Source organism: Bos taurus, chromosome 1 (genome assembly GCF_002263795.3).
Source record: "Bos taurus isolate L1 Dominette 01449 registration number 42190680 breed Hereford chromosome 1, ARS-UCD2.0, whole genome shotgun sequence".
NCBI lineage: Eukaryota > Metazoa > Chordata > Mammalia > Artiodactyla > Bovidae > Bos > Bos taurus.
Genome location: NC_037328.1, coordinates 95,076,077 through 95,652,792, shown reverse-complemented (window position 1 = coordinate 95,652,792; position 576,716 = coordinate 95,076,077). Strand labels below are relative to the sequence as shown.

The window sequence follows — 576,716 nt, the reverse complement described above, 5'->3', positions numbered from 1 at the left end:
TGTTTCAACAGTCTTTATTTTCCAAACATGCAAACGGGAGAGAGTGATCTGACCCACAGTACACTGACATACCATGTAGCTATAACCTTGAGATAAAAAGTAAAGGAAAAAGTCAAAACAGCTCAAACCAAACAAGTTTTTCTTCAGTCCCAGACCCCTTGCCTGTGTAACAAAGGAACGCACTGACATTAGCACACACTGGCCGTGGTGCACAGGCACAGAGCTACAGGGAGGCAGACCTGTGGGACCGCAATTGCATAGCTGGGAAGTCGAATGGATTCATCAATTTAACAAGTGTATCCTATGTGTCTACTCTGTGCTAGACATGATTCTAGGTGTTGGCAATATCTTATACACCTAGGGGATTTATAAGACGTACAAGGCCTCTGATCATGTGGAACTTACCTAGTGGCACTGGTAGGGGGAGAGGGGAATGAGAGACTACACTCACAGTGTTGAGAGGAGATGGAAAATAACAGCTATAGTGGAAAGTCTGAGCTGGTTTTCTGAATTCTATATATCTAGAGATGCAACTTCTTCAAAATCTGGGTGACACTGTGGAATGGTGATTAAGACAGAAAAAGGGAGAGGATCAGAGAGAAGCTTCTCTCCTCAGCTGTACCCACGAGCATCCTTTGGGAGCTTTTCCAAGCTATCAGCAAAGGTCAAACATAGTGTCTGTAAGATGACAGATAAGAGAAACAATGAAAACTGTGCCTTTGTCTCTTACTTCTGAAAGAACTCCAAAGATGGAACATCCTGATAAAATAACAGGTATCTTCTCAGGCATCTTTGCTATTTGGAGGTCAGTGCTATGGAGAAGGAAATGGCACCCCACTCCAGTATTCTTGCCTGGAGAATCCCAGGGACGGCAGAGCCTGGTGGGTTGCAGTCCATGGGGTCGCTGAGAGTTGGACATGACTGAGCGACCTCACTTTCACTTTTCACTTTCATGCATTGGAGAAGGAAATGGCAACCCACTCCAGTGTTCTTGCCTGGAGAATCCCAGGGACGGGGGAGACTGGTGGGCTGCCGTCTCTGGGGTCGCACAGAGACAGACACGACTGAAGCGACTTAGCCGCAGCTATGGAGGAGGGCATGGCCACCCACTCCAGTATTCTTGCCTGAAGAATCCCAGGGTCAGAGGAGCCTGGCAGGCTACAGTCCTTGGGGTCACAAAGAGTCGGACACAACTGAGTGACTGAGCATGCATGCTCAGTGCTACACATTTTACCTGTATTGGCTCATTTAATCCTCACAACCATCACCTAGTAAGATAAATGCTAATTTTGTTCCCATTCCCCAAATGAAAAAACAGTCCTAGAAAATCTAAGTGACTTGCCCTTGCTTAAGGACGTATCCCTTGTAGAGATTGGAACTAGGACAGGATCCTAGCTGTTGGACTCCAAAAGCCTTGTTCTACACCACAATCTTTCCATCAACAAAATTATTTTCCTCATTTTATTTAAAGAAAAAGAGAAAAGGTACTAACATTGCATAGGCTATTTAATCACAAGTCGTCTGAAAGTGGTCTGTGTTTTCCAGATGTTATCTTGAAGGAGATGGTCAAACCTGTCCTTTGAGTCAAAAGCAAATACAAGTCACTTTCTCACAACACATGAAAATTAAGAGATGAACTTTTGTGATTGCTTAAATGTTGATGAGCCCATCATCTAAATTTTGAATTACAATTTGTGGAGATCAATAATTCAACCAAATAATGAATTACTCCTCAAAGTTTATTTTGTAACTGCACACATTTCCATCTTTGCCCTTTACTTGATAATTGAATTAACAATAAATTAACTGAGGTGAAGCTGGTTTAGTGAAAACAATGTAGAAGTCCCTAATGAAGCTTGTGCCGGTTGGGGGATAAATTCATATCAAAAATTCAAAAATTATAAGTAGAACTGAACTTTGAAGGGATGGAGAGGTCTTGCTTTTGCTTTAAATCATTTAAATTAAATGTACTGAAAAATGATCAGAGTGCTTATTTTTACTTTGTTTTGTGGGAAATTGTGCTGGGAAAGTGGATCTATTGTGCACAAAGGATGTTGGCTTTCTGCTGCAACCACCAGGCAGGTTGAGTTGAGAAACAATTAGCTCAGTCAGCAAGCCTTTGAATCTGATTAAGCCAGGAAGTGGTCACTCCCCACGACAGGGCAGAATGAAGGGAATGAAGGCGGTGGCCCAAAACAAGGAATGATCTCTCTGTCTCTGTCTGAAGTATTAGAATTTATTGTGTCAAATTTATGTCGAGGATTATTTCACTCCATTTTGTTATTATTTCACTAAAAACAAATATAATCTTGTTTCCAAGTGGATCAACAGTCCACATGTGTCATGGCTACTGTCTCTTAGAAACTTCTGTTTATCAAGGCCTGACATACTCTCATGTTTTGGTAACGGGACGTCTTTGAGACCCAGGACCCAAATCACAGAGGAAAATGCAGCATTTATACCAGTCTGCTGGCTGGGTTCTCATTACTCTGGGGGCTCTCAGTGTATTCTCTGGAGTTATTGCTTTCTTCCCAGTCTTTTCCTGCAAGTTTTGGTTCACGGGATGGAGTGTCTGGATTGCCTGTCCCATTTGGAATGGAGTTTTGGTAGGAAAATATTTTAATATTAATGTTTTTATTACATGTGTTGAGAGAATAAAGGAAAAAGGGAGGGGAAAGTGGGATGAGAATGATACATCTTTTAAAGTTTTTCAACAACATGAAGACATAAAAATTCTACAGAAAATCAGATTGTACCTTAGAACATTGATTTCTATTAGTTATCTTTTAAAATATAAGTATTTCTTAATGTCATTTAATCATGTATACAGTATATCAGGTGGCATTAGTGGCAAACCTGCCTGCCAATGCAGGAGACATAAGAGACATTGGTTCAATCTCTGGGTTGGGAAGATTCCCTGAAGGAGGGCATGGCAGCCCTCTCTGGTATTCTTGCCTGGAGAATCCCATGGACACAAGAGCCTGGTGGGCTTCAGTCTGTGCGGTTGCAAAGAGTCGGACATGGCTGAAGTGACTTAGCATGCACACACACACAATGTATCAGATATACTATAATGAAATGCTATTCTCTCAAAAGTTACTTTATTTTACTCTTATCACCTTGACATTCTGAGAAATTGGAATCTATCTTTCAAAATCTGAGTGTAGAAAAAAAATACAAACCATGAAAAATAATTTTTAAATGAAGAACAAAGTAAAATGATTTTCAGGCAAATACTTTTATTAGAAACACTAAGGTTGTGTTTATGTGACCAAAAAGTTTGCAAGCCCCAAACCTTAGTTCTCCCATCCTTTTCTTTGAACAAAACTGTTTGCACTGAAAGTAACTGAAGAAGTTGGGTGATGGGCTTCACTAGCTTCATGTGTTGCCAAACCTGCATGTGCCAAATACACGTGGATACCAAGTAACTGCTCAGTGTCTGCCTGTTAAATGGTCTCACAGATGAACCATCATACTGGTACCTCAGCTTCTGGGTCAAAGAAACAAACACACTTAGCCTTGGAGTAGGTGGTAGCATGATGGAAGAGGAGTTACAGAGGCCTGAACATTCAACAAATCCTTCTCTCATTGTTTCCCGGGATGCCTGATACTCATTATTGGAAACTAGATAATTCGATTTTGAAACTTGTTGATCTTATGGAGTTTTCTCTTACAATATAGCCACTGTTGAGAGGGGCAATATCTTGTCCTTTTTCTAAGATTTTTTTCATGTGGACCGTTTTAAAAGTCTTTATTGAATTCGTTACAATATTCCTTCTGTTTTATGTTTTTTTTTTGTTTTTGTCTTTTTGGCTGTGGGGCATGTGGGATCTTAGTTTCCTGACCAGGAATTGAACCCTCACCCCTCTGCATTGGAAGGGGAAGCCTTCAGGGAATTCCCTTAAGTCTTTTTAAAAAAAATCAAACTTTAATGGAGATATCATTTAAAAGAAAATCCCTAGGAAATATCATTTTAATTTATTTATTAAATAAATATATATTGATAGCCTACTACAATCTTGAGTTACAATGGAAAGTAAAATAAAGTCTTGCTATTAAAGGCACACAGTCTAGGGGGCTTTAATGATGGTGTGCAGATGGAGGAACACTGGATGGGAGGAGCAAGGAACTGAACGTGGAAACCACTTGATGGCATTTTTCTTTTCTTTATTTAACACATTTTTTTTACAACCACCACCCAAGTGTTGAACTTTTCCTCTTTCCCCCAACCCCTACCACAAACCACACAGTCATTCAAGAAAATGTTTATTAAACATCTACTAGAATGCAGAGATGACAGTTACACTTATACAAAAGACTACCAACTTCTTTGTTGGTGATCCAGAGTAAGAAAAGTATTTTACATCAAGACGTGAAATGTACATAAATAAATCTTTCAAGGGAAAAAGATAGATATTGAAACATACATATAACTAGATTTATAGAACAAAAGATTCACACACAAAAAAATACTTTAGTTTCTGTGTGAAGCAAATTCTCATATTTTCTATTCAATATTAAAAAGAAAATTCTGACTTTACAATTGACCCAGAGTTTAACAAAACCATGGTTTATAGTTCAACCCTGTGTCCCTTTCTTATACATCTTTGCTTATCCCTGCTGGGTCTATCATAATATAGTCAACAGATATTGGTGATTTGATTTAGTTCACAAATTATTGAATATAAGCTTTCTACACCAAACATCTGTTTCACTAATCATGCTTCATTTAGCTAATCAGGCCCAGAGAAATGATATGGTAGCACAGAACTAGTCAGTGGCTCTTTGATTTTGAGAGTGACAGCATAGGGAAGTAGAGTCAGAGAGTTAGGGTTTGAGAAGGTGGGCGTTGTTCAAGGCCTGACTTTGACATTCTTGGTATGTAGTCAAGAGCAGGGCCCTCATTCAGCTGGTTCTTCATTGCCTTTACCTTTAGAACATGGACTTTCACAGCTAGAGCGCCCATGTGAAACTGTCTAACCTAAGAGGCTCAGAGAGAAGGAACACAATTTGAACAAAGACTTCATAATAAAGAGTTTTGCCAATTTTAAAGCCCTACAAATGCTAGTTAATACCATGCTTTTGATTTATGCCCCACTCTGTCCAAGCCCTTTGTTCCTAATCCCTTGCACCTGCCTCACTCTCCCATTCTGTTCCCTGATGACATGCTGAGTTCCCTATCATGTTACCTCCTGGACCTCACCTCCTACCACTCTACTTTTAGCTCATTTCTTTCCCATCACATTCCAAGGTGTGTCTGCCTCAGGGCCTTTGCACTGCCAGTTCTCTGTCTGAAGCCTTTTCTCACACAGCTTATTCTCTAACTTCCTTCACTTCTTGGGTCAAATGTCACTTTCTCACAGATGCCCTCCCTCATTGCTGTATTTAAAATTATAAACCTCCCCCACATTGGTATTCTCAGTCTCTCATACATTGTTCTATTTTTCACCCATGGCCCTTAATACCATCTAATATACCATGTAATTGACTTATTTATTGTCACACTTCCCCCCAAATGTGCATGGTACAAAGGCAGGATTTTTTTTAATCTATTTTATTCACTGCTATATGTCCAACACTTAAAACAGAGTGAGTAAATATCATGCTAGATATTCAGTAAATATTGCCTGATATTTGCCAGTGTTTGCCTGATATTTGCCTGATATTGCCAGTGTTAAATGAGTGGTGAATCACATGCTCTCCATTTTGATAGATCAAAACTCCTTATACAGTTGAACTCTGATTAGACTGCAAAGAATAAAGGTCCAGCTGATATTTATACTGAAGCAGGAAAAAAAACCCTCATGAGAAGGAAAGCAATAAGAAAGCTCACTCTTTCAATAATATCTAAATTTGGAACAGTCTGATTTTTTTTTTTCCTAGTGAGTTTTCATAGTAAACCACAGCTCTGTCTGATCAGGGTCAATCTCAAAAGGTCTCTGACTCATCCTACAGCCATCTCTGCCAATCACTTCTCAACTTGTGTGTGGAATGTATCTTCCTTTGGTGGAAAGATGACTTTTACACTTCAATAATATTTTCTTTTGAAAATGACTCCATATCTCTTTTGAGATTAGAAGAGAGACATTTTTAGAAGTCGTCTATACTTTGTATTTGTTTGGTGACTTTCATTCAAGGCTTTCTAGTCTTCACAAATATTCATTTTCAGACTCTCACCTCAATTTGGACAGCAACGTGATAGGCAGTTTTCCTTGGATTTCTGATGTAGGTTATTTAAAGGTATCAGCTGCTAGAAAGTGCGCAGCAAGGAGATCATAGTGCCTTAAGGACTGAGCTCCACTTTAATCCTGGAAAACCTGGCCTGTAGATCAAATTCTGATGAAGAGACTGAAGTGGAGTGAATTTAAAAACAAGACCTAAAGCCTGCAGGGTCCAGTGGCTTGGCCAGCAGTGAGCAGCGGTGCTGCACCCACAGTCCTGCTTGGAGATAGGAACTTTGGAGAAAAGCCGGCTAGACTCATTCATGCAATCTCCAGTTTCATCAACCATTAGAGAAGGGGCTTGATGGCACCAAATGCTTAAGACTCTTATAGCGTCAGCAGTCCTGTGATTTCCAACCAGCCAATGGTCTGTTTTCCACTTAGATCACCTAAGCTTTTTGAAGCTTAATTTGTCCAAAAATGTAATCATATTACCACCAAAAGTACTTATTTCTTCTTCTGACTTGATAGTCTTTGAACTCAATTTCAAACTCTCAAGTGAATTTTGACTTAATCCTTTCCTCTAGCTTTCCTGGTGGCTCAGATGGTAAAGCATCTGCCTGCAATGTGGGAGACCTGAGTTCGATCCCTGTGTTGGGAAGATCTGGAGAAGGAAATGGCATCCCACTCCAGTATTCTTGCCTGGAGAATCCCATAGATGGAGGAGCCTGGTGTAGGTCTTTGCAACCATGGGGTCGCAAAGAATTGGACACGACTGAGCGACTTCACTTTCATTTTCCTTCACTTTCCTCTAGTGTTTCGCAAACTGAAACGTGCATATGAACCAACTAGCACACTTGTGGCCAGTGTGCACATGCGTGCTCAGTTGGGTCCACCTCTCTACAACTCCATGGACAGAGCAATGCCAGGCTCCTGCATCCATGGGATTCTCAATGCAAGAATACTGGAATGGGTTGCCATTCGCTTCTCCAGGGGATCTTCCTGAGCCAGGGATTGAACTTGTGTCTCCTGTGTCTCCTGCATTGGTGGGCAATTTCTTTACCACTGAGCCACCTGGGAAGCCAAATCAACTAGAGATTTTTTTTTTTTTCTTTCTTTTTAAAAAAATTATTTATTTTTTAATATAAATTCACTTATTTTAATTGGAGGTTAATTACTTTACAATATTGTATTGGTTTTGCCATACATCAACATGAATCCGCCACAGGTGTACACATGTTCCCCATCCTGAACCCCCCTTCCTCCTCCCTCCCCATACCATCATCCCTCTGGGTCATTCCAGTGCACCAGCCCCAAGCATCCAGTATCATGCATTGAACCTGGACTGGTGATTCATTTCATATATGATATTATACATGTTTCAATGCCATTCTCCCAAATCATCCCACCCTCTCCCTCTCCCACAGAGTCCAAAAGACTGCTCTATACATCTGTGTCTCTTTTGCTGTCTCGCATACAGGGTTATCATTACCATCTTTCTAAATTTCATATATATGTGTGGAGATTCCTTAAAAAACTGGAAATAGAACTGCCTTATGACCCAGCAATCCCGCTACTGGGCATATACACCAAGGAAACCAGAATTGAAAGAGACACGTGTACCCCAATGTTCATCACAGCACTGTTTATAATAGCCAGGACATGGAAGCAACCTAGATGCCCATTAGCAGATGAATGGATAAGAAAGCTGTGGTACATATACACAATGGAGTATATTACTCAGCCATTAATACATTTAATACATTTGAATCAGTTCTAATGAGGTGGATGAAACTGGAGCCTACTATACAGAGTGAAGTAAGCCAGAAAGAAAAACACCAATACAACTAAAGATTTTGTTAAAAATGTCAGCTCTGATTCTATGACTCTAAAGGGCAATTGAGATTCTGCATGTCTGACAAGTTCCCAAGAGATGAGATACTACTGGTCCTTAAGACTGTACTCAGGGCAGCAACACACTAATCCAGCCCATTTCAGCCCTACTTCCACCCCACCACGTCCAATCCACTGCCAAGTAACTGGTATTTTTCCCACGAGGCAAAATCGCTGTGTTCTTTTCCTTTTTTGTTCTCACTGCGCAACCCCGCCAACCTCCTTACCACTTCCCACCCCACTCAGGTTTTACGCCTTGAAACTTTGATAGCTAAACTGAGAATCTGTGTGTTAGTGGATTATAAAATCAAGCTGTGGGGTAGTGAGTATTTAAACATATAGAATAGAATCAAACAGAAAAGAGTTATATCACATAATAAAGTTATGTGTTATCATGTAAAAATATTTATAACTTGGCCATGACGCAAAATATGTATCTTACTATGGGTAGAGGTTTAAAGAAAAAGCTTGAAGAGCAGGGTCTTACAGAGATCTCTAGGTCTTACTCCATACCTATCCAGCATGCAACAAATGGCTTATCTTTCTAAACCTCTGCTGTGTCCATCTAGTCCTGTCTTTGAAAATCTTCAGTGTCGCTTCATCATCCAAAGTTCAGGTTTGTTAGCCTGGATTTTGAGGCCCTCCTCCACTTGGCCTCTTGTGGCTTTCAAGCCTGGTTTCCTACTCCTCTCTGCCAGGGACTGACCCTCTGATGGTCCTGGCTCCTCTCACCTTTCATTCCCCAAGCACGCCTGCCATGTTCCCCCCTGTGTATATGAGGTCCCAGCTGCCTGCACTGCCCTTTCCTCTGTCTCTCCCACTGAAATCACAACCATCCTTCAAGCAATCGCCTCCATCAGCGATTGTCCCCCGGAAGTGGTATCTTGTCACCAACCTCTTCCCACACAGAAAGTACTCACTCTTCCTGCCTAATTTTGTGGACATTCTTATGTCCTTCCTTTCACATCTGGACTGTAAATTCCGTTTAGAGTTGGAGCCATGGTTTGTATAATTATTGCTTGGTGAGCTTGCCTTTCTTATTTAGCTTCTCTGTGCCTCAGTTAAAAACTAGAAAATGATTTCCTCCTAGGGTCATTCATTGTGAGGATTAAATGAATTAACACTCGTAAAGTGTTTGGTAGAACGCCTGGTATCCAGTTAGTGCACAATAAACTCTCAATGTTATTATTGTTATTCCATTGGCATAGTGCCTATCATGAACCAGTACCCCCAAAATAGATGTCTGTAAGTGCGTAAATTAATCCATATTATTAGGATTCCTCTAAAAGTTTCTATTTCTGCTGTGAAGCTCTCTGCTTCCTTCAATTCATCTGCTTCTGGGAACTGCATCCTTACTGGGGCCATTTAAAGATTTAGTGGGAGGGTTCACAATTAGCATGCAGAATATGAGCAGCAACTTTTGCCAGACCCAAGTAATGTCCCTCAAGCTGCTCCCAGAGAACAGGTCCACAGCCAGATGAGAAGGCAGAGGCTGCAGGGCTGGGTCATCCTCTGCACTCACACCCTCCCCAACCACAGCCTCCCCTCTGCCTTTCCTCACAACCGGACCGCCCCTCTCTGCCCAACTCTTCACCTCTCAAAATGTCATCATTTCCTTTTCCCAATTGACTTCTCTTCCCTATTCTCAAATCTCTCTTTTTAAAATTCTTTTCCTTTTCCCTATCTAAAAATATATATTTTTTTGTAATGAAAGGAGGCAAGGGGAAAGCCTGTGACTCTTGGGGGAACACCCTCACTCCATGTCCCACCCACAGCCAGGCACCAAAAGAGATGGGTGTGCTTGGGTCCTGAGTCACCATCTTCAGGGTGGATTGAACAAGTTACTGAATGGCATTCATACGCCAACCTCCCCCATGAAAGATCTTTTTCAAAGTTTTGTGTAAACAAAGCAAAATTCAAGCTGGCAGCTACAACAGAAATAACAGGCAGCTGCAATTCTGCAGGATTTTTCAACTTTTAAAAGGAAAGAAATGGTTTGTGCCAATGTAGTTAAGGCAATCTAGAATGTAAGCATCTGATAATGTCAGTTATCTACTTGGACTTCAATCAGGAGAGGTGTCTCCTTTGCTTTTTATTTCGTTTGCTTTAGAGTTTCTCATGCGTGGAGGAGTGACGTGTCAGTTGAGCGCTTTGCCTCTGAACGCAGAGATTGGCCCCAGGCTTAGCATCAGTGCTACAGTTGCTCTTAATAATTCTCTTGTTTTGTTGTACTATTTATGCTGGCTCAACCTCCATAGGGTCGCTTGGAAACTTTCCTCTTGCAGAATCAAGCCCAACCTCGTTTGACTACAGATGGTTCTGTTTTTATCCATGGGAGTTTAATGGGATGGTGATGCCAAATCTGGAATTTCAGGCTTAGCTGCATGAGAAGTGTTGTGTGAGTGTATGTGTGTGTGCTTTTCCCCCTCACTCTCAAATTCTCTAAATCCAATATTCAAAATAGAATATGCCAGGAAGATGAAAATCTGTTTCTCAAAACAATAAATATACTAGACCTGGAGCTACAAAAAGTCACATCCCACAAAACCATTTTGGTAAGAACTCTGATTTTTTTTTCTCCTTAAATTTGTTGATACCATACAGTGAAGTTTATTTCTCTGTCTTAAACTGTAAAATTTTAAAATCCTAAATTATAACTATTTTTAGTCCTGTCCTCATTCTATATCTTATTTTAGGCACATCTCTTCCTGGTTTTCTCTCTCAACCTCAAAACATTCCTTGCACAGGGACAAATTATTTATGGGTTGGGAATAAGCAATTTCTGGATTCAGTGGCCACAAAGGTCTCCATCAGACCCAGTGCCAAATCGAAGATGAGTCCAGAATTTTTCCCCACTGTCTGTTACTCAATTCTGATGACACCATTCCCTCCTTTGTCGAACTATTTTCATTCTGCATTTGGGACCTTTTTCTTCAACGGAGACTGTTAAAAAAAATCTCTTTTGGAAAGTTGGACACCACTGCCCCTAGAACCATAAATGCCCCGTCATGCATTTATTCTAATGATAATTTTTATTACTTGAAAAATAGAGATCATGGATTTGTATCCCACCAGCAGGGCAAGCCTGCAAAATCTCTGAAGAAAGCAAACAGTAGAAGATATGCTACTGGGAGGGTTTGTCGGGGGTCAAGGGGTGGGGTGGGGAGGAAGTTTTGTGACACATTTCCATTCCAGTTCCTTCTGTTTGTAATTTTAGCAATTTGTGAGAAAAAAGAACAATAGACTATTAATCAAAATAAAACATATGGCAAGGGTTATAAAGCCAAGCTTTTATTGCAGTGACATCTTACAGTAGTAAAGGTTATAACTGTGATGGCAATGGCAAGATGGAAAATTTAAAAAATGAGCCTGTGTGAATCGTGTCTTTGTGACACTGACGGCTTCTTTTCCTCATTGGCATCACTGATGAGGAGGTGAACAAAGCCATAAACCCACTTAGCTATCTGCAATTCCTTCCAGTTCGTGATAAAGTTGTCAAACTGTGAAGCAGATTGAACTCTTTCCAGAGGCACCTTCTCTCATGGATGTTGTTTCACCATGTTCCTTTTACAGGCCGTCACAACTGGTATCCTCCTACTGTTGGCTCACAAAGAGTGGACACAGAGATACCTGGTAAATACATAGATGTCAAGTAAAGTGGTAGAGTAAGTTTGAAGGTCAAATCTCTACTAGTTCAGGATAGAACACAAAGAATGTGATTTCTGATTAAAACTGACTTTTGTCTAATTTATGCCTTATTATAATGCATTTCAATAAAACACTGTTTTAAATGACTAATTTTTATCTGATACCTGCTCTAAGCATTTTCTACAAGTTACTGATTATGGTATTTAAGTATTTGATTAACAGTTTGGGAAGAACAGAACCAGTGTTAGTCTTCCTGAATTACATTTTGCAAAAATGGATCTGTAGTCTTGTCTGTTTTAATGATTCATTTTCAAGTTCTCAATTGCTGTTTGGGATCTCTTTCCAATCTCTCTACTGCTTCTCCCATAAAAAGGATGAAAAGTCTGTGTCTTGCATTTCAACAGCATAGAGTCAAGTACAGAAAGACTACCTTGAGCAGATTATAGCTCCTCTTCCCATGGCCACAGCAGAGCTTCTGAAACTTTATGTGTGAGTTACCTGGGGTTCTGGTTAAAATGCAGATTCTGACTCAGAAGATCTGCAAGAGACTGAGATTCTCCATTTCTAATAAGCTCCCAGAGGGTGTCAGTTCTCCAGGACCATGGACCACACCCTGAATAACCAAGTCCTAGAGTAAGGCAGGGATTCTGTTCACTCATTTCTGTTTTTCCCACCCTAGACTGGTTCTCAACATGGGATAGGAGATAAATAAATGTTTCTTGAATGGAGTTGATTTCATTTCTGCCCCAGTGGGTTGATATGTTATTCTCTCATATTGAAGGGTCAAGAGGAAAACAAAAGGACCTAAAGAGGTAGCTGTAAACCATTTCTTCTTCATTTCCCAGTAGGAAAGATTAATAGGCAGCCTCTCTTTTTCCCTCGTGTTGCTAAGAAGCTTCTAAAACATCGAGCTCCCAAAGTAATCATCTGTTTATGTTTTATTTTCAGTGGGAAGCTAGTTTCACCTTTGTGATTCTGAGCATGATGGGATGCCCACTTCATTTTACAGTAGCCTTGGTTTCTGCTCTCCTTGGCCCGTATTGCTTCTACTCACTCTCAGGGATTGCAGGGATCAATTACCTCGGTTATGCAGTTGCTTTTCCTTTTCCGTATGCAAAATTCCCATCAGTCTGTGTGGACCCACCGCACTATGAAGAGTACCACCTGACACTGCAAGCCTTCGACCTGTGCCTGAGCTCTGCCATGCTCTGTGTCTCCCTGACAGCGTTCATCACACTTTCTGCAAGACTTATCCAGAATGGACATGTCAATGTAAGTTTCCAGAACAGGGCAGACACTTCTTGTTCCATTTTAAATGCTAACATGGAAAGTTTGGTATATTAATACTTGATCTGTCTCTCTTATTTACCTGTGTATCTTGTATAACCAAAATTTTCCCCCTCTTTCTACTTCTACCCCAGCCAAGAGACTGATTTACATCAACATCAGATTCAGCTTTCTTTTTCCAAAAGGGCTGATAATAATATTAATGATATGATAATAGAAATATAAACTGAATATTTAGTATGTGTCCATTTCACAGATAGTAAATGGAGGCTAAAGAGTTCACACGACTTGCCCAGCTTATCACACAGCTTAGTGGATAGTAAGACCAGATTCAGACTTCAGAGCTATTTCTCTTCATTAGGCCAGATTTACCCTGGGCTCCCTCATCACCCGCCTTGCATCCTCTGCTCCTCTGCCAGACCATTAAGATGTAAGGCTTTGGCTTCCTTGAGGGTTAGAGTGGGTTTATTGGAAGAATAGCATAAGTGACTTCTGGTTCAAAATTCCTATGGTTGATACTGGGTCCCTCTTTTGTGGGTTGAACAGCCTATCCCTAAAAAGAGATATTTCCCACTACAGACTCTTATACTGGCCTTATGGTTCAAGTTAGGATTATATCAGGGTCAAGTAAATTTGGGTTATGTTAGCCAATTTTTTTCTAGTTTTATCCTATCAACACCGACCAGTAAAGCTGGAAGACAAGAATTTGGCACTCTCGATGCCTTTTGTGGTCAGTCTTGTCCTCTTCAATGTCTTCATAAATCTGCAAAGGAAATCCTGTACATTCTTAGGAACAGAGTTGATTTTACAAGCAACTCTCTGAGAAATAAGGCAAGCATACCAAAATCACCACCCCCACTGTACTGCCAGAGCAGTTTAGTATTTGAGATCCCTCCCTTGTGGCGAATGACCTAACTTTCTAGAGTCATTTGTTAAAAGGAACATATGCCTAGGAGAACCACCCATTAAAGAGTTGACAGTCATAACCCCTTCACATGGGTGGCTAATCAGACATCTGGCTATCATTTTAGGCAGAACCCCCACAACATTGAGGTTTAACCTCGGGTGGAGGATAGGGAAAAAAGAATGAAAAAAATATATGCAGAGCATGGTAAGACAGCCCCATGGAAACCCAACAGTGAGACCACCTAAAGTGCCTGGAGAGAGAGAAAATTAATTGAAAGCAGAGAAAGATTCTGTGACTTCACAGATTTTTGCCTTTGTCCATCTTGCTCAGAACAGTTTCCAGGTGTGTGGTTTCTGTGCTGAGTTCAGGACCCGGTAGAACTGCAACATGCTACTCAAAGGGGTTCAATGACATCAGAAACACCCAGTGTTCTTGTGAAACTAGGTTTCAGAATCCTTTCCAGGTTCTTTCACACTACATCAGAAATTCTGGGGTTGGAGGCAGGGAATGTGCATTTTTAACACACGTCCCAAGAGATTCTGATGAAAATTCTCTTCCTAGCACAAGCTTTACTTAATATCACTACTGAACAGAATTTCAGTTATACAACTTACATAAAATGGAGTACTAGTGTGGTTGAGGGTTCTAGATAAATTTAATAAGCATGTCTTTGATGAATGTTCTTAGATGACTTGATGCTATTTAATCTGTAGGGGTGGAAAATCACATTTCATTAGCAAGGATGAGTGGCTGACATAATGGGATATGATGTCCTATATTAATAAATAGACCACTGTTGCCCCGAGCCCAAAAGAAATATGTGTAGCCTGAACAAACCTTTGTTATCATGAAGAAATCTCAGCTACATTAGGTACAGTTTTCAGCAGTAGAATAAATGGATCGTTTATCAAAACTCTAGAAAACAGACAACTTTTTTAGAAGGAAAGGTGGATCATTTGTTGGGATACAGAATTCTACATAGTGACTCTACTTTTAATGAACCTTCATGTAGTTGTGTTGTTAGATTCCCTACATGCTGAACTGGATAAGTAATATTTAAAAATTTTTATTTAAAACTAATAAACATTGCAAAATATGCTGCTGATTCACACTTTTTCATATAAACAAAACAGTGAAAATGCTTTTAAAAGCTTCACTTTCAAGTGTCTGCCTGAAAATTAAAATTCTCTTGTGTAAATATACTACATAGCAGGAAACTCTGGAGAAGGCAATGGCACCCCACTCCGGTACTCTTGCTTGGAAAGTCCCATAAACAGAGGAGCCTGGTGGGCTGCAGTCCATGGGGTCACTGAGGGTCGGACACGACTGAGCGACTTCACTTTCACTTTTCGCTTTCACGCACTGGAGAAGGAAATGGCAACCCACTCCAGCGTTCTTACCTGGAGAATCCCAGGGACGGAGAAGCCTGGTAGACTGCCGTCTATGGGGTCGCACAGAGTTGGACACGACTGAAGTGACTTAGCAGCAGTAGCAGCAGCAGCAGAAAACTCAAAAGCTATGAAAAATCATAAAAAATAAAAAGAAGAAAGTGGTGGTTTGAAGGAGGATTTGGGGGAAATTATGGTTGTACTGTAGAACAAAATCAATTTTTTTTCAGATCCATATGTAACAGTCAATATTATGTGGAAAAATATTCCCTCCTAAGGATTTGTTTCTGTAAGTTCAAAAACATGTTTTCAAAAATGAATCAAGTACCCCCTTAGGAATCACCACATTCTTTATTTCTTCCTTCCTGTGCCTTTTCAGTTCAGTAGAATTGAAGTCATTTCATGTCCCAGTCAGCTCAGCTGCTGTTAAAAAATGCCATAGACTGGGTGGCTTAACCAACACATATTTATTTCTCACAGTTCCAGAGACTGGAAGTCAAGATCAAAGTGCTAGCATGGTTGGTTTTGGTGAGGCCTTCTTCCTGGGTGTGGATGACTGCCTTCTCACTGAGTGAGCACATAGCCTTTCCAGGGCCCAGTTGTAGAGAAGAGCAATCTTATTGTCTCCTATTTCTTACAGACATTAATCTCACAGGAGCTCCACACGCATGACCTCATGTAAACTTCTCCCAAATGACTTACTGCAAAATACCATCACAGTGTGGGGATTAGGGTTTCAACATATGGATTGGGGAGGGGAGAGACACAAATAGTTGATAACATCTTACTGAAGGTCACACAGCGCTGGTGTATGAGCATGCAGTCAATTGGTACCCAACTAAAATAGGAAGAAGAAGTGTTTGAAAGAGGTGTGAAGGGTGTGATGATTTTGACAAACACGAAAGCATGGTGTGAGTGCTACAGACTAAATATTCGTGCATGTGCATGCATGCTAAGTTGCTTCAGTCATGTCTGACTCTTTGTGACTGTGACTGTAGCCTGCCAAGCTCCTCTGTCCAAGGACTTCTCCAGGCAAGAATACTGGAGTAGGCTGCCATTTCCTTCTCCAATGTTATCACCCCCCAAATTCTAAGCCCTAACCCCTACTGTGATGGTATTAAGAGATGTAGGTCTTTGGGCAGTAATTAGATTTGGATGAGGTCATGACAGTCATCAGAAACTCTGTGATGGGGTTCAGTTCAGTTCAGTTCAGTCGCTCAGTTGTGTCCAACTCTTTGCGACCCCATGAATTGCAGCACGCCAGGCTTCCCTGTCCATCACCAACTCCCGGAGTTCACTCAGACTCAGGTCCATCGAGTCAGTGATGCCATCCAGCCATCTCATCCTCTGTCATCCCCTTCTCCTCCTGCCCCCAGTCACTCCCAGCATCAGAGTCTTTTCCAATGAGTCAACTCTTCGCATGAGGTGGCCAAAGTACTGGAGTTTCAGCTTTAGCATCATTCCTATCAAAGAAATCCCAGGACTGATCCCCTTTAGGATGGACTGGTTTGATCTCCTTGCAGTCCAAGGGACTCTCAACAGTCTTCTCCAACACCACAGGTCAAAAGCATCAATTCTTCGGTGCTCAGCTTTCTTCACAGTCCAACTCTCACATCCATACATGACCACTGGAAAAACCATAGCCTTGACTAGACGGACCTTTGTTGGCAAAGTAATGTCTCTGGTTTTGAATATGCTATCTAGGTTGGTCATAACTTTTCTTCCAAGGAGTAAGCGTCTTTTAATTTCATGGCTGCAGTCACCATCTGCGGTGATTTTGGAGCCCAGAAAAATAAAGTCTGACACTGTTTCCACTGTTTCCCCATCTATTTCCCATGAAGTGATGGGACCAGAGATGGGGTTAGTGCCCTTATAAGAAAATGAAAAGACCAGTGCTTTTTCTCTCTTCCCCAAAACAGTATACAGCAAGAAGGGGACCATCTACAAACTAGGAAGTGGGCTCCTACCAGACACTGAATCTGTTGACACCTTGATCTTGGAAGTCCAGCCGCCAGAACTGTAACAAATATCTGAGGCTTAAGCCATCCATTCCCTGGTTGTATGTTATAGCAGTCCAGGCTGACCAAGACAGTGAGTCCTTCCAAATTTGTAGGGCCTCATGGGAAGGGGTGGAGCTGGGAAAGGACTGAGAGTCCCCTGCTTGTGTGGCTCCATACAACAACACACTGAAGTGATCCTGTGGGCTTAGCACTCAGTGCATGGGGCAAATGAGCACCACATAAAATTTAAGTTGAAAAATTAAAATGCAAAACAACCATAGCTGAAATTGTCTACATTCTTGGTTCGGTAAGTAATAAAGTGATGAGAAAGGAAAGAATTGGGATGCCAGAAAGACTGCAGCTGTCCCCTGCAGCTACTCTGCCCCTCCTCCATGGAATGGAATGGCTTCATTTGTTTTCCTTTCATTATTCATTGTTATGTTTGGGTTTGTTTTTTTTTTTTTTAATGAAAGGGGGAAAGAAAATATTTTCCCCTTATCATGTGATACGATGGTTTTATTTTTTTTTAAATGAATTGAGAAATATTTGCCATAAAAGGTGTAGGTAAACCCTTTAAATGCAATTTAAAACATGGGGACAGATTATAAGTGGACGGCTTCCGTTTCTTCAAACTAAAGGCAGATTAGCAGCAATATACTGGTTCCTAATCTTCCAGAAAACCTACTCTGCATCATTAGCAATAGAAAAGTGTTTTGAAACAAGTTCATCTATAACTCTTCTTCTAAAGGTCTGAGGTTCCATGTGGGCTATATAGCAAGGTCTTTCTGGTGCCTCTGAGAACGAATCCCTTTGGGTAGATCCAGTAAAACTCAAGCAGGATCATGCAACTGTAAGAATGCACTGTGTTTCTTCCTCATAAATTCTATAGTGTGGTCTTCTCAAATTGGTCAGTAGAAAAATCAGAATCTAGGAAAAGAATCACAATGCGGGGTATCACTATTCCGTTTACCTCATAAGTTTGTTTGGAATAATAATAGTAGTTACATAAAACTGGGGAATAGAAGAATAACTATAGGTGCTATTTATTGGGCAGTTGCTGTTCATCAGATGCTTTGCTCACTGTATTCCTCACAACACTCCAAAGCTCATTGAACTCATTTCACAGAAGAGGAGGTCGAGGTATTCTTGTCAGATCAGGGTTCTCTCCCAGGGCTTGCAGGCCTGGAGGCCAGGTTCCTTGTTACTGGATCACACCTCTTAGGTGGTGTATCTCCAGTTTTACGTACTCCAAGTGACTTGGCATAATCATGCTTTTAATGGACAATTTTTCTTATGTTACTCACAGACCAAAATTAACTCATATTTTAGAAATGGAAGTATTTTCCCCAGGATATTTTCTTTCTATTTAATCAGTGGGACCATGCCAAGGGTGATAGCAACTTACTAAGAGAGGAAATGAACTAAAGTGTCCATTGTAATGTATTAAAATAAGCTTGATATTTTGTCAAAGAGGGAGCAATAGGTGGGGAGGGGTTAGCAACCAGAGAACTGCTTTCTGTTGAATTTTACTTTATATATTGTTTTGAGTTCAACATATTTTCCTTTTAACATGCACTCAATTGAAACATTTAATAAAAAATATCCTAATAGGCTTTCCCCCTTGTTCCTCACTTTCAATGTAAAATATTATTGTGAATATATTTTTAACAAATTTTAAATGTCATAGTTTTAAAAATTAGAAATAGACTTAAAAGAAAGAAGAAATTTTTATTTCATAACAGAGCAGAAACTTAAGTAGAAATCAGAAGCCTCCATTCCCTATAATCATGTAAATTCAGTTTTCAACAAAGAAAACTCAATTTCTGCTAGTGAATATTTCAGAATGACTGTAACGGTGCTAATCTATGAATACAAAGCCATTTAGGATTGCAACATTGTTGGCTGGACACTTTAAATTTTATTAATTGAAGGGAATACTTGACAGCTATTATTGGATGCCTGAGACCCCTCTTCAAATGAAAGAAGGGAGAGAAAGAGAGGAAGTAATGAGGGTGAAACATAATGGAGGCTTTGGGAGGTGAGGAACCAGTCCAGACATTATGACACTTCCTCTCCTGACAACTGTACCTCTCAAGTGTTTCTCTACTCTGTCCTCTTTTCTCTATACCAACCGTGGGGACCCTGGTTGGACTCCCATATTCTCTCACTCAGACTTCTTCACTTACAATCTCTTTCTTAAAAAGTATCCTCCACACAGGCACTAGAATGAACTCTCAAGTTCAGATCTGTTTGTATCATTCCCCTGCTTTCCCCTTCACACTCCTTCACATGACATCATGTGTACTCAAGCTCCTCTCTGAGCACGTGAGTTCCTCAAGTTCAGGGACTACGGTGAGCAAGAAAGGTGAGACTGGGAGTGTGAGAATCAAAAGAGGAAGAGAGAAGCAGGTTGCAATACTAAATGTCATTTTTATATCCTCTCTGTTCAGTTTAGTTCAATTGCTCAGTCGTGTCCGACTCTCTGCGACCCCATGAATCGCAGCACTCCAGGCCTCCCTGTCCATCACCAACTCCCAGAGTTTACCCAGACTCATGTCCGTCGAGTCGGTGATGCCATCCAGCCATCTAATCCTGTTGTCCCCTTCTCCTCCTGCCCCCAATCCCTCCCAGCATCAGAGTCTTTTCCAATAAGGCAACTTTTCGCATGAGGCCAATGTATTGGAGTTTCAGCCTCAGCATCAGTCCTTCCAATGAACACCCAGGACTGATCTCCTTTAGGACGGACTGGTTGGATCTCCTTGCAGTCCAAGGGACTCTCAAGAGTCTTCTCCAAAACCACAGTTCAAAAGCATCAATTCTTTGGCACTCAGCTTTCTTCATAGTCCAACTCTCACATCCATACATGACCACTGGAAAAACCATAGCCTTGACTAGACACACCTTTGTTGGCAAAGTAATGTCTCTGGTTTTCAATATGCTATCTAGGTTTGTCATAACTTTTCTTCCAAGGAGTAAGCGTCTTTTAATTTCATGGCTGCAGTCACCATCTGTAGTGATTTTGGAGCCCAGAAAAATAAAGTCTGACACTGTTTCCACTGTTTCCCCATCTATTTCCCATGAAGTGATGGAACTGGATGCCATGATCTTAGTTTTCTGAATGTTGAGGTTTAAGCCAACTTTTTCACTCTCCTCTTTCACTTTCATCAAGAGGCTTTTTAGTTCCTCTTCACTTTCTGCCCTAAGGGTGGTGTCATCTGCATATCTGAAGTTATTGATATTTCTCCTGGCAATCTTGATTCCAGCTTGTGCTTCTTCCAGCCCAGCGTTTCTCATGGTGTACTCTGCATATGAGTTAAATAAGCAGAGTGACAATATATAGCCTTGACGTACTCCTTTTCCTCTAGCCATAGCTAAAATCTTACTTAAACCTACAGCAGGAGAATTTTAAATGTAAAGACAATTTACATGTCATGGGGAAATTTACTATGGTCATGGAATCCAAGTAGAATCTCCAGAAATGAATACATAGAAAAGTAGATTTGGATTCTCTGCTGCACTCCATAGGGTCACAGAGAGTCGGACATGACTGAGCCACTGAAAAACAATAACAACCAGGGAGTGGTGGTTTACTGAAGAGTTGCTTTCAGTAGTAGGCTACACGAAGAACCTGATACATACTGTTTAAGTCAAACAGCTTGAAGGGTGATGGCTTCTTCTATCATCCACTATTTGAGTAGCCTTGAACAAATCAATATTGAAACCTCTTTGAGCCTGTTTCCCTGTTGGTAAAATGGAGACAACACCTACCTCACATGTTGAAAAATGAAATGATATAGTTACTATTAAGAGCCTCACACTGAGCATAGTATTTGACAAGTCCTCACGCGTTTGCTTTCTTCCCCTCGATTCTAATCAAATTTAAATTCTTGGCTCAGTCAAGATTTCAGAACGTGCCCTTTAGCCTTCTGTAATTATCAAAAAAACCCAAAGCAGACAAAATAAACAACAAATGACCAAAAGAGACAATGAACAGAGAGAGTCCCCACTCCATAGACAACCCTGCCCACAAAAGTAGTGGTTCTTCCAGACCGTTTCATGCGTATGCCAGATATTTTATGACACACGTAGTTCTTTTTTTATATTTCTCTGCCATGCCCCTCCACCAGTATCACCAATTTTGTTCTCTCTAGTGATTCCTCTTAAATCCTTAAGCGGTACCATGATGCTGTTACTTGAGTCATTCTTCACTGGGTTCCTGTGACATAAAAAAGGCTAAATTAAATGTCAGAAATGACACTCTATTTTCTTTGATAAATTGTAGAAATAAACAGTATTGTATTTTTTTCTTCCTAGGGTCAAAAGAATGGACAATAAATTTGAAGCAATGTTCCTCTTAAATTTGTCATATTTGTGACCATTATTTTGAGATATTTCTAAAATTATTTTGGTCTTTAAACTTTTTTCCTCTATGTTCTTATAAAGTAAAAATTGAAATAATTGTACACTTTAGCCCTTTGATGCTTAACCTTTTTCTGATTTATATGCTATGATACAAAAAGTGAAATTATGTCATTGTTGTCATAGAATTTTAAAATTTGAAATAGAAATAGAAGTGAATAAATGTTTTAAGTTCCTCTTGTTCTTTGTGTGATGTTCCGTTAAACTGTAATTTCATATTATCCAAATTAAGGAAATGCTTTTCAGCCTTTCTTCATTGCCATTACGGAAGTGATTCTAAATCTTCAAAGCACAATTGAATTGTGGGCATAATGAGAAAGGTCTCCTGCAGGAGGCCTATGGCCCTCCCTCCTGACCTCTCTATAGCTGGTCTTTGGCACTTAGGACAAACAGTTTAATTAATTAGAAAGGACTTTAGTTGGGCTTCCCTGGTGGCTCAGACAGTAAAGAATCTGCCTGTAATATGGGAGACCAGGGTTTGATCGCTGGGTCAGGAAGATTTCTTGGAGAAGGGAATGACTACTCACTCCACTATTCTTGGCTGGAGAATTCTATGGACAGAAGAGCCTGATGGGCTACAGTCTGCTGCTGCTGCTGCTAAGTCACGGCAGTTGTGTCTGACTCTGTGCGACCCCATAGATGGCAGCCCAACAGGCTTCTCCGTCCCTGGGATTCTCCAGGCAAGAATACTGGAGTGGATTGCCGTTTCCTTCTCCAATGCATGAAAGTGAAAAGTGAAAGTGAAGTCGCTCAGTAGTGTCCAACTCTTCGAGACCCCATGGACTGCAGGCTACCAGGCTCTTCGGTCTATGGGGTCACAAAGAGTTGGAAACGACTTAGCAACTAACACTTTGGTAGAGGACTTTAGACCAAATTTTCATCAACTATCCAAGATCCATATGCTCCTGACAGCTCAGCCATTTCCAAAAGGCATCCTCCATCAGCTATTCAGTTCAGTTCAGTTCAGTCACCCAGTCGTGTCCGACTCTTTGCGACCCCATGAATTGCAGCATGCCAGGCCTCCCTGTCCATCACCAACTTTCCGAGTTCACTCAGACTCACGTCCATCGAGTCAGTGATGCCATCCAGCCATCTCATCCTCTGTTGTCCCCTTCTCCTCCTGCCCCCAATCCCTCCCAGCATCAGAGTCTTTTCCAATGAGTCAACTTTTTGCATGAGGTGGCCAAATACTGGAGTTTCAGCTTTAGCATCAATCCTTCCAAAGAAATCCCAGGGCTGATCTCCTTCAGAATGGACTGGTTTGATCTCCTTGCAGTCCAAGGGACTCTCAAGAGTCTTCTCCAACACCACAGTTCAAAAGCATCAATTTTTCGGTGCTCAGTCTTCTTCACAGTCCAACTCTCACATCCATACATGACCACTGGAAAAACCATAGCCTTGACTAGACAGCTATTGAATGGCTCTAAATGTAGAAGTCTTTCTTGTCTTGGCTGGAGACCTGCTTTTCACAGTCTCTATGTCTTGGTCTTGCATCTGTAGCCCTTGAGAGCACAGTTCAGTGGTTCTCAAATGTGGTTCTAAGATCTGCAACATCAGCTGGGAATGTGTAATAACTGGAGACTCTAGTGTTGGGTCCCACACTCTATTTTAGGAAGCCCTCCTCCAGGTCATCCTGATGCACACTAAAGTTTGAGATGCACTGGTGTAGTGTAGCCGAGAATGGATGCAACCTCGGAATGAAAAATACCTGGATTCAGCTCCTGGCCCTCTGTCATTTTAGGCAATAGACTCTGTTTCCTCCCTAATCAAATGGAGCTAATGCTCAAGGCTAATCCCCAGACCTGCAGAGAGAATTCAGTGATACTATATGAGTCAAGCATATATGAGTCAAGCATATGAGTCAAGCAGAAAGCCTAAGCACTCACCTTTTTTTTTAAGTTATTATGTATTTATTTTTTTTAATTGGAGGATAATTGCTTTAGAAAATTGTGTTGGTTTCTGCTGTACAACAAAGTGAATCAGCTATATGTATATATATATATCTCCTCCCTTTTGATCCAACCTCACACCCTTCTAAGGCTGTCACAGAGCACCAAGCTGAGTTCCCTGTGCTGCACAGCAATTTCCTACTAGCTATCTATTTTACACACGGTAAGCACTCAAAATTAGTGTCAAGTGATATTGGTTTATTCAACACAGTTATTACATACCTTTGAATATAAGTCTCTAAAAAGTCCATTCTTTTGAGAATGGAGAAGTACAGAAAATTTTTGACCTAACACCATAGACATAACAATGCTAAATACCTTCATTCTACAAATGAAAACTTAACATTCAGAGAGGCTAAGTGACATGTTCAAAGACACACAGCTCAATTGCTGGTGTATGGAAGCCTTTAAGGTGCTTCCCAGTGGTAGCTCACAAATCAACACATGTTTATCTGTCACTTAATGCAGTAATAAGGTATCTAGCCCCAGGCCTGGTGATTATACAGGTAGGGACTTCAATTTTATCAGTATATTATCTGAATTGATTTTAATATTAATTGAGCATTCCCAGCTAGTATTGGGCACCATGGCTACTTATTTGTCTTCTTACATTTTGTTTTCCTATTTATATCCTATTCTGTTCTAAAAGGATTTAAGGTGACTCAGGCATTTTTAAGACTGGTATGAGTATGATTGGACTTCCCAGGTGGCTCAGTGGTAAAGAATCTGCCTGCCAAGCAGGAGACACAGTTTCGATCCCTGGGTCAAGAAGATCCCCTGGAGGAGGAAATGGCAACCCACTTAAGTATTCTTGCCTGGGAAATCCTATGGATGGAGGAGCCTGACGGCTACAGTCTATGGAGTCACAAAGAGTCAGACAAGACTTAGCGACTAAATAACAACAATCTGAGCATTTTATCAATAGTTGGCGTTCCAGCCCCTATAGCACTAACTGTTGGGTCGGTAAATCCAATAGTCACTTCTTGGAACTTTTGCAAGTGACTCTCAGCAAAATGTGCACAATTCTGAGGATCCCAAATGGATACATAAGAGAAGTAGGCCAACAGCAAGTGCTTTAGGTTAACTGGAATCCCACGTATAAACTGTTAATCAGAAATAAAGAAATATGTCCGGTTATTTATAGCTCTTGCAAGTACAGAGTACTGGGTTTTTTGCTATGCCTTTGCCTGGGGAAACTAAACGATTAATGCTCATCATCACATGCTGCTGCTGCTAAGTCGCTTCAGTCATGTCCGACTCTGTGCGACCCCAGAGATAGCAGCCCACCAGGCTCCCCTGTCCCTGGGTTTCTCCAGGCAAGAACACTGGAGTGGGTTGCCATTTCCCTCTCCAATGCACGAAAGTGAAAAGTGAAAGTGAAGTCGCTCAGTCGTGTCTGACTCTTAGCAACCCCATGGACTGCAGCGTACCAGGCTCCTCCGTTCATGGGATTTTCCAGCCAAGAGTACTGGAGTGGGGTGCCATTGCCTTCTCCAAAGTATATGTGTAGATATCTCTAATTTCTTTAAAGTACATCTAAAGTACATCTTACTAAATTTACTTTCTTTTAATCTTCCCAGGCATCATTCTAATCCAGATTAGCATCATTTTACAGATTATGTCAGAGAAGCTCACACTCTAGCTTACACATGCCCACTCCCCAAAATTTGCTTTACAGAGTGCAAAGAATAAGGCACTTTTACTTTAAACAGCCTGTTCTCAGTTTTGTGGGGCTGTTGATATAACTGGACTAGTGGCAGGCGCCAAGGCGGGAAAATAGGCTGGGTTACTTATAACTCTGAATGTGGACACATCAGCTTGTGGGAAGGAAACTATTTAAAATGGGGCTTGGGGAAAGCAAAAAAAAATCCCCTTTCCCCATATGAGATTCTTCCACAGTGTTGTCATGCAATCTTGAAAACCTCCATACAGGAGATCACTCTCATTGGATATATGCAAATTTTCTGAGATCTAGTGGTTTCCTGCCAGGGAAAAACTTACAATAACAGAGCAAGAATGCAATCTGAGCCCTTGCTCTCTGAAACCCTGAAAGAACAGAGTCGTTCTTGACAGGGCAATTTCAACCCTTGACATTCCAGGAAATAGCTTAATAATGTCATTTAGGCTGGGGTTGTAACCAATCCTAAGACACGGAGACACAAATGCAGTATGTAAAATTTTAAATATCAGTTCAGGGACCATTATGCATGTTCACACAGAATTTAACAGCGAAGACAACCACCACAAAGCCAAAACTAAGCAAGGCTTCCTAATTAAATTTAACATTGTCCCCACTAATTTCACTCAGTATAGCAAAGGTTTCTGCCAAGAAATCACAGATACATCTTAAAGATGTGTCCTGGGCCCATGCCATACCGAGAATGTAACACCCAAACAAAACTGTATTTCGATCATTAATGTATATGCAGAAGTCACCCCCATCGTGGAACCTCAGAGGCCTTAATGAGACACACTGGCCTTTACATTCAATGCATTTCATTTTTTTCTGGGTACAGTACAGCTGAAAAAGGTTACAAGATTCAGGTTAAAAGTCAGGAAATGGATCAGGGCCCCACACCATGACATCATTTTCTTGCAATGCAATGAAGCAATGACATTTCCTGCAGGAAAAATGATTAGAGCTGACAAGCAGCCTTTTAGCTACAGTGCTTGCAGTGGAAGGTGTCAGCCTTGCCTCACTCTAGCTCCTGCCACCCTCCCTCCTGTTCCTTGGCCAGGGCTTCCCAGAGGTTAGTGAGAGAGAGAGAGAGATCCTGGCCACTTCTATTTAGTGACAGTCCTGATACATTTAAGATACAGATGTGCTAAAACATAGTTACAAAACTTGTGGAATTTTTTAGTTGTGACAGCATTTAATACTTTAGGCAAAGAGAATATAATTTTGCCATTTGCAAAATGATTTACAGAGTTATTTTAAAACTGGCATATAGGCAGAGCCACCAAGGGTGACTGTGCAGGTTGGCCAGAGGCAGAGCGGGACTCAAATCTGGCTCACTCTCTGACTATTAAACCATGGTGGCTGGTGAGGGGTTGGATCTCCCTTTTTCGGATTCACACAAACATCTCACAACCAGCGATAGATGTTCTGGTAGTGAACGGGACACAGTGTGAAGGAGAGTGATGAGCCATTTGCTTTCAATCTTCAAATTCACACTTCTAGAGATAGCCTTGAAGATGTTATACCTGCAGTTACAGAGACACCCATAACATCTTCAAAGATATCTCTAGAAGTGTGCATTGGAAGACCTGCCTAATAATGAGCTCTGGGCCACATCCACCTCCTAACTGGGTCACCCAAGTACATAGGGAGTCCTTTAGGGATTTTTAACAGGTGCTTCCAGTAAGTCAACACACGCAGTGTGAGGCACCGTGCTTGGCGAATAGGAGCTCTAAGCTAGAGTTCAGCCTGGCCAGGTGCACTCGTGTGCAAGTTGCACAACTGTAGTGGCCTGACTGTTCCCCACATGGTAGACCCTGCTCTGGGCTCCACATGCAGACAGACCTGCTTAGAGACACGATCAAGGCAAGAAGACCTCTGGCCAGTCCCCTGAGACTCCACATCGACTCACCTTTGCTTCTCTACATGTGGCCTTGTGATTTAGTTCAATAACTGAGTTTCCGCCTCGGACATGGGTTCTAGGGGCTGAATATCTGGTGAGTACTGCCTGGAAACAAGTGAACAAGTGCCTATTCTCCTGACTGATGATAACCATGCCTTATCATCTTCTGTCATTTTTCTTTTCTTTGTCTCTCTTCTTGGATCCTTCTGGGGAGGTGGTGGAATCTGCCAAGCAAAGACCACAGATGTGACAGAAAAAAAACCCCAGATTCATGATGCTTCTTTTGTCCATTTTAGCACAGAATTATTAATAACACCAATTCACTTGCATGTCAGTGGAGGAGAGTGAGCAGGCAAGTTTCTACTACCAAAATAGCAAACATCTCTGATTTCAGAAATGAAAAGTCCTAGAACTAGGATGAAGTTACACATAGAAGCAACGTTTCTAGATATTATGTAGGTTTGCCAAACAGATTTAAGCTCTCTACTGCAGCTGAGTGGATAGACGTCAGAGATGCTCTGAGACACAGTTTACACAGTATTCACATCTATAAATCATTACATAGTAACTGGATGGACCTTGTAGTGACAAATGTGCTATCTCTGGAAAAATGTGCAAATATCTGAAGGGCTTATAAGGGGTTTCCCAATAGGAAGGGTGGTTAAGAATCCACCTGCCAGTACAGGAGATAAGAGTTCAATCCCTGGGTCAGTAAGATCCCCTGAAGGAAGAAATGGCAACCCACTCCAATATTCTTGCCTGGGAAATCCCATGGACAGAGGAACCTGGCCAGCTACAGTCCATGGGGGTCTCAAAGAGTCGGACACGACTCAACATGCACAAATGCACGAAGGGCTCGTACATTTCCCCAGGATGAGCCAAAACAAGCATAGTTGTCACACCTTTCTTTCATTATCCTGTGGGTGTTCTCTCAAATACTCGGGTCTTTGTAAATGAGTCACTGTTTCCAAGGTCTGTCAAAAGTATGGGTGGTTACAAGCCTAGGAAGCGTAACAAGCCTAGAAAGAAGTATGGAACTTTAAATTATGGGCAAGAATGTAAAATGTCCGAAATTACTGGGGTTTTAGTACTCTGCCAAATTTGCATTCTTATACTATCTGATCACTCCCTTTTGAGGACACATTATTTCCTATAGTTAAACCTATGAGGAATAAAAAGGAATTTATTTTACTTTTGACCTATTTGTATAGTCACCAGGCCTAGAGCTGGTATTTTTGCCATTTCAGTAACCCTTCTGCTTGCCCGTACATGTTGAAAGTGTCATTTAACTTAAATACACAGATGAGGGTTGTTTAAGACTCTACCCTTTCACCTTGCTCTAGGCAGGGAAACAGATCAAAGCTTCTTGTGTTTTTTAAGGATGACCCCTTCTTTGTTCTGAACACATCTCACATCTCCTGTTTGTAGAAGCTTCTGCACAGGCTGATTTGTTTTTCTTTTCTATAAGTCTACTTCTCATAAACAAGACTCTCATTGCCCATTTGGCATCCTAAAAAAGGGAATTTATCCACTGGATAGATTGTTTACCTAATCATGATGGCTTTTTAAATTCATAGTATCAAAATAGATATTTTTAGTATAAAGCGTTGTCAGGATTGATAGGTGAAAAAAAGTGTTGGTAATTAATATGCCATAATGATGAGACTGACGTAGAACTGTGGAAAAACTCACCTGTTATCAACTTTGCCTTGAAATAATCAAATGACAGAGAGGTTTTATGTATTTTAGTTTTATTTTAAAGGAACCCTAATTTATTTATTAATTCATTACTTCTTTTCAGGTGAAATAAAATATAAATTAATGATATCATTTGATTTAGTTCATGAGTTTATTGTCGATTGAGAATACGTAGGGTACTAGCCACAGGACAAGGTGTAAAGAATTAGGAAATGAAATCTCCTAGTCCACAAAACAGAGATGATTAAGAAAATAAACACCGCAAAGAAATTTTAATGGGTTCAGTATTTACCAGGCTAGGCATTGAAAAGAAAACTGTTTTACCTTTGTGGTCTTAAGTTTTCTCATCCAAAAGACAAAGGAGTTAAAATTAATTGTAAGGTCCTTTTAGTCCCCAAATTCTGGGGCTAAAAGAAATATATGCCAGTGTTATAAATGAGTTTAAAGTTGCAAATACTCACAATTTGCTTTGTTTGGCAAATATCGTGAAGAAGATAAGCTCAAAGTTGAATTATTACTTCAGATAAGGAGATGGACACTATTACAGAGATAGAGAAAAACAGGAAGAAAAATATGGAGCTTAGTTGTAAATAGGGGAATATATCTAAGTGGAAAGAGAATGAGAGGGAGCCAGAGGACAGAGCTGTAAAGCAAGACTGGGCTGAGTGCACTGCAAGCCTCAGATCAATCAATCAACAAGGATTTTATTCTACTCGGGTTACTTTATTTGTTAAGGGATTCTTAGGGAGCGCCTGAGATAACATGGTCGAGGATTATAAGCCACGCTAAGTATAGTACTGCAAAAATATCCTAGCGTCTCAGTCCATAAGACTAGTGGAAGAAGGGCATCTGTAAGGAGAGAGGGCTTAGAAAATATTTTAAGAATGCTCTGAGGTTCAGTTTCAAACAGTAGGTCCTAGCTGAGGATTTTGGAGAATCGGCAGTTACAGGCAGCCAGGGAAGGAATGGTAACCAGAATGGAGTTCCTCTCTTTAAGCAAGACTCTGGACGACACTTGGGAGAGAGATTACCAAACTGTCGATGAAAGTCACTTTGGCTGCAAACCAAAGAAGAATCTTCACATTTCCTTAAGATGTAAATGTCACTTTGGGGTCGTAAGAAGATTTCTCACACAACTCAACTTTCCCTAAGAGATAGAAAAGAGAAAATGTGACGCCCTGGAATGACATATTCTTTTCCACACTAAGAACTAGGCAAAGCCCACTGCATTGCCATTTTGCCTTGATTGCTAGTAAACTACAAAAAGAACTTAGATTTAATTTGGGGGCTTACACTTAAATATCTAACTCACTATTTTTAAAAATGTTAACTTCTCACTTGATCTTTTGCTCATAATTTTGCTTTGTTCATTTCTTTCATTTCATGCCACCTCATTCATTCAATTTATTTCACAGATATTTATTAAGCACTTACTATGTGCTGGGCACTTCAAGTCGTTTTGGAAGGCAGATGAAATGTGACTCCTGCCTGGTAGGCAGGAGACTGTCTCTGGCTTGTGTTGTATTTAGATCTTAGGGCTTGATGTTTATATATGGGTTACAGTTCAAGCATTTTCCAGAGGAACAAGGTTTCCCGGGTATATAGCTGTTTTTCCTAATAACTCATCCAATCTCCATCTCAGTTAAAAGTGGATTTTTCCCTCTGTGGGTCTTTGATCCTACAGCTGCAGACATTCTGGCACCAGAGAGCCTTAAAGGTCAAGGCACCAAGACATACAGAGGTCGATGAAATCAGGGGACATCTTAGCAACCGTTGAGAGGTCGTGGGGTGAGCACTATGCTTTCCAAGATAGATGGATAATGTCATTTGTGGTCTAAATAAGTGTGTGCTTACTAAATTCTGACTGGGATCCAACAGGTGTGTTCCGAAACCGTGCTGTTTGGAAGAGACCCTTGAGGAAAAACCATCAATAAGCTTTGTGCTTCCTTTAATCTGTGAAGTCCACCCTTTTAACTTCTGAATCCCTCAAATTGAGTATCATGGGATACAAAAGCAAGAGTATGAACTTGAACCTCAGTTGCTTCACCACTAGAATAAATGACCTGGACCCACTAGTCTTCTAGCCCCTTCTAACTCTAATTATTTGTCACTTTATGATCATCAGTTCTGCTTCCAGCTTTTTGGTTCCACCACTCTACACAGATAGTCATCATTTTCACCCTCTTCAAATACAATAAAGACCAATGTGGGAACAAGTACAGTGGCAACATTTTTGTAATAGCAAAACTAAAGGACAAGATTGAGACCTACTTAAGGCGTATTGAGTTATTATAGCAAAGGCTTACTAGAAGTGGTTATTACTTTTTAGGAGAGATTACTTCCTTCATAGCATATCCCAATCCATGGCAAATATGTTTGACCAGAGTTCTAATGTCTGTGTATATATACAATATATATTCACATATTGTTTAGCAGAGAGATGTGTATATAATAAACACGAACACTATCTGAATAACTTTTGAACTCAAGAAATGACTTACAAGCACTTTTATTTGTCAGTGATTTGTATATATAAAACAATATCTGAGAGTATAAAACACATAGAAGACACAATTCCTGTCTCAAAGAATTTATCATTTAGTGTTAAGTGCTTAAAAATGTATCCAGCTTTGTGTGCAAGGCATTTTAATAGATTCAGTGGTTTACGAGTGAAAGCTCTACACTTACTTACAGTGAAATACTGGGTGGGATTTCCAGGCGGTGCTAGTGGTAAAGCACCTGCCTGCCAATGCAGGAGACATAAGAGATGTGAGTTCAATCCCTGGGTCAAGAAGATCCTCTGGAGGAGAGGGTGACAACCCACTGCAGTATTCTCGCCTGGAGAATCCCATGAAAAGAGGAGCCTTTGGGCTACAGTCCACAGGGTTGCAGAGAGTCAGACATGACTGAAGTGACTTAGCATGCATGCGCAATCCACTCCAGTGTGCTTGCCTGGGGAATCCCATGGACAGAGGAGCCTGGCGAGCTACAGTCCACGGAGTCGCAAAGAGTCAGACTGAGTGACTTAACAACAACAACAACATATCAATATTGGGTACCACCCACTATGCTAAATGCTGAATATACATAAAGGTAGGAAAGGTCCTTGCACTTTGTATGCCTCTAACCTGATCAAAATGATACATATTCATTCATTTTTTCATTCTGCAAACAATTATTGAATGCTTGCTATGGGGAAAGTACCACAACAGACTCTTTGGAGGGCATGATTTTTTTAATGGTTCCTATCTTTAAGGATCCTAAAATTTAGTGGGGTCAGAAAAGAGCTAACAAAGCAGAATGGAAAAGAAGTATCAGGAAAGAGCTATAGAGAACACTTAGAGGATAGAGTAACCATACCCAGAGATTAGGATAGATTTTAATGTAGATGGCCCTAAAGCAACACATGGAAAGATGAATACTAGAATACTAGTGGGTGAATAGTATACTAGTGAGACATGGGGCAGGGGGAAGCTCACCTCAGAGAGAGATCAGTGAGAACAAAAACACAGAGGCGTGAAAATTAATGCATGCCCTGGGAATAAATAGCAAGGAGGTTGGTACGGCTGGAGCATAGATACAAATAGGGCAGGAGGAGACGAGGCCAGGAAGTTAGGATGGAGCCAGCAAATGTAGGGCCTCCAGTGCCGTACTAATCCAATTAATTCTATCTAGCATGCATTGGAGATGGAAATGGCGGCCCACTCCAGGGTTCTTGCCTGGAGAATTCCAGGGACGGGGGGAGCCTGGTGGGCTGCGTCTATGGGGTTGCACAGAGTCGGACACGACTGAAGCGACTTAGCAGCAGCAGCAGCAGCAGCAGCAGCAAATAGTAGGGAGCCAGTAGAAGTTCTGGGGACAAGAACATTAAGAGGTTGGGTACATTTAAACATGTAAATTCCAAAATAAACTACTGCTAAAGAGATAGACTCATTGGAAAACACCCTGATGCTGAGAAAGATTGAGGGCAGGAGGAGAAGGGTGAGGCAGCAGATGAGATGGTTGGATGGCATAACCAACTCAGTGGACATAACTTTGAGCAAATTCTAGGAGATAGTGAAGGACAAGGAAGCCTGGTGTGCTACAGTCCATGGAGTTGTAAAGAGTTGGACGTGGCTTAGCAACTGAACAACAATAAGGAGTAATCAAGTAGAGTAGAGAAAAAGAGTCTTCTGAGTTAGGAAACTAAGATTTAAGGGCAACATGGCAACAAGAGGAAGCCTTGTGTGATGATGTATTTATACTTTTCACGGAGCCAACCCCAACACATTCTTTAGATTTCAAATTCTTTCCTTGGGGAGACTCAGCATCTTGATTGAACCAGTCTCTCTGTTGTGAAACCACAGAGATTCTGGTAGCACTTAGCAGAGTTTGTAATTGTATTCTTTCTCAAACTCTATTAATGTGTGTTCCCCTCATTGGACTATAAGGAGCGTAAGAGCAGAAATCATCTTTCTGTTTTGCTTTTCAATTTTACCCAATATGTCTGATCCAGAGTAGGGACTAAAATATGTGATGAATGAATTAAAGAAATATGGGAATGTAGACAATCCTGGAAAATAATAATGAAAAGTAATATTTGGAACCATCTAAGTAGTTGTGGTGGTTTTAAAATACAGCTGCCATTGGATTTGTCTGGTGGTCTAGTCATTAAGAATCTACCTGCCAATGCAGGAGACATGGGTTCACTCCCTGGTCTGGGAAGATTCCACATGTTATGAGGCAACTAAGCTCATGGGTCACAACTTCTGAGCTAGCACTCTAGACCCATGAGCCACAACTACTGAAGTCTATGTGTCCTAGAGCCCACGCTCTGCAACAGGAGAAGCCATCACCATGGGAATCCCATGCACCCCAACCAGAGAATAGCCCCTGGTCACCACACCTAGAGAAAAGACCACATGCAGCAACAAAGACCCAGCACAGCAGCAATGTGTATATATTGCTGCCAAATTCTTTGACGTCACTCCCATCAAAAGATGGGATCTGTGAAATCAGTTGCTCAGTCGTATCTGACTCTTTGTAACCCCATGGATTGCAGCCCGCCAGGCTCCTCTGTCCCTAGAATTTTCTAGGCAAGAATACTGGAGTAGGTTGCCATTTCCTACTTCACGTGGGATCTATACCCTTTGCCTTTAAATCTAGGTAGGCTTGTGACAAATAGTATGCAGTGAAGATGATGCTGTATCATTTCTAAGGCTAGACTGGAACTATGTGGTTCTCTTACTAAGCTCGCTCTGGAAGAAGCTAGCCACCATGTAAGTAGCTTGACCACTATGAGACCACCTGGCTGGAGAAGCTATCATGCTGGACAAGCAATGTGCAGCTGTTCCAGCCAACAAACTGAACCCATCTCTGCCAAGCAATGTGAGTGAGGCTGTCTTCAACCTTCAAGAATATCTCATCTTCCAGCTGAGCACCTTTGAGTGACCTCAGTAACTGCTTCAAAAAACTAAAGAATTGCCCAGCTGAGCACGGCCTGAATATCTGACCCAAACAGCCTGTTTGTACAATAAAATGGTTGCTGTTTTAGGTCAGTCAGTTTGGGATAATTTGTTACATAGCAATAGTAACTAAGACATCAACCCATGTCTCAATAGAATCCTCCCTTTGTTAACAGCTGGGAAAACTGAGACCCAGAGAGATTACCGGATTTATCCATGGTTCTAAATTGGTAACAGTAACGCAGGCCCTAAGAACCAGTTTTCTGACCCCCAGGCCATTGCCTTTTTCTTTCTCGTATATAATAATGCAATAAGAACATTTCTATATAATTATAAGCAGGGTCCAAAGAACTTCTCTTTATCGTGCCACAATATTATCCTCATTGATGCTTTATTCCCACTGATAATTAAGTGGATTAGTAAAACCCCTTGGCATATAAACAAAAAGTGAACTGTGGTCTTAAGTGTGGGGAGCTTACAAGGGCTGTAGATGATTTGGACGTTTGAATGCAACTACCTCCCAATTAGAGGAAGAAGCATGTTCAAGTATATAAAACACAATAACATTTCTCCCTAAGTTTATAGCATTCAAACTCAGCTGACTAGGTTTTCAATGCTGTCAGTTCCAAATTCACTGAAAGATCTTTTCTGCTGAAAGAAAAATGCCACCTCTGTTAATATCAACCTTTTCGTCCTCAGAACACTTGCTTGCTGGTGATTTATTGTGGACAAGCTGCTTCCTGCTCCTTCTGAAAGTTAGTTTCTTTTTTTTTTTTTTTAATTCTGCAAATGGAGGAGGAATTCCTCATTTCTTGTCCCCAAGCAATTTAGTTAAGGCTAATCTTCAGGAGAGAGTTTGAGTATTTGCGATTCACAAGTTGATGCTGCTGGATACCATAAAAAAGAGAAAGGGTTTCTTACTACCATGTCTGATGTCAATTGGAAACTAATCCAAAAACAAATAAGAAAGGTCATGCTATGAGTGTGGTAGAAGAGTCTTAGAGTTTTGAGCCTTGCAATTAGATCACAGAGATGGAAAGGTTTTCCTTTAGAAAGATAAAAGATGTCACCTTTTTGTTGGTGGTGATGGCTTTCTTTCAAAAGATTCCGTTTGAGGAAAACAGTGTAATAATCTGATGTGTATGCATTCCATAACTATATCTCAAAGAAAACTATGTACTCTGATGACTCAGAAGTTAACGTTTATCTCGTTACATTTTTCCTATTCCTGTAGTGAAACTCATCAACAACCCAAGGAAAGATAAATGTTAAATACCAGTTCTCTTCAGACATTCTTGTAATTACAGATGCACAGATTTTAACAGATGTTAATTTCTTAAAAATACCAGTCTCATATAGAAGGTACCTGTGGAGAGTGTGTGTACCTAGCTTTAGGTGATGTACTATATTAGGACTGTCTCAGTTGCAATGGCAGAGCACCCAACATAAACTGGTTTTAACAAAAAATGGGGCTGAGTAACGTACATATCAGAAAAGTACAGATGTAGAACAGGCACAGCTGAAAGGGGATCCCACTGGGGCCAGGTTTCTATCTCCAACTCTGTCTCTCTGTCTGTCTCACTCTGGTTTCCTCAGCATTGGCACTTTCTCAGGCAGGCTCAACCCATGTAATGGAAAAGACGGCCACTGGCCACACTCAGCTTACGTTCGGCCAGCTTCCAAAACCCAGCAGAAGAATTTCTGGATCACTCCAGACACAGTCCCGGGGCTGACTCTGTCTGGTTGCTCCTGAGTCATGTGCCCACCCTTGTGGAATTCTCCTTGGCCACACCTATAAAGTACTGATGATGTACTTTAGAATTTACCAAGAATTAAGGGTTCGATTTATAGCATAATCTTTTTTTTAACTAAAACCTTTGCCCTAAAGAAAGTATATAGAACAGCATGCCAAGATATACAGCTAAGCTTTCCAGAAATTCTGCCTTTCTCCTAAGCTTTCCCACACATAACTCACCTTCTTTTCAGTTTTGAACTTACCAAAAGGTAGTCTATATTCGCTTATTCCCCCTTCTCGCCCTAACCCTCCTGCCATCTAAACCCACCTCTCTACCAAAATGGCCTTCCAGGACTTCCTTGGCACTAGAGTGGTTGAGACTTTGCCTTCAGTGCTGGGGGTGCGGGTTTAACTCCTGGAGCTGGAATCCTGCATGCTTCGCAGCCAAAAAACCAAAACATAAAACAGAAGCAGTATTGTAACAAATTCAATAAAGACTTTAAAAATTAATAAAATTACTTTCCCAAGTCACTCATCACCTTTCAACATATCTGTGCTGATGTTCCTCCTGCGTGTCCTTTCAACAGCATCACACACTGTAAGCCACCCCCCTTTTCTTCAGCTGTCTCTATTCCTGAAGCATGTGCTCCTTCTTTATTCGATAGATTCTGCTTGGCTTTCTTTTCTAGCATTCTTTATATTCTTCCTGCTCCCTGAATGTAGACGTTCTCTAAAGTTCAGTCTTCTTCTCTTCTAACTTTACAGTGTCTTTTTGGGCAACCTCATCAATGTATCTTATCTGATGTTGACTTTAGAATCTGTAAGTCTAGTCCTCTTTCTTTTTTTAGGTGCTAGATAAAAATTTTTGAGTGTTTCTCTACACTTGGATGTCAGTTTTAGACCATTCAGGCTACTGTAAGAGAATACCATAGATTTAGTGACTTAGAAAAACAGCTCTGGATGATGGAACGTCCAAGATGGAGGCACTGGCAGATTCTGTGTCTGCTGAAGACCCACGTGCTGGTTCATAAACAGTCATCTTCTCTCTGCTTCCTCACGTGGCATAAGGGGTAAAGGAACTCTCTGGAATTTCTTTTATGAAAGTACTAATCCATTCATAATGGCCCCACCCTCCTGACCTAATCATCTCTCAAAAGTCCCATCTCTTGAGACCATCATAGTGGGCATTAGAATTTCAACATATAAATTTGAGGGGAGGACACAAACATGCACTCTATAGCAATGTCCTTGCATTATGTTAAACTCGGCGTTTTCAGAAGCAAATTTATTAATTCACCCCATGTTGTCCTCTGTGCCCTAGAAATGTCTCCACGATTCTTCCATTCATCCAGGATAGAAGAAAACGGCACAATTTTCACTACTCTTTCTCACCTCATGTCCAATTGGACCACCAAAGACCCCAGCCTCCACTTTCCTATTCCCACAGCCACCATTCTAGTTCAGACCTTGATCTACTCTTCTCTATTACAATAACTTCCTGACTTTTTATTTGTGTAAATTCTTACTGAAAATACATGTTCAATAGCCTCAAAATATTTCATTCTATCCAGTGCTAAAAGCCCAAGATACTTAATTTTCAAAGCTTTTTATTACTAAACTGAACCTTTCTTTCTAATTTCATCTCCCACATGTTCATTTTCAGCAATCTCTGGTTGGGCCACACCATCTACCCTTCCACATCCCTGCTCATGTTATTCCTTCAGTGTCAACACAGTTCTTCCTTTACCTGTCATACCCTTGTCATCCTTTAAGATCCACCTGTGGTAACAACAGTGTATCTCATCATCGTTTCTGGTTCTCCTCCTGTTAAACACATGGTAGACTGTACTCTTCTTACCGTTTTGCATCCAGATGAATTGATTTGGCCAATGAAATTTAAGTACAGTGACACATGTCACTTTCCAGCAGAAGCTTTACAATTTAGTGTGAGATTGGCTTTTTCCCCCCATTAACGTGATTAGCGATGTTCCAGATAATGGTTGCCCTGACAGCATAAGTGTAAACATGTCATGGACCAGAGGCTCCACTCAGACCATGATGGACATGCAGCACAAGCAAGAAATAAATATAGGTTGTCTGCATGTAATAAAAAGCCTGACTCCATTTTTTGATGTAGGACTGCTGATATCTTTTAAACCTTACCACTCCTCTTTCTCTTCTGTTGCACATCTGCATAAGCTGATTAAAAAAAAAAAAATCTTGGGTGCTCCTTTCTTTAACATCGGTGGGAGGTCCAAAACATTCAGGTGCCTTCTCACATGAAGGAACACTCACTCTGGCCCCATCCTTTGACTACCATAAACATCTGAGGCCAGTCTCCTTTTCTTGATCACTCAAGCCAATTTTAGAGCAACTTGGGAGGCCTTCCCTACTCTCCTCAGAAAGCCTCAGAGTGTAATAAACTTTCTCATATCATCTTGGTATATGCGTGGCATTATTAATTTTGACATCTGAACAAAATTTGGGAGCAGAAATACACCCTCCTTCAGAGAAAGAGAGTACTGTTTTGTGATTTGGGGGTTTGGTTACCTTTGGGAAGGTAATAACTGGGGTGCTAAAAAGTGCTATTTCTTGATCTGTGCGTTTATTACATGGCATTGTTCACTTTGTGAAAATTAATTGATACAATTATGATTTGTTCACTTTTTTACATGTATGTTATACTTCAGTAAAAACACTATTTTAAATAACTTATTAGGAGTACCTTTAAGAAATGCAACCTTATTTTCCTTATGAGGTAGTATGTGAGTATATTCGTATACAATGAGATGGGGGTTAGTGGTAGAAGAAGAAAACAGACATTAAAAGAAAATAGAAGAACATTGCTAATTACTAAGCAAGGCAGATGATATAAAATTTAAATAGAAACACAAGCAATGTTCTCTTGAATTGCAGGAGAGTACCTATCACATGAAGCTTCAGAGTGAAGGTCGTATATCAGTTTTTGATAGTGTATCAGTCAGGGCAGAGGAGATTATGGAGCATAAGCACTATCTTGAGTTCTGGCACCATTGCCATCAGTAAGCCTTGCCTGTCTTTGAGCTTCTTATAAATAAAATCTTATGATAAGTATTTTTCTGCGTCTAACTTTTCTTACTCAGCATTACATTCACAAGCTTTATCTATTTTGCTGCCTGTGTTGGCAGTACATTGTGTTGTTATTGCTCTCAGTTTGGGGCTATTATGACTAATGTTTCTATGAATATGTCTTGCATAAACATATGAATACATTTCTATTAACTACATACCTGTGCTGTGCTGCTCTAAGTCACTTCTGTTGTGTCCGACTCTTTGCAACCCTATGGACTGTAGCCCACCAGGCTCCTTTGTCCATGGGATTCTCCAGGCAAGAATACTGGAGTGAGTTCCCATGCTTTCCTCCAGGGGATCTTCTTGACCCAGGAATCGAAGCTGCCTCTTTTACATCTCCTGCATTGGCAGACAGGTTCTCTACCACTAGATCCGCCTGGGAAGCCCATGTATATACCTAGGAGTGAAATAATTTGGTATAAGATATACATACTTTCTGCTTTAGGAGATACTGCCACACTGTTGTCTAGAGTGATTGTACCAACTTACATTCCAACCAGCAGTGTGTGTTACTCTATGTCTTTGCCAACTGTTAGCATTTTCAGTCCTAATTTTAGCCATTCTGGTGAAGGTATAGTGGAATTACATTTGGATTTCTCTGAAGGCTAATAATATTTATTGGCCATGTGCGTATCTTTTTTGGTGACATCTCTTTTTCAGTTTTTTGCACATTTTTCTACTAGATTGTCTGTTTTATCTCTTACTGATTTATCGAAGTTCTTTAAATATTTTGACTATGAGTCATTAGTGAGTTCTATGCATCACAAATATATTCTTCTATTTTGTGGCTTTCCTTTTTATTCTCTTAATTAAGATGTCTTTTGATAACAGAAGCTCTTAATTTTATCAAAGTCCAATATGCCAATCTTTTAATTTTTTGTGTCTTGTTTAAGGAATATTTTTCTACTCTAAAGTCACAAAGATATTTTCTATGTCATTTCCTAGAATCTCTACCATTTACCCTTTCACATTTAGTTCTATAAGCTATCTGGGATTGCTTTTTTAGCATTGTGTGAGGAAAGGGGGTCAAGATTCATTTTTCACACATACATATTCAATACATGTATGTTGATTCTCACTGTAATTTGATCCATTAAACACATTCATTATTTCTTCAGTCTCAATTTCCCTAAAATTATTATATGATTCTTGAGGTTTCTAAACCACTGACTGTAAAGTGGAAGCTTCTGTTAAAAAGTCCTCTAGTAGGGGATGGGGAGAGACCACTGTGCTTCCTTATCACTAATTCTAGAGATTGGCAGGCTGATACTTTCATCCTAACCAGCACTTTAGGCTTCAAACAAATAGCAGTCATTTTTATCCACCAGAATAAGTACCTCTGTCCTTCTCTTTTGGTTCTTTCAGCCCATCAGCGTGTATGTGTCTATATATATATATATTCTTTAGCATAAATTAAGTTTCATTTTCTTCCACAGTATTTTGTGGACATTTTTTTTTTCTTGAGTTTATGTGTTTTGATTCAACATAGAGCAAACAGTGGACCACGATCTATTAGCTATGGGAAGATGTTCCCCTACCTCCCCAGGTGTTCACCCACAAAAAGCAACTAGATGCAGCTCATGGAAGGGCCAAGAACCCGGCTCTGAATAAGACTGCCTAGATTCTTTCCATTTTTATTTCCCATGAACAGTGTGACCACATGCAAGTCCCTTAACTATCTTAAGATCAGTATCAACTGTCTGCTCACTCAGGATAATAATACCCTAGTATTAACATGGGCTTTATATCAGTGTTATCATAGGATTGTTGTGTAGAGTGCTATATGCAAACTGATCATCTCAGTGCCTCTCACACAGCACCTAATAAATGTCATCTGTTATTATTTTCTGCCATTAACTCAGAAGCTCAACTAGGGCTTATCCTAGGGGCGCTCCATAAAAGGGAGTTTTAGAAAACTGACAGAAGGAGGTGAGAATGCTGACTTTTATTAGTATACCTATACCCAAATAGTCTACCATAGGTTCCCAGGTTTCCTCCTCATCATCCAAAGACATACTTTGAAAAAAGGTAAATCATCTTTAATATTAAGCCTTTTTCCAGAGAAAGATAGAATGAAATAAATAGGTAATAAACATGCCAGCTGTGAAATGAAAAAGAAATATATTCTATGGTTCCATTTTCCTTGGATTATCATAGTGACATTACTTTGGAGTGTTACCTCCAAAATAACTTTTTCGTTTAACTCTGAATATCCTGGGGCAGGAAAGCCCTGCCCTTAATGATATGTTGGGGGGAAAAAAGAATATAGTCATCAAAAATAAGTCAATAGAACACTATACAGACTTTTAGACTTTGATATATTAACAGGGACTGAAGGCCATATTTCTTCTAAAGACTTGGCTTTATGAACTCATAAAATGATTGTAGCTATCAGAGGGGCCGAAAATTCATTTTACTCTTTTATTCCAAATAAATCTAAGAATTACTGTGAACTAAGGTAGCCAAAGCATCTTTTCTCAGAGAATGAAGGAGATTGGCTACTTCAGGTAAGAACACTTTTCTTTTCTCTAGAAGTAACTTTTGAAAACTTTGTTTGCTTGATTTGATCTCTTTTTTTCTCCAAATATGTCAGAGTTCCTAACCTCTATTTGATGAGCAATTTCAAAGATGAGGCCAAGAATATCTGAGCCATGGTGACCTTCCTAGGTATGTAAATCTCTCTTTCTTTTAAAGCATTTCTCACTCACAGAGAAGTAGAAGGAGGATATGAGTTACTCTCCATCCAGCTTTTCCAGAGCCTCACCAAAGAGGGCATTCCTCTGAAGCCTGGTCAAGGTGATTCCTGGCAAGTGGGCCTAAAAAGGAGTGGATTCCTTAGCTCTGTACTTAAATACTGACAGAAGATTGCTATATTGCTTAATCAATGATGTTTAAGTTAGAGGCATATAACCCTGCTCCACCTGCAAGTGAGTAACAAATTGAAAACCAAGCATATATGAGCAGAGGTAGCAATGAACTTGGGTAAAAATCTTTATTTTTAACAATTGCAAGTCTCCATTTACAGTCCATCTCCCAAGAGCAAAGCCAATCACAACACAAGAGGCCTATTCAGAGAAAAATAGCATTCCCAAATGGCTTTCTTTGGTTGTGTGGAAAGAAGCGTCTACAAGTCACCTAGATGGATCTAGAGAAGAAAAAAATCTAAGGTGCCAGGTCATTCCAGGTCACTCACTGAATTCAGGAGTGGTAAGTCCATAGGATGGGGTCTTGGTGTTCCCCACTGGAAACTGAGTTCATGGAAGAACTGGTCACCCTCACCAGTAATCTCTACCCCCATATCAGCAGTGTGATCCCATCTCCCCTTTTCTCAAAGCATAAAATTATCTCGAACAAAATGGAATGTTTAAAAGTGTTTAGCAAAGGAGAATTTTACTGTTAGCATTTAGCATGAGCTCTTGACTACTTGGATACTGAAGTAAAAAAAAAAAAGAAGTCCTATGTAGCTTTATTGTCCTATGTAAAAGTCCTGTGTATCTCTATTCCACAAAATTGTTTTCTTCGTTTACTAAGTTACTTAAAATTTGTCTGCTGCTGCTGCTGCTAAGTTGCTTCAGTCATGTCCGACTCTTTGTGATTCCAGGCTCCTTTGTCCATTGTATTCTCCAGGCAAGAATACTGAAGTGGGCTGCCATTTCCTCCTCTAAAAGTTCTCTAATTGGTCTTATTTTGTTAAAGCTCCTTCTAATCTCTTCACAAATAAAAACCAGGAATCAAATACTTCTACCATTCTACCAATAAGTGTCTAATAGATAGCTCTAGGATTCTATTTTCCTTCAAAATTAGAAAGGAAACGTGGATAACATTTTTCACTCAGGAATTGTGGAGCATTAATACTGGAGCACTAGTAGTAACATACTATTAAATTTCAGGCAAACCACTTAACCTCTTTGCCCTTTCTCCATCTGGAAATTCAGAAGATAAGTAGCTCACATCAACAATAGCATTTCAAAGGCAAACTGGTAAAAGATTGGAAAGCACTTTACAAATATTAAGTGCTCTGTAATTGCTGCTTGTTGTGACAAAGTCTATTTTCAGACCTGTCCAGGATACAAAAAACAAAATAACCCCCTGTCTTCTAATCTAAGCTGAGCAGTTTGATGCGGACAAAAATACAGCAGGAAGGAAAACTAGTCCTAAGTAGCTCTTTGGCCACTGTGAAAAATGGTGCTTCTGGAGAGAAATATGAAGAAAGAAAATTTAATATATTAAGAGGGGGATGTGAAAGTGCAAATAATGCTCCTTCAGCAACTGACTCCTTTTTTTTCTCCTAACCAATTCAACACAGATCTCCTCAAAGTTTCTCTTTTGTTAAAATTTGTAAATTGAAATGAATATTATAGCTGGGTGGATGTTTTGTCTGTTAAATGAGAGGGCTTGCTACAACAGCAGAAATGGAATTATCTTCAACCTGAAGTCATTCAAATTTGGACCCTGAAGCTCGATTCTCCATAAATAAAACTTTCTTACTTCTGAGGATTGTTAAACTTTTTCTTTTCTTTAGGTCAACAAGGTGGTCTTGAAAAATACATTCATTATTTTCTCTACTGTCTAATCATTCAACCAAATTTGTTGACCACCTACTCCACTGTGTAAAGCACCATGCTGAGCTCTTACATGATACAATTAAAAAAAAAAAGATAGTAAGGTAGTAACTCTTAAGAACCCTGAATTTAATTGGACAGATAAGATATAAACATGGGATGAGATAAATGGCACCACCAGCCTGTCATTGATACGGGTCAAATGGTTAGTTCAAATAGTAAGTGAGAGACCAAGAGGGCAAACTTCCCTGGGCCGGCGTAGTCAGGGGAGGTTTCTGAGGACAAGCAGGATAAGCACTGGATCTTAGTGTATTGGGGCAGGCGGGAGTGTGTTCTGAGTACTCCACCAACCAAAGTTCAGTCTCTTTCCCTCTCCCTGAGCCTCCCTATACCCTGAAAAAGTGTTAGTCACTCAGTCATATCTGAGTCTTTGTGACCCCATGGACTATAGCCTACCAGGCTCCCTCTGTCCAAGAAATTTTCCAGGTAGGAATACTGGAGTGGGTTGCCACTTCCCTCTCCAGGGAATCTTCCTGACCCAGGGATTGAACCTCGGTCTTCCACGTTGCAGGCGGATTCTTTACCATCTGAGCCACCAGGAAAGCCTTCCCTACACCCTGGAGATGCAACAATATCTAAATTAGGCCAATTAATACTTTTACCCTGTTCAATCAGCATAGAGGCAAGACACGCTACCAGCAAAGCTGAAGGTTCAGATGATGGTTAGCATTTTTAACAATAAAGAATTTTTAAATTAAGTTGTATGCTTTTTTAGACATAATTCTATTGCACAGTTAATAGACTACAGTATAGTATAAGCATAACTTTTATATGCACTGGGAAACTAAAATATTCTGTGACTCACTTTATTATAGCATCTGATTTATTGACGTGGTCTGGAACTGAATCCCCAATATCTCTGAGGTATGCCTGTTAACAGCCAAAGCAACTTTCTAGACATTTAAAAAAGAGGAGGACTTAGTTTGGCTTTTCCAGTCTTGACTTTCTCATGAGCTGTAATGTGCTCTTTTCATTTCACATAAAACAAATTACTTAAACTTGAGTGATCATATCACATTCTAACGATCTCCCTGCATGAACACATACATACACACACACAAACACACCACCACCGCCACACATTATATGTATGGGAGTTTGTAATTTAGAAAACGAAGAAATTGTGACTCATTTGTAGAATAACAGAAAACTAGAATTCACCAAACAATAGATATCACTTTTTATAATCATTCTGGTATCAAATTGTATTCTTGAAGAGTTTTTTTCACAAAATATATCCTTTGCTCCTTAAGCAAAGCATTGCAATCCTCAGAGTAAGTCATTGGTTTTGAGAACAATTTACTAATGGGCATAACCCTTGAGAAAAGTTCTGAACAAAACTCAACGATGTATAGAAGCCTTTATAATAGAATTTTAGTCATTTGGATCTGTGACATTTGGAAGAATGGCCTATTAAAATCTACAAGTAAGTATGGTCATTTACACAATTTTGGGCAAAAACTAAGGACACTATTATAAATTAACATTTCTTTCTATTATTTTACTGGAATGAGTTAGTTTTTATTCTTTAAAAAAAACTCAACACATGAAACTAAAATAGAAAAACCAGGAGTTTGCTGCATTAGATCAAATAGGATCAAGTAATACATTTTATTTTAAAAATCTGGTCAAAAATAACTTATTTTGAAAAGTTTTTACTGTTACATTACTGCTGAAGAATAAATGTAGTCAACATGTTCATTTCTTTGTCAATCTTTTCTTCACTTATTTACCCAAGAGTACACTCATTATCTTACTGCAAGAGATTAAGGCTCACTGCACACCCAGAGTTTGTAAAACAGTCTTTTTTTTCTTAAGACAACACTCCTAAAATGCCTAGAGCTAAAGGGGGTTATTGATGTCTTCCAGAACTTCATTGCATGAACAGCTTTATCTCCTAGGCAGACAGACACTGCACAAATGTTTGGTTTACTCCGTATCATGTAGTTAACAAGGTTCTTATAGGTTCAAGGAAAAGAGATTGTAAGACTTTGCCAGGAAGACTTAACATTCTAGGAGGAAAAAAAAAACAAACAGATAATTCTGAAGAGACTAAAATTTTAAAATAACCTCAACTTAGACATAATTGACAGGAAAAGGCAGAGTGGGAGTTTTTAGAAAAGATGAGAATAAATGTAAAAGGCAAGAAAAGACATTCTGCTTTTCAGTCCCTACTCAATAAATATAACCATCCTTAGAAGACAGCCTATGTATTGTAATTGCACTCATTTCTGGCCTAATGGTCCAATCTAATTATTCCAAATTGTTCAAACTATAGGGAAACCTGATGAAAATAGCCCTTTCATTTGACTTGCATGTTTCAGTTGAATGCTAAGTATATCTTTCAACTAAGCTTTAAAAACACAGTTCATCAGTAAGCTGTGCAGGCTCTTTTCTCGGCTCTGATCTTGCACAGCCATCAGGAAAAGAAGGTAATGAAATGTCTTAACATGCTCGTCATGAGCATACATCCCGCCTGCTTTTACTGACTTACCAATGGGCTTTGTTTGTGAGGAAGTTACAAGACTGACATTTATGGCTCTTCAGGCAAATGAGAGCCAAAAGAAGAGATCCTGAATTTTAAAGCTGTTTACCAGCTGCTGGAAAAGTTTGGCTTTGGGCACCAACAATCCGTACAAAATCCAAAGGTATTAGAGCCGTCTCTTCTCCTTTACCCATGTCAAGCTGGAAAACACAAAAGCTGCACAAGAACTGCAAAATATTGCCAAGCTAAATTAAGGCATGAGGAAGAAATTACATGTACTTCTGTGAGAAATGGAGTCTTGAAAGACCAGTTCTCTGCTCAGATCCCATGAGTTATATTGCTTAGAAGCAGACATTGTGGTTATGGTTCTTTGCCATGTGGTGTTTGCTGAGTTCTCACTGGATATCCTAAAACACTTAAGCCTGGAGGATTTAGGATGTCTTTGGAGACCATAATTTGGAAAGAATAGCTTTATCTTTGTGGGAGATGCAGGACACAACACAAATGTTTGTTGGGTTCCTTCTCTCTTTCTTGACAACAAACTTATCAAATAGTTCTCAAGCAAATTGTATGGGAAAGTAAATGATTTCATAGAGAAGCAGTATTATGGTTTAGAATTCTAAGGCAAGAGGCTTCGGTCAGGTGACTCTAGGTTTACAGGGAATTGAAAGCAAGTTAGAACGTGGCTCATCCAACGTTAATAAGATACAGGTGATATTCCTTGACATGGGACTTGCAGAAGATGCCAAGAAATTTCAGATGAGGGGATCTGTTACAATGGGGAGGGTAAAATTCCAGGCAGACGGGAGAGAAGTGGGACAGCAGTTTCCTAGAAAGTGATTTTCTAATCTAAGGGCTATTCTTTAGGTTGGAGTATTTTCTCATATGAAAGAGATTGTGTGTGTGTGTTCACTCAGTCGTGTCCAAGTTTTTTGCAACCCTATGGCCTGTAGCCCATCGGGCTCTGCTGCCTGTGGAATTTTCCAGGCATGAATACTGGAATGGGTTGCAATTTTCTCCTTCAGAGGATCTTCCTAATCCAGGGTTTGAACCCCTATGTCCTGTGCCTCCTGTGCTGCAGGTGGATACTTTACTGCTGAGCCACCTTGGGCCATAACTACTTGGAGGGGATAGGCAGTAAGGAATGCAGAAATATTCATAAATTATACATGGATCATCTCATCTCTACTTGAAATCCTCCAGGGGCTTCTCACTGTTCTTCAAGTGAAACTCCTATTCTGGCCTTCCCACTCCTAGGTGTCCCTGCAACATCGCCCCCCGGGGCAGTGTCCTCAACCTCATCTCTCTGGCTCTCCCCATACCTCCCTCTGCCACCAGTACTCATGGGCACCTATCTCACCAGCCTCAGGGGCTCTGTTCATCATGCTGCTTTGACCTGAATGTTTCTTCCTTACCATTTTGATGGACCACCATCGTTTATATTATTTCATTTAGTTGTTTGGTTTTGCTCTACATACACTATGTAATAAACATCATAAAATCAAAGACCATATTTCTGTTTTATCATTGGGATTTTTCACTATACCTGGCTGGTTGATGCTACACAAAAATTTGTTAAACAAAAGAATGCAAATGAAGGTAGTGAAGTCAAGACAGATCATTTCCTGGAGCTCTCCCAAAACACTAACAGCCGACCTGGCCCAAGCACTCAGATTTCCTGAGAAATCCTGATTTCCTAGGGTAGCCAGAATATTCTCGACTTATCATTGACATTTATACAGGGGTTGATGTTAATGTTTCTGGAGAGATCATCCGAGAGAAGGAGGATACTAAGTGAAGCCAGCTGCCCCAAGGGTGTCCAGAGGGTGAGCTGGGTAATAATATATTCAGGTACCTTTTCTCCTTGGTTGTGTCCAACCACTTCCTATACCCACTTCAGAGTTTCCCTAAGATCTCTTCTCCCAGAGCCACTCCTCAAATGCTATGGTTACCAGCCCCCACGTTCAGTTTTCCTTCTTTTCTTATTTCAAGCACAGGCTCTGCTTAGCCCTTTGGAATGTCCTATCTATGGACCCGGACCATTGCTTTGAAGTGGAATTGCAGCTTTTAACTTCCAGTGCTTATTTGTGGTGGAGAGGGGAGGAAGCATGGTGGAAGGCAGGGGTAGGGCGGTTAAATAACATCCTAATGTCAGCCTAGGTATGAAGCCAGCCATCGATTAGATGACATCTTATATTAGGAAGGGAAGATCCTGTTATATTAGGAAGAAGAAGACACTTTGTTTACTTTTCTGTTAATATTTTAAAGGAAATCTCAAACCCTGATTTTGAAACTCTCCATACAACCTTCAGTAGCACAGAGGGTGTTACAAAATCTAAGGTCTCAAGAAGCTAAATCACTTAGACAAATAAACATGTCACATAATACTTTGGGGTCCTGGGGAAGGGTAATACCATGAAATCAAGCAATGATCAGCTTTTAAATTTCCCCAAAGGTCAGACATCACAGGCTAAGTGATTTGTTACTAGTGTTCATTTTCTTGAACCTCATCTTTCCTCCATAGTCATCCTGTTTATGCTCACAGACCCTTTCATGGGCAATAATAATACTAATAGTAGCTACCCTTTACTGAGGTGCCTACTATGTGTCACGTACTTTATCTGTAACTCTTGAAAATAAAAGCGTTAGTCACTCAGTCATCTGAGTCTTGTGACCCCATGGACTATATCCTGCCAAGTTCCTCTGTCCATAGAGTCCTCCAGGCAAGAATACTGGGGTGGGTAGCCATGCCCTTCTCCAGGGGATCTTCTCAACCCAGGGACTGAACCTGGGTATCCTGCATTGCAGGCAGATTCTTTACTGTCTGAGCCACCAAGGAAGCCCTTACAACAACCTTAGTAGTTAGGAATGGTTATCAATATTTTAAATGAGAAAATTAACACTTAGAGAAGTTAAGTATATTGGTCAAGATCATATAGCAAGTAAGGTCTGTCAGATATCCCATGCTGTACCTAATATCAGTGGCAGTGCCCTTGAGTGGCTGGGGGTAGGATTTTTAGTCCTGGCCCATAGATCCAATCTTCATCAGCCCAAATACACAGATTAAAAAAAAAAAAGAAAAATCTTGTGTTTGCTATGTAGGCCCTGCTTTAGGATAATTTGCTTAATCCCATCACCCTCTTTTTAACCAGGTTGCTATATCTGAAGTCATTCTACACAGGAATTCTAGAAATGACGTTGCTTTGCACTGTATCCTATAAAAAGCAAACAAAATAAAAGTGCCATGGAAATTTGAATGTGAACCACTGGATTTGAAATCTAGTGTACTAGATATTGCATCGCAGCCAGAAAACTATATTGTTTTAAACAGCAGAGATTTTTACTTATTTATTCTAGCTCTCTGTGTATCCAAAAGGCTTTTATTCTATGCTATGTATGCAGTCATAAGGGGGACTTCCCTGGTGGCTCAGACAGTAAAGAATCTGTCTGCAACTCTGGAGACTGGGGTTCCATCCCTGGGTTGGAAAGATCCCCTGAAGACGGGAATGGCTACCCACTCCAGTATTCTTGCCTGGAGAATTCCATGGACAGAGGATTCTGTCAGGATATAGTCCATGGGGTCACAAAGAGTCAGACAATTGTAAACTGCATTAGGACATGGGGTACAAAGTTAATCTTTTACAAAGCATCAGGCTCTTGGGAAGCCTGCAACTATAGAATCTCTTTGTTCAATATAAAAAGGGATAGAAATCGAAATATAATGTGTGAAATTTAAGTTCATATCTTTAATATCTTAGTACTAGCAACAGTAAGAATCTGCTAAGGACCCTAAAATCATCTCTGATATAAAGTCGCTGTCCTGTCACACTTTCTGTGAAGCCAGCCCCATTATAGCTAATTTAACTGTCCCTCATCACCAAAAGAACATAGCAGATGCCACATCCTCATGGAATTTAAGCAATATATTATTATCCAAGTATTAAAATTACAATTTTAAAAACTATGTGATAATATTCAATATGCTTGTGGTCAGTTTAAAGAAGAGAAAACAAAATTTTATCTATGCTATTTTGTCAGAAAAGTATTTTTAAAATATTAACAGTTTTCTCCAGTATTTCCTTTTCTGCCTTCCCTCTATTTAACACCAGATTAGACCTTCTTCATCTCAGGAAAAGGTCGAGATAACATCAGGCAGAGAAAAGGAATCTTTTCCGATTTCTGAGTCTAGTTCCTTTAGAGCACAGAAAAGAAGAAAATTAGGAAAGGAAATTGGGAGGAGAAGCATTCACTGCTGTGGAGTGGCTTTGCTCTACAGGCTGAGCTCCAGAGGGGAGGCAAGACCCCAGGGAAGAAATGGTGCCATGGTAAATGGTTGAGAGCCCTGCAGAGTTCCCTAGCCCTGCCATGGTGTGAGGGTTGAACAATGAACCCCCCACGCTCAGAAATGGTAAGGAGGGAGCCCTGGAATCAGATGAGTCCCATTGTGTTGTTACAACGGAGGGCTCTTCAGCGGCTGGCATTCAATGGGTGCTCAAGGAACAGTCGAGGTGATGTACACCTAAGCAGATGCTAGGTAGCTAGGTGACATTAAGGATTTGCAGCAACCCCCCCCTAGGGAAAAGGAAAGAGGTGTGGTAAATTGACTGAAGTTATGTTTCCATTGCACTCAAAGAATGGGATTAGAAACCAAAATTGATATATTAAGTCAGAGAAAAGTGAAGAAAGTTATCTTCTGCATTTCAGGACTAAATTTCATAGCTTCTAACTTGTGATTAAAATTGTAAATTAGATCTGTGAAGAAACAATGAGAAAGCTTGTCATGATTTTTCTGAATCTTTGCTTTTTCATCTTCAAATGGGGGGTAATAAAAACATTTATAACTTGAAATTATGCACATACAGAAATAATAAGATACTATCAAATGACACAACTAATTATGTATTGGTGTTGTGAAATTGCAAATTTTTCTTTCATTTTTATATCCTATGTTTTTGAGGTTTGTTGTTTTTGCTGTTTTAAGAAATAAATATAAAAAAAGAGAAATAGTATAAATGAATGCATATACAAAACAGAAAGTGAAGTCGCTCAGTTGTGTCCGACTCTTCGCGACTCCATGGACTGCAGCCTACCAGGCTCCTCCGTCCATGGGATTTCCAGGAAAGAGTACTGGAGTGGGGTGCCATCGCCTTCTCCGTGAGGATAGAGACTGTACCTTTTCCCCTGTTTCCCTGGTTCGCAATAACAACATCATTCTGGTGGGGAAAGCAGACCAATTTTGGCAGCCCTGGTGGGAAAGGTGGATCTTGCATTTACCTAGGTTGGGGGCAGGAGGACCCTCTCTGGAGCGAATGCTAAACAGGTATAGATGAGTGAGACAGGAGGCTCTGGGTTCGCACACCCCTGTGACAACAGGGCAGGCTGGGCTGGGGGCCCTGCCCTTGAGTTTCTGAAGTCCCAGGGCTCTTACTTCCTGAAGTGTGTGTGGGCTGTGACTATTCAGGAACACAGTCTTCCTTCCCAGGCCCAAGGTGGCCAGAAGACCGGCATTTTGGGGAAGGGTGAGGGGGCCTGGCTGGGGAGCTTATGCTCCGCAGCGAATCGTCTGGAAGGCAGGCAGCGTGGCTTTTCCAAAACAGAAACAAACTCACAAATATAGAAAACAAACCAGTGGTTACTGAAGGGGAGAGGGGCAAATCAGGGGTATGTATAAAATAAAGGGCTTCCCTGGTAGCTCAGAAGGTAAAGAATCTGCCTGAAATGTAGGAGATCCCTAGGTCAGGAAGATCCCCTGGAGAAGGGAATGGCAACCCACTCCAGTATTCTTGCCTGGAAAACCCCATGGACAGAGGAGCCTGGCGGGCTACAGTCCATGGGTTCACAAAGAGTCAGACACGACTAACTAACACACACATAAAATAAATAAGCAACAAGGACATATTGTATACTACAGAGAATTATAGCCATTATCTTGCAATAACTTTTAGTGGAATATAATCTATAAAATACTGAATCACTATGCTGTACACCTGAAACTAATAACATTGTGAATCAATTGTAATTCAATTAAGAAAAATAAGAGAAAAAGGAGAGAGAGAGAAAAGTAAGGAAAGGAAAAAAAAAAAAGCTAAGGAAAGAAGGACCTTTAAGAAATACTGTGTAGCTAGAACACAGGGCTAGTGGTAAACGATGAGATGGGAAATGTAGATCTTAAATCTCAGACCAAGACATTTAGATTGTATCTGGTAATCAATGAAGAAACACAGAAGTCTCTTTTAAATAACGGGAGTTTTTAATGGAGAAATAGTGGGAGTAACGGGAGTAATAACATGTCTAAATCTGTTTAAAAACAATACCTTGGTAATTTTGGGGTGGGGTTGTTAGGAACAGAAGCAGAGGAACCAATTCCCAGGCTATTGCAACAATCTAGGTAAAGCATCAAAAGAGCATTGTGCTCAGTCGTGTCCAACTCTTTGAGACCCCATGAGCTGTAGCCCATCAGGCTCCTCTGTCCATGGGATTCTCCAGGCAAGAATACTGGAGTGTGTTGCCATTTCCTCCTCCAAGGGATCTTCCTGACCCAGGGATCAAACCTGAGTCTCCTGTGTCTCCTGCATTGGCAGGTGGATTCTTTACCACTAGCACCACCTGGGAAGCCCAATCTGGAAAAGATCATGAAGCAAGTCAGGCAATGGGATGAGGAATGGAGTTGGGGTGAATGAAAGAGCTAATTAGGAGGTGGCAATTTAGAGAACAATTGGTTCTGGGGTTGAAAAAAATCATCTCTGAGAATGACATTGAGATACAGAATCTTCCACCTTATCATGCAGGAGTGGGGTTTGAAAAGGAGGTTGAACAGCTTGGGTGTCATTTTGAGAGTGAACAGAACTGGAGACCACTAAGCAATGCTAGTCAATTAGTGGCTGCAGTTAGCAACTTCAGACCACAGTCACAGGTATGCTGTTCAGAGGCTCTTGGCTTTGCGTTCTCCAAAGCTGCCTCCAAGCTGCCTGACAGCTGATGGCATATGCCTGCAACCAGAGCAAAAATAAAGCACTGAAGCTTCCAGATCCTTACTTAGGGGGATACTCCCAGGAAAAGCTGAATCAAGAGTGCCTGCCTCCACTTCCAGGAGAGTCATCTTGCAGTTTCTCTTTCTGTTATACTCTAGTCATGGATCATGGCTGTCCCCAAGAATGGCCACAGAGATCTTTTTTACTTAAACAGAAAAGAGGCTAGTTTGTTTGAACTCGATTTTATTAAAGTCTTGGGGATTACAAAAAGAAAATACATGGGAGAACATGAAACTCCCAACCTCATAAGACACAGCCCACATTCCTAGATCACACAAGCCCATCTCATCCTTATGAATTAAAAAAAAAAAAGTGGGAACCCCCTGCACCTCCATCCTTGATCTCAAACTCCTTCCTCTTGGTAGACGCTATTTCTAACTCCCACATCTCCAGTGTCACAGCATGCTGGGTGAGTGATATTATTCTGGATTTATAGTTTTGTTATAGTTTTGTTATAGTTTATTATAGTTTTGTTCATAGCTAGCTGCCCTCAGTCCCCAGGAATCCTGACCAAAAAAAAAGGTTGTATCATTTGTACCATACTTAAGTTTTAAAGTAATAAAACAATCCTGACGAATGCTTAAATTTAGAAAAAAAAAATTAAAATTGCTCTTACTTTTAAAAGACCTTCAGAAAATATTACCAAACCTTTCCACATGGGTCCCCAACAAGGATTCTTCTCTCCAGTGTTGTTTGAGCCAATAGAATGGGACTGAGTTTGGCTCAGATGCAGAGAGAAGTTTCTCACTTTGATTACAGCGTAGAGAGATAAGAGCGCTCACCCTAGTGGGTGTGGCTGCTTTACAGAGATCTTCTTGCAGGGATGTTCTCGGGAGAGTTCTTGGGGAGGGGCGCAGCTCTGCTGCTCCTGGATTTCGCTCAGATCGCAGTGCGGGTTGCAGCCTCTCTGCGCATGGCCAGCTGCCGCCATCTTGGATTAAGCTGTCGTTCGCAGCGTCTCTGCACACTGCGCGAGCTGCGTCAGGCGCAGCCATTTTTCAGGAGGAGCTCTGGTCTGAAGTGCCTGTTTGAGGCCACTGCATGGAACACCCTTTGAGCAAGCGAGACTAGATTAATCACAAAGGACAAGAAGGTTAGGCTTTATTTTATTACGCGGATTCTGTTATGATTCCCTCGGAAGTATTAATGGTCTTTGCTGGTGACAAAAAATTTTCATGTTTTTGTATAATCCCTTCTATTTTGCTTTAGTTTTAATTATACTGCATTTGCTTTTTTTGTTATGTTTAGTATAGCATTGTCAAATTTTATATTGTTTTTTATGTACTTTATCTTTTTAAATAATTCTTAAATTACCATGATTATATTACCAATTCTATATTTGAGGTTATTATTGCTTCCAATATAAAATGGTTTTTAATTCATTTTTTCTGATTATATAAAAATATACTAATTATAGAAAACTAGGAATATAGAAAAAAAATAATAAAAATGATAAAAATCCCCAGTACATGAAACTGTGATCATAGATGTACAGATTTGATTTCAACTTTTTTCATTTAGCCTTGTAAGGTTAGGTGGCTTAACCGGTTATAAGGGTTTGGCCTTACATGGTTATTCCTCATACAGGAAATGGGTTCTAAGGTTATTGCAAGTCATTTGATCCTGTTTAGGCTCTTGTCTCAGCACAACATCACAGGCTCTCCTTCCCTACGCTGAGGCCAGCTCAAATATGTTTCCAGATAGATCATCTGTCACCCTGTCCTCCCAGTGGTCCGATCCTCCAAGCCATGGCTCTTATTCCCTCATTTTCTTGTCTTCCTTTCTTAGAAGAAACAAGTTTTTGTAGACTTCCACCCTTCTTGTGAGACCAGCAAAGTCTCCAAAACTGTGTCCTCTCCAGGGCTAGTTCTGTGTTGGGATCTTTCCTAGGATCCCCCAGTCTGCAGTTCCCATAGTGCTCAAAGCAAGAATCAGTAGTTTTCTTTACAGCAAAGTTCTGAAGTGTGGAAAACAGACTAACGAATGAACCTTTGTGTGTGTGTGTGTGTGTGTGTGTGTGTGTGTATATATATATATTTTTTTTTTTTTTTTACATTGCTGAGTGTTTTATAATTGCTTTACTCAGCAAGCCTGGGAAATATGTAAGTAGTCATCAGTTTCACAGATGTGGGAATTAAGGTTCAGAGAGGTTAAATGACTTGCTTTAAATAGTCACAAAATTATATCATTTGACTGTCAAATGAGAACTCTCTTTCCTATCAAAATTACATTCTTCTTAGGGTAAAAATAAATGATACTGTAATAAAGAGAGTACACAAGTTGGCCTAATAAGGGGGTAGGGGGCAAAATAGCAGGGAGAACAAGGTGAAAGGAGAGTGGAAGAGCACAGAGAGACCCAACAAAAGTCACAGATTGTAGGGAAAACAATAATTTGGTACCCTGATGGCTTAAAAATGCTTGTTTGTGTATGTGTTTGGGGTGGGGAGTGGGATGGGGGAGGAGTTCCTGATTTGATCCACACATATGCCTATTGGCTCTCCTCCATTCTTGTAAGAACAGGATGAGGTCTTCTTTTCCTTCAGGGACAGTTTCAGTTGTACGTTTGGTGACACAGAGTTTGAACCTCAAATCAGATTAGTGTCAGTGCACACTGCAGCCTGCCTCTTCACCATGCTGTTCAGTACTCCTCCAAACCATGCTGTGGTGCTCTCGCTGCTCTCTGGTGCTTGGCACTGTCTCAAGCTCCTGGACAACTATCTCCCCCAGCCCACACTAAATCATGCATGCTGCCACTGCCTTGCTGGCTTTAGAGGAGGGGGTGGACTGGAAGGCCATGTTTTCCTTTACTGCCTCAACACTCAGTTCCTCATAGTAACACTGAACAGGGCTATGGGGTATAACATGCTCTATTCAAGGTTTCAGGTTGATCAGAGCAAATGTCTCTTTTTGACTGAAGGGACAAGATATAGTAGTACAGTAGAGCCTGCCAATTTTCTATACATTGTCCATCTCCACTTTTTACTCAGTAGCATAATCCTGATTTCGAGGCAGTAATGTGCTCTAACAGAAGGATGTATTTTTCGGTTGTAGTTAACTGTGGCCTTATGGCTAAGATGGGCTTCCCAGGTGGTGCCCCGGTAAAGTATCCGCCTGACAATGCAGGAGCCATAAGAGACACGGGTGGATCTCTGGGTCAGAAAGATTCCCCTGGAGTAGGAAATGGCAACCCACTCCAGTATTCTTGCCTGGAAAATTCCATGGACAGAAGAGCCTGGTAGGCTACAGTCCATGGAGTTGCAAGAGTCAGACACAACTGAGCACAGCTCTATTATTTGTTTAATGTCTATCTATCGTATGGCTAAGATAAAGCCATTGAAATCATTGCTGGACTTCTAAATAGGGTCCCTTTGGAAAATAGTAATTATCCCTCTTTCAGTGTCTCCCTTTGTCTTTCATGCTGTCTGGAATGGGGATGCATGCGGCTAGAGCTCCAGCAATTATTATGACCCCCATGTAAAGCCCCAGTGAAACATACAGAGCAGCTGAATGCCTAATGATTTCATGATTCACCATATCATCCTATATTCCTACCTCTGGGCTTAACAAAATAAAGGGTTTTCTGGGTCTTACATATGAAATATTTTGTTAACCTTAGGTATTTCAGCTGCTATTAGGGCAAATTTAATTTGGGGGCATATTTTAAGTTTTATCATTTTTGAAGTGACTATTACAGTGACTTTTTTTTTTAACGCCATTGTTAGTTTTTTAAACTGCCAAACCTAATTATAACTTAAACAGAGTAATTTTATGTTCTACTTGTTAAGTAGAAAGTGAAACAATATTTTGGTAAATGATTAAGTATTAGGCTTGTAAAGTGTTCTTATGGAGTAATTCTACTTCTAGGAATAAATCCTAAGGGTTATGTATGTATGTATGTATGAAGCTTTAGGAACAAAGCCATTTACATTATAAGAAGAATAGAAACCACCTAAATAGCAACATAATAAAATGGGTAATAAAATATGATATATTCATTGAATTAAGAAATTTGAGAAAAAAATAACTTTTATTTTAAAAAGTATTTTGTGGTAACAATTTAAATAATATTGAAGTTTATGAAGTAGAGTTATATTCTTCCTCTTCTACATAAGATCCACACCCTTAACCATTTAGTCTAGTGTTTGTCTTTCCAGTTTTTCCTTTGTCTGCTGCTCCTGCTGCTAAGTCGCTTCAGTCGTGTCCGACTCTGCGACCCCATAGATGGCAGCCCACCAGGCTCCCCCATCCCTGGGATTCTCCAGGCAAGAATACTGGAGTGGGTTGCCATTTCCTTCTCCAATGCATGAAAGTGAAAAGTGAAAGTGAAGTCGCTTAGTTGTGTCCGACTCTTAGCGACCCCATGGACTGAAGCCTACCAGGCTCCTCCATCCATGGGATTTTCCAGGCAAGAGTACTGGAGTGGGGTGCCATTGCCTTCTTTCCTTTGTCTATGTAAACAAATACAGATATGCACACACATATAACAAATAAATATTGGATTATAACACATATATAAAATAAACATTATCAATAACATGGAGAAATACCCATAGTACAATAAAAAGTTTTTTAGATAATATAAAATTTGATATACAACAAGATCCCAATTATATTTCAGAAAATGCCCAGCAAAAAGAAAAGACTGGAGTGAAATATATAATAAACAGATGTGAATAAATGAATACATATTGCCAATATTAATAAATGTGGGGTAAGTCACTTCAGTTGTGTCCGACTCTGTGAGACCCTACGGAAGTATAGTTGGCCAGGCTCCTCTGTCCATGGGATTCTCCAGGCAAGAATACTGGAGTGAGTTGCCATCCCCTCCTCTAGGGGACATTCTCAACCCAGGGATCGAACCCATGTCTCTTAATCTCCTCGTTGGCAGACAGGTTCTTTACCACTAGTGCCACCTGGGAAGCCCCTATTAAATACTTTACTATTAATAATACATGCTATTTTCTCCTCAGTTCAGTTCAGTCACTCAGTTGTTTCTGATTCTTTGAGACCCCATGGACTGCGGCATGACATACAGAATTTTTTCCACAATCCCCACAAGGCTAAAAGTGAAAGACATATTACTATATTTCAGAGGAAATAGGGGAGGCTGAGAGCACATATTTGAACCACCTGCCTCCCAGTCCCATCCAAAATGACCTAGAAAATTTTAAAATATGTAAAACCCTAAATCAGTACTGGAAGCTAGGGAAGGAAACCAGACAAATGCCAGAAACTTCAAAGAATTTCTTCTAAATCCTGTGCAGTTGGGACTAGATTAAAGGCCTTCCAGGGCCTATCTGCCAGTCACCAATGAGCAGCTTGACCTGGGGAGATGAGGCCCTGGAGGCTGACTGCAGGACCCATCAGTGATTCTTTTGGCTCTTAAAAATTGAATGAGTTTGAAGGTAGCAGGGTAGCAAATAATGGTAAATGTTTCAAGCAGAGAGCCCATGCACAGTGGCAATAATTATATTGTTGGATAGTTTCCCCAAGCTCTGGAGATCTTCACTGCCTCTGTGGAACTGGGTGTGAAGGAGAGGCCTAAGTGGCTCCCTCAAGCAGCAGTCTGTCACTAGCTGTAGCGTTCTTTGCTGATGTACCTGGCTAGAGGTCTTGGCCTGGACAACTGTATCACACACAAGCAGTGAGCTTGGAGAAGGGGGTGGTGTCCACAGAAACCCTAGATATGAATTACACCACCAAGTCTGTCAAATAGCACAGCTCTTTCACAAAATTAAAAAAAAAAGGCTTTATAAATTGAAGTTTAGATGGCTTTTCCCCCCAAATTTTGACCTCACCTTCACACAACACATATCAGGGCTTCCCTGATAGCTCAGTTGGTAAAGAATCCACCTGCAACTCAGGAGACCCCAATTCGATTCCTGGGTTGGGAAGATCCCCTGGAGAAGGGATAGGCTACCCACTCCAGTATTCTTGGGATTCCCTTGTGGCTCAGTTGGTAAAGAATCCGCCTGCAGTGTGGGAGTCCTGGGTTTGATCCCTGGGTTGGAAAGATCCCCTGGAGAAAGGAAAGGCTACCCACTTCAGTATTCTGGCCTGGAGAATTCCATGAACTGTATAATCCATGGGGTCGAAAAGAGTCAGACATGACTGAGCAACTTTCACTTTCTTTTCACGCAACACATAAGGATTAATGTGAGACAGAGCATTGACTTAAACATGAAAAGTGAACCCATAAAGCTTCTCGAGGAAAACACGACATCTTCATGACTTTTGTTTGAGGAAGTTTCTTAAATAGGATACCAAAACTCTAACCTGAAAATAAAAGATTGAAAATTTGAACTTTATTAAAACAAATAATTTATATTTATTAAAAGATGACATTAAGAGAGAAACAAGGCAAACTTCAGACTGGTAGAAGGTATGTGCAATAGATGTTAACTGATAAAAAACTCATATTCAGACTATGCAAAGAATAAGATCAAATAAAAGAGTAAAACTGAAAAACAAACTAAAAATGGATAAAATACTTTAACAATCACTTTAGATAAGTTGATAGATCAATAAACAATAAGTGTAAACATTATTAATTAGAGGAAAAAGCAAGTAGCTAACAATACAAAGTGTTGGCAAAGATGTAGAGCTTTATGGAACTCTCATAAATTGTTAGTAGGAATATAAATTGTTAGTAGGAATATAAACTGATTTAAAAAAATTAATTTAGAAAAATGTTTAACAATGTCTACTAAAAACATATATATACCCTATGGCCCAGAATTCCAATTTTAGATGTATACCTTACATAAATAAGTACTTGTATCTATCAAAATACATGTGCAAGGGTGGTCACAGCAAGCAGCTTTATTTATGAAGTCAAAAGTGTATATATTTTAGAATATTCACATCCATGCAAAAAATGAAAAGAAAAACTACTGCAATATGCAAAAAAAAATGGATTGGTCTGAACATAATGTTAAGCAAAAGAAAACAGACTTAAAAGAGTAGAATGATGGCTGGGTTCATTGAGGAGCAGATGCCAAGATTGAATTAGAAGTGCAGATTTGCTGGGAATAGGAGTGGATGGAGAAAGCCTTCACCCCTGACATATAATGAAGGAAGGGAAGAAAGGGTAGAAAGAGCCTGAGGCAGTAGTGTAGTTCTGGGGAAATCTTGGCCAGCTCAAAGAGGAGCTTCAACACAAAGATTACCCATAGAAGGTTGCCTCACAGCCAGAAATGTTATACTCTTGTACCACCATGTTCAGTCATCAACTCTCACTATCCAGAAAGAGCATGATCTTGACTCAGAAGCTGAGGCACTCACATCTGGAGACTGTCAACTAATTGTACTCCTTGTGACAGGTGCTCTCTTGAAGGGAGATCTGAGTAACATACCTCCATGGCTGTCAGAGGGACAGCCGCTCTTGTGTGGAGTCCAAAGTCATCAAATCTAGACTGCAGGTATAGTCAGAAGAGCAGGGGGTTGTGACTCAGAGAGGGCAGGAAGAAGCCTGATGGCTAGTAGAAAGTACTCTAGTTTTAGATCTGCACAGTGTTCTGTAAGTAAGTACATTTTTACATATATATTTACATAAGTGTATGATATGTAAGTTATATTTCTGTTAAACAAGGAAGGGAATCCTTCCAAGATTACACATGGCCCTAATCGCTGAAGTTGTTTGATTAAAGAACTAGTCACATGCCTTCTTTTAAGATTTAAGAGGTTCCTAAAAGTGTTTTTAAGAAAGAGTTAAGACTTAAGAAAAAAACAAAAAACCTCCTCACCTGATTTCTGGAGGAGATAACTAAAGAAAACTCATTGTTTAAATATCAGAAAACTCCCATATCAGGTAGGACTAAGTTTGGCTGTGACGGTTACAAAATAATAGTAACTTAAATAAGATAAAATTTGTTTCACTATTACCTAAAAAAAAGTCCAGAGGTAGACAGTCCAGGCCTGATTTGGTGCTACTCAATGGGTGCCTTTTATCTTGCTGTTCTGCCGTTCTTGGCTGATGGTTTTTACCTCCTGTCCAAGAGCTATAGTCATTTTATCTGTATTCCAGCCACAGGAAAAGATGACGAAGGACACTCTCCCTTGCATTTAGAGACACTTCCCAGAAGTTACACAGAGCACTTCCACCTAACCCCCACACAGAACTTAGTTTTATGAGCACACCCAGCTACAAAGGAGTCTGGGATGTGTAGGTTTTATTTCAGGTGCCAGGAAACCAGCCAAAAAACAAGAGTTCTACTATCATACTAGGGACAAAGGGAAAATAGATATTGGGGAACAACTAGCCTATTGTACTGTAACCCCACAAAGAATTTGTAGTATAAAGGAAAGAAAACACTGCATGCAAAAGGTAGAGAAAAGGCAGACATAGTTTTATATATATACATATATATATATAAATTTATAGTTTAGGAATAGAAATTTTTAGATGCATCTGTACAATGATCCTAATTTAAAAAATATACATATATTTGGAAATAAAATATAAACTGAACAGAGTTGAGGAGGGAGTTAGTTGAGAGATAGAGCATTTTAAAGGTAATTACTCTACTGTGAGATTTTGTACTTGATTAGAAACAGTGGGGAGCAGAACTGATAATGTAGAAAATGAATCATTAATACAGTTGATAAACTTGATGAATTTTCCCCTAGTGAATAAGATAGGGAAAACAGATAAGGAAGGTGGGCATTTGGAGAGATAAGAGATGTGATACATGAACAGTGAAGAGTCATTGTGTGGATCACGGAGCTTTTCTGAACAAATAGAAGAGGAACAACATTTAAGACCACAACAAAGGAAACATTTATAAGCTGAAGGTAAATTTTAACCTGCAGATCAGCATAATTTCTTAAGTACCAGGAAAATAAATAAAATGAATAGAAATCTACATCTAGACATAACCTGATCAAAGTCTGAATTTCAAAGTAAAATAGAGGTGAAATCCAGGCAGAAAAAATATTTTCCCACAAAGGAAGGAAAATAATTATTTCTCTGATATATATTCGAAAGCTAAATATTATCTTTGGAGTGAAAAGGGTAAGAGGGCAGAAAGAACAAATAACCTTGGTAATTTATCAGGATTGAGATGTGGAGGTTCTATACTTGTATTAAAAAGAATGACACTCCCTTTCTTGATAGAATCATTGTATTTTAAATTTCTAAGTAAAACTTAGAAGATGGGGATATGTGAGCACTTGCTAGAAAATCCACATGCTTTCTGCTACCTATTATACAGCTGATTACACCTAAAAGGCAAGAATGAAAGACTGGATAATAAGTGACCCTCTTCAGTTCAGTTCAGTCGCTTAGTCGTGTCTGACTCTTTACATGAATCGCAGCACGCCAGGCCTCCCTTGTCCATCGCCAACTCCCGGAATTCACCCAGACTCACGTCCATCGGGCTGGTGATGCCATCCAGCCATCTCATCCTCTGTTGTCCCCTTCTCCTCCTGCCCCCCAATCCCTCCCAGCATCAGAGTCTTTTCCAATGAGTCAATTCTTCGCATGAGGTGGCCAAAGTATTGGAGTTTCAGCTTTAGCATCAATCCTTCCAAAGAACACCCAGGACTGATCTCCTTTAGAGTGGACTGACACCACTAAAACCGTTTAACTTAAAGAGGTTTCATCAAACCAAGTCAGAACAGTGAAAGCACCATCTTTTCATATGGATGCCACAGGTGTACAGGAATACACACTAATTTCTGAGCCAATCTCTCTCACCTTTTGTTTAATTATAAAGTACTGAACAAGATAGAACTTCATTTAGACCAGGAGTCTATCATAGTGTTCATGAGCCTTCATGCAGGGATCACAGAGACTGGAAGAGTTGGTCTGTGAAGTAGCATGCAAATTTTATGATGTGGCCATTTTTCTGGGACTAGGAGTCAACTTGCACAAGTTCTTAAAAGAGTCTGTGACTCCCCAAAAGACCCAGAACCAGTACCAACTGTAGACTTTATTCAGGGAGACTACTTCAATGGGGTTTTGAGGTGGAGGAAAGAGATAGGGTTGAAGTCTGAATACAATAAGTAAAAGTGGGGATTTATGGTCAAAAGAGCAGGATGGAGGTCAGTGGATGGACTAAAACAACTAAGAAGGAACATCAGGGGTAAAGGGGTATTCTGGCCGCATGGACCTAACAGGAGTCGCTGAGCACCAGTCAGGATCATCAGTTACCACCAGGGAGGTGATGGAGAACGAGGAGCCCTGTCGGATATGGAGCAGGATTAGATGTGGAAGGGGCGGGGAGAGTTCTTGCCAAACTGACTTAGCCAGGTTTTTGCTAACAGTGGTTCAGGCAGATTGTATAGAAATGAAAAATACTCCATTGTGTATATGTACCATAGCTTTCTTATCCATTCATCTGCTGATGGACATCTAGGTTGCTTCCATGTCCTGGCTATTATAAACAGTGCTGCAATGAACATTGGGGTACACGTGTCTCTTTCCCTTCTGGTTTCCTCAGTGTGTATGCCCAGCAGTGGGATAGCTGGATCATAAGGCATTTATGTTTCCAGTTTTTTAAGGACTCTCCACACTGTTCTCCATAGTGGCTGTACTAGTTTGCATTCCCACCAACAGTGTAAGAGGGTTCCCTTTTCTCCACACCCTCTCCAGCATTTATTATTTGTAGACTTTTGGATCGCAGCCATTCTGATTGGTGTGAAATGGTGCCTCATAGTGGTTTTGATTTGCATTTCTCTGATAATGAGTGATGTTGAGCATCTTTTCATGTGTTTGATGAGGTGGATGAAACTGGAGCCTATTATACAGAGTGAAGTAAGCCAGAAGGAAAAACATAAATACAGTATACTAACGCATATGTATGGAATTTAGAAAGATGGTAACAATAACCCGGTGTACGAGACAGCAAAAGAGACACTGATGTATAGAACAGTCTTATGGACTCTGTGGGAGAGGGAGAGGGTGGGAAGATTTGGGAGAATGACATTGAAACATGTAAAATATCATGTAAGAAACGAGTTGCCAGTCCAGGTTCGATACACGATACTGGATGCTTGGGGCTAGTGCACTGGGACGACCCAGAGGGATGGTATGGGGAGGGAGGAGGGAGGAGGGTTCAGGATGGGGAACACATGTATACCTGTGGCGGATTCATTTTGATATTTGGCAAAACTAAAATAAAATTTAAAAAAAATCAAAAAAAAAAGAAAAATAAAACCACAGAATTACAAATATTGTTAAAGGCAATAGATGGCAAGTCAAATACCAAAGAGAAATATGAAATATGTACTGACATCATAAGGACCCAGCGATAAAATGAGAGAAAATAAGGAAAATATAAGGGAGAGATGCAGGAAATCTAGTCAACATGTCCTAAGAATACAAAAAGGAGAAAATAGAATGAATGTGTTGGAAGCAATAATCAAAGGAATAATAGGGGGAAATTGCTGAGTTTGTAGAACTGAAGTTTATGAGGCAGTAAAGAAGAGGCATAGTCACCTTGATATATCATGTTGAATGTTACAAGATTTAAGGAGAAGGAGAGAACCTGTACAAGCATCCAGGCAAGAAAAAAATAGCTTATTTCTTAAGCAGTGGTTCTCAACAACAGCTATGTATTAAAGTCATGGGTGAGCCTTTAAAAAATACCAGTGTTTGGGCTTCATCTTTAAGCAGTCTGATTTAATTATTCTGGAAGGAGCTTTGGCATTGATATTTTAAAAATCTCACCCAGTGATTTGAATGTGCAGCTAGGGTTGAGAACCACTGCCCCAAGGGAAGGGAAATCATTGACTTTTCCCCTGGAGAACCAAAGACCATCAGTAAATGAAGTAATTATATTTTATAATTAGAACACTATTTTTATGTAATTAAAAAAATTTTAAATATCCACTGTTTTATTGCCTATGCCCTTCTATAATGCTTATTTACTATAAAGAATTAAAGTTAAGTTTCTTAATGTGTTAAGTTTAACAATTATAGGATTTAAAAAATCTAATTTCCACATATTATTAAAGACTAAATGCCTATGAACACTATAAAGGTGCTTCTATTAACATTTCTTATTAAGTCACTTTCTGGAAGTAACATGTTTGTGTAAAATCTTGCCAAAAACAAGAATATTAAAATGTGTTCTGCATTAGGAACAAATCCACGTCATAAGTATATTAGAAGTTAACAAGATTTAAAAGCAAAAAACATGAAACCAGAAGAACCTGGGAAAATGTGCTTGTAACTATAAATTCTGTAATTAATTTGCTTTACAAGTTTTTTGGAGATGCTAGGTCACCAGTTGACATCTTGGATTTGCTTTTTATTCAGTCAGAACATGTAAAAGAATATATTACTTGTGGCCAGATTGTAGTCTAAATATATTTTCCAACCAAATGTCCAGTTTTGATAGAAAGAAAACTATATAGTCATGTTGTTCTTTAATTCCAATTCAGGCATTCCTTACTTCTGCCCCAGCAGAGATCTCAGGATTTTATTTAATTCATGTTTCCCCAGGCTTCCACAGCTTGAGGACAGTAATAGAGTCACATTAAAGATCAAATCTAAATTCCATGGGCTCCTACCTTACCTTCCAGGGGATATTTCTGTAGGACGTCAGCTTCCTGCACTTCTCAAGCACTTACAAACGTCCCTGGGTGTGTTCTGTGTGGTCTGCCTCTGCTAGTTGCATTTCCTACTGTGCCACCGCCTGCTAGACAACCATTGCAAGCCACCATATCTGAAGTCCTACTGTATTTTGCAATAGTGAAGGCAATAAAGATCTTTGAGTCAAAGGTTTAAAGCTTCAGAGCGTTGTGTCGAGAAGCAGACAAGAAAGTTTCATCGCTCTTACCACTGTGCAGCCAGCTAGCTTGGCTCTTGCCTCAGCACTGTGTTTGTAAGTAAAGCTGTTCTTGGTTTTTATTTCTGATAGCCCTACTTTTTCTCTATGTGACTCAGCCCAGCAGGGCTTAAATCTAAGTGACAACTGCTTTGCTACTCAAAATCATCCCTCCCCTCCTTTGCCTAGTTTCTTCTTCTCTTATGGTTAGGTCTCTCCACAGGATGTTTCTTAATCCACATTCAAGTAGGTTTCTGGTGGGTTCTTTCCATAAGTTGGTCAGACGTGTCCATGAAGACTCAAGATGGGACTTGCACTGCACTCATACTCTGAAGAGGCCAAATACTCTATACAAAAAAATGGTGTTGCTTGAAGTTTGTTCTAATCAATTTGCTATGAACTGGTCTTTTTAAAAGAGCACATTATTAAAACACTGATTCAGTCATTATCAGTCATAAGATATTAAGTGGAATAGGCTAAGGTGGTTGATATCATAGATCTGTTTTACACTAGAGTAATTCAGGAGAAATTCCTGTTAAGAAACAAGGAGAAAAAGTTATTATTGAAGAACAAGTTTGAAAACTGTTCCAGAAATGTGCTCAGTGGGAGAAAATTTTTTTAAATAAAAATAACAGAATAAAGGATAAGTAGATTTCTTCTAGAAAAGTTTTGCATCAGAAGGAGGATTCCACCAGGAAATAAAAGCATTTACTATCAAGGAACTTAAGGAATAAGCAAGCCACAAATATTCAAGATTTTGTGAGGCTGAAGGATGGGAATAGGGAGATCCTGTGCATCTGTATATAGTAGTGAGTGATGAAGCAATATTAACACGTTAATATGGAAAGATCACAGGATTTTGGCTAATTAGAAGACAGTTGGAAAAAGATGTGGTTAAGAGAGAAGAGACACTTTTTTTGACCATGCCATGCTTCATATGGGATCTTAGTTCCCCGACCAGAGACCAGACCTGTTTCCCCTCGCTTTTGGAACAGAGAGTCTTAACCATTGGTCTGCCAGGGAAATCCCTAGTAATTTTTAAAAATACACATATTTCACAATGCCTTCTTTGTTTAAGCTGTTTGGAAGCCAAGGGCTTCCCTCATCCTTTCCAGGGAGTTTTTGTTTGTTTCTCTGCGTTGGTACTGCATTTATTTATATTGATAAGAAGAACTACCTAACTAGCCAGGTTACTAAATGCATGTTAACCCTAGTATGACTTCATCCCCTGCTGTGCTAGTCTTGCAATACGGCACCAGGGAGCAATTTTCTCCAAAATGGCAACCAACAAGGGAATAGATTCCAGGAAGGAAACCTCAAACAACTCCCAAGAATGGTGACAAGAATATTTTATGTAGCTGCAATGAGATATCACCTCAGACCTATTAGAATGGCTATTATCAAAAAGATTAGAGATAACAAATGTTGGTGAGGATATGGAGAAAAAGGAAATATGACACATGGTTGCTGGGAATGTAAGTTAGTCCAGCCACAGTGGAGAACAGTATGGACATTTCTCAAAAAATTAAAAATAGAACTTCCAAATGATGCAGCAATCCCACTCCTGGGTACATATCCAAAAGATACAAAATCATTATCTCAAAAAGGTATCTGCACCTCCTCCCCACTGTGTTCATTGCCACGTTATTTAAATAGCTAAGGCATGGAAATAGCCTTGTTCATCAATGGATGAATGGATAAAGAAAATGTGGTGTGAAAAAGAATATATACAATAAATATTATTGTATCTGTATAGAATAATATTGTATATATTTCACCCTATTTATTTGCTTCGAATAGTATTGTGTTAAAGAAAATATACAATAAATATTATTCAGTCATTAAAAAAAGAAGGAAATCCTGCCATTTGTAACAACTGAATGAAATTTGAGGGCATTTGAGGCTAAGTAAAATGTCAGACAGAGAAAGACAAATACTCTATGATCTCATATGTGTGGAATCTAAAAAAGCCAAATGCAAACAGAGCGTAGAATGGTTTGTTAGGGGCTGGCAGCTGGGGGAAATGGGGAGATATTGGCCAAAGTGTACAAACATGCAATTAGAAGATGAAAAAGTTCGAGGTTCTAACGTACAGCATGGGGATTACAGTTAACACTAATGTGTTGTTTGCTTGAAAGTTGCTAAGAGGATGGATCTTAAATGTTCTCACCACACACATACAAGGTAACTACATAAAGTGATGGATAAGTGAACTAATTTTATTGTGGTAATCATTTCACAGTGCATCAAATCATCACTTTGTCCACTTTAAATTTATACTGTGTTGTATGTCAGTTATATCTCAATAAAGTTGATGGGGGTAGGTGAAGAATATTTTATTATAGTTCCTAGGATAAAAGTTCTTATAATAAAAAGATAAGACCTTTTCAGTTTTTCAAGTGAAATACCAAAGAACATCTAATTTTAAAATCATATTTACTCATTCAAATACTTACTAACACCTGTTAGTTTCTGGGCACAAGTCTAGACCTGGTGAATATAGTAAGGTATGAGATACTGCCCAGGGTCTCAGAGAGGTTATAGTCAACTGGGGACTTAGGATGTAATCCAGGAATAGTGGTTTCTTTCCTTCCTCCAGCACTCCAGGCTCAGTGTTTCCTTGGACTTCCTTGGACTTCATGCATCCCCAGTACTGTGCATAGTTTTCCTCTCATCATGCTTCTGGACTTCATTCAAATATTACCTCCCTCAGAGGGGTCTTCCCTGATACTCACCTGCTCACATACCAGAACATTATATAATCAATATTTCACCCTATTTATTCCCTTCAAAAATTGTTCACGTATTTATTATTTTTCTTCTTCTACTAGAATGTAAGCTCTATGAGAGTAGGATTATTTCTTGGCTTTGTTATATGTACATGTCTGTTAGCATCAAGAAGACTGTCTGGTAAGGGCACAGCACTGGATAAGAGAATGAATGAATGGAAGCTAGATGAATGAATTCAGTAGTTAGCTTATGTCAGTCCTGGAGTGTGAAGTCAAGTGGGCCTTAGGAAGCAATACTACCAGAAAAGCTAGTGAAGGTGATGGAATTCTAGCTGAGCTATTTCAAATCCTAAAAGATGATGCTATTAAAGTGCTGCACACAAAACATACCAACAAATTTGGAAAACTCAGCAGTGGCCACAGGACTGGAAGAGGTCAGTTTTCATTCCAATTCCAAAGAAGGGCAATGCCAAAGAATGCTCAAACTACTGCACAGTTGTACTCATTTTACATTCTAGCAAGGTAATGCTCCAAGTACTTCAAGCTAGGCTTCAATAGTATGTAAACCAAGAACTTCCAGATGTACAAGCTGGATTTAGAAAAGGCAGAGGAACCAGAGATCAAATTGCCAACATCTGTTGGATCATAGAAAAAGCAAGTGAATTACAGGAAAACATCTACTTTTGCTTCATTGACTATGCTAAAACCTTTGACTGTGTGGATCACAACAAACTGTGGAAAATTCTTTAAGAGTTGGGAATACCAGACCATCTTACTTGCCTCCTGAGAAATCTGTATGCAGGTCAAGAAGCAACAGTTAGAACCAGACATGGAACAATGGACTGGTTCCAAATTGTGAAATAAGTATGTCCAGGGTGTGTACCGTCACCCTGCTTATTTAACTTATATGCAGAGTATATCATGCGAAATGTCAGGCTGGATAAAGCAAAAGCTGGAATCAAGAGTGCCAGGAGAAATATCAAATAACCTCAGACATGCAGATGACACCACCCTTATGGCAGAAAGGGAAGAACTAAAGAGCATCTTGATGAAGGTGAAAGAGGAGAGTGAAAAAAACTGGTTTAAAGTTCAACATTCAGAAAACTAAGATCATGACATCCAGGTCCATAACTTCATGGTAAATAGATGGCTAAACAATGGAAACAGTGACAGACTTTATTTTCTTGGGCTGCAAAATCACTGTGGACAGTGACTGCAACCATGAAATTAAAAGACGCTTGCTCCTTGGAAGAAAAGCTATGACCAACTTAGACAGCATATTAAAAAGCAGAGATCACTTTGCCAACAAAGGTGTGTATAGTCAAAGCTATGGTTTTTCCAGTAGTCATGTATGGATGTGAGAGTTGTACCATAAAGAAGGCTGAGTTCCAAAGAATTAATACTTTTGAACTGTGGTGCTGGAGAAGACTCCTTGAGAGTCCCTTAGACAGCAAGGAGATCAATCAGACAATCCTAAAGGAAATCAACTCTGAATATTCGTTGGAAGGACTGCTGCTGAATCTGGAGCTCTAATACTTCAGCCACCTGATACAGAGCCAACTCATTGGAAAATACCTTGCTCCTGGGAAAGATTGAGGGCAGGAGAAGAGGGGTGACAGAGGATGAGACGTTTAGATCGCATTATCGACTTAATGGACATGAGTCTAAGCAAATTCAGGCAGATAGTTAAGGACAGGGAAGCCTGTTGTGCTGCCTTTTATGGGGTCTCAAAGAGTCGGACACAACTGAGAGACTGAACAACAACAACAATTCAATATGATGATTACTATGGTGAAGGAAAGATCTGGGTATCTGCTTGCATCTAACAAATGAGGGGATAAACCATCTTTGGAAGAGACAGGGATTACTTCCTAGAGCACATGGAAACATGGATTTGAGAGAGGGGTCTGATCTGCAAGATCATGTAGATTAGATGTCTAAATATAAAAGGAAGTGAAGAGTGGGAGGAAAAGATGAAGAAGGAGAAATGGGCAGAATGCAGATATCTACCCTTAAAGAACTAGTGAGCCCCATTCAGCCTTTGTCCTGAGGGAGGTAGGAAGCAGATAGACCCTGAACAATGGCAGGTGGTAGGGAAAGGTCTTCCTTGTAGAATGTTCAACCTGAAGCACTGTGGAGAATGGGATGGAACGAACCAGGAAGCCAGGTGATGCAGTAATTCAGGCAAGAAATCATGAGGAGCTGAACTAAAACCAGGGTTATGGAAACAGAGCAGAGGGAAAGATCTGGTCCAGGGAGACCATTAGGAGGTAAAACAACAGCAGAGGGAGGAGTCAAGTTCAATTCCTCAGGTAGCTATACTTCCTCAGCTGAGTTCTCCATTTTCTAGAAAACAGTCCCAAGGACTGCAGCCACATTCTTTGGAGGCTATGCTAAGGCTAGGGACACATCTTCCAGATCAAACTTACAGCCATGTGGTCTGGGAGAGCCTTAGGGGTCTACCATTACTGCAGGAGCTAAAAAACATGGACCAGGTCTCTTTGTTTTGGCCTGCAGTTAACTTTAGCCCAGGCCACTTATATTCTGATATACATTGCAGGTAAGGATTTCTATTTCCTTCCAATCAAAAGCATCTATCTCCTTGTTAATCAAAATTCCTTTTAGATATCTATTCACTTCTGCACTTTTCCTAGAAATATTTGGTGAAGGCCTACAGCATATTAAAAACCAGAGATATTACTTTACCAACAAAGGTATGTCTAGTCAAAGCTATGGTTTTTCCAGTAGTCATGTATGGATGTAAGAATTGGACCATAAAGAAAGTTGAGCACTGAAGAATTGATGCTTTTGAACTGTAGTGTTGGAGAAGACTCTTGAGAGTCCCCTGGATGGCAAGGAGATGAAACCAGTCAATCCTAAAGGAAATCAGTCCTGAATATTCATTGGAGGGACTGATGCTGAAGCTGAAGATCCAATACTTTGGCCACCTGATGCGAAGAACTGACTCATTGGAAAAGACCCTGATGCTGGGAAAGATTGAAGGCAGGAGGGGAAGGGGAGGACAGAGGATGAGATGGTTGGATAGCATCACCGACTCAATGGATATCAGTTTAAGTAAGTTCCAGGAGTTGGTGATGGACAGGGGGGGCCTGGCATGCTGCAGTCCATGGGCTTGTAAAGAGTCGGACACGACTGAGAGACTGAACTGAACTGAACAGTGTGCTATGCTCTGGGAACAAATTCTCTGCCCTCAATTAATCTAATTTAGTGAAAGATACAAACAAACCAATCCCCCCCCCCCCACACACACACACAAATCGAAGTACACTGTGGTAAGTACTGTGAAAGAAGTACTCACACAAAAATCACAAAGCAGAGACCCTTAAGTGAAAGATGAATTAGGAGTGGGTGTCTTAAATCAGTTAGAGGTAAGAATGGTTTCTCAAAAAGAAAAACAACCTCTAACAAAAAATAAATTCCCATTAAAAAATAATAGCTCAGGTATAAATAAAAATGCATCAAAAACATGCATAGTTAATAAGTGATACTTTGAGTGCATGAAATGTGCCAGGAGCTATGGATCTTGTATTTTTTCCCCTCAGTTCATCCTCATACCAAACTTATGAGGTAGTAATACTTCCCTTATTTTACAGATGAAAAAGCTGAGGTTCAAAAAGGTTCAATATCGATAGTTGGCCCCAGGTCACACGGGAGCAGTAGAGCTAGGAGTCACACCTTGGCGGTCTGAGTGCAGAGTTTCTAATTGGGATGTAGCCCTGCCCTCCGAAGTTAGGGCCATTTCTCGACTGATGAGAATGGTGTTTAAGAGGTTTGTCCACTGTTCCACGTCACAGGTTGGGAATTCAACCCAGTTGGCTGAGCTCCAGTGTTTCTTCTCTTTTACACAGCCCTATCTTCAGGCTGAATGTATACTCTTTACTGAGAAAAGAATGAGAAAATACACTGGTAAAAAGAAACAGAAAGCTGTCTTCATTTTGTTCTCATATCAGTTCTCTAAGGGATGAGCCAAGCCTTGCCTCCTGCCTAAATGCCCTTGTTCCACAGGGGACTCTGTCAGAGGTTATAAAGTCTGAGGCAGTTAAAAGAGGGCTGGTGGGGCTAACTTATCCCCACCTATCACCTACCTCATTGCCCAGAGTACTGAGAAAGCTGTCAGCCCTTGACCGGCAGTCATTCTCAATGAACGTTTGCCTGTAACTGCTATTATTGTGTGGACAAATTAAAAACCTTTTTTTTCTTCAGAAACTAGACATGTGCAATTATTACATTGTTTATGACAAACTGGAAGGTTGGCCAAAATTTATGTTGAGATTCTTCAGTATTTGTACCCCAGCATCCCAAAGGCTGGTTAATCGTGGTGATAGAGGTCCTATTACCATTGATAGTCACATCTCCAGTTCCCTCCTGTATAACTGTGAGATCTGGTCTCTTCCTCACCTAAAGGGGGCCCCAAGTTATTCTGGTGGGCCCCAAGTTATATGGGGTGTCTTGCATAGTTTGCTGAAGTCCTTTCCCACTCAGACCTCTAGAATTCAGAGCCGTTACTTCTGCTCTCCTGGGTGAAAGCTGCTTTCGTGCCCCTTATTGCTGTTTCCCTCCAAGGCACAAGTGAGCTGGACTCCCTCTAAGCCTCCTTCTGCAAAAAGTCTGTTCTTTTCCATCAAAATTAGGAGTGATATTTCCCACACCTCTCCCTTACACCTTTCCAGCTGGGCCCTGAAGGAGCATTGCTGCGTCATGAGTTTCAGGAAGTCATTTGTGAAAAGAATGCTTTCAGCGTCTGTCCCCAATACTTTTCTCCATGAACCTTAGACTGCAAAGAGATCCTAGGATTCCTCCCCTATTCTCCCTGTCCCCCTCTCCCTCCAAGGAACCTGCACTGAGGAGACTTTTGCTCTCATGCTCACCGACTAGTCCAAAGTGGGGCATTACTCAAATTGGGAACCTAGCCCAAGTTCCCACTTGGGCTGGTTCACACTATTCAAGCTAAATGCTACCTTCTGTAATGAACATGGTCATATAGAAATTGTTGAGAAGATACTGAATTATCTCTAGTAGGAGTAAGGCCATCGTGAGATGAGAAAATAAAATACATGTATGTAGTGTGTACGGAGAAGGCAATGGCACCCCACTCCGGTGCTCTTGCCTGGAAAATCCCATGGATGGAGGAGCCTGGTGGGCTGCAGTCCATGGGGTCGCTAAGAGCCGGACATTACTGAGCGACTTCACTTTCACTTTTCACTTTCATGCATTAGAGAAGGAAATGGCAACCCACTCCAGTGTTCTTGCCTGGAGAATCCCAGGGACAGGGGAGCCTGGTGGGCTGCTGTCTATGGGGTCACACAGAGTCAGACACGACTGAAGTGACTTAGCAGCAGTAGCAGTGTGTGTGTATAAATATGCATGCTCAGTCTCTCAGTCATATTCAACCCTGTAACCTGCTCTGCTCCTCTGTCCATGGACTTTTCCAGGTAAGAATACTGGAGTGGGTAGCCTTTCCGTTCTTGAGGGGAATCTTCCCAACCCAGGAATCGAACCCACATCTCCTGCATTGACAGGCAGATTCCTTACCTCTGCACTACCTGGGCAGCCCAGTTTACGCTAAGCATGTATAAATATACATATACATAAAATCTCACTTGCAAACTTGCTGAAGAATTGCTCTTTCTCATTCAGGAAATGAACTCCAAGAAAGAAGCTTTCTCTTGCCTTGTTGGAGCCTTTGGGAAGCATAAGTAGACTGATGCAGAGAGGATAACATGGTCCAGGTAGTCACAGAACCTGCAGGGTTGATGGTGGGACCCCCCCCAATAGGCAGAACAGGAGGGCCACAAGTTCATCAATTACCCTGTAACTTGAGTAAGTCACTGAACCTCTGAGCCTTACATTTGTTTTTATGCTAAAATGGGGATAATTTTACAGTCCTGACAGGGTTGTTTGGGTTCAACATAGTTATCTATGTTTTGTAAACTGCAAGTGTCAAAAATATTAGTTGTTACAATATTGCTTGCAAGGAAGAACTAGAACAAAAGTTTAGATGGAGGCAAGGGTGTCTCTTGTACGTGATGAGGAGAGTTGTCTCTAAAGATTATGGGGGTTGCAAGCCTTAGAAAGGTACCTCAGGAAAGAGGAAAAAGTCTGGGCAGAGAAGTCTGAAAGAGTTGAACGGGGTCAAAGAGACTGTCTGTCTAGACATGTTTTCTGAAGAGTCCTAATGTTCTTATTAACAGTCCATGGGCATCTCCAGCTTGATCTGAGCAGCAGTTCTTGTTGATACACCGGGCAGAGCTGAGGCCAGGAGCCTTGTAAGCCGAAATATGAACCAGAAGCGTAAGTCAGTGCCACTCAGACTTTGGGCCTGAGATTGCATGGGGTGTGTGTGTAGGTATGTGTGTGCTTGTCTCACAGGTGCAGGCTTCAACCGCAAGTCCAAGCTGCACAAAACTGACAACACGAGGCTCTGCAGTCACCTTTCATTGCTGAGCTCTTATTTGTACTGCCAGGGAAATACCAAAAATTTCCTTTTGCAAGGGCCAGTGTGAACCTGGCAGGATACCCATGACTGAGGAGATGGTCATGAAGTCTGGTAATGAAAACAAATTTTTAAAATTATGTAAGGTAGAAACTAAATATTCAAGGTAGCAGGTTTCATTCATTATAGGAATGTTTCTTTAAGATGAAACAATAAACGCTTCTGCTGAGGTTTCTGGTTGAAGCGCCAGGCCTCACCCAGGAAAGGATTTAAGAGTATGTGTGTGTGTGTGTGTTAGTCACTCAGTCCTGTCTGACTCTTTGAGACCCCATGGACTGAAGCCTGCCTGGCTCCTGTATCCATGGGAAGAATACTGAAGTGGGTTGCCGTGCCCTCCTCCAGGAGATCTTCCTGACCCAGGGATTGAACCCATGTCTCTTGTGTCTCCTGCATTGGCAGGCGGGTTCTTCACCACTAGCGCCACCTGGAATTCCTTGGTGGCTCAGATGGTAAAGAGTCTGCAAGGCAGGAACCCAGGTTTAATCCCTGGGTCAGGAATATCCTCTGGAGAAGGGAATGGCAACCCGCTCCAGTGTTCTTGCCTGGAGAATTACATGGACAGAAGAGCCTGGTGGGCTACAGTTGATGGGGTTGCAAAGAGTTGAACAGGACTAAAGCAACTAGAAAGAGAGTGCGCCACCTGGAAAGCCCTTTTAAGAGTATAAAGTATGTTAATTGTATTGGTTTCAAAGAGGGCAGAGGGATTGCCACACTCTCAGACTCCAGGTACATCTGACTGCAAGGCAGCAGTTGACATCTGGAAACCCCCATATGAGAATTGGTTTTGCCCCCAGAATGAGGGACACCGTCTTGACAGTCTTGAATTCCTTTGTGGATGGTGTAACTAAGGAATTCCAGGTGAGCTGCTTCTCACAGTTGGAAAACAGGCAAGGCAGAGAAAGAACTATATAATCTCCATCCTGCCTCACCTGGAGGACAATTTACTTTCTGTTGTGGAAAAACATTTCACATCCGCCTTAAGAAGTGGGAATAAGGAAGAGTGGTTAGCGGCAGTGAAGAGTGCTCCTGCTTCAACATCACCCTTTGTCATTTGGTCCCTGTGTGTGGAGCAAAACCTCAGGTTTTAATACCAAAAAAAAAAAGTCTTGAATGAAACCCTACAGTACCTAACTTCCCACCCCTGCTCCCAGGTTAGTTTACATTCTAAGGAAATGTCAGGGTGTTTTGTAACATCCTGTTTTGTATAGTAGTAGTAGTGTTACTCACTCTGCTGCTGCTGCTGCTAAGTCGCTTCAGTCGTGTCTGACTCTGAGCGACCCCATGGACGGCAGCCCACCAGGCTCCCCCGTCCCTGGGATTCTCCAGGCAATAACACTGGAGTGGGTTGCCATTTCTTTCTCCAATGCATGAAAGTGAAAAGTGAAAGTGAAGTTGCTCATTCGTGTCCGACTGTTCGCAACCCCATGGACTGCAGCCTACCAGGCTCCTCCATCCATGGGATTTTCTAGGCAAAAGTACTGGAGTCACTCAGTCGTGTCCAATTCTTTGGGACCCCACAGACTGTAGCCTGCCAAAGTCCTCTATCCATGGGATTCTCCAGGCAAGAATACTGGAGTGGGTTGCCGTTTCCTTCTCCAGAGGATCTTCCCCTGACCCAGGGATCGAACCCAGGTCTCCTGTGTTGCAGGCAGATTCTTTACAGTCTGAGCTACAATTCTGACAAAAGGAAAGAACCGACAATGGTTTAATCTTAGGCACTCAGACGGGCAGTCTGAGAAACTTAGGGATGGTTTCCCTGGCTCCTCTCACACCACAAGCAACTCCCTGACACTCAAAACTGACCTCTGTGCATATAGATGTATGTCTAGTGTGTAACAGGAAGTTTGCTTTGGCTGGTCTCAGAGGGATCCATTTGTCTAGGGAGCTCTGCACGGCCAATGAAGCCACTGCCTCCCTTGCCATCTTAGCAGCTTTAAGAGGGTGGAGTATTTTTCTTTGAGGCCAAGTTTGGCCCAGAGAACTTCCTCACTGAAATTTTCTGCCAGGTTGGGTTGCTTTTCTTGCATAAGTCCACCCCTTACTCTCACCCCATCCCCCTATTTGCCTTTGGTCAAATTTCTGGAATTTTGGCCTATGTTTGTGGGGTTAGGTCTATTCCTTCCTGGTGCAGTGGATGCAAAGATATGCTTTCTCTTGGGTGAAATTTACAAGCACATTTTCCTCTTTGACAGGAACAAAGAGCCACAAATATTTCCTAAGGGGAGAAAAAAGCTTCCAGATGCAGGACTCCAAATAAATGTGAGGGTTCCCCCCCCCCACTTTTTCCTTTGGCATTTTTTAAGCTTAATAATTGCACTGGACATATTTATCCAGAAGAAGGCCCACAGTTTTCCCAACTTCACTGAAATTTCCAAGTTACAAATACATCCACCTCTCCCTTGCTTGGGCTCCAGGCCATTTATCTCTTTCTTAAGGCAGTCACCACAGATGTCTTGAGTTTCAACCCTGTCTAGGGACTGAGGAAGATAGGAGAAGGCCCCTTTTTCCTCTTAGTCTCCTGAGCTCTGGTAACACAGAATAATCAAGGTGGGAGGGACACTTCTAAACTCTTGAACCATCAGTAAACTAATTTTAAATTATCTCTACTTAGAGGGTTACTGAAAAGAAAATTATAAATGTCAAGAAGACCTTTCAACAAACTTTTACAATCTGTAGCATATTTCTATATTTTTTAAACTAATTAAAGCATTCTAATTGGTATCATTTTCTATTTTTAGTTTATAATCTTAAAATTTTTCTCTTACCATGATCAGAATAATTGTGGGAGATACTTAACTCACATGTGGAAAATCATTATCACCCACATGTTTTTTAAAAGGTTTTTGAAGAAATAAGGTACTTACATTTGATTAGAAAAACAGCTCTCCTTTTAAGCGTTGGCAAAGAATGCACTAAGTCCTAAGAAATCATTTTGGTTCTATGTCTTAACATTTACTTATAAGCAATCATGGAGACATTTAATGCAGCTAAATGGCTTTAAAGAAGGCTGAGCACCAAAAAATTGATGCTTTCAAACTCTGGTGCTGGAGAAGACGCTTGAGAGTCCCTTGGACAGCAAGGAGATCAAACCAGTCAATCCTAAAGGAAATCAACCCTGAATATTCATTAGAAGGATCAATGCTGAAGCTGAAGCTCCAGTACTTTGGCCACCTGATGTGAAGAGCTGACTCATTGGAAAAGACCCTGGTGCTGGGGAAGATTGAGGGCAGCAAGAGAAGGGGACGACATAGGACGAAATGCTTGGATGGCATCACCGACTCAATGGACATGAGTTTGAGCAAACTCCAGGAGATAGTGAAGGACATGGAAGCCTGTCATGCTGCAGTCCATGGGGTCACGAAGAGTCAGACATGATTTAGCAACTGAACCACAACAACAAATGGCTTTAGCCAGTTTTTATTCTAACAGGAATGAAATTAAAGTGCCTAGGAATCAGATTCTGCTTCAGGAGGTCTGGGGCTAGAGAAATATTCCACATCTCTAATAACAAATTCTCAGGAGATGCAGACACTGCAGGTCCATGGAGCTGAGAGGACGTAGAGTACAGTACATCTTCCTATCCCTAAGCTGCCACTCATGGGTGAAATACATATGTGGACACGGGTATCATACAGCCTCAAGAATACAGGGGAATGGACTGCTCCCTCCAGAGGTTCCCTTGGTATGTTTTTTACAGTGGATTGAAAAGTGATTTAATCTATGCTGTTCAAAAAATAAGCGAATCCCTTCTAAATTCTAAGCCCTAGGCTAGTCACTATCTAACATAAAGTTGCATAATACTGCATAATATAAAATATAAAGACCTTATTAAATTTGACATCTGTACTCTGATTATCACCTCTTTCAAGACTAAAGAATTCTCTATTGCTCCTTCCCACCCTTGCAGCACTTTTTATTTTGAAAATTTTCAAATCTATAGAAACACTGAAAGTGTAAAATAACTAACAAATTTAAACCTAGATTTACCAATCTTTAACATGCTGCTATACTCTCTTTCTGTCTGTGCATACACATCTATATACAATTAAATATACACTGAGCTTATTTTAATGTTTGTGGTCAAACTGTTTGACAATAAGTTGCAGCTCTCAGTTGTTCTTTTTCATGTTGCTATTGTTTGTCTCCACGACTGGCCCAGCTACAAGATAACGTTAAACCAGAGCTCAGTGGGTCCAAGAGGCAAAAATGGCGTGGAGTTTCCCAAACTTCCTAGGATCAGTTTTACAGAGGAGGAAGCAGACAGTAGAAACCTTTGTTTCACCTTAAAAAATCTTCAGCAGGTCACTCTTAAATTCTGTCCATTTATCGCACTCTCCACCATCTTTAAGAAGATATGGAATAATTGTGCTGAAGACCGCCAGAAATAAGCACTCTAACATGGAAGCAGAGAATAACTAATTTTGCTAAACCAAACTCACTTTGTGAGTTCACGTTTCACTAATGAATTTTTTCATCTATTGCTAGGAAAGACAGAGAATCAGTCTTATTCCAATGTGATTAATAGATTCCGAAAATATTTTTTGCAATATTACAAAAGGAATTTATTCATGCTTGTTTCATCTTTATGTACCTTCATCTTTTTATTTCAAAATAGCCATAAATTAGCCCTTCTGAGAAGGTCTCTACATTATTTCTAAGGGTTTCCCAGAGAATTACCCCATGTATTTTCCTGATCAAGTCTAACTGGTACTTCCAGTCTAGGCTTCCTATCTTGCCATCACACCGCTGCCTCTGTGGCTAACAACCTGAGGAAGAAACCCCACACAGAGTGATCCTCTTACCACCACCCCTTGCTCAGTATCATGCACAGCACAAACACACACTCTCTCTGTTTCCTGGTACCTCTCATATTGCTGAGGTGCTCTCATCCTGGCTCTTCAGTGTGTGACAGCACAAATGAGACTAGCCGTGGCTCTCAGAGAGGAGCTAGGAAAGGTTTGGGGCTCATAGAAATGCAACACAAATAATAAGTACGTTTTTGACAACAACTGCTAGCTTTGCTAGTGTTCAAACTCAGGGACCCATATCCTACTTTAGCATCCATAGCTCCCAGAGATTCTCATGTGGTTTGGAACAACTAAACCTCCACCAGTGGAAATCGGAGCTCAGTTGCCCTTCGGTCCCATGAGAGGAGGGTGCTTCCCTGCAAGTCTTGCCTGTCATCCTGTCTCAGGACTGACCTCACTCCAGGATGCATTGCAGTGGGTTGGATAACTCTCTTCAGAATAACAGCATCCTATTCCTGGGTGTGGACTGCCTCCTTAGCCCAGTAACTCAATCACAAGAGTTACCAGGATATTTCTCCAAGTCCATATTAAATCTTTTTCGCATTTTTATTTTCTTCAGCATGAGATTAGGTCTGCTTAGCCTTCCTGGCATGGTCAAATCTTGCTTGCATATCTCTAGTCATTGCCAGATAAGAAAATAATAATTTATGAATAAACATTTATTTTTCAGACATAAAAGAGTCCACGTTCAGCTATTGGTTTTTAAAAAAATCTCAGATATGCAGGGTAGAGCTTTATCCAATTTACACTCCAGAGCAGAATATTTAATAAACCCTGCTCAAGTGCTTGGGGCTTCCCAAGGGTAAAGAACCTGCCTGCCAATGCAGAAGATGCCAGCGATGCAGGTTAGATCCCTGGATCAGGAAGATCCCCTGGAGAAGGAAATGGCAACCCACTCTAGTATTCTTGCCTGGAGAATCCCATGGACAGAGGAGACTGGTATGCTACAGTCCAGAGCATTGCAAAGAGTCAGACACTACTGAAGCGACTTAGTACGCATATACGCTCAACCACTGTACAGGGGTTATCTCCTGCATTCAGTTCTTTCACAAGAGCAGAAATTGCTTGAGTAAAAACAATCACAATATCTAGTTTCCACCCAATAATGCAGAAACCACATGCCACCTCCAAAGCAGCAGCTCAGTTAGTCCACTGTTCTCTCTGAGCGCCTTGTTGCACTTACATGAAGTCACTCCAGTTCTCTATAACATTCTATAGTGGTTGCTTCTTAAATTTCACTAGTCAGAACTGGTATATGGCCATAGATTCTGTATCTCAGAATGGATTTTAAAGGTACTTTCAGGAAAGAAACACATTTTAATTTTTTTAAATTGTGGTAAAAGTCACATAGTATAAAACATACTATTTAACCATATTTAACTGTACAGTTCAGTAGCACTAAGTATATTCACACTGTTGTGCAATTTTTACCATCATCCATCTCTTGAATTTTCCATCTTCCTAAATTGAAACTTCTTCCCCATCAAACTTTAAGTCCTCATTCCCCCTCTGCACCCCCCTCACCTCTCTGCCCCTGGCATCTACCAATATACTTTCTGACTCTATGATTTTGACTATTCTAGGTACCTCATATAACTAATGAAACAGTATTCCAATATATATTGGAGTGCATTTTTAAGGTTAACTTACATCCTATGAACAGATTGTACCTTTCCTTTTTGCCGCCCCCCACCCCGAAGTTCTCACTAGTTATTTTATACACAGTATGTGTTTATGTCCATCCCAATCTCCCAATTCATCCCACCACCCCCGCCCCTGGTGTCCATATGTTTGTCCTCTATGTCTGTGTCCCTATTGCCGCCGCTGCTGCTGCTAAGTCGCTTCAGTCATGTCCGACTCTGTGACCCCATAGACGGCAGCCCACCAGGCTCCCCCATCCCCGGGATTCTCCAGGCAAGAACACTGGAGTGGGTTGCCATTTCCTTCTCCATGAAAATGAAAAGTGAAAGTGAAGTCGCTCAGTCGTGTCTGACTCTTGGAGACCCCATGGACTGCAGCCCACCAGGCTCCTCTGTCCATGGGATCTTCCAGGCAAGAGTACTGGAGTGGGTTGCCATTGCCTTCTACTGGTTTGCAAATAGGTTCGTCTGTACCATTTTTCTAGATTCCACATATATTTTACTCAAAATGGATTAAAGACCTAAATGTAAGGTTGGACACATTAAAACTCTTAGAGGAAAACATAAGCAGAACACTCTTTGACATAAATCACAGCAAGATCCTTTTTGACCCACCTCCTAAAGTAATGAAAATAAAAACAAAAGGAAACAAATGGGACCTAATTAAATTTAAAAGCTTTTGCATAGCAAATAAAGCCATAAACAAGACAAAAAGACAACCCTCAGAATGGGAGAAAATATTTACAAACACATTTTGGGTAAAATGCTGTTTGTTTGTTTTTAAAGAAATCACAAAGAGGCCAAATAGTTAATTAACAGCAATGACAAAAATCTCAGACAGTTTTCTTTAACACAGAACCATTTTAAGAATAGAATTAAAAATATTTCACACATATAAAATTGTTCTGATGATATAGAATTTGAAACTTCTAAAACGTGAAAACTGAAACTTTTAGCTTATAATTTGGAATCCCATTGAGGCAAAAATAGACAAACTTTGAAGAGGATCAATCAGATCCTTTTATATTGGATTTTTGCATATTTCTAGAAGAAAACAACACTAAAATTCCAACTACTTCCTTATTAATAAAAATTTATGTGAAGATAATGGTGTAATTCCACCTTGACGATGCTTTCTTTTCAGCTGACTTGATCAACACAATGGTGTAGTGGTTTATAAATTTGTGATAATGTAGGACAATTTATTTATGAATGGCTTAACAACAGCTGCTTGGCTGAATGTTTTGTAGAATTCATTGAGTTCCACTAAATGGAAAGAAGTGTTTTTATTTTGTTTATCATGGCCAAACCAGTCATCTAGTGTTTCTAAGACAGCTGTTATCATCTGTTGGCCAGAACTGCAGCCTTTATCTGTGAAAGAGGACACTAGCTCAGTCATTTTCAGCTAATTGGCAGTAAGCAACTGGTCAAAGCTGGAAAGTGTAGATACTTATGAAGCAATATCTTTAAATTCTAAGTTGCAATCCACTAATGGTCATGAAATCAATTTAGTGGATTGCATCTGACATTTTTTAAAAAGTGCATTAGAATAAAAAATAATATGTCGTTGTTGATTAGTCACTAAGTCATGTCTGACTCTGCAAACCCATGGATTGTAGCCCACCAGACTCTTTTGTCCATGGGTTTTTCCAAGGAAGAATATTGGTGTGGGTTGCCATTCCTTCTCTAAGGGATCTTCCTGAACCAGGGACTGAACCTGTGTCTCCTGCTTAGCAAATGAATTCTTTACCACTCAGCCACCTGAGAATCCAAAAAATACCTTAAAAAAACTAAAAGTAAGCATGTTTTTATGATATTTTAAAGTTTTATTTATATATTTTCCCAATCATATATAAACTATTGCATGCTAAGTCACTTCTGCTGCTACGAAGTCACTTCAGTTGTGTTCGACTCTGTGCGACCCCATGGACGGCAGCCCACCAGGCTCCCCCATCCCTGAAATTCTCCAGGCAAGAACACTGGAGCGGGTTGCCATTTCCTTCTCCAGTGCATGAAAGTGAAAAGTGAAATCGCTCAATCGTGTCCGACTCTTAGCGACCCCATGCTAGAGTGGATTGCCATGTCCTCCTCCAGGGAATCTTCCCAACTCAGGGATCAAACCAACCTCTCATATCTCCTGCATTGGCAGGCAGGTTCTCTATCACTAGCATCACCTGGGAAGCCCATATATTTATCAAAATGGCACCCCACTCCAGTACTCTTGCCTGGAAAATCTCATGGACAGAGGAGCCTGGTGGGCTGCAGTCCATGGGGTTGCTAAGAGTCAGACACAACTGAGCGACTTCATTTTCATGCATTGAAGAAGGAAATGGCAACCCACTCCAGTGTTCTTGCCTGGAGAATCCCAGGGACGGAAGAGCCTGGTGGGCTGCCATCTATGGGGTCGCACAGAGTCAGACACAACTGAAGCGACTTAGCAGCAGCAGTAACATGTATGTATATACCCATACACCATAGTTACTTTGGACAATGTATTTCTTATTGTATGTTATAGTCAAAATAATTTAAAAGTCACGGCTCTAATGGCAGTTGGGGAAACCAGAGCCATTAAATCTTCTCTTATTAATGGAAATAAAGCATTTTAAATATAAAATAACCATCCCCTTTGTTCAGCCTTGAATTGTCTTCCCAATACATTGCTTTCTTCAACAGGCCATGTCTCACAAAGGAACTCTGCTTGCAAAACTATGATGTCAACATCCCCAAATGCAGCATATCTCAACACTTTTATCCCTAGGACACAAGAGAAAAATGACATTCACGTGTATCTGAACCATACAACTCCTTGACCATAGCTAGATTTCAGGACTGTGGCAGAGATAAGGCCTTGATTAGAGGAGATTCCTTGAGAGCTATTGATAGCTTCATCTCTCTTTCTCTCATTCAAAAAAGCACAAGGAGATAGAAACTAGTGATGGTTTTGGGGATAAACTTGAATAAAATCTAGTACTTTCTAAGAAGAGCAAATCATTTACAAAGTTTAATATATAATAGCTCTTATTAATAACAACCATTTGAGGCGTACCTTAAACCGTGTCATTGAAACAGTGTAGTAGAGCATTGCTGTAGAGAGCTGAGTATATTCAGATCTCTCTCTCTTTCTCTTAACTTTTCCAGAACTGCACAGTTGTTCACACAACTGGCCAATTTAGTGTCTTTTGCAGGTGACATCCAAGTACCCAAGAAATAAGACCTAAGAGCTGTTAGAACAGGGAATGCTCATGGTTTTAAGAGTTCCTGAAAGATCATCGTCAGTGTGAATGATTTTCCTCAAGGATCTCTTCTTTTTTTGAATTAAGATCAGTTATGGAACATACTCATCTTCTTCCCTGTTCCCTGCTCTCTTTAGGCTTAGGGCTTTGGATAAAGAACAGATTTGGGGTTTGAACATTTAGAGGTGATAGAAATGCAAATAGCAGATCATGATGGGTGAAAAATTCCTGTATTTTAGAACTCAAATTCATCTGTCTTTGATGGGAAATGGAAATTCAGGGAATTGAAGGGACTTGCCAAAAGTCATGCAGCTTACTAATGACAAAGACAGGGGAGGCCTCCTGGCTCTGAGATTTCCCCCACTGTAGTAGCATTTCTCTGGGAATGGATTACCCTCTAGCCTATATGACTTACTAGCAACTCTTCCAAATGATAGCAGTTGTGTCTCTCAGTGTGAGGAATGTCAGGCCTGGTGAATACTATGGGGGAAGAGATTACAAAGGGAAAATTTTGAGATACTAACAAAGTGCTCTTTAGTCTGTTCATTTAACCAACCATTATTTAAGTCACAGGCACATAGGATACAAAAATTGACAAGATCCATCCTACCCTCACAGTGTTGTTCAGTCACTGAGTCATGTCCATCTCTTTGCAGCCCCATGGACTGCAGCACGCCAGGCTTCCCTGTCCTTCACTACCTCCTGGAATTTGCTCAAACTCAAGTCCATTGGGTGAGTGATGCCATCCAACTATCTTATCCTCTGTTGCCTCCTTCTCCTCTTGCCTTCAATCTTTCCCAGCATCAAGGTCTATTCCAATAAATCAGCTCTTCACATCAGGTGGCCAAAGTGTTAGAGTTTCAGCTTCAGCATTCGTCCTTCCAATGAATATTCAGGGTTGATTTCTGGTTTGATCTCCTTGCTGTCCAGGGACTCTCAAGAGTCCCTGGCACTCAGCCTTCTTTATGATCCAATTCTCATGTCCATACAGGAATACTGGAAAAACCATAGCTTTGACTATATGGACCTTTGTTGGCAAAGTGATGTCTCTGCTTTTTAATGGGCTGTCTAGGTTTATCATAGCTTTTCTTCCAAGGAGCAAGCATCTTTTAATTTCATGGATGTAGTCACCGTCTGCAGTGATTTTGGAGGCCAAGAAAATTATATCTGTCACTGTTTCCATTTTTTCCCTATCTGTTTGCCATGAAGTGAGATGGGACGAGATGCCATGAACTTAGTTTTTTGAATGTTGCATTTTAAGTCAATTTTTTTGCTCTCCTCTTTCGCCCTCATCAAGAGGCTTTTAGTTCCTCTTCGCTTTCTGCCATTTCTCTCACAGTGTGGCACAGAAAAAGGTCATAATGGTGGCATAAACCAGTGCCACATGTAAAAAGAAGCAGTAATTAGTTTTGCCTGGAGCTCGTGCTGCTATAAGGGTATGTGGTGTTGGGGGCTCATCCAGGAACCAGGTCAGCTGTGAAGATACCCATGATGTCAGCAGTCTGTTTGAGAGGCCAGGTGGTCTAGTGAACGATTCTCAATCTTTAATGTGGGATTCCTTCTAGAATACATACTGTGATTCAATAGGCAGATGGGTGGAGCCTGAGATCCCATTTCTAACTAGATCCAGGTGATTCCATGCTGTTTTTTCCCAGACCACACTGTGAGGAGCATAGGTCTAGTAAAATGAATAGGTATTTTCCATCCAAGAAAAGTGAGTCTTCATCCCAACACTGTCTCCTGTAGCTGGTTATCTTTGAGTATATTACTGAGACTAGTCTTTCTTGTTTGTAAAAAACATCCATAGTGTTATATACTGTAGAGCTTGCAGACTGAATGAGAATATAAGCATATTGCTCAAGACAAAGTAAAAGCTCATTTTAAATTAGTTCTTTTTTTGTACATATACATTTTGAATACACAATAAACAATTGCCTTAGAAATATTTGGCTACAAAGAACAAAATTCACTTAGAAAAGCCCTCGCATATGATTCCATCCAAAGTCTCATGACCCTTTTTTAAAGTACATATTCCTGATATGTATTTGTTTTTACAGCAAATTAAGACATTAAGATTTTCCCTGAAGCAATAACAAAACAATGACCAAGTCAGATAAGAATACAGGAAGTATTATGCTTAGTCCCATAACCTAACCACTAACCCACTCAACCTTGTCCTTAATGAAGTAGCATAATTTATGGGTGAGACATGGGAAAATTTGGAACTTCCCAATATAGTAAAAGGTACTTCCCCGGTGGCTCAGATGGTAAAGTGTCTGCCTGCAATGCGGGAGACTTGGGTTCAATCCCTGGGTCGGGAAGATCCCCTGGAGAAGGAAATGGCAACCCACTCCAGTACTCTTGCCTGGAAAATTCCATGGACAGAGGAGCCTGGTAGGCTACAGTCCATGGGTTCACAAAGAGTCGGACAAGACTGAGCTACTTCACTCACTCACTCACTCAATATAGTTAAGGGAAAAAGCCTCTGTAATAATGAGATTTTATAAGCCAAAATCTCTTTAATGTACTTAGGAATAGATAATCTTGAAATAAACAGTAACTGTACTTGTTTAGGGAATTGGTGTTTCTTTACTCATTTATCAAGTTCTTTAAAGCCTCAGAAAAGCTGTGAGAGTCGGAAAGGTCATATACCTTCACCTCTATTTCACAAATGAGGAAATTGAGGCCCAGAGAGGTGAAGTGACTGACACACTCATATTGCAAATTAAATAACAAAAAGCCCTGGCCCAGATGGTTTACCTCCAAGCAATCTGTTTTGTTTTTCCAAGGATGGGAGGTGAGAGTGGGAGGGAGGTGGGAGTGAGAGGCTGGCAGTTTGTGTTGGGGGTGGACAGTGGGCAGCAAAGAGGTCCTGGGAGTGGAGTGCTTCTTTGCCTCTGGGTGACTGTGGCTTCAAAGCTTTAGTGCCTGTGTTCTCAGAGATATTTGTTGGGCTAGAGTTAAGTAAATCACACTGAAGAGGGAACAAAATCATTTTAAAAACATAAGATTTTTAAATGTTTTGGCAAATTCACAAGTTGCGCCTTTGGGATTCACCCAAGTTTTTTCCTGATTTCAGTGCGCTTTCTTTTTGACTTCACGTTTCTTTCCCGTTTTCTCTATTTTTTTTTTCTGATAAAAATTCCAATTTAAGGGAGTTGGCAAATTATTAAAACACATATGAAATTCAGATTTCCTTTTTTTCTGTATATATTTCAATATTTATTAATACCTGGAAGCTTAGTTATTTTAATGAAGGACATTTAAGTAATGGGATTAGCACTTTAAATTTTAAGTAGAATTGCTATTTTGTACACTATGACAAGTCTTAGTGATTCTTTTTTTCCTCCAGATTGTATTCATGTCCTGTTGAAAGTTGAACTAAATTGGAAGAAAATGTAAGCAATACTTTAGAAAACTTAATAGTATATGCTTTTAGAAGATAATCTATGTATTTAACATCTTACTCTCCAGGGATCTTTAATCATTACTTTTAGACTCAGTGGTCATAGATGTTTATTAAAATGACAGGGAACAAGATTCATTCACCAAATGGTCTTTATAAACGCTCACTGGGCACAGTTGAAAACATGCTACAGAAGGTCTTGCCCTTCAAGAAGCTGACATTTCTATACTTTCTCAAATATTTTCTGACCATGAAATAGTTTATTTAGTATTTTGTGGGTAAATATTTTATTGTATTTTTAAAAAAATTGTTTTAGCAGATTCAGAGTAGGAAGACTATGAGCCCACTTCCTTTCATGGGCACATCAAAATTACTATTTATAGAGAAACTATTGATGATAATGACCTGAAAACTAGCAGAAAATTTTTTCCACAACTAAAGATATAAAGAAGAAACCAAAATGAGAGGGTTTGAATGAGCAGAAGTGTGGTATAATAAGAAAAAAAAAAGTTTAGTGATTGATTACACCATGGTGTCTATCCTTCAATATGTATTAAATTCCTTGAAGGCAGGAAGCATATCTCAGCCATCCTTTTATGTTTCCTTAATGACCAGCTGAGTGATTTGCTTAGAAAAGGCGTTCAATAAACATTTGTGAATTCCAGTTTTTGGATGGAACTGTCCAGAGAGTTTGATGAACTGACTGCATTAAGTAAGAATTTATTAGATAAACAGATATTTTTCATCCAAAGTTCTCTGCTGTTTTTCAGGATTAAATATGAGCCTGGGATGAATAGCCAATCAATCTCTTTTAAAGCATATAACTAGTTCTCTCCTAGATTTAAAGAGAAAAAAAATTTGGACTTTTTTCCCCTAATAATGTCATCTCTGGCCCTAGTCAATATTTCATGGCTGTTACAAAGAAATAAAACCTGATCAACAATATGTAGGTGCCTATAGGCCAGCACATGCCAAAGCTCATATCCCAAACAGGTTATATGTCATTAGGTTGGGTTTATATAAGCAATAATATTTAGGAATTCTCTTTAATCACAAATAATACTCACTGGTGGAGTGAGTGCTTAAATGAACTTACCAATCTCAAGAACATCAACTATGTAGAAAATCAAAGGGTATAACTTCCCTTATAAAAACAACTAACTGTCTCTGTGGAAGCTTGTGATTCACTACTATCCTAAATATGAAGGCAGCAGCCCCATATTTCTATTTCTTCCAAGACCTATAAGGACCCAAGAAAGGATATCGTTTCTTAAACAAGTATTATTAGGATCATACTGTATATCAGTACAATCAACCTTTTTTTTTGCTCAGCATATTTCCCATCTATTTTGTCACCAATGCTCAAATAATTTAATATTTAAACTGGATTATCAGGCTCCAAATAAAATGTTAGTAACAAAACAGGTTCTTTTGGTTTGCCGTTTGTGTTGAAGACTCAGTTCAGTCAGTCAGTTCGGTCGTGTCTGACTCTTTGCAACCCGATGGACTGCAGCACACTAGGCTTCCCTGTCCATCACCAACTCCCGGAGTTTACTCAAACTCATGTCCATTGAGTTGGTGATGCCATCCAACCATCTCATCCTCTGTCATCCCCTTCTCCTCCCGCCTTCAATCTTTTCCAGCATCAGGGTCTTTTCAAGTGAGTCAGCTATTTGCATCAGGTGGCCAAAGTATTGGAGTTTCAGCTTCAGCACCAGTCCTTCCAATGAATATTCAGGATGATTTCCTTTAGAATGGACTAATTTGATCTCCTTGCTGTCCAAGGGACTCTCAAGAGTCTTCTCCAACACCGTAGTTCAAAAGCATCAATTATTCAGTGCTCCGCTTTCTTTATAGTCCAACTCTCATATCCATACATGACTCCTGGGAAAACCATAGCCTTGACTAGATGGACCAGGTGTTATAATTTACATTTCTTAGTAAGGAAAGAGCCACAGGTGGTGGCAATTGAATCTAAGGCCATCCAGTGTATTTAAAGAATCTGATTGAACCAATGTTGTGCTGGTAAATGTTTAACAACCACCTCTCTGAGAAGAAAAGAGAATAGTCCTGATTTATAGTATTTGCTAATTTCATGGTATAAACTCCCACCATAGCCGTTTTCAAGTTAATTACATGAAGTCATTGAACTCAGAGTTGGGAAAAAGATACCATAATTGTCTTTCGAAACTCTGAAGGATCTGGCTCCAGCCCTCACACTACTTGGTATAAAATGCACAAAATGATCACCTGTTCACAAAACTGCTTGAAAATTGCTTCAGGTCTGATCTAGTAGGACAATTGACATTCAGAAGAAAGAAATTCCAAGACATGTCTAAATATATAAAGCCCTTTTAGAATAATAGAGGTGACATTTCATGAGCTTTTGGAAAATAAGAATTTCAAGACATCAGCTTGATAGCAGAGATAAATGCTATTATTTTTCTTTCTCAAGATGTTATCATCTAATGTTATATGATTTTGATGAATGACCCTTCACTAGAAATCTTAAGAAGTAAAATGAGTACTATTCATTATTGTCAGGGAACAAGTATTTTACAGATAACAATTTTTTTTAAATTAACTAAAGTTCATTGCTCTAGTCAAGATGTTTAAATATTATTCTAATCATATTGCATTATAACTCAGGGAAGCTACAGCAATTCTCTAAAGAAAGACTGTAGACTGATCTGTAAAGCACTGCAGTATGGTGAGGAGTTATTTGAATAAATTGAGCTGTGGGGTCCCCTGCTTACTGTTGTGTGCTTGAGTATTTAGTTTGAGTTTTTATATTTCTCCCTTCGTTTCATCCTTTTCTGCCTGCTGTGAGCTGTCACTTGCTCTCTGAGTGACGGCCTCTGGCTATTTCACTGCCTTCTCATTTCTAATTTGCTTCTTCTAACCTGCTGAGGGCTAGAAAACAAAGCAGCTAGCCCACCTTCTTTGCCTTCTGTATAAAATAAAGCAGAGAGAGGGGCTGGGGGGAATTAAAGGGCAACTATTTCAATCCATCAATTTGACATCTAGTTTCCCTACCAGAACTTAATCTGTTCATTTCCTAAAACAAGGGGAAAAGGTACCAGTGGGACCATAATCCTGTATAACTGAAGTTGGGGCTGAGATTTCTATTGTCCACAAACTAAGATATTACTATTGTCTCCCATCTTATAACACCTTGAAATATGGAGTGCCTTTTTTTTCTATCTTAGGGCATCTCAAAGAAGACACCTGTCCCACTATTCAGAGTTGGATTTCTGACATGAAATGTTACCTTTGCCTCTTCCTGGTGGCTCAGACGGTAAAGAGGAGGAACCTGGCAGGCTACAGTCCATGGGATCATAAAGAGTAGGACATGACTGAGAGACTAACACTTTCACATTCACCTTTGCCTCCTCCTCTTCAGGGTTCTCTTTTGCCTCTAAACTGCCATCTGTAGTCACACAAAGACAATTATACTTAAAATTTGTTCTTTGTTCCCAGCCTTTCCCTTATACCACCCCCAGTGAGGTTTACGTACAGAAATTCACAGATCTTAAGTCTATAGTTCAATGAATTTTGATCTACGTATATACCTAAGTAACCATCACTTTAATCACAGTATAAAACATTCCGTCACCCCACAGAGTTGTATCATGCCCCTTTCAATCAATTTCTACTATTCATAGGCAATACCTGTTCTGATGGCCTATTCTGAATTTTATCTCTGACTTCTTTGGTGCCACATACAGTTTTGGGGATTTAGCTATCTTGTTGTATTTATCAGTGGTTCATTCTTTTTCATTGCTGAGTAGCACTCCAGTGTATAAATATAATATAATAGACAGCTATTTCACAATACCTGACACTTAAATTTGCCAGTAACATTTTGATAATTTGTTTTATCAAGTACCTATTTCCCATAATCCATCAATTCATTATATTTTTGGATGCTTTTTAAAGTCAGTTGCAGACGTCAGTACACTTTACTGCTAAACACTTCAACATGTGTATCACTGCTGCTGCTGCTGCTGTCGAGTCGCTTCAGTTGTGTCCAACTGTGCGACCCCAGGGACGGCAGCTCACCAGGCTCCTCCGTCCCTGGGATTCTCCAGGCAAGAACACTGGAGTGGGTTGCCATTTCCTTCTCTAATGCATGAAAGTGAAAAGTGAAAGTGAAGTTGCTCACTTGTGTCCGACTCTTAGCGACCCCATGGACTGCAGCCTACCAGGCTCCTCTGTCCATGGGATTTTCTAGGCAAGAGTACTGGAGTGGGGTGCCATTGCCTTCTCCGCATGTGTATCACTAACTAGAGTTAATACTTGTTTCTGGATTTTGGCGGGGGGAGGGGCGCGGAATTTATATACAATGACAAGTATAAATCTTAAGTGTACTTTTCATGAATTCAGGCAAATGTTACCCAAATTCATACTAAGATATAGGCAACCCGTTATGGACTTTTATCACAAATTAGTTTTACCTGTTCTAGAACTTTATATAAATGGAATCACATAGTATATACTCTTTGATGTAAGACTTCTTTGACTTGCCATGTTTTTTATGTTGCTTGTATAAGTAGTTGTTACTCTTTTTTTTTTTTCTTCCTAAATGTATTCCATTGAATGGATATACCACTGTTGTTTAGCCATTCTCCTGTTCATGAACACTTGGGCTGTTTTCAGTTTTTGAATGTTACCAACAAAGCTGCTATAAATTCTTATACAGTTTTTTTGTTTTCATTTCTCTTGGATAAATACCTAGGCACGGAATCGCTAGGTTTGCTGCTAAATCACTTCAGTCGTGTCCCACTCTGTGCAGCCCCACAGCCGGCAGCCCACCAGGCTCCCCCGTCCCTGGGATTCTCCAGGCAAGAACACTGGAGTGGGTTGCCATTTCCTTCTCCAATGCATGAAAGTGAAAAGTGAAAGTGAAGTCGCTCAGTCATGTCCGACTCTCAGCGACCCCATGGACCACAGCCTACCAGGCTCCTCCATCCATGGGACTTCCCAGGCAAGAGTACTGGAGTGGGGTGCCATTGCCTTCTCCAAGGTAGGTTTATGCTTAGTTAAAAAGAAAAATCCAAATGTATTTAAAGTGGTTGCTCCATTTTACATACCTGCCAGCAATGTATGAGTTCCAGTTGTTCGACATCCTCACCAACACTTGGTATAGCCAATTTTTTAAAATTTAGGTGTTCTAATGGGTGCAAAATGGTATCTTGTGTTTTTATGTATGTTTTCTTAATGATTGATGATAATGAGAATCTTTGTATGTCCTTTTTGATCATCCATATATCTTCCTTTGTGAAATATTTGCTCATGTCTTTTGCCCATTTTAAAAATTAAGTACTTTTATTGTTGGATTGTATGAATTCTTTACATATTGTCAGACACACATATTTAAATACTTTCTCCCAGTCTGTGGCTTGACTTTTTATTTTCTGAACAGTGTATTTTGATGTGCAGAGTTTTTATTTTTATTAAATCCTATTTATTATTTTTTATGGTTAATGCTTTTTGTATTGTGTTTAAGTAACTTTTACCAACTCCAAGATCACAATGATATTCTATATTTTCTTCTGGAAGCATCATAACCTGAACTTTTACGTTTAGCACAGTAATTTTAGAAGCATTTCCTGAAGCCTAGAAAATGCTGCTAATATATGCACTGGTAATATACACAAATGAGAACCAGCAGCTAACTTCATTATCTTAATTTTAAATCTTCTCTCTTGAACTATTTGTTTACATTTCTAAGTGCTACTCAAACTGTTGTAAATGAGGGGAAGGGATTACTCTATCCTTGTTCCCAATGCCAGAAGAAAATCCATCTTGCAGTCTTGTCAATCTGTTGAATCAATGTTTTCTGGTTTGTGAACTGACTAGAAGCCAGCCTTCTTTTTGGATTGGCCACTATCCCCACGACACTCATTCAGTACACTCAAGTATAGGGTGGCTTCAGGCACAGTGCTGTAAAAAGTTCTCTATGAATAGTTTGCCTACTTTGAGAGGCAGAATTGTGACTAAAACTGTCACTCAAAGATTCCTGGATCAGCTGTGTATCCTTGAAAATATTCTTAAAGTTCAGAACTTCCAAGAACCTTATGGAAGTTTTCTTAACTGGAAATGATGACACTACACTATGGAATGTGTTTAGTAAACAGTGCATATATGCATGAGTCTGTGTGAGTGTGTTCACAGTAAAATATACAGCATGTTTCTTCATCGAGGTCTCCAGCCTTCCTCACTGACTGATTGTGAAAGACCCTTGAGAATCTAAGGGAATTCTCTCTCAGGCAGTTTTTTTTCTTTCCCGTCATGCCAGACCTGCTTTGTCTGTTGATCCTTTTCTCAGGATCACGAAGACAATTGCTTCTTTGTCTCTAGTCATTTAACACCAGTTGCAGAGAGGATTCTGCTGGTCTCATCCATGTACTCAGCTTAGGTTTTTCACTTTTATTTTTTTGACTCCTCACCAACATCTTTTCCGTAACCCTAGAAAACCATGTATTGAACTTACAGAGCAAAAGGAGGTTCCCTATGCCTCCAGCACACTTTGTGCAATTCCTGGCACCGATTGGTATTTTGGCCCCCAGACTGCAGTTGGTTCTCAAGCAGTTTTTCTTGTGTCTTCATACTGAGGACAGTGACTACAGCCATGAAATTAAAAGACACTTGCTCCTTGGAAGAAAAGCTATAACAAACCTTGACAACACATTAAAAAGCAGAGACATTATTTGCTGACAAAGGTCCGTATAGTCAAAGCTATGGTTTTTCTAGTAGTCATGTATAGATATGAGAGTTGGACCATACAGAAGGCTGAGTGCCAAAGAATTGATGCTTTTGAACTGCGGTGCTGGTGAAGACTCTTGAGAGCCCCTTGGATTACAAGGAGATCCAACCAGTCAATCCTAAAGGAAATCAGTCCTGAATATTCATTGGAAGGACTGATGCTGAAGCTGAAGCTCTAATACTTCGGCTACCTGATGCGAAAAGTCGATTCGTTGAAAAATACCCTGATGCTGGGGAAGATTGAGAGCAGGAGGAACAGGAGCTGACAGAGGATAAGATGGTTGGATGGCATAACCGACTCAATGGACATGAGTTTGAGCAAACTGTAGGAGATAGTGAAGGACAGGGAAGCCTGGCATCTGCTGTCCATGGAATCACAAAGAGTCAAACACGACAGCAAGTGAACAACAACAATTGTCCTTTGCCAATAGGACAGTTTCTCCTTTCCTAGAAGACAGTTTCCAGATATTCCAGATTGAACATGTCTTGAGTGAGTTCTTAGACTTCAGTGTCCTTAGAGCCACGTTTAACATCCCCTTGATTCCAGGGGTTTTGTCCCTCATGGCACTTCAGTTAATTCTCTAAGTATACAGTCCACATAGATTAGTATGAATGGACTAAAATCAGATAAATATTTAATTTAAAAATATCTCTGTATTTTAAGATTTAAAAAATGCGATTCATATGATATCAAATAGCTAAACTGAAATTTTCACTTTTTAACAGTTGTTTTGGCTTCTAACCAATACAACCTTTGCTAAAATGCTAACCACTTTAATTTATGCAAGTTAGTAATTCTCAATCCACAAGTGGTTTACTCTAAAAATATGCACTTTTAATTATACAAAAGGCAGTAAATAGTTTTTTGCATGAGAATTCCTGGGAAAACATTTTAAGTATCTAAAATATCATTAACTTAAAAACTAATTAGACTAATGTTTGGCAGGTTCCTACCCTAAAGACAGATCATTCATATGTTTCAAAAAATTGTTCATGTGTGTTACCATGGAGACGGTGAAGTCAAAACACACCAGCTAGTGCATTGTTCAGCTCTGCACTTCCTACTATAGATTTGATTAACTCTGGCCTTCTCGTTTTGAGAATTTGAGAACATAGCATTGTTTCTTTAACAAGAACATAGCATTCAGACTTGATCGATAAGGCAATAAGAATTAGATCTTGTAATCTTTGCTCTTTCTAATGTGATAAAATTAAAAAGAGCTAAAGCACTTCCTCCAGTTAGTTATTTTTGTGGTAAATGTAATAGACCTCTGATTCATTCCTCAGAGTAGCAGGGCTTGATCTTGTAAAAAGGCTGGAAAAAAAAGCTGTTTATTTGGTGAATGAGGCAGGTGTCCTTTTTGACTAAATCACCAAATAAGGCAGTTTTGGGGCTTGTTTCCTTTGCAGATGTCTTGAATATTATTCTCCATCTTCCTGCTGTACCAAATAGTGAGAACAATAGAAAAATATACCTCTTTTTCAATGAGGTATATTTGTTGGCCTTTACAAGACCCATTCATGGTGAGTTCTCTCAAAATAATATTGTTTCTACCCTTATTGGGGTTCAGCTAGAAAGTTAATATGGTTATGATTTCATTATTGCTTCTTTCACCCTAAAGACTGGTAGAATAGATATTTCTAACACTTTAATTCAACCCATTTCATGAAGGAATGATGTTACCAGTGGCTAGAAACAGCAGACTCTGTGTACATGAGAATCCCTTCCCCAGCACTTCATGAGGATGTGGAAAGAGAAATGGCTTAGGTTTGTTTTGTTTGTTTCTTAAATGAATTGTCTGAACCCCAGAGGATACTCAAAGCCCATCCCATTCTGCCTTCTACTGAGCACCAGCAAAACAACAGTGGTCCTTTTTAAGGAATCTCTATTTGTTTTTCTCCGCATCCAACACTCCTGTGGCAGTTGGAAGCTGACTAATAGTAGCAACTGGGCTTCCTAGCAAGGTTTTATTCAGTAACAGTCAGGTCATTCAGGCAGCTGAAAAATTTCATTTCTTGTATAAAAAATGTTCCTGCCCCAGCAAACAATGAAATTTGTTTCTTCGCGAGTACAGAAAAAAACTGAATCTTTAGGTTTTCCTACTTGACTCTATATGGAAAATATTTCAGTAATAACTCATTAATATATTTCTTTCCAATAATTAAAATATGAATATTTAACCATATAATTATATCAGATCTCAGGAGAGAAATTATGTGTATAATTTCTTCACTGCTTCTTAGAGAATGGAACTTTCTTTTTGATCTCACAGATGATATCTCTTTCATAGCACTTAGAGTACATACCGAATACTTCTGGTCCATCTAGGCTGCTGTTAATCTATAAATACCAACTTTGGGAGTGAGCTAATGGGACAGGAACTACCACTTTGCCCAATAGATAGTCTGTTCCAGAGCACAGAGGTGAAGTAGGCCTCCTTCCCCATTTTTGCTAGTTCGGACATGGAGGCTGGGAGACCATTTCTCTGCCTTCGGGAAGCCTCAACCCCACCGCCCCCACCCCCACCCCCACTCCCCACTCCCTGCCTCCAAGGAGAGCCAGGACAGATGGGCAGTGTATTTGACAAGGAACCCCTGCATCCTTGCTTCAACGCCCTTCTACTCCACTTTAAAAGCAGCACTGTATTTTCTAAGTGTTGGAACTGGCAACTCTGCCAGTCACTGGCTACATTGAACAATCCTCCATTCAAATCAGGCAGCCCAAACCCAGATTCAGTGGAAAGTTGTGATGGAGCACACAGAGGGAGGCCTCTCTGTCCTCCACTGTGCGGAGGGTGAGGGTTATGTCAGGCGCCCCAAAGATTCCAAAAGGGAGAATCCAGCAGAGTTCTTATACAGCATCTATTATACTAGTTTCACAAGGAGGATTTACGAACTAGAAAAAAAAAGTTTACCTTAGTTGGCTTCCTTTTGCTGGTGCCACCAGAGTCTGAGCCTTCTGAAATCTCCTCCAAGCAGAAGGGCTTGGTCTCTCTCCCTCTGAGGCCTCTTCAACCATGCTGGATTGTGTGGTACTAACATTTCTAAGTAAACATGTGAGTAAAATGTCTCTTTTAAAGGAGCCAATGCAGGGTTGTAGAGAGGCAGTAAGGGAGAGTTAGGAAGCCTCAGCAAGGCAATAAAAGAAGAGTGAAAAGGGAAGAAGAAAGGATAGATAGAATCTGCTAAAAGATATGTCATTTTTGATAATTAGTGTCTGCTTAGTTTTCTAGGACTCGTATGCTACCTGCCCATGATGTAAATTACCTTCTAACACCTACACCACACACACATACACACACACACACACACACACACACACACCACTCTTTCTCTAAGCTGCCCACACAGCTCAACTTGAATCTTATATTAGTTTCACAGGGCTGCTATTATAAAATATCAGAAATTGGGTGGCTTAAAGCAACAGAAATTTGTTGTCTTACAGTTCTGGAAACTTGAAGTCCAAAATCAAGGCCAGGCTCTGTCTGACAGCTCTAGGGGAGAACCTTTTCTTGCCTCCAGTATCTGGTGTTTGCCAACAATCCTTGGCGTCCTTTGGCCCATAGATGCATCACTTCCGTCACACACCCATCTCCCTGCGTGTCTTCACAGCATGTTCTCTGTGTATGTCTGGCTTTATGTCCAATTTTCCCCATTTTATAAGGACACCAGTCATATTGACTTCATTTTAACTTGATTACTTCTATAATGGCCCTATTTTCAAATAAAGTCAGATTCAGAAGTACCAGGGGTTGGGACTGCAGCATACCTTTTTTAAGTGACACAGTTCAGTCCATAACACCTCCCACTGACTGCTCTGCGCTCACCTCCTGTAAGGTCACCCACCACAGTAGAGGGGGGTAAATGAAACTTTTAAAGGGGGATGAAGCTCTAGATCAGGGTAGTGGGATAAACAGGCTAAGTCTGGTTTCTCTGGCACCACAAGGTATAGAAATAAAGTCATTAGGGAGAAATAGACCCTTCATCTCTTGAGGACTCTCTGTGCACAGGCTTGTGTTAGGAGCTTTCACAAACCCTCTTGCATCTAAAAATCTGGATTGCTCTGTTCCTTTTCACTTTACCTTTTTTTCAAACCCCTCCAAAGAATTTTTGCCCCATAGGAGACTGTGGATATTCATTAGAAATCACCCAGATCAAATTCTGAATTTTATAGATGAAGAAACTGATGGTCAGAGAGGCCAAGTAATCTCTCCAATGGTGCATAATTATTTAGTATTTGAGCTAAGGCTAGAATCCAATTTTATTAACTCTCATTCCAGCAGTCTCTGCTTCAGAGTTGCATTCCAATTTGAATTGATATTGTTTACAAAAAGGAAAATATATTTAACCTTAACTCCTACCTTTGAAGTCCCAATCAGAGTTTATAGGAAGGTTGTCAGGCCCTGCTTGGAACTCCCCCAGGAATCATGCTGCTGCTGCTGCTAAGTTGCTTCAGTCATGTCCGACTCTGTGCGACCCCATAGACGGCAGCCCACCAGGCTCCCCTGTCCCTGGGATTCTCCAGGCAAGAACACTGGAGTGGGTTGCCATTTCCTTCTCTAATGCATGAAAGTGAAAAGTGAAAACGAAGTCTGTCAGTCATGTCTGACTCTTAGCGACCCCATGGACTGCAGCCCACCAGGCTCCTCCATCCATTGGATTTTCTAGGCAAGAGTACTGGAGTGGGGAGTCTTGCTACTTCCTAGTTATTTGCCCTCAGAACAGGAGCAGATTGAATATGACCAGAGTGTAATAGTGTATGGCTAGGCTAAGTCACTTCAGTCATGTCCGACTCAGTGTGACCTCATAGACAGCAGCCTATCAGGCTCCCCCGTCCCTGGGATTCTCCAGGCAAGAACACTGGAGTAGGTTGCCATTTCCTTCTCCAATGCAGGAAAGTGAAAAGTGAAAGTGAAGTCGCTCAGTCGTGTCCGACCCTCAGCGACTCCATGGACTGCAGCCTTCCAGGCTCCTCTATCCATGGGATTTTCCAGGCAAGAGTACTGGAGTGGGGTGCCATTGCCTTCTCTGGTAATAATGTATATCTTGCATTAAAATAACTGCCCTCACCAGGACCTTTGTAGAAGATAAGAATTCAAAGAAAAATGGATACAGTCTCTGCCTCCAAGGAGTTGCTAGTATGGTAGAAGATTCAGAAATTTAAGAAATTAATCCCACCCTAACAGAATAAGCATCACAATGGAGATTTTAAGACAGGTCTAGGAGGGAGTTCGATATGCCTACAGCTGAATGGTTCCCAAGGATGAGTTTATAATCAGTGGAGCTGGTGGGCCAAGGAAGAGAGCTTGTGCAGTGAGTGGCACTGAGTTCTGGAGACCAGCAAAGATCTGCAGTGGCTGACAGTGTATGGTCCTTGGGCAAGACAAGTCACAAGTGTCAAGAAAGAAGAGAGGACAGGTCAATTAGAGCCAGTTTTTTAAGATTATCCTATATGCAGTAATTCAGACTTTGCCTATGGGTAGCAAAGGCCCAAAGTGGCTTTTAAAGCAGGGAAATGACAGGAACCAGTTCCTCTCTCAGGCTGGGACCAAGAAACCCTTGGAGGCACTGAACTTCACCTCCCTCATCAGTGCCTGACACCAGCACAGGACCTTCCTCCTAAAGTCACTGACATTGGTGCCACCTCCAACCTCCAACTGGGTTCCACTCTCACTCTAGGGCCTCCAAGAGAAGCAGGAGCCACTGGTGCACACTGAATGTCCAGTTTACGTATGGGAAAGCCCAGCTCCAGTACCACAGAGAAAAGCCCCTGGCAAGACATTGGGAAAGTGTCAGCAGGAGGGGTCCCTGACATTTCAGAAATCCCTTTCCCCTCTCTTTGTCCTTCTCAGCCTGTGTCATTAATTTCCAGGCTGTCTCCATAGCAGAGTCCAAAGAGCACCTTGGTATGTGTGGGAGTGTGATCCAGCCAAGCCCTTTGGAGGCACCTTTGGAGGCATAGGTATGTTTTTAGTTTGATACCCAAGCAAACTCTGAGCAGCAGATGAAGCTGCTTTCCCCAAAGGTTAAAAGTAATGAGACTGTCTTTGTGCCCTTGTGGTCTGATTTTTTCACAGGCTATTATGAAGGCTGTGGGGGGAGAGGGTTTATCCATATAATTTGCATGTTAATGCTTGGTCTAAAAATATGCTCTGAGAAAGGAAAAAGCATACTTTAAAATATGCTTCAAGGGAACAAAATTTCAATTCTTGTGATCCAAGTGCCTTGCAGTAAGGAAAAAAACATCAAGTCATTTCGTATTAATTTTATTTATTACAAGCTTTTGGATATCAATAGCTACATTTAGAGTTTTGGTAAAGCATCATATTTATATGCTTCTTAAACTCAGAATAGAGCAAGGAAATTCAAGAAGAGATCCTTTTAGTATTTCCTACTTCTTTCCTCCCTTCTTCAACAAATGTATCTCAACCACTTGATGGGGGCCCCATACCATGCTGGATATTGGGGTTCTCCAACCTACGTGTGCATACATGCTCAGTTGCTTCTGTTGTATCTGACTCTTTGAGACCCCATGGACTGTAGCCCGCTAGGTTCCTCTGTCCATGGGATTCTCCAGGCAAGATTACTGGAATGGATTGCCATGCCCTCCTCCAGGGTATCTTCCCAACCCAGTGATTGACCCTGAGTCTCCCGCAGCTCCTGCATTGCAGGCAGATTCTTTACCACTGAGCAACTGGGGACGCACTCCAGAATAAAGTTGGAAGGGGCTTACTACCAATCCTTTTCATAATAAAAGAAAAGGAACCATATTACAGTGATCAAATTCATAAGGAATTTTCACATTTGTCTGACTCAAGATATGAAACTTATCTCTGAAAGGGGCAAACAGAGAATTCACCTTGAGGGAAATAGTACGTGCAGCTAGGAGTTTGGGCTGTCTCCCTGAAACTTGTCTGAGAGGGTCAGCCTGTTGGGTGTTTCTGCAGGGAGGCTTGAGAGGAACTGCTGTTACCTGCTGAATCACCCTCCCCACATCCTGGCCCGCCTGCCTGCTCCCTGGGGGGTGTCTGCCCTTTTAGTAAAGGCCACATTTGCTTAGAGAAAGATGAGATCACCACCTGCGTGAGTTTCAGGGATGGCCAGAGAATGGCCTCTTCAGATGACTTGGGTCCACCCTCAGGAGGTAAGAAGCCTACCCTTTCCTGTGTATTTAACCTAGCCTAGCCCTTTGGACAAATAATGAGTATAACTTGGAGACTTTTCACAGTTTTCTTCATAATTTCCATTCCATGAACGTCTGTGGAAAGAGAACTTTTCATGTCTTTCTCTTCGCATATAAAGTTTTGTTGAGGTGGGTGGGGTGTTAACACATGAAGTTTTAACAATAACAATAAAAAATACAGTGAGAGTGAAAACTAGTGGGAAATATAGGTCAGAAAATCTGGATTCTGGGTTTAGTTTTCACCTTCCTATGGGACCTGAGGTATATCAGTTGACTTGTGTGAAATGTCCTTCTTCATGAGGATGTTGTATTAATCCATAGCAACATGTGTAGGTGATATGCATTATGAAAACAGAAGGGTGACCTAGAATGTGTTTGGAGAGCAAACATAGAAATGGACTTAGGAAAAGTCAGAGGTTGGGGGAAGAAGGAAGTCAGGTCATGGACCCGAGTACAGAAGAAGAGTGTGGACAATGAGGGCTTCCTCATAGCTCAGCTGGTAAAGAATCCGCCTGCAATGAGGAGACCCCGGTTTGATTCCTGGGTCGGGAAGATATGTTGGAGAAGGGATAGGCTACCCACTCCAGTATTCTTGGGCTTCCCTTGTGGCTCAGCTGGTAAAGAATCTGCCTGCAATGTCGGAGACCTGGGTTCAATCCCTGGGTAGGGAAGATCCCCTGGAGGAGGGCATGGCAACACACTCCAGTACCCTTGCCTAGAGAATCCCATGGACAGCCTGGCAGGCTGCAGTCCATAAGGTCACAATGAGTCAGACAGGACTGAAATGACTCAGCAGCAATTTTGTTGCTGGATCAAAGCATGAGAAGAAAACAAAGCATTTTTGGAAAGAAAAGAATTTTTTTAAAAATGGACAGACCAGAATGGCATAATAGCCTATTCTTTGAAGTCATACTGGCATATGCTCACTCAAATAAGTTGAATCTTCATCTTGGCAGATTCGTCTGGTGAGAATACATGCCAATCCAGAGCCCACAGTAACCATAGGGCCTCCTTAACTAAAGATATTTATGGATGTTGGGTTTTCATCTCAAGAAGCACAGAAATGTGCTGAGCTTATTTTCCTTCTTCCCTGTGTCAGAGCACTGTGCGTCGCTGTCCTCACCAGGGGTTCTGAGTAATTTATGCATGTCAAATATGACTGTGACAGGTATCAATAAAATTTATTCGAACAATAAACATTGATTGGGTACTTTTTAGTTTTGAAGATACGAAGAAAAATAAGACATGGCCCTTGCCCTCGGAAAAAGTTAGACATGTAAACAAAAAAATTACAACATAACATCCTTAATGCTATGACACACTATGACCCAAGCAGGAAGGAGGAGAAGGTGATTAACTCCTTCTGGGAAGGCTTCACAGGGGGTAACAAAAGTTGGGGGAAGGGAGATTGTGTTACACAGACTCCTGAATTATTTATAGAATTTTTTTTAATGTGGGGAGGGAAGGTTTTGATGATCAAATAAGTTAAATAAGCCCTTTATTATAAGATTTAGTTTACTATTATAGCTGTGATTTTAGGCAAATTTCTGAATTTCTCCATACCTCCATTGCCTTTTCTATAAATTAGTAATAGTAAAACACACCTTAAATTATTATTGTGATAACTGCAGAATACAGCTGGATCTATAGACATTAGATACACACACACATACATACACTTACATCCCTCTAATAAGAGGTAGAGCCTATGCCCATGCATCAGGAAACATTCAGTAACATAATAATTAGGGCTTATGTGTGATGAAAAAGTATCAGAGCAAAAGATGACAAAGGTTTTCCTAGTAGTGAAGTGGTATCTTAAATCCTCTTATTTTCCAAAGGGAAGGAGGAGATCACTAGAGAGAAAAGAATATCTTAGTGGCATATATCAACTGGTGAAGACATGTTACTAGTCTTCTTCAAGATCAAACTCAAAGATGAAATCAATACATGTCTTCATTTGTTTACATTTTTATTGAAGTATAGTTGATTTACAATGTTGTGTTGATTTCTGTAGTACAGCAAAGTGATTGAGTTTTAAATATACATGTATATACACATATATTCTTTTCCATTATGGTTTATTATAGGATACTGAATATAGTTCCCTGCACTATACAGCAGGACCTTATTGTTTATCTGTTTTCTATATAGTAGTTTTTATTTGCTAATCCCAAACTCATAATTCATCCCTCTTCCACCCTCTTTTCTTTGGTAAACATAAGTTTGTTTTCTATGTCTGTGAGTCTGTTTTTGTTTAGTAAATAAGTATGTTTGTATCATATTTTGGATTCCACATATATGTGATACGATAATCTCTAGGTCTATCCATGTTGCTTCAAATGGCAACAAATGTCTTCATTTGTATGATAGGATTGGTAGATGACTGGGGATAAACAAATGACATTTTGCATGGTTTTAGATACTGGGTATGATGTAAACTTTCAGTTCAGTTCAGTTGCTCGGTTGTGTCTGACTCTTTGCGACCCCATGAATTGCAGCACACCAGGCCTCCCTGTCAATCACCAACTCCCGGAGTTCACTCAGACTCACGTCCATCAAGTCAGTGATGCCATCCAGCCATCTCATCCTCTCTTGTCCCCTTCTCCTCCTGTCCCCAATCCCTCCCAGCATCAGAGTCTTTTCCAATGAGTCAACTCTTCGCATGAGGTGGCCAAAGTACTAGAGTTTCAGCTTTAGCATCATTCCTTCCAAAGAAATCCCAGGGCTGATCTCCTTCAGAATGGACTGGTTGGATCTCCTTGCAGTCCAAGGGACTCTCAAGAGTCTTCTCCAACACCACAGTTCAAAAGCATCAATTCTTTGGCTCTCAGCCTTCTTCACAGTCCAACTCTCACATCCATACATGACCACAGGAAAAACCATAGCCTTGACTAGACGGACCTTTGTTGGCAAAGTAATGTCTCTGCTTATGAATATGCTATCTAGGTTGGTCACAACTTTCCTTCCCAGGAGTAAGCGTCTTTTAATTTCATGGCTGCAGTCACCATCTGCAGTGATTTTGGAGCCCCCCAAAATAGTCTGACACTGTTTCCACTGTTTCCCCATCTGTTTCCCATGAAGTGATGGGACCAGATGCCATGATCTTTGTTTTCTGAATGTTGAGCTTTAACCCAGCTTTTTCACTCTCCTCTTTCACTTTCATTAAGAGGCTTTTTAGTTCCTCTTCACTTTCTGCCATAAGGGTGGTGTCATCTGCATATCTGAGGTTACTGATATTTCTCCTGGCAATCTTGATTCCAGCTTGTGTTTCTTCCAGTCCAGCGTTTCTCATGATGTACTGTGCATATAAGTTAAATAAACAGGGTGACAATATACAGCCTTGACGTACTCCTCTTCCTATTTGGAACCAGTCTGTTGTTCCATGTCCAGTTCTAACTGTTGCTTCCTGACCTACATACAAATGTAAACTTTAGGACTGGGATAATTTATTTTTTTATCTTGTAAGATTCTGAATGGAAAAGTGAGAACTGTTGACAGTACTTTGCTGCAATTCTCTCAAGTAAACTAAAATTCCACCAAATCTTTAGAAATGAATTGTTGCTAGTTCTAATAGGACAGCATGGGCCTGCTCTAAAATAGAGAATGTAATACTAGTAACTTCCATTTATAGAAAGCCTAAGAGTTAAGAGAATTGGCTCTGGGGTTGCATATGCCCAGGAGTTCAAATCCCAGCTTTCACTCTTGTAGATGTGTGATTTTAGAGAATTTACTCTCTCTGCTTGATCCCTCATCTGTGAAATGCAGATAATAAAACTGACTTCATAAAAGATTGTGTGAAGATTTAATGAGCTCACACATGTAAAGTACTTAGCATAGTACCTAGCACCCACAGTCTCCAAAACTGGTTATTCTTATAATTACTGTATTATATATTCTTGTGAGAGCCAAGTGTAAAAGGGGGTTGATTCTTTCTGGGAGGAGACAGAATCAGAGATGCAATCCCAGAAGAAAAATATTTATGGTACCCACTAGAAGAGCTATAGTTTTTTCAAAAAGAAAGAAAATAATAGATGTTGGCAAGAATGTAGAGAACTTGGAATTCATGTTTCTGGTAGGAATGTAAAATGATGTAGACACTTTGGAAAGAGTTTAGCAGTTTCTTACAGTGTTAAACATAGAGGTACCATATGATCCAGCAATTGGACTTCAAGTCAAGAGAAATGAATGTATAGTCAGTATAGTCGAGAGAAATGAAAACATATGTCCATAATAAAGACAGTATCTATAGTTACCGGAGTTATTTGTAATAGTCAAAAAGTGGAAACAACCCAAATATCCATTAATTGCTGTTGAGTAAAAGCAAAATGTGGTATCAGTTCAGTTCAGTCGCTCAGTCGTGTCCGACTCTTTGCGACCCCATGAATCTCAGCACGCCAGGCCTTCCTGTCCATCACCAACTCCCAGAGTTTACTCAGACTCATGTCCATCGAGTCAGTGATGCCATCCAGCCATCTCATCCTCTGTTGTCCCCTTCTCCTCCTGCCCCCAATCCCTCCCAGCATCAGAGTCTTTTCCAACGAGTCAACTCTTCACATGAGGTGGCCAAAGTACTGGAGTTTCAGCTTTAGCATCATTCCTTAGTATTCTTGCCTTGAGAACCCCATGGACAGTATGAAAAGGCAAAATGATAGGATACTGAAAGTGGAACTCCCCAGGTCAGTAGGTGCCCAATGTGCTACTGGAGATCAGTGGAGAAATAACTCCAGAAAGAATGAAGGGATGGAGCCAAAGCAAAAACAATACCCAGCTGTGGCTGTGACTGGTGATAGAAGTAAGGTCCGATGCTGTAAAGAGCAATATTGCATAGAAACCTGGAATGTCAGGTCCATGAATCAAGGCAAATTGGAAGTGGTCAAACAAGAGATGGCAAGAGTGAATGTCGACATTCTAGGAATCAACGAACTGAAATGGACTGGAATGGGTGAATTTAACTCAGATGACCATTATAAAATGCGGTATAGCCATACAATAAAATATATTGCATGCATGCTCAGTCATGTCCAACTCTTAGCAACCCCATGGACTTTAGCCCACCAGGCTCCTCTATCCATGGAGTTTTCCAGGCAAGAATACTGGAGTGGGTTCCCATTCCCTTCTCCATAGGATCTTCCCAACCCAGAGACAGAACCCCAGTCTCCTGCATTGGCAGATGAATTCTTTATCACTGAAGCACCTGGGAAGCCCAACCAGTCACAAAAAGGAGTGAAGAACAGATACGCACTACAATCTGGATGAGCCTTGAAAAAATTACACTGAGTGAAAAAAGTCAGTCCTGAAAGGCCGCATGTTGTATGATTCCATTAATACAAAATTCCCAGAATAGAAAAATCCATACACACAGAAAGTAGTGGTTGTCAGGAGCTGGGAGAAAGGGGGAGGGGAGTAGACAGTAACCACTAATAGGTACAGAGTTTCTTTTTTGGGTGACGGGAATGTTCTGGAATTAGGTAGTGGTGATGGTTGCACAGCATTAGGGATGTGCTAAAAACCACTGAATTTTACAAATGGTAAATGTTACATGAATTATTTCTTCATAAAAAAAATTTTAGGTGGACCTTCAAAGACAAGTAGGGACAGGCCAGGCAAAGCAAGGAGAATGAGGGCACCCGGACTGAGAACACCTAGGTCAAATTTCAAAAGCAATGAAAACCAAGCTTTGTTAAAAAAAATGATAAGAACCTGGTAGAATGGCTGTGCTGCTCAAAGGTAGTTAGTGGGCTGTGGGTTGTTATCTATGATGGTACAAGGAAAGAAGGAGAGAGTGTGCTGTAGAAATGTTAGCAACCTAATATTGTGTGGTTGTTGGCCTCCAGTCCTTGGACAGGATATAGAGCAAAGGTGATCATGTTTGTGTGTAGATAGGTCGCCCAAACTGCACACTAGTCCTTCACAGTAGGACCACATAGCTGGCCTTGACAGATGGGAAATGAAAACAGCGGGTTCTTCACTTTGTAAAATTTGAGAAGTATTCTCATATGGGATGCATTACAAGGAGTAACAGGCTGGAGACATAGGTTGGGAACTGAGTGCAAACAGCTTTATAAGTGAAATAGTTTGAAATCATCTTTGTCCAGAGTTCTTTGACCAATTTCTACCTAGTTATATACCATGAATGACACCGTGACACTTCTAAGCATAGATTATCTCTTAGGAGTCGAGAAAATGAGGAATCAGGCAATTTCAGAGGAAAGAAAATCTTCAAAAACAAAACAAAAACCCCTTGGAAACAGTGAGGGCACATCTATCCCTTCTTGGAGGCAACGAAAAAATACTTGGAATCATCAAAAAGCGTTAAAAGATACACATGGCACACTAATTCAAAAATCAATGATTTATTTATTGAATAAGAGAAACCAGAATAAGCCATTCCAGGAAGAGAAACTGAGTTGAGAGCTAGGTTAACAGTAGAGAGACAAAGTCAGGCAGAGGAGAAGTAGGAGATCTCATAGCTCACACTCTCCCTCTGAGGGAAAGAGCTGAGCCAGCCTGCTCAACCTTTCAGAAGCAGAGCACTATATTGATTCCAGACATTGTTATTCCTGCACACGGGGTGGTTGGGGGGGGTGGGGGTGGCAGTGGGCAGGATGAAGAAAGGAAAGGAAACCAAGGTATTGACAGCAAAACTAGCTTCTACTTTCTCAAAAGTCTTGGATGTCACTATGAAGCAACCACAAGACTTCCCCTGTTGTCACATGTCAACTCATTCTTTCCAAAGCGAGGCCACTTATTTAATGTCTAGTTTCATTAAAGTCAATAAGATTTTGTTTCAGAATCTGGGCAGTGCTAATGTAAATGCTTGTTTGTCTGGGGTTGTGCAGAATGAAGGAAGTTCATGCTCTGCGCAAGTAAAGCAATGTGTCATGTCATATTGCCAAAAGGTTGCATCATTTCTAAACTTTCCGGAAGACTGGATGGATGAGAGGTCATCTATGTTTATTTTGTGAAGTTCGGCCTACCAGGAAATGTGTGGGTACAAGAGATATTTTAGGCCCATGAGACTCTCACTTTGGATGCTTAATCCAGCAGCATGTGCTATAAGCTTCAGTCCCTAACTAAATCTTTGAAAAGAGTGGCAAGTTGTGAAGTATGCAAGGTTTTTGGCTGCACTAACAGAGCCACGTATAAAATCCTGTTGCCAAACAGAGACTAGAACCAGATGACAAAGACTGAAAACACACTCTGTGTATTGACTTTCTCTATAAAATACTCATTATAACCAAATCCAGTAATATTTGTTTCTAGAATTGCATAATCACTCACCAATCCATATTAATTAAGTCTGCAAACTGACCTTGAAAGAAGACTTTTAAACAGAATTTTTCACAGCAGGTTTCTTTGAGAATATAATAGAATTACTTCACAACAAGGAAGAAAAAATTTTTTAAGGAAGTAATTTTTAACATATCGCTTAACATATGTGATAGTTAATGGCCCACCTGCAATCCTGTTCAAGTTCGTTCATGCACATTTCATATGTCATCTTCACATCCTCCATAATCCAGAAGATAACAATATCCCTTCCCTAGAATAAACGGGTTTTCTTTACTTTTTCATGTGGTCTTGGGGGGAGGGGAGGTTGCCAAAGAAAGTTACTCACACGAAGACACTCCCAACACACAAACGCACCCCTTCCTACCCTCATCACACACATAAAGCACAAGGAAACCAAGAAACAGGAGATAATGATACTAACACCCAAAGGAAGGCAATGCCAAGAGAGGGAAGCAGAGGCCAGCTCTGTCCCCAGAATGCACAGCAGTGAACCCATACATCATCTCTATTGTTTAAGCTATTTGAGTTGAGTTTCTGTTTGAAACTCAGAGAATCCTAACACCAAAATCCAAGATATCCATCTCCCTAGCCAGACAGTACACCTCATTGTACTATTTCAATGGAGGGCCATTCTGGAGTAGCGCAATGGAGAATATTGTCTAGGTGATTGGAGTCGTTTCTATGTGACTGTTGCTCCTTGGAACACAGTCCCATTTACATATGCTACCAAGTGAGTAGTGCCCCCTAGAGTTGTGCAATGTGATATATAGAGGTAATCATAATCCACCCCGCTGTACCAGTTAGCACCGTCAGTCTCTTTACATACCTAACACTGCTTGGTCTTGGGTGAGCAAGCTTATTCTAGAACTTCCTGCCACCACCATTCCCCTTTATCATGAAATGCCTCTAAGAGAATGTTTCTCCACTATATCCTTTCCCTGGATGCTCACAGTGCAGGTACTGTCTTTTAGCTCAACCCCAGGTAGAACAAGGCCACTTCACATAGCAGATGGATGCCAGTCATTTCTATCTAATTCCTGGCTCCATAATTCTTGGCCCTAGAATTCCTTGTATTTTCCACTTTCCTAGGGGCTACAAATTCACTTAGCAACAATCAACCTCAAGTCACATGTTCTTTAATCTTTTCCAGTTCTCTGACCAAGTTTCTTCTTTGACCTACCCTTTCCTTCTATATCAGATTTGAAATCCTTGCTTTGTCTCTGCTTTTAGTATAACAGTAACTCAGAAAATATACCACTTCATTAAAAAAAAAATTTCAAATCTTGGAAGCAGTGTTTATCAAAACTTGAGAGCTTCTTTTCATGTAGGAATTTGCAGCCAGCCAAGCCCAAGATTCTTTTCTTACTGATTGTAGACAAACATTTCCAACTCATGGTATACTTCTCCAGGGGCCCTGATAATTTATTAGTGGTAGAGGGAAAGGGTCTCCTCCTCTGAAAGCACTCATGATGCAAAAGGAAAAACAAACTTCATTGCCAAGACTTTAACCCAAAACCATAAAACAAAACAAACGGGTGATAACAATAAGGAGTCATTATAAAGAAAGTGTCATCTCTTAAAGGTATACAAATGCAAAAGAAAATAAGTTGATATATGGGAAATAAGTCCAGCTATATGTTAAACATTCTTCCTGAGACCAAGGTGGAAACTCTCTTCACAGCATCTCCATGCTTCTGCCTCCCACCTGTTCTGCATCAGTTGTTTTTCAAGTCATATCAATTCTATTTCCACATGAGTCATTCGTTCATTCAGCATGTTTATTTATAGAGTCCCTGTTGTGGACTGGGAACCACTGTAGGCACCAGGAAGGCAGCAAAAAGAGGGAGAGACAAGGTCCCTGCTCTCATGGAGTTTGTAATGTAGTGAGGGAAAGACCATAAACAAATGAACATATGAACGAGGTAATTCCAAATAGTGGCAAGTCCCACAAAGACAGTAAAACAGGATCATTTTGATAGAAAATTTTATAAATTCCCACAGCTATGCCCTACTTAAAATCCTCAATTCTTTTTAAGATCCTCCATCACCTCCTACTGGTCTTCTCATTGCCTGCTTGCTGTCTGATGCATAGCTGATCGTGTTATTTCTCAGCTCAAAAATCCCCAAATGTCCATAAGTCTATTCTCCATGTCTGTTTCTCCATTGTAAATAAATTCTTCAGAGAGAGGAGAGGGTGAGATGTATGGAAAGAGTAACATGGAAACTTATATTACTATATGTAAAATAGATAGCCAATGGGAATTTGCTGTATGGTTCAGGAAACTCAAACAGGGGCTCTGTATCAACTTAGAGGGATGGAATGGCGAGGGAGATGGGTGGGAGGTTCAAAGGGAGGGGATACATGTGTACCTATAGCTAATTCATGTTGAGGTGTGACAGAAAGCAACAAAATTACATAAAGCAATTATCCTTCAATAAATAAAATTTTTAAAAAATCTCAAAATGTTCCACAGTACCATCCTTGTGAAATATTAGATGTTCCCCTGTCATTGAAGACACTCATGCTGTGATCCCAAGCTCCCTTCCAGGTCCATCTCACACATTGCATATTCTGTGCTTTAGGCAAACTGGACAACTTCTGGGACCCAGATATTCTGTGGGCTTTCTTGGCTTCCTGCCCTGCCAGGCAAACTCTGTTCAGTTCTGGATGGCTCATCCCAGAGGATATCTACCTACTGAAGCCCCTCTTCATGCTTTTCCTCCTTTCTCCCTCCATATACAAAACATGTCTTTTCCTGCCTTGGGCTCCCAGAAGACTGCATTTGTCCTTGGAACTTTTACGCTACCTTACTTTAGGTGGAAACAGCGGCAGATTTTATTTTGGGGGCTCCAAAGTCACTGCAGTGACTGCAGCCGCAAAATTAAAAGACATTTGCTCTTTGGAAGAAAAGCTATGATAAACCTAGACAGCATATTAAAAATCAGAGACATCACTTTGCCAACAAAGGTCCATATAGTCAAAGCTATGGTTTTTCAGTCGTTAAGTACAGATGTGAGAGTTGGACCATAAAGAAGGCTGAGCACTGAAGAACTGATGCTTTTGAATTGTGCTGGAGAAGACTCTTGAGAATCCCTTGGACAGCAAGATCAAACCAGACAATCCTAAAGGAAATCAACCCTGAATATCCATTGGAAGACTCTAATTCTGGGAAAGATTGAGGACAGGAGGAGAAAGGGGCAACAGAGGATGAGATGGTCAGATGGTATCGCCAACTCAATGAACAGGTGAGCAAACTCCAGGAGATAGTGAAGGACAGGGAAACCTGGCATGCTGCAGTGCACAGGGTCTCAAAGAGTCTGACATGACTTAGTGACTGAACAACAACAACAACCTTACTTTAGAGTTATTGCTACCCTATCTAATCTCCTGAGAGCAGGGATGATGGTTCCATGGTTTCTGTATTCCTATTGCCTGTCACTGGGCTTGATAAATAGTAACTTCTTGATAATATTTATTATGAAAGTGATTTAGAATGAATTGTGTGACTAACAGTAACTTCTGATGATATGAATTATTCTATCATGACTGCACTTAGTCTCTCTAGTTTGAAGTTAAGTGGTGCATTTTGCTAAAAGTGAGTCTTACATTGTGCAAAGACAGTTTAAATGGATTGGTAGTTTGAGCTGTGAAAAGAATAGAAACTAATATTATTGAGCACCTACTACATGTCAGGTATTATATGAGACACCTCAAATATATCATCCTTCATTGAAACAAGGAGACCACGTTCATGGCAAAAAGCTGGCATGTCAATATATAAATTTATCTTTCAAAGTTCAGGATAATTTCATCTAACAAATTCTGTATTTTCTTGTTTGTTTTTTAATATATCCATCTTCACTTATCTCCTTCCCCAATTAGGGTAAAGATTTGTCTCTTTCTTTTACTTCTTTTTTTTTCCTCACTGCTGTATTCCCAGCACCCAGATAGAATAGTGCTGGGTAACCAAAGTAGACACTCAAAACATGTTTAACAGATAATTTGACCTTAATGGAATTTTTTTTCTGTCCCTACACATTCTATCTTAGTAGGTCTTAGCATTGGTCCCTGAGAACAAAATGACCATTTTGAACATTTGCACGTGAAGACCACGTTCTTCTCTGCTGTAAATAAAACTCAAACATTTGTCCCAAGTGACCCAGCTTCACAGGTGTACATCCTGAGAACCAGAAACATCTGGGTGAAGACGGAGGGGAAAAACCTGCAACGTTCCAACCCCACAAAACTTTTTAAAAGACAAAATGAGAGAAAGCTTTAAGAACAGCCAAAGCTTTTTGCAAAAAGAATTCCCTTGTGGAGTAAGGGAAAAATTTGGAACAGAGGTTTCCCTGGGGCTGGAAGTGTTACTGGCCTCAAGGATCATCTGAACCAACAGCACGGCTTGAGTCAGTGTGGGTTCCAAGTTCAACGCCTGCCAAATCCAGGATTTCTCCTCCCCAGTTCTAAAGACAAAAGAGAGAAATTAAATCTGCTGGAGATCTGAGGTACAAGGGAAAGTACAACTAAAAGGGGGAGCCATTTCTATTTATCTTTTAATACCAGGCTGCTCTTTTAGTTGGCGTTCCTCAGATTCTTGCGTAACAGTGTTTCATTTACTTATGTGTGGGTGTTGCTAGTAACTGTACACTCTTTTCTTCAATAAATAAGGCAGGTGGGACATTACCATTAGAAAATATATTGATTTGCCTTTTTTTGAACTTGCAGGATAAGGTAGTAAGCCTGTTTGTTTCAAGATATCCACCTAAATAAACACTAAAAATTCTAAACAGCAAATATTTCTTAGACTTCAGCCCAGGAAATTGCTGCATTTTTAAAATGTTTTCTCCTCTATTTGAGTCTTTACCTCTTTTGCACCTGAACTGTGAAAAGAAACCAAAGAACAGTTATTTTTCCCATTCTGGCTCAGCCTTTGTTTTTAATCTTGTCTTTGAAATGGCAACACCAAGGTCAACAGTGGCTTCTCTAAGTGGTAGATGCTTTCCCCTTGCCAAAGGAGATAAAGAGTGAGGATAAAGGAACATCTGACTTTATGACCCCAACACATGATACAAGGAGGAATATCTATTTGGCTCTTTATCCTTTTTAAATTCATCTCTTAGTTATTAGTGTTAGTCACTCAGTCGTGTCCGACCCTTTGTGATCCCCTGGACTGTAGCCCACCAGGCTCCTCTGTCCATGGAATTCTCCAGGCAAGAGTACTGGAGTGGGTTGCCATTCCCTTCTCCAGGGGATCTTCCTGACCCAGGAATCGAACCCGGGTCTCCTGCATTACAGGCAGATACTTTACCATCTGAGCTATAGGGAAGTTCTCATCTCTTAACTTTCTAATATTCCCCTCACTCAAAGTTCAGATTCAATCAATATTTATGTTTCCATCATATGCCATTCATGTGATACATGTTAATAGAGTGATTTACTCCTTTATTTAATAGCTATTTATTATTAATACTCATCAGACCTTGTCTAGACTCCAGGGTTAAAACCACAAAGAAGAAAGGGTCTCTTCCCTAAAGTTTAAGGGTGGATAAACAATTAAAGTATGGTTGGTACTATGATTAGACAAACCTTTAATATGGTAGAGGAAGGGAAGAACATCTAACACTGTTACAAGAAGACAGTAGAAAGCACCTTTAAAAATGTCATCACTAGGAGTTAACCCACAAAAAGGGAAAAAAAAAACAGAGAAAAGTATTTGCAAAAGTCCAGAGGCAAGACACAGCAAGCGACCTTATAAAACTACAAATAGTTCATTGTAGTTGAAGGGTATGCTGCAAGGAGTGGTAGTCAGACACGTGAGAGAGAGAAAGACCAGACCGAGAAAAAGCTTTATATCTTGTGGACCAAGGGAGTCAGTAAAGAATGTTAAACAGGGCTGAGGGAAGGGACATGATTACAGATTCAGGAATATTGCTGTGGGTTCAGTGTGAAGATTAGAAACCAAGAGACCTGTTGGAATGTTTGGTGGTAATCCAAAGAGTAAAGGCTACCCAAACTCAACTAGTGACAGTGCAACTGGAAACGAGCCCTTGGAGCTGAGAATTGTTTGGGGCAGGTACAATGTTCAGGATCTGCCTACTGATTGGCTCTAAGGGTCAGAGAAAAGGAGTCAAGGAGAAAGAGCAGGTTTTGGAGGAGAAATGAAAAGAATTCAAATGTGGCCTGACTGAGTGAAGATACCTGTGGGACATCCAGGTGTAGACATCCAGCAGACTTTGTGTAATATAGGTCTGAGGCTCAAGAGTGCCTTCTGAGTCACTGGCATGCTTTCAAAGGTTATTAGCATGTAAACATTCATTGTAGATAAGACAATGGATAGAATCACGTAGGCAACGTAGGTAATGGGAGACGGAAAGAGAACCAAGGTCAGAGACTTGAGGACACTGATCTATAAGGAGGGCAGAGGAAACCATGTCCAAAAGGGGACTGAGAAGGGGCCACGGCAGGTACAGGAGAGAAACTAGGAGAATGCGGTTGAGTAGAAGACAAGGGAAGAGGGCAGGCATTCTAGCAGAGAAGGGAGAGATTGTTGTTGTTGCTCAGTCGCTGTTGTGTCTGACTCTTTGAGACTTCATGGACTGCAGCATGCTAGGCTTCCCTGTCCTTCACTATCTCCTGGAGTTTGTACAAACTCATGTCCATTGAGTCGGTGATGCCATCCAACCATCTCATTCTTTGTTGTCCCCTTCTCTCGCCTTCAATCTTTCCCAGCATCAGGGTCTTTTCCAGTGAGTCAGCTCTTTGCATCAGGTGGCAAAAGTGTTAGAGCTTCAGCTTCAGCATCAGTCCTTCCAATGAATATTCAGGGTTGATTTCCTTTGGGATTGACTGGTTTGATATTCTTGCTGTCCAAAGGACTCTCAAGAGTCTTCTCCAACACCACAATTCAAAAACATCAATTCTTTAGTGCTCAGTCTTTCTTGTGGTTCAATTCTCACATCTGTACATGACCACTGGAAAAACCATAGCTTTGACTATATGGACCTTTGTTGGCAAAATGATATCTCTGATTTTTAATATGCTGTCTAGGTTTGTCACAGCTTTTCTTCCAAGTAGTAAGTGTCTTTTAATTTCCTGGCTGCAGTCATCATCCACAGTGATTTTGGAGCCCAAGAAAATAAAATCTGTCACTGTTTCCACTTTTTCCTCATCTATTTGCCATGAAGCAATGGGACCAGATGCCATGATCTTAGTTTTTTGAGTGAGTTTTAAGTCAGCTTTTTCAGGGAGAGATGGACAGTGTGAAATGCTGAGAGGTCAAGTCAGATAAGAAATGAGAATGTTCATGAGATTTAGCAAAACGGTGGCCATTTGTGACCTGAGAGTAGGTTCAGAGGAGAGGTGTGGGCCAAAGCAGTCTATTGTCAGTTGAGAGGGAAGGATGGCGAGGAAGCTGCAGAAAATGTGCAGAGTTATTTCAAGAACATGGGCTGTGAGCAGGAAAACAAGGATAAGAGAAAAATGGACAGGGAGGGAAAGGAGAGTTGGAGGGAGGATTTTTTTTTTTTTTTAAAGAGTCTTAAGGATAGTTAAATGGGAAGTATTTAATGAAAATATCAATGTTGGAATATATAGGGAGGGTAATTGTTAGAGGAAAGTGCTTGGAAAGGCCCAAAGTGATGAGAACCTAAGTACAGGTAGAGAGGTTAGTCTTAAGGGAAGGTATGCACAGGTATAAAGACAGGTGAGGTGAGCGAGGCAGGGCTGGCAGGAAAGTATGGGCATTCCTGTCTGCAGCCTCAAAGTAGCAGGCAAGGTCATCTGCAGTTGGGGTGAGGTAGAAGTATGAAGAAATGGAGCAGAAGGTTTCATGTAAATGGAGGAAAAGACGTATAAAGATGCTGTGGAGACTGAGGAACACAGCTGACCAGGGAAGCAGGAGTTCTGGGGCTGTGCTAATGACCCAGATGTTATAGGAGTGGATTTGGAGCACACCCCTCCCAAGAGGTGGATGAGCTTTTCCAGCAGTGCCCCCAGCCTTGAGCACAAAGAAGGGAGACAGCTGAGAGTGGAAGAGCTTTGCCTGAAATTCCTGATGGAAAGACAACTTGAAAATACTGCAGGGGAAGCACAAAGTTCAAGAGTGAGCCAGGTTTCTGGGAGTAGGGGCAGTGCCACAGTTGTCATATTTTTGAAAATAATATACTCATATATTTTTACTCTAAGTAACTCCCAAAGCATAGTCCTCCTGACTCTCATACTGGGTAGGTTATCAGTGGAGCATGAACACTGGCCATCTTGGAAATATTGAGGGGAATATTTGATTGTCACTGATTATGAAGTGCTGTTGGCATTTAGTGGATGAAGGTCAGGGATGTTAGAAATCCAACAGTGCCTGGGACCATCCCACCCAAGCAAGAATTTTCCTGCTTGTAATGTAAAGCAGGGCTGCTCCCATTGAGGATCACTGGCAGAAAATGTGGTAGCCAGCCTCCAGCCGAGCCCCCATTGATCCTGGTCTCCTGGTATTCACACCCTTGTCTTGTCCCTCCCACATTGTGCTAAGATGGATCTACGTGATGGGTGGAATATAGCAGAAGTGAGTCATTCTGGAGATTAGGTTATAAAAGATTGCAGCTCCTATCTTGGTCACGCTGTCTCTTGGATCGTTCGCTCTGGGGGAAGCCCTGTGGTCAGCAGCTCTATAGAAAGGGCCTCAAGTGAACAACTGAAGCCTCCTCCCAGCATCCATGTGACTGAGCTTAGAATCGAATCCTTTAATTGCACTCAAGTCTTCAGAGACTCTAGTCCCTAAGAACTGGAGTGTAACCACCCAACTAAGCCACTTCATGACTCCTGATCATCAGAATCTACGTGAAATTCTAAACAGCTGTTGTTTTAAGTTGCTAAGTTTGGGGAGTAATTTAGTTCAGGGCAAGGCTAGACTTGATAGCCAGACACAGTAGACTCAGTCCATTGAGTTTTAACAGAAGTCATGGGAGTGATAACTCAGGATGTGATGTAAAGGAAGTTTGTGCCTACTTAAAGTGAAAGGGGAAGTAGCAGTTCCCGGGGGAAGAGGGGAGAACATAAGGGGAAGAAAAGGAAGCATTCAAGCACTTGGGTCCTAACTTCTCTTTGAGGGCCACTCTTGGTGGTTGCGCAGCTTGTTCACTGAATACAGATGCCTGGCCAAGGAGCCAAGTAGTCAGTTTTAAACTGAGAGGTATTAAAAATTTCTTTAACTGACAAGTTTATACCCCATCCTACCTGCTCACAAAATAGAGAGCTAAAGAAAATAGTTTATAAAGAAATTTGTTAAACCTTTATTTTTTTAATATATTTTCCAGTTTGTAATGGATTACATTTTTTCCCCCACTGAAGCATCAATGCAGTAATTACAGCAATTACCTGATTTTTTCCCCTAAAGTAAAAAGAAAACATTAAATGTAAATACCCAATTCATTTGCCTTTAGATAAAATCCCCAGGGCATTCAGTCACACCCCCCCCCCAAAGCATAGTATCTAAATGGCAAAATGAGCAATATCAGATAACCTAGACTTCACATAACTTGACCATTGACTATTATGAAAAAAAAATTGCTTCTTAATAAAGTGTGACAAAGATCTCAAAAATTAACGAGTGCTAAGGTGGTGGGAGTTGAGGCTCTACGTACCTACAAAATTGCTTCCTCTCCACAGTAGAGTGCAAAAAGAAAGGAAGAAGAAGAGGAAAACCAGAGAGGAAGATAAACATCCCATTTCTTAGCATTTATCCTCATTTTTATTTTGCCCCTACTTCTCCATTTATCTATTCTGTTCTCCCACTTTATTTTGAAGCCAGGAAATAACTTTCCTCAAACTGAAGTCGACACACTGTCAAGATTTTCAGGTTTTACTTGGTGTTAAATCTTTAGAGAAGAGGGCAGGTACTGTAGTGGGTCAATGAAAAACCAAAGAAAAATAAATCTGTGGATGTGTAGGGACTTAAGGAGGTTCCCAAAAGATGAATATTTCATCTTCCTACTGGATTTCATATGACAGGGGAGAATACAGGCCAGACCCATGCTAGCTGAGGCTTATCAACAGTTCTTAATGAAAAGGAACTGAAGGGTAACAGCAAAAATTTTGATTCAAAGCCCCATTACCTTTAGCCCCTTGCTGCTCAGAGTGTGATGCAGCCACAGCAGCATTACCTGGGAGCTTGTTGGAAATGCAACATCTTAAGCTCTGGCTCAGACGTGCTGAACCAGAGTCTGCAAATGCATGAATCGTATGCACACTACAGCTTAAGAAGCGTTGTTTTAGAGTTCATTAAACAGAAGCATGTAAGATAAAGCACATGTAGTTCTCAACACTTCTGAGTGTTCATAAGAGTTTTAATTAAAGAACCCCTTTAGGTATGGTTACACATAGAAATCTCATCCAGGTGAACTCGAACCATAACTGTTAAGATTTTTATATTAAGATGAGCAAAAACAGATAAGCAGTACCTCTGGAAATTTATGTTTTAATGAATACCTACCTACCTGTATCTGGAGGGTGCTGCGCACTACAGAACTACCTATTAAATACTGTAGTAAGAGAGAAACGGCAACCCACTCCAGTATTCTTGTCTGGGAAATCCCATGAACCGAGAAGCCTGTGGTGGACTATAGTCCATGAGGACGCAAAAGAGTCGAACACAGCTTAGCAACTAAACAGCAAGAATTTGAGTATTTGCATATTGAGCATTTATCCCAAAATCACTTGTTGGACATGTACGTGGGCAAGGCTCTAGTCTTAGAACACTACTTACTGAAGTAAGTAATCTTTTTTTTCAACTTAAACTACAACTCATTAAAGTCAAGATCTGCATATGATTGAAGAGGTTTTAAATTAAGAAAAAAATTTTAAATTCACTCTCTTGTTTTTAACACAGTCAATAGGAAGATAAATTTTCTATAGGAAAAATATTAGAAACTATACATTTGAAATATACTTTCTGCTTAATTTACATGAACAATCTGGGACCAGGAAAAGAAGATGAAGGCACAAGACAAGGAAAAAAGTAGGGAAGCTCAAAAAAGCAGATTAAGAATGAGATGGTGAGAGATGAACAGAGACAGCGAGGCAGTGTACAGTGAGGCAGACACGCATGCAATAGTATGTGAGGCCTTAGGCACATTAGAGCTGCTTCTGTAATAACCTGATATACATTTGAATTCAGAGTAAAAGATCATTTTCTGTTACTTCTTTTTGTAAAATTATGTACCACTTAACCAACCATGACTAATCTTATCAAATACTGTCAGCCTTAAAATCGAGGGTCTGCAGCAGCCCTTTTGTGCTTAGAGGAACTCAAGTATCATCTCCAACTGTAAGAGGAGGATTAATTAATTATCAACAAGGATAATTTGTAGAGTTCTATTTATTGTGCTCTAAAAGACCATTGTAAGGACCTTGCCACCTATTAGTCATCAAAGAAATGATATAATTAGACTGTATCTGCACACTATGATACCAGGCTAGTAATCAGCTATTCTTTTCTAAAAGATATCCAAGAATACAGGTGACATTTCAGTAAATTCATGTAAAATTGACAGCTAATGTATTCATCAGAAATATAAGATGTGGGAATTCCCTGGTGGTCCAGTAGTTAAGACTTGCTTTCACTGCTTTTTTCACTGCCTCTCCCTGGTTAGGGAAAAAATCCCAGAAGCTATGCAACCAAAAAAAAAAAAAAATGTATATATATGTGTGTGTGTGTGTGTGTGTGTGTGTGTGTATCTATTTTATTTAAAAAATGAAATTAAAATTTATTTTAATAGAGGGCCATAACAAACTGAGTGAAGTATTAGGACTCATTGATTTTATTATCCCATGAACATTAAAACCCTTTTTCACTTTTAAGGTAGAATTCTTACAGGCTAGAATCTTCTCAAGGCTTACATTGCTCCAGGATGAACTAGCACATAGAAGATGGGTATACAAACCTGTTCAGCCCCAGATTACATTTTGTGCATTGCAACAATAATGTGCAAGGAAGCAAAGAGATGGAAAATTCATATAGAGAGAGCAAATTGAGATTTCCCATGCAAGTTATTCTAGAAATGCGAAGTATCTTACTTACGATAACCCAAGAATTGAAATATTGGTTGTCATGTTCACTACCACACAGACAACACAGAGTGAAAGGCTTTCATGTTTTAAATGAAACAAGCAGAGGAGGGAACAAGATTCGCCTTGCTGAAGCTCCATAAGGCAAAGTCATTTGGGTGATTGTGAATGGAAATAAATATTCTATACAAAGCAGAAAACATAGCTTTTAGAAGATAAGCTGCTTTTTAAAAGATGAATCTGTGATTCCACAATGACATAAAAGCTGAAGTGTTATTTCCTAGTCCTTATTACATTTTAACTGTCACTGAAACTACAGTAATAGAAAAATTATACTTTTATATATAATGTGACTATGAATTATCCATTCATTACAAGCATTTTACCCCTTGTCTCTTTAGATATAATTATAGCCTTGCTCTCTAGCAGTTTAGAAAACAGGATGTTGGTCAATAAAAATGCCAGTTAAGTGAGTACATATTCATTTTCTCTGAGTTACTTTGTCTTCTTTTGTTCTTTGTTCTTTCCTCCCAAACTGGGCAATAGATATGTGTCCTAGAGTTCTAACTTTTCCTTCCAAAAACTAGCAGGAACAATAAATAACTCTGTAAAATTTCCACTGTTTTTTAGTCTCTGACATTGTCATGTAGTAAAGAGTTTTGTATGTTAGACCACCAGATGTACTGAATCTAGATAGATTCCTAAAATACTAGATAACAGCATTTGGCTCTAAGTACACTTTTTAAAATATTGTTTGTATATGCATATTTCTATGTGTGCTTTATATGTATATCATTTCTACTAGATTGTCATTTCCAGGAGGATGGAGACTGTCTTCTTCTTTCTGTATTCCTGGAACACAGAATAGCATAGTTTCTAGTATAAGTAAGTATGTGATACATTTGTTTACTCATTGACTCATTTTTATTGAGCACCTACTATGTTCCTACTGTTTCTAAATGCTGGGGATATAGAAATAAAGAAAAAAGAGGAAAAGTTTCTGCTCTTATTGTGTTATATTCTACAGGAGTGTGTGGCCATTCCTTTCTCCAGGGAATCTTCCCAATCTAGAGATTGAACCTGGGTCTCCTGCATTGTGGGCAGTTTGTTTACCATCTGAGCCACCAGGGAAGCCCATGTTATATTCTAGTAGGTAATAATCAACAAAGAAATAAAACACACTGTGTATACTTTGAGAGAAAAAAAAATTAGACTGCACAATGGATGGAAAGTGATGCATATGAGACACTACCAGATCAGTTCAGTTCAGTCACTCAGTCGTGTCCGACTCTTTGCGACCCCATGAATCACAACACTCCAGGCCTCCCTGTCCATCACCAACGCCCGGAGTTCACTCAGACTCACGTCCATCGAGTCAGTGATGCCATCCGGCCATCTCATCCTCTGTCGTCCGCTTCTCCTCCTGCCCCCAATCCCTCCCAGCATCAGAGTCTTTTCCAATGAGTCAACTCTTGGCATGAGGTGGCCAAAGGACTGGAGTTTCAGCTTTAGCATCATTCCTTCCAAAGAAATCCCAGGACTGGTCTACTTCAGAATGGACTGGTTGGATCTCCTTGGAGTCCAAGGGACTCTCAAGAGTCTTCTCCAACACCACAGTTCAAAAGCATCAATTCTTCGGCACTCAGCTTTCTTCACAGTCCAACTCTCACATCCGTACATGACCATAGGAAAAACCATAGCCTTGACTAGATGGACCTTTGTTGGCAAAGTAATGTCTGTGCTTTTGAATATGCTATCTAGGTTGGTCATAACGTTCCTTCCAAGGAGTAAGCGTCTTTTAATTTCATGGTTGCAGTCAACATCTGCAGTGATTTTGGAGCCCCCCAAAATTAAGTCTGACACTGTTTCCACTGTTTCCCCATCTATTTGCCATGAAGTGATGGGACTGGATGCCATGATCTTCATTTTCTGAATGTTGAGCTTTAAGCCAGCTTTTTCACTCTCCTCTTTCACTTTCATCAAGAGGCTTTTGAGTTCCTCTTCACTTTCTGCCATAAGGGTGGTGTCATCTGCATATCTGAGGTTATTGATATTTCTCCTGGCAATCTTGATTCCAGCTTGTGCTTCTTCCAGTCCAGCGTTTCTCATGATGTACTCTGCATATAAGTTAAATAAGTAGGGTGACAATATACAGCCTTGACGTACTCCTTTTCCTATACGGAACCAGTCTGTTGTTCCATGTCCAGTTCTAACTGTTGCTTCCTGAACTGCATACAGATTTCTCAAGAGGCAGGTCAGGTGGGTCTGGTATTCCCATCTCTTTCAGAATTTTCCACAGTTTATTGTGATCCACACAGTCAAAGGCTCTGGCATAGTCAATAAAGCAGAAATAGATGTTTTTCTGGAACTCTCTTGCTTTTTCCATGATCCAGTGGATGTTGGCAATTTGATCTCTGGTTCCTCTGCCTTTTCTAAAACCAGCTTGAACATCAGGAAGTTCACGCTTCACATATTGCTGAAGCCTGGCTTGGAGAATTTTGAGCATTACTTTACTAGCATGTGAGATGAGTGCAATTGTGCGGTAGTTTGAGCATTCTTTAGCATTGCCTTTCTTTGGGATTGGAATGAAAACTGACCTTTTCCAGTCCTGTGGCCACTGCTGAGTTTTCCAAATTTGCTGGCCTATTGAGTGCAGCACTTTCACAGCATCATCTTTCAGGATTTGGAATAGCTCAACTGAAATTCCATCATCTCCACTAGCTTTGTTCGTAGTGATTCTTCCTAAGGCCCACTTGACTTCACATTCCAGGATGTCTGGCTCTAGGTGAGTGATCACATCATCATGATTATCTGGGTCATGAAGATCTTTTTTTGCACAGTTCTTCTGTGTATTCTTGCCACCTCTTCTTAATATTTTCTGCTTGTGTTAGGTCTATACCATTTCTATCCTTTATTGAGCCCATCTTTGCATGAAATGTTCCCTTGGTATCTCTAATTTTCTTGAAGAGATCCCTGGTCTTTCCCATTCTGTTGTTTTCCTCTATTTCTTTTCATTGATCACTGAGGAAGGCTTTCTTATCTCTCATTGCTATTCTTTGGAACTCTGCATTCAGATGCTTATATCTTTCTTTTTCTCCTTTGCTTTTCACTTCTCTTCTTTTCACAGCTGTTTGTAAGGCCTCCCCAGACAGTCATTTTGCTTTTTTACATTTCTTTTCCATGGGGATGGTCTTGATCCCTGTCTCCTGTACAATGTCACAAACCTCATTCCATAGTTCATCAGGCACTCTATCAGATCTAGGCCCTTAAATCTATTTCTCACTTCCACTGTATAATCATAAGGGATTGATTTAGGTCATACCTGAATGGTCTAGTGGTTTTCCCTACTTTCCTCAATTTAAATCTGAATTTGGTAATAAGGAGTTCATGATCTGAGCCCACAGTCAGCTCTTGGTCTTGTTTTTGTTGACTGTATAGAGCTTCTCCATCTTTGGCTGCAAATAACATAATCAATCCGATTTCGGTGTTGACCATCTGGTGATGTCCATGTGTAGAGTCTTTTCTTGTGCCGTGTCCGAGGTCAGGGGTGGCGGCTGAGAGGAGCTACCCCACGCCAAGGCCAGGGGCTGCGGCTGGGAAGACCAACCCCACGTCCAAGAAGCGGTGGCTGCGTGGGCGCAGGAGGGCCTAAAGGAGCTATCCCACGTTGAAGGTCAGCAAGGGCGGTGGTGAGGAGATACCCCTCGTCCAAGGTAAGGAGCAATGGCTGCACTTTGCTGGAGCAGCCGTGAAGAGATACCCCACACCCAAGGTAAGAGAAACCCAAGTAAGATGGTAGGTGTTGCAAGAGGGCATCAGAGGACAGACACACTGAAACCATAGTCACAGGAAACTAGTCAATCTAATCACACTAGGACCACAGCCTTGTCTAACTCAATGAAACTAAGCCATGCCCATGGGGCAACCCAAAACGAGCGGGTCATAGTGGAGAGGTCTGACAGAATGTGGTCCACTGGAGAAGGGAATGGCAAACCACTTCAGTATTGCCTTGAGAACCCCATGAACAGTATGAAAAGGCAAAATGATAGGATACTGAAAGAGGAACTCCCCAGGTCAGTAGGTGGCCAGTGTGCTGCTGGAGATCAGTGGAGAAATAACTCCGAAAGAATGAAGGAATGGAGCCAAAGCAAAAAGAATACCCAGCTGTGGATGTGACTGGTGATAGAAGCAAGGTCCAATGCTGTAAAGAGCAATATTGCATAGGAACCTGGAATGTCAGGTCCATGAATCAAGGCAAATTGGAAGTGGTCAAACAGGAGATAGCAAGAGTGAATGTCGACATTCTAGGAATCAGAGAACTCAAATGGACTGGAATGGGTGAATTTAACTCAGATGACCATTATATCTACTACTGCGGGCAGGAATCCCTCAGAAGAAATGGAGTAGCCATCATGGTCAACAAAAGAGTCTGAAATGCAGTACTTGGATGCAATCTCAAAAACGACAGAATGATCTCTGTTCGTTTCCAAGGCAAACCATTCAATATGACAGTAATCCAAGTCTATGCCCCAACCAGTAATGCTGAAGAAGCTGAAGTTGAATGGTTCTATGAAGACTTACAAGACGTTTTAGAACTAACACCCAAAAAAGATGTCCTTTTCATTATAGGGGACTGGAATGCAAAAGTAGGAAGTCAAGAAACACCTGGAGTAACAGGCCAAATTTGGCCTTGGAATACAGAATGAAGCAGGGCAAAGACTAATAGAGTTTTGCCAAGAAAATGCACTGGTCATAGCAAACACCCTCTTCCAACACTACCAGATAAAGGATGGTTATAGTAGAAGCTGTGCTGTGCCACCTAGATCTCCCTTCAGGAAGGGATGCTCATTCCCCCAGCTGCCACAAAAGCTGGCTACTGAGTCATAGCTGAGTCCTCTCTAGGACCTGCTCTTGATAGGAGGAAGCTGCCTTGCCCAAGATTACCCTCCTCTCCAGGGTTAGCCTACATCTGATAATCACCTCGTGCAGTGAAACTGATCTCCCTTGCCTCAACTGGAACAGTTCTGAGGCTCCAGCTCCAGAGCTCCCTGTAGGATCAGCTGAGGCCTTTGTTGTAACTGTATCAACAATTTGGCATCTTCCACTTTTCAATGTTGCTTCCTTCATTCTCAACCATCACAAGTGTGAATCCTGAATATACTCCTCAGTAAATTCCCTCATACAAATCTCATAGTCATAGTGAGCAAGGAGATAATGACATTTAGATTTTTTTCCAAGTACAGTTGTCAAATGGGGCTTCCCGAGTTGTGCTAGTGTGCAAGAACCCACCTGCCAATGAAGGAGACGTAAGAGATGCGGGTTTAATCTCTGCATTGGGAACATCCCCTGGAGGAGGACATGGCAATCCACTCCAATATTCTTGCCCGGAGACTCCCATCAACAGAGGCTACAGTCCATAGGGCTGCAAAGAGTTGGACATGACTGAAGCGACTTAGCATGCATGTGATTCTGAGTTGAGGGAAGTGGAGCTGAGGCTTTGAATCTGGGAGTTGTTAGAGTAGTTAAAGCTATCAGTTCAGTTCAGTCGCTCAGTCATGTCCGACTCTTTGCGACCCCATGGACTGCAGCATGCCAGGCCTCCCTGTCCTTCACCAACTCCCAGAGTTTACTCAAACTCATGTCCATTGAGTCGGTGATGCCGTCCAACCATCTCATCCTCTGTCGTCCCCTTCTTCTCCTGCCTTCAATCTTCCCCAGTATCAGGGTCTTTTCAAATGAGTCAGCTCTTGCATCAGGTGGCCAAAGTATAGTTAAAGCTATAGGACTAAATAAAAATCACCTGGGGAGTAAATGGAATTAGAGAATAAAAGAGGGCCTAGAGTGAATTTTGGAGACCTCTGATATTTAAATATCAGGAGTGATGGATAGAAACAGCAAAGAAAATTGAAAAGAAGTGGCTATTGTGATGGCAAAACAGTGGAATGGTGTCTTGGTAACCAAGAAGGAAAAATGCTTCAAGGAGGAGGGAATAATCAACTTACTGGGTCAAATGCTATCAATAGATCAAACCAATGAAAGCTGAACTGATGATTAGTTTTCGCAGCATTGATAGTAATTTCAGTGGAATGGTGGAGACAAGAGTACAATTTATTGAATGAATATAGCATACTTATAAGTTAAGATTTGTTAAATGCCTGTTATATTAAAAGGATATATCTCTGCTTCTTCCTTATTTTAGAAGGTAAGTGATCTGTATTCTCAGTGCCTAGAACAATGCCTGGCACATGTAATATGCTTATTGTAATTTTTGAATGATGAATTAATTATATGCTGCCATTTTTGGTGAGTACACAGCATTACTGATCTTATGGTATAGAGTTGTAAGCACAAAGGAGATTATAATCTTTCTTCTTTATTCAACTACCTCTTCTTATGATCCTGCAAACCATGGGCTAAGTTGGGATTAAAATTCAAACCTTCAAATAATTTCTTCATTTTATCTACTGCAACACCCTGGTGTATGAAACGTTTGCTTTATGTAACTATAAAATCACCTTAAGTTCAAAGGTGAGAAGTTTTTTCTGAATGTACAAATAGTTACTCACCTAATTCCTCAGTGAGATCTCTTAATGCTTCTAAATAGATAAAAGCGTATGAAACTTTTTTTTTTGTATGAAACTTTCTAATTAAAAGTTTAATTTTTAGCAGCAAGGTTCTACTTATGGCACAAAGAACTATGTTCAATATCCTATGATAAACCATAATGAAAAAAATTTTTTTAATGTATGTATGTGTATAGCAATCACTTTGGTGTATAGCAGTAATTAACACAGCACTGTGAATCAAATATACTTCAATAAAAAATTAATTTTAAAAGTTTACTGTTTAATTCTCTATTTTCATTGGTTACTAAGGAGTCTACGTTGTGGTAAAAGTTTCATTTTACTGAAATAGAGGAGTACGGGATTTAGGATTAATTCTTCTCATCCCAAACAAAAAATTTCCTTGCTTGTTTCTTCTCAGTTAAGGCTTTAATAAACAATAAAACATAAACTTAATCATTTGAACAAACTTTAATGCTCTTTCATGTGCTTGGTGATTTTTTTTGAAGAATGATTTTAGATGATGCAATTCAAACTGAGATAAATTTATATTGCACTAGTCACTTGTACTCAAAACAGTCTAGTTTATTTTCAACTAATCTATGTATTTAACATCAAAAACCAGACAGTAAAAAAATGCAGTATTGTGAAATTTTCTAATCTGTTTTATGGAGTCAGATTTTGAATGTTGTACTCACAAAAATACTACTTGTAGCTAATACCACTGAACCAGCCTTGGCAGAAAATTCAAAAAGCAACTGTCAAGTGCAGAAAACTAGAGACCAGATTAATAAAATTTTATTCTGATAAGTATTGCTAATCAATGCTGCTGATGCCGATGCCAAAATCAAAAGTGTAACTTACTTGTCTCATTGGCTAATTTGTTATAAAAATTTTTTTCTGGAAGTGTCAGATGGTCTAAAAGAAAACAGAAAACGTCAGCTGTATTCATGGAGACAATGACCAAGCATGAGGTAAGCCTATTTATTTTGGGTCGACATAGGCCAAGTTAAGGAGAAAGGAAACCATTATGTAGATCATTCAGCCTTTAAAACATGCTATGAAACAAAATGGGTTTTTTTTAAATGATTCAATATACTTCAACAAAGTTTATCTTAATAATAAAAGATTCATTTGCAACCACTTGAAGTTAAAATTGAATTAGGCAAGGATGCAAATCTGGATGAAAATTATTTGGAAAACAATACATTCATTTCACTTCAAAGATGCATCCTGTGTATTATTATTAATTACAGTGGGAAACAGTACATAAGTTTAAAAAATTTACACACTTCTCTGCAACTTGCTTTTCTTGCTTTTTTTTTTTTGAGGTAAAATTGACATAAAATTGTTGAATTAGTTTTAGTGTACAACATAATGATGAGATATGTATGTATATTATGAAATGATCACCAAAATAAGTCTAGTTATAATTGTTGTTCAGTCACTCAGTTGTGTTTGACTCTTTGCGACCCCATGGACTGCAGCATGCCAGGCTTCCCTGTCCTTCACCATTTCCCGGAGCTTGCTCAAACTCAAGTCCATTGATTCGGTGATGCCCCAACCATCTCATCCTCTGTTGTCCCCTTCTCCTCCTGCCTTCAATCTTTCCCAACATCAGGGTCTTTTCTAATGAGTTGGCTCTTTGCATCAGGTGGCCAAAGTATTGGAGTTTCAACTTCAGCATCAGTCCTTCCAATGAATATTCAGGATTGATTTCCTTTAGGATTGACTGGTTTGATCTCCTTGCAGTCTAAGGGACTCTCAGGAGTCTTCTCCAACACCACAGTTCAAAAGCATCAATTCTTTGGTGCTCAACCCTCTTTATGGTCCAACTCTCACATTCATACATGACTACTGGAAAACCCATAGCTTTGACTAGACAGACCTTTGTTGGCAATGTAATGTAATGACAAAGTTACAGTACATATTAAAAATTTTTTTTCTTGTGATGAGAACTTTTAAGATCTACTCTTTTAGCAACTTTCAAGTATGTCATATAGTATTTAATATATATTAATATATTATTTACATATTAATATATTTATATTATATTATATAACATTTAATATATTAGTTTATTAAATTTATTAAGGCATTTAATATATGTTAATATTTATATTAATAATATAATATTTAACATATATTTATTAAATTTATTAAAGTATTAAATACTAAATATATTAATTTACTATTAATATATATTGATATATGTTTATATATTAATATATTTATATTCTATAATAATATAAATAATATATTGTTTATTATTAGTATATATTAATATAGTATTTAATATATATTAGTATTATATATAACTATAGTGGCCATACGATTACATCCTCATGACTTGTTTTATAACTGGAAGTTTGACCTTTTGACCTCTTTCACTCATTTTCCCAATCCCTCCCCCTCTCAACTTGCTTTCTCAGACAGTAATACCTGGTAGAATTTCCAAATTAACTAGTATTTCTATTTAATTTGGTATCTGTAACTCTGTCAATGACTGGAAAACATTCCATGGCTGTGGATATAGTGTGACTTATTGAACCAGTTCCTCCATTGAGGTGCATTTAATTTTTGCCGCCTCTATAGACAATGCTATAAGATGAGCATACTTGTGCATATATCATATGGCTGGGTATTTTCACCAATGAAATTAATACCTAGAGTGGATGAAATGTTTATCTGTAGTAACATATTAATACATACATTACTTTTCAACTGAGGTAACTGTTCACAGTGTTTCCATAAGAAATACATGAGATTATTATTCTTTTATCTTTTTCCCACAACAATAGTATTATTGCTCTGTAATTTTCCAACGTTGGAGTAGAAAGTAATACTTTATCAAGGCTTTAATTTGCATTCTCTCATCATTCTTCAGTTTATGCATTTAAAATATACATTTATTGACTATTTGTCTTTGCTCTGCATAGTCTTTGTTTATTTTTCTAGTGAGTACTTTTTTGCATTTCATTATTATCTAAGATTCCCTAAACTACTAAAAATATTCATGGTTTGTCATCTGCTAAAATTTTCTTTAAATATGTTATTTTCTCAGTCGATCTTATGGCATCTTTGGCCATAAAAGTCTCAAAATTTTATACATAAATATATGTCCATATGCATAAATACACCTTAAGATTTTCCATCTTAGTTAAGAATGCCTCCCATAGAAGGAAAAAAATGATTTACCGGTTTTCTTTATATATGTTCTTTGTTTTCCTTATTAAATTTATTTCTAATACTTTTATATTTTAGTTTTTAACTTTTAACAGTTTTATTGGGATATAACCATACATACCATAAAATATCCCAGTGTAAAATGTACAGCTTAATGTTTTCAATGAATTTATATCATTGTGCATCCATCACCACAAAATTCAATTTTAGAACATTTCCATCATGCCAAAGTGGTTCCTTATGGCCATTTAGTCAACTCCTTCTCCTGTCTGAGTCCCTGGCAACCACCAATCTGATTTATGACTATAGATTTGCCTTTTCTGAAAATTTCCTATAAATGAAATCATATAATATGTGGTCTTTGGTTTATTTTCTTAGCTTAATGTTTTTGAGGTTGTATTCATTTCCTGGGGTAATAACAAATTACCACAAAATGGGTAGCTTGAACCAATAGAAATTTATTGTCTTACAGTTCTGAGGGCCAGAGTCCAAATTCAAGGTGTTGGCAGAGCTGCATCCCGCCCACCCCCCGGCCCCCCAATCCCCCACCCCGCCCCCACCCGCCAGTCCCCACCCCCCCACCCCCCCCACCCCCCGCCCCAGCGGGCCGGGGACTCTAGAGGAGAATCTAGCTGGCCTCTTCCAACTTCTGGTGGCTGTCAGCATTCCTTGGCATTCTTGGCATATGGCCACATCAGCACAATCTCTGCCTCAGTATTTGCATAGCTTTCTTCTGTGTGTGTCTTTGTCTTTTCCTCCTCTGTCTCTCAGATCTTCTTCTGCCTTTTTTGTCATTGAGTTTTGAACAATTTTGAACAACTGTAATTGAGTTTAGAACCCACCTGAATGAATCAGGACAATCTCTTCATCTCAAGACTCTTAACTGTGTAAGAATGCTACATGTGTAAAGACATTTTTTGGCTACAGAAACAAAGACAGACCTAGTATCCAAATACATGTTCTTTTAAGGTGAATCAAGCCTTCTTCTGGAAATGGCTGATTTTAAGGCCAAGGCAGGGAAAGTTAGAGATAAATCCAGAACATCTTGCTGTGACAGAAAGCAAGGTCAGGATCACAGAAAGATAGAGATCTACCAAAAGGACTTAGAAATAAGTTTGCAGATGCGCCCACTGGCCAAAACATGGGAAAAAAATGGGATCATCAAAATAAATAATAATAGTATAAAGTATTGTAACCCATTGAATAAAATAGGAATGCTTTAGTCCACAAACAAACAAACAAGAGAAAATTTTTCCTTACGGTAGAATGCCACCCAACAAATGTAGAAGAAATTATGATATTAGAATTCTCCATTTGAACCAGCATAGCAATAAACAATTTAGGCAAAAGCATTACAGGGAAGCAGGGAGTGAAAGTTGGACAGGGGGCAGGATATTTACTAGAGTCAAAGTATCTTCCCATAAAAATACTTATTAATGACAAAGGGAAAACGAGGACTCTATCATGGAGACACCTGGGCAATACTACCTTACTCTAGTGAGTGAACTACCAGGCATGGAGCAAATCAACAAGTGCCAGTCAGGGGGATACAATATCACACATCATTCTGTGTGGTTCCTGCCCAATACACATAATCTTCATGTTACTGTGAAGACACATCAGACAAGCCCAAACTGGGGGAGTCTGCAAAATAACTGGCCTGTGATCTTCTGAAATGTTAAAGTCCTGAGAGTCAAGGAGGGGCTGAGGACCTGTTTCCCAGAGACTAGACAAAGCTAGTTGTAACACACGATCCTGGATGGAGCCTTTTCCTGTAGAGAACATTATTGGGAGAGATGGCAAAACTCGAATAGTATCTCTGTGTGATGGGTACATGACAGTTCTTTGTACCATTCTTGTTCTGTTCTGTGAGCTTGACATGGTTTCCAATGAAAAAGGTAGCTTCCCCTTTTTCAGTGGTAAAGAATCCAACCGCAATGCAGGAGACAGAGGAAACACAGGTTCAATTCCTGGGTCTCAAAGATCAACTGGAGGAAGGCATGGCAACCCATTCCAGTATTCTTGCCTGGAAAATCCCATGGACAGAGGAGCCTGGATGGCTACAGTCCATAAGGTTGCAAAGAGTTGGACATGATTGAATGACTGAACACACACACACACACAAATGAAAAAGAATAAAATTATGTTGTTAGAGTTCCTGAGAGCCTGCTATTGGAATAAATCCTATCTGATCACATGGATTATTATTTGACACTCTTTTTATTGGGTTTTGGTATTAAAATTCTCCTGGCTTCATCAGATGAATTGGGGTACCTCTTATTTTTTTCTAAGATCTTGCAATTACTTACATTATTTTGCTAGAATTTAGATATGAAGATATTTGATCCTTTTGCCTTTGTAAGTGCTAGATCTAAATCACTTAAAACAAAACAAAATTCTTGTATAGTGGTTTATTCAAGTTTCCTCTCTTTACTTGGGTTGTTACACATATTGTTTGCTAGCAAATCATGTAGGTTTCAAATTTCAAATTTATTATAGAGTTGCACATTATGTTTTCTTTTATTTCTTTTGTTCTCTTTGGTATTTGTCTTTATGTACTCTTTCTCATGCACAATCTTGTATGGTTTTTGCTCTCCCTGTTTTCCTTAATCTCAAATAAAGGTGGTTTCTCCTTTTGCATGTTATTCAAATGAAGTGATTTTTGAGCTTTTCATTTTTATACTATTTTTGCTTTCTATTTCTTTAATTTCATGTTTTCTTTCCCTTAATTCCTCCTTCCTAGCTTTTTTGGTTCTTCTAATTTTTGTAATTATAAAGCTTCTATATTTTAACATCTTTATTCCTTAATAATAAATAATATAAGGCTATAATTTTTTCCATGAATGTAGCTTTTACCAAGTACCATAAACTTTAGTAAGAAATGTTATTTTCATTGATTTCTAGGTAATTTTGATTTTGCCATTGCTTTTTTGACAGTTTTTAACATTTCTTTAAATTCAGGGAATATATAGATATATACTTCTGAATTCCAATGTAGTTGAAGTTTCTGTATCTTTTTTACTTATTTTTAAATTTATTGGATTATGATCAGAAAAGCATAATGAGGACTTCTTTAAGGAAAAACATGTAAGTAATTTTTAGAAGTCTTCCATGGAGTATTAAAAAAGGAATTTTTTGAGGAACAAGTTCTCTCTGATTCTATGTACAATTGGTTATTACTATTCCTAGTAGTTATATCAAATAAAGATACTTTGAAGACTGAACCTTTGCTCCTGGGGGAGATACAGAGTTAGATTTCTGTGAACCTCTGGTTACAACATTTTTGTCAACCGGTCAATACATAACCTTCCTCTTTGTGTGTTTTTGTTTAAAGACACTTATTGAATATATACTGGTGATTCATTAACATTGAATCCACAGTCCGTATCACAGTAGCTCTTGCCTAGATGAAGTTCATCTACCTTCATGAGGCACATCACAGCCTTCTTGCATGTAGGAACCTAACGGCACTTCAGTGCATGGCGGACCATTTTAAACAGTGAGGTCACCAAAAAAAGCCCACAAATGCCCAAATTCTGATACTAAATAGACTGAGGAAAGGGCATGTCTGTAATAAAGAATTGAAATTTAAGAAGGCAGTTTCACTTTATTTGACCTCTGATTTTGATCACTTTATTTGATTTGACCACTTTATTTGACACTCTGAATGTGTCTGTGAGTGAGAGAAAAGTTCTGAAAATATTGATTTAGGGCTTATAAATACATTTTGGCAAGGCAAATTCACAAATACCTAATCTACAAATAATGAGGATGACTGTATCACAAGTCTTGTGATTGTATAATTTTATTTCTGGTCTTTCCATGTGGCACAGTGGTAAAGAATCCATTTGGCAATGCAGAAGATGCAAGAGACATGGGTTTGATCCCTGGGCCAGGAAGATCCCCTGGAATAGGAAATGACAACCTGCTCCAGTATTTTTGCCTGGGAAGTTCCATGGACAGAGGTGTCTGGTGAGCTACAGATTTTGGGGTGGCAAACAGTCGCACAAGACTAAGCACATACACATACCCCAAGTATCACAAGCTTTGTGATTGTGTTAATTCCTCTATGTCTTTTTCTATCTGTCTACCTATATCCATTTGGCTATCAGGACTGGTCAAATCTAATATTCAAGTCCCTTCCTATAATATTTTATTTAAATGTGTTTATAATAATTTAAAAAATTTGTTTAGCTTCTACGTTGTTTCATGTATAAAATAAGATTATTTTTTTTATAAGTTATGCTTTTTATTACTATGTAATATCCCCCTTTTTTCTGTTTAGAGATTTTAAACTTAAATTACATGTTCCATGGTACAATGACACCATGCCTGCTTTAAGACGTTGCTCTCCTTTTACATTTCATTAATTGTTACTTGTCCTTCTCCAGCTCTCATATAAAATCAGACAGATATTTCCCTAGTATTTCATGAAAAGAAGATGCCAACTTTTCCCCAACTTTTCCACTGTCACTCCCCACCCATGATATTCAGCTTGAAAAAGACTTCAGTTGAAATTTCCTCCTTCCTATCCTCCCAAGAGATGACGACTTTGGAATACTTCTGCTTCCTTCTTTCTCATGCCCCTCCTCACCACAATTCTTTAGTTTTCCTGAGGTGGTTTAGTTCTTTAAATTTTCCTTTTTAGTACACTTCTCTATTTCTAAGCTCTTTATTTATAATAGTTACACATACTCAGTCCATCTTGGTCAACCTATTTTTAATTAAATATCACAAGTTTGTTGCTCACTGTGGCTTTCTCTCCTCTTCAAGTCTGTTTTGTTTGTTGGTTTATTTTTTTTAAAAAGTCTTTTTCTAGTATTTTTACCAGATGAGTAATGAGATGTGTGACTTCTCTGAATCCTTATGTATCTGCAAACACTTTTCTTGTACCCTAAGAGATGAAAAATATTTTTAAGTTGAAAATATATCCCATTGTCTTCTAGTTTCCTAGTGTTGCAAAAGAGGATTTCATGGCAGCCTAATTTTTCTTTATAAACAACTTAAACGTTTCTACACAGAAAGAATAAGATTTTTCTCTTTATCTTTGGAGTTCAAAATTTTTACCAGGATATATCTAGTCATGTATATATACACACATTAAAAGAAAAAATATATATAAATAGATATAGACAGATATGTGTATGTATCTATAACTATCTATATATATGATGGCAAAGATAGATGTAGACATAAACATAGATATAATCTTTTCTCATCATTCTTCCCTGAAACTTGGTATCTTTTCTTCAATCCAGGGAAATATCTTTTGTTTGTATGCTTCATTTTGTTTTATTTAAATATATCCTTTCCTTCCTGTGCATCATCTTCTCTTTCTGGAACTCCAGATGCACTTTCATGTCAGTGTCCTTGAACCTCTCTTCAGTCTCTGTGTTCATGATTTACATTTTTTTCCTCTGAGCTTTGTAATATTCTAGCATCCAATTTCCAGGCTACTGGTTGCATTTCAGTAGTAACCATTTTCTTCAGTAGTCAGTTTTATATTTAAAAATCATGTTTTTGTTACTGTTTTAAATCAAGGAAGTCTATTTGGGTAGTCCTTGTTCCTCCTTACGTAGTTCTATTATTATTTCCGTCCAAATTTAAGTTATGTTCTCTACCCTCCAGCAATTGTAATTCATAGATAGCCTGTTCTGAATGGTCAGCTTGTTCTTCTCTCTGGCTGCTCGGTCTTGAGTGATCTGCTCATCAGAGCTCCGCTTCAGCTGCTGGAATATGTCAAGCAGTGACAGTTCTGTGAATGGTGGCCTGCCCGGAAGTCTCTACCCCTGAGGATGCACATGTGACATCAGACAAGCTGTCAGTGCCTTTAAAGGCAGCAAGGGGAAGGCTGTCTGCACCCTATCTTCTCACGCTCTCGCAGGAGAGAGATGATTCGGACTGCTCTAGCTGCACCTGAGGGCCGGGAAGAACATGTACACTTCCTCGGTTGAGGACAATCTCTTATGCCTAATTTACCCTTTTTATTCTTTTGTGTATTTTCTTTTCTACAACTTGTGTGTTTTCAAAAAAGCGATTTAATCTGAAATGCCACTGCCCTTTTCTTTCTGCTTCTAAGCTCTCAATGTCCTTAAGGTAAGAAAAGACTGCACTAGAACTCCCTCCTCTGCTACTAATTTACATTTAGAGAAATTAAGGAGGGGAAGAAAAGTTCCTGGGGAAGGAGGAGGTTCTATATGATATGAAGAATTACCACTTAATAACTGAGAAATGTCAAATTTATTGTGCATGAAGGCTCAGGAATATATTAGTTTAACATGTACGTGAAATTAAGATGAGGTGCAGAATTTGAAAGGAGAACCCAGAATGCACCTATAGTTCATGTAAGGCCTTGTTTCTAGAGGAAAACATGTGAAAATGATTATTGCCATGTTTACAAGTCTGTTTTTAATAATGAATTAACATTTTAAATTGGCTTTTGGAAAAAGTGAAGCACAGATAGCTTTTGTTTTGCTGGATTGTGATCCTACCTAAAACTCTGTTAGAAATATCAACTTCTGTAGCCTCCAAGAAGTACTAGGCCTTTATAGAAAACATGCATTATTTTTCTATTTTTAACTTTACCTTTTATTGAGGTAAGATTCACACAATATAAAATTAATCATTTTCAAGTGAACAATTCAGTGGCATTTGCATTACCCAGTACCTTCCCCATGTTGTGTAACTACCACCTCCATTTATTTCCAAAACATTTTCATCACCAAAAAATAAAACACTGTATCCATTAAGCAGTTATTGTTCATTCTCTCCTTTCCTCAGCCACTGGCAACCACCAACCTGCTTTCTGTGTCTATAGATTAACCTACTCTGGATACTTCATATAAATGGAATGATGTGACTTTTGTGTCTGCTTTCCTTCACTTAGTATGTTTTCCAGGTTCATCCATATGTATCAGTTTATTCCTTCTTATGGCTGAAACTATCCTGATGCTGCTAAGTCGCCTCAGTCGTGTCCGACTCTTAGCGACCCCATGGACTGCAGCCCACCAGGCTCCTCCGTCCATGGGACTTTCCAGGCAAGAGTACCGGAGTGGGGTGCCATTGCCTTCTCTGAAACTATCCTATTGTATGCTATATCACACTTTATTTACCCATTCATCCATTACTGAACATTTGGATAGTTTCTACCTTTGAGCTATTGAAAACAGTGCTGCTATGAAATTTTACATGCAAGTACTTATTTCTATACCTGTATTCAATATTTTGGTGTATCTAGAAGTGACTTGGTGGATCATATGGTAATTCTATATTTGACTTTTTGAAGAATTCTATTTGGCTTTAATTTGCTTAATTAGCATGTGGCACTTAACCTCTGCTTATTTGTATTAGATCAATGAATTAACAGTCCTGTGGGATTATTAGGAAACTAGTGATACATATTCCTCACTGCAGTCTGGCTCACAGTGTATTTTCTCCTTTCTTGCTTTCCTAAAACTGTCTAATAAAGAAGTAAAGATCCTAAGAAACCTTGGTGTTCCAAAGTATATATTAGAAGGCAGATCTTCTGATACAGAACTGTTTTGTTAATAATCAACAAAAGATTGACAAACACTTGAGCTACAAATTCTTGCATTGTGTTAATTACCTAAGAATTCCAAGGTTAGGAAGAGCATAGAGAAGCAGATAGAACAAGGAAACATACACAATTTACATGAAATGTTAAAATTTAATCCTTGAAGTCTAGGTAGTACCTGTTAATCTTAAATCCACACTCTGAAATCAAAACATGAGCAGATGAACACTTCAGAGCATAATTTTTAAGGCAAATACCCTTTTAAAATATTTTTAACCCTTTTTGAATGTTTTCGAGAAGGACACACACATACACATATTAATATATACACAGGCTCTGGCTGTTTTCCTTTTTAAGAGAGGGCCAGCAGTCATAGACAATTTATTTTGGAAGCCTAACTTAGAATTTTATTTCATTTCCCTTTACCTGTCCTGTCTCTCCCTCTCTTTCCCTGTCTCTCTTTCTGGTTGTTTTGAATGACAAGGAAGAAGACAAATCGAGAGTTATAAAGAGTGCTTCAGGGGAAACTCAGGGGATATAACCACCTAATTATGAATTTCCTGAATGTGCAATTTGACCAGCAGCAACTGGACGTGATTAGTACAGTGGGCCTCACCTCCAGCTGTTCTACAAAAACAAATCCGTGAAGGATTTCCAAGGCACATTTTCCTTGAGACCTGTTGTAAGTTTTAACAAAGTGAATAGTGTGGTGTTGCTCTTTGTTTTTAAATAGGTGACAGATTGTCTGAAAAGAAGCGAAGCAAGTTTCCTACAATGAAAAGAACTACCCTATGGAGCACATACTTCTGCTTGAGGCAAATGTGTTTAAAACCGTAAGAAAAAAACTGCAAATCTGTCTCCTTATGTGTGGAACCAAAGCTGGAAATGTGTGCTCTAGAGGCAACTGTAAAATCATATTTCAATCTGGCATATGGGCCAGTGATTGTGTTGTGTGAGTAATGCATACATGTAATCCATGTGGTAAGCTTTGTGGACTGAGAAAAAGTCAGTGTTATTCACTGAGGCTTGGCAAGCAGGAACCATTTATTTCGAAAAATTTACATGGGCTGAAACAATGTGAAAAATGTACTGTCCATTTTGTCAGCTTGTGAACATAGCAAAAACCACAGCACTCCCTTCAGCACAAAGACAAGGGGGAAAAAAATCCCTTTTTGCTGTTTTACACTTACAGAAGAATGATGGCTCTTGTACAACAAGGGGATTAATGCTGAATGCATACTATCTTTCACAAGTCAAGTCCAAATGAACCAGAGATCCAAAAAAAACAATACAATACAGCAAGTGGAGAGCCAAAAACTTCATTTATTTTATTGTCGTGATGTACAGATCAGTTTTTAATTGCTTTTAGTTATGGATTCTTGAGTTTTAAAGCAATTATAAAATATCTTCACTAAGTTCATAGTAGCATAAGTGCTCCAGAGAGGGGAAAAAAAATGAAGATTAATGGACTTGGAAGACCCCACTAATCTTTGTCAATAACAAGATATCATTTAGGCATTACTTTTTTTGATTCAAAGGCATTAAAAAAATATTCTTTAGGCCATACAGAGGCCTCAGAAGTACTCTACAGCAGGCAGGGGAAAAGGACTTGGTAACTGGTGGGTGAAGCAGGGAATGGAGGTGGGTAGTATTCAAAATGGTGCTACCTTTTTGATTTTAGTTTCTAAAAGTTTCACAAACTGCCTTCTGATGTTTCAGTCTCAACTTTCACATTGCTTCCTCTCAAGTTTTTCCCTCAGTCTTATCTCCTGTGTTGATTAAATGCTTTAAAATTTTTGAGAGGGGAATTTCCACCTATAAAGAATTAACTGCTAACAGGAATTGCCTTCCCGCCATAAACAATTTGAAAATCAGGCAAAATATATGAAATAACAGTTTTCAGACATTAGACATCTGGCAGTGTAGAACCAGATTCCTGAAAGAATCCCTATGATTATCCCAGATTACTGCCTTGAGAAAGGCACAGTACAGGGAAAAGGAATCTAGTATCTTGCTGAGTCGAAGAAACAGATCAGTCTGGGGTGGCCTGGCAGCTATAATCTTAAGAGCAGAGTTCAAAAGAGAGAGAGAGCTAAGCAGAGGAAGAGGCACAGAAACTTGCATAGGAGTCTCCTTGAGTTCTTGCTAAATATCAATCTGCATGCGCATAAGGGGAAAACCCTTTTTGTTGGGCATGAAAATTGGAGGAAAGAATAATTACTAAGAAGCTCTAAGGTGAACAATCCCCAGAAATCACGTATGACCATAAATGTTTGAATTCCCTCCATCCAGATTGGAGAAATCTGGTTGAATACTTAGCCATTTAATAGAGATCTAAGAAGAGTTCTGCCTTAGAAGTGAGGCTAAATTAGCTTTAGTATTGAAGGTATTCTGAAGGCTCTCTAAAAAAGCTTGATAAAACCTAATCTCCAAGTAACCTTGCTGCCTACTAGAAGAAGCATAACATTATTTAAAGGACTACAAGAATCCATCTGCCAGTGCAGGAGACATAAGAGACAAGACTTTGAACCCTGGATTGCGAAGATCCTTTAGAAGAGGACATGGCAATCCACTCCAGTATTCTTGCCTGGAGAATCCCATGGACAAAAGAGCTTGGTGGGCTACAGTCCATAGGGTTGCAAAGAGTTGGACACAACTGAAGTGACTTGGCACTCACAATAAAATCTAGCACCAAATAATGTAGAATTCATAATCTTCTTTATCTAATTAAAAATACCACCAGACATACAATACAAATAGTGACACATCAGATCAGATCAGATCAGTCACTCAGTCGTGTCTGACTCTTTGCGACCCCATGAATTGCAGCACGCCAGGCCTCCCTGTCCATCACCAACTCCCGGAGTTCACCCAGACTCACGTCCATCGAGTCAGTGATGCCATCCAGCCTTCGCATCCTCTGTCGTCCCCTTCTCCTCTTGCCCCCAATCCCTCCCAGCATCAGAATCTTTTCCAATGAATCAACTCTTCGCATGAGGTGGCCAAAGGACTGGAGTTTCAGCTTTAGCATCATTCCTTCCAAAGAAATCCCAGGGCTGATCTCCTTCAGAATGGACTGGTTGGATCTCCTTGCAGTCCAAGGGGCTCTCAAGAGTCTTCTCCAACACCACAGTTCAAAAGCATCAATTCTTTGACACTCAGCCTTCTTCACAGTCCAACTCTCACATCCATACATGACCACAGGAAAAACCATAGCCTTGACTAGACGAACCTTTGTTGGCAAAGTAATGTCTCTGCTTTTGAATATGCTATCTAGGTTGGTCATAACGTTCCTTCCAAGGAGTAAGCGTATTTTAATTTCATGGCTGCAGTCACCATCTGCAGTGATTTTGGAGCCCAGAAAAATAAAGTCTGACACTGTTTCCACTGTTTTCCCATCTATTTCCCATGAAGTGATGGGACCAGATGCCATGATCTTCGTTTTCTGAATGTTGAGCTTTAAGCCAACTTTTTCACTCTCCACTTTGACTTTCATCAAGAGGCTTTTGAGTTCCTCTTCGCTTTCTGCTTTCTGCCATAAGGCTGGTGTCATCTGCATATCTGAGGTTATTGATATTTCTCCTGACAATCTTGATTCCAGCTTGTGTTTCTTCTAGCCCAGCATTTCTCATGATGTACTCTGCATATAAGTTAAATAAGCAGGGTGACAATATACAGCCTTGACGTACTCCTTTTCCTATTTGCAAGCAGTCTGTTGTTCCATGTCCCATTCTAACTGTTGCTTCCTGACCTGCATACATTTCTCAAGAGGCAGATCAGGTGGTCTGGTATTCCCATCTCTTTCAGAATTTTCCACAGTTTATTGTGATCCACACAGTCAAAGGCTTTGGCATAGTCAATAAAGCAGAAACCAGGTGAAAAAATAATAAGTTGAAACAAATTCTGAAATAACAGTTAATGGAATTAGCAGATATATATACGCTAAAATAGCTACTATAAACATGTACTCACAAATTATAAATCACCACAAATATATGAGACAACAGAAATATAGGAAATAAAAAAGCTATGAATACTGTCTGTTAAACTATATGACATTTTAAATAAAATTTATATTGAAAAACAGAATCCCAAAGAAGAGGGAAAAAAAGAAGAAAGAACAATGAAAGAAATAGCAAACCAATAGGAAAATGGTAGATTAAACTCAACTATTTAAATAATTACATTAAAGATAAATGGTCCAAACATTCCAAATAAAAATCAGAGATCGTGGGACAGAATAGAAATGCAAAACCCAACTGATATTTTAAAATGTGATATATTGGAATTCCCTCATGGTCCAATGGTTAGGACTCATTGCTCTCACTGCCAGGGGTCTAGATTTGATCCCTGGTGAGGGAACCAAGGTCCCACAAGCTATGCCACAAGACCACCCACATATACAAAATATGGTATATATATGCCATGGCAATTATTAAAAAGCAAAGACATCACTTTGCCAGCAAAAGTCCATATAGTAAAAGCTATGGTCTTTCCAATAGTCATGTATGGATGTGAGAGCCAGACCATAAAGAAGACTGAGCGCCGAAGAATTGATGCTTTTGAACTGCAGTGTTGGAGAAGATTCTTGAGAGTCCCTTAGATAGCAAGGAGATCAAACCAGTCAATCTTAAAAGGAAACCAGTCCTGAATACTCATTGGAAGACTGATGCCGAAGCTGAAACTCCAATACTTTGGCCACCTGTTGCAAATAGACAACTCATTGGAAAAGACCTTGATGCTGGGACAAATTGAGGGCAGGAGGAGAAGGAGGTGACAGAGGATGAGATGGTTGCATGGCATCACTGATTGAATGGACATGAACTTGGGCAAACTCCAGGAGATGGTGAGGAACAGGGAAGCCTGACAGGCTACAGTCCATGGGGTTGCAAAGAGTCAAACACGAGTTGGCGACTGAACAACAACAACAAATGCCGTGGAATATTATTTAGCTATAAAAAATAATGAAATTGTGATACATGCTATAATATGGATGAGTCATAAAAACATTGTGCTAAGTGAAAGAAGCAGACATAAAGAAACAAATATTCTACTTTTATGAAGTACTTAGAAGAGAGAAATTCACAAAGACAATAAGTATAATAGGAGCTGAGTGTTGCTGGGAGTGAGAAGTTACTGTTTAATAGGTACTTCAGAATTTATTTCATTGAATTAATTAACTATTTTTGGCTGTGCTAGGTCTTTGTTGCTTTGCAGATTTTCTCTAGTTGAGATGAGTGAGGGCAACTCTTTGTTATGATGCTCAGGCTTCTCATTGTGGTGGCTTCTCGTTGCAGAGCATGGGCTCTGTTGTAGGTGAGAGGGCTTCAGTAATTGGCAGCTGGTGAGCTCGGTAGGCGTGGCGCACTGTCTTAATTGCCCCATGGCGTGTGGAATCTTCCCCAGCCAGGGATTGAACCTGTGTCCCCTGCATTGGCAGGTGGATTCTTAACCACTGGACCACCAGGTAAGCCCAAGTACTACAGAATTTCTGTTTCAATTTGTTTTTAAAATTCTGGAAATGAATAGTGATGATGATTGCACAACATTATGAATATGGTTAATGCTACTGAAATGTATACCTAAAAATGGTTAAAATGGTAGATTTTTATGTTATATACATTTTGCCATACAATACCATGTTATTTTATGTTGCTTACATTTTACATTAAAAATGAAAAAAAAGCCCAACCATGTGCCACCTATAATAAACCCATTTTAAATATAAACACATGCACCCAAAAATCCAAAACCAAAACAAATAAATAAATATAAAGACACAGATAATTGTAAAAAATAGTAATTAAAACAATATACCATGCAAGCATTAATCAAAAGGTAGTTGAAATGGCTATATTTATATCTAATAAACTTGAATTCAGAACAAGGGTTAAAAAAAGAATACTTCACAGTTTTAATCAGGTCAATGCATTAGGAAGATATAACAGTTTTAAGTATTCATGTACTTTAAAACAGATTCAAATTACATGAAGCAAAAATTGATCAAAATGGAAGGGAAAAAGAAACAAATCTTTAATTAGACAGGCACACGCTAGTAAAGTAATGCACAAAATTCTCCAAACCAGGCTTCAGCAATATGTGAACCGTGAACTTCCTGATGTTCAAGCTGGTTTCAGAAAAGGCAGAGGAACCAGAGATCAAATTGCCAGCATCCGCTGGATCATAGAAAAAGCAAGAGAGTTCCAGAAAAACATCTATTTCTGCTTTATTGACTATGCCAAAGCCTTTGACTGTGTGGATCACAATAAACTGTGGAAAATTCTGAAAGAGATGGGAATACCAGACCACCTGATCTGCCTCTTGAGAAGTCTGTATGCAGGTTAGGAAGCAACAGTTAGAATGGGACATGGAACAACAGACTGCTTGCAAATAGGAAAAGGAGTACGTCAAGGCTGTATATTGTCACCCTGCTTATTTAACTTATATGCAGAGTACATCATGAGAAACGCTGGGCTATAAGAAACACAAGCTGGAATCAAGATTGCCAGGAGAAATATCAATAACCTCAGATATGCAGATGACACCACCCTTATGGCAGAAAGTGAAGAGGAACTCAAAAGCCTCTTGATAAAAGTGAAAGTGGAGAGTGAAAAAGTTGGCTTAAAGCTCAACATTCAGAAAACGAAGATCATGGCATCTGGTCCCATCACTTCATGGCAAATAGATGGGGAAACAGTGGAAACAGTGTCAGACTTTATTTTTCTGGGCTCCAAAATCACTGCAGATGGTGACTGCAGCCATGAAATTAAAAGACGCTTACTCCTTGGAAGCATATTGATAGCATATGCTCCTAGATAGCATATTCAAAAGCAGAGACATTACTTTGCCAACAAAGGTCCGTCTAGTCAAGGCTATAGTTTTTCCTGTGGTCATGTATGGATGTGAGGGTTGGACTGTGAAGAAGGCTGAGCGCCGAAGAATTGATGCTTTTGAACTGTGGTGTTGGAGAAGACTCTTGAGAGTCCCTTGGACTCCAAGGAGATCCAATCAGTCCATTCTGAAGGAGATCAGCCCTGGGATTTCTTTGGAAGGAATGATGCTAAAGCTGAAACTCCAGTCCTTTGGCCACCTCATGTGAAGAGTTGACTCATTGGAATAGACCCTGATGCTGGGAGGGATTGGGGGCAGGAGGAGAAGGGGACGACAGAGGATGCGAAGGCTGGATGGCATCACTGACTCGATGCACGTGAGTCTGAGTGAACTTGGGAAGTTGGTGATGGACAGGGAGGCCTGGCGTACTGTGATTCATGGGGTCTCAAAGAGTCAGACACGACTGAGCGACTGAACTGAACTGAACTGATACTTTGGCCACCTCATGCGAAGAGTCGACTCATTGGAAAAGACCCTGATGCTGGGAGGGATTGGGGGCTGGAGGAGAAGGGGACGACAGAGGATGAGATGGCTGGATGACATCACCGACTTGATGGACATGAGTTTGGGTGAACTCTAGGAATTGGTGATGGACAGGGAGGCATGGCGTGCTGTGATTCATGGGGTCACAAAGAGTCGGTCACAACTGAGCAACTGAACTGAACTGAACAGAGATACTGTGGGTTTGGTTCTAGATCACCACAATAAAGTGAGTCACATAAATTTTTTGGCTTCCCAGTGTGTATAAAAGTAATGTTTATACTATTCTGAGTTGATTAAGTGTGCAATAACATTATGTCTAAACAAATGTACATATCTTAATTTTAAAAATTAAAAATTCAAATCATCATCTAACAACACAGGTTTGCCACAAACCTTCAATCTGTAACAGACCAGGTATCTGTGAAGCTCAATAAAGCAAAGTGCAATAAAACTATGTATGCCTGTAATTGGGGAGTTCAACAATCCTCCCCCAGTAATTGATAGAACAAGTAGAGAGCACTAACAATACTAACAGCTTGAACAGTAACATTCTATTTAAACGCCCCATCAAAAAATAATAGAATACCCCTTCTTTTCAAATGCCAGTAGAACATTCACAAATATCAACTGTAATCTAGATCTTAAAAGAAGTTTCAACAAATTTAAAAGCATTGAAAACATTCAGTGTGTATTCTCAATCACGATGAAATTAAATTAGAAATCAATGAGAAAAAAATTCCCGGAAATCCTCCCACCCAGATATTTAGTACTTGAGCAATACATTTCTAAATTACTCAAAAAGGACTTCCCTCATTGTCCAGTGGTTAAAACTCCATGCTCCCACTGCAGAGGAGGCAAGGTTGATCCCTGGTTGGGGAACCAAAATCTCACACACCACGTGGAGTGGCTAAAATAAAATAAACTAAATTACTCGAAGAAATCACAAAGGAAATTAGAATATATTTTTAACTGAATGAAAATTAAAACAATATATTGAATTTATGGGAAAGAGCTAAAGTAGAATGTAGAGGGAAATTTATAATTTTAAATGCTCAAATCAATAATCTAAGTTTCTATTTTGAGGAACTAGAAAAAGAAGTAATTAAACCCAAAGTAAGCAGAACGCAAGTAATGATAAAGCTAAGAGCACAAGTCAATGAAATAAAGGAAATCAATGGCACAAAAGATTGTTTCTTTTAAAAGAATTACTAGAATTGATTAATCAAAATAAAAGACATAAGTTATCAATATATGGAATGCAAATAGGAATATCATCTAGATCCTCAGACAATAGAAAATAAGGAAATATTATAAACAACTTCATGCCAATAAATTTCACAACTTAAGCAAAATGGGAAAATTTTAGAAAAATACAAACTGCCAAACTCATTCAAGAAGAAATAGGCAATCTGTACCTAAAAAGTAAATTGAATTGTAGTTAAAAACCTCTCACAAAGAAACTCCAGGTTCAAATGGTTTCACAGGTAAATTTTACTATACCTTTAAAAAATAAATAATACAGTTGCTTTTATGAAAATAGTATTATGCTGAGGTTAAAACCAAGGGCATTGCTAAAAATGACTATATAACAATAGACACAGAAGTTTTAACAACATTTTAGTATGTCAAACTAAAAATGATAATATGTCACATTCAAGCAATGTTTAGTAGGAATGCTTACATTCTAATCCAGGAATGTAAAGTAGCTGTGCTTTATTATTTTTGAACTGAAATATAATTCACATACCATGAAATTCACCCATTTAAAGTATACAGTGCAATGGTGTTTAATAATTCAGTCTATTCAAAGATTGTGTAACCATCATGATTATTTATTACCTTAAATATGCATACTAATGTATCCATTAGTATTCACTACCCAATTCTTTCTCCCCTGTCTCTGCAAACCACTAATCTGCTATCTCTAAGTATTTGCCTATTTGGGGCATTTTATACCAATGGAGTTATATAATACATGGTATTTTGTGACTGCTTCTTTCAATTTGCAGAATGCTTTCAAGGCTCATCCAGGCTGTAGCGTGTATCAGTCCTTAATTCCGTTTTACAGCCAAATATTTTTCCATTGTGTGGATATACAATGGGCCCTTGAACAATGCACAGATTAATCTGCATATAATTGGCCCTACAGTTTCTCCAGAATCACAGTTTAATCAACCACGAACCAAGTAGCACTGTAGTATTTATTACTGAAAAATAGCTGCTTGTAAGTGGACCCATGGATTTCAAACTAATGGGTCAGCTGTACCACATTTTGCTTATATATTTATCAGTTTGATGGACATACGGGTTGTCCACTTTTTTGACTAACACTGCTATCATCATTCTTACACAACTTTTCATGTGGACATACGTTTTCATTTATTTTGAGTATATCAGTTCAGTTCAGTCGCTCAGTCGTGTCCGACTCTTTGCGACCCCATGAATCACAGCACACCAGGCCTCCCTGTCCATCACCAACTCCCGGAGTTCACTCAGACTCACGTCCATCGAGTCAGTGATGCCATCCAACCATCTCATCCTCTGTCGTCCCCTTCTCCTCCTACCCTCAATCCCTCCCAGCATCAGAGTCTTTTCCAATGAGTCAACTCTTCACATGAGGTGGCCAAAGAACTGGAGTTTCAGCTTTAGCATCATTCCTTCCAAAGAAATCCCAGGGCTGATCTCCTTCAGAATGGACTGATTGGATCTCCTTGGAGTCCAAGGGACTCTCAAGAGTCTTCTCCAACACCACAGTTCAAAAGCATCAATTCTTTGACACTCAGCCTTCTTCACAGTCCAACTCTCACATCCATACATGACCACAGGAAAAACTATAGCCTTGACTAGACGGACCTTTGTTGGCAAACTAATGTCTGTGCTTTTGAATATGCTATCTAGGTTGGTCATAACTTTGCTTCCAAGGAGTAAGCATCTTTTAATTTCATGGCTGCAGTCAACATCTGCAGTGATTTTGAGCCCCAAAAAATAAAGTCTGACACTGTTTCCACTGTTTCCCCATCTATTTCCCATGAAGTGATACCAAGAATAGAATTGTAGGGTCATCGGGTAACTCTGTCCAGCTTTTTGAGGAACTGACAAACTGTTTTCCATAGTGACTATACTGTTAAACATTCCCCTCAGCAGTACATGAGGGTTCCACCTTCTCCACATCCTCATTGACTCTTATTGTCTCCTTTTTTGATTAAATGAGACATAGTGATAAGATTGGTTTAAAACCACATTTTCATCTCAATAGATATAGGAAAAGCGTTTGACAAAACCCAATACTCTTTCTTTATATTATAATAAAAGAAAACAAAATGGAACTCTAAGCAAACTACAAGTAGAAACCTCTACAGCTTGAAAAGGGGATCCATATAGCTCACAGCTCATTGGCTGACATAACACTTAGTGGTGAAAGGTTGAATGCCTTTCCCTTAGGACTGGATAAAAAGCAAAGATGTCTAGTCCTTCCACTCCTATTCAACACTGTACAGGGGGAATGTTAATCAGGAAAGGAAAAAGTAAAGAAAGATTGTAAAGAAAGCAGTTAAACAGATTTGCTCATAGAGAACATGGTCATTATGTGGACATGGTTAAGATATCTCCAAAAACACTAAAAGATCTAGCAAGTATGCTTAGGAAAATTACAGGAGACCAGGTCAATATACAATAATCAATTGCTATATCAGCAACAAACAATTAGAAATGGAAATTTTTAAACACCATTTACAACAGCATCAAAAACATAATATGCTTAAGGAAAGTTTAAACAAAAAAAAATGTTCGAGACTTAAAAACTGAAAACTAAAAAGACTGCCAAGAAAATTAAGGAAGACCTTCACAATTAGATATACTATGTTCAATATTATTTATCAGTATTAAGATGTCAATTTTCCTCAAATTTATTTGTAGATTCAATGTCGAGCAAAACCCCAGAAAACTTTTTTTAGAAATTAAGCTGATTATAAATTTTATATGGAAATGCAAAAAAATTAAAAGAGAAAAACAAATTTGAAAATGAAGAACAAAGTTGGGGAGTTACACTACCTGTTTCAAGATTTACTATAAAGTTACATTAATCAAGATTATGTTGCCAGGGTACAAAAAAGATCTACACAACCAAGATAATCACAATGGTGTGATCACTCACCTAGAACCAGACATCCTGGAATGTGAAGTCAAGTGGGCCTTAGAAAGAATCACTACGAACAAAGCTAGTGGAGGTGATGGAATTCCAGTTGAGCTATTCCAAATCCTGAAAGATGATGCTGTGAAAGTGCTGCACTCAGTATGCCAGCAAATTTGGAAAACTCAGCAGTGGCCACAGGACTGGAAAAGGTCAGTTTTCATTCCAACCCCAAAGAAAGGCAATGCTAAAGAATGCTCAAACTACCGCACAATTGCACTCATCTCACATGCTAGTAAAGTAATGCTCAAAATTCTCCAAACCAGGCTTCAACAATATGTGAACCGTGAACTTCCTGATGTTCAAGCTGGTTTTAGAAAAGGCAGAGGAACCAGAGACCAAATTGCCAACATCCATTGGATCATGGAAAAAGCAAGAGAGTTCCAGAAAAGCATCTCTTTCTGCTTTATTAACTATGCCAAAGCCTTTGACTGTGTGGGTCACAATAAACTGTGGAAAATTCTGAGAGATGGGAATCCCAGACTACTTGACCTGCCTCTTGAGAAACCTGTATGCAGGTCAGGAAGCAACAGTTAGACTGGACATGGAACAACAGACTGGTTCCAAATAGGAAAAGGAGTACATCAAGTCTGTATATTGTCACCCTGCTTATTTAACTTATATGCAGAGTACATCATGAGAAACGCTGGACTGGAAGAAGCACAAGCTGGAATCAAGATTGCCGGGAGAAATATCAATGACTTCAGATATGCAGATGACACCACCCTTATGGCAGAAAGTGAAGAGGAACTAAAAAGCCTCTTGATGAAAGTGAAAGTGGAGAGTGAAAAAGCTGGCTTAAAGCTCAACATTCAGAAAACGAAGATCATGGCATCTGATCCCATCACTTCATGGGAAATAGATGGGGAAACAGTAGAAACAGTGTCAGACTTTATTTTTCTGGGCTCCAAAATCACTGCAGATGGTGACTGCAGCCATGAAATTAAAAGACGCTTACTCCTTGGAAGGAAAGTTATGACCAACCTAGATAGCATATACAAAAGCAGAGACATTACTTTGCCAACAAAGGTTCGTCTAGTCAAGGCTATGGTTTTTCCAGTGGTCATGTATGGATGTGAGAGTTGGACTATGAAGAAAGCTGAGCCCTGAAGAATTGATGCTTTTAAACTGTGGTGTTGGAGAAGACTCTTGAGAGTCCCTTGGACTCCAAGGAGATCCAACCAGTCCATTCTGAAGGCGATCAGTCCTGGGTGTTCATTGGGAGGACTGACGCTAAAGCTGAAACTCCAATACTTTGGCCACCTCAGGCGAAGAGTTTACTCACTGGAAAAGACCCTGATGGTGGGAGGGATTGGGGCAGGAGGAGAAGGGGATGACAGAGGATGAGATGGCTGGGTGGCATCACCGACTTGATGGACATGAGTTTGGGTGTACTCTAGGAATTGGTGATGGACAGGGATGCCTGGCATGCTGTGATGCATGGGGTCGCAAAGAATCGGACACGACTGAGCGACTGAACTGAACTGAACTGAACTGAATGGTGCTAGGGTAAGAATCAGATGGGTTTCCCCAGGGGCTCAATGGTAAGCAATCTGCCTGCAATACAGGAGACATGGGTTCAACCCCTAGATCAGGAAGATCCTTTGGAGGTGGGCATGGTAATCCATTCCAGTATCCTTGCCAGGAAAATCCCACCGGCAGAGGAGCCTGGTAGGCTACACTCCATAGGGTCACAAAGAGTTGGACACAACTGAAGCCCACATAAGAATTAGACATGAGATCAAAGTGTAAGAGCTAAAATAATAAGACATCTAGAAGAAAATCTTTGTGACTTTTAGTTAGACAAAATTCTTTCAGATAGGATGCAAAAAGCATGAACCAAAAAATAAAGAGCTTAAATTGAACTTCATCAAATTAAAAACTTCTTCTCTTAAAATGACTGCCAAGAAATTCAAACCATGGTTTTTGATAAAATATTTCTAAAACAAAATCCTGATAAAGGAGTTCTATTCAGACAATATAAAGGATGTTGCAACTCTTAAACAACTTGTGAAAAATGGGGAAAAGATTTTAACTGACATTTCACCAAAGAAGCTATGGGAGCAACAAATAAACACATGAAAAAATGCTCAACATCCAAAATCATTAGTCATTCAGGAAGTGCAAATTAAAGCTGTGATGATATACACCAAAGGCCAATGAGAGGGCTCCAATTTAAAGACTTAAAACACTAAATGTCAGCAAGGATATGGAGCAACTGGAAATCTAATGCATTGTTGGTAGGAATGTAAAATATTTTAGCAAGAAGCTTGGCAGTTTCTTGAAAAGTTAAATATGCACTTATGACCAACCTAGATAGCATATTGAAAAGCAGAGACATTACTTTGCCAACAAAGGTCCGTCTAGTCAATGCTATGGTTTTTCCAGTGGTCATGTATGGATGTGAGAGTTGGACTATGAAGAAAGCTGAGCCCCGAAGAATTGATGCTTTTGAACTGTGGTATTGGAGAAGACTCTTGAGAGTCCCTTGGACTCCAAGGAGATCCAACCAGTCCATTCTGAAGGAGATCAGCCCTGGGATTTCTTTGGAAGGAATGATGCTAAAGCTGAAACTCCAGTCCTTTGGCCACCTCATGTGAAGAGTTGACTCATTGGAAAAGACTCTGATGCTGGGAGGGATTGGGGGCAGGAGGAGAAGGGGACGACAGAGGATGAGATGGCTGGATGGCATCACTGACTTGATGGACGTGAGTCTGGGTGAACTCCGGGAGTTGGTGATGGACAGGGAGGCCTGGCGTGCTGTGATTCATGGGTTTGCAAAGAGTCGGACATGACTGAGCGACTGAACTGAACTGAACTGAACCATGTAACCTAGCAATTTCACTTGAGTATTTACCCAAGAGAAATGAAAATAGTTGTCCACACAAACATTTTTACATGAATGGTTATGGCAGCTTCAAGATAACAAACATTTGGAAACAAGCCAAATGTCCATCAGCGAATGAATGGATGAATGAATTTGGTATAGCTCCTCAATAGACTACTACTATAAAGAGATAAATAGAAATGAACAAATACATGCTACAACAGCAATGAATCTCAAAAACATTGTGCCCAGTGAAAGAAGCCAGACATTAAATGTATTATTACATTATATGAAATTCTAGATTTAGTAACCAATATCAGATTAGTGGTAAGCTAGGGGAGGGGGCAGGAGTGGGTGATTTGAATGGAGCAAAAATGAACTTTTTTGGGGTGTGTGGTATTTTGATTAGTTACATGGGTGAATTCATTTGTCAAAATTCTTAAAAATGTACGTTGCATAGATGCATTTTTATTATATGGAAACTATATCCTTAAGAAAGTTAATTAAAAAAAAATTATACAGAAGTAATCGTTTTGGAGAATTTGTTTGGAGCTGTTTCCCCACCGCTTGGCTATCTCACTTTTTCTCCCCGATTTCTCCCCTCCACTCCTGATTTCTGCTCCTGAGTCACAGCCTTCTTTCATTTGCCGGCTCTCCAAATATTTGGAGAGGTCTCTATCAATGGTTTCCTTCACTCACCCACCCACCCCCACCAAAGTCTCCTCTCCCACAGGTTAAACATTGCCAGTTCTTCAGTCATTCACATTTGATGTAGTTTCTGACCTTGATAAAAAGTGGAGCTGGAAAAGCTGTATGCCTTCAACCGAGAGGCAAGATCTGGAAGGGTCATGAATTCCCCAAGCTAAGGAGAGTATTCCAAGGGCTGGGTAACCAAAACAAAGCAAACAAAAATACAAGTGTTTATAGTGGAAAAGTGTACAGGGGCCCAACTCACGTAAGCCACGGTCAAGATTTTGTTCCCTCTTAAGTATGTTTTAAAAGAGCAGAGATGTGATCTAACCCAGGGCAGCCTCCAGGTGCTGGGCTCAGAGAATTTCCTTCAATCAGCTTCCCCTGCAGCACACACCAGGGTACTAACAATCTCAGCAGCTCCATCATCTTTGATAAGATTTCTCTTTCAAATTTCCTGCACTCGATGAAGTACAGTGCCTTTAGAACAGCATTTACAGTGGTTTTGTCTTCTGTGTTCTCTTCTATTCATCAGCTCTCTTGACTCAACTGTGTGCAGGTTATTTAACTTGGATAGCTTATTCAATGTCTCTGTTTTCTCACCTGTAAACTAAGGATAGTAAACTGTAATACTTTCAAAGTGTTACTGCAGTGATAAAATGTATTAATATATGTGAGATGCTTTGAATATTTACTGGTGCATAGTAAGCAGTCTTTAAGCATTTTCTGTTACTATTTGCCTAAGTATAAAGAGGAAAATCTTATAAGCTTCCAGACAGAATGAATAAGTTATCTGTAAAGGGGGGGTCAGCGTGGGGGAAGGGAAGGGAAACAGGCTGGCAGTGAAATTTTCCTTTGCAACACTAGAAGCTAGAAGGCAGTGGAATACATCTTTAAATTAAAAATCCTATGACCGCTTGCTATACACTTCACTTATCAAAATGAAAGATACTATTACATGTGTGTAAAAGGCATGCCCTGCCACATAGTGAGTGCCCTGTAAGGTGTTTCTGTCATTACTATCCATAGGGCCAGGATCTGAGACTTGGAATCTCCCTCCCTGGATGATAACTATATTCCACCTGCGTACCACACAGGCCATGACCCCACTCCTCACCTGACACATTCTCCTCTCTGTTCTTTCCCACTTACATTTCAATTATTCCAGCCCCAGGAAGGCGAGGAAGGGTTTCACTTTCCATCTAAATTAATAAAGTATCTCTCCCAATTTTGTCAGGTTTGCGTTAAATATCAACAGATATTGACTGGGGAACAGGAAAAAAAATGTACTTAGCCTACATTCTAGACAATACCAAAAGCAAAAAGATTTTGTCTATTTCATGGTGAAATCGTCCTCACTTTTATTAAATTTTAAAGCTCCTAACTGTATTAAAAAGAATTGTACTATAATTGGAAACTTCATTATTTCATGATTTGTATTATTTTTCTAGTAGTTATCCTGTTCTTTGATGTGCTTGGCATTAGTTCTTCAAACATCAAATTGTTTCATTATTGCTGAATTCAAGATTGTTTACAAAAACTTAATTTGAAATTTTAAAATGTTGAGTTTTCCAAAGAGGAGCAAAGGGTTACAAAACCATCTAAACCATATTTGCCAGGACTTTTATGTCTAAATTTTTATTCAGAGCTATTTAAGAGGAAAAGTAATTCTTATGTTTCTGATTCATTTATGCTTGAATCATCAAATTTCTATTTTTCTAAAAGCTGTTTGATGTTCCACTAGCTTTTGAATCCTTAAAGACTTTTTAATGTCTCTTTTTCCCTTCATTATAGACTTTCTGCTCTCTGTGGGTTTTATTGGTCTAGTGTGTGCCTTGTATTTAACCCGTATTTCTCAAATTGAACCATTTTATGAACGGGTTCACTCTCACTCTTACCTCAGGACCCATGCACAGGTGCTTTTCTCAGCATGGAACACTCTTTCATGGTTAGCTTCTATATTTCCTTTGTCTAAAAGTGATTTTTCCAACGAGGCTTACTCTGACCTCCCTGTTTCAAATTGCAAAACTAAAATTTACTCTAAAATACAGCACAAAATCAACTTAGCTAAGTGAAATTTAGAATCAAATAAATGCTGGAGGGACTTTGAAGTTTTTCTGGCCCAAATGTCTCATTTTGCAGATGAAGCCTAGAGAAGTTAAGGGGCTTCCTTTAGATCAGACAACCAGTTAAATCCAGAAATCTAACAGGCATCTTGCACTCAACATGCCCTAAACTGAACTCTGGTTGTCTCCTGGATCCTGTTCCCTGTCTTGGCTGATGGTAACACCATTCTTCCAGTTACTTGGGCCAAATACCTTGGAATCATCTCATCACCCTTTCTTTTACACCCTCCCCCCATATCTAATCTATCAACAAATCCTATTTGCTCTGCCTTCAAAATACAAACAGAATCTTCCCATCTCCCACGTTTGTCCATCATCTTACACCCAGATTACTGCAAGTCTCCTGTCTGTTCTCCTTGCCTCTACTCTAGCTTCCAATAGTCTGTTCTCCACAGAAGCTAGACTGGCTGAAACCCAAGTCAGTTCATGCTACTCTTGTGCTCTGTTCCAAATCCACCAAAAGCTCCACATTTCATTCAGGCAGTGCCTCCAGGACCCTCCACCCTCTGGGCTCCCATATCCTCCTCCCAAACTTATCTTCTACTGGTCCACCCCTTGCTTGAAAAGTCAAAGTGTTAGTTGCTCAGTCGTGTTAGACTCTGTGACCCCATGGACTATAGCCCACCAGGCTCCTCTGTCCATGGAAATTTCCAGTCAAGAATACTGGAGTGGGTTGCCATTCCCTTTTCCAGGGGATCTTCCTGACCCGGGGATCAAGCCTGGGTCTCCTGCATTGCAGGCAGTCTTTACCATCTGAGCCACCAGGGAAGTACTGGCCCTTGAAGCCTACCCCTTCCTTACTACCCTATAAATATAGTGATCTTCTTGCTAGTCCTTGAATAATCCTGACATATTCCCACCTTATAGTCTGGTGACACATATCCCATAACATGGGCATATTTCTGAGTATGAAAGCATTAATTTGTTAAGTGTAACTAGATAAAATAACACCCAATTTTTGTGAACTGTTTTGTTATCCCCCGGCTGAGCGACTTCGCTTTCACTTTTCACTTCCATGCATTGGAGAAGGAAATGGCACCCTACTCCAGTGTTCTTGCCTGGAGAATCCCAGGGACGGGGGAGCCTGGTGGGATGCAGTCCATGGGGTCGCTAAGAGTCAGATACAACTCAGCAACTTCACCTTCACTTTTCACTTTCATGCATTAGAGAAGGAAATGGCAACGGGGAGCCTGGTGGGCTGCCGTCTATGGGGTCGCACAGAGTCGGACACAACTGAAGCGACTTAGCAGCAGCAGCAGCAAATTTTAATATACCAAGATCCTCACATGAAAATGCTCCCACAGGACTTCCCTGGTGGTTCAGTGGTTAAGAATCCAAGCTTCCAATGCAGAGGATCTGGGTTCAATCCCTCGTTGGTGAACTAGATCCCAGATGCCACAACTAAGACCCAGTGCAGCCAAATAAATATTTTTAAAAAAAGAAAGGAAACACTCCCACAGTTAGCTAGGTTCTACCATCAGATGGTACAAATCTGAAGACAAGCCTGATCTAAGGACTAACGCTGCACCATTGATTGGTGAGGAAACCATTGTATTAAAATGGTTAAATTAAAAACCCCTTCCTACTTCCCTATTTGCCATTTGGCTCATTACCTGAGCAGTGCTGTAAGCATAATAAACTCACTGGCTTCTCTTTCACACTGCTTCTACCAAGAACTTTCTTCCAAGGATGCCACTTGGAGAGAATGTTTTTAGGGGGTAATCTATTGCTCTTGCTCCCCCTTGTTTAAGACTCTGGTACTCTGACCTCTCTCAATCCCTGGGAGGCCTTGATTGGGAATCAGAAAACATTTCCATTGAGGGCTGAGAGTGAAGTCTGATTGCAGTAAATTAAGGATGAGGAATGATTGTGATCCCAGAGACTGTGGCTCTGAAGCACATTCTTTGTTCTAAGAGCAAAATATGTTCTGTTTAGAGGGAGAAGAAAAATCAGAAAGAATTGATAGCTTGGCTCTCTATGTGGAAAATTTTCCTGTGTTATAACAATAATAGATTTACTGTAGTCCTTTCTTAACATTCTATCATGCTCACTTCACACTTTCCTTTTGCTTATCTATTGCTGGAACACCCTCCCATCCTCTCTGCTTACCTAATATCCATTGTGTCGAAACATCTATTCCTCTGTTTCTGGGAATATTTCATGATATTTCCTTTGAGAAGCCTGCTCCCGTGTTTTTGGTGAGACTGACTCCACTGTGAGTTCTAGAGATACGTCCAAATTGATTTAAACAATCACTATATCCCTTTGCCCAGGGTACCATGACTGACTTAAGAATTGACACATTACCTAATCAGAACCAACTCGGTGCTAGGGTGCATTTACTAGGGATTTTTGGAAAGAGACGCCTCCTTGTTTTCTCTTGGGGCCTCCTGGAAAAGATTGCATCTTCTCCTGGATGGGGTGATGTGGAGCTATGTGGTCTAGAACTGCTGGAGGCATTTTGCTGCCAGGAGGGAAACTAGCTAAAAAATAAAGTCAGCACTCACTCTCCTTCCCTCTACCACAGACTTGGATACTTTAGTACTACTAAATTATATTATTATTAGATAATAGGCAGAGTCATTTATACTGTGATGATAATAATGATGATGATAAAGAATGTCAGTAGAGCACATGGCTTGAGGCCACTAGTTTAACTCCTGGAAATGCCACTTGCTGCACGTATGACATGAGGCAAATGCTTTAAATTTTCCACGCCTGTTTCCTCACTTGTGAAACAGGAATAATACAAACATATTAGTTGCAGAGGTTCTCACTTCCAGAAGGTCAGTGGACAAAGCTAATAGTGAAAATCAGCCACAAACACCGAGAAATACTGGATGGACAAAATAGTTTATTATACAACAATGAAGAGTAAAGTGGATTTATTCTTTAGTTATTAAATGCAGATACTAAGGTATCTCTTTCAATAACTAATAGATATAATAGAAGAACATAAATAAGGATATAGAAGTTTCAAAAACACTTCAAATGTCTTTGGTCTAATACATATTTGGAACCATGTACTCAGTAATTAGACATATATATTTTCTTATATTTGCACTAATAAAAAGAAATTTATCAAATACTAGCTCACAAAAAGTTGAAGATCACTTAATAGATAAAATGTCCTTGTATTTGGAAATTTCAAAATATATTTCTGAATAATTTGTATATTAATTAAGAAATAATCATAGACATTGGAAAATAATTAGATCTAAATTCCTATGAAATTGCTCCATATCAAAACTTGTTAAATGCAACTAAAGCAATTTTCATGGGGAAGTATATAGGCCTAAATGAATGTTAGATAGTGATTTAATTATAAAGTCTTATTTTTCTTTTTATTACTTCTGCAAATAATGTAGCATATATCATAAAGACTTAAAAAACCTTTGTGTTTAAATATAACACAGAGAAAAGTTCATAAATGATAAAAATATATCTATATAGATTTTATGTGAAAAAAGATTGTGAATAAAATGTATAATGTTACGATTATAATCCACATCATTTTACATCTCAACAACAGTAAAAATAAACTATGTTTTCAACACAGTATCACCACTGGCATTCTACTTCCTAAGAATAGGTATAAACCCAGCAAGCAAAGATGAGATAGCATACCAAACAGAAAATGTAATCTAGTAAACAAATAGAGAAAAGGACTTGTAAAAATAGTCATTACCTGCTTTATACCCCCAGAAGGACCAGGGACTTTTTAAATATCACCTTGAGTTCTAGCAGAAAACAAGTAGGAAACAGAAGAGAGTTTAACAAAGGGACTGACCACAAAGTGTGGGCAAGGTTAGAAAGCAACAGCGTGCGATGAAGTATTTGCGACTCTGTCACCACCTTCAGCGTCTTGATAGGAGCTGTTGCCTTTGGTAGAAGAGCATACTAATGCCAACCTGTGGCTTGACATGGAGGGAGCCTGGAAAATAAAAACAACCACACAACCTTCCTGTTCTCCCATATTCATGTGTATTTCTTATGGCGAAACCCAGCCAGAAGCTAGAAAGCAAGAAAGCCTGTTGATGTGAGCCCCGTGAATGAGGCTGGCCTTTGGAAACACAGAGCAAGGGAGAGGAAAATATCCAAAAGATTTGGAGGAAAATATCCAACACTGGCATTAGTAAGATGAAATACAGTTGCTATCCTCTTCAAAATAATGTATTCAATGACCTTAATTTTTGTTTTCTTACAGTAAAACCAAAATATCTAGGAGGGTAGTTAATTTATTTCCCAAAATTTCAGTGATAGTAGCTAGTGAAGTTCTTAATTTTCCATATTATGTTAAATAACATCCCCTAAGAGGCAGAGGTGAACACAGTATTAGACATGCAAGAGATTTACTGGGGGAAACTCCTGTGAAAAATAAAGGGAGAAAAAGTAGGTGTAGGTAAGGAAAGCCTCAGACTTCAATGCAGGTCTGATACCTGTGAAAGGAGAGGAGAAAGGATTCAGCAGGACTGGGTAAGAAGAGACTCAAGACTATATCTCAATTCTAACAAAGTTTTGGCCAGCCCAAAGAGGAGTCTTTGAACCATTGCAGACATGCTAAGTCGCTTCAGTTGTGTTTGACTCTGTCCAACCCTATGGACTATAGTCCACCAGGCTCCTCTGTCCATGGGGATTCTCCAGGAAAGAATACTGGAGGGGGTTGCCTTAGCCTCCTCCAGGGGATCTTCCCAACCCAGGGATCAAACCTGCATCTCTTAGGTCTCTTGCATTGGCAGGCGAGTTCTTTACCAGTAGTGCCACCTGGGAAGCCCAAAAGAAAGTGAAGTTTCTCAGTCGTGTCTGACTCTTTGCGACCCCATGGACTGCAGCCTGCAAGACTCCTCTGTCCATGGGATTTTCCAGGCAAGGGTACTGGAGTGGGTTGCCATTTCCTTCTCCAGGGGATCTTCCCAACCCAGGGATCTAACCTGGGTCTCCCACATTGCAGGCAGACACTTTACCATCTGAGCCACCAAGGAAGCCACAAAGCCACTCATTATAAAACCCCATGCCCTGAAGGAATCTTCATACCTCTGATTTCATGCCTTCATACCACGTGTTCAGTCACTCACTGTGAGCAGCCTGGAGAAAATGTGGCCTCATAGAATGTGGTGGCGGATCCAGGGGCAAGGCAGCTGGAATTATCAGTCAACTACGCTCCTTAGAGCAGGAGATCTGAGAGGGTTATATTTCATGGCCACCGCACCATTTGCCTCTTTGTGAATTTTAATACTAAGAAAACAAAGAGTGTAAAGTGCTCATTGCAATTACTGCCATATAGGGAGGAGTCAAAAGCTAAGTAGATGGAATAATTTGAGGTGCATACAAAGACACTTTACACTCTTGAAATACCCTCTATGCTCTTGATTTCTACCATCCTGAAAATCTCTCTGTTATAGACAGAACATCAATGTGTTCATTAAAGATCAGCCTCTCTTTGTATTATAGGTATCAATGTAATTCATTCATAGACTTTTTAAAAATCATATTGACTATAATGTTCCAACAATAATGTTATTTTGACCTATCTCTCATTTAGACTTTCATTTATGATCTTATGACTAATAACTCAAGGTGGTCTGATTCATAGGTTACAACTGAAGTGGAGATCAAATTAACTTCCCTTAATTTGTAACAATCCAATACATGGCTATCTCCTCATAGGGCTGACTTTGTATATGCCATATATACTTCTGATAAAAAGTATATGATAACATTTCTTTTGAAAAACCTTCCTCCTTTTTATAATATGATGAAATTTAGAGACGTCTCCCAGTCTAATGTAACAATCCCCACTACAGCTCTAGTCTATTGAATAATTTGCAGTTGGGCAGTGAGAGGAATTGAGAATGAATCTCTAGGAGCCACATAAGCTCATTCAAATAAGGCATATCAGGTTAATCTTATTGATATGATTACTAAACTAGCAGAACAGTCTAGATACAAATATAGTGATATCTTTATGGACAAAGTAGAAATATGTTTTGTTTACCAAAAATATTAATTCATTCATAGAATCACAGAAAGTTAGAGCTAAAGTGACTTAAGATGTCATTCTATAGATATGTCAGGTTTTTTTGTTTTTTGTTCAGTCATTCAGTCATGTCTGACTCTGCGATCCCATGGACTGCAACACACCAGGCCTCCCTGTCCTTCACCATCTCATGGAGCTTGGTCAAACTCAAGTCCATTAAGTCAGTGATGTCATCCAATCATCTTGTCCTCTGTCATCCCCTTCTCCTCCTGCCTTCAATCTTTCCCAGCATCAGGGTCTTTTTCCAGTGAGTCAGCTCTTTGCATCAGGTAGCCAAAGTATTGGAGCTTCAGCTTCAGCATCAGTCCTTCCAATGAATATTCAGGACTGATTTCCTTTAGGATTGACTGATTTGATCTCCTTGCCTGCCAAGGGACTCTCAAGAGTCTTCTCCAAAACCACAGTTCAAAAGCATCAATTCTTCGGTGCTCAGCCTTCTTTATGGTCCAACTCTCACATCCATACATGACTACTGGAAAAACCATAGCTTTGACTATATATACTTTGTTGGCAAAGTGAAGTCTCTGCCTTCTAATACACTGTCTAGGTTTGTCATAGCTTTTCCTCCAAGGAATTCTTTTAATTTCATGGCTGCATTGACCATCTACAGTGGTTTTGGAGCCCAAAGAAAATAAAGTCTCTCATTGTTTCCATTGTTTCCCCATCTATTTGCCATGAAGTGATGGAACTGGGTTCTTAGTTTTTTGAATGTTGAGTTTTAAGCCAGCTTTTCCACTTTCCTCTTTCACCTTCATCAAGAGGCACTTTAGTTTCTCTTCACATTCTGCTATTAGAGTGATATTGTCTGCATATCTGAAGTCATTGATATTTCTCCTGGCAGTCTTGATTCCAGCTTGTGATTTATCCAGCCTGGCATTTCGTTTGATGTACTCTGCATGTAAGTTAAATAAATGTGTGGCCATTTTAATATTGAAGATGGAAGAAAAAAGAGCAACATTTTCAGCATGTTATAGTTTATTATTCCAAGAAAGGTAAAAATCCAACTGAAACACAAAAAAAGATTTGTGCAATGTATGGAGAAGGTGCTGTGACTGATCGAACATGTCAAAAATGGTTTGTGAAGAGTCATGCTGAGATTTCTTGTTTGACAATGTTTCACAGTTGGGTAGATCCCTTGAAGTTGATAGGGATTACATCGATACATTAATTGAGAACAATCGATGTTATACCACATGGGAGACAGCTGAGATACTCAGAATATCCAAATCAAGTGTTGAAAATCATCTGCACCAGATTGGCATGTTAATCACTTTGATATTTGGGTTCTACATAAGTTAAGCAGAAAAAAAAAACCTTCTTGATAATATTTCTGCTTGCAATTCTCTACTGAAACATAACAAAAAATGTTCTGTATTAAAAAAAAAATTATGACAGGTGATGAAAAGTGGATACTTAACTATAATGTGAAATGGAAGAGATTGTGGAGCAAGCAAAATGAACCACCACCAACCACACCAAAGACCAGTCTTCATCCAAAGAAGGTGATGCTGTGTATGTGATGGGATTGGAAGGGAGTCCTCTATTCCTTCCAGAAAACCAGATGATTAATTTCAAGTACTGCTCCCAATTAAACCAAATGAAGGTTTCTGGAATTAGTCAACAGAAATGCATAATCTTCCATCAGAATAACACAAGACCGCATATTTCTTTGATGATCAGCCGATAAGCGCTATACAGCCTGACTGGGAAGTTCTGATTCATCTGCTGTATTCACCCGACATTGCAGGTTTAGATATTCGTTTATTTACGTCTTTACAAAATTCTCTTAATGGAAAAAAATTTAATTCCCTGGAAAACTGTAGAAGGCACCTGGAACAATTCTTTGCTCAAAAAAGATAAAAAGTTTTGGGAAGATGGAATTATGAAGTTGTCTGAAAAACAGCAGAAGGTGGTAGAACAAAATGGTGAATATGTTGTTTCATAAAGTTCTTGGTAAAAAGTAAACGTGTGTATTTTATTTTTACTTAAAAACCAAAGGAAAATTTTGGTTAATTCAGTAAGTGAATTAGAGACAAGAAAAGCAATAGAAAAGATCAATAACACTGAGCTGGTCATTTGAAAAAAATAAAATAAACAAATCCTTAGCTAAGCTAACAAAAGATGAAAGAGAAGACTCAAATGAATAAAATCAGAAATGAAGGAGGAGACATTACCACTGATAGTGCAGAAATAACTACTATGAACATTTATATACTAACAAATTGGATAACATAGAAGAAATGAATAAATTCCTAGAAACATACACTTACTGAATCATGAAGAAATAGAAAATCTGAACAGACCAATAAAGAGTAAAGAAATTGACTCAATCATCAAAATCTCCCAAGAACAACCACCACAAAAAAACCAGGGTTATATGGTTTCCCTGATGAATTCTACCAAACATTAAAAAAAGAATTAATGCCAGTCAAAACCATAATGAGCTATTACCCTCTCACATCTGTTAGAATGGCTATTATCAGAAAGCAACAGAAAACAGTGTTGGTGAGTATGTGGAGAAAAGGGAATTTTCAACACCATTAGTGGGAATGTAAATTGGCACTGCCACTATGGAACACAGTATGGCGGTTCCTCAAAATATTAAAAATAGAGCTACATATGATCCAGCAATCCCACTTTTGGCTATATATCCTGGAAAAAAATGAAGTTAGAATCTTGAAGAGATATTTGTACTCACATATTCTTTGCAGTATTGTTCACAACAATATATTAATATGGCTTCCCTGGTGGCTCAGATAGTAAAGCGTCTGTCTGCAATGCAGGAGACCCAGGTTTGATCCCTGGGTTGGGAAGATCCCCTGGAGAAGGAAATGGCAGCCCACTCCAGTATTCTTGCCTGGAAAATCCCATGGACGGCGGAGCCTCGTAGGGTACTATCCACGAGGTCGCAAAGAGTCAGATACGGCTGAGCGAAGGAAAGATCAAAATTTCTTGATATTTGTACAAGAGATTTGTACTCACATATTCTTTGCAGCATTGTTTACAACAATATATTAATATATATAATGGAATATTATTGTCATGAGAAGGAATGAAATTCTGCCATTTTTGACAAGGATGGAACTTGAGGGTATTATGCTAAGTGTAATAAATCAGACAGTGAAAGATATATGCTGTGTGATTTCATTATATGTGAAATCTAAAAAAAATCCCCAAATAAACAAACATAACAAAATATAAACAGTTATAGATTCAGAGAACAAATAAGTGTTTGTCAGAGGAAAGAGGTGCAGGGGGAGCAAAGAAATAGGTGAGGGAGATTAAGATTTACAAATTTCCAGTCGCAAAATGAATGAATCACAGGTATGAAATGTACAATGTGGGGAATATAGTCAATAACTATGTAATATCTTTTTTAGTGATATATTATAACTAGACTTATCCTAGTGATCACTTTGAAACATATAGAAATGTTGAATTACTATGTTGTGTAGTGAGAACTATAGGTCATCTATATTTTAAGTCAATTATATTTTAAAAACAAACAAGCTAACTCATAGAAAACAAGATCAGACTCGTGGTTACCAGAGGCAGGAAGGGGAATTGGATGAAGGCAGTCAAAAACTTGCAGTTGTGAGATAAATAAATACTAGAGATGTAATGTACAACATGATAAATATATGAAATCTATATGTATATGAAATGTTGTATATGAAAGTTGTGGAGACTAAATCCTAAGAATTCTCAACACAAGACAAATTTCATTTTTATTTCTGTAATTCTGTATATGAGATAACAGATGGTCACTAAACTTGTGCTGATAATCACTACGTGATGTTTATAAATCAAATAATTATGCTATACACCTTAAACTTAAACAGTGTTGTGTGTTAATTATATACATTGTCCAGAGAGAGAAAGAGAATTGAGTCTATCCCAGGGTGAAGTGAAGTGTTAGCTGCTCAGTCATGTTCTGACTCTTTGTGACCCCATGGACACAGCCCATCAGGCTGTTCTGTCTGTGGAGTTCTCCAGTCAAGAATACTGGAGTGGGTTGCCATTTCCTACTCCAGGGGATCTTCCCAACCCAGGGGTCAAACTGGGTCTCCTGCATTACGGGGAGATTCTTTTACCGTCTGAGCCACCAGGGAAGCCCTATCCCAGGGTGGTGCTGGCCTCATCGGGTAAGCTCTTCAGGTTTCACCCACAGCAGAAGGCTCAGTACCGTGGGACGTGCCATATTAGCTGCTCTGGCTGGGTTAATAAGTTACTGAAGAAAGCTGAAAAAATGTGCTCGTAAACTCACATGAAACTTCTAGAAAGAACCAGGAAGAGTATGAGGGTAGTGAGACGTCCTGCAATAATTGTGGCAGTCAGAGTCAGAAAAAGGGTATTAATGAATACCATATGTGATTTACCCCCTGAGTTACCCTGAGTTCTGAGGCACACAGATTATATGTGAAATACCAATAAATATGCTTCTAATAACTATTAATAAAAGAAATATTACAGTAAATACACAAAAGACAAGAAACAATTTCAAATATGATATCCAGCTCTTCACAGACAGAATGGGCCCAGCAGGCTCTGCAGTACGTTTTCTTTTTCCACCTCATTGCTTTCTGGTCAAATCTCAGGATCTTTCCTTGACTACAATGGTTTGTATCTGAGGCATGCAGCCTGAGCTAAAGATACTTCTTTGCTTCATTTCTCCGTGAAAGACAAATATATCTACATGTATTTCTATCCAGGCCAAACTTTGAATTTGTTTGAGGAAGATAATATTTAGCACACCTGGTGTGAAGAGACCTGTGTGCCATACTGAAGTCTTGACATCTTAGGAAGAAAAAGTGATCATAGGAATAAATCAGGTGTGAGTGTGAGCAAGAGTGATAACAATGACTATGAAGGAAGTTAGACTCAACTGGCTCCCCTGTTGTGTGGAGTTCAGAGTGAGTCAGTGTGATGGACAGATTTATAGCTTTTTTTTTCCCCCAGTCTGAGAAAAATTACTAGTAGTTCTTGGCCTTTTTTGTGCTTTTTTTAGTGACTTGAATGGGAACATAGAAATCATGCTTGTCATACTTATTTAATGTGGCAAAGCTGGGAAAGGTTTTTTGATGATAGACTCAATGTCCAGGAAGTACTAGATAGGCTGGAACATAATAATGAAACTTAAAAATGAAATTTAATAAACTTAAATATTCAACAACTTAACATTAATTCAAATCAATTAAAGTCAGCTGTATTCCTGATGTATGCCCAGGATTACAACTTTTTATGGAAGAAGAAAGAACAAGTTAACAAAACAAAGAGTCTGCTAAGAAAATTAACACAATATTAAGCTGTAATGATACAAGCATTTTGTCTAAATTAAAGCCAGAAGGGGTACCACTTTGTGACTATGTGCTGATCATACTTGAAATACTGCAGATAGAATCTGAATATGCAGGTTTCAGAGCTGTTGAACAAGTAGGTAACTAGACGTGGTGGAAGAAAAGGATGAAGAGAGATCTGGAAGCTATGTGGATGAGATGAAGAGTTCAGCAAGTTTATCCAGGAAAAGAGAACAGGTGTGACAGGTATAGTCAATTCATTGACAGGGAAGTCATGTGGAAGGTGACTGTTGTTACTTTACCTGCCTCCAGAGGGCAGAAAAAGGATCAGTGTGGGCAAATTTTAAGGAGGCAGGTTTCTGAAGACTTGGTTTAGGTCTAGAGTTGTTGATAAAGGGCTGTCCTGGCAAGAAGCATTTTTTCCTTTTCCTGGTGGTGCCCAGTCTGAGGTTGGGTGCTAAGCTGTCATTGATATGGAGCAAAGATTCTGCTTTGGGAGCTAGCAGGCCAAAAATCTTTAGCTCACCGTCAACCCTGTGATTTTATGAGCCCTGACAGCTATTTACCTTCTACCTGAATAGTTCTGATAACTGTGGATCAGATCTTCTTGTTTGAAATTATTTCTAATACACACACACAAACACACACACACTCACACACAGGGCTACAATTTTCCCTTGTCTTGCAATGAACAATAGTAAGGAAGGTGAGACTACAGGCTGACTGGTAAAACTGTTCTGGAGAAATGTCAAGTTGCAACATTGCTCTTAGATTTTATTATTGACTGAGCCAGATATCCTTTAGTCTAGTTCATACTCCAGTGAATTCCTAAGTCTTTAAAACTGGATTAATTGGCTCTTCATCAATATTTGTATTACAGCTGGCATCAGATCTGGCTCAGAATATTAGAGCAAAAGGTAGATGCAAAGAGTTAGTACCCTCTAAGGTCAAGATTGTGTTTCAAGATAAGAGACAAGACTGAGCTTGCCTATGAGAATCTAGCAACCCTAGCTGCAGGCTGAGGTAGGATGTGAAGACTGAGAACCTGCGTGGGTCTTCTGGATATTAGGTATTACTAGCTAATGTGATCGGAGAAGGCACTGGCGACCCACTCCAGCACTCTTGCCTGGAAAATCCCATGGACGGAGGAGCCTGGTGGGCTGCAGTCCATGGGGTCGCTAAGAGTCGGACATGACTGAGTGACTTCACTTTCACTTTTCACTTTCATGCATTGGAGAAGGAAATGGCAACCCACTCCAGTGTTCTTGCCTGGAGAATCCCAGGGACGGCAGAGCCTGGTGGGCTGCTGTCTATGGGGTCGCACAGAGTCGGACACGACTGATGTGACTTAGCAGCAGCAGCAGCTAACGTGATCAGCTAGTGAATTTAGAAATCTTAGGCTGAGAAGTATTACAGGCTTAACGGCTTGAGACCTTTTCAATGCTAGTTTCAAATATATTAAAGTTGCATTTCTTTTGTTATAAAGTAAGTTATCTAAGATCAGGAAGTTTGACTTTGAACGTTTTCTTTAAATTTTAAAATACAACTCAACCCACATTACAATGGGTGATGGAAGGGTTTTTAAGTCTGTATATTTTGTTATATATAGGCCTTAACTTCTAGGCATCTCATTTGGATATTAATTTTTGTACTAGAGCAAGTCCTAAGTTGCTTTTGGAGCAAAGTTATGACTGTAGTTCTGTAACTTTAGACCTACGGTGGCAGATGACTTGGGTTTTCAACACCAGATGGTAATACTCATTGCCTTAAGTTGAGATCCTCCTTCCCATTTGCAGAACTACCTCTCTGGGCTAAGACTTCATATCTCCCACATAGGTTCAGGGCATACCTCTATGATATGAACCATATTCTACATCCTACTGCCAGAATAATCAACTTTGAAACCTCCTTCAGTCACTTCACGCCTTTATAATCCTACAGTGATTTCTCATTGTACTAAATTTAAATCCTTCAACATGTAGTTGGGAGCCCTCTCAAAAATTTCCCTGTAGTAAAGGCATCTTCATTCATTCATTCAAGGGGAGGAAGAAATATTTATATATTGAGTATCAGGTGCTAGAGGTTTTTATTCCTTACACCCTTAGCAGGAAGACAATATCACTAGTTAATAAGTAACCGACCCAGGAGTAGAGAACTTTAAAAGCTTGACTAACGTCACTGGCTTTTGTCTAATAATTTCCATGCTTTTTCCCCTACACCATACTTCCTCTCATTTTGCAAACACTGACTGGCTTTCTATTCTGTGCCAAAACTGATGTTAGGCGTTAGGATAAGAAGACAAATGAAACACTGAGATTATATATATGAAAATGCATTTAAAATTTTAAGGCATTTTGTGTCATTGATTCTTCTTAATCAGAACACATTCAATCTAGTGGTAGAAACTAGGAGAAATAATTCTGTTATCTTAATTTCTCTTGCTTGCTTTTACCTCCTTTGCCAAGCCTGTCTTTCTACACTTAGATTCAAACTTCCACCCTCTGAAGTTTGGCCATTTATCTAGTCATTCAGATTCTTCCATATCCTTTAAAATTAATTTATTCAACAAACATTTATAAGGGGGGTATTGTATTCAAAGCTCCATGCTAGGTTAATGGTGGGGATACAAAAATGAACAAGACCAGTCAAGTGGAAGAGATATACAGTAACTTCAGAGCAATGTGAGAAGAACTGAAAAGGATTATGAGATTGTGGGGAAAACAGCTGTGAGACTACGGGAAGGGAGGGACGGAGTGATCAGAGATGAAGAAACGCTCTTCAGATAGGGGGAAAGATAGAAGTATGCTCCAGACAGAGTGAAGGCAGGTGTGGAGTGGCAGTGGTGCTTGGACGTCAGGAAAGTTCAGCGGGGCTGGAGGCCATGGCTCAGGGGCAAGCCAGAGAAGCTGAGGCAGGAGCTGGGGAATCTCTGCTTTTTCTTTTTTCCCTTCCAATACAGGACTATGACCTAGGATTGGAACTTTGTTCTAGAAAGATGGCTTCAAGAGACCCTTTGGGAGTATTTGGGAAAAGAAGTCAATGAGGGCCGAGGGCCCCAATGCATAGACTCATCATTACTCCTCTCATCTGCAAAAAGAACCGCAAATTTCATGAGAAAAGGAGTTATTTCTCAGTATTCTTTTATGTTCTTCAGGCTTGAATACAGTACTATGTACAATAACTTTATCTGACAAATGGTTTTTATGTATTTTTTAGATCAATGAAAGTAGTATGTTGCATCTGGTTGCTACCTCGTCCTGCTTTGTAGCCTAATCGGTTCAGTTCAGTCCCCCAGTTGTGTCAGACTCTTTTCAACCCCATGAACCACAGCACGCCAGGCCTCCCTGTCCATCACCAACTCCCGGAGTTCACTCAAACCCATGTCCATTGAGTCGGTGATGCCATCCAACCATCTCATCCTCTGCCGTCTCCTCCTCCTGCCCTCAATCTTTCCCAGCATCAGGGTCTTTTCCAATGAGTCAGCGTATATAACAATGTAGCCTAATAACTGAGGCTGCTGCTGCTACTGCTGCTGCTAAGTCGCTTCAGTCGTGTCTGACTCTGTGCGACCCCATAGACGGCAGCCCATCAGGCTCCCCATCCCTGGGATTCTCCAGGCAAGAACACTGGAGTGGGTTGCCATTTCCTTCTCCAATGCATGAAAGTGAAAAGTGGAAGTGAAGTTGCTCAGTTGTATCCAACTCCTAGCGACCCCATGGACTGCAGCCCACCAGGCTCCTCCGTCCATGGGATTTTCCAGGCAAGAGTACTGGAGTGGGGTGCCATTGCCTTCTCTGATAACTGAGGTTAACTGTAATTATTTAGAATACCTGGGAAGCTAAAAGAGAGACTGGCCTCTTTGGGATGACTTCTACTTACTTGTCTGCCTGGATAATTTGAGGGGTGACATGGGATGCAGTCAGTTTACCATTTTGAGTCTATACAACAGGATACATTACATTTGGCTTAATTAGTATAAACACTGCTGCTGCTGCTGTTAAGTCGATTCAGTTGTGTTCGACTCTCTGCGACCCCATAGACCGCAGCCCACCCGTCCCGGGGATTCTCCAGGCAAGAACACTGGAGTGGGTTGCCATTTCCTTCTCCAATGCATGAAAGTGAAAAATGAAAGGGAAGTCGCTCAGTCGTGTCCGACTCTTAGCAACCCCATAGACTGCAGCCTACCAGGCTCCTCCACCCATGGGATTTTCCAGGCAACAGTACTGGAGTGGGGTGCCGTTGCCTTCTCCGAATATAAACACAGCAGTTACCTAATGAGTCCTACTGTGCCTTATGCATTATACTCTGTTTGATACAGAAATACAGACAGGAGTAAGGAACAGTCTCTGCTCTTAGGAGCGCGTATTGGGCACCGAAAAGGGGAAACATACACTGTAACTTTGGTATTAATATAATAAAATCTCTTAATGCTATGTGAATGGTATGAACAAAGTGCTGAGGGAAATAGAGAAAGGAGGTGACAGAACAGCTCACAAGGTTGTGGGGATTTTAAAAAAGTTCAGTTCAGTCGCTCAGTCGTGTCCGACTCTTTACGACCCCATGAACCGCAGCACGCCAGGCCTCCCTGTACATCACCAACGCTCGGAGTTCATTCAAACTCACGTCCATCGAGTCGGTGATGCCATCCAGCCATCTCATCCTCTGCCGTTCCCTTCTCCTCCTGCCCCCAATCCCTCCCACCATCAGAGTCTTTTCCAATGAGTCAACTCTTCGCATGAGGTGACCATAGTACTGGAATTTTAGCTTTAGCATCATTCCTTCCAAAGAACATCCAGGACTGATCTTCTTTAGAATGGACTGGCTGGATCTCCTTGCAGTCCAAGGGACTCCCAAGAGTCTTCTCCAACACCACAGTTCAAAAGCATCAATTCTTCGGCGCTCAGCTTTCTTCACAGTCCATATATGTGCAAATGAAAAAATGTCTTATTCTTAACTCTGATAATTACACAGCAAACCCCGCATTTATACCGGTGTTGGCGATCTTGGCAGAACATGAACTCCTCGCCTTTCAGGAGTTGCTAGTTCCCTTAAGCCTCAGACTTCTTTAAAGTCTAGCTGAACTAAAAGGAGTTTCTGGATAGTTATGCAGGACTAGAGCGAAACGGAGGATCCCACAGTTCCTGCGAATCGGGGCTTGTGGAGGCGGTTATACTCTGCAGATTACGGCAGTGGGCGGGCCCCAAATCCCCATGTGGTCCCGACATCATTGACATGGCGGAATCCCCCATCTAACCCTCCTGGTAGTTATTTGAGCGGCGGCGGCGGCCGGAGGAGGAGGAGATCGGCGGTGGGGACGGCGGCGGCGGCGGCGGGAGCAGCGAAGGGGCGGCAGGGATTCTCGGGGCTGTCGGCTGGGGAGGCGTGGGAGACCCGGTGTGTGGCGCGCCCGGAGCCCCGCGTTTCAGCCCCAGGGAAGGTAAGGGATGCAGGAGCGGGAGTCTGGAGGGGACCGGGATCCCAAGTCTCTGCCGCCGCTCTCGGCGCGCTGGAAAGCCCCGTCCGGACGCAGAGTCTGCCAAAGTGCGTGCCTGTCCCGGAGCGCTTCGGGAGCGCCGGGCTTCCCGAGGAAAACTTGCCGCCAGAGTGCTGGGGCGCCCTGCGCTGATCTGGGCACCCCGGGAACAGGGGGCCCGGTGTGGGGGGTGCCGGCCTGCGCTTTGGGGCCGCGTCTTACTGGTCTCCCGGCCCCCGCTCATCCATACAGCTGGCCAAGGTTTGGAGGAGGGAAAGAAACGGGTAGATTCTTTCTTGATGGGGAAAAAAAAAATCTGGGCAGTGGTTCCCGGGCTCTCCCTCCCCCCTCGCCCTCCCTAGCCTTCCCAGCAGATTTTGTCCGAGGAATCCGCTCCCCCTCCCGGAATCTCCGCGGCAGGAACGCTGCCCAGGAGGGGGAGGGCGGGCGGAGAGGCCGAGGAATCTTCGACGTGTCACTTTCTGAGGCTGTAGATTTCCATATGGTGGAGGGAGGAGGGCGGGTGTGCGAAGTGGGGCTGAAGTCGGGCCGCCTCTCCGCGCCAGGCGGGGGCGGGCCGGGACCTCCGACCCGGGGATGCTCGCGGGGAGGGTCCCGAGCCCGAGCCGGCCCCCGGCCCAGGCCAGGCCTCTCAGGGACACTCCCCGCCTCGCCGCTGGCCACCTCAGTGCGCGCCACGTCCTCCCTCCCCGTCCTGCCCCCCGGGCTCCCCCCGGGCTGGGGGCGGTAACCGGCGGCAGCGGCCGGACTCGGCGAGCCTGGCGGCTGGAAGCTCGGGCGGGGGAGTGGGGCGCGGCGGGAAGGAGCGGGCGACCCGGTGTGTGGGCCAGCGTAGCTCCGGTCAGTCGGTCACCCCGAGGGGCTCCCGGGCCGGGGTGGGGCGGGCGGGCGGAATCCGCGCCCCGAGGCGGCCGGGAGGGGCCGCGCGGACCGTCTGGTGCCCGCGGCTGGGCGGGGGCCGGCCGGCGTGGGAAGGGCTTGTCACTCCGGGCGGAAAGTGGGGCCTCGGGCTGTGCCCGCGAACTTTCCCAAAGGTCCGGTCCCCGCGCCCCGTAAGAGCCCGAGCACCCGGGCCTGATGTCCCCGGAGACGGGGCAGGGCCGCCCGGCGGCGCCGTTGGCGGGGAGGCTTCCAGGAGTGCGCGGTTGGAGTTGGAGCTTTTCGAATCTCAACTCCCACCCTTCTATCTTTGACTAAGGGAAGCGATGGCATTTTATCTAGACAGTACCGTTTGCGGACTGCCTTAAAAGTTAAAACTTTTAATTTTTTTCTCATCAGTCCAGCACGTTCTTGAAACAAGATTTGGAATTTGGCCGCAGTGGGCCGAAGCCGGGGCCGCAGATTCATACGTTGATCTCTCCATCCTTGTTGGTTTCTAGTCTCCCTCCCCCTCTTCCACCCAGGCTTAATCATATTTTGGAACGGGCGAGGTCTTTTGTTGGGTGGGCACCCCCCTTGATTGCTTGTCTGTTTATTTTTTGATGTGCAGTTAATTTGATTTGAATTTCCTCCAGTTTCCAGGCTCTCGTAGGGAAAGCTAAGGAAGAGGGAATACGCCACCTTTTTTTTTTTCTTCTTTTTTTTAATGTGGAGAGAGGTGGGGCATTGGGAAAGGGGAGGCACGGTGGTTGTGGGCAAAGAGTCAGAGGGAGCAGACAGACCCGGAAGAAAAGGAATCTGCTCTGGAATAACACTTTTTTTTTTTTTTGAGGCTTCTGGCCTCTGGCAAAAATGCTCTGTTCTACTGCCTGAGCTGCTCTTTACTCTCAAGTTAGAGCTGTGACACGGGGCCGGGACTACGCCCGGGGGAAGAGCCCATGCAGCCACGCCAAGAGCAGCCTGTAGCCCTGGTTTTGTGCCTTGTATGGGGGCCAGTGGTTTCCCCTGGTTGGAAGCGGCCTCTGTGGAACCGGCGTTTTGTAAATTTCCTGGCTCTCCGGGAGCGGCTGTTAATGACGGTAAAGTCTTTGGGCTTGCTTTCTGGTCCTGCAAAGGAACCTCACCTGTAAGGTCACTCGCCTCCCTCCACCATACGGAAATTCTCACTTTGTTTAGACACGAGAGGGTCACGCACAAGCTGGCCAAGAATGAGGCATACTTGGTAGAAAGAAAAAGTCACTAAAAAATGGTACTTAAATTCCTAGGCGCTTTTAAAATGTTTTGGTTTATATGCTCCTAAGAGAAAAGAATTCTACATAAAGATAGTGTTCATTTTAAAAGAGATCTTAAAACTGTAAGATATCATCATGGGATAGGAGGTTGTAGCTTCTAATTACAGTATGTACAATTTCAGAAAGATATTCCAGTAACCTTTTAAGACAGACTTTATAAATAGCTCACGTCAGACCATGGGCTATATTGGAGAGTCAGTCTTCTGGGGTTTCTGGAGGAATGGTTGGGATCAGTTAGGAAGCTGGCTCTAGGAGCCTAGGTAGTAGTTTACTCAGTAGGAGTTTTGCCTAACATTTCATTTAAAGTGGCGACATTTGATAGTGTCCTTAGAACTGAAAACCTGAAGAACCTCCCAACTTTTCAGTTTTAGGAAAATGAGGCCCAGTGAGGGGGAATGACTTGTTCCGTGTTTGTGATTTTAGATTAAAATGCAATACTAGATTAATAATTACTCTTTTGGATATCTAATGTGTACTAAGTACTGCATATAGTGGTGGGTTGTTTTTTTTTTTTTAACATTATCTCATTAAAATTCTAATAGTCTTTCAATTTAGGTGATGTTAAGGACATTTTATAGACAAGGCATTGAGGTTCATAGAAATTTAGCAACTTGCACAAGATCACATAGAATTTTCTTTGGTGATGAAATTGGTTTTATATCTCTGCTGTCCAGTATGGCAGTCACCAGGCACGTGTAACTGTTGTACCATTTAAAATGTGGCCTGTTCGTAGAAGAACTACATTTTAAATTGTATTTACTTTTAATTATTTTAAACTGCTACTTGTGGCTAGTGGTTAGGTACCCCGATTTTGGGGACTGTAAAGAGGAACTTTCTCTCAAATCTATTTATGTTTAACTGGATCCCATTCCTTTTTAAGATTGCCTAGTTCAGTTTGCTTTCTTCCATACCACCAGAAGATGCTTAGATTTAGTTGTTAAGTGGAATTCAAATACCAGATTACCTGTAGCTCAAAAACAAGCAAATAATTGTTTTAAAAATACTTGCCTGTCATAGTAAAAACTGATAGACAAAAACTTTAAATGACATTTTCTGTTTGATTGAAATAACTGCTTATAGGAATTGTTGGTTATTTTCAGTATAATAAAGGAGTATAAGTAGGGAATGGTATGAAAAAATCACTAATAAGTTGAAAAAAACTACTCCCAGTATCCATTTACCTGTTCATTGGGTGATTTTTTTCAAATGTGTTCATTCAGGTAAATAATATAACCAAATCAGCATTCACTTTCCTCATCTAGCTGCATGATTAATCTGAAGAATTAAAATCATTGCTTTACTACCAAAGGAAGATTCTCTTGGTGGCATATGGTCAAATAGTTTTCTGATAAGTGGATTTAATTTAAATCTTTTGCATTTTAGAATTTATTTGGTAGAAGGAATTTCAACAACTTTATTTTATTAATATATGAAAGTGAAAATTCCAACTCATGTTAAAATAAGCATTCATTTATCTGGATTTCATCCATAAATATCCAATAACCCAATACCTTTTTCTTTCCTTTTTTTTTTTTTTTTTTGCCTACTGCTTTCAGGAAAAGACAGATGACAAAATAATCTTTTATTAGAATTTTAAAAACAGTAACTTCTAGATTCGTTATAAATGTATCTGAAGCTGCTCTATCTTTCATAGTTATTGTATTGCTCAGGGATAATTGCAGTTCATAATCCTGACCCTAGAGTATTAATGTGATTCTGAAAGACACTAGTAAGTCAGCTTTAAATTGTTCTATATTATTTTAGTGTTGTGTGAATTGTGTGGCCTCCATCTCTGAAAATTGTAAATTCAACTAAAGGTGAGGCATCAGTTAATTAGACCATTCAGATAGCTGAAAAACCTTTCTATACCCTTTCCTGACTATTGGGATCATAGTTATTGTCAAAGAACCAACATAAGAATCATGTTATAAATAGGATTATGGTGTTCTTGTGATCGTGACAAATACTGGAAACATGATTTAACTCAGGATGCATAGTTCCATATTTTGGACATCAAGGTGCTTAATACAAATGAGACATAATTTAAAAGATATTGAAATGATAGGCAAAGATTAGAGATCTCATGGGCCTCCCAAATCTTATATCCCCTAGTGAGGGCCACATCTGAGTATCAGTTTGAAATCAGAATAGTCTGTCAGGGACTTAATTTACTTCTTAGCTGTGTGTCCTTGATAGATTTCTGAAACTCTGTTAGTCTGTTTCTTCATTTTAGTATAAGGAGAAAACATCTTACCTGTACCATTTTTCAAGTGGTTGTCACAAGGGGTTAATATGAGTCAGTGTATTGAACAGTGTTTAGCAAAGCCTTGCACAAACTCCATAGTTTATTACATTGCAAAGTTTAAAAACTGAGTTGTTCTTAGGGAATTAGTTTGCATGTTTTCAGAGACCTCCAAATCGTGTTTGGACACTTTGAAAAATGATTCATTTTTTTTATTTGTGATGAATTTCAATCTAAAGATTGAAATTTTATTTTCTCCATATTCCTAATGCCGTAGTTGATTTGTGACCTCTCAAAAGTTGTATTTCCTTACATGTGGTCCATAGCTGGTTGGCACTGCTGAAGTGGACAAGACAGTCAGCTTGATTCAGAATCATTCTTAAGGTGGAGGGGAAGAACGACAGTCTCCTAGAGGAATTTCCAAAATTGAATGATAGAGGCATGGGGTTCAGTCCCTGTATGGTATCTTGCTGCTGCTGCTGCTAAGTTGCTTCAGTCATGTCTGACTCTGTGTGACCCCAGAGACGGCAGCCCACCAGGCTCCCCCGTCCCTGGGATTCTCCAGGCAAGAACACTGGAGTGGGTTGCCATTTCCTTCTCCAATGCATGAAAGTGAAAAGTGAAAGGGAAGTCGCTCAGTCGTGTCCGACTCTTAGTGACCCCATGGACTGCAGCCTACTAGGCTCCTCCTTCCATGGGATTTTCCAGGCAAGAGTACTGGAGTGGGGTGTCATTGCCTTCTCCGTATGGTATCTTAGTAAGTCTATTATTTGAGCTTTCAGTAATTATAGCTGCATGTCGAGTGTATGCTCAGTCTCTTCTGACTCTTTGTGACCCCATGGACTGTCGTCTGCCAGGCTCCTTTGTCCATGGGATTCTCCAGACAAAAATACTGGAGTGGGTTGCCATTTCCTCCTCCAGGGGACCTTCTCTACACAGGGATGGAATCCTGCAATGCAGGCAGATTCGTTACCACTAGTGCCACCTGAGAAGCCCCAGAACAGGTTCTTGGTGGGGTGAAGTTTGGGGAATAGGATGGAGGATACTGGAGTGGGTTGCCATTCCCTTCTCCAGGGGATCTTCCTGACTCAGGAATCGAACCTGGGTCTCTTGCATTGCAGGCAAATTCTTTACCATTTGAGCCACCAGGGAAGCCCAGTTATAGCTGAGAATGGGGGGAGAAATCATTTTCTGTATAGGGAAATATTTGCAACCTACTGTGTTTTCACTTTGGAAATCACAATGCCTCTTCTTCACTTTTATGAGGTTAATACATTCAATGAGAGTGGTAAGACATTCAGTTCAGTTCAGTCATTCAGTTGTGTCTGACTCTTTGAGACCCCATGGACTGCAGCACGCCAGGCTTCTCTGTTCATTACTAACTCCTGGAGCTTACTCAAACTCATGTCCACTGAGTTGGTGATGCCATCCAACTATCTCATCCTCTGTCATCCCCTTCTCCTCCCGCCTTCAATCTTTCCCAGCATCAGGGTCTTTTCCAGTGAGTCAGTTCTTTTCATCAGGTGGCCAAAGTATTGGAGTTTCAGCTTCAGCATCAGTCCTTCCAATGAGTATTCAGGAATGATTTCCTTTACGATGGACTGGTTGGATCTTCTTGCAGTCCAAGGGACCTCAAGAGTCTTCTCCAACACCACAGTTCGAAAGCATCAGTTCTTCAGCACTCAGCTTTCTTTATAGTCCAACTCTCACATCCATATGTGACTACTGGAAAAACCATAGGTTTGACTAGATGGACCTTTGTTGGCAAAGCAATGTCTCTGCTTTTTAATATGCTGTCTAGGTTGGTTATAGCTTTTCTTCCAAGGAGCAAGTGTCTTTTAATTTCATGGCTGCAGTCACTATCTGCAGTGATTTTGGAGCCCAAAGAAATAAAGTTTTCTACTGTTTCCATTGTTTTTCCATCTATTTGCCATGAAGTGATGGGACTGGATGCCATGATCTTCGTTTTTTGAATGTTGAGCTTTAAGCCAGCTTTTTCACTCTCCTCTTTCACTTTCATCAAGAGGCTCTTTAGTTCCTCTTCACTTTCTGCCATAAGGGTGGTGTCACCTGCATATCTAAGGTTATTAATGTTTCTCCCGGCAGTCTTGATTCCAGCTTGTGCTTCATCCAGCCCAGCGTTTCTCCATGATGTACTTGCATATAAGCTAAATAAGTAGGGTGACAATATACAGCCTTCACGTACTCCTTTCCCAATTTGGAACCAGTCTGTTGTTCATATCCAGTTCTAACTGTTTCTTCTTGACCTGCATACAGATTTCTCAGGAAGCAGGTCAGGTGGTCTGATATTCCCATGTTTTAAAGAATTTTCCACAGTTTATTGTGATCCACACAAAGGCTTTGGCATAGTGAATAAAGCAGAAGTAGATTTTTTTCTGGAACTCTCTTGCTTTTTCTATGGTCTAGCGGATGTTGGCAATTTGATCTCTGGTTCCTCTGACTTTTCTAAATCCAACTTGAACATCTGAAAGTTCACGGTTCACATACTATTGAAGCCTGGCTTGGAGAATTTTGAGCATTACTTTGTTAGCGTGTGAGATGAGTGCAGTTATGCGGTACTTTGAACATTCTTTGGGATTGGAATGAAAACTGACCTTTTCCAGTCCTGTGGCCACTGCTGAGTTTTCCAAATTTGCTGGCATATTGAGTGCAGCACTTTCACAGCATCATTTTTAAGGATTTGAAATAGGTCAACTGTGAGCCTGTTATTTTCAAGTAAACCTTAATTCTCATCCTTGTGCAGCTGCTGGGAATGCACTTGGGTAATTGAAAGTGAAAGTCACTCAGTTGTATCTGACTCTTTGTGACCCCATGGACTATACTATAGCCCATGGAATTCTTCAGGCCAGAATCCTGGAGTCGGTAGCCTTTCGCTTCTCCAGAGGATCTTCCCAACCCAGGGACTGAACCCAGGTCTCCCACATTGCAGGCAGATTTTTTACCACCTGAGCCACCAGGGAAGCCCCTAGGTAGTTGAGGAAAAGCTTTATTCTTTAGTTGACACTGAATGCCTTTGAATATAGGAAAATATTTGTAAGCACTTTTTTTTTGCCTTGAAATACACAATACTGTATATATAGTATTAATGTGTTTTTTAAAAGGCAGAGAATGCTTCAGTCACTGGCTAGGCGGAGGCAGGTTTCTGTTGAAGCAAAGTACAGGCTCACTTGGGAGGATGACTTGATGGTTGGTACTTGAGCTTCCTTGGTGGCTCAGTGGCAAAGAATCTGCCTGCTAATGCTGGAGATGCGGGTTTGATCCCTGGGTTGCAAAGATCCCCTGGAGAAGGAAATGGTAACCTGCTTTAATATTCTTGCCTGGGAAATCCATGGACAGAGGAGCCTGGAGGGCTGCAGTTCATGGGGTTGCGAAGAGTTGGACTGAGCACGCACGTACTTGAACTGTTTGCAAGGTACAGCCAATGAGAAGCAGGTCCCTAGTCACAAGCTTACCCAGAGGGGGATTGTTTATGGTGTGGGTTTAGAGTCAAGGATCTGTCTCTGGAGACCAGAGGTTTGTGGGGGTAGGGGTTGGAACCCATAGAGGAGAGGGGAAGTTGGGAGGTTTTTAAACCACCAAGAATAAATCCAGTAAGCTAAGACTATAGTGATCATCTATTACAGGTGGGGAAGTTTCTTAATTTAAAAATGTATCAATCCTTGAATCTCTTTTATTGGTCCCTAGTTGAGATATAAAAACACCTGGATTATAATTTCATTGGCTAATGAAAGGTCCTTGCCAGAACTCACCGTCGGTTCAGTCACTGGCTCCTCTCATCTTTTGTTTGTGTAATATTACTACTACTTGTCAGTTTTCATATAGTTGGAGGGAGAAGATTTTAATGGTGTTGAGCCAAAGCTAGCATAATTTGCCATTCTAGTAAGTTTCTGTTTAAAATGTGTCTTGTATTAAATGATTATGTTTGAGTTTAAAATATAATTATGTAATTTTATTTCATTTACTTGTTTATTACTCAGGAGGCAGTTATTGAGTTCTAAACTAGGTGCTTAATGAAATATTCTATGCTGTTCTGACTTTTTTTGCAAATTCAAGACATTTTTCTGTTTACTTCAGGGGTCTTTTGCTCATATTTTTGAGATGTTGTAGAGGGAGCTGTGTTTGCCACCAGACTCCTAGGGCAGGATGTGACAATTTAGTCCTTTGCTCCTATCTGAAATCTGAAAAATGTTAACAATTGGAGCACCTATAGGCTATGTTTAAAACTAAATTTATATAAGAATTAAAGGCTTTTGATACAAACCTTGTTTTAACTTTTTGGAAGATGAACTTTTTTTTATAAAGGCAACCAATCAGAAAAATTTGTTTAAATTAAGTTGATATAATACAGACTCAAAGTGTTCAATTATGAAAAGCTTTCTGTTAAAATAACTATCTGGAAAATTGTCTTCATACATGAGCAAATGTAGTATGTTTGAGACATAATGGAAGATTCTAAAATCCCAGGAAATAACACGATTTAATTTATTCTTAAGGGGCTCAGTCAGTTTCTCCACAGCTGGTGGGAGAGGGTCTCTGTTAAAAATAAATTCATTGTTCTGGATGTAACTAATTAGGAATTTGCAATTATCCAGGCAAGTCTAAGATAAAGTTTGGCTTACTACTCTATATGAAAAGGTTTTACTGTAACAAATTTAAATAGATCATAAGAGGAATATTTACTTAATTGGGAGAACAAACCACTTTAAGCACCTTGGAAAAATCAATTTACTTGAAAACAATGTAAAACTGCAGTATGGGTTGAAAATAGTTCTACTACTGGGCTTTTTCATAGAGGTGTGGGACTGCCATGAAATAAACGGCAATTTTTTCAGTACTGTCACATGAACTAGGAATAGTTAGAAGTATATTTTTGTATACAAAATAAGTCATAACAGTAAGCAAATGTCCACCTCCCCATCTCTCATCCCACTCCCACCAATAGAGTCCCAGATATGCCTGTTGATTTGCTTTGAATGTTTTCTATTGTTATTTGTTTTGCTACTTGTTGTCTCCTCCTGTAAGCACTTGATGGCAGATTGGTGAGAGCAGGTGTTAAAGGCTTAAAAACATCATTATTGCTTTTAACTGCCCATCTCTTCCTCCATATGGGATTGGGCAAAGTTGTGGAAAGCCTGCCAGTGGTATTTAGGTAAGTTTATTATAAATCTTTCCCTTCTACTTTTACTAAAGCAAGGCCTTCCTGGACAGCTTAGTTCCAGGTATTTTGTGAACTGCCCCAAGAAAAGTAAATTTCTTTAAAAAATATTTAAAAATATTTATATCGACTTATTCAGACATGAGGTTTTCAAATACTTGACTTTTTAGAGTTCAGACTGACCAGTTTTTATGGTACAGGTTGTAAATGTAGGATCCTCAATATGCTTTTAGGGTATTATGCTCCTTTTTATCTTATATTGAAAAAAAATTAAAAACACATTTTATATTATTTAAGTCACTTAAGAGAAAAATGTTAAAAGTCATTAGATATTACTGTTCCTCATTTTTCTGTTTTTCTTGTACCAGGAAAAAAAAATCCAATTTAGGGTAATAAAGGTAAATGTTAATCTGAATTAATGAATCAGAGAATACTTGAATATGTTGAATTGGAACACTAATATATTGCTGTTGGGAATGTCCAAAGGTACAGCTGCTGTGGAAAATAGTTTTGTGGTTTCTCAAAAAGTTAAATATAGAATCACCTAGCAATTCCATTCCTAGTGTGTACCCCAAATAACTGAAAGCAGGGACTCAAACAGATACTTGTATACCAGTGTTTATACTGATATTATTTAGAATATCTAAAAGGTGAAAAAAGGCCAGATGTCCATTCACAGATGAATGGATAAACAATGTGGTCTGTACATACAGTGGAATATTATTCAACCATAAACAGGAATGAAATTCCAATACATGCTACAACAGAGTTGAGCCTTGGAAACATGCTGAGTGAAATAAGCCAGACACAAAAGGGCAGATATTACATGTTCCTACTTATGTGAGGTCCCTGAAATAGGCAAATTCATAGAGAAGAAAAGGAGAATAGACATTACCAGAAGCAAGGGGAAGAGGAATAGGTATTATACTTTGATCCATCCTGAGCTTCTGTTTGGGATAATGAAAAGTTCTGGAAATGAACAGTGGTGATGGTTGCTCAATATTGTTAATATATTTCATGTACCTGAACCTTCATGTACCCTGAACCATGTGATTAAAAATGGTTAAAATGGCAAATGGTATGTATGTTTTATCACAATAAAAAATTGAAAACAAAATTGGAGATTTCTTCCACATGATTTCAGCTTGCCTCTGTTTGCTCCTCCTCGGTCTACTCCGTGCTGGGTGTGTAGATGTTACCCCTCCTTCCCATTGCCTAGTGCAGTGTAAAGGGTGATTTCCCCTAGGCCATTTTTGGAGGTCAGTGTTTCCTTATTTTATTAACTGACTTGAATTTAAGAGGAGACTATTTAAAAGTAGGAGATCCCTGGAGAGAGAGAAAAGAAGATATTTTAACATTTAGATGAGCCAGGTAGTTTATTAATATCCACAGACTGTGTAGGCACACAAAGATGGTCTATGATGAATTTCACTGTGAGTCGTCCAGGGAGTAGGATGTACAATTAGACCTGTCATATTTTCTAACCTTTAAACATTTTTTGTAATTTCAATTGTGTCATCTTCCATACTCTAGGAAAACTTTGATTTCCACTTAGAGAAAGGGTCTAAGTCATCTCAGTACTAGTGTTGGAAAAGCATTTAAGGAAACGCATTCTTCAGTTTGTTACACTAAAACTTACTGAGAGGGGATAGAGTGAGAGAAAGCAAGTATGTAGTATTTTATTCATCTGAACTTATGTCTAGCACCTATTAATTATTCATAATGGTGACTGTTCTCTGAGTGTTGATTTTTTGTTTTGCTTCTGAGATACAAATGTTGAGTTTAGGTAGATCACTTATAAAATGATGGTGCAGGATTTTTGTTAAGTGATTGGATATAAAGCTTAAACATCCGGCATAAAGTGCATGTTATGAATACTGAAAATATCAGATAAAAATCCAGATGGAAAGACTTCACTCCAGAGCCATGATTTTAGGTAATTTATCATTTTCTTTAATTTCTTCTGGCACTATTTCTATACTTTTCAGAACTCTTGTCCTTTTCAGTGTTGTCTGATTGTCTCCTTACTTGAGTGTAGGAATGATTACTTATTTACCTTAATGTCTTTGGAGAGTGCATAGTAAGTGCTCATTGGATGGATGGTTGGATAAATTCCTAGGCTAAATATGCCATTTAAACTTAGTACCTCTTCTAAGACACTCAAGTCATTATTTCTCTGCTGAAGTCGATCTTTTTGAAGCATGGGCGATATTATCGGCATTGTGTTTCCACGGTTTTCCTGAAATTTTTTTTTCTCATGGTAGGGATCTAATAAAATATTAAAAGCATGAGTCACTTTCAGTGCAAACCTAGCCTTTCATCCATTGCTATTTTAAAGAAACAAAGTTCTCCAAAGAGAACATGGATTATTTCCCCCCCATGTTTGTATCATATCACTGATTGATTTTGAAAATACAAATAGAACGAATAGCTTATATTTCTATTCCCTAAAAATGCCACCCTCAATTATGTATGTTTTGCTTGTCTATTGGAGTTAGTTTGGGAATTATAAATTAAGAACATTATTTTTGGAAAAAGGTGACAGTTTAAAATGATCTTCTTATAGGGAAACTCTAGAACGGAGACACTGAGGGGGCAGGAAAAAAAACCCAACATGTGTCTTGCTAAGTGGTTGGGGGTCCAGCAGAGAGAGTTGATTCTGCTAGACTGGAGGCCAGAGTATTTAGTGCTACACTAAGCCATGGAGCTCACTCCAGTACTCTTGCCTGGAAAATCCCATGGACAGGGGAGCCTGGTGGGCTGCCGTCTATGGGGTCGCACGGAGTCAGACACGACTGAGCGCCTTCACTTTCACTTTTCACTTTCATGCATTGGAGTAGGAAATGGCAACCCACTCCAGTGTTCTTGCCTGGAGAATCCCAGGGACAGGGGAGCCTGATAGGCTGCCGTCTATGGGGTCACACAGAGTCAGACACGACTGAGGCGACTTAGCAGCAGCAAGCCATGGAGAAAAGGTAAGAGTGTATGATGGAAATCTGAGGAGACTGACCTCAGCCACTAGCAGGGCGAGGTAAGCATACCTGAGAAGAGAACAATCTCTCCGAGCATCCTAGGGCTAATGTATGGGGCGGAAGGCGCACGTGTGCCCTCATTCATTCAGTCTGGGGTGGGATCCGACATCTTCATTAGGTGTTTCAGGTGAATTCTGTGATCCAACAACTTTGGGAAACTCAGATTTGGGAACTCGGCCCTATTGGTAATCTATCTTTTTCAAGTTTTTTACCTGTTGCCTGCAAAGAGGTGAGGTGGGAGGAGTACTTAGAAGGGACAGCAGAGGACTCTAGTTAGGACCCAGGGCAGAATTGAAGGGTTCCTCAGAAGGGTTTAACGTCCTGTTCTTTGGGATAAAATGATAACCACCCTTAGTGGTTTAATATAGAAACGAGGACACTTGTCATTTGTGCACTCAATCCAAACATTTGGACTGCAAGCCAGATGTAAAATAGTGACCAGCAATAGTTGAGCACATACCACGTGTCAGGGACTTGCATGTATATAAAACTATGAAAGATAGAGAAGATTTCTATTTTTCTGTTTTCACTATCTACTGCAGAAGCCCAATCATACCTGGTGTGCTGTAAATGTATGTCAGTGAACTAAGATTAAAGGATATGCTCAAAAAGGTAGAAAAGATCACCTGGACTGCAGAAGTTTTTTTCAACTATATCACACTGCTGCTTTAATAGTTCACATTAAATGTCTTCTTTGTATCTCCAGACTTGGAACAGGGTCTGTTTGTGTTCCCAGGTAGCTGAATGCTAAGGCTAAGTACTAGTTGAATGCCTTCCATGTGTTCAACCTGTCGATGGTCCAGAAACCTAAAATTTACTTTTGAAACAATAATAATATTCTGGACATCTCCCAAGAGGGAGATTTTCCTAGATTGTTTTCTGTAATAGCAACTGAACCTTGGATGAGAGAAACCAGAGAAAGAAGTATACTTCATAGAAAGTAATATATGAGAAACTCAATATAGTGAATGGGAATGATCTAGAGCAGCTGATTAAGAAATGGTAGTGAAGTTTTACCTGACTCAGACATGTGGAAAATGCTGTGAGAGAGAGTCCTTTTCACTCAGTGGCAACACCGTTTTGTTCACCTTGCATTCTCTCTCCCCGGTGCCTTTCATTTAAGTTAATTTATATAGTGTAAGATCCTGTACTTATAAGCTGCACCTGGAAAAGCAAGGCCTCGCATTCCTAATACTAACCCTTTCTGTCCTTTTAAGGCTAATAGTTTGTGGTGTTTGGGTTGCACTGAAGGCAGCCACAGGGGTGGGATGAGCCCAGAACAGACTAGAACGTGTCTCGTCTCTGCAAACGCCAAGAGCAGCTCCCGTGGTGCATAAAAGGTGATCTCAGGATTCAGAGAGGCCCTCTGCTTTCCCAGACAGCCCAGGCTAAACCTGGGGAGCTGGCAGCCCTAAATGCTTCCTTTGTTAGAAATTATTGCGCTCCCTACTCCATCTTTAGAAAGTGAGTTCACCAAAGGTGAGTTAAGGACAAAGCTTTGAAGTGGGACCTGACTTGCTTTCTCTCGCTGTGTTTGTGTGTGGGGCGGTGTGGATGAAGAGTAATGAAGATGCAGTGCCCACGGCGGTATTACCTAAACACTGCTGCTTACTCCTTCACGAGAGTGCTGCTCATGGTCCAGAAGGAGCCGTGTGCTTCTCTGGGGATTGTGTGTCCACAGAATGGGGAGGACTGTGAGAACAACCTTCTCTTTGTTTCTCAAAACTTCTGTCCAGGAGGGAGGCTATAAATGGTAAAATGTCCATGACCTGTTGCCATCCCAGAGAGGGGCTCCCTGATGCTGGCCTGCCTACATGCCCTCCTCTCGGTGCAGCTCAGGGCTAGCAAGCCTTTGCCTTGTAACCAGGCTTTCAGAGCTTGATGGTGGTGGTCTTCATGACACAGAGTACTACAGGATCTAACTAACTTTAAAATTTTAAAAATTTTCTTAAATTGAAATATAGTTGATTTAAAATGCTGTGTTACTTTCAGGTATATAGCACAGTGAGTCAGTTATACATATGTGTGTATATATCTATTCTTTTTCAGATTCTTTTCCACTATAGATTACTACAGAATGTAGAGTGTGATTCCCTGTGCTCTACAGTAGGTTCTTGTTGGTTATCTGTTTTATATATAGGAGTATGTGTGATTGAACTAACTTGTAAGAGCACTTAATTTTAAAACATCTATTTTATGCCTTAAGGTGTAGAGGAAACAGTGTTAAGCACTGTACAAAAGGGAGTATGTTTTCATTTTTGCATTTGGGCACTTTGTTGTCTTAAGTTCTAAATTGCTTGGATCCTCGCCTGTCTAACCCTTTGTACACTTTTACCACTTTTCACCTGAAAGTGGAGGTTTATTGATATGTAATTAATTTTGGATAAAAGATGCTGAAATTGCCCATGTGTATGCTCATATTCAAGGAAATTATGAAATCAGCTTTGAGCCTCCTAGAAAGGAAGTTCAACTTTTAAAATGCTGCCCTTTTAAAATTATTTAGCTGTTTAGTGAATATGTCTCATTATTTATACTTAGCACATAAAAATACTGGATATGGATGTTCTTTTGTTATGCCACAAATGAAGACTGATAATTCCCAACCCCCTAGCTATATCCCTGAATTTTAGACCAATGTATTCAACTATAGATCTTTACCTTAATTCCCACAGGCATTTCCAACTGAGTCTACCTGCTGTCTTTTTTTTTTTTAAAGAGACTTATGGGAGCAGGGAGAAGAAATGGATAATAATTTTTAAGGCTTGTGTCTTAATTCAGGTTTTAATTAGCAACAGATATCTTTAATTTGGACTTCCCAGGTGTTACTAGTGGTAAAGAACTCCCCTGCCAGTGCAGGAGACATAAGAGATGCGGATTCAGTTGCTGAATTGGGAAGATCCCCTGGAGAAGGGCATGGCAACCTACTCCAATATTTTTGCCTGGAGAATCCCATGGACAGAGGAACCTGGTAGGCTGTAGCCCCTAGGGTTACAAAGAGTTGAACACGCCTGAAGCGACTTAGCACACACGCATCTTCAATGCAAAATTTCTTTACTAATGCAGTTGAATTATTTCCAGGTATATTTGATTTTGACATTCTGATCTTGCTATGTGGTTACTGGCCTGTAGCTTTAACTGTATTTTAATGATACCTGGGACACTCTGATAATTTTAAAACCTAGTCTTTTAGATTTTTCTATTTTCTTATTAAATTTGTGGAAACAATGTCATTTCCTATTTATGTTTTACTTTCCAATTCTCTTAATTCAGTTTTCTCAGGAGTGCAAACCCATTAAAGCATAGTAGTTGGCTAATAAGAGAAAATTGAGGGTACAAATAAATTTTCCCTAGATTCCCTTAGCTTCATTTTGTTTGGAGTAATTTTAGGCCCCGAGTATTTGCCATTAACGTTCTATTTTTGCAGGCTTTCCTCTCTCGCTTTTGTGAGAAGCAGGGATTGTAGGAGGGAGTAGAGGAAAGTAGGCCAGGTTTGAGAAGGATGTAGTGCCAATGAAGGTGAGTGAGTTTGTCTCTATTATCTTTTATGTGGGATGATGAGTTTTCCAAATTCTAATTTCCACTGAGTCATCTGTGAGTTCAGTAGAGGGGCAGTTCTTTGTCTGCTGTCAGATGTTCTGCTTGGCAGATTAATGAACAACCTTTTTTTTTTTTTTTAAGTATTTTTAATGCAGATTGCTGTATTTTTATATTTTTAGTTAAATGTCCATTTTGGCCAAGAAATAACTTTTTCATGCCATTTTTTCAGGAAAAGCATACTAATAACTTTCTAGAAAGCTTAATCACAAGATAGGTTGGATGAAAAGGAAACATCTTTTAGAGAAACCACTCTTCTTGGAAGTTTTCTAGTTCTTGTCTGTAAATAATAGCAGAGTATCACATACAATTTTTTTATTTGTGGGGCATGAGAAGCTAATCACTTAACTTGGACCTAATATTTTTGGTAAGAAGGTAAATCTTTCATCATCATTTGTAGTGGGAGGACTGAGCCCACGTGCTCTGGAAACTGAGCCCTGAGTTTGAGACCCCAGATTTTCAGCTCTCTGCAAATGTGTAACTCTGTTTGGTTAACTACAGCATTTTGGTGGCTTTGTCTGTTGAAAGGAATTGTTAGAACTGTTTAGCTCGGTATGATGCTTTGTCAAGTGCTTAGCAAGAGAGAGCTGTTATTTTATTATTTTATTCACTGATTACAGACATTTAATCATTGGACATACTTCTTAATGGGATGATAGTTATTTAAAATCATTTCTCTGTTACTTTAAAAATATATATGAATTCAAGCCATCACTTTTGTCTTGGACTTACCCCTGACTCCTTGAGTGTTCTTGTTCAAGTGACATCTTTGTAGTTCATCTCCAAAATCATGCTTGAGCTGTTTAGCTTATAAAGGAATGTGGGCATAGAATGAAATAACATAAGTGAGAATCACTTTGGGGGGTTGGAGGGAGCGTGTCACAATGCCAAGAAAAGTACTTTAAAAAGTGCTATTTCTACCAATATTTTTCTTTTTCCCTGCCATCTCCAAGAAAGGTGGTCTCTTTTTAAGTAGATATACAGCAGTTTTGCTTCCTCTCCAAAGTCTGGGATCTAAGGAAAGTTGTAATAAAGGAGAGTAACTTGCTCCCTTTCCCTCTCCCTTTTTTGTGGATGTTGCTCTAACTTTTTAAGAGAGAAGATTGGGCCTTGACTTTAGTGGGCAAAACCATGGGGCTCCAGGACCTGCCTTTCATCTCTGGGTCTTCACCTCGGATGATGTTCTTCATCTCTACACAATGGCATAGAGATGCCACTGCAGGGGAACAGCACGGTGCAGGCTAAGTAAGACCTTGACATATTTTAAATCTTAGCCATCTTTGTTGCTCACCGCTTCAATGCTCATTTCTTTAAAATAACATAGAATATTTGGCAGAGGTGTCAATGACTAGAATGGTTTTCTCTGCTTTGGCAGTGCCTAGGCCTCACTAACTTCTTATAAATTGGAAGCTTAGCTCCAAAAACATAAAAGAAGAAAAACCTGAATTTTAGCTAGTTGTGTACTGGCAGGTTGTCTTAGACATAAACACAGTTGAATGGAAAGAATAGGGACTGGAGTCTGTGTTGCTCCATGGGAGTGAATGAGCCAGTGTTAGACATTAATGTTGGGGGAAAAAAACAACCTTCACCACTTTAAAAAAACAAAACAAAAACAAAAATCTGGCAGTCATTGCAGGCTAACTGATGAAAATGAAAGGTCAGTTCCTTCGGTGCCCCACCTCAGTGTATGCCCCAGGCCATGTTAATAATGGCAATCCTATTATTTTCTTGCAGTAAGCAGGAAATGCTGTCTACACCCATTAGATTTGTTTGAGTGGCCCCTGGCTGGAAATGAAGAAAATTTAATTTTCTAACTAGCTAGGAGGAGGAAAAAAAAAATCATGCAGTGCTGCATAGAGGTTGATTGGGGGACTGGAATAAGAAGAGTGTTATTAAAAAAAGAACTTGATGTTTTTAATCTCAATTATAGGAATGTATGTACATTGAAATCATGAATGGACTTGTATACAGGTTATGTGTGTAGAAAATCTTTCTGAATATTGTCAGAACTGGCTCAGTTCTGGATTTTTTACCACATTTTTGCAGACTGCACAGTTCTCACATATCCCACTGGCTGCTGGAAACTTGCTGGGTTAGTTGTTTTTAAGATTGATTTGCTTTTCAAAACCAACATTCATTTTGGAGAAATTTGTATATTCATTAGGGCAATCAGTTACTCTGTTAGTATCAACAGCAGGAAGAAAAAAATTGGTATTAGGTAATGTTACAGAGAAAGTGAGCCTCTCCTTGCCTTTCAGGGTTGCATTGACTAATCTTGGTTGCATTGGCTTTCTTGGTTTTCACTGATTCATGTCCTTTGCTTAAAAATGAAATCTTTTAAAAAGTGTGTTTTTGTTTTTTTTTTTTAAAGCAGGTTGATGATATTCCTCCTATATCTTTACATTTTTTAATGAATCAGAATATCTTTATTACCATTTTGATATTTGATTTATTGGGATGCTCTGTTCCAGATTCTCAGTTGGTATATAATTCATTTTTCTAAGACAATGTCAGGTTTTCCCAGGAAATACATAATGAAGAGTCCCTTAAGTTGAAGGGACTTGTTTAAAATCACAGGAGTAGCCAGTACTAGAAGAGCAAGCGTTTCAGTCTTTGTGTCCAGAGAAGGTAAAAGAAGCCCTTCTGTTTTAATGGATCTGTAATTCGTAGGGAACCGGTCTTCTTGGGTTACTTCAGGTCATTGTGTTTGCTTTGCACTGACTGTACACTTAAGAGTTTTTTCTTTGTTTCCTGAAATGCTAATTTCGAAAGGAGTTTGTTTCTAATATCAGCATAGCAAAAGACCAGGGAGTCAAGGGACTTTTATGAATATCGTCCTTTTGTCTTAATTCTTCGCCTTTTAGCAGTTCGCCTCTAGTGGGGAGCATTTTGCGTCTGACGTTTTGCTTCAGGTTGTCATTGTGAACATTTTTCATAGCGTTTATTTTCCTCATTTGTTTGTCACCATCAGTATAAGAAGAAGTAAAGCATGGGATCCTCAGTTTTTGTAGCTAATCATGATATATGTGTGTTTTGATATTTTGGCGCGAGCACATCGTGTGGTACATATTTGGGGGGACTTTTTAAAATCCAAATTTATATTTCATTTTTAAAAGAAATGGTACTTTCTAGTAGCCTTTTCTGTTGTAAGGGTCCCGGTGGGTTTTTTTTTTTTTTTTGACACTTCTGAGATTAGTCTTCCTTGAGACTCATGACAGGAATTGCACCCCATGGTGTGGGGAATTTGAAACTTACACATAAAAACAACTTAAAGGGCTTTGGAAAATTTTATGTGATACTGGGAGTCAGATGTCTTGATCTAAAAATTTATTTGATTGGGAATTTAAGTTTGAAATGTTTGTATGGATTGTTAACTGGCTGGCTGGGATCTGTTATAGACTGGTTAAACTATTTGAAGTATATCTGGTGTATTTAAGTTTGGCAAGAAATCAGGGCAGAGATACAAGTTAGGCGTTATTATTTATTTTTCTAAGTCAGTAATGCAATTCATCTTTTGCCATGGAAAAGTAATCATTGAAAACACTATACCTGATAGCCTGTATAAACTTACTTAACCTGTAGCTTAACGATATTTTTTCCAGGATGCTGACCGGATGATTGCGTATAAGGATGTTTATCCATTGTCCAGTGAATTAAAACCTTTAGAGGAATAGAGGGTGTGTATCATTTATTCCTAGGGTTGTTCTTTTGAGTGGTTTAGTTACTGAGAGCCTTTGTTTTGAAATGTTTCAAACCAGTTAGGCATCTTTTGACCTAAATTTTCCAGCCTTCAACTTTAAGGAATACATACTTGGAATAGCAAGAATGTGAAGATTTAACCAGGTAGTCAGCTCCTGTTAGCTGTGAAAGGGCCTGGGCCTCAAACTGGTGTTTACTAAATACTTGTTTTTTTTTGCAGACTGTTGTTCCATCATGAAGAGGGAACTCTCATAGTGAACTGTCATAGAGAACCAGTTGACACTGAGTTCTCTGATGTTCTCTCAGGATTCTCATGACTCAATCTTGTAAACCTCTGAATAAGTATAAGCGATGGAAGAGGATACATTTCAGTTGAAATGATTCTTCTTGTGGATGTTGGTGAGCCCTTGTCCCGGGGTAGGAGGTGGTAGTGCTGTTTTCACACTTGTAGGTGCCTTCAGAGAAGAATTGGTAGTGGTGAAGGTCAGGAAGAGTACCAGAGGGGGACGACAGAGGATGAGACGGTTGGATGGCATCATGGACTCGATGGACATGAGTTTGAGCAAGCTCTGGGAGTTGGTGATGGACAGGGAAGCCTGGAGTACTGCAGTCCATGGGGTCGTAAAAAGTTGGACGTGACTGAACGACTGAACTGAACTGATGAGTTAAATCCACACTCAGGCTTTCCTCCCTGGTGATGAGGCTGACTGCCCACATTGGTGAGAGAAAATTCTCGTGGCCCACCCCACACTTTTCATTTCTCCCTTAGCAGTAGAAGGTTGTAGGAACTGATGAGCTGCATGAACCAGTACCTGAAACTTAGAGAGCCTTCAGTTCAGTTAGAACTAGTGTGTGTGTGTTTGACTGAGGCCAGTGTAGCGATATGTGGAGCAAGGAGGCTGCCGATTCCCCTTAGATGTCCACTGTTACAGAAATTCCATGACGACAGGTACCATGTCTTTCCTTTTCTCTCTGTGCAGTGGCAGACAACAAGTGCTTAGTAAGTTATTGAATAAATGGCTTAATTACTGAGCAAAACAATGTTGTTTTGACACTGATATAACATGTGTTTGAACTAGGAGAAAATTTGTTTGATTTCAGTTTGAAAACTCTGTTCCAATTCTTGGAAGAAATATGGAATTTTCAATTTAAAATAACTGATACCTGAAAATAAGTGAAGATTGAAAAATTTTGAGTGTCCAGTGATAGTGAAGAACTATTTGTTTTGCAAGTAACAGAAACACTCAAACTAGCTCAAGTCCACTGCCGCCCCCCGCCGCCCCCCCGCCCCGCCCCGCCCCGCAAAAGGTTGGAGTCACTGGAAACGAGGGCAGTGTGCTTGGACCTCGTGAGGTCTTGGACCCAGCCCTGGGAAGTCATTGGGAGCCAAGACTGCTTTTCTTCCTCTTTCTCTTCCTTTTTTCTTTGATACTTCTTCTTCTGTAGAGTCCGTGTTACGTTAATGCTGGATGTTTCAAAACTCATAAACTTTATCAGTTTTTATTTTTCCTTCCAAAATGCCAGTCTACACATGCTTTCTAATGATGAATTGAAGGTATAAGATGGTAGAAATATTATCTTAGAGCCACTTTGAAGCAAATTCCTTTCCCAGAGTGTCATTTATAGTCAGTTTGTGGGAGGAAAGTTATATAAAGAATGACTGCTATTTCATCAAAATAATGATAATCTATATTTTCCTGTGTCTTGTTTTCTTAAAATGAATTGCAGTGAGACATGGCCTGGCTGATTTCTTCCCTTAAATCATCTCAGAAACTGTGCCCAGTCCATTAATTGCTTTGTTCAGTGGGCAGGAAATGGTTATGTTTGTACAAGTTACACAATCTTAACTAAGTTGGAGCAAGGAACCAAAGAAGTCTCTGATCTTTTTCTGCAGAATTAACTATTTGGATCCGGAAGCTTACAGATGATACATAAGCCAGGTTACTGGGGTATACTTAGGTAAAATAAATTATGATTTTTGCTATCAGAATGGCTGCCTGTTTAGGGATATTGAGGAAAGTGGATGCATGAGGTCATCAGGCTGATTGTGAGATTAAGTCTGTGCAGTTTTCCTTCCTTAACAGTTTCTTATGCCTGCTAAAAAGGAGGTGTCCTGAAGCTGGTTCCCTGTTGGCTTTACCAGGAAGAGTCAGCCTTTCTTTTCTCTCTCTTCCATATCCTCCCTTGCAGGCTGTTTGGAAATTTGTTGTTTTTCTTTTCTGGGGTTGGCAGGTTGTTTCTTCTCCTCACTCCCTTACTCCTGCCTGGTACCTGTCTCTCAGAACCCCAGTTATCTCCTGCTTTTCTCCTTCCTGAAAGTAGAACTTTTCTCTTTATCACCATTTGATGATTTTTTTTTTAGTTTTTTTTTTTTTAATATGGACCATTTTTTAAAGTCTTTATTGAATGTGTTACAATTCTGCTTCTGTTTTATGCTTTGGTTTTTTGACTGTGAGTCCTGTGGGATCTTGGCTTTCCCACCAGGGGTGGAACTCTCATCTCCTGCACTAGAAGCCAAAGTCCTAACCACTGGACCTCCAGGGAGGTTCATGTTTGATATTTCTTTAAGCATTCTGATTGATAATTTGCAGTTTGAGCAGAGCTCCCCCCCTTTTTTTGTATAGTACTTCTAAGTACTTTTCAGACTTTGCCTACCTATTCATTCATTTATCCTCCTCTTATTTTGACTTCTGTTATTTCCTGTAGTCCATATATCACTGAGAGAAAATATGATCTTAAGTAAGGAAATAACTAATAGAGGTCACATTGAAAAGAAAATGAATTAAGTGAATTTGGGCATAGTTTCTCTCTTTAAAACGTGAGCTGTCTGATTCCTTTAAAGAAGTGCTCTTTTTGCTGTATGAGCTGCTGTTGCAAAGTCACGTTTACTCTCGTAACTCCTTAAGATTTCTCTTTTGAATGGCCCATTGCCATTCCCTGTTTGCTTGTGCCTTTTGCTTTCTTCCTTGATAAATACTTTTTTTTTTTTAAGAACTTTGGAAGCAAGCCTTAATTTTTGTAGATTTTCCCCATTTTTTTCTTCACATGTTCCGCAGTTCTTTAAAATGTAATCTTTCCTTATGGTCTGTTTGTTTTGCCATTTACCGACTCACTGCCGTCTTCGAAAAGTCCTGCTTTTGCTTGTACCTTTTCTTCTGGTTCAGAATCTTTCAGTTGATTCCTCTTCTACTTCTTTCCTCTCAGCAGTTTCCTTTGATGGTGAAACCTGCCTTGGAATTTGTACTTGAGCTTCTTAAACCCTTTAGGAAAGGTAGTTCTGTCAGCATTTACTTCTCTTTCTCTTCTATTCCAAAAGGCTAAGGACAAAGAATCCTTACACATTCCTGTGCTGAGGAATCTGGGGTTTCTGCTATCCTGTTTTTACCAGGGTGTGAATTCCCTGGGAAGGTACCTGATAAGATCTCCCATCTCTTCCCTAAGCTCCGGGTAGGACACAAGCATTGCATTTGGAATTGGCTCCAGATACTCAGATACCATTAATTTAGTAATGATTACATGAGGCTTTGAAGGCAAACAAAACAGCTTCTCTAAAAGGTGAACTGGGTAAAATCAGAATGGGATGACCTCTAATGACTTCTCTAGCTCTCTTTTCTCAATCTGTGAATTCATCCTCAAGGAAGAGTTCATCAGAAGGGGAGAACCATCATTCCCCTTTTTAGGCTTTTTTATCTGTACTCTGTCTGCAGTTTAATTTTGTAATCAGAGCTTAGCTACTATTTGCTCATCTGTAAAATTCCTTTTAACTTATCTTTGTAAGAAAGTCTGCTACCAGATAAAATTTCAGATTGTTCAGTTTTAAAATGTTTTACTTAAAAAGAGAAGATAGTTCTTCAGTGGAAATTGTGACTTCAGAGATAACTTTCATGTCTTTGAAATCTGGAAAAAGATTTTTATTAAATGAAAATTTAATAAATTAAAAAATTAAGTATTTGTAGGGAATCTGTAGCCATTGCTGGTTGACATCTTTCTTCTTGTGCTCCAGAGAAAGCTCACTAAATTTAAACCTGTGAGCTTTCAAGTGGCTTTTATTATCAGTGATATATTGCGTGAAGTTGGAACTTTTCAGATTCATATTTATGGCAGAGATAATGGGAACTTTGATTTTCATTCATTGTCACTGTATGTACCTGGCACGTAAGTAGGCTCTCCATTTGCTTTATTGGATAAACAAAGAAAGTGATCCTGCTGTTCAATGGGATTTTAAAAATTCTCCACCAAGATCACCATTCATGGCCCCTGTTGCCCTCTGTGTTATGTGACTTCAAATTTATTGCAAACTTACCAGACATCTCAGGCACTGTAGGGACAGACTCCTAAAATTTCTGGTGGACTTCCATGTCTCATTCTTGGCAAACTGAAATGTAAATGAACACATATAAATTTCACTCTAGATCAGAAAAGCCTCTTTTTAGTGAAATTTGCGGAAGGTCCTGCTTCCTGCCTGTGAGATAGGGTGATAGGATCACATCTGAGAAACTGCCACCTTGTTCAGAAGTGACATGATCGCTGTTCAGTTTGTAATATTGATAAGTGGGTAGATTTATTTGGAAGCACTTTGTTTTTACTACATGCGTAAAACTCCAGGGAGCATTGAGTAGGAGTAGAGGTGCTCCCTTTTGGCTATGCATTAGCAACGTGGCAGTTACTGATCTGTCATTTACTTTGAAAAGGAATTACAAAGTTTTGGCCTCCTGCCTAGAGCTGCTCCAGATGGTCAGAAAAGAGTTTTGTGCTGAAGTCAAAGAGTATATTGCAGTGATAGAGTTGTGCTTGCCATGTTTATATTAGAACAGGGACTTCCCCCTTGATCCCTCTGCACAGTCTTTCCATTTCTTTTTTAACCTGAGGGAGTAAGAGGAGGAAAATACTGCTTTGGACTTATGGAGTCTAATACTTGGAAAACCTTTGTTCTTGATGGGGATGTAGAGGTATGGCATGTGATCCGTAGAGTTGCTTTGTTAACCTCTGTACCTCTGGTACTTAGTATTTACAAAGGCCGCATGAAGAATTGGATATACCAAGACCATTCTAACTGATTTTGAAATGGGGGTCAAAATGGGGGTCAAAATTTGAAATGACGATGCCGCCCGGCGGCTGGCGCTGGCTGCGTGGCCTTTGGGCTGCGGGTCAGCCCCTGTTCCAAGGCCGTGCGTTGCTCGTCACCAACACCCTGGGATGCGGCGTTCTCATGGCGGCTGGGGATGGGGCGCGCCAGACCTGGGAGATTCACGCCCGGCCCGGCCAGAAGTTCGACCCGCGGCGCTCAGTGAGCATGTTTGCAGTCGGCTGCAGCATGGGCCCCTTCCTGCACTATTGGTATCTCTGGCTGGACCGCCTGTTCCCTGCATCTGGCTTCCCTGGCCTCCCAAACGTCCTCAAGAAGGTCCTCATTGACCAACTGGTGGCCTCTCCTATGCTTGGCGTCTGGTACTTCTTGGGCCTTGGCTGCCTGGAGGGCCAGACCCTGGACAAGAGCTGTCAGGAGCTGCGGGACAAGTTCTGGGAATTCTACAAGGCTGACTGGTGTGTGTGGCCTGCTGCGCAGCTGGTGAATTTCCTCTTCGTGCCCCCCCAGTTCTGAATCACCTACATCAGCGGCCTGACGCTAGGGTGGGACACCTACCTCTCCTACCTGAAATACCGGATCCCAGGCCCTCTGACACCCCCAGGCTGTGTGGCCCTGGGCACCATACAGACTGAGCCCCCAGATGCCAGACAGCAAAGCAAGACTGACTGAGCTGCCGCTGACCAGCCACCTGGGCAGAAAGGGGAACCGACTCCTAGGCCAAGTCCTAGCTACACCCTGACTTCTGGGCATCTGCTTGGGCTGCCCCTGCCAAGCCCACTGCCAGGCCTCAGTTTCTGCCTCTGGAATACAACCATGAAGATGGACAGTTGTACCTCAGCCTTTCTGGGACAGCTTCAAGTGACTCGTGATGGGCCATCCTCAGCTCTGGGGTCTCAGCCAGCCAGCTAGCACCAAGCCCTCAACACTGCTGTAGGCTGGGCGCTGGGACCAAGGTGGGGGATATCGCCCATCCGCTTGGATCCGGGCCCCAGAATTTGGAGCCTCCAGTCTTATCCTCTAGTCATGGAGTATGGAAGTACCATTAAATTCTCTTTGTAATTGGAAAAAAAAAAAAAGAAATGGGGGTCAGAAGCTTCATTTGGATTGCATGTGCTCCTCTGATAAACTGGCTGTTAGCCCACAACTGCTGTTTAGTGGCCTTCCTCAGTCAATTGGCCCATCTCTGATGGGAGCTGGGCATTACTGCATCTTTTCTCATGTTTCCCCATGATTCTGTGGTCAGTTGGGCAATGGTGAAGTGTAGATGTCCAGTGTGGGTGGGAGGTGGGGCTTGGGGAGATGAGCAGGGGGAAGGTTATGGTGTTAATAGCAGTTCCCAGACTTTGCTTTTCTGGACACTAACACTTAATTTCTACCCATGACCTTATGTGCCTTCATCTCAACCTTGGAAGGGGAATGATGTGATTCCTATTTTCTAGATGAGAAAACAGATTCAGAGCGATAATAATAGGCTCAAGGAATAACCAGGTAACTCTGGCTACCTGCTCACATACAATTTTGGAGAAATTTATTACAAGTCTCCTGCCCCTTCAGGTTAGAGGTGACTGCAGGCTTCAGGAAATAAAGCTCATTTTCCTATGGGAAACTTGGGCCTTGTTCAAGCTGAGCCTTTTAGTAAAGCTTGGTCACAAGGCTTAGATTAAGACCTAAACCTACAGGCTGCTGCTCTCCCACACTGCTTTTGGTTACCCTTGTGGTTATTGAGTAACTTGGTGAGTTTGAAGAACATTAACAAAATTTTTATGTCTTCGAAGAAAATCCAGCACATGGGGAAGTGACATTAAGTTGCATACCCCAGAAAGGAATTTTTATCTATTTTGAGATGTTGGTATATAAATTGAAAACCCTATAATTTTGACTCTTGTACTCTTAGTTGATTGTCTAGGTGCTTGATGATAGATGGCTGTTTTGAAGCACTTTTATTGAAAAATGTAAAGAACTTGTGTTCTTCACAAATAGGTACTTCCCTGTGTAGACCTAAGACTTAATCAGCAGTTTCTTTCCCCAGCAGTCTTCCAGGAGCTTCCAGAATCCTCCTCTAGGCTGTTATTCTGCTTCATTATTTTGTCTTTCTTTAAAATCTCCACTGTTCAGATAGTGTTCAGACAATATTATTTTTCTATACATATTATATGGTACTATAATTACTTCACGAGTTCTTTTGGGATTGCGTCCTAAACTGCAGAACATCTCGTTCTGGTTGATGTGCTTTTTGAAGTCTTGCTGCCTTTGTGATGAAAAAGGATCAAAGTGGAGTGGAGGTGGGGTTAGTCCAGTCTAATTTAAATCTGATCTCTGAGGCTTTTACACTTGCACAAAGGCCACAGAGTAGGCTTTCTTGTTGTTGCTTTATTACAATTATGAAAGAAACATTATCTATTATTTTATAAAAGATCATAAAAGAAAGATACATTTTTTAGTGTTTTCTACGTTAAAAAAAAACCCAATTACCATGAGTCATAAAGCTACAATTACATCAAGAGTCTCTTATATGAAAGAGTCTTTAGTGGATTTTTGGTGCGGTCATTGTGTCTGTATCAGGGGAGTGAAATGTCATCATCCTTGAAAAAAAATTACTTAAGAGACCTAGAAAGAGTCTGTAGAAGTTTGTATCTTCTTAGGGCCTTAAGGTCCAGGAGTTAGTACTACAGAACTGACTTTCAGATCTGGGTTACCAGTAATTTTCCCTACTACTTATCCTCATGACTTACTGAATATATTTCAGGTTTCTCTTTGCCATTCGTTTGGAAGAGCCTTCCTCTGAGAATTAACTATAGAATATTTGTTGAAAGATCTTCACACAGAGGGTGTGGTGTTGCCACTGTTTCAGGTTGTGCAGTGTGGTATTCTAACCCAAAGGCTCCGGAGAGCAGAGAACGTACAGGGCATCTTCTCCCACTGCCCTTGTGCCCACGTGCTCCAGGAACACCAGAAGTCACGCTGCTCAGTGTCCTCGCCTACCTGTGTTCCCATTGCCCGGGGCGCCTCCTCTCAGGTATATGGCGGCTGCGTAGATTTTAGCTCTACCATTCTTCATACTCAGACCTGTCTTATTGGAACCTATTCCACAGCCCCCATTGCTCTTTTCAGGTTCTTGTGCTTTGTCATTAGCCACCTGTCTCCTCCCTGCTGGACTCAGGCTTTGGGCTCCTCTGGATGGATAGTAGGTTCCCCTTTTATATCTCCAGGCTCAGGGCTGATGCTATGCCCCTGAGGAAGGAAGCCCACGGAAGAAGAAAATAAGTCAGTGATTGACTGGCCTGAGCACAGCTCCTATAGTACTCATCAGTTCTGTTTCCTCAAACACTTTATGTGAATTAGAATGGGTTCTTTCCTTTCAAACCATTGATCAAGTATCTGGGCGACAGTGTGTTTTGAGGAGTACTCATTTATAGCAAGAGTAAAAATGTTTAGCAATAATAATAATATTGAATGCTTACCATGTGAGCTCTTTTAAGTGCTTTATGTGCATTTCTTCATTTAATCCTCACAGCTTCATGAGGATATTATCTTTATTTTGTGGATGAAGAAACTGAGGCACTGAGAGAGCAAGCTACTTGCTTGGAGTTAAAAGTCTAGTAAGTTGTGGCATCAAGATCGGGACCCAGGCAGTATGTGGGATAGGAGAGGGTATAATATCTTCTCCCTGAAAAGGCATATTCCTCTGTCAGTCTTCTCCGTGTTACGTATTACTTTATTCCTCTTATATTTACTTGGGTCAACCTCTTGTGCTTTTGCTGAGAAACCTCACTGTTGGCCTCCCTGACTTGGTACCTGCCTATTACGATTTGCTGTTGGTGGGAGGGTAACGCTGGCCTTGCTGTTGGCTGCTCCTTCCACTTGAAGTTGACAGGTTTGTGTATCTTAATGAGAATTGAAATTTCCTTTGTATTTATTTATTCATTTTATGTTACTAAGCAAAATGTTTTTCAGAGATGTTTGCTGGCTTTTATGTGGCTAGAGCAAGCAGATACAGGATTTATCACTATTAAGCAAAGGTTGATACCTTCAGGGAATTAATGAATTGTAATAAGTCATCATTATGTGCCTTTGATTGGATTGGCCCACCTCAGTTTCTGATCTTCAGCTCCCGTTCACAGCACCTTGGTAGCCTCACCTAGCAGTGCCTGGATACTCTGGCCAGGTGGCTCAGGTTTCACCTTTACCAGAAGGACATTGTGGAATCCGACTGACAGTTCCCTTTAGTCCTCTTCATTTATTGGCTGTTTTTTCCTTTCGAATTCTAAGGGGAATAGCCTGAAGCCATTTTTAGAGGGGCTACTTAAGTAGTTTATGAGTGCTTGACTTTTATTTAAATAGCACTTTATTTAAAAAGCAGTTTTCTACGTATTTTGGAGTCATTTACACAGGACCCTATGATGTGAACCCAGTGAGGATTGTCTCAGTTTAGAGATAAGAAAACCTAATCTGAAAGTGTGCCCCTTTCCTAAGGGCGCCTCAGCAAATGAAGGGAAAATCAGGCAATAATTCCGATTTCTTGATTCCCTCTCCCTTTTTCCCTCATTGCATTTTATTGTCTCAAAATTGGCACACCTCTAACTGAAAATCTGTAGGTGCACATCTTCACTTATTAAAACTATGAACATTAAAATATTTTCATTGTGCTCACATTTTCCCAGACTCTTATTATTAGAATATTTTGACATTCATTTTTATAAAAATGGAGAATAAAATTAGAAATCACTCAAGTTACCATAATTGTGTAATTTTAGATGTTCTATTATTAAACTGGGATACAGCAACAGAATGCAGCCTCTTGATAGCCTTTAAAAAAAAAGGCACATCTTGGAGTCAAGAATTATGGCATTAAAATAAGACTCTTGGCTATTTCTGGAGTGTGTTAGCTAATTTACCTTCTGGTTTTCTTTTTGTGGAATTGGTGAAGAAAGAGACAAACAAAATCCAAGAACAAGTCACATGAAAAAATTAGCACTCCTCTGGGCATACAGTTTGTGAGATAATCATAAATTCTACACCCTGTAGTGGCTGATGAGGGTAGGGGAAAAGCAGAATTGTAGCACTCTGGCGGTGGACTAAGAAACTGGTGCACATTTATGACCTTTAACCTTTACCTTTCACTTTAAGTCAAAACCCCCTTATATTTAGGTGAGTTTGTTTTTTAAACATGGTAATTATGAAAAATATTGGAGAAGGAAATGGTAACCCACTTCAGTACTCTTGCCTGGAAAATCTCATGAAGGGAGCCTGGTAGGCTACAGTCCATGGGGTCGCAAAGAGTCGGACACGACTGAGTGACTTTACTTTTTTTTATGAAAAATTTCAACACGTACTACAAAAGTAGAGAATAGTAGTGGGCTCCTGTGTTCTTGTCACCCACCTTCAACATCTGTCAACTCATGGTCAGACTGACTTGGTCTTTACGCATTTTTCACTCTTTGATGTACGATTTGAAGCAAACCCCAGACCTCTTATCATTTAATCTCTAAATATTTGTGTGTGTGTGTGTATGTGTGTTTCTCTTTAGGTAAGTTCTTTTGGAAGAATATTTTTTTTCTAATTTAGAGTTCGCCAAATAAAATATTGGAATTTTTGCTATATAAATTGGTTGATATTATAAAATTTCTAACTTACCAGTGCTTTTCAAGTTGCTTATATTTTCTCTGACAAACTTTTTTTTTTTCTGAAACAGGCAAAAAGTTATTCATAGTAATAAACAAGGAGTGTTCATTAGTGTTAAAAATGAGCTTATTTTTCAGACTGAATTTTTTTATTAAAAAAATTACTGTGTTTCAGAAGCTTTCAAACTTTAGTGCAGAATCATAATGCTCTTCAGTTTTATATCTTTTCAATGTTTATGTTTCCCAGCTGTTTCAAACAGACTGAATTTTAGTGTATTATAAGCTTATGCATTCATTAATTTAGACTACTGATTTGGAATTTTCTATAAGTTGAATATAACTTTGATAGCAGGTTTCTATTCAAGGAACATATTTGCTAGTTGGAGATGGTTGACAAAGAGAATTCTGAAGGTTTTATAGTTCAAGTGAATGAATTTATGGGCTCAGTTATCTTTAAGTGTGTATATTTACATACCATAATGCTGTGGATTTAACCTTATTTGAAAAGACTAACCTGATTTATACATACATACAGTCAGTTAACTGATTAATTAAATTTAAGATAAGTAATAAAATTAACCTTTCAAGGTGAAGATCCGACTTTATGAAAGGTGGTCAGTGAATTTTATCTTTTAGCATGGAGACTGGCTTTACAGGCTGTCACATGTACTAAAAGGAACAAAATAATACTCCTTAACTAGAAAAGGCGACGAGGAAAAGGCTATGAGCATTTTTAAGGCCTTGAAGCATACTTAGGGCTTAATAAGAGCAAATATTTGCTTAGTGCTTGCCGTTCTGAGCACTTAACTAACTCATTTAATCCTTACCACACTCCTATGAGGATAGGTGTTGTAATTATCCTCGTTTTATAGATAGGAAACTGAGGCATGGAGAGGGTAAGTAACTGGTCCTCATCCAGAGCTAGTAAGTGGTTGAGTCTGGCTTAGAATCCAGGAGTTGGGCTCCAGAGTGCAGGATCTGAACAATTATGCTCCAGTGCCCCACTTGGCTTATAAAACGAAATAAATAACTAGTTCCTATGGAAAATTTGTTGCCTTTTCATCAATGAGAGTATGACATTTTAGAGAAGTCCTGTTCAATAGAACTTTGTGATATGATGGAAATATTCTGTCTACATTATCCAGTAGGGTAACCATTAATTACACTGAACACTTGAGATGTGGCTAAGGTGACTAAGGAACAAAACTTTTCACTGCATTTGTTGAATTAACTTAAATAGTCACAGGTAACTTCTGTAAGGGACACTGCAGTTTTAAGAGTCCAAGAAACCTGGGAGAATTTATAGTTTGCATTTTTCTGGGGTAATGACAACATCTTGACATTTTATGACTGTCAGTATCTCCACCTCATTAGGGTACAACCATAATGGTTGTATCATTAAATAGTAATGATTTTAATGAGAGTGAAAATATTTTTACAAATGAGATAATTGAATGTTTAAAACCTTAATGCCTGACGACAAGATGCTGTTTGATCACCAACATAACATCAGCCTACCATGTCTGGAGGCATCCCCTTGTTAATTGCTATGTAGCAAAAATTGCTTTGACATTCCTTTTGCTTTTTAGCCTTGGAGGGAAGTTCTTGCTTTGTAATGAGTCCAGCTCCTTGGTCAAGCTTAACATCAAGGAGTAATGATAAAATAGTAAAATGGCCTTTGCGGACCAAAAGCAGCCCTGAAGAAGCAAGCATTTAGCTCATTTTCTCCTCCAGCCTGCCCCAGTAGAATTGTGTTGACAGAGCTCCCATATAAGAAAATAAAGCAAGAAAACTCAGTGGTAATGAAGCCAGGTTTCATCTCAAATGAGACCACATAAACTATGATTTAGTTGATAAATCATACCTCCTATAATGTGCTTTCATCTAAGCCTTTATGAGGCACTTAAACCTAATTATTTTAATCTTTTCTTTATGTTGATGAAAAGGGCCAGAGTGGTTGTTTCCATCGGGAATGGTGGGGATCTGAAATGCAGGCAAGATTAAGTCTCCAGATGGTGGTGGGTTTTGGACCTTAGCCACCCGGCAGACATAATTAAACATGTCTGCAGTCCCCTCATTTAGCAGTTCTAAAACAGACATTTTCTTTGTTTATGGGGTTTAACTGTTATCATTAGCATTTAAGTGAAGGACCTGAAGTACTGTAGCCAGTGCTATGCTAAAAGTCAGCCACACGCTGGATCTGGAAGTCTGCTTAGAAAAGTTTGTATGGAGAGAAGTTCCTATCAAACATGGGGAATTTGCATGGCCACGGGGTGTTTTCAACAGGTCCTGTCGGCTCAGTTTTTATTTGTAATTCTCAAATGTAGCAAAGTTAGGATGTAGAGAACCAGGACTGGATGTGAAAGTGGATTGGAATTGGAAGGCAAAAAATATTGAAGCTCACTGGGTTCCTGGCTTCAGCTTCTAACTGAAGTTGGGCAAATCATTTAATTGCTGTGAACTTTGACATCTCCACTTCGTAAACTTCTTTCAGGATGGGAAACCACATATCACTAGAGAATGATTTGGCTTCTTGAAAGGAGAATTATGGTTTAATTGTAGAATGAAAGGTGGCTATGATGAGTGAGGCCTCATGTTTACTCTAACTGCCTTGTTGCCAGTAAACTCTCCATTTACACTTAGGAGCAGATGAACATTACCTAAAGGCACTTGAAATGAGTTTTTCTCATGCAGGTGACTATACAGTATGTTCTGGAGTTAACCTTTTTCACTGAATCTTTAGAACTGAGTTGGCCTTTTGATGGGTCAATGCTTCTATAGCTTAACTAAGTTTGCTGACTGTTTTGTGTCCTCTTCACTGAGAAACTCTTGTTATTTTAGTCAGAAAAGTAAAATTTCCTTTCCTTTCATGCTTTTCCCCTCCTGGCCTCTTTCCTTACTGTATGACCCATACAAACTGGAAGCCAGGCCTTCTGACATGAACTTAGGATGATGTTACATTACATCTTCAAGCAGGGGTTGTATCACAGAATGATGACGCTGGGTGAAAACTTTCTTTGGTTGGGACCTTGCAGAAGATGATTTGAAATACAGTCATCTCCAATTCTGACATATATTGGATTCTGTTTTTCTGGTCACTTAATCGAAAGTAGGTGTCTATCCTGAGAGATGCCTTTATACGGTTGAGGATGTACTGGTGCTGCACTGTAGCCTGTGACTCTTGTAACCGACACTGAGGTGGCCTTCTTGCTGTACAAGAAGTAGCAGCAGTTCCAAAAGTCCACCAGGCCAGTATTCAAATCTAGTTCCCTACAAATCCTGTGGATCCCATAACTCAGAAACATGTGTGCTCATGTACATCTGATCAGTCTGAGTTCACTCCTAGAGCAGCCTGTACCAAGGACTTGGTGACAATTGAGGCTTGAACTTTTCTAAAAAAGGAAAAAGTAGCACAAAGTTAAACTTTCCTAATGTAAAGACATCATATTAATTATTTTTAAGAGCAGCCCTTTGTGCTTCTTCATTTGAGTAATTTGTCTTAGAGTTGATGAAATTTGTTGCTTGTGGCTATGAAATCCTGCCTCCCAGCTATAAAGGATGATTTCATGGTGGAGGACGTCGCAGGATCTTAATTTTGCTGCTTTGTAGCATGAGACATGCTTCAAAGGCTGGGGGCATGGGGGGAGGGGAAATAGGGCAATTTAAGCCTGTTTTAAGACACATGGAAAGGAAGCTGGTTTGTAACTAGGGGCATGTGAAACTTGGCAGGACTCAAATCCATTAGTGGCCACAGTCACATGATTGATTACCAGTTGGGGACCTACAGCTAGCTTATTGCAGATCGAGATCTGACATAATTGATGTTGTCATCAGTATTAAACTGTTCACCCTGTCCTGCCAACTTTCTTCCAATAACAAAAGTTTCTTGCTTTGCATGTGTGAAAGTTTTTGTGATTCTGTGTACGTGTACTGAATCATGATCCAGTCACCACTATTTGAACTTTTTTTTTTAACTTCTTAATTTTAATAAAGCATTAGAGAAACTGATAATTCCATTACTTCCCCACTGCTTATCTTGGGGAAACCTATGGGTTTTTTCTTACCACGTTAGTGAAGAGAAAGAGGGAAAGACTGCCCCAAACTGTGTTATTCTATGTGTGCGTGCTTGATCGTGTTTAACTTTGTGACCCCATGGACTGTAGTCCGCCAGGCTCCACTGTCCCTGGGATTCTGCAGGCGAGAATACTGGAGTGGGTTGCCATGCCCTCCTCCAGGGGATCTTCCCGACCTAAGGATCGAACCTGTGTCTCCTGCATTGCAGGGGAATTCTTTACCGCTGAGCCACCGGGGGACGTGAAAGAAATACAGGGACAGATAGGCCTCTAAAACTTGGACAGTGACTTAAAAACATGAACTAATATAGACATTAAATGTTTGTTGCTGTTTTTTTATGGAAGTTAGTGGGTTGTTTCCTGAGGGGTTTGCTATAAGGAGTCATTTTGTTCTCTTATGAAAGGAAGGTGGAGGGTTTGTGTGTGGAACTGGACTGGTAGGGAATTGTATGAACAGGTCTCGGGAAAACATGGCAAGGGGCATTCCAATTTCAGAGATTTTTTTAAGTTTTGTAACTGCTCAAGGTGGTATTTCTTCTTTTAGTTAAGGGTTATTGAACACTTTCTTTGTCAAAATGGTATTTTTTTCTTGTCTTTGTGTCTTCTAAAACTTCAAAAGAAGAGGGCTTTGTTTTAATTTTTCCTTAATGCTTTTGGTCATGTTTCAAGTCCTGAGCTCTTTGAATAATGACATATATGTAGATGAAGTCTGCATTATCTCATTAGCCTGAAAATTTATAGATCTGACCATCAAAAGATAAGAACAGTATTTGTAATTTTACATCAAAGATTAAAAAAAATATTTTATTTTTGGCTGTGTTGGATCTCTGTTGCTGCATGTGGGCTTTCTTGAGTAGCAGCGCATGGGCTTCTCATCGTGGTGGCTTCTCTTGTGGAGCGCAGGCTCTAGGGTGCTTGGGCCTCTGTAGTTGTGGTGCGTGGGCTTAGTTGTTCCGAGGCACGTGGGATCTTCCCAGACCAGGGACTGAACCTGTCTCCTGCACTGACAGGCGAATTCTTTACCACTGAGCCATCAGGGAAGCCCCTCATCAAAGATTTTCATCTATCTCCACCAAGGTGGTCATCTCATTTGTTCCAACCAGTGTCAAGACGCCTGTATGTGACATCTTGTCACGTGGTCAGCAGCCTGTGCCAGAGGCACTGTGATCCACTACAAGGCAGTTAGACTAGGGGGCTCTGGGGACTGGCTTCTAGGCCTGGTTCTGCCCCCTACCTACCAGTTTGATTTTGGGTATTTTACTATCATGGTTAATCAAGTTCTTGATTCCTTTGACTATTCACTAACACTTTAAGAAGTAATCAGTTAATTTTTTTGTTGTTGTTGAACATCTCTCATGTTTATATTGAACCCAAATTATCATGGTGAAAACTGGGCACTGTTTTTCCACAAATTTTGACTGGCATGCATGTTGAGATACATTTTGCCTTATAGTCCAGTAAATACACGAAAATTTTAAATATATATACCAGAATCGAATCAATACTTTGCCTTTAATCTTTGTGACCCAATTCTATACTATTCTGTTTTACCTAAAGGAATGCCAGTGACCCACTAAATTGGTTATATGCGCCATAGTTCAAAACATGCAACTCCACAGCAACCCTAGAACAAGTTCGTTTTCTTCTTTCATGTGACAACCCCTCAGACTCAGCTCTAGCCAGCTCGTCTGCCTTTAGTACTACCTTCTCTTCCGCAGCTGCAGGTCCCCAGTGTTCAGAGCTTTTCCTTGTGTGATTTGATGTTTTGACTCACCACCGTCCTGGTCAGTTGTCCCTAGATATTTAGAGTTTGTGTCACTCTTAAAATCATGGTGAACACAGGAAGTACAGTCTCAAAATAAAATTTCAACTATGCCAATCCTTCCTTCTACTTCCTTTCCTACTAATGTCTACTCTGTGTCACACATTTTTTTCTACAAATATTTATTCCACACATTTACTGAACGCTGCTCTGTGTTAGGACTCTTCTTGGTGTTTGGGGATACAACAGGGAGCAGCACCCCAGTCTTTGCTTTCAAAGAGCATGGTTGTAGAGAATGGTGCTGCCTGCTAGGAGTGTGAGGGTGAATTGCAGCCAGGCCCTTGCCCATAGAGCTCTCCTTCAGTGCCCAGTTGCATGTGGTCTTTTATGGCTGTTGCATGCTTGTTAGGTATTTCCCTTCTGAATTGTGAGCTCTTCCTGCCTTTCAACTTGAGTGCACATCTCGGCAAAGTTGAAACGTTCACTTCTAGGGAGGCAGTATATGTATGAAGCTTTAAAAAATGTTAATTCTCTAAAACAAAAAAGTTAAGTCAAAATTAGAGCGTTTTAAAAGGGTATCAAAGCACAAGGATACTGACTTATTTTTGATGAGTTTCAGAGTGGTTTTAGGAACATTGAACGCTTCTTTAATATTGATGAAAGCCTGCGAATTCCATTCATGTCACAAAGACATCAAGAGGGGTCTTTAATTTGGGGGGACAATGAAGTATTTTTAAATAAAATTGTAACTATTTCTAGAGTGACTTTGGCATGGACAAATTTAGTTTATAGTTAAAAAGTTAACTAAAATGTCTGCTGTATATAAAGTAATTTATTCAGGATGGGGGTCAGTGGGGAAGAGCTTTGAATGGATGAAATGAGTAAAAATGTGATTCTTGTCTTCAAAGTTTGTATTCGAGTTAAAATCTGCATATACGAAGCTGTGTATTAACTGGTGATCAAGCCATTTAAGTACACCTTGCATATGATTATAGGTAAATAAAATGAAGAACAAATACTTGGAGACCTAGAATTTGAAGTAGACAGAAATGGAGTGGTAAAAAAGATCATGTCTGTTCTAAGTTGAATGTAACATAAGGAATCTGGAGAGTTAAGAAAAACTGCATAGGTGAAGTTGCAATTTATTCACCTTTAGTCAGAATTTCTTCTTCCCATTTGAAAAATTAACAAATTAGGAATTTTTGTAGAAGATTGTAAATATATTTCTAACTTGAGAAACTAAAGTTTAGAGAAAGAGCATGGGAGCAAGCCTTCAACATGACATTAACTCAGTCAGAATAGTATTGTATTGATCCAGGGTGTGAAAATGTTTATGGGGTGGCATTTTCACACAGGCCTCTTCCTTTACTTTATTCTGAACTACATAAATATCAATTAAAGCTTTCTAAGTTAACAGATGGCGATGTATGCTGGATTTATAAACAAAGCCCTAGAACAATACTGCCCTTAATTGATGAATGCTGTCTCCCTTCTCTGAACAAAGATGTTGGCCTCCAGTGTACTTGTCCGAGAGAGAATTAATGAATTCTTTACTATGACCTCATGTAGAAAGACTCTCACTATAGAGATGCTTCATTCCCCCCACCCGCCCCCCCCCAGAAGAAAACTTGAATACTTTGTAAGCTGCCTAGTATTGAGTTCTCAAAGGTGGACTGAAAAAGTATTTGGACAACTTGTATTAAAGTCACCTTAAAGTCATATTTTCATCTTCAGAGTAAAATGATGCCTCAAAATCAAAAATAGTTATCTAAACAAAATACACAGAAAAGAACATGTCTAATTAGATGATTTCAGGCAAACATGCAAATCAGATCTATTTTAGGCTCTTTGTGAACTTCCACTTGACATTCCTTAGCATGAGGTGACACTTTATACTAATTCTTAAAATGTACTCTCCCTGTGTACTTAAGATCTGTGAAAGTAGCTATTCTGTAATTCAGTTCAGTTCAGTCGCTCAGTCGTGTCCGACTCTTTGCAACCCCATGGACTCTTTGCAACCCCATGGACTGCAACTGGGTGTTGTTTTTGCTTTGGCTCTGTCCCTTCATTCTTTCTGGAGTTATTTCTCCACTGATCTCCACTAGCATATTGGGCACCTACTGACCTAGAGAGTTCATCTTTCAGTGTCCTATCTTTTTGCCTTTTCATACTGTTCACGGGGTTCTCAAGGCAAGAATACTGAAGTGGTTTGCCATTCCCTTCTCCAGTGGACCACATTCTGTCAGACCTCTCCACCATGACCCGGCTGTCTTGGGTGGCCCTACACAGCATGGGTTAGTTTCATTGAGTTAGACAAGGCTGTGGTCCATATGATCAGATTGGCTGGTGTTCTGTGATCATGGTTTCAGTCTGTCTGCCTTGTGATACCCTCTCTCAGCACGTACTATCTTACTGTAATTCTGTAGTATTGTATATTGTAATACTGTAATTCTGTAATATTGCCATGCCAATGAAATATTGGGGTTTGGGAAGACGAGCACAGGTGTCCACTAATGGAAGGTAGGTCCATGTGCATGAGAAGAAGGCTAGAGGAACCATTTGACTAGTATGACAACGTCTGTAGAAAGTATTCACTTGTTGTTTGTTTGGAAATGGTGCATTTTAGATTGTGAAGAAGTCTACCTCGTCTCTTCATCCTGGTTTCTTTGAAACAAGGTTAATTGAGGTAAATATTTAAATATACTGAAGCATTTGGTTTGCAGCAGATGAAAACCCTGGTGCCTTTGGTTGAAGGCAATCTGCACAAAATGCTTTTGACTTTAATGATAGCTTTCTGCCGGCTGCCACCCAGGCGTCCTTCTTGTGCTCACTGGGTTGAGGAGCATTTCCTAAAATGAGGGGGAGATAGTTCACATTAAAGTTCTAGAGGGTCCTGTAAGGCAGCCTTTTATAGGGTGTTCTCCTGGTGAGTGTCACACGATTGCCTTGGGAATGTGTTTGCCTGACGGTCTCTTGACACACCCATACAGGGGATAACACAGACCACCCCTCCCCACTTTTTTGGTTAAGCTCTGAGGTAGGTATTTTAACAATCTTTGAGATACCTGTAGAAATTGTGTGCTGTAGACTCTTGGCCAGGATTGACATTTGTTAAATCAACATCTACTACCTAATTCTAGGTAGTAGAATTAGGAAGAAATGACTAGTTTCTTATAATAAGAACTAAAAGTGTCATGTTGTTAAACTATATGGTTAGAATCTGAAATGAGGCCTCAGTATCCCATGTCCTTCGCTGATTGGGGTGAAATCTGTATTGAGTTGTAGGAGCTGCAAGGCCCTCAGACCTGGTGAAGTCCTGAGCAGGTCTCTGCCTCCTTCCTTATCTGCTGTTCTCCTTTGGCGGGGGAGGCGGGGGCGGGGATAGTTTACTGGAGGTGGGGGGTGGGTAGCTAGAACTCCAGGTACTCCTGATTTTATCAAAAGAGAGACTAGGAAGAACTGGATAAGTCAATTGGGCAGATAGTGATACAAAAGACTTCAGGTAGTTGGAAAGAAATTTTGGAGTCAGGATATTTTTACCACCAAAACAGAGGCGTCTTGGGAATATTCCTGTACAGCCATTGTAAAAGTCTTACTTTAGCACTGCTTGTGGAGATGGTAGGTAATGCCTGGACAGCTACGATCTGGGAAGTTGTTGGTATCCTTTAAGATGATGAAATTTAACTTCTACTAAGGAAAGGTAGGACCCAGAGCATTTTTAAAAGTGAGGTGTGTGTGAGGGATGGGAGTGAGGCTGAGCTCTGATCAATGTGGCTCCTTGTTTTTTGGGTCTCTCCTTATCATGAGAGAAGTATTGTTCCTGGAAATGGAAAGTGTGGAGGCAGAAAATCTATTTCTTTGAAAAAAGAGAGTGGATTTTTGTACTGCTGGGCTAGCTGTTGATCTGGCAGCCTTGGTAACTGAAATCCTGTGTGGCTGTGCAGAAATCTCAAATGCTTGGTTCTAAGTCTGAAATCACAAAGCCTAAATAAAACAAAAGAATAATATTAAAATAATAGAGGATAGAGAAAGAGAAAAAGATTGGTAAGTCATTATTTTTAAAACATATGTATTAGGAATCTGTTTATTTAAACCCCTCAATCAAGAAAACAGAAGTATGGAAAAAAATCAAAACAGAAAAATAAGATTTATCTTTTTCTGGCTATGCTGCATGGCTTGTGGGATCTTAGTTCCCTGACCAGGAATCCAGTCTATCAGTGAAAGCCAAGTCCTAACCACTGGACCGCCAGGGCATTCCCAACAAGGTTTACCTTATAAAAAGCTCATATTTCACTCCTAATTGCCAATGACATTCAATTACCTGAAAGAATTATTTTAAAATGGGGGGGTCTCCCCATTTTCATTAATTGCCTTGCATCCAGGGCTTTGGAAGGTGAGGTGTTTCCTGAGTTGACTTTAGAAGTTGAGTGTGGCTCAGCTGTTACCTTATCCTGAGAGTTCCCATCCTTCAGGTTGGAGATATCCTTTCAAACCTTAGAAGTTTTGGCAGTATCCTTGAAGGGATGGAAGCTGCCCATCTGATGTTTCACTTTGGCATAAAGCCAGAAGGCCTTGCTCTCACCTGTGTTTTGATGGTGGTTCATTGATAAGCCCATCACAGGTTGAGAGTTGATATTTACTTAGTCAAAGTCTTCTGGGCCCCAAAGAAGATTTACACTATGAATCTCTTTTTGGTTGTATCTATCAGGGCTACTCGGTGGTTGCACATAAAATATAGTGCATCTGTTAGGTTCTCTGCTAGGGGTTTTGAAGTATTAACTCATTTTTTATAGTGACTTTCTTAGGAATTAGAATCGGTTGAGAATTTCCATTGCCTAAGTTGTTTCCCAGTGTTTGGAAATAGTTGATTAACATTCTTGAGAAAATCAATTAGCTGACCATCACAGGGTATCATTTTAGTCTAAGGCTTTAAGCTTAAAAATTGATATATAAAGATTGAAAGTTGTGACATTATATTCTTCCAAAGAATCGTCTAGTTAGTCAACTTTTTTTTAATCCCTGTGCTCCTTTCATGATTCATTCAAAGACTGATTGTTACTAGTAGTTTTCAGTTAATATTAGAAAATGTGAAGAAAGAGTCTGATTACCTTTTGGATTCTCCCCTTTAAGAACCATGTAAATTTGCTTTTGTCTTAATTTACCTTTCCAGTCATCACTATTTTCTCCATCCATCAGAAATGTAACTCTGGTTTTTGTGTTGTTGTTGTTTTTTTTTGTCTTGGTTAGCTTGCTTTCTTTGTTCTCTATTTTTTCTTTATGTGGTGCAAAACTTAAGTCTGGATTTTTGAGGTAATGGTAATTATACTAACATTGTGGATTTTTAAAAATTTGTATATGAAAAGTGATTATATTTAAAGTGACTTACTGAGTGTTAACATTTTATACATTAAAATCTAAGGATCTTATTTCATATACACATTTCAATGTAGGGCATTTACTTGATATGAAAGTTACTTTCTATCTTTTAAAGTCTATATATTATATTGAATACATTTTTAAAGACTTTATTAGAACAGTTTTAGGTTCACAGCAAAACTGAGCAGAAGGTATAGAGATTTCCCATGTACTTCTCTGCCCCCACACATGCACAGCCTCCTCCGTTATCAGTGTCCCCCACGAGCGTATTACGTTTGTAACTATTGACGAACCTCCATTATCGCCCACAAGCTGAATACACTTTTGAATGGGGAAAATAAAATTATTAACAGTATTGCAAATTAGAAGACCGAGCAGTTGTGTTGGTAAAGGTTGGTAATAGGTGACAGATTTTGTATTCATACCTGTTTGCCATTAGTCATGCCTTTTGTCAGTTGTTCCTCAGAGCAAATAGATCAGCACATTAAGTTTTGGGGTTTAAGAATGAGCTTCAAAGTGTAAGGTGGTTAATGCTTACCTAATTGGCTAGGAAGAGTGTTTATTGCTTTTAAGGAAAATAATTTCCTCCTGTTTCATATTATCTAGCACATTGGTTGAGTGAAATTAATTGTTAACTTGAAGCACATTTATTTTCTATGGATATGAATATTCCCAGAGTACATTTGACACTTGATAATACTTAATTGTGGATTAGGTTCATGGCTTCTTGTGATATGTTGACAAGCAAGTCAGAGGAGCCTATTAACATTTACAAAAGTTCAATAACAAGAAACTCATCATTAACTAGGATGGCAGGAAGTAAGGAAGTAGTGTTTTGGCATTTGTGGTCTTTTACGTATGGGAATTCTTTCCTGTACTGATCTTGTAAATTTGAAAGTCTAACCAACATATATTTTTTTCTTTTATAAACATGTCTCCCACCCCAAAGTAATTTGAATGAAATCAGCTTTATCCCTGTCTGCCGAAAGTCATTTGCTTTCTACGGATAAATAGTATTCCTTGTTATTTGCAAGGCTGATGTAACAACACAGCTGTTATATGCTTGGCATTTCTGCTTCTGGTGAAATGCTATTTGTGCAGATTTATCTGATCCAGATGTGTGACCAGCAGGCTACATTTCTAATTATAAGGATAGCCAAATTCCATTATAAGCACATCATGGGATTATAGGGCCAGAAGGCATCTTGAGAGGACATCTAGTTCATTCTCCAGCTTTTCAGCAGGACCACACTTCATAAACCTCTCCAGCATTGAACAAAGCAGCAAGGAATGTTCCACCCATGTATAGGCTGAAAGTAGAATCATCGGAATTCTAACTGGAAAAAGAGACGAGTCCCTGTGGTCCAGCCCTCTTGCTTTATGGGTAAACAGATTCAGGCCCAGAGACGTGTGATTTAATCTGGACTTTTAGGACTCTGCCTAGAACTTACTCTGCTTTCCTGTGCAGAGGGGGAAAGGATGGAAAACTTGATTGGAAACACCAGGTTCACATCCAGATGTAGCTCTCTGATTAACTTCATTTAGAAGTAGGAGGTCTTGAATTAGTGACAGATGGATTCCATTGGAGCTTATTAACTAGTTCTGAAACCTAATACGGAGTGGGATATTCTATTGTAGTGTGTGTTTATGTTTGTGTACATCAGTGATACAGCACAGAAGAAATTAGGCATGCATTTAGGGTCTGAGGATTTGCAAGTGTTGTATATAAGCTTACCAAGAATGACATATCTGAGTAAATGTGTGATTCTTCAACTTGATTTGACATTGTTGAGTCTGGGGTTTGATTTTGCCTCAAGATAATAGTGACCCCGCTACTGTTTTACCAATGTTGTCAGAAGACAAGGGACCGCAGCCAAGGGTGTACCAAACAGCATGAGCTCCAGTACTTGTATCAGTTCCTCCTTGCCCCCAAGTCCCACATGAGTGATGCGGAGCATCCAGATGGGGTTGTGCACAGTGAGATGGGGTTTCTGCTGTTGTGTTCTTGTTGTTTAGTTGCCAAGTCGTGTCTGACTGTTTTGTAACTCCATGGACTGTAGCCCACAGGGCTCCTCTGTCCATGGAATTTCCCAGGCAAGAATCTTGGAGTGGGTTGCCATTTCCTTCTCCAGGGGATCTTCCCCGACACAGGGATCGAACCCAAGTCTCCTGCATTGGCAGGCAGATTATTTACTGCTGAGCCACTGTGTTTCTGCTTAGGGACACTTTACTTGGGGAATCCACTACTTTTGTAGCATGCAGTGAGTGAACTTGCGCTTTGTCTAGAGGAGAGCCATTATCCTATCTGTCAAGGTCGTTCATTGCAAACAGAACTTTGAGCAATAGCCTGGACAGAAAACAGTCTGGGCTTCGCCTTTTAGGATACCTGGCAGGACATGGAGGAGCACTGGAGACTGATGGAGAGTGTCTCACAGTGATAATGTCCTGTACTTTCTGTCCATTTATGTGCTAGAAAGTAAAGATGATCCAATAAAATGCATTGCTAGCAACCTCACAGAGAGTAAAAGATATTAGCTGTTAGGAAGCAAATTCAAAATAAGAGAAAATGGTAATTGCTAGATAATCAGGAGAATGAAAAAGGGAGGGAAATATGAAGAACTTTATTTCTTCTGTAAATTGACATCTTGTTATGATACTTATGGACGTGGTCAGTTCATATTAAATCACAAGCAAATCATCAGGGATTATAAATCTTGTTTCTACACTGTTAAATCCTAGACATCTTTTGTGAAATGAAAGTGGGTGCCATGTGGACCCAGGCCTAGGTTTAGATCTGTTTCTTCACTGCACTGTGGCCTTAATGGTTTTAAAATATTATTATTATTAGGAAAGTTCATTGTACTTTTTTATTTAAAATAAACCTTGCCCCCCCCCCCCGCCCCCACCCCCTCCCCCCGCCCCTGCCACCGCCCAGTTGTTGCTCAGTCACTAAGTCACGTCCGACTCTTTGTGGCTGGTGGACTGCAGCATGCTGTGCTCCTGTTTTCCGCTGTCTCCTGGAGTTTGCTCAGTTTTATGTCCATTGAGTCAGTGATGCTATCGAACCATCTCATCCTCTGCCGCCTCCTTCTCCTTTTGCCTTCAGTCTTTCCTAATGAGTCAGTTCTTTGCATCAGGTGGCATAAAAAAATAAAAGTTTTCTACATTTCACCACACTGTAGCTCAGAATTCATAGTGGTTGCTATACTTCTATGGCCTTTGGATCAGTCAACATTAGAGGGGAGAGGAAATGTTAATGATTTTAGTGGCTGCTTTTTCCTTTTGAAGGATTAGAATCTAATAAGTGCTTAGGATGTTTAAGAGGTATTCTGAATGTCTAGAAATAATCACAATACTGCATCATAAATATAATATTAAAATATTATAAATTCACTTTTCTCAAGTAGTAACTGAAGATTGTCTTACAATAATGGGGATTAGCTAGGCCAGGTAAACAGTATCTTTATTTTGTGAATAAGGAAACAGGCATACACAAGGTAATTTGTGCATTGGTTATATGTGAGTTGTGTTAGGCTTCTCCCTACTTAGGAAAGATTTTGGCCCCAACGAAAACCTTCATAAGACATGAGACTAGTTCTGTAGTACCCTTCATTCTACTTGACCTGCTCTTCTTTCATGTGTGTGTGTGTTTTTAAACACAGAGCGATATAAGAGTATCACTGTCTTACACACTACTACCTAACTTGTATGATCATTGTTTCTCCTTTGTTGTTGTTCAGTTGCTAAGTCGTGTCTGACTCTTTGCGACCCTGTGAACTGCAGCGCGCCAGGCTTCTCTGACCATTACTATCTCCATGAGTTTGCTCAAACTTGTGTCCATTGAGTCAGTGATGCCATCCAACCATCTCATCCTCTGTCGCCCCCTTCTCCTCTTGCCCTCAGTTTTTCACACCATTAGGGTCTTTTCCAATGAGACCAAAGTTTCTCCTTTCTAGAATGTAAACTCCATCAGAGCAAGGGGTTTTTGCCTTTTGTTTCTCCTGTGCTCTGGTGAATTACTGGTCTGGAACAGCATCTAACCCCTAGTAGGTCCACAGTAAGTTTGGTGATTAAGTCAATCAACATGTGGTATGTTATATACCTAGTACTATAAATTGATGAGACTGAGTTTAGATAATATTTCCAGCTTTGGGCAAATGATTGGACATCTCTGGATAATGCCAATTGTTTCATCTGATAGGGTGAGATTGAATTTTTAAACTGGGCTGGGAGATGTGGCGTGCACAATGTTTTTTAAAATTTGGAGGCAGCTTTTGAAAATGAAGGGATTTCCCATAAGAGAAGGTTTCTGCTTTCTCTTGAAAACCTGGCAACATGGACCTGTGTTCTTGCACGGTAGTGAAGGTTGTAAGCTTGGTGTCAGCTCCGTGTTTAGAAGAGGTGTCTGCTCTACTTGCAGAGGTCTCCATCACTAGATACTGAGGCTGTCAGTTGTTTTTTGCCATCATGTGCATACTTTCATTTTTAAAATAAAAATGTAAATATGAATTATTTATTCATGGCCATGTTTCCAAAACAAGAAGCAAGGAAGGTAAACCACTTTGCTCGTTGACATTCCCTTCTTGGCTCTTGTAGCCATTTGGGCATCAACAGTTCCTTGATGTTATGATTATTTAAAACCTCTACCTCTTTCTAGTTTTTATGACTTTAGCTGTGAGTGCTCATAATATGCAACAGGGAAGAAAGTGCTTCAGACTTGGAGGAATGAACTTCACTGTTTTGACTGTACAAGGGGCAGCATGGAATGCGAGTCCGGGGAAAAAACGCTTCCTTTGTTGAACTATAGATGCGTAATTCGTTTAAATGTTGGAAGTGCATGGCCACATTGCTGTGTGTTCAGGTACAGCATTAGAAGGGCCCTAAAGGTGTGTGTTCTCTATTTGTACTATTTCCTGTCTCCTGAGGAGATTTTTTTAATTCCTGCTTCTAATATTGGCAGGAAATACAAAAGATTTAGAAAGCATTTTGTTGTTTGGAAAAAGTGATTTCCTTTCATCCAGGAAAAGTGAATGTTTTAGATTTGTTGTTACCTTAAAGACTTGAAAAATTGAGCTTTGGATCCCTTTTAATAGGAAGAAGAAATGGCTTTCTCTTCCTAGAGGAATTCAAAACAACTAGACAGTTTCAAAACATCTTTAATGTGGAAATGTGGCTTATATTTGGGCATTGTATGGGCAATTAAGATTGTGCAGGCTTTAGACTCAGGAATTGCATAGGATTAACCATTAGATCCAGCCTTCTTTTGACTCTTTACCTAAAGATTGGGCTAAGTTCTCAGGTGGAGAAACTAGGTGAGATGTTACTTACATATCATTAGATAATCTGTATAAAGTAGAATTTCATATAATTTCATTAGGAGAGTTGAAAATTACTAAGTAGCTAGAGCAGTGTTACCAAAAGATCATTATCTGATAAAACACCAGCCCTTGGGTAAAGTTGTACTCATTCTCAGTACATATTCTTGAAATCCAGCAGTAAAGAACCTCTAGCTATTCAATGCAGTTTTCAGACTTACTTGATAGCGTTCCTTTTTCACATAAGGCATGTTAGCATGAAGCAAAATATTTGTTCCATGGTGTATACTTTGGAAATTATCATCTGGCTGGATTTAGAAAAAAAGATACTACGTGTACTTGGTTCCTGTTTCTGTATAGGTGTAAATGTTTCCCCTCCCCTTTTATTAGACTTGCAATTACATTTTTATCAGGCCACTTCCAGGGATGTCAGGCAGTGACATGGTTAAAATTTAGTGTAGAATCCAGATGGAACGTAGAGGATAGTTTTGAGTGGTCTTTCTTTTATTTGGAGAACAAATATATCTATATTGATTTCCTGTTTTTCAGGTCATATGCTTCTAGTTAAGACACATAACTTATCATGCCTGAATTGTAAATGACCATTTTAGGTGTGGTTATCTTTTCCTTGTGCTGTTGTTCTTTTGGAGACTTACTAAGTGTAGGTAACACTTGTTTTCTCTGAGAGCTTCATTACTTGCCTGGTTTGGGACTTTGCAGAGAACCTGATGGACTAGGGGAAACGCAGTGGAATAATTAACATTTTGGAGTTTAGTAAGTTAGAGTGGGTGTATATGTGTGTGGGTGTTGTAAAGAGTGTACAACTTGGTTAGTTTTCCTGTATGAACTTAGGTAGAACAAAATGTAGAAATTTGAAGCGATTTGAGAGGCAGGAGACCTGACTCTTAATCAATGCTGTGACCTCTAAAAAATAAGGAATTGGATTAGATAGTCCTAATTAAAGGTGCTGCTGATGTTAAAAAAAAGAAAAAAAAACACCCTTAAAAATTGCATTGCAAAATTTAAATGCTGAGGTTGTGTTTTTGAAACTAGTATAGGTTGTAACATGCTAGGAGGGAAATGAAACTCTCATGGTGGAAAAGTTTATGCTGATGTAAAAATATGATTTGGAATCTTTGGTATTTGCCAGGGGCTACAAGAATTAAATGACTCTCCATTTGTAATCTTTTTGTACCTCAGGAGGGCTGCAGGAGAGTTTGAGAGCCCTGGGTTGACCTCATTCAGGGATCTGCAGGACACATCGTAGTCCACAGATAGCAGGAAGAGTAACATAGTATATTCACTTCTGCCTTTGGCTCTTGAAGCTTTTACCATTTATCACCTCAGCCATTCACATTTTCAGGGAATTAATTAGAACCAGGGAAGTGCTTGCCACATCTAGTTCCTGAGAAGTCTGCAGCCTAAAAATGGGTATCATACAAGGTGTGATATGAATGAGTGTTATATGGCTATTGTAATTTTTCTTTAAAGGTAACGTGGTTAAAAAAAGTGCTTTCTAGGGAAAATATTTGAGTTGTGCTGGGTCTTTGTTGCTGCACTTGGGCTTTCTAGTGCAGCAAGCAGTGGCTGCTCTTTGTCGTGGTGTGCAGGCTGCTCACTGAGGTGGCCTCTTTCATTGCAGAGCACGGGCTCTAGGTGCCAGGGCCTCGGTAGTTGCAGGGTGTGGCCTCGTAGTTGCGGCGCATGGGCTTCGTTGCTCTGAGACATGTGGGATCTTCCCAGACCAGGGTTTAAACCTGTGTTACCTGCATTGGCAGGTGGATTCTTAACCACTGGACCAAGGGAGGTCCTGGGGAAATATCTTTTAAGTGGTACTTTATTTGTGACTCTCATCCCAAATTAGTGAAATGCTGTGTTAGGATCGCAGAATTTAGAATTGTAAGGAAATTTGCAGATAATCTAGTCCAGCCACATCACGTTGCAGATAAATGAAGGCTTGGAGACACTCAAGTCACACAGCTGGTATTTGTAATAAAACAAATTAAACCAAGTCTCTAGATTGCCACTGAGATCCTCTTTTCTCATATCATGTAGATTTCAGGCAGCGTGTACAGTGCTAGAATTCCTTGTGAAATGCTTTAAAAAGTTGAAATATATCAATAGTGTACATGCAGCAAATTTTCAAAATTGAGTCTTCACAAGTATGTTTTGAAATATAATTGATCATTTAGAAATCATTTTAAAAGTAAATTCTACAAAAGGTAGCTGTACAAGTGCAATCTCATTGTTTGTGTTGAAGGCATTCTCCTAAGGATATGTGATGCTTAAAACAAGTAGCTTGTGTAAAGGGTATAAAAAAGAACTATTTTTATTCATGTATCCAGCAATAAGACTTTTAAGATGCATAGACAATGGCCAAATAATATTCAGGGTTCTGGTTTAAGTGATAGGGAAATTAGCTCTCTTATGGACAGAAAAGGCATTGAGAGAGAACTGACTGGTCGTGGTGTTGAATTTCACAGAATTAGTTTTGAATAAGTAGGATTTTCAGTGTGCTGTGAGCTTTTTAAACTCAGAGTAACTAATACCCATAGGATTTTGTAGAGTAAAAATTAGGACAAATTATCTCCTTTTTGAATTCTCATTTCTGAATGAAATCTATGAATCAAGAATGTATGAACACATCTTTCAGAATGTATTGAAAACGTGTTTCAGAATGTACGTTATAGGAGCACAGTATATGATTGGGGCAAGACAGAATTGCTTAGACCCCAGGAAAAAACAGTAAGAATTCTTTAGTGAGCGCTGGAAGCAGGCAGCAGCGTGGCACAGCCTCTGCCGAGGTTGGGGGATTTCCCTTTGATGGTCCGGCCTGAATCCTCAGTTGATTGAAGGTAGTGGGTAGATGGTGACACACACCACTCACAAGTTGAATGTCAGATTTACTGAACCCTCAGCAGTATGATGCTTCCAGATTATAATTTCAATCATAGCAATATCTTAATACCTTGACAGAAGGGTCTTGGACCATTAAAAAAAAAAAAAGATTCCTATAAGACTGTTTTGTAAAGATCAAGGACATGGAGGTTTGAGAAATCTCACTCTCTACTCATTATTTGAAGGTTTTTTTTTTGAAATCTTCGTTCATTTACAAAGTTAGCCAAATGTGTAAAACCGTATTTCTAGTGTTTGCACAGTGCCAGGCACATAAGACACCCAATAAATGTTTGAAAACTGAGGGAAGAAATTTCCAGATCTGTCTACTCACCTTTATCTCACTTCAGTCATACATATGATTTCAACATGTATTCATTTGTAGTAGTGCTCTGATTGTGGTAATCTGTCAGATGCGACTGTCTGTTAAATAAGTTGAGTCGGTGTGCTTTATTTTAATCTCTTAATTATTAGGTGTTGATTAAAATTTTTAACAGACGATTTAAAATTCTCAGACATTACTATTGTCTTTGAAATGTTGAACAAAATAGAGGTGGAGACCAGGGTTCCGTCTGGAAGCTTGTCCAGCGCTGGTCGTAGTGTTTTCTTTTCTACTACTTGGGTTCTGATTGGGAACAATTGAGTGGGGGGATCCTTGGTGCACAAAGGATGGCAAATGTGTGGCATGGATCTCCTCAGTTTTTAAATCTCACTACATTGGTGGCCATCTCTCAGCTCTCACTGGCCTGGGGCAGTGAGGCTTTCTCAGCACTGTAATCCAGGCAAGTACCAAATCACTTTGAGTGGCCTTGAGAAAAAAGCCAGGGTTCTCACCAAATAGCACCTGTTAAGGAGCTGGAGAAGGATTTGTTCTTAGAACACACACAGAGTTCTTGGTGGAATCAGAATAACCCAGGTTTTCTGATTCTCCAGGGTAGTACTCCTTAGCACTTTGTTTTCTCATCTAACATGATGGGATTGTGAAAATAAACTGAAGGGATATCCTCACTTAGGCTCCAGCTCACAAGATTAAAACTAAACCATTCTTTACCTTATTTTATCTGGATACTGAAAATAATAGAGCTAATTTAAGTTTTCATTTTAGTATTCTCTTCAATGCTATGAAGAATTTGGGAAATAATTTACTAAAATAAGACTGGGGTTAAGGGGTTGGGGCAACACAGTAGAATAAAATAAAATTCTTCTGAAGAACTTGGGAAAATATTTTTAAAATTTTGTTGGAGTATAGTTGATTTACAATGTTGATAGTTTCAAGTATACAGCAAAGTGAATCAATTATACATATATCCACTCGTTTTTAGATTGTTTTCCCATATAGGCCATTAGAGAGTACTGAATAGAGTTCCCTGTGTTCTGCAGTAAGTCCTAATTAGTTATCTATTCCCTTGTGGCTCAGATGGTAAAGAATTCGTCTGCCAACACAGGAGATGTGGATTTGATCCCTGGGTTGGGAAGATCCCCTGGAAAAGGGAATGGCAACCTACTCCAGTATTCTTGCCTAGAGAATTCCATGGACAGAGGAGCCTGGCAGTCTACAATTCATGTGATCACAGAGGCAGACACAGCTGAGTGACTAATGCTTTCACTTTTTCATATATATAGTAGTGTGTTTATGTCAATCCCAATCTCCCAATTTATCCCTCCCCCTAGCCTTACCCCCTGGTAACCATAAGTTTGTTTTCTACATTTGTGACTCTGTCTGGTGGATATGTTCATTTGTACCTTTTTTTAGGATTCCACATATCAGCAATATCATATAACATTTGTTTTTCTCTGTCTGATTTATTTCGCTCAGTATGGTAATCTTGAGGTCCATCCATGGGAAAATATTTTTTTTGAAGTAGCAATTGTTAGAGGTACAAGCATGTCTCATCTGTTAAGTAGAGCAGGTAGGAGTTTCACTTGGCAATGCTGTTGCAGGTTTTAACTGCATTTATATTTGTTGTTGCAGATGCTTCATATATATTTATGTATATATATAAATTATATATGTATATATAGATGGGATTTTACTCAATTTTGAATTACAAAGCTTTTGTATAATATTAACATGTGAAAAGACAGTACAGTTTGAAGAAGAGGTATACATTTTCCCTTAATTTGTAAACATCTGAAAAAAATTATTACATATTACAGGAGTCTGATATTTTATAGATTTAGAAATAGGCATTATAGGATTATGGGTTCTGTAATCTCCTAGTGCTTTTTCTAAAGAGTATATATCTATGCATGTATGTATACATATATGTATGTGTTTATGTATATTTGTTTTGGAGCATCTAAATTTCAGGTTTATGAAGCTTTGTCACTACAGTTACCGGAAATATAGGAATGCATTTTGTACTGATAAAATGTAACACAAAAGTTGTTAGCTTCTTCAAATAATAGGCTTTTATTTTAACACATGTGAAATTTTTGTTTATTCATCTTGACACAAGTAGTCACTGAAGAGCAATTTTCAAAACTGTGTCGCTTCCAGGAACGTCAGCTGGAGTGCTCTGGCGTTTCGCTAACATTGTGCTGTGTATGTGGTTTGGGGGGCAGTGATGAATGACTTTTTACTGCTTCAGAAAATAAGAATGCAGCTTAATCACAAGATGGGCCAGTTATCTTTGTTCATTTCGTGATCATGGAATGCACCTCTAACCTTAACAACTCTTCTTTCAAATGCTTTCATAAGCCATCATCACTGGCAGAAAGACCAACACATATTACAGGTCTCTCTGATAAGGGTTGATTGTGTCCTCTTGGCAAAGAAGAACAGCAACCTTCATATGTCAAACAGGAGCAGTACAGAGTGTAAATCTCCTGTATGTGGAAGATCTTTGTAGATACTTCAGCAAACCTAGAAGTCTGAATAGACTGAAGCTAAAGAAGTAACTTCTTGAGTATCAAGGAATGCATCAAATATCTGAGCCACTACCACATGCCAGGGTCCTATACCAGTATCCTGAGAACCTTTTAACAGGTGCATATGCTCTCGCCTTAAAAAAAATCTTCCTTAAGTTGTTATTTAACTTCCTGATACATCAGGTCAGGGAGAAGTTTGCCCAAAACACATTATTTGGAGGTAATAAGTAAATGAGGAAAATTTGCTTGCCTAGAGTGTCTCTTGAGTCTTCAGCGAGGCTCAACTACCAGATATGGGAGAAAGTCGAGCAGTCCATCACTCTCCTTTCACACTTGAGGGTAGGAAGCCCCAAAGAGCTCTTAGTGGAAGTCACTGTAAACTGGAGTAACCTTGAGGTAGCATTAAGCAGCAGATAAGCCTTGGACGGGGATGCCTGGCATGCTGCAGTCCATGGGGTTGCGAAGAGTCACACACGACTAAGCGACTGGACTGAACTGAAGGCTTGGGCCAAAGGTAAATGTCCTAGGAAAGAGGAGGTGAGGAACATGATGCACAGTTTCAGCCATCACACGCTCCTGGGGAGTCATGACACTGGTGGGAGGGAGCGTTGTGTGGACAGAGAAGGAAATACATTTATATAGGCAGGAGACTGTAGAGGATTTTTTTGGCCTGAAAAGTGTTTTTGAGCTACAGAATATGATACCTAGCCTCTATATATAGCGTTAGGAAAGATCTAAGACATGGTATAGTGTATTTTAGGACTTTTCTGAAAATGCACATCACCTGCTCTTATTCAGAGGGAAGATATCCAGGTCGACGGAATCCTGGGGATTCTGATTTAGTAGTTCTGAGGTGGAATCGAAGGATCTGGATTTTTAAACAGCTTTATTGAGAAAAAATTCACATCATACAGTTTACTCATTCAAGATGTCAATTTCAATATATATGTATTTTAGCATATTGGCAAGATTGTACAGTTACCAACATTATCAAATTCTAGCACATTTTTGTACCTTCTGAAAGAAACCTATTAGGAGTCACTCTGCCATGCCCACCCCCACCCTTACCCACCCTGCCCAAGCTCCAGGCAACCACCAATCTACTTTCTGTCTCTAAAAATTCACCTGTGCTGGACATTTCATAAAAAGAAGCTATACCATACGTGGCCCTCTGGGACTGGCTTTTTCCCCTCTGCATAGTATTTTCAAGGTTAATTCATGTTCTGTCATGTGTCAGTACCTCATTCCTTTTTATTGCCAAATAATTTCCCATTGTGTAGGTATACCATATTTATTTATCTTGAAGTCGATAAACGTTTGGGTTGTTTCTCCTGTTCTTGGCATTTATGAACAATGCTGCCATGAACATTCATGAGGAATTAACGTTTCTAAACAAGCACCCCACCTGATTCTGTTGCAGTATTTCCTGTGTCAGACCTGGAGCAGTTAGCTCAGGGAAACTCCTGCTTCCACAGTGCCCAGTCCCTCATTCTACATCTCTCAGGAAGGCTGCTCTGGCTTCTGCTTAAAGAATCCCTGGTTTGTGAAAGTGAGTGGTGGCCCAATGAGAGTGATATGTGTCGGAATGAATTACATGGTATGTGTGTGCAGGTTAGAGTGGACAGAAAGGGGAGATGAGAGAGAGATGGTAGGCAGGATAAGATGGTTCCAGATATTTCCAGAATCTAGCAGTGATTTAACTCCTCATTTAGGACCCTGGCCCTGCTAGTCAGGAGTGTAAGAGTCAGAGGAACAAAATTTTATTAAAGAATCCTTTCAATAGTGGTGATTTAAAATATTCAACACTTTATATTTTTAACTGACTCAGACATGGTTTTGTCTAATTCTGACCTTATCTATTCCTATCATCCTGTTTTTCCAAATAAATGTGTTTTCACCGACTGTTTTGAAAGAGGAAATCCGGGATAACTAACTGAAGGATATAGGATAATTAAAAAAAATGCTGGGTTATGGTATTTTGAAGCCTGTGGTCAATTAGGGATGTTTAAATATTGTGCAAGCCTGTGTCAGACTGAACTTTTCAAGGTTCCTTTTTAGATTCAGGATTCTGTGGTGTATCTTGAAACTGAAAATAGTTTCTAGAGCCAAGGCCGCACCATCCCTGCGGGTCGGCCCAGCTGTGCCCAGGGTGAGGGCGAGCCACACCTGTGAGCCACTGTACCAATTTAGAAGGTGGAGCTGCTACCATCAGTGACCCTTCTCAGGAAGTCTTAGAAGTGTGTTTTGTATAATAGGATTTTCATTGGCCAAATGTCCATTATCTGTTTCTCATTATTCCATTGGCTTCTTTGACAAATATGAGATTGCCTGTAAAGTGGTCTGTGTTCTATATACATTTTTGTCCTTAGCAAAAGTATCTCTTAAAAAATAAAGGTCAGAATGTATTGATAAATTCTTCATCCTACCTGTGCTGTGCTTACTTGCTCAGTCGTGTCCAGCTCTTTGCAACCCTATGCATTGTAGCTCACCAGGCTCCTCTGTCCACGTGGATTCTCCAGGCAAGAATACTGGAGTGGGTTGCTGTGCCCTCCTCCAGAGGATCTTCCCAACCCAGGGACTGAACCCAGGTCGCCCACATTTCAGATGGATTCTTAACTGTCTGAGCCACCAGGGAAGCCCCAAAATACTGGAATGGATGGATAGCTTTTCCCTTCTCCAGGCAATCTTCCCAACCCAGCAATCAAATCCAAGTCTTGTGCATTTCAGGTGAATTCTTTACTGTCTGAGCCACCAGGGAAGCCGTCATCCTACCTGCCTAACCATCGTCACTGTGAGCACTTTGGTAGATAGTCTTTCATTTCTGTTGTCTGTGAAAAACATATTCCTAGTTTTGCAGAAGTTGGACTACAGCATAGACCTTCTGTTGGTTAACCTATTATTCCTCTATGTTGTTATTTCCCTATAAACAGTGTATTTTGTACATCTTCCTTTGTTAGCAGGTTGATTTCAAATCCGTTTACAATTGGCAGCATAATCTTTCATTGTGTAAAGCAAAACTTTTTCCCCGGAAACATAGAAACACAAATTTGAACTTACAGTATTATATGGGGACCATTCACTTGATAATTCTATGTAAATACTTACACATAATCTAAGAGTGTTGTATCATTATAACCTGATGTCAGATAGAAAGAAATTATGCCTTTAATACACATTGATCTTCTCAGTTGAATACATGGTTATTCCCTTGCTTTATGCTAAGGTCCAGGACCCTGAAGAAGACTTTGCCACATTCTCTGAAAATGTTAGTTAGGAACCAGTTCTTTATTTTTTAAAAGTTGTCAGTGTTATGATCATGAAATATCAGAAATGAAAAATAGGCAGGTCTATCGTGTGTAAACTATAGCCCTCTAACTTTATAGGTTTCATATGGATAGAAGAAATTGAAACGAAACACATCACCTTTTTAACAGTGGATGTTTCTAGGTGAATAGAAACCTTCGCCCTGTTTTTCTGTATTTCCAGATTCCTAGAGTGAACATGTAGTATATAATATATGGGGATGTGGGGATTAAAACACAGGACAAATATTTTTAGGTTTCGGATGAGGGAGGGTGCACCAGTAGGGAGAAACCACGAAGATAAGAATGGGTAGTTACTTTTCCACTGAGAATGAAGCCTGCCAGCCCTGAGGCAACTCTGGCCCCACCCTGTTCTTTTCATAGCTGGAGTTTTTGAAGTCCTTTGTGCTAGTTAGGGACTAGCATAGTAGGCACAGCTAAGTAAGTGTGTAACAGATTGCTATTATTAGTTTATCTTGAGACTTGCTGGGTCTCATTTGATTGACGGAGACTTCTCCACCTAGAAATTTTGATTTATTTTGGCAGTTTAAAGATTTTTTGGAGTGCTTGTTATCTAAAAAAGGTAAGAAGACTGGGGAACCTGCTTTCCCTTCCTCCCTTAAAAAAAATAAAACAAAAAAACTGTTGGTCCTAGTGAGCATGCCTAATCTTAGGGATTACTCAGCAAGCATGACCTCAGGGCTGGTTTTGTAAATGTTACCAAATCAATCTATTACTTAACCACAGATGTTCTTTCATCGACTGTGTTCCACACAGTCCAGGCCGAATGGTGGAAGTTCCTTTTGGGAGAGTTGGCTAAATCATGTCTTTTAGGTCTTTATTTGTATATTTGTACATTAATTTGGAAATACTTCATCACAAAAATGTAAGCAGTCACATGGTGCAACTTAGATTGAATTAAATGGGTTTATAAAAGTTAACTTTTATGATTATACAAATTATAGATGCTCAAATATAAATATAAAAGAAAAAATATAACTCATTTCATTATCCAGTGGTTAAACATTGTTAACATTTTGGTTTTATTTCATTACAGTCCTATAAGCATTTATGTGTACATATATACCCTGTACATTCCACTGAATATTGTTATGAACATCTCCATATAATATTTCTGGTTTACTCTTTCCATGCTGCAGTAGTGACTTCCTGAAGTTTGTAAGTAGTATTTATGGGTACAGATCCTTTTCATTTTACGGTGACTGCCTTAAGTATTAGACTTCCTATCAACCCTTGAGATGTGCTAATGGTGATATTCTTTGTTGCTGTACCCAAACTGACAAGTTGTTAGAGCTTGATCTAACAGGATCCAGGGACCGTGATCATGGAGTTCTGTTCCCTAATTAGAGAAATGAGAAAAGCAAGCCAGAGGAGAGTTGCCCCTTGCCCAATATCATTAAATTATTTAATGACCTAAGAATACTCCTGTAGGAAGCAGCTGTTACTTCTCTTTAGCAGGTTGAGAAATGGGGTATTGAGAATTTAATCAACATTTTTGAAAGAACTGAATTGTGTGTGTGTTTTAAAGCTAAGGTAGGGAGAAAAAAAGAAGAAGAAGAAGAAGAAGAAGAAGAGAAGAAGGCAATGGCACCCCACTCCAGTACTTTTGCCTGGAAAATCCCATGGATGGAGGAGCCTGGTAGGCTGCAGTCCATGGGGTCGCTAAGAGTCGGATACGACTGAGTGACTTCACTTTCACTTTTCACTTTGATGCATTGGAGAAGGAAATGGCAACCCACTCCAGTGTTCTTGCCTGGAGAATCCCAGGGATGGGGGAGCCTGTTGGGCTGCCGTCTATGGGGTCGCACAGAGTCGGACACGACTGAAGTGACTTAGTAGTAGTAGTAGGGAGAAAAAAGTCAAACTGATGAAGGCTCAGTGGTTCACCTGCCATTGCAGGAGATGCAGGTTTGATCCCTTGGTCTGGAAGATCCCCTGGAGGAGGAAATGGCAATCCACTCCAGTATTCTTGCCTGGGAAATTCCATGGACAGAGGAGCCTGGTAGGCTGCAGTCCATACGGTTGCAAAGACTCAGACACAACTTAGTGACTGGGCCCACAAATTTATGAAACTTACTTGTTTATTTCATTTTTCAACTAGCAGATGATTGATATGATGGCATGTGTCACCATTATCTTTGTTTCCTCACATACTTGTGCAGAAGTCATTGATACGATGCTGACAGTGCCCACTTTCCCATTTGAGATGTTAAAATAATTATTTTTTTGCTTTGGCAGTTAAGCAAAATGGTCAGTATTTAAGGAACCCTAATTTTCAATAGAGATAAATGACTGATAAAATTTTGATTTCTTTTAAATTGCTTATTAAGTACTAACACCTTTCATTAGTTTTGAAAAGCAATAGCTTCTTAGGAGTATTTTCCAGTTTTTTTGAGAAAAGCAAATGTCCTGTCCTTGTGACTTTTTTTAAAACAAAGTGATGCCCTGAGAGATTAGCTACAAAATGAAATGTACTTGTCAACTGCTTCCCTTTAACCTTGGGAAGAACCTGGGGGCTTGATTGTGGACAACACCAGCTTTGTTGACCCTGAAGTGTAGGCAGTTGGGGCCTGTGAACATGGCATTTACCGTCGCCTGCCTCGGAAAGTTCTCTCTGGAACAGTCTGAGGTGCTCTTGGTGAGGCCTGCTTCCTGTGTGAGTACCTATTGTGGAGGCCTCCCTTGAATGGGAGGTTTGTGAGAAGTGGTTTCCCACCAGCACACAATGCGGCCTCTCCGCAACGTAAATACACTTTCCACTCGGGGTCAGGCTCACAGCGCCTGGCCAGAATCCCCTTGCAAAGAAAGTATTTTGTAGTTCCATTTATTTATAGTGGCCAGTGAAAAATTAATATGCTTGCTTCATCTATTTTTAAAAATAAAAGGGAAGCCCCTTACCTAACAGTGTTTGCTGAATGTATGTCAGTTGACTGTGGCATATTTTGATCTTGCTTACTTGCTGCTCTAGGAAAATGAATGTCACCTTTTCACGAACTGTTCTGTCTATATTTGAAGCTTGAGATTCTTGTTTTAAGAGTTATCCTTATGTGTCAGGAAAACTCCTTTTGGGTTCTCTGGTGAAGACCTAAACAGATCAGATCAGATCAGTCGCTCATTCGTGTCCAACTCTTTGCGACCCCATGAATCGCAGCACCCCAGGCCTCCCTGTCCATCACCAACTCCCAGAGTTCACACAGACTCACGTCCATCGAGTCAGTGATGCCATCCAGCCATCTCATCCTCTGTCGTCCCCTTCTCCTCCTGCCCCCAATCCCTCCCAGCATCAGAGTCTTTTCCAATGAGTCAACTCTTCGCATAAAGAAAATAAAGCAGTGACTGTATAAAACACTAGATCAAGTCATCTGTGGGTTTCACATGGGCTCACTGAGCAGTCAGTGAAGGTCTGGAGATCAGGGCAGATAAGAGTCTTACTTGGGAATGGCAACACAAAATTATTTGTCTTTATTTCCTTGGAATTGATGGTTTGCTTTGAATCCAGGGCATAAACGTGACTGCTTGAGAGAATGAACTCGGTCCTTGTCCAGCAGGCCTGGATTTATTGGAGTCAGGTCCCACTCTGTCCCGAATGTGACATTCCTGACATTCCAAGCCCAGGAGTACCTGCTCCCCAACATTCACTTCCTATCCCTCCAGCCTGCTGCTCTCTTATCAAGACTTTACCAAATGAATTTGTTTCACCGAAGTACTTTAAAGAGTGTAACATAAACTCCTGGAGAGAAAAGTCCATGCTGGAATTCGGATACTTTTCATTTGGGTTAATTTGTTCTTTGTTTCAGACCCTGCCAGGTGAATTGTGGATGTATAGAGTATATAAAATAGGGAAGTTTGTCTACGAGAAAGCGAATTTACATTTTTCTTACATTTTTACATCTAAGGTGCTTGGCATGGAGTAGTGGTTGTCAGAGTCTGGTATGGGGGTGCCCTTGGGTGATCCTGAAATTCTTTTAATGGGTTTCATGAAGTTGTAACTATTAATAATCCTAAAATGTTTTTATGTCTTTTTCAATCTTATGCTTTGTGTCCTTCAATAGTGTTAACTGAAAAATACTTTGTCTTTAGTGCTTTTGCATGAGGAGAAATACAAAAATTGAATTGGAGACCATGCATTTTGTAGCAGAGTTGAAATTTAAAATTATTTTTCTGGAAAGGTTTTAAAGCCTGTTAGTGGACTGCTTAAATTTGAAGTTTGAATGATTTCAGCACAAAAGAGTGTCTTACACAAACCAGAACCTAAGTGAATGAATAAATAAATAAATACAGCCTCCTTGCATTTTCTTAACAAATTATATTAGTGTAATTAATGATGTCATTATTCACAGGGGTTGCTTAGAATATAAGCAAGTACCATGCTTTCAAACATTTAGATTCACTTCATTTGCATGTGAGTTTGTATAGACCAATTGCCATTTCATCCAGTAAGACAAATCTCTGCAGTTTTTTTTTCTTTTTTCCTTAAAAGAAAGGAAAAAAATCTTTTTTTCCTGAAAAATTCCACATTTTGGAGTCTTCAAAAATATCAGTCTGAATTAGTAAAGTGCATATTCATGTTAAAATTTTGTTGTAATGGTCTAAAATCTGAAACAGTAGATAGACACTCCCTTGCACGGTGTGTCTTTGCACCTGCTAATTCGTGTCTTTATAAGCATCGTTTCATGTGAATTTTCTGTTTCAGTACCTTGTAAGTTCTAAGGAACACCTGGTATTTGTGGTGTGTTTAGTCCCATCAGGTGAAATACAGAGCTGCTTATGAGGACGTCATCAGTTGTGGACTCTTAAAGAAATAGTTTGTTTTAAAAAACGTGTTTGTAAACTGATTTTCAGTGTATCATATACTATTCTTGTTTGTTTCTCCACCACCCCATCTCCCCCCATATAGGAGAGGAGGAAATATTGGAACCAACATCTAAAATTAGTAATAAAGTGTTAGAAATATTTGAAATGCATATTTAATTATAAACTGAATAAAACACCAACGATGCTTCTACGAGACTGAAGTAACAGCTTTAGAGCTCATCCTTGTCATGAGTGTTTTATAACATCAATTCGACAAAACTGAGTTTGTTGTTGCATAAATAAGCATGACTGGGTTCTATATGAGCTGATTAAGGAAAAAATTTTAGTATTCTTCTGGCTAATCAGAAATGAAGGTTGAGGAAGGGGGCATGTTTTGAGACAAATTCATCTTCTGGCACACCTAATACTAGGAAAGATGCCACAGCTGGGAAACCAGAGTTAGACTGTGAAGCTTATCTCAGATGAAAGTTTTCATAGAGCATGGTGATCTGTTGATGGGTTTTGTCAGAAGTGCCCAATGTGGATTTGGGTTATCGAATATAACATTTCAGTGTAATGCTATTTAAACCTCACGCCTTTGTTTCTAGAATCCTAAAATTCTAGTACAGTCCCTGGCACACAGTGGATACTCACTAAATATTTTTTAAAAGAATGGTTGATTATCTTTGTTCGTGTCCTTTTCTTTGATGTTATTTTAGATTTTCTTCAGCCGAGTCCTTCTTTTGGGATATTGAAAATAATATAATCTTGAAACCCATTGTACCAAATACCTTGTTCTAAACAGTCTCCTCATCAATAACCTGCTAAGCTGCCCTCCTTTGTGAAGTAATTTTGCTTTTGTGTTTCATTATGGCCCATCATAGTCAGAATATCACCACTGAGGGTTTAACTTCAGTATTTTCTAGTTTGTTTTTCTGCTGGTTCCTTTTTCTCCCTAAATTTTAACCATCTGGACTACATGATAGTATAGTGAATTTGCTTAACTTCCCTTTAAAGTACTTTAAAAAGTGTTTTTAAAAATCATTAAATCTGCATCTTGGTAAGGATACACCAAAAATTCAGTTACTGGCTGTGTGTACAGGGAGCTGGGGACTGGATAGGAGAGAGATGTACTTTGATTGGGTGTCTTTGAAAGTTACCTTTTGAATTTTGTACTATGTGCTTGTTTTGTCTAATTTTTCAAATTCACTAACCTATGAATTTTTCATCAGCCCTTCCACTGCCACGTTTTATTGCCAGATTCTTAGATGTTATAATCAGCTCGCTCAGAGAACGCTGACGTCTTACCGTCACTTTCTGTCTGAGTCTCTTTCGGCACATCACTTAACCTCTCTCCACCTTAGTTATAATAATATCTGATCAGAGGGGAATACTGCCTCCTTCACTTGAATGCTGTGAGGCTCGGGAACAATTAGTGCCCAGGGGCTTCAAGCCGTGACCCTCTTTGCTTTGGGGACTCTTCCTTTCAGCCTTTCCCAGAAACGGCTTGGTGTTTGCAATACATTTTCCCTTCCCTCCAAAGTAACAAATGTTATACGTGGCTGTTAGGTACCCAAGTGGTTATAAACATGTGAATTTAATTCATAATAGATCTCTAAATGCAGAATAATAAGAAACATTTTGGATTTCATTCGAGGGAAATGTGCTGCTGCTACTGTTCAGTCGCTCAGTCATGTCCAGCTCTGTGCAATCCTGTGGGCTGCTCTGTCCGTAGGATTCTCCAGGCAGGAATACTGGAGTGGGTTGCCATGTCCTCCTCCAGGGGATCTTCCTGACCCAGGGGTTGAACCCAGGTCTCCTGCACTGCAGGGAGATTATTTACTGCTAAGCCACCAGGGAAGGCCATCTAGAAGTTGTGTTAAAGCACCCATGTTACACATGAAGGAACTGAGGCCCGGGCCTGTGCAGGCACACCTTGAGCCAGGGCCTTGCCGAGCAGCGGGACCTGTCAGCCTGCTGTGGGGCTTCCAGGCAGGTGGCAGTGCCCGAGGGCTGGGGAGGAGTTGAGTGTCTTCATAGTATAGATCTCCTCTCTTTCTAGAACTCTGCCATGGGTGCCGCCACGCCTCCCCCCCACCCCCAACACACACAGCCCCCCACCCACCTACCTTAGAGCTTGACTGGTGTGGAGGTAGGAAGACCTAGAGCTAGAGGGGCCTTTAGGAGTGACTTTTTTTTTTCTTCCACTTTTGGATTATAGTCTTCTAGACCTTTTTCCAACATCCTATAGAAAAAGATATAAAGAAACAACCACACAATTCCAAGTCATTGCAAAGAAATATTTTCAGTTATTCTCATCTTTGGATAAAGTATGTGACAAAGTTAGCTTGGATGTGAGTGAAAATAAGGGCTCATAGCTTTGGAATGTTCTTTTGTAGATGCTAGACTGTCATCCTTGAGATGTGAGAGAGGGATGTGAGATTTATTGTGCTGCGTGTATCCAGAGTCTAGGTGTTCTAATAAAAATGTCTAATTACATCTGCAGACCTCTTTAAACACTGTTTAAAAACAATGAACAAAACAAATGGACCTTTTGTTGGTAAACTTTTTTTTTTTTTAGTTGGGCCACCTTTCCCTTTTAGTTAATATTTGTAGAACTGAGCTGTTTATGTGTGGACGTGGATCTGAGGTCCAGAGATTGTGTATATATAATGATGCAATTTTTAAAAAAGTTTTTGTGTTTCATTAAAGATTTGAGGTATATTGGAGGGGCTGTGGAAGCAGCCAACCACTTTATATTCATGGAGAATTATAAAAATAGCCTTGATGCATTAATGTTTACATATGATCCTCAGACATGTAGACGATTTCTCCTTCTCAGGAAATAGTGCTTTCCTTATATAGTAGTTTTGAGTTCAGACGTGACTGTGCTAAATTAGAATAAAGAGAGCATCTATGGATTCTTAAAGGTGGGGCCTATACATTAGACTACTTGACATCTCTCCTTAGCCTCTGGAGCACAGTGGACAGTTCTTTTTTTATTTGTTGTTTGAATCACATATTACTTATTTTAATCCATGACAGCAGTGGTGGTGGTGTTTTTAATCTAAACTCAATTTCACAGCATTTCTCCTGTGGATTTAAATGTTGCCACTTAATTCTCCTGTGTTTATAGTTGGATGCTGAAAGCAAGAATGTTTTTAAGGTTAGGAACCTTTTCAGACAACTGTGATTTAACTTCACTAATGAACTCATATCAGACAAGAAGACAAATTCCAGACTATTTGTGCCTCAACCAACCAGCTGGGTGCATACCTCCAGGTACTGCTCATGTCTCAAGAAGTTTTTCTGCATGAACAGTTATCACCACTCCTTCTCTCATTCAAGTGGCAAGCCATGGCAAGAGTCTTTCTTTCACAGCTGTGTAGAACTCAGCTGTAAAATTAGATTTCATTGGCATAAAAGCACAGTGATTACTATCACTATTTACTCAGTACATTCTTTTTTCAACATTTTCTTTAGGTTCTTCCTCGCTTATCCAGGAGGCCCAGATTATATTCATATGAGTGAGAGAAACTAATAGGTTTTTATAGAGTTTGAGTAAACTTCTTTTTTCAGTTTTCATTTAATCTGTATGAAGTAAGCACTATAGGCAGAGGTGTTTTGAAAGATAATAGAGCAAAAAGAAACCTTGAAGGTGAATCTATAACCTTGTCATTTGGTAAAAGGAAGAATTAAGTGTCCAGATTTAAAGCTGATGATTGGTAAACCTCAGATTAGAACTCATGTTTTCCAGAACTCAGTCTTGGGGTCTCTCTGCTTTAGTGCTCTTATTGTTCCTCTAACGTACTGGTGGGCGTTTGAACAGTTTTTAGTGGAGGGGCTGTGAAAAATTCTAATAAGCATCTTTAAATTTCTCTCCATATCCTGTTTGAGGGCGCAGTTCGATTCAGTTTTCAGGAGGGCGTTTGCCTGTACAGGTGCCGTTCCTCATGGTTGCCTGCAGTGTGGGAGAGACGGTACAAAGAAAAGCACTGAACCACCTCCAGCCTTGCCTCCCAATGGCAGTGCCCCACATCAGGCTCCCAAGTGGCCACGTGCTTATTCCACACAGTCAGCGCCAATGCCACGGCCGCTGCTGTAGCTGTTACCAGAGGGAGAGAAAAGTCCTGCTTTCACAGTGGGGGGAACATGGTAGAAACTGGCTGATGTGTCTTGATGGATGAGCAGCTTTTTCTCAATTTCAGAGGTAAAGCAGGTGGCATCATGTTTCTATTTTGTTTTCATTTTTTTTTTCTATTGATGCTATTGTTGGTGTTTCTATAGTTATTATCAGAAAGCTGTTTCTCATTTTGCTCAGAAGGCTAGAACCGTTTAGAGAATTTCTAGGTCTTGAAGTATCAGTCAGGGGTTTATCTTTCAAAACCAGAATGGAGCAGGAAGGTAAGAGGTTTCTCTGATGAAAATAGCAATGATACTTTGATACCCCATTACTTATAAGAATGTGTATGCTGCTGCTACTGCTGCTAAGTCGCTTCAGTCGTGTCCGACTCTGTGCGACCCCATGGATGGCAGCCCACCAGGCTCCTCCCCGCCCATGGGATTTTCCAGGCAAGAGTACTGGAGTGGGTTGCCATTGCCTTCTCCAAGAATGTGTATAACTAACTTTTAAAAAACTTTTTCTTCTCTTTCTCTTTCAATAACTCTTTCCCTTCCTCATCTCTGCCTCTTTGTTTTCCTAAATCTGGCTAATAGGATGACACATGAGGAAGCTGTCAGTTCTTGTGACTGAGGGCATGTGTACACAGTGGCCACCTGTATGAGAAGGAAGTCCAGAAAGCAGTTTTTCTTTCTTTTTTCTGGGCTGTATGAGTCTCTGTCAAATTTTGACTTTTTAAGATTTTTCTTTCTTTACCACAGTCATGGCATATACAAGTGTGAATCAGCTGTACAAATGTTTGTTGTAATAAATTAAATTTTATTAGGCTTAGGTTTTTCTTTGGGAGTCATTAAGAACCTTGTAATCACTCATAAAACATTAGCTCTCTGATAATTATATTGTTTTAAAAGAGATACAGTAATTTCATAGTAACCTCTCACACCCATCTGCCTCAAACACAACACAGCAAAACAAAGCCCCACTTCTTTTTTTTGTGATTCAGTGAGTTCATCATATCATCATTTTGTCTACTAATTTTGACTCCTTGCTGTGTTGAATCGGGAAAAAAAATTTCTTTTCCTTATTACTATTTAAGAAAAATGGCTAGAACATTTTCCTGGTGAGTTTGTGACAATTTTCTGACATGTGGTCCAGAGTAGATTTTTACTGTTAGAAGTCAGTAAGTATTTTTAGCAGAGAAGGAGCTTTTGTTGAAGTATGAATCAAGCTATGATTTTACTAATGTGCCCAAGAGCATATTCTTCTCAGGCTGCAGAACAGGCAAGTAGCAAGCAAAACGTTTTCATGCTGCTTAGATTTTGTGAAGGTGATTGGTTAATGTATATTTTATTGGAAAAGATTCAAGCTTTATGGAATCACAGTTAACTTTTAGTGGTATGAATTCTGAGGGCTTCTCTCATAGCTCAGCTAGTAAAGAACCCTCCTGCAATTCAGGAGACCCCAATTCGATTCCTGGGTTGGGAAGCTCCCCTGGAGAATGGATAGGCTACCCACTACAGTATTCGTGGGCTTCCCTGGTGACTCAATGATAAAGAATCTGCCTGTAATGCGAGAGACCTGGGTTTGATCCCTGGGTTGGGAAGATCCCCTGGAGGAGGGCATGGCAACCCACTCCAGTATTCTTGCCTGGAGAATCTCATGGACAGAGGAGCCTGCCGGGCTACAGTCTCTGGGATCGTGAAGAGTTGGACATGGACTGAGCAACTAAGCACTGCACACATGGTATGAATTCTGAAGATGGTTTTATTTATTAGATTATTTGCATAATTGCTTTATAGGTCTTAATTGATTTCTATACATCGATTTCCCATTCATCAAGAAACCCCTTTTGCTTCTGAAAGTGCATTTGAATTGCAGATAGAAGCAAAAAGTTAAAATTGATGATGTGGTTTTTTTTTTTTTTTTTAAGAAAAAATTAAGGTATGATTGACACAATGCTTTCTTCTTATTGGTTCTCATTCTACTTTTACTTTTTCTGCACTTCCCTGGGATGGTTTAGAATAGGTCAAAAGTCAGGTGTAGGTAAAGTGAGCCTGGGAGCCTGCACCTTGGCGCTGCCCTGAGATTTAACTCAGGGAGTCCATCTCCTTTCACCCCGCGGGGTCATTTCATTTGGCACTGATGGTTTTGCTTTGTTCCTTTTGGTGCTCCTGGGGTTCTTTTCCTCTTGTCATCTGAAACTAATTTGTGTACTGTACTGCTCACTCACATCTTGAATTAATGTAAGGAAATTTGGGTCATTGGCCCATGGAGTGAGGTGCGGGACATTTTGTTACTCATTTGAAGGCCAGGCCCACAGACTTAAAACTCTCCCAGCAGTGATGAAGGCTTTGATTTTTTTCAAGTTAGAAATTCTTCCTAGTATATAACTTCTTTCTCTGGCCTTTGGAAATGGATCTGTGGTTCTCTCCTGAGAATCAGTTTTCTTTTTTAAATTAAATTGGCCGTATGTTTCTTAGTATAGTTTGGGGCCAAAATACCATGGAAAACCTTTTTAGACTTGGAGTGAGGGAAGCAAAAGAAAAGGAAAAAGTAATAACTCAGTGCCTAGAGTAATGTAAAAACTGAAGACCCTTTGTAATATTATTTTAAAGTAAGGTGTTTTGTAAAAGCTTTAGGGTCATATTTGGACAGAACTAAATGTCTTACTAACAGTGAGGATCTGTTGTTCAGCGTGCCCAGCCCCCATCCTTGCCATTAGCGTACTTCTTTGGCGCTGGGCCTCCCTGCAGGTAAGAAAGGAAACAAACGACTTGCTTTCAAGAGGGAGGGAAGTCAGCTGCAAGTGCTCACGTGGCATCCCTTCCCTGTCAGTCAAAAGAACAGAACTGGCCAGGCATGAAGCACTTGTGGTTTTATGCTAGGATGTGTGGTTAGGGGAGAGGTTGTGATGGCCTGTGGTTGTCACTGAATTCTTTGAACTGGAAGCATGGGTAAGTAAGAATTAAAAAGAATAGCACTGAAACCTTGGAGCTCTGTGTGTGGAAAAGAAAATATTCGGAGCATTAGAAAAAAACATCGTAGTAGAGGTCCGGAGAAGGCAATGGCACCCCACTCCAGTCCTCTTGCCTGGAAAATCCCATGGATGGAGGAGCCTGGTAGGCTGCAGTCCATGGGGTCGCTAAGAGTCAGACACGACTGAACAACTTCATTTTCACGCACTGGAGAAGGAAATGGCAACCCACTCCAGTGTTCTTGCCTGGAGAATCCCAGGGACGGGGGAGCCTGGTGGGCTGCCGTCTACGGGGTCACGCAGAATCGGACACGACTGAAGCGACTTAGCAGCAGCAGCAGCAGTAGAAGTCATCTGTTTTCCATTGGTTTATTCTGATTAGTTTTGTAGCACATTTATTGACTCTATATTTGTAAAGGGGACTTCCCTGGTGGCTCAGATGGTAAACCGTCTGCCTACAATGCAGGAGACCTGGGTTTAATCTCTGGGTTTGGAAGATCTCCTGGAGAAGGAAATGGCAACCCACTCCAGTATTCTTGCCTGGAAAATCCAAGAATGAATTTATTGCGAAAACTCGGTGGTGTGTGAGGACAGTGTGGATGTGGAAGAGCCTTGAGTAAAATGCATGAGTTCTGTGATTGCTTTGGCCTACTCAGATACACATCTGTCTAGGGCAGAAGGAACCCAGACCAGGATAATGAGGGTTTTGTCAGGATGATTTCTCTTGAGACTTTCTGACTGACATGAAAAGCGGTTACAGCTCAGTCATCCAGGGATCACGGATGCAGGGCACAGAGTGGAGCTTCTGAGACCCCAGAAACCACTCCTCTATGTGTATAGAACTAACAACCTGGCTTCCCAGCCCAAGGAAGATTAAGATAGCAAATTGAGTATGATTCTCAGAGTTGAGGAGGTGTGGTTTGAGGTATAACCTAATGAGGAAGAGAGGAAAAAACAGAATTTAAACATAAGAACTCAAAGTAGGGGTGAATTTCTCTGAGTAGGTAAGGTCAAAATGCCTAGGAACTCCCTACTATATCACCTTGTGACTGAGCATAGTATTATAAACAGTGACCCTACATCCCTAATAAAAAATAAAGTTATGGCCAGCCTGCTCTATAATGAAGTTAGAAAATGTATAATTTCCACCCACAATCTTGGCAAATAAAGTTTTTGGTCCTTAAAGTTAACTGTTTGGATAGTAAGCCTTCTACATTCATTGCTTCATTTTAAAAATTCCATTTAAAAAGTTCAGTCATCTTTCTTAGGCATGTCACATTCTCCGGGTCTCCTCAGAGCAGTGGGGCTGAGGCACACCTGTTTAAATTGAGTACATGTGTAGTTTTGTGTGGATTACCAACCAAAACAGAGGAGACTCACTTTTTGGGGGGAGTGGTCACCATTTAATTATTGATGCATGGCAAGCCTTCCCCAGTCTCTTAACCTTCTTTAATTGTCAATGGCTAGGGCCGAGTGGTTTTCCCAATTTGCAGCCTGAACATTTGACTTTGTATTTGGAAAAGTCATTACTTCCTCCCAACCTATCTCCATCCCTAGGAAATAACCAAAACTAGGTACTAACCATAGTACAGTATTGCTTTATACCCTAAGTCTTATGTTTTGCATCTATGGTTTTCATTCTTTTATAATTCTTCTTCCTGCCTTTTCTCTTGTCCTTTCGACAGTCCATGGCACTAAATGGTTTCTGTTCCATGATGATTTAAGGACCGGTTGCCAGGCAGTTGCCTTGTTAAATAGCTGGGCATTATCTTGCCTAGAGATAATTTATTACTTTTTTTGTAGGGCCCTTGAATTCCAGGCAAATGAACGTATCCTCTGTATGTGCATGGCGTGTAGAAAGGGTATTTACACCTTGTTGACTGTGAGAACCACCCCATCTAGATCAATCTCTGCCTTGTATTCTAGGCAGGATATGGAGTGTAGAAAGGATATTTACACCTTGTTGACTGTGAGAACCACCCCATCTAGATCAATCTCTGCCTTGTATTCTAGGCAGGACAAAGCCTGGTTTGCCTCTGGTGGATCTCTTGGGGACTAGAAAATAGGCCTTGGATTTGTAGCAAGCTGGTGTCCGAGGGTAAAGAGGATTAACAACTTTGGTTATGAGAAGTGAGACTCTATGGCAGAGTCTATTCATTCTTCCCTTTTTCTCTGTGATTAAAGGTCTGGTTGTTGGCTGGTTGCGTTGGGGCACTAGGGGTGTGGTGTTTATAAGTTCCCACTGTATGCTGTCTAAGGAGTTGATTGTATATATAGTTGACTTTTTTATGCACAGTTCCCCATCTTCCCCTGGCTTGTTCCCCTCTAAGTAATTTGCAACAACCACTGCACATCTGTGAGGCGGATAATCTATCATCTAGTAGGAAAGAAATACAGGACTCAGGCATCTTTTTTTTTTGTATGGAATAGCTACATTGCCCAAAGTTGCCTATATGAGTTTCAAAACAAATGCAATTATTTCTTTGTGCCAGCTGACTTTGTTTCTCTGGGATTTTTTTCAACTCTGTGTGGGCTCCCACCTTCTCTCATCTTACATTTATTAAGACTTTCATGGAACTAGGAGGGGATCTATCCTTTTATCCCACAGTTGCAGAACCTGGAGTTTAACTACCCAACTTGGACCTGACATTTGTGCTTAAGAGCGCCAGCCCGTGGGGCTGGATTGCTGTATTTTGATGATAGCAAATCCTATTGTTTATCATGACGCCAACCAGAAGGTGTCTAAAATTGGAATTGTCAGTGTTAGGTATAATGTTGGAGTTGAGACATTCTTTGGTTTTAGCGATGGGTGGTTAGGAATGCCTGAACTTTTTTTCACTAGATCACAATTATGTCCTACTAGTACCTCTGTGCACTGAATGAAAAGAGGGTAGGTTCCATCCTTATGCTTGTCTGTGAGCTGATCAGGACTGTCCCTTGTGGGAGAGGGCTTTGGTGCTCACTACTTTAGCAGAGGGGAGGACAGAGGACAGAGCCACAGTCTCCATCATCTCACCAGCAAGTGCTTTGGGACTCTTCCTTGGAAGGAGTGAGGAAAAGGTGGGAGTGAGTGTGGAGTGCTTCTTTACGTGCAGATGCTTTATTCTCAGACCCCTCATGTAAATTACTGCCCTGTTTATTCAACCTCCAGTGTTGAAGAATCATTAGATAAGACACCACGCTTAAGAAATTAGGCCTGTGTAATACCAGTTTGAGGAAAAGTAATCATTTCTCTCCTCGTGCACTTGTAGGGTTAAGTATATTTGAAATAAAATTGAAATGGATATTAGTACTCTGTTAGTAGTACTACTCAAAATCAAGCAGTTGATGTCTTCATGGTGTCAGTGGAAGTTATCTTGGTTAATTTTATTGTGAAAAAAATCTGTTTCCTACATTAGGATAAACTATTGGGCTTTGAGTTTTGTATTTTTATTTGCTTAGAAACTGAGTAATTGCCTCATAAAACAGCATGATGGTACTGTTAACACTGAATTATAAGACTTGTTATTATAGAATGTGCTTCCCTAGTTGGGAAATGACTTTGTTGTTTTGGTACTTAAAATAATTAGTTTTTCCAAATGGGGTTATAATGAATAGTGTAAAATTTTACCGATTTAAAATAAAAAATTTATAATCTCTTGGGTGGTTTGTATGCATCATTTGATACTTCCAGGGAAGGGATTTCTTTTGGGTGGGCTTGAGGGGAGGGAAATATATTTAATGTTCAGAATGGAGGTTTTAAGAAATATTTCTGTCACACTTGAGACAAATTAGAGATAGTCATTAAAGGACTTGACCTGCTATTTTGCCTGATTTGGATATTGAGTATTAAAGGATAAAAGTCTTGAATTTGAATTTTTGGGAACTTTATTATAAATGAGAAAAAATTTAAAATGGACTACATGGCAGTTTATTTCTGAACTGATTTAAAATAGTGTGTGCACGTGGGTATTTTTCTCCTTTGTCTATGCTATTAAACTTTTTGTGGCAAAAATTTTAGACATAAGTGAAGGATGGGTAAATACTTCTTAAAGAATACATATCTTAAATAGGAATTTATTGTGTTCCTGCTGTTTTATTGAAAAGCTAGATAGTCGTGGCAGGTACTATTATGGAATGAGAGTGGGCTTTGTGTTGTTTTGAATTCATACATGAAAATCATTTATTCTGTGGAAACCATGAAATGTGCCTGTAAGCCTTACTCTGTACAAGGTACTATAGGTGCTGTCAGGCACAGGGAAGTTCAAGATAGGCACAAGTAATAAAGCTGCAAATAGGCAACAGGATAAATGCAGTTCAAGGGGATGATGGGAGAGAGAATTAGAACTTGATTAATTACTGAGTTAATAGCAAGGTCAGAAATTGCAACAACTGCAGTGTAGGTAGTTAACCTTTGCTTGGAGTAACTGCTTATGAACAGTATTTTGATCCTAGTGAAAGAGAAAAACTTTTCTTAGAAGTCATGCTCTTTGGCTTCATTTTTTGTAACTACCTTAGGGATAGCATGATAAATGTTCATTTGACACTTCTATCTTCTCAAATTATCTCATTTTATTCTGAGGAATATCTCTGGGTTTAGGGGACTTAAATTTCTAAATAACAAGGCTGAGGAACTGGAGGTTGTGTTTACTTGACTGCTTAGAGACTCAGGTCTGTGGTCTCCAATTTCAAGCTGTTTTTCTTGGGTTTTGCTGTCTGTGCTTAGTTGTTCAGTCATGTTTGACTCTTTGCAGCCCCATGAACTGTAGCCCATGAGGCTCCTCTGTCCATGGAATTCTCCAGGCAAGAATGTTGGAGTGGGTTGCCATTCCCTTCTCTAGGGATCTTCCCAACCCACGGATTGAACCTAGGTCTCCTCATGGCGGGCGGATTCTTTAACAATTGAGCTGCCTGGGAAGCCACCCTGGGTTTTGCTTCATCCCTTCTAAATCCGACACCAGTTGGAAGAATTTGAGTTTCAGCTGACCTCATGACAGTGCACTTAAATAGCTGACTTGTTACAGGTGAATTTTTGTGGTCTTGAGTTCTTTTCACAAAATGGTGATTTTCTTGCAGGAAGCCAGTTGAGGGAAATTCTCCATGAATGTACGTCACAATGATGATGACCGACCAGATCCCTCTGGAACTGCCACCATTGCTGAACGGAGAGGTTGCCATGATGCCTCACTTGGTGAATGGAGATGCGGCTCAGCAGGTAGGTGCATTAAGAGAGGATTTAAGTTGTCCAAGTGGGAAACATTAGCCCAGAAATTGTTTTATTTTGAGATTCAAAGATCTCTGATCTTGAACCTTTGTCATTCTCTAGAGGTCGTTTCCATTGTAGAATCACTATATGATTTTTTAAAATATCAGAAGTTGTAGTTTTTGAGAACAGCAAACTTTACCTAATCCATCTGGTATTCTTCAAGCATCAAAAACAAGTGTCTGACTTTTGAAATGAATCATTTTGAAAATATGTAAAAGTTTTTGGAATAAAGTAGTGTTTACTCATGTCGTGTATTATACTTGACTGATTTTTCCTGATTGGCCAGAGCAGGATGCCCAGAGGTCGGGTCAGGTTTTGATCTCATCCAGGAGGTGACTGACCCCGACAAGACACACAGGTGTGTGTGAACCCACCCTGGCTCCTGGAGCAGTCCTTCCAAGTCCTGGCTCCAGGGCAGCAAGTCTGCTGCTGTGAAAATCATAGTCATTGTTTTCTGTAAGACTCCTTTCTTTGTCACTAGCTACTTAACATTGCAGAGTAGAAAAGTTATTCCTGAGCTCATTCCTTTAGCACTTGGGAAAAAATTTAAACAGTAAGTAAAACTTCAAAAATTATTAGAGACAGATATTATCTCTGATAACATAAATTTTTTCTCAGCTCCCAAAGTCCACCATCTGATCAGGGCCAAGGTCTGTGAGCTGGTTATGGGCTGGGAAGTGCAGCCTTCTCTGTATTCTGCCTTCTAGGTCTCCCCTTTGGTACCCCCTGGTCCCGCCTGAGAGGGAGCTTCCCAATGCATGGAAACGCTTCCTCCTTCACCATTCCTTCCCTCCCTCGGGGCACAAGCTCCTCTCTAGAAGTTCTCTGTTGTCTCTTCCCTTTTTATGTCTTTATCTTTGTCCTACCTCATTCCAGGGAGCTTAGCCTGTGCCCCTAGAGGCCTGGAGTCTTTTGCTGTCACCTAGAAGTTGCTTTGTAGGAGTGGTTCCATATCTTGATGAGTTATTTGTGGAGAGGCTGGTGATCTCCCCTGTCTCCTTGTCTTACTCCTCCGCCATCTTCTTCCACTCCTGAATTTTTTAATTGACTACTAAAAGTGGTTCCATCAGTCTGGTACTAAATAAATGCCACTTTTTATATTTGTATAGTTCTTTAGAAGTATAAAAGTAGGTGTCTTTGTTTTATCGAAAGTAGAATTGGGAATGATTGCTTGGAAAATATTTATGCAAAATATATTAATAATTCAGATAAGTTAATTGGCCATTTGATGTCAGTCCGCCCCCCGCCCCGCCCCTGTCTGTCGTACTACATTAACACTCTATCCAGCATAGTACATTAATACTTTGTATATACGTCTGATGGGTCTTGCTTTGCTGTTTAATGATTTATATATGTTACTTTCTCCTGCATTAGACCGTGAACTTCTTAAGAGCAAAGAATGTCTAATAGGTGCTCAATAAATGTTTGTCAGTTGAATAAATTTCTTCCTGTCTTGCCACTGATGGAAGTACCTCCTTTCCTGACTCCTGATTCTCTCTCTTGGCTCATTTCCACCAATCCACTGTTAGATCTTTTATCTTAAACACACAAATAGCTATACCTCTGGCCCACTCAACAAAAACAACCCCCCCGTTCCTTGACTCCACATTCCCCAACCCCCCTGCCCCCAGTTATATCTCATATCTCTGCTCCCTTTACAACAGTACTTCTCTAAATAGAGCCTCTGCTTCCTTGCCTCCATTGCTCTTCATTTCCAGAGCCTCCACTGGCTGCTCCTCCTCTCTGTGTTCTAGACTATCAGCAAGTCCTGTTGACCTTATCTCAGGAACGTTGCTGAAACCATATTTTGCTATGTCTACTTCAGTTCTGTGACTGTTCCTAGATTCTGAGCCAACATTGCTCACCAGGGGTAGGATGGTTCTTCTCAACTGGTCTTGCTGCTTTTACTTTTGCCCTACCAGAAAACATTTGCCACACATCAATCTGCTAAAACTGTAAAAATGTACCATGTCACTGCCCTGCTCAGAGCTGTCCTGTTCACCTGAGATGAAATCTGAGTGCAGCCCTGCAGCTGGTCAGCCTCCTGTGACTAGTGCTTGCCTCTCTCCCTCATCCTCTCACTGCTCTGCTCCGGCCCAAGGTCTCAAAATGCCATGAATAGTTTCAAGGTGCATGTGGTGTATGGTTTCCTTTCTTTTCACTAATTAAACTAATTTAAAAAAGGGCTAGTTGGTTCCTGACGGTTCATGGTCAAGACTTGGTGCTTCTACTGCTAGGGGTGCTGGTTCAGTCAGTGGTTGAGGAACGCACGTGCCTCAAAAAAAAAAAAAAAAGAGAGGTGGGGTCAAGGTATTCAAAGTGACTAAACTTGAGAAACAACTCCAGTCTCTCAGGTATCTCTTGATTCCATTTTGCGTACGTACCTGGGAGACCTGAGACCACCCATCTGTGTAGCTGTGCACCATTTTTGTGTTTTGATGATTTCTCCCTTGTTTCTGTAATTCATTTTGTTTAGAGTAGTGGTTTGTAGTTTATAAGCCAGCATACAGAACCCTTAGAATTTTCCAGTTTTCCCTTCAGAAGTAAACTCCCAGAAATGACCAGAGACTAAAAAGGCTACACTTCCTTGGAAGGCCTTGTCGTATTTTATACTCCACATATCGACCTCAGCTCTTAAGTAGAAACTGTGTAATAATATAGGTTAATAAGATCATGTTTTGATTTCACCTAAGAAGCTTTCTGTAAAGCCAAGAAATGGGAAAACTTGTTCATCTGTTTTATACACAGTCACAAACATCAAGCTTTGTCAGACCAGGGTACACTTACTGTAAACAAATCTCATTGGAAGGAAATATTTCAGTCTTTCTAATTTGCGAATATGTCTGATTGTGCTAGAAGCATTGACGTTTAGGCGTTTAGGTTATGTGGGCCAAGCTGTTGATTGATACTACCCCTAAATTTCCCTTAATGGGGAACAACTGTTAATTGGGCAGGATGTGTTTGAACAGCCGAGGTTTATCATGCCTTGATGTTGCCTCTGTGTCACTGTGGCTTAGCCGAGACAGTGGCCTGTGTGCCTCTTTTTTGCCTCTTTCTGTCCCCAGAGCCCCTCATTCCCTCGAGCCTTCACTCTTTCCTTTGGGTCCTAACAGTTGTGTCAGAGTTGACTGTGGTAGACCTTCAGGCCTGTGTGTGGGACCTGGGCTAAGGCTCAAGGGGAAGGCAGACCCAAGGAGCAAGCAAAACTAAAAATGATGGAGGAATAGCAGAGAGAGATAGCGGGGAGGGAGAGTGAGGGGATCACCAGAAAGAACAGGGACCAAAAGTGAGGATTCAACAGTCAGAAGCTGCCCGAGATTTGAGTTCTTGCCTGGGGCGCCTGCTGGTGTTTGCTGCTTGGATGTGCGCTACGATGCTCAGATGGGTTTGTATGAAAGGATCAGGATGCAGGGGACACACCAGAGGGAAGAGTCTGTATAATGTCTTCTGAGGCTTTAACTGTGTTGTCCCTTGAGGCCAATACTTTTTAACAAGGACCATGTGGAGGCACCAGGCTGACTTTAGTGACAGACTTTGCAGATACTGTCCTGTCAGACCCATGGGGTGAGATGCTGGAGCCACTTCTCCCACTACACCATCCTAAAGAGCTGCCCGCTGGCCACGGGCTCTCCCTCTGCATTTCTGTTAGGAGTGGATCTAGTGAAGCTCACCGTGTATGTGTTTACAATGTTCTTAATACTTTGCAGCTGTGCTGAGGACATTCTAAACATTTCTATATATGCAAAAGAACCACCACAGTTATGAGAAAGCTCTTCAGTCGCCTCAGCCCTCCTCCTCCTGATTTCTGTCCTGTTGGTTTCTGGATTTAATTAAGATGAGTTCTTGGCAAGATTCTCTGCTCTGTTCTGGCTCTAACTAAGAAACACTGTTAATTTTCGTTATCAGAAGTCATGTTAAGGTTGAAACCTAGGTTTGTCATTTTGTATAAGTAGCAGGAAAAGGATGATTCTTTTCTTAAAATGAAAAGCCATTCTCGATTATGAATGAAGATTTAAAGTATATCATCAACTGAACAAATGAGCAAGAATAACAGTAACAAATATACAAGGTGGATAGAAAGAACTTACTTAATAGCTCTGAGATATATAATCCATATGCCATGTGAAGTGAAGTGAAAGTCCCTCAGTTCAGTTCTGTTCAGTTGTTCAGTCGTGTCGGACTCTTTGCGACCCCATGAATTGCAGCACGCCAGGCCTCCCTGTCCATCACCAACTCCCGAAGTTCACTCAGACGCACGTCCATCGAGTCAGTGATGCCATCCAGCCATCTCATCCTCTGTTGTCCCCTTCTCCTCCTGCCCCCAATCCCTCCCAGCATCAGAGTCTTTTCCAATGAGTCAACTCTTCGCCTGAGGTGGCAAAAGTATTGGAGTTTCAGCTTTAGCACTATTCCTTCCAAAGAAATCCCAGGGCTGATCTCAGCATAGTGTTTTTGAGGCTTGGCCATGTTGTCACGTGTATCACTACAGACATATCTTGGAGATATTGTGAGTTTCAGTTCCAAAGAACTGCAATAAAGCCAATATTGCAATAAAGTGAGTCACATGAATTTTTTGGTTTCTTGGTGCATGTAAACATTCTGTTTATATTGTGTAGACTTTTAACTGTGCATGTCTAAAAAAAAGTACATACCTTAATTTAAAAATATTTTGTTGCTAAAAAATGCTAACCATCTGAGCCTTCAGTGAGTCGTAGTCTTTTTATAATACAGTAACATCAAAGGTCATGATTGCAGATCACCATAATGATTATAATAATAATGAAAAAGTTTGAAATATTGTAAGAATTACCAGAATGTGACATAGAACTTAAAGCGAGCAAATACTTTTGGAAAAATGGCGCTGATAGACTTATTCCACACAGAGTTGCCATGTTAAACCTTTAATTTGTAAAAAAACAATTATTTGTGAAGCTCAATAAAGCAAAAACATGCACTAAAATGAGGTATCCCTGTCCTTTATAGCTCTTTTTTTGCTTTTAGCTTTTTTATTGCCTAAGAATACTCTAGTGTTCATCATTTGATGGACATTTGTATTGTTTCCACTTTTTGTGGTTATTATGAATAATACTTCTATGAATGTATGTGTACAAATTTTTGTGTGGATGTGTGTTTTTGTTTCTCATATACATACACCTAGAAGTAAAATTGAGCAGCTTATTTAAAATTAAAAAAAAATTTTTTTGAACAGCTTTAACTATTGTTTTCTGAATTAAAAAAAAATTTCTAATTTCTGCTTGCTCTCACTGTAATCTTGCCCTCTCACTCCTCCTTTCCACCCCAAATCTCAAAGAAGAGAGGCTGACAGTCTTGACACGAGAGGCCTTGTAACTGTGAGTAGTAGTGAACACGTGGATTGCAGTTTGCAGTAATAATTTTCCTGAAACGTTTGTACAAGTTACGTTTTCCTCATTGACGGTGATGCTGAAGAGTCTGATCCAAAACTGCGCTTCCTCATGTTTGGTTCCTCTTGTCTCACTGTAATTTCTTCTACCTCTAAATAGATCAGCGTAGCTAAATAAAGTTTACTTCCCTTAATATGCCTAACCACATATTATTCTTGAGTTGTAAAGCTTAGGTTTCCACCTGAGTTTTTGTGTGTGGCTTTATAAATTACAGTGAATTTCCTTCAGTAGTCAAAATATTGCATTTCACACATTACATTTTAGAACCTAACAGTGTATCACCTATCTTTGTTATGAACTTTCAGCACATTTTGGAGATTTTAAGAAGTAACAGCTTGTTTTGAGCATGAAAGGATGAACATGAGCCCAATTTCCAACTTGTTTTGTTGGTTTAGTATTTTAATAATCTCTTAAGAAGAATTACAGCAGCTACAGGTAAATAAAGAAACCATTAGGCTATGAGCAGAGTGTTCACATATAATTGACTGATTTGCTTATGTAATCTGTGACACTGACAGACCTACATGATGGCGACATGCCACTTTATATACTTAGTGACACTCGTCATGTACGTATTATTAGGGCAGTGGGGTGGGGATAGAGTTAGATGTCACCTTGTCCTAACTAAGAATTCAGAACACAGAGAGCACCTGGAGCATGTTTTGTCATTTTTATTTCTTATCTTTTGCTTTTTTTTCCTTTTCTTCTTCATGCCTCTTTTTCAGGTAGTAGATCTCCTTAAATGTAAACAGAAAACTTTCTGGGACACACTACTCACAGTTACAAGGCCTCTCATGTCAAGACTGTCAGCCTCTCTTCTTTGAGATTTGGGGTGGAAAGGAGGAGTGAGAGGGCAAAGCATTCCCTGGAAGACAAGTTACCTCAGTCACGTCCAATTGTCTTGACTTTTGCCCGTTTTGGTTGATCAGCATTTAGCATGTCATTTCATTGGGAGTGAGGTTTTTCCCCCTTTGGTTTCTTCTTTTTGAAAGCCTTTGTTTCCCTCAGACAGCATATGCAGCCAGAGTTTCCCCAGCGCATTCTTTTGAGTACACGTTTCCAGACAGCACATTAAATATGTTAAAATGTTCCATGTTCAGATGGTGCTCGTCATCAGCATGTCTTCTGCATCAAATGTTCTTCTCCTCCTAGTCCAGTGGCCTTTTCTGTTCAGGTTGACATCTTCTTAACAACGTTTCCCTGGACAGCTCCCTTCTTGCCATCAGTAGTTCAGATCCTGTCGCCACACAGGTTTACTCTTCAAACATACGGACGGCCACCGTGTCAGGGGGACGCAGAAAGGGGATCAGTGTCAGTATGGTGTAGAAAAACGAATAAATGGCTTTTGGGAGCCTTGCCCAGGAAAAGGATATTCAAATGCGAATGGGACTGCAATTAAAATATTATTGCTGAATAATATTAGATAACATCTCATTTTGTGATACTCCCTATTTAGAGACAGGGGCTTGAGCTGGCAGGTAGAAAAAGTTAGGCTGCTCAAATGTTGGGCTTGGGAAACCCAACATGGGGAAGCGCAGTTTTGGATCAGACTCTTCAGCATCACCGCCTATGAGGAACGTGTAACTTGTGCAGATGTTTAAAGAAAATTATTATTGCAAACTGCCATTCACGTTCTCACTACTATTCACAGTTACAAGGCCTCTCGTGTCAAGATTGTCAGCCTCTCTTCTTGAGATTTGGGGTGGAAAGGAGGAGTGAGAGGGTAAGATTTATGACTGAATTAAGGAGTGACTGAATAACAGATTTGTTCATCTGCATAAGCATCTATCGTATGTCTTCTCTGCAGGACTGTATTAGGTGTTGGTGACACAAAGCTGAATAAGATACTGTTTTTGCCCTAAAGGAATGAGCAGTCTAGTTGGGGAGCAGAATGTGGTTTACAAAAAAAAGGAAAAAGGCTGTATTTACACATGTGTAGACCAGGGGAGAAGTGCTTGGGTTGCAGAATGTATCAGCGTCTTGGGAGCGTCCAGGGAGGGGTGGGGAACGGGATAGGCGAGCAAGGAAAAGTGTCTGTGGGGAGGCTGAGCCTGAACTGAGGTATCATGCTGGAAGTTATTCAAGCTTTGCATATCATGTAAGCAGTTTCTGTGGTGTGAAATGTGAATACTCTGTAGGGCTAGCATAATCAGTGGAGAACTGATATTAGTGACCCGCCAGCAAACTGTATCTATGCATTCTAGGATCTCTCTTCTGGAAACTTTGCTCTTCAGTATTCTTTCTAGAGAATCTGTGTCCTCTGTGCATCCAGTCTGGCGATCCACTCCTGGCTTCTTGATTCTGTCCCTCGCAATTTCCAACTCTGTGGAGGTGAGGACCATGAGCACCCCTAACCCAAGTGCTTTCTAGCAGTGCAGGCAGCTGGCCACGTTTCTGAGGGCTTCCTCTGAACTGTAAAAAAAAAAAAAAAAAAAAGTCTGAGTTTTCCAGGTCTGTGGTCTGATTTTACAATCTTCTCTGCCTTAGGTTTGCCAATTCCATTCACTACAAAGCCTTCTGAAAAGGCATAGCCTATGTATAATCTCTGTCTCATAAAGGAAAATGTTGATGCCATGCAGAGGAGGGTGTTATATGTGGCACTCACAATAATTATGACATATGATATATAATTATGACAGCTCTGAGCTGTCTGGGTTGAGAGACACTTCAGAATTTAATTAGCCAAAGGCAATAATAATAAGATACAAGATACAATCAGTATCCTTCAAATGGTAGAAATAGAGCTGCCTTCAAAAAGGAGAGGATTAAGGAAAAACACTGGCGTGGCAAGGTTGCACTGCAAAATAACAGCAATTTAAAATTTTATGGTGGTTTTAACATTATGATTGTTTTCAACAGTGTTTGGCTGTCTGGTTGCACTCTAAACTCCAGAGGAGCAGGGGTTGTCTCTTGGCCATGCTGTACCTGACGTCTGAGGTAGCATTCAGTGAGATAGCATTCAGTAGGTCCTTCAGAGTGAATGCAGGATGAACAAAAGGAACAGGTTTAATTCATCTAAACCAGGGCTTAAAAACTGGCTACCTATTACATTTTTCATACAGGCATTAAAAAAGAAAAAAAGCCTTATGATTAACAAATAATTAGGTGCCAATCTTTAAAAATGGGAAGATCTACACAAAATTCTAGATCTTTCTGTTTTTTAAAAACCCAGAAGATCTGGTAACTGGGCTGGTTGTCCTACTTGGCAAAAGTTGACGGACCCAAAGTAGCAGCCACCCACTTTGGATGGGGAGTAAGCCCCCTTTGTCCACTTCACTCAATTCCCAAACTTGCCTGGTCTCTGTGGTCAGGTGAACTTGCAACCTGGAAATTGTTTACCTGTTTTTTTTTTTTTTTTAGCTTTGTAATTGTTTCAAGTGCTCACACATACAGGGTTTTAAAAGCAAAACTATTTAAGATTTTTCGGGCACACTCATTGTATCATACTGATGAAGTGATTTTAAGTCTCTTAGTTTTCTCCTTTCCTTATATAACTTGTAAAATGAAGTAGTATGGACTCTGGCTCATGTAGCTATGTAGAAGGATTTCAGTTATATGTCTTACAACTTTGGACCCATATGTTGTTTTATTTGGCCTCTGCTTCTCAGTGAACAGTCCCCAATCAGTGCCATATTGAACACTCATCAAAGCATAGGAAGGGCAGAAGAAATGACCAGGCGCCTTGGTTTTACTGTTTACAAACTGGTTAGGGGGCATTAAACACAGGTGCAGGGTATCAGCGTTCAAATGGATAGACATGCAAATACTTGTGTTTATAATATTTTTTACAGTTTCTCCAAAAATTGCATTTTCCATAGGTACTTATTAAAATAGAATTTTTTGAATGTAAAATTTCCCTGGTGTTGCCTAGATGAAGCATTTTTATTTAAATCATTTCTATATTGACTTTCTCTTTGAATAAAACTACATTTGATAGAGTTCCAACCTCAAATTCCTGTTTTTTGAAAATGCATATTTGTCATGTTGGATGTGATATGATAGCCATTGATAGAGTACAGTAAAAATTATATATATATGTACACACACACGGAGGAAAAAAAGATGGGACTGTTCTCTTCCAGAATGTGTTAAGACATATGTTTGCACATATCATTTTTATGTTGGCAGACTCATCTTTTCTGGTCCAAATGATTGACTTAAAAATGTGACTGTATAGCAATTATCTACATTACGTTTCCACACAGACAATACTGAAGCAAGCTGCATAAGTTAGCAACAGTGATATCTAGATTCCAAATGCAGGTGCAAAAAGTAAACAGCCTTCCAAGGAACCCATTGCTGAAGCGTCCTAGTATTGTATCTAGGTTAATTTGGGGGCTTCCTTGTCTTCAGATTACATTTAAATTGGAATTGACCAGAACTAGGTACCCCCCTTAGTAATCTTCCAGCCAACTCTGCTGTTATAGTAAATTGAAGCTGAACTATGGTGGGCCGCCAGAGGAAGCAGTTCAGTGGCACCTTAGTGTTCATGCCTACACTGGTATTGCCTCTCAGCCCTGGGCCTTTTTCTTTAGTAGGTGACCATCAGATAGAGCACTGCTGAGAGGATGTCTGTTTTATGTGCAGTGTGTGCTTAGCACAACCATTAACTAGAATACTTTGACCTGGATCCATTTTTTTTTGCCCATTCCTTGCCCCTTGCAGTATAGGAGGTGTGCATTTGGACATCTGCATTTAGAAAATTACTTTGCCAAGGGTTTCTGCTTTGCAAGTAACAAGGGAACTAGTTAAGCAGAGAGAGCAGAAAGTAAGAGCTATTTGGTTTTGTTTTGGGGTGTCAGGTTAACCCTTGAATAACAGATTTGAACTTCACAGATCCACTTATACACTTACTTATGTTTTACAGTAGTAAGTATTATAGAACTATACCATCCACCATTGGTTAAGTCTGCAGATGTACAACTGAGGATACCTAGGATCTGCGAACGCAGAGGGCTGACTATAAGTTTCAGATGGATTTTTGACTTTGTGGAGGGTTGGTACCCCTAAGCTCTGCATTTTTCAAGGGCCAGCTGTGTTTCTATAAAAGTGGAAATCAATCCTTCTGAGCTAAACCTTAGATGTAGAGAAATGGACTTGTTATCCAGTTGTGTTTCATGACTTCTAATTTTTAGGAGTTGTTAAAATGTTCTTATGTATTCTAAGTAGATAGAAAAATTCGCACCGAAGCATGTTCTTGGATAGAAGTTTCTTCGGCCTTCATGTGTACTGGAATATCGAGTTGTCATTCTAGTTCATGGGGAAAACTGTGATACATGTGCTTTTGTTAGTGATGTTGTTTAGTAGCCAAGTTAGCCAGAGTCATCCAGCTCATTTATCTTTTCTGATTTGTTTTGCATTGACAGAGTACATCTATTTAAAATCCATCTTAATTCTCATCACCTTGGCAAAAGGGCTGTATAAAAAGCATCCTTATAGAATGGCTGTTTCTTTATCATTTATTTTGCAACTTTAGTCATGATAGAAGATAAGTGTAGTGTAAAATGTAGATAGGATATGAATTACAAAGGAATGGCATCCATATTTTTTCATAAAATGTTTGCATTGAGAAATTAGACCTTAGGCTTAATATATGCTCTGTGAATAATATCTGTTTTAAAGACCAGGGAATCAACTGAGAGTGGAATTGAGTAATGGACGACATCACCCTTTAATAGATGGGTATTCACATCTATGGGTGTTTACTTCTCAGACTTTCTGTTTTCTTGTTTTTAAAGTGGTTTACTCAGGGTTAGGCACTGAGAATCTTCCCACTTTTTATCACCTGCCCATGCTGCTTCAAGCTGCCTTGGGACTTTAAGGAGCCTCCATTAGGGAGACTTGAAGAGAAGCAGCATACTCAGTGTAGGCTTTTGCTTTGCAGGGAGGCAGTGGTTCATTTTCCAACCATTATTTTAAGAACATGGGGGAAATGTGGGCTAACATGTTTTGTAACATTCCAGAGATGTGTCTTAACAATGTAAAAGATATATTAAAGGTCAGATTTTTTTTGGCATTGAAAGAATGCCAAGGGTCTGACTACAGGTTTTTGGCATTTATTTCAAACTTAAACGTTACTTTTTAAACTTGCTGATCACCAGAAGGTTTGTTGTCTCAACTTTATGCTCAGTTTTTAGTTGCATGGTTATTTGTTAAATTATTGGAAAGAATGACTTACTTTTTGGTGGTGGGGTTGCTGTGCTATATGGCTTGGTGATCTTAGTTTCTCGGCCTGGTTGAACCTGGGCCATGGCAGTGAAATTGCTGAATCCCAACCACTGGACTGCCAGAGAACTCCCCAAGAGAATTCCATTTGATATTTTCATTTTTTTGTTCTCTGTGTGGTAGAGGGAATGAATAGTAACTATTTGAGGCTTATGATGTGCTAGCAATGGCACCCCACTCCAGTACTCTTGCCTGGAAAATCCCATGGACGGAGGGGCCTGGTGGGCTGAAGTCCATGGGGTCACTAGGAGTCGGACACGACTGAACGACTTCACTTTCACTTTTCACTTTCATACATTGGAGAAGGAAATGGCAACCCACTCCAGTGTTCTTGCCTGGAGAATCCCAGGGACGGGGGAGCCTGGTGGGCTGCCATCTATGGGGTCACACAGAGTTGGACACGACTGAAGCGACTTAGCAGCAGCAAGCACTTTTATATATTATTTCTTCCAGTGAACATACACCTTGTAAGGTGGTAATCATTTTTACAGACAGAACCACAGATGAGAAAGGTTACGTACTTTGCACCTGGCAAATCACAGGACTGGGATTTGAGTCCCCTATGTCCTACCATCCAGGAACGGTGGTATTGCTTGGACTTAGGTGTATCTCCGTTGTTTTGTTCAGGTAAACAGTCAGGAGAGACACGGGACTGGGTTTTGTATAGTAGTAATTTGTAAGGCTTGTGAAGAAGAGTATTCCTGCTATTACCTTAAATTTCCTTCACATCACCCTTGAAAGATGGCAGTGAATCTGGCTGTGGAGCTTCTCAGAGTTGCAAACCAAGCTGGAGTGACTGTGTCTGAAGCCTGAGGCACCAACTGAGTTTGGAGGAAGAGGTGGGGGTGAAGTCATTTCAGGCCCAGGTCGTCAGAGTAGCTCCCTTTCTTTCCCTAGGGAATGGTTCTTTCCCTGAGGTTAGCCATAGGGGAGCAGTTTCTTCTGGGATCAGCACCTGCTGAGAGATGGTGGTGACCAGAGAGAAAAGGTAGGGGCTTGTCAAGCCTGGGCACAAGGAAAGGACCTTTGTCTGCCTTCTTTTCCTTCCAAACTCCGCCTTTCTTTTCCATTCAAAAATTACATCATCCCTGAGGCACAGTTTTTGTGTCTTAAGAAATCTGAAAACTTATTATAAGACTTGAACCTATTAGATTATTTTTTGTTTCATTTCTGAATTTATAATTATTTCTCTTAAGTAATGCCAGAATTGAAAAAAAAATCATTTAAGTTTATCCTTCAAAAAGAAATCACTCTATGAGCATTTCTGAAGTGTCTCACCTCTGCTCATTCTTGTTCTCAGGGGAATACAAAATTAGGTGTCAGGCAGCATTTGTGCTGTGAGACCACACCCCTTTGCTAGTGAGTTCCTCTTCTTTGTTTCAGATTGATGAAGGGCTGCTTGGACTTTGACTTTCCTCAAGATGTTAATTATATGTTTCAAAATCATGTGTTCTGTTAAAAATCACTTACGCATAGCCTTGGAAGAGCACTGGAGGCAGGGAGGTGCTTCAGGGGTGTAGAATATTGTTTGGAGGCCTTGGGAAATAAATCTTAAGTTCATTTACCACCAAGACATATTTAGTCAGTGTATATAAACAAAAGAAGTCACAGTGTGCCTGGACGTTATTTGTCCCAGATGGAGTTTAAACTTGGCTCATTATACTGCGCTGATGTCATGGTACATAAACTGGCCCGAGTTAGAGACGTGCATAGAATCTGCTGTGCGCTTGTGTGTGCTGAGGGCGTGCGAGGAGCAGGGAGGGGCTGGCTGGAAAATCGTTGTCACATTTTTCCTTTGCTGTCTGCATAGCCTAGTGTCAGTCCTGAATTTGGACTGGGTGCAGAGTGAGGGAAGAGTCGGAATAATCTGTTCATTTGTGCAAGTCGGTATGTGATGCACTCAGGGATGTGGTTCTTCCAAGACTGAGTGTAAGTGCATTAGGCTTTCCAACAGTTGCTTACGATGCTCTGGCAATACAATCTAGAGAGGAAAATCTTAAAGCAGTACATTTTTGAAGAGCATCTTCAAGTCTGTTTGCCTTGAAATCTTCAGTCTGGATAGTGTCTTTAAACTTTTTAATGGTCTTAAGTATCCTGCTGTATAATTCTGTTTTCCTGGATTGAATGGTGGATAACCTTTCAAACTAGTTGCTTAAGTGTTTAAAAAGGCAGAAAAAGGCGGACGCTTGATGCTTCTTAGAGAAGCCAGCCAGGTTTAATTCTTCCTTCATGCTTTGAGAGGACCCAGAAAAGGGTCCTCTCCTGGTGTTCTGGGTGCCTAATAGGCAATCGACACATACTGTGGTGTTACTTTGTTACATTTTATTGCTGACTTTCCTTGTGATAATCTTAATTAGAAGCAGTTCCAAGTAATTCACAGCATTTTGTGGATATAAAGAGCTTAGATTTCAGAACTACTGTGAAAGGATTCCAAAGTCACTATTGTTGCTGGGATCTGCGGAAGCCGAACAGACACTGAAATGTCAATGAGCTGCGAGGTGATCCTTTCAGGAAAGCCAGAATGTTTCTCAAACAGAAAATCTGGTCAGAGGTGAGAATTGGCTGGTTTTAGATTTTATTGAGAACATGAAATGTGGCAGATGTGGCAAACTTTTTTTCTTCAGACTTTCTCTTTAGAGGTCATGTCATTGGTAGAAATTTGAAGAGAAAGAAATATTAATAACAATTATTTATTGAGCATATACTATATATAAGGCTTTCTACCAGGGCTGCTTGGGGGTTGCTTTCTTCTTTAGAGCACACACATAATATAGGTGTTCTGTCTTTTCAGAGGAGGAAATGCAGGGTTAGAAATGTTAAGTGCCCTGTCTGGCACAGCTGGGACTCAGCTACAATGTGTCTGATTTGTTCTTCTCACTGTGTATCTTTGGTATCTTCATTGATTTTAAACTCTTAGTTAAAAAGTGAATTGAAAGTAAAATGAGATTAGCACAAAGTGACTTAACTACTCAGTATGTACATAGTAGAGTTAAGTCTCTGCGTCGTGTCCGACTCTTTGCAACCCCATGGACTGTAGCCTACCAGGCTCCTCCAAGCATGGGATTTTCCAGGCAAGAGTACTGGAGTGGGGTGGGGTGCCATTTCCTTCTCCAGTGTACATGTATATAGTGTTACTTAGAAGACAAGTCTGGCCTGAACCCCATCTAATTTTACCTAAACGTGTATTGTGGCAGGAAGACAAACATGTAGAAGAAGTATGTGGTATTGCTTCCTTATTTTTTGTAGTCTTAAAAAAAAGTAATAAAATTCATCTTAAATTTAATAATTAAGTTTTATGTTGTGTGTCCTTTTTTTTTTACGCTTATCTGCAATTCTGAGTCCTTATTTTATCAAACTTTTTAAATGTATGTATGATATGCTAAAAGGCAAAGTAGAGCTTAAAGATATAAAAAATGAATTAGCTAGTCTGAAATGGGGTAGTCTAGGAATCAGAACAGGTGTTTTGGGGATATGATTAACTTGGAACCCTTGAGAATAAGTAATGATTCTCGTTTGGTTCGTAATTAAATTTGTTTCCCAATAATCCCAATAATAATAAACCCTATTAGTCCTCCTTCCCTTTTGATCAGCAAATCGGCCAGCAGCATAGCAGGTGGACAGCACTGTTGGCTTGATGAGCTGGCTTCAAGTAAAGGACAGGACTGCTAGGTTGCCTGATGAGTGCTTTGGGGTTTAGCTTTTTAGAGCAAGAAACCAAAGGGAAGAAATAAGAGATAGAAAAAGTCTAGGAAGAGGTGGAGACACGAGAGGGACAGGCTGTGAAGGCCCCTCAGTTATCAGTGCTAGGAGTGGTGGAAATGGAAGTGACAGAATCACAGTTGGATAACAGAATTAGAGAGAGTGACAGGAAGTAGGAAAAATCAAGTAGTTACGCCTGGGAGAGCCATGCCCATGACTTCACCTCTGTAATCAGAGATACCGTGGTGTTGACAGGGAGGGCAGCACTCTTCAGCAGCGAACCCTGTGATCTGGATAGTCATATTTAAAGGTTAAACTGTTGATTATTTTTGAAAACTCTTACTTAGAACTGTGTAACCCCTGCATTATGTCACAGTTGGATGTTTAATTAATATCTGTGCTGGTCTCTGTGGGTCCAGTGTCTCCCATCTCAGAGATGTTTGAGTTTCTCACTGCTATCATAGTTACTTAGCAGTGTTGCTTTCCTACTGGAAAATTCTGCTCACAGGATAAAGTCCAGACTTTCAAGCAGAGCAAACAAAGACTTTTCTGAGGTGGGCCTGGCCTGCTTCTTCAGTCTCACCTTTTACCCCTCTGTTGCTTGCTTATGCCTTCACAGCCGCATTGGAATTCTCTAGCACACTGTAATTCTAAATGCAGTGAACCGCTCAGTGCTTGTGCTGTGTGATTGTTCTTTGGCTTATCTTCTCATTTTCCCTTTAAGTGTCACTTCCAACTATAACTTTTCCTGATGTCTTGGTGGCTTCTTCAGTTTCCAGAGCGCTTGATAGCAAATAATCATGTTTTTTGTTTGTTTTTTTTTTTTAAACAGCTAATTGTGTTTTCTACTTTTGCAGCAATACACAAATAGGGGTCAGCTTTTATCTTTCTCATCTTAGAATCATTAGTGCTTAATAAAGTGCCTAGTACATAGTAACTATTCAGCAAATATTTGTTGAATGATCAGGGTTTCAATAATTACATTAGGTATTGTTTTACATAAGTTTAATCAATACAAAAGCATGGCCTGAATAAGTGATGATAATGTACTGTGTAGAGGCAGGGAAAGGCTAAGGTCTCTAACTCAGAGTCTTTCCAAAACCATAGACTATTACATATTTGTATTCATTTCTAATTTTATGTTGGAATAAGATATAAGACAATAGTATTAATGGTAATAAGAAAAGTTAACTCTAGACTGTTTAAAGACAAAATATTGGGAACTGATTTTCTGTTATAGGAATGAGAACATTCCTCATGGGCACATTATTTCTTGATTATGTCTTAGTGGGGGAAGAACAGTGTTCAATAAATGACATGGCCAACATTGAAATGAGTTTTAAAAATGGTAGAATACTGGGAATGTAGGCAGTTAAATATGTTTCTTCAGCAGCCTTGAGATTCCCGCAGTGGAACTGTCTATGGGGTTCAGTGCACGGTTTACCAGAGAAGGGTGTTAGTCACTCATATGGCCCCATGGATGGTAGCCCGCCAGGCTCCTCCATCTGTGAAATTTTCCAGGCAAGAATACTGGACTGGGTTGCCATCCCCTTCTCCAGGGGATCTCCTGGACCCAGGGATCAAACCTGGGTCTCCCACATTACAGGCAGCTTCTTTACCATCTGAGCCAGGGGTGTGACATCAGTTGGTACGTCAGTGTGGATCACGTTGCTCTGCGTCGGCCAACCAAAAACCAGACATGAGGTAGCTGGCTCTAAATGCAGGATGACATGCAAGATTTAGTGTGCAAAGCGCATCAGATGGAAAGTGGTCCAAATCGCTGATTCCCCATCAGTGTGGCCAGAGCCCAGCTTGGAGATACGGGGTGCGTGGATGGAATTGAGGGGTAGGAAATGGTTTTACCTCATGTGGTGGATATTTTTAATAAGAATTGACCCTGAAATGGTGATGACAGGAATCAAATTTTGTTCTCAGTGAACATAATTATTTCAGCTAAAGCAGGAAGAATTATCTTTTGGGTACTCAACAATTCTGTGAAAATATATTCTCCAGCGGATCTTCCCGACCCAGGATTTGAACTGGAGTCCCCTGCATTGCAGGCAGATTCTTTACCAGCTGAGCTACCAGGAATCAATAAAATGAAAAAGATTTGTTTAAATAAATGTAATGCTGCTCCAGGGGTATTTGGTGACTGTTACTCTTAGCCGGGGAAAAGCTACACTTATATTTTTGGTCTTTGTTGTTTTTGACTTTTATCTGAAAAGTCCTATAGTTGAAACTTTAGATTCAGGCATTTTTGGCTGTCTTAAAAGAGGCTTTGAACATAGTTTGGGCCATCTATATTACATCCTGCATTTTTCACACCTAAGTTAGTGCTATATTTTTATTCTTGGCAAACAGCTTTTTTAGTAATAGAATCTCTTTATTCAGGGCACAACACATTTAAAGGGAATAGAAATGTATAACTTCTTACAAGCTGCCATTGTTTTCTTTAAAGCCCTTATCGCTATCTGTAAATGTTTTGTTTTAAGTCATTCCTTATTCCCATCCCATGCAAGTTCCCATTTGTCATCCTGCCAGGTAGGGAGAACTTTGTGTTGTTCTGAGTCTCTATTTTGTGGCCTGATGGAATGCCTCACCTATTCTGGGCACTCATCAATATTTGCTGAATTAAGATGAAGTAGAGTAGTAATTGAAGAAGGAGATGTCAACCCACTCCAGTATTCTTGCCTGGGAAATCCCATGGACAGAGGACTGAGGAGCCTGGTAGGCTATATTCCATGGGGTCACAAGAGTCGGACATGGCTTAGTGACTAAACTACAGAGTAGTAATTCTTCTAGGGATACTTACTTCATGAAATGCAGTTATTGAACTCATTTGAATATACAGTTTACCCTTGAACAGAACAGGTTTGAACTGCATACATCTGCTTATATTTATTATTATAAATATTATAAAATATTTTAAATTATACAATATTATGCATATTCCCCCCCTAAATACATATCACAGTACTACACCATCTGCAGTTGGTTGAATCAGAGGTTGTGGAGGGTCAACTGTAAAGTTATATGCAGATGTTTTTCACTGTGCAGGGGGTTCAAGGTCAAGTGTATATATTTTCAGCAGACACTGGTGTGATTTCAGTGCATTAAAATGTTCTCCTTGGTTCATCTAACTTCTCTTTCCTTGGTTACCTATTCATGGATTCCTGTCTTTTTTGTTAATGAAGGGTGACTTTTGAGAAGTATAGAAGCTTAAGACCCAGTCTCTTTCAGGAGTAATCTTTTATTTTTCTTATGCCTATTAGGTCATGAGAAATGGCACCTAATGACAGTGATAATCAAATAGCTTATTGGTTTCTCCTAGGTTTCTAAGGGAATTCAAGGACTTGACAATGACTTTATGAGAATAAATCTTGCCCAGTTTAAAGGCAACTGTTTGTTGTTAAGGGATGGAGTCCTTACCACCCAACTGCCATGTTGGGGGTAACAGGCTTTGCCTCAGGGAGTGAGCACAGATTTCCTAGAAGAGAACTTGTCCTCTGTCATTGGGGACATGCTTTTGATCCAGTTAAATGCATTCTATCCTTGTAGCCATTTATTGAAGCATCTCTCTAGAGAACTGACTCTGTGAAACCCACACTTGTTGGGGAGGAGGAGGAGATGCTATGTGGTAGAAGAGAAAAGCATGTATTTTGGTCAGGCAGGGCTGGGTTCCAGTGCTGATTGTCAGTTTCTAGTTCTGTGACTTTGGACAAGTTACTTATCCTCTCTAAGCCTGTTTCCCCATCTTTAAAGTCTGGATGTCCTTTTGCCTTGATCTAGTGTGTAAGTATCCTTGGAGGTTCCCTGGTCTTATATGTTCTTTTCCTACCAGCTTTGGATTCAGGCTTCAGGATGACATGCGAGCAGGTGAGTCAGTCAGTACTTTCCTATTATCTTCTAGGACCTTCCAGTTTAACTGCTCATGTTTTAAATCCTGGGACATTTTCTTTGTGTATGTTATTACCACAAAGGTGATTGTCAGTCATTTGCAGCTCATCATCTCGCTTTTCATAAAAGAGACAGAACTCAAAAATCAAATGATGCTACTGTTCAGTTTTGCTGGAGGCCAGCTATGGCCTTGACACAGAGACCAGAGTCTCAACTGTGCGTCATGATGGATGCTTTGGGTGGAACAAAAGAGCCTGGGTGAAGCTTGCCAGGATTTTTTTGGAGTTTGGGAATCTGAAGTGTGTGTGTGTGTTCAGAAGAAAGGTGCTACTATTCCTTTCCTGGAGTCAGAGGTCACTTTTTAAGTTGTTAGATCTTCCTGGATAGAATCTGTCCTTAACCTGGAACTCATCTGCAGCTTTTAGGTTGTAATACTCCTTTCTCTCTTAAGATGTCTGTTGGATATTCATAACTGCTCTAAACGAGAATGTTCATGCATATATGAAATAGCTAAGAGTAAGACAAGCTCACAGATGTGGCAAGTGGGAAAAGCTCTGAAAGTGAAATGAGATTTCCTAGCACTGTTTATATCTTGACTAGGTATGGAATTTAACTCTTGAAAATACTGCAAATGTAACATTTCATCTTTGGTCAGTCAGTACTACAGTCCAAGCAGGAGCTTTTGTGATGAACACATACGTGGCAGTGATGATTTAGTTGGGTGCCTGGTAGTATTTTATTTGAGGCAAAAATTAGGAATTTGTCTCCAGGAGATTATCTTCTGGTTAATCAGGCATCCAAAATTTTTTTTTTTTTTTTCAGGCATCCAAAATTTAAAACGCAAAAGTAGCCTTCCTTTTGCTCTTCTGGTGAGTTAGAAACAGAGTTCTATTTAGATGTATACCTGTAAAGAAAGATGTTATACCTGCTTCACTTGTCTTGTTGGGTGAAGCTTTCCCAGGATGCTGTGTTTAGCCTTTTGCTTAGTTATGTTAATTCTACCTCTTGTTGTATTGTTTCTTTAGACTTTAGAAGAATGGTCACTTATTTTTCAGTAAACCTTAATGAACTGCCTTTGGTTATGTTGGGTTGCTTGGTTCCTGTAGCACTAACGGATTTGAAACAGATCTGACAAAACAATAGTAGCCTGAAATATGTCTTTGATTAACATGGCTCTATGTTAACATCTCTGGGGGAAAAAAATCTATCAGTGGTTAAAAAAAAATCTTCTTTTTTTCCCCTTCTCCTCTGACAAGACACAGAATACAGCATGACTTGTTTTAGTGCTGATTTTGGAAAAGCAGGAAATGCTTACTAAGTGGGCAAAAAATGATGAGGTTTGGACAGTGATGTTATGTTTCACATTCTGTATTTAAGAGAACTTGTAACTGTAATGTCTGCTTTGTGGCTAAAGAAAGAAAGGAGGAGGGAGGGAAGGAGGGTGGGGGGGATGAGGAGAGACAGATAGAGAGAGAGAGAGACAGAAAAAGAGACAGACGGAGTGACTTGTTCGATACAAAAGGTTAAGTGCCAGGGAGCCTGCCGGTGTGACTCACGCTCCTCAGGGCCGCACAATGCAAGGCCTGCTGCTGCCATCTCATTCATGTCTCTGGTTATGGACAGATCACTGGGCTGGTGTGTGTCAAAAGTTTATTTTTATATCTCCTTTATTGACAGCAAAAACAGCATGGTGGTCAGTCCGCTTCAGTATAATAAAATGCTTTCTTTTAAAATATCTCGGTGCCAAGATGAATATGGTTTGCTCAAATAATGACTTTCACTCTTGCTAAGAAAAATTGATATTGGGACACAGGAGATTTGCCTGGTTTCTGAGGTAACTTGGTAGATTATAATCTGGTTGCCATAGAAACACAGCAGCAGGGAAAATTACAGAAACTAAACATTTGAAGAGAGATATTTTAATAGGATATGTGAAAGCCCTTTACCTATCCTCTTTCTCCCTGAAAAGATGGGGTGGGGCTCAGGAATGGGCCTCCCGGGAGCAGCGAGGGGAAGGCATAAATGGCTTTTGGAGGCTGGCTGCCTCCAAGCTACTCCATGAGATGTGGCCCGGTGTCGGCTACCGCAGAGAAACTGCTGCAGACACTTTTCATGCAATATGATAAGCAGATAATGTGATAGAACCTGGAACATGTTTCAATTCAGATATCCCTTTTCTTGCCTGGGACTTCCCATAATATTGGTGAATTGTACTTTTAGAACTAGTATTTAGGACACATTGTCTGACAGTTATGAGTGTAGTGGAAGAGAGTATATGCATTTAAGATTGTCAAAGAATATCTGGGTCAGAGTCTTAGTGTTCACTGATTTTTTTTTTTTTCCTGCCTGAATAATTGGACAGGCATATCTTATAGACCTATCTCTAGAGGCTTAAACACAAAGCAGATGCCTTCTGCTCTGTTTCAGTGATGTTAGAATTGGTTTAAGGATTTTTAAAAAAAAACATGGGTAATTTTCTTTCTTGGACTGTTTTATTCCCCTGTAGTTGAGTTATATTCTATGTGTACATAGAAATAAAGTTAAGTCAAAAATATTTTCATGTTAGGAATGACTTTAAAAATTCAGTTTCAAGAAACAATGAAAATGTCTTAATCACTCCATAGAGATTGGGAAGGATTTCCTTTTGAGTTCTTAAAATCACACAGTGTGTACATTGGGGAGGATTTGAATGCTGAAGACTGAAAAATTATTGACACAGTTACTGTACAGGAAAAATAAATTGCCTTGAAATAACTATTATAATTCAAGATAACAAGAAGCACCAGGGATGAAACTTGTACTGCTTTTCCTTGAATGGTCTTGTTTTTTCTAGTTAATGTATTTCCAGATTAAAAATGTTTTAATATCCTAACAGTGTTTCCTGGAATTATTAGTATAAGCAAAATACATAGACTTTAAAGATTTAGCTTTTAAAGATAAAATGGTTTTGATCTTAATAAATAGTTTTTTAAAATACATGAATTATGGTCTATATGGGGTGCCCAGGTGGCCCAGTGGTAAAGAATCTGCCTGCCAAGGCGAAGACATAGGTTCTATCCCTGGGTCAGGAAGAACCCCTGGAGAAGGAAATGGTAACCCACTCCAATATTCTTGCCTGGAGAATCCCCATGGACAGAGGAGCCTGGCAGGCTACAATCTATGGAGTTGCAAAGAGTCGGACATGACTGAGCCACTAAACCGCCACCACCACAGTAAATAAAGTTGACTTTTAACATTGCATGTTATGAAAGCTTAATTTCTCAAAGTAATGGTTGCAGTGGTTTTCCATAAGTTTTATAACTTTCATTCATTCAGTAAAAATATTTCTCAAGCCCTTACTCTGTGTCAGATCTTGCCCTTATAGAGCCTAGATTAAGGCTCTATAAGGAAAGACAGACACAAAAGTAATTCCTTTACCACCCTAATGGCAGAAAGTGAAGAGGAACTAAAGAACCTTCTGACAAAGGTAAAAGAGGAGAGTGAAAAAGCTGGCTTAAGACTCAACATTCAAAAAATGAAGATCATGGCATCTGGTCCCATCACTTCATGCAAATAGTTGGGGAAAAAGTGGAAACAGTGATAGCTTTTATTTTCTTGGGCTCAAAAATCACTGTGGATGGTAACTGCAGTCATGAAATTAAAAGATGTTTGCTTCTTGGAAGAAAAACTATGACAAACCTAGACAGTGTGTTAAAAAGCAGAGATAGCACATTGCCAACAAAGTTCCATGTGGTCAAAGCTATGGGTTTTCCAGTAGTCATGTATGGATGTGAGAGTTGGACCATAAAGAAGGCTGAGTTCCAAAGAATTGATGCTTTTGAACTGTGCTGCTGGAAAAGACTCTTGAGAGTCCCTTGGACAGCAAGGAGATCAAACCAGTCAATCCTAAAGGAAGTCAATCCTGAATAGTCATTGGAAGGACTGATACTGAAGCTCTAATTCTTTGGTCACCTGATGCAAAGAGCTGACTCATTGGAAAAGATGCTGATGCTGGGAAAGATTGAGGGCAGCTGGGAAGAGAAGGGGTTCAGAGGATGAGAAGGTTGGAGGCATCACTGACTGAGTGGACATGAGTTTGAGCAAACTCCAGCAGATGGTGAAGGACAGGGAAGCCTGGTGTGCCACAGTCCATAGGGTTGCAGAGTCAGACATGACCTAGCGACTGAACGACAACAACAACAATTAATTGCAATTATAGATTTTAGGAAGGAGCTGAGTTTCATTTTGTTTGTTTTTTGAGAACCCATAGTGCAAGACCTGTCCTGTCCGAGAGTCAAATGCCAGTCCTTAATCTGGCAAGGATAAATGGGTGGTGGCTGGTGGAGGAATGAGTAAGGTGGGCAGAGGGTAGAGATGAAGGAGTGCAGGGGAAAGCATTGCAGACAGAGGAAACAGTGTGCTTGATGGTTTTGAGGCAGGAACCAGGCTTGCTCCCAGAACTTCAATATGAATGTGACATTGACATCCTTCTGTTTTCTAGAAATATATAGTCATTATTTTAATAGTGTTAATCTTGTACCTGATGATTTTTAACAACAGTTTTTTGAACTTGGATTATGTCCTTTGATTTATATTTAGATATAGATTAATTATTTTTCCCCTTTTGTTATTTAAACTAACTGAATGAGATTAGAACTAAAATTCTGAGATTCTTGAACATATTTTGCCATGTCATGCGTGATTTAGTCTTTTGGAAGTTGTCTTCTGATAACAAAATATCTGTTATATGACTAAAATAGACATTTAGGTAATAGATTTAAAGATTTGTGTGTGTGATAGGTCCTACTTATACTGTTCATTACTATTTCCAGGTCCTATACATAGGTACTTTTTTCCCCATAAACATTTTTCTTATAAATTGCTTTCCATTGTTATAACACAGGAGAATTCACTTAGCTATATACAAATGCATATACTTATCCCCCATCAAATTTGAACCAGATCTAAGACATCTCCTAAGTTTTATGTTTATACAAGATTCTGTGCTATGTATTTCTTGTCTAGTACATAAATTTAGTAATGAAACTGTTGAGAAAACCCCAGATGTTCTAGTATTAAATTGAAAATTAGGGATTTCCCTGGTGGTCCAGTGGTTCAGACTCAGTGTTCCCAATGCAGGGAACCTGCATTCTATCCCTGGTCAGGGAACTAGATCCCACATATCACAACTGAAGATCCTGCGTGCCACAACTAAGATCCAGCACAGCCAAATAAATAAATAAGAATAAATTTAAAAAATTGAAATTAATGTGTTATTTTGGCAGGTTATTCTCGTTCAAGTTAATCCAGGTGAGACTTTCACAATAAGAGCGGAGGATGGAACACTGCAGTGCATTCAAGGTAAGGAAGTTTTTTGTAAGCTTTCTAATAAAAAAAAATTTCCTTTATTATTTTATGGAAGTAAAGTTTATCTCTGAGTCTGCATGTGATTTTCTAGAAGTAAAATTTATCTTGGATTTTTTTTTTTTTTTTGCTTTTATTAGGGGCTCCTTAATGCTGAGTGGGCCTGTGATATATAAGTGACACAGTTAAATATCTTGAGTATTAATTGACTGTTAAGTGAATTAAATCAACATAGGAAAGTTTGCATTGTCTTCATGTATTATGGGATTTGGTCCCCTGAAAAATCCAGAGATTTTTAAGAGACCTTAAAATTCCAGTATAGAATAGCACATACTTTTTCAAGTTAGATGAAAGTTTCAAATACATACTGTGATGCTACCCAAATGATGCTTTTAGAGGTAAAAATCTATATTAAATATCTCTTAGTTATTTATTACTGAGTAACAGGTTACTCAAATTTGGTAGGTATATACAGCATTGGTTGTCTACAGTTTCTGTGGGTCAGGAGTTTAGGTACAGCTTAGTTGTGTCCTGTGGCTTTGGGCCTATGGAAACGCTAAGATCCAAGTGTAGGCTAGTGCTGCCGTCCACCATGAGGCATGTCTGAGTGTCAGTCTGTTTCCCGGCTCGCCTAAGTGATTGTTGGCAGGGTTTAGGGTTTTTGGTGGGCTAGTGGCAGGCAGCTTCCGTCTGTTCCTTGCTAAGTGGCCTCTCCATGGAGGTGCTTACATTATGACCGCTGGCTTCATCAGAGCAACAACTACAGGGCAAGAGGGAGTACTCTGTCTAACCTGCTCGAGAACAGTGATTACACAGCATGTGAATACTAGCAGGCCGGAATCACTGGGGGCCCCTTTACAAGGCTGCCCACCACAGTGCACCCTCTGCCCTCAGAAATTCATGTCTCTCCTGTGTGCGAGATACCCCTCCTAAGATCTCCAAAAGTGCTATTCCACTACTGCATCAGCTCTCCAGCATCTTATCTAAATAAACTCCAGGTATAGCGAGGCTCCTTGAATGTAGTTCTTTAAGGACGGCTCCTAGGCCATTTCAGTTAATTTCTGGTTTGTGTAATACTGGTGCCTCTTCTCTGTCATTCACTTTGGAAAGAGAGAGAGACATAGGTACTCTGATCCATATGAGGCTCTACTGTAAGAAGATCAACCCAGATCTGGAGTTAGTCTTAGATACTGCTGTGTTGGAGGGCACTCTGGTGATAGCTTTTTGGCAGTGATTGGGATTATGGGACAAATGGTAAATTGGCCTGTAATTGAGCTCAATACTAGGTTGTTGGTTAGACTGAAATCTGCCCAAAGGTCTTATTGTTAATACCTGGGCTTGCTCACCAATGTATAAAGAAAATGAATGGAAATGCCCTTTAGTTTTCCATAGTGAACTACATGGAAAAACTTAATTTTTTTCTATCCTGCATAATAGAGTATGCTGCTGTGTAGCTTCACTACTTGTTTTTTTTTAACTGTAAGAACAAAAATTTAGGAAAAAAATTAAAACTCATTTCAATTGCAATTAATCTGAAATGATTTAGGTGTTCATGAACGGTATTTTTTCTGATGGCATTTCGCTGATCATCGTGTTCCCGAAATGATCGTTGGTGTTCTAAACCATTTAAAAACCAAACCATACAAAGGAACTTCAGACAAAAGAAGAGAGAAAATATTTTAAAGTAGTACAAGATACAGAATCTTCCACGTACTTGTATTACTGTAACATATCATCAACAAATAAAACCTCAAAATTCACTCTGTATCTTTAAAAAAGAACACACTAGAAAAAACTAGATGAAAAGTTATTTTACCTACATAGAAAAGAAGCTTATGTTGCCAGTTAGTAAGAGAATAGTTGAGCTTCTGGTCATAGTAAGGTTGGAACCCCACGTACTGGCTGGAAGACTGTGTCCCTCTGCAACTGAGTATGTGTAATAGAATCTATAAGAAGCAAATTGCTGAGTGGATCAACTTGTATAAAGTCCACTTTTTCATGCCACCTGCTTTTACTTTTGGTGTTTGAAGAGGGTGTGTGTGTGTGTGTGTGTGTGTGTATGTATGTATGTGTATTCATCTAGTTAGCCTCTTCCTCACTTCTTTTGAGTGCATGTTCGTAACTGGTATACTCTGCAGGGTATTTTGCAAGTATATTGCTCTGTCCACAATGGGAGCTTTGTATTTATTCATGATGCTACTTGGAGATAAGTGACAAGTGACACTAACACCCCTTTCAGTGATTTAAAAAAAATGCTGTTGACTAAAGAAGAATTGTGGAGCCATTTATCTTTGGCTTCCTCCGAGTCTTCAGTCTTTATTCTCTTCTGAACACCCAGATACTGTGGTTATCTTTATTTGGGACATATTGGTACCGGGCCCAGCTAATTGAAATGACACAGAACAGGATGAGAGGGACAAGGACCTGGAACCCCAAGTGGTTTGCTAGGGCTTGGGAGGGAGGCACTGGGACAACAGGATCAACTGCAGGAACTGGAAGGAACCCTAGTCCAGACCCATTGTTGGCCATTCATGTGTAATAGGCAGTCACTCAGGCCAGGTGTCCTCACTGACCCCTTCATTTGCATTCCAGTGTGAGTGAGTGAATGCTTCACTCCAGATGGGTAGAACATATCAATATAGAATGTGGGAATAGGCAGTATATTTATAAATTCGTTGTGATTAACATCCTTATCATTGCTAATATATATTTTTTTCAACTTTTAGGCTTATGTATTCTCTCATTGCGTGGGTATGACAGATACATATGAAGCTGAGACCTGTAGAGGTTAACACACAGCTACAGTCACATAGGGAGAAAGAGCAGGGCTCTTGTTTTTCAAATAATTTTATTTATTTTTGGTTGTGCTGGGTCTTCGTGGCTTCGCAGGGTTTTCTCTAGTTGTGGTGCGCGGGGCTCCTCTCCAGTCGCGGTGTGTGGGCTTCCCATTGCGGTGGCTTCTCCGGTTGGAGCACAGGTCTAGGGTGTGCAGGTTTTGGTAGTTGCAGCACCTGGACTCAGTAGTTTTGGCTCCTGGGGTTTAGAGCGCAGGCTCAATAGTGTGGCACACAGGCTTAGCTGCTCAGCTGCATGTAGGATCTTCCTGGATCAGGGATTGAACCCATGTCTTCTGCACTGGCAGGCAGATTCTTTGCCACTGAGCCACCAGGAAAGCCCCAGGACCAGAGCTCTTTATTGCCTTGCACTGTGGCTTTACATCAGGGAGTCATGAACTGAAATCGACTCCATTTTCTTGAGCACATGACAAAAACAAGGTGGCTTCCAATTCTTGGAGTAGCAGGATTCTGGGAAGGATGCTAGATGAGTACTTAGGTCCCCATGATAAGATGGAGGTGGTTTGGAGAGCAAAAATGGGTGGTGGAGGCTGGGTCTTTGGAGTAAGACAGGAACCCTGTTAACAGAAGTAAGAACAGGATAGTTTGATATAGGGAGTATTGCTTTATAAATCCTTAAATTATTTCTGTCCAGAGTCAGGATTGGGCCCAGAGTTGGGGTGGGCTGAACTGCTAGGTGGGGTTTCCACTTGAGGTGCTGGGAGGAGAGAGGTACAATGGTAGAGGGCTGGTTAGGAAAGGATCAGAAATTGAGTCATACTGTAATGGAAACTTCTGAAAGAAGTATTTGCATTTTACCAAAGATTAAAGTTAAAGAGGATGAAGCTCTAGTTATGCTCTTTCAACACCAGCCAGCAGATGGAGAGATGGTTTTTTTTGGCAGGGATGGATCGACGGTTGGTGGTGGTGGCCTTCCTGGAAATTAAAGTCATACCCATTGCTTACGCCATGGTTGAAACTGTCAGCCTTGTAGCTTTGCTATTTCAACACTAGCCAGCAGGTTAAGGATTGCTGGTGGTGGGGGGTGCGGGGACTTGTGACTTAGGAGTAGGGAGAGGAGCTGGTTGCAGGTCTCCCTGGAAACTTTGAAATTACACTGTATGAGGTCAACCCCCTTTGCTTGCAGTTGCATTTGTTAGCGTATTGGTTTTCTCTGTTGGACATTTATGACATCACTAGAAAATCCCTAGAAGCTTATTATGATGCCATGAAAAGGCATTCTGGAAATTCAGAGCAAATCGAAGTCAAGAATATTGTTACTCTGGGGAAAAAAATGAGATTTTTGTTTTTGTTTTCATGGGAATGTCCTTGGTGATAATGAAGGAAGGAAAACACAGGAAACATAAAATATGCTGTGAAAGCAGATTCATTTCTGATGGAATATTTCTCAATATTTTTCATGAAACATGAATCATGGGTCTTGAAGGGGCCACAGAAGGTCATAGTTCATTCTCACGGGGAGGCAGCACTATACCTATGGCATCCTAGACAAAAGATTTTTCTTTCCTAGGCCAGATGAAAGTGTATAAAGAGCTAATTGTTGGGGGAAAAAAGAGTCTTAGCAATCAATATGAATTCTTTCCTTTGCTTAAATTCAGACATTAATAGAGGGCAGCCACAGGTCTCTTCCATTATTTTCATATCCTTGTCTGGGCTGAGGTGCTGGCAGTGCAGCCTTCCTTCCTGTCCACACATGCCATCTTTTTTTTCTGGGCCATTTCTCTGCTCCCTGTAAAACCCTTCAGCCAAAACAAATACCACACTTCCTTTAAGCTTTAGGTCTGTCTCCTTCAGGAGGGCCCTTTCCGCCCCTCCATTTCAGTCCATTCTGACCTTCCTCTGCGTTCCTGGAGGAGCAGGTAGCACTGCATGTGAGCGTCTGGTGGTATGTGTCAACCTTCCCTTAGCCCTTGAACTGGACTGTGAATTCACTGTGACAGGAAACAGTGTATCCTCCACCCTAACCCACCCCAGCCACACAGCCTGGCAATAATTCCTGACTTTAGACCCTTGACTAGCTCTGGCATTATATCAGATGTGATGATATTTCTTTTAACTTTTACTATTGTGCTGGGAACTTAAAGGTGTTTAGTTATGTGATTTAGTGGCTTTGAAAATCTCTGTAGAAGAGCTTCCAAATCACATTTTAGTTAAAGCCAATCAGTTTCCTTTACAAAAACATTTGGAAGTCTGAAAACTTTCATATTGACCTGTACTAATGCTACAATTTTTATCTTTCAAGTCTGTTATATTTCAAATAGTGAGCCCGAAGGAAATAGATGAATGTTATGGTGATAATAGCAAAAACAAGATACAAGTGAAATGCTTGGGATCACCATTATTCTATAAAGAATAATATTTAAATATTTTTAATTGCTAGTGTTCTTTGTCCAGAATAATCCAGACATCTTTATGAAGATGATTATTACTCAGCCAATCTGTGTTAAGTGGGTAGAGATCTTGAAATGGCAGGAGGGGAAGCTCCAGGAAAACCCTTCTCTGAGATGGCTGTAGTTTGGATGCTATTAGAGTGGAAGCTTTTTCCCCCTCCTGCTTTGCTCTCCCTAAGCCTTCTTCAGCTCTGTGTCTGACTCCGCCCGCCCCACCGAGTGTGGGAACCGTATCATTGATGAACAGCACGCTCTGCTCACAGGCTCTGTGAATGACACCATTGAGAGCCTTTCTGCATCTCTGAATCTCCTTGTTTGTCTCCCTCGCACCCCCTCACCCCGCCATATTCGGAATCCAGAATGCCACAGGGACATTCAAGTTACTTTTTTTTTTTTCTTACTTGGTACTTTAAGTGCACTTATTAGACTTGTTTGGCACATTAAAGCACCAACCTGACATTCTTTCTAAGAATTTTAAGACATGTCCTAGGGAGCTCTCATTGTCTCCTGCTTTGTTAATTGAGAAATGACAGGAGTGATGTCACTGGGAGGGCTTACAAGCTGAGGTAGACTATCATTTCACGAGCAAATCTATATGGTCTGTGCCTTTAAAGCAGACTGACTGAAAATGAGGTATTCCTGCTTTACTGGCTTAAAACCAAGGAAGGGGACCTGCTGTAAATGAAGTCGGTCTTCTAAGATTGATTGCACCCTTCCTTGTCCTGGCGTAAATTTGCAAACAAGATTTTCATCAAAACTATTTGGGTGGTTTGAAAGTGAAATTACTGCATATGACTGCCTTTAAATCTTTGAGAATCTTTGCGAGCTTTCATTACACTGAATATCTATTTGATTTTTATTTGATTGTATTTAATTATTTATGGAAAGTCTGCATTATATGGGGAAAGGTTTTTTTTTTTTTTTTTCCTGTTACAATTTTTGTATTTTGAGAGCTTTTTTCAGAGCACAGGAAACCACTTTTAAAGTCAATTTGTTTTGCATCTGGGGATTTGTGAGAGATCACTAACCTGAAATCTTACTGTGAACAGTTAAGGTCTCACTTGATAAATCTTGTAGAATTAAAAAAACCAAATCTTTAGCCCAGGCTAGCCCTTCTGTACTGCCCATCTTTTTGATTGATCCAAAGCTATATTTGGTGAGAGTTATTAGTACATAGCCTTCCAGTGAGGCTCTAGGTTGAGAGAATCTTTGAGTTTCTAGGAAAATCTGAATTACTCCACCAGCTTGCCAGCTGATTTTATAACTTAAAGCTTTGGGACAGATTGGTCTTTTACCTGTGTGTGTGTGGTATTGATGAAAGGTTGATGAAGAATCACTTTTAGCATTGTAGATATATACCTGATCTCTCAAATGCTTGGAAGCCTTATTTTGGGTATGATGATTCACCTTGTCTCTCACACTCAGGGCATACGTAGTTGTTTGTGCAAACAGGAGTTCTGTATGCTGACCTGATTGGTCCCCTTTCAGACAATAGCTTGCTGCTGAGTAACTGGAAGATTACCAGCAGAGTGATAAGAACCAGTAAATACTGATGTGCCTAGAGCAGAAGAAGGCAATGGCAACCCACTCCAGTACTCTTGCCTGGAAAATCCCGTGGACGGAGGAGCCTGGTGGGCTGCAGTCCATGGGGTCACTAAGAGTCGGGCACGACTGAGCAACTTCACTTTCACTTTTCACTTTCATGCATTGGAGAAGGAAATGGCAACCCACTCCAGTATTCTTGCCTGGAGAATCCCAGGGACGGGGGAGCCTGGTGGGCTGCCGTCTATGGGATCGCACAGCGTCGGACACGACTGAAGTGACTTAGCAGCAGCTAGAGTGCAAAGCCCAGTTTTTGGAGGTGGTCGGAGGAGGGTCTGGGATGCTAAGTGCAGCTGTCATCATTCTGGGACCAAGTAATGTCATGAGAATGGTTACATCAGTGCCAGACTGTGCTGTATCCCAGGAGGTGTGAAGTCCCTCTCCAGATGTACCCACTCTGTCTGCTGCTTTCTGCCTTGCCCAGTAATCTTGATTGTCTTTAGCTATTCTTACATATTCATGGGGCTTACTTGGTGGTTCAGTGATAAAGAATCCATCAGTCAATGCAGGAGTCAAAAATATTGGAGTGGGTAGCCAGGCCCTCCTCCATGGGGCATTTTTGCCTGGAAAATGTCATGGACGGAGGAGCCTGGAGGGCTACAGTCCATAGGGTTGCAAAAAGTCAGACATGAGTGAGTGACTAAACCACCTCCACAACCACCACACATTCATAATTAGGACAAAACCTTTACCCAAAATTATATTCTCAGACTTTCTTTGGTCTTTTTCTCCAAATAAAGCTTGAGTGATATAACTGCTAGAAGTTATAAAAATTATGTTCTGAGAGTAAAGGCTCTGTAGTGTGAATCCCTGATTGTTTGCTAGATAATGGTTAAACTCTTAACCCCAATTTCCTCTCTTAAAATGGAGGTAGTGAGAATCCCTATGCAATAAGGTTGTGAGATACAATCCATTGTAAGTACCAGCATCATCACCATCACCGTCTAGTAATGTATACAGCTTTGGTGATGATTTTTGTCCTAAACTGATGTCATGATCAGTTGTGGGCATTGAGTTGATTATCTGGCTCATGGAAATCTGTCTTAAGTTCTGGTCTCTATTTTATTGCCAACTTAACAATAGGCTTGCTTTCATGGGGTTGATGGTGATGGCAACATTTCAGATGAAGGTTTATGGAAATGTATATATATTGTTCAGATAAAGGATTGTGGATAAAACAGTGGCTCCACCTTTTCCTACATGTAAAGTAAGTTTTGTAGTTGAAGCTTCAGCTGTTTCTTTTTCTGAATGATAAAACAGTTAACTCTCACACTGTACCTGAGAGGCCCTATTCAGACAGGCCTATGAAGCAGTTCCTCTGGGTAAGCCTTCCCTCCTTTAGGTCTTGTCATTCACATTTCAATGAAATTCTGGACTTCTTTAATCTTTATTTAATGTATTTTGCTCTTAGGCTGTACTGAAGGGTCAGTAAAGCATATTGGTAAGATTATTATGGGTTTTGGGGTAAGATTGCCTGGCTTAGAAGTCCCCTGCATGTTAGATGTATATCGTAAAAGCAGTTACTTCTCTTTACCTACACCTAATCTGTAGAATTGGAATAATAATAACAGTCTTAAAGAATTGCTGTGGAGATTAAATGACATATTGGGTAGAAAGCACTTAGAAGAGTTTCTAAAGCAATGCAAGGGTCCCGTAAAAAAGGAACCATTAGTAGGCTCCCAGTATCCTTTACAGCTAGACATTGAACCACGCTTTTTTTTGTTACTTGTCAGTTTAAAGCATTTCAGGAAAGCTTTCTGAACTTGAGGCATTGGTTAGGAGTTTTCAGATGTCTTCACACTTTAGTTGTAATGCTTCAAAATAATAATATTTCATAATAATATGTTTAAAAATTATGCATTGGGAGTTTAGCTTCTGTGCCCTTTTGTCTTGCAGGCTTGCTCAGCAATGACTAAAATGTCATTTCTGAGGGCACCGCTGCTTGGAGTTCCTTAAAAGTCATGGATTGTTGTGTGCCAGATAATTCCAAAGAAGCTAATTGTCTCGTTACCTTGGTTGTCCGCCACATTTTATGTCACAGCTTGTAGTCTTTAGTTCTTGCTTTATTCTTTTGTATTTTTTTACCTTTGTTTTTACACTTATAATTTGAAATGGGAAATTTCATGTAAAGAAGACTGTAAAGGATTCTTAAGGTTTAGGGGTCAAATCTTAGTAATCCTTGTTTCCCAGTGCCTGGCCAGCACCTCCTCAGTGTCCAGAACAAAAGGAAAGTCATTTCCTAATATACTGCTGAAAAATCATGTCAAATGATGGGAAAAGTCTCTTAGTCAATTCACAGAGGTAATTTTTTGTTTTTGTTATTGTGCTTAAATAGTTAAGTTTGGTTATTTTTTACTCTCCATTCCTCAAGTTAAGATAATGAATGCAAGAATAAGTTTGTTTCCAAAAGCACACAGTAATTCTGAAGTCCAATATATGGGTTAGCTCCCTTATTTTGTAAAAAACATGAAGGCATGATCATTATATTCATTCTTTTGATAGTGTTTTTCTTTTGTGAGGAGTAGGCTGGAAACACCCTGGAAAGTATTGTTAAGGCTATTTAATAGTGAAAGATGGACCAACTTTATCTTTTACATTATTAGCAAGTAATTTAGATTATTCATTAGTATTTTATGTTTTCATGCAGTTAAAAATTATTGCCATTATCTTTAGCAGTAAACTGTCAGTAAACCCCATGTCAGACCCAGGAATAATAGATAGACTACACCTTAAATTGTAAATGAGTTTGATTACTGAAGTAAATGGAGTTGCTACGGTGATTTTTCTCTTCCTCCATCAGCAGAGTGATTGAAGGAGAGAGCGAGGTGGTGAGATGGTGAGGGGCAGGCAGGAGGCCAAGGCAGCTCGAGTGAAGGCAGTGCTGGTGGGTGTGGAAGTGGGAACAGAAATTTGAATTGTATAGAAGATAGTCATGACTTGTTGACCAGGGAAACACTGAAGAAAGGGAGTAAGCTATGGAATAGATGTATGTTTCCCTAAGATAGGCAGAATCTAGTCCTTCAGGAAAATTTTGTCTTACAGTGTAAACAATAGTGACTAAACATTTTGTACTGTCATAATTGGGCAAATATTAGGATTAACAAAAAAGAAAGAAAAAAAATTTTTTAAGTAAGTGCTTTTTTTCTGGTAGTATTGCTTCTCAGAGGAGAGTTTCAGTGACTTGAAAAGTATTTTGCACACTATTTTTCAGGATGTGAAGACAGTTGGGTGAAAGGGAAGTGTGTTTGAATACTTCTTTCTGGATCCATCCATCTAAATATGGAGAAAAGTGACTTCCAAACTGCCCACTTTCCTTTATGACTACTGGTTTGGGGTTCTTTGAATATACCCACATTTCTTATGTGGCTAAATATAATCCTCCCCACCTCCCCCCCACCCCTTTAGCAGTTTGGAGAGAAAAGTTGATTGTTGAAAACTCTTCAAATCTTTTTGTGTCTGAGTTGAAATGGAAGCATTCCATAATTTAAATGTAACATCTTTATGGACGCTTCATATATTGCAGTGTAATAGAACCAGAATTGACATGTTTTGTGGTATCTTTCTGGCTGAAGGTGTGTCCACATTTTCACTTAATTTTAAAAGTTTTCAATTACTAACATAATTTCTGCTCTAAACTGGTAAGAGGAGGCAAAACATTGAGGGAAGAAAACTCTTTGGGAAAGGAATGGAAACTTGAAAAGATAAGCACAGGCATTATTCTTTGTGTGTTTTTGAGTGCAAGTATGTTGTTCTGTGCTAGAAGACCGACTAGATGAATTTTACCTGTTGTGTTATGCAGTTCTCAGGAAAGTGGATTTACATACTCACACGTACACTTACTTCATGTGGATGTCAAATTAAACTCTGCCTGTTCTTGGCTTGAAGTTGCATGTCTTTGACCGCTGTCTGGGGCTGGATTGCTTTCGTTAGCCGGGATTGGGTCCTTTAACATCAGTTCAGGGTGTCTCATGCTAGATCCAGCCATGTCAGTTCTCTGTGCCTGCTGTGAGGATACAAGCAGTGCAGGCAAAACAGGTACTTAGGCATGGCTAGAACCTAGCTCCGCTCCTCCAGTTGAGGAAGAATGACCTTTGCAGGTGTTATAATCAAACCTTTATACTTCACTTGCCTGAGTAAGCTGAAATAGTCATAAAATGTTAAAATGTAGCAAAAGTGTTGCTTATTATCCTGTAAGTTACAAATCAAGACCAGAGATCAATTTGGTTAATTTAGTCTCAATAGTCAAGACATTTCTTCGCTTTTTTTAGTGAGTACTTAAAAAAATTTTTTTTATAGTGGTAAAAATCCATAATATAAAACTTATTATTTTAACCTTATTTTAACTGTATAGTTCAGTGGCACTAAGGACCTTCACATTGTTGTAAGCATTCACATTTTTGAGTGACTTAATTCTTGCATGTTATGCTTAATGTAAAGAACGCCCATTCTTTACCAGATAGCTCACTGGTAAAGAATCCACCTGCCAATGCAGGAGACTCAGGTTTGATCCCTTGGTCAGGAAAATCCCCTGGAGCTGGAAATGGCAATCCACTCCAGTATTCTTGCCTGGGAGATCCCAGGGACAGAGGATCCTGGTGGGCTGCAGGCTGCAGTCCATGGGGTCACAAAAGAGTTGGACACAACTTAGCGACTAAATAACAACAAAGAACATCTCTAACCTCTCAGAATTTAAAAACTGGTTGTATTAACATTGGTGCTTTGTAACTTTTGCATATCAGAATTACCTGAAGATCTTAAAAATGTACAAGCTGGCCTCCAGGCTAATTGTAGGGAATTGTCAGATTGTCTAAGCCAAAGGGAACTGTTGTATTGTTGGGGGCAAGACCTTGGCATTAGTTTTGAAAAGCTTCATAGGTAATTTAATATGCAGTGGAGGTGGAGAATTTCTGGTGAGCCTAACCCTCAGGATGGTTAAAGGAATTCCCATGGTGTGCTTTCCCAAGTACATCACATTCGCATGCTGTGTACCTGTCAGTTCATCAGGTTCCTTTTCTTTAAGAAAGTTTGCAAAGTGCTTAAAAATCTTTTTATCTTGTAATCGTATACTTAATAAGTAAACTCCTCGTGGTTGTCTTTGTTGAACCCATTAGTTAAAATTGGTCTTCAGTTGTTAAAAACTCCTGTAAGTAGTGCATAAGGGTCATCAAACAAATTTGAGTTTATTCCTTTCAGCAGAGACTGGATTTATTTTACCTTCATTTAGATGTAAACACAACAACTCACCTATTATAAACTATTAAAACTAAAAGTTGATCAAAATAGGTAAGATTGTACAGGGTGGATGAAGCTGAAAAGGTGAAACGAGAAAATAACTGTTTTACAGTTTGCTGCTTGCAGAAGCTGCTTTTAGCTCTGGTGCCACTTGACTTGGTGGAAGAATTGGGCTAGAACTATTGCTTTCCTCTTTGTTTCCTTCATAGATCTTGCCTCATACTTTGAATCATGTAGGTGACCAGAAAACAGCTTGGTATTTGGCTCATGATCACCCTTCAGCATACCTGAATCCAGGGTATTACATCCAGGGTCAGATAATGACAGTTACCAATAACTTTAGCATAGATTATAATCACCTGGGGCTTGTTAAAACACAGATTTGCTGGTATCACCCCCAGGGTTTCTGGTTTAGGTCTGAGATAGGTGAGGTGAGTCCTGATGTTTGATTCTGGGACCAGGCCTTGAGAACAACTTTGAGGTAGGAGAATTTTGGGAAGAGGGGCACTTGTAAGAAGAGGGGATTTATAGAGAAGTGCTTTTAAATAAAGGGAATCTCTGGTGGTTCAGTGGTAAAGAATATGCCTGCAGTGCAGGAGACACTGGTTCAATTCCTTGGTCAGGAAGATCCCCGGGAGAAGAAAATGGCTACTCACCTGCTCCAGTTTTCTTGCTTGGGAAATCTCTTGGACAGAGGGGCCTGGAGGGCTGCAGTCCATGGAGTCCCAAAGACTTGGACACGACTTAGCAACTAAACCACCACCACGCCCTTAAAAGAGAAAATTCTCAGGATTAAGTTTGGTCATAAAATGATCATGACTGAGCGACCTCACTTTCACTTTTCACTTTCATGTCTTAGAGAAGGAAATGGCAACCCATTCCAGTGTTATTGCCTGGAGAATCCCAGGGACGCGGGAGCCTGGTGGGCTGCCGTCTATGGGGTCGCAAAGAGTCAGACATGACTGAAGCAACTTAGCAGCATAAAATGGACAAAAGGAAGAAAATTCTTGTAAATGCAGACAAATAAAAGAATGATTGGCTTAAATTCTTCAGTTGTATGCTCAAAAATAGAATTTTTTCTTAATCTGAAAACTTTCCCCCTCCTTCCATTAGAGTTTTAATGAACTGGGGTTTGAATCAGGGTCTCTTTTCAAAGGATTTGTTTGTATCGTCTTTCCATTTATACCTCCTTACTCAATTGCCATTTTATCAGGAATTCTTTTTCCTCTCTGTGCCTCAGTTCTGATATAGTGAGAATAAATACAATTGCCAAAGATATTCTAGGACTATTGTGGAGTTTAATGGATAGTATTATGTAGTATTTGGGGATCACTGAGTTGGGAAACTTATGCAAATATGAGAAGTATTCTAAACAAATAAACAATATCTGATACTCTATTCAAATAATAAGCATATATTAAAATAATATATAATAAATATAATAATAAGCATATAATAAAAATTACTACCCCCCTTCCCTTGACAGCTAGTGGGTAGTAAAAGAAAATGCCAAAAGGGAGGATAAGAAGAAGTCAGGGAACTAATATGGAAGTTGGTGCCACTCTGTAAAGCATTCTAAAGAAACCGTTAAGACTTTTAAAGCATAAAACTAAGGGAAAAGGAAGTGACTCAGAATTCAAAATAGATAGGGCTCTTTACCAGTAAAGATCTGGAATGGGAGGAACGAGAGGAGAAGCAATCCATGAGAAGCAGTTGGGGTTAGTGAACGACTCCATAGTAACGTGAAAAACAGGATTATACATATTGCCTTTTTTTTCCTTCTGTGGACAGGGCACCATTGTAGAAGTTTAGAACGTTTTGTGCTCTGTTTTAAAAATCTGTTTCAAGAGTCAAATTGAATTCCAGACCAATTGTTAGTAATTAAAGTTACAACTCTTGAGGAGTTTTCTCATGATCTCCAGATGAGTTCTGCCATTGTTCTGTGAATTTTCATTGATCATTTTTCTACTCATTGCACCTGTCATGCTAGTATCAGCAATTAACATTCCTCAGAGTTGAATAGAATGCCAGCCTCCATCTCAGATGGAACTGGAGAACAACAGGTACATTCTACCTATTTCTTGGCTATACCCAGGGTAGTAAGAAGGCAAGTAATTAACTCTAGAAGAGACTTTGGAGAAAATGAGATTCTTTAGAAATTGAGCCAGAGTGCTGAAAAGTAGCTCTGGGTTATGTACTTAGGGGACATAGGAAATGGCTCAACAGGAAGGGTGAAATGGCCTTGCTAATCTGGCCTCTTTAAATTTAAATCAAGCCTATTTCCCTTCCTTGATACAAATCTTTACTATACACTCTCAACAGTCCCACTGTTTTGTGCAACTTTAAAAAAAAATTGACTTAAGTTCACATCAAAGGTCATTGGACTTGAACTCATATAGTAAAAATCAGTTGATCTTGTTAATTTTTCTTTTCCTTTTTTTAAACTATATATATATATATATATATATATATATATATATATATTTAAATATATGTTCTTTCCTGGTGGCTCAGATAAGAATCTGCCTGCAATGCAAGAGACCAAGGTTTGATCTCTGGGTCAGGAAGATCCCTGGAGAAGAGAATGGCAATCCACTCCATTATTCTTGCCTATAGAATTCTATGGACAGAGGAACCCCGTCCATGGGGTCACAAAGAGTCGGACACGACTGAGTGACTAACACACACACACATATATATTTTATTTATTGATTGATTTATCTGGATGTACCAGGTCTTAATTGCGGCATGAGGGATCTTTAATTGCAGCATGCAGACTCTTAGTTGCAGCATGTGGGATCTAGTTCCCTGACCAGGGATCGAACCCGGACACCCTGCATCGGGAGCTCAGAGTCCCGCCTGCCGGACCACCAGGGAAGTCCCCTAAATAATATTTTAAAATAATTTCATTTGTTTATCTTCGGCTGTGCTAAAGCTGCATGGCCTTCCTCTAGTTGAGGAGAGCCTGGGCCACTCATTGCCGTGGCTTCTTTTGTTGTGGAGCACAGGCTCTAGAACACAGGCTCAGTAGTTGTGGGGTGCGTGCCTAGTTGCTCTGCTGCATGTGGGATCTTCCCGGGTCAGAAATCGAACCCGTGTCTCCTGCATTGGCGGCGGACGCTTTACCACTGAGCCACCAAGGAAGCCCTCTCTTTCCTTTTAAATGAAGAAACCTGACAAAACCTTCTGCCTCTGATTAAAGGAAGAGAATGCACTGATGGAGTTTAACAACGTTTCCATTCAATGTGGTTTCTTTGATCATCAAACACTTCACTTTCCTCACCTCAGAATAATAGAATTGGACCAAATCGTTTCTAAAATTCTTCTTACCTCTCAATTTCTCTTTCCTCTGTCACTTTTATTCCCCTAGAGTTTTCTGCCATTTTAGATCTTAATTCCACGAGAAGACTATAACTTAATAGGTTCACGTGTGAGCAGATTTCAAGAGCTTAATTATCTAGAATTTTCTTTTTGAAAGTGAGATGCTAAACTATCATTTAGGACTCTTACTGTATCCTAAATTAATTTTGACTGGTAACCAAAAAAAGAGAAAATTATCCAGTATGTATTTTTTTCTTTGTTTTAATAATTGCCATGTTAAAAAAATGTATGTACCTAGTGTTTGCCAGGTACTTGATATCCCTTGTCAACCCTGGCAGCCCAGTTGAATCACCGTGATTAAAAGAAGTGCTTGGGTTCCACCTCCAAAGACTTGGATCTAGTTAGTACCCAGTATTTTTTTTGTGGAGGTGGGCGGGTCATGCTGATTGGCTTGCAGATCTTAGTTCCCCAAGCAGGGATTGAACCTGGGCCCCAGCAGTGAAAGTGCCGAATCCTAACCACTGGACTTCCCTCCGGTATATTTTTAAAGATAGAATTGTCATAAGTAGGTAGTTAACACTGTTTTCAGTAAAACAGTTATTTTTATGCCATCTGATATTTAGGTTATTAAATTATTTGTAAATGAAAAGAATCATGAAAACATAAAAAGTGACACTTTCTCCTCCTGGGTGTACTGCCTCAGCTGAAGGGTCTGTATGTGCCTTTGCTCCCTGCCTCGTGCCCACTGCTTGTTCATGAACTGGCTAAGATCACCTTGCTGCTTTCCCTGTCTCTTATCTCTGAAACAGCACGCGTGGTTGTCCTTTTTGTATTGGTTTCATAAGTTACTTGCTATCATTTTATTGAATCTGTGATGTGGTTGACTTTGAGATACACCAGCATTTTACGTATATCTACGTGAGAAAATTCCGTCAATTAAACTGACTTACCATTAACTGTAAGATGCGTTCCTTTTCCTGAGATGTTAAAATGAGAAAACAAAATATGTCTTGGAATTCATGAAATACAATTATTTAGTTTTCAGTTTCTCTTCCAGATTTAATTAGGTTGTTGAAAATCACAAATTGATACGGTTCTGTCCTAATTTTGTGTTTGCATCATCATTTTGTGTGCACGTGTATGTAAAAACTGAAATAGCTTACTATTCTAATTCTCAGTTGTACAGATATGACTCATTTGTTTAAACATCGTATTCTCTAAATATACCCTGGAGGACTTATACACAAGTCATAATCTTGTGATGCTCTTTGTTAGTTTTAGCTTCTCACCAAATGTCTCTGTTGCACTCTGCCGAAAGGGTTATTTTTTAATGTGTGTATATGTATGCATACACACGCACATTCACACAGTCTATATGAATGTATGTGTTTGCCAGTGTTACCACTGTGTCTGCTCTAACCTTTTGGTAAAATCTACACTTTGGATTTTAAAACATTTCAAGGCTCTTCTGTTCTTCATCTCTGTGCTGGATGTTGCAGCAGTCTGTTTTTAAAAACAATGTAGTCTAGTTCAATGATCTTATCATGTATTTCTAATATGTGTATGTGGCAAATACTTCATTTTCTTTACATATTCCCTCTTCTCTTCTCTTCTCCTCCCTCCTAGATTCCTTCCCTCTCCCTTCTTTCCTTCTTCCCTCCCTCCTCTTCTTCCTAGTTTCCTCCCTTCCCGCCTTTCCTACAGTGTTAGCTAAGACATTACTTTTGGCTCTAGATCGTCTACCTCTAAAAACTTGCCTTGTGTAATAACTAATTTAAATTTATTTCAGCTGTACAAGTAGCATATATGATTTGGTAGTTTTTATTTTTGAGATGATTTTAAAGTTTTATTGTAGTTTATCAGAGCACTAGGGTATTTTCTTTGGTCAAAATGCTTTGGATTTATTTAAAGCCTGTGGTAGCCAATTAACTTTGGAATATTTGTTTGGTTTCCAGTAAATTAGTAGGTAGCCATCTAGAATTTTCTTTTTTTCCCCATAAGGAGGTGCTGGTGATACGCAGTCCCTGTCTGAAGACCAGGTTCGATGAAGTGACCCTTTAGATTAGATGCTCTATTGGTGTTCATTTCACAAATGGTTGAAATAAAAGAAGAGTACCTTTTACATCACTAAATCTCTAAGTACCTATGATATTTGATTTTCCTTTGTCCTCTAGCTCCTCTTCATGGGAACATTTGTTGTGCAGCAACCTGTGGCCTCCTGACTATGTGGTTTTCTTTTCTGGTTTGGTTCTAATGCCTTTCTTGCTCCTAATGCCTCCCGGAAGCTACATGGTCTCTCTTGCACTTGGGTCTGTGTGTGTACACGTGTGGTTGGGGTAGTTAACACCTCTCTACGTGGTGGCCCAGCACCTTCCAGAACTGCTAGGGCGTACTGCCTTGGCCATGTCTCGGCAGTGTGTGTGTGTGTTACTCTGCTTCTCATCTCTCATAACACCCTTCTCCATGTCCTCAACTACTTGTCCTGTCTTCACCCCCTTTCTGTCCTGTTTCTTCTTATATTCTCCATGGAATGGAGATTATTTTCTTTAGCAAACCTGGTGTTTCTGGAGAGAAGGATTTGACCTTCGGGCTGTCCACCTAAGAAGACCTTCCTCCTCTACGAGTGGAAGGAAAAAGCCCGTAACTTCAGACATTTCTGAGAAAATTCACTTTAAAAAAAAAAAATTTTTTTTTAACAGGATCTCTAGTCTAAATTTGCAGCCAATTATGAAACTCCCAGGTGTCCTGGATGCATAGGAGCCCTGCTGTTGTCGCATGTTAACCTTAATCATGTCGGTTTACATGGGCAGGGTTGACTTGGACCTTACTGAGCCAGCTGCAGAGAGCACAGCATTGCTGTTCGTGCGGTGTATCTCTGTGCACTGTGATTTGTTTGCTTCTTGTCAGGAATCCATCAAGTGAGATAGCATGATAACTTCTGGCAGAGCTTGTTTGTTTACTGTTTTTATTGTGTGTGTTTAGAAGCGGGGGGAAAAAAGGCCTGTAGTGATCATCTCTGTGTGTCAGCCCCTTTAGGTCAGGTTTTCCGTCCTGACTCAACGCGTGTCAGGGCTGCGGAGACTGGTGGGTTGGGTGTGCAGAATTTCCTCTGTCGGACTGAGGAGCCAGAAAGCCACGATGAAGTTTGATTTGGCTTGTGGCAGCCTTTTCCAAATATGAGTTTGGATGCAGTACAGTACGTCCTCTAAGAAAAAGAGGAGAAGGGAAACCAATAACTCTGTAACTGGAAATATTTGGGGAACATTTCAAAATGGGGAAACTCTAACCTGTAGTATTTGGAGTCTCCCTTAAGCCTGGGTTGGTGTGGTGCACAGAGGCCAGGCTTTTTTTTTTCCAGGCTGAGCGTTCCCTTTGCCTGAGGGAAACCATAGAGCAGCCTCTGTCCTGCGGGTGCTGCACGCTGGCTTGCTCCAGACAGTCTTGAATGTGACCTGGCAGCCAGCGCTGTTTCCTGCTGACGTGGCCTCCCACCACTGAGCAGAACAGAGCCGTCTCAGTGTGCTGAGCAAGGAGCGGCCCAGGGCTTGAATCACCAGTGGGATAAGGAACACATTAAGAGGGGAAAGCGCCTAGCTGTTCAGGTTTCCTTCTAGATATACTTAAAAGACACCTTTTTTTATAGGAAGGGAGGAGGAGGAAGAAAAACAGAAGTGAAGAATGCAACGAGAATCCAACAGTGATTTGTTTGGCCATAGGAAGGGTTTCTTATCAGCAGGAGTTCACTTCTGGGGTGAGACCCAGTCTGCTGCAGACATCTGAAAGGAGGCTTTAGAAGGCCAGACTGGGCTGCAGCCTGCTCAAGCCACACTCCTACAGAGGTCGGTGGGAGTATGGACTCCCTGTCATATCCTGCAGACAGACATTCCAAAAAAACAAAACTCGTTTGTGTCTTGGTGGAAAAAGCTCTCTCCACATGGTAGGAACTGGAGAAAGGGACTCTTGAGAGCAACTGTTTAGGAGCAAATGCTGTTGCGCGGTTTTCCCATCTGTGTTATCAGCATCCCATTGGATGCTATGTATTGGCTTATGTTTCAACCATCGCCTGTTTCTTTGAATTTGCGTTTTTGCAAAGGTCCAGGTATAGCTGCTTGTTACCTTCTAATGGAGCCATAAAAGTCAAGCTATCATGGAATTTTAGACTGAGATGGGACTTTAATTCTGACGTAGACCTTCAGTGGCCTCGCTTGCTTTTAAAGGTTATTGTAGAACCTTTTATTCAGTTCATCTGATATGGACATCCACTGTGCAAAACAGATGGCGCTGATTGAGGGCAGAGAGGCCTGAGGCACACCTGCTCCTCTTTCTTCTGGTAAAGGCTCTTAAAACTCCCCCAACCACCTTGCCCTCCTAGCATGCATATGTGGAAAACCCAAAAATCACTGATCTAACGCACCATTTCCATTTTATAGGTGAGGAAATTTTGTCTCAGGTCAGTTTGTTAGATAATATTACAGTGACTTTCAAAGTGCCTTAGAGTAAAAGTTCTTTGATCTGTCTCTTACTTTTGAGCCTTCACAATCTCTTAGCTATTGCGACAGCCTCACTGGCCTCCCTGCCTCCAGCACAGCTTTGGGGCAGACAGTGTTGTTGTGCACTGTCTTAGAGGTTGTGTGTGCTCCGTCAGTCTGACTCTTTGCGGCCCTGTGGAGTATAGCCTGCCAAGCTCCTCTGCCCATGGAATTTTCCTGGCAAGAATACTGGAGTGGGGTGCCATTTCCTACTCCAGGGCATCTTCCCAACCCAGGGATCGAACCCGCATCTCTTGTGTCTCCTGCATTGGCAGGTGGATTCTTTATCACTAGGACCACCTGGGAAGCCCTCTGGAGAGATGGGAATCACCAAGTACGACCCAGATGGCGTGAGTAAGACCCAGCTGATGGCACTTGTGAGGTGAATTGGGGGACGGCAGTGAGACTGGAGATGAAGGGAACCATTTGAAAGGAGGAACTGTCAGCACTTTTTAAGCATGGTTAGGTTTTAGAGTATGGTTTAAATTACAGAAATTGAATATGGAAAAGTAACCAAGGGAACTTAGTCAAAATGATTCTCAAACACCCAGCCAAGGCAATCGGGAGAATGTGGAGCCTGTCTGCCATAGATTCTAGGAAAATGTTCTTACTTTTCAGTTCTCTGGGTCCTTTAGCTTCTTAGATCGAGGACTCGCTGCCAGTTGAGACCTGATTTTCTTTACTGTTTCCGTGTCTCCACATGATTGCCAGGTGGCTTTTGACGTGTGGTATAACCCTTACTTAGTTCCTGGTGTATCATTTGTTTGTATAAGTCATTTGAATTTGTTCTTCTGTGGGTTGTTTACTCTAGGTTATGGAATGAAGCTGAGATAAATTCAGATCCAGCATACGGATCTCATTCTTGGTTCAGTGTTGGCTTTTCTGCATAGCCCCCCAAATCTAGTGAGTAGGTGGACTTGGACTTAAACACCGTGGAAATTATTTACAGTGGCTGTATATTCCAGTGTTTCCTCTCTCTTGCAAGCCATGTTCTTCTGTTGCTGTCCAGATTCCTACCTCAGAGGCTCAGTCAACTGAAGCCTCTGCCCATAGCAAATGAATTCTCAGCAGAGCAAGCAGGGTAGGAATGGAATGGAGGGGTTGGGGTATTAAAAGTATGATAGACCTATTTACATTCTTAGTAAGGTCATCTGACTTCCTTTAAGGAGGCTTTGATTTTTCCTGGGCCATCAATGGGTAGAATTAGAAAGTTATTCAAATTATTTGTGGCATTTTGTTGTTGGTGTTGCAGACTGGGTGTACACCTTATGAAGACTAGAAAGGGAGAAACAGTTTTACCTGTTGATCTTGCTTCAGTGGTAGAGGTGCTGTGTATGTAATTATTACGCATTCCCCTCCTCAATTCATACTGGGGGAAAAAAAAGTACCCAGAGACTTCTTTCCAAAGTTCTTCGTAGTTCTTTTCTTCATGTACAACTGTGAGTAGGAAGCCTGGGCAGTGGGAGCAATCCTTTTGTGTGATGTTAATGAAATAATTTCTGCATTACAGATCTTCAGGACACTCTTTGTTTAAACGAAACTTCAGAGACTTTTTGCAAAGCCACTTTACCAAGTCTCTTTGCTTCATTTAAACAAAGTCTTTATTAATTTCATATGTTTTGCTGTCATCAGTTGCATAAACTAAGTCGATTGTTTTGAATGAAAGAATTCAGGCCACCGTTTATTTGGTGTCTTGTCTTTTCTCCTTCTGTCTCCCCAGTATAATTTGACCAAGTCTAGTTAAGAGTTGCTATTGTTCCCACCACAGCCACCCACTCGGAGTGGTAACCGCCAAGTGTCAGTTCATCCTGGTGTTGGAGGAAGTCAAGAGGAAGTGTTCAGGGTTGACTGCAGAATTATTGCCAGGAGGCTGGGCGTCTGATAGCGGGCGGGCCTTCACAGGGGCTGCCAGCGAAGGACGGGCACAGGAATTTCCGTCACACTGCAAGAGGGACCAGGGTAGCCCGAGGGTGCCACGGTGCCAGCCAGGACCTTGAGCGCTGCTTTGTACTGTTTGCTGGTGGGACCTGGAAGGGCTTATTGTGGAGGCATTCACAATGCAAGGTGGCTGTTGCGATTTTTGAAATATTTTTCAGTGCTCATTCTCCAAAGCAACTGGAGTTTCTTAGGTTAAAAAGCAGCTAATGAATCTGTTTGATCTTGATGTGGAAATGAACCATATCAAATTCCAGGTCAAATCACTTTCCCCGGTAGAATGTTTGCTTAACCTTTTGAGGTATACTTCATCAGATTATGGACTAGAGAAAGTTTATTTGTCCTCAGTTTTCTAATCTATAGGGTGGCATAGCTATTATTACAATAATGCTCTTAACTGTAGACCTAATTTTGTCTACAAATAAGAAAAGTCAGATTTACAAATGGATTATAAAAATTAGTAGGTACAATGTGTAGCTTAATCATACAAGCACTCCCATATATGGCATCATTCTTGAAAAATACTTTGCCATCTGGTCCCATTTATCTCAGATGAAAAAAAAGTACAGCTTTTTTTCTTGCTCATTTTAATTCTCATTAAGCCGCCAGCTAATATTATTATCCTTACTTAAAACACGAAGAAACAAAAGTTCAGAATGGCTAAATAACTTATGCACCGTAGTGTAAGTAGCAGAACCAGATTTTGGTCTCAAGATTTCAGAGCTACTGGTATTAAAAAAACAAAAACCTTTTTATTCTGAAATAATTATAAATTCACAAGAATTTGGTAAAAATTTACAGGGCAGATACCTTGTATCTTTGATCCAATTTTGCCTAATATAATCATGTCTTTGATAGTATAATATCAATATCAGGAATTAGCATTGGTACAGCCCACAGAGTTTATACAGGTTTCACCAGCTGTACATGGCTTTTGCATGTAGAGGTAGATTTGTGTAGTTACTACCACAATCAAGAACTGTTCTTTTGTCAAAAGGCTTCCCTGTGTTATTGGTTATAGCCACTCCCCTGTTCTCCCACCATCCCTAACCTGTAGCAACTAATAAACTGTTCTCCATCTCTGTGGTTTTGTTATTTAAAGAATGTCATATAAATGAACTCTTATGGTACTTAATATTTTGAGATTGGCTCCCTGCCCCCCCAGCATAAATTGAGATCCATCCAAGTTGCATGTATTAATAGTTCCTTTTTATTGCTGAGTAGTATTCCCTGATATGAACAAATCACAGTTTAACAGTTCACCTATTGAAAGACATTTGGTTCTAGTTTTTTGGCAGAATTGCCAAAATAAAACTGCTGTGAACATACATGTACAGTTTTGTGTGTGATCATGCCTTTTTGTTTCTCCAGGATAAATGCCTAAGAGTACAGTGCTGTGTTATGTTATAACTGCATATTTAGTTTTTTTTTTTTTTTAATAGCCTTCATAGAAAAACTTTATTGGAAAGCAGGGAAAACTACCAAGATATGAATGAAGACAAAAAATAAAGTTCAGACATAAAATGTATGACCTTGGTTTAAGTGGAAATGGAACCGTTTGGTGGTTTGTAGTTAGTGACCTATATTTTCACTTTGTGGCACTGCTGTTGCTACAGCTAAGCCGCTTCAGTCATGTCTGACTCTGTGCGACCCCATAGACGGCAGCCCACCAGGCTCCTCTGTGTCTGGGATTCTCCAGGCAAGAACACTGGAATGGGTTGCCGTTTCCTTCTCCAAGGCACGCATGCTAAGTCGCTTCCGTTGTGTCCGACTCTATGCGACCCTATGGACAGCAGCCCACCAGGCTCCTCTGTCCACAGGATTCTCTAGGCAAGAATACTGGAGTAGGTTGCCATTTCCTTCTCCATAACTTTATATTTAATTTTATAAGAAACTGCCAAATTTTTCCCAAGTGGCTATACCATTCTACATGCCTTCTAACGATGTGTGAGTGATCTGGAGTCTCATCTTTGCCAGCATTTGATCTTAACACTAAGCTCTTCTTTTTCCTATTAATGTCCAGTTGCTCCAGCACCATTTGTTGAAAAGACTACCTTTCTCTAGTAAATTGCTTTGCACATCTGTTAAAAACCATCTGGGTGTACTTGTGTGTGTCTGTTTCTGGGTCCTCTGTTTCTATCCCATTGATCTATGTGTCTATCCCCTTCTTTAGTACCATGCAGTCTTGGTTACTGTAGCTATTTAAAGTAAACCTTAACATTTAGGTTTACTAGGACCCTAGTATTTTAAAAAATAATTTCTACAGTAGGTATTTAGGGTAGATAAAGGAACCAATAAAGATATGTCAGTTCTTCTTAAATGGGTACTTGTAAGTATGAGTTCTGTGTTGGTTCAACTTTGACTTAATTTGATAAAATCTGTAGAGAACCCACAAAGGAAGTGAGCAAAAAAAAAAAAAAAAAAAGTGAAGACAAATAATAATTGGGTTGTAAGTCTGAGGTTCTGTACAGCTGTCAATGATGTCCCTAAGGACTTTAAGTATAGGATGATTATAAAGTCTAGATCTTTGGGTCTGTTTGTCCTGAAATAACAGCTGTTGACAATCAAAAAAAATCATATAAGCGAAAGTTAAACAAAAAAGGATTCAGATCCATTAAAGAAAAGTTCACCATTTTCATTTGTGTATTTTAAGGCACCTTACTCTCACTGAAGCCTTCTGTATGTTTTGTCATCTTTGGAGAGCAAAGATACTACAACATTTTAGACTTGGAGAGGAGGTAGAGTTCAATTTATTTAACACTGACATTTTGCAGGTAGAAAATGTGTTCTTTTGTAAATAGGCTGGTTCATCTACAGAAGGGCAGGTGGCCTGTCTATGTGAGAGGGCGTCTTGATCCTGGACGGTCAGTCACTTTCACTTCAACTCTTACATAGGGAAGCAGATCCTTTGGGTCCAGCTCAAATTAAGTGGTATTTACTAAAAGCTGTGGGAAGTCCACTATTCCCTGCACCATCCCAGCACCATTCCGTCTGTCTTGAGTCACAGCCTGACTCTTGGTGTGGAAGCTTATCAGGAGCCACAGCCTCATGAACGTGGAGATTTGAAATCATTTTCTGTGAATCTAAACCTCAGGGTCGAAGTTGAGGAGGACAGCTTCATTGGTCAACTCTGCATGAAGCTGAGTGCCTTTTTGGATCCACATTCCTCGATATACAAAATGTACTTTGGGGTGCAGCCTGCATCTCGGGGTCTTTTCCTGACTTGGGCTCTTTTGCGTCGTTGATACCTGCAGAGTATAGGTGTGTGGGAGGAGGAGTGGGGGAGGTGGGCAGCTCTCACGTTGGGGGTGGAGTATGTCAGTCTTCTGTCTCATGGTAAACTGCTGGTTTTTTTTTTTTTTAAATCTGAGATGGTCCTAAAGCCAAGGGCAGCAGTGGGTATCACAGTACTACAACACTACACAAGTTTGCTTGAATGGGATTCCCTGTTCGTAGACCTATACCTGGAGTGAGACTGCAGCTTGGCTGTGCTCCCTGGGCCTTGTCTCTGGATTTGCCATCCCACTGCTGGCTGGGAGCTGCCCTGTGTGTCCCCCAGGGCTTGCCTTTTTCTTTCTTCAGGTTTCTTCTCTATGGCTTTGTTCTTTAGGCTCACCATCCTGCTACTTATCTGTCCCTGATGTGGACCATGTTTGCACCTTCTAGAGTTTGGACCCCAGCTATACGAAGTCAAATTAAATCTTAAAACACTTTTTTTTAATTGCAATATAGTTGATTTACAAGTTGTGTTAGTTTTAGGTGTACAGAGAAGTGATTCAGTTTTATATATGATGTATATATATGTATGTATGTTTTTATTCTCTTTTAGATTCTTTTCCACTTTATTGTTAGATATTAAGTATAGTTCCCTGTGCTTTACATTAGATCTTTGTTGTTTATTATGTATATAATAGTGTTATATATTTCAGTCTCAAACTCCTGATTTATTCCCTCCTCTTTCCCCAGAAGTCATATTAAATCTTATGGAGGAGCTGCAAAAATCAAGACATTGAAAACTGTCTTCTAAATAATATCATTCTACTCCTTTCAAGGTTGTCATGAAGCAGAGAAATGAAAAGATTAACTATAAATCAGAAAATGTCAGCCTGATGGGCTGGGCAGGCATGATCCAATAGTGGAGCAAAATTAACAGGGAGCTCTGTGTAGCTACATTTTAAAGTATGCTCATTGTCTGTAAAGATGAGAAAGAACTTTTATAATGTTGGCTCTTGATTTTTTTAATTAGGTTTTTGAAATAAAGAAGCCACATAATTGTAAGCTATTGCTAAACTTTTATATTGGTTATAACTATTATAAATCCAGAATAATGGAAGGAATCCCTGTTTTCATCTTTGGATTGTTTTTAACCCCAGCTTACTTTTGAAAAGATTATTGGCAACATGCAGATATGTATACTATACATGAGATAAAATTTAAAAGTGAAAAAAGTGATGCAAAGAAAATGTCACCCCAGTAAGAGAGAGCCAGGAGTAATTTTGACTTTTACAAGGCAATTAAGTCTTGTTCTTGTTTCTGTCAATCATTATTCCTGATATAATATTTCTGTAAATTTTCAATTGTGTTCATTTCTCACTGTGTTGTATAGAGCTCTCATTAGAAATAGGATTGAATGACATTGGAAGTGTTTTACTTTCACGTCTGCATTTGGGCAGGCTGTTGGACATTGGTGGGCTGGAATGTGAACTCACTGATCACTTTTCCAATCCTGTTATTTTCCAGTGTGGTTTGGAAAAAAATTCTCTACATATGAAGTCAAGAAAGCACACTTCTGGTTAACAAATTTAGTGAGGTTCAGTTTTTCCTCTCGTGGAGAGTCCTGGAAAATCACTTCAGAAAAGAGGTCATGGGTCACTTATAGAAGAAACTGCTCAGCATGCATTAAGACTTAGCACATTCTGCAGGCTACTGTGGACTCTCGCCTGGCCTCTGATGGATAAGTTCAAAACCTATTGATAACGGTACTAAGAATTGGAAACAAAGCCATTTTGTGTAGCATTTCGGTTTATGACTAGTCAGATTTCTCCCAGACTTTGGGGCTGAGTGTAGAAATTTATTTCACACATGGATGTGATAAGTGAAGACTGACAATTTCTGAACACTGTTGTATATTATTTACGGCAGGGATCGCCTGTAATGCAATATTTTATAATAAAAGTTTTATTGTGGTATAATTCACATACCCTGTAATCCACCTATTTAAAGTATACAGTGCAGTGGTTCAGTAGATTCACAGTTGTGCAGGTAGCACCCCAACCCATTTGGAATATTTCCATCACTTGGAAAAACCCTATATCCATTAGCAGTCACCCCCAATTTCCCGACATTCCTGGTCCTAGGCAACCACTAATCTACTTTATCTATAGAGTTGCTTATTCTGGATATTTTATATAAAATGGAGTCATATAATAATAGCATGTGGACTTTTCTGCTTGGCTTTTTCACTTAGCATAATTTTAAAGGTTTATCCATTTTGTACCTTGTATTAGTACTTCATTTCTTTTTATTGCCTGATAATATATTCCATTCTTTAGATATACATTTTATTAATCTATTCATCAACTGGTGGACATTTGAGTTGTTTCCACATTTTAGCTGTTACTAATAATGCTACCAGGACCATCTGTGTATAAATTTCGTGTGGACATATGTTTTTATTCCTCTTGGATATATACCTAGGAGTGGATTGCTGGGTCATATGTAACTCTATATTTAACTTTTTGAGGAACTTCTAGACTGTTTTCCAAAGTTATTGCACCATTTTACATTCCTATTGGCAGTATATGAGCTTTCCCAATTTTCCCACATCCTCACCAGCACTTAGTTATTATCTGTTTTTTTGGTCTTTTATGCAGTTTGTTTTTTTTTTTTTTCTTTTCTCTTTGCATTGTTAGCATTTGTTCCTTAAGGAGAGTGGAATTTATATACCTAAGGAAGTAGGATGTGGTTAGCTCTGGTATGCCTGTGAGCTGTAATGCAGCTCTGTGCTAGAACCAGCATGCTTCCTTGTTTTTGACCTTGACCCCAAATCACAGCATTAACCAAACCACATATGTACCACAAGAAATATTTCTTTTCAGAAGTTCACATCTGATCTTTTGATTTAATCTTTGAGATATAGCAGATATACATGAGAATACATAAAATATATGTATAGTTAAAAACAATTGTAAAGCACAACAATAACCCACCAAGATTATAAAGTAGAAATTTATAGTTTTAGATAGCCATTAATAATGAAGATTGCTGAGAAAGTATTTAAATATTATAAATACTAATAATCATTAACAGATTTCCTCTGTGCCTTTCCTTTTAACATCCCCCAGCCCCTAAAATCACTAACCTTCAGGGGTAATAATCTTTTGTGTTTTTCCTTATAGTCTTATGGCATGCATGTGAGTACATGCATGTACACCCACATATACACACACAAAAATGTAGGTTAGATTGCTTGTTTTCAAACTTTATGTAAATGAAACCATTATATGCATTGTCTGCTGAATACTTCTGTTAAACATTAATTTTTGAGTTTCAAAGATAATGTGTGTAGTTGTTTGTTTTTGTTACCAGATAGTGTCCCAGTTCCTTATTTTTATACTCATTTCTTGATGAGCATTTGGGTTGTTCCTGGATCTGAATAATTTTGAGCAATGCTTCTGTGAACATTCTTGTCCATGTCTCCAGGCCTGCAGGAATTTCTCTGGAATATTTACCAAATAATAGAATTATAGCTTTACTAGATAATGCCAAACCTCTTTTTAAAAATGCTGTAATTGCTTTCTTCTACAGTCTTATCAATTTTTAATGTTTTCAGACTTTAAAGATTTTGCCAGTCTGGTGGGTGGTTCTTGTAACAATATCTCATCATGGTTTTAATTAGCATTTCCATAAGTGTCTCATTACTTTTAAAATTTCATCTAGCCCATGAGCAGTTATGCTTTTTGTTTCCTTAAAGAAAAGTGGACATTGGATTACCTGAAAATCTTTTGTGCTCTTGCAAAATCATTGAGATGATATGTTCCTTAGATTATCATAACTGAGAACTTGTGCACTTCAGATTTTTTTTTCAATCCAAAGATTTTTCTCTTGCCATATAAATTTTTGTACAATAAACTTAAAAATATATGGAATTACTTGTTTAGGTTACCAACTTGATACCTTTTACCTAACATATAGGCAACTACAAGCAGTAAGTTTGTGGTTTGCTAATATTGATTCTCTGAGACCAATATATCTAAACTGTCACGTGCTTATGGTGAATAAAGTACTTCAGAGGAACTCATAACGTCTAATTTAAAAGATTCTAGATATTAGAAAGTAATACCTTTTGTGTGTGTGTGCATACACGTGTGTCCGTGTATTTGGACCATTTTGATCTTTTCCACTAGTGTTTTGTGCCAGAGAAAGAAAGTTACTGTTTTTAAAGGAGAAAACAAGTATTTTAAAAACTGAACAGTAACCTAAAACCAAATCTGGCTTAATTTAATGAGAAAAAGTAAGACTGTCACTTCAGATATGAGGAAATGGGCTAAAAGCAGAACTTTTGGTATGAAATTTAAAAAAAAAATGTACTTAGGAACACTTACTCTAGGACTCCTATAAGAGGAAAGACTAAATTGTAGCACACGCTACTTGGAGGTTTTTCTTTTTTTAAAAAAAGAAAAAACTTTGAAAAATAGCTACCGGTACAGAAGAGCCTGGAGGGCTACAGTCCATGGGATTACAAAGAGTCAAACACAACTGAACGACTGAGCCATGTATGCACAGGTGATGTATCTTCTTGTTGGGTGATTTGTATAGGAGACAAAAGTTAACGAATTACTGCCTTTATTTTCAGTTCTTGAGCAGAGATGAGTTTAGGTTGTTGTTGGGGGCAGGGTATTTTGTCTTATCAGGTCAAGTATCCTTTATATTATGTGCCATGTGCCTACCGTTTGCTCACTTGTGTCTGACTCTTCGAAGCCCCATGGACTGTGGCCTGCCAGGCTCCTCTGTCCATGGGATTCTCCAAGCAAGAACACTGGAGTGGGTTGCCATTTCTTACTGCAGGGAATCTTCCCAACCCAGAGATTGAATCCACCTTTCTTGCATCTGCTGCGTTGGCAGTTGGATTCTTAACCACTGTGCCACTTGGGAAGTTGCTATTATTAATTAATAGCTTCCTTGGTGGCTCAGACAGTAAAGAATCTGCCCACAGTGCGGGAGACCTGGGTTTGATCCCTGGGTTGGGAAGATGCCATGGAAGAGGACACGGCAACCCACTCCAGTATTCTTGCCTGGAGAATCCCAGGGACAGAGGAGCCTAGTGGGCCACAGCCCATGGGGTTGTAAAGAGTTGGACGCAACTAAGCACAGCACATGTACATGCCTCACTCATGAGTATTATGTATTATTCAAGATGTCACAGGAATATTTGCACCCTTATGGGTGAATTTTCATTGAATTTTGTGGGAGGGGGTGGTTTCAAGGAAGAGTGAAACAGGGACGATCTCCCATTGATACTGGAAATCAAAATGCTGCTGCTGCTGCTAAGTCGCTTCAGTCGTGTCTGACTCTGTGCGACCCCATAGATGGAAGCCCACCAAGCTCCCGCGTCCCTGGGATTCTCCAGGCAAGAACACTGGAGTGGGTTGCCATTTCCTTCTCCAATGCATGAAAATGAGAAGTGAAAGGGAAGTCGCTCAGTCGTGTCTGACTCTTAGTGACCCCATGGACTATAGCCTACCAGGCTCCTCCATCCATGAGATTTTCCAGGCAAGAGTATTGGAGTGGGGTGCCATTGCCTTCTCCGGGAAATCAAAATAGAACTGTTTAATTGCTTTAAATATTTTGGTCTTGTTTTTATAATTGAACACTCTTTAGACTAAAAAACAGTTTCTCCCTGTAATACTATAGCAATATCCTATAACCTTATTCTAGATTGAATTTTCATACTATAGCATGCAGAATAGAAGTGAGTCTTTTTGTTAAGTACACTGAATTTCAGTTTAAAGTCATAAATCTTTGTTTTGTATCCCATTTTATAAACTGTTTCATAAAGATGTCCACAAATAGAACAATGTTTACAAGTCATGATGGAAGATACAAAAAAGAGAAGCTGCCAGAAATTGTTTACTTACATGATGGGAATGTTCCCTGCCTTGAATTTTGCTATAACCTTCATAAATCACATCAGATTAAGAATCCAGGATACATATGTTTGTGCTAGAAAATAACCTGGTTTTCAGGAGAGATGGTTTCATTTTATTCTTTTTAGTGGCACTTGTTTTTATTCTTGGGAGGTATTGCTCTTTCCTAACACCATGGGAGTTCAAGGTTGGTTAAGAAGTCTTCTCAGTCTTCCTTTATACACAAAGGGCCTAAAAAACATTTATTTATGTCAGTAAATCTATGGACACTTCAGGAAACTATATTTAATTCATTTCCACAAAGAATTTATTTAAGATATATTGCATTTTGCCAGGCCAGTGGTTACTAGGCACATTTCAGCCTGTTGAAATAGAAACCAAAGAGATTAAATTGCATAGAATCAAGAGATTATGAATATGCACATTTCAGAATAAGCATCTATATAAAGTTTATTTCAGATTTTTATGTCCCTGATTTATTAATTTAGATCAGAGTATGTATATGCATTGACATTGGTGGGGGAAGTCAGCATTTGAAAACTACCCATTTCATTCTGAATTAGGATTGTAATTCAACCAAGTTTGTGAGTCTCTGCCTTTTTCCAATATGTATTGGACTGTTTGGATCACTGCTGTGTTTCTAGTGCCTCAATCAATACCTGTTGCAGGGTAGCTGTCTAAATTTTTGTTGAATGAGTTCATGAAATGAATGAATGAATGAGTAACCACTGATCTTTTGTTGATTGTTTGAGAGCATATAAGCTGTGTTGAGTTGTTTGATCTCTCTACATTGAAATGGTTCTTAAAAATTACAGTCAGAAGTAATAACAAAGTTGAAGAATGCATGTGTTCTTGTCATGGTCTGCTTGTTCCAGACACTCTGGAATCTAGATCCTAACTCTCCTTTGTGTTCATGTTTTCTTTTAAGAGTAATTATGACTGTCTCAAGGCTAAAGAATCAGAAGCTGTAAGAGAACTCTTGGTAGTGCCAACAGTCATTTCTTTCTCTACCCGTTCAAATGCTTGAGAATTTTGGAGGCGTTCGTCTCTGTTCCTTTTGGATCTTCCTCAGAGATGATAAAAGGAGTTTGAAAATGTTGGTGTCGTTTACTTTTCTACAAGGAACACATTTAGATTTTGCCAGAAAAGGAGAAGAGCATCCTTTGTGCCATTTGTGTTGTCTCATTATCTTAATGGCCCTGCAGCATTGGAATAGAGATTAGCCCATTTTGTTCAGTTGCAAAGTCATGTCCAACTCGTTGCGACCCCGTGACCTGCGGCATGCCAGGCTTCAGTTTTTTGTTTGTTTTTTTTATAGATCAGGAGACCAAGGCTCTCAAATGCTATATTTGCCCCCAGGAATGTACGCTCGTGAAGGCTCGAGTTGTGCATTACTTGTTCACCATTGTGTTTTCATGATGTGGTAGTAGGCTGGTGCAAAAGTAATTGCAGTTTCGCACTGTTGACCTTGCCATTGGAATACATTCTTTCACATGGTTATGTCGTACCTCATTTTAATGGACATTTCTCTTTATTTATTTATTTATTTTTGCTAGTGGCATTACTTACTGTTTATTTTATATTTATTCTAGACTGTAGAAATGGTGTTAGACAAAAAGCAAGTTTGAGTGATTTTTTTTTTTTAAATTGAATTCAAAATGGGTCATAAAGCAGCAGAGACAACTTGCAACATCAGTGACACATTTGGCCCAGGAACTGCTAATGAACATACAGTGCAGTGATGGTTCAAGAAGTTTTGCAAAGGGAGATGAGAGCCTTGAAGATGAGGAGCGTAGTGGCCAGCTATTAGAAGTTGATAGTTGACCAGTTGAGAGCCATCATTGGAGCTGATCCTCTTACAACTACATGAGAAATGGCTGAAGAATGCAATGTTAATCATTCAACCATTCATTTGACTTTGAAGCAAATTGGAAAGGTGAAAAAGCTTGCTAAGTGGATGCCTCACGAGCTGACTGCAAATCGGAAAAATCATCATTCTGAAGTGTTGTCTTATCTTATTCTGTGCAACAACAAATCATTTCTTGGTCAGATTGTGATGAGTGACCAAAAGTGGTACAACCGGCTATGACTAGCTCAGTGTTGGGATGGAGAAGAAGCCCCAGATCTCTTCCCAAAGCCAAAAAAGGTACCAGAGAAAGGTCATGGCCACTGTTTGGTATCTGCTGCTGGTCTGGTCCACTACAGCTTTCTAAATCCTGGCAAAGCCATTACATCTGAGAAGTATGCTCAGCAAATGGATGAGATACACTGAAAACTGTAAATGCCTGTAACTGGCATTGGTCAACAGAAAGGACCCAGTTCTTCTGCATAATGCCCGACCTCATGTCATACAAGCAAGGCTTCAAAAGTTGAGCAAATTGGGACATGAAGTTTTGTCTCATCCACCATATTCACCTGACCTCTTGCCAACTGTCTACCACTTCTTCAAGTATCTTGACAGCTTTTTGCAGGGAAAAATGCTTCCACAACCAGCAGTAGGCAGAAAATGCTTTCCAAGAGTTCATCAAATCCCGAAATATGGATTTTTACATTACAGGAATAAACTCATTGACAAAAATGTGTTGATAATAATGGTTCCTAGTTTGATTAATAAAGATGTGTTTGAGCCTAGTTATGATTATTTAAAATTCACAGTCTGAAACTGTAATTATGTTTGTACTAACCTAATACAATGCCTGGCACCTGGTGAGTAAATACTGATTGGCTTTACTTTTGCCTGGGATCCCATGACTAGTTAGTGGAAGCAACTGAGCTTACATGTGGTTTTCACTCATTCCACAGCCTTTGCACTCTTGCACTGTAGTTCTTGTACTTTTCTGAGAAGTGATTGTGAGTTACACATCTCTCAGAAAAAGTGATTACATATATAGCATGCCTATCTTAGATTTCTCAGCAGGGATAGGATTTTGGCATGGCACCTGTTTTAATGCTGCAGGGAGGTGAAGGTTATTTCTCTCCGCAGAACATGCTAATGACCATCACTGGCTGCTCATAGTGTGTTTACTAATCTTATATAATGTACTGCTTACCCTCATTTTTCAAATTTTTATATTTTCAAATTGGTATAGCATTGAAAATAATCAGGACATAAGTGTAACTGATAACTGGCCAGAATTATACACATTGCCATTTGTTAGTATGATTTGATTCTATGTACTGCGCCTCCTGTTCTTCTGCTACTCTCATAAAACCGTGTGAGCTGTCTTTTCTTTTACTCTCGGATTTTTGCTATTTTGAAGTTTTGGGAATCAGGGAAGGTGTTGCTATTTTTCTGCTGTTCTGTGGCACCTTTGCACAGGATGGTGTAGTGGAAAAGAGCAGACCATGTCAATGGAATGCTGGAGCTGGCATGTACCATCTGCTGAGAGCCGACCATCAGATGTTTCAGACATCTCAGTACCTGGCTGTTAAATACAGCCATTATTTAACATTAAGATTTCAGTTCAGTTGTGTTGGACTCTTTGCAACCCCACGGACTGCGAGGCTTCCCTGTCCATCACCAACTCCCGGAGTTTACTCAAACTCATGTTCATCGAGTTGGTGATGCCATCCAACCACCTCATCCTCTATTGTCCCCTTCTCCTTCTGCCTTCAATCTTTCCCAGCATCAGGGTCTTTTCAATGAGTCAGTTCTTCACATCAGGTGGCCAAATATTGGAGCTTCAGCTTCAGCATCAGTCCTTCCAGTGAATATTCAGGACTGATTTCCTTTAGGATGGACTAGTTTGATCTCCTTGCAGTCCAAGAGACTCCTCCAGCACCACAGTTCAAAAGCATCAATTCTTCGGTGCTCAGCTTTCTTTATAGTCCAACTCTCACATCCATACATGACTACTAGAAAAACCATAGCTTTGCCTAGACATTAAGATATACAAGCTTACAATTTAAATTGTATTTAATAACAAAGGTAACAAGTACTTGAAACTCCTCATTTCCTGTTTTTTAAGTACATGTTGCTATTATCTTTAGGTCTGGTGTGTGTATATGGTGGAAATACTGTGTTGCAGTATGTTGCTGTGCATGTCTTTCCCAAGTCCTTAGTCAGTGATATGTTGCTGGGTTGATATGGGACATGGTGGGAGAAGATATATACCACAGAAACTGGCAAACACTACAATCCAGGACATACCCCCCTCCTTTTTTTCCTGGAGGAGCATTTGTTGTTAAATATTTACAACCACACACTCAGTGGGATGCCTAGAAACAAGGAGGTTGATACTGCTTTCTTTTGTGTTATTTGTTTGGTTATCTTTAAAATACATAGTCACAGTGAAGGAAAGAAATAGCTAATAGATAAGGGAACAAGAGTGAGGAAGCAGGTTGAAATACAGAGGCATGCCTTAGCCTAGAGGCAAACATGGGACTACCTCAGATAATGTGTGTGGTAAAACTATGCTGACTTATTTACTGGTATTGCAGGTTATTTTTGGAAAATTTACAGCTTTATAAAATGATTACCCAACATGTTGTTCTCAGCTAAAATCCTTTTTTAATAACATTTACACTCCAAAATTAAATGATTTTTTAAAATATAAACTGTTCTAGAATAATTTCATACATTTTTAGAGCTCAGGGAGTTGGATATGCTTTTGAGACAAAAACATCTTTAAGGTGCCTTCATTTGTTTTTTAAAAAATTGAGGTAAAATTAGTGTATAATATTATATATCTTGCAGATGTACAAACTTTCACTCATTTTTAATTACATGATGATGATATGTTTGTGTGTGTAGATAGTGAATAATTCAGCATTTCATAATTTATGTCCCTTGGGAGATAGTTACACATATACCTGGCAGTCAGACAGCTAAGCTAGATTGCTCAGGGTTTTCCCCGCTCTTACCTTGATGTAGAAGTTTACTTGTGCCAGTGTCATGTTTTTTGAGCATCTCCCCAGAATGTATCACTGCTTCCCTCACAAGCCCATAGCAGCTCCCATCGACATTTCTGTTCCGGGGCACCTTGAGCACTTGTGGGACACTGAGAGCTGCATCTCTTCTGGCAGAGGTGCGCGGCAGCCCTTTAGAGGAGCCGCCCAAGGGGTTGCCTGAGCAGGGCTCGGGGATGTTGTGCAGCCTTCGGCTCCATACACATTGCTCAGATTGAGGTCCACCTGTAGAACCAAGCCAGAGGGCACATTTGGGGGTGGAGGGATGGGGTCTGGTGCTTGTGTGTGCTCACAAACTGGTTACTAAGTATTAAAGTAGATGCAGGGGTTAAATCCTCCCTAAAAAGATGTTTTTCAAGCCGGATGGTTGTGTTTACTGCAGGGATTGCACATTTGTTGGAAATAACATCAAGTACAGTGGAGATGAGTCATTTATTTCCTAGCCACTTGGCCAATATCAAACAATTAAAAACCATTTCATGGATAAGGCCATGCAGCCAGAAATACCTACAGGGACTGACTTCATGATACACTTATTGAAAAGAGCAGGCTGAACTTAACTTGTCCTCACTAGGGAGCGTGCCATGTGACTCTGAATGATGAAAGTAGCGCACGTGCCAAGTAGATTGTTCTGGTCCAGTCACTTCTACTGGGTGAGTTACTTTGTTCTCTGCACTATAAGCTAACTGTTAACATTTCTGTTTTAATAGCACTTTATGAAAATTCTCATAGTATCTTCACATTTTATGTGTGCCACAAAGAAGGAAATTCAGTACTTAATTAAATTTAAAAACAGCCATTTTAAAAACTAGGTGACTGTGAAAGGCTGACTTCAACACATCAATTTAAAGCCATTGTGGTCAGTTTCCATCCTGCCTCTGAGGTTTTACACAAAACTGGCTTCCTGTCAAGGTCCACTATTTACCTTCCTTCAAGAAGGGTTTTTAACACTCAGATCTAACTTTGGGGTTTAAATTTTATTATCTTTGTTACTTAATTGCTATGTTTAAGAATTTTAGCCAAGTTCTCTTCCACTTCCCCCCTTACTGACTTTTATTGAAAGTAGAAACGCAAGTTTAGAGGGGATGATTATTTCCTAATTCCATAGATTCCTGTAGAATTTTCCTCCTAAGGAACTGGCCGTACCTTCGTTGTCACTCTTGAGTTGGGTGTAGAATGTTCAGGATTGTGGACAAGTCAGATATTTGTTGTCCCCATACGCCACACAAGTGAACAAACCACAGCTACCCCACAGAAGACTGGTGAGTCAGGACAGATACCACAACTTCAGCTTTGCTGTGCTGGTGATTGGGGTTAGGAGGTAATAAGCAAAGTTATGATTCATTGCTTACAAGTGAATTGTTTCTCACTAGGCTGTAGTTGCCTTCAGTCTCCATTCCAGGAGGGCTCCCGTGGCTGATGGGGAGAGAGGAAGGAAGGATACGATGACTTGTTCCCTCCGTCCTTGCTCTGAGAGCCTGGGAGGCTTGGTGAAGAATGTGAGGAAGCCAAGCCTCCAGTGCGTGGAGATGGTTGGGAATGTTATACAGAAACCTGCTGTGTATCGTTACTACTCCTTTCCCTTGGTCTCCTCTGACTCCCTGGGTGAAACAGGAGAGCTCAGATGGCACATTTTGTAAATATAATTTTCAGCAGAGAGTCAGACACAACTGAACACACAAACACAGCTTTCAGCTAAATGAAACATGCCTTTCCCATGGTTGACTTTTTTTTTTTTAATAGTTTTGAGTTCAAACCAAGACAATAGAATTTCATTATGCAAATCTTTGAACCACTTTTATAGCATCACTGTCTTAGTGTTGCTCTAATGTTTAAAGTCTTTTCTGTTTACTGTAAGATAAAACCTTTGTGTTTGGTTGGAAAAGAAAGGGACTCCTTGGAGGCCCTTGCGAGTGGCTGTATGAAGATAGGCGGCTGAGACCTGCACACAAAGGCCTTCTGTGCTGGGCCTCAGTGGCTCTACAGAGGTGGCGAGCCGTTCCCAGAGCGGAGGTGTATGAAGATGCAAAGCTGAAGCTCCCTTACTTCAAAATACAGTTGCTCCTTTATTTACAAAACAAAGTGACTCACCAGCAAGTACACAGACATTTCATTTGATGATATGAAGACAGGCTAAGAACAGACTTTAGAAACACGTGGTTCAGAAACACATACTAAGATTCTCTGAAACTAACTGCCATTTTATGTATGCTCTAATACTCATACTTCTTAGTTTTAGAAGATTCTGCTTCATTTATTTCTGTTTCCTTTTTTTTTTCTGTTGTATATGTGGCACATATTACTCCTGGAAGCTTGGATGTCCAACATCCGCACCCCCCCCCATTCTTTTATTAAAGAATGGGGTGTCTTTTAAAAACTCTCTTCATCTATTAGTATGAATAGGTAACATAATACTAGTAGAGATGGGCTTTGGGGAGGTTTTGAGGGAGGAATCACATTCTTTTGGCATTCCTGAGAGGAAAACAGCTATATTAACCATTGGGGGTGGGGATTGAGGTGGGAGGGGGCAGTCCAGGGGCATCTCCCCTGACACTCAGAATTCCAGTGTTTTACAGCTAAGCACAAACAGCTTGGCAGAGTTATGCCTGGAGTCAGTGGGCGTGTGTATTACAGTTCTGATTATTAGCCAACAGAAAACAGCTGTATACATTACTAATGGAAGTACTCTGAAAAAAAAAAAAAATCCAGTAGTGGGGTTTCCCCCTGTAAACACCAGATGTGTGCAGTGGTTTTGCCCTGTGTCTGCCCTGTATTTTAGCACCATTGTTGAGAGATATAAGTGGAAGCCAGCATTTGGGAGGTGGTCTTGTGGTGAAAGTAGATACATTTGTAGCAAAATAAGGTATGTTGTGGTTGACTAGAAGCATTTTCAGGTTTATTATTTTAAGAGAGTCATTACTGCCCAGCCAGTCATTCCATTCTTCCTCCTTGCTCTTTGTAAAAAGAAAACATTGTGTGCCTGCAAACATGCCCCATTATCAGGCTTCAGACAGCAGTGGTCTAAATCATTTAGTGGCTTTAAGTGCTTTCAGTAGGTAAATGGTAGTTGAAGGGGTTTACAATTTGATATATGTCTTCTAAAGCATTTCTGGAAATGGACATTTTCTTTTTGTTGCCTGTGGGAATTTCTGTGCTTTACTTTTTCTGGAGTACATTTAACCCATGACCAAAAGTTACCTAGATCTTAGTTTCTGGATTTTTTCAAAAATAGTGATTACGTGAGGAATGTCTAAGACTAGGAATAGAAATATCTTGAATTACCTAGATTTCAATTTCTGGATTTTTTGTGTGTGACAAAGTAAGGAATACAAATTCCTAAGACTACAAATCAGAGGAAAAATTCAAAGATCCTATCATTTTTTGTTATTTTTTGGGTCCAAAACAGTATGTTTCTTGGGGGAAGGAAAATTCCTGACTGGTCCTGGGGAAGAAATGAAGAAGAACTGGTATTGAAGAGCTCTCACTCTGGGAACACAGCACAAATACGTTTCCAAGAACCCTCCTGGGGAATCCCCAGGTTCTTTTAAACCTTTACATGTCAGATGGCTTAATATAAATACAGGTTTAGGAATATTGGTTTGATGTTTCAGTGTGTATTTTTAATATGTAGTTTTAGCACCCAAGTCTTCTGTTTTCCATTTGTTCTATCAAGTCATGGTTTTAAAAAGTCACAATTTAAATACAAAGAGCCTATTTCTTTTCCTTCTTTCATTAAAAAAAAATTCTTCAATGGAAGATGAGAGCTCAGAAGTGGGTTTCTAAGGGCTTATTAATATTCTGAGTGATGTCAGTTTTACCACAGCTTTACTTAATCTTTTAATGCCTCTTATCCATGTAATATGGGCATTCAAATGATTGTGTAGTTTGTTGTAAGAAAATCCCACTAAAGTCATTTATAGAAAACTTTTAAAGTTAAATTATTAACTTTTCCTAGGAGTCTGTTAAGGGAATTTTCTTTTCCTTGTTTCTTAAGTTAGAGAAATAGAAACTGGAATTAGTGTACACTGTTAGAAATACAATACAACGAGGGAGGCATATTATGAGAATTTGACTCTGGGCTAAATGACAAGCCAATCTGTAGAATTCCCTTTTTTTTTTTTTTCGCTCGACGTAAGGTTATCTGTTTCTTCTTTTAGACCTCTTCCTTACCCATGCTTTATATCGCTAAATTTGTCTATAACCATTTTATAATAAAACATAAGGTTATCAAATACCTTAGTAGAGATTTCTCTATGAAGATAAAAGGGGTAAAACAATTCTGATGGGTTCTTCAAATCCACTGCTTGTTGGAGAAGACTTTATGTATAATTTTTGGGCTACTGTGTGAATCATATTGAAGGTATCTGAAGCCTTATGTCCTAGGAAGAGAAGGTTGTGGCAAGGAAACAGGAGTGGTAGTGGCTGCCAGTGAGACTTGGTGTTGATATAGCATGGCTCAGGAATGTGTTATTTATAGGGAAAACTCTGAGTCCATCAGCAAACTGAGAATCCATTCATGAGTGCAGTAAAAGATGCCCACTGGGGGAATGTTTCTGAGCTCTGTGACACCTCCTCAGACTGGGGGAGTTTGGACTGCTCTTGATGGGGGCCTTGAAAACTGCCACTTCCACACCTCTGGGTACAGAATGACTCCCGTTTTCCCTGACCGCTGGGCAAATTCATCATTCAACTTGTTACGACCGAAAGAATTTGAGCGTATTTGGGAAAGGCCATTCTTGTTTCCTAGTGGGAAAATTCTAAAAGATCAGATGTTTCCAAACACTGAAGCTTATTCCAGAGGTAGTTTTTCTTCTGCCTGCTTTATTTTCTACTCCATGTTGGAACTCCTATCTAGTTATATAATCTTGTGATTTGAAACCAGTTTTTACAATGTGAAGTCCAACATACAGGCTATTATTTTTAGCCTGAAAAATCATGTAGAGCATCTGTTTAAAAATCCCAAATCTGAACGGTTGTCTCTTCTGGCTTAAAATTCTTTCTAGCCAATGGAAAGGAAAATATAAACAATTTTGTTAATTGCAACAGCTGTTCACTGAGTATCTTTGTGTTACTGTTTTGAATGGGCAGGTCTGAAAGATTTTTAGAATGAGCATCTGGATTAATGTAGTCCTATTCAAACTTCAGTTTTAAAAAGTGGAATCAGTCACTTCAAAACAAACAGAAGCCTGACTCATATTGAGAAGGTGACTGCAAAGGCCTGGTTGAAATTTCTATAAAATTGTAGTGGAGAATGAAGACAAATGGTCTTGGTTAGGCTGTGGGTGAACAGCCTCTTATTGGATTTGGTATGCTGTTTATCTAGCTGCTATGGTAAATGAGGTGAAGTCCTTTGCGTATACAGTTAATTCCCAATTATTCATACATGCTTGGGCCAAATTGCTGATTCTCTATGGACTTTGGAGACCTTTCCTCTGTTCCCCGCCTCCACACCTCCCCCTTGCCCCATTTGTTGTCCATCCAGTCTCATGGCCTGATTTCCTCTCTTGCCAGGCTTTCTCAGAGGGGTTCCCAGCTGCTCTCCTCATTTCTACTTTTGTTTCCTTATCGGGCCCCAGCTGCTTTGCCCTCTGCTGTGTTCCCCACCAGGGTTCTTGTCTGATTCTTTTCTTAGTTATCTCAGGTTAGTGATAGAGAAACGAGTTAAGGAAAACTCTGTGGAAGATGATGTCTGCTGCTCCTTGCTTTTGTGAAATGAAGGAATGAAGATAAGTAGAGAAAGTGTGTTAGTCATTCAGTCGTGACTGACTCTGTGCAACCCCATTAACTGTAGCCGGCCAGGCTCCTCTGTCCATGGAATTTTCCAGGCAAGAATACTGGAGTGGGTTGCCATTTCCTTTTCCAGGGAATCTCCCAACCCAGGGATCGAACCCAGGTCTCCTGCATTACAGGCAGATTCTTTACCATCTGAGCCACAGGGAAGCTAAGTAGAGAAAGGGTTTTCCCTAAAACCTTTCCAAGCTGTTTTTTTTTTAAATGATTTCTTCAGGATTTTACAGTTCTGTGGGAGAGATGTTTTAGCTAAATGCTTAAATAGTCTCTTCATCCTTTTTCCTTTTTTGTTCTCAGATGTCTCTTCCTATTGCAGATCATTAGAAAAGGGCACTTTAGAGTATGTGTATCTGAGGAAAGTTTAACTTTGGGATGGAGTTGGAGCTACAGTGGTAAGAAAGACCTTGAATGACTTCATTAACAAATAACTGATCTATTGAGTTCTTTTATTTTGAACACTGTGGAATATGTAGAATCAATTTGATTGAAATTGTGCCTTTCAGTTCAGTTCAGTTGCTCATTTATGTCTGACTTTTTGCTACTCCATGGACTGCAGCACTCCAGGCTTCCCTGTCCATCACCAACTCCCGGAGTTTACTCAAAATCATGTCCATCGAGTCGGTGATGCCATCCAACCATATCATCCTCTGTCATCCCCTTCTTTTGCCTTTAATCTTTCCCAGCATCAGGGTCTTTTCCAGTGAGTCAGCTCTTCACATCACGTGGCCAAAGTATTGGAGTTTCAGCTTCAACATCAGTCCTTCCAATGAATATTCAGGACTGATTTCCTTTAGGATAGACTGGTTGGATCTCCTTGCAGTCCAAGGGACTCTCAAGAGTCTTCTCCAACACTGCAATTCAAAAGCATTAATTCTTCGGTGCTCAGCTTTCTTTATAGTCCAACTCTCACATCCATACATGACTACTGGAAAAACCATAGCTTTGACCAGACAGGCTTAAGTAAATTTAGGAGAGGTGTCTACATAGAAAACCATAAATCTAAAACTAGTACATAAGCACATGATTAAAAATGTGACAAACTTGTAGATTGGGGCTCTCCCAGGAGGTCATTGTTTCTCCAGGGGAGGGACCAGAGTTAGTAGAGATGTAAAAATTCTGCCCTGATATTCCTTGCTTGCACTGAGGGGATGGAAATGAAAACTCTTCTGTACCAAATAAGTTTATCTCTATCTATCTGTCTATACTTTCTTGGGCCAGGCACATGCATCTTATTTTGCTGACCAGGGATTGAACCCATGCTCCCTACTTTGAGAGTGTGGAGTCTTAACCACTGGAAGTCTTAACTGGAAAAGTCCCTATACAATTTTTTTAATCTGTTTTTCTTTTTAGAACATTAAATATCTGCAGAGAATATAATTTTCCCCTATCAAGTGAGAGTTTAATATAGATATTCAGGCCCTATTTGGCTGAAATATTGGTTAAAGAGATGGAATTCTGTGTTCCATTCCCAAATCAACCCCTGGCCAGGCAATTGGCTGAAAAGTCCTTTGTTTAGCCAATCAGACTTGAGATCAGCACTAAAGCATTTGTGCACTGGGTTCATAGAAGAGCCCTGTATTCTCTCACCAGAGCCTGGTGTTATTTACTTCTGGTTGCACTGAAGCTTTTGGTTTCTTAGACCAATGAGATTAAAGTCAGCAAATTTTAAGGAAGGGGAACCTTCAGAGGGAGAGATACAACAACAACAAGGGTAAAACTACAAGAAGTGAATGTAAGAGTTCCTAGAGCATGATTGTTTTTAGTGAGATTTCCATTTAAAACATTGGTACTTTAAGAGCCTTAGCCTTCCATGGGATACCTCAACTCATTCTTTATATTCATAAGATGCCTTTTGTTAGTTATAAGAGCCAAATAAAAATAATATCCGAATTGGGTTTAAAGACATAGTTCCTGCTGTAACTGCAGATTTCATGGGGAGGATGAAGGAGGGGCCAGTGATAGGAGATGATTCTGGAGCATCCCTTCAGAGCGGTGATCCCCAACCTATTTGGCACCAGGGACCGGTTTCGTGGAAGGCGATTTTTCTGTGGGTGGGGCAGGGAGGATGGTGTCGGGATGACTCAAGTGCATTACATTTACTGCGCACTTCGTTTCTGTTATTGTTACCTCAGCTTCACGTCAGGTCATCATGCATTAGATCCCAGCGGCTGGGGGCCCCTGACTTGGTTCTTTCCCAGGATGATAATGGTCAGTGAGATGGTGTGAGACTGCTCTATGGCTGGAGAGTGCTGTGGGAACCTTAAGTTCATCTAAAACTGTGGCTTGGTGTTTAAGTGAGGTTGATAAAACTTTTCTAAATTACCTGTATGCAGGTGTGCATGCGTGCTAAGTTGCTTCAGTTATGTCTGACTCTTTGCAACCCCGTGGACTGTAGCCCACCGGGCTCCTCTGTCCCTGGGATTCTCCCAGCAAGAATACTGGAGTGGGTTGCCATGCTCTCCTCCAGGGGAATCTTCTCGACCCAGGGGTTGAACCTGTGTCTATCTCTTGCATTGGCAGGTGGGTTCTTTACCACCGGTGCCGTTAAATATTCAGATTGCTGTGCCTAATCCTAGGCCTTCTAAATCAGATTTTTTGAGAGTAAGGATCTGAGAATCTGCATTTTAACAGCCTTCTTGGGCATTTCTTTGCACTTTACACTAGAGATAACTTACACTAGAGGATGGAGCCTTTTGAAGTTTGAAATTGCCAGTTGTGAAACTTTGCTTTTGGGTAGTAGGGAAGTGTTAATATGTTCAGTCAGGGCTGACAACAATGTTACAAGGTGAAGGGTTCCCAAACATCTCTATGGTCTTAGAAATAAAGGTGTAAGACTCATGTCTTGAAAGTTTATTATCTGCTACATTTAATTGATACAGTTCTCCCAATAGCCCTGAAGAAGGTATAAGTGTCATCACCCCTGCTTTTTACCCAGGGGCAAATTGAGGATCAGAAAGAGTTCATCAAGGAGCTCGACTTGAATGAACTCTGATCTGTCTGAGCTTGAAGCTGAGCTTCTCAGCCTCTGTCCATTATGGATTGCCAAGTGCAGATGGTCTCAGCCAGGAGGGCAAGTAGGGGCAGGCAGAGGCCAAGACATCACTTCAGCAGTGGTATGGTATGGGATGGTCTGGACTGGTAGGGTCAGGATGCTGACCAGGCGAAGTCAGACAGACTGAAAACCCAGTAGGCATGATATACTGTATGTGAATCCAAGGCCTCAGAGAGACATTTGTAGGAAGCTAGTTGGAGAAGGAAATGGCAACCCACTCCAGTGTTCTTGCCTGGAGAATCCCAGGGGCGGAGAGGTCTGGTGGGCTGCCATCTCTGGGGTCGCACAGAGTCGGGACATGACTGAAGCGACTCAGCAGCAGCAGGAGCAGCTACTTTGTTACCGGAAAGCTCTAAAGCAAGGTGGAAGAATCACAAGTTCTACTTAAAACTGCTTGTGAACTTTTTGTAAGACTTTGCAAATAAGTACTCAGATGCTTTTTTCTTGACAGATGGTAAGTTACAGACTGGTAAGAATTAAGGGGCCAGTGTAAAGTTTTGCAGGACATCAAGGCTACAGTTGCAGGAACAACAAGGGGAAAAGGGAGGGGGTAGAAAGCACGGAAAGCTCCATGCCTGGAGACCTAGAGCGAGCCAGATGTTCCTGTAATCCCACATTCTTGTCATTTTATTTTGTCTCAGAACCAAAGATAACTGGAGAGAGTGATGGTAGGAGGGACAAGAATGTGAGCTATTATAGAAGTTCACAGATAAGGACAGTTGGAAGAAGCTTAAGGTAATTTGGGGGTAAAAAGCCCATGCCACCTTCTGAGAGCCTCAGTCTTTTACTTCCACATTGCCCTGTTGAGCTCAGCTCCCTCTCACACCCAATGGGTAAGCTCTAGTATTTTTAATATTCATATTTCTGCCTTGTGATTAAATATGATTACCATAGACATTAGCATTTGACCAGAAAATTGCTTTGTCTTTAAAATGTATGGGTTTGGAAAGATTTACTATATACATGCTGTTTGTTGTAGGGCCAATAGAACATGGAGTCCCATAAAAATAACAATTGTGATCAAGAGAAACGGAGGATGTAAGTTGCAGAAAGTATTTTGAGGCAATTAAGACATTCATTTTATAGATACAGGGGAGATGATATGAACTGGGACATCTAGGTCTTTGTGCCACATCCCTCCCTGCCAACAGTGCACATACATACATACACTCCCCAGCTGTAAGAGTTTAGACTGGTGATTTTTATCTCTTGGGCCTTAGTTTCCCCACCTGTCTGGTGAAAGGCATTGCATTCCACAGCCATCAACCATAGTTTGAGGTGGCCCTGGCTAGCCCCATTCTGACTTGGTGACTCACGGGAACATTTCTCTTCTTCCTCTTCTCTTCGCATTATTAGTGTGTTTTGATTGCACAATTCCTAGTACTTAGTGGGGCCACAGGCAAAGCTAGCATGTCTTCCTCTGAAGCACATAGAAGTGGGTGTGGACAGGCATGTCGTCCCTTGGCTCCAGCTGTGCCTGTATTGTCCATTCAGCTGGACGGCCCTTCTCCAGTGTGGGTTGGGGCTCTCCTGGGTGTTACATGGAAATGCAGACTGCTGGACCTCTTGCAGATCTGTTGAGCAGGAATTTCTGGAAGTAAAGCTCTGGAGTCTATCCTTTAACAAGCCTCCATAGTGATCTTTGTGCTCATGACAAGAAAAGAGCCTGAATGATTTAGCTCCAAGTATATACTGTGGTCTTTAGCTTTAACTCTGGTTCTCTCAAGGCAGGCACCATATTGTATGTGTATTAGTATATGCGTACGTGCTAAGTCACGTCAGTTGTGTCCGACTCTCTTTGCAAACCTATGGACTGTAGCCTGCCACGCTCTTCTGTCCATGGGAGTCTCCAGGCAAGAATACTGGAATGGGTTGCCATTTCCTTTTCCAGGGCATCTTCCTGAACCAGGGATTGAATCCATGTTTCTTATATCTCCTCCATTGGCAGGCAGGTTCTTTACTACTAGCGCAACCTAGGAAGCCCCCTACCAATATGTGTGTGTATAAATAAAACTTCTCAGAATAAGTTGTAATCATTTAGTTTGTTCATTCATGCAACAAAAATTTGCATGCTTACTGTATACAAAGCCCTGTGTTAGTTGCTGTGGGAGTGGAGGCAGAACAGACAGATCGCAGTGACTGATGGGATGTGAGGGGCTTGGTGTATAGCTTAGTGTGGGGATCTAGTTGTGCCATTAAGAGAAATGGGCACAGAGGCAGATCAGGCAACAGCTTCAGGAGGGAAGATGCCTATGTGAATGGGAACCTGTAGAGTGATGATAAAACAGGCCTGAATTTCTGGAACCAGTGATAAAACTTACACTTACAGATTCATACTATTTTAAGGTGGGGGGTGGATCTTTTAGATGCTGTTTGGCCACCTGATGTGGCCAAACTTCAGAAGCAGCTACGGTTTAGGGCAGAGGAAAAATATAATGAAGGAAGCCATTATGTATAAAGGGGACCTTTCCTCTCAGACCTGAAACTGGTTTTATTAATAATCTGTAATTGATTTTGAATCTCTGCCAGAATTACCCCTAGAAAGATGATTTGAAATGATATAGGCATTCTAAGTAGATAGGTTCATTTGAGGTTTAAAAATAATGCCTTTAGAATTTACTTTCCATAGTCAAGTAGAGTGTTGTGTCATCTTTTAAAGATGATAGCCAAGAGGTACCCCTCTCACAGGTGGGGGGCACAGGCTGTGGTTCTCACCCCTCAAGTGGATTTTCTTGGATCATCTCATAGTGTTTCCCCACACTGGTTAACAAATTGAAGTTTGTTGCTGCTGCTGCTAACTCGCTTCAGTCATGTCCGACTCTGTACGACCCCACCAGGTTCCGCGGTCCCTGGGATTCTCCAGGCAAGAGTACTGGAGTGGGTTGCCATTGTCTTCTCCAAAATTGAAGTTTATATTGTTCCTTTTCCCTTGCTTTGGCCTGAGGGTGATGCAGAGAGGGCTGTTGAGTTTTGAAGGGTCTTGAACTTCCACAGCAGTAGTAGTTTTAAGTGTGTGCGCCCTTCTCAACAACAGTAGCTTCAGCACTGAGTTGTTTTTGCACTTGTGGCTGTAAGTTCTCTTTGTCCCACCAGAGTCAGCATGGTTAATTGGGATCAATCCTTTGCCAGCAAGACCAGAAGTTGCAAGAAGAGCCTGGGCTCCATGTTGTTGTTCAGTCACTCAGTCGTGTCCGACGCTTTGCAACCACAAAGAGCACACACCAGCCTTCCCTGTCCTTCACTTTCTCCCAGTGTTTGCTCAAACTCATGTCCACTGAGTTGATGACACCATCCAACCATCTTGTCCTCTATCGTCCTCCTCTCCTGCCCTCCATCTTTCCCAGAATTAGGGTCTTTTCCAGTGAGGTGGCTTTTCACATCAGGTGGCCAAAAAGTATTGGAGTTTCAGCTTCAGCATCAGTCCTTCTGATGATTATTCAGGACTGATTTCCTTTAAGATTGACTGCTGCTGGTCTTCTCCAGCACCACAGTCAGAAAGCATCCATTCTTTGGCGCTCAACCTTCTTCATGGTCCAACTCTCACATCCATACATGATTATTGGAAAACCATAGCTTTGATTAGATGGACCTTTGTTGGCAAAGTGATGTCTCTACTATTTAATACACTGTCTGTGTTTGTCATAGTTTTTGTTGCAAGGAGCAAGTGTTTTTGAATTTCATGACTGCAGTCACCATCCGCAGTGATTTTGGAGCTCAAGAAAAGAAAGTTTGTCACTGTTTCCTTTTTTCCCTCCCTTCTATTTGCCATGAAGTGATGGGACTGGATGCCAAGATCTTAGTTTTTTGAATGTTGAGTCTTAAGCCAACTCCTTGGGCCCCATGGCGGAGAACAATTCAAGGACCTGGTGTGGTCATAGGAAGGATAGACTCAGGAAGAGGCATGAGTCAGGCTGATGGCTTTTCATGGTCTCCTCACACCAGCACAGCTGGGATCTGGGGCCGAGGGTTGAGTCAGAGCTGCCTGGCCAGAGGTCTTGGCAGCACAGTGGATGTGGTATGTCAGACACCAAGACAACTTTCTTAGACTCAGAGTTTCCTGGGCTCTTCCTGTTGTGTGGGAACCAGTGATCACCACCTTGCTTCCTCTCCCATCTAGTCTCCAGAGCATCAACCCTAGCAGAGCCCTGGAGGCAGTACTTTTGCCAGAGGCTGCTGCTGATAAGTCGCTTCAATCGTGTCCGACTCTGTGCGACCCCATAGATGGCAGCCCACCAGGCTCCCCCGTCCCTGGGAGTCTCCAGGCAAGAACACTGGAGTGGGTTGCCATTTCCTTCTCCACTACATGGAAGTGAAAAGTGAAAGTGAAGTCGCTCAGTCATGTCCGACTCTTAGCGACCCCATGGACTGCAGCCCACCAGGCTCCTCCGTCCATGGGATTTTCCAGGCAAGAGTACGGCACTTGAAGGTTAATTGGTCAAGGTGTGATTTTGCATTGGGCATAATCAACAGTGCTCATCAGCTGCAGCCAAATGCAGATTGTAAGAATCTGTGAAGGACCTGGGACTCTAACATGGACTCTTGAGGAAGTTTCTCTGTTCCGAGTATTATGCATGTTATTAATGTCTATGGATGTCAAAAGATAGTGATCATTTTGGGGTAAATTTTAAGGGTTCTTAGAGTAGAATCTGCTTCATTTGGTGACAGGATATAGTGAAATTTGGATCTGTGAATGAGAAAAAGAGATGAAGTATTTACTTTGTTTAAAAAAGGGTTAAAAAAGAACTCTGTTACACAAAGCTTTTTGCTCTGAAGTCCCACCCCTTTGCCATACTAGTGGCAGAGAAATTACAGAAAGCTGATTGTGTTGTCTCTTTGGCAAGTCAAAGCAAGATACAGCAAGCTAAAAGATGAATATCCTAGATTGCTTTCCTTTCTGTGACATGAAGGTTCTAAATATAAGAAATAAGAAGCCCCCAGGCAATTGCTCTTTGGAATTTGTGTGGACAGATCCAGGTCATCCTTGTACTTCTTTGTGTTTTTAAGAAGTGGGACATTTGGATTAGTGAGTGAGTCAATTTCAGTCTGATAACTTTTAAGTTTGATTTAAAAACATGATTTGTTACACAAGATTTAAAGTTATATTTCTAATAAAACAGGTAATGAAAATTACACTCTTGTTCTCGATTTCATTATCGGAGGTTTGTAACTACCATGCACTAAAGCGTAGAATTTCTCCTCTACTTTACAAATACATTAAGAAACTCTGATTTTAGTTTTCTTTCACTGTGTCATTAAAGCATTTGTTTGATTATATGTCCAGTATGGCTCTTAGAGAAGTTTCTCAGAACGTGTGCTACTTTAACCTTATGGTCACGCAGATATAGTTGTTTATTGGTCTCCCTGTTTGCTTTATTAGAAAACACAATCAGTTTTGTCTTTGCATGACATATTTCTTTTGGGCTTCAGTGGCATTTCATAACTTATCCAGGTTTTGTTAGTCTCAGGCGGCAGTTTATATGCCAGGTCTATTACTCTTCTTGACTAGATAACCCTTTTATGTATTGCTGAATTTTTATCCATTCTTACTGTATGCCAGGCACATGGCTAGGTATATAACCTATTTCTTATTGCCCTAATTAAGAGACAGGTGCTGTTATTTAAAGCAGAAATAGAGGGATAGAAAACTTAATTTATCTGAAGGCAAATAGCTGTTAAGAAATGGAGTGGAGATGGGAATGCAGGTCTTCATTGACCTCCGAGTCCTGACTTTTATTTAATCTCTGCTCTGTTGCCTCTCACACTGTTCTTGTATTCAGTTTATATAATGAGCACTGATAGTGTCTGGTTCTGTGTGCTGAGAGGACAGAAGAGTAGAACAGCCAGAGTTGAGAGTAAATGGAAATTAAATTAAATATGTAAACATATCACATCGCCAGAGGTGATGATGGCTATGAAGAAAATACTAGGGAAGAGTAATGGAAGGAGCATGCTTTCTGGCAAAACCTGAAAAACATGAGATGTTGTTCTAGTCATTGGGTTCTGCTTAAAGCCTAGGACAGGTTTTTAAAAAAGGCAAGAAAAAAGTAGATCAGACTTTCTGTAAAGTTTCACATCTTGCTGACAGATGGCTTGTCAGCCTGCACACTCGAAAGGCCAATTGTGTGTGTACCTCACAGGGGAGTGTAACCAGGCAGGAGGTAAATGTGAAGGAGGTTGGGAGCACCAGCATTCCAGTTATTCCAGAGTTAACAGTACCAGTCTTTCAGATAAGGGTTGTCAGGAATTTTCTTCTGGAGCTTCCTTTTCTGTAGGAAATAACTGCTTTAAAATTGTTTCACCAAGAACTGCTAATTAACAAACGTCTTCTCTTTTGTTCCTTTTGATAATGCCCACAAATGAATTTTTAAAGACTCAGAAGCAAGGGGAAAAGTAGACTGAAAACTGAAACATTGGAAATGCATGTTGTGACATTTGGAAGTCATTGTCCAAGCGCTGAATATTTATCTATAACATTTTTTTCAGGAGAGTAGATAGAAGCCATTACTATTTGCCACTTTGAAGTTGTGTGTTTGTATGAATGACTGTTGTCATGAACTTTGATCCAGCACCGAGGACCATCTCAGCTCAGAAAAACCCACTCTTTGGTTCCTCTGTAGTAGGTCCTTGTCAAGTTCATAACATCTTTCAAAACATGGCACATGACCTTTTCTTTTATAAAAGATTGCAGAAAGGATTTCCTATTTATTCCTGCCAGGTGGACTAGAAAACTGTTCTAGCCTCTTTCTGGTTCATTATCTTTCTTCCACTGTGCCTATTGATTTGGCCTGATAGCCTAGAAATTGATTAAGAGTCAAGCAATCCAGATAAACTTGAAAGACACCTAGTCCTGTGCAGTCCTGTCTGAAGAATTCTTTGTGCAATAAACCTGAGCATTTCTGTTTTCCCTCCGTTCCTTATTTTGGGAAAGCTGGCAACATTCAGTTCTTCTACAGAAGATTAAATTAGTTCTTTTGAAGCAATCTTATTTCTTACTAAGATTTGAAAGGGAATGCTTTTATTTATAAACTTATGACCAAAAGTTAATTTCTGTCTGCAGTGTGTCATGTTACTTTATATCATTTTATTTAGAATATATTTATCAGAGTTGCAGGAAATGTTAACTACTGTTGGCAGAAAAGAGGCCAATGGATTCTGTGAATTTTATATTGGTAGTTTAGTGCCTTACAAAAATAATTTGTCTGATGTAGTCACAGTGTTTACTAATTATACTGAATTAATTTAATGTAGATTTTTTTTTTGCGGGGGTGGGAACCTGTCTTTAAAAAAATTCAATGCAGTAAGTGTAAATCAAATACTCATGAAATTGCTCACCCCGGGGAGCTATCACTACTTTTGGAGATCTTATATTCTATTTTACTCAATGTCTAAGATTTTAAAAGACTGAACATTAAAGAGGAGAGTGAATATAATTGACAAAAAGTGGCTGTAGATACAAACCTCTAGAGACGCTGGGAGAAGAGGGCACTGAAAGCTGCAATTAGTTAGGCTTCAGAAGCTGGGAGCGTGAAGATGTTCATCTCTGTTCTCTTCCAACAGTGGGACTTTCTCTATGCTTTGTCTGCTGTATTTTTTAATTTATGGAACCTGGAAAAAGTGAAGAATTGAGTTCATGTACTGTCATCTCTTTCTTTTTGATGTCTAAATAAGATTTAGGATCACATACACTTTTCTCCTCACCTCCATGGCAATATTTTTGTATACAAAAGCCTCCAAGTTTGAGATTTGAACATTGTAGCAAAGTATTTCTAAAATTAGCATCTGAATGGATAACAAAGATATGGGGTGTGTATATATACACATACACACACACAATGGAATGCTTTTGTCATAAAAAAAAAAGAAATAATGCCATTTGAAGCAACATGGATGGACCTAGAGAGTACCACACTACGTGAAATCAGACAGACACTGACATCACTTATACGTGGACTCTAATATATGATGCACGCGAGCTTATTTACAAAACAGAAACAGACTCACAGACATAGAAGACAAATTCATGGTGACCAAAGGGGAGAGGGAATGGGAGAGGGATAAATTAAGGGTTTGGAATGAGCAGTTACAAAGTACTGTATACAAAATAGATAAACAAAGTCCTATTGCATATATAACAGAGGAAACTATATTCAATATCCTGTAATAAACCATAATGGAAAAGAATTTGAAATATATATATATGTATAATTGAATCACTTTGCTGTACACCAGAAACTAATGAATATTGTAAATCAGCAGTACTTCAGTTAAAAAACAATTGAGACCACAGAACATGACCAGCCCTCCCTTATTTTCCGGAGAAGCCACATAATTTGCCCAAGATCACACAGCACAGAGCTGATTGGAATTCAGGTCCTTTCAGCCTCTTATCACCGAGTCTGTGTGTGTGTGTTTATTGTTTTTAATTTAATCATTGTTCTCACAAAAATCACTTTTATGTCAGTGTTTGGTATATATACTATTGTTGACATCAATACATTGGCATAGTCTGTGGGCTGTGGAAGTGTCTTAAAAGAACTTAACACATTAAACATTTGCTTTGTGCTGGGAAAATTATACTTTTGGTATCAAATAATCATCACTGTTAATGCCATGAGAAGTAATATTGTCATTAGTAATAATGTTGTCCTCATCATCATCACCATTCTAGAGGTTGGAAGACCTGAGTTTTTAAGGGCTTTTTCAGGCTTTCAATTTTTCAGGGTAGACCTTGGTTTCAAATTCTTGCTTAACTTTCAAGTTCTGTGTGTTTTGCAACAGGGAAAATGAGGTTTCAGTTGTCCTGCCAACTCTCAACCAGTTATGGCTCAACTGGCAGGCTGTGTGCAGGACCCAGAAACAGCCTCTGGGCCCAGTGGGAAAGGTGTGGTGCTTGGTGACATCTGCCTGGCGGTTCAGTGGTAAAGAACCCACCTGCCAATGTAGGAACCACAGGAGACGCGTGTTCAATCCCTGAGTTGGGAAGATCCCCTGGAGGAGGAAATAGCAACCCACTCCAGTATTCTTGCCTGGAGAATCCAATGGACAGGGGAGCCTGGCTATAGTCCATGGGGTTGCATAGAGTCTGACATGACTGAGTGCCTGTACCTGCCTGCCATGGCCTTGGGATGGGTCTAAATGTGGTGTATGTGATGTAAATTGCCAGACCCATTTCTCCTAAACGTAGCAAGCTGCTGCTTAGTTTCTCAGGATAGGAAACTCAGTTTTAGATGTACAATGGGAAAATGGAGGTAGGGTTGGTTATCAGACTCTGGAAAACCAATTCCTATCAACCAAATTCACAGAAGAATTTTATATGCACTAATACCAGGTCATTAATTTGCTTTCTGTTGTTTCATATACTTAAACATGTATTCATTCAGGGAGGACTGCTTAGATAACTTATTTCCTGTTTTGTTTTGACAGTCTCAGTCTCTGGTCGCAGGGCCTGAGAATTTTTGATCTCATCTTAATTTTGGAGATTTTTCCTATCAGGATCCTGTCGCCTCTGGTGTACTTACTTTTGTAACAAGTACTTAATTACAGAGGTCTGGGACTATAAATTACTATTCATCCAGGTTGGCTTTATCAAATGCAATTCATTTCAGACTGGGAAGAATATTGTCTTTAAAATACAAACTTAGATAATTATCTGAAAGATTTCACTATTTAGAATTTCAGTATCAAGAAAACTATAGTTACTTTGCAGATAAGTGAGTGTCTTAAATGTCTGCTTGTGTTTATCAATTCATCATTTCTGTCCTTCTGACCTGCTCTCTAAATCTAAATCTTGTATTAACTGTGTTAAATGTTAGGCCCCGGTCTTTCTTCTCTCTGCCTTCTGTTTTTGCTATCTCACTTCTTTTTGACTTGCAATGTCATTTTTTTTTCATGATATTTGGGTGGTTAGTCTCAAATATATTAAAAGGTATTGCAAAACACTATCCTACTGCAGAGAATGGGGTCGTATTACTAAATTTTTCATCGACTATTTGTTTTGAATGACTATTTTGTCTCATAGCCCATAATTCATTGTTGATTTGAGATCTTGGGCTTCTCCTCCACGTGCTCTATCTTATTTTGGTTGATGGCTCCTGTTCTGTCCTCCACCACTGCATGACTTTCTTAGATTAAGAAAGGCTAGTTTTGTCTGGGTTTGCTTGGCCTGGCATCTTTCTTTCTTCTCATACTGGCAGTCTGTGAGGAAAGGAAGATATTTTTGATGTCTAGAAACATGCCCTTGTGTAACAGCTCAAGGTATTACCACAAAAAGAAGATCAATACAAGTTTTCAAAAATTGCATCATCTTTATAATAGTGGATGTGCTCCCACAGAAGTATAAATACAAAAAAAGGTCAATTGTAGTGAACGAGCAAAATTTTAAAAGCCATATTAACAAGTCACCCCATTGTAGGGTAGTGCTGATTCACAAATTTCTTCAACCAGCAGCCATTAGTAAGGTCCTGCTGTTTGCCGGGTACTCCAGTAGATACTTTGAAAGCTCCAAAATGTAAGTGTGTGTCTTGTATGACTTTGCCTGTCCGGTGAAATAAGACATGGACAGGAGTGAATGCTATGCAGTTAGGATTGAGATTGTATGGCACTACTGTAGATCCTCGTCACATTTGATAATCAAGACTGTGTTTCTTTTGGAATGTGCTTTCAGTTGGAGGAGTGAGGGAATTCCTGGCCATCCAGTAGTAAGGACTCACCACTTAATTCTAGGGTGGTGTAGCGGGGGCTGGGTTCGATCCCTAGACAAGGAATTAAGATCCGCAAGTCACACGACGTGGCCAAAAAAATAAGAGTGGGGTGAGACTGAGAAGCTGCTAACTTGAAAGTATAGCATTTGTGGAAAATATTCTGTTTTTATGAGTGATGAAATCTTTGGTACATTGGAAATGACTAGAGTTGCAAGTATTGGAAAATTAAATAGCTCATTAACTCTTGGTTGCAAATTCAGATATATTGTCCCCATCACAAACAGTGTCTGCTGTGCTATAGATTTTGGAAAGTGGAATTTATGTAAATTCTGATTTCTTTTTGTATATAGAACATTTATTAAAGTTCTATAATATGTGAGCAAATTCATAAAATTCAACTTTAAAACCAAATTAGTGTTTGTTTATTAGACATTTTAATAAATTGGAAATTATTTTCATTCTTTGTCATTTGTTTCTTAAACGGAATTTAAGAATACTTTCATACACATGTGAAAGATTTAGTTTTACATATTTGAATTATAACTTACTGCTTCTATATAATCATCTTCTTACCATGGTTAAAATGATGCAGGGTACTTTTCTCTTGAAAATAATCTAATTGTGGTGTAGATTGTATACCTAGCTCCAAATTTCATTTAAAAAAAAAAAAGCAAAGTATTAAGAGCATTAAGGATTGATTTGTAATTATGCTTTTAAGTACCTGCTCATCTAGTCCAGAACTGAAGAGTCACGTAAGGACATAATTTCATAGGTAAATTATGAATAACTTAAAAAAAAATGCGTATTTTTCTTGTTACTTTGGGCCTAAAGATTTAAAAAGTTTAAATTATTCCTTTGGCCCCAACCCGGGTGGGTAGCCTAATTCTAATACCATGGTGAATGGTTACTGTGACTACCATGTTGCTAAGAAACCTGTTATGTTATCAAGTTGCCTTGGTGAAGCAATGGCTTCTTGAGCCTCCTTAGCACTGCTGGGAGGTGGTTAATCAGGACTACGAAGGACCTTGGAGAATTTGTTTCCCAGGTTATAATTAATTTTTCATCAGGAAGGGAAACAAGACTGGGTCTGTAAAAACTGACATGAAAGACGAGTCCAAGTTATTTTTAATTAAATTATGATCTTCAGTTATTTATTTAAAAAGTTGTGATCCAAGATACAAAACTATCTCTGTAATAATTAGAACAGTTTGTCTATTGAATGGTGTGTTTTTCTCCCCCTCCTTAACTTTGCATTCTGTTTGTTTTTTTAGATTCTTGGCAGTGTGTTTATAATGTATAGAGAGTGTTTGAATTGCGATTGTGAGAGAAAATATGTGTAAAATTTGTCACTTGATAGAAATTGCTCTTTGATATGAAATGACTCAACATTTTATTTTTTAAAAAGGCTGCACTATGTAGCATCTTTTTTAATGCACCAAGATTGTTATGAGGTTAAGAATTTCATTCAGGGCAGAAACCTGGCTTTGCTAGCTTTGTTTCATGGCAAAAGGTTTCCATCATAGATAAATTTGGCATCAGTGCAGATTCTTAGAGCTCTACATGTTAAGTCCACATATTAGTGAAGAATCTGAAAAATTGTGCTGTAAACTGTTTGTCATTTTGGATGACTTAGATTTCTTCCACATTATTTTCTTCTAATCCTTACCTAGATTTTGAGGTGCTTGTTTTTAGCAAATCATGTTTTGAGACACCCTTTCTTGACTGTTGTCCAGATGGAGAAGATAGAAGGGGTTCTTGCCCGTTTGACCCCAGTTTTCTTAGAGTAGTACCACTTAAATCACAAGCTGGCCTGCAGAGCCCGGGAGAGCAGTTTAGGGCACGCGTGAGTGGTTACAAGCAGTCAAGAGCCCAGGCTTGGATGTCAGGCTGTGTGGGTTCAGTTCTGAGTCTTCTGCCTCAAACCTTCTGACCTTCAATGAGTCAGGGAATGACTAATTCTAGATTTCCTTAACAGTAAGAGGAGGATGAAAACAGTGTCTACTTCAAAGAGATGTAAGGATTAAATGAGATTATGTGAAATGCAGAGCATAATTTCTGGCGCTTATTCTGGACTTCCATAAATGTTCAATGTTAATTATTATTATAGAGGATATTTGGGAGAGACTGTGAGAGTTTCTTCAGATCTTAAAAATTTAGTAGTTGACATTTGACAAGGCCACCCCTACAAAAGCTTTTAATTGCTTGAAGAGTTTTCAGCTTTAAACATTTTTATTTTATGTTATACTTTTCATAGCTTATTTCCATTTATTCTTTTTCCTTGAGTTTGGGGTTTGGCCTTCTAGGTGTTGGCCCTAATTCTTGTCCTCTCTGGGGCTTCAGTTTTCTCACCTATAAAATGGAGGGACGGAGGTGGGATTTGGTTGATGTCTTAGGTCATGCCTAGCTCTGTGATCTGAGCTCTGGGTGTGCATAGTGAGAGGTTCCAGTTTGAACAGGAGGAGGAGATCTAGAGTTTGAGGACAGCCTGAAAATCTGAAAATCAGAATGGGCCACATGAATGCATAACAGCAAGCGTTCTCAAAGGCAGTAAGTGGACTTTCTTTCTTTGTGTTAAATATATCCTTTAAGCTATTATTTTCCTCTTTTAAAAAATAATTAAAAGTTTGAAACTGTCTCACACTTAAGGAATTTGTTGCAAGTGCAGTACAAAATATCTTCTGGCACTAGTTGGCTAAAAACAATTTATTTGGGGGAAATAATTTGAATGGTACAAAAACTTTGTATTTAAATTGTGCAAATATAGTGTGACTAGTACAGAAGAACCACTGCAGAGTAAACTGGTCTCCTGACGTCTGTCACTACTAAATACTTCAGCTGTATTTTCTTATAAACAAGCACATTCTCCTGTGAAACCACAGCACAAGCATCAAAATTAGGAATTTAATGGTTGTGTTCTTATTATGTCCTGTTAGGAGGCCATGATTTTGATTTTTCCTGTTCTGATGATGATCATTTTGATCAGTTGGTTAAGGTGGTGTCTGCCAATCTTCTCTATTGATGACTTTCTCAATTTCCCTTTGTAATGAATAAGTATTTTGTAGGGAGATATTTTAAACTGATGAAAATAAATCAATATCAAAGTGTCAATTTATTCATTTATTTATTTATACTAATACAAATGCATATATATTTCTTAATTTAATGGGTTATAACCCACTACTAACATTATTTTGGTGCTCAAATAAAATCTCTTATGTATTCTTTTTAACATATCCCCATCATTCTTTGAGTACTTCTTTTCTAGTACAAAAGGATGTTCCAGGCTCATCTTGAGGTTCTCTCACCTTTGTTCCTAGTTAACCGTTTCCCTAGGAAACCCTGGTTTCTTTTAGTAGAGAATGATGTTTAGAATCCGAGATGGTCTGGATGGTATGTAGGCCATTACTACTGGGATTGTACCTCTCCAAGACTCTCAGTGACCAAAGTTAGAGAATAAACGCACATTCTTAACGCACTCATATAGGCATAAAACACACGTAAGTACACATTTTATATGTATTTCCACATCTTACTGTATATATTGAAATGAGTCTACACTGATACTTCTAATTCCAATCCAACACAGGCATTCTAATTTTCCTCACCATGTTTGTGAAAGTGCTTTCTATTATACTGGCAAGTCTGCTACTGCTAAGTCACTTCAGTCGTGTCTGACTCTGTGCGACCGACCCCATAGACGGCAGCCCACCAGGCTCCCCCGTCCCTGGGATTCTCCAGGCAAGAACACTGGAGTGGGTTGCCATTTCCTTCTCCAATGCATGAAAGTGAAAAGTGAAAGTGAAGTCGCTCAGTCGTGTCCGACCCTCAGCGACCCCATGGACTGCAGCCTTCCAGGCTCCTCCATCCATGGGATTTTCCAGCCAAGAGTACTGGAGTGGGGTGCCATTGCCTTCTCCGACTGACAAGTCTGGCTCCCTGTATATGTAACCAACCTCCCACTATTTCCCCTGCTTCATTCCTTTGGCTGATAGCACATGTCAGACCGCCTCACTGCAGGGACATTCTCCTTGCCCAGTGCCAGGCTGCCACCATGAGTGATGTCTTCTTGAACCTGACCTGTCTCCAGATGCCCATGCTAGGCCGCTCTTTTATGTGACTTCTCCATGCTGGGCATCCTCCTCATCCCACTCCAATGATCATTCCCCATGTCCGACTGACCCTCTAACTCTGGGAAGTCTAACTTGAGAGGCGGGCACAGGAAGAGAAAGAAGTAAAATGAGGAACTATTTTCATGTCTTTCTCATGCCTTGTGAAGCTGTGGTAGCTGTTAGGAATTTATGGTAACCCTATTATACTAATCTCATCAAGGAAAAAGTTATATATATAACTTATTTTTGTCCTTTGGGCTGGCATTTGGACAAATGAATGCAGTAATGTATGTGCCCACAATTCATTGTCTTGATTTGGAGCATGAAACTGACTGAAATGGCTTCTTAGTTTGGGGAGAAGAGAGAAGTGAATTTTCTTTGTCTCAGAAGTGTACCTAAGTACCTTGACCTTTAATTTTTAGCAAAAGGACCGTCTTTATGTCAGTTGTTGCTAGTATAATTGTTGCCATATGCATATGTGGGCAGAAAGAGTTTGAATAGCACCTGCTAGCTAAAGCCAGCTTCTTAGAGGATTTATTTGAACAATAGTTTGGAATTTTTATGCTTATGATCTTATCCCTGTGTGGATGTTTGGGCCAGCCATGTTTTCAGAGCTCTCTGTTCCAGCCAGCCTCTCCTAAAGGCCCCTGCAGTGAAGTTCTGTTAGCACTTGCACTGGAAGCCCATCACGGGCTGGGTTCTGGCCGAGCGCCCCCTCAAGAAAGCCACAGCCCAGCGGGGAAGGCACAGGGTGGTGTTTTTCCATCCGATTCTGGCCAATCTCCAGACATTTTAATGTCTGTGAGGTTTCTTCTCTTTTCTTTCTCCCTTTAAAAAGTACTGTAGCACTACTAGTGTGACATACTGGGGATGAAGGCAGTGTGTGGAGTATGTGTGTGTGTTGGTGGGGGGACTGGAGGGCTAGAGGGGGCCCTTTTACTTGGCTCCCCAGCAGTGCTCTTCCACCACTGGCTTTCTTGGGAGGGTGACCTCATGAGAAGTGGTAGCAATACCTCTAGAGGATTTCCCTGTCACGGGCATTTTATTTCCCTGTGGTTGTCTGAGTAAGGCCATGGGACTCTCCTGCTGGGTCTTTAACCTATTTTCTCTAGCATTCTTTGTACAGATTGCTGACATATCGAGAGACTGACTCACGCTTATCAGTTTCTCAGCTCCCAACCTGCGGAGTTTAACAGATACCAGAGTCCCCTTCATGTCTTCATGATACCCAAAGTTGGTCTTCAGATGTGCAAAAAATAATTTTTTTAGCATGAACATGTTCCATGCAGTATTTGGAACAAATTATTGTGTATCTGAAATTCAAATTTAACTGAGTTTGTCCTCTGTGTGTCTCATGAGTTTTTGCATGATGCAATAACTTGAATACATATTATACCTAGAATAAAATGTATGTGTGATCAGTTTCTAAAAAATTGGCAAGATTCACAAATAAATCCTGACTGGATGAAAATTAGAGACTTGATCTTGCTGCTGCTGCTGCTGCTGAGTCGCTTTCAGTCGTGTCCGACTCTGTGCGACCCCATAGATGGCAGCCCACCAGGCTCCGTGGTCCCTGGGATTCTCCAGGCAAGAACACTGGAGTGGGTGAGACTTGATCTTAACTCTCCTTAAAAGGCAGCTGAATTGCAATTGAGCTGGCAACTCACATTTGTCAGGTGCCCAGACGAAGTTAAATCAGCCAGCTTGAGGAAGGAATTTGAAGTTACAACATCCAGAATTTCAGATTACCTGTTTTTTCCCTCCTCTTTAATGGCTTTTCAGCTTCTAGGTTAGAAATTTAGACTGAGCCTTCCCTTCATAAAAAGCTTCTTTTCTTTATTCATTAAAAAAGATAGCTATCTGAGGTTGAATTTGTGCTTGTAGGAAAAAGAAAGAGTTTCATATGTAACTCCTTCCACCTTGCTTTGTCTTTTACTTGGTCCATATTTCCTTTGGCATATTCTACAAGGAGACCAGAATGCCCCATGTGATAACAAATAAAGATCTCTCCCACCCTCTGGTAGGTACTTGCGTATTCTTGGACTCACTTGATCCAACTAACAGCTTCTGGTAAGGGCCAGTGTTATTCAGGAATTCTTCCAAGTTGAACAATTTTTAAGGTATCTTCCCAGAGGATAAAGAGTTTGTCTTATTATTAGATCTTAGGATTGTCTTATTAGCCCTTTGTTGTTGAATGAGCAGAGTCCTGGTGAGGTCCTTTGGTCCTCAACTGTGTCATTTTCATCTTCCTGAGTCTGGTCTTTGACTCCTGGAAGAGATTATTTGAAAGCATACTCGTAAGTTGGCTCCACATTCATGATTTGGCTTAAATAGAATCAGGAGTTATTTGAGGCTTTTTACTGGTTTTCAGGGTTGGCAGACTTTTTCTGTAAAGGACAAGATAGTAAATATTTTTCTTTGCACACATATGGTCTTTGATGCATATTCTTTATTTCTTTTACAACCTTTAAAGATATGAAAACCATTTTTAGCTTCTAGGCTCTACAGAACCTGACTATGGGCTGGCAGTAGTTTTACTATGTAAGAGTCTTTGCTGTCAGAAGTATGTTAAATGGGAAGTTCTCAGATTTATTCATTTCCAACTATATAGAAATAATGTTGGTGAAAAGAGGTAAGGTAACAAGTGAATTCTTAGTAATAAGAATATGTTAGTGTTATCAGCTATGGACAGTGTACTATCCTGGAGGACACTGCCCTCTCTTCCCCTAACCTTCTCCTGTGAATATACTCATATTTTTTATTTGATTTCATGTTTATACTAGGAAAAATGGCAGAATTGTGTTAGTGGGTCTGTAGGAACAAGTACTCATATAGCAAGTTCATGCCTACAGTGGGAGAAAGCAAGACAGGCCATGCATTTGTTTTCTGCCTTTTGTGTGTATATATGTGAATTTAAACTCATGACTGAGAATTTAGTGAAAGGTTGGGTAGAACCAGATGTCCTAACCAGTTTTAGTGTCTTTCTGAAGATAGTATTTAACTTGCATATTATTTTGAAGCCTTGTGGAGAGGAGTGTCATATTCACACACTCCACAGGGAGCTTGCTGTTTGATTTGCTCTCTCTTCTCTAACTTCCTTTGAAAGGTTATACTTGGTGTCCTTCCAGGTTTCAGTGCAAACATTGTTTTCCCAAAACCACCTTGAGGGGATTGATAGCCCTTTAGATACATCACACACTTCATGCCTTTCCTGCTGCTGTTCTAGCTGATTGTATAAAGCCATTCAGTCACTCCTTGTCTATTATTTTCAATGGAAATTTTTTTTCCCCATTACTTTTTTCCTCTAGACCTTTAGAAATGATTTTTGGGCCCAAATTCAATTGTGAATAGACAGACATAGCTTCTAGGAAAGCCGTTGGGACTCACTGAATTGTAACTGTTGGACAAAGGCATTTTGTTTAGAAGGCTTGCCCCAAAGTGGTGTTGGAGACTGAAAGAAGGGCCGCCAGCGTCTGGTTCTTTCTGCTGTGAACTAATAGGGAAGCTGATGTTTGCTGAGTGGATGGCTGTGCTCACTGTCCAAACAGATCTCTGTTTGCCAACTGTGAACATATTGCTGCCTCTGTGAGGCACTCTATCATGCCTTGAATGGATCCTCTTGTGTTCAGAATTTTCTGACTCAAAGGAGGGAAAGAGAAATATTTCTTTCAGACTTAAGTATTCACCGGAGCATCCATAGTCTCATCAGACCTTTAGAAACCAAGCATGCACCGGAGATGCTTCTTAAGGAGAATGAGGTGGGGGGTAGAGGAAAAAAAGGAAGAAAGTAAAAGACAGCTCCATTGAAATGCCTTGATTCTGGCCACTCGTGGCCAAGGTTTTATAAATAAACCAGGCTGCCTTGGTAAATAGAATTGTGAGAATATTCCTGATTTCCCCTGAGCAAAATAAAACTTTCAGTACTGAGTTTCCAATTCGTGGCTCACTTCTGTTCACTTTTACACACACCTACCTCCCAAAGCATATAACACATTCATAATATGTTATTAAATGGGTAATAGGGTTTCATTCCACTTGAATAATTCCTTAAGAAAAGATTAATTGATATATGTGTCTTAATTACTTTATAAACTCTTCTTAGAGTTTCAAACCTATTCTATAAAATAAAATGGGATTTTTTTTTTGCCATTTCGGTCCCTTTATTGAGTCATTTTCTGTACTGAAATCTGCTTTTTGGCAAGCTCTAGTATTAGCTGTGTGACTTGAGGACACAGCTCACAGGACAAGGTTAGACTTTCTTTGCAATTACCTGTTGTCTAGAAACCTTGGATGGGTGGAGAAAGGACAGAACCAACAACATTGTCTGGTAATGAAACTAAATGAGTACACGGCACTCATAGGAAACACCCATTTTAGCCTGAGTTATTTATCAAGTGTCTGTTAAACCTCTGGGCCAACTTTGCTTGAGTATTGTGGGGAAAATGCAGAGGGTTTCTTGTAACTGATGGGAAGGACTATGCTTTTATGAATGGAAAAATAGATTCCCACACAGCAATAAATCTATGTTGCTTTCCCTTAGCCAATGAGAAACCAGTGTTGATTTGCCTAGATGGAATAAATGATTTTTTGGCTTAACCTGATAGAAAGCTTAAAACGAGGTTCATCACCCCATCCCAAGCTATGGTGTTAACAACCATTTTTGTTGACCGGATAGGTATTAATCATTTTTATTGTCTGGATATTGGTATTTGTTTTTGTTGTCTGTATAATTTTATTTGTGATTTCCTGTACTCACAGAAAAATCTGGGTCAATTACCTCATTTGGTTAAAACTGGAGTATAACAGGAGTAACAGGAATGGTTGGGCTGGAGAGGAAGTGGCTACTGTGGCTCTGGAGTAATAGAGGTGATCCCAGCTGATCCGTGGGGAGCTAAGCTGCCAGGCGTTCTTCTGAGACATGCCTCATGTCTCTCCCTCACTCACTCACTCACTCCGTCCTCTGATAATCTTGTGAGATTGGTACTGTTACCTTCTTTGTTTTATAGATGAGGAAATTGAGGGATAGAGAGAAGTTTAGTAATTAATATGCATAGGATCACACAGCTAGTAACTGGTGAAGCTTGGAATTGAATCTAGAAGAATAGGCCCAGTATCATTCTCCTTGCAGAGTTTCAGCCAATCTTTTCTTTATTTCTTGTAGTGTATTTTGGAGAAGTGTTTAAAGTTACTTAAAATCTAAATACTAGGAAGCTGAGATCACTTCAGAAGGATAATGTGTTTTATAGGTAAAGGAATTTGCCCTTCTACATCTGTTTTTATCTCAGAGAGAAGTTCCATATTTAATTCTTTGGAAGTTACTATAAATAGATTGAATTACATTGTGGCTAATAGGTAAGTGGGTAGTAAATTTTGTTCAGCCCTTAATTGGCATTTTTATTTTAAATATGAAGGTAATGAGTCACTATCCAGTATCTTAGTGTAAAATCAGAATGTTTATATATTCTTGTATGCTGTATATGAAAAATATATAGAAATTATTCAGCCATCTATTTCTTTATGATGTGATGAGGGAAAGAGAAGGATAAGACTTGGAAAGAATGTTTTTAGACTAATTTTTACTACTGTAAGGTAATATGACTATTGGCAGCATAATTAATTTTTCTCAAGGGATTATAGGGCTGATTGAAATTGGTCAGTTTAAAAGGATTTTTTTCTTTAGGAATTATATTTATTGCAGCTCATGAATGCTATGTTGAGTAGTTACTGGTCATCTGAAAAGGTGTACCGAGTCATATGGCTTCTGAAAAGGAGTCAAAATAGTGCGTGAATAAGGTAAGGCAAGTTTTGTCATTCATTTCTAAGAGTCTGTCAAAAAGAGAGTTTGTTTAGAAGTATATTCTACAGAGTATATTTCAGAAAATGAGTTATTAAAAAATGTAGGTCATGCTGCATTGTGATGTTTTATGTGGTTTATAAACACTAGCTAAATTAAAAATTTTGTGCGAATGTGTTGAGCACATGAAACCTATCCAGAAGTTTTAGAATTGCTCTAAAATGAGAATGTGTTCAAGTTCTTCTTTTGAGAGAGAAATTATGACCAAAAAAGTAGCTCAGGTTTCTACCTCTTCTGATTACTTCTTTTGTTTTGGCCTTCCTTGCCTTTGTTAATTTTATTTTATTTGACCTGAGTCTATTTTGCCTGTTTGGAATCTGTTTTTGAGGGGTTCACAAACTCCCCACAAAAGAGCTCATTAGAGAGTGCTGACTTTACATCTAGAGAATTCCCAGCCCCAACTTTCTGAATGACACCTGTGATCACTACTTTAATATTCTAGCAGCTGCCATCTAGTAGTCTTCAGCAGTCTTTTCTGCTTGGTTTAGGATTAGTCTGTAAATTGCAGCTAAGATGTTAGTTTGTGTGAAAACCTGGAGAAATGGGAAAACTTATTTGGTGTTACTTTTGCTTGATAGCCGCTTGAATGTTGAAGTAGCATAACATTTTAGCACTTGCTTCCCAATCATTGAGTAAATCATTAACCTGTGATGGATTCATTTTGATATTTGGCAAAACTAATACAATTATGTAAAGTTTAAAAAAAAAAAAAAAGAAACAGTGAATATCAAATAAAAAGTAGAATCTCCAGGGGAAAAAAGTGACCAAAGCACCCTGTCAGATTTGGCTACTTTTATTTTTGTACATATGCTTCAGATTGTTAGGTTTCTGTTTGGTAAATTTTGATAGGCTAGACTCTCCCAGATGTATTGAATCATTTTGTGAGTAGTGAATTTGGTAAAATTAGGACATTAAAAGAGAACAAAATAAAACATTATCAATAACACTGATTCTTTTTCTAGGGTCTTTAAAGAAAATATTTGCTTTTTAACTTCCTGGTAAATCTCATCTTGTAAAGTCCAGGTTAGGACCATACATTGGTACTTAAGATCTTCATCTTTACTTCTTCCTTTACTTTGGCTGACTTTAATAAGAATATTGTGATGTGAGCACATGGGATGAAGAAAACACAGGGAGTGATGTTGCACAAATTAAAGGCATCTGGTGTTTCTCCTAACTGCTGGAGAGCAATAGTAGTCAGAACGTTAATTACTCTGCAGTCACAGATTAGACTGACACACTGTCCACTGTCAAAAGTGGCTTTTTTGAAACATGGATATGTGAATTTATCTTGTGCCCCTCCCCATATAGCCTTCATCCAGAGGTGTGGGGAGTGGAAGTGGAGGGAAGCAGGTGGGAAGCAAATGGAGGAGACAGATTATATTTTTTTTAAGCAGAAAATGTCATTTATTCCATTACAAGAATGAGACTAAGAGGAATTCAGGACTCTTTAAAACATGGGGTAAAGCCGTGTTTTCATTATGTTGAGAATGAGTTTTGGGAACACATACATTTGTAAGACATGGCATTTTAATGCGGATCGTACGTACTGCTGAGTCCATGGGACGACCAGACCTTCCTCACACTGCTCGCAGTCTCTCCAGAGATATAAAACTTTTTTTTTAAAGGAATTTTTTTTTTCTTTACTTTGTTAAACAATTGCCCTAAGAGTCCTGAACCAGTGGTTTTGAATACTTTCAGGATATGAGGAAGCTAGAGATGCATGGCTATTCTCAGAAATCATCTTCGGTTTTAGGTTAATGCATAGTGAGATTGCCAGTCCTTCCAGGGGACAGTGACCTGCTTTTCTCTGGGGGAACTTTCAATATTTAGAAACTATAAGTCAATTTATATTTAGCTTGAGTAAAACAAATGTGTTAGTTATAGGAATACTGAGTCCAACTAACATACAGTGAATCTGAATTTGAAGTTAACGGAGAAAGGAGAGGGGCAGAATACATTTATTTTAGTAAACTACTCTGTAATTATAAAGTGGAAGATTTTGTGCAGGAAATGAGTTTTGGTAGTTTCTGAGACATTAGACTTAAAGCTGGCTCTTATGATAAGTCCAAATTGGGTTGTTAGTGGAAATTTTGTGATTGTGTTCACAAAGCTCTTAAACATCCATTGGACCATTGGATAGGTCTAAAGGTTGGGACTGTGAATTTTCTAATTTCTTTTAGTTTCTTCTCAGGCTGTACCATATCTCATGAATTCTAAAGGATGCATTTCGACTCCCATTTTAACACCTTTTGAATTATCATGCATCTTTAAATGTCAATTAAAGGCAACATTTTTTTTCTTTATTAGTAGCATATAAAATTTTGTTGTCTTATTGACGGTATCGTAGACTTGGTAGAATATGATATTTATAAAAATATGCCCCTATACTACACATAATAACATGCATCATTTGTTTTTTTGCTTCTTACTCTGTTGGGCCATAGTCGAGATTCTAGACTTTGGACCACTAACAAACATAGATGAATTTAAATTTAATTTTTTGAATGAGTAATCCCTCTGGGAACCTGACTAGTAGAGAGATCTGTAAGTTGCTATAAGCCCATTGCAATATAGATATAATTGCTAACAGTCCTCATGAAAAACCTGCAGAGTGGTGTAAAATGAGAAAGCGAGTTCTTGAAAAAAGAAAATTTTGTTTTTTGAAATAACAAATTCAAATAGAATCAAGAATCTCTGAGAAAACCTTTCCAGAATATTTCACAGATTATATTGGCACTTTCAAAATATTCATGAAATTTAGCAAAGTTGAAAAGTGGATACACGCCTTCGTAGGTTATAAGCTATTATTTTCATTCTTTTTCTTGGGTAGGGGAGCTGGTTAAGGAAGTGATGTGAATAAAGGCCATCAAAATTATTGATATTTTTCAGTAAAAGGAATCACTATCAGATGGTTTCAGGGTTTAAGAAAACCTAAGTATTAATTTTTTCATCAGATTCTATATTTTTGTGTAGTATGCTTTCAAAAAAAACCTTTGTAGTGACATACAAAAAATGAAAAAAATTTGCATGCAAATACCCAAAAGGGTGTAAAAGTTGAGAAGAATAAACAAAAGTTGTAGGGAAGAAAATATTCTCTTTTCTGGCTCAAGTGAGAGAAACATCAGCTGAGAAGTTACCTGCTTTTTATCAGTAGATGTGTTACCCATGTGTAGAATTGTTGTCATTCTTTATATACTTATTCTTAAGAGACATTACTTTGCCAACAAAGGTTCGTCTAGTCAAGGCTATGGTTTTTCCAGTGGTCATGTATGGATGTGACAGTTGGACTGTGAAGAAAGCCGAGCACCAAAGAATTGATGCTTTTGAACTGTGGTGTTGGAGAAGACTCTTGAGAGTCCCTTGGACTGCAAGGAGGTCCAACCAGTCCATTGTGAAGGAGATCAGCCTTGGGATTTCTTTGGAAGGAATGATGCTAAAGCTGAAACTCCAGTACTTTGGCCACCTTGTGCGAAGAGTTGACTCATTGGAAAAAACTCTGATGCTGGGAGGCATTGGGGGCAAGAGGAGAAGGGGACGCCAGAAGATGAGATGGCTGGATGGCATCACTGACTCGATGGATGTGAGTCTGGTTGAACTCTGGGAGTTGGTGATGGACAGGGAGGTCTGGTGTGCTGCGATTCATGGGGTCGCAAAGAGTTGGACACGACTGAGTGACTGAACTGAACTGATAGAGTGAAAAATTTGCAGCTGACGTATTTGTATAAGATGGGATTGAAAATGAGAAAGTATCTTGATTATTGGATGTGTAATGCCTGACTGTTCTGTTGCAAAAACCTTTGGGTTATAGTTATAGGTAATAAGACTACTTAATATGAAGTGAGCTTTGTTATTTCATATGATAATATACTTAAAACAAAAACACATAAATTATAATGCCTAGATTATTTCACATAATATCATAAAAACTTATTCATAGCATATAAATGTGAAGATATAAATATTTAAGTAGTGACTATAATGCTGATTCTAATACTGGTGATTTCAATAACCTAGTACAATTTAAAATGAAAAAAAAAAATGAAATCATGGTCTCCCTCAGGTTTGAACTTGGCAGTACTCTGTTGTTCGGGCTTTGCCTGACTCCTGTAGTGGGTTGAGTTCCCAACTGCAGAGGCTACTGGTTCTCCATAGGCATGGAAAATTCAGAGATTCATAGCTCAGTTGGTAAAGAATTCACCTGCAGTGTAGGAGACACTGGTTCGATTCCTAGATCGGGAAGATGCCCTGGAGAAAGGACAGGCTACCCACTTCAGTATTCTTGGGCTTCCCTTGTGGCTTAGCTGTTGAAGAATCTGCCTGCGGTGCAGATCTGGATTCGATCCCTGGGTTGGGAAGAGCAGTATTCTGGCCTGGAGAATTTCATGGACTGAATAGTCCACGGGGTCGCGAAGAGTTGGACAGGGCTGAGTGACTTTCACTTTCATCATTAGTGAACTGGCCATGGTGTGGATGAGAGACTGCCTGAAATAGACTTGTTGACTGTACACAGACCAGGGCAGTGATGATTCTCCACACCTTGTGCTTAGAGGGATAGAGTGTAATGTTTTTAGAGCCTAAGTTTAAAAAAGGTCATTGACAAGATAGATTGTTAGGATGACCAATGGGGATGCAGTTAGAAGCCACATCACAGAGGAGAGGGTAAAGGAATCCCAAATGGTTTTGTCTTTGGGAGGCCTGATGGGATTCAACTCCCTAAGTATCTGAAGGATTGTTTTGCGGGATTGAGATTACATTTAGTCTGTAACACTCTGAGGAACAGAATTCAGATTTCTGCTTCTTAAAGGGAAAAAAAACCATTATCAATTAAGATTTCTAAAAAATAATTTGCTGCATTTTGAGAAAGTGAATTCTGTATTATGTAAAATATTCTGGCCACCTACTAGAGATTTTGATCAGCAGTTTAAGCCTTAAGTTAGGAATTGAACTCAGTCAGTTCAGTTAGGTCACTCGGTTGTGTCTGACTCTTGCAACCCCATGGACTGCAGCAGGCCAGGCTTCCCTGTCCATCACCAACTCCTGGAGCTTGTCCAAACTCATGTCCATCAAGTTGCTGATGCCATCCAACCATCTCATCCTCTGTCGTCCGTTCTCCTCCTGCCTTCAATTTTTCCCAGCATCAGGGTTTTTTCCAATGAGTCAGTTCTTTGCATCAGGTGGCCAAAGTATTGGAGCTTCAGCTGGGGAATTGAACTGAATGACCTTTAAGATGGTTCCCACCCCTGAGGGAATTTTGATTCTGTGATCTTGGCTGTTGACTAAAAACAGTTACAAAGATTTTGTCAAATGTTTTCCCTGTTTGTCTATTTTTAGGTGCATAGAGTTTCATATTAAACTATCACTGATGCCTGGTAATCATATAAATTAATACGTGTATAGACTGCTTCTTTTATTTTTTAAATGATCTCAGTTCATTTATGTTTTGTTTTTTTTTAGATTTACTTTATTCATGTATTTTTTGGCTATATTGGGTCTTTGTTACTGTGCACTGGCTTTCTCTAGTTGTGGCGAGCGGAGGCTACTCTGTGGTTGGGCTACACTGGCTGCTCTGGGTGAGCAGGCTTCAGTAGTTGGAGCTTGCCAGCTCTAGAGCGCTGGCTCAGTAGCTGAAGTGCAAGGGTTCAATTGCCAGGCAGCATGTGGGATCTTCCCAGAGCAGGGATCGAACCCATGTACCCTGCCTTGGCAGGCAGACTCTCAGCCACTGGACCACCAGGGAAGCCGTAGACTGCTTCTTAATAGAGTGTTTATTATTTTGTATTACATGAAATTCTGTGATTTTGTTGTTACCAAAGGAGTGTAATAATAGTTGCTTTATTATGACTAAACTGGAGGAGTATTTTTAGGCAAATTATAGTCATCTTTGATATATATTTAATTAAATACCCATTAATTGGATAAAATTTATGGAACTTGGCTGTCTTTTTTCCCCTCTTCACTTTTAAACGTGCTGAAACTAAGACTCAGCTAATTTGACTTAAAGTAAGTACAAATGAGATGTGGTTCAAGGATCTTGGATGTGCTTACTCTTTTCTCTTACTCTTTTATTAATTTTATTTCATTCTTTCTAGGTTGTTATTCATCTGACTGATTCCTAGGACATCTGCATTAAAGCCAATGGGGTATATAGGTGAGGGATGAGGAAGGTCGAGCTGGTCAGCCTGTGAAAGGAAGCAGATTCTAGAGGTCTGGAAATCAACATTTTCAAAAGGCACCAGAGATTCTAATGTAATTCACATTTGAGGCTTATTTTTTTGTTCAGTCACTCAGTTGTGTCTGACTGTTTGTGACTTTATGGACTGCAGCACGCCAGGCTTCCCTGTCCTTCACCATCTCCTGGAGTTTGCTCAAACTCATGTCCATCGAGTTGGTGATGCCATCCAACCATCTCATCTTCTGTCGTCGCCTTCTCCTTCTCCCTTCAATCTTTCCCAGCATCAGGGTCTTTTCAAATGAGTTAGCTCTTCCCATAAAGTGGCCAAAGTATTGGAGCTTCAGCCTCAGCATCAGTCCCTCCAATGAATATTCAGGATTGATTTCCTTTAGGATAGACTGATTTGATCTCCCTGCAGTCCAAGGGACTTTCAGGAGTCTTCAGTACTACAATTCAAAAGCATCAATTCTTCTGTGCTCAGCCTTCTTTATGGTCCAGCTCTCACATCCATGCACGACTACTGGAAAAACCATAGCTTTGACTATACTGGAAGGATTTTAGGGATTGTCAACTAACAGTTCTCTTCTACAGTCTGCAAGGATGGACCTAAGTGACATCAATGCTACTGCTCCAGAAGGAAGCTTGGAAATCATTAGGTTTCTTTTGGGTTACATTTGAGGCATTACATGCACAGTTAAGTGACTTACCCAAGGCCTTATGGATTGGATCCCATATCTCACTGCGCTTCAGTTGGTTTTGATGGAGTGTGTTGGAGATCAGAGTTTTTAAAAATACCATTTGAAAGCTGAAATGAACCATTGACCAAGGTCTATATTACTATCATGCTTTTTTTGAGTTGCTATTTTGAGTATCATATGTGTGCTCTGATCACAGACCTTCTAATGCATCACATTGAATTGGAAAACAATTCAGTAGAGATTAATTGGCACCATGTATTTTCTGGGTGTGGTTTTTCCACATGGTTTAAATTTTCTCCTCAATCCATCAGATTATTTCCTTCTTTTGTGTTTTTGTTTTTTCTTCTTCCTCCTTCTATATTCGCTGTCTAGTTCCTTGTTTCTTTTTGGAGAATGTCAACTTGCTGCCCCCAAACCTTCTTTCTTCTTGTTATCCAATCTTCACTCTGTTCTAGCAATATATTGCCTAACAAACTTGACCTCATATCTGTGACCAAAAAAATTTTAATCAGATATTTGACATTGTTTTACTCTTCTAAAAGTGAATGTGATCACTTAGTAAGTATGAGCCTTAAGCTGTATCTCAGTAGAAGGTCTTCAGAGACTTGTGCATATGGGAGTTATTTTATAGGTGATATTGTGGGGAAGAAAAGTCACAAAACAACGGTTTCTCAAAGGCAGTGATGGAGACGAAGAGTTTGAAGAAGACTTATTCACATCTTCTGATACTCACAGTTTAATCTGAGTAGGGATGTCTGGACTGGAAGGGGTGTAATGTGAACATTTTGCCTTGAAGGGATTTATGGGCAATGGCACCCCACTCCAGTACTCTTGCCTGGAAAATCCCACGGATGGAAGAGCCTGGTAGGCTGCAGTCCATGGGGTCGCAAACAGTTGGACAGGACTGAGCGACTTCCCTTTCACTTTTCACTTTCCTGCATTGGAGAAAGAAATGGCAACCCACTCCAGTGTTCTTGCCTGGAGAATCCCAGGGAACCGGGAGCCTGGTGGGCTGCCGTCTATGGGGTCGCACGGGGTCACACAGAGTCAGACACGACTGAAGTGACTTAGCAGCAGGAGCATGTTTGTATATTGGTGGTTAAGTTGTTTAACCGTTGATGGCAGTATAAGTGAAATTACTGGTTTTTTGTTTTTCATTGAACACATGGATAATTCTGCTTTTTCCTTTTCTTATCTATCCCTGTAGACCTAGTCTTGGCTATTCCTGATTGACCGGTAGTTGTGTGGATGAGAGAAGTTTAAAATTTATCTGTCTCTTGAAAAGCTTGCATTTTTTTTTAAGCTCAGAAAAAACAGCAGTTAATCAGTTAGGAGATCTTTCTGGTAATCTGTTTCCCAAGCTTAGACTCTCCATTTTCATTTGTCTCAGGCCCCTTGGTAAATGAAGAGTTGGTACTTGGAACTGTGGCTTACTTAGGAAAATTTTTTGTTTGTGTTGAACCAGTGTGCCAGCACAAGAAAGCATCTATGCCATAAAACAGTCGGCTGCCCCTCAACCAATAATTGTGTCAGCTCGTTTTTATAGCTGAGAAAATAACCAGCCAGAGTGATCCAGCCGTCCTGCAGTTACTTGGAGGTGTTTACTGACTGCCTTTGATCAGACTTCAAATAGGAGAGTCTAATCTATTTGTAGTTGTTATTTACTGTCAGTCTCAGCCTGCCCTTTGTTTTTCACATACAAACAAAAGAGTAAATGCAACAAGCTGTGTAAACATATCTGGTCTATAGCAACTCTCACTTACTCTCTTGGCTCCCTCTGCATGGTTTAGTTAAGGTAGACGTTAGAACTATAAACTGAACCAGTCATCTCAAAGCCCATTATTAGGTCCCAGCCACTGGACAATTTAGAGGATTTTCATTAGCAATCACAACACTTTGGTAAAATTAAGTTAATTTCAGAAGATTGCCGGTCTTCTGTTGAGAAGCAACTTCCAACCTGACGTGTGATTGTGAATGAGCAAATACAATGACCTTATAGACTTGTGGGAAAATGGCATCAGGTAGATAAACTGTAATTTGTGTTCTATGGGTTAGTGTTTTGTTTTGTTTTTTCTATTTTCGTAATAGCTATTAGTTTTCTTGAGCAGTTCTATGCCATGGATCCCAGACATTTCTCTCTTTTTTTGAGGTACATGAGTTAAAAGAACCAAAATAGTAAGCCATGTGGGGATGCTGTCAATAAAATGCCTTTAGAATGTTGTTAAAGGCTTTCCCTTATGGGAAGCATGCTTTTGGTGGGGGATGGGTAGGGATGAAGAGCAGAAGAGCCTGCCTTGAGGGCAATTAAAAGGGATCCTCTGTGGTTGACTTAAAACCTCATCAGAGCAATGGATACTTGAAACCTCCCCACCCCACCCCAAATATATTGTGTAATAATATGTTGGTAGAGCTATACATTATTATTATTTGTAATTCAGCTTTCAGGTGGGAGATGTTTAAATGTTCTTTGATTTCTAACAGATGGATCATGTAAAACAGCTCTTGAGAGGAATGCAATCACATACTGTTGTCGAGTTAATGACTCAGTGCTATTTTCAAACTTGCCCCTCTACAGCATGACCTTGGAGTTGTAAGGAAGTGCAAATTTGCCCCTGAGTTCTTCACAGAGTTATGAAATATTTGCTGTCCTGCCTTTTATTTGCTGTTCTGTCCTTCCCTGGAGAAACAGGCTTGTTGGTCAGCCAAATGGGGTGGGAACTGAGACCTGGGGAGGAAGAATGCACCGCGTTTTACTCATCCCTGGGTCAAGAAGATCCCCTGGTGGAGGAAATGGCAACTCACTCCGGTATTCTTGCCTAGAAAATCCCATGGACAGAGGAGCCTGGTGGGCTACAGTCCAGGGGGTCGTAGAGTCAGACATGACTGAGTGACTGAGCATGCACATTCCCTTTCATAACCCTCTCTGAGAGCAGAGAAGGCTGGTGAAAGAATGAAGGATACCCATTTGAAATACTCAGGGTCACAGTGAGTAAGGTCTGCCCCATTCCTGCTGGCACTTTGCTTAGTTGCTGTCTCTGCCACTGCCCTTCTAATGAATAATCTTTCTTCTGATTTTTTTCTCTACAAAATTAATAGACTTATTTCTTAAAAACATCAGTTTGCATTTTATTTCAGTACATTTAAAATGAAATTTTAAGTACTCTGCCCTAATAAATTTTTACCTTCAGCAAGATTCTCTTGGAGGGTTCCACTGAACTTACAGTCACCCATTCCAACTCAGTTTTTTTGGCAATTTCCTCTTGAGTTAGTTATTAGCTGGAACACCAGTACTTGGGCAAAAGGGTCCTCTTTTCCCTCAATAAGAAAATGTGATGGGCTCTCTGATGCCGTTGATGGACATAGAGAAAACATGCAAGAAAAGATTTGCTTCAAAAGGCTTTGCAGTGAATGCCTTTTTTATGACTTTAATTTTGCTGTGAACTTTTGCAGAGACTTTTCTTTGTAAAATATCAGAAGCCCATTCTTGGTATTAATGAGTTGTGTTTGTATCATTCCTCAGAGCTTTGAAGTTTATAAGGTCCTGGTTTAAGTATAAATAAGGAAATCCATGGATCATCTTCCATTAAAACCTGACATTAAAAATCAAAGACGGACTGAATCTTAGTGTTCATTTAGATAAGTTTAACTGGGAGGATGATACTGAATGCTTTCATCTGTGGACTGGGTAAGTTATATTCCAAGTTTGAATAGGATGAGAAAGTTTAGCATGAAAAGCAGGGCCCTAAGACCTCGGAAGGTCCAGTTTCAGCATCAGGCTGGATCTGTGAACTCAGCATCCTGTGTCTTGGTTTGCCCAAAGATGAACCTTTGGAACCATTTTTCACAGACCTCCTATCTAATTCTTTAATCAGTTCTATTGCTGGACTAGATTCTTCCCAAAGGCTCATGCAGTTTGAGATGTCTGGGCCATGTGCCTGACTCCATGCCGAGTCACACAGTTATCTGTCAGAGACATCTCAGGCCAGAAGCAGGACAGAGAGCTGCATTCCTGCACTGCCCCCCCGCCCCCCGCCCCCGGGCCACACTTCTTTGCACCTGTGCATTACTCATTCTGCATGCCATTCTCTCCATAATTACGAACAGAAATCCTTGTTCTCTTCAATGTCATTGTGTCCTTGGCATCCTGCTCAGGGTCTGGCAACTAGATCGGGTTCAGCAAAGGTTTGTTGAACAGAACAAAGCAGCAACCAGAATTTCTAAAATCAGGAGTTGAAGGCTGTATTACCGGCCTCTCTCTTGATATCTAATCTCTTTAACAGTCTTAGAGCTTGTATTTCTGTAGCCCTGACTGTATTTATTTTTGAATTTATTTTGTACTGGGGTATAGCCAGGTAAGAATGTTGTGATAGTTTCAGGTGAACAGTAAAGGGACTCAGTCATACATATTTGTTGTTGTTGTTTAGTTGCTAAGTTGTGTTCGACTCTTTGTGACTCCATGGACTGTAGCCTGCCAGGCTCCCCTGTCTGTGGGGTTTCCCAGGCTAGAATACTGGAGTGGGTTGCCATTTCCTCCTCCTCCAGGGGGATCTTCCCCACCCAGGGATCTAACCGAGGTCTCCTGCATTGCAGGCTGATTCCTCACCGCTGAGCCACCGGGAAAGCCCAGCCACACATACACATGTATCTATTGTCCCACAAACTTCACTCCCATCCAGCGTAGCCCTGAATTTAAATCAAGTTCTTTTTAAAACTGTGTTAGCCATCGTGCTTGTTGTGAATGGATTCACTAACTTCCTTTACCATTCATGCCAGTCACTGGGAGTTTTAAATATGCTCCTTCTACCCGCCGTGGATGATTATTGTCTAGCTCCAGTGCTCTTGGCCTCTAATAAAACAATTGCTGCTTGTTATGTAGTAGTTAGTAACATTTCTGTTATAAAGTCTCCTGTGTGGTGGTTAATCTCTTACAGCATCTTGTACAATAAATGTTTATTGAATTGAATGTAATAAAATATAAACTAATACAGAAAAATCACTCAATAAGTATATAGATTTTGTTAACATTTAAGCCTTAAAAAAACTTGATAAAGCAGATAAATTGATTTTATTGAAACTAAGGAACAAGGGATTGATGAAATTTAATCTGGTGTGAGATTAAACTTTCTACTCCCGATGCCCTTATAACAGCTAAGTAACAGAACAAGCTCAAAGAGGAATATTGGGAAAGAAAAAAGTTGAATTCAAAATGGGAAACATACTTAACTGATGTCATACCTTCTTGTGTTTTGAATGGGTAATTGTTAAGATGGTGGTATCCTATTATTTATGAGTTCTATCAGCAGCTCAGTTTTGTGAGTGGTTTACTTCAGGAAGACTTCAGCAGGAATATTTTAGTCACTAGGCAATTTGTTGTTATGGTCGCTTGCTGCTTTTAAGGACAATGCTGAGCCAGGCTAGAAATTCTTGTAATAAAGCCAGTGTCAGAGAGAAGTAGAGGATTGACTTTCAGAAAACAAAGGCTGATCTTCTTATTTATAGAGTTGTCCAGACATTTAGAAAGTTAGACACCTGCAATTTTCTAAGGTTTCCTAGAAATTACAGAAAGATAACAGGTAGTTTTGGGAGAGGTAGGGCTAGTAATTAGGGATGGGAAAGTAGATTACTATGGCAAAGCAGCAATCTTTCCCTTTTAAAGAAATTTGTTCCTTGTTTTTTAATCATATTTCATGTATCTTGAATGCATTATTTTTTTAAAAGGAGAATATTATTTTAAATCAACAATATTATTTTAAATCTCCTCCAAAAATGGAAAAACATTTTTAGAGGAAAAAATGTGACGGGCAAAACAAGTGACTCGCTCATTTGAGAGCTCTTGTAACTCTTCATTTGTCTTTCTGTTATTGTTATTGTTCAGTTGCTAAGTTGTGCCCAGCTTTTTGCAACCCCAAGGACTGCGGTTTGCCAGGCTCCCCCGTCCTTCACTCTCTCCTTGAGTTTGCTCAAACTCATGTCCATTGAGTCAGTGATGCCATCCAACCATCTCATTCTGTCACCCACTTCTCCTTTTGCCTTCAGTCTTTCCCAGCATTAGAATCCTTGCCAGTGAGTTGGCTCTTCACATCAAGTGGCCAAAGTATTGGAGCTTCATCATCAGTCCTTCCAGTGAATATTCAGGGTTGATTTCCTTTAGGATTTACTAGTTTGATCTCCTTGCTGTCCAAGGGACTCTGAAGAATCTTCTCCAGCACCACAATTTGAAAGCATCAATTCTTAGGTGCTCAGCCTTTGTCATGGTCCAACTCTCACATCCATACATGACTCCTGGAAGAGCCATAGCTTTGACTATACAAACAACCTTTGTTGGCAAAGTGATGTCTCTGTTTCTTTTATAGGCTGTCTAGGTTTGTCTTTCTGATAAATTCTCTATTAACCTCTTTGTTCATATTGTATTTCTCTTCATGGCACAATGTTAAAGTTGTTTTTAAAATACCATTATTTGACCAGTCCCTCTGCTGCTGCTGCTAAGTCGCTTCAGTCGTGTCCGACTCTGTGCGACCCCATAGACGGCAGCCCACCATCAACTGGGCACTATATGCATCATTACAACTCCCAGTCCTTGGAACAACACTTGAAATTAGTTCTTGTTATTTTATTTTATTTTTTGTAACTCAGAAAACTGCTGATCTGTCAGAGAGATTTTAAGTAACTTGCCCAGGGTCATGCTAGGAAGTGGTAGAGCTCACATTCAAACCCAGGCCTCCCTAGCTCCAAGTGTTTTCTTCTTGCACTGCTCAGATTCTGCTCTTTCCAGTCTGTTTCCTCTCTGGCAGGATGACTGGGGGAAGAAGTAGTTATAGATTGGAGAGACCAGTACATCTGCACCAGAGAGATGTGCAGTCTGTACCTAACTATATATGAAAATTACACCTTGAGAGAGAGAGGAAAAAAAATGCCTTTTTAAGAAACAGCAAAACTTACTCCTAAAGGAAACCACACTGAGCTAAAAACTATAAAAACTGACTTCCAGACCCTATTGTTCCATCACCTGCCTGATGCTCAGCTTGCATCTGGGCCTCAGTTTCTTTACTTGTAAAACAGTGAGACCTCTTCCAAATCCTGAGGGTCTTCTAACAGCTCATTTCTGTAATCACTAACATGTTCATAGGATGATAATCATTTAAAATCTTGCTGAATTTAAATAGTGCCTGAAATGCATCCTTGTGTGCATTTGTTTATATATCTGTACCCCATAATTAGACCGTCAGTCCCTTGAGGACTGAAAATGCAGCTTACTGGTATTTTGCATAGCACAGTGTCTAGAAATAACATCCTCCCCAAAATTAATGTACGAGTCATGAAATGTGCTCTAGGAGATTTGTGTTCAGTTGCTTTTTAGTAGTTTATTAGTAACCACAGTTTTACCATCTTATAGTTTTTTGGTTATGTACTCATCATGTAACATTATTTTAGAAAATGTAAATAATTATTAAGGTGAAATTCATATAATATTAACATGAACTATTAGATAAAATTAACTTTTAATTCATTTGCATTTAGTGCATTTGCGGTGTTGGGCATTCACTTCTTTCTAGTTCTAAAACATTTTCATCACCCCAAAAGGAAATGCTTCCATCTTTTACACAGTTAATATCCCAAATCATTCCCACTGCTCAGCCATCAGAAATTACAGATCTGAGTTTCATCTCGGATTTATTTATTCTGGATATTTTATGTACGTGGAATCGCACAGTGTGTGACCTTTTGTCTGGCTTCTTTTACTTAGTTTAATATTTTCAACCTTCTAGCATCTGTCAGTACTTCATGCCTTTTGATGGCTGAGTAATATTCCCCTGTGAGTATTATATCAGATTGTATTTACCCGTTTTTCCCAAATGGACATTTTGGCTGTTTGTACCATTCGACTGTTGTGAATAGTGCTGTTGTGAGCATGTGTGTGTGTATTTGTTTGAGTCCCAGTTTTCCATCCTTCTGGGTATATTTTTCCTAGAAATCATATTGGTGGGCCATATAGTACTTTTCTGTTTAGCTTTTTGAGGAAGAGCCAAACTGATTCCCACAGCAGCTGTGCCATTTTACACGGCTACCAGCGGTTGTACAAGGGTTCCAGTTTTTCCACATCCACACCAACACTTATTTTCCATTTTTATGAGAATAGCTGTTGCAGGAGTTTGAAGCGGTGCCTCATTGTGGTTTTGTTTCCCTAATGACTAATGAGGTGGTGAGCATCTTCTCATATTTGTTGGCTCTGTGTCTTCTTTGGTAAAATGACTGTTTAAGCCCTTTACCCATTTTAAAAACTGGGTTGTCTTTTTGTTGAGGTGTGAGAATTATTTATATATTTGGGATACTAGTTCCTTACTAGATACAGAATTTGTAAGTATGTTTTGCCTGTCTTATAGGTTGTCTTTTCACTTTGTTACTAATGTCCTTTGCGTGAGGTTTTTAGTTATTATGAAGTCCTCTTTATTGTTTTTTCTTGTGTCGCTTGTAGTTTTGGTGTCACATCTAAGAATCTGTTGCCAAATGTAACATTATGAAAATATAGCCATGTTTTATTCTAAGGGTTTATGGTTTTAGCTTTTATATTTAGGTCTAACTTTTGTATATGATATCAGGTAGGAGTCCAAGTTGATTCTTTTTAGTCTGTTTGAGGCCTCTTGCAGTTTCATATGAACTTAAGGATTTGCTTTTCCATGTCTGCCAAAAAGACTTGGAATTTTGATAGAGATTACATTGACTTGGCTTCCCTTGTAGCTGAGCTGGTAAAGAATCTACCTGCAATGCTTGAGACCCTGGTTCTATTCCTGGGTTGGGAAGATGCCCTGGAGAAGGGATAGGCTACCCACTCCAGTATTCTTGGGCTTCCCTTGTCGTTCACAGCTAGTACAGAATCCGCCTGCAATGCTGGAGACCTGGGTTTGATCCCTGGATTGGGAAGATCCTCCGGAGAAGGGATTGACTTTGTAGATCACTTTGACTTAGTAGATCACTTTGAACTGTGTTGCCATCTTAATAATACTGTCTTCCATTCCGTGTCTTTGTTTAGGTGTTCTTGGGTTCCACTTCTGTAGGTCTTCTTTACTTTCTTTCAGCAGTGTTTTGTAATTTAGGTGCAGAAGGCTTTCACCTCTTTGTTTAAATTTATTCTTAGGTATTTTATTCTTTTGGATATTGCTGTAAATAGAATTATGTTCTTAATTTCCTTTTCAGATTGTTCATTTCTGGTGCAAGGAAACATAATTGATTTGTGTGTTGGTCTTGTACCCTGTAAATTTATTGAACTCTTTTTTAAAATCTAAGAGTGTTTTGTCTATGGAATCTTTGGGACTTTCTATATATAGGTAATGTTATCTGCGAACATGGTTTTACTTCTTCCTTTCCAGTTTGGATGCTTTTTCTTTTTCTCCCAGTTGTTCTAGCTAGGACTTCTGGTTACAGTGTTGATAGTGATGTTGAAGGTGGGCATCCTTCTCTTGTTCCTGATGTTAGGGTAAAAGCTTTAGTTTTTTAACCATTGAGTGTGATGTTTGCTATGTATGCTTGTTGTCTTTTAACCAACTTGAGAACTTGTTAGAAACTCTAACTCTTAGGATCCACCCCGTATCTTCTGATTCTGAAAGTACAGGAAGTGGAATTTAGTCATCTGGATTTTCAGAAACCCTCTGGATGATTTTGATGTGTACTAAAGTGTAAGAACCACTGCACTAGAGTTTAAGCTTAGGTTAGGACCTGTATTTTATCTTTGTATTCCTTTTAGTCCTCTTTGGGATTAATTAGTGTTGAATAACTTCAACAACAACAACAATGTCCCCAAAGTGCCTACATAATCTGTTGACTTGTCTGCATGTCTCAAATCACCATAAGTTAACTGGAGATTCATTATTAGACAATCACAAGATTCACCAGAAGACCTCACATTTTGTATTTAGTCTTAGGCCCATGCATGGCAAACAGCACAAGTGTACTTCTATTTAGGCTGTTTGTCTTGGTAATTGCTTTCACCATAATTATCTGGTTACCTACTAGCTGTGGTCTTATCCTTATGACTACTTCAGCCAGCAGGAAATTCTCTTTTGGCTATTTGGAAAGATCTGGAGGCTTTTGTTTTTGTTTTCAATAGGGTGTATTGAATTTCATCACATCCCGGTTTTGCCCCTGTTTTATTTTTCTCCTTAGTTTCCCTTCATCTTGCTGTGCTGTGCCCTCAGTCCTCTTATATCCTTTTCCCCTCTTTCATTCTTCTTGAACAAGATAATATTTAAGTTAATAAGCTAAGAATGTAATCTAGTGCTACTAATGGCTATTGTTGAAACTAGCCATTTGGACACACAGGTACCAGTTTATATACAAATACAGTAATAACATTCTATTTATTCACTAGTTGTTACCTACTGGTGAATATTCAGCTCATAAAAATACAATACATTTTCAAAATGGCAAAATTGTGGTATAATTATTTATAGCTGGTCTATTTCTGAGACTGGTTTAATGATAACTGATACCCTGGATTCCCATTTTCCACCACTTCTAGGTGTCTGAACCTTATTTGCACATCCTCCTCCAGTCAAGAGTCAATCTAGTTAACTCTTCTCTCAGGACAGGTGAATATTCTGAGTATATTAATAGTATCAGAGCCAGGAGTACCTCCTTGTGGGAGCTGTGTGGGATCACCAGTAGCAGGGAAGAAACACGAAGTGAAGTAGAATGGGCTTACAGCCTTGGTGGGGGCATAGCTCCATGAGCTATGTGTGGCCCCAAAAATACATTGCTGGACTTCCCTTCAGTCTCTTTGATATGAGAATAAAGTTGTAGGATCATTGCATGAATTACTACTGGTTGAATAATTAAGCCACTCTCTGACCTTTCTTGTTCACAGTTGTTATAAGTAAATGAAAAATCAATTCACTAACAAATGCTAACAGACTTTTAAGATGTCAGACCATGTACATGAATATTGCAGTTAAAATTTTTAATGACTATAAATGGATCATAGTTCTTATTCGCGTGTCACATCTTGTTCAATGAAAAAAGCTGAGGTGAGGGTGGGGAGGGCAGGTCTTGACTCTTGAAGTCACAGCCTAAAAGCTGAAATTGATCAAATTTCCCAAGACATTTTTTCATGGAATTACTTGACTTTTAGCTAACATTCTAATTCCAGTTCTAGAAATTGTACATGTGACATCTTTTATCTGTCTGTGGAATTCATATGGCCTCTAGGTGAGCTTCTTAATTAGTTTCTCAAAAAAAAAAAAAAAAGTATTTTGGAGATGTATGTTTGGATTCAAATTATCTCATCTGTGTGTATGTATATTTGTGTAGACCTACCTTTATGTACCAAGAATGTTTAAATAAAGAGGGTTTGAGCTATCTTAAGTGATTAAAATTTTTTTCTCAAGTTTAATAGATCAATGATTTCCCAATACAGTCAAAGAGGAAATTTGGGGAGACTGTGTGGCTTTTCTCCCTGCCTCACATATCCTGTGTTGGTGGTTTGAATAAGAAGAGAGCCATTTTCCACTGTATTCTCATAGCTATATCCTTTAAATCTTGTGTCATGAGATCACCAATTAAAAAATCAAAAGGTATCTAGTAATTCTAAAAGTTTAGGAAGAGAAGTTTATGTTTTAATTAGGGACGAATTATAATAGTATAAGGGAGCTCTCAAACACAAACTGTTGAGCAGAAGCACTTAAACTCACTGATTGGGAGATAAGTATTTAGGAAGACAGTGACTTTTCTCATACCACCACTGTGCAAAGGGATTTTATTTTGAAACTCCTGAATGCCTGAGGGTGCAATGGTTTACTTCAGAAAGGAGTGAAATCTTAAGGTTCCAAGGCAGAGCTGAGTTTCAGAAACCATTACTGTATATTTCGCAATGCTTTTTGAAAGGGTTTTGATGGCAGTGACAAGAGGAAGGGGACACAGGCATGGTAAAGTCATTTGGCTACTTTTGAAATCAAGGCCAGGAAGAAAACGTTTTCTGGCTGTAAATCACTGACTTGTCCTACATTCTTTAAAGCATTTTATACAAATGACTTTAACAGTTTTAGGGGTCTTGCCTGGGGTTAAGAGACTGTCTGGTATACAATTTGGTGATTAAAAAGTAGTACTTTATTGAGGTGGTAGCATTTCTGTTCACACTCCGTACTGTCAACTATTTGGTATTTATCTGATGAGGAAGTTTTTGCTGTTAAGTCAGTGTCGTACAGAGTATATGCGTGTTGATTTTATGTGTTGCACGGACATGCATCTAAAAAAAAAATAGTGCTTAAAATGTAACTGTAATTAAAGAACAGGAGAAAACAAAAAGCTATAAATAAAAGAAGTTGTAAAGATTGCTAACATTTTGCCGTGCACTGCCCTAAGTGCTTTTGCATGAATTCAGTCAATTCAGTTCAGTCGCTCAGTCGTGTCCAACTCTTTGCGACCCCATGAACCGCAGCATGCCAGGCCTCCCTGTCCATCACCAACTCCCGGAGTTCACTCAGACTCAAGTCCATCAAGTCGGTGATGCCATCCAGCCATCTCATCCTCTGTCATCCCCTTCTCTGCCTGCCCTCAATCTTCCCCCTCATCAGGGTCTTTTCCAATGAGTCAGCTCTTCGCATCAGGTGGACAAAGTATTGGAGTTTCAGCTTCAACATCAGTCCTTCCAATGAACACTCAGGACTGATCTCCTTTAGGGTTTAACCTTTAAACCCAGTCCTGTGAGGTTAGAAATTGTGGTGGCTCAGACGGTAAAGAATCTGCCTATAATGCAGGAGACCCGGGTTCAATTCCTGGGTCAGGAAGTTCCCCTGCAGAAGGAAATGGCAACCCACTCCACTATTCTTGCCTGGAGAATTCCATGGACAGAGAAGGCTGGTGGACTACAGTCCATGGGGTCACAAAGAGTTGGACACGACTGAGCGGCTAACACTTGATAAGTGAGGCTAAGAGAGGCTAAGTGAATTGTTCAAGGTTACAAAACCAGTGTGAATAGTGAGCTGGTAAATGAAACTAGACAGAGGGTGTGCTTGTAATGCCTGCTTATAGATCTGAGTTCACTGACCCTTGGATTTCAAGGATAGTACTCAGGCTAAGGGTAAAACAGTCGTTTATGATTTTTTTAAGTGAATCAGTTAAAATAAAAATATATAGTAAATACCTAAATGTCTTAATGGCTATGGCAAAAATGCTAAAGCTGATAAGAAGGATGAATTTGGAAAGTGTCTTCGGTGATAGGTGAATGTATTCGATTGATTCATACTTAAAAATACCTTGGGGTCATGGAATTATCCTTTCTTACGCCATTGTCATCCTTTGCTTTAACTGATTACCAGTGTGTGACAGTGTAAGAGACTGCTGTGCTATTTTGTACATATTTAGATTATCAGATAGATGGTTCAGAGCTTTGGCACGTTGTACGTGAAGTTTCAGTGACTCTAGTCATATGGAATGTTACATGAATATTGCAATCTTTTCTGCCCTTCTTCTTTGTATTTTTCCTATATGTGCAGACCTTTCGATGGGCACCCTGACATCCCTGTTCCTCCACGCTTTTCCTGAGAAGTAGTTCTAACAGTGGACTGTACAGTGAGGTGAAAGGTGTATTGTACTTATATGTAAATACAGCACTGGGTGGCAGGGTCTGTCTGCTTCTGCCAAGAAAAGCGTTGTATTTTTCTTTGTTTTTGTTACAGCAGGGCAATTTTCATTGCCAGCGGCACAATACACATTAGGGGAAAGCAAATAAACAATACAGGGCATTTGGAGCCAGGAAGTCACATCTCAGACTCGAAACTCGGCTTTGGATTGACGTTTGGGATGTGGGTTGCTAAATAGGGGAGCCACCTATCAAACTGAAAGCCTGTAACCTGAGGTCGCACTCTTCCAGGGAAACTGTTTAGTCACAGAATCTTTGGAAGGGTGTCAGAAATTGATTTTGATGTTATGACAGTTAGTTTCCTTGTAATTAAATATTTAACTCAAACTATGTCTTAGGTAATTGATGATTGCTTTGCCTTTGATTGTTTGCCTTAGACATGCCATTAACATTTGTTGAATTTAATATTTTGAAAACTAACCTTTTGTTAATTGAATGCTTTACTCTGAAATAATCCAATTAGATTTTGTATGAGTATTCCTAGTAGTAGTAGTGCCTAGTTTTAAACATGGTCTATTTTTACCCCCTTCCTTATCAGAGATATGTCAAATTCAGTGGGTTTGGAGTATTTTAAAGGTTTCTTCTATGTCAAATTAATGTTGTGATACAGTAGCTTATTGAAAACAATAATCAAAATAAAAATTTTAAACCCAAAGCTTTTTTAAAGCAGAAGAGGTGAACTCAGTTAAAAATTTACTTGCTTAAGCATGTATTAATAGTACATTCTTTTAAAGGCAAAAAAGGAAATTTTTTGCCCCACTTTGTTAGAATACTCTTATCTGCACAGCTTTAGTTTAGGAATTTGAGGCTTTGGGAATCATTAAATCTTTATAAAGATATTCATAGTGGTTTTCTCCTTCCCAGCCCCTTGACTTATGCAACTGGAGAATTCCTTTTCATCCATTTCAGATCTAAGGCACGAGATACCAACTATTGAAGAGAAAATAGTCAAAATAATTCTCTTCAGTTTTGATAATATTTAAACATTACCAGAGATTGTTTTGAATAATGTATATTTCTTCAGCTGTTAATATCTTACTCCTCCCTCTTTTAGGACCTGCTGAAGTTCCCATGATGTCACCCAATGGATCCATTCCTCCCATCCATGTGCCTCCAGGTTATATTTCACAGGTAAACCATTTAATAGACTTCTCTACTCACTGCTGGCCCTGTCACTTCAAAAGAATACATGGCTTCAAAAACTCATCCCGGGATTAATTTAGTTAGGATACTGCTAGAGTTGTGGGATGTTTTTGTTTTGGTTTGTTTGGGCTTTATATTTTTGTGTGTCTGCACTTGGGCACCACAAGGCCCTTCTTGATTCTTGCTGCTTGACTTGCCAGAAAGTCAGTTGGAGGCAAACACAGTAGGGTTAGGAGGCCTCCTTCCATCGAGGTGGGTTTCACCCTCAACCATCTGATGGTGGTTTCTTCATAAAGTCTACTGCCTAGAGACTTCCTTCCACTGTACCATGATTTGCTAGTTGTGGCGGAAGTGTAGATTGAATTAGCAAAAATATTAAAGGAGACATAGTTAACTTCAACAGAGTCCGTGCTCTGTTCTGGTGTCCTAATTTCTCTGTAATGTGGCACAACTTGGTCTTGGTGAATTACGAGTACAATGTGAGAACTTGGCTCTTTGTACTTAAATTTCTCTGAAATTGGATTAAATTAAAAAAAAAAAAAAAAGAACAGTAGTTTAAAAAGAAGTGGCAATTTCAGAGGTATGTTGGAAGGATTTTTTAAAAAAGATAAAGTTATACCTCTATACCTGGATAAGGTTTAAGGTCTTCAGGCTGCCTGGAACATGGACGTCTCGGTATAGTTGAGTTTTTGTCCTCTCTCCTTGGACAATACGAACTCCTCTCTGCACTACTTCCTCCCCTGAATAGCTAACTAACCAGGTCTCTCCACTTTTTATCTTTGCTTTTTTTTTTTTTTTTTCTGATTATGAAGGCATCTTATATTCATTGGCAAAATCTCTGAAAAGACAGAGAAGCGTATAAAAAAATATAAGTTTACCAACCACAGAAGACAATAATCTTTATGTTAACATTTTTTGGATTATAGTCTTCCAGATTTTTTTCTTTCTTTCTCTGTCTGCTTTTAAAGTTGATAAAAAATGTGTAATTTTCAGTTTTAATGATTTTGCTAGGGTGAAAAAATTGGCAGCTACATAGGAAAATTGCTGAAGTTCAGGCAGGAATCAAAGAAGATTTATCCTTCTCTGATGTAAAAATTCACCCTTTTCTTCACTTTCTAAGCCATAGTTTAGCCACTATAATTTCATTTTTTCCATCCCTACTTTTTTTATACAAGCCAATTTTACATCTGTTTTTTTTTTTTTTTTTTTTTGAGTAGGCAGAATATTGGCCTGTCTTTGCTCTGTTCCAAATAAATGGCTTGTTTTACACAAGTCTTTGTAAATAAGGACCACTGAAAGGAGAAAAGGGTGCAGAGCAGGCCCTTGCACCAGGACCCAGGATGATGGATCACATTCACGTCACCAGTCAATTAACAGAAAAGAACAAGGAATGTAGAATTCTATTATGTCTCCCACTCATTTATTTTGAGGAAGTGTTTCATTCCTGTGAAACAGAGTACAGTTCTCACCATTGTGATGGTTGAAATAACACCTCCTTTTATGCTAAAGACCCATTTAAGGAATACCAGTTAAAAATTCTAGTGGAGGGAAGCTGTAATGTGCTTTTTCTTGCTAGTGGTGTTGCTGTGATTTTACTAACTGCCAAACATTTATTAGGTTTCATAGGGAAAATAGAGAATTTTAGACCATGGTGTATTTCTGATTCTGAAAAACTTTGATAGAAAATGTAAGTAGAAAGAGGAAAAGCAGAGCTATAAACTTACTTTCATAAAACTGATGATGGAAGTATAGTGAGACACTTTCTCAATTTAGAATTATGGCAGTGTATGCTCAGACATATTGGATGAATAGTAAAAATGGAATAATTTGGATTCTGAATTGAAAAAGAGCAAGAATACTTCAATATAAAATAAAAATTTTAAAGAAAGTTGATGGAAATATTCAAAAAAAAGAAAAAAGCACAAGAAACAGCCTGTAAGGCATGTGTTCAGTTTCATTTAGATTGGGCTTTCTGATCAGAAGACGGGCCCAGAGTTAAGTGATCCTCCATGGTAAGCATTATAATGTTAATAATATCAGACAGTGAAGTGTCTAAGTAAAAGAAATCATTATGGTGAAGAAAACTGAGAGCCTGAAGCACAAAGAAGATATACAGCATCTTCTTTAAGGCTGACCATATACAGACTTCAAAGAAATGAAGAGGGTTGGAGCCAAGTATAAAACATCTTCGACTTGTCAAGAAGCAGAATGTCTTTTTGTTATTCAGTTGTGAGGAGAAAGCATCACTTAAAAAAAAAAAAAAAATCCCCCTCCTGGCTAGACATACGTAAGAATGCCTGATACTAGTCTGTCACTATCCAGTCCAACTTTACTTCTTAAGCCTACAGTCCTTTTCCTCAATTATATGTGGCTTCCTTGTTCGGATCTAGAGTTGGATGTACCTTGCATAGAAGTAAAATTAAAGCTCTTTGGTTTATGAATTCTTCATGTTCAACACTGCCCTCCTTTTGAGAATCGCCTTTACCTGTTGTCCCGTATTGCTACCACCTTAAACTTCTGTCCCCTGGCCTTTTCTCAACTACATACTTTTGTGCCCACTGTTTCTCTCTTCTTCAAGAACTCAAGAGTCCTTCTTTGTCTGACAGTTCAGTCATTCTTCTGTTCAAATGGCCCTCCTCATTGTGACCCTTTTAGAACCTCCAACACAGAGATGGTGGTTTTATTTTTTCAGCATCTTTGGTACTTTCTCTGCATCTCTGTTATGAAACACAATACATTTTATAACCATCCCCAAGAATCTTGGTGCCTCATTGGGATTATATCTGAGAATCTAGAGTTCTGCCTGGTATGTAGTAGGTACCTGATAAGTGCTTTTAAATGTAAGTGATTGGCCAAGCTGAAATAAAGTAAATATAGGATAGAGTAGAGTAATAAAACACCTGATAGCTGGGAAATTGACAAGCTCATAGTGATGTTTACCTACAAGGAACGAACAGCTCTGAATGTGGACTTAAGAGAGAGGAATGCAAAGATAATTTGGTAGAGGAAGAAATAGTGTCCTTAACAACAGCATGGGGACAACTGGTTATCCAAATGCAAAAAAATGAATTTGGACCTCTACCTCACATCATATACAAAAATTAACTCAAAATGGATTATGGATATAAGTGTAATAGCTAAAAGTACATAGCTCTAGGAGTAAAATTTTATAACCTTGGAGTAGGCAATGGATTCTTAGATACGACACCAAAGCACAATAGATAAATTTGACTTCATCTAGATTAAGACTTTTTATGCTTTCAGGGTCTCTGTCAATAAAATGAAAAGAGAGCTCATAAATTGGGAGAAAATATATGCAAATCATATATTTTAGAAGAGACATGTAAACTACCGCACAATTGCACTCATCTCACACGCTAGTAAAGTAATGCTCAAAATTCTCCAAGCCAGGCTTCAGCAATATGTGAACCGTGAACTTCCTGATGTTCAAGCTGGTTTTAGAAAAGGTAGAGGAACCAGATATCAAATTGCCAACATCCGCTGGATCATGGAAAAAGCAAGAAAGTTCCAGAAAAACATCTATTTCTGCTTTATTGACTATGCCAAAGCCTTTGACTGTGTGGATCACAATAAACTGGAAAATTCTGAAAGAGATGGGAATACCAGACCACCTGACCTGCCTCTTGAGAAATTTGTATGCAGGTCAGGAAGCAACAGTTAGAACTGGACATGGAACAACAGACTGGTTCCAAATAGGAAAAGGAGTACGTCAAGGCTGTATATTGTCACCCTGCTTATTTAACGTCTATGCAGAGTACATCATGAGAAATGCTGGACTGGAAGAAACACAAGCTGGTATCAAGATTGCTGGGAGAAATATCAATAACCTCAGATATGCAGATGACACCACCCTTACGGCAGAAAGTGAAGAGGAACTCAAAAGCCTCTTGATGAAAGTGAAAGTGGAGAGTGAAAAAGTTGGCTTAAAGCTCAACATTCAGAAAACAAAGATCATGGCATCTGGTCCCATCACTTCATGGGAAATAGATGGGCAAACAGTGGAAACAGTGTCAGACTTAATTTTTCTGGGCTCCAAAATCACTGCAGATGGTGACTGCAGCCATGAAATTAAAAGACGCTTACTCCTTGGAAGGAAAGTTATGACCAACCTAGATAGCATATTGAAAAGCAGAGACATTACTTTGCCAACAAAGGTCCATCTAGTCAAGGCCATGGTTTTTCCAGTAGTTATGTATGGATGTGAGAGTTGGCCTGTGAAGAAGGCTGAGCCCCGAAGAATTGATGCTTTTGAACTGTGGTGTTGGAGAAGACTCTTGAGAGTCCCTTGGACTGCAAGGAGATCCAACCAGTCCATTCTGAAGGAGATCAGCCCTGGGATTTCTTTGGAAGGAATGATGCTAAAGCTGAAACTCCAGTCCTTTGGCCACCTCATGCGAAGAGCTGACTCATTGGAAAAGACTCTGATGCTTGGAGGGATTGGGGGCAAGAGGAGAAAGGGACGACAGAGGATGAGATGGCTGGATGGCATCAGCAACTCGATGGATGTGAGTCTGGGTGAACTCCGGGAGTTGGTGATGGACAGGGAGGCCTGGCGTGCTGCGATTCATGGGGTCGCAAAGAGTCAGACATGACTGAGCGACTGATCTGATCTGTACCTAGATTATACCAGGAAATCTTACAGCTCAAGAATAAAAAAATAAAAACCCCAGTTTAAATATAGACAAAGGATCAGAACAGACGTTTCTCCAAAAGCACTGTACAGGTGGCCAAGCAGTACATCGAAAGATGGTGAACACCATAACCATCAGGGAAATGGAGATCCAAACCACAGTGCAATACACTTCACACACACTGCGATGTCTTTAGTCTGAGAGACAAATAATAACAAGTGTTGGTAAGAATGTGGAACACTTGGAACCCTCACACACTGCCTGTAATAATGTAAAATAGTACAGCTGCTTTGGAAGATATTCTGGCATTTCCTCAAATGGTTAAATATAGAGTTACTATTGTTGTTGTTCAGTTGCTAAGTTGTGTCTTGACTCTTTGCGACCCCATGGACTGCAGCATGCCAGGTTTCTCTGTCCCTCACCATCTCCCAGAGTTTGCTCAAACTCATGTCCATTGAGTCAGTGGTGCCATCCAACCATCTCATCAGAGTTACCATATGACTCAGTTGTTCTACTCCTAGGTAGATATCCAAGAGGAGAGAAAGCATATATTTATACACAAAAAAGCTTATGTATGAATGTTCATCAGAGAAGGCAATGGCACCCCACTCCAGTACTCTTGCCTGGAAAATCCCATGGACGGAGGAGCCTGGTAGGCTGCAGTCCATGGGACCACTACGAGTCAGATACAACTAAGCAACTTCACCTTCACTTTTCACTTTCATGCATTGGAGAAGGAAATGGCAACCCACTCCAGTATTCTTGCCTGGAAAATCCCAGGGACAGCGGAGCCTGGTGGGCTGCCGTCTGTGGGGTCGCACAGAGTCGAACAAGACTGAAGCGACTTAGCAGCAGCAACAGCATGAATATTCATAGCAGCATTTTTCATAACCCCAAAGTGAAAATAACCCAGATGTCCAACACTTTATGCATGGATCAACACAATGTGGTATATCCGTACAATGGACTGTTGTTCGGCCATAAGAAGGGATGAAGTACTGATGCATGCTAAAACATGGATGAACCTTGAAATATCATGCTAAGTGAAAAAAGCCAGACAGAAAAGCCATATACAGCATCATTCCGCTTATATATAATGTACACAATAGGCAAATCCATAGACACTGGTAATAAATTCGTTGTTGCCAGGAGCTGGGGAAGAGTATTAGGGAGTTCCTACTAATGGGTATGGCATTCTTTTTGGGATCATGATGATGTTCTGGAAATAAATAATGGTAATGGTCACTCAACTCTGAATATACTAAAAACCAGCTGAATCAGACACTTCAAAAGAATGGATTGGTGGTATGTAAATTAAATCTCAAAGCTGTTACAAAAGGGAGGGGGAAGATAGTGACTAGTCCTAATTACTAATCAGCAAACAATGGCACAGCTGGGAAAAATGGCCCAGCCTGTGTTGCTGCCTGGGTTGATGATGGTAATAATACTATGTACGCTCTGCTCAATGCTTTATTTGCATCTCTAGTTTTCACCATCCTAACTTTACATATGAAGAAGCTAAAACCCTGAGTTGAATCAGGATTGCAACACAGGCGTTTCTGAATTTACTGACTGTTTTGCCACTATGATATCATCTCAAAGTTAGCGACAGAACCTCCCTTGATGGCTACACAGTTTACCCTTCAATAACGATGTGGAGAACTGTACAGATTCAGTTATACTTGGGTTTTTTTCAATACTAGATACTCAGGACTACACAATCTGTGGTTGGTTGACGCTATGAATGATGATATGGATAAGGGGAACTGATTTTAAATTATCTGTGGACTTTTGACTGTGAGGAGGGTCAGTGCCCCTAACACCCACCTTGTTTAAGGATTAACTGTTTGCTTCACGTTACATTGCTTTCTGACAATGTGAGCGTGGATGTGTGGTATGTCTACTCGTGCATCTCCAATACTGAAACACCAGCTACTCACTATGAGATGGTCCATTATTGTAAGGAAATTGAAGAGGGAGGCAAGTAAGTGATGAAAGATGTGTTAGAGATGTTACAGTCGTCACTCTAAACTGAGTCAATGGAGAAATTCTTGGTTGTAAAATTCATTCCATACTTTCGTACCTAAAAGTGCTTTAAAGATTCATTGGTAAACTTGATCAAATTGACAAAATACTGATGTCAGTAATGAGCAGATGGTCTTAAAGAAAGAGACATTTGGAGCTAAAGAGACAGCTCTGCTCCAATGCACAGTCAACAGCACAGCCTGTATTTTCTTAGGTTGAGAAGGACTGAACCTGTGGTCCTTAGAGGTAATGTAGACTAGACTAGGGCAGGAGAACAGTGGAATCTTGTCTGAGATATTAGGCTTATTTCTGTTGTCAGGTGTGTGTGTGTGTGTGTGTGTGTGTGTGTGTGTGTGTGTGTGTGTTGTGCTTTACTTTCTGGTGGAAGCCTGGGGGAGCTTTGAGGAAATTATAATCTGACCCTTAAAACTTGAGGGAAAATAGAGGCTAAGAAAAAAAATTTTTTCCCACATCTATGAGGAAGTGAATTTATGTGAGAGAGAATTTAGTCTTATCACACTCATTATTGTTTCCATTATGGGAAAGCATTTGTTAGTGTGGTTAGGGTTGAAACTATGGGCAAACCGAGTGAACTGGGAAGATCATGGACATTACTTGAAAGGACCTGTCTTTGTATTCTACCATGGCTACTTCCCATGTGACTTTTACAAATTCTTTCACCACAAAGGCGAATACCTACCTGATGTGGTAGAGGGAAGAATTAAGAGAAATGCTATGTGAAGTGTGCAGTCCACACTGGGCAGTTCACTAAGTGGTAGTTATTAGAATGAAGAAGCCTGTTAAAGCAATTTCAATGAAAGTTTGGCAGAATTTGCCTTCCCCAGTACATATTGAGATCACGCCATATGAAGCAAATTTTTCCTTTCATTGTATACTTGCCCTGGTTTTTCTTAAATTTTTTAACCTCATCATTAACTTTTGAAGAATTTATATATAAAAATTTCTTAAGCAGATGCCATGAGTTTAATTTTCCATGCTTCCATAGTAATTTATGAAACATTTTCAAAAGTTAATAGGGGAAAATTTCATGTAGACCCCCAAATTTAAAAAGCATATGAAGAGAAAAAGTGAAACATTCAAATTAATGTTCCATCATTTGAGAAACCATGCTTCTTTTTCCAGATTAATTGGTAGAACCTAAAAACTTTAAAGAGTAGTCAAAATAAGTATTTCTGTTGTTATAGCAGAAGTACATACTTTACCTCCTTCCATTGTTTTGAGGATTAGTTAATGGGTAGTTACCTGTTGAAATTATATATATTCCATTTCTCTTGACTGAAGGGAGACAAGAAATCCATTTAAAAACACGTTTAAAGTTTGGTTTGGTTGGTCATTCTCCAATAAGCCTTGTTTCCAGAGTTGGCCTGAAATCAGCGTCCTTTGGAGAAACAGTGGGGTCCATTAGTTGGAAGCCATGGAATGCTTTCCCCCATATTGTTCAGCCAAATCTGAGCTATTAACATTTAGCCTCAACTGCTTCCCTTTGGTAAGTATGACCTGGTGTTAGACTAATGCCCTCCTTCATCTTCAACACAGTAAAAATGATGATCAGAACGGAACGTGAGGCATTGATTGCCCTGTACCTGGGCAGACAAGGAATCAGACCCACTTGTCAACCAATAATAAGAAAATTGAAATCTTTTTTAAGACTTTAAGTCTTCAGAAGCATTGATTTTTCTATTGGAAGTTAGGAAAATGTCTCACAGTCAACAATGTGTGCATGGGTGCTGGGAGCTTCTGTGGAAAAGAGCAGAGGACTTACATATCCCTTCTGTTTTAGTTGCTATCATCAGCAGATTTACAGTAACTTTAGTTTTTATTTTATGCCTTATTTTGTTTGAGGAGTGATTACAGACAAGGTTGGCAATGCTAAATTAGAAGAGATGCACCCTCTGCTCCAAGCATTGTGCAAGTTTCCTCCTTCTGAGTCCTCTGTCTCTTTGTTCTGCATTTTCTCTTAGATTTCTTTCCTTTGTTTCTGAGATCCTGGCATTGTGACCTAATAGAACGCAGGATTATTTGGAGATGAAATGTGAGCCCAGGTAGGGTTCTGCATCAGCTCCCAGTGTGATTTTAGGACTGTTTTAAATAAGTTATTTGTTTGGGTGTTTTACTTGTTTGTTTACTTGGCCTTCGTTGGGCTTCCTCCCTTGTAGCATTTAAATGCCTCAAGACCAGTGACCTCTGTGTCATGTTCATCACTGTATCTTCAGTTCCTTGAAAGGTGTCAAGCACATGTTCAGCATCTATCAAAATTTGTCTGACTTTTGGAGTCATTTTTACCTTTGGGAGGGAGGAGGTCAAAGGAAGATGTTTGAGGATCTCTGAGATTGTTTTCTGATCTAAAATTAGGTGATTCTCCTTTACTGTTTATACTGCTCCTTGAGAGACCAAGAGAACATATAAGTTTCCATAAGCAGTCACAACAACAGTGGAGCACGCTTTTGGGAAATTTAGCATTCTATTGAGTAGGATGCTATTCTTCACTTCTATAGAAAAATGATAGTGATTTGATAGTTGATTTTCATAATAATATTGAGAAGACATCACATCTGCAAATGACTTCTAAATCATTAAAAGGATTAAATTATGTACATTAAATTATATTTGATTTTATTACATGATTATTGTATGGCTTATCTCAGGATGTTAAATATAGTGCCCTGTGCTATACAGTAGAACCTTGTTTATTATTAATATCTTAAAGGCAATCAGTTTGGCACAAATTAAAGCATGAGGTTACTACTCACTGTTTATCTGCTGACAAATATTCTGTTCCTCAAAACATATAGTCTGATATGACTATTTGTTCCATTTTATTCATTGAAACTCTATGGTTATAACTCTTCTTACTTGTCCAGGGTTCTTACAAATACTAGGAGTGCTTGATTTGATTTTTGATCTTCAAATGTGGTGGAACTTTTTGGTCTTTAGGTGGCAATATACAGTAAAATATGATAGAAAAGGCACAACACTTCCAGTCCCAGTGGTTGGGCGTGAATCTTGTCACCCACTTAGCTGGCCTTAGGTTAATTGCTCCTGAAGATTCTTCATCTAGAATTTAGGACTGTGATGCTGCCCACATCAGAGGATCTTCTGAGGGTTATGTGAATTATTTGCTGAGCGCTTTATACATTATTACGTTGCTTAGTTCTCTTTAAATAGGGGCCCCTCTGCCCCTCAAGTTGGGAATAGCTGCCCCTCAAGCTGGGGTAGCTGAGGTTTGATAAGATGGAGCTGGTACCAGCTGAGGACCCAACCCCAGTTCTGTGGTTCATAAGATGGGTTTCAAACTTTGCTGGGCTTCCTTAATGTGGAAGGACTTAGTCAATTAGTGCCATTGTCCCCTCAACTACAGCATTACATGCTTTACAGAAGTAGTTGGATTAAAAGAGATACCGCTGTAGGTGTACTTGCTTCCCTCCTCCTCTTCAGTCCTCAATGGTTTTAGTTATAAATCATTTATAGATAACCTGGTTGTGCTCTTTTTTTCCAGATTAAAGATATATGTACGTGTGAGGGGTTTCTCTGTATATAAAAGTGTTGGTATACATAAGGCTAGTAGAGTGAGGCTTGCCATTTATGAGATGATCTCCTTATACTGTTCACCTCTGGACAAGCCTCTCTGTAAGAGTCATGCTCCACAACACTGAAGACTAGCGCTACTTCAGTTCCTTCAACTTGGGATTCCCTCCTAAAGCAACCTTGGATGTGTTATCTGGATCTAACCATTGATGCATTGGTCTGTACCTTAGCCGTTGCTTGAAGTTGGCATGTACATTAAAAATTATTCACCAATGGAAAATTTAAAGTTTCCAGATATAAGTGAGTGTGTGGGTAAAATGTTTGGGGAATTGTTATTCATTCATGAATCACCTTGTTACTTAAAATCTTGAGTTTGGTTACCTGTGAAGCGTATTAAATTGGTTGTTTACTTAACCGTTGGCAAGAACTCTTTCAGAAAAGTGGAATTTTCAAGGAACTTTTTTATTCACTCTCAATTCAAAGAAGATATTGATTATCTGCATCTACTCTGCAGGATAATCCTTTGATATTATATAAAGGGCTTTTACAAACCTAGAAATATCACCGAAAATTTATTTTTCCATTCTGGTACAAAAGCAACCATGCTGAGTGGCAAAAGGAGCTGGTCCTAAACCTAGAGGGTTTATCGTCCCGGAACATTCACGATAATGGAACACTGGAAAGAGCAGATAATATTTCATCAGTGTTTGGCTGTAACAGATGTGAAGAGAAAGGAGATTGAGAAGTAATATTTGATGTTTTCAACCACAGTTGTAATCATTAAATTTGAAAATACAGAAAAGTCAGGAGATTTGCGAAATACATTGAATCCTGCCATGTTTTGAAGTCAAATAACTTCATCTATAAGATAGAATCACTGCTTGGCTCCTGCAAAATCTTTGGTTGCCCTTTGAATATTCCTTTATCCTAATTTTTGCTTTCTTCTAAGGCGCTTGGTGATTATGGTAGGAGTTTCATCCATAGCATCAGAAAAGGGCTTGGGCTAGGGAGAGTGCAGTCCTTACATTTCAAGTCTCTAACCTCCATGAAGAACAAACTTGCTTTTCCTCTTTTGTTATGTTTACTGTATTAGAAAATGCAGAGTGAGGAGTCAGTGCAAAAAAGGAAGGGTGAAAAATAACTCTTTTCATTACTGGTTGGTGATGAATAAAATAAAACCAATCAGCTGCCTTTGGATTTGAAGTAGAACTTACACAAGAAATGTGTAAATTTTCCGTGTCTTTCTTATAGTAAAATCATACTTATTTAAAACAAGAGTGTCAGGGATAACAGATCTGGAATTAATTGACTTTAGATTATCTAAAATTTTAGAATATGATGTCAGGTATTTACCTGAGTTATGGGGAGAGATTGATTTTGATAAAGAATGTGTTATTATTAACAACTCTGGTTGTTTAGTTGCTAAGTTGTGTCCGACTCTTTTGCAACCCCATGGACTGTAGCCCACCAGGCTTTCCTGTCCATGAGATGTCCCAGGAAAGAACACTGGAGTGTAGCCATTTCCTTCTCTTAAGGGATCTTCCTAACCCAGGGATCGAACCTACATCTCTTGCACTGTAGGCTGATTCTTTACTGCTGAGCCACCAGGGAAGCCCAATAGTAACTGTTGCTGCTGCTGCTAAGTCGCTTCAGTCGTGTCCGACTCTGTGCGACCCCATAGACAGCGGCCCACCAGGCCGGCCCCCCGTCCCTGGGATTCTCCAGGCAAGAACCCTGGAGTGGGTCGCCATTTCCTTCTCCAATGCATGAAAGGCAAAAGTGAAAGTGAAGTCGCTCCGTCGCGTCCGACCCTCCGTGACCCCATGGTCTGCAGCCTACCAGGCTCCTCCGTCCATGGGATTCTCCAGGCAAGAGCACTGGAGTGGGGTGCCATTGCCCTGCTAGACATTAAATATAAGATATAAAGTGTTTTTTTTTTTTTTGCTTGGTTTTTCATTCATTTGTTCATTAGCCAACTTATATTGAGAACCTCCTGTATGCCTGGGTATTTTGAGGGACTTGGAGTTGGTGGGAGAGACAGATCTGTAATCAGTGCTGCAGGACAGAGATGCTGATGGTGGGGTGAGCACCAGCCTGGCCAGGAGAAGCCTAGATGGTTTGTCTGCCTGTTCCTCTGTGCAGCTGTTTCATGTTGCCTAACCTTTCCTTCTCCTTGTTCACTGCTCAGTTACCAGAATGGCCTGGGAACCTGCTTCAAATACGTTGGCTACCATTAGGAAGTGAGCATGAACGCAACTTTGGCAAACTCATTTGGTCTCACTTTTCTGTGTGCAGCGTCTCACTTAGGCAAGCCAGACTTGCATGCTAACTGCATGCATGTGGGCTCACATGTATCCACATGCAATCTGTTCTGCCCGCATCTTGGATCATCACTGGTCCTTGGGGCAGCCTTTTAAAATTTTTCTTTTGCCTCCTACCATTGAAGCTTTTCTTTTGATTTCTGTTGCTTGCAGCACAGAAGTAGGAGAGAGTTTTAGGAATTGAGGAGTTAATTGAAATTCCTGTGGAGCATATTTCAGTTCAGTAAGGGGAGGAACTACCTTCTCTATTAACTATGAGAAAAGATTGTCAAAACATAAATGTTTTTAAGGGATCCATTTTAGTTCTTGGACTCAAAACTGTACCCCCCCCCCCCCCAGCTCTCTGACTTTATGTGAGTTAGCTTAACTTTACTGAGTTTCTTTCCTTTTCTCTCTGAAATGAGGATAACTATTTGCCTCCCAGGATTGTTGGGAAGATTTAGTGAGGTGGTAATATTAATAGTAGTAATGGCTAGGGAAGTTTCCTCCTACTGTGTATCAGTTACCATTCTAGGACTTGAACACTGAGTAGCGTTATGTCAGGTAGAAGGTATTAAAGCAGAGCAGCAGGTATTCAGTAAATATTGTTTGTATCTTGAATCCTTTCACATCTCTTCATAACCTATTTCTAACAGTTCATTATTTACATATTTATTTTGCAGCATACCTAACTTTGCTCTACATAATGAAAACTTTGAAGTATAGACCAGGATGAAAATCTGGTTCTCTAGTTGAACTAAGTGCATATTTTAATCATGCTGTGCGTTGGTTTTCTCATGTACAGTAGGGATGCTAATATCTAGTTCTCCAGTAGTTAAGAAAGTTAACTGAGATAAATGGCAACAAGCGCCTGGCAGACCACAGGCGCAGGCTGTGACCTGCTTTCTCCTCTCCCTCCCTGCTACTCGCGTTAGCACTCCCTCTTGCTATTGCCCCCAGCCTATCTCATTTTGTTTCAATGGTTTTTTCTTGGTTGTGCTTCTAAAAGACACTGGTGCAAGGAAGGCAAACGTTCTCTCTCTTTAACCTTTAATGCCTTATTTTCTGGCGTCTCATCCATGTGTCTAGGCCACAGGATAACAAAGAATACTAGGCACATACAGGTTTCTCAATAAGTACTTACTGAACAGAGTAAAAGGGCATGATAAAGACTCAAATTACCTGCTGTTTGCCATCAAGCTTTCTTCCTTTGCTAGAGGAAAGCGGCTGGGTGGTTCTGTCCAGGAGGATAGTGAAAGTGAAAATCGCTCAGTCTTGTCTGACTCTTTGTGACCCCCCTGGACAGTCCATGGAATTCTTCAGGCCGAGATACTGGAGTGGGTAGCCATTCCCTTCTCCAGGAGATCTTCCCAACCTAGGGGTCGAACCCAGGTCTCCCTCACTGTGGGCAGATTCTTTACCAGCTGAGCCACCAGGGAAGCCCAAGAATACTGGAGTGGGTAGCCTATTTCTTCTCCAAGGATTCTTCCCAACCCAGGAATCGAACCAGGGTCTCCTGCATTGCAGGCAGATTCTTTACCAGCTGAGCTACCAGGGAAGCCCATCCAGGAGGAATTAAATGCATTATATTAAAAGAGAATTGTGGTGGTTTTTGTTGGGTCGGGGGGATGTTTGTTTTTTCTGTTGTTGTTTTTAAGCAGACAAGGCTGGTGGAACTTATGGTAGGAGGCTCTGTTAGGTGGTATATTAATTTTCTCAGGCCACCATAACAATGTATCATAGGCTGAGTGGCTTAAACAGAAATTACTTCCTGCAGCCCCTGTTTTCTTTTAAGGCCTCTCTTCTTGGCTTGTAGACGGCCTTCCTTTGCTGTCCTCACGTGGTCTTCCCACTGCCTGTCTGTGTCCTGATTTCCTTTTCTTATAAGGATATCAGTCATATTGGATTAGGACCCACCCATCTGACCACATTTTACTATAATTAATTTGTTAAAGGCCTTATCACCAGATATAGTTACATGCTGAGGTACTGTGTAGTTGGGACTTAAATATATGAATTGGTGGGGGGCAGGGCAGAGTATACATAATTCATCCCATAAGAGGTGGCAACCCGAGGACCCAGCACAGTGACTTTTTCCAAGGGTCTGTGCCTCTCTGGAGAAGGTGAGTGTTCCGTTGAATCATAGCTCTAGAAAAAAATTGCACTTGGTCCTGATATCTAGGGAAAAAAAAAACACAACTTTGTCCTGATTTCTGAATAGAACTCACTAGGGCTCAGCCTGATTTTTCTTTTTCTTTTCAGGCTAACTAGACAAGTCAATATTTAGCACCTATTTTTTTCTTACCTTTGAATATCCATTGCTTAGCTTATAGTCTGTACCAGGAAATAGTTGTTGAATTGAATACTAGCGATTTGCCTGTATGCAGAGGCAGCATGCCTCAGGACATTGTCACAGTTTCATTCACCCCAAAGGAAACGTCTTGTCTTTTCCATGGTCTTTTGTAGCTCAGTTGGTAATAGAATCTACATGCAGTGCAGGAGACCCGGGTTCGATCCCTGGGTTGGGAAGATCCCCTGGAGAAGGAAATGGCAACCCACTCCAGTATCCTTGCCTGGAAAATCTCATGGACAGAGGAGCCTGGTGGGCTGCAGTCCATGGGGTTGCAAAGAGTCGGGCTCAACTGAATGACTGACACTAACACAACACTTATGGAGAGTGAAGGCATATTTTTATGGTCTCAGGATTCTTAGACTGAACTCTTTCTAATGTCTATATTCTTCTGCTATAGTAATATATTTCTTTATAAACCAAAATATTTATAAGGCCACCATTCCCTGAGTTGCTTATTATATTGTGCATTATTTTTGCTCCTCAGACTTTCTTATTCTTTGGAGGAACATAGGCCTAATTTTCTGAGACATAGATCTCAAAACTGATCTGATAACTAAATATGTTACAGTTTGTGTTATAGAAGAACAATAAATAAAATATTTAGCACAATTTATTTTTATTTTTACTTATTTCAGAATATTCCATTTCTTAAAAATATTTTTAGTCATAAGACCTTGATTGGTTAAGGGAGTATCCCATTATAAAAGTATCCCATTTCACATGTACATGTAAATAGACTTTTTTCACAAACACCACAGAATAATTTAAGATAATTAAAAATGGGGCTATGAAACAGTTTTCATATATGCCAGCAATTTGTGGTTTCAAAAAGCTACTTCTCTAATTGGAAATCCATTTTTTGGTGAAGAAAAGTAATTTATACTTCAGATTTATTAATTTTTGTAGTTAGTGGAAATATTTATTCTTATATAGTAGTAAAAAGATAATGTTCCATCTGTTTTCTTTTACTTTTTCTTTTCCCTGCCTTGACTAGAATTCTTACTTTTGTTAGTGCTGTTTGCTTAATTTGTTGTTGTTTTTTTTTTTTTTAAGTGCTTTAACAAGTCAAAAACTATATGATAAAATGAAAATTATTTCTCTTCCTTCTAACTACCCCTGTTTACCAGCCTGGGGTTGTTCTTCACATTTAGTAAGAGCTCTGTTCTTTTACTACCTCAGTCAAGTCTGTATGGGCTGCTTGATCATTCTAAGTTTTACATTGACTGAAATAAGGAAGGTTGTAAGTTTCTAGAAACAAATACTTTGCTTCTGTGGATCTTCCATTGTCTAGCACAGGACTGAATCAAGATTTCATGAAAGAGGGACATCTAGAATATATGCCCTACTCTTTTCTTAATAGCTAGGGGCAAGGTAGAAGGAAAAAAGACACTATAGAATAAATACATGTTGATATCAGATGGTAAGAAAAACCCATATTTATACTAAAATTGTACAGAATGTGCTACCATATTCATGCTCTGCATTTTAGACAAAATAGAAGATGCTTGAAATAAATAAATGGAACCTAATCAAACTCACAAGCTTTTTGCACAGCAGAGGAAACCATAAACAAAACGCAAGGACAATCTGTGAAAGGGGAGAAAATATTTGAAAATGATGTGATCTAAGCCTAATTTCCAAAGAAAGGAAACCAATTTTAAAAAAGGGGGAGAAGACCTAAATAGACTCTTCTCCAAAGACATACAGATGGCCAAAAGGCCCATGAAAAGATGCTCAGCATCACTAATTATTAGAGAAATGCAAATCAGAACTATAAAAAAGTATCACCTCACACTGGTCAGAATGACCATCATTAAAAAGTCTACAAATAACAAATGCTAGCGAGGGTGAGGAGAAAAGAGAACTCTCCTACGCTGTTGGTGGGAATGTAAATTGGTTCAGTCAATATGGAAAATAGAATGGATGATTCCTTAGAAAACTAAAAATGGAGTTGCCGTATGATCCAGCAATCCTGTTCCTGGGCATATATTTGGAGAAAACTCGTAATTCGAGAAAATAACATGCACCCCAATGTACATAGTAGCACTATTTACAGTAGCCAGGACATGGAAACCACCTAAATGTCCATTCACTGATGAACGGATAAAGAAAATGTAGTGTATGTATACATATACACATACATACCATGAAATACTCTTCAGCCATAAACAATGAAATTATGTCATTTGCACCAATATAGATGGACCTAGAGATTATCATACTAAGTGCAGTAGGCCAGAAAGAGAGGACAGATACATGATATCACTTACATGTGCAATCTAAAATAGGATACAAATGAACTTATGTATAAAACAGAAGCAGACTCAAACATAAAAAACAAACTTGTGGTTACCAAAAGGGGGAAGTGACAGGATGAAGGGAGATGAATGAGGATTTTGGGATCAGCAGATAACAAACTACTATCTGTAAAATAAACAAGATCCTACTGTATGGCACTAGGAACTATATTCAATATTCTATAATAAACTGTAGGGAAAAAGAATGTATATATACTGTGCTTCCATGGTGGTTCATATGGTTATGCATCTGCCTACAGTATGGGAGACTCAAGTTTGATCCCTGGGTCAGGAAGATCCCCTGGAAAAGAGGGGGTGGCTACTCACTCCAGTATTCTTGCCTATAGAAGTCCATGAACAAAGGAGTCTGGTGGGCTATAGTCCATGAAATCTTAAAGAGTTGGACATGACTGAGCGACCAACACACATATGTATTCATAGATTCATACACTGTATAACTGAATCACTTTGTTGTATACATGAATCTAATACAACATTGCAAATCAACTATACTTAAAAAAAAAGATGCTTTGATAATTATTAGTGTATACATTAGAGAATTTGTGGTGTCATGGTTTAAGCACCATTTCACATATATCTATAACTTAGCAACCTAAATAAGGCTAATGTGATTAGCTTGCCAAGGCCTGGAAGAGGTTATATTTAATAAAGAACATGTAAAAAGCTACATCCTGAGCTTTAGTAGGGAGTATGACTCAGAATCTTAATTTGATGGAGTTAATGTTGCTTTATTAATGAGCTATTAACATAGTAAATCCTGAAGTCATGTTAATCAGTTCATTAATAAACAAAGATTTTTATTTTTTTAACATAAAGATTAATGGATATTAATTAAAATTAAACCTGTTTTGTACATTAAAGTACAGACTAGTAATGTTGATAAACGTCATTTTGTCTCAAGCAGTACTTTAAAAAGCAAAGCTTAGTATAATTTTTTTTTATTAGAATGTTTTTAGACATGATTAAGTCATTTTATTTTGGCCCCTAATCAGCCTCCTAAGGTGTAATGAGAAATCTATTTCAATATACAAGTTTAATTTTCAGTTCTGTTGTTGTTTTAAGCAGAACTTTCTGTCAGTGGATGTGCCTGATTGTCTTAAGCTTCTTCAGCCCACCTGGTCTCTTTGGAAGCCCGGTCCCAGGTTCCGTGTTCACTCTTGAGCTGCCATTGTGCCCTTCTTTGCAGGGCCTTCACACAGGGCTCACAGGCTTTTACCTGTCCCCCCCGCTACCAGTTCTGTGAGGTCCCTGAAGCTGCCTCTGATTCTGCCATTTCATGCTCTTGTTCTCTGTACCCCTCAGCTTTGCCTTTGGATTACGGTTTCTGTTGCGTTATTTCATGTCTTGCATCTCAACAAAACTATTTGCTCCTAGAGCAGGTAGCGTGCAGTTGGCCACAGAGCCAATAAATACCAGCATCATACTGCCTTGCGTTACTTTCCTTGGTTGACTTTTTAAAAAATCATTTAAAGAAAGTATGGATAGAATATTGATTGGCTCATTCTGCCCATAGCAGCCCCTGGTCATAATGTCTGTCTCCTTCACAACCCCTACGGCATCATCTGGACATCTTGGGAACAAAAGGTGTCCTTCTTAATTTGGGATTGCTCAAGTGTTTGATAGGTAAGGATACCCTCATTTCATCCACAAACTTGGTTCCAGATTAAATGACCTTTCAGTACTATTATAGTTTCTGAGGCTATAGTTTGTAAAGCCAACCTCTCTTAGTTTCTTAAAGCTCCAGTGTCATGGTACCATACTTGCTAAAGCAGGTGTGGGGTTGGGTGTTGTTGGGCAGATAATGAAAGCTCAGACCTCTAAAGCATGTTTATGTGACCCAGAATGTCTCTTCTTTCAGGAAAACTGCCAGCTGAATAATGTTATTTCTAAAATTTATTTTACTAGTTGAATTTTTTTGTTGTTGTTTAGTCACTAAATCTTATCCGACTCTTCATGACTCCATTAACTATAGCCCACCAAACTCCTCTGTCTATGGAATTTTCCAGGTGAGAATAGTGGAGTAGGTTGCCGTTTCCTTCTCCAGGGATCTTCCTGACCCAGGAATTGAACCTAGGTCTCCTGCCTTGCAGGTGGATTCTTTACCACTGAGCCACCAGGGAAGCCCAACTAGTTGAATTAGAGAACCGGAATTCAACATGCACTCTTTTTTCCCACTATGGAGAAGAGAAGATTAAAGTTAAGGAGGGAAGTACTCTGTACTCACAGAATATTTGCTAATAATACATACAATATTCTTTTTGTTGTTTTCCCTAGGTGATTGAAGACAATACTGGAGTCCGCCGGGTGGTGGTCACACCCCAATCTCCTGAGTGTTACCCTCCAAGCTACCCCTCGGCCATGTCTCCAACCCATCATCTACCCCCCTACCTGACTCACCACCCGCATTTCATCCATAACTCACACACAGCATACTACCCACCTGTTACTGGACCTGGAGATATGCCACCTCAGTTCTTCCCTCAGCATCATCTTCCTCCCACAATATACAGCGAGCAAGGTGAGTAGATTGCTGGCATCTTGAGCTGTTGGAACTGGTTACAAAACTAAAGTAGCTTTAGAGAGCCAGAGAGCCTTTCCTTCTTCTGTAATAAGCATGGTAGAGGAGGTTCTATCTGCTGTGTAAAGCTCATCAGAAATTCCTAGCTTTCTTTGTCCTCGGTTGTATCTTGAGACTCTTTCTTTATATTGTTTTCAAATTCTGTCCCCATCCCATCCCTCAGAGTGCAGGTCGTGGGCAAGCCACTTCTCATTTCAGAAAAGAGGCAGTAATCTATCATATGTTTCCATGTCCTATTAACATACTTTTATATGAGAGTGGCCTGAGACAGAGCTGGAGCACATTAGTTCTTAGGCATCCATATGGTCGAGCAGTGGAAGGGAACTTACTAAGGATTTTGTGCCGCATTTCCAATGATAGAAGACTGTGAGGTCTCAGTAACCTTTGAGTTTCTTGGATGCTCTTTTGCAATCTTGGCAGAACTCAAAATCCTCTCACTGTTGACATGGTCTTCCTGAATGCTGTTTTTAGTTTGAGAATAGCTATGAGTGCAGCCACAGTTTCACTGTTTGTTAGGCAGATACTTACCTTGAAATGAAAAGGGCCTCAGAGATACCGGCATTATGTCTTGTTAGTTTTGGCCTTGGTATTGGTTTAGTGTGAAGCCCTTCTCTGTCAAAATGGATACTAAGAAACCAGATAAGTGAGGGTAAAATTAGACTTTAAACAGGAGAACTTTGCAAAGTAACTTTCTTCTGTGTCTGACTATGAATTGCTTCAAACATTTATTATGTTGGTTTACAGATAAAGTACATGAGAAATGTCTTCTTGTTTTAGAGGCTGTTATTATGTTACTTTCATTGATTTTATACATATATATGGCTATATATATAAATATATATAATATATATTATACATAATTATATAAAATATAATTATATATTTATATATTATGTAATTATTTTATATATTATAATATATTATACAATATAATATATATTATATACAATATAATATATTATAATTATATATTATATACAATATAATATATTATACTTATATATTATATATAAGATAATATAAATAATAGCCATATTTATATTTATATAAATAAATATAAATACATATTTATATAAATATGTATATAAAATAAGTATATATATTTATATAAAATAAACATATATATATATATATATATATATATATATATAGCTATTTTAAGTGAAATCATCAGTATCCTATTTTAACTTAGGGATAGAATTTAATTTTTTTTTGTAGTAGCATTTAGAAAGAAATTTAATATAATTCAAAAAGCTTAAACACTATTATAATAGGGTATAGAGAGGTGACAGCAAAAGACGAAATTCATACTTTAAATGCATAGAGGCATCAATAACTTCTTATTGCTGTAGTCTTCTTGCCTAGTAACATAACACTCCAGAACATCAGACACTGGGCATATTCCATGAAAATATTTTGATAAAAACTGAACAATTTCAGTTAGTTGAGAATAGTTTTTAAAAACATATTCAGTACTCATACAAGACACATTAAATATTTGAGTACTTTTCAGTTTTCTAGTTGGGTCTGAGCTTAATGACAGTGTGAAAAGCCTTGGCTGTTGACTCATTACTCGATGAAGAGTGTATGACCTGCCTTATTTTAGCAGTCTTTAGTAGGTCCCTATGAGTCTGACACGACTGAGCAATTTCACTTTCACTTTTCACTTTCATGCATTGGAGAAAAAAATGGCAACCCACTCCAGTGTTCTTGCCTGGAGAATCCCAGGGACGGGGGAGCCTGGTGGGCTGCCGTCTATGGGGTCGCACAGAGTCGGACACAACTGAAGCGACTTAGCAGCAGCAGCAGCAGCAGTAGGATACCACACAATTACTGTTTTGTGAATGGTGTCTTTTATAATTTACACAATAGTATGATTTAAGTTATTAGAATTAAGCAAAAAAAAAAAAAACACTTGTCTTCATTGAATTAGGGTGTTTTGATCTGTTTTCATTAACACAGAACAATAATGTAAAATAAATGAAAGTGCTGTCTTCATTGATTCCTAATTAAACAGAAAACAAAAATCTTTTGCTTTATAAATAAAAAGCCTTTTATATATTCTTGTACCTTAGTTCTCAATGTATATGCACCTAAAAGTAATTCAGACATTTAGTTTCCCAAACTGTATGCATTTTAAATGTTATTGATGGTTTTAAATATTACTCTATCAGTACCCATGGTGAATTTTTAAGTCTCACGTGTAATATCTTGTGATATTTAAAATCTTTACCATTCTTTTTCTGTGTTTAGACATGATTTACTTGGGCATGCACTCTGTGAATAGAATTGTGTTTCTCTAGTGAAAACTGGTTATCTTGTAAGTTCAGTTCAATTGCTCAGTCATGTCTGACTCTTTGTGACTCCATGAACCACAGCACACCACGCCTCCCTGTCCATCACCAACTCCTGGAGTCCACCCAAACCCATGTCCATAGAGTCGGTGATGCCGTCCAACCATCTCATCCTCTGTCGTCCCCTTCTCCTCCTGCCCTCAATCTTTCCCAGCATCAGGGTCTTTTCCAATGAGTCAGCTCTTCACATCAGGTGGCCAAAGTATTGGAGTTTCAGCTTCAACATCAGTCCTTCCAATGAACACCCAGGACTGATTTCCTTTAGGATGGACTGGTTGGATCTCCTTGTCGTCCAAGGGAAGATTTGCTTTTTAAAGATCTTCCTCAAGCTATGTGAACAGAAAGAAAATGAAAAGTGGAGTTTTACCATTCAACAGTTGAAACATGGTTGTTCAGTTATGTAGGGTGACTTTACATTGCTGATGTGCCTAGAACAGTGCTGGTTTAGGTCTTGTGTCCAGATAAATAATTAGAAGTGTTTCCTAGTTACCCTCAGAAGAAGTACCCGGATTTGGATCACTCTGTGCATGTGAGACCTTTTTTTTTTTTTGTTATAAACATATAAGGACCCAGTGTCTGTGTTCTATATTATCATTTTTATTAGTATTTAAATATAATTTTTTAATTGCTTAAAAAAGTTCAATTTAAAATATGTGTTTTCACCTCAGATCATAAGATTATTTCACAGGCTTCCGTTTTCTTTTGAGCCATGTAAAAATATGGATGGTGAAGCCAGATGGCATTCTACTAGTCAGTCAGTGTGTTTTCTGATTACCCCAGAATACAAGTTTAGACAATAGATGGTTATGTCTGGCACCAGGTTGCGAAGGTGGCTTATATGTAATACTGTAATCTCTTGAACATTTCCCTTAATTCTGTGAGCTTTGATTATTTTTAATGGAAATTTTTCATCTCTTCATTTTAATAGATTTTGTTCAAATGTTGTTGGCTCTTCTAGATGGCACAAATAACCTCTTATATTCTTGTTGCTGTATATTTTCCAGTAGAAATATTCTGTCTATAAGGATAAGCATACATTTAAATGTTTTGATTCTGAGGGCTTATTACTTAAGGAGGTATTTGTTTGTTAATTCTTTTTTTCTAGATTGCAACTACTAAGAACAATTGACAGGCAAATTCAAGCTTAATTTTATATTCAACTAGAATATGAACTCTTGATAGAAGAGACTCTTTAATATTTTCCACAATCTCTTGAACATTTGTGAACACACAGTATAATTTTTTTAATTATTAATTATTCCTTTATTGGTTAGAAATGAATGGGAGTATTTTAAACATGTATAACATGCATACCACTCTCTTAAAAATATTTTATACTGTATTTACTGTAAAATGTTAACTTCTTCCTTCAGGAGACAGATCATTTGACCATCTAAGACTTTATTATTGAAGATGTAGACTGAGTTTGCATTTCTCCTAACCGTTCTTTTAGAAATTATACCACTCTATGGAATGTCGAGTTACATCACCCGAGAAGACCAGTATAGCAAACCTCCGCACAAAAAGCTGAAAGACCGCCAGATTGACCGCCAGAATCGCCTCAACAGCCCTCCTTCTTCAATCTACAAGAGTAACTGCACCACCGTGTACAATGGCTATGGCAAGGGCCACAGCGGTGGCGGTGGTGGAGGCGGGGGAGGTGGCAGCGGCGGTGGGCCGGGCATTAAGAAAACAGAGCGGCGAGCAAGAAGCAGTCCAAAGTCAAATGATGCAGACTTGCAAGGTAATGTTCAAAGAAGTTTGCCACGAAGAGTGAATTACGAGTTTTACAGAAGAAGTTTATATCATGGCCGTTGGTCTTGCTCAGAATGATAGGGTAGACCTTCTCTTATCTTTGCTTAGCAAGAACAGGATATTGTATCTCTCTTTTTAATTACTCCTTCATGGCAGAAATATTATTTCTTTGGTCACTTGGGCTGTGTAACAGTCTACTTGATATCAGTAACAACTATCTGAAAATGTTTTCACATTGGCTTACTTCTGTTGTTTCATTAACTAGACAGATGTAGGAGGGAGTCTAAGTAAAACCAAGTGTAGGGGTAGTTTAAATCTCAACATAACTATACCTCATAAAACCAGATGTAATTAATTCTATACTGTAGTAAAATTTATCATCTTGTAAGGCAGTATATTTCTGGCTCCCTCATCAGTCATTGTTTAATGCCACCTTTGGCATCTTGAATGAAGTATTCATAGACCAAGAATGAGAAGGAAGAAATAGTGTCACCACATCCAGATAGAGAGATATCAGCTTAAAGGGCATGTTGGGGTTTTTGGTTTTTTTTTTTTGGTAGATTAATTTTGTGACTGTAAGATCAGTTAATTTGGAAAGAAGGTATGTATGTTGTAAATGAAGTTTTTAGATGAGATTTAGACACAATCTGTTCTTACACCACAGGAATTAAAAACAAGCTTTTTATATGAGTATATGTAGAAGATTGACTTAAGGGAAGCCAAAGAAGAACATTTTGATAAGTTAGGTGAGATTCAGTTCAGTTCAGTTCAGTTCAGTCGCTCAGTCGTGTCCGACTCTTTGTGACCCCATGAATCGCAGCATGCCAGGCCTCCCTGTCCATCAACAACTCCTGGAGTTCACTCAGACTCACATCCATCGAGTCAGTGATGCCATCCAGCCATCTCATCCTCTGTCGTCCCCTTCTCCTCCTGACCCCAATCTCTCCCAGCATCAGAGTCTTTTCCAATGAGTCAACTCTTCGCATGAGGTGGCCAAAGTACTGGAGTTTCAGCGTTTGCATCATTCCTTCCAAAGAAATCCCAGGGCTGATCTTTAGAATGGACTGGTTGGATCTCCTTGCAGTCCAAGGGACTCTCAAGAGTCTTCTCCAACACCACAGTTCAAAAGCATCAATTCTTACAGATGTAGATAAAACAAAGACATGTAAGAGACAAGGTCAGAACTGATTATAATATGGTTAAATATATTCCTTCCTTTTTGGACTTCAACCAGGTAGAAAAAGTCACTGTGTATGTGAGAATATGTTTGTGAATGAAAACTATTTAGTGTGTGGTTGATTGTGTAGGGAAGAATGGCTTCTGTCAAGGCTGAGGAAAATTAGGTAAAACCAGACTTCAGTATCAGCATTTCGCCCCATGTTATTTACATGAGTGAACTGTGGCATGAAAAAGAGTAATAATAAGATATAGTGAAAAGTGAACAGTAATTTCTCTAAGTGAAATGAACTATAGATGCGTTTCATTTTGTTCTTTATTCTTTTCTGTATTTTCCAAGTTATATTTAATTATCATGCATTATTATTACAGTTATTAAAGCATAAATAAGTATATATGAGAAACCCAAGATTTAAGAGGCTTTTAAATAGCTCCTAGAGGAAAGTACTATGTCTGTTATATAGAATAAATTTTAGTTAAATGATACTACAATTTCAAAGTTTGAAATTAAGGTATTAACAATGTTGTAAATTTAAATCATGGTATATAAAATAATTTATACACATATACACAAACACACAAGATTAGAAATAGGTTTCCCTGGGAGAATTTTCATCTATAGAAAAGAGAAAAAGAATGTATTAGCTGTCTTCAGAGAGCTTACCAAGTCTGAATACCTTGACTACTTGATTGATTCTTTAATAATTTTTGCCCTGCCTTGTATCAGAAAAGATTTGAGACAGAACATAGATAAATATAATACAGGCAAATAAAATAAATTTAGGAGGATCTAAGAGGCTGAGAGATTATAAGAGAAGGTAAATAAGATGAAGCAGGGTTGAAGTTAGCATACAAAATTAATGTATTATGAATTAACTTCTGCAAAACTAAGTACCTTCCTTAAAAATGCAATTATTTCTTTTTGTATATATTTAAATATGTAAGCTACCCTATATTTTAATATCCTGTCATAGCTATCAGAGAGGAAATGGATTTGCATTGAAATCAACACTGAAATGCTTGTTAATGTACATATGTTTACAGGCATTCTGTCATTTTACCTTATGACAGAGAATATAATTATTCTGAGCACCTCAAACTCTTTGCTTTTGTGTAGAAAACATGTTACTGTGTTGGTAACAATGAGATTACTTTTGCTATGGCCTTTTAGAAGTGTGTGTTTCACAATGAAAATAGAAAATATTTTTCTCTCACCTTCAGTTCAAGCTCAGTATGTTACTCCTGTTCTCATCATACTATTTGCCTCCTCAGAATCACTCCAAGTGCTACTCTCCAGGGGGTTTAGCCATGAAACATAAAATCAGATGGAGTATTATCTTATGTACTCTTGCTCATTCCAGTAACGATCTGCAGGAGTTTACATGTTGGATAAAAAATATGTATTTACCCAAATGAATTGAAAATTTATACCCTGATCCCCAAAAATGCACATGTATGTTTAGAGCAGCTTTACTCATAAGTGCAAAAACTTGAAAGCAACCAGAATGTCCTTCAGTAAGTAAATGGATAAATAAACTGGTATATCCATATAAGAAATATTACTCTGCACCAAAAAGGAATGTGCTGTCTAGCTATGAATGACATGGAGCCACCTTAAATATGCATTATTAAGTAAAACAAGTCAGTCTGAAGGGGCTACATAATGTGTGATTCCAACTACCTAATAGGAAAAGACAAAATTATGGAAATGGCAAAAAGACCTACAGTTGTCAGAGATTGGGGGAGGGAGGGATGAATAAGCCAAGCACAGAGGATTTGAGGGCAGTGAAACGACTCTGTCTGGTACTGTAATGGTAGGCTTATATCATACACATTTGTCAAAACCCATACAGTGTGCAACACTAAGAGCTACATGTAGGCGAATGTAAACTGTGGACCTGGTGGTGTGTCAGTATACATCACTTGTAACAAGTGTACTGCTCTGGTGTGGATTTTGATAGGTGGGAGAGAATACATGTATGTGGGGATGGGGTGTATCTGGGTGTTCTTTGTAACTGCTCAGTTTTGCTCTGCAACTAAGTCTTCTGTAAAAAGTAGTGTATAAAAAAAAATCTAAGGAAACTGAGGACAAATAAAAGGAAGACATGAGTAATGTTGTGTATAAAAGAATCCCGCAGAGTTGCCTGATGCTGTTGTTTAGTCGCTCAGTCCTGTTGACTCTTTGTGACTCTATGGACTGCAGCACACCAGGCTTCCCTGTTCATCACTATCCCCAGAATTTGTTCAAACTCATGTCCACTGAGTCAGTGATGCCATCCATCCATATCGTCCTCTGTTGTCCCCTTTTCCTCCTGCTTTCAATCTTTCCCAGCATCAGGGTCTTTTCCAGTGAGTCATCTCTTCCCATCAGGTGGCCAAAGTATTGGAGCTTCAGCATCTGTCCTTCCAGTGAATATTAAGGGTTGATTTCTTTCAGGATTAACTGGTTCGATCTCCTTGCAGTCCAAGGGACTCTCAAGAGTCTTCTCCAACACCACAGTTCAAAAGCATCAATTCTTCAGCGCTCAGCCTTCTTTATGGTCCAGCTCTTACATCCGAACATGACTACTGGAAAAACCAGTTAGGCTCTAGAGTAGTCAATGAAGCAGAAGTAGATATTTTTCTGGAATTCTCTTGCTTTTTCTATGATCTAGCAGATGTTGGCAATTTGATCTCTGATTCCTCTGCCTTTTCTAAATCCAGCTTGTATATCTGGAAGTTCTCAGTTCACATACTGTCGAACACTAGCTTGAACGATTTTATATGTCATCTCTTTGGCTTTGAGCCTCCAGGTTGTCCAAGCAAAGAGGGAATCATGAATCAGGTGGAGGGAGTGAACAAAAGCTCCTCTTGTTTGTGGAGTCCATTATGTTGATTATAATGGTTCAGCCCTGTGGGCCTCAAAATGTGGGTTGTTGGCTAAATGGATCACACAATTCTTCTTCTGCCTTCTTTTAAGTGAGAACATTCTCCCAGAGCATCTTTTTCCTTGAATATACAGCAATTGACTTCTGTACCTGGGAAATACATCTTTCAGATAATTCATAAGTTTACAATACCATCTGATTAATATTACTTCAGTTCAGTCACTCAGTCATGTCCGACACTTTGTGACCCACAGCACGCCAGGCCTCCCTGTCCATCACCAACTCCCGGAGTTCACTCAGACTCACGTCCATTGAGTCAGTGATGCCATCCAGCCATCTCATCCTCTGTCGTCCCCTTCTCCTCCTGCCCTCAATCTTTCCCAGCATCAGGGTCTTTTCCAATGAGTCAGCTCTTCGCATCAGGTGGCCAAAGTACTGGAGTTTCAGCTTCAACATCAGTTCTTCCAATGAACACCCAGGACTGATCTCCTTTAGGATGGACTGGTTGGATCTCCTTGCAGTCCAAGGGACTCTCAAGAGTCTTCTCCAACATCACAGTTCAAAAGCATCAATTCTTTGGCGCTCAGCTTTCTTTATAGTCCAACTGTCACATCCATACATGACCACTGGAAAAACCATAGCCTTGAATAGATGGACCTTTGTTGGCAAAGTAATGTCTCTGCTTTTGAATATGCTATCTAGGTAGGTCATAACTTTCCTTCCATGGAGTAAGCGTCTTTTAATTTCATGGCTGCAGTCACCATCTGCAGTGATTTTGGAGCCAAGAAAAATAAAGTCTGACACTGTTTCCCCATCTATTTGCCATGAAGTGGTGGGACCAGATGCCATGATCTTCGTTTTCTGAATGTCGAGCTTTAAGCCAACTTTTCCACTCTCGTCTTTCACTTTCATCAAGAGGCTGTTTAGTTCTTCTTCACTTTCTGCCATAAGGGTGGTGTCATCTGCGTATCTGAGGTTATTGATATTTCTCCTGGCAATCTTGATTCCAGCTTGTGCTTCCTCCAGCCCAGCGTTTCTCATGATGTACTCTGCATAGACATTAAATAAGCAGGGTGACAGTAAACAGCCTTGACGTACTCCTTTTCCTATTTGGAACCAGTCTGTTGTTCCATGTCCAGTTCTAACTGTTGCTTCCTGAACTGCATACAGATTTCTCAAGAGGCAGGTCAGGTGGTCTGGTATTCCCATGTCTTTCAGAATTTTCCACAGTTTATTGTGATCCACACAGTTAAAGGCTTTGGCATAGTCAATAAAGCAGAAATAGATGTTTTTCTGGAACTCTCTTGCTTTTTCGATGACCCATCGGATGTTGGCAGTTTGATCTCTGGTTCCTCTGCCTTTTCTAAAAGCAGCTTGAACATCTGGAAGTTCACGGTTCACATATTGCTGAAACCTGGCTTGGAGAAATTAAAGCTTCACTTTACTAGTGTGTGAGATGAGTGCAATTGTGCAGTAGTTTGAGCATTCTTTGGCATTGCCTTTCCTTGGGATTGGAATGAAAACTGACCTTTTCCAGTCCTGTGGCCACTGCTGAGTTTTCCAAATTTGCTGGCATATTAAGTGCAGCACTTTCACAGCATCATCTTTCAGGATTTGAAATAGCTCCACTAGAATTCCATCACCTCCACTAGCTTTGTTCATAGTGATGCTTCCTAAGGCCCACTTGACTTTACATTCCAGGATGTCTGGCTCTAGGTGAGTGATCACACCATTGTGATTATCTGGGTCATGAAGCTCTTTTTTGTACAGTTCTTCTGTGTATTCTTGCCACCTCTTCTTAATGTTTTCCGCTTCTGTTAGGTCCCTAACATTTCTGTCCTTTATTGAGCCCATCTTTGCATGAAATGTTCCCTTGGTATCTCTAATTTTCTTGAAGAGATCTCTAGTCTTTCCCATTCTGTTGTTTTCCTCTATTTCTTTGCACTGATTACTGAGGAAGGCTTTCTTAGGAAGGAGCTACCCCATGTCCCAGGTAAGGAGCAGCGGCTGTGCTTTTCTGGAGCAGCCGTGAAGAGATACCCCAAGTCCAAGGTAAGGGAAACCCAAGTAAGATGGTAGGCACTGAGAGAGGGCATCAGAGGGCAGACAGACTGAAACCACAATCACAGATAGCTAGCCAATCTGATCACATGGACAACAGCCTTGTCTCACTCAATGAAACTAAGCCATGCCGTATGGGGCCACCCAAGACAGAGAGGTCTGACAGAATGTGGTGCACTGGAGAAGGGATGGCAAACCACTTCAGTATTCTTGCCTTGAGAACCCCATGAACAGTATGAAAAGGCAAAAAAATAGGACACTGAAAGATGAACACCAGGCCGGTAGGTGCCCAATATGCTACTGGAGATCAGTGGAGAAAGAACTCCAGAAAGAATGAAGCGATGGAGCCAAAGCAAAAATAACACCCAGTTGTTGATGGGTCTGGTGATAGAAGCAAGGTCCGATGCTGTAAAGAGCAATATTGCATAGGAACCTGGAATGTTAGGTCCATGAATCAAGGCAAATTGGAAGTGGTCAAACAGGAAATGACAAGAGTGAACATCAACATTCTAGGAATCAGCGAACTCAGATGGACTGGAATGGGTGAATTAAATTCAGATGACCATTATGTTTACTACTGTGGGCAACAATCACTTAGAAGAAATGGAGTAGCCATCACAGTCAACAAGAGAGTCCGAAATGCAGTACTTGGATGCAATCTCAAAAATGACTTAATGATCTCTGTTCATTTCCAATGCAAACCATTCAGTATCACATTAATCCTAGTCTATGCCCTGACCAGTAATGCTGAAGAAGCTGAAATTGAACAGTTCTATGAAGACCTACAAGAACTTCTAGAACTAACACCCAAAAAAGATGTCCTTTTCATTTTAGGGGACTGGAATGCAAAAGTAGGAAGTCAAGAAACACCTGGAGTAACAGGCATATTTGGCCTTGGAATATGGAATGAACCAGGACAAAGGCTAATAGAGTTCTGCCAAGAGAACACACTGGTCATAGCAAACACCCTCTTCCCAAAACACAAGAGAAGACTCAACATGTGGACATCACCAGATGGTTGACCCTGAAATCTGATTGATTATATTCTTTGCAGCCAAAGATGGAGAAGCTCTATACAGTCAGCAAAGCAAGACCAGGAGCTGACTGTGGCTCAGATCATGAACTACTTATTGCCAAATTTAGACTGAAATTTATTAATATTAAATTATATGTTAATTCTGGTACATTGACCTGTTTACATTCATGTGTCATTTGCACATGATTAGGTTTTATACTTAGGCTTGAAGCACGGCTTGTGGTAGTATTTTTTCTACATTCTACTTAAGATGCCCACATTGCCAGAGAAGCCCAAGCTTTTTTCCACAGAATTCCCTAGCTTTTGAGGGAATCTGCTAAAGTTAGTTTGCAGCTTTCTACCACTTAGGAAATAACAGATGTGAAAGGAAAAGGGCAAACTTCAAATTTCTACTTGGTCCTGTGATACAGAAGCCAACAAATTTTATTAACCTAAAGAAATCAACACATTAAAAAGACAGAGGTACATTAATTACTCTCTTGAATCCTGGTTCTCTTGGTTGACTGTACTTCAGAAACACCAATGGAACTTTGAAAAAATGCAGACCCCCTCAACCTCATTTCAGACTTGCTCAGCCAGAATTTCTTCACTTGATCTGGCTTGATGGTTTTGATCAAACCTCCACTGAGAATGGTGACCAGCAAGATAGAGAACTACTGTTCTGATATCAAGGATGGTTATAGAAAGTGTGGTTTGCTATGTTGTACATGATATGAAGTAGCAACTTTAATTCAGCATGCTTGTACCACCCACTGAAAGTACGTATGGCACATAGTACTTACTTAGTAAATATTTGTGGAAAGAGTCCTGTGTACTTAACTGCTCTGTTGGCTTCTACTCTGCAGCCAACCCCTCTGTTCATTTACTGGTACTTTTGGGAAAACAGCTTAGGACAAAGTAGCACAGTATCATCAGGGAAACGTAGGATTCCTGTTTTTTTGCACACCTTGGTCTGGGCAGAGAAAAGTTGGGGCTTTGGTATCAGACATACTTGGCTTAGAATTGGGTTTTGTCACTTGTTGACTATTTGCTTTTCATATTCCCTGAATCTCTGTATACTGATCTATAAAATGGGTATCTTAATTCCCCAGTGTGAAATATTAAAAGTAGTCTAGCTCGATTCTTAACACCTCTGTATAATGGTCATCTTTTTTACTTGACTGTTCTTATCATCTCCCTCCTGTAATCTTAGGGTCAACTCTCATCAAGTTATGTCTTCTCAAAACAAGTACCTCCGTATGCCCCTGCACCCCCATATGATGCCCTCTCTCTTGCAATCGTGCCCTTTCCCTGCAGGTTCTTCCGCTGGAAGCCAGAAGTGGCTTCTTTCTGCTTATGCTATCTTCATTTTGAAAGCTAAACCTGGTACTCCTGGACCTCTACCTCTGGAAGTCCCATCCAGGCTCTCTTGGAGAGGTTGCTACTGAATCTCTGCAGGGGCAGAAATGTGCCTCCTGCCCAGAGGTGCCAGATTTCACATAGCTTCTCATTGCCCCATTCAGTTCAGTTCAGTTGCTCAGTCATGTCCGACTCTTTGCGACCCCATGAATTGCAGCACGCCAGGCCTCCCTGTCCATCACCAACTCCCAGTTCACTCAGACTCACGTCCATCCAGTTGGTGATGCCATCCAACCATCTCATCCTCTGTCGTCCCCTTCTCCTCCTGCCCCCAATCCCTCCAGCATCAGAGTCTTTTCCAATGAGTCAACTCCTTGTATGAGGTGGCCAAAGTACTGGGTTTTCAGCTTTAGCATCAGTCCTTCCAAAGAACACCCAGGACTGATCTCCTTTAGAATGGACTGGTTGGATCTCCTTGCAGTCCATGGAACTCTCAAGAGTCTTCTCCAACACCACAGTTCTAAAGCATCAATTCTTTGGCGCTCAGGTTTCTTCACAGTCCAACTCTCACATCCATACATGACTACTGGAAAAACCATAGCCTTGACTAGACGGACCTTTGTTGGCAAAGTAATGTCTCTGCTTTTGAATATGCTGTCTGGGTTGGTCATAACTTTCCTTCCGTGGAGTAAGCGTCTTTTAATTTCATGGCTGCAGTCACCATCTGCAGTGATTTTGGAGCCCCCAAAAATAAAGTCTGACACTGTTTCCACTGTTTCCCCATCTATTTGCCATGAAGTGATGGGACCGGATGCCATGATCTTAGTTTTCTGAATGTTGAGCTTTCATCAAGAGGCTTTTTAGTTCCTCTTCACTTTCTGCCATAAGGGTGGTGTCATCTGCATATCTGAGGTTATTGATATTTCTCCTGGCAATCTTGATTCCAGCTTGTGCTCCTTCCAGCCCAGCATTTCTCATACTGTACTCTGCATAGAAGTTAAATAAGCAGAGTGACAATATACAGCCTTGACATACTCCTTTTCCTATTTGGAACCAGTCTGTTGTTCCATGTCCAGTTCTAATTGTTGCTTCCTGACCTACATATAGGTTTCTCAAGAGGCAGGTCAGGTGGTGTGGTATTCCCATCTCTTTCAGAATTTTCCATAGTTTATTGGGATCCACTCAGTCAAAGGCTTTGCCCCACTAGGAACACCTAAAGTTCCAAGTGAGTGAGAACTCTCGGCTCCCTCCTGGGGAATCCTTTCTAATGGGCCCTGTCTTTGGCATCTCCTCATACATTTTTTAGACACCTGAGTTAGGAGTCCCTGCGCTCAGCCTGAGAAGGACCACCTTATATTTTAAGATACGTCCTTATCCAGCTTCCTCTCCATCCCATCCTCTGATTATGGCTGCAGGTCCATCAGATTTGAACATGCCCTGCCCCTCTCCTTATGGAACCTCTGTGGTGATCCCCATTGTCTAAGCTGCTTGATTCTCGCCTTCCCAAGTACTTTAGATTTCCTCACCAGATGTCCAAGTTTTTGCCCTATTTCAAGAATATGCCTCATTCTCTCTTCTTTTTCTTCCAGTCCTTCTGCCTAGCGTACTCCAACTCAGATCTTCAAGAGCTAGGTCAAATATCACCTCTTCTGTTAAGCCTGCCTGTCTCCCAAGGCATAGCAAGGGCAAATTGACTAGGAGAAAGTATTTCAAGAATTTTCCCCTCCTTTTTCTTTTCCTTAACTAACATTTGATTTTAGATCAGTGCTTGGGTTCCATGTCCATAGTTGGTCCAGAACAGGAATGAAACAAGCTGTCCTTGTGTGCAGAGAGTTGTACAAGAAGAGCTCAGCTTCTTCTGTGGTCCAAACCCAGTTAAAATTGTCATGTTCCTTTTATCACAGAAACTAAAGAAGTTTCTGTTGCTCTTCATTGAGTGAGAGGTAAGTTTCATCCTTTTATTTTATCCTTGGTAAAAACCAAAGTGCATGGTATAAAGGAAGTTACTCAGAGGGATGTAATTTTGTAACTGAAATCCCCTTGTTTTTAACCAGTATTGTAGCCTCTTCATCATATATTCTGAGTAGGAAAGTAAGGTTGTCTGTTGGTATTGTTTTAGAAGTGTTGATGTGAAGCCAGAATGAAAAAAGAAAAACTATGATGAGGATTCACTGTCTGATAATATGAAAAGATTTGTGCAATCTCGTTAATAATGGGGTGGGTGGATGGTTTGGGTAGGGGGAGGGAGAGAGAGAAAGAACATCAAGAGTGTTTATAAGTCAAAATCGCTACTTGTGTGTATGTGTGTGTGTGTATAAAAGTATTTCATGTGTGCAGTTGATACTGCTGACATTTACCTCATCCTGGGCTTATCTTTCTCACTCATTACTTGAACATTTTAAAACCTTAATGGAATTGTAAGATAGCAATTGGTTGTGTTTTGGACTGTGTGATGCATAACAGGTCATCTCGCTGGAACTCAATTTCCCTTTTGGTAAAATGAATGGGTGAGTTAAAGTCAGTGATTTTCAAAATCTTATCGAGGAGCATATCTTCGTTTGTCAAAATATCTTCTGTGGATCCACAGTTAAATACAGTAACCTTCCTCCCCTGCCACCATCTCCCTCTCTCTCCCTCTGTCTCTCTCTGTTACGTACAAGCACACACACACGAGCGTGTGCACCGTGAGAGCAGGTAGAATTAGTGTGCTGCTGTGCTTGGGGTGGGAGATACAGGCACTTGTCATCCACATGGCTTTTCTCATTCTCACCTGAACTCTGGCTATTCAGTCCCAGGCTCCTGCTTTCTCACCATCTTGGAACTTCTAAGACCTGTGCCCCCCTGGCCAGCCCAGGCCTACGGGATTACAGTTGATGGACATGAGGCCCAGCAACCTGTGTTTCATTGGGCTCTCCAGGTGGTGATCGGGTGCAGTAATGTTTGAAAACCAACTGACCCTGTGAATGCCAAACAATGTTTAAGGAAGATTTTAAATGAGCAGTATGGGAGGCATTCCATTAAAACACTGAACTTAAGCTGAAGCATATTCCTTTTGTGGTACCTGTGTATATATATATATATGTGAGGGGTAGTGAGGGGAAGTTCCTTTTTTGTCTCTAGCATGTAAATAGTAACTTATGGCAAAACCTCTAGAACTTACAGGGCCATATGGGGAGAAACTGAAACAAAATGGTAAGAATGTCTAATATAGAAGAAGATGAAGATACAGTGTACTTTTGGCATTTGACCTTTGGAATTGTTGATAATCCAGAGATTCAGCTACACATTTGATAAAATTCCATCACATAGAATCATAATTTCTAATCATAACATTGAAAGCTGGTGACAAAAGCATCATTCTTGTGCTTTTCTCCTTCAAGGTCATGAACTGTCTTCTCATCCCCAGGAGCAGTATACCAAGTTTTTGTATCCTGATCCCTTCTCAGATGGCCCTCCCTGACATTTTCTTCTTTTCCTACATTTGGCTATTACTGTTCAGACAACAGAATCTGACCCCAATATCTCTTTACTGATAATTAGCACGAATGCTCATTCATTCTGCAGATAAGAACTGCTGTTGTAAGGCTGTGAACAGCCTTTCCCTCTGGAGCTCTGAGATGATGAGCATCTCTGGGTTCTTGGAGGCTCTGTCTTGCCGGGTGGCTTCGCTCTGGGAGGAGGGGGCTGCATCCACCTGTGCAGGGCTGACAGTGGTTCCCTTTGTCTGGAAGGAGGAGCCTGATGTTAATAAGGTCTGGAATGTGGGGAGTCCAGGCAGATTTTTCTTTTGGAATTTTTTTGGTCCTGGCTCCCCTTAAGAGATAGCACTGGTGCTTTTCTGTTTGAGATGTTTAGTGGGGCTTTTGCATTTCATGAGTGGCTGATTTCTTCTTTCACTTGTAGCCTTTTTATCTCATGAGCACATACCTCTTAGGCGTACTCAGACTGGGTGTATTGGAAGAGAGTTTGCCCGTGGAGGGAGCAGGGGTCCTTTCTCCCATTGTGGGTACTTTCTGCACTGCATTTAAAAATGTACAGTTTCTAGCTGGCTTTTCATGATTGCTTCATCTCTCAAGTCTCTGGTGATGATAAATCCCATGTGTTTTCACCTGTCTGCAGCTGCATTTGAATCCTGTGTATGGCAAATATATCAAGAAAACATGAAAAAAAAATTTTTAAATGAGCTCAGGTCAGTGGAATTCATCCATTCTTCTGCCAAGTACAGTCTGAAAAGTGAAAATAGTCCAAGGAAACCCAAATAACTTTTCTTTTTTTTAAAGGGACAATGTGGACCCTTGGATCAAAATGTGAGATACACTCATTTTGGCAAGAAACTGGGCAATTAACACCCTTACTTCCATTTTAGACATAGGCTGCCAGATCTATCCCCTAGTCTCAAAGGCCCCTGAGTGATGCTGGGAGAGGTCTGAGCAGGTTTTCAGGCCTTGCAACAACTGCCTACGTGTTGGCTGGAAGGCAGGCAGTCTGGGGGACAAACGGCTGTTTTCAGAAAGAGGGTGCTGCTCACTGACGTATGCTTTCTGACCTGGGCACTATCCTCTAGGGACCAGAGAAATCCAGCCATGAGTCACTTTTTCGGTAAGATCCCAGTGTGCTGATCTATTTTTTTTTCCCCTTCTAGAGGCATTGACTTTCCTGGGGCAGAGGCAAAATCTGCAGCTCAGATTTTTGAGGAAAAAAATCTGGAAACTGTGGTGGCCCACATTTTTGCTAATGAATAGGGTGTGTAGTTGTCTTTATCAAGTTCCATCGCTTACCTTTTGTCTTTTGCCCTTTCCCCCCTGTGTTTTTTTTTAATCCCCTTATGTTTTTGATGCAGTCTGGAATGTTTTAAAGATGTTAACTACATGGTTCTTTCAACAGGCAGGATGAGATATTTTTGTCATGTCAGTTTAAGAAGTCTTAACCCATTAAATCATACTTGAAACTTCCCATTTTTCACTTACATATAAAATGACAAAATAATATGCAAAAATTTTTTAAAAAATTTTCTCTTGCAGTGAATGTTCACCAGAAGATTGAGGGCAGAATTTTGATTAGTTTCTACCATATGTAGTACTTAACTCTGTGAACCCATATTATTTTCTCTGCCTTTTTTGCTTTCTTGGGAACTGATCATAGAGGCATTTAGATGACATCCCACATTGGTAAAATACATGTCATCCCAAAGAACACTTTAAATAGCAAGTATAAGTGATGACATGGTTTGTTGCTGGTACATATATAACCTTCAATTTTATTGAATTGAAACTTCTGCATGTTATTCTCTCATTTAGCTGAGTTGAATTCTGAATTTAACTGGGTCAGAGGGCATCATCACAAATGTGCCATACTTAGAAGCAGAGTGGCATACTAGTCGGGTCCGTGCAGATCTGGGTTTAGTCTCCCTTTCTGCCCCTCGTGAACCTTGTGCCTTTGGGCAAGATAGTTACCCTCTCTAAACTCCAGTTTCTTCATGTCTGTATAAATTGGGGAGCACTAATAGCACCTACTTCAGAGGGCTGTCATGAGTTCTTAATACAATTTTAGAGTCACTCAGTACTTTGTAAATGTTTCAGAACATGGATAAAGACAGACCATGGCATTTTTCTGCTTAAGAGGACCGCCTTGTGGGGATCATGTTAACAGAACCCTGGGCCTGGGAACATGCCCCTTGGAGAGCTGAAGGTCACCAAGTCCTGTGTTCTGAGTCACCGCTGAGTAACTTTCAGTGCCAAGGACTTGAGATATGAGGGGAGTCAGGGGGCATCCAGTCCCCAGAAAAGACTATGACAGTTGCTACCCACAGACAGCCTGGTGAATTCTGGGCAAGAATAACAGTCTGCCTCTGTCTTTCCTCTGCCCCCTGTCTGGTCCGGACTCTCCTGTAAGGCTGAGGCGTAGGCCAGCCTGATTCTGTGTCTGGACCTCCTCAACACACTACTTCAAATTACTTTGCTAGATATTAGAAGTGTTGAAAAAAGCGGGAGATGGCTGAAGATGACTTGGGCAAGCAGGGGCTTCTCTATATTTATTTTGCTGTCACTCATATTACTTGCTGTAAGACCGTTAGTTAACCCATGTGGATAAGCTAACTAGTGAAGTCGCTCAGTCATGTCCAAGTCTTTGCGACCCCACTGGACCCCTGCCAGGCTCCTCCATCCATGGAATTCTCCAAATAAGAGTATTGGGGTGAGTTGCCATTTCCTTCTCCAGGAGATCTTCCTGACCCAGGGATCAAACCTGAGTCTCCCACATTGCAGGCAGATTCTTTACCATCTGAGCCACCAAGGAATCCCAAGCTAGCTAGGAACACCATTAAGTTTTCACACTTTTTCCTTATACCTCAGAAGCCATCCATGTGTACCTTCTGTTGGTCATATTATGTTGTCACATATTGTATCTGTTGATGTAGTGTGGAAGGTGTGAATACCAGGAAAGGATGATTGCAGGGCAGGGAGCTTCACAGAAGCTGACCACCACATGGTGTGTGTAGTCAGAAACCATTCCTGTAAATACTCTATCTAAAATAGACTTAGCGTTTGTGATAGAATTTTGGCAACTTTCCAGCTGTTATGTCAGCATTGATTTTGTCGCTGCGTCTCCTGTGGAATGGTCCTCTGGGATTCCTGTATGTAACTGCTGTTTGGAGAGGCATGGTATGAATGTCTGGTTTCACAGGGTCAGTTTCTTGTAACATGACAATTACAGTCAGTATTGCAGATGTGCTAATGACAGGTCGTCCTCTCTGCTGTGACCAGTCTTGGCTTTTATTTTAAATTTCATTTGCCCAATCACACACACCACAGTGTAGCAGACTGTATCATGCTGTTCCAGTTTTTGGAACTATCATGAGACCTTGAAATTCTATTAAGAATGAAATAGAGAACACAAAGGTAAATTGGGAAAGGTCCATGCGAAATAATAGTGACATTAGCTGAATGCTTGAGATTTAAGATTTGCAAGGTAGAGAGTGCAAATTGTCCCTGTAGTTGACTATAAAAATCTCCTCTTTTTTTTTTTTTTTTTTCTGGTGCTGAATGTGCATTGTGAAAAAAATACTTTTTATACATGCTCACCCACCCCCACCCAACTATAGCTACTACTTCCCCAGCTGCATCAGAAGAATGATGCTTTCCATGTAGGTGCTGAGCTCACAGGGTAGGAAAGAGCAGGTGGAGTGACTTGCTCCAGGCACAAAAGGAAATTGTGATATTCAGGAAAGTTGGAAAATGGCGGCAGGAGTGAAAGGTGAAGGGCCTCAGAGGAAGGGCACGTTGAAACAAGAGGACAGGGCAAAAGGAAAACAAGTAGAGTAAAAGGGGCGGATGTGGCGGACGGGAGATGAGTTGGATAGTGGAGTAGAGATAATTTGGAGAAAAACAAGAGGCAGAAAGAAGAGAGGTTTCATGGTTCCATTTTCATAGCTTGCATTCCTCCCAGCATTTTCCAGAGGAGTAGGACACAGCCCGTTTGCCCTGTTGTAGTCTAACAGCCCTTTTATTGGCAGCTCCACTTTGGGCGGCTCCACTTTGAACATATCTCCATGTTAGTAAATCTCTTACTCTTTCCTCTTTGGGCTTTCCTGAAGCTTCTGTCTTCCTCCTGTGGTGGGTTACAGCATTCACTGCTGGTGTACATTGATTTGATAAGCAAATTAGAAGGAAACCTTATATAGAACTTAAGTGGCATTAGCAGTACACGAGGTGAATATTGGGTTTTTGAATAGTGCTCTGTAGTTGTTAACATGACAGAATTTTGATATACCTAAAAACTTTGGGAAATTTTGGGAAAAAAATATCCTTTTTAAATTTTAAATCAGAAATTAAGGACAAGAAAGGAACCTTTACCCTTGGGTTAGTGTGCCTTTGTTAAAAGCAGCCTCCTTTAATCAAATGTCATTATTTTTAGGTCCTCTAACAAGCCCAGGTTACTTTAAAATGTAATCAGTACTTTCTGGAGTGAAAAAAAGGAAGTTCATTCTTAAGTTTACATTTATATGCAGTAAAAAAGAATATTGATGGCATTTCTGGTAAATGCTCAGATCTTGCTTTCTAGAGTTATTAGATCTACCCCAAGAGAGCAACATGAGGAAGTGAGAGGGAAAAACTCAGTCTACAAACAATTTTAAAAGATTTTCATAAGTGCATTTGTTACTGCTGTTCTTATTCACATGGTGAACTTAGATTGACCTCCTTTTTCCTATGATTTGAAAAGACACAAGATATTATATGGAACAGTAAGATCTTTACAGTCCAAAGGGATGGAGAAACTGCTATATTTTAGGTTCACAGAGTTCTTCAAAACTATTTAAGTATATTGCCAAGCTCATTAAAAAATAATATTTAGTCTTTCAGGAAGATTTATTTCTTGGTGGAATGTTGTTCCTAGAAGCTCCATAAGATACCAGCATCTCTTGAAAACTCTGGTTAAAAATCATGTGCTACTTAAAAATTAAAATGCTTGTTGGTGCTTTAATGCTTGAGCTGTCAAGTTATTTTATACTTTGAAACACTGACACCATTAATATTTACTATTCACACTATTGTGCATTAGAAGGTGGCTCAAATTTGATTGTAGACAGTTTTCAATTTGAAACTGTATTTCCTTTTCATTGAAGATTTCCGTCCATGAAGTATTATTCTCCACAGATTTCAGTCTCTGGATTTAGTGGACTCAACACCATCTAGAATATCATGTATAAAGCCAAAGATATCTCTATTAAAGTTTGATAAGTCTCTATTATTTAGTATTTTATAGAAGGAAGATTATCTTTTGGTAGTGAAGACACATGCATTGTAAAATCACTAAAATTTTCTACTGATCTGCTTGATTCTACAATTGAAAAATGCCTGTTTTCTGCACCATTTCTTTTAAATTATTTAAGGGCCAGTTGGTTACCATTCTATGGTCATGCACCTTTTAGTTGTAATGGGATATACTAGTTATCTTTTATACATTATCCTTTATTACTTAAGCTTTCAGAACTTCAGTTTTTTGAACTTGGTAATTTGTGGAATATTTGTACCCAGAAATTAAGGTTCTCGTCCATTTTTGCTTCTCCTTTTCTTCTGTTTTATACTTTTCTTTATTCCTTGAATTTTAAAATTCTATGAATTCTCTCCCTTGCCTTCCCCATTCTGAATACCTGGTTTCCATGACCTGTCATATATGTCATCACTAATACTATGAATAGACTTTTATTCAGAATTATTTCTTTATTCATTCATTTGTTCACTCATTTACTACTGGGATATTTTTGTTTTGCTTTTTGAAGAAGGAAGGTTCAAGACTTGCTCTTATTTTAAAAACTATGTTAAAGCTAACTGAGCACATTGGAGGAAAAGATAGCACTTGAGATAAGTTTATGACCCTTCTTTAAAGGTGCATGATCTACTTGGTAGGTTCTCTTTGTCCATTTCCTTTCTGCTCACCACTCTTGTATGTGTTTATCTTCAGTGATCTCCTCACTAGTGGTAACAAGTTCTAGATCAGTGGATAAGGGAGAATGTGTCCAGATTACTGCTGTTAATAGCTGGTAAAGCTTTGGTGTGTGAGGAGAACCTGAAATTTAAAATGATGCTCAGAAATTACCTATAGGGTTGATTCATCATGTTGGGTAGGTCCATAGAAAATTGCTGTTTTCTTAAGGTCGAAAACAGTTGATTAGTAGAAATTTTATATGATTTAGTCTAATAGTCCAGACCCCTAATATGACTGGTAACTGATAATATATTTAGTGTTTAATAATAAAATATATTTAAATATTTACTGGTAACTGACAATATTATATATTTATAATTCTATTTTCACCTGTTGCTATGCCAGAGTTAATTTTTCCTCTTTCTCATTGTTGAGAAAGAAGAAGAGAAAACAGTCAACATCAAGGAGTATAGATGATTTATTCACTGATAGGTTATTTTTGCAGGCAGCATATTAAAAGCAGTATTTTGGGGGAGCAATGAATCAGTTAACTGTTTAAGGTGGGATATATTGGATTTTATAAAGATACCAAGGAGTAAACTGGAATAAGGTTGCAATGTCCAAGATGTTACTCAAAATGGTGTCTAGAGTCCTATTGATTAATGCTGGTGAATGAGACACCAAAATGGAAAATAAACCATCCCAAGACAAGTGGTAATCATAGGTGACTATTATGTTAATTATACTTTATTTAGGTGGTGTTTTTCTTCCTGAAAGATGGCTTTTGTTTAAGAGAAAGTTGAGGCATTTAAGAATTGGATGTTCCGTAGAAGCTCTTGAGTGTAGTTTTTCACTTTTATTCAATTTGATAAGTCTCCAAGAATATTTTCAGGCCTAGATTTATGGACACTGTTTATGGCATCTGCTACCAAGAAAAACATTCTCCCACCAGGCGTACTGGAAAGCATATTGTCTATCTTTTTGCTCCACTGTTGTGAGCAGATGTTCCCTCTGCGTTTTTAAAATCATTTTAATGCACAGAATGGGAAAAACTGGAAATCAAAAGAAAAACGAAAATGCATCTGAGCAGGGGTAAATGCCATATGCTCAATCTTTTTTATCCCTAAGCTAAATTTCAGATAGTACCTCATCTGTTGTTGTCAGATCCCCCAAATTCAGCAAATTTCAGTTCTATGTTAGTAGGAGAATGGATTAAAAATAAAAGTTTATGATAAACTCTAGCCACAGTCCTGGCATGTAGTATGAACTCAGTTAATCTAATTTGACTTTATTTTTGTTGCTCTTTCTGTTTGTATTGAAGTTACTGTTGTCCACGAAGAGGTTAGCTCAGTGAAGCGCAGCTCTGATGGACTGTAACTAACAAATTACCACAGACTCGGTGATTTAAAATAGTAGAATTTTATTCTTTTGTGACTCTGGAGGGAATCTGAAGAATACAATTTCAGAGGTCAGAAGTTTGAAATCAAGTGTCAGTTCAGTTGCTCAGTCATGTCTGACTTTTTGCGACCCCCATGGACTGCAGCACGCCAGGCTTCCCTGTTCATCATCAACTCCCAGAGCCTACTCAAACTCACGTCCATTGAGTTGGTGATGCCATCCAACCATCTCATCCTCTGTCGCCCCCTTCTCCTCCTGACTTCAGTCTTTCCCAGCATCAGGGTCTTTTCCAATGAGTCAGTTTTTTGCATCAGGTGGCCAAAGTATTGGAGTTTCACTTCAACATCAGTCCTTCCAATGAATATTCAGGACTGATTTCCTTTAGGATGGACTGGTTAGATCTCCTTGCTGTCCAAGGGACTCTCAAGAGTCTTCTCCAACACCACAGTTCAAAAGCATCAATTCTTCAGCACTCAGCTTTCTTTATAGTCCAACTCTCACAACATGACTACTGGAAAAACCATAGCTTTGACTAGATGGACCTTTGTTGGCAAAGTAATATCTCTGCTTTTTAATATGCCTTCTAGGGTGGTCATAATTTTTCTTCTAAGGACCAAGCATCTTTTAATTTCATGGCTTCATTCAAGGGAATGGCAAACCACTTCAGTATTCTTGCCTTGAGAACCCCATGAACAGTGTGAAAAGGCAAAAAGATAGGACACTGAAAGATGAACTCCCCAGGTCGGTAGGTTCCCAGTATGCTACAGGAGATCAGTGGAGAAAGAACTCCAGAAAGAATGAAGAGACAGAGCCAAAGCAAAAACAACACCCAGTTGTGGATGTGACTGGTGATGGAAGTAAAGTCCAGTGCTGTAAAGAGCAATATTGTATAGGAACATAGAATGCTAGGTCCGTGAATCAAGGCAAATTGGAAGTGGTCAAACAGGAGATGGCATTGAACATTGACATTTTAGAAATCAGTAAACTAAAATGGACTGGAATGGGTGAATTTAACTCAGATGACCATTATATCTACTACTGTGTGCAAGAATCCCTTAGAAGAAATGGAGTAGCCATCATAGTCAACAAAAGAGTCCCAAATGCAGTACTTGGATGCAATCTCAAAAATGACAAAATTATCTCTGTTCATTTGCAAGGCAAACCATTCAATATCACAGTAATCCAAATCTGTACCCTGACCAGTAATGCTGAAGAAGCTGAAATCAAATGTCACTGGGTTGAATTCAAGGAGTTGGCAGGGTGATGCTCCCTCCAGAGGCTCCAGAGAAGCACCTGTTTCTCACCTCTTTCAGCCCGTGGATGACAGCATTCCTTTGCTTGTGGCTGCATCACTCTGATCTTCAAGTGCAGTCTAAAGTGCAGTCTGCAAGTCTGTCTCTGCTCCAGCTTCACATTGTTCTGTTCTCTGTGCATGAAACATCTTATTCTGCTTCCTTCTTGTAAGAATGCATGTGATTTCATGTGGGTCTCACTCAGGTAATTCAGGGTGATCTTTCCATCTCAGAATCCTTAGCCTAATCACATTTCCATAGTCTTTGCTAGGAGAGATAACATTCACAGGTTCCAGACAGTGGGGAATGGATATCCTTTGGGAGCCATTTTCTGCCTATCACAAACTACTCCCAGTGTCCCCATTCCAGTGACTAAGATGGAACCAGCTTATTACCTAAACACTTTTAGGTCTGATTGAAGTACTGGCTCACCTTCCTCAGCACCCACCATGACTTTTCTGGTGTGTTACAGTTAGTATAAATGTCTAATAGCAGCTCCGAGTATCTGTCTCTGATAACATAGACCAGGAATCACTTAGCAGAGCTGTGTCTTCTTGTTATGGCAGTGGTCAGCACCAAGGAAGTCTCTGCACAGGTAATTAAGCTAGCTGGGGCAAGTCACAAAGCTGAATGCTACAACTGCTCACTTGAACTCTGTAAATTGAAGTGAGTTGTCATGTGGATATGTATGTATATATGTATGTAAATGGTGAATATGTATTTTCAGAACATATTTAATGAAAGTTACAGTTCAGTTCAGTCGCTAAGTCGTGTCTGACTCTTTGCGACCCCGTGAACCACAGCACGCCAGGCCTCCCTGTCCATCAGCAACTCCCAGAGTTCATTCAAACTCATGTCCATTGAGTCAGTGATGCCACACTGACATCCTCTGTCGTCCCCTTCTCCTTCTGCCCTCAATCTTTCCCAGCATCAATGTCTTTTCAAACGAGTCAGCTCTTCGCATCAGGTAGCCAAAGTATTGGAGTTTCAGCTTCAGCATTAGTCCTTCCAATGAACACCAGGACTCATCTCCTTTAGGATGGACAGGTTGGATCTCCTTGCAGTCTAAGGGGCTCTCAAGAGTCTTCTCCAACACCACAGTTCAAAAGCATCAATTCTTTGGCACTCAGCCTTCTTCATAGTCCAACTCTCACATCCATACATGACCACTGGAAAAACCGTAGTTAAATATCAGGATCTGTATAATTTCTTTTAGAGTTAATGGCATTTTCCAAAAAGAAGGGAAAGGAACCTATCCAGTTTGGAACATATGTTTTCTTCAAAAAAGAACCTGAGGTAGTGTTCACCTAGTGTGAGATAAGACTGACAAGGCTGTAAGAATAATTACTTCTAATGAATCTAATGATTCTATAGTGATTAATGATTAATCATTATAAAACTCCCCCAAGAAAATGGCATAAAAGCTGATGCTTGTTACAATATTGACTGGATGACTAATACTGTAGATTGATTAACTATGTCCTTTCCTTGATTCTTTTTATCTAGGTGGGGTCTAATATTTAGTTTAATTTTGAAGAAGAGTTATATGGACCCCAATATGTCATATGAGTGATAAACCCTGTTATCTACCTTGCTATGTTTTTTAATAATTACTGCCCATATAATGAAACTTATGTCTTGCAGATTTCCTCATGTGTTATACCTAGAAAATAGACATAGAAGATTTTAAGTACATACATGATAGTATTTGAAATCAATTTAGATTTTTTCCTCTATTAGAATTCTGTGATTGTGTGAAACTTGATATGAAATATATATTTATCAAAGTTAAGTTTATATATGCTCAGATGCTCAATTGTCTCCGACTGTTTGTGACCCCAGGCTCCTCTGTCCATGGGATTTCCAGGCAAGAAATGGTGGGTTTCCATTTCCTTCTTCAAGGGATGTTCCCTACCCAGGGATTGAACCTGGGTCTCCTGTATTTCAGGCATATTTTTTACCAACTGAGCAACCACATCAACAAATCATTGCTTGGATGAACAAATTAGTCAGAGCTCTGCATCTGTTCATATTTCATTGATGAGACTAATGAAGCTGAGGTACAGAGCCTAGGTTGTGTAAGTGAAGATGAAAGAAAAAGTAGGGGGGATGTTTTAGCCAAACACAGGAACTCAGCTGGATCATATAGTGTCAGCCAAGAGGGTAAATGACAGAATTCAGCAGGTACAGATGTTGTGGTATGAAGCATAAAGTACTAGTCATGTGGCTCACAGTCTTCCCTGTGTCAAGCCACTAGATGTTCTTATTTGGTTGTATAGACAACTCTAGTGATGTTGCTGAGACCCTTAATAAGGGGAGAAAGAAACTGAGGGGATCACATCATGTTACCTTCCTTGAATAGCTTTCCCAGTCTTATTTTCAATAGATTTTAAATATTAAATCTGTCCAATTTAGTGCTTTCCTGGTGGTAAAGAATCTGCCTGCAATGCAGGAGACCTGGTTCAATCCCTGGGTCAGAAAGATGCCCTAGGGAAGGAAGTGGCAACCCACTCCAGTATTCTTGCCAGGAGAATTCCACGTACAGCGGAGCCTGGAGGGCTATAGCCCATGGGGTTGCAAAGAGTCGGACACAACTGAGCAACTAACACACACACAGTCTAATTTAAGCCACTTAACTGTACGCATAATCTGAGCCTTCAGTTTTAGCAACGTACGTGTTTTTTCCATAATGGTATCAATCACTTACTGCATGTGCTTTGCCTTTGCCAGTTCCTTTTGGAACCAATTTAAATGAGAGAAATAAAGGACTTCAGGAAGAACTATTTAAGTATGTCTGGTAAATTGTTTTACTATTTGAGAATAGCTCTGGAGACTGAAATAAATTTTCCATTTAGTGTAGAATTTGGCTTTTTTTTTTTTTTGTGAGTCACAACATTCGTGGAAATATGTTGAAATCTTAAATGAGAAAATGACTTATTGCTTTTGGTATTACTTGCTGTCTAGAATGGTGTTACAGTCTGCATTACAACATTATGCTGATCAGCAGTGTTCGAAAGGAGGGATAGCTTCAAACTACATGGAAGCGTACATATCAGGATCCACAACCTCATGTTCTGGATTCTTCAGATTGTAGAGCAAGTATGGCTCAAACCTCTGCTTTTCCATTAGACATTTCATTGAATACATGTTCTTGGTCACTTGAATTGCAACTCTTCTTGGATATTAATATCATGTACTAAAACCTAGATCTGTTAATATAAAATTACATTGATTATCGTGAAACAATAAGTTTCTGTATATCCAAAATATATTTTACTAAGTGTGATGACTCTTCTCTAAATTTGCAGTATTATTGTAGTGCTTTTTTTTTTAGATAATTTTTTTTAGAGCAGTTCTAGGTTCATGGCAAAATTGAGAGAATATCAAAGGATGTGTAAGTGAAGATGAAAGAAAAAGTAGAGGGAAAAAGTTTTAGCCAAACATGAGAACTCAGCTGGGTTATATAGTATCAGCCAGGATGGTAAATGAAAGAAGACAGCAGGTATATATGCCATGATATGGAAATCTCTCATATTTCCATATGAGAAATCAGTGTGTAGTTTTTAATCTGTGTGCATGCATGTATACTTTCACAGAGATTTTATTCCCTGAGCTAGTCTGTCTGCTTTAACTTTTGTTCCCTCGCTGTTCATTCTCCACCCAGCAACCAGGAGATCTCATTAAAATGCTCTCTGTTTTCCTTTCCAACTTGACAGTCTTCGAACAAGCATGCAGCGCAGTCTCTTAACCCCAGTGACAGTATCTGTTGCAGCCACCCGCTGCCTCAGCTCCTCCCAGCCTTGTTGCAGCTCTCTGTGCTTCCTTTCCAATCTTCAAAGATGCCAGACCCTTCCCACCTTCAGTCTGTTCTGTTACCGCTACCTCCAAAGTTCTCTTGCTCTTTGTATGATTGGGTCCTCCCCGTCCTTCCTCCAGTAGCCCAAATGCTTCAGTCTGAGAAGCCTTCTCAAACTATTGTTATCACCCTTTAGAACGCGTTCTTTGTGGCACTAGCTGACCTCATCCTGTGTTTGGGGATGTTTTCTCCTGTGTTCAGGGATACTGTCTGTTTTCTCCCACCAGAGTTCACCCCTTGAATGTATTTGAAACAGATTGGACTTGTCAGAGGTTCAAGTGCAGAGCTCATTCAAAGGAACTTCCAAACATTTTTGTAGATAATATGAATTGCTGAATTTGTTATTGTATTTAAAAATTTTCATTTTATAAGGCTTAGTTTAAAATACAGAATTCCATTGCAGCTGGAAAGAGTTAACCAGATGGTTATAATGCATGTTTGTGTGCCAGAATTGCACAGCATGAAGCACAAGAGATTTTTTTTGAGGAACTAACTGAATTGCCAGGTTAGAAGTTTTTGCTGAGCCCATTTCATCCTCAAAGACGAAGGACTTCCCTACAGATGAAGTCTTTTATTTCCTTCCCCCAAATAAATGTAATAAACGTCCATCACTGCTTTCGCCATTTTTGTTCAGGAAGAGTTCACCACCTTTGGTAGCGGCAGAGTCATTTTTGGCAGTTCAGAATTATTTCTGTTACCATTAGCTTTTTTACCCTTAGGCAGAATCTGGACTTTGTGTATTCTTCTATCCAGTTTACGCTGAAAGTGGAAGTCACTTAGTCATGTCCGACTCTTTGTGACCCCATAGACTATACAGTCCATGGAATTCTCCAGGCCAGAATACTGGAGTGGGTAGCTTTTCCCTTCTCCAGGGGATCTTCCCAACCCAGGAATTGAACACAGGTCTCCCACCTTGCAGGTGGATTCTTTACCAGCTGAGCCACAAGGGAAGCCCAGGAATACTGGAGTGGGTAGCCTATCCCTTCTCCAGCGTATATCTTCCTGATCCAGGAATTGAACTGGGGTCTCCTGCATTGCAGGCGGATTCTTTGCCAACTGAGTTATCAGGGAAGCCCTCGTTTACACTGAGTTTTGTGTAATTCATAAGAATTAAAACTTCACTCAGATACTTTTGATTGCATGCAGTAAAGACATTTTGCAATATTAGAACAGATTTTAATGTGGAATCTGATTCAATCTTTAGTTTTGAACTATTGATTTCTCTCATAGCTTGGAGATGTTTTGCTGACAGTAGCTCTTAGTAGTCTCATTCTCTTAGCACTTTTATATTAGAGCATTGAAAAAAATGGTATGATAGCTTTTGTGTTACTCATTACCTTTGGCACTCAGGATAGTTTTGTTTGCTCTTATTTTGTTGGAAGATTAGATGAAAATTTTCTTTTCTGATTGTTGGGAAACATGAAACCTTACTTTCTGACCACTTTGTACTAGGACTAGAGACTGTTTGCCTATTTGCTCCCAATTGGCTCTTCCATCTAGGGCTAACTCAACAGGTCAGCATGCTCTTAGGAGGGAATTCCTAAGTAAACTTCAGGTTGGTGCCAGAAACAAAAATGGGGATCCATCACCTTCTAAATGTTAATAGACTGAGAGAAAGAACAACAGATTCTTTTTTTGAGAATTATTAGTGGAAATCCCATCCACATATGAAAGCATGCTCTAGAAGATAATGCATTGACATTTTGGAACAAGGTTGGAACCATCTTGGTTCAGAGAACCCCCTAAAGATAGCATGCTAGGAAAGGAAGCCTCTATGATTCATAGCCTGGAAGATAAGCTTGTTATGGTAGAACACATCTGAGTAGGAAGCAAATCCTAGTGTTCATGATATTGTCAGTGAGGGACAGATCACCACTGGGCTTAAGCATAGACCTCTAACTCCAGCAGTCTGAACTAGAGGTATAGGAGGTGTTATAAACCAGAGTTTGCCTGGAACTTAGGTTGTTGCCAACCTTGAGTGAGAAAAGGAATCCTTTCTTCTCTTACTTTCTCTGCAATAACTCTGTGAGGATGCTGGGTTGGAAAGATACTTGAATGTAAAAGTAATAAAGCATATTACCATGAGCCCTGCTTGCAACTTTAGTTACATATGGGTATTTTCTTTAATAACATACTTTTACTATTCTTGAATTAAGCTATGGTGACCACCTTTATGGAACCTAGCTAGAAACTGCCTTATGAATACCTTGAGGAAAAAAAGAAACTAATGGTTACCAGTGAGGAGAGAAAGTGAGGAGGGACAAATTAGGGGTATGGGGTTAAGAGATAAAGACTTCTGTGTATAAAATAGATAAGAAGGATATAATGTATAGCACAGAGAATTATAGGCATTATCTTGTAAAAACTTTTAATGGAGTATAATCTGTAAAAATACTGACTCACTATGCTATGCACCCAAAATTAATATACTATTGTAAATCAGCTGTACTTCAGTAAAAGCAAAAAGATACTCTTAGGAAAAAGTAGCTAGCTTTGTCACAATGGGGAACGTTTCACAGTGCTGTAACCCTGTCTCTGATTGGTGAAAGGCAGAGGTTATGGATTGCACTGGGGAAAGGGCTGACTTCTCCAGAAGACAGAGCGTCATTCTAGGCACAGCCGGATATAATCTTTATTTTAGATGTGGCCTTTTACAGGCTTTAGGGACTTTTAATTTAGTTCACTTTTCAGGTGAATATTCTTCATTTGAGCCTTTGGGCATTACTAAAGAGCATACAACCCTAAAAATTCAATGCAATGGTCTTGGAACCTCCCTAATTTCTTTCTTACCATTCTCAGTCTCTCTTCCCACTTGCTTTCACTCCTCTGAAAATTAACACCTGCCAGTGAAATCAACTTTATGCTGCTTTCACTGGAGACTGGTGTCTAAAAATCAATCCTGGCAACTAATGTAAAGTGAAATTTGGAAGACGCCTGGATTCTCATGGAGTCGTGCAAGCTGAAGTTATTAAAGAGGATTAGAGACCACAGCTGGTGAGCAGATGGAATGCATATAATTTCACAATCTTAGGTAGCTTTAAACCTAAATCTGCACAAAACCTATTTGCGTTTTCTCTAGTTCATTTCACTTTATCCTCCTGGAATATAGCACTGGTCAGTGTGATACTTTAATTGTTGTGAATGATGAGCCTTCATAGGTCACTCACTTGATGGAATCATTTATAATTCTGGTTGTGCAATTTCTTACTCAATTGCATTTCAGTAACCACTGTTAAATAATGTACTGTGAGAAGCTCAATAGGTAGGGAGGAGGAGTAAGACTTGTAAATTTCATTCAAAATGTAGACATGAAGATCACAGTAATTACAGCTAAACAGTCCAACTGCTTGCTGCTTAAGGAAACTTGTGAATCAGTTTCAACAGCTCTTTTATGTGTCCATTTGTTAGAAATTTTGTGTTATGCAATCGAACAAGTCACCTGCATCAGCTGCCTGCAACTCCTGTACCACCTAATCACAGGCCACTGCTCTACTTCCCATGTCTTCTCACCTCTTTGTTCTGGCTCATTATGAGGGTCTTATATGTGCACACAGAGAAGGCAATGGCACCCCACTCCAGTACTCTTGCCTGGAAAATCCCATGGACTGAGGAGCCTGGTAGGCTGCAGTCCCTGGGGTCGCTAAGAGTTGGACACGACTGAGCGACTTCACTTTCACTTTTCACTTTCATGCATGGGAGAAGGAAATGGCAACCCACTCCAGTGTTCTTACCTGGAGAATCCCAGGGACGGGGGAGCCTGGTGGGCTGCCATCTATGGGGTCGCACAGAGTCGGACACGACTGAAGCGACTTAGTAGCAGCAGCAGTATATGTGCAGAAATAAACCGTTAGCTCCCTAGAAATGCACTTCCCTGTACTTCCTGGCATGTTGGTGTCTCCTACACAAAGGAAAGTGTTTGTGAGACTTTCGCTCAGTGACTGTTAAGAAGTTCAAACTAGGGTCTTTATTCTACTAAGATAAAGATATTAACCTATACTCTAATGGCAGTTACTTTATCTAAGAACAGAAATTAGTACCCACTGTACACTTTCCTTACTGAAAGACTTCAGCGAAATGGCTGCCATACTTCAATCCTTGTGGAATGTCTGAAAATACAGAAAAACAGCTGGAGCTGTAAATAAGTTGAGTAGTCTGAATACACTCTGTACTAGCTGGTTAGGGAGAACACAACACGCAGATATTTCAGGTGGCGCACTGCACAGCAAACAGCTGTAGTTTATGGTCCAACATAGTCTCTATTCTTTTGGAGCCAGTATGTGCTTCTTCTCTAAAGCCACAGTCAGCTGCAAAAATATTTTAACATGTGTTTTGGAAACAATTACCGCATAATAGTATTCTAGCCTCAAAACATCCTGAATGATATATTTCTATACATGGGGAGAAAGGGGAGAACATATTGAGTTACTGATGCATTGGCATAGAATAGTCAGTAGAATTATCATAGGAAGTGGGGTTTTGGGGATCAGCTTTTCAAATGATTTTCAGTCACTTTGTTTTTGGACCTCTAAATTGGCTTCTGTGAATATGACCTCTTATGGAAGCAGTAGTATAAACACATTTTAACTTCCACTGTAATTATTTTGTATTGAATCACGTAGTTTAGCAATCCATTCAAACTAATAGATTTGCTTATGTATCATAAGTACAATTGTTCTCCCTACCCTTTTCTTGTTCCGTTAGGCAGTGGGGATGGCAGGGCAAAAGGAAGTCCGGAGGTCCCCTAAGAAGAAAACAAGACTGAGAATTAGAAAGCCTGGGGTTAATACTGGGTCTTTCTGGTTTGCCTAGTGTGATCTTGAGCAAATTCTGAAAATTCTTAGCTTGTAGGATTCATATCTAGTAGATGGATATAATAATACAAATATGTATATGATACATGAATGAGATTACTAGGATTGCCATAACAAAGTACCACAAACTGGGCGGCCTAAGTAACAGATATGTAACTTTCTCATAGTTTCTGGAGCTAGAAATCTGAGATCAGAGTGTCTGCAAGGTTGATTCCTTTTGAGGATCACAAGGGAAGGATCTGTTTTAGGTTTCTCTCCGTGGCTTATAGATGACTGGTTTTGCCCTTTATCTTCACATCATCTTCCCTCTGTATGTGTCTATATCTAAATTTCCTCCTCTTATAAAGACATTAGTCACATAGGGCCCACCATAATGAGCTTCTTTTAACTTAATTACCTGTGTAAAGACACTATCTTCAAATACAGCCATATTGTGAGATACTTGGGGTTAGGACTTAAGTGTATGGATTTTGAGTGGAATACAATTCACCCCATAACAATGCATTACAAAGGGCTATCTAATAAATGAGTGATAAACTATAGTTTGTAATTCTTCACATTGTACTATATGTATTCAAAATATTGTAATAAAGTTTTATTCTGGTGGGCACATTGATAGGAATAAAAGCACTATACTTTCCTTCTTTAAAACCTAAAATTTAATACACAACTGTGTTTTCATTCCATATGGTGAATTTGTAAGTCAAAGGTAACATCTTTTACTCTGGAGGAATAAGGTATAACTGTTGTGTACACACTATTCCGGTTCCTATCTCTTAGGGCATCTCTTTGTTTGACTGTTAGTTGTAGACGGTTGTTTGGGAGGTTATTAGGGAAGTTTCACAGGAGTGGGTGACTAGCTTACTGCCAGGATCAAAGAATTCTAAATTAGTCTTTTGTTGAAGGGTAAATACTTTCCAACTTGGAAGTTTTTGCCAATGGTGGTGTTTTTCTCAAAGTGTGTAACTGCTAGATTGCTTACAATAGTTAGTAAGCCATAAATACTGGCTGTGCAGTAAACTCCAAATGCAACTTTGTGGCCCTAGGATAGAGGGGAAGGCAAAGAAGGGGATCCCTTCATGGAAAGTGCCAAGTTTTTCATTCACTGGGATTGCAGTTGGAGGACTGTTAATTATGGAAAGAAAGGCAACCAGACAGTCACATACTATAAGGCAGAAAGGAGAATGGGTAGTCAGGGCAGTTGGAAGCATGCATTAATATTGCAAAAAAGAAAGACTTGCAAATACTTTTGTAGTTCAGATTTTCCTATTTGGTTGAATAATTAACTGCTAAATAGGCATAATAGAGTCATCTTAAATGGTCCTTTAGAGATGCATGATTTGTGTCTACAAAAAAACTATTGTGTAACAGGAAAACTGGAAAACAACTAACTTGGCTAAACAAAACCAAGGCATTTTAGCCTCTAAAAACAACTTTGTGCATTCTGATTTAATTTTCTGAAATGAGATTAGTATGTAGCAGATTGAAAGGTTACCACTAGTAGATAAAATGCTCCATTCTTCTCCAGGATACTATCCAGAGTGAAATCTAAGAATTCTCAGTTGCTTAATTAGTAATGTGCTCAGTTGCATTTTTATCATCACAGAAAGCTTGATGACTTTATTGAGTTCTTTTTATTTTTATTTTTTCTGCCAGGAAGACTGTTAGCTTTGGCTATAGATATATTTCTGATCCACATCACATGTAGGATTCTTACTGAATTAATCTAGCATGTGCATACTGGTTTCCAATGCAGAAATAGAAATGTACAGATTTTTTGACACAGGTTTATCATAATGTGTTATTTGATGTAATATCATGATCTAAAAGGTGTTGTCCTTTATAAGTATCTCTGCCATGGCATCTCTCGTATGCTTGTTTCTAAATATTCAGAGAATAAAAGCAGAGTATGTGCATTTGTTCATAAATGGTCTCTGACCATTTATTCAGTCACGCATTCTACACCTATTCCTGTGATCAGTGACACATAGCATGACATCAATGACACATGATTCCTGTACTCAAGAAAGTGAAAGTGAAGTCACTCAGTCGTGTCCGACTCTTTGTGACCCCATGGCCTGTAGCCTACCACGTTCCCCCTTCCATGGGATTTTCCAGTCAAGGGTACTGGAGTGGGTTGCCATTTCCTTCTCCAGGGGATCTTCCCAACCCAAGGAATGGAACCTGAGTCTCCCACATGGTAGGCAGGCGCTTTACCATCTGAGCCACCAGGGCAGCCCACCTTTACTGTTTTTGGAGAAGTGGAGGCTACACAGCTGACCGTTAAACTATATGGGTTTGAACTTTGCAGGTCTGGATTTTTTTTTCAGTAGTAAATACTATAGTATTACACGATCTGTGGTTGGTTGAATCTGCATATGTGGAGAGACTGCATTTATGGAAAGCCTATTTATACATGGATTTTCAACTAAAGGAGAGGTCGGCCCTGCTAATCCCTATGTAGTTCAAGGGCCAGCTGTACTGTGAAGAAGAGCATGCAGTAGAATATATACTTAAATATCGAGAGGAGGATGGGATGTTAGGGGAGACCCTACAAAGAGAACCATTGCAGGAGGGTGATAAAGGCAGTACTGCCTGAAAGAATGGATTTCTCAGCAGAGGCATGAAGGATGAGAAAAGGGAACTGGACCAGGAAGGGAGGGATAGACTCACATGCATATTCTGTACTGTCCTGTCACCCTTGGGTAACTTCAAGCTTTGTCAAAAATTAACATTTTACATTTTGGTGTCTTGTAATGGAAATTTTATCACTCTAATTTCTAGAACGTATTTAGATAGAGTAATTACCTAGATAAAAAATTGTCAGTGTAATTTCTGAGAACCATGTTTGAAATCTTTTTTTATCTCTCACTCATTCCTTTCTCGCTGCTGCTGCTGCTGCTGCTAAGTCGCTTCAGTCATGTCTGACTATATGTGACACCATAGTAGGCAGCTCACCAGGCTCCCCCGTCCCTGGGATTCTCCAGGCAAGAACACTGGAGTCAGTTGTCATTTCCTTCTCCAATGCATGAAAGTGAAAAGTGAAAGTGAACCCCGTGTCCGACTCTTAGCGACCCCATGGACTGCAGCCCACCAGACTCCTCCGTCCATGGGATTTTCCAGGCAAGAGTACTGGAGTGGGGTGCCACTGCCTTGTCCTAACCCTCTTTTTTTGGTCATCTGTTTTGTTTTTTTTCTTCTGTGCTATCTTTTATATTTTCGTCTTGAGCAGTTTTTCTTTGGCCCTTTGATTCATGACCCAAATGGTACTTTTGCTCGTGGGTTTTCCCCGGGGCCTGAGGAGCTCACTGTAGACCAGGAGTTACATATCTCAGCTATTGCCCAGGTGAGCACGATTTATCACCTGTAGACTTGAAAATGTGGCTGGCTGGTAAAGTGTGCCATTTATTGAGCTGGTTTGGGGTAGAAATGTAATTCTCAGACCTTTTAACTGAATTTTTAAATATACATGCATTCAAAAGACATTATTAATAGACCTACAACTTTCCTGTTTTGAACAACAGGGCATCCCATTTGGACAAGAGAGATGCCAGCTGCATGTCTCAAGAGAGTCCTTTATTTTAGACAGGAAACTGAAAATTTTAAATTTCAAGTAATTCAATTTTATGAAAGATTTAGAATGAGACAGCAAAATCAGTGCCATATGACTTTGGTATAGAGTAGTTTGCTTGTAAACAGCTTAAGACTTCTTTCACACTGACCTTAGATTTGTCTGCTCTGTTATATATGTTTTGAAGGGTAAAAAGAAAACCTTTAAGAATAGAGCACTTCTGGTCATCACAATGGTTCCAATTCTGGAGAAAAATCTCTCATAGATAGTATTCTCACTGGAGATGTTTCCTGCTCACTGGCCTAATCTAACTTTTCATTTTAGTTTATTTCTCAGTTTGATGCGTTTAGAATACAGTCTGTTTTCTTTTCTGGATTGGGGCAGATATTGCTGTCTCTCTTGATTATCGGTTTTTTTTAAAGGAAATGTTGATTACGAAGAAAGAGAAATAAAACAGGATCAAACGAAACTGAGAGCAGAAATTATATAATCCAAGAAGACCCAAATGTATTCTATGTTTTTCCACTCAAAGTTTACCATGATTCATGTTTGTTTCTAGACTTCAAGGTCACTGTATTTTAAAATGTCATTTAGGATGGTTCTTGTGTTATTGGTTTGTTTTAACTTCAATTTCTAAAAGATACAGAAACAAGAAATACTTAGATGATTTTTTTCCCTTCCTATTCACATTTAAAAAAGTTCTTGAGTAATAGTGGCTTTTGACAAGTCCAGAATTTTGGGGTGAATTCTACTTAATGTTAATAAATGTGCAGTCTGCACATTTTCTCACAGTTAGCCAAGTGATCTTAATCCAGAATATTTAACAGGTATTCAAAACAGAAGTCTCAAGGAAATGAACAAAGGGTCACAGAAAACAGCTTAAAGGATCTCCTACTGGCTGTATTTGAGACAGTTTTAGCATCCAAAAGAATGATGGAAAAGAGTATGACAAGTTTTTTTGAGTGGAAAAGTAATTAAAAAAAAAAAAAATCCATGACTTCATAGATGCATAAAGATGTGGGAGAGGAAACTAATTAATAGAAGGAATGATAGAATTAGGAATGTCACCATCTTACAGCTATCAATACAGTAATATCTTCTGACAGTGATCGTTAATATTTACTCTAACCATCAGGTAAAAGGGGAAGAGGGTGCCCTTGGCAACAGGGAGTATGTCACATAACACTGGAACTAAGTGGCCTCAGTGCTGAACATCACCAGAAGGTTCCCACTGACATGTCTGCTTCCTTATGTGATGGAATGGGAGGTGCATTCATATAGAGCTCTTGACAAACATTTTTAGCATGAATCTAACTATGAGGGAATAGTCACACAATCCAGATAGTTTTATATGCTATAAGAAAACTGGTCTGAACAATTCAAAAATATTTACTTTAACAAGACAAAAATTATAGGAGACTTTTGTTCTAGATTAAAGGAGACTAATGCAGCACGTGTTCCTTGATTGGATCCTTGTATGGGGAGGACGTTACAGACATACTGGAATGACTGGGGAAGTTTGAGTATGGAATACAGATTAGATTTTATTCTCTCAGTGTTAAATCTCTTGGTTGTGATGTTATTGTGGTTATATACAAGAAGGTCCTTGTTTTTAGGAAATACGTGCTGAAGTTTTGGGGGTAAAATGTCATAAAATCAATAACTTCCTTTCAAATAGTTCTGGGGGAAAAAAACCTCATTTTTGGTTTTTTAAGTGTGTGTATGTATAGGGACAAAACATGAACATACAGGTATGGCAAAATGTTAATGATTGGTCAGTGAGGTGAAGGGCATGTGGCGGCTCATAGTACTGTCCCTTTACTTTTCTATAGATTGGAAATGTTTCAAAATATATATTTGTGCAGATCAGGCAATTTCACAGAAAATTTTCCATTTCCAGATTTTCTGGGAAAATGGCAGTCACCCGAGATTGCTTAGATCCTGCTTGGCGATAATTGGATACATAACAGCTGCCTCCGTTAGAAAGGGTGAAGCATTTTTCAGTTTTTCGTAGTCTTTACCCTTCCCTTTTGCCTGATACATGTCCACTAACTCTTGACATTACCTGCCTGGTGACTATATGCATTTGTTGATTTCCTCAGTGAGGTAGGTTGTACCATTGGATGATAAGGCTATTTCCATATGCCAGAACTCTGGTAAGTTATTTAGAGCCCTAGCACAAGAGGTTAACACTGGATCTGGGTAGCACTTGACATGGTTCTCATCTTCACTGGTTCTTTGGTTATAGACTGAGTATCTGTCATCCCAAATGCATATAATTTTGTCATGAGAGACATCAAATTTTAAAATGTGTTTGTAAACACTGTTAAAAACTTGCTTGATAGGTAGTATAAATATTAAAATTCTCTTTCAGATTTAATGTGTCACAAAATTGGGCTCTCTGGATTCTGTCTTGCAAAGTCAGTTGAACAGTCTTGCAATATTACTGAATACACTACTTAAAAGGTTTTCAGTGTGACGTGCCGAATCTTTTAACAAAAAAACATTTTGTGGAAATGTTTATAGATGCCAGTGCAGAAAGTAGGGTATAAGCTTCAATTACCTTTGTAAGTCGTTCTATCCTATGTTTAAGTGATTGCTTTCCGGTTCCACACCCAGGGAGGGCACTGAGTCTTTCTGGGTAATCATGAGCCTTCCCCCAAAATAAAAGAGCTATATGTGGTACAGGTTAGGGCTCAGTTAGCCAGTGACATGGTTCAAACACACAGAGGGAAGGAAAGGACTAATGCTAGCGTCAGGCTTGCCAGGAAAGCGTATCTACCTCATACTTGATCCATTTTTGTGGGGTTTTCAACCCTATGAAATTTGCTGTTCTTGAAAACGCTAGCAGCATCTCTACAGTTCCATGCATTTATAAGATTTCTGCCTTGGGAAGTAAACGGTGAGAATTTTTCTTAGAGAATTTGACAGAAGTGAACATAGACTCTCCTGGTATTTTAGGCAGAATCCATCTAGTTTCATCCATCCATTTTCTTTGGCATCACAGGATGTGTTTGAGAGAGAAACTTGAGTTGACCTGGGGTTCAGCAAGAGTAACGTATCTGGGGCTTTCCCCTTTCATTAAAGCCCCAGATCTCACACTTCCGTGGCTGATTAACTAAATTGTAGTACAGCTTTTGCCCAAAGAGACCCATTTTGCCTGCAGATAGACTGATGTGAATATTCCAAGTAGGGCTTTGCTCAAATCTTGGGCTAGGACAGAAAATCACTCTTTCTCCTGAATTCCAGAAGTAGCAACAAAAGCTCAGAGGACATTAGCCTCCCTTGCCCCATTTACCTTCTCCAGTCTTCCCTCCCATCCAGCGGGTCATACCAGCTGCAGAAGGAATTCATCTGTCATCTTCTGCTTTCTCTAAGGTTCCAGGCTCTATCTGGAACCCAAGTTGCTCTTGAAAATGTTTTCCTAGACTGAAAGGCAACTTCCCACAACATATGTTCACCTGTCTGCTGCTTTCTTGTCCACTGTTGAGAGTCTGATGTTCCCTTGTCTGTCTGTCAGGATTTCACATGAAGTAACCACTGAACCAGCTAAATGGCTGGAAAGCTGTTTGTCTTTGCATTTGTAGCATCAGGATGATTGACAGCTGAAGATATTTCTGGCACATTTGTCTTTGAGGTCTTAACTGCATTGTCTTTATGTTACATGAATTTATTCCTTTTAATTTTGCACATTTTTAATATTTGTATTTAACACCACTGTGGATCATAATTACTAAATGGAGATTCTTAGGTATTTAACCTTACTTTTGTATGCAGTTAGCTTCCCTGGTGGCTCAGGTGATAAAAGCATCTGCTTGCAATGCAGGAGACACAAGTTCGATCCCTGGGTTGGGAAGATCCCCTGGAGAAGGAAATGGCAACCCACTCCAGTTCTCTTGCCTGAAAAATTTCATGGATGGAGGAGTCTCGTAGGCTACAGTCCATGGGGTCGCAAAGAGCTGGACATGACAGTGATTTCACTTTCACTTGTATGCAGTTATTGATTCCTCCTTTTTCCATATAGGATAAGTAATATTTTAAAACATGAAGATGCAGATTCATTTTTCTGATTAGTAAAGCAATTCAGTAAGCATTTGTAAACTGTAAACTGTCATTCCTTCACCCTCATTTATTCTCATCAGCATTAGTAGGCATTGACTAGATAGCCAGTGTGTCCCTGTTATTGAGTCAATTTTTCTCTTTTTCATCCAGAAGTACTGTTTATTTCTGTTCATTTAGTTATTATATTGAATGTTTGCTTTTGATTTTAAGCCTCTTATCCTAAAAATGGGCATGACCAGAAGTTGCATATTTTCCATGCCCTTAGTTTATTATATATAATTGTTAAAGAGAGTAGCTAAGTCAGCTCCTTGGCAAATCTGAGAGAGCATATTATGTTATGCTGGGCATATCTGTAAATGAGCCCTGTGGATGAGAACTAGACAGAAGGGTTACAGAGAAATAATGCTGATGTCATTTCTTTGGAATGAAGGGGCTGCTGTTACAACCATAAATACATTCTATAGCTAGCAGCTAAGTGTCTAGCTCTATTCCTTTTCTAAGAAGGGAAAAAAATGTGAAACAAGCCAGAGAAAAAAATTGTATTTATAAAGTGGGATATTTTAATTAATTTAGGTCTTACAGTTATACAAACAGTCTGAACTTACAGCTCTTTTTGGAACAAACATGAAAACCATTATTTGTGGAAAGTTTAAATTTCACATGACACACATTCCCTCTGTGTGTGGGGTTGTTTTTTGTTTTGTTTGTGTCCTTTTTCAGAAAAATGTATTTGCTTTGCTAGTGTATTTTTATTTTAAGCTTCCCTTTGCTAAAAATGCTTTATTTTCTTGGGTGGAGAGGAGGGAAGAAGGGTATAAGTTGCTTAGTTGAAGTTCTCCTTCCCTTTTTTTGGCCTTTCCAAATAGGGTAGTTTTTACCTCACTGGGGCATGTTTGAACTAGAGGCTTCCATCTTAATTCCTTTTTAAGAGATTCCCTACCCCCAAAGTGTCCATATCTACAAAATGAAATGCTCCCCACCCTCTCTGTTGAGGCTTCCCTGGTGGCTCAAATGGTAAAGAATCCACTTGCAATGCAGGAGACCTGGGTTCAGTCCCTAGGTTGGGAAGATCCCCTGCAGCAGGACATGGCAACCCACTCCAGTATTCTTGCCTTGAGAATTCCATGGATAGAGGAGCCTGGCAGGCTACAGTCCATGGAGTTGCAAAGAGTCAGACTCGACTGAAGTGACTAACACACCCACACTCACTCAGTGCCACCGCCCCCCAATCCTTTGGCAAGCTGAGAATGCCCCGTAATCTTTTTTACTGATCACAGCCTTTACTGCAGGGAAAAGACTTAAATATTAAGAAGGTGATGATATAAAAGGTGAGTTATTGTGTCTGCCCACTTCAGCCATGGTCACAATCAAAATTGAAGCAGGTGGTTTTAATCTGTTTTCTTGCCTTATGGCAGCTTCAGTATGGGGAGAAACAAACACAAAATTGGCTTATAAGATTTGCCTCTGGATAAATTTACTTGTTGCAAAACCAGAGGGCAGAAGGCAGCCCTGATAATGGAGAAAGAGCCCCTTTTTTCCCACAGCCTTACCCGTCTGCCTCTTCCAGACAATCTCTTGCTCACATTGACACACACCAAATTCTTGGGGGTCCCGGGAGGACATAAACACACAAGACATAGTTTCCTCTTTAAACTTGGTATGAAAGGTATCCTAATGGCAAAATCACCAGAACTGTTCTTCCTTGTTTTGTTAATTTTTGTGAGGGGATTACTTATTTTTTTTCTCCTTTCTCTCACACTCATGGTGTGTGCGAGAGTGAGCAACAGAGGTAGAGAAAAAGACATCACGTAAGCAAGCAGAAGCAAGATCCAGCTCTAAAACGGATTCTGTAGAGCTGGTCTCCTAGGCTGTTCAATGGGAAGGGTAATAATGCATAGACTACTCCCAGGCACTGTTAAATCTTGCTTAGGAAGAGGTCTGAGTTAATTGAGTTATTTAGGTGGTAGAATCCTGGATTTGGGGATTTATATGCCAGAAAGTTGGCTTTCACACTAGAGTTTATTTTATATGTGGTAAGTAACTGTCACTTTAGCTCATTTAAACAAATTTCATTTTCACTCTTGTTTGTGCAGATTGTGTGCCTGGCATTTACTTTTTTCTCTTAGTCTGTGGCAACACAAATGGAAAAGCATGAAATAAATGTAGCGTGAATGCATTTTCTTCTTTTTTCCTTATTCACAATTCAGAATCTTGAAAGAAAGAAGGCATCCAGTCTAGCTTTGATACCACATTTCTCCTGATATAATAGGGTAATGATCGTCCTGTCACTGCCTTTCCTCCTCACGCCCTGCCCTTTGTATTTTTGATCTTTGAGAAGGCAATGGCACCCACTCCAGTACTCTTGCCTGGAAAGTCCCATGGACAGAGGAGCCTGGTAGGCTGCAGTCCATGGGGTCGCAAAGAGTCGGACACAACTGAGCGACTTCACTTTCACTTTTCACTTTCATGCATTGGAGAAGGAAATGACAACCCACTCCAGTGTTCTTGCCTGAAGAATCCCGGGGACGGGGGAGCCTGATGGGCTGCCGTCTGTGGGGTTGCACAGAGTCGGACACAACTGAAGCGACTTAGCAGCAGCAGCAGCAGAATCCTTTGTTTATTTGGCTCCATCCATGACCTACTTTTTCTTATTCTTCCTTTCCTCACATGGCTTGTCCCCCAAAGGCCTTTGCTCTAATCATTCGACAGCTTTTTCAGAGTTTAAGAAAGAAATCCCAAAACACAAACACTCTCATGGGACTTGTGGGGGTGTCTCTGCTGCCAGCTCCATTCTCCCATCCACGTCAGTGCGCTCACCCGGCAGTCCCAGCCCCCTGCTCTACCCTCTCCACACCCTGTCCCTCAGGACTCCTCATTCCTGGTGATGCAGCCAGAGGCTCCAGCTTGCTCTGGGACACGTTACCTGACTTCACTTGTCCTCCTGGAGAAGTGAATCCTCCTTGTTTGTCCCTCAGCCTCACTCCTCAGTCAACAAAGACACGGTGCAGGTACTGTGCTCCAAACTGAAGGCGAAAACTGTGATGTGCAGGAAAGACTGCAGTCCTGCCTCCTGCTGTAAAACGAAGTGGAGAAGGTCCATCTTGCCAAGGAGGTTGTAAAGATCAGCACGGCGACGGTGCCCGACCAGCACATGTCTACATGCTCAGGAAATGCCAGCTTTCCTTATTATAAGGCAGACACGAGGAGTCCTGACCTCTCTCTGGAAGTTGTTTAGTTGTTTTTCTCTCAGTCAGCCTTTCATTTGTATGTCTGGTTCTTACCTGAAACCCATTTTTTTTTTTCCAGTCTTAAGCAGATCTTTCTCCCCACCCCGCCCACCCCACACCTCCTTCTAACTCAACCTCCTTTCCCATTTTTCCTTTTTCTCTCACCTGTGTGTGTTTGAAAGCTGGCTGGGGGTAGGAGGTCTTCAATTTTTTTTTTTTTTAAACACTCTTTCATGCCCTATGTCTAGTCATAGTCCAGAGGATTCTTCCTTTGCAGAGCTCTTCAATCCTTTCTTTGTTGGATAGGCGATCATCTTTCTTCTCATCTAAAACTTTATTAAGTGGTCCCCAACCTTTTTGGCACCAGGGACTGGTTTTGTGGAAGCTAATTTTTCCACAGATGGGGTGTGGAGGGTGGTTCAGGTAGTAATGGGAGTGATGGGGATCTGAGATGTACCCGCCCACCTTCACTTCCTGCTGTGCGGTCTGGTTGCTAACAGGTCATGGGGCGGGGAAGGTTGGTGGTGGTTGGGGACCCCTGCTTTATTACCTCAAAAATAAGGTTTGGCTTCTTATCCTGAAACATTTTAAATGTCTGTCAGAACAGCTAGCTGTTTGAATGTATCTAGTGTTTGAATTGTATCTCTGTTGAGTGTTTGAAATCATAGGGTCCTTCAAACTCTGGAATAACCAGTGATTCAGAAAGTTTTGTCTTTAACAACTGAACTAGTTCCTTTATTGCAGCTGTGCTCATGTGTTTTTTACTGACAATTAACTTCTGAGATACACAGTATTTACAGTTGACTCAGTAGGAGTTCCCAGAAAACGTGAGGATATGTTTTGAGTTATGGGTGTAGTCCATTGTCTATATCTTAACACAAATACATGATCATAAATGAGCTTAGGACATTCAGTCTTTTGAAGGTGAATTTTCTTTTAGTTACAATTTAAAAAAATATTATATTGCCACCAACCCATTTATTTTTCTCACCAAAATAAAGGTAAACATGTTATGCCAAGCAGAATGCAATGGGGGGAAAAAAAGAACTGATTCCTTTAAGGTGGAGCCAACTAGAAGTTCTTGTTATTTTTTATGTAGGCTTGGTTTATTTACTGAGTCAACAAGTATGCATTGGGCTCTGACCCTGCAGGATCTATTAGAGGCACTCTGGGCTGCATTGTGAGCGTATCCTGCAGTGGGGCCTGGAGCTGAAGTATACGCTGTGGCCTCTTCTAGTGTCCCCCACACGTGAAACTAGGGGTGGCATTTTTAAGTGCTAGAAAAAAAGAATGTGTGCCAGAGGTCTTTGTGTGACCCACAAGGTTTAAAATATTTAACTGTCTGGTTATCAACAGAAATGTATGGGCTTTCCCAGGTGGCACAGTGGTAAAGAATCCACCTGCCAAAGCAGGAGATGCAGGAGACACAGGTTCGATCCTGGGGTGGGGAAGATCCTCTGGAGAAGGGAATGGCTACCCACTCGAGTATTCTCGCCTGGAGAATTCCATGGACAGAGGAGCCTGGCAGGCTACAGTCCGTGGGGTCGCAAAGAGCTGGACACAACTGAGTGACTAACACTTTGACTTTTTCAAATTATTGACAGAAAAAATATATCTGCTCCAGATCTGTAGTTTAACTTCCTTCCTAAAGCTTTTATTTTAGCAGAAAAGAAGTAATAAATGAGGGAACAATTAAACAGGAGAATTAATGTCTGATTTTGATGACTGCTGCAGGAGAATTGGTAGGATAGGAGAATGACTGGAGGAAACCTGGGGCAAGTGGATAGGGGTTGAGATGGGATTCTTTGAAATTAGACCTGAACATCGTGAATGCACAGTCTGTGAAGAGCTGGGCTTACTAACCTGTTCTCACCCCTAGTCCATTCCTCCCTCCTCCTCCAAATGTCTGCTTGCCCGTAGTATGCAGCTGGATGTTGGTTCGTAGGAAACTTCTAGAACTTCTCTCACTTGGAGAGCCTTTACCATGACACCTGTCACTCTGTCATCACCTATTTGCTTCCATTCCTCACCCCTAACCCCACCCCTCGCTAGACTTGAAATATCTTGGGGTCAAGGACATGTCTTGGTAATCATGTATCCCTAGGTATATAGCTCATAAACTAGTTGAACAGTTAAGTTAATCTGTAGACTCAAAATTAGATTCCATCAAGCAGGTTGTGAAAGTCAGATGTTTCCTTTAGCAAAACAGGTTCTTAAGTTTAAATTCTGTCATTTATCCTATTTATACATATCCTTCCCATCCCATCCTCGCTCCTCCAAGCAATTCTCCCCTTTCATTTCAAAAACAATTCTTGCTCCACCCCAAAACTTGCCTGTCTCCCCATCTTATTTAAAAACACTATCCTTTCAGTTGATCCAGCCCCAAACTAGGGATTCTCTTTGATTCTTCACATTCCCTCATCCTTGCCTATCATGCCCTTTCCTTTAGCACCTGTACCTCCAGAACCATATCTGTTTTTAGCATCTTTACTACCACCCCCTGCTCCGGCCAGTTCCATCCTTCACCTGGACCAGTTCAGCAGTGTGCTGACTGGTCTTTCTGCTCCCACTCTTAGCTTCCATATATCCATTATTCATGCAGACAAGCAGATATTTTCAAACTCAAAATAATATTGTGTCAGTCCCTCCACTAAAACACACCAGTGGTTTCTTATTGAACTTAGAATAAAAACTGAGTTAAAAAATCTGAACTCACAGCCCTACATGAACTGGCCCCTATCTTCAACCTCATCTCCTTATTGCTCTCAGCTTCTGGCTGCACTGGTCTCCCCTGTCTCCTCGTCAGGGTTCTCTATTCCCTGTTGCCTGTTGAATTATTAGGTGCAATTCCATGTTAATCTAGTCAGCTCTGTGAATATGTAAACCAATAGTAGTGTCAAGTTAGCACAATCACAGTGAAATCCGTACCCCCAAAGACATCCCCATTCCTGGTTTTTATCATCATGCTTGTGGTACCAGAAGTTCATGGTAACAGGCAACTGACTTAATGATAACCCTTGCTAAAGGCCTTGGGAAAGGAAGTTGACAACCTTGCTGACTTCTAATGGTGTTAACTGATTTCTCTTTTTCTCCCTCTTTTTGCCATGCAGAGTATGAGCTGGAAGTAAAGAGGGTGCAAGACATTCTTTCGGGAATAGAGAAGCCACAGGTATGTCTTCTGGATTTCTCAGCATAAATGGTGCTCTTTTAAGTATTTCAAACATGCTTTTCTTTTACCACACAGTAGGTAAGCAAAAGGGCCCCTTCCCATTGCAGATTATTCATAAACTATGAAATAGAGCTGTTATTAATGGAGCATGAAAATATAAAACAGCAGTCTTCTGTTTAGTCATCATCCACTAAAATGTCTTCTTTATTTAGATATTCTGAATGCAATTAGGTATTCATCCCAACATCCAAGGATACACCACCACCGCCACCACCCCCCCCACACACATACAAGGTCTACAGTAAAGTTTTCTTTTGGTAATTTCCCTTTACCTGTGTAAATGTAGTAATAATAATTTTTTGAAAACCTCAGTAATTCAAAGTATTTTTCCAGGTAAATTTCAAAAGATACTTAAATATGAACTGAGTAAAATAAGTCCAAACTGTAATGGCAAGGAAAAAAAAAACTGGTGGGAGTAGTGATATTGTGAGAGTTCAGTTTGATTTTGCCAGATGCTTTGAAATTCAAGTGAAAAATTCAAAATGTTGATTCAGCCTTTCATCTGAGTTTAGAGAGCCAAAGTTCTTTGGAGGGTTTTCTAGCTGAATTGGAAAACCTTACTTCTTCATGTGTTTCAAATACTGAGACTTTTAACAGAAGGGTCCAAACATGCCTCAGGGCACATAGTTGAGTTTGACTAAACCTAAAAACATGAGGTGTGCCGGACTCTGGGCACAATAGGGCACTTGTGGAGGAGCAGGGTGTTGATGCTGGGTTGGGGAGTCTGCACTTAATCCAGTAAGGAGCAGGTTGCCGTTGAGAGTTTGCGAGCAAAGAAGTTATATAATCAGGACTGTACTTTAAGGAGTATCAAACAGTGGGCAAGTGCAGTGCAGTGAGCAGAGAGGATGGACCCAGGGAGACGAGACAAGTGTTAGGAATGTGTTACTGTAGTGCTGATGAGAGACCGTGGGAGTCAAAGTTAGGGTGATACATCAGGTGTGGCAAGGAGAGGACAGACATGAGAGCCATTCTAGAGAAATCCATCAGGCGCGACAACCTGTTAGATATCAGGTGTCATGGATAGCTGGGCTTTCAGGCTTAGATGCCTCCTTTCAGGAGTTGCTTCCTCTGAGCTGGCTGCCCTGACTTTGTCCCATCAACTGCGATGCTCCACTCGATGTTTGGTACCACTGGTCTTTCTTCAGCTTCACTGTGTGTATGTGATATATTGTGCTCTGTTTCCTTGTTTTTGTGTCTTTCCCAGTCGTCTATGAGTTCCTCTAGAAAAGTTCATGTCTGTGTCCTTTTTGTATCTTCAGTGCCATTCTTAGACATGTGGAATTTGTTTCGCAAGTAGGGTATCCAGGAAGACGAGTAAGTGGGCAGTCAAAAGGATCTGGTAGATCAGTGCTGTAGAGAGAGGGCAATGAGAGAGCCATGGGAGAACACGTGCGAGGGAGTGAGAGGAATGGATGATAGCTTTGTGGATGGGGCCAAATGTAGGGAGAGATTACAGAAGGCTTGAGGGCAGAGTCATAAAACAGGCATATGTGTACGTTAGGACTCAGAAGTCATAATCAGCGTGAGAAGGCAGAGTGACAGTTTAGTTGATGTCCCAGTTGTACTCAGACAGCTTCCTCTGGTCTCTGTCACGTGTACACACACACCGTGTTTTTCTTGAGTTATACCTGGTCATTTCTTTACTGCAGATGATGGAGTCTATTTCTGAGGATCATGTGGCTCTAGCAAGATAAAAACAGTATTTATATGCATTGGTCCTTACCCCGATTCAGTGTTTATTAAGTGCTAAAATCTTTTCAGGTTTTACAGCAAGGTAGACAGGTTTTTGTGTAAATGGCCATGATATAAGTTCAGTGTACTTATAATCAGATTCTTATCTGAGAGGTCAAAAAGTCCCAAGTGGGTCTCATTTGGCTAAAATCAAGGTATCAGCTAGGGCTATACTCCTCTCTGGGGCAAATCTGTTTCCTCTCCCCTTCCAGTATCTAGAGGCTGCCCGTGTTGCTTGCTCACACCCGTTCCATTCTCATACTTCCTTCTCCTGACTCTGACTTTCCTGCCTCCCTTTTTTACCTACAAAGACACTTATTATTACCTCAGGCCCACTCAGATAAGCCAGGGTAGTCCCATCCTCTCAAGGTCCTTCACTTAATCACCTCTGCAGAGTCTCTTTTTACCTTTTAGGTCCCAGGGATTAGAATTCAGACATCTTGAGGGAGGCATGTTGTTCTTCTGACCACCACACCCACCACTGGTCCCCAGATAAACCTCTGCTGAGTGACAGTCCACCCATCCTTCTGATCCCCATGAATTGTTTATACCATTATTCTCCCTTCCTTCCTCTTCTCTCCCCTCTGTCTGAAGTTCATGTCCATGGTTGTGTCTTATTCATCTTTGTGCCCCTGGTACCTCGCACTGTCCTTGGCACAGTGTGAGCCCTTAACAAATATTTGGTAAATAAATGTGTGGCAGACTGCAGTGGCTGTAGTGAGGCTCTGCCAGGTGAGACAGATGCTGGTAGCCTGGCCAGCTCAGATGAGGCTCAGCCAGCCTGGTGGGATGTAGGGACGGCTGGGAGCCAGGGTGGGAGGCAGCAGCATGGAGGGGCGGTGGGGGGTCCTGTGAGTTGGGGCCCAGCGTGGCCATTAGCTGTCTTTGTGACCCTGAGCCAAGGTTTCCTTATCTTTGGAAGGTTGAATAATAAATACCACATTGGATTATCTGAGAAGTAAATTATATGCTATTTATAGAGTCCTTGGAACGGAGTATTTTCCTATAGTTTATAGCATATCATTAGGCAAAGGCGAGACTCTCTGCAACATGCTGAAGTGGGAAGGAGGGCTGTTCACCTTCTAGGAAAAGAAACAGCTGCAGAAAGTTCAGCACACAGTTGTCTAAAGGATTGTTGTTCTTGTTTTTTTCTTGCAGCCGCATCTGGTAACACTTCCAAATAATACTCATGTATTTTTCTTCAAAGTTTTGCAGATGATTTGTTTTAGGTATAGGAGCATTATCGAGGACCTGTAGAGTCTAGTCGTCTTTCTAGAACTTTGGGCACCCTGAATTAAGCAAGTCATTTATGCTTCAGAAACCCAGATACTATAAAAATCCAAGTACTTATCATTAAATAAAAGAGGGTACAAATATACTACGTGTTTGTCCCAAGACTGTAACAATTAGGTGTCTTGGGGACTATACTCATAAACCACTGCTATACCAGAGAGATAAGCTGGATACTATTCTAAGTGTTTTAGGAATTAACTTCTGCAGTCCCAGCCAGTTCCAACCTGACATGGTTTAGTCTGCTCTGATGGTGATGCTCGATGAAGTCTCCCCTGAACTGCTGGACAGTTCGTTTTCAGTATGTAAATAAATGTAACCAGGAATTGAGGTTCTGCATCGTTTCTATCCGCTAATGTTTAGCTTGTAGAAACAATGGATTTGTTGGCTCCAGACATGAGTAAACGACCTAAGGAGAACAACAGTCCCTACAAGAAACAATCCGTTGACAGATAAATAGCCATAGATCTGGAGACAGATTCAAGGGTCTTCGCACTTAAGGAATTATAGTAACAGATGATTCTGAAATCCCTAAATTTGAATATCCTTTTTCTGTGAATAATGATCTCTTTGACCTTTTCCTTTTAAATTTTCCTTTATGTTTGTATTTTTTGTGATGGTACTTTAGAAGTGAAGCCAGTATTGCTATGGAAATATTTTCTTAACATACTCCCTAGATTGGATCAGCAGGCCTCCCGCATAGTTAAATCCAAAGACCAGACCAAATTTAGAAGCTATTAACTTACACAGAATATTTTTGAACATGGGAGTAACAGTGTAGTAACTTTATGAGAGTAAGTGGTGTTTTGGATCCAAATAATGAATATCATTTGCATATAAGATAGTCTGAAAATTAAGACAGTAAACTTTCACAGAATAAAAATACCAGGATGAACAGGAGGTTAAAGGGAGAAAGAGAACACTGAGGATTACATATGAAATAGCTGCAAGATAATGCAATCTTATCATTTGTGAACATGAGTATAAATATATATATGCCTTTAGCTAGCAGCTGTTCTCAAGTTCACATCTATATTTAATAAATACATAACAGAAATGATCTCTAATCAGTGTGTAATCATTGAGAAGTAAATAGTGGTTTTTATGAGTCCTTCAGAGATACTTCAAAGCGGTTTAAGTAATTTCTATACAGACTTACAATAGTAACCTTCACAGTAGACTCTTTTATATCTCTAGCGCTGAAACAAATGTCACATTGGGCCTTGTCCAATAATTTTGTAACTGGCAATCACCACTTGTATCACCATTCAAAGGAGATTGACTTCTGTTTATGGTAGAATAGTTAAACATCATAAAGTCAGTTAGTTTTATGGCTTCTAAACTTCTTTTTTTGGATCACTGCCATGACAGTCATTGTGATGATCAGATTAGCCATGCCCTAGTTCAGTTCAGTGGTCACTGCAGGTGAGAAAGTTTCACCAGAGAGAGAGAGAGACCCTAAATGAATGAAGGGGAAGCTTGTTTAAGAATGCTGTCACTCCAAAGTAGACTTGAACCCAGCCTAGTTCTTAGAGTTCTGAATCTCTCATTAAGGTTATCAGCTCCCTGGATGCTTGGAGTAAAGGCCTCCACTGCTGATGACCCCTTTACATGACATTCTCCTGAAAGGCACTGTGTAATTCCCTGGCATCAAACCTGGGATGGAAGTGAGTTCCAAGTTCTAACAGAGACAAAGCACTCTTTCTCTCAGGACTCTAATGCCTGAAGAAAGGAAACCTGAGACCCAGAAAGGCTCAGTGAAAGGCAGGGCAGGGGGAGCACAGAAGGGACTAGGCCTTACAAGTCTGGTAGTAATCTAGGTGGCAGGCTGCTCATATCCAGGGAAGAATTCCCAGAAGCCGCCAACCTTTGAAAATGATGCTGAGTTCTCCAAGTGTACTTCCGTTAGGCTGGCCAGTGGGAAGGATGCAGAGGTCTGTGTTCAGATGACAGTTGGCCTTCCTAAGGCTTGCTAAGGGAACCTCGGGAAAGGGTGTGTTTTTTTAGTTGATACTTCAGGTGTTGTACATCACTGTTCAGTTAAGTAATAGTTTAACCAAGTCCTAAAGGGCTTCCCCCCGTGGCTCAGTGGTAAAGAATGCTGGCAATGCAGGAAATATGGGTTTGATCCTTGGGTTGAGAAGATCCCCTGGAGTAGGACTCACCCCAGTAGTCTTACTGGGAAAACTCCACAGACAGAGGAGCCTGATGGGCTGCAGTCCATGGAGTTGCAGAATTGGACACAACTGAGTGACTAAACAACAAAAGGAAAGAAAGTAATTTTTTTTGTTTGATTTACATATATTGTTAATTGATTATCACAATAAGTTCAGCTAATATCCATCATCTCATATAGATACAATATAAAGGAAGAAAAATGTTTTCTTCTTGTGGTAAAAGCTCTTAGGCTTACATTCTTAATAGCTGGTGAAAACGGTAGAGTTTAAAGGGATGTGAATTTATGGGTACCTGTTCAGTATCTGGAGAAGGAAATGGCAACCCACTCCAGTATTCATGCCTGGAAAATCCCATGGACTGAGGAGCCTGATGGGCTACAATCCATGGGGTCGCAAAGAGTTGGACATGACTGAGCGACTTCTGTGTGTGTGTTCAGTATCTAAAGTGCTAGCATTTGAGCTATTTTAAGATGTGATGTTATTTCACACCACCATTCATAGAGTCAGTGTTACTATCCTCTGTGCTCTTGGAATTGGGCTATTTATCATCTCAGTTGAATGTTTCTCGGTACCTAATCAGCATCCTTTAAAGTTATAAACTGAACTCCTCATAGCAAAAATCTCTCTTTGTAAGTTAAGAATCAAATATATTATCCAGTATCCCTAGGTTAGTCATTAATGATGTGAGTAATTCAGCAAATATAGTGGTGTATGTGGTAGAAATACTGCCTTAAAATTCAGTCAAGGGAACAACACACAGAGCAGAGCGTCATGAAGTGAGTGTTACATGTCAGCGCCCACACAAGGTGGTTGGAGCACAGAGGAAACAGCGACAGATCCTGAGCAGAGGGTCAGGTAGCACTGGATAGAAGTTTTTCATGAATTGGTCTCAAGCTGCTGTGGGGCCCTGTGTGCTCAGTGGGTCTGCCATGAGCCCCCTCATGCATCTCTCTGTCTTCATCAGGCAGAGGTCATATCGTCATCATCTCTGTGTCCATAGCCCCTCACCAAGTAAGGTATGTTAAAGGCAGGAAAACAGGAAAGTCCGGAGCTAAGTCTCAGGGTGTGAGAGGAGATGGCATGCTGAAGGGGCAGCGGTAGGCAGAAGAGGAGCTCTTACTTAGTCTGGAGTCGAAGCAAGAAGGGTAGAGTTCAGTTCTGTAACAGTGTCTTTTTGGGATTTTTTTAAAATATAAATTTATTTAATTGGAGGTTAATTACTTTACAATATTGTATTGGTTTTGCCATACATCACCTTGAATCTGCCATAGGTATACACATGTTCCCCATCCTGAACCCCCCTCCCACCTCCCTCCCCGTACCATCCCTCTGGGTCATCCCAGTGCACCAGCCCCAAGCATCCTGTATTTAAAAGATGTGTATAATGCTGGCCTGCCATCCTCCTTGTTACCTGTATCAGAAACTCAGGCTGTCTTCCTCTTTTTTTATTTTTCATTCAATGTTTACCAAACAATCACTACTCATGGTTGAATATGCCTTGGGCCTTCTGCTTAGGGAGTCCCACAGTCCAGTGAGAAAGGCAGGCAAATGCTATAAACATGATTAGCAATGGGTAGAGATAGCAACAAGGTGCTGTGGAACAGAGACCCGATAGGGTACTTCAGGGAATGCTACTTGGGGGTAGTGAGCCCTAGGCTTAGGGTCTTAAAGGATGAGTAGGAGTTTGACTAAATCATATATGATGCTATGTCTATTTGGAATAGAAATGATGTGGAGGGCTCTGCTCAAAATGGAATGAATGATAGACTGAAAAGGGAAAGTTGGTATTCATTTCCATATTTATTATTCATGCTTTTATATTATTTTGTATTTTAATACTCTTTATTTAGGTCAGATAGTGACCAAAAAAATAGAAGAAAAGAATGTAGTTTAGACATCTCCATCCATAGCCTACCAATCTATGGCTATAAAGTCTTGTATGGACATTAAACTTCAGTGTATGTTTTAATTCTTATATTTTTAATATATTATTTGGAGAGCAACAAAATGAACTTTAGAAGATCAGAACCTTAAAAAACAGATTTATTTTAAAGAATTAGATTGTGCACTAGATTTTTGGTTTCTCCAGAAACAGACTCTGAAACAAAGATTGGAAGGCAAATAGTGTGTGGGGGGAGGTTCCCCAGGAAGCACAGTTAGAGATGAAACATCAAATTGCAGAGGAGAAGCCACTTAACTGTTAAGGTAACAGGTTAACCTGTTAAGGAGCAGGTTACGGCTGCGGGCAGCTGGGTCTCAGTCCTGCTGAGGATGCCCAAGAGACAGTGTAAGTGCTAGCTCAAGGGAAAAAGTTGGGGCGTTTAGAGTCCCAGACTCCTTTTTTCAAATGAAGTCTTAAGTGGAGGCCAAAGCAAAAGATAAAAGCAGAGCCTAGAGAGGTGGAACATTTCTGCACTTATTTCTGCCAGCTGTCAGCCTGGGCCTTGGCTCTATTTTTGCCACCACTCCCAGCCCTACCTCCCCCCATCCTCCCGCACCCTGAGGGTTTTCCCAGGAACCTGCAGGACTTTGAGGAACATGGTTTGGAAGATCTTGGCTTTGCAGGATAATTCGACATCAAGCAAGCCTTGGAGTCTGCCAGAAAGTACTATCATGGAGATTTATCACGTTCAACTTTTTACCTTTAGAAAAATTATCAGACATGACATTATTTTTACTTTCTGGAGGACCAAGTGTGAATTACACCAGACTTGCACATAAGTTTTCATAATAAGGACAGACATTTCAGGAGTTACAGTTTGGACATCAGGATCTTGGCAAGAGAAAACAATATAGGATGGGTTTTCTTTGCAATTAAAATGAATTTGTAAATTAAAATCATTTTTTTTTTTGAGTTAAATCTGAGCCATTTTTATGCTACTGCTGATAATCACAAAATGTTCTGAGAAGTGTCGTGTGTGATTCTTATTTCTCTTCCTCAGGTTTCTAATATTCAGGCAAGAACAGTTGTGTTGTCCTGGACGCCCCCTGTTGGACTTTCGTGTGGACCCCACAGTGGTCTTTCCTTTCCCTACAGTTATGAGGTGGCTTTGTCAGACAAAGGACGAGATGGAAAATACAAGATAATTTACAGGTAATGTATATTTCCATGTGTTTTTCTCCAGCTGCTAAACTGTGAAATTGGCATTCTTAAGGAGAATTAAAAAAAAAGAAGAATTTAATGGCTTTGTAAATTTTCCTTTAAATAGTTCTCTTAAAGAATTAGTGATAATTACAATGTCAAGAGTTAATTTTGTTCAAGTAATTACTGATCAGAAATTACTTGTATAGAGCCATTTGGTGGTGGTCAGATGTGTCACTTGGTTACGTTAGCTTGCCAGCATAGGACTAAAGATTTTCCATTAATGTTGGCAGGGCAAAGAGTGAGTATGCCATTTATCATGCCCTCCTGTGGTCACCTTTTAGGCCCAGACCTTTTGCTAGTCTACAGTGTAGTTTTGTATTCACCCTACTTCTTATCCTCTACGATAGTTTTCCAGTGTGTAGTGAACCATTTTATTTGGAGGCTATCTTAAATAGTCAGAAGTTTATTAGCACACAGAATAAGGGATTATCCTCTTCCACTTTATGAACTCCCGGATATTAACCATTCACACGATTTATAGTTGTGTTCTAAATGAGATAAAATATTTTTTAGGGTCAAGTGTTTTCTCTTTTGTGATTGCTGGGTACTGCTCAGATTTGCAGAGCAGGAAATGGAGGCAGTCTGTTTGACCTCTCTATGACTGGCCCCAGGAAGTACTGCGCGGGCCCAGGGTCGTGAGGTCACAAAAGTCCACTTCTTCCTCTACCAGCCAGACTGCTTTTCTCTCCTGTTTCCCTGCTACAGACCTTGCATCCCCACCTCGCCCCACTGACCCCCCCCCTACCCCAGCCCCGTTCCTTATTATTAAGTTGCTCTGGGGATTTGTCCCCTGGACAAAGAAAAGGGGGGAAGAGAGGGAAGGCAGCTCTTCAGTCACCCTGTCCGCCTGTGACTGCCCATAGAGCTCTGTCATCTCTTCCTGGACTCCTGCAAGAGTCTTCTCAGGCCCCTCCAGCATCCGCTCTGGCAAGCTGTCTTTGCATCCAGCCTCCACCCTGCAGAAACAAAAATCAGGCCGTGTTACTGCCCTGTGAGAGAACTCTGTGGTGCTTTTTTCACTGTCCTCAGAATGTAGTCCTATCCCCTTAACTCTATTGGGTACTGTTTTGAAAACTCAGAATTGGTAGTGACCTTAACAAAATAAAGAGCGCCATTTCCCCCAGCCTGCCAGGAAACAGATTCTATCAATGCATGATGGTTCTTGGTGGCAGGACCTACAGTCCCAGGTGCCCATAAGTGAGAAAGTAGGAAGCTTGGGAATGAAGTGAATGGGAACATTCTGTCTTCCTTGAGAAAGCAGCAGCTGCAACTCACCTGAAATAGGTTGTTGCATAAGGCTTTATAGGTCTGGATTTGTGAACTCCTTGGATTTTTTTTTTAAAGGAAATGCTGGAAATCTAAGTTGTTTTGTAAACGCTCCTAATTTTACACTATTAATTATTGAGCAAATTTTAAAAACTTTAAAGATAAAGTCAAGTCAAACAACAGAGCTGTAGGCAAGGTGTAGACATTGGCCTTCAGTTTGCAACTTTTAAAAAGCATTTTTATTTGAATAATTTTCAAATTTACAAAATGTTGCAAAAATAAAGAGATTGAGGAATATGTGCATATCCTTTACTCAGATTCACCTGTTATTAGCTTTTTACTCTATTTGCTTTACTATTTGATTTTCTCTCCTGCCTTTCTCTCTAAATCTGTTTTTTCCTATTAGTTTTAAATATCGTGGTCCTTTACTGCCAAATATTGCAGTGTGTTTCCTAAAATATTTTCTTGAATAGCTATAATGCAGTTACCAACTTCATGCCTTTACATCAATACCGTATTTTTATCCAGTCCATCATCTACATTCTCATTTTGTTGGTTGGTTAAATAATGTCTGGTAGCATTTTTCTTCCCCTCTAAGACAAGATGCATTCTAGGGTCAAATACAGCGGTTAGTTGTCATGTCTCAGTAACCTTCTTTAATTTGGAACACTTCTACCGTATTTCATTGTCTTCTATTACCCTGAATTTTTTTTTTAATCTTCTGCTTTAATAAAGAAAACTGACACATATACATGCTTTTTCAAAAACAAAAATGTTAAACCTAGCAGGGCAAGAGGTTTAAAATATGTTTAAAATTATGGTTAAATTTCAAACATACAGAAAAGTAGAAAAAGTAATACAGTGAACTCCAGGTAATCATTACTCAGATTTAACAAATTTTCAAGATTTTGCCACATTTGACTCATGTCCCCTTTATCTTTATTATTGTTATTATGATTGAAGGATTTGGTAGCAGCTCACAGATAACAAGTCAAATTTATTCCTGCATAGTTCAATATAGATAAACATAGACATTTTTTACATAACTGCAGTGATTTTCTGGTGGCTCAGACAATAAAGAATCTGCCTGCAAAGCAGGAGACCCGGGTTCAGTCCTTGGGTTAGGAAGATCTCCTGGAGAAGGAAATGGCTACCTACTCCAGTATTCTTTCCTGGAGAATTCCACGGGCAGAAGAGCCTGGTGGGCTACACTCCATAGGGTCGCAAAGAATCAACCCTGACTGAGTAACACACAATCTCATTAACATCTAGAAAAGCTAACAATAATGCTTGGCATCATTTAATACCTAGACCATGTTCAGATTTCCCCAACTGTCTCAAAAATACGTTTTAATATTGATTTCTTCCCCTTGGAATCCAAATGGAGTTTACTTACTGCTTGGGATTATTAGGTCTCATCAGATAAGATCAGTCGCTCAGTCATGTCCGACTCTTTGCGACCCCATGAATCGCAGCACGCCAGGCCTCCCTGTCCATCACCAACTCCTGGAGTTCACTGAGATTCACGTCCATCGAGTCAGTTATGCCATCCAGCCATCTCATCCTCTGTCATCCCCTTCTCTTCCTGACCCCAATCCCTCCCAGCATCAGAGTCTTTTCCAATGAGTCAACTCTTCACATGAGGTGGCCAAAGCATTGGAGTTTCAGCTTTAGCATCATTCCTTCCAAAGAAATCCCAGGGCTGATCTCCTTCAGAATGGACTGGTCAGATCTCCTTGCAGTCCAAGGGACTCTCAAGAGTCTTCTCCAACACCACAGTTCAAAAGCATCAATTCTTTGGCGCTCAGCCTTCTTCACAGTCCAACTCTCACATCCATACATGACTACAGGAAAAACCATAGCCTTGACTAGACGAACCTTTGTTGGCGAAGTAATGTCTCTGCTTTTGAATATGCTATCTAGGTTGGTCATAACTTTCCTTCCAAGGAGTAAGTGTCTTTTAATTTCATGGCTGCAGCCACCATCTGTAGTGATTTTGGAGCCCAGAAAAATAAAGTCTGACACTGTTTCCACTGTTTCCCCATCTATTTCCCATGAAGTGGTGGGACTGGATGCCATGATCTTCGTTTTCTCATAAATCCATTTTAATCTAGAATAGTGTCCTCATCCTTTTTCTTTTCTGTAATACATTTTATATTTTAAAATGTATTTTTATAAATAAATATATTTAATTTTAAAATGTAACTTTAAAATTTTTTAATTAATGTATAGTTGATCTACAGTATTGGTTTCAGGTGTATCTCTCATCCTTTTTTAAAATTCTTGACCAGCTGCAAAGAGTGGATCACTTTTTTTTTTTTTTTGCCACTCTGAATTTAGTTTAATCTTCCTTTCCTGTATTTCTTATTAATTGATTGTTAGCTCTGGAGCTTGATCAGATGCAGCCTTTTAACATTTGTGGGAGGTTTTCATCAGGGTGGCTCTATGTCCTTCCTATTCCAGCACACTGGGAAGCACTGGAGCTTGCTGGCCTCAATGTGATTAAATCATGTTTAGGAACAGCCCATTAATTTTTTTTTTAACTCACTTATTTACTACTTTGAAATATAGTTCGCATACAGTATTACATTAGTTTCAGGTATACTACATAGTGATTCGAAATTTTTATAGCTGATACTCCATTTTAAGTTATTATGAAGTACTCGCTATGTTTCCTGTGCTATACGAGATATCCTTGTAGCTTATTTACTTGATACAAAGGAGTCTGTACTTCTTATTACCTTGCCCCTGTCTTGCCCTTCCCCACTTTGCTCTCCCCACTGGTAACCCCTAGTTTGTTCTCTATATCTGTGAGCCTGTTTCTGTTTCCTTATATTCATTTGTTTGATTTTTTTAGATTCCACATATAAGTAATAACATACAGTATTTTTGTCTGACTTACTTTACCAAGCATAATACCCTCCAGGTCCATCCAATGTTGTTACAAATGGCAGAATTTCATTCTTATTTGTGGTTGAGCAGACACTGACATTTTTGAAGAACACAGTTATGCCCCTACATACCCCTCTTACCTTTAAAAAAAAATTTAATGGGAACATTCCATATTTTATGTTAGTTGTTTCCTCATGATTAAGTCAAGGTTCATTTGCAGTTTCTGGTCAAATAAGTGGTTTTATTTTGTGTAAGAGAACTATTTATTGGAATGTATCTATAAGAGAGCTGTTTATTAATATTGATATGTGAGGGAAACAGATTAGATTTCTTGAAGAAAGCTGAGAAGTTGAGATGGTTGGGGTTCTCTCCAGGCTGAGTCTGAGAGTCCCCTTCAGTTGACAGTTGGTACTGTTATGTACACATTTATCTGTGTATCTATCTATTCAGTTTGCTTGCTTCTTTACTTACTTTTATGTAATTACTTTGAAGAAGTGATAAGATATTTTGGAATTTTATTTGTAAGTTAACCTTACCATTTTCCAGATCCTGAATGACATGATTTAAAGGAATCTAATTTGCTAGTCCAGAAAAAATGATAATGCCAAATAGGAAAGTTTATTTCTGATTTATGGTGGAAGTAGACATAATAATTCTTGAATTGTTGTTTGTACATGACTATGAGACCCAAATCCAAAACCTGTTTTATTTTTGAAACTGGTGTTGTTGACTAATACGTGATTTTTCTTTGCAGTGGAGAAGAATTAGAATGTAACCTGAAAGATCTTAGGCCAGCAACCGATTATCATGTGAGGTGAGTATTGGGGACCTCGGATTGCTAAAATAAATGGTTTGCTCCTTTTTAAAAGTATTTGGTTAACAGCACTTGCCTAGCTAAAAGTTTCAGCACCTTTGCTCATTGGCCATTCCTCAGTGCCCTACACTTTCTGGCATCAAGATTGGGAGTCCACAGAAGTGCTTCTGGTCATAGAAAAGTAGATGATACCCTGAACAGAATTTTAAAATTATTTTTATAAAGTAACTTTTATTTCACATATTCTTCTAAGATCTATTGGAACATGTGGCTTAATGTATGATATTTTCTATCAGTTATTTCATTATAGACCTTCCATGCAAACCATATGTTCAGCACGAATGACTAAATAAAGTCCTTCCCATGTTTCAAGTTTGGACCATAAAAGGCAATAGGTTTTGAATTTGAAGTCTAGTAATGCAAATATGAAAATTATCTCTAACAAGAGCTAATGCAGTTTGCCAAAGCAACTCACATAGTTTGGTTTGTAGTCTGAAATCTCTTCTGTGATTTTTTTTCAATCTCTTCCATGACTGCTCTGGAAGGCAGGGCCTGCTAATTTTAGGAAGAAACCCAGCCAACCACCAACCTGCAAAGAGAAAAGTATCAGAGCTCATCTGATTATCCAAAGATATATCAATTTGCGAACAGGCAGATTTATTAATCTGAATGTGATCCATAATATCTTTTAAGTTTTCATTAAAACTTTCATTTTGTATAATTTTTAATTTATCCAGAAATTCTTATTTTATCTAACCTGGTGAACAACAACAAATTCTCTCTCCTTTCTTCAATTGTGCATGTGTATATCAAGATGATGTAATAAAATTGCAAGCATCCTTTGTTATACTTTACAATGGTTAGTTCACACAACATGTTCTGTGGTGGTGGTGTAGAGGCGGCATAGCCTAATAGGAAGAGCATTATGTTAATTATCAGTAGGCTTGAATTCTAGTCTTGTTCTACCGTGAATTGACTGTTTCAACTTTGGTCAATCACAGAGATTCCATGCCAAAATTTTCTCGGTAACAAAAGTAGGGCAAGTTGGGGTGTGTTCAGGTAGTAATATCTTATTAGCTGCACAAGTGTTTAAAGCTGTGTTTAAAGCTATACATGAAAGAGTATTTTCATTCAGTCATAAATGGTTTTTACATTCAGTCATAAAGTGTAATCTGCTTAGCTACCGCACTGTTCAGATGAACTCTATGGCAACCATCTTTTCCCTTTTGAGTCAGTTAACTTTAGCCCAAACATATTGAACTTTTCACACCATCTACAAACAAAAAGATTTGTGTAACTTGTGAAGCAGAGATGATAATAGTTTAACCATTCTTTCAAATGGTGGATTTAACAACAAAAAACAACAGAAAATGCAGCACCATATAGGGAGTCATGTAAATGTTTTCCATGAGACATTGTTAACATGTGTTTCTTTTTTTCTCTGTCTTTTAATGTTCACTGCCATTGTTTTACTGAAGGTTTACTTTATTAATTTTCTGCTCATCCATGAGCTGATGACATCTTTTTTGAAAAGATTTAAATGCCACAGTCTGCCCTTTATTTACTATCCTGTCTCTTGTTTCCCTTAGTTTCTTTTAAACCCCTCTTACAAAGGGTAAACTTTAGAGTTTACTTGCACATGAATTCTTCTTACATGACTTTTGAACACCTTCAACTTCTGGGCAGATAAAAGGAGTAATTAATGGAATCCCCCAAAGAAATAGAAGCATGAGGTGGTTACCTCCCAGGCCTTGGACCCAGACTTCCTCCTGACACATCAAGGATCGCACCTTAGTGACATATTTGACACATATGTGACACCACACATATACAGCCTAAGGCACCACCAACTATTATTTAGCCTAGCACTGTATTGGCCAGAGAGATGGAAAATTCTCCCTCTCTTTGGTCATAATCTCTTCTAGAATTTTAAAAAATTCTTGACTAAGAAAAGTATATACAGTCCAAATTGTAGTCACTTTGATCTGGCTGTGTGGACCATTCCTTCTCTTTCCTTATACTGTACAGCCTTTCATTTTTCAAACTAGAGAAGACTCTCAACCCCTGCTTAGAGTCAGTTTCCTCTGCCCTGGATTGTGTTCAGAGGCAGCTTGATGACACTGTAGACAGAGCTTCGAATATGGAGTTAATGGCTCAGTCACTTACTGTAGGTGTGTGATTAGGCAAGCCATGTAAACTTCAATGACCATGTTTTCTCATTCATAAAATGAGGATAATGATATTAGCCTCAGAAAGATGGCGTGAGAGCAAATGATATATATGTGCAAATCTATTATAAACCTGTAACATGTGCAGATGTTGTTTTTGTTTTATTGTTCCTAAGTTGTTCTAAAAATAAAAAGGACCTTTGTGATTCAGGTTCTTTGAACCTATGTATAGTTTGACCATACCACTCACTATTTTATTGAGATAAAGATGTATCATAATTGTTGCTGAAAAAAGGAACAAAATCTCTTTTTATGATGTAATAGTAACATTCTCAGAATCTTGGTTCCAAAAATGTAAGTTTTTATCAACATGGTGGCCTCAAATATAATTTTAAATTTAATAGTCACCTATAAGGCCTCAAAGGCTGTGTGGAAACGTTTCCTCCCTTTTCCACAACAGAAACTCCAAAAGAATTCCATTACTATATAGCTGCAAAATGAGCCATTATATTTGTTGCCATTTTTATTTATTTGTACATTACCAATTTAGAGAGTGTTGCCTTGGAGGAAGTGTGGCGTGCTGATGATGAAAACAAGGATGCTTCTTTTAGCAGCACTGAGCCAACTGTATTCCTCTTCCAGTTCTTAATAGTAAACATTTTGACAAGGGCCGACAGAAATCTCTGTCCAGATAACTCTTCCGTAGAGTAACGAGTTTCTTTCTCAGGTACCGACGTCTCACCTGGGGCTCCTTTTTTTGTTGCTTCTGATTTTGCTACTCTGATCCCATCCCCTTCACGTTGCTTGTTATCTCTGTGAGTTCTTTTCCAACTTTTTCCTCCCTCCTGTTAGTGAATATTGTCTGAGTTCATCAGCCAGATACACAACCATTTTTTAAAGTGGCTGTCATGGCTCAGTGGAGCAATGGATAGCACATTGAACTTCCAGAGTAGCAGTCTCTCGGTCGTGGAGCTCTGTCATTGAGCTGTGTGGGGCTTGGCATCAGTCTCCAGGCAAGAGTCGCTCTTGACTTCTACTTGCCGTCACCTCACTGTTATTGGGAATAATTTATTAAGAGACCAGTGGCATCTTTGAGACTGTGCTATAGATCATGTGTCTGTGGCTGTTTAGACTGGCACTTGCCATGCCCTCCACGCCAAATTCCACGTTGAAAATTGTATCCTGAGACATTCCAGGCTTTAAAGGTTTTTTCCCTCAGTTTTTGCTTTGTATTTTTGTGTCATTACTCCACATATTCAACCACTTTTTTTTTCTCCTAGTGATTGAGGAAAGTAATTCCTCAATAATTCCTCTATTACGTTGATTTAAAAAATCTAGGTGCTGAGTCCTGAGTTATTTTTATTAAAGTCATCACTTTAAGTCCTGAGTTATTTTTATTAAAGTCATCACTTTAATTACCCAGTTCTTACACAAATTGCTTATTTTGGTTTAAAAGAAGTCAATTTGTTATTGTCAAAGTGTATTTATTCAGTGCTTCCATATAAGGCATTGTGTTATGTATTGTATAACACCACCAGTGCAAAATTTCCCGTGTGTGTGTATGTATATATGTGTGTGTGTATGTTGAGGAATAAAAAGGAATAAGAAAAATCTAGTACATATATACACATAAATAAGCCACATTCTATTTTATAATACTTATGCATAAGTTTGTAACTTTTATAATCAAAAACATTTATATATTCATTTATTTGCACATATACAAAGAAAAGTACATCCCTTTTTTAATTGGTAGTTTTATAATTAGTACTGACATTGAAGCCATCATTTTACTGTGGAAGTCAAGAATTTATATTTTTATAAATGATAGGATAATCAAAAATTTGAGTGATGGAATTGATAGCAATTTCATGACAAAATGTGAAGCTGTTTTCCAGTCACTGGCATAAACAATTTGGCAAAGAAGTTGCCCAGAGATGATATCATGTAATAACATTTCCCAGAAAAATTATGTGATGAAACATTTCCAAAAATATGGGCTTGACTAGCTCAGAGTAGGGTTATGAAATAGGTGTTATTGACTAGAAATTGTGGCTCCTAGTATGTTACAGATGTGCCGGAGGAAGTTGGAGGCAAATTTCTGAAATTCTTGGAGCACCTGTTTCATAAGCACTTAGTATTTAAACTGAAGCAAATGTAAAAACCCAGCACAAGATTAATTAGAAAAGTGTCCTCCTTTCTGCTAGTATAAATGCTTAAAGAACTGAATTGTTTGCTGATATATTTAACCTAGGACTTTGGTCCAACTCCACAGATCCTCCTATCACATGGTCGTTAGTAGACAAAACACACCGTCATGTGAGAAACATTACTGCAGCATTCTTGAAAATGTAATGCCATTTCCCGAGACTTTTCTGTGAAAGTTGCTGGTAAAAATGGAGCTGGTAATTATTGCAATTAGTTGCTATCTATTCATTAAACCATTTGAATTGATAGATGTAATCATAAGGCACTTAGATAATCATGTCAAGTTTTAGATCCTGTGTGCATCGCATTTATAAAATGCCACATAAAATGGATCTTGTTTCCTTTGCAGACAGATTTTTATCAGTGCAGAGCACTGACTCCTCATTTAGACAAACTGTGATATTCTCTGAGTGTAAAGACAAGGGGAATAACTCCTGGCGGCCCACACAACTGTGCCTCCTTACCTACCTCAGATTTTTATCAGGTCCCTTCATTCTGCTGTCATCCTCCCAGTCTGGCTGTCAGTGCCTCCTTTATTCATGTTTCGCTAGCCTGAGTATGGATTTGGGACTCCAAGAATCTCATTACAAACAGAGAATGAACTTAGGACTGAGTCCAGGTCTTCCCATGTAACTACCTGTGGTCTGCCGGTTCTCGGCAGGCCCGTCCCCGCCCTCCTTTCCCCTGCCCTGTTACCCACGTGGAGTTCTGGTGCTGAATGTGCTTGTGGATGTTTAGGACTTGGTCTCCCCGAGTACAGTCTGAACTCATAAGCAAGTGCCTACTGATCACAGCATGAGATGTCTTCTGGTAATGAAAGTGGGTAAAGAGGATTGGGTAAAAGGCAGCTAAAAAGCCATCTCAGTGCCAGGTAGACAGTAGGGAGTGATAGGGACTCTGAACTGGACAGCGCCTGCCCCATCTATAGAGGAGCTGCTCTCAATTTCATTTATTTTTTATCATTTTGGACTTTGGTCCAGTGGTTAAGAACCTGCCTGCCATTGCAGGGGACATGGGTTTGATCCTTGGTCTGGGAAGGTCCCACACGCTGCAGGGCAACTAAGCCCTTGCGCCACAGCTACTGGGCCTGTGTTCTAGAGCCCTTGGAGTCTACGTACCACAGCCAGTGAAACCCAGGCACTAGAGTCTGTGTTCAGCAACAGAAGAAGCCACCCCAATGAGAAGCTGGTATACCACAACTGGAGAGAAGCTCCCACTGGCTGAAGCTAGAGAAAGCCCATGCACAGCAACCCAGACCCACCGCAGCCATAAATAAATAAATCAAAATAATTCAGTGTCTGTCATTCAGCTCTGCAGCTCAGTGTTGTTAGAACTTACACTTTTCAAGAGAAGCCAGAGATTCACTTTTTAAAATGAGATCTCCATTTTTTTCCAACATTGGCTTAATTTTTGACTTTTTATTTCTGAAGATTTCAGTAGTCAAAGTGGACTAATGAACTCTCATAAGCCCACCACCCAACTTTTTATTTCCTTGGTGCCTTCACCAGCCCGCTCCCCCAACAGTTATTTTGAAGTAAAGTCCAGACATACTCTTGCACCTGTGAACCACATTACCATCATCACACACCCTACGCCCATCCAACAAACAAAAATTGTAAATTCCTTAATGTCTTTAAAGTCCAGAGACTGTTCCCATTTCCTCAACTGTCCTAAAAATGAAGGTTTTGTTTCTTCAGTTTGTTGTAATTGGAATTCAGACATGGTCTGCATATTATGTTTGGCTGATAGCTCTTAAATTTTTCTTAAGCTATAGGTTTTCCCTCCATCCTTTTTTCTCTTCTTGCAATTATTTGTTGAAATAATAAATAAAATTCTGTCTGTAGAATTTTCCACATTGTGAATTAGGCTGATTGCATCCCTGTAGTGTTGCTTAATGGTGTTCTTTCCACATTTCCTATAAAGCAGTGAAGAGGCTTAAACAGATACAGGGTCCGTTTTTCTGGCAGGGATTTTGTAGATAGTGGCATGATCTCTCCTTAGGAGTGCGTGATGTCTGCTCATCTCTTTTCTGGTGGTCGTTGCCAATGTCCTTTAATTCATAGGTGGAGGTAATATTTTAACACTATCTGTCTTCCTTCCCCCGACACATATTTTGGGCCAAATAAAACCCATGAGTGATCAGCGGGAGAATTCAACTGATCTATTAAAGTTCAAGCTGGAACCCTGCCCATGTCTGGAACATTCTGTGATTCATTTTAAGCAACTTACTCCCAACAAGCCTGTCCTGATGCACGGAAATGATCCTGCCAAATCTGCCATTCCATTTTCTATTATCATTTGCCTATTTACAGAGAATGCAAAAAGGAGCATTTCTTTCATCAGGTTGGGTGAACCTAACGATAAAGCATCTTTTGTTTGGATCACGTGTCATGGTATGCTCCCCTAAGGCAAACAAGTCAAATAGCCAGTAAATATGTGTTTTACCTTTTAGAATGGAAGGGAGGCATGTCTGTTAGTACTTTTGACTTGTATGGCCTTTGTAAAATTTTTGTGGTGGACTTTGAGGAGAAAGGATTTTAAAAATCATATACCTAGGTAGCTCCTATTTTCCATAATGTTATCTTTAGCTGTTGTTTATTCATTGAGCAGAGTGAGGGGAAGTGGATTGTGGGTGTTTAGAAAAACATAATTGCAGGATGAGTCAGGACATTGGGGAATACAGGATAGCAGTTAGATCTCCATGACTGAGTACAGTTGATCCAACTTTCCAGCTGTGTAGCTTTGGGAAGTTTACTTCACTTCTCCAGTCTGAGTTTTCTTCTGTCTTTAATGGCACCTCACAAAGAATTGTTAAGAACTAAGGGCTTGATGTATTTACCAATTCTGAATAGCTTAATTCATGCATCTTTTTTGGCAGCACAGGTTTCTTTGTTGTCTTTTTGAAAGAGTATGTTTTCAAGCTTTTTTTTTTTAATCCCCAATATTTTTTTAAAAAAAGGTTAAGTAGAAAGGAAGATGATAAAAATCAGCATAATCCTATTTTATGCTATTTGCAAGGAGTGTCGTTTTATAATAGTGTGTTACATGCCTTTTCTTCACAGCTTCTCTGAGAAATCAGGTCCATATGTCGAGTGTTGAGCCAGGCATTTTAATGTTCAGAGTGCACATTTTTAATCTTGACTCCAGGTGTAAGAGTTAGATGTTCACATGGATAAAGTGTACCTGAACAATGTTGTTATTGAATTAAAGAAAGATGCACCTGGCAGAAGCAAGCCTGTTTCTGTGTGAAATGTCCATATTTCTATTGAAATATCTGCAAGATGATAAACAGTTCAAAGATGGTATCTACCTTATTGTTTGTATTTCCACCTCTCTCTCTCAGGTTGTGGACTCTCCCCACCATTTCTTGTTTCCTTCCACCCAACCCTTAACTGCGCCTCTAGCCTTATTCCAGAGAAAGTCAACTAGAGAGGGCCTTGATGGATTTTAGAATATATATTTGGAGACCATTTCGGGGAATAAGGATATGTCCTTATTTAGCATATTCTTTTCGGGTCTGTAGACTCTGCCTGTCTTAAAGGAGGCTGGGTGGTTCTGACAACTAGAGGGAGGAGAGAATGCACTGAGGCACGTGGCCTGCTGGAATTATTTTCCCCTGAAAATGGTGACCATGTCAGGTGAGAACAAGACTAGCAAATAAGAATAAGGGTCACAGTGTGTATTCCATAAATTCTGTTCCTATAGGGAAACCCTGGGGCAAAGCTGAGATTAACACCCCAGTATGGTGTGATAGGCCTCTGCCACTGACTGTGTGTGTGTTTCCGTTTCCAGGGTATACGCTATGTACAATTCCGTAAAGGGTTCCTGCTCTGAGCCGGTTAGCTTCACCACCCACAGCTGTGCGCCTGAGTGTCCCTTCCCACCTAAGCTGGCACACAGGAGCAAAAGTTCACTAACCTTGCAGTGGAAGGTGGGTAATGCAGCGTGTCGAGAACATTCTGAAGTCTGTGGCTGTTTGAAACATTTATTTAGCAATATTCTACTTTGGTGTTGGCATTTTCTGCATTTTGACTGTGAAACAAATTATTGTAATATCAAAAGTTACCATCTCTGTAAAAATTGGGCACAAGAATGAGAGAGAGAACTGTGAAATCAAGTTTTAGCTTTCTTTGCAGGGGTGTCTCTTAGGGTCATGAGCAATTCTTTACAAGTGGTAAAAATACTTAAGATACCTAAATGTCATCACTTTCTAATAGTTTAATTCAACAGACATTTGAAGACTTGAATAAAAATTTTGTGAAGAAAGATTTAGAGCTAAAGTAGATTTATGGTCTATTGGCTTCTTTCAGTGGTGACTCTGAAATGTCTAATACTTAAATCTGCCTAGAATGTTTAGTGTTCTAAACTACATTAAGGTTTCATTAAATTTTTGCCAGTTAGACCTTATATCAGTTAGGATTACTAATTATTTTTTAACATCCGAATTATGTAGTAGTTTTCATGAAATACAACTTTTGGGCTACCAATAACTCTTGAGAAAGAGAGCCCCTTAAAGTGTATTATTAACTTACCAGTCACAATTGTGTATTTGTAAGAAAACAGACTGGTATCAATCTCTATAGCGATTATTTCTATGTACTTACTTATACTTTAAAATATAGTTCAAAATGTAAAATTAATAGAAGTCGAGATAATAAAGACTTATAGTACTGGGAAAGAACACAAATGTGCAAATAGGATGACTAGGGAGATGCGTTATTGGTGAAGAAATACATTGTCCTTTTGTTCTTAGACCAGAGGATCCAGTTTATCCTGGGAGCTGTTAAAAACAGTTGAGCGTAGTCGTTAGCAACAGAGCATGGACTTCCATAGACCCCTCTGGTAGCCAGTGGTCAACACTGAGCATGTTATTTGGACAAAGGCAAAGTTGTAGAATCTGAACTATTTTATTTTCCTTCCTGGCTTCCAGGGATAGTCCAGGTCAGTGATTCCCCACCTTTCCAGTTTTAACACCCAACTGATCATCACTGTTTAAGTTCTTGAAGCATACACATCCCCTTTAAAATGTGTTCATTATTTACACATATACATATGTAAATACATCTTAAGGAAAGAATCAAAATCCATTTTTGTTTGGAGAATATAAGATAATTTTCTTTAAGATTCCCAGAGGGACCATGGGGTCTTACAAACCTTAAGTTGGGAATCACTGATACATACATTCTGCTTAAAACCTGGATGTAATTCAGGTCTTAGGCAGACCAACAACTTCAAGAAAAAGGTTTTTTACTAGGAGGAAAATGTTTCACATTTTCTTTCTCCCTTTATTTAGTTGTAAATCAGAAGCATATTTTTGTTCCATTCAGTTATGTGCAAAGTTGAAAGTTCTGGATTCAGTTCAGTTTTCTTGTCCTTAGAACAGGTTTGCTGTTCTCCAGGGACTCCAGCTGGGAGCTCCAGCTGGGGGTGCAAGGACAGGTGGACCATGCGCTGGCTGCCCACCTGTCCTTGAAGCCATCGGGACACTGAGAGCTCGGGGTCCTCTAATGTCACTTTGTTAGCACCAGGACATAGGGCTGCACAAATACTGAGTCTGTGTCCCCACCCTCAAGGAATCAGAGACTCAGTGGTGGGGCAGAGCATCACAGAGGAATATATGAGCATCATAAATATAGTCCTTACCTGAGAAATGGGTTCTCAGCTAAAGCTTTGATTTTGTACGTTATTTACACTCTAAATACATCCCTATGTTTTCTCCCAAATTGAGCCCACAAAAGCCTGAACTTACAGTGTAGTAGAATATGCAACACTCATTTGTAATTGGAGTCAATGAGTGGGAGTAAAAAATCTGGAACTCCCAGATTTTAGGACTCAGAAGAAAGAAGGAAAAGAGGGAAGGAGAGGCGAGGGATAAGAGTTTGTTAATTAACTCATATTTACTGAGCCCTGGATGTTTTATTATTAAGAACAATGAAGCAACAGCTATTGTTTTTTGGGTGCTTCCTGTATAAGACCAGGACGGTTTAGTAAGGGATTTACATATGCTCTCCCAATCCCTCAAAACACCCATGCATTCTTGGAAAAAGAAACTAAGCACTGATACTGAGCCACTTATGTTAGACCACCTGTGACAGCCAAGCACGCTGGGCTTTGGGTAGTTCTGGTGACTCGGCTACCTTTTGCTAGGGGCAGCTCACCACAGTCTGTGGAGCCCTGGCTCTTGTCCTGGGGAAATCCAGGTGCAGGTGTGTTTGTGCGTGGAGACGTGGTCTTACTAGTGCTGTGAGGGACCCCAGTATAGCCCCTGCTGTGGGCAGGTCTGACCTTACAAAGCTGTCTTTTCTCCAGAGTCTTTTACTCCTCTTCCCATTGTCCAAAGCCTGTTTTCTCAGTGAGGGAGATCTCAGTATTGTGCTTTTTGGAGGAAAGCAAATGATGAAACATCTTTTGGCTAATGTGCTAAGGGCTAATTGCCCTAGTAATCTCTCCAGGAGATCCCAGGTTTTCTCATTTTTTTAAAAAAAGGCCAATCTTAATGCCACAGAAGCCTTTCTAATCTTAACCTCTTTAAAACAAACAAAAACTATATGGGGAAAGTTACAAAAATATAGACTCTGAACTCTTAAACATAGGTGGGTCAGCTTTACCCTATCAGATTCCAACGTGTCGTACCTGTTTCTCTGCATTTTTCTCCCTATATCCTTGAATTTTTAAGGGTCCTCTTAAAAGTTTTATCTGCCAAGGAACTAGGGTACCGTGTGGGTGTGGAGGTAGGGGTGGTGGGGAAGGCAGGCTCGGCTGTTTGTGGGGTATGATTTATTAATAGTGAGGGCTCTCCCTACTGGTTGACTTGTGTTAAAATTGGTTTGTGGAAACGTTTGACCAAAGAAATGGAGGTGATACGGAGGGTTGTTGCGCTATGGGGAGAGCCTAGGACTAGTACAGACAGTGGATTTGAACCAAGGTGGAGAGCTCAAAACTTTTGTCTGTAAAACAGTTTTCTGTAATCTCTTTTTTTCTTTTTTTTTAGGCACCAATTGACAATGGTTCAAAAATCACCAACTACCTTTTAGAGTGGGATGAGGTAATCATATTTTCATGTTCATCCATCTAAAACACCTTTCAAAAATGAAACTGCTGAACAAATGCCATTTTATTCTTTTTTGAAGATATGCTAAACACATGGAAAAAATAATGTAAGGAGAGAAAAATTTAAACCAATAGTTATTGACTATGGAAAATGAAAATGACTGAAATATAGTGAATTGTGCATTAAAATATATTTACTTGGCTTGTTTGCAAGAAATGCCACAGAAAGAAAAGACAGGGTCTAACTGCTCTGAAGGCCTTACTATCTGGCCAGACATTAATGAGTATTTTAAGGGCTTCCCTGATAGCTCAGGTGGTATAGAATCTACCTGTAATGCAGGAGACCCCAGTTCTATTCCTGGGTCAGGAAGATCTGCTGGAGAAAGGATAGGCTACCCATGTGGCTTCCCTGGTGGCTCAGCTGGTAAAGAACCCACCTGCAATGGGGGAGACCTGGATTCAATCCCTGGGTTGGGAAGATCCGCTGCAGAAGGGAAAGGCTACCCACTCCAGTATTCTGGCCTGGAGAATTCCATGGGGTCGCAAAGAGGTGGACATGACTGAGGGACTTTCACTTCACTTTAATGAGTATTTGGAACTGACTTCTTTGTTATCTTGACTGCCAAGGGTCAGCCTGAATCAGTGGTTTCCATCAGGTAGACCACACTGTGGCCTGAGAAGCCTGGTTTGTGTCTTTGCTTTCAGTGCTGTGTGCTAACTCTGCCCTGTTGAATACTGTCTGGGACTGGGGCATGGAGGGTGGGCTGCACTGAAGGTCTCACCTACCCACGTGCGTTCACCCTACCGGCTAGACCATCCTAGAACAGTGTCACCTTTTGTGTCTGTCTCACCAGAGACCTTGTATAGTATCCATGGTGAAGTCTTCTTACAGTCAAGGCCGCTCTCTGCTGAACAGTGACCCGGTGCTTTTCTAGCCTCACTCACACTGCACAGACTCTCAGGCTGGAAACATTGGATGCAGAAATCTTCTCTTTCTAAAAAGCAACAATACTATTCCTTTAAATCTTTATTCTGTTCATTCATTTACCCACATTTTATTCTCTTTCTGTGGTAGAGCAAATGGACTAAGGATTTGAAATACAGGAAATGTGGGATTTGGGGTGCCATCCAAGTTAACTAGTCTTTGTGACTTAAATTTTAAAGGCACTGAAAAATTCAGCACACAAGCTTAGGCAAAAAGTCAACTTGTCGAGAGTAGAAAAAAATATTTTAACCCAATGTTAAATGAAAACGGGTGAAATTCTCATGATGAAATCTTGATGTGGAGAGGGGGCTCCTTATCACTTTTTGCAGAAGCATATTTTCCCATCTGGGTTGCGTCTGAACAGCTAGAGTTCCAAGTTACCAAAGACAATGATCTATTGTTTCTAGGATCCTTGTGAATGGCTCCTATGTACAGATTGGTGAAATCTCAGGCTTAACTGGTATATTTTACAGATTAGATGGATTTCGTTTTAAGGCGGCTTGATTGGAAGGTGAAACCATCCCCTATGGCCCTGGTGGTTGAGGTTTTACATGGAGATAGAGGTTCGGGAAAGGAGGCTTTTTTCCTCTCACATGCCTTCTCAGAGCACAGCACGTGTGTTGGGGGAGGGTGGGGGGTGGAGTGCGCCTGTGTTTTTCCTCTTCTCTGCCTTGGACCATGGCTTCATAAGTTAAGTAAGGTCAGAGAAGTGGAGTGCTTGAATGGGAAACCTCCAAGGAAAACTCAGGTGCTACAGGAAATGGTAATGGTGACTCAGTCGTTGGCTATCTTCCCTTCGAATTTGAATTGAAAGTGTCCTGGCACGATTCTGGGAGGAACATACTACAGCCTCAGATGAAATGGAGAAGCTCTGTCTAATGACCATTTATAATCAATAGGACCCACTCTTAACTAGTGACTACAAAGTGTGAAGTTGTTTATCTGGGGCCTTCTCCCACCTTTTCCCTCCTTGCTCTCCTTCCATCCTGTACTCACTTCCCTCCTAGTTCTTTCCCTTTCCTCTTTATATACCCTCCCACCTTTGAATTTCTACTAGTGTCAGCTCTGATGGGCTTTCCTGGAGATTTCAGGCTAATTGACTATAGATCATCACAGGAATCCTTTTATGACCTGTGGCTTAATAATTCTTCAAAGAAGAAAATCAAATGTGTACACACAGCACACCGTCTCACCTGCAGGAAGTGTGAGTGCACAAGGCTCTGACTCTCCCTCCGAAAGCTTCTGCTGGTGGTTTCTGAGCCAAGTGCAGCTGCTACCAGGTCTCCTTCCAGACCGCAGCAGTTGGTGGGGGGGTGCATCGGGGCAGGAGAACAGAGCAGCCTTAGGCTGGAGTCACTCCCCCCACACCCAGCCCTCTCCAGAGCCAGAGTTTGCCTCTTCCAGCCACACACCCCTGGCCTCTCTGGCACCCAGGGGGCTGTAGAAACAAGCTTAATGGGCAGGAAGGAGGTAGGGTGTGCAGAGGAGCAGATCCCCACCTGAGGGCAAGCAGGTGTCCTTCAGTCTCGAAGAAACTTGTGTTCAGGAGTCACACCTGCCCGTTTCCTGCTGGAGCACCTGGTCTGAAAATCCCAGCTTAGGTGAGGTGACCCCATCCACATACATGCCACCATGGATGTCTGGGTGTCCCCATATTTTTATCATATCAGCACTGGCTAAAGTTCCCAGAATACTTTATTCTTTGACTCAGTTTTTAATCACGATTCCAGTAAAATAATCAGTGTAAAATTCTGAAGATGTTAGCAAACAAGAGTACAGGGCTTCAAGTGCTGCTGTCAGGTTCTAGAAAAAGACCTTCATGAATGAAAGAGCGGTAGCAGAGAGGCCACTGGGTGCCACCCCTGGGAATGCTGTGCTGAGTTGACCTTGGGGAAAGCCACCTCAATCAGTAGCTAGCCGCCTGCTGGTCTCTGAAGACAGGTGTGACCCTAATTGGGGAACAGAAAACAGAACCATGAAGCACGGGGGGGCGGGGGGGCGGGGACTGACGTGTCCTCTCTCCTAAGTTCATTGTCAGTAATGTCACATCACTGCTCGAAGAACTCACCTGGAGGTTACTCACTAATGGTTCTGCAAGAGGGTGTTGCATGCCTACTTTTCTCCATTAATAATTGTGCCTAGACACCCTCTTAATTTTTCCATCAACGCAGGAAGTAACTGTAACTATGAGATGGTAATAAGCAGCTGAAAATGGAACACAGGTGTCACTGGCTTTTTGGTCACAGCCATTGGTTTCAATTTTCCCCTGAAATAGATCCGTTTTCATAACTTGGAAAGGTGTAGCCTTTCTTGGCCACGTTCCCTTTGTTGGAACGACTCAGATGAACTATAGTGTGAGTTCTGCTCTTAGATGTTGTTTTAACTTCTGCTTTACAGAAATGCTAACTGTTGCTGTTAGCAGCTAGTTCCTCAGTACACACACAGGTCTCCTAAGATCTCGTGAATACGTAGCATGGATTCATGTTGATGTGTTCAGTGGTGTGGCGTTCACCCAAGGAGAACTGGATTGTTTCTGCTTTGTCTCAAGCTAGTCAAACAAATAATTTAACCCCTCGGGTCTCAGCTTCTCCATTTGAAAATGTGTCTGTCATCTCACAAGTAGGTTAAGATTGAATGAGATAACTTGGGCAATGACAGATGCTGTGTAATGATTATTTCATGTCACCTAAGCACATTAACATTCAGATCTGGGATAGGAAAAGTCAACAGTTATAAAGGATTGTGTGAAAGAAATACAACATTTTTCTGTCAAAAATTTAAACAGGAGCCCTGAGGTTAATGGCTCTGGTTTGAACTAAACAAAAACGGATGTCAATGCTATATATAGATGTTAATTTGCCATTAGCTTTGCTTCCAGACATGACATGTTGGGAATATTCGAGAGAACTAGAAAAATAGCTTTGTGGGAATGTGACCAGTGGTGTTCTCAAGAATCTCTCCCTCCCATGTGACTCAGCGCATCCGAACAGGCATGTCATATCTGGGTTTCCCGGTGACTACTGAGTGAACACAGCTGTCAAACAGTAGACCACGAATGAAATAAATACTGTAGAAATCAAGGGATACTTTGAAATCGAACAGAAAAGGCCAGCAGCAGGTAGAGCCCAGAAGCCCCCGGGAACCCACAAAGCAGCCAGGCTGGGCTCAGCAGCCCCATTGCAGAAACCCAGAGCAGGCCACAGGCCCCAGCCATGCATCGTATCATTTAGGGACTGAGCTGGCCTCATAAGGAGGTACTTGGTTTCTGATTTATTAATCAGATTCCTATTTAACTTGTTGTTCAGTTGCTAAGTCATGTCCGACTCTTTGTGATCCCATGAACTGTAGCACGCCAAGCTTCGCTGTCCTTCACTATCTCCTGGAGTTTGTTCAGACTTGTGTCCATTGAATTGGTGATGCCATCCAATTATCTCATCCTCTGTCACCCGATTCTCCTCCTGCCCTCAATCTTTCCCAGCATTGGGGTCTTTTCCGATGAGTCGGTTCTTCACATCAAGTGGCCAAAGTATTGGAGCTTCAGCTTCAGTCATCAGCCCTTCCAGTGAATATTCAGGGTTGACTTCCTTTAGGATTGAATGGTTTGATCTCCTTGCTGTCCAAGGGACTCTGAAGAGTCTTCTGCAATACCGCAGTTCAAAAGCATCAATTCTTAGGTACCTGTTTAACTTAGGTGTTAATATTAGTAATCTTTCAAAAGGCTTCTTGCCATAAGTGAATTTGCACATGGTGTTTCTGGTTAGACAGTAGCCTTTCCAGGAGGAACCATAGCACTGACAGCAGAGTGACTTACAGAATGGATGAAGAGAGCCTTGCCACGAGTGCCACTCTCTCTGGGAGCCCTGCTGCCCGCGGCCGCATAGCCTGCTGCTCCAGTGGAGAACGCCAGGAAGGCCAGTGTCCACTCCCCAGTCCATCACCGAGGCCTGGCCGAAAATCAGGGGAGGGTGCCACTCGCCCAGGCCCATGAGCTCTTCTGCTCATTCTCGAGAGTGAGAATGAGTAAGTCCTTTATCATTTGTCCATCAGAAAGCATCTTTTACATAAGAGCCAGATTAGTGAGCTGGCAGAGAGACAGTGTTTTGCCACATCACAAGTCTTCACTGCCACATCCAAGGGTAGTTTCTGAGAGCCAGGGGAATAGCTTCCTTCACTGCAGCTTCTATGGAAGGAAACAAGGCAAGGAAGGATTTAGCAATTCGGAGAGGCCCGTAAGTATCAAAGGCAGAGCTGAGTTAAAAGGAGCTCTCTCATCCCCTCAGACGACTGCACACCAGAAGCAGATTCTCCGTGCTTCTTGCCAGGTGTCGCATGTGTAAAGGAGGGAGTTACGTGTTAGGGCAGCAGACTCTGGAGAACTTCCAGCTGAGGCTGTATCACCTGTGTCCTCAGCGCTAAGTCATCAGCTCATTTGTTCTGTTTGTTAGTGTCCAACTACAGGATGGCCACCTGGGCCTTGGTTAGGTGGTAAACTGAAGCCAGCCATCCCTAGGTTCGTCTCTTGTATAGGCAGCCTATTCTAAAATCACCCACTCGCTTCTTCTTTCCTTTCTCTTTGGGACAGTCTCAACACATCGATCTTATCAGAGCACTCGACATCTGGCGAACCTCCACATTTGGAGGGCTATACAGGAACATTGCATTTATTGGTTTTGAACCAGAGGATCATCCTTGGCTGTTTTAGGAAGTCAAGACCCTCCCACTAATATAAAAAACTAGTGTGCCAGGGAATAAAATGCCTGCAGTATTCATTTGGTATCATGCAGTCACAAACTCCCCACTTTTCTTACCTTTGAAAATTTCCTCTGTGCCAGAGTGGTCAGTGAAGTGAAAGAGGCATCACTGAGGGGAGAGTGAGGTTTGGCATAAAGAACTTTGGAATCCACCCACCTCCCTGTTCTGAAGCCCTTCTTATATATGGTTATGCTAAACACTTATGAGCTTTGATTTCTCAAGCCAACATTTATCTTTGATGTTGCCTAGGGTCCGCCAGCACTGGAACAACTTCTAAATATAGATGTACTAGCAGACTAAATCTTTGAGCCTGGCAGTAGTTCAGTTGGCCAGTGCAGCCTAATTTTTTATTTGATTTATCATTGATGTTTCTGACAGATTGAACTATGCTGTTACAGAGAGTCCCCAGCCCAGAATCACTCAGCCCATGTCCGGATCCAGCAGCCATGGGCCATGAGCACATGGCGCCTGAAAACCACATGCATGTTACCTGTAAGAGAAGGAGGTCAATAGATCAAGAAAACATCAGGAGGAGTACAAGTCACATAACGGTTGCTGGTTCACCATGGATTCTAGCACACTTGTTGGCCATTCTCATTTTCTTGTGCCAGGAAGAGGAACAGGAAGGATCATTTCCAACCTATTAATTTGAAGGCAATTGAAAATGTCAGCCAAGTTTTTTTTTTTTTTATCTTTATTTTTACTTGGAGGATAATTGCTTTACAATGTTGTGTTGGTTTCTTCCATACAACAGCATGAATCAGCTATAAGTATACATATATATATATAAACACACACACATAAAACCCCTCCTTCCTGAGCCTCCCTCCCACCCCATCCCACACCTCTAGTCATCACAGAGCACCAGGCTCCCCACTAGCTAGCTATGTTATACATGGTGATGTATATATGTCAATACTTTAGTAGCAGTGTTAGAAACACCAGCTTCCTAGATTGTTAGTACACTCCAGGGGAACTGGAAACGTTAGCCAGAGCAACCACATTCCCCATGGTCTACAGAACCACTCCTGGCAGGAAAATATTGTGGCTTAAAATAGTTGGAGTATATGTAAGTTGTATGAATAGAATTGGTTATGACTGTGTTAAATTCCTTAGCAGGGAACCCATTTTAAGGATTCCTCTTCCCAAGTACCAGAGCCACTTTATAAAGATACTAAGTTAATAAAGAAGGAAAACAGATTTGGAAAAGCTACTTTTATCTGTTTCCAGTTACATAGTTTTACAAATTAACACCTACATTTAGACAGATTTTAACAATTAGTTGTATGATATAAATCAAATACTTTTTATATACTTAGGTACCACTTTTCGGATAGGCAGACATATCTGTAAATTGATTTCTTCACTGGAGCTTTTTTCCATTGTGTGTTGTAAACAGATATCAAACAGGTAGAGATGTGATTGCATGTGGATGTCCTTTGATAGATTATTTACTTTGCTCACTCTTGAGGCTTTAGGCTATGCCATACCTAAACTGTGTCCCAAAGACTTTTTCATATCTGTATTTAAATATAAAAATATTCCCCAGGGTTGTCTTTAACTCTGGAGATAGCATTATTAAACTTTTTAATTCTCTAAGATGTTACTCTAAGATGAAGTGACTACATTGCCATTGATTAACAATTTTGGGTGATCTTTATTATCTAGGAATCTTGTTACATTTTTTAGGTTCTACAGAAACAACTTTAAAAATCTATTCAAAGAAGCCTCACTCTGTTGGATGGCTTTGAGGGTCCTTTATGCAGACAGATGTTGAACATTGACTGTATACAAGCACACTCGCTTCTGCTCCCTTACTTCCTGGCTGTTTATAGTGCAGGAGGAATTTATAAGTTTATAGAAAACTTCATATTATAAACATATATGGACATCAAAATAGATAAGTGTAATACTGCATAACAAATTACCTCAAAACTCAGTGCGTTAAACCAGTCACTTGTCTTTTCTCATGGATTCAGGGTTGGGAATTTGGACAAGGCACTGGAGAATTAGCTCCTCTGCATTCCAGTTTCTGGAGCTTCAGCTGGGGAGGGCTTGTTGGCTGGGGTTGGAACCTTCTGGCGGGATCCTTCTTCACAAGTCCGGTGGTCACTGCTGGCTTAGGTGGGCTTTGTCTCAGGCTCTCTCACAGCACAGCAGCTTCAGGGGACTCAGCACTGCAAAAGTGAATGTTCTGGTAAAAAGGCAGAAACGTCATCGCCTTTTCAGGCCTCTCCTTAGTAGTCACAACAGCTTCATATCCACTCCATCTGTCATGACAAGAGAGTCACAAGCCCACCCATGTTCAAGGGCCATAAGCTTTGCTCCTCTCTGTTGGGGAATCAGGAATGTTTGGACATGTTTAGAATCATCACCACGTGACATAGGTTCTCCTGACTCTCCTAATCTGTTGATCTTTTCCCCTTTATCTTTGTGTAGCACATACAGTGTTTTAGGCACGTGCTCAGTCGCTTCAGTCACGTCCGACGCTTTGCAAACCCATTGACGATAGCCTGCCAGGCTCCTCTGTCCATGGGGATTCTCTAGGCAAGAATACTGGAGTGGGTTGCCATGCCCTTCTCCAGGGGATCTTCCAGAACCAGGGATCAAATCCATGTCTCTTGCATTGCAGGTAGATTCTTTACCGCTGAGCCGCCAGGGAAGCCGGTATTTTAGGTACTATGCCCTAAAAGGGTGTGGACTTAGAAAGGACAGCGTAACTCTTTTCCTGCCCCTGCTCTCCTCTGAGTGTTCTGGGAAGAGAAGAAGGCAGACAGATGTGCCCCAGAAATGCAGCAATGGGATGGGGCTCAGACCCCTGGCCCGACGGGGCGTGACTCGGTGGTGCACAAACCCGGCTTTTCTCACTAAAAAGATGCTCCCTCGGTGATGAGGAGGAACCACGAGGAAAACCGCATCCCTGCCAATTAGTGTCTCTGCCTTACTGTCACACTTCATGAGTCGGCCTCCTTAGGATGACTCACAGGAGATCAGCAAAGTGTTCCCTCCCCCCTCCTTTTTTGAGGGAGTTTATAAACATAGAAACTAATCTGTTTATCATCTTATTTAACAGCTAATTTTAAATTGTTAATTAAAAAGAAAAATACTTAAGTAGATAGTAAAAGGGCAGAAAATAAAGTGAGAAAATAGAGAATATATTACTTAAACATTTTAAATCTTTTATTTACAATTTACCCCAAGATTTCATCTCAAAGAGTGAAATAGTATTTCAAGATATCTTTGTCCCTGAAGTTTATATTAACTCATCTTGAAAACTGCTTCCAAGGGTGACTCACTGTCTGCTGCGGAGCCACAGGAGTTACGTCTCACACGCCCCCACACTGCCTTCTCTCACCCCTGCTGGTCTGAGATTGGGTCCTTTCACAGTCTGGCAGAAAGCTGGCACTCTTCAGAATGTAGTGGGAACTTTATAGGACCTAAAAGAACATCTGGACTCTGATTTTTATTAGGACTGGTAACCAAATGTGTGACCCTTCTACCAAGGGAGTGAAAATGAGGATGGAGTGGGACAGACATGAGCAGAGTGGAGCTTTCTGAGTGTGGGATGGCTGGGACCTGCCCTCCAAGATAATCCACAGACCACCCCACCCCACCCCCTGCCGCCCCGTACTGTGTGAATCGAGAACTGAAAAGAGACCCTTGTTCACCAAGGATCAGATCAATGAGATGTCCAGACTAGGTCCGGTGAACTCTGGTAAATTGAGTTCAGTGGCATCAGGGACCAGGCTTCCTGGAGGGGCTGGAGCTTAAGCCGATCAGTGGAGTCTAGAATATAGATTCTATGCCAAGTATTTCTGTTCATTGGTAACAAGAGGTGATGGAGGCCAAACAGGAGCTTGGGACTGTGGAAAGACTAATCTGATACATGCTGTGTACATGATTGAGCCACCTGCAAATTGAGTGCTTTTCTGGGGAGCAGTTTTAACCAGAAGTGGAGGACAAGCCCCCTGGGTGGAAAACAGTTCCATTTGTCTCAAAGCCCAGGACTATGAGTGGGTCCTTGCAGGCTAGGTCTGAGTATAGGATGATGCATATTAGCGAGAACTGTAAACTCATTGGAGTGAGAAGAGGAACTCAACTGTAAAAGGAAGCAGTGTGGGTTTGTGATGCCTCACTCCCCACCAAGGTGAGCACCTTGAAGTCTATTCACACACAGTTGGTTTGTACTCCAAAATTTCTTCACATTCTAGTAAAGATTAACCTCGTCCTTGAGTGAACTTCAGTGTGCGTGGTAGGAAAAAGCATTTGGGCATGCCCAGGATTATGAAATGGAAACAAGTCAGGGAACCCTGAAAATCTGTTCTTTTTGGCTTGTGGACACTGGCAGTAGGGAGCTAGTCCAGAACACGCTGGGGCTTCATGTCCAATGAGGTCAGTAGTGTGGTGGCTACATCTGTGCCAGAACGATCGAATTTCCAGCCTCCAGGGTGGATTTCCAGCCTCCTGTCACCTCTGCTCTCATTGGGTGAAGTTTTCTTTCCTTCCTGGGAGAAGAGGCACTCCAGTGCTCGTCTCAAAGAGATTTGGATCCTGACTGGTCCTGTGATGCACATCCATGATCTTCCAACATGCAGAATCAGGACGCTCCTGGCCATCCATGTCTCAGCTTTTCGCTCGTAGAGCAGCCGGCTCCTTGGCCTATTGAGCTCCCCTCTGTGTGACACCCCACACGTGGCCTAGCAGCAGTAGCTGAGCAGGGCAATGCCTCAGCCATGGGTGTCTCTGCTGCCTATGTTTGACCAGATTATTGAAGACAGCAGGCCTGCAGTGGAGAGAGATTGTCCATTTCCATTGGGACCATGTTTTTGTAGGAAAGTTTGCATGAAGCTAACTTTAACTTATTAAAATATAAGTTGTTCTTTCCAGGTACAGCTGTTATGTCTCAGTAATCCTATGTGCTTTAAATTAGATTTTATTAGAAGAGGGAACATGATATAGATTATAATATCTCAATCATTTGGAGCCATGCTACCTATCAAATATGGAAGTTGTGATTTACTGTTTGTAAAACTTCACTAACCACAGTGGCTTGCTGCTGCCGCTAAGTTGCTTCAGTCGTGTCCAACTCTGTGCGACCCCATAGACGGCAGCCCACCAGGCTCCCCCGTCCCTGGGATTCTCCAGGCAAGAATTCTGGAGTGGGTTGCCATTTCCTTCTCCAATGCATGAAAGTGAAAAGTGAAAGTGAAGTCGCTCAGTCGTGTCCGACTCTTTGCGACCCCATGGACTGCAGCATACCAGGCTCTTCTGTCCATGGGATTTTCCAGGCAAGAGTACTGGAGTGGGGTGCCATTGCCTTCTGTGCCACAGTGGCTTGGACATATTTAATTCCTGATAAACAATTGCATTATCACTCCTGTCCATTTCTCTGAGTCTTTTAATCTTCTAAACATTATATATATATTTTTTTAAACCCTATCCATTTCTGTCAACAGGAAGAGCTGGATAATATTTAATTTATAAATGCTGTTTGCAACCTGGGGTCATGCTTGGTTTACAAACAGATTCTTCACATCGCCTGTACCTTTGACTGTGTACTTATTCTGATGCCTAAGCCTAAAGCCATCAGAGAACCTGGCATGGTCTTCCATGGAAGACTAGGGTGACTCAGGAGCCATCCCACATGGGAGCCTGGAGTGTTCTCCATCTTCGCTGGCCTACCTCTTAACAGTAGATTACCTTTGCACTGCAGAGACTCTTGTGAATATTAATTTTCTTTCTTCCCAGGTATCCCGTTTATATTAAACTCCTTGTCATACATGAGTATTTTGTTTTATTCAAGAACTTCTCTTGTTTGAAATATTTTAACCTACTTCCTCTCCTCTTTTTCTTTTGTTTTATATTCAGTAACTTCTAAAAATTCACCAGTAAGCTTTACCTTTTTAACTCTGTGAAACATTTGTACTCTCACCCCTTCATATTCTACAAGTACTGTTTCTAAAACTTGATTCTAAAGTTCTACCAACTCTGGGTCATTCTCTGTGTTCTTGAGGTTCATGCACATAGTAGGATATCGGGAAAGGTATAAAATTTGGCATGATTTACCTAAACAAGCTGGAGTTTATCTAGTAATTGTTCTTGATACTGAAGTAGAATTTTTTTTTTTAAATGTTGGCAATGTAGGAAAACCTCCTAAAGGTCACAGAATGGCTCTCTCTCTCTCTCTCAGTTCTTTAGTGAGCCCCAGTGCTCTGGCCCTTTAAAATAAAAGTCTAGTTCCCATCATTGATGCCTCCCCACTCTTTTTTTCTCATTTAAACCACAGGCTGGTTTCCGCCATATTAAAGCAAATCAACCTGGTAAGGAACAGACTGACTTTTATTTACTGGCTGTAGTTCTAAGCACCAGAAATGGGCAAAGGAGACCAAACAAAGAATAGGAAAAACGAGGCATTGAAGGGGAGCCAGCCTGGGGTTTGGAAGGCTTCCGTGGCGGCAGGATGTGCCTTTCTTGCACTGTTTACTCTGAGCTCAGAAATAGAGGAGGAGAGAAGGTGGATCACGCTACTGCCTGAAATGGATACAGAACATACCAGGGTGTGCAGCGCACAGAGTGTAATCAGACACTGGATGTAATTATGCAAATATATGCATAAACAGCTTTCCTTTGAATAAATTGTCTGCAGCAACCTTAATGCTCAAGGTTAAAGTAAGCCTAAGGGCATGATTTGCCAGCCGGAGTGACTTTGCCTAAGTCGCAGCTGAAAAACATATGCTTTACTGCCCCCTTCATCCAACCCCACCCCTACCATTTTTCATCATTGTATCTGACTGCATGTTGAACCCTTGATAACATGAACTTTGGCTCTTTAAAACTGTTAGGGCTTCTCCTCTCTTCCTTGGAAAGGGTACCACCTTGCTTGGGAGGGGAGACTGGGAAAAGTTTGAGGATGACTGTGGTGTGGTGATTTTTAATCTGTTCAGCCTGGTGATACTTGAAGCTAGTTGTATGCTTATTTTGAATTAAACTTCACCTGGAATTTTTTTTTTTAAGTAGTAAGCATTTGGAGACCTATTTAAAGGAAGGAAAGGCCTACATTTTCTTAGGAGAAAAATGTGCTTTCTTTGTCTTTTATATAATAGAGAGCTTCAGACATATTCCTGAAAGTCCTGGGCTTGGCTGTCTGATTAAAATGCTGAGATTCATCCAGCATTAGCATGTGATTTTCTTTTGCATGAACATAGATAAACTACTGTGAATTACGGGTATGAAATATTCTAGAAAACTGCTGATATGCGTATTCCATGCCTCTGAGCATGACACAGAGTAGTTTTTTTTTTTTTTTTTCTTCTTAGATCTATTAAGAGAACCCACTGGAGTGTTTTCTTTTTACTTTAAGGAATTTGAAGCATTGTATAAGGCTAGGAATGTATTAAAAATGTGTTTCCATCCTCATAAAACACTTAAGAATGGTTGTAATACACATAGATGAATTGAACTGATGTTCCAAGTCTTTGTCAGACATTCAGCTCAACTACTAGCCTTGATAGAACTCCCGGATTGTCCAAAGCACTGCTTTGAGACCAGATGTGGACAAGATTTAGTCAAAGGCATGTGCCCAGCCTTTAGGGATGAGCATACAAGCAGCTCACCAACTGGAATGTACAGGTGTGGGCTTGGGAGCTGCCACAAAGCAGGAGAAGAGAGAGAAGACCAGGGTGGTGACGGTGGAGGGAGGAACAGTTGTGACCTGCAGGGCTGCATAGATCAGTCCTTGAGTGCTGGGCCGCCTGGGGAAGACTGTGCAGTTCCCAAGCTAGTGATCCTGTGAGGCCGCAGACTCACTATAATGGGCCAGGTCGGGCTATTTGACCAAGTGAAGAAGATCTGAGAAATGTGATCCTTAACTTGAGCATTGCCCTGTGCCTGAAAAGGGCCTTCTCTATTTTGTTGACCAAAGTCCTCTTTGAAAACACCACAAGTATGGTATACCACCTGTCTCAGTAACGGAATTGTCTGTAGTGCCTTTGTGTTAAGGATGGTATTTCATTGTAGAGTGCTTTCCTTCTATTGTTTTTGTTCATCCAAGCTAGAAAATTAAGCAGTTATTCAAAACGCTCCTTCATTTTCTTTCTTTCTTTTTTTTTTTTAATTTATGTGCATTGTTTCTTGTTTTCTTTTAGGGAAAAAGAAACAGTGGTTTCAGACAATGCTTCTTTGGGAGCCAGAAGCACTGCAAATTGACAAAGCTGTGTCCAGCCATGGGGTACACGTTCCGGCTGGCGGCTCGGAATGACATTGGCACCAGGTATGGCGTTTCCCAGTCCTCATGCCTTTAAGCCTCTATGTGGTGTCCCTGAGTCCTCCTCTCACGTTGCTGAAAGGCGAGGTCGCCTGCTGCCTCCACACTGCACCAGCTGGAGATCTTCCAAAAGAGAATCCTAATCAGAGGCTAGAAGGCCCCTTCCGAGGTGATAAATGCCACTGTGTCCTCTTTGCAGCCTTGCAGGCTGTAATGCAGAAAGGCCCACTAGGGGTCTCAGAGAATCAAGGGAAAGGTAACTACAGATTTTGAAAGGGAATCCTCTGAGGACTTTATTTTTCAGATGCTGTGCCTTTTTCATCACTTTAGCAAGCTACTCGTTCAGTTGCTTTTTTCAATTATGTCTGAGTGTTTCCTGATACAAAGAACGAGTTGCTGGGCCATCCATTGTTGTCAAGCCCAGGCAGATACTCACAAGACTGGAGAGAATCTGGACTGTGTAGGACTCAGGGCTTGCCTCCAAGCTGCTAGGGAACGGTGAGAACAGGTTTATGGTGAAGCATCAGTAGATTAAAAGTACCTTGAAAAGACCATATTTCAGTTGCACTGCCTGGGTAACAGTTGATTAAGGGAAAAATCTTTTTCTTTCATCACTACTTGTTGAAAATCTTCTTAAAGGTTCAGCACATGATTGGTCCCAACCCTTTATTCAGCCTAAAGAACTTGTTAAGATCACAAGCTTTTCAGCCCTCTTTCCCTACCCATGATAGCCATTGTATTTTTAGAGTTCACTAGTTGAACAGTCATAATGATAAAGGCTTCTACAGCTTCAGAATTTATAAACGAATCAAAAGCATCCACAAACTTTTGGAAAATGGCAGCGTACATATTTGTAAAACATTTATTTTATCAGCAGACCATTGTTTGCCCTTATATGCATTGATTTGACAGTTCCTTGGTAGCTGTGGCTCGTGGCTTGTCACCGTCACACTGTGCTTACTCCTAGGTGCCTGTGGGGGGGAATACATTTTTAAATATATTTTCCTGTAACACAGTATGCTTTTCTAGTAGTAGACTAAGTAGGGAGTGGGTGATTGGGGCACACTGAAGTTGTGGTAAGGAACATCACACAAAGGATCCTTGCCTGCCTTTGCTTGCTGAACCTGTCAGGCCACAGACTTACCAACCCAAGCCAGTCACACGGTAGCTTTTGAAATGCCGACTCCTCCACATGCTCCTAAATGTGTGTCACCGGGTCTGTTTCTCTCCAGCGGGTATAGCCAAGAGGTGGTGTGCTACACGTTAGGAAACATTCCTCAGATGCCCTCGGCACCAAGACTCGTTCGAGCTGGGGTTACGTGGGTCACACTGCAGTGGAGTAAACCAGAAGGCTGCTCACCTGAGGAGGTGGTCACCTACACCTTGGAAATCCAGGAGGATGAGAACGTAAGTCTGGCACACGTCGTGCTTCTGTGTGCATTCTGTAAAGTCAGTTTTATCACAGCTACAGGGTACACTGTGAAATTAGATTCACTGCCTATTGGAAACCAAATTCTTAATTTCTACCAGGGCAATCACCAGCAGAACCCTGTCCTTCCCACAGTCTTCCCCAGATCCGTAAATGGCATCCCCGACCTTTCCTTTGGGGAAGCCAGAAACCCGTGGGGGCATCCTTAGCCTCATACGTGTGTTGAGTTGTTGCATTAGTCGTTCAGTCATGTCTGGCCCCATGGACTGTAGCCCACCAGGATCCTCTGTCCATGGACTTCTCCAGACAAGAATACTAGAGTAGGTCTCCATTCCCTTCTCCAGGGGATCTTTCCAACCCGGGGATCGAACCCAGGTCTCCAACATTGCAGGCAGATTCTTTACTGTCTGAGCCATCAGACCGCATATGTAATCAGTCAGCAAATCCTTGTAAATCTCCCTTCCAAAGTTACCCAGAAATCTGATCATTTCTCAGCATCTGCACAGCTACTATACTTTCCCAGCCACCGTCATCTCGCCCCTGGGTTGTTGGAATAGCCTCTTAAGTATTTTCTCTACTTTCATCCTTACACTCTGTTCTGCACATGAAGCCACAGTGAGCCTGTTAAATAAAATACGGCATGTCGGTGCTCTGCTCAGAACTCTTCCCATCCCAGTGCCTTCCCTTCTCTTCCAGAGGAGAAGCCAGTACTCTCAGAATGACTTCCAGGTCCTCCGAATTCAGGGTCTTCATCACTGACCTTGTTCTGCCACTGTCATCTCGCTGAGCACACCAGCCACGCCCTCCCACAGCGCCTTAGTGACTCCTGTGCCCTCTGGCTCACATGCCCCTTCAGATATCTTTGAGTCACTCCCCTCATTTCCTTCAGGTCTCTTCTCACATGTTACCTCTTTAGAGAGCCCTTCCCTGACCGCCTTGTATGACAGCACTGTCCAGGAGCACTTTCTGTGGTGATGGAGATGTTCTGTAATTTGTGCTGTGTAATAAGATAGAGCCTAGTCACACAGGGCTGTGGAGCACTTGAGATGTGGCTGTCAGCCCACGGAACTGAATTTTTAATTGTATTTTAATTTATTGGAAGAGCCGCATGTGACTGCTTCATTGAGCCTGGAGAGCTATAGAAAGCAATGCTCCCTAGCTCTATTACCGACTCTGTTCTCTTACCCAGCTTTATTTTTCATCTAATAGCACTTAACACCACACAACATGCTTCATATTTGTATGCAGAGTGTTTTAATTGCTTTCTCCAGCTGTCATACAGTTTCTGATGGGCAAGACTTTGTTTTTGGGTAGTGCTAAACCTCTAGAGCGTGGAAGAGAGCTTGGTGCATCAGGGGTGCTCTGAGATCAGATGGATGAATGGGGGTGGATGCATGCATGACTAAGAATACTGTTGTATGAATTCCATACAGTTGGCTGTCAGTGGGACATTTATCCCGTTGAAGGACTTTCCCCGTTAGCCAGAAGACACTGTGTCAGAAACCCCAACCACTGTTTATTACATAGCACACTGCAGCTTGACCGTGAGGACTTCTGCACAAGAGCGTTTTTTCATGACAATGTTGTTAAATGATTTTTTTTTAAACTACATACTGCTTCGTTAATTTGGTAGTTAAATTCTTTGTTTAAAATGCTTATTGAGTAACTAGAAAAAGTTTGCTCTGTGAGGAAAGTTTATGGTGGCATCTATTAAAAGGAAATTTGCACTTTTTCAAAGAGAGCATTGTTCTCTTTCACATTAGTGTTAGTCTCACAATAAAAGTGCCCAGATCAGGACAGATTATGATGTGATAACAGTTAAAGTTTCACTTAAAGCACCGTGGGATTCTGGCCCTATTTTTGCTATAGCTGCCAGACTTCTGGCCCACTGTGATAATGGAAAGAGGCAGTCTAAAACTCCTACATACAAGGGATTTAATGCCCAGATTTTATGATACTGATGTTTCTTTCTGGCTTTGCCTTTACAGGATAACCTTTTCCACCCAAAATACACTGGAGAGGATTTAACCTGTACTGTGAAAAATCTCAAAAGAAGCACACAGTATAAATTCAGGGTAAGTCAGTCATTTGGGTACTTGAACTGCTTAAAAATAAAGCTCTTTTATGTTTCCCCCCTTTATCATTTTAAATCAACTTTACAGGTTAAAAACCTTTTTAAGGTTGCTGCACTTCACACTTTTAAAGTAATATCTATAAAATACACACCATACTTTAATTTTAAAACCCACACCCGACTTTGGAGAAAAGAAACCTGTTGCTGTGATGTACTGTAATAAATTACATAACGAGGCTAGATGCCCTTGCCCAGGAAGATTCAGACCAGGTGCCCAGCGTACCTGTCTCTCACCTGCACTTTATGTCCTTCTATTCAGAGTTTCTTTTCATCAGATTTCCTTTTTTCCCATTGTCCTGTGCTCTTTTGCCCATTTTTCTTTTCTCAGCCATTTTTGTTTTCTATTACCTACACCCCTCCCCTATTAGGCTCTGGACAAGCACTGCTGACGTCACCGTGGGACATTGTGTTGTAGCAGAAGACAGTTCTGCGATCTCATTAGGAGAGAGGAGACAGCAGGCTGCCTTCTGTGCTGCCTTACTGTTATCGATCCTAGCACAGCCTTGTACTTTCTGGTGCAACAGTGTGCGTTTTAGAGAGATGTGGTTGTCTTCTGATTCTCTCTTTCCTTCTCTTAATTTGAGAGACAAATCATGTTATTTAACTTGTAGGAGTCACTCAATAAATATTTGTCAGATTGTCAAGTGGAACGTGTGACTACTAAAGGAAAATGATAGTTTTTGATATTTTAAAAAACCTTGCTATTCGATGGCTGGCTATGAGATCAGAGGTATACTGCCAGCAATTCTCCACAAGGTGGCGTTGTCCTACTCCTAAATAATCAAGGTTAGCAAGGTTCTTTATATCTGCTGCCCACCACCCCCCGCCATATTTTCCTTCCATAAAACAAAATGAACTGGTGGAGACATACTGGTTTTGTTTTGTATTCTTGAAAAGGTAAAAGTGTCTTTAGCTAAAACCTACCTGTTGTTTCATTTTTAATTGTTAATAAGTAAACTGTTTAGAAAATAAGTACTCCATTAAAGAAACACTTATAAATTAGTAGTTTGTGAGAGAGCAAGGGAGAATATGTGTCAGTATCTGAGTTCATGGATGCCTTGATCTTGCCATATTGAACATCACCACTGGTTTAAGAACTACTATCTAAAGCATGTGAATGTGTTATTGGTTGTGTTACAGCTGACTGCTTCTAATATGGAAGGGAAAAGCTGCCCAAGTGAAGTTTTGGTTTGTACAACAAGTCCGGACAGGCCTGGACCACCTACAAGACCCCTCATTAAAGGACCAGTTATGTCTCATGGCTTTAGTGTCAAATGGGGTATGTTTTATTGCTATTGCTGCTGCTGCTTTTTTTGACAGATTTTTTTTTTTAAACTTGATTAATTTCAGTAGTGACAAACCAGTTAACAAAGAAACCATATTATCTGAGGGAGTTTTACATGTTTGAAATATATATATTAGAAATATCCTGACAATGCCACCAGTTGGTAAAATTGACAATTGTAAGAGCATTTCATTTACTTCATGATTTTCCTGTAAGACACTTCTTCTGCCTGTATTTTAATATATTAATAATTTGTATGTGGTAGTCTCTGAATATATCATTCTTCAGTAACTTTCCCTTAAAATGTAGCAATATTTAATATGAAAATTGATTTATAAAGTTATTAATATGCAAGTTGATTTATAAAGTTATTAATATGAAAGTTGATTTATAAAGTTAGTATTGAAAATAGTTTTCAAAATTTAGGTTAAGTCATATTAAATTTGACAGGATGTTTAAGTTACAATGAATTAGGAAGATTTAGTTTTTGTTGTTTGTATATAACCAGAGGCCTCGGACTTCAGGAAGTTCCCATATTAAAGTTCATTATATGCTATTTGTAGGAATCTGATAGAAGGATATTGTGTCTCACCTGCTGCATGGATTATTTCAATGAAATAAATGCCATTAGAATGTTGATAAACATTTGCAATTGTATGTGAAACTGTTACGATGTGTATGATCATCACTAACATCATACAAGAATAGTAACTACCTAACAGACAAAAAAAAAATTTTACCTGGCAGTCAAGTGATATAAAGGAAATGTAAAACATAACTAAATCATTATTAGAGACCAACCACTGAGACATATCACTGCTTCAAGTTATGTGGTAATTTTGAGGCAGAATTATTCCCTGAAACATGGATATGATTAAAAGAAACAAAAAAAACTAAGTGTGCTTTTTTCCAGATCTAAAGCTTCTTTTCTCAGAATATCCTAGAAATTTCTGTCAGCACTGAACATTTACTTTCATTGTTAACTGTTAACTGTTAAGTCGCTCAGTCTTGTCCAACTCTGCAACCCCATGGACTGTAATCTGCCAGGCTCCTCTGTCCATGGGGTTTCCCAGGCAAGAACACTGGAGTGGATTGCTGTTCCCTTCTCCATGGGATCTTTCTGACCCGGGGATTGAACCTAGGTCTCCTGCATTGCAGGCGGATTCTTTCAGTGTCTGAGCCACCAAGGAGGCCCCATATGCCATAAGATTTAACTATTTAATTATTGTTGTAAATATCTACTACTGAAATTAATGTATATTAATGGAAATTATAGGTGAAAAGAGGGATTAAAGTTTCTAAATCTATATGAGTAACCTGAGAATATGTCTAAAACATAGATGGCCAATTGATAGTAGAGGCAAATTCTGTGTAGTCTTGAAAAAATATTTTTCTGCTCAGAAAAGAAAATTCTTGCAGGCCCTGGGTTACCAATAGACAAATAGCTAAGGTACACAGGGTTCTAGTAACAAGCCAGAACCCCTTTTTCAAACCACCTCTTTGGTACAGGTTCCAGTTGATCTGATTTTCTATTAGGTTCACTTGGGATGTAAAGTTTGCTTAGCAGCACACTGTGATGAACAATTTGAAATTTCATCAATAATTTTTACACCTCCTTTTCCCTCTCTTTCCATCTCGCAAAAGAATCTGGTCGTGATGATTTAAGTGAAATAAAGAATAAAATAATTTTTGAAAAGAAGTACATGAATATTTTGTTTTGTATAAAAACCACCATATATTAAAGAACAGGCTTTAGAATTCTCAAAATAAATATTTGACCATAACTCTTAGAAAAATAAAATCACATTTCGAGTTTTGTTCATGTTTCACTAAATGCTAACTTTTCGGCATTTCTAGCTCTGTAACCTTTGCGTCGTTAGAAGGTTTTGTGGTGTTTTTGTTTCTTTTGTTTTTCAAGTAAGGAGTTGGGTGAAATGTTATTTGTGTCTTTTAGTTGAATCCATAATTTATACAGTCTAATGTTACATGGTTCTGTGTGTTCTAATAATGTTTACTAACAAAAGTCAATATGCTTTTATAACTAATAAGACATTTGCTTACTTTCCAGATCCTCCAAAGGACAATGGCGGTTCAGAAATACTCAAGTACTTGCTGGAGATTACGGATGGAAATTCTGAAGGTGAAGTTTGTAGAAATTCTTATTCAAGTCCTGTTTTCTAATAAGATAAACATCTGTATGATAATAGTGGGCTATCATTTATTCTGTTGATAGAGGTACTACAGTAAATGGGCTTTAATCACATATTGACAGTTTTTTCTTTCAAACACAGCATCAGGAATCAGTCTGCTTGATATGTATATTTTTATCATGCTTTTTAAAGTTTTTGTCACTTCTTTAAGCCAAAGGTCCTCATTAATAGAATAAATATGTTTTTCATCTCTCTTGGCATACTTTCTGTAGGAATTCTTATAAGCAGAGAAAGTGTCAGAAGCGATCAGCAGGAAGAATAAATCAGTGCACAGAGGATAACAACATATTGTTGTGGGCTGCTGACAAGCATAACACGCTGTAACAAATTCAGGAAATGTCTTCATTTTTGTTATTTCTCGGTCAGATTATTTAACCCTTACTCCTTACACTAGGTGAGCTAAAGCCAGACAGTGTTAGAGGTCAGATTCCTCCCATAGTGTTTTCTAAAAAATTCTTAGATCGTCTTTCTAATAAAATTTATTATGCTTTAATAGAAAAAGTCAAGTCCTCAGAACTATAAAAATGACACCTGTCTCACCACCACTCTAATGATCCCTGTAACTAGTACTTTGTTTTTTAAAGTGATACACATGTGGGGGGAGCGGGGAGAGTTAACAGCAACTTTTACAAACAGTCTGTGCAGGTGTGTGGCTTGCTTTTTATTCTGTGCCATGATAGCCACCTGGAATGTTTTATTTTCACATCAGTTGGGCCCTACTCTATTTTAAGCCAAAAAAAACTCATAATACTCTGAGATGGGCACAGCTGTTCTTAACGTAAAATCATATTCTATGCTAAAAATCAGGCCTTTGAGAGAAGTCATGTATATTCAGTGTCTCATTGTGAATAACTAAATATATTTTGAAGTTTTGTGGCTCTCTTGACCACTGTGGCTGATTAAAAGTAGATGCCATTCTGCACATAAGGTCAACGGTGTGGTAGCGCATGGCTGCTGCTGCTGCTGCTAAGTCACTTCAGTCGTGTCCGACTCTGTGTGACCCTATAGACAGCAGCCCACCAGGCTCCCCCGTCTCTGGGATTCTCCAGGCAAGAACACTGGAGTGGGTTGCCATTTCCTTCTCCAGTGCATGAAAGTGAAAAGTGAAAGTGAAGTCGCTCAGTCGTGTCCGACCCTCAGTGACCCCATGGACTGCAGCCCACCAGGCTCCTCCGTCCATGGGATTTTCCAGGCAAGAGTACTGGAGTGGGGTGCCATCGCCTTCTCCGGTAGTGCATGGCATCAGGGATTAATTCAGTCTCCTCTCTAGTCCTTGTTCCTAGCTGCCTTTGCAGTACAGGTCATCTACTCAGTTATGTCAGAATGACTATCTTTATTATTCCCCCCTGTTCCTATATGGCCCTTGTGCATGTGACTTCATTGTAGAAAGAAAATGAAGTCACTCAGTCGTGTCCAGCTCTTTGCAACCCCACGGACCATAGCCTGTCAGGCTCTTCCATCCATGGAATTTTCCAAGCAAGAGTACTGGAGTGAGTTGCCATTTCCTTCTACAGACTTTATTGTAAATCTGGCCTAATAAGCAGCTGAGAGTATTTGTGGAAGTTAGTAACTATCGTGTGTGTGTATATGTTAGTGCCTCAGTCATGTCTGAATCTTTGCAACCCCATTGACTATAGCCCACCAGGCTCCTCTGTCCATGGGATTCTCCAGGAATTGCCATTTCCTTCTCCAAGTAACTGTCGTGGAAGAGGGTAAAAGTATTTTCCCTTAAACAACTGCATGGAGTAAAACATTCCTTTCAAGTAGTCTGCTGGAAACATAGTGTTGGTGGGAACAAAGCAGAGGAGGAATAAATGTCCTGGATGGTTGAAGCACCGGCCCCCCCCACACACAATGCTCTTCTCCTGGTGGCATCAGCCTCACCCAGGCCCCTCAGTGGCCCTGCTTGCTTTCTTTAATCCCCAGAAGTGGTTAGATAACCTGGGTCACACTGAGTGTTTCATCTTGAAAGTCACTGTCTTGGGTATTTTTGTCTTAAGTGGGGCTCCATGGAGACAGCAGGACTTTACCCAAAGGGCTTGGTCTATATGGCTGGGATGGGGTCGGGGGAGTTCACTTGCTGTGACCTCCAGGCAGATAAGAACCGGGAGAAACTCTTCAGTGGTGCCCTGGGCTGACCAGGAACCTCATGGCGAAGCCTGCTTCCCCCTGCCCAGCTGGCCCCAGGGGCTTCTCACACCATCACCACTTGCCAACTTGCTCAATACCATCTCCTGCTACAGGACCAACTACAGATTTTGGTCTTTCCAGCATCCAAACCTCCACAGTCAGCAAATGTGATCATGGTGATATTAAGTAGTGTAACCAGCAGTGCTAAGTATTAAAAATGCCTTCATGTTATTTTAGTATTTAATTTTGTAAAGGAAATGGAAAGAGAGCCCTGTGACTGTTTAAAAAAGAAGAAAAGAATAGGAGATGCTGCTTTTCACGGAAACCACTTAGAGCTTTTTCTTATCAGGAATGGTTGATACTATTACATTTTTACAAAAGGCATAAACTCACACGTGGTCTTCTTTTGCAGCGAGTCAGTGGGAAGTGGCCTACAGTGGGTCGGCTACAGAGTACACTTTCACCCACTTGAAACCAGGCACTTTGTACAAACTCCGAGCATGCTGCATAAGTACTGGTGGACACAGTCAGGTTGGTTTTGTTTCAGTGTAAAAGTAAACATCTTTGGTCAAATTCAGACAGCCTATCTGTAACATCAGAATAAATTGCTTTTAAAAAATATATCTTGGTACTACAGCCTGCCATGGTATCACATCAGAGTTTTCTGAATTGTTCTTTAGAGGGTATAGAAAGATAGACCCAGATGATTCTCAACTGAATTGTGCTGCTTTCCAAGACTTGGGCATGACCACATCACAGTTGAAAATTGAAGGTGGTCTGCAGTTTGCATTGGCTAACGAATACGGGGGTGAACCTCAGTTATCGCGATGATAGAAAAGCTTAGAATTTAGAGCAAAAAGATGCAACCTCCAGCTCAGCTTTGCTGTTACTTTGGCAGTTTTGGAAGAATGTGAAACACACCTTCCTCTTGATACTTTACTGCCATCTGCTGGAAAATGATTGTAAAGCCACATATACCTAGGGTAACTGAGCTGAATTGCCTCTCCTCAGATTGCCCAGTGCCCAACCTTACATCTGTAGGTAGCACCAGTTCTCTTGTCGTCTGCCTTTTTTAAAAAATTGAAGTATAATTGACTTACAATATTATATAAGTTTCCTGTCACAACACAGTGAGTTAATATTTTTATACATCACAGAATGACCACCACCATTGTCTACAATTTATATGACCTTAGACCAACTGTTCAACATGTCAGGAAACTTCAACATGTCAGGAAACAACTTCACAGTGTTCTCGTGCACTCAAAACAACAAGTACACATGAAGTGTTCTAATAATGAGATCATTATCTAAATGATGAACATTCAGAAAGTGAATGAGAGGCAGTATGGTAAAAAACATGTTCATCAGAGAGATATTTAGCATCGTGGTTTTGAAATCATTAGTATTGAGAGAGAGAGAGAGAGAGAGCACAAAAGATGGCTTATAGCCCTGTACTGGGTTGACTTTTCAAGAGAACACCTGCCAGTAGGTGCCGAATTTTGCCAGTCAGCCCACCTCTGACAGTGTCATATGTTTATTTTCTTTCCCTCCCAAGGATAGCAGTATTGTGAAGTCTAGACTGTATATTTAGACAGAATTCTCAGGTTTAAAATAAAGGTCCAGCTCAGCGACATTTATGCAGAGTCTCCGAGGGTGAGCCAGGTTGACCTCAAAGTCACAGGTGATTGGCGAGCTTCTCTTTCACACGAGGTGTTGCACAAGGCCGCACAGAGGCAGCGGTGCTCCTTGAATGTATAAACATATCTCCTCTGCACCGCATTTCCTCAAGGAGGAGGATGAGGTTGGTTGAGCTGCGTATCTCTACCATGTTCCTCATATCTCAAAAAGGTGTCAGCTTCCATACCACCAGCCTTACACAACCAGATCCTGCAAAAAAGAAACCCTGATGATTTAACATTAGCAGAACCTGCTGGTTAATGTCACACTCAGCTGACTTTATTTGCTCTTCTGCTCTGTATGTGGTGGGCCATTTATGGCACCATTTATAAACCTCATCCAGCTGCTGTTTTGTGTTCTCCTCTGTCCTCAGGAAGGGTCTAATTTTTAGTTAAAAGTAAGTAACTGTGTGCTTGGGATACACAACAGTCAAAATGTCAGTCTGCAAATCTGACACCAGAAATAATAATTTTTACCAGTGCCATATGCATATGTCCATACTTAAAACATACACAAATATACACATGCACCACACACAGAGAGATGAAGATCATATTGCATAAGAAGTGTACACATTCAGTGTGTAACCCCCTCCTTGGCAGCATTTGCTGGTGTGGGGTGGAATTTGCCTGGTATGTAGAGCTCTAAAAAATGCATAGTAACTAAGAGACGGTTCTCTTTGGTGTTTCTCCTGCAGTGTTCTGAAAGTCTCCCTGTTCGCACACTAAGCATTGCACCAGGTCAGTGTCGCCCACCGAGGGTTTTGGGTAGACCAAAGCACAAAGAAGTCCACTTAGAGTGGGGTGAGTGACCACATCTTCACGTCGCCAATTTGGACAATTGGAGGTTGAGTTTAAGACTTACTGCTTTGTAATTAAGTTTCAGGTCTTTCTTCTGAAAACCAGATTTGTGTCTATTGAAAATGTCCATATTCTGTTTAATGTACGTGGGCTTGGGTTTGTGAATGCCCAGCACTGTGGCCCATCCTCCTGTTCCTGGTGGTGCCACATGCGCTGTTCACCCTCTGCCCTCAGAGGGCACTGTTCTAGAAAATGTTTCAGAGCAGGAGTTCCTCAACTTTATTCATAAAATAAAAAATAAAGAGCTTAATAAAGAGGTTAAACCAAGAAGTTGTTCCTTAGGCAGCGTCTGTATCCTCACCTTTGCCACCCTGTCGTGTGTGGGTCCTGGTGTTTTACAGTCTCAGCTCAAGCTGTCTTAGCATTGCCTGTCATATTAATAATTCACAGCATGTAAAATTGCAAATATAAACCTGCAGAACTCTGTCAGACTATTGTTCCCCATCACTTAATGTCTAAATTAAGATGTTATGCCATTTTGGGGTTCTCTAACTTGATTTAATATGTCCTTTGGTTTCAGGTTAAAAAGAAGATTTTTCTCCCCTCTACTTCTTGCCTTTACCTTGCATTAGAATGTAAAGGAATTGCCTAAAAGTTCTATGGTTTTGGAATCATTTTGTTCATATCATTAAATGTACTTGCTTTGAAAAGTATGGATAACATCGTTAAGAAACTTTCTTTTGTATCTCTTTCTCTTTTTGAAGTGGGGGTTCTTTTGTAAATATCAAGGACAGGCTACCTACATGATATTTTGCAAATGTCATAGAGCATAAGGTTCGTGATAGGGCCAACCTGAAGTAATAAAAAAGTTCTAAGATGAATAATGTTCTCCATTCCCAGACGTTCCTGCCTCTGAAAGTGGCTGTGAGGTCTCAGAGTATAGCGTGGAGATGACAGAACCGGAGGATGTAGCTTCGGAGGTATACCATGGGCCGGAGCTTGAGTGCACCGTGGGCAACCTGCTTCCAGGAACCGTGTATCGCTTCAGGGTGCGGGCTCTGAATGACGGAGGGGTGAGTACATGCCTGCTTATCACCACAAAAACACGAGGTCCTGGCACTTCTGTTTCCACCCTCCTAAAATTCCTCATCTGTATCTGTCCAACTGTGACAGCCATTAAAGAACTGTGTATACAATCTTATTTCTGAAGAAATCCTGCTTTGATTTCATGTAGACCCAGCATTGGAAATTTTGATTCTTTTGTCCTCCTGTTAAGACAGGGCTCAAAGTTAATAAGGACTTTACTGTTTAGATGCCTTTTGGTGGTTTCTCAGTTTCTCATCGATTATATATTATAACTTTTTATATTTATATAATATATAATTTATGTTTATATAATATAACTTTACCTTTTAGATGCCTTTTGGTGGTTTTCTAGTTTCTCATCGATTATATAAATCATTTATGGGAGATTAGGACTCCCATAATATTCCTTTACCATGTTGTCTAAATTACTCAGCAATGTCTTAGGTCAGTTTTTAAAACTCTGCTGGGGTAGAGGCTAGGGATATCAGCTTATTTGTTTTTTCTTTATTTCATAGAACTCTCTGGTCCTTTCTAGTACTCCATTTGAAGTTGTTGAGGTGGGCTATTAAAGATTGAAAGGGTCTGACTATATGCACAAAGGTGATTGGTTTTTTTAATTGCAGAGTGCTGCAGATTCATAATGAGAATGAAGTGACCCAGAAACTATAGGGCGTTTTGGTGTGTCACAGATGGGCAGAAATGTAAAAGAAGGTGGAAGGGTGTGGGTAGGGCAAACTGCTGCTAACGCCCGACAGAGGGCCAGCGATGTGTATAAATGTATTCTGTACAAATAAATAGATGTAATTAATCGACGAGATTTTTATAAGAAAGAAAGCCAAACTGACAGTGACAGCAAGTTGGCAAGACTCTTCTAGTTCTTGGTGTTCATTCATGCCTTTCAGAAGTGAAGTGTGTTTGTCTTTAGTCCGTTTCTAGTTAGCCAGGCCTTAGTTTGAAAACATTTGGTCTGAAGTAGGGTCACAAACCTTGAACAAGAGCTGGATCTCTTCTAATTCACCATTAGGAAAGAATTTCAGATACAGGTATTTAAATTAAAAAAAACCCACACACAAAACTAGACAATTTAAATGTATTGGTGAGAAGATAAGAAAGCCTCTGTGCCCTGACTTTTCATAAGTAAAAAGAGGATGGATGCTGATAATCACCCATGCTGCAGATGAAACCCTGGTCATTTTCCCCCTCAACTTTTGAAGAAGATATTTGCCATGATAAAGACACATGTGCAACTGGACTGATTGAGGTTTACTTTCTCCTTTCACTAATTTGTCATTTAAAGAAACTATCTCAGCCTTATTTTTAAATCCTGTTGTATTGAAATTTAACCATATATTTGACTTGTGGTCCTCTTCTGTGGTCTACTCCAGATAGTTTCTCCCCTACCTTCAGTATATTTGCAAGTTATATTAGAAAATTTGAAAGATTTTTTTCTTTATGTTTTTTCCTCCATTTTGAAAAACACAGTCATATTCCTCATTCAGTTCAGTTCAGTCTCTCAGTTGTGTCCGACTCTTTGCGAACCCATGAATCGCAGCACACCAGGCCTCCCTGCCCATCACCAACTCCTGGAGTTCACTCAAACTCATGTCCACCAAGTCGGTGATGCCATCCAGCCATCTCATCCTCTGTCGTCCGCTTCTCCTCCTGCCCCCAGTCCCTCCCAGCATCAGACTCCTTTCCAATGAGTCAACTCCTCGTATGAGGTGGCCAAAGTATTGGAGTTTCAGCTTTAGCATCAGTCCTTCCAATGAACACCCAGGACTGGTCGGTCTCCTTTAGGATAGACTGGTTGGACTTCTTCATTAGCCTGAAAATTACTTTATTCCTTGCCCCAATTCTTTTAAGTACCACATATTCCACCTTAACGTGGTGGTTCTGGTTCTCTTGATGTGTTTTAAAACTAAAGTGATGATTGTTCTGAGCAGTATGGCCACTGATGGTAGGAGGAGGAGAGAAGTGCAGTATAAACCTTCAGATAGTTGAGATGGTGGTCATGCCAAGAAAACAATAATAGGAGTGTTGGTTTCAAATTGGAAAATACCAGTGACTAGAAGAAATACTCAAAATTTGATAACCAACAATTCCATACAGATTTTTATGCCTTAAAAATTAAACTACAGTGTGCATCTGACTTGGTTTATTTTGAAACGCCCTGAGAAATGAAAGCACAATGCTGTGATGTAGCAAAAGTCAGCATTTTTTCTTTCTTAGGTCACAGCAAAAATGTATAGTAAACCAACTTTCTAATCCTTTTGAATTTAAAAAATTATATATATATATATATATATATATATATATATATAAAATAGACATTTACCACTCAAGTAATGTATGTGGGAAGAAAATCTACTCATGTAACTGAAAGTGAACACTATTAGGTAATGCTTTTAATCAGTTGTATTGATGATACCATTAGCCTAGCCCTTGTTTGGTTATAAGCTTGTGTTACATGCACACACACACAAACACACACATCCCTAACACACCCCTACAAGCACATGTGTGTTTCTCTCTTGCAGTATGGTCCCTATTCTGATGTCTCAGAAATTACCACTGCTGCAGGGCCTCCTGGACAGTGCAAAGCACCTTGTATCTCTTTTACGCCTGATGGATGTGTCCTAGTGAGCTGGGAGGTAAGTCAGGCACAGGTTTTGCATTAATTTGTTTCTTCTACTTTATCTGTTCCCCAGTGCAAGGTACAAGGGCTCTACAAAGCTAAAATTCACACGTAGGTTGGTGATTCTTACACAGTCATCTGCTTTAGTGCTTGCCAGGAGTTATGCAGATTTTACCACTGATCCAAATTAAGAGGAAATTGAGTATCTTTTTCATGCTTTTCTTTTGCATGTATTTCAAATATTCTGAGGCATCTTGCTCTTTCTTTTTTTTGGTATAATTAGTTGAACACAAACATCATAAGATTTTCTTCTCAATGAAATTAAATTTCTAAATTTCCAGAGTCCTGAAAGCTCTGGTGCCGACATCTCAGAGTACAGGTTGGAGTGGGGAGAAGATGAAGAATCCTTAGAACTCGTTTATCATGGGACAGACACCGGCTTCGAAATGAGGGACCTGTTACCTGCTGCACAGTATTGCTGCCGATTACAGGTAGGCTGATACTGTGCGGCCGTTACTCACAAATACTGGTGTTCCCCTGAAAGACTCTTTGGGAAACTTACTCAAAGGCTCATGATGGAGGACATCAGGAAGGGTGTTATGGGAAAAAGAGTCCTTTTAAATAAAAATAGATGCAATCATTTTGGCATTTTACAATTCATTTTTGCTTCTCTGAGAGGTCTTGAAACATGGGAACAAAATCCGAATCGTCTCCACTGTACTCCTCACCGCCCTTGCCTTGTGTCTGCTGCTTAATTCATTGAATACGGGATCGAGTCCAAGGCAAAGTGGGCACAGCTCCTTAGGGAAGATGCCTTTTGTCTGAGTTTTCCAAGATGCACATTTCGCTGGGAAAGCCACTTAGACAAAAGGCAAAAAACCTTTACAACTTCCCATTCCAGATGTTAACTGGAGCCAGAAACCAACAGGAGAGTAGTTCGGACAGTCTGCATTTGATTGTAGGACCCTCCTCCCACCTCTCAGTGACCACCATCAAGGTCTGGCTATCCGTAAGCTTCCACTTGGGTGTCCAGACAGAATAACACAAAGAGCAATCGGCTCCTAGCCTAACCCCCAAGAGTGACAGCAGTCATAGGTTTGCTTTCATTTTATTGACTTGGGTAAATATTTTCTTTTCCCTTTGTAAAGCCTTATTGTCTTGAGAAAACAGGGTTCTTTGTTCATTTATTTCCATTTGTTCGGTAACATTTGAGCACTGCTTTGTGCCAACCTCAAAGAATGATCAGGATGACCAAAAGGAGAGATAACAAAGAATTCTATTTTCACATGTGTTTAGATTTAAATAAAGAAGCAAAGATGCCAGGTTTAGGTTTCCATCTGATTTAAGTCATGGATCATATTGTTTATTACATGTCCATTTACTTCAGTGTCTCTGGCCTCTTTGGATAAAATATTCCCTTCTTAAGTTAACTTTGGGCTTCCCAAATAGCTCAGTGGTAAAGAATCTGCTTGAAGTGGAGGAGATACAGACTCAATCCCGGGTCAGGTAGATCCCCTGGAGAAGGAAATGGCAACCCACCAGCTCCAGTATTCTTGCCTTCACAATCCCAAGGACAGAGCCTGGTGGGCTGCAGTCCATGGGGGTAGCAAAGAGTGGGACACAACTTAGCGACTGAGCATGCACACACACAAGTTAACTTTCCAGATCAACAGAAGCTTTTCTGTTAAATTCTGAAGGCTGTTTTATCGTAAACATTTCTGGTTAAACTCTTTTGTTATACACCCCTCAAATGGACGGCCTGGGACATAATTAACCCTTCATCAGTGAGTCAGGGTCACAGCACATTATCTGAGCTTTATAATAACAATGCTGAGTCATTGGGGAAAGGTTGAATTATGTGCTCCACTCCTGTTTTTGGAACAAGGCAGGATATAAATAAAAACTCTTTGCCATCACAGGAAAGAACTTCAGTTCAACCTGTTTTTGAGTTTTGGTCTCTCTTTAAAATGTTCTATTTCCTTTTTTTCTTTCGGGGTTTTTGTTGTTACTTGCCATTAACACCCCAAAATTGCATTTTAAAGATACATTGGGAAGAATAGAACCTGCGTAATAATCTTGCCTCCCTGTTTCAACAGTAGTATTTTCAAACGTCTATACTTATTTGTCATAAAGTGAGTCAGACACTATAAAGGGGATAGTACTCTCAAGACCACACTTGCTATACTAAAGAAGTATTGCCAGGAAAAAGTCTCCTCATCTTATATTAATTTCTTGATACCTGTGAACCTAATCTGAATCATTTTTATTTGATATTACTACAAAGTCAGGTTAAAGCCTGAATATTCTTTTAAATATTTGGTGCTTTAAAAATTATATCACTGTAATATGTATATAGTATCATATAAAAATTGGATGGAAGCATTGCTTATTTTGTGCAGGAATTTTTGAATTTTTATATTCTTCCTTAGGAATGCTTCAATTAACATGTACCCAAATAATTCTTGGGTACGTATGCTTACATGAGGCATATTGTATATTTTACACATACTCTTAAATATTAGTAAGATTCTTTAAAATGGTTTACTTTGAAATTTGGTAATAATAAGAGATATAACTCAAGAAAGCATTTTCCATAGTATAAGGCTAGTAAAAGAAATTTGGGTCTTAAGTAAGATCCTGGAAAATAAAAAGAACATTATTAGAAACTGGTAAGATTTGACTTTAATACATAAGATCTATACATTGTTAACACTATTGTGTCTCCTGGTTTTGCTCATTGTTTTATAGTAATACAGGCTTCCCAGGTGGTGCGGTTGGTAAAGACTCTGCCTGCCAATGCAGGAGACACAGAGACTTGGCTTTGATATCTGGGTCAGGAAGGTCCCCTGGAGAAGGAAATGGCACCCCACTCCAGTATTCTTGCCTGGAAAATCCCATGGACAGAGGAGCCTGGTGGGCTATAGTCCATGGGGTTGCAAAAAGTCGGACATGACTGATAGTTATGATACAAATGCAGATTTTAAGAATTACAAAACTGATACTTTCTTGATTTTTGTAGAGATTGCCAATGTAGTATGCTTGATACCAGTTATTTAATTAAAACCTGTATTTTTTCCTCTGGATCCTTCATATCCCCTTAGCCCTTATTAGCCTTATTAAATCACTCAACACAAATGCACATATTTGACAAAGTAATGAGTCAAGAATCATTACTGAAGACCTCAATTAACACCAGTAAGGAGGTATAAGAACAGAATAAGAAGATGGAACCCAGATACAGAGTAAAATAAATAAAAGGTTAATTTTAAAAATAATGGAGAAAATGAATAATAGAGTACATTAATAACATGAAAAGGGTAATAAAATACTTAGTGCTGAATTTTTCATTATACTGTGAGATTGTAAAGAAATCAATAATTCAACCTTAAGTGTATGTTAGATTTGTATAGTCATAATTATGTGAGATATAAATATTTTGAAAGTTTGAAACAAATTTTGACCTTGATTTCCCTGTAGACCATTTGCTTAATTCTTACCTTTAACAAAGAGTTTTTCTCTTTTCTCCCCCACTCCACCCAAAGATCATCATCATTGCCATCACATTCCCTCAGGTTAGATGTTAATGGTAGTCAGCCAATGATAGGAGTACTTAAGAAACTCCTTTTGGTTTCTAGACTCAGACCAGCACAGCATCTCAGTTCTATTCTTGTAAGTAGCAGAAAATAATTTCTTTCCATTGGCACTTGAGTCAGTAGCCAGTTGTGGGAGTCTAAGACAAACGGCTCAGCCTCCCATTCAGCCACTACTGCTGTTATCTCTCTTGATCACTGTCTAGGAATTTCCTTTTGTTAAAAAAAATTATACACACACACACACACATATACACACACATATACACACACACACACACACATATATTTATGTCACATACACACATACATATATTTATATGTGTGTGTGTGTGTATGTATGCTTCCCTGGTGGCTCAGTGGTAAAGAATCCACCTGCCAATTCAGGAGATGCAGGAGACACAGGTTCAATCCCTGGGTCAGGAAGATCCCCTGGAGAAAGAAATGGCAACCCACTCCAGTATTCCTGCCTGGGAAATCCCATGGACAGAGGAGCCTGCCTGGTGGGCTACAGTCCATGGGGGTCTCAAAGAGTGGGACATGACTGATAGTTATATAAGGTATTAATATTAGGGGAAGCAAAATGAGAAATATATACACTATTTTTGCAACTTTTCTTTAAATCTAAAATTAGTTCAGTGTATTTTGTTGTTGTCTTGTTGTAAGAAAATTGCTTTAGGAAAATTAGGAAACTAGGAAAATTGCTATTGCTGTTTTGTTCTTGATTTTCCTAGTGAGAAGGAGGGAAGTGAAGCACTGACCATTGGCTTAATACTCAGCTAGGATTTTGCATGTTAACAAATTTAATCTTTAAAATAACTGTATAAATTATGAGTTACTATCCTCATTTTATATCTGAGGAAATAGACTCAGAAATATTAATTTGCCTAAAATCACACAGTTAGTAAGTAAGGAAATCAAGATATGAACAAAAAGCTCCAACTCTAAAAGCTATGTTCTTTTCCTTGTATTACACAGTTGTTAAAACCTTAGTTAATACGACAGTTGGGCTCCACAGTATCTTATTTTTCTGCCCCTGTGATAAATTTGTACCCAAAAAGAATATCTAAATATATACTCTTAATTTGTGACATAAATATTCTACCAAAAAGAAAGTTGGTATTGTCATGAAATAGGACTAGATATAAAAATTTTATTACAGAAGTGTTTCAAAAGCGATTAGATAGCAAATGAATGCTCTTAACTTGCTTCTTTGAAATGAATGATAACACACAAGCATTGCAGTCAACCTTTGATGTAAGAGCTCAGATGACTTGCCTTTTGGTTTATCATTTGTCCTCATAAGGTATCCTAAGAAGTAAACTAGATTTTTGAGTACTTTCATTTTTGTCAAGAGGTTGCCAAGTGTTTTTGTAAGGGAAAAAAATATTGTTAATGATGTTTATTGAGCACATGTTTTGTATCAGGTACTGTTCTGGTTGCTAGGGCTACAGCAGTGAACCAGACAACCTTGCCCTCACAGAACTTATATTCTAATCAAGGGAGAAATTAAATGAAATATATATTATGTTGGTGATAAATGCTATAATGAAAATAAAAGCAAAGAAGGGAAATACATGAGAAGGATCATGGGGGTTGGGGTGGGGGTAACTACAAGTTTAAACGTGGTGTTCAGAGACGTCTCTCTGCAAAGGGCAAAACTTGAGAGAAGCCTGAGTAGCTGATTGAATGGGCTAGGCAGACGTCAGGGAAAGAGCTTTGTGGACAGAAGGGACAGTGAGTTGCAAAGGCCCTGAGGTGAGCAAGCTCAGTGTCTCTGTGAGACAGCAAGAAAGCCAGTGTGGCTGGAGCAGAGGGAGTGAAGGAGGAAGTAGGAGACAGTGAAGGCAGAATGGTTCTGGGTTCTTGGGGAAGGCGGTGGTGGTGAACAGATCGGATAGGCTCTCATAGACAGTTGTGAGAACTTTGACGTTACCTGTGTATCTGGTGGGAGAACACAGAAAGGACAGTGGTTGTTACAGACTGTGGGGCGTGGGCTGATGTAAATACCAGTTAGGAGGTCATTACAGTCACCAGATGTGACAGGGTGTAGTCAGATTAGAGTGGTAGAGGGTGCGCTGATGGCTTGGGCAGGGGTGTGAGAGAAAGAAAGATGCCCAGCAGTGATTCACAGAAATAGCATGAACAACCTGAAGGCTGGGGAAACTACGGGCAGTACAGTGGGGGTGGAAGGAAGGATGAGGAAGAATGGGGTGGACACCATTTTGGAACTGTGTAGACACTTGAGTCTGAGGTGCTTATTTGACATTTAAATGGAGATATTCAGTAGGCAGTTGAATACACTAGGCTGGCATTTGGGGCCGAGGTCTGGACTGTACACATAAATGTGGGTGTAGGGATAAATGGCATTTGCCCTGAGACAAGGTGAGATGTCTAGGAGTTTCAGGAGTACAGAGGTGTGCAAGGCCTGGGGCCTTGTTTCCTCCAGGGCTGAGAGATGCTGGTAATGAGTAGCAGGTCGCAGAGGTGACTAAGAAGCAGAGCAGGTAAGTAGAAGCAAGAGGACTGCCCCGGAGGCTGAATGCGTGAGTATTCGAGTGATGAGTGATCAGGTGTCAGCAGTGATACTCAAACTCAGGTGAGAGAAGAGCATTGACTTCAGATATGAGTTTCGCATTCACATGGAAAACGGTGAATACTTTTCTAAAATTCCTATCGTTCTTCCAGAGCAGCACTTGAGTTAAAAGTCAGATTACTGGATTTTGATCCCAGCTTGGCATCTGAATCTTGGGCTTGAGTTATTTGATCTGACTTTGAGTTCCCTCTTTGAAAGGCAGATAAATCTGAGTCAAGGGTGTACCACCCTGAGTATGCCCGATCTCGTCTGAAAGGCAGATAAGAATAGCTTCCATGAATTATCTACCTCAGACAGTTATTATGAAGATGACATAAGAGTGCATAAACTGAAGCGGGCTATGCAAATATGAAGTGTTATTTTTAAATGATTTTTCATAAGAAACAATGGCAACATTATCTTTTATTAGCAGAAAAGGTGTGATTGATATCTTTTGGAAAGTGGTTATCAGTATGAACATTGTGGAGGATTTATCTCCACCTACATTTCTGGAAGCCATTGCGTTAGACTCAGCAGCACCTAGTGTGGGGGCATTAGTAGGTGCTCATGAAGTAATGGGGACATTGTCTCGCTGTTCTGCTTTTCAGGCTGTTAATCAAGCTGGAGCAGGACCGTCCAGTGAGCTTGTCCTTTGCCAGACACCAGCATCTGCCCCTGACCCTGTCTCCACTCTGTGTGTCCTGGAGGAGGAGACCCTCACTGCCTATCCCGATTCGCCTTCTGTGTGCCTTGTACTGAACTGGGAAGAGCCGTGCAATAATGGATCTGAAATCCTTGCCTACAACATAGATCTTGGAGATACTAGCGTCACGGTGGGCAATACCACCACCCACGTTATGAAAGACCTCCTTCCGGAAACCACCTACCGGTGAGTGCAGGAAAGTTGAAATACAGCTGCATGGACACATACATCAGGGCGTGGGGCTACAGAACCTTTGGATCCTAAAGGCCAAATGGGTGGATTCTAGTCATTTTTTTTTTTCTAATAGTTTTTTTTTTTTTTTAATTTTATTTTATTTTTAAACTTTACATAATTGCATTAATTTTGCCAAATATCAAAATGAATCTGCCACAGGTATACATGTGTTCCCTATCCTGAGCCCTCCTCCCTCCTCCCTCCCCATACCATCCCTCTGGGTCATCCCAGTGCACTAGCCCCAAGCATCCAGTCATTTTTAATGCATTTAAGAGTACTAAATGCACATACATCTCAAAAACTTATACTGCTTTTTACTTTATGAGTCAGTTACAAATTGATATAATTCCTAACCCTTGAGGGGACATTTCACCAACCATTTTAAGTCAATTCCTCCTCCTTAGTGTTTTGATAATCTGCTTTTCTTGGTGTTTTTCCTCTGTCCTCATCACTCTGCTACACCCTCTGTCTGTACCTCTGAAGCAGGGCTCTGCCATTTTTCTGATCCCCTCAAAGCAGACACACTGCTACAGAGGATCTATGATGGATCTTTTATTCAGGATTTCATGAGTAGCCAGAGAAAAGACATTATATCACACTCTACCCAGCAAAACTCAGTTAACACCTGCATTCTTCCTTGCCCCCGGAGTTCCTGTTGAGGAGCCAGCACTTCACCTTCCCCTATACACCTTCTTCTCAACACGGCCTCTCGAGATTTCAAGACATTTAGTTCTGTCTCCAAGGACTTCCCAGGTGGCACTAGTGGTAAAGAACCTTCCTGCTGATGCCAGAGCAGGAGACATAAGAGATGCAGGGTCAGTCCCTGTGTGGGGAAGACCCCCTGGAGAAGGAAGTGGTAACCCACTCCGGTATTCTTGCCTGGGAAATCCAATGGACAGAGGAGCCTGGTGGGCCACTGTCCATGGGGTTGCACAGAGTCATTCACTACTGAAGCGACAGCACGCATGCACCAAGGTGCCGTAGCTAGGAGACAGAAAGTTCAGGATTAGCATTAGAGGAGTGCAGGAACCATTTGGTTATTCCAGTGCCTTTCAGGGTGTCTCCCTTTGTCACGTTCAGTGGCTTATTAAGGAGGTGAAGCGGAGCCTGATTCAGAAGCAGATCCTTAGCTGTGTCTTCAGGCAAATTACTTAAGCTTTTGGTGTTTCAGCATTGTCCACAGCATGAGGAGAACAAGATTACTTACTTCAAAAACATGTTGTAAGGCGTAAGCAAATGAATAGTAAATGCTTGTGTAGAGTCCAGCAATACATAGCAAGTGCACAGTAAACATGCGCTGTAATTTTTATTGTTATCAAGATTTTCACCCAAAAAAACTAGCTCTTCTTGAAGTGGGGCAGGGGAATGCAAGCAGGTAATTTTACTGCTAAAAAAAATGGTTTATTACCACTTGACTTATATTTTTTTTTCTGCAGTGTTTTCTAATGTTCTAGTCTGATAGACTACCTTTTTCATCCCCAGAAGCTGAAGAAAAAAAAAAAATCAGTTTATCAGCTGTAAGATACCAAAGGTTCCAACCTGCCTAAGCATCTTATCCCTACTTTCCCTCTCTTCCCAAGTCTTTTGTGGATAATTCATATAAGTGCATTCATTTTCCTTTTCCAAGTGATGACAGCAGTTTGTTTACTCTTTGATTCTCTTCAGAGATCTGTCTTGGGCACAGACCCACTGTGCACTGTGGGTCTATGAAATAGTGATGAACACCATCCTTGCCCTCAGAGCACTCAAGGAATTGGGACACTTACACAGCAACCTAAGATAGAAGTTGCTGTGACCTCACAGGCCGAAAATGACACCCTACAGAGTCCTTTTGGCATTTCAGAAAGGTCAGAATGGTCAGGATGGTTTAAAGTGGGAATCAAGTTAGAAATAACTTGAATAAAAGAGGTATGACTTACATAGCTGAAGAGACAGTCCCCAAGGGCATTTTTCATTTTTAGCATCTTAGCCAGTTTCAGAAAACCACCCTCCACCTTTATATGCTAACCAAATACTGACCGTTGTGTCGGAAGCACTCTAATCAGGTGCTAAGGAAATCAGAGGTGATTAAACCCAGACCTTGACCTCAGGGACATTCCCTAGTGATGATGCTCTATGGAGACTGACCATGAGGTATATCTCTGGGGAAAAATGAGCAAGTGAATGCCATCCCCTAACTGTTTCTCAGAGACCACATGTCCAGAATATTGCCTGACTTGGACCCTCAGGCCAGAAAACCTATGGAGAAGCCACTGGCTCAGGGCTCACTGAAAGATCTCATGTCTGCTGTGAGACCCACAATCCATGTCTATGCCAGAATGGACTCAGATCCTCAGGTCAGTCCTCTGATCATTCAGGTCAGCAATGGCTTTTAGGATAAGGTTCCAGCCCAAGAATTTTGCCTCTTTCTCACATTATGCACACCTTAAAGGTACTGTAAATGATTATAAAACTTTAGAGGTTTTAGGAAGTTGATATTGGAGGAATGCTGGTATTTATTAGTCAACATGTAGTCGAATGACTTCAAGAAAGAAATCTAGAAATCAAAAGTTCAAATGAATAAAACTGATGTAGGGGATCTTTGTTCATTGATGAAATGCCAATTACAGTGGAAATTATCAAGAATGTATTCCATATAAGTGGTTGGTTAAAGACATGTTAAAAAGTCCCTAATTCTTTTCAGTATTAATATACAAGGCTAGTATACTGAGCCGAATGTGGAAAGTCACACTGGGAGGATGTCACCTCTTAACCTTACAGGGCAGCTTGGAAGACACCGTTTCAGACAGATTGCATGAAAAATGTACAGCTTTAGAAAAGACAAATCTTTGGCCTTAAGTCATAGTGTGTGTTCTTGACCAAAAAAAAAAAAAAAAGATTTAGTCAAAATATTTGATGGCCAATCAATAAATAAAATGGATGTTTCACATTTAAGATATTAAAATTAATATTCACATTTAAGATCATAGTTTGTCCAACTTAAGGAATTTTGTTTCTATAATACTTTATTGGACCCTCTATAGTAGCACTCCAATCAGCCCGTAGTCTTGTTCTTTTATGGTTCAAAAACACGAGATTGTAGTAATTGTGGTGAAAATACAAAATGAGTATTTCAGGGAACTGAGGGTATAATTTTAGTCCAATCAACTTTTACCTCACCTTTTTTTGTGCCACAAATTGGTCAAAATATAAGTGAACAGATCATGATGTTCTAGATAAAAATGTGAATGCAACAGGCTATGGGGCTTGGATAAAAAAAAGACTTGTTTTTTTAATTTTTTTTTTTTAACCTTTAGCAGTTACACATTGTTCTCACATGGAGTTTATTCTTTCTCTGTCTTGCTGGGACAGAAATGTTCACCTCTCCAGCCAACCTGCTGACACTAAAATGGACCCATCCTTTCTCTACTGTTGCTTGCCAGACTGTGCGCTGGCTTACTAACATCCTGTATAAAATTTGGTTGGAATTACAATGAGATTTTTTAAAGGCACTACTTTTAAATTTAGAATTGAGTTTGTGTTTTGATTCTAGGAGGGAAAAAGCGTTAGAAAAAAAAGAAAAAAAATAATAGGGATGTAGCTTTCTTTTGCATGCTCCGGCCACTATAGGCTTTGTGAGCTGAGACAAGATCGCCTGGTGTCACCCTTTCACAGAGCCCCGACGTGAATGTCTCCAGTGATGAAGCAGTGTTTTCAGGTTCTCCTCACCAAGCAGTTCAACTCTGTTTCTGTATAGTTTGCCATATACTTTGTTAAAACCTGAGCTGAAATCTACTAAAACCAACTCAGTTGATCCTGGGCTTTCTTCTAGAGCAGTGATACTCAAAGTATGGTTCCTGGACCAGCATCATCAGTATTAAGTGTAATTTATTAGGCCCTAGTGGGAACCCCTCGGAGAAGGCAGTGGCACCCCACTCAAGTACTCTTGCCTGGAAAATCCCATGGATGGAGGAGCCTGGTGGGCTGCAGTCCATGGGGTCACTAAGAGTCGGACACGACTGAGCGACTTCACTTTCACTTTTCACTTTCATGCATTGGAGAAGGAAATGGCAACCCACTCCAGTGTTCTTGCCTGGAGAGTCCCAGGAACGGCGGAGCCTGGTGGGCTGCCGTCTATGGGGTCGCACAGAGTCGGACATGACTGAAGCGACCTAGCAGCAGCAGCAGAAACCCCTGGAATCAGAAATCTCAGGATAGGGCCCAGCACTCTGTGCTTTAATTAGCCCCAAAGGAGATTTTGTTGCCTGTTAAAAGTTTGAGAGGGCTCAGTGGCTTAGCAGTAAAGAATCTACCTGAAATTCAGGAGATGCAGGTTTGATCCCTTGGTCTGGAAGATCCCCTGGAAAAAGGAATGTCAACCCACTCCAGTATTCTTGCCTGGAGAATCCCATGGACAGAGGTGCCTGGCAGGCTCTAGTCCATGGGATCACAGAGTCGGACATGACTGAAGTGACTTAGCCTGCACACACACAAAAGTTTGAGAACTTTGCCTTAGAGCAGTGATTCTAAGATTCACATGGAGAGGTTTTGCAGAATACAGAAGCCTGAGCCCCACCCTTATGGCCTAGACATCATTAGCTTATTATGTCAGCTGTCTCCTACTTAACCATCTTCACTTCATCCAAATCTGTCTTCACTGGCAGGAGTTTCTATAACGCCTTCCAACCTCTCTGGGTGATTTCTGTTTCCTAATGGCCTCTTCAATGAGCAGTGCGCTCACCTCCAGGAATAGTGTGGCTGGCTCAGAGCAGAACACGGTTGTCACCTTCTTTGTTCTCCATAGTAAGCAGTTGGTAAGGTTGCCTAAGATCACTTTTTTCGGAAACCTCATTATATGTCTGACTCATGTTGAACTGGCAAATGGCTAAAACTTAAAGTATATTTGTTTGCTCTGCTCTTTTTGCTAGGTAAAATGGGGGTGAAAATAACATTTTCGGAGTCCTTATATGTCAAGCACTACATTAGCCTGTCAAGAAGTGAATCCTGAGTCATTTCATTCTAACAAGATGAAGTAAGCTTTATAAGGAGACAAGTTCAGAGTAGTTCAAAAGTAGTGCACTGGAGTCAGGCAGCCTTGACATCAGTCCTGCGTCTCTCTCTCTTGTTGCCTCTGTGACCTCTGTGGTCTTTGTATCTCTTCAAGCTCTTTGTATCTCTTCAAGCTCTTTGTATCTCAATGTTCTGATCTATAAAATGGGGATGATTACTTTAACTACCTGATAGGGTTATTGTTTAGACTTCAGGTACCTTGTGAAGGACCTGACACATAAGCTCTCAATAAATTTTCTGTTGCTAATGTTTGGAAGGGAACAAATGAGCTGGCAGGTGGGTTATGACCTGATTACAGGTAGAAATGGTGTGGAAATCTGGCATTGTCCTTCAAGCCATGGGAGACATTTAAGATTTCTTTCCTACAAAGGCAGGACATGAAAAAAACAACTCTTAAGTGCCTGGTATCCAAGGCGCTATCAGAAGAAGAATAGGTTGAAGGGAGGAATGACTGAGCCAGCAGAGGTTACCCTTCCCGGGAACCTTCTCCAAATAACTTTACTCTGAACCCATCTTTTTCCTAAAGAGGTTTCCTGTATTTAAGCTACTATTTAATATTTCCTCAGAGGTCTACTCTCTAATATTTTTCTCTTCTTAGTTAGTTTATTAGGTAGTAGACTGGTGGGGCGGGGTAGCATACAAAGCCTATCTTTTGCTTCTTAGGCCTCTCTTACCCATAACTCTTCAATGGAGGAAGAGGGGTGCCGTCTTCACTGTCCCCCCTCCCTACTCTCAACACGTCCTGAGAACTAGGATGGCTGCCTGAGAAGTCACCTTCTCCAGTTTTCAAAGTCATTCTTCTTTTGACATAATGTAATGCCACTTGAGAGAGAAAGAGTGTGTGTGTATAAAATGCATCATATTACGCTGTGATCTTCTGAAGCAGTAATGTATTTGAGATCTAAAAGTAGCAGATATTTTAATAATGAAAGTCCAGTCAAAATTTATAAAGAATATACTTCTTAATTTGATTTATTGAATCAGTATTATCAGTATACTGATGGATATTGCAAACTCCCAGACACTTGAAGAGATTTTTCACATCAATTCAGATGGCCGAGTTAAATGACTTTCCTGCATTGGAAAGAAAACTTCCATTTCCCTTGTACTTAACTTTGCAGAGCTTAAGATTTTAGAAACTGACATACATTGCATGTTTGGGGTGGGGGGAAGCTATAGATCCTATCTAAATGTCAAGATTAACATTTAATTCAGTGAGAAAGAGAGAACATGTCAAGTTTAGGTTTGGGATAGACTAATTAATTTAATAGAACTTGAAAATCAGTTTTTTCTGAGGTTAATTCTTAGAATTGTTCCTCAAGATAGTATTTGGTTCCATCCATCCTAGGTGAGTTGTCACTGGAATTAGGAAATTATTTTCATACACTGCATTTTCATCACAAAACACCAGAAATATTAGCTTCCTTAGTCCTTGTTCAGTTTTCTCAGCCTTCTAGAGTCAGAGTTTTTAATATTTTTACCAATTGCAAGAAGACATGGCTTCATTTGATCAAGTCCTCAGTTCTGTTTCAGTTTTGAGTGTCACTTTAAACTAATTAATATTAGGTCAGTGCATCAGCCACAGGGGAAAATGTTTTGCATGCATTTTTACTGAAACAGATTTTCTTGCTTGAATAAATTGAAGCAAATATTTTAAAATCCAGGTAGTTCGGTGGTGCTGCATGTATGTATATTAGTTGCTCAGTTGTGTCTGACTCTCTGTGACCCCATGGACTGTAGCCCACCAGGCTTCTTTGTCCATGGGATTTCCCAGGCAAGAATACTGCAGTGGGTTGCCGTTCCCTTCTCCAGTGGTTCTTCCTGACCCAGGGATCAAACCCAAGTTTCCCACATTGTAAGCAGATACTTTACCACCTGAGCCACCTCGGAGCACTAATGGTGAAGAACGCACTGCCAGTGCAGGAGGCATAAGAAACATGGGTTTGATCCCTGGGTCAGGAAGATCTCCTGGGGGAGGTCATGGCAACCTACTCCAGTATTCTTGCCTGGAGAATCCCATGGACAGAGGAGCCTGCAGTCCATAGGGTCGCAAAGAGTCTGACACGACTGGAGCAACTTAGCACACACACACAGTTCATTCCAAGGCCAAAAGTTTTAATAATGTGAAAGGAAATTTGACTGTTCTAAATGTCTATTTCATTGGCAAAAGGCAGTTGTTGTTGAATTGAAAGTGTGGTTCGAATTAAAATTATCTTTTGGTTGGAAGAAGCTGTGTTTGGTTCAGGATATACCTGGAGGGAACGGTGTGTTAATACATGAAGACTTTGAGTCTAGAAAGACCAGCTTCACACCCAGATCTGACCTGTATCTGCTGTGAGGATTAGTGCAAATGACTGAACCTAGCTGGCTGCAGTTTCTGCAGTTGCGAAATAGACAAAGGGTCAGGGTAGAAATTAGTGATAGTATTGCACGTATCAAATCTAGACTTCAGCACCTACTAGCTACTGTATCATTTAAGTTATTTAACTGAAGTTTCCTCATCTCTAAAAGCAAGAGAAACAGCCATCTCACCACATCTGTGGTCTGGAAGGCCAACTGAACTGTGCCATTTTATACATGGGACTTGAGCATCATGGATTTTAGTAACCCTGGGGGTCCTGAGACCAGCCCTCCACGGGTACCGAGGGACAACTGACTCCATAGCACAGACCCTTGGACAGAGCAAGTCCTCAGGGTTGTTGTTGCAGAGGTTTTTGTTAACATTTTACCCATTCCCAGGCTGCTACCTCACCTTCTGAGGACGGTTTAAAAAGAAGGCAGTCCTTTTAGCTGTTGTTGGGTCCTTGACAATAATTTAGAGAAAGGAGAAACAGATGGTATCAGCACATTCCTCAAGTGCAGTGGTGGTAGTAATACAACTAAAATGCAGACATGGCTTTCACATGCCCAATGCAGTGCCTCTCGTGTGGACGCCCCGCACTTTTTCTTCATTGTTGGGGAGGAATACGGTCTGAAAGGAAGTCATAAAAATAATAACTCCATAAATTAGCACTTTAAAGTTTACCAGAGAGCTTTTGGCCACCTGGATTCCTTTTTTGTTTGAATGGCGAAGTATACAAAGTTAAAAAATAGAAAAATGCTTCCCACATTGCTTATCTTAAATAAGTAATCCTCTTTGTAAATGCAGCAAATATATTATCACTCCCATTTTATAGAGAAGGAAACTGTTACTTTACAGGTGTTAGATAATTTCCCTGCAGTCACCAAAGTGATTAACAGAGTAGCCAGAGAGGCTTCACTGCTCAAGAGAGTTAAAATGCTATCATAACATTCTTATTCTTGGGGTGGGTGGGTGGGAATATTTATGGCTAATATTCAATACGTTTACCAAATACATCTGAGTTAAAAGTTCTGAGAGCCAGAGAGCTACAGATATAAGAAGCCCACTACCTACCAAAATACTGTGGGGGCCTTGCAAAGAAAATGAATTTACAAAAGAAATTAAATATTAAATCTACATTTCTTTCTATGTCTTGATACTTGTGTGTTATAAACTATTTTTTAATTCTTTTACATGATTGAAATCTCCTCTCAGTTTTTGTCTTGGGCAGAACAGCAATCTTAAGCACCCCATTATACCTCACTTTCTTTTACTTACTGATGTAGCTAAGGGCTGTTGTGGCTGCATGGAGCAAAGCAGTAGGATCACCTTGAATACAAGGTGCGCTTGGCTCTGGAGGACTACGGGCAAGCAGATGGAAGGAAGCATCTTGGTCTCTGGGCTCTAGGAATACCTCTGCACAGAATAAAGGGAAGGAATAGCACGCTGGACAGTAGAAAGACATTCACACAAACCATGTAGGTGAGGAGATTTGTTTACCATTGGAAAAAGACTGAAACTTAAAGATCTAGCTTAATTCCCTTTTCCTCAATAGGGAAAAAAGGAATAATTTCTACCACCATGATGACTATCTTTTTAGAAAGACTTTTCCTCTCTAGTTGCAGAAAAATGTCTTTCTTTTCAAATAATAGGGAAAAAACTCTTACATTAATACCATACAGCTATTTTACAAGACTCATGTTGGGAAGCAAAGAAGAGTTTATTGTAGTCTTTCAATACTGTGTTGCAATATGCCAGCAAATTTGGAAAACTCAGCAGTGGCCACAGGACTGGAAAAGATCACTTTTCATTCCAATCCCAAAGAAAGGCAATGCCAAAGAATGCTCAAACTACAGCACAATTGCACTCTCTCACACACTAGCAAAGTGATGCTCAAAATTCTCCAAGCAAGGCTTCAACAGTATGTGACCAAGAACTTCCATATGTTCAGGCTGGATTTAGAAAAGGCAGAAGAACCAGAGATCAAATTCCCAACATCTGTTGGATCATAGATAAAGCAAGAGAATTCTAGCAAAACATCTACTTTTGCTTTATTATCTACACCAAAGCCTTTGACTGTGTGGATCACAACAAACTATGGAAAATTCTTAAAAATGTGGGAAGACTAGATCACTTTACCTGCCTCCTGAGAAATCTGTATACAGGTCAAGAAGCAACAGTTAGAACCAGACATGGAACAACAGACTGGCTCCAAATTGGGAAAGGAGTACATCAAGGCAGTATCTTTCACCCTGCTTATTTAACTTTTACACAGAGTACACTTGCAAAATGCTGGGCTGGATGAAGCACAAGCTAGAATCAAGATTGCAGGGAGAAATATCAATAACCTCAGATATACAGATGACACCACCTGTATGGCAGAAAATAAAGAGGAACTAAAGAGCTTCTTGATGAAAGTGAAAGAGGAGAGTGAAAAAGTTGGCTTAAAACTCAGCATTCAGAAAACTAAGATCATGGCATCTGGTCCTATTACTTCATGGCAAATAGATGGGGAAACAATGGAAACAGAGATAGACTTTATTTTCTTGGGCTGCAAAATCACTGCAGATGGTGACTACAGCCATGAAATTAAAAGACGCTTGCTCCTTGGAAGAAAAGCTATGATCAACCTAGGCAACATATTAATATGGTTTTTCAGTAGTCATGTATGGATGTGAGAATTGGACTATAAAGAAAGCTGAGTGCCAAAGAATTGATGCTTTTGAACTGTGGTGTTGGAAAAGACTCTTGAGAGTACCTTGGACTACAGGAAGATCAAACCAGTCCATCCTAAAGGAAATCAGTCCTGAATATTCATTGGAAGGACTGATGTTGAAGCTGAAACTCCAATTCTTTGGCCACTTGATGCAAAGAACTGACTCATTGGAAAAGACCCTGATGCTGGGAACATTGAAGGCAGGAGAAGGGGACGACAGAGGATGAGATGGTTGGATGGCATCACTGACTCAATGGACATGAGTTTGAGCAAGCTCCAGGGTTTGGTGATGAACAGGGAACCCTGGTGTGCTGTAGTCTATAGGGTCTCAAAGAGTAGGACCCAACTGAGTAACTGAACTGAATGTTATGTCGAGAGACTCACATTGCATTACCTAAGAGAGACCTGATGAAGCCCTAGATTAATAGAATCTGAGGAGGCTCTTTGTGATAGAATTTTAGCTATACTTTATAAGAGATAAGTGTTGGCTACATTCCAAACTGATACAGATATTCATTCAGTTTTGGGTGATTATGAACAGATCTGGTATAAACATTTATGTGCAGGTTTTTATGTGAACATAAATGTTTTAATTTCTCTAGAGTACAGCCCAAGAAGTGTGATTGCTGGGTCATATGATAAATGTATGCTAAAGTTTATAAGAAACTTTCTAAGCAAACTGTTTTCCAGTGTTACTGTATACCATTTTGCATTCTCAGCAGCAAAATATGGGAGTTTCAGCTGTTACTTATACTTGCTAGAATGGTATTAAGCATTTTTAAATTTTATCCACGTTATTAGGGAAAGATAGTAGCATCTCATTGTTGTCTAATTTGCCTTTTCCTAATGGCTAATGGTGTTAAACGTATTTTTGTGTGCCTATTTGCCACATGTATGTCCTCTTCAGTGGAGTGTTTGTTCCAGTCTCTTGTCCATTTTTTAGTTTTGTTGCCAAGTTTTGAAAGGTCTTCAATGCATTCTGGATGCATGCTTTTCACATCAAATCTAAAAATTCTTTAATTCTAGGTAGCACATATTTCCTCCTGTTTTCTTCTTAAGTGTTTTATATTTTGCATTCTATTGTTAGGATCTATGATCCATTCTGAGTTAACTTTTGAATGAAATTTACATTGAGATTTAGTTTTGGTTTTGATATCCAGTTGTTCCAATATCGGTTGTTAAGACAGTTCTTTCTTCACTGAATTAATTTTGCAAATTTGTTGGAAATCAATTGGCCATATTTGTGCTGGTCTGTTTCTGTTGGTTTGTGTCTGTCTGATATCACACTATCTTGATACTTTATAGTAAACTTTATAGTAAGTCCTAAATCAGATAGTATGATTCTTCCAACTTTATTATTTTTCAGATTTGTGTTAGCAATATTTTTCAGTTCCTTTGCCTTGCCATGTAATTTTAGAATCAACTTATCTGTATCAACTAAGGAGAATCCTGCTGGAATTTTATTACAGTTACATTGTATCTATAGATCAGTTTTGGGAAAACTGACCATTTTTCTATGTAGTTTTCCAATTCATGACCACAGTATGCCTCTATTTAGGTGGTCTTAAGTAGTCCCAGCTGTGTCTTGGCGTTTATTTATCATCTCTGTCTTTTTGCCCACCCCACCCCCACCAACTGGATCTTGTGCCTAATGTTAAATAGGAGTGGTGAAAGCAGACATCTTTGCTTTGTTCTGATCTTCCAGTTAGTCTTTGACCATTAAGTGTAATGTTGGCTGTAGGTATTTCTGTAAGTTCCCCTTTCATGTTGAGAAAGTTTCCTTCTATACCTAGTTTGCTGAGAATTTTTATTATAAATATATGTTGGATTTCATTAAATGCTTTTTCTGTATCAGTGGATGTGATCATGTGGTTTTTCTTCTTTAGGCTGTTAATTGATGGAATAGGCTAAGGGCTGAGGAATAAGACAATGTAGAAAAGAAAAGAAAAAAAAAAAGGAATTCCCTGGATTTTAGGCTATATTGAGTCCAAGCCAGGAGATGATGGAGGGGGGAAAATGGTAAATTCACTGCTGGTTTGGTGATAGCTTGACTTCTTCCCCAAATCCTTAGCTGCTATTTCCTTTTTGCTCTTCTTAGATGGCTGCTTTATTTATTTTGTCCAGGTTTAATAGCTCCGTTCAGTGGGAGAGAAAGGGTGGTGCGTGCTTACTCCATCTCACCTGGAACCAATCTATTTTTTTTCTTCTTAACAATTTGCAGGCATTATTAAATTGACTTGCTGAATTTATGTAATTTTAAATTTGAAGAATTAAGGTTCATTTGCAGTCATATGATGGATTTAGGTATTGTAATATGTAATGATATTTTCTATTTAAACATAAGCAGTAATTGCTGTGAGACAGATGTACATAAAACTAAATTATAAGAATATTTTAAACTGATCTGTTTCCTGAAAATTTCTCTTTGACTGTATTTTTTACTATCATGGGTTTTGAAACACTGTTTCAAACTCACATCAGGTTTAAATGTTGAAACTTTTAGATCTAGGGATACCACACTGCTGGTTCAGCTGAATAAAATGCGTGTGTACCTAGCAAGGGCTCTGGGTGGAAGTTTCCACTGGAGGCCTAGTAATGAGGCATGAAGAGATGGAGGAGAGGCAGATCTGAGAAAGGTCTTATGTGGATGAAGCTGTGGAGAGGCTGAGGTTATTGAGAGGACTGTCCATTTACGGGAGAGGAAGAGCAGAGAGATTGGGGTGGGGGCTTGTTTGAGACCTTTACTCTGAGAAGTAGAGGAGGAAGGCCTCTGCAGGCATCTGTAGGCTCCCCCAGTGCCAGGAGGAGACAAGCTTCAGTAACGTGTACTTACTGCAGCAAGGGGTGTAGAGGATGAAGAAAGATGGGGCAGTGCCATCAATGTGTTGTCTGATGACCTTGGAGAAATTTTTCAGTTAATCAGTAAGCAAGTAGAAGAATAAGAAAAATGGGAATGATGATGGGATATTGTATTATATATGCATGCATGCTCAGTCATGTCCAACTCTTTGCAACCCTGTGAACTGTAGTCCACCAGGCTCTTCTGTCCATGGGATTCTCCAGAGAAGAATACTGGTATGGGTTGCCATGGTCTCCTCCAGGGGATCTTCCCAACCCAGGGATCAAACCCTCATCTCCTGCATCTTCTTGCATTGACAGGCAGATTCTTTACCACTGAACCACCTGGGGAGACACACTTTGTTTGACTTTCAGTTCCTTGACCATGAGAGCAGTGTTAATGTGTCTTTATTACCCATAACACTGCACACAGTAAGCATCCAGTTAGATTTCTACGCTTCTGAATGACACTCTGTTACCAGCAGTGTCTGCACACTTGATGTTGGTTAGAGACTAGCAGAGATTGTTGGGTGAGGCTGGAGACAGAGGAGGAAAAATGCACTATCGAAGAGCTGTTGTCCTTTTTGTCAAAATCTGAAGAAGATTCTCTTGTTCTCCTCTTTCACTTATAATTTCATTTATTGTTTATAGCTTGTTTACTTCCAAAACTGATGAGGCAGCTAAAGGGTGGCCAGAATAAAATATGAAAGTCTTTAGTATACGTTCCCTTGAACAAGGGTCTTTTTTTTTTTTAATTAAAGAACTATCTTGAAAATGTGCTGTTTTGGGCTGTTGGTTTAGGAATGGAAAAGATAGTGTCTTCCGAGCTGCCCATTACTGTTTGTGTTGATTATTTTAACTGGTTTTCCTTTATTCCATGATACTACTTTATAGGAGCAAGTAAGAAATATGACATACAATGTTGATTTCAAATGAGGAATCACTGGTTCTTAAGCCTGTGTTTGTGATTTGTTTTCTTTTTTCAGGATCAGAATTCAGGCCATAAATGAAATTGGAGCTGGACCATTTAGTCAGTTCATTAAAGCAAAAACTCGGCCGTTACCACCCTTGCCTCCTAGGCTCGAATGTGCTGCTGCGGGGCCTCAGAGCCTGAAGCTGAAATGGGGAGACAGTAACGCCAAGATGCACGCTGCTGATGACATGGTGTACACGCTGCAGCTGGAGGACAGAAACAAGAGGTGAGGGGCCTAGGGGTTCATCCGAAATCTCCATGACTTTGGCTTATGGGATGAAGTCTTCCCAGTTCTTCTGGCCTCCGAAACACTCCTCATCTTTATTGAAAGGATTCCTGGTATTTGGGTCCTGCACTTGAGTATTAAGTTTGAGTATAAAAGTTGTATCCTCCTTTTGGAATTTTCTAAATTAAGAATCTAATGATCCTGATTTCCCTATAGATGATAAATACATGTTTGTTTGTTTGTTTTTTCCTTTCATAAAGCCAGAAAAATGGAGATAAATTCTCTGAAAGGAAAATGGTCAAATTCAAGTCCCTGCTGTGTAATAGTGTTAGATTAGTCATGAGTGCAGAGGGAAATAAGACTCAGGAAGGGATGTTAACCTCTTTTAAATATTCAGTAACCATCAGGACAAACATGTTTACCAGTCTGAAATAGCTGTGGTGATGTACAGATGGGGACTGTGCTCTGTAACTATGGGCAGTGCAACATAATATCAAATTAACTAAAGCAAATAGGAGATTCTTTATAAGATTCCATACTCAGGAAACACTCTTGGTGACAGAAATCAAATCCAGCCTTTCACATAGTATTTATTTAACCTAACTTCATTTCCTCTGAGAATGGCCGATCAGAAGATGGGCAGCTGACCTGTATTTAGGAATAATTCAGTTGTGGAGCAAAAGTTAATGACAGAAAGTTCTGGTACCAAAAGTTCAAACAAGAGTCTCAGCTTGAAGGAGGTGGGAAATCACCATAAAACCAAGACAGCCTTTTGGGGTAGACATGCTGCCCCTTCCTGCACACACCTGCCGAAGCAAAAATCAGGGTATGTGGAAGTGTTTCTGTCATTTCCCCTTAGTGCATCCTGGTACCCTGCTCTTTCATGTGGGGACCTGGTTCTTTAAGACCCCTTCCAACCTCCATCTCTGCTCTGCACTGGCCCTTCGATTCAGGTCCGCTCAGTGGAGTCCGCTGTGTGGAAGGCACTGTTGCAAGGTGGGCCTTCAGTGGAGACCAGGAACAAGAGGAAGGCCCTGCCTTGTCTCCAGGAGCATGATATCAACCTACACGTCGTCATAGAACACTAGCAGAATTGGAGAAAAGTGCTCTGGGAGTTTGAAGGGGGCAGACATAGGGAATAAAGTGCAGAGACCCTTTGGTTGCAAAGAACAGGAACAGCTTTGAGAAACAGGTCACATTTGAACTTGACATTGAAAGACCTAGAAAACACAATAGTTTGACTTAGAACAAAAAGTGATCATCCTTTAGGAAATGAGTCCTAGTATAGAAAGAACAGAAAAAGTAAGGCTTCTTCTGGGGAGATTCATTAGAGATCAAATTCATATTCATTTGCAGACAAGATCATTCATCTTACCATGCCATGTGCTTTTGGCTGCATTTTTCACGGGCTTATTATTTTATTGGCAGGAGACTCCTCAACCTTACTGGCAAGAACAGAAACTATGGACTAACAGAAATCATGATAAATATATTGAGCTGGCATTTGGGGACATTTGTAAATGGGTCTTTTTTTCCTGGGCTTTTGGCTTACACTGGTGGTCCTGAGAACCTTCCTTAGAGAATACCTCCTAGTTGTACTATTTAGAAAAACAGCAAAATTCCGAATCATTGTTGAAGCTGGTGGCAGAATTGGGATCTGAGCCAGCACCTCATGACCTCCCTGCGCAGCTGCCTCTACTGTTACCTCCAAGAATATGGGGAGATTGACAGCTCTGCACTGTCCTATGCAAGGCAGTGACCTGAGGCGCCTCGTGCAGAGAACCGTACAGAGGCTTAGAACAGAGGTTCTGTGAGTGCTGGTCCAAAGAAGAACGCTGTTGTGAGACATCTGGATATGTCAGACAGGAAAGAGTGCAAACCCTTGTAATCAGTCCATGCTCTTCCCTCATAAAAAAAGGGAAAAACCTGGCTTGTTAAATAAATGACTTGCCTAAATGTAAATGGCAGTTTAAGAAAACTCACCATTAGGAATAGTATTTTTCTTAGTTTTATGAGCTAGAGTCCAGATTTATCTTTTTCTAAATTAGATTTGTCAGTATTCTGAGAAGTTATCAAAGTGATGGGGATAGAGAACGTAATAAATTCTCATTCTATTTGTGGAATTATTTTCCTGTGATTTAAAAGGGTGAACATGGCCTAATTTGAGTTTGAAGATGACCTTCTTCACTGTTTTGAAACTGAACTGTTGTCGTGAATGGTCCCATGAATCCAAGCCTTTGACTTTGGCTCTTGACTCCTGAAGATTAGGGAGAAACACTTGGCATTGGATAGATCATAATAGTTGTGCTTAGGTCTTTGTCAATTCTGCTCCCCTTGAAGTTCTTTAAAACTTGGCCTATCCAGTGAAAGGAACAGCATTTTCTTCCAAAATGACAGCTGTCTTTTTAATTGAAATTGTGGTTGCTAGAGTGGTTTCTAGTTGTGGCTTTTGGGAAAAGTGTTCACATTCTTTAGCAGTGTACTGATTTCATTAACCACCAATTAGTTTCTGTTATAGATGTGGCAAAATATCATATATCCTTCTGTGGCCAAGGTGAGAATCAGAGTCTGTGGTGTTTGTGTACTTACTTAGCTGTCAGCTCTCAAAATATTTCTTTTCCCATGTTTGCCTGGCTCACCGGTCACTGTGGGCATTTGGAAGGACTGCCACAGTGTCTGAGTTTTACCACTGTCCTTGGCAGCCAATGCAAGTAATCTGAGTCTTTAAACATGAAGCAGCAGCAGAACAATGAAAATGCATAACGCCGCGCTTGGTAATTGTCAGATTAGAGAGTTGAGTTGATTTCAGCTGCTAAACTCTTGCTCCCAAGTTTTCCATATCCATAAAATAAAGGAGTTGAACTAGAAGCTGAACTCTAGTCCAGAAAAACTCCCACCTTTTTCACCTTAAAGCCGTGAATCTCTGTAGATTCTTTGTGAGCTAAATCCTATTCAAAAAGGTGTCTTTTGTAAATGATTAGAGAGTGTTCTCCTTTTTTCTTCATATTTTAGCTTCTACTTTTGATATAGAGGAAGAAAGATACTAACATTCCTTAAGAGTGACCACTTAATGGCCAAAACCCCTAAGGTTTTGCATCTATGATGTGCTGGTTTATTATGTTTAATTTATAGAGCTCACAATCAAAAAAATCTGACATGGCCCAGAGATTTCTAAGTATACTGTTTGGCCAAAAGTGTATTTTCAAACCCTCAAAAAGGCACTACTATTTATTGAGCACCTGCAAAGTGGGAGGCATTTATCAGCATTGTTTAGTTCTTGAATAGATGAGTCTGGTGGGCATAGGTAGAAGAGATGGCAGATCATAGTGTGAAAGGCTGAAAGACTGACATAAGCACAGAGTGTTGAGGGAAGGTAGGAGAATGGCATATGCTTTAGGCCGAAAATTGAACAGAGAGGGCTTATTCAGAAGGTAACAGGTTGGATGAGTCTTAAAAGAGTATCAATCCATATAACCTCACGCCGGAGAGCCTCAGGATGGAGACCAGCGATAAGGATTCAGGATTGGGTGGAAACCAAAGCTATAATCTTCAGGAAACAGAATGTCCTGGATCTTCATGTAAATGGCATTCTATTCTGGTACTTTTACACTGGATTTTTTTTTTTTTTTTTTAAACTTTGGGCTGCTTCATGTAAATAAGGGTTTCCTTGGTGGCTCAGCTGGTAAAGAATCACCTGCAATGCGGGAGACCTGGGTTCGATCTCTGGTTTGGGAAGATCCCCTGGACAAGGTGGAATGGCTACACACTCCAGTGTTCTGGCCTGGAGAATTCCATGGACTGTATGTAGTCGATGGGGTCACAAAGAGTCAGACACGACTGAGAGACTTTCACTACTACTCCATGTAAATAAAAGGAAACCAGTAGGGCACCTTGCCCAAATCCTTGCTTCAAGGTAAGTCCACCTAGAATTCATCCGGCTCACTGGGACTTGCTGTGTGGAAAGTTTTCCCCTTGAACAAGACATTTGTTTCCCACATATTCAAGATTTTGACCCACAAGGTTCCCAGTCCAAGATCACTGATTATATATTTATGCAGCAGCCTCAAAGCAGGACTAAGTTTATCCCTAGCACTTAGATTATGATCACTCAATCATCAACTTTTTTTTAAATTACTACAGCGTGCTAGGTCTTGTGAGGTATGTAGCCTGCCTATAAGGAGCTTATCTTGCTGAGGAAATAAATAAATGTGAAAAAACAAGCAGATAGCACAAGAGATTTTATTTAATTTCAGCAGAAAAACAAAAATTATGTTAGTTTGGCTATAGAGTGATTAATTCTGTTATTCTTAACAGATCTAGCACAGATCCAAATGTCTTTGTTTCCTTTATATGCAAGAAAAACATATATCCAAAAGTAAACATTTTCATAATACTGCATTAACCTAATACAGGGATTAGAATAACAAGATCAGCTCATGCATTTTAAGAGTATAATGTTGTAATGATGATTTTGAAGCTGCATCTGTCTGTGTTACTGAAACAAAATGTTGATGCTGCCCTAACAGAATTTGAGTTGATGCTGACTCTCATCCTGACCCTGTGGGACCCTGTTCCTGATGATTGTACACAGCACTGAGGCAAGAGGAACTTAAGTTCCAGGAATGCATTTATGGTTAATCTGTTGTTCAGGTTACTCAGACAGCCAATGTATTTTAAAGCAAGGCTCCAGCCAAGTGGGGAATGGGGAGAGGGCTCTAACAGAACTGGATAATTGCCGCTTGCTCTCCATTTAAATCAGCCCTTGTGCCCATGACACTTTTCCCTTTAGCCAGCAAAATTGGCGGCGGGGGCTTGTAATGTGTGCAGTATAACTGCCAGTTCACTGTTAGAGAGGGACAAAAAGTAACCTGCATGAAGAAACCGTAAAAAAATACACACTGGGCAACAAATAAAAGTGGCCACAGTATATGAGCACTCCAGGAGTGAGCACACGCCTATTATAGAACAAACTCCTGCTTGTATTTCTCAGAGAATATTGTTGAATTAAATGAAATAGATGTTAACTAACTCAGGGCCTACAAAAGACCCTTGGTGTTCATTTCCTTTTGCTTCTCTGGATCAGTCTCCAATTCACATGACCATCCTTGCTGGGTAAATGGCATTTTTATAACCCTCAATCACCGGAAGGCAGTTGTAGTTCTGGACAGGGATGTCAATTCTCTGTTGTAATCCCACATCCGTTACTGAATTTCTAAATGACTAGAGGCATGTCCCTTAACTTCTTTTTGCCTCAGTTTCTCCATTTACAAAATGAAGCTAGTGATACCTGTCTTCAGTCCCTGACTGATGGGGGGGAAAAAGAATTTTTATTTCTTTAAAAGGGAGCATAAAAATTCATCATGCAAAATGTAAAGTATTACTAGTTTATTTTGTTTCAGTGTTCTAAGCACAGCCTGAGGTGACAGGTAATAAATGAACTATTTGAGATCTTACTTGCACCAGAAGTAGAATTCAGACTACATTTTTTTCTTCTATTTAAGAATCGAATTTCTATTTAAAAAATAAGTACCAGAGTGGAAGTAGATTGCATTTTCCATTCCAGTTTTTCCTAAATGAGATAAGATTGAGGCAAGGCCACTAAAATAAAAGTAGATTAATAAAAATCTGGAAGACTGCGAATACGCTTGAAGATGAGATTCCCTGCACATATTAGAAAGCAAAGTAAAAGAACAGAGTTGCAAAGTTCTCAGGTGGTCCTTAGAGATTCTAGTCATCCTTGCTTTGAGTATAAGTAAATTTCTTTTTTGATATATATCAAATGCAGTGTGGACAAAAAAAAAGATGAAAACAGGAATCTTATTCTATGTACAGAATTTCTTCAGTAGCTATAGTGACATTTTATTTCTTAGAAAAGAAGCATAACCAAATGTATTGCAGTCTGGTTACTCATAAGCCAAAAGGTCCGTGTGGAGCTGGGAACATGGGGGTTAGGAAATTAACGCCTTTCCTCATGGTCTTTTGGAGATCACTCTTGGCACTTGAGTGTTCAGTCTCCAAACTGGTACTCTCAGCAACATAAGAACCAGTTTAGGGAAAGAACCTTCCTTGCCTCAGATGCCCCTACTTGGTGCCACCTGCTTCTGCATAGACATGGCGGGACTCTGTTCTTGGTGGAGTGAGGGCACAGGCTATTCATTCCTATTTTGAACATCCTCCATCCCGAAGATAACCTCAGTAATGTAGGGAATGCACACACACACACACAACCCAGAGAAATTAAGAAAAAATGAAGGTAATGACATGGCATTGCTAAGAAATATAGCTGCATTGAGCTTACCAGCAGCTGTTAACTTGTGATATTTCGAAATTGCCATTTGCAGTCATTTGTGGACCACAGGCCATTTTGGGTCAGCAGGTTAGATCATTTTGAGTTCATATTAATGGGCTGCTGTTAGCTTTCAGTGTACTGATAGCAACAAGAAAGTAAACACAGAAACCTCAGGATTACCTGGTTTTTACTATGAACTTGTTATATGCCATCCAGAGAATTCTTGGATTTTTTTAAACAAAACTGTTTTAAGGAAACAGATTTTAAAATTAAATTATTTGTATATCATTTTCCTCTGAAATGATTTAAAATAAGCACATAAAAATGTAATATGTCTGAATTTTTTCTGTCAGTTGCACTTTGGTGCAAAAAAGTCATCTTTTGCAATATTAAAGTCTAAAATGCTGAGGTTGAAAGAATTCTTTGAAAATGTCAAAAATCTGTTGTTTTGCCTTCATAATATTTATTTAATAACAAATCATATAATTTTCTTGGTCCTTTCATTTGGATCTCAAATTCCAAATTCATGAGAGGGGAATAAGACAGTTGTTATCCCGAGTGTCTAGAAGCAGACTGAAGAGTTTTGACTTGTTCATCATGATGGTAATGGGCTCTGCATTGTGGCCAAGGTCTTTGTACCTCTTCATATCTACCATGGAGTACTCAGGCAAGCAGAATAGAGGCATATTCATTCTGTATTTTTAAATATGTAAAATTTTTTTTTCAATCAGTGCTAAATTACCAGCATTGAAACCCACGTGTGTGTGTGGTCATCAGAGTGTTTAGCTTGAGGAAAACATTATAGTCAAAGCTGAAGCCAGTTGGGGGCAGAGCCATAAAGAATTTATTTAAACCATAAACTCCCAGTGACTCACCAAACCTGCCGTGTTTATGTTTCCCCTTCCAAGTAATTATCTGTTTTAGTACATGAGAGCATTTCTTTGTTTTTCCTTTCCCTAAGTAAAAATGCCCAAATTTCCATTAATGGCCAGCATTTCTGTAGCATCTGCTGCTCCGTTTTCAACTGTTTTCATCAGCGATTCTCAGCCTGGCTTCCCCAGGACAGCGTGGATGGTATTTACATGCAGTTTTCCCACCAGCTCCAGGAAGCCTAAGGGATGTGGGTGAGGGGGGTGCCCTCCAGACTTCTCCAGTGTTGAGAAAGGAGGTAAATCATCCATGAACCTTGCTGCTTTGTTATTAATAGTATTATAAACAATAACCACTAATATTTATCAAGCACTCACAGGTGCTAGGCAATTTGTAATAAGTTCTCTCTGCATTTTCCCATTTAATTCTCATAACAACCCTCTGAGGGGGTCGGCACTACTGTAGTGCCCATTTTACACAGGAGAAAACCGTTTACTTGGCTTACATTGGTGAAGATCATCAGGCTGTTGAACTCAAACTCGTCTGTCTACAAAGCTTGTTATTACCCATTGTGCCTTCAGCCCCTGCACCAGTGGGGGAGCACCACAGTGGAGCCCCAAGGTGTATCCATATCAGTCCTCTTACTTGGCCTTCACAGGAACCCTAGGTCATGGGACTGATGCTTCCAAAGGTACATGGCCATGGGCATCGGGGGTTGAAGGTGGAGCAGAAGACCTCTCAGAGGCACTGCCAGTGTAAGCCCAGGGCTCCAGGAAGACCTTTAAGGAGCTGTGATATCACCAGGGGTCCCTGTGGCCTGAACTGATACTAAAATTACTCAGTGACTTTATTGAGCATGAACTACATTCTAGAAATCATGCCACCTGTTATGTATGTAAATATGTGTGTGTGTATATAATATCATTGTGTTTCTGTAGCACAGAAGCATTCATGTGATATAAGAAGCAGTGCAAATTTCATGCAAACTCCCTGGTTACCATTTGGGGGGGCGGGGGGATGGTGAATGTTATATGTCTAGCACAAGCCGTAACAGATGCAGCCGAGCATCACAAATTCAGATGGACCTCTTCCTGCTGGGACAGGAACTGGTAGTAGCCCCGGCAACCTGGAGAATAGCCTGTGTGGTGGGAGTTGAGAGCCACAGTGGTCCTCTTGCCAGGGTACCTTGCCCTGCCTGGGATGGTTGGTGACACTCATGGTACAGGATCTGGAGCCACTGGGCTCCCTGTGTTTAACTCTTACTGTAGGGCTCAGGGCTAAGCTTTTTACCCACATTTCCACAGTTGACTCTCAAAACAACCTATTAGGTGGATACTGTCCCTGTTTTGCAGATGGAGAAATAAGATGAACAGGGGCAAATGGTTCGGCAGTAAGGGGCAGGGCTGAGACTCGTGGCTAGTCTTCCTGGATCCAAGTCCCCTGCCCCTTCCCTTGAGACCAACAGTGTGTGTGTGTGTGGGGGGGGGGGGGGGCGGCGGGAGGAGAAATGAAGGGTGGCCCAGTCTTCACTGGGCAGTGCAGACCAAGGTATGCCCCAGGGGGACGTGGGCTCCCCACATAGTGCATCCCTTGTCAGAGGATTGAGGTCTTAGGGTTTCAGCAGCTCCTGCTGGTGAGGTCGGCACTCCAGCTGCTCTAGGTCCTCCCCCTTCCCCGATGATTTCTTCTCATGGCAGAGATCTTCTTTTCTAGGGCTTCAGGTGGTGCCTTGTGACATGATATGGATCAGGTCCTTCTAGACGACAGGAGGGCCTCTGGCTGTGGCTCACGTTCCAGGGCTGGTGGTGCATGCACACGTGGGATCCCAACACTGAGCCTGAACACTCTAAACATAAGGCGGGGAGGTGCCATCGGGACAACCAGAGGGCCGCTGTCCTCTTCACGGCAAAGCCTCACTCTGAGTCCTTGGTTGTTGTAAAATGTGGAGTCTTCGATCACTGTGTCTTGGGATGTGTAGCGTGTTTAATTCTATCACCAAAGGCCTCTGGCTTACTTATTAATGGATTTTAAAAATAAGTTGGTCTTGGTAAAACAAATATTTGATGAATATTTTTAATCTCTCTGAGTGGTTCTAGCCACAGGGTGTTAACCTAGGGAGCCTTCCAGAGAGGCCACCATGCAACTGGCTGTAAATCACTGGCTCTGAAGAAGGTTCTTTCTTCTCCTGCCTCTTGGAGTGATAGAAAATACAGAATTGGGGTGAAAGAGGGATTGTTTTGTGTGTGTTGGCTTGTGTGCTTTTGTTTTGGTTGGTCTTTATTGTTTGAAAGAGAAGTCACTGTCAGCATGTACAGAAAGCTTAGGATGAACAGGTACTTACTTGAGGCCTACTCTGTAGGGACTGGGGCTCTTCCATGAGCGTTCACACTGAATCCCGCCACCGTGTAAGGAAGGTGCTCTTGCCCACACTTCACTAACCGGTCTGGGGGGTTGAGGGTAAACGACCAGTGTGTGCAGGGAAGCCTCTCCCCATGCAGCTAAGCCTCCACCCCGGAGGAAAGAAAGTAACCTCAGGGTTAGCTGTCTTCTCAGCAGTACAAAATGACTGTAACACACACTGCATGGTTATTACCTGTCCAGATCATGGACACTCTCCTTGTAGTAACCCATTTAAACCTCACAACAGCTCCATGAGATAGGTTCTGCCATTAGCTTCATTGCACTGTCTGTCCCTCGATGCAAACAAGCACCCTAATGGCAAAATTGTAAAGTTTTTCATTTCCATTACCTGTTCCGCATGCTTTTTCTAAATTGAACTGCAATTTTAAAAGATTAATAAAATGATGTGGTACACCAGCAAAACAAGAAAAAGGAACAAAATAGCTATTCTAAAACTAGCAGAGTTTGATGAATTTGAAAATTGAAATATTAGAAAATATGCCATTTGCTCAGTTTAGATTATACTACAGAATTAGAGTACTGACTGTGCTTCAGTAAATTTCTTTGTGAATGCGAGTGCTGCTGCCTATGTAGATTTATTGAACTTATTTCAAAAGAAAATACCCTCCCCAGAGCCAGGAATGGGCAGGGAAGCAGTACTGCTGCTAGTCATCCTCTCCAAACTCCTTTAAAAACCAGGTTGCATTGCAAGTTTATACTGAAGATGCAACACTTCTACCTCTTAAACTGTGACTTCCATTTTGTGGTATAATTAAGGGCAATTACTCCAGTTACAGATTCTAACCTGAGTGAGGCTGAGTTAATAAATAGCTGTTTGCCTCTAGCATTAGCAAGGGGTATCTTCATTAAGGTAGTGATGTTGTTAGGTACGCTAAGTAGGTTACCATGGTATTTGTGGGTTTCAGCCTGGACTCTGTCTCTTCCTGAAATTAAAAATGTTCATTGTTCAGTAAAACGTGCTTCCTTACACAGCAAAGCAGAAGGAACATTAAACAGGTGAAATGACTAGGGCTCAGGAACTCCACTGCAAAGGCTAGTTAATGCTTGGATACTTTAAGATAAGTATTAACTGACAGGTTTTGTAAAAAAAAAAAAAAAAAAAGCTGCTTAATCTCTGTATCTGTCCATCCATCCATCTGGAGGGAATGTTCTCTAGCACATGGAAAAGCTGCTGCTGTCCGTCAGAAAACCCTGCCCACACACCGGACCAACTAGTTCACAGGGATTACGTCTAATTAATCTTTGAATACACAGCTTGACACACAACAGATGTTCAAGAAATGTGTGCTAAATGAATGCATAAATTCTGCCTACCCTTAGGCCAAATCAGTGTAAGAGACATTTCCGCTGACTGCCTTGGGGCAGGATTTGGAGACAGAGCATTGTCCCCAGGTGCTGGGACAAAGCACTGGAAGTGGGAGAGACTACTGGCCTGGGTAGGAGCGAGGCATCGTGATTGGATTAACTCACGCAGTTCTCAGAGTGTCTCAGGCCAGCAGATTCAGGTTCCGAATCTACTAAAGATCTTGGATAACTTTGGGAAGTTACATTATTTCCACAGGTGTACACTTAACTAGAGAAAGAAAAGTGGTCACGTTATATTGTAGTTCTAAGCAATCAGTTTCATTGTGAAATTTTTCATTTTCTAAGACCCTGGGGAAAACACTTAAAATGTAAGGCCTTTTTTTTTTTTTTCCATGCCTTCTATGCCTGTGTCATGGAAAAATTATTTAGCAGAAAAGTACAAAATAGTCCTGATTCAGATGGGAGAAGGATCCATAAGCTGCCAGTCTAAACTGTCCAGCTCACCTGTGCTGTTTTTCTGTTATTTTAATTAGCCTGATGGATGATTCTGAGCAAAATTGTTCTTTTTTACAGATTTCCTCAAAGATGTGTAGTCCTAAATGTCATCTTTCCAGTTTGAGAAAGGGGCTTTGAAAGCTCTTGGGAAGATAAAGGCTAAAATTGAAAGGATTTTCTAGTTAAACCTCAGTTATTTAGAAAATTCTGGTAAAGAGGACATGGTATTTCTCAGGTGCCCAGTTAACATTAACTTCATTGCCTAGTACATCAGTTCAGTTCAGTTCAGTCGCTCAGTCATGTCCAACTCTGCGACCCCATGAATCACAGCACGCCAGGCCTCCCTGTCTATCACAAAGTCCCAGAGTTCACCCAGACTCACATCCATCGAGTCAGTGATGCCATCCAGCCATCTCATCCTCTGTCGTCCCCTTCTCCTCCTGCCCCCAATCCCTCCCAGCATCAGTCTTTTGGTAATTAACATATCAGATTATATAGTATTACCTTATGAAAAATCTGAAATTTCTGTTTTTATCAGTAAGTAAAAGCATGAACTGATGTTTCTAGAATCTATACCATAATTAAAGGGATCTCATTCTAAGCTTTGTATGTTCTAAAATTTGTATTTATTTTATTTTTTTGTTGTTGTTAAAGGATAATTGCTTTACAGAATTTTTTTGTTTTTGGTCAAGCCTCAACATGAATCAGCCATAGGTATACATATATCCACTCCCTTTTGAATCTCCCTCCCATCTCCTTTCCCATCCACCCATCTAGGTTGATACAGAGCCCCTGTTTGAGTTTCCTGAGGCATACAGCAAATTCCCATTGGGTATCTATTTTACATATGGTGATGTAAGTTTCCATGTTACTCTTTCCATACATATCACCCTCTCCTCCCCTCTCCCCATGTCCATAAGTCTATTCTGTATGTCTGTTTCTCCATTGCTGCCCTATAAATAAATTCTTCAGTACCATTTTTCTAGATTCTGTATATATTCATTAGAATACAACATTTATCTTTCTCTTTCTGACTTCACTCTATATAATAGGTTCTAGGTTCATCCACCTCATTAGAACTGACTCAAAGATGTTCCTTTTTATGGCTGAGTAATATTCCATAGTGTATATGCACCACAACTTCTCCATCCATTCATCTGTCAGTGGACATCCAAGTCACCTCCATGTTCTAGCTATTGCAAACAGTGCTGCAGACAATGGGATACATGTGTCTTTTTCAGTTTTGGTTTCCTCTGGGTATGTGCCCAGGAGTGGGACCATGGGGCCACATGGCACCTCCTTTCCTAGTTCTTCAAGGAATCTCCACACCATCCTCCACAGTGGCCGCATCAACTTACATTCCCACCAGCAGTGCAAGAGCGCCCTCCCTACCACACACACACACCCTCTCAAGCATTCACTATCTGTAGACTTTTTGATGAGAGATTATAATTGAAAATTTCCCCAACATGGAAAAGAAAATAGTCAATCAAGTCCAAGAGGCTCAAAGAGTCCATACAGGATAAACTCAAGGAGAAACACACCAAGACACATACTAATCAAACTAACAAAGACTAAACACAGAGACTATTAAAAGCAGCAAGGGAGAAGCAACAAGTAACATACAAGGGAAACCCCATATATTTAACAGCTGATCTTTCAGCAGAAACTCTGCAGGCCAGAAGGCAATGGCAAGATATATTTAAAGTACTGAGAGGGAAAATTCTACAACCAAGATGACTGTACCCAGCAAGGATCTCATTCAAAACTGATGAAGAAGTAAAAAGCTTTTCAGACAAGCAAAAGTTAAGAGAATCCAGTACCACCAAACCAGCTTTACAACAAATGTTAAAGGGACTTATATAGTCAAGAAGTACAAGAGAAGAAAAAAGATCTACAAAATCAACCCCAAACAAGGAAATGGCAATAGGAACATTTATATCAATAATTACTTTAAATGGAAATGAATTAAATGCTTCAACCAAAAGACACAGGCTGGCTGAATGGATACAAAAATAAGATCCATATATATGCTGTCTACAAGAAACCCACTTCAGACCTCAAGACACATACAGACTGAAAGTGAGAGGATGGAAAAATATATTCCATGCAAGTGGGAAGCAAAAGAAAGTTGCAGTAGCAATCCTCATATCAGACAAAATAGACCTTAAAGAATATTACAAGAGATAAGGAAGGACACTTCATGATGATCAGGGGATCAATCCAAGAGGAAGACCTAACAATTGTAAATATCTGCACCCAATGTAGGAGTACCTCAATGTGTATATTTTTCTTTTATGAAGACATATATTAGATATTAAACAACTACAACATAGCAACTGGTTGATCATTCAGAGGGTATGAAAAGCATTTATCAAGTTGGCCTAATCTGTTGCACTTTTGTATCCTAGTTAATTTCTTGTCACTAATAAAAGTTCAGGTGGCTAATGGATGCTGTTCCTTTCTCTAGGTTTATTTCAATCTACAGAGGACCCAGCCACACCTATAAGGTCCAGAGGCTGACGGAATTCACATGCTACTCCTTCAGAATCCAGGCAGCCAGCGAGGCTGGGGAAGGGCCCTTCTCAGAAACCTACACCTTCAGCACAACCAAGAGTGTCCCCCCCGCCATCAAAGGTTTGTGGACCGTGTATTTCAGTGTGCTATTCTGTGAGGAAATGTTGGTATTTAGCGTAGGAGGCTCAATGCTGACCTTAAATATGCTCTCCTAATATTTCTCATATCAGCCAGATAGAATCAAAAGAACTTTCCAAAAGAGAAGATTGGGAAATGGGTTCTACAGGGAGAATGAGAGGCCTTAAAGGAGATGGCTTACTGGTGTGACTTTTCTTGAGTACACGTAAATTATTATCACAAATAACAGTGAGGCAGTCTTATCCCCACAGGAGATAGATGGACAGAGGGAAGAAAGAGACCAGAGTGACAGATGCTGGGTTAGGAATGCAGGTGAATTCCTGGTGGTGTAATGCCCATGGAGTTTACCACAGAGGTTTGAGTACCTCCCTTCAACAGTTGATCCGCATCTTTGGATCCCTTGGTGTGTAGATGAGAGGCTAACAAGGGTGGCATCCCTGCCTTCCCTCCAACCCATAGCTCTCACGGGAAAGCTGCAGCAGCAGGCTGTCCTCATCTCCTGGGGTATTTGTCTTGAGGTTTGTGAATGACTGGTTGACTCTCTGCCCACTTCATGGGATCAGGCAGTGAGCAAAAGCCAGCTCCACTCAAGCTCTCCCTCCACCAGATCTGCTCAGTCCTCATCTCCCGCTTTCAGCCAGAGTGCTGCCTTTGCACAGCAGATCCGCCAGGCAGACAGCAACAGGGCAAAGCTGGCTCATCCCTTCTCACCAGTGCTGGGCCCAGGTCCAGCCCCTCTAGGACTCTTGAGTCTGCACCCTCCCCTCCCCGGTACCTCCCTCTTTGCTTTATCCAGCTGCTGCCCAAAACGACTCTGAGGCTGACAGATAGACCAGCAGCCCACTTGAACCAGGTTTTACATGGGGTCAAGTGAGTGTTGGCTCTGTTATTTGAGGTGCTAGGCAGTGAGCACAAATTATGTATTTGGCCCCAAGAGCTAGGCCATTTGAATCACTGCTTCCACACAAACAGCTGTATCAGATACACCAGGACATGGAGTGCATTACAGGAGGGTGTGGGGCCTCCAGGGCCTGAGTCAGGGTCTGACTCACATTCTGTTAAGATTTCCCATAGCACCTTGCAGGGTAACTTAGAACCTCTTAGAATCAGTTATGTCCAACTCTTTGCAACTCCATGGACTGTAGCCTGCCAGGCTCCTCTGTTGATGGGATTTCCCATGCAAGAATACTGGAGCGGGTTGCCATTTCTTACTCCAGGGGATCTTCCTGAGCCAGGGATAGAACCCACGTCTCCTGCGTTGGCAGGCAAATTCTTTACCACTGAGACACCAGGGAAGCCCCCTTGCAGGGTACTTTACGGTAAATGCCTTCCCCGTGTTCCCCTGCCCCTCAGTGGTCCAGAAGCTCTTTGACTTCTTCATGTGACTAAGATACTGATGTAAATGGATGTAGACTTGCTGGGTCCCTTGGGTATTAAATGCCCTGGCACTTTGGTGTGGCTTTGCCTTTTAGTTGTAACAGAAGATTCCTGACCATGCTGTGGTTCATAGATTTGTTGTTGTAACAGGGAGGTTTGCCACATTTTATCAGTTAGCTAAATAAGTGCAGGGGTCTTTCCAACACTATCTTTGCCTCTGGAAGTGATTGTTGAGGTAGTTTGATCTTTTGGAAAATACACCTAATCGATAGTCCTTGTAGGTCTTGGTGCTTTATCTTCAGGTGGACAGTGTCCACGCTGCCATGCTGTCACGACGTCTTCCTCTCACTTTTAGATTCAGGAGGTTGGCATAGCTGGAGGACTGTGTGGTTGGCTGAGATTCTTTATTTAGTTTTTCCATAAATTACAGCCAACTCATACAAACTTTTTTTTAAAGACAGCTTTTATTTTTCTGAAATAGTATTGTACAGAATTGAAAGTAGAAACAGCTGCCTCTAAAGAATTCATGTAATTTGAAATTTAAAATAAGGGCATTCAGTGAGAGGAGTTACACATACTAGTTATAAAATGGAAACATATCAGATATTAAATATAAGAAAATATTAAAATTTTATAGCCTGTAAGTGCTTTGCTGCAAACTAATATAATTTCACTTTAAACCGGAATGATGAGTCCAGTAGGTAGAAAATTAAAATAAACAAATGTAAGATAACTTTTGCAGGCTTACCTCAAATGCCACCTGCTCCTCAAACCTTTCTTAGACCCTCACATGAACGTGACCTCCCTCCCCTGGAACCAATGTTTTCTTTGTATCTCTCATTCTCATCTGGCCTACATTATGTCTGCTTATCTTTGTTTCATACCTTTCTCTCTGCTTCCCTTAACTACATCTTAATTTCCTTGAAAGTAGTGTCTAGTTTTGCAAAATACCTAACACAGGACTTAATCATAGAAGGTTCTCATTAGCCTTAAGAAAAAAAAAAAAAAAAAAACACGAGAATGCAAGCCAGGTCAAGCAGTTATTAATAGGACAGTGAGCAAAGGACTCTTGGCCAGTGGCTTGAATGCCTTCTCTTGGTAAAGGGTGCCCTGATAGATTTTTAGGGGGCTAGACATATAAACTCCCCTTGCAGGGCAGGCACAAGCACACTCCCCCTCTCTCAGGTCCTCACTAATATTACTGAAATACTGACCGTTTATATGATACTTTGAATTTTTGACCGTGGATGTGTGGATTTGTATTTCAGCACCTCGAGTAACACAGTTAGAAGGAAATGCGTGTGAAATTTTATGGGAGACGGTACCACCCATGAAAGGCGACCCTGTCAACTACATCCTGCAGGTGTTGGTTGGAAGAGAATCTGAGTACAAACAGGTGAGCACCAGCATGTGGCACATGTGTGGCCTGTCGGTCTGGTTGGCTCCTGGCCTCTGCCTGTTGCTGTGAGGATTCAGTGGCAAGTGAACTACATTTTTCTTAAAATTGATCGTGGAAACTGATTCACACGCACCCATTACCTGACTCTCTAGGATATAATAGCTCTAGCTTATGTTCTTACATTTTCAGTTTCTTAAGCATGGTCTCATGGGTTTTAAGTTCTATATTTGTATTTGATATTGCCTGTGATATTCACAAGTATCAAACTATGTATTTATTGAAAACTGTGTCAGTGATTTTACGCTAGAGGGAAAAAGTGTCAACCTAATTACTGAAGGCCCTGTTCTATCTGCCTTTTTTACGGAAGTTATAATTGAAGGATGAGGAAGGAAGAAGATGACGTATCAGCCCTCAAGGCTGTGATTCAGAAGCTTTGGGTCACTGTTTGTTGCCCTTTAATGTGCATAGGATCATATGAGAATCTGTTCATGTGGATTCTGATTCAGTCAGTCTGGGGTCATGGGTCAAGCCCCCAGGTGACACTCATGTTGCTAGTGCATGAACCATGTTTTGAGTAGCAAGCCTATACATATCACGTGATAAAGGATTTGGGTTTATCATTCATTATACCCTTTTTGATCCTGATTATTCCAGAGCCACTCATTGTCTTGTCACTGGCTATGAAAGATTCAGCTACTCTATAGGTTTCCATAACATTCCCAGAAACTTAATAACTACGTGAAAGCAGAATATAACACTGTTGCTCTGTTAGGAAAGCTGAGACCCGCTCCTCACCAGCACTTGTAATAGAGGTGTGCATTTACATCAAACTCCAGTACTCTTGACTGGAAAATCCCATGGACGGAGGAGCCTGGTAGGCTGCAGTCCATGGGGTCGCTAAGGGTTGGACATGACTGAGCGACTTCACTTTCACTTTTCACTTTCATGCATTGGAGAAGGAAATGGCAACCCACTCCAGTGTTCTTGCCTGGAGAATCCCAGGGATGGTGGAGCCTGGTGGGCTGCCTTCTATGGGGTCGCACAGAGTCGGACACGACTGAAGTGACTTAGCAGCAAGAAGTTGAAGATAAATTCCACCTGCCTTCTGAATCTTTATCATAATTTGCAAAAACTTCTTTATTCAGATAAAGAATAAAGGCTCCAGATACACAAAACAAGTAGAAAAAATGATTCAGAGCTTGTGTTAGTTCGCTGGTTAATATCCCTCGTATAATAATAATGTGTAGAAAGAAAGAAAATTTTAGTAAATTTCATAATCCTTTGTTACTATGAAGTGTCAGATTAAAAAGTGAATTGCTTTAAACACATCTTGCAAAAACTTGTTTTAAATATGACAGCCACCAGTATTGTTTAACATCAGTGGATGGTTTTACCAGTTTCCATCCTTCCTCTTAAATAAGAGCAAACGCACTCTTGTTTCCTTTCACCTTAGAATCTCATTTTATACAGTATATTTCACAGTAAATAATTTTTAATTTATTATAATTGGAGACTAGTTTACAATACTGTGGTGGTTTTTGCCATACATTGATGTGAATCAGCCACGGGTATACGTGTGTCCCCCAGTCCCAAACCCCCACCCACCTCCCTCCCTATTTCATTCCCCTGGGTTGTCCCAGTACACCGATCTATTTCACATATGGTAATATACATGTTTCAGTGCTGTTCTCTCAAATCATCCCTCCCTCGCCTCCTCCCAGAGTCCAAAAGTCTGTTCTTTATATCTGTATCTCTCTTATGGTCTTGCATATAGGGTCGTCGTTACCATCTTTCTAAATTCTCTATATGTGCATTAATATACTGTATTGGTGTTTTTCTTTCTGGCTTACTTCACTCTGTATAATAGGCTCCAGTTTCATCCACCTCGTTAGAACTGACTCAAATGTGTTCTTTTTAATAGCTGAGTAATATTCCATTGTGTATATGTACCATGGCTTTCTTATCCATTTGTCTGCTGATGGACATCTAGGTTGCTTCCATGTCTTAGCTGTTGTAAACAGCTGTGATGAACATTGGGGTACATGTGTCTCTTTCAATTCTGGTTTCCTCAGTGTGTATGCCGAGCAGTGGGATTGCTGGGTTGTATGGCAGTTCTATTTCCAGTTTTTTAAGGAATCTCCACACTGTTCTCCATAGTGGCTGTACTAGTTTGCATTCCCACCAACAGTGTAAGAGAGTTCCCTTTTCTCCACGCCCTCTCCAGCATTTATTGCTTGTAGACTTTTGGATCGCAGCCATTCTGACCGGCATGAGATGGTACCTCATTGTGGTTTTGATTTGCATTTCTCTGATAATGAGTGATGTTGAGCATCTTTTCATGTGTTTGTTAGCCATCTGTATGTCGTCTTTGGAGAAATGTCTGCTTTAGCTCTTTGGCCCATTTTTTGATTGGGTTGTTTATTTTTCTGGTATTGAGCTGCATGAGCTGCTTGTATATTTTTGAGATTAATTCTTTGTCAGTTGTTTCATTTGCTAATATTTTCTCCCATTCTGAAGGCTGTGTTTTCACCTTATAGTTTCCTTCATTGTGCAAAAGCTTTTAAGTTTAATTAGTTCCCGTCTGTTTATTTTTGCTTTTATTTCCATTACTCTGGGAGGTGGGTCACAGAGGATCTTGCTGTGATTTATGTCAGAGAGTGTTCTGCCTATATTTTCCTCTAGGAGTTTTATATTTTCTGGTCTTACATTTAAATCTTTAATCCATTTTGAGTTTGGTTTTGTGTATGGTGTTAGAAAGTGTTCTAGTTTCATTCTCTTACAGGTGGTTGGCCATTTTCCCCAGCACCACTTGTTAAAGAGATTGTCTTTTCTCCATTGTATATTCTTGCTTTCTTTGTCAAAGATAAGGTGTCCATAGGTGCGTGGATTTATCTCTGGGCTTTCTATTTTGTTCCATTGATCTATATTTCTGTCTTTGTGCCAGTACCATACTGTGTGGATGACTGTAGCTTTGTAGTAGAGTCTGAAGTCAGGCAGGTTGATTCCTCCAGTTCCATTCTTCTTTCTCAAGATTGCTTTGGCTATTCGAGGTTTTTTGTGTTTCCATATAATTGTGAAATTATTTGTTCCAATTCTTCACAGTAAATAATTTTACATGTGTTACTCTTTCAACTTACCTCAAAGATATGATTGATTTCAGAGTTTCAGCTCACATGGAGAATGGAGGATTTTTTCTCCCACTAGGTTTAGTCAACTTTAACACCAATAGAATCGTCCTATCCCGTAGCATTGTAAAAAAGGGTTAAAGGATGAAATGTTACAAATTTTACAACATATCATTTAACACTTAACAATATTCACTTCCCAGCAGTACATGCATCACTGTATTTTATAACCTTTTCTCCAGCTACCACGCTTTTCCGCTTGTTCTTGGGTAAATGTTCTGCTTCTCAAAGCACACTGATTGCTGTTTTTCATTGAAAAAGCATTATTTATTCAATATCTATACATCAGGCATGGCCAGAGTATAGGTTTATTCAAATTAGATTTCATTGGTAGATGTGCTGCTTTGAATCTTGCTGTTTAATGCTAAAATATTTTAACCCATGAACATACAAATACTAATATACAATTACATATATGCTTCACAATATATTTCTTATAAATAAACAGCTATAAATAGTGTTTCTTGGTGAAAACACAGTTAAACCAGGGCAGGCTCAGTGGATAGGAATTAGCAATCTTCTTGTAACCATGTGTTTCCTGCATTTACCAAGAAATGATTAGGCAGGTAGTGGTACATGAAAAGTCACAGTTGAGTCAGGGACAATTTGTACTGAGTTTTTTGCTTCTCCCTATTCAGTAAGCATTAACTTAAGCATGATGTTTTGAGCCCTACATTCACTTGTTCTGGACACGAGATAGGGAATGAAGCCTGTTTATAGTCCAGAGATAACAGGCTTTGAATTCATAGAGGCAAAGGAAAAGAAAATGAGAGGTCATCAGTGTAGAGCATACACCACGGCAGAGCTGTGGGCTTATAGGAAGCACTGTGTATACTTCAGTTACAGCACTAATCACACAGGATTCATTAATGTGTGGGCTTGTGTTATTCATTTTTATCTTCCCAGGACTGGAACATAGCTAGGCATTCTGTAAATGTTTTTTGCATGCATGAAAGAGGCCTGTTTCAAAGGAACAGGGTGATTTATACTTGCAGTGGGGATGAGAATTAAACTTGACCATAGGGGGGATTTAGAAGTGATATTTGTAACTTAGGTGAAAAAAATCACCCATCATAGGACAGTACGCTTCTGTTCCCCAAGCTCATTTTTTACAGGCAACATATGGCAAGGGCCAAGGCTTTTGCTGATATTTTGCCGGAAACATTGAGTTAAACTCTGTAATTAGCTTTCTTTTGTTTAGCTATCATGATGTAGGGTGAGCAGCTGGTTCTAATTATGAAACAGTCTATTAACTTCAAGTATTAAGTCCTCACCTAAAGTTTTACTCTGCATTAGTATGCATGCATATATTGATTTGGCTTTTCTGCCATTTAAAAAGTCTTTCAAGCATAAGCTTTTTTCAAGAAGCTTGAAAGTTCTTTCCAGACATTAATTGTAAAGCATTCAAGAAAAGAATGAAAATTGTGTGTATGTGCAGGTGACTTTTTTCACCTCACAAGACAGAACATAAGCAGTTTTATAATCAAGAAAGTGAAATGATATACATTTGTGTTCAGATGCAATGATTTTTATATAAAGTGTGTAAATATAAACACTGAAGGTAAGAAAAGGGTAACAAACTATAAGAAAGTATTACCTATTGGGAGCCAAAATTTTATTATTAGTACTGTTGCTGCTCAGATTTATTGCATTAAGAAAACCTTTGAAGCATCTGAAAATTCATAGAGCTCCACCTTTAACTTGATGGCATCTCTGAATTTGTTTTGTATCATTTTTAAAATAGAGTATTGGGACATGTATTGATTCTTTGTGGTATCACACAAGGTACTGTGAAGAAAGATCTTCTCTTGACCTTGATGGAATGATTTTAAAGACTTGGAACCTGCATATTTTTTAATGGTTTGCAATTTAATTCCCTAACAGAAATTAAACATGCTATGACTGTCTATTTTCATAAAGGTTCAAATCCAAAGCAAAGTAAGAATAGATCAAGATGGGAATATTTAAAAGCTATTATTTGTCTTACTGACTCTCAACACTTTGTAGGTTTATAGGTCCCTTTAAGTATCTGATGAAGGATATGACCCCCCCCCACCTTCTACCAGAAAAATATTCATGCATACATCCATTTTAAATTGCATATAAAACAAATGTATACTCAGTTTCCTGGAATTCTGGTATAGGACCCCTGATTCATTGAGAAACTCAGGTGCTCTGTACAGTGAGGGCTGCCTGGCATATAACAGAATGGCAGAATCTGTGCTCTCAGAGCTTCCAGTCCCATTGGGGTGGAAACAGCATGCCCCCAAGACGCAGTTCGGTAATAGTGCCCTTCGCGTCCTCTTTGGCTCAGGAGCAACAGTTCCTGCCCAGCACTGCACCCTCCACAGAGGAATCCTGCAGGTTAGTAAATGCCCACTTCAGCAAGGGGCCCAGGAAGGTCACGTCTGCCTTTTGTAGTCATGTGGTATTGGAGGACTTATTCACCTCTCTGAGCCTTGCTGTCTTGTCAAAGTGGAGATGCTAATTCTCCTTTTCAGGGTTACTGTGGACATCAGCTCTGTTCAGTCTTGAGAGGGTGCTGTGCAGATGGTGATGCTGGGCAGTTATATCTCCTTTTCTTGGGAGAATTAGTAAAAGAGATTTCAAGGATTTCAATTACACAGCATGTTACTCTGAATTGAGGGTCACAGATTCTTTGTTTTGATTATCTGGGTATTACTTTAAATCCTCTCACTTGGAGTAAACATGTCAAAATTACTTAAATATAGATTGCACACCAAATCAAGGACAGAAATATCTTTGTAAAAATAATATTGCATGTATACTTACTGTGATATTATGATTGGTTACTTCAATAAAGATAATCTTAGATGGAGCTATGCCTTTTAAATTGGGTTGAGGCAGGAGGAAGAGCCCATAATGGTGCCCCTGTCAAAATGAATGAAAACAAAGGGAGAAGAGGCACAGCCTGCTGCAGAGAGAGGCACAGTCCCATGAAAAGTCCCCTGAACTGTGCCGCAGGCCTGATGACCTACTGACTGTGTGATCCTATGGCTGTGATTATTCTCACAAAAACAACTCAGTTGTCTCAAACCTGTGGAACCAGAGTCCTCAGGAAATGGAGTATTGGGATTGTTTCATTTTGTAGTGTTGTTGACTACTATCAGTGCAATGAAAACAGCTCAATCGTTAATGATTCCATTGTCTAATCATGGCTGTACCTATACCATACCCTGTGCTTTGTGTGGGGGTTCTAATACTTAATGTTCACATGTACTTATTGCTGGTAATTTTCCTCTTTTCAAACTGTGTGGTATAAGCATATCTACTCTTAAGTATTTAAGGGTTCGAATTAGAGAACATTCGATGAGCATCTTTCTCTGTTATAGCCATGTACTATTTGCTGTGGAAATAGAACACAGTCCCACACTCAATCTATTTATCACATATATATATAAAGATAATAAAAACATTGTGTTGACAGTGCTTTTGAAAGGGGTGAGGTCTTCCAGTTAAAACAAGAGCTAAAAGAAAAACATTTACAAATTAAAGCTCAACTTTTGATTGGACTTGTCATTAAAGAAGTTCCCTTCAATTAGATATTCATTTTTCCTTCACTAAGCTTTTTGCCTAAGGGTATGAGAAAAGTCGCATTCCTTTACTTTCAAAACACGTTTTCAGGGATCTTTAGGGAGAGAAGAGATATAAATCAAAAAAATGTATGTAAAGTCTCTATTCAAGATTCCATGAATTGGGTTTCTGGAAAATTAAATATACTTCTGAGCCAACTTTCATAGAAGGAGCTAGCCATGCAAATTCTGGAAACCATAGAAATAATTTAACACTAGATATAAATGAAACTATATCAACTTTCCAAAAATCTCTCACACATCTGTGGGGAAATAGGTTACTAAGTGGTTTTCAGCCATGAGGTCGTCAGTGTGGCATAAATTAAGAGGACACATCACAGAAATGCTGCCCATGTCTTTCCTTGGCACAGTCTGGATTGGGGGCCTGCTTTCCATACTCATAAAGGAAAGGCAGTGGGACCCAGGGTGGGGTGATCTGGAAGTGTTTCACAGAAGCACCAGAGAAGTTATCAGATTCCCTGGGAAGACAAAGTCAGAAGGCCAAGAGAAGTACACTTGGTATCACACCATAGTCACTAGATGAGGACTAACATGGAGGGTGGGTTCAACCCAAGGACATGGAACCAGTGGAGCTGCAGCAGTTCCGGTGATGAGCAGGGGTGAGTTAGATGTGAGATCTCCTCTGGGGTCTACCACTAACTACCCTTATTTGCCTGAGACCTCAAGAAATTAACAGCTCTCTGATCCTTAGCTTTCTCATCTCTAAAATGGGACTACTACTCAGCTGCCAGAGTAATCAGAAGGATTAAATTTGATAAAGAGGACTTACCTCCAGCATAGTCCTTTCACAAAGCATTTGACACAGTTTCTTATTTAATAATCCCTTGTTGGGTTTAAGTTAGGTACTGTTACTGTCACATGCTAAAGATGAGAAAAGTAAGGCTCAAAGCTATTATTTGCCTGAGGTCACAAACCTAGAAAGTGCCAGAGCAAGGACTTAGACCTGGAATCCTGATGCCAGTTCCCTGGGGTTACACAAAAGAGCTCCAGTAGCTACCATATTTCACCCTTTGATAAGTGTGAACATTTCAAGAGGTGAGACCTCCAAAAGGATCGATGAAAGAAATGTATTGAGAAACCTTATAGCTAAAGCTTAGATGGCATCTTTTCTTCAACTCCATCAACATCCTAACTACTGCCACCATAGAGTTAGAATAGATTGTTTACCTGGGCTATTGCAGATAGGCAACCAAAGCTCAGATAGGGGAAGGGACTGGTAGTATGGTGGTCCCTGTTGTTTTGAAGAAAAGACTTGTTTCGAAAAATACTGATTTGAGCATCTAAATTTGGGAAATTAAGTAAAGAACATTCACAATGAAAAGGTCTCTGTAAAGAAAAAAAGGGGCACCATTGTTTTCCTGAGACCACGCACATGATGTTGGGAAATAATCCACAGACAGTATCATCATGGTGTAGTCTGAATGCCTGAATAGCTGGCTGTGTCTGGGTTGGGGCAGTCACCATGACGACAAGTTCATCTTAAAATAGCCATTTAACTAACTTATCATTGGAACAGTGAGCTATGAGAAAGGAGTGATCTCTCAGGATCACTGGGGTTTTCTTACAGCTCTTTTGTTCTTGGCTGCTCCAGCCCTGTTCAGTCTAACCACAGCTGCTAAGACACATGCCACAATCTTCACAGAGAAACAGAGTAACTCACCTGGAGGAACATGCTTCAAATCTTATAAAAGGGAATAGCAAAAGATGGGTGAATCTGGGAAATATGAGAAACACAATTGATTTTCCGGGGCTTACTCACTAAACAAAAGTACAATAAGACTCTTATGGCTACTTCTAAAGTTTGAAAAGGAGGGAGAAAAAAATTTTCAAAAGGCTGAATATCAGGTGAACATTGGATGTTCTGATGCCTTTTCTAAACTACAATCTTCTAGCTCTTTCAGTTTGCACAACACTGAATGAGTGGCCAGTGCACTTGTGTTCTCTAATACGATGTCCTGCTTCTTATGGAAGTTTATGTGCTGGTCTTTAGCAACTGAATGTTTGTAGATTCCCACTGACTCTGGCAAGTGTTTCAGACAGAGTTGAGATTGTTGGAAATACTCTCTATTTTCTCGGGAATTTATGTTAATGGGCAAAATTCACAGTTTTACTAAGGTGGCCTATCACTAAAAATGCCCCTATCACTTTTGATCACTGTATGTTAAAAATATATTTGAAGTATTTTAAAATTCTAAACAGTAGTAGTAGTAATAATAATAGCTAACTTTTGCTGTGCAGTTACTTACATACCACCCATGTTTTAAGCACTTTATGAAGCTAACTCAGTGCTACTCAGCTAGAAAGTGTTTGGTTAATTTTACTTTGCTATTTAATTAACCAAATCTCTTTACTGATTTGAGTTTCAGCTAGTTTTTTCCTATCTCTAACATAAGACATGGATTTTTATGTAATTTTAAGGTGATTATCATTTCCTCTAAGTGTTTTGAGTATCAATACCACTTTGATAGAAGAACAAAGTAGAAGAAAAATGGAAAAGGACAGGTTGGTCAAACAGGAAACACTTAAGACAAACCATTGCAGTAAATATTAATTTGTGATAAATAGGACTGCATCAAAAAAATTCTTTAAAAATGATTAGGTAAGCCACAAAACTGGGAGAAAATATTCATAACACATATCTGACAAAGAACTTACATCCAGATTATATTAAAGAACCACTGCAAATTAAAATAGGCAAAACAGTTGAAGACACAGTTCACAAAAGAAGTTATATGAATGACCAAATAAGCACATGAAGAGGTGGGAAACACCTTTAAGCATCAGGGAAATGCAACTGAGGTACCAGTCTCACCCATTAGAATGACTAAAATACAAACGACTGACAATAACAAATGTTGGTGAGGGTGTGAAGCAACTGGAACTCTCATGCTTAGCTGGCAGGAGTGCAAAGGGATGTGCTTGTTAAAACTTTCCCATGCAGTTAGATATGGAGTTACACTCAGCACTTGGTCCAAGATTTGTACAAAAATGTTCATAGTACTCTTACTGTATAAAAACTCCAAACTGGAAATAATGCAAATATTTGTCAAAGAGCAAATGGACACATCAGTGTACAGGCATGTGATAAAATACTTATTCTTCAGTAAAAGGAACAGCTACTGAATTGAGAATGCAGATGAATCTCCTAGGCACAGGAAAGTGCACAGGATTTGATTGTATTTGTATGAACCTCTAGAGCAGACAAAACAAAGTACAGAATGAAAAGTCAAAATAGTGTTTACCTCTTAGGGCTGACGTGAGCTATCTAATGGAGTAGGGTTTCATGGTGTAGCCACTAGTGAATGTCAACTGAGACTTTACACTTTATTTCTGTAATTTGTTTTTGTTTACATTTTAAAAAATTCTGTGCACCAAGATCAGAGAGCCCTTATAAGAATTAAGTCATCTGCTGATTTATAGCCTAAATTATTAAAATTCAGCTAGATGCATCACCATTACTTGTATCAGCTGCAGTACTGATGAGTGCCTTACCTCCTGTCAATATCAGAGTCACTGAATTTATATTTTATTTGGAGTAGGTCAGAATAGTTTATGGATGAAATACAGACTTGGACAAATGCCATTCCATGTACTCTTTGTTGTTATGGAGTTCATTTAAACCAAACCAGTTCTATAAGGACCCAATGTTATATGATTATTACTTCAGAGACCACAGTGTTGTTATAAATTAATTGACCAGGACTTTTCTTTTCTTGAAGGTGTACAAGGGAGAAGAAGCCACATTCCAAATCTCAGGCCTCCAGACCAACACAGACTATCGGTTCCGCGTGTGTGCATGTCGTCGCTGTTTAGACACCTCTCAGGAGCTAAGCGGAGCTTTCAGTCCCTCTGCGGCTTTTGTACTACAACGAAGTGAGGTCATGCTTACAGGGGACATGGGGAGCTTAGATGATCCCAAAATGAAGAGCATGATGCCTACTGATGAACAGTTTGCAGCCCTCATTGTGGTTGGCTTTGCAACTTTATCCATTTTATTTGCCTTTATATTACAGTACTTCTTAATGAAGTAAACAAACCCAACAAAACTAGAGGTATGAATTTAATTAATGCTACTCATTTTAATATACACATTTATTCAGATACTCCCTTTTTTAAGCCCTTTTGTTCTTTGATTTATATACTTATTTTACAGATTTAGCTAGGAAAAAAATATCAGTGTTTTGGTGCACCTTTTTGAAATGCAAAACTAGGAAGAGGTTAAACTGGATTAAAAAAAAAAAAAAAAAGCAAACCAGATACCAAAAGCTAGCTTATGTTTTCTTTTAAAATTTTCAGATTTGCCTTTATTCTGTCTTCACTGATGTCTTTTGCAAGCCTTTGATTTTTTTTTCCCATGTTACAGTTTAGTAATTTATATTCACCGTTCACTTCTTATGTCTTGATCATCTGTATCTGTGACCATGAATCACAGCGTGTGTACTTACAGGGCTAGGATTTCGGCATTGTCAGAGTATTACCACACAAAAACCACCACGTAACGGAAGATATGTTCACTCAGATAAGGCTGCCCTAAACAACCATGTTGTCACTCAGTTATTTAACTGTTTAGCTCATCGAAATCAAAATGTGTACTTTAATCTAAAATGTTTTAATAATCTGTATTTCTTATGATTTTAACACTATGAGCTGCCTGTCTAAGAAATCAAGTAACCAAAATGCACCTATAAATTATGGAGCATTGTAGATTTTACCACGTCAATTCATAGCAGTAACTTTTCGAGGGCATTGTGCAATAGTTAGTTGTTTCCTTGTTCAGCTATTTTAAAAGCTGCTTTAACTTGTTTGTCTTTGTATATAACTACTTCTAATCTAATCACTAGAGTTATTATATTCTGTTATGTTTGACCAGAATTATATGACGAGAACTGGTGACAGTTTAGTGCCTCTGCCCATTGTCCATGATTTACACTAATTGTGAGCAGTCTCCTTATATGTCAGCTCATTATTTTTGAAAGATTTGCCTTTAGGCTGTTCTTTGAGGTATCAATGAAGTGATTGAATTTCAGTTCCTTAATTCAGTGCACATAATACTAATCTAACAGCAAATGAAAATTAAAACCCAATAAATTTGTAGTTCCTATTTTTGGGGGTTGACCTGGCTATGTGTGGAGAGGGAATGGTATTTGCTGGTAATAAGCACAGGGTGTTTGGGGGTCAAGGAGCCTAGATTCTCTCCCTGGATCTGTCACTAACTTGCTGCGTGACCTGAACACGTCACTTTACCTCTCTGTGCCTCAGTTTTCCCATGCATTAAAAATAAAAAATAAAATGGGGATTCTAATGTTTGTAAGTGCTTTGAGATCCTTGATCAACAGGTGCTATTGGAGTGCAAAGTGTTACTCTTGCATGTTTATTTTCATTCATGAGATTGTCAATTTTAACCCAAAGTCATTGGATTATGTATATGAAGTCCATAATGTTTGCGTACCTCAGGGACATTTAAGAGTTGGAGGTGCAAATATATTCCAAAAGGGTGCAACAGACACAGTGTATCCCCCTGCTTCTGTTTTTGTATATTTTTGCTACTTGGTTTTTCTTGATCATAGCTATTTTGTGCTTGGTCTATGTTGTCTTAAAATGCAGTATCCTGTACTAGCTTATAATATTCCCATACCAAAGTCATGGGGAAACCAACATTATTTTGTTTTTGGTTTATTTATACTATATTCTGCATACAGTACTTTAAATGCCAATTACAGTGCAATCTTTATTTATTGTAAAATTTTTTAAATGTACTTATGTACTAATTTTCCCTTGTAGCATGTTATTTTTTTGTGTTTTATACTTTTGTAATTTTAGGTCAGTCTTGTTCCTTGGCAACATCTGTAGTATTATCATTCTTCTGACATTTTCTTGTGTTTTTAAAGATAAAGAGCATCTAGTGCATTAAATGCCAAAAAAAAAAAAAATCCATTATCAGTGATTGAAACGTTTACATGTACCCAAGAAAAACATAATCATCTCTTTAAAGAAAGTGCTAAGATCAATGAATTATTCTGTGTGCCTACATTGTGATGTAGTAAGTACTAGAAAGTTCTGTATTTTGTTATTGACTAGAATAACTAGTTTAATTAGCCTTGCAAACTGATGGCATCAAGGTAAATATATTTTTGCCAAAGTTTCTGGCCTTCCAAAACTCACTCCACTATTAAATGTGCATCACGATCCACTATAACAACTGCATCTGCATTTTCTGAAACAATCTCATGCCTTTGGGGAGAAGGCTTTTTTTTTTTTTAAACAATGAAGAGTCAACTGAGTACAAGAACCTTGTCTGCAGGAGAAAAATAAAATCCCTTTTTGGAAACACTTCAGAACTGCTGCTATAAAGAAATTCTCAGAATTGGTTGGAATTTTTTTTTTATGAAATAGTACTTTAAGCCAAAATTGCTATGACTATTTGATCTTTGAGATTTTCATACTGTCTAACCCCCAGAAAGCTGAAGTGTGTGAAACACTAGCTGACGGCACTTTATTTTATTGCTCTCCATTGTTGACTGTTCATTATAATTCCTCAGTCAAAAAGTTATCACACTATCCGGCACTATTTTATATTACAAATATTATGTATATGTGATATTGATATAGAACTATATATTGCCATTACACATGACCAATAAAATAAAGTGTTATGTTAACCTTCTCTCTTTGCCCTTTTGCAATATGTAGGAACGAGTGAGTGGCTTTCTGATGCTCTATATGTCAAACATCCTCTCTGGCACAAGAAATTCCAGTCATGTGAAGCAAAATTCCCTTTGTCCTCAAAGAAATTGTTTAAAAGGAAAACTTTTTTAAAAGGTTTTTTTGCATATTATCTGCCTTGTTCTTATCAACTTGAAATGTTGGCATTTTCTAACCATGTTTTGTTGGCTACAGTAATTCAGTATTCCTGTCAAATTTGAAAAGTGCCCTAATTGAATGTGTTTGAATGTTATCCTTGCACAATTCTTTAAATTGAAAGACAAAATGTTTTACCTCACTGTTGGACATACATTCCAAGCTTTTCAACTTTAGGAGAAAAAAAAAATAATCATGTTTTCCTGTATTGTAAATTTTAGACTATTTCATATACATTGTATTAAAACTGCCATATCAATTTTAATGTATAGATTTTGCAAATACTATGCTATATGTAATACCTAACTGTATCTGTAGTGTATATGTAATATATTTATGCCCAATAAATGTTTTAATTCTTTCTGACTTAAGTAGGGTTCTTCTGCCATGAATAGGATTGCTTTTGTTGTTGTTGTTACTTTTTAAATACTTAAGCCACACCCCAGAAGTTGTAAATTCAGATGCCTTTAGAGGCCAGGCAGGTGGCGTAGTGCAGGGAGCTTGCTTTGCCATCTAAAGGGGTGGCTGCCACCCTGCTCCTGGTTGGGGTCCTGCAGGTCGGCCACCCACAAACATGTAGGCTATTTTTTTCAAAAGAGGCTGCAAGTCCAGATCTCCCTAAATGGGCCAACTAACATGCGATTGCGGACAAGGCCCACGGGCAGCCAGTTCTTTTTCAGAGTGTGTGTAGATAAAGTACGCTTATTCTAACGTGTTATCCATCTGCCAAACTCAGGAGCCCAGGTCTGCCTCTTCACTTAGCACCTGGGATGCTCCTGCTCTGTGACAGACTCGCACAGTTCTGACCTCCCCCTTCCCTCCTCCAGGTCCCGTTCAGCAACAACAGCAGCAATAAAGTATAGTGTTCCTACTATAGTCATGGTTGCATCATGATGTTTAGATTGTTTTGCTAGGAATCCCTACTATCTTTTTTCCCCCTGAGGGAAAAATGATTGGGGAAACTTTATAACTCAAAGCTCTCTTTCTCAAAGAATGCTGATAATCATTCTTTTGGGTAAAAATGCCAAGTTGAACACATCAAGTTTTGCATGCTCCTTACACTTCACTCCTGAAAATATACTAAAGGGTTTTTTTTAAGTCATAACTGCTGTCAACACTGAAGAGTGGGAAAGAATTGTTAACACGAGAATTTTGAAAACCCAACCAAAGAAAGCTGAATTCTCATTTACCAGGGAAGAGAATGAACGCCAACTCAATTTACGTGCCGAATTCACTGAAGGTTCAAAACCTGATAGACATATTTCCCTTTAAGGTAATGGTAAAGAGGGATGGGAGCCTAAAATAGTATTGGTAAAAAGCTGTTAAAAATGCCATTATAAAAAATAATGTCTTTTTCCAGCAAAACAGCTGCTCCTCCATTCTTGCAGAAACCAAGTTTATCCCCAAGAGAATGTAAAATAAGCCCTGGACTTGGAGAATGTTATTCTTACCTGAAGATGAAGTGGTTCAGTACCACCCTTCAGTGGTACTTCTCAGCCTTGGCTACACAGTAATACCACCTGGGCAGCTTTTCAAAATCCCTATGTCAGACCCTACACCAATAAAATGAGTATTTTGGAATATCCTACACCAATAAAATGAGTATTTCTGGAATATCAATGTTTTTTAAATCTCCCCAGGTGATTGCATTGTACCTCCAAGATCAAGAACCACTATCGTAAGGTGAAACTCTCAGGCAGCAATCTTCTCAGCTTGTTAGTCCTCTGGCTTAACCAAAGGTAACCTGACATCTGATAAAAGCTGCTAACATGAAAAGTCCAAAGCTAACAACTTGGAAGAATCTGAGGCTAAGGGAGAGGAAGCTTCAGAAAACTGTCATCGCCCCAAAGAGATGAGAAAAGACAAGTCATCTTTACACTAAAGGTAGGATGCTGTGAAAGAAGAACATGTGAGGAACATGGAAACATTCTGAGAAATTAGCAACTCAAGTAGAAGGATTGGAAACTGGAATTGAAAATAATCCCAAAACAAAGCAGAAGAGTGAAAAGATAAGTACATCAGGATCAAACCAGGATATATTCAACAGCCAAATAATAGGAACTCCAGAAAGAAGAGGAAATGTAGAGGAGGAAATTAAACACATGGGTTTCCACAGGGGAAGTACACAAGGGTGCTCAACACAATAGATAAAGCAGGTTCTCTGCCAAATCACACCGTCCTGAAATTTCTAAACAATAGGACCCAGAGAAGCTCCACAACACATAGAGAAACTGGTCGCACGGGAGGATAAGGAGTCAGGGTAGCTTTATACTTCTTAGTAGCAACACCAGAAGCAAGGAATCAGTGAAGCAAGTATGTCAAGATTTTGAAAGAAAAAGATTTCCCACCTGCTTACTCTCAGTCAAGGGTAGAGCATCATGAAGACATTTTTAGAAATTACAGCTCTCACACTTTTGCCTCCCAAGTACCCTTTCTTAGGAAGCTCCCAGGGAATATGCTCTCCTATGTTTGCTTAGTCACTCAGTCGTGTCCAACTCTGTGACCCCATGGATTGTAGTTCACCAGTCTCTTCTGTCCACGGGATTCCCCTGGCAAGAATACTGGAATAGGTAGCCATGCCCTTCTTCAGGGGATCTTCCTAACCCAGGGATCCAACCCACATCTCCTATATTGCAGGCAGATTCTTTACCGTCTGAGCCACCAGGCATGCCATATGCTTCCTGTGTGATATGAGTGGATGCAGCAAGAAAGATGCATCTATGGGATTCCACCTTCAGTGCTGTTCACACCGGTCAGCAGTTGGCTCTCTGGCCCTTTGCCTCAGAAAGATTTATGCAACTCTCACTTTATCCCTTCCCTATCCACAGTCATGATGGGTGCATAAACACACACTTCTCTCAACAGAACTGCAAAATGATCCTTTTCAACACTTGACCTTGGACTAATTAAAACAATTAGGGAATTCCCTGGTGGCCCAGTGTTTAAGACTCTGTGCTTCCACTACAAGGGGCATAGGTTCAATCCCTGATAGGGGAAATAAAGATCCTGCATGCTGTATGGCATGGCAAAAAAAAAAAAAAAACAATTAAATCTGTACCAGCACTGGTACCCTCTGTTCAGGGTGGTATCTAAAAAAGAAGTTCCCACCTCCACCACTAGACTCTTAAGTGCCTCAAAAGCATGGGGGAGGGAATATGTACCCAGGACAATACTGTCAACTCTGCAGCACACAGTGCCTTCTCTGGCACAGAACAGAAGCTAAAAAAAGGTTTGTTGAATTCAGTTGACTAATTTGGTCAGAAAAGTTCACACAGTAGTGATAATGAGCCGTAAGATACTGCTCAAGTCATCTTCAGTCATGATGTGTTATTTTGTGTACAGTATTTTAGTTCCTTTTAAAATTGTAGTCAATAAAGTAAAATGTAGGAATTGCACACCAAACACTGAAATTCCAGAATCCACTGAGGTTTGAGACATCCAGCAACTCAAGTCTTATTCTGGAATGGTGGTTATCAACAGGGATTGACAGCAGCTGTCCTTGTAGGCTGGCATCTGCTCTGCACTTGACCACCTTTCCCCCTAAATCCCCAGCATGGATATGGACGATGACACCTCCTCTGATAAAAGAAAAATGCCTGGCTTTGTTTCAATCAACAGTGAGAAAACAGGTTGGGTGGAGGGGAGGTCAAGACTTCTAAGAATGATGGAGTGAGGGTGTCTGTAAATCTGCTTTTCCAAAGAAGCGGCAAAAACACGGGCAAAAAAAAATTGCCCAAAATTTTCTGAAAACTTTCAAAGCTCCAGAAATTAACCAAATGCTTAAGAACAGCAGGTTCTGTGGTATTTAACTCAACCTATACCTCTACCCAGCCCACTCAGCTGTGTCCAACTCTGCAACCCCATGGACTGTTGCTCACCAGGCTCCTGTCCATGGGGTTCTTCAGACAAGAATACTGGAATGGGTTGCCATTTCCTTTTCCAGGGGATCTTCCTGACTCAGGAATTGAACTCTCTTCTCCTTCATCTCCTGCATTGGCAGGTGGATTCTTTACCACTGTGCCACCTGGGAAGCCCAACCAAACGCTTATAACAATCTGAACCTTGGTAAGAAGAGCAGGTTTTGTGGTATTTAACTCGATCTAACACTCAAAAAAGGTGTCCTTTTCTTTATAGGGGACTGGAATACAAAAGTAGGAAGTCAAGAAACACCTGGAGTAACAGGCAAATTTGGCCTTGGAGTACGGAGTGAAGCAGGGCAAAGGCTAATAGAGTTTTGCCAAGAGAATGCACTGGTCATAGCAAACACCCTCTTCCAACAACACAAGAGAAGACTCTACACATGGACATCACCAGATGGTCAACACTGATCAGATCGATTATATTATTTGCAGCCAAAGATGGAGAAGCTCTATACAGTCAGCAAAAACAAGACCAGGAGCTGATTGTGGCTCAGATCAAGAATTCCTTATTGCCAAATTCAGACTTAAATTGAAGAAAGTAGGGAAAACAACTAGACCATTCATGTATGACCTAAATCAAATTCCTTATGATTATACAGTGGAAGTGAGAAATAGATTTAAGGGACTAGATCTGATAGAGTGCCTGATGAGCTATGGAATGAGGTTCGTGACATTGTACAGGAGACAGGGATCAAGACCATCCCCATGGAAAAGAAATGCAAAAAAGCAAAATGCCTTTCTGGGGAGGCCTTACAAATAGCTATGAAAAGAAGAGAAACAAAAAGCAAAGGAGAAAAAGAAAGATATAAGCATCTGAATGCAGATTTCCAAAGAATAGCAAGGAGAGATAAAAAGCCTTCCTCAGTGATCAATGCAAAGAAATAGAGGAAAACGACAGAATGGGAAAGACTAGAGATCTCTTCAAGAAAATTAGAGATATCAAGGGAACTTTTCATGCAAAGATGGGCTCGATAAAGGACAGAAATGGTATGGACCTATCAGAAGTAGAAGATATTAACAAAAGGTGGCAAGAATACACAGAAGAACTGTACAAAAAAGATCTTCATGACCCAGATAATCACAATGGTGTGATCACTCACCTAGAGCCAGACATCCTGGAATGTGAAGTCAAGTGGGCCTTAGAAAGCATCACTACGAACAAAGCTAGTGGAGGTGATGGCATTCCAGTTGAGCTATTGCAAATCCTAAAAGATGATGCTGTGAAAGTGCTGCACTCAATATGCCAGCAAATTTGGAAAACTCAGCAGTGGCCACAGGACTGGAAAAGGTCAGTTTTCATTCCAATCCCAAAGAAAGGCAATGCAAAGAATGCTCAAACTACCACACAATTGCACTCATCTCACATGCTAGTAAAGTAATGCTCAAAATTCTCCAAGCCAGACTTTGCAATATGTGAACCATGAAATTCCAGATGTTCAAGCTGGTTTTAGAAAAGGCAGAGGAACCAGAGATCAAATTGCCAACATCCGCTGGATCATGGAAAAAGTAAGAGAGTTCCAGAAAAACATTTATTTCTGCTTTATTGACTATGCCAAAGCCTTTGACTGTGTGAATCACAATAAACTGTGGAAAATTCTGAAAGAGATGGGAATACCAGACCACCTGATCTGCCACTTGAGAAATGTGTATGCAGGTCAGGAAGCAACAGTTAGAACTGGAGATGGAACAACAGACTGGTTCCAAATAGGAAAAGGAGTACGTCAAGGCTGTATATTGTCACCCTGCTTGTTTAACTTATATTCAGAGTACATCATGAGAAACACTGGGCTGGAAGAAGCACAAGCTAGAATCAAGATTGCCAGGAGAAACATCATAACCTCAGATATGCAGATGACACCACCCTTATGGCAGAAAGTGAAGAGGAACTAAAACGCCTCTTGATGAAAGTGAAAGAGGAGAGTGAAAAAGTTGGCTTAAAGCTCAACATTCAGAAAACTAAGATCATGGCATCTGGTCCCATCACTTCATGGCAAATAGATGGGGAAACAGTGGAAGCAGTGTCAGACTTTATTTTTGGGGGGCTCCAAAATCACTGCAGATGGTGACTGCAGCCATGAAATTAAAAGACGCTTACTCCTTGGAAGGAAAGTTATGACCAACCTAGATAACATATTGAAAAGCAGAGACATTACTGTGTCAACAAAGGTCCGTCTAGTCAAAGCTATGGTTTTTCCAGTGGTCATGTATGGATGTGAGAGTTGGACTGGGAATAAAGCTGAGCGCCGAAGAATTGATGCTTTTGAAGTGTGGTGTTGGAGAAGACTCTTGAGAGTCCCTTGGATTGCAAGGAGATCCAGCCAGTCCATCCTAAAGGGAATCAGTCCTGGGTGTTCATTGGAAGGACTGATGCTAAAGCTGAAACTCCAGTACTTTGGCCACCTCATGCCAAGAGTTGACTCATTGGAAAAGACTCTGATGATGGGTGGGATTGGGGGCAGGTGGAGAAGGGGACAACAGAGGATGAGATAGCTGGATGGCATCACTGACTCGATGGACGTGAGTTTGAGTGAACTCTGGGAGTTAATGATGGACAGGGAGGCCCGTCATGCTGTGATTCATGGGGTTGCAAAGAGCGACTGAGCAACTGAGCTGAACTGATACCTCCCTTCCCTACCCCAGCTCCATACCAGCCTTGAAAACCAGCAGCCAGAGGTAGCACACTGGGTTTGGAGCACCTCAAAATGGCTCATCCCTAGCACATTTCACTGTTTAACCTGTCTCACAGCTCTCTGGAAAAGCCCCATTGGCAGGGTAGTGGTATTTAACCTGCCTTAGAGCTCATTTTATGGGAAAGCTGTATACCCAAGGCACTTATTGCAAGCTATGTAGTGCAATAGTCTAACCCTGCAGCTACTTGAGGCTGCAGTACCAATGGCAGCAAACAAGAGTTGGCCCAAAACTTCAAGATTGGGAGCATGAGATATCCTTAAGGGGTTTTAAAAGCTTGTAACGTAGTTCTCCGGGTCTAGAAGTCTATGTGCATGAGCAGGGCTGTGTGCATGCTCAGCAAAGACCTGAGAAGGCCCTGATCTCACTTCTGACTGATCTTCAGGCCTTGTGCAAGTGGGAAGTGAAGGTTAAGGCAGAATTATAAATTCCCTGTGTATTGAAAGTGTACTCCATCATACAGAGTCCCTTGACAAATGAAGACTTACTGCCTCCAGGCATTTAAGGAAACCTGTGAGTATACATTGGAGAAGGCAATGGCACCCCACTCCAGTACTCTTGCCTGGCAAATCCCATGGATGGAGGAGCATTAACTCACCATTAAAACACAATGATACTTTAGTGGCCAAATTCAAAGGAAGAAGTCTGGAAAGATACAATCTGAATTCTTAACTTGTGCTTAGTTACTCAGTCATGTCCGAGCCCACCAGGCTCCTCTGTTCATTGAGATTCTCCAGGCAAGAACACTGGAGAACACTGCCACACCCTCCTCCAGGGAATCTTCCCAACCCAGGGATCGAACCCAGGTCTCCTGCATTGCAGGCAAATTCTTTACCAGCTGAACCACCAGGGGAGCACAAGAATACTGGAGTGGGTAGCCCATCCCTTCTTTAGGGGATCTTCCTGACCTAGGAATCGAACCAGGGTCTCCTGCATTGCAGGCAAATTCTTTACAAGCTGAGCTACCAGGGAAGCCAAATTCATAACTTGGATTTACCCTAATGAAAAGAAAATAAAAGTGTTAGTCACTCAGTCATGTCCAACTCTTTGTGACTCCATAGACTGTAGCCCACCAGGCTCCTTTGTCCATGGAATTCTCTAGGCAAGAATACTGGAGTGGGTTGCCATTTCCTTCTCCAGGGGATCTTCCTGACCCAGGGATTGAACCCGGGTCTCCTGCATTGCAGGCAGACTCTTTACTGACTGAGCCACCAGGGAAGACCCACTAATAAGGAGTAGAGATTCTGTGTATGTGTGCTAAGTTGGTTCAGTCACGACAAACTCTGAGAGCCTATGGACTGTAGCCCACCATGCTCCTCTGTCCATGGGAGGAATAGGGAGGTGATGATCAAAGAGGATTTTGGTCTTAACTGTAATATGTTTGCTGTTTAGCTGAAAGATTTATTTATATATCATGTAATAAAAATTAGTTTCATGGTAAACAAAACCATATAGAAGAAATAAAATTCTTCCCTCTTTTCTGAGCCAAAGGATAAATAAAGATGCTTAATTTTTTCCCGTGAGAACCAAAGGTACAGATTTTGTTTTCTATCTGAGCAAATTATAAGAGAAATGTGTTCAATTTAGACAAACAGTTTCTTGCAGACATGAGACATTGAATGCTGATGATTTTCCACTATAGCATTGTTTTCCAAAGTGAGGAGGTAAACAAGATAACTAAGTGGTTATTGCTAAGAAATGGGGTATTTCCTGCCACATCAGTAAACAAGGATGTAACAGTCATCAGTGACTACAACCCTCCAATGTGAGCTTTAAGAGCACTCAGGAAGGAGAATACCTGCCATCTGTTAACCATCAGGCTGCAGCCACTCCCTATGGTGAGCCCCAAGGAAGCTCATGATGCGAATGAAAACACAGGATACTGGCCCCAGATAGCTAAGATGCATATAAAAGGAATGATTTCAGTGAGCCCAGACTCATGCATCTTCCCATACATAGAAAAGTGCTACATTCCTTAACTTGGGATATCTGGTTTTCTTTATGTAACAATCTTTCAACGTTCTGACTACCTGCCCTTTGTTGTAAAACTTCTATATAACCTGGCTCCTCCCCTCATCTCCTCAAAGCAGTTCTCTCAGGGTCACTTGAGATGCTGTCTCCCAGGCTTGAAGGCCAACACCTTTCAAATTAGGTAGTTTTTGTTTTCTGTACTAGGGAAAATTTTAACTAGCACATTAAAGAAAAACATAGGGTTACAGTGGATATTTAAGTTTACAAATGAAATAGAGCAAGTAAATAGTGCAGGTGCTACTCAGATATGGCAGGAATCATAGGACTGATAAACAAATAGGACTAAAGTTTGAGAACAATACACTGTGGAACACTGCCTCCTAAAAATACAAATGGGTCTATGCGACACATATTTTAAGTTAGCATCTGCAGATACATTCTTTTTCCCTCTCAGACTTTAGGGGGAAAGGAGTGGGAATAAAAACTCACAATCCACACACAGTTGGAGATGGAGCCGAATGAGAAACTTCATGCAGCTGAGCCCTACCTGCCTCAATAACCTGCTTATCCCTTCCTGTCTTACTGTGCATATTTTCACATTCAATACTTAAGAATATTCACAAGACTAAGAATTAGCTTATCTAAAGTTACAGTGTTTTTTCCTGAACCCTGAAGTTTCAATAATGTTATTTTGTAGAACCTGAGACAAGATAGAGTAGATTTTGTTTTTGCAATGGGCATGTGGGATGGAAGGAAAATATAATGGGCCTCTACTTACTCATCTGCCACTCCCTCCTCTGGGTAGTGAGCTAGGGGCATCCTTTCCCACCTCCAACTCCATCCACTTGATTCTCCACAAGTTGCTGTGTTTTCCCAAAATCCCTTGCCCAGACTTAAATTATTCTAGAGATGGGCCCCCAACCATTTGGGATTAAGTTATGCCTGTAACTGCAAGATGAAAACTTTGAAGATTTTGAGCAACTGGTTTTCTCAGTGTAGAATAAGCAAGTGGTCAGTTAGAGAAAATATGCTGGCAGGAAGAGAGAAGCAAAGCAGAGGGACCATATATTTAAGGTTTTATTTATTCTCTCTTTAGGTTCTGGTAGTGCAGACAATAAAGAGTCTACCAGCAATGCGGGAGACCTGGGTTCATTCCCTGGGTTGGGAAAATCCTCTGGAGGAGGGCCTGCTAACCCACTCCAGTATTTTTGCTAGAGAATCTCCATGGATTCTCTAGGAACCTGGCAGGCTACAATCCATAGGGTTGCAAAGAGTTGGACACAATTGAATGACTAAGCACATAGATTCACTGAGAACACCCTTCCTTGCTTTCCTTCTGCCCCTTTGTGTTTAAGCTACTTGGACTTGGGTATTTACTGACACAAGAGACCAGAAGATTCCCAACCAGGATAGAAAGTATGTAAGACATATTTCATATTGCAAAAGGGGCTTATTTAAATTATTATATACAGGAGAGTGATCAAGATGGTGATATAGTAAGATGTGAAGCTCCCATCTCCCACAAACACAACAAATCACACTAACTCATTATGTGCAGAACAATTCTCACAATATCTACTGAATGCTAGCAGAAGACCTTAGATTGTGGAAAGGGTAAGAAAATCTCCACATGACTGGGCAGAAAAAAAGAGGGAGGAAAAAAGCAAGAAAGTAAATGGGATGGAACCTGTGCCACTGGAAGGAAGCTGTGAGAGGAGAAAGGTTCCTGTACCCTGTGAAGCCCCCTCACTTGTGGGAGATCAGCCAGAACAGAAGGGGAACTTCAGAACCTTGAAGGAAAGCACAGTAGCCAATTTGTGACAACCAGAACAAAGGGAGTACTGCACAGACAGTCAGTACAACTCCTCTGCGCTTCCCAGCCTGACATGCACATCCATCGACTCAGAAGGGGGCTGGGTGCTCGAATTCAGACTTCGGAGATCATAACCAAGGAGAGAACTGGGGTTGCTATGTGGAGACAGATGTGAGGGACTGAAATCCAATGCAACCATGTATGCCAAGGAGGCCTGGGCTGCCTTAGAAACCAGAGACCATTGTTTGGGGGGCATATGAGGGGGAGGGCAGGGTGCAAACTGTAGCCTTTTTTCCTATGTCTGCACTTGTATTCCCAGAGGGCAGGACACTGACTGCACAAACTCAGCAAGCCGCCACTCAGCTGGACGCCACAAGTGGTTGTGAGCCCCACCACCACCACCTGCCCAGGTGTGGTTGCAAGCTACATCCACTCCCATCTCATGCCCTGGGAATGTACCCGAACTGCCCGCCACCACTGAGAACTCCAAGACTGGGCACCAGCCACCACATATGCACATCCCCTATCTAAGGGATAATGACCAGCACCCACTGAGGAAAGAGACAGCAGGCATCTACACTGAAAACAGCCCTCTACCAAATATACTAAACCCACACAAGCTACCCAGGGACCACCCCACATATAAATAGCCCTCTAAGACCACAGTAGATAACTGTTTATCCTAAACTCACAGAGTAAGATAAATATAAGTAAAATGAAGAAGCAGAGGAACCACTCACAGTTAAAAGACCGAGAGCATTCCTCTAAAAGAACAACAATGAAGCAGGCCTCTTCAGCCTAGACAGCAGTTTCAAAAAGAAGATGAGAATACTGAAGGAATTAAAGGCTATCAACAGAAATGCAAAGTACTCTAGAAAGGAACTAGAAACTATAAAGAGGAACCAAGAAAAATTATAAAACTCATTTGCAGAGACCAAAGCTGGACTAAAGGCAGTGAAGAGCAGAAAGAATAATGAAGAACAAAGAAGTGACCTGGAAGATAGAAAAATAGAAATCACCCAATCAGGACAGCAGACAGAAAGCCAAATGAAAAAAAGTGAAAGTAATGTAAGAGACCTACAGGATAATATAAAGTTTGCCAATCTACACATGATAGGGATACCAGAAGGGGAAGGAAAGGGGGATTGACCTTTCCTTCATATTTTGAGAAATTATGGCTGGAAACTTCCCAAACCTAAAGAAGGAAACAAATATTCGGGTATAGGAAGCACAGAGTGTTCTAAATAAGACAAACCCAAACACATCTATACCAAGACATATTATAATAAAAATGGCAAAAGTTAAACAGAGGATTTTAAAGGCAGCAGGAGAAAAATGAAGTGAATTACAAGGAAACCCCCATAACACCATCAGCTGATTTTGCCACAGAAACTTTGCAGGTGAGAAGGAAGTGGCAAGATATTAATATATTCAAAACTCTGAAAGAGAAAAATCTGCAACCTAAAATATTCTACCCAGTAAGATCATCAACTAGAATAGAAGGAAAGATAAAAAAAAATTCTCAGAGAAGCAAAACCTATAAATTTTTTATATAACCTATAAAAAATTCTCAGAGAAGCAAAACCTACAGCAATACTAAACCTATACTAAAGGAAATATTGAAGAGTCTTCTCCAAATAGTAAAGAATATATGGGAAAGAGAAAATCACAATTAGAAAATAACTTAAGCCATATACAGAATTTTTTTTAATCAAAATTTTTCTGTAAAAGTGATGATAACCACAATGAACAGAAAAATGATGATATGAAAATGTAAAAGACATAAAAATTATAAAATGTGTGGGAGGAGAGTAAGAAAATGTAGATTTTTAAAAATTAGAATGTGTTTGAGCCTATATAACTACCCATCTAAGGTAAGTGGTTATAAAGGGTTAACATACTCGTAACACAGAGTAACCACAAACAAAAACCTACAAAGAGTCACAAAAACCAGAAAGAAGAAGACAAGTATAACACAAAACAAAATCATCAAGCCACAAAAGGAAAAATAAAAGGAGGAAAGAAGAAATACAAAATCAATGGGAAAACAAAGTTTAAAATGGAAATAAATACATATCTATTAACGACTGCCTTAAATGTCAATGGACTAAATGCTCCAATCAAAAGACACAGAGTGGCAGATGCAGTAAAAAGTAAATAAAAGCCTATACAATATGCTGCCCCAAAGAGACCCATTTTAGGGCATAGGACACACACAGATTGAAAATGAGGGGACTGAGAAAGATTTTTCATCCAAAAGGAAATGACAAGAAAGTGAGGGTCGCAATACTCATATCAGATAAATTGGACTTTGAAGCAAAGGCCGTATAGAAAGATAGGACTTTCTGGTGATCCAGTGGTTAAGACCTCACACTTCCATTTCAAGTGGCATAGGTTCAATTCCTGGTCAGGGAACTAAGATCCTACGTGCCAACAGCAGAGCCACCAAGAAAAAAGGAAAAAACAATAACAACAACAGAAAGTTAAAGAAGGACACTATATAATGGTAAAAGGATCAATACAAGATGAGGATTTTATAGTTATCAATATAAATATGTACCTAATATAGGAGCACTCAAATACATAAAACAAATACTAGCAGACATAAACACAGAAATTGACAGGAATACAATAACAGTAGGAGACTTTAATACCCCATTCACATCAGTGGAAAGATCTTCTAGACAGAATCAATATGACAACAGATACTAAATGATACAATAGAATGTTAGACTCAATTGATATTTTTCAGGACATTACATCACAAAGTAAAACAGAGTACACATTTTCAAGTGTACATGGAACATTTTCTAGGATTAACTACATATCAGGGCACAAAATGAGCCTTAACAAATTTAGTTCAGTTCAGTTCAGTTCACTTGCTCAGTTGTGTCTGACTCTTTGCAACCCCATGGACTGCAGCACACCAGGCCTTCCTGTCCATCACAAACTCTTGGAGTTTACTCAACTCATGTCCATTGAGTTGATGATGCCATCCAACCATCTCATCCTCTGTCATCCCTTTCTCCTCCTGCCTTCAATCTTTCCCAGCATCAGGGTCTTTTCAAATGAGTCAGTGCTTTTCAAATCAGGTGGCCAAAGTATTGGAGTTTCAGCTTCAGCATCAGTCCTTCTGATGAATATTCAGGATTGATTTCCTTTAGGATGGACTGGTTGGATCTCCTTGCAGTCCAAGGGACTCTCAAGAGTCTTCTCCAACACCACAGTTCAAAAGCATCAATTCTTCAGTGCTCATCTTTCTTTATAGTCCAATTCTCACATCCATACATGACCACTGGAAAAACCATAGCTTTGACTAGACAGACCTTTGTTGGCAAAGTAAGGTCTCTACTTTTTAATATGCTGTCTAGGTTGGTCAGAGTACATCATGAGAAACGCTGGATTGGAAGAAACACAAGCTGGAATCAAGATTGCTGGGAGAAATATCAATAACCTCAGATATGCAGATGACACCACCCTTATAGCAGAAAGTGAAGAGGAACTAAAAAGCCTCTTGATGAAAGTGAAAGTGAAGAGTGAAAAAGTTGGTTTAAAGCTCAACATTCAGAAAATGAAGATCATGGCATCATGTCCCATCACTTCATGGGAAATAGATGGGGAAACAGTGAAAACAGTGTCAGACTTTATTTTTCTGGGCTCCAAAATCACTGCAGATGGTGACTGCAGCCATGAAATTAAAAGGCACTTACTCCTTAGAAGGAAAGTTATGACCAACCTAGATAGCATATTCAAAAGCAGAGACATTACTTTGCCAACAAAGGTTCGTCTAGTCAAGGCTATGGTTTTTCCAGTGGTCATGTATGGATGTGAGAGTTGGACTGTGAAGAAGGCTGAGTGCTGAAGAATTGATGCTTTCGAACTGTGGTGTTGGAGAAGACTCTTGAGAGTCCCTTGGACTGTAAGGAGATCCAACCAGTCCATTCTGAAGGAGATCAGCCCTGGGATTTCTTTGGAAGGAATGATGCTAAAGCTGAAACTCCAGTACGTTGGCCACCTCATACGATGAGTTGACTCATTGGAAAAGACTCTGATGCTGGGAGGGATTGGGGGCAGGAGGAGAAGGGGATGACAGAGGATGAGATGGCTGGATGGCATCACTGACTTGATGGATGTGAGTCTGGGTGAACTCCGGGAGTTGGTGATGGACAGGGAGGCCAGGCGTGCTGCGATTCATGGGGTTGCAAAGAGTTGGATATGACTGAGCGACTGAACTGAACTAGGTTGGTCATAACTTTTCTTCCAAGGAGTAAGTGCCTTTTAATTTCATGGCTGCAGTCACCATCTGCAGTGATTTTGGAGCCCAAAAAATAAAGTCTGTCACTGTTTCCACTGTTTCCCCATGTATTTCCCATGAAGTGATGGGACCAGATGTCATGATCTTAGTTTTCTGAATGTTGAGTTTTAAGCCAACTTTTTTACTCTCTTTCATCAAGAGGCTTTTTAGTTCTTCTTTGCTTTCTGCCATAAGGGTGGTGTCATAACAAATTTAAGAGTATAGAAACTATCTGTGGTATCTTTTATGACTACAATATAATAAAACTAGAAAATAACCACAGATAAAGAAATGAGAAAAACAATCACGTGGAAACTAAACAACATGCTACTGAAAAACCAATAGATCAATGGTGAAATCAAAGACGAAATTTAAGAATAGCTTGAGAAAAATGACAATAAAAACACAACCATACAAAATCTATGGGAGGCAGCAAAAGCAGTTCTTAAAGGGAAGTTTGTAGTGATACAGTCCTTCCTCAAAAAGCAAGAAAAATCTCAAACAGCCTAACCTACCACTTAAAAGAATTGGAAAAATAAAAACCTAAAGTCAGCAAAAGGAAGGAAATAATATAGATCAGAGAGGAAATAAATAAAACAGAAAGTTAAAGAAACAATAGAAAAATTCAGTAAGACCAAGAGCAGGTTTGACAAATCTCTGGCTAGGCTCACTAAGAAAAAAACAAAGGACCCACCCAAATAAACACAATAAGAAATGAAAAAGGAAATACAATAACTGATACTGCAAAAATACAAAAACCCATAATGGAATACTATGAACAATTATGTGCCAACAAATTCAACAACCTAAAAGAAATGAACTGAATCAGATCAGATCAGTCGCTCAGTCGTGTCTGACTCTTTGCGACCCCATAAATCGCAGCACGCCAGGCCTTCCTGTCTATCACCAGCTCCCGGAGTTCACTGAGACTCACGTCCATCGAGTCAGTGATGCCATCCAGCCATCTCATCCTCTGTCATCCCCTTCTCCTCTTGCACCCAATCCCTCCCAGCATCAGAGTCTTTTCCAATGAGTCAACTCTTCGCATGAGGTGGCCAAAGTGCTGCAATTTCAGCTTTAGCATCATTCCTTCCAAAGAAATCTCAGGGCTGATCTCCTTCAGAATAGACTGGTTGGATCTCCTTGCAGTCCAAGGGACTCTCAAGAGTCTTCTCCAACACCACAGTTCAAAAGCATCAATTCTTCAGCGCTCAGCCTTCTTCACAGTCCAACTCTCACATCCATACATGATCACAGGAAAAACCATAGCCTTGACTAGACAGACCCTTGTTGGCAAACTAATGTCTCTGCTTTTGAATATGCTATCTAGATTGGTCATAACTTTCCTTCCAAGGAGTAAGCGTCTTTTAATTTCATGGCTGCAGTCACCATCTGCAGTGATTTTGGAGCCCAGAAAAATAAAGTCAGCCACTGTTTCCACTGTTGCCCTGTCTATTTCCCATGAAGTGATGGGACCTGATGCCATGATCTTCATTTTCTGAATGTTGAGCTTTAAGCCAACTTTTTCAACCTCCACTTTCACTTTCATCAGGAAGCTTTTTAGTTTTTCTTTATTTTCTGCCATAAGGGTGGTGTCATCTGCATATCTGAGGTTATTGATATTTCTCCCGCCAATCTTGATTCCAGCTTGTGTTTCTTCCAGTCCAGCATTTCTCATGATGTACTCTGCATATAAGTTAAATAAACAGGGTGACAATATACAGCCTTGACGTACTCCTTTTCCTATTTGGAACCAGTCTGTTGTTCCATCTCCAGTTCTAACTGTTGCTTCCTGACCTGCATACACATTTCTCAAGAGGCAGATCAGGTGGTCTGGTATTTCCATCTCTTTCAGAATTTTCCACAGTTTATTGTGATCCACACAGTCAAAGGTTTGGCATAGTCAATAAAGCAGAAATAGATGTTTTTCTGGAACTCTCTTGCTTTTTCCATGATCCAGCAGATGTTGGCAATTTGATCTGGTTCCTCTTCCTTTTCCAAAACCAGCTTGAACATCAGGAAGTTCATGGTTCACATATTGCTGAAGCCTGGCTTGGAGAATTTTGAGCATTACTTTACTAGCGTGTGAGATGAGTGTAATTGTGTGGTAGTTTGAGCATTCTTTGGCATTGCCTTTCTTTGGGATTGGAATGAAAACGCACCTTTTCCAGTCCTGTGGCCACTGCTGAGTTTTCCACATTTGCTGGCATATAGAGTGCAGCACTTTCACAGCATCATCTTTCAGGATTTGGAATAGTTCAACTGGAATTCTATCACCTCCCCTAGCTTTGTTCGTAGTGATTCATTCTAAGGCCCACTTGACTTCACATTCCAGGATGTCTGGCTCTAGGTCAGTGATCACACCATCATGATTATCTGGCTCGTGAAGATCTTTTTTGTACAGTTCTTCTGTGTATTCTTGCCACCTCTTTTTAATATCTTTTGCTTCTGTTAGGTCCATACCATTTCTATCCTTTATCAAGCCCATCTTCGCATGAAATGTTCCTTTGGTATCTCTAAATTCTTGAAGAGATCTCTAGTCTTTCCCATTCTGTTGTTTTCCTCTATTTCTTTGCATTGATCGCTGAAGAAGGCTTTCTTATCTCTTCTTGCTATTCTTTGGAACTCTACATTCAGATGCTATATCTTTCCTTTGCTCCTTTGCTTTTCACTTCTCTTCTTTTCACAGCTATTTGTAAGGCCTCCCCAGACAGCCATTTTGCTTTTTTGCATTTCTTTTCCATGGGGATGGTCTTGATCCCTGTCTCCTGTACAGTGTCACGAACCTCATTCCATAGTTCATCAGGCACTCTATCTATCAGATCTAGTCCCTTAAATCTATTTCTCACTTCCACTGTATAATCATAAGGGATTTGATTTAGGTCATACCTGTATGGTCTAGTGGTTTTCCCTACTTTCTTCAATTTAAGTCTGAATTTGGCAATAAGGAGTTCATGGTCTGAGCCACAGTCAGCTCCTGGTCTTGTTTTTGCTGACTGTATAGAGCTTCTCCATCTTTGGCTGCAAAGAATATAATCAATCTGATTTTGATGTTGACCATCTGATGATGTCCATGCGTAGAGTCTTCTCTTGTGTTGTTGGAAGAGGGTGTTTGTTATGACCAGTGCATTTTCTTGGCAAAACTCTATTCGTCTTTGCCCTGCTTCATTCCATATTCCAAGGCCAAATTTGCCTGTTACTCCAGGTGTTTCTTGATTTCCTACTTTTGCATTCCAGTCCCCTATAATGAAAAGGACATCTTTTTTTGGGTGTTAGTTCTAAAAGGTCTTGTAGGTCTACATAGAACCATTCAACTTCAGCTTCTTCAGTGGGCGGCAGCCGGGAGGAGCAACCCCACACCCGAGGCCAGGGGCAGTGGCCAGAGGACCAACCCCATGTCCAAGGAGCCGTGGCTGCATGGGCGCAGGAGGGCCTAGAGGAGCTATCCCATGTTGAAGATCAGGAAGGGCAGCGGTGAAGAGATACCCCTTGTCCAAGGTAAAGAGCAATGGCTGCGCTTTGCTGGAGCAGCCGTGAAGAGATACCCCACGCCCAAGGTAAGAGAAACCCAAGTAAGATGGTAGATGTTGCAAGAGGGCATCAAGGGCAGACACACTTAAAGCATACCCACAGAAAACTAGTCAATCTAACCACACTAGGACCACAGTCTTGTCTAATTCAATGAAACTAAGCCATGCCCGTGGGGCAACCCAAGATGGGCGGGTCATGGTGGAGAGATCTGACAGAATGTGGTCCACTGGAGAAGGGAATGGCAAACCACTTCAGTATTCTTGCCTTGAGAACCCCATGAACAGTATGAAAAGGCAACATGATAGGATACTGAAAGAGAAACTCCCCAGGTCAGTAGGTGCCCAATATGCTACTGGAGATCAGTGGAGAAATAACTCCAGAAAGAATGAAGGGATGGAGCCAAAGCAAAAAGAATACCCAGCTGTGGATGTGTCTGGTGATAGAAGCAAGGTCCGATGCTGTAAAGAGCAATATTGCATAGGAACCTGGAATGTCAGGTCCATGAATCAAGGCAAATTGGAAGTGGTCAAACAAGAGATGGCAAGAGTGAATGTCAACATTCTAGGAATCAGCGAACTCAAATGGACTGGAATGGGTGAATTTAACTCAGATGACCATTATATCTACTACTGTGGGTAGGAATCCCTCAGAAAAAATGGAGTAGCCATCATGGTCAACAAGAGTCTGAAATGCAGTACTTGGATGCAATCTCAAAAATGACAGAATGATCTGTGTTCATTTCCAAGGCAAACCATTCAATATCACAGTAATGAACTGAATAGAGTCTGTAATTTAAAAACTCCCTACAAACAAAAGTCCAGGACCAGATGGATTCGCAGGCAAATTCTACCAAACATACCAAGAAGAACTTATACTGATTCTTCCCAAACTTTTCCACGATTGAAGAGAAGGAAACACTCCCAAGGATATTCTATGAAGCCATTATCATCCTGATACCAAACCAAAAAAAGATACTGCCAAAAAAGAAAATTATAGGCCAATATCTGGGATGAATTTAGATGTAAAGATTCTCACCAAAATATTAGAAAACCAAATCCAACAACACAGAGAAAAAAATCATACACCATAACCAAGCGGGATTCATCCCAAGATCACAGGATGATTCAACATATGCAGATCAATAAATGTGATACACCACATAAACAAAAGACAAAAATCACAAAGTCATCTCAATAGACACAGGAAAAACACTTGACAAAATTTAACATCAATTCATGATAAAAACTCTTGCCAAAGTGGGTATAGAAAGAACATATCTCAAAATGGTAAAAGCTATTTGACAAACCCACAGTCAATATAATACTCAATGGTGTAAAATTAAAAGCCTTACTTTTAAAATCTGGAACAACACAAGGATGCCCACTCTTTCTACTTCTATTCAACATAGTATTGGAAGTCCTAGCCACAATAATCTGTCAAAAAAAAAGAAAGAAAATTGGAGGGAAATTTAGAGGGAAATTTATCCAAATTTAGAGGGAAAAGGCAAAATTGTCATTATGTGCAGATGATATGATACTATTCATAGAAAACTCTGAAGACTCCACACTAAAACTACTAGAACTGATAAATGAATTCAGCAATGCAGCAGGATACAAAATTAACATACAGAAATTGGTTACATTTCTTTATGACAATGAAATATCAGAAAGGTAATACAAGAAAAAATATCTTTTAAAATCACAATCTCAAAAATTAAATACTTAGGAATAAACCTCAACAAGGAGGTAAAAGACTTATAGATATGAAACATTAGTAAAATAAACTGAAGATGATTCAAAGAAGTTAAAAATATCCCATGCTCTTGGATTGGAAGAATACTATCAAAATGGCCATACTGCTCTAAGCAATGTATGAACTAAATATAATCCCTATCAAATTGTCTGTGACATTTTTCACTGAGCTAGAGAAAATAATCCTAAAATTGTTATGGAACCATAAAAGATCCAGAATTGCCAAAGCAATCCTGAAGAAAAAGAACAAAACATGAGGCATAACCATGCCAGACTTCAGACAATACTACAAAGCTACAGTACTCAAAGCAGAGTGGCACTGGCACAAAAAGAAACATGGATCAATGTTTCAGAATAGAGAGCCTGGAAATAAACCACACATCTATGGTAAATTAATCTTTGACAAAGGAGGCAAGAATATACAATGAGGAAATGTCTCCTCAGTAAATGGTGTTGGGAAACCTGGACAGCCATATATATATCAATGAAGTTAGAACACACCCTCGCACCATGCACAAAAATAAACTAAAAGTGGCTTAGAGACTTAAACATAAGACATGACACCATAAAACTCCTAGCAGAGAACACAGGCAACACATTCTCTGACATAAATTGTACAAATGTTATCTTAGGTCATTTCCTAAGGCAATGGAAATAAAAGCAAAAATAAACAAATAGGGCCTAATCAAACTTAGAGCCTTTTGCACAGCCAAGGAACCATGAACTAAGCTAAATGACAGCCTACAGAATGGGAGAAAATATTTGCAAATGATGTGACTGACAAGGACTTAATTTCCAAGATATACAGAAAGATTATACAACTTGACAACAACAAAAAGACAATCCAATTGAAAAATGGGCAGATTATTTGAATAGACATTTCTCCAAAGAAGAAATACAAATGGCCAATAGGCACATGAAAAGATGCTCACTAATTATTAGAAAAATGCAAATAAAAACTGTAATGAGGTACTACTACACACTGGTCAGAATGACCATCATTAAATGTTAAAAGTTATTAAATGTCATTAAAAGTCTATGACAAATGTCTACAAATCACAAATACTGGAGAGGGTGTGGAAAAAAGAGAATTCTCCTACACTACTGGTGGGAATATAAGGTGGTGCAGCCACTGCGGAAAACAGTGTGGAGGCTTCTCAGAAAACTAAAAATAGAATTAACATATAATTCAGCAATCCCACTCCTGGGCACATATCCAGAGAAAACTGTAATTCAAAAGATATATGTACCTCTAAGCTCATAACAGCACTATTCACAATAGACCAGCCATGGAAACAACCTAAATATCCATTGACAGATGAATGGATAAAGAAGATGTGGCACAATGTTCTTAAATAGGAAGAATCAATATTACCAAAATGATTTTAACTACCCAAAGCAATCTACATATTTAATGAAATCCCCATCAAATTACTGAGGGCATTTTTCACAGAATTAGAACCAAAAAATTTTCCAGTTTATATGGAAACACAAAAGACCCCAAGTAGCCAAAGCAATCTTGAGAAAGAAAAAAAGAGCTGGAGGAATCAGGCTTCCTGAGTTCAGACTATACTACAAAGCTACGAACAGTATGGTATTAGTACATAAACCAAAATATAGGTCAATGAAACAGGTTAAAAGTCCACAGATAAACCCACACACCTAAGATCAATTAGCCTATGACAAAGGAGGCAAGAATATACAACGGAGAAAAGATAGTCTCTTCCATAAGTGGTGCTGGGAAAACTGGACAGCTACATGTAAAAAATTGAAATGATATTACGATGACACTACACGCAAAAATAAATTCAAAATGGATTAAAAACCTAAATGTAAGGCCAGATACTATAAAACTCTTAGGGGAAAACATAGGCAGAACACTGACATAAATCACAGAAATATCTTTTTTGACCCACCTCCTAATGAAAATAAGAACAAAAATAAATGGATCTAATTAAACTCAAAAACTTTTACACAGCAAAGGAAACCATAAACAAAATGAAAAGACAACCCACAGAATGTGAGGAAATATCTGCAAATGGTGTGACCAATAAGAGATTAATCTCCAAAATATACAAACAGCTAATATAGCTCAATAGCAAAAAAAAACAACACACACACACAAAAAGTGGATGGAAAACCTAAAAGACGTTTCTACAAAGATAACACACAGATGGCCAAAATGTACAAGAAAAGATGCTCAATGTAACTAATTATTAGAGAAATGAAAATCAAAATGACAATGAAGTATCACCTCACACTGGTCAGAATGGCATTCATCAAAAAATCTACAAACAATAAACGCTGAAGAGAGTGTAGAGAAAAGGGAACTCTCCTACACTGTTTCCCTTCATAGATCACAGTCTTCTCATGAAGAACAGGTTTGCACAATTCAATGAACCATGCTACCCAAGCAGAACCACCCAAGGTGGACAAGAACACAGTGGAGAATTCTGACAAAAAGTGGTTCACTGAAGGAAGATATGGCAAATGACTCCAGTATTCTTGCTATGAGAAGACCATGAACAGTATGAAAAGCCAACATATATAACACTAGAAAATGAGCCCGCCAAGTCAGAAGGTATCCAATATGCTACTGGGGAAGAGCAAAGTGCAATTAAAAAGAGCTCCAGAAGGAACGCTCAGTTGTGGATGTGTCTGGTGGTGATAGTAAAGTCTGATGTCGTGAAGAGAAATAACGCATAGGAACCTAGAATGTTAGGTTCACTAATCAAGGTAAACTGGACGTGGTCAAGCAGGAGATGGCAAGAGTGAACATCGATATCTTAGGAATCAGTGAACTAAAATGGATAGGGAATAGGTGAATTCAATTCAGATGACCATTATACCTACGACTGTGGGAAAGAATCCCTTAGAAGAAATGGAGTAGTCCCCATAGTCAATAATAGTCCAAAATGCAGTACTTGGGTGCAATCTTAAAAACAATAGAATGATCTTGGTTGTTATCAAGGCAAACCATTCAACATCACAGTAATCCAAGTCTACGCCCCAACCACTAATGCTGAAGAAGCTGAAGTTGACTGTTACTGTGAAGACTTTCTCTTCCCTGGAGAAGGGCATGGCAACCCACTCCAGTATTCTTGCCTGGAAAATCCCATGGACAAAAGAGCATGGCAGGCTGCAGTCCATGGGGTCACAAAGAGTCAGACATGACTGAAGCAACTTAGCATGAAGACCCTACAATATCTTTTAGAACTAACAATAACAACAAAAAGATGCCCCTTTCATCATAGGGGATTGGAATGCAAAAGTAGGAAGTCAAGAGATACCTGGAGTAACAGGCAAGTTTGGCCTTGGAGTACAAAATGAAGCAGGACAAAGGCTAACAGAGTTTTGTTAAGAGAATGCACTTGTCATAGCAAACACCCTCTTCCAACAATACAAGATGCTACACATGGACATCATCAGATGGTCAATACTGAAATCAGATTGATTATATTCTTTACAGCCAAAGAGAGTCAGCAAGAACAAGACCTGTGGCTGACTGTGACTCAGATCATCAGCTCCTTATTGCAAAATTCAGGCTTACATGGAAGAAAGTAGGGAAAACCACTAGGCCATTCAGGTATGACTTAAATCAAATCCCATATGATTATACAGTGGAGGTGATGAATACATTCAAGGGATTAGATCTAGTAGAGTGCCTGAAGAACTACAGATGGAGGTTCATAACAATGTACAGGGAACAGTGACCAAAACCATTCCAAAGAAAAAAATGGAAGAAGGCAAAGTGGTTGTCTGAGGAGGCTTTACAAATAGATGAGGAAAGAAGAGAAGTGAAAGGCCAAGGAGAAAGGGAAAGATATACCTAACTGAATTTAGACTTCCAGAGGATAGCAAGGATATAAGAATGTCTTACTCAAAGAGCAATGCAAAGAAACAGAGGGAAACAATAGAATAGGAAAGACTAGAGATCTCTTCAAGAAAAATGGAGATATCAAGGAAACATTTCATGCAAGGATGGGCATAATAAAGGATAGAAACAGAAAGGACCTAACAGAAGCAGAAGAAATCAAAAAGAGGTGGCAAGAATACACAGAATAATTATACAAAAAAGGTCTTAATGACCTGGATAACCACAATGGTGTGATCACTCATCTGGACTCCACATCCTAGAGTGTGAAGTCAAGTGGGCCTTAGGAAGCATTACTATGAACAAAGCAAGTGGAGGTGATGGAATTCCAGCTATTTTAAATCCTTAAAGATGCTGCTGCTAAAGTGTTGCACTCAATATATCAGCAAATTTAGAAAAATCAGCAATGGCCACAGGACTAGAAAAGGTCAGTTTTCATTCCAATCCCAAAGAAGTGGAAGTCACTCAGTTGTGTCCAACTTGTTGCAACCCCATGGACTAAACAGTCCTTGGAATTCTCTAGGTCAGAATACTGGAGTGAGTAGCCTGTCCCTTCTCCAGGAGATCTTCCTAACCCAGGGATTGAACCCAGGTCTCCCACATTGTAGGTGGATTCTTTACCAGCTAAGCCACAAAGGAAGATCAATCAATTAGAAGATTCTTTCTAATCCCAAAGAAAGGCAATGCCAAAGAATCTTCAAACTACCATAAAGTTGCACTCACATCACAAGCTAGCAAGATAATGCTCAAAATTCTTCAAGCTAGCCTTTATAGTACATGAACCAAGAACTTCCAGACGTACAAGCTGGATTTAGAAAATGCAAAGGAGACAGAGATCAAATTGCCAACATTTGTTGTATCATAGAGAAAGCAAAGGAGTTCCATAAAACATCTACTTTTGCTGCATTGACTACGTTAAAGCCTTTGACTGAGTGGATCACAACAAACAGTGGAAAATTCTCAAAGAGATGGGAACACCAGACCACCTTACCTGCCTCTTGGGAAACGTGGATGCAGGTCAAGAAGCAACAGTTAGAACCAGACATGGAACAATGGACTGGTTCAAAATTGGGGAAGGAGTACAACAAGGCTGTATATTTAACTCTGCTTATTTAACTTACATGTCAAGTACATCATGTGAAATGCTGGGCTGGATGAATCACAAGCTGGAATCAAGACTGCTGGGATAAATATCAACATCCTCAGATATGCAGATGATACCACTGAAATGGCAGAAAATGAAGAGGAACTAAAGAGCCTCTTGATGTGGGTGAAAGAGGAGAATGAAAAAGCTGGCTTGAAATTCAACATTCAAAAAATAAAGATATTGGCATTTGGTCTCACCACTTCATGATAAACAGAAGGGGAAATAGTGGAAGCAGTGACAGATTTTATTTTCTTGGACTCCAAAATCACTGTGGATGATGACTGAAGCCATGAAATTAAGAGACATTTGCTCCTGGGAAGGAAAGTTATGACAAACCTAGATTGCAGAGACATCACTTTGCTGACAAAGGTCCGTACAGGCAAAGCTATGGTTTTTCCAGTAGTCATGTACAGATGTGAGGGTTGGACCATAAAGGCTGAACACCAAAGAATTGATGCTTCGAACTGTGGTGTTGGAGAAAACTCTTGAGAGTCCCTGGACTGCAAGGAGATCAAACCAGTCAATCCTAAGGGAAATCAACAATGAATATTCATTGGAAGGATTGAAGCTCCAATATTTTGGCCCCTGATGCATAGGGCTGACTTAGCGGAAAAGACCTTGCTGCTGGGAAAGTTTGAAGGTAAAAGGAAAAGCAGGTGGCAGAGGATGAGATGCTTAGATAGCATTACTGACTCAAGGGACATGAATCTGAGAAAACTCCAGGAGGTAGTAAACGACAGGGGAGCCTGACATGCCGCAGTTTGTGGGGTAGCAAAGAATTGGACGCAACTTAGCAGTTGAACAACAAGGCATACTACTGGTGGGAATGTAAACTTGTACAGCCACAATGAAGAACAATATATAAAGATTCCTTAAAAAACTAAAAATAGAGCTACCATATAACCCAGCAGTCACACTCCTTGGAAACCCATAATTCAAAAAGACACATGCACCCCAACGTTCATTGCAGCACTATTACAATAGCCAGGACATGGAAGGAGCCCAAATGTGCATCAATAGAGAAACGAATAAAGATGTGGTACATATATACAATGGCCATAAAAAGAACAAAAGAATACTGTTGGAGCCCCCTGGAGTTTGTCATACTGAGTAAAGTCAGAAAGAAGGACAAAGAACATATGATATGGTATCATTTATATGTGGAATCTTAAAAAGTGGTAAAAATGAACTTATTTACAAAGCAGAAATAGAATTACAGTTGTAGAAAGCAGTCTTATGGTTACCAGAGAGGAAAAGGGAGGAGGGATAATTGGGAGATTGTGCCGGATATATATGCACTACTATATATAAAACGGACAACTAATAAGAATCTACTGTGTAGTTAAAATCTACTGTATAGTTAAATTCTACTCAATATTCTGTAATGAACTATATAGGAAAAGAATCCACCCTTTTTAAAAATATATATAATGGATTCACTTTGCTGTATAGTAGAAAGTAACATTACAAATCAACTGAACTCCAATAAAAAAAATTTTTTTAAAGATGTGGTACATATATACAGTGAAATACTACTCAGCCATAAAAAAAGAACAAAATAATGTCATTTGTAGCAACATGGATACAATTAGAGATTATCATGCTAAGTAAGTCATAAAGACAAAGACAAACACCATGTGATATCACTTACATGTGGAATCTAAAATATGATGCAAATGAACCATCGATGAAAGAGAAATTAAACAGGAACATAGAGAATGGACTGGTGGTTGCCAAGGGAGAGGGCGGTTGGAGAGGGATAAATCGGGAGTTTGCAATTAGCAGATGCAAAGTGGTATATATAGAATGGATAAACAGGGTCCTAAACAGTATAACACAGGGAACTATATTCAATATTCTATGATAAATCATAATGGAAAAGAATATGAAAAAGAATATGTGTATATATATATGTTTAACTGAATCACTTTTCTGTACAGCAGAAATTAATGTGAATTATAAATAAACTATGCTTCAATAAATTTTTAAAAAAATAATTAGGATAAACAATGTATAAAATACACAACCTTAAAAGATTTTTGTGCTGGCAATTCATCCAGATTTGGCCTATTCCCTTGTGTGTTTTTGTTTTGTTTTTACTTTTCAAGTCATATACACTGAACTTAGGAGAGCTCTGTTTTTTATTTAACAAAATGAAGCTGATTTGGAGCACTTATTGGTGAGCACTTGTCACGTATCACCTCATTTATGCCCCATAAGAACTCTTTGAGCTGAGTATAGCTATCCCCTTGAAGCAGAGAATGCTCAAGTAACTTGGGCAAGGCATGTAAGTGTAGATGGAGGATTCAAGCCTGGCTCTAATTAGTTTCTGAGGCCAGCATACACTAACCCTGTGCTGTACTTGCCTGCCAGAACCCTTCAGGACCTCTCCTATTGTGGTTACATTTAACTGATGTGAACAACAAAGATATTAGCATCAAACTTCAAACTCATAAATAATGTGGTGTTAAAATAAGGTTTAAACAAGTATTAAAGGACTAGCAACTGTAGCTTTGACCTTCAGGCTTGAGTCCATTTCTTCACCGGCGGCCTCTCCCTCCTCGTGAAAGGGACCAGGGGTATTCATCCAAGAGTCAGAGGGTTGACTAACGGGTGATTGTCTTTCTAAAAAACAGACTGAGACTCTTCTGAAACAAGGAGTGAAAATTATGGGTTCTGAGCTTTGGTTTCCTCCAAGGCAAAGCAACTTTTGAACTACATAATCTGAAGTCCTTAACTTTATGATTCTATGAAGACTGGACGCTTCCGAGATAGGTGAGCTTCTTTCCAAACTACAATTCCTGGACTGATATGATTAGGGTAACAAGATCCCCTTGCAACATCCTCCATATATGCACAGCCTTAAACTTAGACTGAGAAAACTGACACCAAGTCAACTGTAAACATTTGCAATTTAGATTGCAAAACTGCCATTCAGAAAGATTGCCCAGCCGACACCAGTATTCTCCCTGCTCAGGGAACACAGTACATTTCTACAAAGCTTATTTTCAGACATTACCACACAGCGGTTAGGAGTTGACAATGGTCTAGGGAGAGGAATCAAGATGGCAGAGGCGGATACGGAGCTCATTTCCCCCCACATACACATCAAAAATGCATCTATGCGTGGAAAAGTTCTCACAGAAAACCAACTGGAAACTGGCAAGAGATCTCCTATATATCCAAGCTGCAAGAAAGATCTCCATGTAAACAGAGTAGGATGGGAAAGAAATCAAGATGGAACTGGTGGCCCTGGGAGGTGTCTGTGAGGAAGAGAAGGTCCACATGGGTGGACCCTTACTCTGAGGGCTCCCTTTACTGCTGAGAAATCTGCTGGGTCAGACAGAAGGGTTGGAGAAGCCTAGACTACTGAGGAGAAGTGCCCCTGTGTTGGCTTTCTAAAATCAGAGTGGAGAGAAACATGTGCTAACTGCAATGGATTCACTGTACTTCCAACTGGAAGGAGCAAACACCCAGCCCGCCTTGCCCCCCACACTGCAGCCTCGCACAAGATTACAGCAGAGCTCTAACTGCACAGAGACAGAGGGGTGCCTGGGGTGTCATCTGGGCCAAACTGTGGAGCCCATTTTCCATGTGTACAGGGCATAGGCCTGGCTGCCATGAACCAGGTGGCACCACGGGAACATGGAAGCAATGGCGTGGAGTCTTGGATGGACAGACTCTGGGCAGGAGGACATGACTGTTCATTTCCTGGTAGGAGTGCTCCAGCTCTGCCCACTTCAACATCTGGGGCAGACAGGCCCTGGAGAGGTCCCCCATGGAGGCAGCCCAGGTCCCAGGTATTAGCACAGCCATCTAGATTCCTGTAGCCACACCCCCAGACCCCCAGCCTCCATCCCCTACCTACTCAACAGCACAGCCTAGTACTAAGTCTCTGTCAAACACAACAGAGAAAGGGATGCAAACTTGGGCCGCTTTTGGACAGAACTGCAGACACCCACGGAGGAGACGCACAGGTTCACTGTGACCACACGAATCTCACTTTCTTTAGTGCACCTACTTCAGGGCAAGGCATGCACTCAAGGGCAATGGAGCATAATGAGGCCTAACCTTCAGGGCTTCTACTTCAACAACTGGGGAGCAGACGCCACCCCTGACAAGGCAGTGACAGCCATGGAGCAAAGAGGAGGCCCTACCTCAACCCAGCGCAAGCTCTGGAACTGTACGACCACTTACAGCCCCCATCAAGGGGATAATGGTCAGCACAATCTAAGAAAAACTGTGGCTGAATCCATACCAAAAGCAACCCTCACACCAAGAATACTGGACTCACAGGTTACAGAGGGGCATTCCCACATTAAAAATAAATAAAAGCAACCAAACAAAACCTTCAACACCACAGTGAAAGTGAAGTTGCTCAGTCGTGTCCAACTCTTTGCGACCCCGTGGACAAGGAAATGGCAACCCACTCCAGTGTTCTTGCCTGGAGAATCCCAGGGACGGTGGAGCCTGGTGGGCTGCCGACTGGGGTCGCACAGAGTTGGACACGACTGAAGCGACTTAGCAGCAGTAGCAGCAGCAGGACTGTAGCCCACCAAGCTCCTCCGTCCATGGGATTCTCCAGGCAAGAATACTGGAGTGGGTTGCCATTTCCTTCTCCAGGGGATCTTCCTGACCCAGGGATCGAACCCAAGTCTCCCGCATTGCAGGCAGACACTTTAACCTCTGAGCCATGGTCAACACCACAGTAGGTAACTGTTACTCCCAAATTCATACAAAGAAAGTTAGGTAAAATAAAAAGCAGAGGAACTACCCCAATTAAAACAATCAGAGAAATCCCCTAAAAGAACAAATGATGAAATAGGCCTCATCAGACTATTAGACCCCAAGTTCAAAAAGAAAATCATAAAAATGCTATAGGAATTAAGAAAGATTACAGAAATGTTCACTGTAACAAGGAATGAGAAACTGTAAAGATGAATCAATCAAAATTAGACAATTCAATTGCCAAGATGAAAACCAATCTAGAAGCAATGAATAGCAGACTAAAGACCTAGAAGAAAGAATAAGTGATCTGGAAGCAAGAGTACAGGAAATCACCCAAATAACAAACAGACAAATGAAAGCAATGTACGAGATCTAAGGGATAGTATATAAAGCATGCCAACCTATGCATAATAGGGGTTCTGGAAGGAGAAGATAGAGAGAGAGGGATTGAAAATGTATTTGGAGAAATGATGGCTGGAAACTTCCCAAACCTAAAGAAGGAAACAGATACCCAGGCACAGGACACAGAGCCCAAAACAAGAGGAACCCGAATAGATCCACATTAGGCCATATCATAATTAAAATGGCAAAAGTTAGAGGCAAGATTCCCAAGGCAACAAGAGGAAAAAAGTGTCAGTTAAAAGGTAATCCCCAAAAGACTATCAGCTGATTTTTCTGCAGAAATTTTGCAGGCCAAAAGGGAGTAGCAAGATATATTCAAAGTCTTGAAAGGGAAAAACCTGCCATATAAGATATTCTAGCCAGCAAGTTTATCACTTAGAATAGAAGAGATAAAGAATTTCTAAGACAAGCAAAAACAAAGGAATCAGTAATGCTAAAAATACCCTAAAGAAATATTGAAAGATCTTCTCTAAATAGAAAAGCAAGAACCTATAGAAAAGGGCAAATCACAATAGGAAAGGCAAGCATACAAAAGGATTGAAGATAACAAATAAGCCAGGACATAGGTTATAAACAACCAAATTTTTATAAAAGTGATTATGACTACAATTAAGATCTAAACCATAGCATAAAGATGTAAAATAGGACATCAAAATCACAAATGTGGGGAAGGGGAGTATTAAAATGTGGGGAAGTGGGGTGTTAATATGCGGATTTTTTAGAATGTATGATTATCAGTTGAAGCAAATACTATAGGTATGGGCCAACATACCTGAAAACCATGGTAACCATAATCAAACACATATAATATATTCACAAATACCAAAAAGAAAGGAACTCAAGCATAATACAAAAGAAAACCATCAAACCACAAAAGGAAAATAAGTGAAAAAGAAAAACTACAAAAACTGGAAACCAAGATTTAAAATGGCAATAAATACCTATCGATAGTTATTCTAAATGTCGCTGGACTAAATGCTCCAATAAAAAGACAGTGGCAGATTAGATTTAGAAAAAAACAAGAACCTACAATATATTGCCTACTCTAAGAGACTCACCTCAGGGCAAAAAACACAGAGACTGAAAGCTGTTGTTTAGTCACTAAGCTGTGTCCAACTCTGTGACCCCATGGACTATAGCCCACTAGCTCCTCTGTCCCTGGCATTTCTGAAGCAAGAATACTGGAGTGGGTTGCTATTTCCTTCTCCAAGGGATCTTCCCAACCCAGGGATTGAACCCAAATCTCGTGCATTGGCAGGCCAGTTCTTTACCACTGAGCCACCAGGGAAGCAGACTGAGAGTAGAGGGTTGGAAAAATACTTTTCATACAAACGAAAATGACAAGAAAACAGGGTTAGCAATCAGACAAAATAGACATATCAGACAAAATAGACTTTTAACACGTCTTTTTAAACTGAAGTATAGTGGATATACAATATTATGTAAGTTACCAATGTACACTATAGTGATTCATAATTTTTAAAGGTTATATTCCATTTATACTTATCATAAAATGTTGGTTATATTCCCCATGTTGTACAATATTTCCTTGTAGCTTATTTTATACCTATTACTTTCTAACTCTTAATGCCCTATATCCCTAAATTACCCCTCTCTTCTTGCTTCTTCTCACTAGTAGCCACTAGTTTTTTCTCTATATCTGAGTATACATTTTTGTTAAATTCATGTTGGTTGTACTTTTTAGATTCCACATACAAGTGATATTACACAGTACTTGTCTTTCTGACTTTTTTTCACTTAGCATAATGAGCATCAAGTCTATCCATGTCGCTGCAAACGGCAAAATTTTGTTTTTTCATCACTGACTAGTATTTCATTATATATGTGTGTATGTGTGTGTGTGTGCACATACACATGTGCATGCGTGCTCAGTTGTGTCCAACTCTTTGTAACCCCATGGACTATAGCTTACCAGGCTCCTCTGTCCATGGAATTTTCCAGGCAAAAATACTGGAATGGGTTGCCATGGCCTCCTCCAGGGGATCTTCTCGACCCAGGGATCAAACCCATATCTTTTGCATATCCCTCATTGGCAGGCACATTCTTTACCACTGTGCCACCTGGAAGCCAATAAGGAAAACACTAATTTGAAAAGATACATGCACCCCAATGTTTATAGCAGCATTATTTACAACTGCCAGGATATGGAAGCAAACTCAGTGTCCATCAACAGGTGGATAAAGAAGAGGTGGTAGGAGTGTGTGTATGTATGTGACAATATTTGCTTTATATATTTAAGTGCTCCTATGTTGAGTGCATATATGTTGTGCTACACCTTTCTGGCCTGCAGAATCTCTGCTGAAAGGTCAGCAGCTAGCCTTATGGGAGTTTTCTCGTAAGTTACTTGTTGCTTTTCCCTTATCACTTTTAATAAAGAATAGATATTTAAAACTGAACCACTTTGCTGTACACTTTAAACTAACACAACCATTGTTAATCAATTATGCTCTAATATAAAAAAAAATTTTTAAACACTCTCTTTGTAGGGAACTCTCCATAAAATGTAAATTGGTACAGCCACTATGGAAAACAATACGAAAGTGGAAGTGAAGTTGCTCAGTTGTGTCCGATTCTTTGCGAATCCATGGACTGTAGCCTACCAGGCTTCTCCATCCATGGGATTTTGCGGGCAAGAGTACCAGAGTGGGTTGCCATTTCCTTCTCCAGGGGATCTTCCCGACCTAGGGATCAAACCCCGGTCTCCCGCATTGCAGGCAGATGTTTTACCCTCTGACCCACCAGGGAAGCCCTGGAAAACAATATGGAGGTGCATGGAGGTTCCTTAAGAAACTAAAAATAGAGCTACCATATGACCCTACAATCCCACTCCTGGGCACACATCTGGAGAAAAACATGATTCGAAAGGATACATGCACCCCAATGTTCACTGCAGCATTGTTTACAATAGGCAAGACACGGAAGCAACCTAAATGTCCATTGACAAAGGAATAGATAAAAAAAAAGATGTGGCACATATATACAATGAAATATTTCTCATCCATTAAAAGGAAAGAAATAATGTCATTTGTAGCAACATGGATGGAACTAGAGACTGTCATACGGAATGCAGTAAGTCAGACAGAGAAGGAGAAATATCATATGGCATCCCTTATTTGCAGAATGTAAAAAGAAATGATACAAGTGAACTTACTTACAAATCAGAAAGAGATTCACAGAGAATGAATTTATGGTTTACAGGGGGGAAGTATGAGGGGAAGGGATAGTTAGGGAATTTGGGATGGACATGTACACATTACTATATTTAAGATGGGTAAACAGCAGGGACTTAATGTATAGCATATGGAACTCTGCTCAGTGTTATGTGGCAGCCTGGGTGGGAAGGGAGTATATGCATATGTATGACTGAGTCCCTTTGCTTTTCACCTGAAACTATCACAACATTGTTTGTTGATTAGCTATTGTTGTTGCTGGGCAGTCACTAAGTTGTGTCTGACTCTTTGTGGCCCCAGGGACTGTAGCAAGCCAGGCTCCGCTTTCCTCCACTATCTCCCAGAGTTTGGTCAAACTCATGTCCTTTGAGTCGGTCATGTTATCTAACCACCCCATCCTCTGCCATCCCCTTCTCCTTTAGCCTTCAATCTTTCTCAGCATCAGAATCTTTTCCAGTGAGTCGGCTCTTCGCATCAGGTAGCCAAAGTATTGGAGTTTCAGCTTCAGCATCAGTCCTTCCAATGAATAGTCAGGGTTGATTTCCTTTAGGAGTGACTGGTTTGATATATTGACTCTCAAGATTCTTCTCTAGCACCACAATTCAAAAGCATCAATTCTTTGTTGCTCAGCCTTCTTTATGGTCCAACTTTCACATCTGTACATGACTACTGGAAAAACCATAGCTTTGACTATATGGATCTTTGTTTGCAAAATGACGTCTCTGCTTTGTAATCCGCTGCCTAGGTTTGTCATAACTTTAGGGAGAGAGTGTCTTAATTTCATGGCTGCAGTCACTGTCTACAGTGATTTGGAGCCAAAGAAAATAAAAGCTTCTATGACTGTTTCCACTTCTGTTTGCCATGAAGTGATAGGACTGGATACCAATATCTCAGTTTTTTGAATGTTGTGTTTCAAGCCAGCTTTTTCACTCTCTTTCACCCTTATCAATAGGCTCTTTTGTTCCTCTTCACCTTCTGCCATTAGAATGGTATTATCTTCATATCTGAGGTTGTTGATATTTCTTCCAGAAATCTTGATTCCAGCTTGTGATACATACAGCCTGGCATTTTGCGTGATGAACTCTGCATATAAGTTAAATAAACATGGTGACAATATACAGCCTTTCCCAATTTTGAACCAGTCCACTGTTCCATTTTCAGTTCTAACTGTGGCTTCTTGTCCTGCATACAGGTTTCTCAAGAGGCAGGTAAGGTGGTCTCATTTTCCCATCTCTTGAATTTTCCATAGTTTGCTGTGACCCACACAGTCAAAGTCTTTAGTGTAGTCAATGAAGCAGAAGTAGAGGTTTTTCTGGAACTTCCTTGCTTTCTCCATGATCCCATGAATATTGGCAATTTGATCTCTGGCTCCTCTGCCTCTTTGACACCCAGCTTGTACATCTGGAAGTTCTCAGTTCACATACTGCTGAAGCCTAGCTTGAAGGATTTTGAGCATAAACTTGCTAGCATGTGGAGTGAAGTGAAAGTCACTCAGTCATGTCCGACTCTCTGCAACCCCATAGAATTCTCCAGGCCAGAATACTGGAGTGGGTAGCCGTTCCCTTCTCCAATGCTAGCATGTGAAATAAGCGCAATTATATGGTAATTTGAACAGTCTTTGGCATTGCTGTTCTTTGGAACTGGAATGAAAACTGACATTTTCCAGTCCTGTGATCAATGTGAGTTTTCCAAATTTGCTGACATGCTGAGTCCAACACTTTAACAGCACCATCTTTCAGGATTTTAAATAGCTTGGAATTCTGTCACTTCCACTAGTTTCGTTGGTAATAATGCTTCCTGAGGCCCATTGGACTTCACACTCCAAGATGTCCGGCTCTGAGTGAGTGACCACACCATTGTAGTTAATCAGCTATACTCCAATACAAAATGAGAAGTTTTTAAAAAAAAATTGTGATTAAAATGGCAAAAAGTTAAAGATAGTGTTTTTTAAAAGATTTATATATTTCTTTTGGCTGCACTGGGTCTTTTTGCTATGAGCAGACATTCTCGAGTTGTGGCAAGCAGGGTCTACTCTTCGTTGCCGTGCCCAGGCTTCTCATTGTGGTGGCTTCTCTTGTTGCCAAGCATAGGTTGTAGGCATCCTGGCATCAACATTTGCAACACGGGCTCAGTAGTTGTGGCGCATGGGCTTAGGTGCTCTATGGCATATGGGATCTTCCTGGACCAGGGATCAAACCCATGTCCCCTGCATTGGCAGGTGGACTCTTAACTACAAGACCACTAGGGAAGCCCCCAAAATAGTATGTTTTGATGTGGTCCTCTTTGGGTTAATCCTCTATGGGAGCTTCCACACTTCATGCACTTGGGTGACAGCTTCCTTCCTTATGTGAGGGACATTTTCATCTACGTGTCTTCCAATAGGTTCTCAGCCCCTTTCTCATCTCCTTCTTGAACCCCTATAATGCAAATCTTGCTGCTCTTGATGCTGTCCCAGAGTCTCTTAAAGTGAAGTCATTCAGTTGCGTCCAACTCTTTGCAACCCCATGATTATAGCCTACCAGATTCCACTGTCCATGGCATTTTCCAGACAAGAATACTGGAGTGGGTTGCCATTTCCTTCTCCAGGAGATCTTCCAGACCCGGGGATTGAACCCCGGTCTCCCACATTGTAGGCAGATGCTTTACCATCTGAGCTACCAGGGAAGTCTCTTAACTGTCCTCATTTTTCACTTTTCTCTTCCTGTTCAACATCGGTGAATACCAATACTGTTTTCCAGTTCATCGATCCATTCTTCTGAATTGTTTTGTCTATTTGTTGATGCCTTCTGGTACATTTTTCATTTAAGTTATTGTATTCTTCATTTATTGTTCTTTGTATTTTCTAATTCTTTATTAAAGATTTTTCACTCTGTACATCTCATTATGTATATCCATTCTTCTTCCAAGTTCTTTGATCATCTTTACAATCACTACTCTGAACTCTTTCTCAAGTGGATTGCCTAACTCCACTTTACTTTTTCTGGGGATTTATCTTATTACTTTGTCTGGAACATGTTCCTCTTTCCCTAGTTTTATCTAAGTTTCTGTTTGTATTTTTATGAATCTGGTAGTTTACTTACATTTCCCAAACTTAGAGAATTGGCTTTCTATAGGAAACATGTATGTCCAAGCAATGCACTCCACTCTATATGCTCTAGCAGTTTCCCCTATGAGGGCTGCATGGATCCTTCTGTTGTGGCTAATTTAACGGGCAGTCTGGTAGGTATGGTTGATGCCCAGTCCAGTTGGTTGCCAGGCTTTGCCTTATGAGATGGCTGCACCTGCTGGTTGGCAGGGCCACGTCATAAGGTGGCTGACTGCAGAGACCCAGGCGGCCCTGGGACTAATACTAGCTCACTGGGCAGAGTCAGGGACTAGAAGACTTCAGGGCTGCTGCCTGCCCACTGGTGGGTAACACAAGTTTCTGGGGTTAGTGCTGGACTACCAACAGGCCAGAATGGATCCTGGAGTCTGGTTGCAGGGCTCAGGGGTCCCAGAGCTGGTGTCAGATTGCTTGTAGGCTGGGGGTAGTTCCTGACAGAGCAGATTATGTCATCAGAGGTGTCCCAATCTTCTGTTGGCTTGCTAGTTGGCAGGGTTAGGGCTCAGCTGGTCCTGAGGCAAGGTCTAGCCTGCTGGTGGGCAAGCTTTGTGAGGAGGTACAGGTTTGCACTTTTTTTCTATACCAATTAAGCCCCACTGGCTTCACAGCTAATGCTCTAGGGTTTTATCTTCCTGGTGCAGGACCCCTGGCCTGAGGAACCCAAAGTTGGGCTCAGATATCTCCTGTGGGAGAACCACTACAATATAATTATTTCTCCAATCTGTGTTTCATATACCCCAGGAGTACAGGACTTGACTATATCGCAAATCCACTCCTCCTACCCATCTCATTATGGCTCTTTCTTTATGTCTGTAAGTCATAGAAGATCTTCGCTTTAAGGTTCCAGTCTTATTCATCTTTGGCTATTCTGCAGATAGTTGTTTTATGGATGTGCTTGTGAGAGGAGGTGAGCTCAGGGTCTTTCTATTCTGCCATCTTGGCCAAAGTGTACAAAGATGTTTTTTTTTTTTTAACATTTTATGTTTAAAGTAGACTAAACTGAAAATTAGACAGGAGCAAATACATGCTATCAGGGGCCTGTGATCAGGTCCCCTTTCTTAATTCCATCTTATCTAATCAAATAGAGACTTGAGAAAACTAAACAAATTCACTGAAAAAAAGAACATGATCCTCAGACAAAAAAGACTTTAAAAAATAGGCCATAAAGACAAAGAAGGGCATTATATAGTGATAAAGGAATTAACAAAAGAGAACATTATAGTTATTAACATATGTACCCAATTTAGGAGCACCTAAATATAAAACAAATACTTGGACTGCAAGGAGATCAAACCAGTCAATCCTAAAGGAAATCAATCCTGAATTCATTGGAAGGACTGATGCTGAAGCTGAAGGTCCAATACTATGGCCGCCTGATGCGAAGAGCTGACTCATTGGAAAAGACCCTGTTGTTGGGGAAGATTGAGGGCAGGAGGAGAAGGGGACAACAGAGGATGAGATGGTTGGATGGCATCACCGACTCAATAGACATGAATTTGAGCAAGCTCTGGGAGATAGTGAAGGACAGGAAAGCTTGGTGTGCTGCAGTCCATGGGGTCAGACACACTGAGAGACTGAACAAAAACAACAGCAGCAAACAAAGGGAGAAGTTGACATAAATGCAAAAGGAGATTTTAATATCCCACTGACATTAAAGGACACATTATTCAACAGAAAGTCAGTAAGGCAACAGAGATCCTAAATGACACAACAGACCAGTTGAATTTAATTTCTGTCTATAGAACACTACATATGAAACCAGAATACACATTTTTTTCTAGTGCATGTGGAACATTCTCAAGGGCAGACCACATAACAGATCATAAACAATCCTCAAGAAATATGAGAATAGAAATTACTTCAAGTATCTTTTTTGACCACAACAATATGAAATGACAAATCAACAATTTGGAAAAAGAAGGAAAAAGACAAAGAATGAACAATTGAAGACTAAAATATGCTATAAAAAATCCACAAATGGATCAATGATGAAATAAAAAAGGAAATCAGAAGACACTAAGATAAATGACAATAAAAATACAATCATACAAAATGTATGGAATGCCACAAAAGTAGTTCAGGAGGGAAGTCTATGGCATTAAAGGCCTCCTCCAAGAAAGAAGAACAACCTAACCTATCACATAGAGGAAAACAAAACCTAATGTCAGTAGAAGAAAGAGAATAGAGATCAAATAGAGATAGAGATCAAATAGAAATCAAAGAAATGATAAAATAGAAAACAAAGATCAATAAAATTGGTTTTATTGATCAATAAAGCTGGTTTCTTTAAAAAAAAAAAAAAACAAGAAAAGTGATGAATTTCTCAGGCTAAGAAAAGACTCAAACTAAAGAAATTAAAGGAGAAATAAATGATACAACAGGGATATCAAAAATAAAAGATTACTAGCCTTCTCTGGTGGTACAGTGATTAAGAATTTGCCTGTCAATGCAGGGGACGTGGGTGTGATCCCTGCTCTGGGAAGATTCCACATGCCTTGGGAAAACTAACCCTGAGTGCCACAACCACTAAGCCCCCACTGTAGAGCCTGTGAGCTGCAACTACTAAAGCCTACATGTCCTAAGTCCTGTGTTCTACAACAGAAGCCGCTGCAATAAAAAGCCCCACACTGCCAACAAGAGGAGACCTGGCTCACTGCTGCTAGAGAAAGCTGGTGTGCAACAATTAAGATCCAGCACAGCCAAAACAAATTTTTTTTTACATAAGAGATTACTATGAACACTTACATGATGACAAGTTGAACAACCTAGAAGAAATGACAAGTTCTAGAAACATACAGCCCACCAAAACTGAATCAAGAAATAGATAACTTGAACAGACTGGTCAATAAAAGTGAAATAGAATCTGTAATTGAAAACACTCCCTGCAGACAAAAGTCTAAGACTAGATGGCTTCACAGATGAATCCTAAAAAACAGGTAATCCTACAAAGAACTTACACTTACCCTTCTCAAACTCTTCCAAAAGAGTGAGGAGGAGTGAACACTCCCAAAGTCATTCTATGATGCCACCATCACCCTGATACCAAAATCAAAGATACTACCAATAAAGAAAATCACAGGCCAATACATTTGATGAATATAGATACAAAAGTTCAACAAAATATTAGCAAATCAAATCCATACCATATAAGGAAGCTAATACATCACAATCCAGTTGGATTTATCCTGGGGTCATAAGGATAGGTCAAAATATGCAAGGAAAATCAATGTGCTACACCACATCAAAAAAAGACAAGACAAAAACCACACAATTATCTCAATAGATGCAGGAAAAAAGTCAACATCCATTCATGATAAAAACGTAACCAAAATGGGTACTGAGGGAACACTTCACAATGTAAAAGCTATTTATGACAAACCCATAGTTAATCTATTACTCAATGGTGAAAGGCTGAAAGCCTTCTCACTAAAATCTGGAACAAAAGAAGGATGCACACTCTAACCACTTCTAATCAAGTCCTAGCCACAGTGATAAGACAAGAAAAAGAAATAAAAGGTACCCAAATTGGAAGGGAAGATGTAAAGCTGTCACTATTCACAGATGACTCTATACAGAAAATCCTAAAGACTCCACACAAAAACTACTAGAACTGATAAACAAATTCAACAAGGTATCAGGATATAAGGTTAATATACAGAAATCAGTTGCATTTCTTTACTCTAACAATGAAATATCAGAAAGGAAATGTAAAAAAATCCCTTTTAAAATTGCATCCAAAAAAAAAAATTCTTAGGAATAAATCTGACTAAGGCAGTGAAAGGTTTATATGCTGAGAGCTTAAAACATTGATAAAGGAAGTTGAAGAGAATTCAAAGAAATGAAATAATGCTCTTAATTAGAAAAATTAACATTGTTAAAATGGCTTAATTTCTAAAATATACGAAGAGTTCATACAACTCAATAACAAAAAGATAACCCAATCAAAAAACTGGGCAGAAGACCTAAACAGACATTTTTCCAGAGAAGATATGGATGGCTAACAGGCAATGAAAAAATGCTCAACATTGTCAATTAGAGAAATGTAAGTCAAGGCCAAGGTTTTTCCAGTGGTCATGTATGGATGTGAGAGTTGGACTGTGAAGAAGGCTGAGCACCGAAGAATTGCTCAGCAATTCAAAAGCAAATAATTGCTTTTGAACTGTGGTGTTGGAGAAGACTCTTGAGAGTTCCTTGAACTGCAAGGAGATCCAACCAGTCCATCCTAAAGGAGATCAGCCCTGGGTGTTCTTTGGAAGGACTGATGCTAAAGCTGAAACTCCAGTAATTTGGCCACCTCATGTGAAGAGTTGACTCATTGGAAAAGACTCTGATGCTGGGAGGGATTGGGGGCAGGAGGAGAAGGGGACGACAGAGGATGAGATGGCTGGATGGCATCACCAACTTGATGGACGTGAGTTTGAGTGAACTCCGGGAGTTGGTGATGGACAGGGAGGCCTGGCGTGCTGCAATTCATGGGGTCACAAAGAGTCAGACACGACTGAGTGACTGAACTGAACTGAATTGAAGTCAAAACTACAATGAAAAACTATCTAAATGTAAGCCTGGATACTATAAAACTCTCAGAGGAAAACATAGGCAGAATACTCTTTGATGTAAATTGCAGCAAGTTATTTTTGACCCACCTCCTAGAGTAATGAAAATAAAAACAAAAATAATTGAGACCTAATTAAAATGAAAACTTTTCCAAAGTAAAGAAAACCATAAACAAAACTAAAGGCCTGTAGAATGGGAGAAAATATATTTGCAAATGAAACAACTGACAAGGGATTAATCTTCAAAATACATTAACAGCTCATGCAAGCTCAATTTAAAAAAAAAAGGCCAATGGGTCAGATTAGATCAGTTCAGTCACTCAGACGTGTCGGACTCTTTGCGACCCCATGAATCGCAGCACGCCGGGCCTCCCTGTCCATCACCAACTCCCAGAGTTCACTCAGACTCACATCCATCAAGTCAGTGATGCCATCCAGCCATCTCATCCTCTGTCGTCCGCTTCTCCTCCTAACCCCAATCCCTCCCAGCATCAGAGTCTTTTCCAATGAGTCAACTCTTCGCATGAGGTGGTCAAAGTACTGGAGTTTCAGCTTTAGCATCATTCCTTCCAAAAAAATCCCAGGGCTGATCTCCTTCAGAATGGACTGGTTGTATCTCCTTGCAGTCCAAGGGACTCTTAAGAGTCTTCTCCAACACCACAGTTCAAAACCATCAATTCTTTGGTGCTCAGCCTTCTTCACAGTCCAACTCTCACATCCATACATGACCACTGGAAAAACCATAGACTTGACTAGACGAACCTTTGTTGGCAAAGTAATGTCTCTGCTTTTGAATATGCTATCTAGGTTCATCATAACTTTCCTTCCAAGGAGTAAGCGTCTTTTAATTTCATGGCTGCAGTCACCATCTGCAGTGATTTTGGAGCCCCAAAAATAAAGTGTGACACTGTTTTCACTGTTTCCCCATCTATTTCCCATGAAGTGATGGGACTGGATGCCATGATCTTTGTTTTCTGAATGTTGAGCTTTAAGCCAACTTTTTCACTCTCCACTTTGACTTTCATCAAGAGGCTTTTGAGTTCCTCTTCACTTTCTGCCATAAGGGTGGTGTTATCTGCATATCTGAGGTTATTGATATTTCTCCAGGCAATCTTGATTCCAGCTTGTGTTTCTTCCAGTCCAGCGTTTCTCATGATGTACTCTGCATATAAGTTAAATAAACAGGGTGACAATATACAGCCTTGACGTACTCCTTTTCCTATTTGGAACCAGTCTGTTGTTCCATGTCCAGTTCTAACTGTTGCTTCCTGACCTGCATACACATTTCTCAAGTGGCAGATCAGGTGGTCTGGTATTCCCATCTCTTTCAGAATTTTCCACAGTTTATTGTGATTCACACAGTCAAAGGCTTTGGCATAGTCAATAAAGCAGAAATAGATGCTTTTCTGGAACTCTCTTGCTTTTTCCATCATCCAGCAGATGTTGGCAATTTGATTTCTGGTTCCTCTGCCTTTTCTAAAACCAGCTTGAACATCTGGAAGTTTACAGTTCACATATTGCTGAAGCATGGCTTGGAGAATTTTGAGCACTACTTTACTAGCGTGTGAGATGAGTGCAATTGTGTGGTAGTTTGAGCATTCTTTGGCATTGCCTTTCTTTGGGATTGGAATGAAAATGCACCTTTTCCAGTCCTGTGGCCACTGCTGAATTTTCCCAATTTGCTGGCATATTGAGTGCAGCACTTTCACAGCATCATCTTTCAGGATTTGGAATAGCTCAACTGGAATTCCATCACCTCCACTAGCTTTGTTTGTAGTGATGCTTTCTAAGGCCCACTTGACTTCACACTCCAGGATGTCTGGCTCTAGGTCAGTGATCACACCATCGTGATTATCTGGGTTGTGAAGATCTTTTTTGTACAGTTCTTCTGTGTATTCTTGCCACCTCTTCTTAATATCTTCTGCTTCTGTTAGGTCCATACCATTTCTGTCTTTTATCAAGCTCATCTTTGCATGAAATATTCCTTTGGTATCTCTGATTTTCTTGAAGCCAATGGGTGGAAAAACTAAATAGATATTTCTCGAAAGAATACAGATGACCAAAAAGCACATGAAAAGATGCTCAACATCACTAATTACTACAGAAATGCAAATCAAAACAACAATGAGGTTATTACCTCACATCAGTCAGAATGGCCATCATAAAAAATCTACAAACAATAAATGTTGGAAAGGGTGTGGAGAAAATGGAACTCTCCTAAACTGTTGGTGGGATTTTGGTACAGCCACTATGGAGAACAGTATGCTGCTGCTAAGTCTCTTCAGTTGTGTCCGACTCTGTGCGACCCCATAGACGGCAGCCCACCAGGCTTCCCTCTCCCTGGGATTCTCCAGGCAAGAACACTGGAGTGGGTTGTCATTTCCTTCTTCAATGCATGAAAATGAAAAGTGAAAGTGAAGTCGCTCAGTCGTTTCCGACTCTAGCGACCCCATGGACTGCAGCCTACCAGGCTCCTCCATCCATGGGACTTTCCAGGCAAGAGTACTGGAGTGGGTTGCCATTGTCTTCTCCGGAGAACAGTATAGAGCTTCCTTAAAAAACCAAAAGTAGAGCTACCATATAATCCATAACCACACTCCTGGGAAACCGTAATTCAAAAAGATACATGCACCCCAAAGTTTATTGCAGCTCTATTTACAACAGCCAGGACATGGAAACAACCTAAATGTCCATCAACAATGGACTGTATAAGGAAGATGTGTTACACATATACAATGCAATATTACTCAGCCACAAAAAAGAACAAAATAATGCCATTTACAGCAATATGGTTGGACCTAGAGATTGTCATACCGAGTGAAGTCACTCAGAGAGAGAAAGACAAGTATCATATAATATCACTTATATGTGGAATCTAAAAAAGGGGGTTTAACTTATTTATAAAACAGAAGTAGAATCATGGATTTAGCAAACAAATTTAGTTACCAGGGGATAGGGAAGGGGAGGGATAAATTAGGAGACTGGGATTGCCATATACACACTGCTGCTGCTGCTGCTGCTGCTAAGTCGCTTCAGTCGTGTCCAACTCTGTGCAACCCCATAGACGCCAGCCCACCAGGTTTCCCCATCTCTGGGATTCTCCAGGCAAGAATACTGGAGTGGGTTGCCATTTCCTTCTCCAATGCATGAAAGTGAAAAGTGAAAGTAAAGTCACTCAGTCGTGTCCGACTCTTAGTGACCCCATGGACTAAAGCCTGCCACGCTCCCCCGTCCATGGAATTTTCCAGGCAAAAGAGTACTGGAGTGTTGTGCCAAGCCTACTATATATAAAATAGATAACTAATAAGAACCTGCTATATAGCACAGAGAACTCTATTCCATACCCTATAATGGCTTGTGTGGAAAAATCCAAGAAAAAAAAAAGAGTGGATATATGCATAACTGATTCACTTTTCTATACCCCTGACTAATGCATCTTAAATCAACTACAATCCAATAAAAGTTAAAAAAAAAAATTCAATGAGGTATCACCTCACACCAGTCAGAATGACTATCACTAAAATGTCTACAGATAAATGCTGGAGAGAGAGTGGAGAAAGAAGGAACCCGCCTACATAGTTTGTGGGAATGTAAATCGCAACAGCCACCATGGAAAACAGTATCGAGGTTCCTAGGAAACTAAAAATAGAGCTACTATATGATCCAGCAATCCTACTTCTAGGCATATATCCAGGGAAGAATTTAAGTTGAAAAGATACATGCACCTCAATGTTCATAGCAGAATTATTCACAAAAGCCAAAACATGGAAGCAACCCTAACTATAGACAGATGAAGATAAATAGGATTTGGTGTATATACACAGTGGAATACTACTCAGCCATAAAAAAGAATGAAATAATGCCATTTGCAGCAACATGGATGAACCTAGAAATCATAATACTAAGTGAAGTCAGGAAAACACATACCATGGGATATCACTTGCGTATGGAATCTAAAATATGATACATATAATACAAATAGACTTATTTACAAAACAAAAACTGACTCACAGACATAGAAAACACATTTATGGTTACCAAAGGGCAGATGCAATAGAGGAAGGATAATTAGGAGTTTGGAATTAGCAGATACAAACTACTATATATAAACTAGACAAACAATATAGGAACTATATATAGGAACTTTATATATAGGAATTCATATATATATATATAGGAACTATATTCAATATCTTTTAATAAAACATAATGGAAAATATTATGAAAATATATGTATAATTAGATCACTTTGCTATATACCAGGAAGTAGAAAGTAGAGTCGCTGAGTCGTGTCCAACTCTTTGTGACCCCATGGACTGTAGCCTACAATGCTCCTTCATCCATGGGATTTTCCAGGCAAGAGTACCAGAGTGGGTTGCCATTTCCTTCTCTGGGAGATCTTCCCAACCCAGGGATCGAGCCTGGGTCTCCTGCATTGTAGGCAGATGCTTAACCATCTAAGCCACCAGGGAAGATGGCTGAAACACACTGCAAACATATACCAGAAACACACCATACTTCAATTTAAAAATTTGCTTGAAAAAATACCTACAAATAAACTTCA

At 40.0% G+C, this 576,716-nt stretch overlaps 2 protein-coding genes, 4 long non-coding RNA genes and 1 pseudogene across 21 annotated transcripts; 5 read left to right on the top strand and 2 right to left on the bottom strand.

Moving 5' to 3' along the window:
- The first annotated feature begins 2,356 nt into the window (after nt 1–2,356).
- TMEM212 (transmembrane protein 212) lies at nt 2,357–21,885 on the top strand. Of its 3 annotated transcripts, none has more exons than XM_010801391.4 (4): nt 2,359–2,606; nt 11,628–11,687; nt 12,651–12,974; nt 17,204–21,885. In XM_010801391.4, the coding sequence occupies exons 1-4, from the start codon at nt 2,448–2,450 to the stop codon at nt 17,234–17,236; spliced, it is 576 nt and encodes a 191-aa protein (XP_010799693.1). In that variant the 5' UTR covers nt 2,359–2,447; the 3' UTR covers nt 17,237–21,885. The 3 variants fall into 3 exon arrangements, with proteins under 3 accessions (XP_059744570.1, XP_010799693.1, XP_005201763.1); XM_005201706.5 differs by having other exon boundaries at nt 2,362–2,606; nt 21,599–21,885; XM_059888587.1 differs by having other exon boundaries at nt 2,357–2,606; nt 12,651–21,885.
- On the bottom strand, nt 11,330–14,223 carry LOC132345699 (uncharacterized). 2 transcript variants are annotated; one of them, XR_009495174.1, is made up of 5 exons: nt 14,138–14,223; nt 13,673–13,752; nt 12,783–12,950; nt 12,133–12,208; nt 11,330–11,684 (listed from the first exon to the last, which is right to left on the bottom strand). It is a non-coding gene; the product is annotated as an uncharacterized lncRNA (long non-coding RNA). The 2 variants fall into 2 exon arrangements; XR_009495173.1 differs by lacking the exons at nt 12,133–12,208; nt 14,138–14,223.
- Nucleotides 21,886–53,525: 31,640 nt separating the features above from the next.
- On the bottom strand, nt 53,526–98,650 carry LOC132345697 (uncharacterized). The gene is made up of 2 exons (XR_009495168.1): nt 98,146–98,650; nt 53,526–54,410 (listed from the first exon to the last, which is right to left on the bottom strand). It is a non-coding gene; the product is annotated as an uncharacterized lncRNA (long non-coding RNA).
- LOC132345694 (uncharacterized) lies at nt 54,368–97,294 on the top strand. 2 transcript variants are annotated; one of them, XR_009495165.1, is made up of 7 exons: nt 54,368–54,452; nt 74,520–74,611; nt 75,074–75,173; nt 85,713–85,788; nt 88,409–88,454; nt 91,672–91,760; nt 93,201–97,294. It is a non-coding gene; the product is annotated as an uncharacterized lncRNA (long non-coding RNA). The 2 variants fall into 2 exon arrangements; XR_009495167.1 differs by lacking the exon at nt 91,672–91,760.
- A 1,157-nt stretch (nt 98,651–99,807) lies between the features above and the next one.
- LOC112447728 (uncharacterized) lies at nt 99,808–154,898 on the top strand. 2 transcript variants are annotated; one of them, XR_009495161.1, is made up of 4 exons: nt 99,808–102,374; nt 104,915–129,304; nt 135,350–135,488; nt 137,145–154,898. It is a non-coding gene; the product is annotated as an uncharacterized lncRNA (long non-coding RNA). The 2 variants fall into 2 exon arrangements; XR_009495163.1 differs by having other exon boundaries at nt 135,350–154,898.
- A 17,982-nt stretch (nt 154,899–172,880) lies between these two features.
- FNDC3B (fibronectin type III domain containing 3B) lies at nt 172,881–531,557 on the top strand. Of its 11 annotated transcripts, none has more exons than XM_005201696.5 (26): nt 172,881–173,027; nt 246,267–246,405; nt 270,965–271,040; nt 358,024–358,100; nt 377,581–377,824; nt 381,692–381,982; nt 425,222–425,280; nt 433,484–433,635; nt 438,599–438,658; nt 446,827–446,965; nt 450,026–450,079; nt 463,966–464,090; nt 465,317–465,491; nt 467,502–467,588; nt 468,788–468,926; nt 471,001–471,072; nt 473,685–473,803; nt 475,650–475,755; nt 476,653–476,825; nt 479,376–479,489; nt 479,815–479,964; nt 486,247–486,527; nt 500,506–500,718; nt 514,569–514,735; nt 517,399–517,526; nt 528,048–531,552. In XM_005201696.5, exons 2-26 carry the CDS (start codon nt 246,295–246,297, stop codon nt 528,357–528,359), a joined length of 3,624 nt encoding a protein of 1,207 aa, XP_005201753.1. In that variant the 5' UTR covers nt 172,881–173,027; nt 246,267–246,294; the 3' UTR covers nt 528,360–531,552. The 11 variants fall into 11 exon arrangements, with proteins under 11 accessions (XP_005201753.1, XP_005201754.1, XP_024847849.1 ...); XM_005201697.5 differs by having other exon boundaries at nt 172,881–173,924; XM_024992071.2 differs by lacking the exon at nt 172,881–173,027 and adding an exon at nt 173,839–175,042.
- LOC101904810 (mpv17-like protein 2) lies at nt 197,999–198,840 on the top strand (annotated as a pseudogene).
- Nucleotides 531,558–576,716: the final 45,159 nt, after the last annotated feature.

Coding starts and splice junctions, on each gene's coding strand:
- FNDC3B (NM_001206211.2), top strand. CDS start 246,295: ATGTACGTCACAATGATGATGACCGACCAGATCCCTCTGGAACTGCCA. Junction 381,983..425,221: donor AAATGATGCAGACTTGCAAG/GTAATGTTCAAA, acceptor TTTGCCATGCAG/AGTATGAGCTGGAAGTAAAG. Junction 425,281..433,483: donor CGGGAATAGAGAAGCCACAG/GTATGTCTTCTG, acceptor TCTCTTCCTCAG/GTTTCTAATATTCAGGCAAG.
- TMEM212 (XM_059888587.1), top strand. CDS start 2,448: ATGCAGCATTTATACCAGTCTGCTGGCTGGGTTCTCATTACTCTGGGG. Junction 2,607..11,627: donor CCATTTGGAATGGAGTTTTG/GTAGGAAAATAT, acceptor TTCCTTTTACAG/GCCGTCACAACTGGTATCCT. Junction 11,688..12,650: donor AGTGGACACAGAGATACCTG/GTAAATACATAG, acceptor TTTTATTTTCAG/TGGGAAGCTAGTTTCACCTT.